Here is a 576716-nt window from a genome sequence, read left to right as displayed (position 1 = left end):
CAAACACACATGAAGAACATTTTGAAATGAGAAAGGTGCTCCAATATGCTGTCATTAACCCATTACTGCCCAAAATCTACATTTTATCACGAAAAAGTACCCGGAACGGGCCGGAACGGTACCCTAACATATAAAAAGGCAGCCAAAATCACCTCAAAATGATGCTAACACACATGAAGAACATTTTGAAATGAGAAAGGTGCACCAATTGGCTGTCATTAACCCATTACAGCCCAAAATCTACATTTTCACATGAAAAAGTACCTGGAATGGGCCGGAACGTTACCCTAATATATAAAACGGCAGCAAAACTCACCTGAAAATGATGCAAACACACATGAAGAACATTTTGAAATGGCAAAGGATGAACAATGTGCTGTCATTAACCCATTACTGCCCAAAATCTACATTTTCACATGAAAAAGTACCCGGAACGGGCCGGAACGCTACCCTAATATATAAAACGGCAGCAAAACTCACCTGAAAATGATGCAAACACACATGAAGAACATGTTGAAATGAGAAAGGTGCACCAATATGCTGTCATTAACCCATTACTGCCCAAAATCTACATTTTATCACGAAAAAGTACCTGGAACGGGCCGGAACGGTACCCTAATATATAAAACGGCAGCAAAACTCACCTGAAAATGATGCAAACACACATGAAGAACATTTTGAAATGGCAAAGGATGAACAATGTGCTGTCATTAACCCATTACTGCCCAAAATCTACATTTTAACACGAAAAAGTACCCGGAACGGGCCGGAACGCTACCCTAATATATAAAACGGCAGCAAAACTCACCTGAAAATGATGCAAACACACATGAAGAACATGTTGAAATGTGAAAGGTGCACCAATATGCTGTCATTAACCCATTACTGCCCAAAATCTACATTTTATCACGAAAAAGTACTTGGAACGGGCCGGAACGGTACCCTAATATATAAAACGGCAGCAAAACTCACCTGAAAATGATGCAAACACACATGAAGAACATTTTGAAATGGCAAAGGATGAACAATGTGCTGTCATTAACCCATTACTGCCCAAAATCTACATTTTAACACGAAAAAGTACCCGGAACGGGCCGGAACGCTACCCTAATATATAAAACGGCAGCAAAACTCACCTGAAAATGATGCAAACACACATGAAGAACATGTTGAAATGAGAAAGGTGCACCAATATGCTGTCATTAACCCATTATTGCCCAAAATTTACATTTTATCACGAAAAAGTACCCGGAACGGGCCGGAACGGTACCCTAACATATAAAATGGCAGCAAAAATCACCTGAAAATTATGCAAACACACATGAAGTACATTTTGAAATGAGAAAGGTGCTCCAATATGCTGTCATTAACCCATTACTGCCCAAAATCTACATTTTATCACAAAAAAGTACCCGGAACGGGCCGGAACGCTACCCTAATATATAAAACGGCAGCAAAACTCACCTGAAAATGATGCAAACACACATGAAGAACATGTTGAAATGAGAAAGGTGCACCAATATGCTGTCATTAACCCATTACTGCCCAAAATCTACATTTTATCACGAAAAAGTACTTGGAACGGGCCGGAACGGTACCCTAATATATAAAACGGCAGCAAAACTCACCTGAAAATGATGCAAACACACATGAAGAACATTTTGAAATGGCAAAGGATGAACAATGTGCTGTCATTAACCCATTACTGCCCAAAATCTACATTTTAACACGAAAAAGTACCCGGAACGGGCCGGAACGCTACCCTAATATATAAAACGGCAGCAAAACTCACCTGAAAATGATGCAAACACACATGAAGAACATGTTGAAATGAGAAAGGTGCACCAATATGCTGTCATTAACCCATTATTGCCCAAAATTTACATTTTATCACGAAAAAGTACCCGGAACGGGCCGGAACGGTACCCTAACATATAAAAAGGCAGCCAAAATCACCTCAAAATGATGCAAACACACATGAAGAACATTTTGAAATGAGAAAGGTGCACCAATATGCTGTCATTAACCCATTACAGCCCAAAATCTACATTTTCACATGAAAAAGTACCCGGAACGGGCCGGAACGGTACCCTAATATATAAAACGGCAGCAAAACTCACCTGAAAATGATGCAAACACACATGAAGAACATTTTGAAATGGCAAAGGATGAACAATGTGCTGTCATTAACCCATTACTGCCCAAAATCTACATTTTAACACGAAAAAGTACCCAGAACGGGCCGGAACGCTACCCTAATATATAAAACGGCAGCAAAACTCACCTGAAAATGATGCAAACACACATGAAGAACATGTTGAAATGAGAAAGGTGCACCAATATGCTGTCATTAACCCATTATTGCCCAAAATTTACATTTTATCACGAAAAAGTACCCGGAACGGGCCCGAACGGTACCCTAACATATAAAATGGCAGCAAAAATCACCTGAAAATGATGCAAACACACATGAAGACCATTTTGAAATGAGAAAGGTGCACCAATATGCTGTCATTAACCCATTACTGCCCAAAATCTACATTTTATCACGAAAAAGTACCCGCAATGGGCCGGAACGCTACCCTAACATATAAAATGGCAGCAAAAATCACCTGAAAATTATGCAAACACACATGAAGTACATTTTGAAATGAGAAAGGTGCTCCAATATGCTGTCATTAACCCATTACTGCCCAAAATCTACATTTTATCACGAAAAAGTACCCGGAACGGGCCGGAACGGTACCCTAACATATAAAAAGGCAGCCAAAATCACCTCAAAATGATGCAAACACACATGAAGAACATTTTGAAATGAGAAAGGTGCACCAATATGCTGTCATTAACCCATTACAGCCCAAAATCTACATTTTCACATGAAAAAGTACCCGGAACGGGCCGGAACGGTACCCTAATATATAAAACGGCAGCAAAACTCACCTGAAAATGATGCAAACACACATGAAGAACATTTTGAAATGGCAAAGGATGAACAATGTGCTGTCATTAACCCATTACTGCCCAAAATCTACATTTTAACACGAAAAAGTACCCGGAACGGGCCGGAACGGTACCCTAATATATAAACCGGCAGCAAAACTCACCTGAAAATTATGCAAACACACGTGAAGAACATTTTGGAAATGGGGAAGGTTGAACAATGTGCTCTCATTAACCCATTACTGCCCAAAATTCAGTAAAAAGGCAGCTAATAAGTAAACTCAAAGAGGGACTTTGTGATGACATCTATATTGTACTAGACAATCCTCATCTACCTAAATATACTCTAGTCACATAAAGGTAGAATTGTAACACTTTTGATTTGATTGACATGAAGGGAAATTATATATTTCAAAATATTACTGGAGGGTGACTACACCTTACTGAACACTAGAGGGAGCAGTAACTGTTTAGTTGTGTTCATAGTCAGGTTTTCCTTTATCACTTCCATATCCTTGTTTCAGGAAGTGGTAACATTTCACATGTTTCTTCTTCACTTAAATGTTGCAGCTTCATCTTGTCTGTGCTGATCACCTTGAGTTTAGATACAGGTCAGATTTATGTTTTTTTTCTCTCTGCAAGCCCTGAGCATAAGAGTGCAACAATGGATTGCTTCATGCTGACCAGATCATTTCTTATAGAAAAGCTCTGCTGCAGCAACTTTGACAAATGTAGGACCACCCTGCCTTTTCACTACTTGGTTGGAAAGAGGTCTTCAAGTGGACAGGGCCCAGCCTCGTATGTGACACAGCAAGGATCATAAAAGGTCTTCAAGGTGGCTCAGCAGCTTATAAACACATTTCATGCAAACAAGGAAGCTTGAATCCCTAAGAAGGGGCCCTTAAAAATCAGACACATCATCTCTTCCTAGGAGAAACCTAGATGTGCATCATGAAGAAAGCTGTTTCATTGTTTTCTCTGTGTAATGTGTTATGTCTTGCTTTCTCCCCTGTTCCTGTGTTGTGAGCCTGGGTGCTGTGGAATGCTTGTAGAATGCCTGCCTCTGGAATGTTGAGAGAGTGTTTGAGAGCTCCTTGCAGTTTGGAGGCTGGGGCTTGAATGATGGCATTGAGGCTTCAGCGGCCAATCAGAGAGGATGTTGTGACGTGGCTAATGGCTGAGGATGTCGAATGATGTGCCATTGAAGGGGATGGAGAGCATCACACACTGTACAACGGTTTGCCGCTGCACGCCTCTAAGGGTTTGAACTGAGTCTCAGAGGAGGAGATGTGTCCTTATGGTAATGCTGCTGAAAAGAAAAAGCGGCAGGTAACATCTAGTGCGGCGCCCAGCATGGAATGCTATCCGAGCCGGAGCTGGGAGTTGTTTCAGGAGAGCCGTGTGTGTGCTGTCAGCATAGTGAACAGCTGGGTGCTGTGTTTGGAGAACCATGTGGGCACAGTCAGCTCAGTGAACAGCTGGTACCTGAAACAGTCAAGTTGGCAGTGATGGAGGTTGGGCCCAACGTGTGCTGGGGTCGGGGTCACAGGTACCAGCTTGACAGCTGCTCCGGGTATGGTGTGGATGGAACTATGCTGTATCCTGACTGCGTCTCTGGGAAGCAGGAATTGACTGTTTGCTGGGAAGAGCTCTGGGGTTTTTGCCTTGGTTGTGGGGCTGACCTGGGTGATTCAAGAAGTCAATATATGGCAGTTTTCCACAAGCTAGATCAGGGCTTTGTCATTTTTCAGGGAGCTGTCCATGCTGAACCGTGAATATTGATCAACAGTGTTATATGAAGTGAAGCCTGTTTGGGTGTAAGTTGTCCATTGGTACGTTGTGGATTGTGGTGGATCTGGGACGTGTCTGGTGTATTTTGGTAAAGACATGTCCTCTGTTAGTTGAAGGAAGTTGAAATTTGGTTTGTTCTGCATGTTGATTTAACTTTTGCCTCCACAGGTCTGTCAGAATATGGACATGAGAATAGGGCATGGACTTACTGGGGGTTACTTGTGTATGTGGTGTGTGTTGTGCTCACTGGGTGGCCTGGCAAACCACCTTGTGGGGTTGGACAGTTTTGTTTGTGTTTTGTGTGGCAGGGTAGTGCCAGCCACCTGGGCTGCTAGCTGCCAGCACATGGCACACCACAGCACTTTGGGGAGGTATTATGTGCCCGTGCCATTTGCGTTCATGGTTGTGGCTGGAGAAATGTTGTTGAGTGTAGTTTACCTCATTAGTTTGTTTCTGTGGAGGTGGACCCTGCACTCACATGTTTTTTTGCCATTTGGTCAAGTGTGCTTTGCCATTGTGTGTTGGGGGGACCCCAGTACCCTTTGTGGGGGTGTCGCTCCCACACCTTGAATGTGGTGGTCTCAACCTATGTGTTGTTCTTGTGGTTGGGGTGCTCCTTGTTGGGGCACTGGTGGTGCATTTTCATGCGCCATCTATTTGCGGTGGTATAGTGTTGCTTGTCTGTCGAGCAGCCTCAGTGTTGGTTTGGTTAGGTGATAAAGTGGTTTTGTTTGGTTGAGATGGGTAGTCAGCAGTCGTTCCGTGGGGTTTGAGGCCGGTCCCTTGTGTGAATTCCTGCTGTTTGGTCAACAGTGTGGATGGTGACGTGTTTTCAGTTGTGATGTTTTTCTAGCATTTCATTGGTAGGACGGTTGAGGGGATTTTATGTATTTAAAGTTTATTTATTTATTTAAATATGGTGGCAAAAGCCCGCAGGCATTGATTGGGGCTCCAGGTCTGGGGTACGAAGGGTTCTGTGGGCGCACAGGAAGGGTTGGCAGAGCAGAGGATGGGAAGTGTAGAAAAAATCTGAGTGAATGGGGGATAGTGGAGAGAAGGTACTGAGGGGTGGGGTGGAAAGGAGGCTAGTGAGATCACAGATTTTTAAGCCTTTTGCAGTGAGAGACGAAAGAATGAAGAGAGGTCGGGGGAAGAAGGGTAAAAACTGATGGTCCTGGATAGTTTGTGACGGTAAAAATGGAGAGAAGAGATGAGGTTGGTGTAGCAGTGTGATGTGACAGAGTGCAGGATGTAACAGAGTATGGGGAGTGATTCCTTGTAGGCGACAAAAAGAACCTGGGAAAGGATTTTACAGCAGCGATGGATGTCCATATAGTATGATGAATCAGTAGTGATTCCCCCCAGAATCTTGACCTGGGACCCTTCTAGTGTGGCCAGGGGAAGGCAGATGCTTCCTGATCTCAACCCTGGGGGTGGTGTTCTGCGGGAGGATCACATGGGGTGGGAACAGGCCAGGAGGAAGGAGAAACTCCCTTGTTTAATTTTCTCTGAACCCCCAATCTTGGAATGGCTTATTGTAAGGTAGAAGAAGTTAGGAAAACTAACTTGGTTGGCAGGGACTTCAAGTCCCATAATTCTTCAGTACTGGGACGAGGAAAAGGGATGCAGAGGAATATTGCTGTGGGAGCAATCAGCTAATTAGTGTAAACGACCTACACCTGAGGGAGACTGAGAGGCATAAAAAGCCCCCTCAGGTGCAGGAAGAGGGAGAACATGAACAGCAGGAGCAGCAGGAGAGGAGAAAGCAGTGCAGGCTGCAGAGGAAAATGAAGCTGGCACGAGAGAAGACGCCGGGACCATTGTGCAGCCAAGAGCGGTGTCAAGTCCTGTGAGGGTCTTTGCCTCAAGCTATTCCTGTTGCAGAGGTTGCGCAGTGGGAAGCGTAAGAACGGGACGCTTGCCCATTGAAGGCTTGTTGTGCAGAGGTTGCGCAGCAGGAAGAGGAAGTAGCAAGGGAAGTGTACCCTCGTTAAAGGCTTTAGGTAGCTGGGTTGCACCTGAGCCTCTGCCGAGTGGAGGAAGCTCCAATTTCGAGTGGCGTGACCGGAGGTGGACCAGACGAGGCTGTTTGCCTGACCGCGAGGAGCCACAATGACAGAAGACCTGCGAACACCAAGCGGAGCTAGATTGAGCGACTTACCTTGTGAGTTCACAGCTTGCAAGTGACTCCAGATCGCTCTGACACTATCCACGGCAGGCAGTTTCACTCGCGTGTGAGTGAGAGAAGCAGTGATTACAATTCTGAATACTGAACCGTACAAAACCAACAAATGTTTTACTTATTAAACCAAAGTGACTGTGCAAGCAAGCATGTGAGTTGGTGGAAGGGCCAAAATCCCTGTGGTGAAGCTTTAGTCCAAACAAAAGCATACAAACAATACCAAGCAAAAGAGTATTTAAAAACCCGGCAATACCAATATAACAACCATTGCTCAAGATTTCGGGAGGATAGCTCCGGGGCAACGTGCTCGCCTTACAAGCAAGACGACATGGATCACCACAGGTTTGTCACAATTGTCACATTGTCAACTGTCACAATTGTCACAAGCTTTGACACTCTCCTCCCGATGACTGTAAGATCCTCTCCGTGCCCAGATCCAACCGTTCTGGAGGGGGTGTAGCCTTGATCTTCCCAGAGTGGATTCCTGCCTCTGTCATTCCTATGCAGGCCTACTCCTCTTTCAAATGCCTTGTCTGAGGCTTTCTCTCTCTCCTTGCCACTCACTTACCATGGCTACTATCTATCAGCCACCTGGTCAAATCACCTCCTTCCTCTCTGAGTGGGCGGACCTCACTTCCTCCCTCCTGGCCTCAACTACTCAACTCCTCGTTCTTGGAGACTTCAACATCCATCTGGATGCTTTCGCGACCTCTGTGACTCTCTCTCTCTTTCTATTCTCCCCTCTGGCCCAACTCACTCTGCTGGGCCCACTCTGGATGCTCTGATCTCTTCAGACCTCCCCCTCTCTATCCCTCTGACCACTCCTCTCTCCTGGAGTGATCACTCTCTCATTTCCTCCCATCTCTCCCTCTCTACCCATCAGGCCAAGCCAACTCCAACACTGCCATGTACCTTCTCGGTCATCCGACCCATGAAGCGTGTCAGTTGAGGCTTCCACTTCCACTTTCTCTCCCCCTCCTCCTCCTCTGGCTGACTCACATCCTGACACAGCCCTTTCCATGCTCTACTCTTCTATCTCTGATACTCTTGATGTTCTTGCCCCTGTCATGAACATCCGCTTGAAGCCCAAAACCAAGTGCAACTCTTGGTATGACTCTGACCTAGTTACCCTTAAACGCAAGTGTAGGGTGGCTGAGAGGAAATGGCGGGCTTCTTGTGCATCCTCTGACAAACTGGCCTGCGCCTGCTACAAAGGCAATACCAGCTCCTTGTCCGCACTAAGAAGGGAGCCCACATCCAAGCCTGCATCTTTGTGGCATCTAACAACTTGGCCGTACTCTTTAAAATCTGCAAGGAGCTGGCCAACCCTGCTGCAGTCTTTACCTCTCCTGTCGCCTCCGAGGCCATCTGCATGGCCTTTGCCTTTCATTTCATCTCAAAACCCAGGACATCCTGTCCACCCTCTCGTCCTCTCCTCCTCCTCCCGCTTCTCTCTCTGCTACCTTTGGCCCCCCTGCAGCCGCCTCTCCTCCTTCTTTCTCATTTTTTCCTCTGTTCTCCCTTGAAGAGATTTCCAGAAAGTCCAATCTATGAAAGTATCGTCAAAACAGGTTATTTCCTGTTCATCCAAAACCATCAAGGACCACATCGACACCCTTGCTCCTGCTCTGGCCGACTTCTGCAACCACTCCTTCGCCTCTGTAGCCTTCCCCTCCCCTCTGAAGCACTCTCTTGTGCACCCTCTTCTCAAGAAACCCATAGCCGACCCCTATTACCCGGCTAACTATCACCCGATCTCTATCACTCCTTTCCTGGGCAAACTCCTGGAAAAGCTGGCCATCTCCCAGCTTAATCTTCACTCCGATTCTGTTGGTTGTCTCCATGACCATCAGTCTGGCTTCAGAGCTGCCAGAAGCAAGGAAAGTGCTCTCCTGAACATCCGTGAAGACCTGCTCTCCACCCTTCATTCTAATATCCCATCTGTCCTCATCCTATTCGATCTTTCTTCTGCCTTTCACATGGTCAACCATGTCATCCTGCTCAATCGCCTCCGTGATAAGCTTGGTATCACTGATCAGGCCCTGGCCTGGCTGACACCCTTTCTCTCCAACCGACCCTCCTAGGTCCAACTTGGGTCCTTCCTTTCCTCTATCTCACTTTCTACCTGTGGTGTTCCCCAGGGGTCTAACCTCTCTCCTTGGCTTTTCAACCAATACCTGGCACCGCTAGCCCACTGCATTTCTGCTCTCTGCTGAAACTTTCAGTGCTATGTGGATGACAACCAACTTGTTTTCAGGCTCCCCTCTGCCACCTCTTCTCCCTCTCTCATCTCTGACTGTGTGTCTGCAATCCAGGTGTGGTGCGCCGCCAACAACCTCTTCCTTAATGCCAGTAAGACAGAGATCCTCCTCATCGGCACACCTGCACCTTCCTTTCCTGTCACTCTCTGGCCGGCCTCCCTTGGCCCTCTCCCTGCTCCCACTTGCGAGGCTAAGAACCTCTGGGTCATCTTCGACTCCACGCTTTCCTTTTCCCCACACATCTCTGACGTCTCAAAAAAAGTCTAACTACCAACTGCACCTCCTCAGAGGTATTCTTCTTTGCCTCTCCTTCCCCCATTAGCTCACTGTTTCCAGAGCTCTGGTTCTCTCTAGGCTGGACTATTGCAACAGCCTCTTTGTCAATCTGCCTGCAACCACTCTCCGCCCTCTGCAGCTCATCCAGAACAGGACTGTGAGACTTGTCCTTGGCCTCAAGCCCTGCGATCGTATCTCTCCAGCCCTGAAATCCCTTCATTGGCTCCCAGCGTCTGCAAGGATTAAATTCAAGACCCTTTGCATTGTCCACAAGGCTTTCAGGTGCCTGGTTCCGCAATACCTTGAACTCTCCCTCTGTAAATACCTTCCTACTTGAGCTCTTCGCTCCTTCACCTCCAACTCCCTCAGGATCAGTCGCTTCTCCAAGCAACAAGTTGGGGGTAGATCCCTTTCCTCTGCTGGGGCATACATCTGGAACAGCCTCCCTGCCTCTCTGAAACTTGAGGAGAACCATCTCCGGTTCCGGAAGCACCTCAAGACCTTCCTCTTTGCTTCTGCCTTCGCTCTTCCTCTCCCCTGCTAAAGTGTCTGCTTTGGCACCGGGCACCTGGTTACCCTCTGATATCGGGCCCAGATCCCTGCCCTCCCAGCCACACACCCGCACTGCCTCCTGACAACCCTTGCACTTGGGTCTGTATCTGCTACCCTACAGTCCCCTTCGAGCACTTATAATACACCCGTTGTTTACACCTTATTTTCGCACTTACCACCTACTGGGCACACTACCTGTTGTTCTATCACGTGTTCAGCACTTTCCACTCTTCCCCTGCCCCTCGCACTTCCCCCTTCCCTCTCCCCTGCACTCGCACGTTCTTAATGTCACTGGGCCTAGTAAGATCGTTGTTCTGTCCTCCCTTGTTTCCCATCCCTTGCCTCGTTGCGCTCTGAAACAATTGTGAATTGGCGCAATACAAATAAAATATCATATCATGTAAATATCAGCCTCAGAAGGAAGGTGAGTAACAGCAATATTCGATTGAATAGAAATGATTTCATCCATAAAACATGTGGACAAGGAATTACAGAGGGCCTGAGAGGAGGGAAGAGGAACCGGTAAGCTAGTAGAGAGATTACAAACCACTTTGAACAACTCCCTGGGGTGATTCACAGAAGTTTCAATAATAGATGCAACGTAGACACGTTTGGCACATGAAATGGCTAGGTGATACTGGGAGGTGACCAGAGACAAGGCAAACTTTTTCCTGGGGGTATAAGAGTGCCTCCACTTTTGCTCCATCTGCCTGCATTGTAGGCGAAGGGCACGCAGCTTGTCCATGAACCACTGCTGAGAGGGGCGTGAAGATAGCCTAGATGTCTTGAGCTGAGCAAGGCTGCCTGCAACTGCGGTCAGAGTACTAGTTAAAGAATTCATGTCCACAGGGGACAGCCCTGAAAGTCGGGCAAGTATCAAAGAGGTCATATCAGATTTAGATACTGAGCGCCATCCACGCCGCTGGACTAATTTGGCTGGTGGAGCAGATGGCGGGCCCTTAATGCCCCAGGGGAAGGGAACAAAGAAATGATCAGACCACAGGATTTGAAAGGCCACAAAAAGAGTGATCTCAGCATCTGCTGAGAAAATCAGGTCCAAGGTGTTACCTAAGGAATGGGTCTGTTCATGAACCTGCTGGGGGAGGGAGAGTTCTTTCATAGAGGACAGAAAGCTTTGAATCTTAAAGTTCTCCACCTCATTGACCTTAAGATTAAAGTCTCCCACAATTGTAATTGTTTATTTATAACATGCTTAATACCCAGAGATTTTTAAGCGCGGACCCGGGCATCGAACCTGTGTTGCTCCACGTCGTCTTGCTACCAAGGCGAGCACTTTGCCCCAGAGCTATCCTCCCGACACAAGGGCATATCATCCTGACAAAGACAGTGTTTGTTTACTTGAAGGAGATGAATTTAAATCCTGTTCTTACTCCAGGAGAAGTTGGAACCTATCACTTCTTTTCGTACATTGTTGATACAACTGAACTTTTTATTATCAAGTTTTGAATCCGAAAGAACTGTGTTGGAACTTTGTGGCAAAACAGAATTTCCTGATTTCTTTTGAACTGTGGAGCAAATCCTTGCTCAAACCTTGGGAAGGGGAATTAACCCAGGTTATGAGAAGAGGCAGTGGCCACATTGTGATGTGGTTTTATGTTATATATAATTGTTGGATTAAACTGCCATACATTTCCTTATTGATTTATTGAGTATACAAGTGTGAGGGACAGATATCCTTTTGTAAGAGTATTTTCTTTAGTTTATTCTAGGCAGGAAAATCCTTGTCAGGGTAGGGATAGAGTGGCGTTTATCCTACCTTTTTATTTAATAAAATGCTAAAGTTGAAAACTCTTTACAAAGTTGTCGGCCTCACAATTCTTACCCCTCACAATAGGTTCTGAGATGCTGGATGGTTGGGGAAATCCAAGGTTCAATGCACAGGCAAGAGGGATAATGGTACTCAACGAGAGCACTAGTGCTAGGTTAAAATCTGGGAAGGCCTTCTCACTGGAGTTGGTAACAGATGGAAAGAGCACCTAAAGGAAGTGCCTGACTTTATTCAGATGAGGAGTTATTTAGTCCAGTGAGTTTCAGAAAAATTGGGCCGACTGATTGTGGAGGGTGACCAGAAAATGGTCAGAGTATGAGGAGTCAAAGTGAAGACAGTGGCTGTAGTCATGTTTACGGCAGGTTGAATTGACAGGTGTTCAGTGTCAGAGATTTGATTAAGAGGTCTAAGTCATTGGAAAAGAGAGATTGAAGACTCAAAGAGGTCAATAGATGAGAATTATGCAAGAGGAGGTGGAGCAAGGAGCTGAATACAAACATACTCAAAAGAAAATGAGATTAAGTAATTGGGGAGAGAGGTGGATGGCGTGTCTTTACTGATCATAAGACCTCCCATCCTGCCATTCTGCTACCCATTCTGCCATCCTTTTAGGATAATCAGTAAGAGTAGGGAAGGTTAGAGGAATCAGTGTGAAGGGCTTCTAGTGAGGCTGATGAAGATATGGGGCCTCATTACGACCCTGGTGCTATGTGTTTAACGGCGCCGTAAAAGGCTGCGGCGCCGTTAAACACTTAGCACCTAATTACGAGGTCCCTTTGCGGGACCCGACCTTAACGGCTGGTTTTTCCAGCCGTTAAAGTAGGCACCCGCAAAGGGACCTTGGTGCTAATTACGGTACTGCAATTTGCGGTACTGTAATTAGCGCCTTCCCCATTCCCATTGAGCCCTATGGGTCAAAAATAGGAATGGGGAAGGGCCATGGCAGCATGGGGAATTACCGCCCACCAACCTCGGAATGGGGTGGTAATTCCCCATTCCGCCATGGCGGACACCGGCATGGGCCATGGTGCTAATAGCACCATGGTCCTCCGCCTAGGTCGTAATGAGGCCCATGGTGTTTACCCCATTGATACACACAGGTTACTGGTTATCAGCACATAGAGACCCATTTTATGATATAGTGTGGAATTTAGGGCCCAATTCTGCTAGAGGTGTAACACATCCATGGCCCTTAGGGCCATATTCTGCCTGGGTTGTAATTCATGAGTGAATTCCTGATTCGGAATGTACATTTGCTTTTTACACCAGTTTTCTATCTTTATAATGGGACCTATTCTGCTAGAGGTGGAACAACCCCATGGGGATATTACACCTCTAGCAGAATAGGCCCATTATAAAGATAGGAAACAGGTGTAAAAAACAGGTGTACATTCCGAATGGGGAATTCACCCATGAATTACACCTCTAGCATAATTACACCTCCATCAGAATAGGCCACTAAGTCCAGACATGCTTCCTTTATCACTATGTCCCGACATCATCCCTTATCACTGTGTCTCTTCTTGAGTAACAAACCCGCTGCCTGCGTATTTGTAATGACCTTAGGGTGTGAGGGAAACAGTGTTCATTTTTAATTTAATTAATATTTTTACTTTATCCTCCAGAATGTGCAGCATAGTTTATATGAACAAACAAACGCCGCTTTCACCACAAGAAGTATTCAACATTTTAAGGCATCACCTAAAAGGCAATATTTCCACACTTCCGGCAACTAATCCAGAAAATGGTCAGGTGTTCCTATACAGTTATGAAGGACAAAAGCATAGAAAAGATGATTGGAGATGTGATCAGTATAAATGGATTCAAAAAGGAAGGCATGCTCTGCCGAGGGCCAGTCCTCTGGTGTGGAAGACCTACTTCCAAAGATTAATTGGTAGAGAGGAAGTTACATTTTACAGATATGGCTATGAAGTTCTTGATGGAAGTGTTGAAAAAGTGATTGTCCATTATCTAGGTGAAGACAAAACACCTGAGCCATGCATGCCTCATGGAAATATGAGAAAATACCCCTTAAGAGCTGAAGTTCGCACAATGCCATCTGTGCTGATAGAAATTGCTGAAAATAAAGATTTAGGTCCAACTTCAATTTACCAGAAAATAATTGCAGAATGCGATGCTTCCCCTACCCACATGAGAGTTACAGTGCCGAAAAATACAGAGCAAATAAAAATAAACTTAAGTATGGGAAACAGAAATGTAGTATCAGTCATGATGATTTACATAACATCTTCGAGCTTCACTATGCACTGGAAGGGTTTGTATGCCATTACTCTCTGGTTCCCGAACTTATTGTAACTTTGGCTCTATCAGACATTATCAATATTTTTGAGGAAGTGATGAAGTTGAATTCAAGAACCCTAATTTCATATGACACAACATTTCAATTAGGTGATTTTTACCTCTCTCCACTAATATTTCAATGTTCATTGTTTGAGGAAAATCCTGCAATCCCTGCCTTTGTACTGATTCATGATAAACGCACAACGATTGTCCATGAAACATTTTTTTCTTTTGTAGCAAAGCGTATGCCTCAAATTAACCAGAGTTCCATTACTATAGTAACAGACAGAGAAGCCGCTATTGTGAAATCTGTAGAGAATATTATTCCAAGATGCAAGCATGTGGTTTGTTGGAACCACATACTGAAAGACGTGGAATTCTGGGTTTCAGGTCATGAAGGAGGAAAAGCAGACAGACAAGTGTACACCAATAATATTCTACAGCTCTTAGACTGCAAAACTGAAGAAGACTTTCTAACATTGTTGGAAAAACTAAGGGCCACATGGAGTGCTTCTTTTGTGAAATATTTTGAGGAAAAACTGAGCAAAGACATCTTGACAAAGGCAGGCAGATGGGTCTTGGAAACAGTTGGCATTTATAGGAAAACCAGTGGAGTTACGACTAATGTGTCAGAAAGCATGAATGCAGTGATGAAAAGACTGACTAAGCACAAAGAGGTTCACATGGATGAAATGGTATTGGCAATCTACTTTTTGCAAATATTTTATCTAAAGGAAGTGTTGAGAGGACAGTGTGGTATGGGGAATTATCACCTGTCAAACAGGCATGCTGGCAAAAAACTTAATTCTGGTGATATTGAATTCCCATTTGATTACATACCTGTGGAAAAGATAGTGGACTTTATAAAGAAGGGTCACTATGATGAAGAACCTGTAACAATATCAAAAGGTGATGAGCGCAAATCAAATGCAATGGAAGGCCTAGCAGACTTGATAGTTAAGCAAAACCGAGTATTTCTTCAGGCACAGTCTGGATGTTTCATAGTTACCGGATTACGAGACAAAAAGTATGTGGTAAAGTTATTCCCAGTTGAAACATGCTCTTGCAACAGTTCACGAACATGCTACCACATTCTGGCTGCACAGAAGTCAATTGGTAAGAGTTCAAGTAAGAAAAGAATAGTGTATTCTCTGAAAAAGCTCAGGATGAATGTCAGAAAAGGCAAATCTGGAAGGAAAAGAATTAGACAGAAAGATGAGCTGCAGACTGTAGCCGCAATGGATTCTATTCTGATGAGTGAAACTAAATTTGATGACACTCAGGAAGACATTAAAGCAAAAAATAAACATACTAAACAATTGAACCCATATGAGAATGTTCCCAAGAAAGAGCATTTTACCTCTTTTCTGGTAGACGAGTATGATCTGGGTGTACCGCAGCGGTCAAGCTCACCTAAACAAACAAATAAAACAGTGCCCCTTCCATGGGACTTAATACCAGATTATCCACGCATGCAGAGTGTCCTAGTTCAAAATATTTACATCAATGTTGAAGACATGAAATCTCTCTTAGGTGATAACTGGCTGGTTGACACAGTCATTGAAGGCTTCTTGCTTACTAGAGCTTCTCTAAAACATGTCACTGAATGTGATGTACGTGTGAGTGTTTTCAGTCCATTCATAATTCATTCCATTGACTTACGTGGATACTCTTCAAGTGTTCACGAGTTTGGCATCAAATCAGATATTATGGCAAAGGACATCTGGATCATCCCCACAAATGTGCAAAATACTCACTGGGTACTTATGCTGGTGTTCATGAAGTGGAAGATTATTCTATATTTAGACTCCAATAAAACCCTCTACACAAAGTACATAAACATACTACAAACATTCATGGACATGCAGGTGGCATCCACAATTGACTGGTCTAAGTGGACAATCCATGCTCCTCATGATGTATCAGCTCAGCATGATTCATCCAGTTGTGGACTATTTCTCTGCTTATTTGCACATACATTGTGTAGTGGGTCACTTGTACCATTCCCTGCAGACATGACTGCTGTGCGGCAGTGGATAGCTATGGAATTAATTAGTGGAAAATCCTTTCTCCCAAAATCACAGTTGAAGAAACAAAAATATTGCAGAGCAAAAAAAGAGATTAAGCAGAATATTAAGAAAGATTTTAATACACCTTTTTCAAGGAATCCTCCAAAAGAGGCAACATCCACTGTTCAATTCCTATCTACAGCATTAGATGACTATTACACAGCAACTTGGTTCCTCTGTTTCATGGGTAAACTCTGTAAAAAACCAACAAAATCAAAAATGATACTCTGCCAGGGACTATGCCAGGACTGGTATCATTTGTCTTGCCTTGACCTAGCTCATTTCCCTAGTGGTCTGTACAAATGTCCGAAGTGCATTTAGGGAAGCACTATGTATTTGAAAAAACAGAATAAATCTCTTCAAATACACACAGATGTCTACCAAAAGACCAATAAAATATGACACTCACACTGCATCAATGTTTATGGACAACCTTTGAAAGACATTTTATGTTAAGTTTTATGTGACTTGTTAGCACAACATTTGCCAGATGCAGCTGGTTCAGGCAACACAATCTGCTTGTCTCGTGTGCTAGATTAACAGGAATAGAAGGCAGGTTTTACTGACATCCTACAAGTGAGATGATCTCCCAAGGCTCTCAGGTGGCTTGGTCAAGAGTTTGAAGAAAGGGATGGCATATATTGTGAAAGAGAGCTCATCCATACATGTCTTATTGGTAGCTTGAAACCATGTTATAGTATCTCATTTACAATGTTATTTCATGTATTTACATTTGGTTAAATGTTATAAAATCTATGTTAACATACAAGTACTAATGTCTCTCGCCTTTGCTGATTTATTACACTGAGGGTGGTAAGTGACACTGGTGAATTGTACTTAGTGCCATTGCTGAATTTGGGTATTCATTGCAGTCATACCCAATGCCCCATCTTACAAACTTGTCACACAAAGTTGCACTCCTCTGCCTGTGCCTTCCACTTGTGCAGTGGAATGTATATAAACATAAGCATATCCACAGCACTAGCCAAGTTATACTGAGCGAGTCACTTGTCCCAACAGGTAGCGATGAGCGGAGAGTCTTCTCCTTTGCATGTGCTCCCCTCACCCACTTGATTCCACTTGCGCAGCCCTACCAGACACTGCTGGTGAGTGCCCCTGCTCTTGTGTTTCCTCTTACTGTCCCCAATCCCTCCACTTTCATTTCGTCTTAGTGTTTTTTTGCTTGTTTGGTCCTTTCCCAGTCCCTCCCTGACCTTCACCCCTGCACACCCTGGTCCGCCTGCAACTCCTGGATTGGGCCATGAGCGAATCACGTGTCCCTCATCCTGAAGAACTCCAGGGCAGCCTTGCCTGAACAGCCATCGGCTAATGCTTCTGTGATAAGACTGTGCTCTTCTACCATACAGCATACCCTCATACCTTTAACTGACAAGTTCTACTCCATATATCCAGGTACTGGCAGACAAATCACTATAGACCATGTTTGTGAGTAATGGGTTAATGACAGCATATTGGTGCACCTTTCTCATTTCAAAATGTTCTCCATGTGTGTTTGCATCATTTTCAGGTGAGTTTCGCTGCCATTTTATATATTAGGGTAGCGTTCCGGCCCGTTCCGGGTACTTTTTTGTGATAAAATGTAGATTTTGGGCAGTAATGGGTTAATGACAGGATATTGGTGCACCTTTCTCATTTCAAAATGTTCTTCATGTGTGTTTGCATCATTTTCAGGTACGTTTCGCTGCCGTTTTATATTTTAGGGTAGCGTTCCGGCCCGTTCCGGGTACTTTTTCGTGATAAAATGTAGATTTTGGGCAGTAATGGGTTAATGACAGCAAGTTCGTCCACCTTTCTCATTTCAAAATGTTCTTCATGTGTGCTTGCATCCTTTTCAGGTGAGTTTCGCTGCCGTTTTATATATTAGGGTAGCGTTCCGACCCGTTGCGGGTACTTTTTCGTGATAAAATGTAGATTTTGGGCAGTAATGGGTTAATGACAGCATATTGGTACACCTTTCTCATTTCAAAATGTTCTCCATGTGTGTTTGCATCATTTTCAGGTGAGTTTCGCTGCCATTTTATATATTAGGGTAGCGTTCCGGCCCGTTGCGGGTACTTTTTCGTGATAAAATGTAGATTTTGGGCAGTAATGGGTTAATGACAGCATATTGGTCCACCTTTCTCATTTCAAAATGTTCTTCATGTGTGCTTGCATCATTTTCAGGTGAGTTTCGCTGCCGTTTTATATATAAGGGTAGCGTTCCGGCCCGTTCCGGGTACTTTTTCGTGATAAAATGTAGGTTTTGGGCAGTAATGGGTTAATGACAGCATATTGGTGCACCTTTCTCATTTCAAAAGGTTCTCCATGAGTGTTTGCATCATTTTCTGGTGAGTTTCGCTGCCACTTTATATTTTAGGGTAGCGTTCCGGCCCGTTCCGGGTACTTTTTCGTAATAAAATGTAGATTTTGGGCAGTAATGGGTTAATGACAGCATATTGGTCCACCTTTCTCATTTCAAAATGTTCTTCATGTGTGCTTGCATCATTTTCAGGTGAGTTTCGCTGCCGTTTTATATATTAGGGTAGCGTTCCGGCCCGTTCTGGGTACTTTTTCGTGATAAAATGTAGATTTTGGGCAGTAATGGGTTAATGACAGCATATTGGTGCACCTTTCTCATTTCAAAATGTTCTTCATGTGTGTTTGCATCATTTTCAGGTGAGTTTCGCTGCCCCTTTATATTTTAGGTTAGCGTTCCGGCCCGTTCCGGGTACTTTTTCGTGATGAAATGTAGATTTTGGGCAGTAATGGGTTAATGACAGCATATTGGTCCACCTTTCTCATTTCAAAATGTTCTTCATGTGTGCTTGCATCATTTTCAGGTGAGTTTCGCTGCCGTTTTATATATTAGGGTAGCGTTCCGGCCCGTTCCGGGTACTTTTTCGTGATAAAATGTAGATTTTGGGCAGAAATGGGTTAATGACAGCATATTGGTGCACCTTTCTCATTTCAAAATGTTCTCCATGTGTGTTTGCATCATTTTCAGGTGAGTTTCGCTGCCGTTTTATATATTAGGGTAGTGTTCCGGCCCGTTCCGGGTACTTTTTCGTGATGAAATGTAGATTTTGGGCAGTAATGGGTTAATGACAGCATTTTGGTGCACCTTTCTCATTTCAAAATGTTCTTCATGTGTGTTTGCATCATTTTCAGGTGAGTTTCGCTGCCACTTTATATTTTAGGTTAGCGTTCCGGCCCGTTCCGTGTACTTTTTCGTGATGAAATGTAGATTTTGGGCAGTGATGGGTTAATGACAGCATTTTGGTCCACCTTTCTCATTTCAAAATGTTCTACATGTGTGTTTGCATCATTTTCAGGTGAGTTTCGCTGTCATTTTATATTTTAGGGTAGCGTTCCGGCCCGTTCCGGGTACTTTTTTGTGATAAAATGTAGATTTTGGGCAGTAATGGGTTAATGATAGCATATTGGTGCACCTTTCTCATTTCAAAATGTTCTCCATGTGTGTTTGCATCATTTTCAGGTGAGTTTCGCTGCCATTTTATATTTTAGGGTAGCGTTCCGGCCCGTTCCGGGTACTTTTTCGTGATAAAATGTAGATTTTGGGCAGTAATGGGTTAATGACAGCATATTGGTCCACCTTTCTCATTTCAAAATGTTCTTCTTGTGTGCTTGCATCCTTTTCAGGTGAGTTTCGCTGCCGTTTTATATATTAGGGTAGCGTTCCGGCCCGTTCCGGGTACTTTTTCGTGATAAAATGTAGGTTTTGGGCAGTAATGGGTTAATGACAGCATATTGGTGCACCTTTCTCATTTCAAAATGTTCTTCATGTGTGTTTGCACCATTTTCAGGTGAGTTTCGCTGCCATTTTATATTTTAGGGTAGCGTTCCGGCCCGTTCCGGGTACTTTTTTTCGTGATAAAATGTAGATTTTGGGCAGTAATGGGTTAATGACAGCATATTGGTGCACCTTTCTCATTTCCAAATGTTCTTCATGTGTGCTTGCATCATTTTCAGGTGAGTTTCGGTGCCGTTTTATATATTAGGGTAGCGTTCCGGCCCGTTCCGTGTACTTTTTCGTGATAAAATGTAGATTTTGGGCAGTAATGGGTTAATGACAGCATATTGGTGCACCTTTCTGATTTCAAAATGTTCTTCATGTGTGTTTGCATCATTTTCAGGTGAGTTTCGCTGCCCCTTTATATTTTAGGTTAGCGTTCCGGCCCGTTCGGGTACTTTTTCGTGATGAAATGTAGATTTTGGGCAGTAATGGGTTAATGACAGCATATTGGTCCACCTTTCTCATTTCAAAATGTTCTTCATGTGTGCTTGCATCATTTTCAGGTGAGTTTCGCTGCCGTTTTATATATTAGGGTAGCGTTCCGGCCCGTTCCGGGTACTTTTTCGTGATAAAATGTAGATTTTGGGCAGAAATGGGTTAATGACAGCATATTGGTGCACCTTTCTCATTTCAAAATGTTCTCCATGTGTGTTTGCATCATTTTCAGGTGAGTTTCGCTGCCGTTTTATATATTAGGGTAGCGTTCCGGCCCGTTCCGGGTACTTTTTCGTGATGAAATGTAGATTTTGGGCAGTAATGGGTTAATGACAGCATTTTGGTGCACCTTTCTCATTTCAAAATGTTCTTCATGTGTGTTTGCATCATTTTCAGGTGAGTTTCGCTGCCACTTTATATTTTAGGTTAGCGTTCCGGCCCGTTCCGTGTACTTTTTCGTGATGAAATGTAGATTTTGGGCAGTGATGGGTTAATGACAGCATTTTGGTCCACCTTTCTCATTTCAAAATGTTCTACATGTGTGTTTGCATCATTTTCAGGTGAGTTTCGCTGTCATTTTATATTTTAGGGTAGCGTTCCGGCCCGTTCCGGGTACTTTTTTGTGATAAAATGTAGATTTTGGGCAGTAATGGGTTAATGATAGCATATTGGTGCACCTTTCTCATTTCAAAATGTTCTCCATGTGTGTTTGCATCATTTTCAGGTGAGTTTCGCTGCCATTTTATATTTTAGGGTAGCGTTCCGGCCCGTTCCGGGTACTTTTTCGTGATAAAATGTAGATTTTGGCAAGTAATGGGTTAATGACAGCATATTGGTCCACCTTTCTCATTTCAAAATGTTCTTCTTGTGTGCTTGCATCCTTTTCAGGTGAGTTTCGCTGCCGTTTTATATATTAGGGTAGCGTTCCGGCCCGTTCCGGGTACTTTTTCGTGATAAAATGTAGGTTTTGGGCAGTAATGGGTTAATGACAGCATATTGGTGCACCTTTCTCATTTCAAAATGTTCTTCATGTGTGTTTGCACCATTTTCAGGTGAGTTTCGCTGCCATTTTATATTTTAGGGTAGCGTTCCGGCCCGTTCCGGGTACTTTTTTTCGTGATAAAATGTAGATTTTGGGCAGTAATGGGTTAATGACAGCATATTGGTGCACCTTTCTCATTTCCAAATGTTCTTCATGTGTGCTTGCATCATTTTCAGGTGAGTTTCGCTGCCGTTTTATATATTAGGGTAGCGTTCCGGCCCGTTCCGTGTACTTTTTCGTGATAAAATGTAGATTTTGGGCAGTAATGGGTTAATGACAGCATATTGGTCCACCTTTCTCATTTCAAAATGTTCTTCATGTGTGTTTGCATCATTTTCAGGTGAGTTTCGCTGCCGTTTTATATATTAGGGTAGCGTTCCGGCCCGTTCCGGGTACTTTTTCGTGATAAAATGTAGATTTTGGGCAGTAATGGGTTAATGACAGCATATTGGTGTACCTTTCTCATTTCAAAATGTTCTTCATGTGTGCTTGCATCATTTTCAGGTGAGTTTCGCTGCCGTTTTATATATTAGGGTAGCGTTCCGGCCCGTTCCGGGTACTTTTTCGTGATAAAATGTAGATTTTGGGCAGTAATGGGTTAATGACAGCATATTGGTGCACCTTTCTGATTTCAAAATGTTCTTCATGTGTGTTTGCATCATTTTCAGGTGATTTTTGCTGCCATTTTATAGGTTAGGGTACCGTTCCGGCCCGTTCCGTGTACTTTTTCGTGATAAAATGTAGATTTTGGGCACTAATGGGTTAATGTCAGCATATTGGTGCACCTTTCTCATTTCAAAATGTTCTTCATGTATGTTTGCATCATTTTCAGGTGAGTTTCGCTGCCACTTTATATTTTAGGTTAGCGTTCCGGCCCGTTCCGGGTACTTTTTCGTGATGAAATGTAGATTTTGGGCAGTAATGGGTTAATGACAGCATATTGGTCCACCTTTCTCATTTCAAAATGTTCTTCATGTGTGCTTGCATCATTTTCAGGTGAGTTTCGCTGCCGTTTTATATATTAGGGTAGCGTTCCGGCCCATTCCGGGTACTTTTTCGTGATAAAATGTAGATTTTGGGCAGTAATGGGTCAATGACAGCCTATTGGTGTACCTTTCTCATTTCAAAATGTTCTTCATGTGTGCTTGCATCATTTTCAGGTGAGTTTCGCTGCCACTCTATATTTTAGGGTAGCGTTCCGGCCCGTTCCGGGTACTTTTTCGTGATAAAATGTAGATTTTGGGCAGTAATGGGTTAATGACAGCATATTGGTGCACCTTTCTCATTTCAAAAGGTTCTCCATGAGTGTTTGCATCATTTTCTGGTGAGTTTCGCTGCCACTTTATATTTTAGGGTAGCGTTCCGGCCCGTTCCGGGTACTTTTTCGTGATAAAATGTAGATTTTGGGCAGTAATGGGTTAATGACAGCATATTGGTGCACCTTTCTCATTTCAAAAGGTTCTCCATGTGTGTTTGCATCATTTTCAGGTGAGTTTCGCTGCCATTTTATATTTTAGGGTAGCGTTCCGGCCCGTTCCGGGTACTTTTTCGTAATAAAATGTAGATTTTGGGCAGTAATGGGTTAATGACAGCATATTGGTCCACCTTTCTCATTTCAAAATGTTCTTCATGTGTGCTTGCATCATTTTCAGGTGAGTTTCGCTGCCGTTTTATATATTAGGATAGCGTTCCGGCCCGTTCTGGGTACTTTTTCGTGATAAAATGTAGATTTTGGGCAGTAATGGGTTAATGACAGCATATTGGTGCACCTTTCTCATTTCAAAATGTTCTTCATGTGTGTTTGCATCATTTTCAGGTGAGTTTCGCTGCCCCTTTATATTTTAGGTTAGCGTTCCGGCCCGTTCCGGGTACTTTTTCGTGATGAAATGTAGATTTTGGGCAGTAATGGGTTAATGACAGCATATTGGTCCACCTTTCTCATTTCAAAATGTTCTTCATGTGTGCTTGCATCATTTTCAGGTGGATTTCGCTGCCGTTTTATATATTAGAGTAGCGTTCCGGCCCGTTCCGGGTACTTTTTCGTGATAAAATGTAGATGTTGGGCAGTAATGGGTTAATGACAGCATATTGGTGCACCTTTCTCATTTCAAAATGTCCTTCATGTGTGCTTGCATCATTTTCAGGTGAGTTTCGCTGCCGTTTTATATATTATGGTAGCGTTCCGGCCCGTTCCGGGTACTTTTTCGTGATAAAATGTAGATTTTGGGCAGTAATGGGTTAATGACAGCATTTTGGTGCACCTTTCTCATTTCAAAATGTTCTTCATGTGTGTTTGCATCATTTTCAGGTGAGTTTCGCTGCCACTTTATATTTTAGGTTAGCGTTCCGGCCCGTTCCGTGTACTTTTTCGTGATGAAATGTAGATTTTGGGCAGTAATGGGTTAATGACAGCATTTTGGTCCACCTTTCTCATTTCAAAATGTTCTACATGTGTGTTTGCATCATTTTCAGGTGAGTTTCGCTGCCATTTTATATTTTAGGGTAGCGTTCCGGCCCGTTCCGGGTACTTTTTTGTGATAAAATGTAGATTTTGGGCAGTAATGGGTTAATGACAGCATATTGGTGCACCTTTCTCATTTCAAAATGTTCTCCATGTGTGTTTGCATCATTTTCAGGTGAGTTTCGCTGCCATTTTATATTTTAGGGTAGCGTTCCGGCCCGTTCCGGGTACTTTTTCGTGATAAAATGTAGATTTTGGGCAGTAATGGGTTAATGACAGCATATTGGTCCACCTTTCTCATTTCAAAATGTTCTTCTTGTGTGCTTGCATCCTTTTCAGGTGAGTTTTGCTGCCGTTTTATATATTAGGGTAGCGTTCCGGCCCGTTCCGGGTACTTTTTCGTGATAAAATGTAGGTTTTGGGCAGTAATGGGTTAATGACAGCATATTGGTGCACCTTTCACATTTCAAAATGTTCTTCATGTGTGTTTGCATCATTTTCAGGTGAGTTTCGCTGCCATTTTATATTTTAGGGTAGCGTTCCGGCCCGTTCCGGGTACTTTTTTTCGTGATAAAATGTAGATTTTGGGCAGTAATGGGTTAATGACAGCATATTGGTGCACCTTTCTCATTTCCAAATGTTCTTCATGTGTGCTTGCATCATTTTCAGGTGAGTTTCGCTGCCGTTTTATATATTAGGGTAGCGTTCCGGCCCGTTCCGTGTACTTTTTCGTGATAAAATGTAGATTTTGGGCAGTAATGGGTTAATGTCAGCATATTGGTGCCCCTTTCTCATTTCAAAATGTTCTTCATGTGTGTTTGCATCATTTTCAGGTGAGTTTCGCTGCCACTTTATATTTTAGGTTAGCGTTCCGGCCCGTTCCGGGTACTTTTTCGTGATGAAATGTAGATTTTGGACAGTAATGGGTTAATGACAGCATATTGGTCCACCTTTCTCATTTCAAAATGTTCTTCATGTGTGCTTGCATCATTTTCAGGTGAGTTTCGCTGCCGTTTTATATATTAGGGTAGCGTTCCGGCCCGTTCCGTGTACTTTTTCGTGATAAAATGTAGATTTTGGGCAGTAATGGGTTAATGACAGCACATTGGTGCACCTTTCCCATTTCAAAATGTTCTTCATGTGTGTTTGCATCATTTTCAGGTGATTTTTGCTGCCATTTTATAGGTTAGGGTACCGTTGCGGCCCGTTCCGTGTACTTTTTCGTGATAAAATGTAGATTTTGGGCAGTAATGGGTTAATGTCAGCATATTGGTGCACCTTTCTCATTTCAAAATGTTCTTCATGTGTGTTTGCATCATTTTCAGGTGAGTTTCGCAGCCACTTTATATTTTAGGTTAGCGTTCCGGCCCGTTCCGGGTACTTTTTCGTGATGAAATGTAGATTTTGGGCAGTAATGGGTTAATGACAGCATATTGGTCCACCTTTCTCATTTCAAAATGTTTTTCATGTGTGCTTGCATCATTTTCAGGTGAGTTTCGCTGCCGTTTTATATATTAGGGTAGCGTTCCGGCCCGTTCCGTGTACTTTTTCGTGATAAAATGTAGATTTTGGGCAGTAATGGGTTAATGACAGCATATTGGTGCACCTTTCTCATTTCAAAATGTTCTTCATGTGTGCTTGCATCATTTTCAGGTGAGTTTCGCTGCCGTTTTATATATTAGGGTAGCGTTCCGGCCCGTTGCGGGTACTTTTTCGTGATAAAATGTAGATTTTGGGCAGTAATGGGTTAATGACAGCATATTGGTGCACCTTTCTCATTTCAAAATGTTCTTCATGTGTGTTTGCATCATTTTCAGGTGAGTTTCGCTGCCATTTTATATTTTAGGGTAGCGTTCCGGCCCGTTCCGTGTACTTTTTCGTGATAAAATGTAGATTTTGGGCAGTAATGGGTTAATGACAGCATATTCGTCCACCTTTCTCATTTCAAAATGTTCTTCATGTGTGCTTGCATCCTTTTCAAGTGATTTTCGCTGCCGTTTTATATATTAGGGTAGCGTTCCGGCCCGTTCCGGGTACTTTTTCGTGATAAAATGTAGATTTTGGGCAGTAATGGGTTAATGACAGCATATTGGTGCACCTTTCTCATTTCAAAATGTTCTTCATGTGTGTTTGCATCATTTTCAGGTGAGTTTCGCTGCCATTTTATATTTTAGGGCAGCGTTCCGGCCCGTTGCGGGTACTTTTTCGTGATAAAATGTAGATTTTGGGCAGTATTGGGTTAATGACAGCATATTGGTGCACCTTTCTCATTTCAAAATGTTCTTCATGTATGCTTGCATCCTTTTCAGGTGAGTTTCGCTGCCGTTTTATATATTAGGGTAGCGTTCCGGCCCGTTGCGGGTACTTTTTCGTGATAAAATGTAGATTTTGGGCAGTAATGGGTTAATGACAGCATATTGGTGCACCTTTCTCATTTCAAAATGTTCTTCATGTGTGTTTTCATCATTTTCAGGTGAGTTTCGCTGCCATTTTATATTTTAGGGTAGCGTTCCGGCCCGTTCCGGGTACTTTTTTTCGTGATAAAATGTAGATTTTGGGCAGTAATGGGTTAATGACAGCATATTGGTGCACCTTTCTCATTTCCAAATGTTCTTCATGTGTGCTTGCATCATTTTCAGGTGAGTTTCGCTGCCGTTTTATATATTAGGGTAGCGTTCCGGCCCGTTCCGTGTACTTTTTCGTGATAAAATGTAGATTTTGGGCAGTAATGGGTTAATGTCAGCATATTGGTGCACCTTTCTCATTTCAAAATGTTCTTCATGTGTGTTTGCATCATTTTCAGGTGAGTTTCGCTGCCACTTTATATTTTAGGTTAGCGTTCCGGCCCGTTCCGGGTACTTTTTCGTGATGAAATGTAGATTTTGGGCAGTAATGGGTTAATGACAGCATATTGGTCCACCTTTCTCATTTCAAAATGTTCTTCATGTGTGCTTGCATCATTTTCAGGTGAGTTTCGCTGCCGTTTTATATATTAGGGTAGCGTTCCAGCCCGTTCCAGGTACTTTTTCGTGATAAAATGTAGATTTTGGGCAGTAATGGGTTAATGACAGCATATTGGTGCACCTTTCTCATTTCAAAATGTTCTTCATGTGTGTTTGCATCATTTTCAGGTGAGTTTCGCTGCCGTTTTATATATTAGGGTAGTGTTCCGGCCCGTTCCGGGTACGTTTTTTCGTGATAAAATGTAGATTTTGGGCAGTAATGGGTTAATGACAGCATATTGGTGCACCTTTCTCATTTCCAAATGTTCTTCATGTGTGCTTGCATCATTTTCAGGTGAGTTTCGCTGCCGTTTTATATATTAGGGTAGCGTTCCGGCCCGTTCCGTGTACTTTTTCGTGATAAAATGTAGATTTTGGGCAGCAATGGGTTAATGTCAGCATATTGGTTCACCTTTCTCATTTCAAAATGTTCTTCATGTGTGTTTGCATCATTTTCAGGTGAGTTTCGCTGCCACTTTATATTTTAGGTTAGCGTTCCGGCCCGTTCCGGGTACTTTTTCGTGATGAAATGTAGATTTTGGGCAGTAATGAGTTAATGACAGCATATTGGTCCACCTTTCTCATTTCAAAATGTTCTTCATGTGTGCTTGCATCATTTTCAGGTGAGTTTCGCTGCCGTTTTATATATTAGGGTAGCGTTCCGGCCCGTTCCGGGTACTTTTTCGTGATAAAATGTAGATTTTGGGCAGTAATGGGTTAATGACAGCATATTGGTGCACCTTTCTCATTTCAAAATGTTCTTCATGTGTGCTTGCATCATTTTCAGGTGAGTTTCGCTGCCGTTTTATATATTAGGGTAGCGTTCCGGCCCGTTCCGGGTACTTTTTCGTGATAAAATGTAGATTTTGGGCAGTAATGGGTTAATGACAGCATATTGGTGCACCTTTCTCATTTCAAAATGTTCTTCATGTGTGTTTGCATCATTTTCAGGTGATTTTTGCTGCCATTTTATAGGTTAGGGTACCGTTCCGGCCCGTTCCGTGTACTTTTTCGTGATAAAATGTAGATTTTGGGCAGTAATGGGTTAATGTCAGCATATTGGTGCACCTTTCTCATTTCAAAATGTTCTTCATGTGTGTTTGCATCATTTTCAGGTGAGTTTCGCTGCCACTTTATATTTTAGGTTAGCGTTCCGGCCCGTTCCGGGTACTTTTTCGTGATGAAATGTAGATTTTGGGCAGTAATGGGTTAATGACAGCATATTGGTCCACCTTTCTCATTTCAAAATGTTCTTCATGTGTGCTTGCATCATTTTCAGGTGAGTTTCGCTGCCGTTTTATATATTAGGGTAGCCTTCCGGCCCGTTCCGGGTACTTTTTCGTGATAAAATGTAGATTTTGGGCAGTAATGGGTTAATGACAGCATATTGGTGCACCTTTCTCATTTCAAAATGTTCTTCATGTGTGCTTGCATCATTTTCAGGTGAGTTTCGCTGCCGTTTTATATATTAGGGTAGCGTTCCGGCCCGTTCCGGGTAGTTTTTCGTGATAAAATGTAGATTTTGGGCAGTAATGGGTTAATGACAGCATATTGGTGCACCTTTCTCATTTCAAAATGTTCTTCATGTGTGTTTGCATCATTTTCAGGTGATTTTTGCTGCCATTTTATAGGTTAGGGTACCGTTCCGGCCCGTTCCGGCGCGTTCCGGGTTTTACACACACCCCCGACGGTCGCAGTGAGGAAAGACAGATTAAATTCCTGTGAGCTTGGTGACTGTAGGCGTTACGGCACGTATCACGGGAGAATGGGTGAGTCGGGGGTGGCTGTTACGGGTCTTTCTGTACAGATTGCAATTTCTTGCACGTGTCGATGGGATGCGGGTGTTGCAGGGGGTTGTTTGCCTCAATGAGGTGAGATCTTTGGGTGGATGCCGGAGTATTTTACATGGAGATTGCCCAATGGCTTCACTGGTCGGGTGATTTCAGCGGACTTCTGTAGGCGCAGGGAGCGGTGAAGGAGTGGGAAAGAGACTTCTTGGAGCGACGCAGGGGTTACCGCTTCGGGTGTTCTTTTGGTGGCTCTACTGCGAGTGCCATAGCGAGAGGAGGGAGGAAGGGAATAGGGACCAGCAAAAGTATGCAGAGTACAGCGACAAGGTGAATGGCGTAGGTAGGCTTATCCGACTGGGTAGTGGCAGCCATGGGCGTGGGATGAGCCTTACCTATCCTCTGAAGCTCCTGTTGGTTGTGGGCACTGATCTGAGCACAGGCAGGGGCAGACTGATTGGCGATCCAGGCTGAGGCAGCCTGAGGCATACAACGGCCTTATATGCCGGCCTTTAAAGTTGGTCGGCTGCACCTCTCGGCTGGGGGCTTCCTGGCCGTATGTTGCAGGGAGCAGCCAATGGGCTGGAGCTGGAAGGCAGTGCAGAGGAGCCTGCTGCAACAGCAGCTCCTTGGTTGAAACGGCAGCGGCCATCTTAGACTCCCTATGCACTTCCATGTGCTGCAGTGTAAGGAAGGCATGGTATCACAGTAAGACACAAGTGATCAAAGTACAAGGGTGTTTATTAAATTGTAAAAATGGGTGAGATAAACGCCTATTCTAAACCTAAATCTAAGATGGGAGCAAGCTACGACCATCAAATAATAATTACACAGTCCTAGTGGAGTCTAGTCAAATAAAAAGGGCCTATACAAAAAATCCTATTGCCAATCCTTACCGCTATGCTACAAAATAGTGTGGGATAATGTTCACAAGAAAATTAAGAAGTGTTCACAAAATGATGACTCAGGATGTTACGGCCGAGGTGTTACGCTCAACTGGTTCCCACAGTGGCGTCGATCGGACCCGGACAGCTGCGGTCTCCACCAACGTGATGCGTAGTGAAGAGATGACAGTTTGGACTGGCCCGCCTAATCTTGTCTGTTGAACTCGTAGAAGTATTCTCCTGCAAGTGGAGAAAGGGATTTAGCCACCCATGGACTTTAGTGATGGCCCCCCCCCAACTGTTCTCGTTCTCCCCACTAATCACCTCCGATATCCCCTCTTGGTAACCTCACCTTATGTTTTTAAATGATGAGCTCTCCATCCTGCATGGCATGCAGGGGCGCGTAGATACCAGTTACTTCACTGATTTAAAGGTACTGGAGGAGTTCCGGAGGAATATTGACTCCAGTGTCTATAAAGTTCAAAGAGTTCAATATTTCCGATGTTCACTCTTGTTCCATTCCCTCGTTAGGTTGCAGCTGGGTCCAAAAGAATATTGCCTGGAGGCAGCTGATGGCGTTAGGTAAGAGTCTGTATTACCAAACACTGGGCCTCATTACACGGTAGGCGGTAAGGGTTTACCGGTACTGGTATTTTACCGGTACCGGTAAATCCTTACCGCCTTACTACGAGGCCCCTTTGCGGGTTGGGGAATTTAACGCCTGCTTTTTGCAGGCGTTAAAAACCAACCTGCAAAGGGACCAATGGAGCTAATTACGGTACTGCAATTTGCAGTACCGTAATTAGCGCCTTCTCCATTCCCATAGAGCCCTATGGGGCAAAAATGTGAATGGGGAAGGGCAATGGTGGAAGGGGGAATTACCGCTCCGCCAACCTTGGAATGGGGCGGTAATTCCCCTTTCCACCAAGGCGGTGCCGGTATTTTAACGGCATGAACCATGGCGCTAATAGCGCCATGGTTCACCGCCTTCCGTGTAATGAGGCCCACTGTCCGGTAAAAGTTGCATGAGTTTAACTTGCTGTTTTCTCTCCCTTTATAGGTGCGGCATAGAAAGATGCAGCGAATTAAAGGATAATACCTCCGGTGGTAAAGCAGGTAAGCCTATGGTGGCAAAGAGATTGTCTTTGTCGGTTTTCTCGGCTCACCTTGTTATTCCTTTTGTTTTCCCCCCAGGTGCTGGGTTTCGACGAAGAAAATGATGGAGGCAGCGCCGAGTTGAAAGATGTGGTGGACTGGTGAGTATAACGCGGCGCTGCTGCTGGCGAAGCAACGTGTGCTGAAATAATGTCCTTTCCAGGCTCGGAGATGTGCTGGGTCCGGAATCAGGTAAGGAATCAAATAATATCCGTGATCTAACCTCTTCTCCTTTCTTTTCCTTTTGTCTAGGAGCTCCGGATTCGAGGCGGGCGTGGCAGAAGACTGGATGCTGACTTGCAGACACAGTGAGCGTTACGCTGCTGGATGCAGAATAACCCGAAGCATGAGCTGCTGTTCGGGCGTGGTTTAAATAGCCTCTCAAAGTAGTCCCAGGTAAGAAGTTCCCCAGAACCACACCCGAGTAAAAAATAGTCCCTGTAATAAAATAGTCCCATCCAGGCCTCACGTTGGCTTGGACTCATTTGCAGCATGGTCTGCATAAGGTAAGTAAAGTCTATGAGCCTGGCGCCTATGGCGCCAGGACTAATATCTATGATGAGCGGACTGAATCCAAACAGCCCCCAGCCGGGGCTGTTGGGGTTTTAATGAGTATCTGGATGCCTGCTCCCGGGGATGATGGACTCAATCCGGATGCCTGGGGGTAGGCATCATGACAGCACTCCCTCCCAAGGCCCCTCCTAAAGTTGTTCTTCCCCTTGGCCCTGGCTTGTCTGGGAAGTCCCGATGGATTTTTTTCACCAATCGAGGAGCATGAACGTGGTCACTAGGTTCCCATGACCTTTCTTGTGGTCCGTAACCCTTCCAGTCGATTAAATAAAAAAGTCTTGATTTAACCATTTTAGAGTCCAAGATGATTTTTACCTCGAATTCAGGTTCTCCATCTATTAGGATGGGGTCAGGTGGTTTGGTTAATCTTGTCCCGGGTTGAACTGGTTTTAGAAATGAAACATGAAAGACAGGATGAATTCGCCTATTAGAGGGTAATTCTAATTTGACGGCCACCGGGTTGATAATGGCCTTAATGGTGTAAGGTCCCAAATATCTAGGATTAAAAGTCTGAGTTCCTTTCAGAGGTATATGTCTTGTAGCCAGCCAAACTTGGTCTCCGATTCGATATGGTGGGGTCTTACTTCTATGTTGATCAGCATTTTTCTTGTATTTCTCTTTTGCTTGTTTCAAATGTTGTGTTGCCTCTTTAAAAGCTTGTGTAATAGTAGAATGCAGATGAGTTACTGCCGGCATTTCTAAATGCTGGGGCGAATCGAGTTCTGAGGTTCGAGGATGATGTCCATATATGGTATAAAACGGGCTTTGTCCGGTTCCTGAAAGTACAGAGTTATTGTATGCGTATTCAGAAATCCATAAAATGTCCTTCCAATTACTTTCGGTTTGGTGGAGCATACAACGTAGGTATTGTTCAAGAGTCTGGTTGGTTCTCTCTGTCTGACCATCGGTTTGGGGATGGTGACTGGTTGATAACCTAACGTCGATATGTGCCAATTGACAACACTTCTGCCAAAATTGCGAAATGAACTGACTACCTCAGTCAGAGATCAATACGGAAGGAAATCCATGCATTCCAACAATATTTTCGAGAAATTCCTTGGCCAAGATTGAAGCAGAAGGTAATCCTTTTAAAGGAATGAAGTGGGTCATCTTGGAAAAAAGATCCACAATAACTAGAATGGTGTTGAATCCATTACATGGCGGTAGATCTGTAATAAAGTCTAAAGACAAAGTGTGCCATGGTGTGGGTGGAATATCTAAAGGTTGTAAAAGACCAGCTGGTTTCTTCTTTTGACTTTTATTCTGGGCGCAGATGCCACAAGACAGTACAAATGACTTTGACTTTACATCTTTTCGCCAGGTGGGCCACCAGAATTGTCTTTTAATTTTAGCTTCAGTTTTTGCAATACCTGGGTGCCCTTCCATCAGAGCTTCATGTTAATTGGAGCTGACTTGTTCTTGTAGTTCCTTGTGTGGTAGAAATAGACGCCTTTGATAGTAAGGTAGGTCATTGACAACTGAATAATCTGGGCCCTTTTCAACCCAGTCCTGCAGGGCTGCTGAATCGAAAAGTTGTTGGATCTTTAAATGAATATCTTCTAAGGTCTGTAGAGTAGTTATCCCAAGAATTCTTTGTTCAGGAATTATAGGCACCGGTTCCGGGTTCAAATATGCTTCTCCCATCCCAATTCGGGATAAAGCGTCTGCCTTACCATTCTTACAACCTGGTCGATAAGTGATCACAAAATCGAATTCGGCAAGGAATAAGGCCCATCGAAGTTGACGCGATGATTGGACCTTGGCTGTTTAAATACTGCAAGTTCCTGTGATCGGTGATTACAGTAATGGTATGCCTGGCACCGAGAAGATAATACCGCCAAGCCTTGAAGGCATATTTGATGGCTAACAACTCTTTATCGGTAACCGCATAGTTTAATTCGGGGGCTGAGAATTTTCTGGACCAAAATGCTACTGGATGAAGTTGACCGGTTTCTGGATCCTTCTGGAACAGGACAGCCCCCATGGCTAAACTGAATGCATCGGTTTCAACTATGTATGGGAGCTCGGGCGTGGATGCTTTAAGACAGGTGCCAACAGTGTACTATCGTCAGTTGTATTTCCGGCCAAGCCTTTGCTTCCATCCCCACTACTTTCTTCAATTGTTTCTGCACTGCCTCCGGGTGCCCTTGTATTAGTATATAATAAAATATTGCCGGTGTCTTGTCCCACTGCTCTCTAGTTTCCATACGCCACTTCTCCTGAATTTCCTGGATATAATCAACAGGATCTTCGTTCTCACGCATCTTGCGTGATGTAATTGCTCCTATGTCTGAGGTGTCTGGGTATTGTACCCTTAGTGCTTGCCATTATGCATGCCTGCAATTCGCAAATGGCGCCCCGTCATGTGATGTGTTCGTTATTGTGACCCCGGGGAAGCCCGCTCTCTTCCAGATGTCATCTGCTGCATCTCCTAATATTGATATTAGTTGGCCCTTCACGTCTCCTACTGCCAGTTTCTGTCCTGCAGTGTGTTTTTCCATCTCATATATCCATTTCCCCACTCCTCCACTTAGTGATGGGAGCCTACACTTTATATTTTCCTTGTCTGCATGCTTCCAAGGGACGTATTGTGGTCTAACCCCTCCTCTCTCCAAAAGTGGCATTAGGTTGTGTCCTATCTGACCCCCTGGTCGTCGTGGTGTTGAGTCCGTATACCCCTCCTCTTCTTCTGTGTCGTCTACATCATCTGTTATATCCATATTTCCCCCGCTCATAGCTGCTTCCCCTTCATCTCTTCCCCTTCGTTTATTATTTCCTTTATTTGATGTGGGCGTGTGTGTTCGTTCTTCCTGCCTGCGTCCGGGGAGATCTCTAAGCCTGCCGGCGTAGGGTGTGTGTTCGGGAGCGGGTGTGGGTGGGCATGTTGGACGGGATGATGAGGGTGTAGCTGCACGTGTTTGTCTTCCCGCCATTCCTTGCTCTCCTTCCTCACTTCCCCCCAGTTCTTCCTTCCTTCTGCAAGCCCATGGTGATTCCCTCTTGGTTCGGGTGATGTAGAATTTATCTAGGCTTTCCCTTTCCCGGTTTCTTCCTTCTCCCCCCATTCCTTCTTCTTCCTCGCTGCAAAAATCATCCAGGAGCGACAACCCCCAATCTGTCTTTTTCCCCCCAATCGTCACTGTTTTTAAATCTATTAAATCCGTTCCTCCCACTTCTTCTTTACCAATTGCTCCCCTTTGTGCTGATGTTGTTGCTACTTCTGTGTCCCTGCGTACATATTTCCTTATCCCACTCTCCCCTCTCCTATCTCCTCTTTCCCCTTCTCTTTTCTCTATTATTTCTCCTCCTATTTCCTCTCTTTTCTTTTTTAATTCCTCCATTACTTCACTACTCATCTTCTCTAATATCCTTTCTTCCTCTCTCCTTCTTTCCCATCTCTCTCTTTCCCTTTCTAATATGCTTTCTATTACCCTCCCTTCCTCGTATTTCTTTGTTGTTTCTGATAGTATTTTCCTCTTCAATATTTCCATTTCCTTTTCTTTCTCTTCTTCCTCCCTTTTCCTGTCGCGCTGCGCTGCTCGAGATACCCTTTCTGCTACCGCCTTCATTCTTTCAGCTTCCCTCTTCCGTTCTTCAGTACGTTCCCTCATTTTTTCTAGCTCATTCTTACTTTCTTTCCTTTCTCTCCTTCGCTCTCTTTCCTCCCTCTCAAGCTGTTTTATCAGGGCGTTTTGCTCATTCCTTAACTCCGCCAATCGTTCCTCCAAAATCTCCACCTCCTCTCGTAACAGCTCCCCTTCCTTCCTTTTCGCCCTTCCCCTTTTATCTCACTCTTATTCTCATCATCCCCGTTCATCTTTCTCACTACCTCCTTCTCTTCTCCCGTTAATGTCCCTCGCAATTTTAATAACACCTGCGCAGCTACCCACTCGTCGTGTCCTATGGCTGCAATTCGTTCTTCACTAGTCTTCTCTTCCCTTGCGGGCATCTTTGTATAAGTTTGTCCTACCGCACTTGTCACCTCCCCCCTCGTGTAGCCACCTGTAGCTGTATATGGTGGTGGGCTGTATGCTGGGTTCGAATACCCATCAGCCGCCCTTAGTTGTTGCCTTACCACTTCTCGTAGTTCCGTTATAGGATATAAGCCCCCTTCCTCCTTTTTCACTACTTTCGCTAAGGGCATGTCGTCGGTCCGCTCCTTTTTTATTTCTGTTTCATTTACGTTGCTATGCTTTTCTCCTCCCTCTTGTCCTCTTCCCGTGCACTGTGTGCTTTCACTCTCTTTCTCCCCATTCTCTTCTTCCTCCTTAATCTTCTTCTCCTCCTTCTCCTCCTTTGTTTCCCCCACAGTGAACATTCCGGTCGGTCCTGGTCGGGACCCCTGGAACATCCTCCATAAGTGAAACACCTCCACATGGTGCGTCAACTTCTTCCCCTTGTATGTGTTATGTAGATGTGTCAGTAGTGAGTGCTGGACATATGGGTCGAAACTGCCGTTAGGCGGCCAGGGTGTCGTCATTTTGTTGTCTGTCCCCTTTGTCCATTCTATGCTGTATTTAATCAGTTTCTCCCTATGGGGTGACAGTGTTTTACATATATGCTGTAGCGGGGTAGTGAGGGTGTTCCCCCACCCTCCCGATCCTATCCCGTATGACATGGTAGCACTGTGTTGTTAGCTCCCCTCAATATAGTAGTCGTTACCTGGCTAAAAATAAACTATCAAATTTGACAATTGCAGATGTATTACCTGGCCCCGTAGTTTGGGGACTTGCGATCGTCTGCTAAAAAGAAAACAGTCAAATATAATGCTTGCAAGTATGTAGTCCTTTCTCTGTCTTTGTTTCTCTCACTTAATACCGTTACGGCCCCCTACGGCCAAGGCGCACGTAGCCCCCTGCGGCTGCATGCCCTGTGTGACGTGCTTATACAGCCGTCCCACTTTTCTTCACCCCTCCTCCACCTTCCTCACTCGTCGTGGCCGGCGTTCTCCGTGCGCGGTCACGTCCCCCTCTCCAACTTGCCCTGATCTAATCGTTGCCGTTGACCTCCGTCCCCTTCCTCTTACCACTATTCGCTTCCCCACCACTCTTCAACAATGCTGTGTGGTCGAGGTATCCTATGAAAGCCCTACGGGTGACGTCACCGACCTCTTCCAAAACTACCAGTAAGATCTTTTCACACTTCAAAATGTGTGACGCTCACCTGATTCCCGCAGAGGCGCCGGTCTTGACTGGGCAACTACCGTATCTTCAAAGGTGATGTGTAGCTCCCGGTTGGCTCTTTGGGCTGGACCTCTGTGCACTGTATGCCTGACTTCAAGAGTGAGATGTCTGCAGATAGAATATATGGGATTAATGAACTGGGGTTATTGGGGTGTCCCTATCTCTTCCCTTTTTGCTCTCCTGTAGACCCCCAAAGGTTAACGCTCTCACCTTAGGTAAGTGAATGCCGAGCTCTCCATCTGCCTCGGGGCAGGGTGCTGTAACCAGTTTCTTCACTGGGTAGGTAGCGCAGGCCTCTTGACTTCAGAGGACTGCTGTCCGTCGTTTACTGCACGAACGGTAAGTTTCGAGTAATTCTATTGTCTTTAAAGTCTTTAGTAATGATGTCTCTTGTTTTGCAGGGTTCCGGCGATGGCGGATGACGGGCTGAAGTGAGTTGAAGATGGAGCCCGTGTTATGAATAGAAGCGCCTGGAAGCACGGAAGTAAGGGCTTGTTGCCTGCTTCACGATGCGCTCTAACTGTCTTTTTATTTTGCAGGTACGAGTTCGGAGCGGCTGCAGGGTGCCGGAATACCCACTGGGTTAGATGTGGAAAGGAGTAATGGCACGTGAGTATTAAAGTTCCCCAATGTCTTTAGACGCACCTTGTTTTGTCTTTCAGATGCGGGATGCAGCGCCGAAGGCCTCCGGCGCGTGCGAAGAGTTGGTAAGCTTTTGTCTTTCAGATGCCGGAATGCAGTGTGAAGACCTCCGGAGCGCACGAAGAGTAGGTAAGCCTTTGTCTTTCAGATGCCGGAATGCTAACCTGTTCTTTCTTGTCTTTATAGGTGTTGCTGAAGACTGGATTCAGGATGGTAAGCCTTTTTTCCTTAGGCCCAGGATCCGATGCAGAAGACACGATGAGCGTTCTGCTGCAGAGGATGCAGAATAACGCAAAGCAAGATTCATCCACCGGGTGTGGTTTAAATAGCCTCCTGTAGTGCTTAGGTGTCTCCTTCCACAGCCACGCCTAGGTAAGAAAAGAGTTCCTGCCTTCCAGAAGAGTTCCAGTGTTCTGAATCTAGGGAGTGGCTCCTGCCCCACCCAACAGGAAAAGTAGTTCCAAACAGAAGAGGATCAGAGGCTCAACTGGCAGGCAAGTAAGCAGCATGGTCTGCTGCAGGTAAGTCCACCCAAGCATTATGAGCCCGGCGCTTCCAGCGCTGGGACTGGGCATATTTATGAGCCTGGTGCCACTGGCGCCAGGACTGGGTCCAAATGGTCCCAATTGGGACTGGTTGGCACTCGGAACCTGGGTTATGGATCTGCTTCCAAGGGAGTTGGGAAAACCCTGACCTTTTGGAAGCAGAGATCATGACAGTACCCCCCCTCAAGGCCCCTCCCAAACCAGGCTTCTCCGGGGGTTTTGGCTTGTCAGGAAATGTTCGGTGAAATCTTTTGATTAGGCGAGGAGCGTGGACATATTCAGCAGGTTCCCAGGATCTCTCTTGGGGGCCGTAGCCTTTCCAGTCAATTAGGTAAAATAGTTTAGATTTGGAGATCTTGTAGTCCAGAATGCTTTTGACTTCAAACTCGAGTTCTCCATCAACTAGGATGGGTTTTGGAGATTTAGTTAGTCGGGTTTGAGGTTGCACGGGTTTTAATAGAGAGACGTGGAAGACCGGATGTATCTTCATGTGCGGGGGCAAGTCCAACTTGACCGCTACTGGGTTTACTATGGTAGTGATGGAATAGGGACCAGGGTATCTTGGGTTGAATGTGCGTGGCCCTTTTAGAGGTAGATATTTGGTGGATAACCAGACTTGGTCCCCTACTTGATATTGAGGGGCTTCCTTCCGATGTTGATCTGCTCCTTTCTTGTATTGTTCTTTAGCCCTTTGAAGGTGAGAAACAGCTTCCTTAAAGGCTTGGGTGATTGTAGAATGCAGGTAGTCTACTGCTGGTGTTTCAAGATCTTGGAGGGGATCCAACTCCGAGGTTCAAGGGTGACTGCCGTACAAAAGAAAAAACGGTGTTTTCCCAGTTCCCGAATGGACAGAGTTATTGTAGGCATATTCGGCTATCCAAAGGATGTCTTTCCAAGTTTTTTCAGTTTGTTGCAGCATGCAGCGTAAATACTGTTCCAGAGTTTGATTGGTCCTCTCGGTTTGTCCGTCGGTCTGAGGGTGGTGACTGGTCGATAGTCTCACATCAATTTGAGCCGACCGACAGCAACTTCGCCAAAAATGAGAAATAAATTGACTACCTCGATCCGAAATTAGAACCGAAGGAAAACCGTGTAGTCGGACGATGTTTTCGAGAATTTCTCGGGCCAGAGTTGCTGCTGTTGGCAAGCCTTTGAGCGGAATGAAATGCGCCATCTTGGAGAATAAGTCCACGATTACTAGAATCGTATTGTATCCGGAGCATGGAGGTAGATCGGTGATGAAGTCCATAGAAAGCGTATGCCAAGGGCGAGGTGGGATGTCAATAGGGCGTAAGAGGCCTGCTGGTCTTTCCTTTTGACTCTTGTTTTGGGCGCATACTCCACAGGACATTATAAAGTCTCTGATATCTTTTTTCCAAGACGGCCACCAGAAGTAGCGCTTGATCTTTTCTGAGGTCTTGGCCATACCGGGATGACCTTCCATTAAAGAATCGTGATAACAAGAGATGACTTTTTTCTGTAAATCTGTGCTGGGTAGGTATAATCGTTCTTGGAAATACAATAAGTTGTCCTTTACTGCAAAGTCCTTTCCCTGCAGATGCCAATTCTGTATGTCTGCTGGAGTTACAAGTTGCCTGGCTTTATCCTTAACTTCCTCTATGGATTCTGTGGCGATTACACCCAGAATTCTTTGTTCGGGAATGATTGGTACAGGTTTAGGGTTGATCAAGTGTTCTTCCACTCCCATCCGAGAAAGGGCATCAGCTTTACCGTTCTTTGTACCAGGTCGATAGGTAATTATGAAGTCAAACTCAGCAAAGAATAATGCCCAACGGAGTTGTCTAGAGGATTGGGCTTTTGCGGTTTTCAAATATTGCAGGTTTCGGTGATCCGTAATCACAGTAACGGTGTGTCGGGCCCCCAGCAGATAATGCCGCCAAGCCTTAAAGGCAGACTTGATAGCCAGAAGTTCCTTGTCAGTAATCGTGTAATTGATTTCAGGAGGCGAGAATTTGCGGGACCAAAATGCCACGGGATGCAACTGATTGGTTACCGGGTCCTTTTGTGAGAGAACTGCCCCCATGGCAAGGCTTGAAGCATCAGTTTCCACGATGTAGGGAAGTTCGGGGCGAGGGTGTTTTAAGATTGGCGCAGAGATAAATTTAGTCTTCAAATCCTGGAAAGCTTGTTCTGCCTCGGTAGACCATTCAAAACGTTTGTTTTTCTTTAACAAGGCAGTGATGGGCTGGACTATTCGAGAGAATTCGGGGATAAACCTGCGGTAAAAGTTAGGAAGCCTAACATGCTTTGCACACCTTTTACGGAGGATGGTGATGGCCATTTGAGAACTGCATCGACCTTCTTTGAATCCATACGTACTCCGCCAGGTGATAATATGAATCCCAAGAATTCAACTTCAGTCACGTTGAAAACACATTTTTTACAACTTAGCGAAAAGTTTGTGTTGACGCAATCTTTCGAGGACCATTTTCACGTGTTTCCGATGTTCAGATTCCGATGAAGAATAAACGAGGATGTCGTCAATGTAAACAACAACACACACATCTATGAGCTCTCTGAGGACATCATTCATAAAATATTGAAAGGCGGCCGGGGCATTGCAAAGTCCGAAGGGCATGACCTGATATTCAAATAGCCCATACTTGGTGCGGAAGGCCGTCTTCCATTCATCGCCCTCTTTTACTCGTACCAAGTGGTAAGCTCCTCTAAGATCCAGTTTTGTATATATGCATGCTTTTCTGACTTGGTCCAGGAGTTCAGGGATCAAAGGTAATGGATATCTATTCTTAACGGTGATCTGGTTCAGGGAGCGATAATCGATACAAGTTCTAAGGTCTCCTTCCTTTTTTGGAACGAAGAACAAAGCTGAAGAAGCAGGGGACTTGGAAGGACGAATAAACCCATTCGCCAGGTATTGATCCAGGTATTGTCGAAGGTGAAGATGCTCAGGCTCGGTGAGGGCATAAATTCTACTACAAGGAGGAGTAGATCCAGGTATCAGGTCTATCTGGCAGTCATAAGACCTATGAGGAGGTAGAGAGTTAGCCTGATCCTTCCGGAAAACATCTTGGTATTCTAGGTATTCGGGAGGTAACTGGGGAGTCTCTGAAGAAATTGCTGCCAGTGCAACACCAGGTGGAGGGTGACAAGTAGAGACACATTCTGGAAACTGGACCGTTCTTGCTCGCCAATCGATCAGAGGATTGTGTTTCTCTAACCAAGGTATTCCTAGAATAATCTGAAACTGAGGGGCCTTGATCACATCGAACACGATCTTCTCATGGTGTCCATCTTGACTTACTAGCGTCACCTCTTGAGTGGTATGCGTTACTGGCCCGGAGGCTATCTCCGTACCATCCACTGTAGTAATGACGTCCTTTACAGTCTTGGGACAAAGAGTTAGATTCATCCTCAAAACCATTTCATGATCCACATAATTGCCGATGGCACCGCTGTCGACGTAAGCTTCAATTGCATGTAATCGATCCGGATTATCAGGGCTAATGAGGACCATAGGTATCACGAAATGCGAGGTCACGGAACTGGTTTTCACACTCGGCAAGAGGACCTCTATTCTTGTCGGGCGAGGTCGTTTCCCTGCTCAGAGTTTGTAACTTTGGTAACTGCAGCTCCTACTGCCTTCTTGGCAGGTTTCACCAGACAGTCTCGAAGAAAGTGCCCTGAGTTTCCGCAATATAGGCATAATTGCAACTGTTTTCTCCTTTCCCGCTCCTTTTGTGTTAGAGGACCTTTCAGACCCCCTATTTGCATGGGTTCCCCGGAGTCTACTCCTTTGGAAGGAGTTGGCGACTTGGAAAATATTCGAGCATCAAACTTGGAACGGTCGGCCTTCCTGTTCTGCAGTCTATGATCTATTTGAACGACCAAGTCTATATAATCCGAACAGTCTTGTGGGGGATTCACTACTTGGGCTAAAACGTCTTTGAGCTCTCCACGTAGACCTCTATAAAACAGCGTAATCCTTTTGTCCTCAGGCCATTGAGTTTCCACTATTAGTCTATTGAAAGATGCAATATAAGCCAAAAGGTCTTGATTACCCTGTCGCAACGAAAGAAGCTCATTGTCCAAGGCCTGCCCCTGTGAATGTCTTGCGAACAGTTTTTCCATACTAAGCTGAAAGGCTTGAAAATCATGGAGAACCGGATCACCTTGATTAACTAGAGGGATCGACCAGTCTGCCGCATTGCCACTAAGGTACGAAAGTACAAAAGCTACTTTAGCTTGATCAGTTGGAAAGGCTGCTGGCCGGCATAAGAAGTGCAACCGGCACTGATTGATAAATACTGCAAACCTCTTTGGGTCACCAGAAAATCGTTCGGGCGGAGCCAGAGGTACATTCCCAGGTAGGTTGATCTGCACTGGATTCATAGAGGATGTTGAAGGAAGATTTGCCCCTGATGCGGGTAACGGGGTCTGTCCGGCTTGTGACTGTAGCAATTGTCTAGCAAGACCGTCTGTTCTCTCCTTGGAAATAATTAGTTCCCTTCTTAGAGCATTCGTTTCCTGACGAGCTGCATGCACTCCTGCCCTTAGTTCCCCAAGTAACCGGGCTAGGTGGTCAGTATCCGAGGTTTCCATAGCGCCTGGGCGAGAGTTTTGCGGTAGGCTTTGCGTTCTGTGACGCTCACCTGATTCCCGCAGAGGCGCCGGTCTTGACTGGGCAACTACCGTATCTTCAAAGGTGATGTGTAGCACCCGGTTGGCTCTTTGGGCTGGACCTCTGTGCACTGTATGCCTGACTTCAAGAGTGAGATGTCTGCAGATAGAAAATATGGGATTAATGAACTGGGGTTATTGGGGTGTCCCTATCTCTTCCCTTTTTGCTCTCCTGTAGACCCCCAAAGGTTAACGCTCTCACCTTAGGTAAGTGAATGCCGAGCTCTCCATCTGCCTCGGGGCAGGGTGCTGTAACCAGTTTCTTCACTGGGTAGGTAGCGCAGGCCTCTTGACTTCAGAGGACTGCTGTCCGTCGTTTACTGCACGAACGGTAAGTTTCGAGTAATTCTATTGTCTTTAAAGTCTTTAGTAATGATGTCTCTTGTTTTGCAGGGTTCCGGCGATGGCGGATGACGGGCTGAAGTGAGTTGAAGATGGAGTCCGTGTGATGAATAGAAGCGCCTGGAAGCACGTAAGTAAGCGCTTGTTGCCTGCTTCACGATGCGCTCTAACTGTCTTTTTATTTTGCAGGTACGAGTTCGGAGCGGCTGCAGGGTGCCGGAATACCCACTGGGTTAGATGTGGAAAGGAGTAATGGCACGTGAGTATTAAAGTTCCCCAATGTCTTTAGACGCACCTTGTTTTGTCTTTCAGATGCGGGATGCAGCGCCGAAGGCCTCCGGAGCGTGCGAAGAGTTGGTAAGCTTTTGTCTTTCAGATGCCGGAATGCAGTGTGAAGACCTCCGGAGCGCACGAAGAGTAGGTAAGCCTTTGTCTTTCAGATGCCGGAATGCTAACCTGTTCTTTCTTGTCTTTATAGGTGTTGCTGAAGACTGGATTCAGGATGGTAAGCCTTTTTTCCTTAGGCCCAGGATCCGATGCAGAAGACACGATGAGCGTTCTGCTGCAGAGGATGCAGAATAACGCAAAGCAAGATTCATCCACCGCGTGTGGTTTAAATAGCCTCCTGTAGTGCTTAGGTGTCTCCTTCCACAGCCACGCCTAGGTAAGAAAAGAGTTCCTGCCTTCCAGAAGAGTTCCAGTGTTCTGAATCTAGGGAGTGGCTCCTGCCCCACCCAACAGGAAAAGTAGTTCCAAACAGAAGAGGATCAGAGGCTCAACTGGCAGGCAAGTAAGCAGCATGGTCTGCTGCAGGTAAGTCCACCCAAGCATTATGAGCCCGGCGCTTCCAGCGCTGGGACTGGGCATATTTATGAGCCTGGTGCCACTGGCGCCAGGACTGGGTCCAAAAGGTCCCAATTGGGACTGGTTGGCACTCGGAACCTGGGTTATGGATCTGCTTCCAAGGGAGTTGGGAAAACCCTGACCTTTTGGAAGCAGAGATCATGACAAATGTTCGAAAATCAGTTTTGCTATTTATCCCCATTAACCCCACAGATGTCCTCTTGTCACGCCTGGAACAAGGTAACCAAATAAAATAATCAGACTGCGCACACTGCGTCGCCTCGCGTGTGATACGCCCCTCAACAGGAGGGCTTAACCAGCCAATTATCTTCCGTATTAGGCAACCAGTTAGCTACCGCCTACAGGAAAACGTCATCTATCTATCGAGTTTCTCTGCTCGATCAATAGGGATCCTCATCTACTCATTGAACAATAATCGCCAATTCGTAGGAAAGGAAACCGCACACACACACACACGCACCCTTACAGGTGTTCGCGACCTAGGCCAATCAGTGTCTACGAGTGGTCGCACGTGATGTTTTCGTGCTCCGCCCACTCTTCTTCGTAGCCTAGCGGACTGCTCTCGCACTTGTCCAGCTACCAATCACTTCACCGCCAACACTAATTTATCAATTCTTCAACGCACACCTTGGTAACACCTCCCACCTCCCTTATTCCATTCCTCCCCCCTCCCTCACAATTTCACATTGCTTGTTGGGTGTGACATACTCACAAGTTCTCTCGATGCGGGGCCGCTCGACTGCGTGCACCCCTCCAAGAGGCTCGCCACCTCCCCTCATCTGGACCACATCTGGACACTCGCCAACCGTGGGCGGGATACTTCTCAACCGGCTCCCGAGGGCCAATATCCGGATTGCGCTGTCCGGTCTTCTCGCAGTTCCGTGATGGTCCTGTAGTCCTCAAAAAGGGGGCAGCTGCAGAGGGGGCCGCACCGCCGGGCCTCCTCGCAACGAGAGTACTCGGAAAAAATAAAAGGTAGATCGTAACCAAAATCTCAGCAGTGCCTCCAACTTGTCGGGGAGTTTCTCCCGGGGTCGACTGGGCCGTCCGTGGACCTCCGGGCTGGGAGGCCCCAACTCCTCCCGTGTTTCCCAAAAATGAGTATGAGACACACACAAGAAGCAAGGTGATTCTGCTGTTTATTGAACAACGGCAGGGATGGGTCTAGGATCGTACGCGTCCGTCCAGACTCTCGAAATTCGTGGGGCTCGCAGGTACTTTTTTGCCTCAGTATGACGCGCTACTTGCGTCACCTGGGAAAGTTAGCAAAAAACCTATCGCCACTCTGGATTGGTTCCTCGAGTGGTAGGGTTAGTATAGCATAGGTAAAGAGAAGATTGTTAGTGGTTAAGGGTCAGTCAGGTGGTATACTTGGGTTGTCCCTTCTATTAGATACTTGAAAATTGTTACACGAAGACCCCTAATGATTGGCTAATGTTAGTGGCGTCATTCTGATTGGTCCACTCGCTAGCCCCCCAGCCTGGGACCATCGTTGTTCCCAGCTCGCGGTGTACCTGTCATTTGCAACAATATGTAACTATGTGTTTGTGCAGTGCAGACAATGCGTGGATTTGCTCATAGGCCTGAGAGCAGACCATTCCCATCTCTGTAGGTGTCCATTGGGTCATTTCATTGTTGCAGCCTGTGTCCCAGACGTGAGACCCAGGCGACTTCTCCCTCGTGGGTCTGGCTCCTTGTCAGGTTTGGCTTGGCCACGTGAGGAGAGGCCGTGGCTGAGGCAGAATTCTGCACATTTAAAGTTGTATTTGCCTCTGCGTGCCTGGTTTTGCTTACAGGTGTGACCTTGGCGTCGGCTGGTAGCATACGAGTTGCAACATCGCTCCCTTGGCTGCCAGCTCTCGCTGGGCTTGTTCTGCAGGGTCAGCAATTGTACTCTTGCTCGCTCAGTGTTCATGGCGGCTCTTTCTTGCGGCCTACTTGGGCCTGGTTCATAGGTGTGTAATGCACGGCACTTATGTTGCGGTGTCACTTGGCTTCATAGGCAGTGTCATGTCTTCGTTGTATTTTCATCACAATGCAAGGGTCGGGAGAAGCGTCAGCAAGCATGTAAACGAGTGCTTTGTGCGTCTTGCATTTCTGCATTTCGGAGAACCTATGTGAAAAATAATAAAGATGCGCGTCAGTGGGTGTGTCCGTCACCTACGTCATAGCACTGAGTATATTCTTCGTGTGGATTGGTGTGGGAGTGTCCAGTGTGCGTGTTCTGACAGTTGGCTAGGTCGTCATGGTATCTTTAACGATGTAGGTCCTTATTGTGGAAGGGCTTAGTCGAGTTCATCCATGCCGCAGGTGTCGGCTTGAGTAGGGCAGGCTGGTGGGCACATCCGTATGTTCTTGTACCAGGGTATTTGGTCGTCACGTAGATAGACAAATTCATCTCGTGGCGGGTGTCTGGGCCGCGATCATCTGGGCCAGGGGCGCAAGGAGATTGGGGGGAGTCTTTTCTCCCATTCTCCCACTTCATACCGCTGACATCCGTCGCACCATTTGCCAGCTGTGATTCACGGTTTTATGTTTCTTTGGTCGGAGGCTTTGCGGGTCTGGGTTGAATAGGGCAATTCCCTCCTTGACTCCTTTCACGTCTCGCTGCCTTTCTTCTCTGTTTGAACTGCCATCCTGGAATAGCTGCTTCCTTGTGCGTTCGGCCTTGCTCAAAGTTTGCTGCCTTTTATCCCAGTCGGGAAGGGAAAGGGCAGTCAGGTGTGTGTAGCTGTCGGCAATTGGCTGACTTCACCTGACCCTTGCGTTGGGACATGTCAGGTAAACGGCTCTGGTATTAGTCCGTTGTCGCTCACAGTGTGAGAAAGTGTTTGTGTTGGAAAGGGGGAGGGGTAGAGTTTCTAAGTATACTACTGGGCAGGATGGGGAAAAGGTGTTATAAGGAAGGAGATACTGCATCTCACCCTTCAGTGTTCCACTTCCACTCCCCGAAATCCCCTCATCCATGTGATCCTCCCGCACTGGTCAACTCCCAGGAACTGGATCCAATAGCGATGACTGTGTCCTAGTCACCTGTATAACAGATCCCCGGGGACTAGTGCATGAGACACCTGCAGGTGTCTCACCATAGACACATGGTCTGACAGGAGAGGAGTCCTCTCATGTCAGTCAACATGGTCACATTGAAGGACTCCTCTACTATCAGGCAGCATGTCAAAGCTGCAAGCGCAATAATGGGAGGCGGCAGAGCCATTCTTTCAATGCCCCGCTGACCTCCCATTATTGTGCGATATGTTTGTTGCGGAGCCGAAAGGGTTCTGCAACAAACAAACAAAATGTGTAGCGGGGGACCAGCTCCTGCTGAGAGGAAGGCAGCACAGTCCCCTGTGCAAATAAAGCACACAGGCGACTGTGTTGTCTGTCACTCAGGCTTGGTGGCGGGCTGTCACTCAGGTGAGGGGTGGTGGACTACCCTCCCCAATAGTAGCAGGCCACCATTGCATCTAGCCACATGCCACCCACTTCCTTGCACCTACCTTCCTACACTAACCCCAGCCAGTCAACCTCAATCCAGCACCTCACCACACAAACCAGTACCACCTACCTAGCGTGACCTCAGCACTTCACCCATCCTCATCCCAACTCCTCAGCCCACTCTAACACACCAGAGCACCCCAAACTTACATATGCTATCTGTCACAAGATGGTACTAGCTGGCAGACGGCTTGTATATTTGAGAATATGATGAGTGATTGCCAAATATCTGGCAAATGCTTACTAGTATTCATACCAGAAGCAGAACTGGCGGCTTTGCCAATGTTTTTTCCTCTTTGCTTCTCTCTCGCTCTTTCTGTTCCATCGTGTTGTGCTTCCTTGCATGATAGTACACATACTTGGTGCCTAAAATGCTTTTCCTTTTGTAGTAATCAGGGACATACATAGTACTGAGGAGCTAGTGACTTTGTGCTATGAGACTGTGGTGTTTCCAATGTAATTTTGAGGTAGGATCTAAGGCTAACTTTCATTTTAAAAATACTAGATTTATGTCATGCACAAATACACAGTAGAAATATCTAACAACAAGACGAGCATTCAAGAGTTTAATTCAGGCGAGACAATAGAAAACAAAATGCATGTCTTATCTTTATTGTTGTGAAAAGTAATGAGATTCAACTTGATTTAATTATCTTCTTTTTTCGTCGTTTCCCGGTAAAGACTTGTATTATTAAGGATTTTTAAAACCACAAGACAATACATGACACAATGGAGTAGTTGAAATAGGACACATAGAGAAAAAGTAATACATTATGTAAATAAACTGACCAATTATGTTGGTATAATTTAGCAGTAGTTGAATAACTAAAACCATAATCTGGATTCATGAATCCGATTTATGCGTACATTTTCCTATTCTAGAATTGATCCCAACATTGTGTCGTATAAACACTGACGTTAACATTATTAATTACTAAAGTTCTACAAACCAGCATAAATACATCATGCCAAAGGGCAAAATCCAAACAGAGTACAACAAACAGGTAGTGCAATTCATAATCGATAAGTGGGATACAATTAGACAGGCCTCCTACTAACTAAGGGTATATTCAAGTTGTGAGGCATGCAGATAAATACAAAGGAACAAAGGAGAATGGAGGGGAGAATGAGGAAGGAGAGAAGAAAAAAAACAAAAGCATGCAAAAGGTAGCATAACATGATGCCACAGAAACACTACATGAATATCTAATAACCAAAAGGTTAAAACAGATGCATGGCCAATTACAGGACTGAAACACGGTATCTTCACCAAATGTTGATCTGCACAGGAGGGTGTGTGTGTGTATAGGAAAGCCATCAAATAACTAGAACAGTAATTTAGTTGGCTGAGTGCCAGGGTGGAGGTGGTAATGGAATCCAAAGGATGAAATTAGTTTACCCAGGGTGGAGGCGTAAAGGGTGAAGATAACTGGCCCCAGGGCTGATGAAAGCCCAATAGAAGAAAGATGATGAGAGAGGAAGGGCTAGAGTTCCAGCAGATGGGGAAGTCAGAGATAGGACTCCACCCAGTTAAAGCATTCAGTTCGCAGTTAATGTACCCAAGAAGCTTTTTCAAACAGTTAAAGAACTCTCTAACCCTGGCACAGTTTCTATTGGACTGGTGTCCCAGATGCTGTGTGATAATGTATCCCTTTTTTTCATGGATCATGATTAGGGCTAGTATTTCCAATGTCATGTTGCAGGCTTCAAAGTCTGCCAGTATTGATTTTGGCATCTTTGATGCCCCCATGCCGCGCCACCTTTGACTTCTTTCAGCCGACCAATGGCTCTGAGATTGTCCGGATTGGTACCCTTCTTAAATCCGCATGCACCCTTGATGTCATCCCTCTACACTTGTTTCAATCTACTGGTATGAGTCTTAGTGATATAATAGCGGAGGCAACAAATTCCTCGATGACCGTTGTCCAGATTCAGTTCATTTTGAAAAAAGCATTGGTGATGCCTCTGCTGAAAAAGCCATAGTTAGATGAAGCAATGTTTGCCAATTATCGGCCGATCTCTCTGCTTCCTTTCCTCATGAAAGTTCTAGAAGCAGTTATTAACATTCAACTTCTATCCTTTTTGGGGGACCACAACATTTTGGATCCCCGTCAGATGGGTTTTCAGACTTTAATGGGGACCGAGTCTGTCCTTGTGTCAGTGTCCTTGTGTCAGTTCTTGACAATGATCAAAGATAAAGGCAGTATGGAAGGCCTTACTTTATTGAACCTGTAGGCCGCTATTGATACTATTGATAATGTCCTTCTTTTATCCGGGCTACAGAATGCTGGCATTTATGGCCAGGTTCTGGAGTGATTTCGAGCCTTTCTGACTTCTTGCTCGCAACTGGTTTCTCTTGCTTTCGTTCAGGTCCTCACCTAAAATGGTGACTTGTGAGGTTCCGCAGGGCTCTACCCTCTCCCCCTTGCTTTTTAATGTATATATCCAGCCACTGGCAGTCCTTATTCACTCATTTGGGTTTAGATTTTATTCCTACGCAGATGATACCCAAATTCTGTTTAGGGTGGATCTGGGCAAGTCAGGAGCCACAGTTCAGCTTAGATCCTGCCTAGCAGCGATTGGGGTTTGGATGGGAGCTAATTGGCTCAAACTTAATGGCGAGAAGAATGAGGTCCTTATTATTGGCCCAATGGTTGTGTCAGAGAGCTGGACCTCGGACTTCTGGCCATTAACATTGGGGCCCCTCCCTGCTCCGGTCGAGAAGTTTAAAAACATTGGGGTTAAAATCTCAGCTTCCCTAAAATGGATACTCCGATCAATAATGTGTGCGCACTGGGCTTTCTCAAGTTAAAGCAACTTGAGAAAATCCTTCCTTTTTTCCCTGAGGAACTCCATGCACAGGTAGTAGCAGCCTATCTTAACGATAGCCTAGACTACTGTAATGCAATCTTTAAGTCTCAACCAGCTTACCTACTGCATCATATGCAGGTTCTACAAAATGCAGCAGTTTGTTTGGTTAAAGGTATCTCGGAACTTCACTGGTTGCACTTGCAAGCTCGAATTCATTTCAAAGTCCTGTGTATTATTCATCGGGCTCGGAAAGAACAGGGTTGTTTAGCTCTGCAGGAAAAAATTCAATTGTACTGTCCAGGCTGTGCACTTCAATCAGCAGAGGCAGTACTTCTGAAAATACCTACCTATCGCTGGGAAAGGATAGGCGGTCAGGGTTTTTCCATCTCAGGCCTGAAACTGTTGAATACACTTCCAGTAAGCACCTGCAGTTTGCAGGATTTTGGTCGCTTTAAACAGAGTTTGAAGACCCATTTATTTGACTAAGCAGTGTATTCTCTCTTTCCATGCTTCTAGACAGCGCCATGATGCCTTTGGCGAAAGAGCTTTCTGTAAATGCAGTGATTGATTGATTGAGTGTCCAAGGTCCAGAGGCTCAGAATGAGGTCAGTCGAAGTGCTAGGGAAGTGGAAAGAAAGCAGTTGGGAGTGTCTTGCGGGAGGCAAACGGGTTAGATAAGGATGAAGTGGGTGAGGTGTGAGGACCGATCGGAGTGGCACGGAAAAGGTGTAGGGAGGCTGGGGATGGGAAGCGAGAGTGGTGAGGAGAGGAATAACTACTGTACTGTATGCGAAGGAAAGCAGAGGCCCCAAGAGACAGAGCGAGAAAGTATAGACAATTGGAGGATTCGGGAGGGCAGGTTCATGGCGATCATATAGGAATGGAGAGGTTGTGGAGAAGGATTCCGGTGGGGGTGAGGACCTGGGGTGCATGTAGAAATGGTGTTTACCTAGTCAGGTGGGAAAGGTTTGTAGTGGTATCAAGAGGCTGGGTCCTAGAACTAAAGAGGACCTCCCAGGATCCACCCTTAGAAGAGGTGTCATTATGGAAAGGTCAGCATGTTATTGATTCACAGGTTCCGTAGAGTTGTGGGGCAGTAACAGAGCGGTTGTAGCCGGGTAGACTAGCTACAGTGTTTGTTCCCCTAAGGTGCGTATTGAGCACACCTCATGATACTGTGGGTCAGTAGATATACAAAAAGGAAATGTAGTTGTTTTTTTAACTGTAGCATTAGGAGAAACGAATAAGTTATTACCAGAAAACCTTGTCAAGTATCTTAATGGGCTTAAATACTCCAGTGTAGGGAAGAGTAGCCCTCCTCTATCCTTCCTTGTAGTTGGATTATCTCATGATGAACCACAGGAAAGGGATGCATACCCATATTTCAACAAATCCTTACTTAACACCTGATTTCTGCAATATTGAATTTTATTTTTTTGGCTACATTTTTATCAAATGTAACTAGCTACATGATGCAAAACGATTGCCCCTCAAGTTGTGCTTCTTCGCCGAATTACGCAAACAGTTCATTCTGCTCACCTTCAAAGTATGCTTTTTCTTGGTCCTCATGCATTCTCTTTGCTCATTTGAAGTTGAAAGAACTGTCGAATAGAATTTCCGAAAACAGACAGCAACTGCCACTGCTGATGATGTAATCAGTCTTTAGAATCAATCTGCTTGTATCGCAAAACATTTGGATAGTTGTTCCATCTGCTCCTTCAGTGTATAATGATAAAGAAAATGGGAAGATGGCACGGAGAATTTCTGCATGTTAGTACATATTTGCTGGGCTCATTCTTTCTGTGGAGTTCTCGGATATTGTATGGAGCAACAAAAAACAACAATTGCCATTTTCCTTTTAGTACACCTAAACAAGGTCCAATCTAAATTCTTCAAAGAAGTGGAGAGATTTACACGTTTGCCACGCCCATTCAGTCAAATGCCAGAGGTTATGTTGGCAAAAGGTTTGTTTGCATCTCTTCCTTATGGGCTCACTGGAGTTTAAAAAGCCAAAAGGGTTATCCACATTTCAATTAATCTTTGTCATACTCACTGCCCTGGAACTCCCCAGATTAAAATCTTCTCTCAGAAAATCTAAAGCAACAGCAACAGATGAATCTAATATTTTGTGCAGCAAGCATTGCACTCACTTTAAGTTTTTGCCACTGTATATTTTTTTTGATAGCTTACTTGTATTGTTAAATGTATCTTTTTCCTGTAATTCTCCATGTTTCTTTATGGTTTTTAACTTCTCCAGTTATAATCAGTGTTTCGTACTCTGAAAATGTGGGCCTCATAACAAGTTTGCCAGTGTGGGAAAAAAGTGGAGGTAATTCCGTTACTCTATTTTTCCCACACCGCCAAGTATTGCCGGAATTACCACCGGTGGAATTACGAGTGCTGCAGGTACATCCTCCACTTTTCCTTCAAAATATTGGGATTTACACTGGCCTACCACCACTTGTAGTCCCATGGTAAATCCACAGGAACAAGTGGTGGTAACTGTAAATCTGTTTGGTGGTATCTCAGAGGATTTACCTCCGAAACACCTCCAAACTCGTAATGTGGCCGTAGTTCTCAGTAGTCCTATCACATGGTGATTCCAAAATAACATCAATAGGTTGATCTGGCATTGTGTTGATCTGGCATTGTGTTGATCTGGCATTGTAGGCGGCTGGAAATGGGACACTATGTTTGAACAGTCAAGGCTGGCTCCAATACTTTTTAACGTGTCCTGGTTGGGATAACTGCCACATGTGCTTAAATTTCAAATTCTGCAAGAAGATCATACATTTTACAACTAATTGCACTTGGACATCAGCTAGGCTTTTATTTTTATAAGCAGCCCCAATTGGTAATTGCCATTTGTGTTTTAGTCCCACCTCCATGAAAATTAAAGTTTTGATTGCTAACACTTCTTCATTCTATAGACTTACCAGGCCTTAATCTAAAGAGGCAATAAATTGTTTCTATTCAGTATACCACAGTTTATTTTTGAATAGACATAGCATAAACAATGAGTACACAATCCTGCATTTCTGTTTTAACAGCTATGTTGGTCCAGATAAATTCTAAAACGTCTGCAACAAATCCTGCAATTCAACAAAATGTAATACACCAACCCCTGAGAGATTACATTTGTTTATTTATTTTATTTTGTATATAGCGCAGCACACCCCTAGGCCTCAGCGCGCTACAAAAAATGTACAGGCATACACAAAACAAAAACCAACACGCTAATGAAGCATAACAATTAAAACATCTTTTAAAGCAGAATAGGCAATATCTCTCCCAAAAAACATACACAATTCTAGTGTAGAGAACAAGACTGTGTAAGGAGCGGATGCAAATCAGTCTAGTATAATTGCTCTGTTTCATTTAGATGATGTATTACTCAGATTCTTACATCGACTCAAAAACAATGGGAGATTACTTTGACCACAGCCGATCACAGTGGGTATTACTAACATAACGCCACTCCTTAATTTGCATCCTCCGAAGGAATCCCAATTCCTGTTTTTTTCTACTAGAGCCCTCATACATGTCCTGCCCTCTTCAATAACTAGGCCAGGACTTTGTTCCGGAGTTCTTCTCTCGGCTCGATCTTCTCAGGCTTATCCACATTTGTAATAATGATGTTTCTGTGATCCGTAATGAACTTGCTAAGATTTATGTCAGATCTTTCTAATGCGGATATTCTTCTCGTAAGGGGAGCTAACCACACTATATGTGGGGGCCATCAAATTCACAGACTTTTGAAAGGAGGGTGAGAAAGCACAGGATGATTCCGTAGATGCTAACAAAAACACTGGACCGGCCACTAAGCCTGTAGGTTCAGTCTGACCTTCCGTGACATCACTGCAGGCAGTTATCACACTACTTGTTGCCTTCAGATCAGTTGGACAACCTTCATCGATCATGTTTGGAGGTACTTCTATCAAGTTCAAGCCAGTTTGACAATATTTATCTTTCCTACCCGGATGTATCTTAGTTGCCTCCTTATAGCCTAGGTCAGACCTATTGGTGTTACATCCACGCCAGATTGACATGTATCCACCCAATCAGGGTGTGCCTGCATTACCACCTTGTCAAAAGAATCAATCCATAGGCAAAATTCCAAGAGGTTATCGCACTGGTTAAGATCCCGGATGATATTCTCCTTAATAAATTGCCATCTCACCGTGTTCATAGGGCCATGCACCATCCCTTCATTTCACAACTGGACCAGTAAAAGGGCATCCACATTACATCATCAGTGCTCTTCGTAGGGGACTGCAATGCCCTGGACAGGGCCAGAGATAAACTGTCAGTATTACGGATTTTACTTTCGGCCCCATTAGGGTCTTCTTCAGGCCGGTGTGGATCTTCCCGTATATCAGCAGTTCTATTTGAGCCAGTTAGTGAGACAGTAGGGAATCTAACCGCTGGAGATAGAAGATCTGACTGGGGTCTGACAGGTCTTATATCTGAACAAGTTACCTGGACCTCCATCCGGCCAGTAGTCTTTAGATTATATAAACCAGCCTTGTGAGAGATTTCAGGTTCTCTAATTTTCTGAACCCGCAAGTGCTGTTTGTACCTGGCACTCAAGGTGCGATGGTTCATTGGGAAGAGCAAACATTGACCTCATAAAATCATACACTTCTGTTGAGTGACATAATACAATGTCAATGTAAACTGGTTAACTTTATCAGAGTATCAGTGTGTTTTTCACGCTCTCTGGGCATGTTTCACTTAATTTTTAAGACGTTCCAACTCTAGACCACTGAAATTGTCTTAAAAGAATTGCAATCCACTTCCTGCAATAGGTTTTTAGCATTGCATTGTTAGAATGCTTTTAAAAGAGGACACATTGCCTTGCTTGCCTTTTCTATTTTTGCTGTAAGGATTTCAAATTATGTTTAAGTTTACAATAAGGAGGTGTGTTTTTTTACAATGTGCAAGTAGATTGAACACTTTTAATGAGCAATTTATTTGCATTGTAATGTTCAATTTAAATCCGTTTCCAATGTTTTATGTAAGCAATGTTTTCAATGCCAACACTTATAAATGATGACTTCATTGTAGAGGTTAGAGAATAAGTAAACATTGTGGTATATGCATGTTCTGCAATCTTTGATCTCAAACCTGCTGACCTGGCTTCACAATAAAAACATGTTTACTACAGAGAGGAATGTTCTTCTTGGGCTTCCAGTTATTACTATGTTCGCCAGATGTCAATTTCAACAGTAAATTCACTTTCCAAATGGAAATCTAAATTAAAAGATATAAAAAAAAATGTCAAAATAGAGTGTTCTTGTACTGAATTACAAAGGACTAAAATTCATGAAAATTACATTGAATTATATATATTTTTTTTAAAGTAGTATTATCGCTCACACAAAATGAACGTTTGGATAACTTAAACTGGATTTACTGGAACTACTGGGCTGAGAAGGTTACATGTATTAAAATTCCAAATCCCATGAACATCTTCATCAGATGGTGGTCGAATAGACCACCATCTGATGAAGAAGTCTAAGGTAATTTGAAAGCTAATGATTTGTACCATCTTGCATAATATTTCCAGTTAGTCTAATAAAATGTCACAAAACGTACATTTTCCGTGATTTTAAAACGTGATTGACATGGTGTCAAACGTTTGTTGCTTTTATAACTGGACACCCATGGTACCAAATGTATGGTTCCGGGGCAACTTGAGAATACTACAAAAGCCTACACAACATTATCGTGTAAAAGAAAAAATAGGTATAGGCTGGGACAGTTAGTTCAACAGAACATCAGGCCTCCACAAAAAATATTTCCACATGTGCGCACAGGATAAAGATATCCCTCAACTCATGGCAATCTCCAGCAAAAACAGGGTGACTCCCACTCTCTGACAACTGAAGAAGATCTTCATGCTGATTTGCCTGAAGGACCACCTTCACAAACCTCTTCACAAAAAAACTGTTAAAAGTGAAAGGAAAAACGTTTGCTGATTGTGCAATTCAAAGAACTAGAAGCAGCTTCTGCGTCACTGCATTCTGACAATGCTGCCTTCGTCTCTCCAAGGAGTATGGGGATATTAAAGACCTAAGGCAGGGACTGCAACCTTTAGCTCTCCAGATGTTTTCAAAAGCAACTCCCACCAGCCCTAGTCAACAAAGTCAATGCTGTGGGATTGTGTGAGTCGTAGTCTAAACATACGGTAGAGCCGCATGCTGCGGACCCATGGCTTAAGGAGAAATTAACATAATAAAGCTGCAGGTGATGTAATGTAATGTAATGCGTCATTTGTATAGCGCCTTTTACCATTTGTATGGTCACAAGGTGCTGTAGGTTGAACACCCTCGGGGGACCGATGTCCAAGGCATGGGCAATTCAAGGGGGTTCTAGTATGTATGTGTGCATTATAGCCAATATGAGGATATATGTCTAGTTGGCATGTGCATGGGTGGAGAGAAGTAGTTTGGGGAGGTAGTGTAGAGGTGTATGCAAGAGGATAGTAGTTATGTGTGTAGCTACAGTTTGAATTTTTGTTGTGAAAAGTAGCTGCATTCTGAAGGCAGAGCTGTTGTGCAAAGTGTGCTCGAGTGGTGTCTGATAGCAGATGCGTGCGGGTCGGTGGACGTCACTTCGGCTAAAATCCATAAGCATGGAGTGTGATATGTTGAGTACATTAGATACACTCTAGCAAATGCTTAGATTACCTATCTTTGCCCTTCTCCAGGAGTACCTAGAATGAATTCAATGAGTACATTCTACCTGCATCCGGATGTAACACAATGGCTACCCTCAACATGCACCTTGATTGAATTCACAGGTTACCTTCTGCATACAACTAGATTTGAAATATTGGCCACATTCTGCAATTCACCCAGATTCAATACATAGGCTACATTCTCCCTTTAACTAGATTCGGTACAATGGCTACATTCTACATTCAGCTAGAATCTATGCAAAGGCAACAATCTACATTCAGCTAGAATCTATGTGAAGGGTGCATTCTACATTCATCTGGATTCAATGCACTGGCTACATTCCACATGCGCCTAGAATCAAGCAAAGGCTATATTCTATATCCACATAGGTTCAATGCATTGGGCCTCATTACGAGGTTAGCGGTAAGGGAAAAACGAAGTCGGTAAAGGATTACCGGCATTGCTTACCGCTCCGGGCGATTATGACCCGCCAACCCAATATTAGCGGCACCGTAAATAACAGTGCCTCTAACAGCGGCCTGGGCGCGGGCCCGCAACCTTTCATGCCGGCAATACCGGCATGGCGTAAACAGGAGGACATCACAAGTCAGGCGGACATGCAAATAACGGCCTACTGAAGCCCGAAAAGTACCTTACCGGCATGGAGTAAATACCGGCATCGCGGACCACCCGTAAACGGCCATGTGCAGTGTTACCAACTGCCACAGGTGCACACAATCAGCACAGTTGGAGGCAATATAGACTGGGCCAGCACAAAAGGAGCACACCCCACCCATTCCCACACCCAGTCACACACCAAAATGGTTCCCATACTATTAGCAATGCTGGGGCTGGAGGACATGATTGCAGTGGAACTCCAGCAACAACAACAACAACAACAGGCAGCACAGAGGAGACACAGGAGGAGAATGAGGGTGAGGCAGGCCCAGCGTGCCCCACCAGTGCAGCCAGTGGTACCACACAGGCAGCCCCCAATCCCTCGCATCAGAGTCAGTTCATTCAACCTACCCCTGAGCAGATCCACACCCTGTACCGTCTGGACCGGGACACCATCACCACCATTGTGGACATGATACATGATGACATTGTCAGCCTGATTGAAATACGCACCACCATCCCACCTCTACTGAAGGTAGTGTCTGTGCTCCACTTCCTGGCCACAGGCACCTACCAGCACACAGTGGGGCACATGCATGGCATATCACAACCATTATTCTCACGTACGCTGAACCAAGTGCTTGATGCCCTCCTGAAGCACACAGGCGACCACATTTCCCTAGCACGGACAGCCCAGGAGATCTCCAACACCAAAGTTGGTTTCCATTCACTGGCCGGCATCCCTGGTTGCATTGGCGCCATTGACTGCACCCATGTTGAATTGGTGGCCCCACATGCCATGGAGGTAGTGTACCGCAACCGTAAATTACACCACTCCATCAACGTGCAAATGGTATGTGACTCAAACAAGATCATCACACATTGTTGTGCCCGATTCCCCGGATCAACCCATGATTCAATGGTCATGCGGAACTCCACAATACCACGCTACATGGAGCGACATGCAGGGCAGAGATCCTGGCTTCTCGGTGAGTTGCATGTTAGGCTCATGGAAATGCGATGTGGGTAGGTGATTGGGGGGAGAGATGCATACTTCACCTGGCTGACAGCACCTGAGAGGATGTACCATGCTCATACCCCAAAGCAGGCCAGACTTGACCCGACACCTGACCACTAAATACAAGACGTAAGCTGCACTACCACGAAAATGATGCAGTGCAACAACCATTACATAGCCATCAACATGTACACTGCACATAAGCAGACCGTAGGACCCACAGCACAATGCAGCAACAAGCAATGAGGATGGCCAATGCCCAGCGCCAAATACCATCAACTAAAAGTACAGGTATCCATTACTGCATACAAAGGAGCCACATGAGGGCAAGATACAAGAACGCACCCCTAGACCAACACAGAGGTCCACCAAAACAGCATGTCACCATTGGTCGTGCAAATTGAGATCATCATGACGCTGCCATCAACGTTAACAGGATGGTAGCATTCATGTCACTGCACATCACCCAGATCATGGGAACAACCATCGTGGACTACCACAGTGCATGAGCAACCACAAGGAATTTGCCCCCCCTGCGCCCAATTGATGATGGCACGCACACCTGCCTATAAGTCGAATACACACATAGCAGTCACTTCATGTGTCTCTACTCATGCATAGATCTGTGTGTGCATACAGGAAATGAATGCTTGCTATGGTGTCATTGATCCAGGTCCCATGTAATGTGAGGACTTACACATAATCATTGTTGCCCACATGCAGGTGATGCAGGCTATCCCTTGAAGAGGTGGCTCCTTACCCCAGTCCAACAGAACAGGCATGAGGAGGACTATAATAGTGCCCATACACGTACCCGTGTGTTGATTGAGCAGACCTTTGGCCTCTTGAAGGCACGGTTTCGCTGCCTCAGCAGGTCTGATGGTGCACTCCTGTATGGCCATGAGAAGGTGTGCAAGATCGTCATGGCATGTGTCATGCTAGACAATATGTGCATCAGACGGAATGTGCCCCTGCCCCCTGACACTGAACTGCAACCACCTGACGATGAGGATGAGGAGGGTGGAGATAGGGCTGCACTTCAGGGAGGCAGCGATGCACAGGAGAGAGGTGCCATGCGTCAGACTCTGACTGACCAATGTTTCTAGCACACATGGATGGGGAGTGTGACATGGAGGTGTAACTCAGGGCACTGGGAGTGTCAGGGACATGGACACTGAAGACTGTTCGCCAATAAAGCACACGTACACAATAAGCATTAAAGCACACGTACACAATAAGCAATGTCCTCACATGTGAAATCAGATTGGATAACAAGTGTATTCAGAATATGTAACTAACAAGTGCACAAGCCCTCCACCCAACACACCCACTCCCCCCTCAACTTCCCCACACACCCTCTCCCCCCTCCTCTCCCCCTCAACCTCCCCACACACCCTCTCCCCCCTCCGCCTCCCCCCCTCAACTTTCCCACACACCCTCTCCCCCCTTCCCCTCCCCCCTCAACTTCCCCACACACCCTCTCCCCCGTCCCCCCTCAACTCCCCCACACATGGTGTGCACTGGCGTGCACCATAAGTCCACATGGGACCAGTATGCCTGGCTGAACCTACAACCCTCCCCCTCTTCCAGCACCAGGTGCACCCCTGTCCGATCTGCGCAGGTTCCGGCCAGACCTACGCACAGGGCTCGACTTAGTTGAGCTTGCATTGGAAGATGTCCCAGGTTGTTCTGCCACTTGTGCCGGACGCATGGCCTCCATTGCTGCCACCATTTGGGAGAGGATCTACCGCACTGCTGCCAATTCGCTGCAAATGTCCTTTGAGGTGGTCTCAATTGCTGTTTTGAGGGATGCAGCACATTCCCTTATGTTATCCCTTGCCCGGCCACATTCTGTGATGTGCTGTATCAACAGCCCTCTCAGCTCCTCCTGCCACTTCTGAATTGCCTGATCCCCTCTTGGCTAGTCGGGACAGTGGTGGATGAGTGAGGGGTTTCCAACATGGTTTGTTCCTCATGCACACTTGGCGTGGGGGTGAAACTGCCGGGCTATGAATCCGCAGGAGACAGCCCATGCATGCTGCTGTTGTGCAAGCTGCATGGGGAGAGTTGTGGTGAATGCAGGGGGCCTGTGGCGGTAGTTGCGCCATGTGGCAGAACATCTGCCTCATCGTCCGACACGGCTGCTGTAGCAGCTGTCTCCCCCACTGTGCTGCTGGCAGCCGATGCAGTGCCTTCTGCCACTGGCTCCTGTGTGCTGGTGGCTGGCGTGGGTGCTGTGGTGGGGGCCGTAGTGCGATTGGAGCTGTGCCCTCTGGGGATTTCTTGCCCTTCCGCAGTAGTGCAGGTTGGCCTCTTCCCCTTGATGGTGAGGGGCGGGGTTCTCCCTCCATGCCCCTGGCCTTCTTTTGTGGCGTTGCATCATCCTCCCTAGTGTCCTGGTCATCGCTGTCTGAATGCGTGCCTGTGGAGGACCATTTGTCACAACCCTCGCCCAAAACCCCCTATGGCAAACCCATTGGCCAGGTGGAGTCAGAACTCGGGCCTCTAGAGCCTGGCATCCTCTTCAAAAGCCCACATGGGGCCAGTCCTGGCGCCTATGGCGCCAGGCTCATACACCATGAAAAACAATGTGCTTGGGAACTACTTTATTGTATTGTCAGCCAACATGGAGGCATCCACATAGCATGGTTCCTAAGAACCAAGCTATGCGGTCTAGTGTTTTGGATGTGGTAGCCTAGGGACTGCTTTACCTGGACTATTTTGTTGGGGCTATTTAAACCACACCCGAGCAAGACAACACGCTTCGTGTTACTTTGCAGCTTGCAACGTGAAGCTCACCGTGTCCAGCTATTCCCTCGAACCTCGGAGAAGCAGAACCTGCAAGGAGACAAAAGGAACATCATTAGCAGCAGCATCTTACCTGCAGTCTTCATCTTTAAACACTCGCAGCTACTGAGAACAGCTTCCTCAAATCTGCACGCTTCCTGGACAGAACGACCTGAAAGAGGAAGATAGAGGCAACATTAAAGAAAGTAGTAGAGACATTTACAAATTACGAACTGCTCAAAAGGCTTACCTGGCTGGTCACCTCTCGGCTGGCACCACTCCGGACATTCCACTCGCGCTGAAGAACACCGCAACCTACAAGGAAGGAAAACACAGGTTAGCAAAGGCAAGACTTTGCAGCGCTGCGCATAGCGCTTACTTACCGCATCATAGCGCTCTTAATGCGCCATCACTTACCAGCAGGGCTCAACCAAGCCAGTTCGCCGCGCTGAAGCTCTGCATACCTGCATTTTAAACAAAGAAAGGCATGCAGGATAGCAACAAAACTAAAGAACAGCAATAAGACCTACCTGAACAATATCAAACAGACGGCGTCAGTGAAGTAACTGGACCGCACTCGCCCATGAAAGACAACGCGCCCCTGCAAAGAAGGCAGGACGGAGAGCATGCCTAAATCTACTACAAGGTGAGGAGAGGGCGCCTGAGGGACTGAAATCATTCGGGGGTGGAGGGAGGATACTTACCCCAGTCGGTCAGTCTTGAACACAGTCCTCCTGTATTTTCAGGCAGAACCTTCCCCGCAGACCACATCAGGTCAAAGCTGAGAAGCATACCAGCGAGTAACCCGGCTGGGTGGCGTCCCTGTGGATACCAGGTGAGCGTAACACCAATAGAGGGAGAGGGTTAGTGATGGGTCTATAGACATCAGGCATGCATTGGGGTGGCTGCATTCATATGGAATAGCAGTTGATTGACATTGGGGTGGTGACATATGGGTTGCTTGGCTTTTGGGTGGGTGATGCATGGAAGCATCTGGGTTGAAACATATATGGGGTGCATCATGCATCTGGACAAGATGGTGCTGTGCACCGCCTGTAGGCAGTCTTGTATATATGTGTCTGGTGGACCCTGCTCTACATCATTGCACTGTCAGTTCAGGTGGACATCATCGTGTTGGTATTTGCATTGTTTCATTTGGGACACCTACCTGCATCAGCCGATGACGGGGCTCCAGGCTCCATGTCCCCCACTCCCTCCATTGCCTCCATCCCTATGGTGCTTGCACAGATCTCCTCCCAGGGTTGCAACTTGATGGGGGGAGTCTGCATCTCCGTCTGTCGCCATCCCCAGCTTGCGGTTGGCAGAGAGGATGCTCTGCACGCGTAAACGCAGATCGTCCCAGCGCTTCCGGACATCTTTAGGAGTGTGGGGTGTGGTGCCAACGGCACTTACTTTCTGCGCAACCTCTGCCCATATCTGCTTCTTCCGCTGCACTGCAGGGCGGGACATGTCGGAGGAGAAGACGACATCCGCATGTTCTTGCAGCGTCTCGGCCAGCATGGTCAACTCCTCTTGGGAGAAGCGCTCCTTGCGCAAGTGCTCTGTGCTTTTTTTGAGTGCTTTGAGCATGGTAAGATGCAGCAGGTAGTGGTGGAGGTGTGGTAGAGGTGTGGTGGTCAGATGGCTCCTGGTTGTTGAGGATGGAAATGGATTGTGTTTTTAAAGATGGCCGCCGTGCTCTATCCCGTTCCTGTGAGATGACGCTACTTCTGGTTCCGCTTATTAGTCGCTAATGCAGATAGCTTGGATGGCGGTGGAGCCATTTGCGCTTCGTGCTATGCGGGAAGGGAGATTTTTCGCCCTTTTACGGCATGGCGGTGGGGTCATTACCGGCATGGTGCAAAGCTCGTGCCCGCAAAGTCGTAATAGGCGGCTTTTAGCAGTCTATTACCAGAACGGACATGGCAGTTGCTCCATGCCGGTAATGACCGGTACTTACCGCTAACCTCGTAATGAGGCCCATTGGCTGCATTCAAAGGAGACTACCTATCACCATTCACCTAGATAGAATAAATGGCTAGACATAGACACTCAACCAGATATAGTGCAGGGGCTGGCTAGCTACTAAGATGACACTGTCTCTTACCTGGATGTTGCTGGCGGCTGGACTCATGATCTGCTTAGTGGCACCCACCTGCCAACAGGTCACACTGGGGATGGGAGGAGCCTCAGGGAGCTGCCCATGCCTCCTGCCCGATCCTGACTGGCCAGATGAGGCTGCACTGAGCGAATTGCTGGAATGAGTGTCTTCTGGTCACGTGATTCAAATCACGTAGCAATTGAGGAGCAAGGAGGGTGGGCATGGAGTCATGGCCAGGAGACCTTGCATAGGCATGACGGGAGAAGGGTTCATTAGATTGCCGGGGAAAAGCCATGTTTTGAGGGCCTTCCTGAAGGAGAGGTGGTCCTCTAAGAGGTGGACTTTGAGTGGGAGGGAGATCCAGAGTGTGGGAGTTTGAACAGAGTAAAAGGAACCTCCAATATTGTGAGTTTGAAGGCAGTGGGTCACAAGGAGGAGTTCAGAGCCAGATGTGAGGTTTCTGTTGGGTCGGTATCGTGTGAGTTTGTTGTGCAGGAATTCAGGGCCTTGCTTGTGGAGGGCACGGTGGGTGATGCATGTGGCTTTAAAAGTGGCCTGTCGACTGGTAGGCAACCGGTGGAGCACCATGACGGTGAGGGAGATGTGTTCTCTTGTAGAGAGGGCAAAGAGAAGCCTGGCTGCAGAGTTCTGCATGCATTGGGGTTTTCTGATCTGAAAACCAGAGGCAGCTAGATAGAGGGAGTTGGTGTAGTCTAGGCGGGAGTGAATGATAGCCAGAATTGCTGAAATTCTGTGATGTAGGATAGATAAGGGAAGATTTTTCTGAGACTGCAGAGGTGAAATTGGCAGATCTGGAGAAGGCGTTGATGTGGTGAGAGAGTGTGACGTCCGAGCATCCCTGGTACTTTACTGGTTAGGATGCTGCAGGGGGTGTGCCTAGGCAGAGCGGGCAAGGTGTGGGTTGGGGAGGAGAGCTGTCTTGCTGCAAATTAGGATTTTGGTTTTACCTGGATTGAGGAGGAGGTGGTTGGTCGTCATCCAGTGGGCAATTTCAGAGAGTCAGGAGGTGAGGTCTGGGGGGGAAGAGGCAGAGTATTTGGGAATCTTGGAGAGGATCTGTGTGTCATCTGCATAGTTTTAGCAGGTATGGTCATGAAATTGGATGATGGCAGGAAGGGGGTTTATGTAGAGGTTGAAGAGGAGAGGGAGGCCAATTCTCGATAGGAGATACTGCGGGGGTGGGGAAGAAAGGTGGGTGGATGGTGATTTGTGAGGGGTCGGCGAGGAAAGAGGAGATCATCTAAGAGCAGAGTCTCTGATGCCTAGGGAGTGGAGTCTGTCCATGAGGGTGATGTGGTTGATTGCGTCAAATGATGCCCAAAGGTCAAGGAGGATGAGTGCAGCACAGTCTTCCGAGTCTGCTGTTCTTTTCATGCCATTCCAGATAGAGACACGTGTAGATTTGGTTCCGTGGGGGGGTCTGAAACCGAACAGGGAAGGAACGAGTAGGCAATTGGATTCTGTTGAGAAGGGAGCAAGTCCATCCCACCCCCAGGCACTTTAAAGTGAGGCAAGCTCCATTGGTAGAACTATAATAAACCATGGGGTGAGGAGCGTCATAAAAGTCCCCACACAATCATAATATTGTATGCAATTTAGATATATAGACATAGTGCACGTATATAGGTGAACACCATTTTTGTAGATATTAGTAGCCACAGTTAAAGCCATAATCAAAGCACAGGGCCTGCACGGCCATGCAGTATTTAGTGTGTTCGACATAGGCCCTGAGCCTGAAAGGGAAATCTCAATAGGCCCAAGCGCTGATGAGAGAAGCCCACGCTGTCGACTTCCACAGAAACCCTTCTTTGTTTTAAGGTTGTTGCCAATATGTTTGTTCTAAAAGAGAATGTAACTTGCAAGGCCATGAGACAGAACTGTGTGTCTTGGTGTACGTGTTGTCACAAACAGACTGAAGCAGGCATCCAACCCCCATCCAGCTAACTATGAGTTATAGCCCCTACAACTTGCAGAGTACCAAGACCTCTGAATTCCGAGACACCAGTTGACCCCAGCCCACCATAAACCAAACAACCATAAAGATCTGAGAGTATTGTAGAGGAGGAGCAAAGTACCCATACTCCACATACCCCGCCTACATTACCTGAGAAGTATGAACCAAAGTATGTGACATATACTACACCAATCAGAAGGCAAGAAGAAGAGCAACGACTCTGTGCAATAAGCATAAGAATGCCTATACCTAAGAGAATAGGGGAAGTAAAGTATCCATTAAGGAAACCATACCTACATCCAAGACACTATGATGGTCATTTCAATGCGATTCCTGATGAAACAAAGAAACTGAATGGCCAGGATGAATGGGGATGTCATACGAAACCAAATCGATTCCATAGATAGAAGATAATCAGACCTGAGAGGCAGACGATTTATGAGGAATAAAGAAGTACTAAGGATAAGTGACATTTTGGGATCAAGATGAAGAAACTTATGCCACAAACGTGAGGGAGATATTTAGTTAGTTTAAACGTGTACAGATGCATTAAACGCAAGCAGGAAAGCAATCATGAAGCTAGCCAAATGCTTATAGTAAATAGATTGCGGCAAGCGCCAGTATATGCATATATACCTCATAGATACATATGGATTAAATAAAGAATGAAGGTTCCACTATGTATTTAGCAGTCTTGAACAACGAGAAAGGCCTTGAATTCAGTGTCACAGTTATAAAAGCAATTGAATTAAACAAAATATATTTCAGCTAAGGAGTTGGATGAGCCAAAGAACCAAGGTCTTATTAGAACTAAAATTGGCTGACATTATATAGAATTAACTTGAAAGAACAGAAGCTCCTGTTCAAAAAGGTCAAGTATAAACAAAGACGTCAGAGGACATTGGAAAATACAGTTAAATACACAAAAAAGGCTCAATTCATGGTGTCCAGTCATGTGATGGAAGAAAGTTGGACGCATGAGGAGATCACACCTACGCACAGAAGCCAGACAGTACCCATACTCCTTAAAAAATCCCAGAGAACAGTACAAACTCAAGCCAACTTCAGAGACACTGAACCGTTGAGGTGATGATGAAGTGTCCTTTTAATTGGTGAGAAGCTGATATCGAGACAAGCTCACCCGCACCTGGTTGTTCAGTTTGCATGCTGCTCACGTAGGTGGAAAGTTATTGACGGGGCTAGTAGCCAGCCAATTGTAGAGGACCACGTAGTTGAGGGTCCTATAGTTGTGTAACCAATGGGACATCGTACATTTAGTGACATTCGTAGTGGCCATTTTGAAGGCAGGGCTTAGTTGTCCGACCTGTTGTTGACTATCCAACTATTTCTCTCTGTTACTCTATATAGATATTAAACCTGTACTTAGTAGTTCACTTAGAGCCAATGCCGCTTCCCGATTGGTTTTAGAAACTTTCCACGTAGGATGACGTTGGTAATGACGCAGGTCTACGTGTCAGTAATTACTCATTTGGTCTATAAAAAAGATGTTTTGTCTTAAATGAGTTGAGAGTTGAGTATCGAGCGATTGCTGATGTTCGTTGTACTCCCTGTTTTACTTACTTACATTAAAACAGACAAACATTTTGCCAAGCTGTTTGTATCGTCTGAATTATTGATGTTTGATTAAAATCTGCATCCCCATCCGTCTCAAGGGTATTGCTACTCATCTTAAAGAGCTGGAGGTCCCCAGTTCACTTGGTAGCAGAGGATGGTTAGATAGGATACCATTGGCCGTCGACATAGCAAACTTTAGGGTCTCGGCAATATCGCACAACCTTTGCCATTCGGCTGACAGGACGTGAAGCTTCCCGTAGATTGTGGTTAGAAATAGGACCCAAAACTTGCAGGTCGGGTGTGACGGGACCCCTAGTTTGTATAGGAACCCCTCCCACATCTACAAGAAGCGGATCAAAAAGCAGTTCAAAGAGGCGGTAACGAAGGCGGTGATCCCGAGGGTCCGAAGACGTAAACATTCAAATGGTGAGTGAAAGACCAAAGAGTGTGGCAAAAGGGATGCATGCGTAGTAAATAACGGAGAGTAATGGTGGGAGGCGAGATAAAATATATTGTAAGAGTAAGAGCATAAAATATATGTATATGGGGAAAGATTTTAGGCCTCATTAGGAGCCCGGCCCTAGCTGTGCCGGGAAAACCGGCAGGCTGACGCCGGACCGGTAATTCCATTCCACCTCTGTGATTGCCGGAATCTTGGGGGCATTACAACCCTGGGGACCCGGTAATTCTAGAGGTGGAATTCTGTAAAGCCCTATTCCCATGGAGTTCAACAGGACTCCATGGGGATGGGGATCATGGAAACACTGGTCCATCTATGACAGAGCCAGTGTTTCCAGGTCTGCCTACAGGCGGGTGGCGTTACTTCTGCCAGGTCAGACCTGGCGGGAGTGACACCTGCCGCATGCAGGACTCAGAATCAGCCAGCACGGAAACAACAGATTTACCGCCACTGTTGTTTCCTGACGGCTGACTTGTAATGAGGCCCATTGACTTAAGTGTTACCAAGTTATATATGAGGAAATTAGTCGTGAGGTGTAGCCACGCTATAAGGATACGCCCTGTTTCTAGATTTTAAAGAATGCTAGCAGAAGCCTTCATTCAGAGCCAACTTTTGTGCAGGACATTTAGGGGGATGAGATAAGTTTAAAGACTTTAAGGGAATTGGCGTAGGTTCCAGTTGGAACAAGAATTGTAGAGGGTAAGAAGAGCCCTAAGGAAAGGATCGTAAGGTGCACGTACATGTGACTGGTGAAGTCCGTCTATTTTGTTTCATGTGGTTGAAAAGTGTGGTGACTTCACTGTTGAGAAAAATAAATGTTTTAAGTAATAAAGAAATGTGGAAGTAAGACACAAAAAGTGATTGTTTTAAGATTAAACTTTGATGGTTGTTTTTTAGCAAAATTAAAGTAAGAAATTGCATTATAACGGGATTGGAGCTTGCGACGATTGATGCTCGCTCATAAGTGTATGTTGAATGAAAATTCAAATTGAAAACTGTAATTAGAGCATAAGCGAAGTGGTAATAAAAGGAGAAGTAAAAGTTAGAAATGGAAGAAGTTATGCCATTAGTGCATCTTTGCAAACAACTACCAAAGCATGTGCTTAAACGTAAACAGTACAGTGCAGAATGAGTTAAAGGGACCGCAGACAAAATGTTTATGCCATGGCCCCAAGACGGGTCGTTATCAAGAACAGCTCTACAGCATATGACGACATATTTGCATGCTGTGTAAAATGTTAGAAAAACGCCTAGCGAGTCTAGAGCTTTGGCAAATGTATGAACACGACATAGAGGAGGAGCCTCCTTTAGATTGGATACTCAACATATATCAGGAGGGGGGTGAAGAGCTTTCCGCTCCACCCGCCCCGTCTGAAATGAAAGATGAGATTAAAAAAGATGCAGGGTTCTACCCATTAAGAGAGCTTAAAGCAGCGACGGGATATAGCAATCCGTCATACGAGTAACCTACGCAAAGTAGTGACGAGGGCCCAGAAAAAGACACAGAGAAAGATATAACCTCCAAAGTTGTCCTGAGGGACAAGGAGAGACGCGGTAAGGAGATAAGTGATAAAGCAAGTACATCTCTAGACAAAAGGAGAGAAACAAAGAGATGTAAGGGAGATAAGGACAAAACTGATGAGATAGCGCTCGTACAGAACAAATGGTTGCAAGGTCAGATTTTACTTAAACTCGATGGTAAAGGCATCGAAGATGTAGGACCAAGGGGAGATCAAGACGAACAAGACAGGAGAGACAAAGAAAGGGAGGACCGATTGAGAGACGAAGGAGCGAGAAGCCAAGATAGACAAAGACGAGAACAGTTATATCAAGATGAGCAAGCCAAAACACAAGAGAGAGCAGAAGAACAAAGAAAGCGTGATAATAAAAGAAGAACAGCTGAGGAAAAAGAAAGACTAAAGGAGAAAATAATAGAAGCTGATGAACAGGAAAGGATGAGAGAGAAAATAGTACAAAGGCGAAGGGATGAGGAAAGGCGAAGGGCAAATGAACAAAGGGATATAAAAAGGAAAGAGGAAGATAAAATAAGAGAAGAGGCGAGAAAGCGCAGAGGAGTTGATGATGACATAGAAGGTAAAAGGAGAAAGAGAGCACGCAATCTTGAGTATTTGGAAAGGGAAGTGAGAGATCCCAATCCACAGGTAGACTGGGAAGACATAGAGGAATTCTTCCTCTAGTCCGAGCCATTTCCAAGAACTTCTGTAGTAAATCTGGAAGACGAATTTGATTTGCTAAGCATTGGGGAAACAATCAATAAAGTACATCACGAAATGCAAGCTCAGAAAGAAGCACAAAGGAAGGGAAAACATGAACGTCTTGAGAGTATGCAGTTGTATGACACGGAGGAAGCCTCCTGTAGTACGAGACAAAAGGAGCTGTCTCTAGAGATAACGATGAGGAGTTGCACAAGTTGGGCCCAAGAAGTATCAGACGAAGAAAGGGAAACCTACTTGAGGGAAGTTAGGAGTTTTATAAGTGAGCTAGAAGAACATCCGCTGCTGGATAAAGAAGTAAGATGGTCGAATTTAAAATTACCTACTATGTCTTAGGCATCAGAGCCACTGACACAGTCAGACCGACATAAGGGGCAACCCCATGGTAGAGGGGGGAGTCCCGATCCTATGTAAGCAGCTAAGGTCATTGCCAGGTAGACCGTGATGTGGGAATCTTACTCCAGCAATAGATAGACAAATGATGAGAGATGAGAATGAATTTGGAGCATCGCAGTTCCCTTTGTTAGAAAAAGGAGGAGCCAGACCACAGTATATACCGTGGCCCCAAATGGACAGGGAAAACTTAAAATGTAAACTCCCAAATTTAACTTCTGGTGCTGGAAAATGGATACACGAGTTAGAAAGAATGACAGGAGGGAAGACATTAGCTATAGGAGATATTAAAGGTCTTCTAATCGCCATACTTGGTGAAAGAGCTGATGACGTATGGACGCGAGCAGGTTACCCTGGTGTGACTACAGTCAACACTGCGCATGATGGAGCACCGTTTAATAACTGTAGAGCAGCGATTTGGAAAGCGATTCGAGTACTATATCCGGACCCGTCCGATATGGGAGCTATAATGACAAGAAAGATGAAAGAAGGAGAGGATCCGTTGCTTTATATTCAAAGTTTTCAAGACGCATAGGCGGTTGAAACACGGGAGGCTTGGGGGAAGTCTATACCTGTATTTTATCATGTATTATTCCAAGGGCTGCCAGCGCAAGTGCAGAAGCAGCTCAATAAATTAGTGGGGATCGAAGCAAAACCATGCTCGGGAATTCAGTTGACCATTTAAAAAAAAGACGATGCACGAAAAGGTGAAGAAGCAGAGTTACTGCAGAAAAAGTTATCCAAATATGCTATTGAAGGGGCAATGTTAACTAACGTGGGCGGATGAAACCCACAGCAAGCAGTACCTTTGCCGCACATAAATAACCAAAGACAGTTTGATCAGACAAATAATGGATATGCTCCAAGAGGAAGGGGATATCAAGGGAGAGGTTGCCAAGGTAATCAAGGATATTGACAGAATAATCGAGGAATTTTTCAGAACAACCAACAAGGGTTTAAGAGTTTTCAAAATGATAATCAAAACATGCAAAATGGCCAGATGGGAAGACAACCGCTTGTGTGTTGGACGTGTGGAATGACAGGGCATATAGCTTGTATGTGTAGAAGCCAAGGGATGGTACAGAATGCTCAGTTTGCAAGACAGGGAATATCAAATCCACCTGCATATTCACAGCAGAGCGGAAATGCAGTTGCACAAGATCAAACAGTACAGCAGCAAACACTGAGAGTGCAGCAAGGTTTGCAACCACAGCAAATGAAAGGTAATCAACTGCAAGGACAATCGCTGCAATTTCCTATGCAACTTCCGCAAACCACGGACACAAAGCAGCCTAGGGTGCATAGAATAGGAGGCATCTGTGTTTATGGAGGAAATCCATTCACGAGTGATGGAGTGAGGCTGTACCCGCAATAGGACAGCTCACTGGGGGACCTATCTATTCAGTCCTATCTATTATGCCAAATCCTCTTGAGGAGCCAAGGATAGATGTAATTATAGGCGGCAAAGCTTACTCCTTCCTAGTGACACAGGTGCAACACGCTTGTGCATATGTGAGGGCAAATTTTTAATGTCTGGCGATGCAATGAATACTCAGGGCTTTACAGGAGCTACGAGTCGTGTTCCTTTTACAGAGAATTACCCGTCTCTATAGGAGAGTGTGATATGAAGGTGCCACTGCTTTATTCAAGGCAAACGCCTGTCAACATATCAGGACGAGATTTAATGACAAAATTAAATATGATCATTTCATTTACAGATGATGGCACAGTATGCTCAACACCGGGGATGCATTATTTAAACGTGTGTGAAATGATTAGGGCATACGCAGGACAAATAGGGCATAGAGCAATGCCATTGGAACCCGAAGTGTTCCATTATGGGATGTGCATTCTGTTAACATGGCTGCCAGGTCTAGTAGGCAGAACCATGAGAATACCAGATGAGCTTTTATTTAGACCACAGATCCCCATGGATGAAGAAGAGGGGCACATTTTCCCCTTAGACATGGAAGCAGCTATCGTCCGAGGAAATGTGGTTTTGCTTGATGCAACTGATGACAAAGGTAGACGATGGTGCATAGTAATTGCCATCTCGGAAGGCCGCAGAGTGACTGACGTCACTGAAGAAGATTTGTTTGGAGATGACAAATCTGACGATTTCGTGATATTTGAAATGTGCATTACTTATTGGGTCAAAGCGATTAAGAGAGAGGTCCCACAGAGAATGATGCTAGCAAAGAAGCGTTCTGAATATTTTGATGAAGATACGGTGAATGTGCCAATCTCATTGTGGACTAAAGGCCCCTATGACGTAGGCTTACTGAAAGGAGTTGGGGAAGTGAAGATTAAATTGAAACCAGGAGTAATTTTACCTCGAGCACGACAATATCCCATGTCTCGAGAGGCAGATGAAAGAATTTTTAAGACAATTTCTGCCATGATGGAACAAGGTATTTTAGTGATGTCAGAGTCACCATGTAATACGTCAGTTTATCCTATTAAAAAATCAAAGGGGGGTTGTGGCGTTTAATACAAGATTTAAGGCCAAACCCGTCCACGATTTTATGTAATATACCTGTTAATGCACGATATTTCATGGTGACTGACTTGAAAAAATTGTTTTTCTCAATCCCACTGCATAAAGACTCACAAGATTTGACATTGTTCACTTTTAGACAAGTGTGATTAAAAAGCACAAGGCTGCCCCAGGGGTTCTGTGAGTCCCCATCAATTTTTAATAGAGTCCTCCAGGTGGACTTAAGCAACATTGCTTTAGAAAGCGTTGTGCTGCAATACGTAGATGACATATTAGTTTGCAGCACCACAGAGGAAGAGTGCAGACACGATTCTGTTCAGCTGATGATTATACTTGGTGACAAAGGATATAAGGCTGACAAGGAAAAGTTACAATATTGTCAACAAGAAGTGTTGTACCAAGCTCAATTGATTTCACATGAGGGAAGGAAAGTTACTCCTGAAAGAGCTAAGGTCATTTTAAAAACAGCCAAGCCACACACGATAAAACAAATCCTGAGTTTTCTAGGATTATGCAATAATGTTGGAGCATAGGTCTTTCACTACAGCTCGTACACTAGGCCGCTTTTGCAGGCATTAAAGAAAGCACAGGATACGAAAGAAAAAATTGTGTGGACTCAGGCAATGAAAGAAGGGTTTGACAAACTGAAAAGGGCCATTTGCACTGCTCCAGTTTTAGGGATCCCCAATTATGCAGAGGAATTATTTTTATTCTCGCACACAGATGGTACATTTATAACAGCAGTACTTACACAGAGAACTACATTGGAGTACAAACCAATTGCATATTACAGTGGAAATTTAGACCCAATAATGAGAGGTCACTTTCCATGTGAACAAAGTTTAGCAGCTGCCGCGTTCGCTATAGAGAAAGCAACAAACATAGTGATGGGATGTCCCATGACGTTATTTGTTGAACATGCATTATTCACAATTTTAGAAAAACCAAAAGGCACGTTGACTACTCAAAGGGCTTCTGCCTATGAGGTAATCATATCGACTCCAGCAAATAAAATAGTCTGATGTAAAATAGTGAATCCAGCTATGTTTACAGCTGAGCCAATCACAGAAGGAGAGCCTATACATGACTGTGCAAACTATGAAAAGTTCTGTGATGAGCTCCCTATAGTAACGGAGAATGCACTCGCAGGAGGAGAGATTGGGGCTCATTACAACTCAGGCGTTAAGGGTTAACGCCGTCGTTAACCCTTAACGCCTGATTCCGATTTTAACGGCTGCTTTTAGCAGCCGTTAAAATCCATGGCGCTAAACCGCCTTGGTGCTAATTACGCCACCGTAATTTACGGTGGCGTAATTAGCGCCTTCCCCACTCCCATTATGCCCTATGGGGCAAAAATGGGAATGGGGAAGGGGAAAATGGGAAATGGGGATTTACCGCCCCACTCACATTGGAATGGGGCGGTAAATCCGCCATCCACCATGGTGTAAACGTAGTTTACACCATGGTGGTAAAGTCGGCGTACTTACTGCCTGGGTCGTAATGACCCCCATTGTCTTCATTGATGGTTCTTCCAGAATCAATCAACATGACAGGCAAAGATATACAGACACTCGTAAGTAATCGATTACCATCTCATTATTCAGCGCAAGCTGCAGAATTATTGCTGTTGATACTCACAATTGAGAATCACGCAGACCAGGAGGTGACAGTATACAGCGACTCCGCCAATGTGATGTTGACGGTGCACGTAGGAATAGTGCGCTGGTAAAAGAGGGGCTACCTCCGAGCGAACGGCACACCAGTGCAGCACGCAGCCTTATTGGATAGGCTCATTAAGGCACTACAACTCCCAGTGGGCATAGCAGTCATTAAATGCGCAGCCCACACAAAAGGGACAGATGTTATCTTGCGCCGAAATCAAGCAGCAGACGCTGAAGCCAAACGCATAGCAAATATAGATATAGAAATTATGAATGTTTAAACCGTTGATGTAAATGAAAGAATGACTGTAATATCAAATGTTGACAAGGGATACAACCATATGCCTACAACACAGATAGTAGAAATCCAAGGGGAAGTACCGCAAGAAGGAAATAACATATGTAAGGGAAGAGGGTGTTCTTTAACCCCTCAGAAGTATTGTGGCGACAAGACAGCACTGGTAAACCAGTAATGCCTATAGCCTTATCAAAGATAGCACTAGAACAATTACACTATCCAGCACATACAACTAGGGAGAATCTTGCTGTAACCATTGCTGAGTATTGGTTTGTACCAAACATAATGGAACATGTTGCATTTTTTATGGTAAATTGTATTATTTGCCAGCAGTTCACAGCTGGGCATACACTAAACCTAGTGAGGGGGGTGATCCCAAGACCAAATGGCCCTTTTCAGCACTTGCATATTGAATATGTTTACATGATACAAGTTTGTAATGGATACAGATACATTTTAGTTGTAGTATGTCCTTTCTCTAGATGGATAGAGGCAGGTCCATGTACTCACCCAGACTCCTCCCTACTGATGAGATCCAACCAGACCGAAACACGTGTCTGGGGAAGCTGTTGGTACTCTTGTTCAATGGAGAATTGCCTAGCATTTCGGTGCTGGACTGCCCCAGGGCAGGACAAAAACTGATATGTTTGGGATATTGCTTCTCTGTGAAAGATAGTGAGCTAAAGACTCTGGGTAAGTCTCTCGCAACCAGGACTAATGTCTGGCAGATGGACTCCCAGGACCCCCCTTGTTAATTTGCATATTTGAGTAACTTTGGGTCTCACCCTAAGTTACTAGGGGAATCCAGACGTGGACCCCTCGCTCACTATTCTTAGAGAGGCACAGTTCCTCCCTACTGATGAGGTCCAACCAGACCGAAATCACGTGTCTGGGGATGCTGTTGGTACTCTTGTTCAGAGGTGAATTGCCTAGCATTTCGGTGCTGGACTGCCCCAGGGCAGGACAAAGACTGATATGTTTGGGATATTTCTTCTCTGTGAAAGATAGTGAGCTAAAGACTCTGGGTAAGTCTCTCGCAACCAGGACTAATGTCTGGCAGAGGAACTCCCAGGACCCCCCCTTGTTAATTTGCATATTTGAGTAACTTTGGGTCTCACCCTAAGTTACTAGGGGAATCCAGACATGGACCCCTTGCTCACTATTCTTAGAGAGGCACAGCTCCTCCCTACTGATGAGGTCCAACCAGACCGAAACACGTGTCTGGGGATGCTGTTGGTACTCTTGTTCAGAGGAGAATTGCCTAGCATTTCGGTGCTGGACTGCCCCAGGGCAGGACAAAGACTGATATGTTTGGGATATTTCTTCTCTGTGAAAGATAGTGAGCTTAAGACTCTGGGTAAGTCTCTCGCAACCAGGACTAATGTCTGACAGAGGGACTCCCAGGACCCCCCTTGTTAATTTGCATATTTGAGTATTTTTGGGTCTCACCCTAAGTTACTAGGGGAATCCAGGCGTAGACCCCTTGCTCACTATTCTTAGAGAGGCACAGCTCCTCCCTACTGATGAGGTCCAACCAGACTGAAACACGTGTCTGGGGATGCTGTTGGTACTCTTGTTCAGAGGAGAATTGCCTAGCATTTCGGTGCTGGACTGCCCCAGGGCAGGACAAAGACTGATTTGTTTGGGATAAGTCTCCCGCAACCAGGACTAATGTCTGGCAGAGGGGCTCCCAGGACCCCCCTTGTTAATTTGCATATTTGAGTAACTTTGGGTTTCACCCTAAGTTACTAGGGGAATCCAGACGTGGACCCCTTACTCACTATTCTTAGAGAGGCATAGCCCCTCCCTACTGATGAGGTCCAACCAGACCGAAACACGTGTCTGGGGATGCTGTTGGTACTCTTGTTCAGAGGAGAATTGCCTAGCATTTCGGTGCTGGACTGCCCCAGGGCAGGACAAAGACTGATATGTTTGAGATATTTCTTCTCTGTGAAAGATAGTGAACTAAAGACTCTGGGTAAGGATCTCAGCAACCAGGACTAATGTCTGGCAGAGGGACTCCCAGGACCGCGTTGTTAATTTGCATATTTGAGTAACTTTGGGTCTCACCCTAAGTTACTAGGGGAATCCAGACATGGACCCCTTGCTCACTATTCTTAGAGAGGCACAGCTCCTCCCTACTGATGAGGTCCAACCAGACCGAAATCCCATGTCTGGGGATGCTGTTGGTACTCTTGTTCAGAGGAGAATTGCCTAGCATTTCGGTGCTGGACTGCCCCAGGGCAGGACAAAGACTGATTTGTTTGGGATATTTCTTCTCTGCGAAGGATAGTGAGCTAAAGACCCTGGGTAAGTCTCCCGCTACCAGGACTAATGTCTGGCAGAGGGACTCCCAGGACCCCCCTTGTTAATTTGCATATTTGAGTAACTTTGGGTTTCGCCCTAAGTTACAAGGGGAATCCAGACGTGGACAACTTGCTCAGTATTCTTAGAGAGGCACAGCTCCTCCCTACTGATGAGGTCCAACCAGACCGAAAAACGTGTTTGGGGATGCTGTTGGTACTCTTGTTCAGAGGAGAATTGCCTAGCATTTCGGTGCTGGACTGCCCCAGGGCAGGACAAACACTGCTATGTTTGGGATATTTCTTCTCTGTGAAAGATAGTGAGCTAAAGACTCTGGGTAAGTCTCTCGCAACCAGGACTAATGTCTGGCAGAGGGACTCCCAGGACCCCCCTTGTTAATTTGCATATTTGAGTAACTTTGGGTCTCACCCTAAGTTACTAGGGGAATCCAGACGTGGACCCCTTGCTCACTATTCTTAGAGAGGCACAGCTCCTCCCTACTGATGAGGTCCAACCAGACCGAAATCACGTGTCTGGGGATGCTGTTGGTACTCTCGTTCAGAGGAGAATTGTCTAGCATTTCGGTGCTGGACTGCCAGAGGGCAGGGCAAAGACTGATATGTTTGGGATATTTCTTCTCTGTGAAAGATAGTGAGCTAAAGACTCTGGGTAAGTCTCTCGCAACCAGGACTAATGTCTGGCAGAGGGACTCCCAGGAACCCCCCTTGTTAATTTGCATATTTGAGTATTTTTGGGTCTCACCCTAAATTACTAGGGGAATCCAGACGTGCACCCCTTGCTCACTATTCTTAGAGAGGCACAGCTCCTCCCTACTGATGAGGTCCAACCAGACCGAAACACGTGTCTGGGGATGCTGTTGGTACTCTTGTTCAGAGGAGAATTGCCTAGCATTTCTGTGCTGGACTGCCCCAGGGGAGGACAAAGACTGATATGTTTGGGATATTTCTTCTCTGTGAAAGATAGTGAGCTAAAGACTCTGGGTGAGTCTCTCGCTTCCAGAACTAATGTCTGGCAGAGGGACTCCCAGGACCCCCCTTGTTAATTTGCATATTTGAGTAACTTTGGGTCTCACCCTAAGTTACTAAGGGAATCCAGACGTGGACCCCTTGCTCACTATTCTTAGAGAGGCACAGCTTCTGCCTACTGATGAGGTCCAACCAGACCGAAATCACGTGTCTGGGGATGCTGTTGGTACTGTTGTTCAGAGGAGAATTGCCTAGCATTTTGGTGCTGGACTGCCCCAGGGCAAGACAAAGACTGATATGTTTGGGATATTTCTTGTCTGTGAAAGATAGTGAGCTAAAGACTCTGGGTAAGTCTCTCGCAACCAGGACTAATGTCTGGCAGAGGGACTCCCAGGACCCCCCTTGTTAATTTGCATATTTGAGTAACTTTGGGTCTCACCCTAAGTTTCTAGGGGAATCCAGACGTGGACCCCTTGCTCACTATTCTTAGAGAGGCACAGCTCCTCCCTACTGATGAGGTCCAACCAGACCGAAACACGTGTCTGGGGATGCTGTTGGTACTCTTGTTCAGAGGAGAATTGCCTAGCATTTCGGTGCTGGACTGTCCCAGGGCAGGACAAAGATTGATATGTTTGGGATATTTCTTCTCTGTGAAAGATAGTGAGCTAAAGACTCTGGGTAAGTCTCTCGCAACCAGGACTAATGTCTGGCAGAGGGACTCCCAGGACCCCCCTTGTTAATTTGCATATTTGAGTAACTTTGGGTCTCACCCTAAGTTACTAGGGGAATCCAGACGTGGACCCCTTGCTCACTATTCTTAGAGAGGCACAGCTCCTCCCTACTGATGAGGTCCAACCAGACCAAAATCACGTTTCTGGGGATGCTGTTGGTACTCTTGTTCAGTGGAGAATTGCCTAGCATTTCGGTGCTGGCCTGCCCAGGGCAAGACAAAGACTGATATGTTTGGGATATTTCTTCTCTGTGAAAGATAGTGAGCTAAAGACTCTGGGTAAGTCTCTCGCAACCAGGACTAATGTCTGGCAGAGGGACTCCCAGGACCCCCTTGTTAATTTGCATATTTGAGTAACTTTGGGTCTCACTCTAAGTTTCTAGGGGAATCCAGACGTGGACCCCTTGCTCACTATCCTTAGAGAGGCACAGCTCCTCCCTACTGATGAGGTCCAACCAGACAGAAACACGTGTCTGGAGATGCTGTTGGTACTCTTGTTCAGAGGAGAATTACCTAGCATTTCGGTGCTGGACTGCCCCAGGGCAGGACAAAGACTGATATGTTTGGGATATTTCTTCTCTGAGAAAGATAGTGAGCTAAAGACTCTGGGTAAGTCTCTCGCAACCAGGACTAATGTCTGGCAGAGGGACTCCCAGGACCCCCCTTGTTAATTTGCATATTTGAGTAACTTTGGGTCTCACCCTAAGTTACTAGGGGAATCCAGACGTGGACCCTTTGCTCACTATTCCTAGAGAGGCACAGCTCCTCCCTACTGATGAGGTCCAACCAGACTGAAACACGTGTCTGGGGATGCTGTTGGTAATCTTGTTCAGAGGAGAATTGCCTAGCATTTCGGTGCTGGACTGCCCCAGGGCATGACAAAGACTGATATGTTTGGGATATTTCTTCTCTGTGAAAGATAGTGAGCTAAAGACTCTGGGTAAGTCTCTCGCAACCAGGACTAATGTCTGGCAGAGGGACTCCCAGGACCCCCCTTGTTAATGTGCATATTTGAGTATTTTTGGGTCTCACCCTAAGTTACTAGGGGAATCCAGACGTGGACACCTTGCTCACTATTCTTAGAGAGGCACAGCTCCTCCCTACTGATGAGGTCCAACCAGACCGAAACACCTGTCTGGGGATGCTGTTGGTACTCTTGTTCAGAGGAGAATTGCCTAGCATTTCTGTGCTGGACTGCCCCAGGGCAGGACAAAGGCCCTCATTACGACCCTGGCGGAAAGCGACTGACCGGAGCGCCACAGCGTAAATAGCGTTTCCGCCATTGTACGAAGGAGCAAAGTGCGGCCCATTCCGACCCATCGGGCACGAGCACCACGCCACGGCGGAAGTGCAAAGTCCGCGATGGCGGAACTGACCCCAAAACGGCCCACACCGCCGCCGTACGGCACCCTAGGTGCAATACCGCCACCCCTCTTAGCGGTCACCGCAGTGTGCGCCTACCGGAAAGTACGGTGGCCGGAAATATACGGAAACGAAAGTTAAAACATGGGCCCGGAACGGGAAACATCCCGGCGTACACCTATAAAAACACTAAAACCACACAACCACTAAAATCACTACCCTGAAACACACCCCAACCCGTCAACCACCCTAGCGAAACCAAGAAAAATGGGAAAAGTAGCGAAGAAAGCGTGCGACCGCAAGCGGCAGGTCCACTTCTCCCGTGAGGAACTCACCGTGCTAACAGAGACCCTCCAGGAGAATGCTGCCGTCGTCTTCTCCACGCAAATGACCAGAACGGCACTTGCAAACAAGAAGACCATATGGGCTCTTGTGGCACAGCGGGTAAGTGCGGTGGGGACCGCACCCCGCACCCCACAGCAATGCCGCAAGCGATGGGACGACCTGCGGATACGCGTCCGCAGCATACTCTCTGCCAACCGCAACATTGCCACAGCCACCGGGGGAGGTCCTGAATCACCCATCAAGTTGACCCCCTGGGAAGAAATCTGTGCCTCCACCATCGGAATGGAGAGCATAGAGGGAGTCGGAGGGATGGAGAAAGGAGTGCAGACATCCGAAGATTCAGGTAGGTGGGCCAGATAAAACAATGCCAAATCCACACAGTCCATCCATGTGAAGTACCATGCGTCCACATAGTGCAACAGAAACACATGTCCAGGAGAACGTCCACACACATCGGCCTGAAAGCGCACGTCAAAACCCACAATAAATACATAAATAATTAAAAACCCCTAATACACGCACTACACGTGCAGCAGGCACACCCTAACTGCAGGCTGCCAAACAACTGCACCCTCACTCCACACACAAATCAAAGCACCTCCAAGACCCCGACCCAAATCACCCTCAGGTACCACCCCAATGCATGTGATACAATGCCATTCCAATTCCCACTGACCCATCAATAACCCTCGCCCTCCTTTACTCCACCACAGGGTCCGATCCAAACGACGAGCTACAGGACACCCCTACCAGCACACCTGCAAAGAGGGCCAAGACCAACGGCCAGAGACCCTCCACCTCAGCTGCACGCATCAAGACACGGCAGCAGCACAAATCAGGTGGCAGCACAGAGGAGGGAACATCAACAGGCACCCCAGCAGCCAGCATGCCCACAACACCACCACCACAGGTCCCCCCAATGGATGCCACAGAAGGCACTGCCTCTGGTGGCAGCAGCACCATAGGTGACACCCCATTGATGGCAGCATGCTCCGACACAGAAAACGGGGATGTCGAAGTCAGATCCATCCATGACCTGTCCCAATCCCCCTGTCTGTCCCATCCCGTACAACATGAGGATACCACGCAGGGGCACCCACAAGACAACGACTGGCCATCCCCCCCAAGCCCTGTGGCAAGGCAACATGAGGACAACAGCCCCTCTGTGACACCCCCGCAAATGGGCATGGCCCAGCAGAGGCAACAGTCCCTCGACAAGTTAATCGTCCAACAGCAGCAAATGGCCACACTCCTCAAGGACCATGCCGATGAATGTGGGGGCACCAAGGCAGACATAGAAACATCAACAGAGACACTTAGGGCAGAAATGGAGAGAGGTACAGAGACGCTAAGGGCACAAATTGAGAGTAGCACCGAGAGCCTGAGAGTCCAAATGGAGAGAAGCACCGAGAGCCTGAGGGGGGAACTGCATGCGACGTCCAAAGACGTATGTGCCGAACTTGCCGCAGTGCGCCGTGTGCTCACTGAGCTCTCGCAAACCCTTAGGGACATGCATGGACGTGAGCAGGCAGACACATCATCCGTTGCAAGTTCCGTCCAGGGCAGCCCCCAACGCAGATCTGGAAGGAACCTGCGCTCCACAGGCAGGGGTGCCCCTGATACCCGCAGAGGGGGCATGCAATAGCGACAGCCCACTGACAATGAGCATCTTTGGACACTGGTGTTCGGGGGGGAGGTAGGAGGGTGGAGGGGGTGTGTTGGGCTCACTTGGGTGGCGGGTCGATAGGGTGTTCAACATGATATCACATATGCCATAAAAAGTGCACGATCAACCAATGAGAAGTGTGGACATTGATCTTTGTGTACTAGGCCATCATAGGCGTACAGTCCATATTGTGCATGTCCCAGACACACGCAGTGCCACGAGTCCCGTGTCCATGTATCAGCCACCAGGCGTGAGTGCTAGAAGCATACATCAATGAGATGCTGACGAATGTCACGGGCCTCCGGTGCCTCGCAGACTCCATGAGGTGCTGCCACATCCCCACCCTCATCATGACCATCATCAGGTGCTTGCAGTTCAGCGTCAGGGGGCATGGGCACATTTCTACGTACGCACATGTTGTGGAGCATGACACATGCCATCACCATCTTTGCAACCTTCTCATGGCGGTACAGGAGTGCCCCGCCAGACCTGCTGAGGCAGCGGAAACGGGTCTTCAGTAGGCCGAATGCCTGTTCAATGACTACACGGGTACGTGAGTGGGCATGGTTGTAGTCCTCCTCATGCTGGTTCCGTGGGTTCCGGACTGGTGTGAGGAGCCATCTCTTCAGTGGATATCCAGCATCACCTGTATGTGGACGAGAAACGTATGATGTGGAATGCCATTGATACGTACGCACCCCCCCCCCCCCCTTCCTGGCAGGTCATTGCCAATTCACATACCCCACATCATCATGCATGTAATGAGACTCACCGAGTAGCCAGGATCTGTTCCCTGCGTGTCGCTCCATGTAGCGTGGTATTGTAGAGTTCCTCAAGACCATAGAATCATGGGTTGATCCAGGGAATCGGGCACAACAATGTGTAATGATCCTGTTGGAGTCACACACCATCTGTACATTCAGGGAATGAAATTGTTTTCGGTTGCGGTACTGGGCCTCCATGGCATGTGGGACGACCAATTCAACATGGGTGCAGTCGATGGCACCAATGCAACCCGGTATGCCGGCAAGTGCATGGAATCCCACTTTTGTGTTGGTTATTTCCTGCTCCGAGCGTGGTAGAGAGATGTAGTCGTCTGCGTGCTTCAGGAGGGCATCGAGCACTTGCAATAGTGTCCGTGAGAACAGTGGCTGAGAAATGCCATGCAACTGTCCGACTGTGTGCTGGTAGGTGCCTGTGGCCAGGAAGTGGAGTACAGACACCACCTTCAGTAGGGGTGGGATGGCGGTTGGGCTATCTATCATGCTGACAAGGTCAGCCTGTGTCATGTCCACAATGGCGGTTATGGTGTCCCGGTCCAGACGGTAGAGGGTGTGGATCTGCTCATCAGTGAGGTTGAACGGATGTGCTCGGAGGCGTGGAATTGCGGGCTGCCTGCGTGGTGGTAGTGGCTGTGCTGGTGGGCCTTGCTGGCCCTGCCTTAGCCTCCTCCTCCTCCTGCGTCTCCTCCGTGCGGCTGGTTGTAGTTGGTGTTCGTCTACTTCTTGGAGTCGGAGCACTTGCAGTGCTATCAGGTCCCCCAGGGCCAACATCGCGAGTCCTGCCGGTAGCATTTCGGTGTGGTTGTGGGAGGAGACTGGCTGTGCAATTTATGTGTTTTCAGGCTGTATGGCCTCCACCTGTGGTGATTGATTCCACCTGTGCAAACTGCTCTCCCCTTTGGCCGAGCACGTCCCGCGCACAACGCTGCAATTCGGGGAATGGCATCTTGCTATTGCAATCATGTATTTGTACCCGATGGCCGTGTAAGATTGGTTGATATGTTCATTGTGCTGTGGTCCCATTGTTTCACATACTATCTGTGCAGTCGCGAACAGACTTGTGAGGGGTCAGTGGGACGTAGTACTCGAGTAACGGTGGGCCCTCATGCATCACTGTACCGAGTTGCAACGACGGGTGGGGCGTCCCATTCGTGGGTGAAGGCAGTTGCCATTTTCACACACAGCCGCACTCGATGGAATAATTAGTGATTTCAAACGGCCACAGATGCCTTTTCGACGTGATGTTGCAAATGAGGAATTCGAAGGGCGGCGCTTTCGGTTTCCAGCTAGCGGCGAGGAGATGCCCACAGGTCTGACTGCAAATGTAACGTTCTATTGTTCTATGTCCTTGAGACAGGGCCCATGGCGAGGGAGCAATGATTGATATGAATAGTTTGGGATGCGCAATAGCTACGTGGGCGATGAGGCCGTCCGTTCCCAAATACATGTTACTTCACAACACTGGAATTACGGGCTGGGGCACTGTGGATTTAGCAGGCTGCATAACGCACAGACTCAATGGATGTTTCTAGTGTTATGTGAGTAATTATTCAGGCATTTTGATCCCGGGATGAGGGAATGATGGATGGATGCATGGGCAGGTGATTTGATACAGAGTTTGCCCTGTACAGGGCTTCTTGGGATCTATCCGCCTCCCCTACGCTATGTGATGCAGGGCTGCCATAGTGGGACCATCATCCATCTGGCCTTGTTGAGCCCTCCCTGTCTCGAGGCGCCCTCAGACACTCGTTTCTGATGGTGTTTGCACCTCGATATGGATGGTTATGAGTCGCAAGTGGTTTTGGGGTGGTGATGTTCCTTTGGAGTGGGCTAGCATGCATATGGCTGTGGATTTCGTGTGATCATTGAAGTGAGTTGTTGGTATGTAGTTCTGATGGCCATTCTGTTCTTTTTCTTTTCTTTTGGTTGACAGGTATCTCCTCCCCTTTTGCCACTGCCATCTGTATGCCACTCCTGCAGATGGATTTTACTCCCGACACCTGCTGCTTCGTGTTAATCAGTGGAGCAGCATTACGATCTTATGGGACGATCGCCAATGGGCCACATGCCCTTACGCAGTACTGGTGGCTCGGAGCAACATTTCGGCCTTTCAGCTGGACTAGTGCCTCCCCATTGGGACGGCCCTGCGGTTCTGTGCGCTTCCATGTTGCCTTTTCGTACGTGAATGTGGCTCTGTGTACCATGGGGGAACAGGGCGACACACAGGTAGTGGCTGGTCATTTCTTGCGGAAGCAGCCCACAATGGTGATTAGTGTTTTGGAGTTCATGGCCTGATGGCTGTATGGGCTTGGTGATTTTGATGTGCATAAAATTTCTATTCTGATTTGGCCCGTGTAGCGTTTTTCTTTGCAAGTGATGTGGCATATGCCTATTTGGGGGGCGATGTATTGTGAGGAGATCTGCATTGGGTTCCAGCTTCGAGGTTTAGTTGCGTGGTACTGTGCTGTGCGCGTTTGCCTACGAAGCCCAGTGAGGTCAGGGATGGGGGCTGCCAATATGCCAGTTTGAATGTTGTCATGCTCAGGGGCGGGGGATTGGGTTTTGTGTAACAGATGCCGGTCAGCCAGGTGGACTGGTGGAATGATGTGGTTTTCGGAATATTGCTGGTCACAGGTGCCTGTGTTTGCGTGCGTTTCTTGGTGGGGGACTGTGGTCATGTCCATTGGGATGGCTTCTGTATTCGTGCCATCTGTGCCCTGCAGCTCCCATTGGCCCCTCTTGTGTTTCTTTTGTTCGTTGGCATGCATGGGTGACTTGTACATTTCAATGGTTGCATTGTGGCTTCATTGCACCTACGGGGAGTTGTACTTTGTGGGCAGAGAGCGGTGTACAGGCACTCAGTGGGGCCGTTTACGGTTGATTCGCGATGCCGTACTTCTCGCCATGGCGGAATGGTACATTACGCCGTGCCTGATGGCGTTAGGTACATGTCCGCTAGGGTCGGAATTGGCGTACCGTTGCACCATGGTGGTGTTTGCGGTTTGGCATGGCGCGCGCGCGCGTGCTTGGTGCAGTTAGCGTTGGCGTTCACTACGGTGTCGCTAATGGCATCGTACTTTGCGGTGACGGGTCATAGTCGCACCGAGCGCTATTCGATGGCGGTATTGCATTTCCGCCATCGTTTTTCGATTTCCGCCAGGGTCGTAATGAGGGCCAAAGACTGATATGTTTGGGATATTTCTTCTCTGTGAAAGATAGTGAGCTAAATACTCTGGGTAAGTCTCTCGCAACCAGGACTAATGTCTGGCAGAGGGACTCCCAGGACCCCCCTTGTTAATTTGCATATTTGAGTAACTTTGGGTCTCACCCTAAGTTACTAGGGGAATCCAGACATGGACCCCTTGCTCACTATTCTTAGAGAGGCACTGCTCCTGCCTACTGATGAGGTCCAACCAGACCGAAATCACGTGCCTGGGGATGCTGTTGGTACTCTTGTCCAGAGGAGAATTGCCTAGCATTTCGGTGCTGGACTGCCCCAGGGCAAGACAAAGACTGATATGTTTGGGATATTTCTTCTCTGTGAAAGATAGTGAGTTAAAGACTCTGGGTAAGTCTCTCGCAACCAGGACTAATGTCTGGCAGAGGGACTCCCAGGACCCCCCTTGTTAATTTGCATATTTGAGTAACTTTGGGTCTCACCCTAAGTTACTAGGGGAATCCAGACGTGGACCCCTTGCTCACTATTCTTAGAGAGGCACAGTTCCTCCCTACTGATGAGGTCCAACCAGACCGAAACATGTGTCTGGGGATGCTGTTGGTACTCTTGTTCAGAGGAGAATTGCCTAGCATTTCGGTGCTGGACTGCCGCAGGGCAGGATAAAGACTGATATGTTTGGGATATTTCTTCTCTGTGAAAGATAGTGAGCTAAATACTCTGGGTAAGTCTCTCGCAACCAGGACTAATGTCTGGCAGAGGGACTCCCAGGACCCCCCCTTGTTAATTTGCATATTTGAGTAACTTTGGGTCTCACCCTAAGTTACTAGGGGAATCCAGACATGGACCCCTTGCTCACTATTCTTAGAGAGGCACAGCTCCTCCCTACTGATGAGGTCCAACCAGACCGAAACACGTGTCTGGGGATGCTGTTGGTACTCTTGTTCAGAGGAGAATTGCCTAGCATTTCGGTGCTGGACTGCCCCAGGGCAGGACAAAGACTGATATGTTTGGGATATTTCTTCTCTGTGAAAGATAGTGAGCTTAAGACTCTGGGTAAGTCTCTCGCAACCAGGACTAATGTCTGACAGAGGGACTCCCAGGACCCCCCTTGTTAATTTGCATATTTGAGTATTTTTGGGTCTCACCCTAAGTTACTAGGGGAATCCAGACGTAGACCCCTTGCTCACTATTTTTAGAGAGGCACAGCTCCTGCCTACTGATGAGGTCCAACCAGACTGAAACACGTGTCTGGGGATGCTGTTGGTACTCTTGTTCAGAGGAGAATTGCCTAGCATTTCGGTGCTGGACTGCCCCAGGGCAGGACAAAGACTGATTTGTTTGGGATATTTCTTCTCTGCGAAAGATAGTGAGCTAAAGACCCTGGGTAAGTCTCCCGCTACCAGGACTAATGTCTGGCAGAGGGACTCCCAGGACCCCCCTTGTTAATTTGCATATTTGAGTAACTTTGGGTTTCGTCCTAAGTTACAAGGGGAATCCAGACGTGGACAACTTGCTCAGTATTCTTAGAGAGGCACAGCTCCTCCCTACTGATGAGGTCCAACCAGACCGAAAAACGTGTTTGGGGATGCTGTTGGTACTCTTGTTCAGAGGAGAATTGCCTAGCATTTCGGTGCTGGACTGCCCCAGGGCAGGACAAACACTGCTATGTTTGGGATATTTCTTCTCTGTGAAAGATAGTGAGCTAAAGACTCTGGGTAAGTCTCTCGCAACCAGGACTAATGTCTGGCAGAGGGACTCCCAGGACCCCCCTTGTTAATTTGCATATTTGAGTAACTTTGGGTCTCACCCTAAGTTACTAGGGGAATCCAGACGTGGACCCCTTGCTCACTATTCTTAGAGAGGCACAGCTCCTCCCTACTGATGAGGTCCAACCAGACCGAAATCACGTGTCTGGGGATGCTGTTGGTACTCTCGTTCAGAGGAGAATTGTCTAGCATTTCGGTGCTGGACTGCCAGAGGGCAGGGCAAAGACTGATATGTTTGGGATATTTCTTCTCTGTGAAAGATAGTGAGCTAAAGACTCTGGGTAAGTCTCTCGCAACCAGGACTAATGTCTGGCAGAGGGACTCCCAGGACCCCCCCCTTGTTAATTTGCATATTTGAGTATTTTTGGGTCTCACCCTAAGTTACTAGGGGAATCCAGACGTGAACCCCTTGCTCACTATTCTTAGAGAGGCACAGCTCCTCCCTACTGATGAGGGCCAACCAGACCGAAACACGTGTCTGGGGATGCTGTTGGTACTCTTGTTCAGAGGAGAATTGCCTAGCATTTCTGTGCTGGACTGCCCCAGGGGAGGACAAAGACTGATATTTTTGGGATATTTCTTCTCTGTGAAAGATAGTGAGCTAAAGACTCTGGGTAAGTCTCTCGCAACCAGGACTAATGTCTGGCAGAGGGACTCCCAGGACCCCCTTGTTAATTTGCATATTTGAGTAACTTTGGGTTTCACCCTAAGTTACTAGGGGAATCCAGACGTGGACCCCTTGCTCACTATTCTTAGAGAGGCACAGCTCCTCCCTACTGATGAGGTCCAACCAGACCGAAACACGTGTCTGGGGATGCTGTTGGTACTCTTGTTCAGAGGAGAATTGCCTAGCATTTCGGTGCTGGACTGCCCCAGGGCAGGACAAAGACTGATATGTTTTGGATATTTCTTCTCTGTGAAAGATAGTGAGCTAAAGACTCTGGGTAAGTCTCTCACAACCAGGACTAATGTCTGGCAGAGGGACTCCCAGGACCCCCCTTGTTAATTTGCATATTTGAGTAACTTTGGGTCTCACCCTAAGTTACTAAGGGAATCCAGACGTGGACCCCTTGCTCACTATTCTTAGAGAGGCACAGTTTCTGCCTACTGATGAGGTCCAACCAGACTGAAATCACGTGTCTGGGGATGCTGTTGGTACTGTTGTTCAGAGGAGAATTGCCTAGCATTTCGGTGCTGGACTGCCCCAGGGCAAGACAAAGACTGATATGTTTGGGATATTTCTTGTCTGTGAAAGATAGTGAGCTAAAGACTCTGGGTAAGTCTCTCGCAACCAGGACTAATGTCTGGCAGAGGGACTCCCAGGACCCCCCTTGTTAATTTGCATATTTGAGTAATTTTGGGTCTCACCCTAAGTTTCTAGGGGAATCCAGACGTGGACCCCTTGCTCACTATTCTTAGAGAGGCACAGCTCCTCCCTACTGATGAGGTCCAACCAGACCGAAACACGTGTCTGGGGATGCTGTTGGTACTCTTGTTCAGAGGAGAATTGCCTAGCATTTCGGTGCTGGACTGTCCCAGGGCAGGACAAAGATTGATATGTTTGGGATATTTCTTCTCTGTGAAAGATAGTGAGCTAAAGACTCTGGGTAAGTCTCTCGCAACCAGGACTAATGTCTGGCAGAGGGACTCCCAGGACCCCCCTTGTTAATTTGCATATTTGAGTAACTTTGGGTCTCACCCTAAGTTACTAGGGGAATCCAGACGTGGACCCCTTGCTCACTATTCTTAGAGAGGCACAGCTCCTCCCTACTGATGAGGTCCAACCAGACCGAAATCACGTTTCTGGGGATGCTGTTGGTACTCTTGTTCAGTGGAGAATTGCCTAGCATTTCGGTGCTGGCCTGCCCAGGGCAAGACAAAGACTGATATGTTTGGGATATTTCTTCTCTGTGAAAGATAGTGAGCTAAAGACTCTGGGTAAGTCTCTCGCAACCAGGACTAATGTCTGGCAGAGGGACTCCCAGGACCCCCTTGTTAATTTGCATATTTGAGTAACTTTGGGTCTCACTCTAAGTTTCTAGGGGAATCCAGACGTGGACCCCTTGCTCACTATCCTTAGAGAGGCACAGCTCCTCCCTACTGATGAGGTCCAACCAGACAGAAACACGTGTCTGGAGATGCTGTTGGTACTCTTGTTCAGAGGAGAATTACCTAGCATTTCGGTGCTGGACTGCCCCAGGGCAGGACAAAGACTGATATGTTTGGGATATTTCTTCTCTGTGAAAGATAGTGAGCTAAAGACTCTGGGTAAGTCTCTCGCAACCAGGACTAATGTCTGGCAGAGGGACTCCCAGGGCCCCCCTTGTTAATGTGCATATTTGAGTATTTTTGGGTCTCACCCTAAGTTACTAGGGGAATCCAGACGTGGACCCCTTGCTCACTATTCTTAGAGAGGCACAGCTCCTCCCTACTGATGAGGTCCAACCAGACCGAAACACCTGTCTGGGGATGCTGTTGGTACTCTTATTCAGAGGAGAATTGCCTAGCATTTCTGTGCTGGACTGCCCCAGGGCAGGACAAAGACTGATATGTTTGGGATATTTCTTCTCTGTGAAAGATAGTGAGCTAAAGACTCTGTGTAAGTCTCTCGCAACCAGGACTAATGTCTGGCAGAGGGACTCCCAGGACCCCCCTTGTTAATTTGCATATTTGAGTAACTTTGGGTCTCACCCTAAGTTACTAGGGGAATCCAGACATGGACCCCTTGCTCACTATTCTTAGAGAGGCACTGCTCCTGCCTACTGATGAGGTCCAACCAGACCGAAATCACGTGCCTGGGGATGCTGTTGGTACTCTTGTCCAGAGGAGAATTGCCTAGCATTTCGGTGCTGGACTGCCCCAGGGCAGGACAAAGACTGATATGTTTGGGATATTTCTTCTCTGTGAAAGATAGTGAGCTAAAGACTCTGGGTAAGTCTCTCGCAACCAGGACTAATGTCTGGCAGAGGGACTCCCAGGACCCCCCTTGTTAATTTGCATATTTGAGTAACTTTGAGTCTCACCCTAAGTTACGAGGGGAATCCAGACGTGGACCCCTTGCTCACTATTCTTAGAGAGGCACAGCTCCTCCCTACTGATGAGGTCCAACCAGACTGAAACACATGTCTGGGGATGCTGTTGGTTCTCTTGTTCAGAGGAGAATTGCCTAGCATTTCGATGCTGGACTGCCCCTGGGCAGGACAAAGACTGATTTGTTTGGGATATTTCTTCTCTACGAAAGATAGTGAGCTAAAGACTCTGGGTAAGTCTCTCAGCAACCAGGACTAATGTCTGGAAGAGGGACTCCCAGGACCCCCCTTGTTAATTTGAATATTTGAGTAACTTTGCGTCTCACCCTAAATTACTAGGGGAATCCAGACATGGACCCCTTTCTCACTATTCTTTGAGAGGCACACCATCTTCCTACTGATGAGGTCCAACCAGACCAAAACACGTGTCTGGGGATGCTGTTGGTACTCTTGTTCAGAGGAGAATTGCCTAGCATTTCGGTGCTGGACTGCCCCAGGGCAGGACAAAGACTAATTTGTTTGGGATATTTCTTCTCTGCGAAAGATAGTGAGCTAAAGACTCTGGGTAAATCTCCCGCAACCAGGACTAATGTCTGGCAGAGGGACTCCCAGGACCCCCCTTGTTAATTTGCATATTTGAGTAACTTTGGGTCTCACCCTAAATTACTTGGGGAATCCAGACGTGGACCCCTTGCTCACTATTTTTAGAGAGGCACAGCTCCTCCCTACTGATGAGGTCCAACCAGACCGAAACACGTGTCCGGGGATGCTGTTGGTACTCTTGTTCAGATGAGAATTGCCTAGCATTTCGGTGCTGGACTGCCCCAGGGCAGGACAAAGACTGATTTGTTTGGGATATTTCTTCTCTATGAAAGATAGTGAGCTAAAGACTCTGGGTAAGTCTCTTGCAACCAGGACTAATGTCTGGCAGAGGGACTCCCAGGACCCCCTTTGTTAATTTGCATATTTGAGTAACTTTGGGTCTCACCCTAAGTTACTAGGGGAATCCAGACGTGGACAACTTGCTCAGTATTCTTAGAGAGGCACAGCTCCTCCCTACTGATGAGGTCCAACCAGACCGAAATCACGTGTCTGGGGATGCTGTTGGTACTCTTGTTCAGAGGAGAATTGCCTAGCATTTCGGTGCTGGACTGCCCCAGGGCAGGACAAAGACTGATATGTTTGGGATATTTCTTTTCTGTGAAAGATAGTGAGCTAAAGACTCTGGGTAAGTCTCTCGCAACCAGGACTAATGTCTGGCAGAGGGACTCCCAGGACCCCCCTTGTTAATTTGCATATTTGAGTATTTTTGGGTCTCACCCTAAGTTACTAGGGGAATCCAGACGTGGACCCCTTGCTCACTATTCTTAGAGAGGCACAGCTCCTCCCTACTGATGAGGTCCAACCAGACCGAAACACATGTCTGGGGATGCTTTTGGTACTCTTGTTCAGAGGAGAATTGCCTAGCATTTCTGTGCTGGACTGCCCCAGGGCAGGACAAGACTGATATGTTTGGGATATTTCTTCTCTGTGAAAGATAGTGAGCTACAGACTCTGGGTAAGTCTCTCGCAACCAGGACTAATGTCTGGCAGAGGGACTCCCAGGACCCCCCTTGTTAATTTCCATATTTGAGTAACTTTGGGTTTCGCCCTAAGTTACTAGGGGAATCCAGACGTGGACAACTTGCTCACTATTCTTAGAGAGGCACAGCTCTTCCCTACTGATGAGGTCCAACCAGACCGAAACACGTGTCTGGGGATGCTGTTGGTACTCTTGTTCAGAGGAGAATTGCCTAGCATTTCGGTGCTGTACTGCCACAGGGCAGGACAAAGACTGATATGTTTGGGATATTTCTTCTCTGTCAAAGATAGTGAGCTAAAGACTCTCGGTAAGTCTCTCACAACCAGAACTAATGTCTGGCAGAGGGACTCCCAGGACACACCTTGTTAATTTGCATACTTGAGTAACTTTGGGTCTCACCCTAAGTTACTAGGGGAATCCAGACGTGGACCCCTTGCTCACTATTCTTAGAGAGGCACAGCTCCTCCCTACTGATGAGGTCCAACCAGACCGAAATCCCGTGTCTGGGGATGCTGTTGGTACTCTTGTTCAGAGGAGAATTGCCTAGCATTTCGGTGCTGGACTGCCCCAGGGCAGGACAAACATTGATATGTTTGGGATATTTCTTCTCTGCAAAAGATAGTGAGCTAAAGACTCTGGGTAAGTCTCCCGCAACCAGGACTAATGTCTGGCAGAGGGACTCCCAGGACCCCCCTTGTTAATTTGCATATTTGAGTAACTTTGGGTCTCACCCTAAGTTACTAGGGGAATCCAGACGTGGACCCCTTGCTCACTATTCTTAGAGAGGCACAGCTCCTCCCTACTGATGAGGTCCAACCAGACCGAAATCACGTGTCTGGGGATGCTGTTGATACTTTTGTTCAGTGGAGAATTGCCTAGCATTTCGGTGCTGGACTGCCCCAGGGCAAGACAAAGACTGATATGTTTGGGATATTTCTTCTCTGTGAAAGATAGTGAGCTAAAGACTCTGGGTAAGTCTCTCGCAACCAGGACTAATGTCTGGCAGAGGGACTCCCAGGACCCAATTGTTAATTTGCATATTTGAGTAACTTTGGGTTTCACTCCAAGTTTCTAGGGGAATCCAGACGTGGACCCCTTGCTCACTATCCTTAGAGAGGCACAGCTCCTCCCTACTGATGAGGTCCAACCAGACCGAAACACGTGTCTGGAGATGCTGTTGGTACTCTTGTTCAGAGGAGAATTGCCTAGCATTTCGGTGCTGGACTGCCCCAGGGCAGGACAAAGACTGATATGTTTGGGATATTTCTTCTCTGTGAAAGATAGTGAGCTAAAGACTCTGGGTAAGTCTCTCGCAACCAGGACTAATGTCTGGCAGAGGGACTCCCAGGACCCCCCTTGTTAATTTGCATATTTGTGTAACTTTGGGTCTCACCCTAAGTTACTAGGGGAATCCAGACGTGGACCCCTTGCTCACTATTCTTAGAGAGGCACAGCTCCTCCCTACTGATGAGGTCCAAACCAGACCGAAACACGTGTTTGGGATTGCTGTTGGTACTCTTGTTCAGAGGAGAATTGCCTAGTATTTCGGTGCTGGACTGTCCCAGGGCAGGACAAAGACTGATATGTTTGGGATATTTCTTCTCTGTGAAAGATAGTGAGCTATAGACTCTGGGCAAGTCTCTCACAACCAGGACTAATGTCTGGCAGAGGGACTCCCAGGACCCACCTTGTTAATTAGCATATTTGAGTAACTTTGGGTCTCACCCTAAGTTACTAGGGGAATCCAGACGTGGACCCCTTGCTCACTATTCTTAGAGAGGCACAGCTCCTTCCTACTGATGAGGTCCAACCAGACCGAAACATGTGTCTGGGGATGCTGTTGGTACTCTTGTTCAGAGGAGAATTGCCTAGCATTTCGGATTTGTTTGGGATATTTCTTCTCTGCGAAAGATAGTGAGCTAAAGACTCTGGGTAAGTCTCTCGCAACCAGGACTAATGTCTAGCAGAGGGACTCCCAGGACCCCCCTTGTTAATTTGCATATTTGAGTAAATTTGGGTTTCACCCTAAATTACTAGGGGAATCCAGACGTGGACCCCTTGCTCACTATTCTTAGAAAGGCACAGCTCCTCCCTACTGATGAGGTCCAACCAGACTGAAACACGTGTCTGGGGATGCTGTTGGTACTCTTGTTCAGAGGAGAATTGCCTAGCATTTCGGTGCTGGACTGCCCCAGGGCAGGACAAAGACTGATATGTTTTGGATATTTCTTCTCTGTGAAAGATAGTGAGCTAAAGACTCTGGGTAAGTCTCTCGCAACCAGGACTAATGTCTGGCAGAGGGACTCCCAGGACCCCCCTTGTTAATTTGCATATTTGAGTAACTTTGGGTCTCACCCTAAGTTACTAGGGGAATCAAGACGTGGACCCCTTGCTCACTATTCTTAGAGAGGCACAGCTCCTTCCTACTGATGAGGTCCAACCAGACCGAAACATGTGTCTGGGGATGCTGTTGGTACTCTTGTTCAGAGGAGAATTGCCTAGCATTTCGGTGCTGGACTGCCCCAGGGCAGGACAAAGACTGATTTGTTTGGGATATTTCTTCTCTGCGAAAGATAGTGAGCTAAAGACCCTGGGTAAGTCTCCCGCTACCAGGACTAATGTCTGGCAGAGGGACTCCCAGGACCCCCCTTGTTAATTTCCATATTTGAGTAACTTTGGGTTTCGCCCTAAGTTACTAGGGGAATCCAGACGTGGACAACTTGCTCACTATTCTTAGAGAGGCACAGCTCCTCCCTACTGATGAGGTCCAACCAGACCGAAACACGTGTCTGGGGATGCTGTTGGTACTCTTGTTCAGAGGAGAATTGCCTAGCATTTCGGTGCTGGACTGCCCCAGGGCAGGACAAACATTGATATGTTTGGGATATTTCTTCTCTGCAAAAGATAGTGAGCTAAAGACTCTGGGTAAGTCTCCCGCAACCAGGACTAATGTCTGGCAGAGGGACTCCCAGGACCCCCCTTGTTAATTTGCATATTTGAGTAACTTTGGGTCTCACCCTAAGTTACTAGGGGAATCCAGACGTGGACCCCTTGCTCACTATTCTTAGAGAGGCACAGCTCCTCCCTACTGATGAGGTCCAACCAGACCGAAATCACGTGTCTGGGGATGCTGTTGGTACTCTTGTTCAGTGGAGAATTGCCTAGCATTTCGGTACTGGACTGCCCCAGGGCAAGACAAAGACTGATATGTTTGGGATATTTCTTCTCTGTGAAAGATAGTGAGCTAAAGACTCTGGGTCAGTCTCTCGCAACCAGGACTAATGTCTGGCAGAGGGACTCCCAGGACCCAATTGTTAATTTGCATATTTGAGTAACTTTGGGTTTCACTCCAAGTTTCTAGGGGAATCCAGACGTGGACCCCTTGCTCACTATCCTTAGAGAGGCACAGCTCCTCCCTACTGATGAGGTCCAACCAGACCGAAACACGTGTCTGGAGATGCTGTTGGTACTCTTGTTCAGAGGAGAATTGCCTAGCATTTCGGTGCTGGACTGCCCCAGGGCAGGACAAAGACTGATATGTTTGGGATATTTCTTCTCTGTGAAAGATAGTGAGCTAAAGACTCTGGGTAAGTCTCTCGCAACCAGGACTAATGTCTGGCAGAGGGACTCCCAGGACCCCCCTTGTTAATTTGCATATTTGTGTAACTTTGGGTCTCACCCTAAGTTACTAGGGGAATCCAGACGTGGACCCCTTGCTCACTATTCTTAGAGAGGCACAGCTCCTCCCTACTGATGAGGTCCAAACCAGACCGAAACACGTGTTTGGGATTGCTGTTGGTACTCTTGTTCAGAGGAGAATTGCCTAGCATTTCGGTGCTGGACTGTCCCAGGGCAGGACAAAGACTGATATGTTTGGGATATTTCTTCTCTGTGAAAGATAGTGAGCTATAGACTCTGGGCAAGTCTCTCACAACCAGGACTAATGTCTGGCAGAGGGACTCCCAGGACCCACCTTGTTAATTAGCATATTTGAGTAACTTTGGGTCTCACCCTAAATTACTAGGGGAATCCAGACGTGGACCCCTTGCTCACTATTCTTAGAGAGGCACAGCTCCTTCCTACTGATGAGGTCCAACCAGACCGAAACATGTGTCTGGGGATGCTGTTGGTACTCTTGTTCAGAGGAGAATTGCCTAGCATTTCGGATTTGTTTGGGATATTTCTTCTCTGCGAAAGATAGTGAGCTAAAGACTCTGGGTAAGTCTCTCGCAACCAGGACTAATGTCTAGCAGAGGGACTCCCAGGACCCCCCTTGTTAATTTGCATATTTGAGTAAATTTGGGTTTCACCCTAAATTACTAGGGGAATCCAGACGTGGACCCCTTGCTCACTATTCTTAGAAAGGCACAGCTCCTCCCTACTGATGAGGTCCAACCAGACTGAAACACGTGTCTGGGGATGCTGTTGGTACTCTTGTTCAGAGGAGAATTGCCTAGCATTTCGGTGCTGGACTGCCTCAGGGCAGGACAAAGACTGATATGTTTTGGATATTTCTTCTCTGTGAAAGATAGTGAGCTAAAGACTCTGGGTAAGTCTCTCGCAACCAGGACTAATGTCTGGCAGAGGGACTCCCAGGACCCCCCTTGTTAATTTGCATATTTGAGTAACTTTGGGTCTCACCCTAAGTTACTAGGGGAATCCAGACGTGGACCCCTTGCTCACTATTCTTAGAGAGGCACAGCTCCTCCCTACTGATGAGGTCCAACCAGATCGAAATCACGTGTCTGGGGATGCTGTTGGTAATCTTGTTCAGAGGAGAATTGCCTAGCATTTCGGTGCTGGACTGCCCCAGGGCAGGACAAAGACTGATATGTTTGGGATATTTCTTCTCTGTGAAAGATAGCGAGCTAAAGACTCTGGGTAAGTCTCTCGCAACCAGGACTAATGTCTGGCAGAGGGACTCCCAGGGCCCCCCTTGTTAATGTGCATATTTGAGTATTTTTGGGTCTCTCCCTAAGTTACTAGGGGAATCCAGACGTGGACCCCTTGCTCACTATTCTTAGAGAGGCACAGCTCCTCCCTACTGATGAGGTCCAACCAGACCGAAACACCTGTCTGGGGATGCTGTTGGTACTCTTGTTCAGAGGAGAATTGCCTAGAATTTCTGTGCTGGACTGCCCCAGGGCAGGACAAAGACTGATATGTTTGGGATATTTCTTCTCTGTGAAAGATAGTGAGCTAAAGACTCTGGGTAAGTCTCTCGCAACCAGGACTAATGTCTGGCAGAGGGACTCCCAGGACCCCCCTTGTTAATTTGCATATTTGAGTAACTTTGGGTTTCAACCTAACTTACTAGGGGAATCCAGACGTGGACCCCTTGCTCACTATTCTTAGAGAGGCAAAGCTCCTCCCTACTGATGAGATCCAACCAGACCGAAACACGTGTCTGGGGATGCTGTTGGTACTCTTGTTCAGAGGAGAATTGCCTAGCATTTCTGTGCTGGACTGCCCCAGGGCAGGACAAAGACTGATATGTTTGGGATATTTCTTCTCTGTGAAAGATAGTGAGCTAAAGACTCTGGGTAAGTCTCTCGCAACCAGGACTAATGTCTGGCAGAGGGACTCCCAGGACCCCCCTTGTTAATTTGCATATTTGAGTAACTTTGGGTCTCACCCTAAGTTACTAGGGGAATCCAGACGTGGACCCCTTGCTCACTATTCTTAGAAAGGCACAGTTCCTCCCTACTGATGAGGTCCAACCAGACCGAAATCACGTGCCTGGGGATGCTGTTGGTACTCTTGTCCAGAGGAGAATTGCCTAGCATTTCGGTGCTGGACTGCCCCAGGGCAAGACAAAGACTGATATGTTTGGGATATTTCTTCTCTGTGAAAGATAGTGAGTTAAAGACTCTGGGTAAGTCTCTCGCAACCAGGACTAATGTCTGGCAGAGGGACTCCCAGGACCCCCCTTGTTAATTTGCATATTTGAGTAACTTTGGGTCTCACCCTAAGTTACTAGGGGAATCCAGACGTGGACCCCTTGCTCACTATTCTTAGAGAGGCACAGTTCCTCCCTACTGATGAGGTCCAACCAGACCGAAACATGTGTCTGTGGATGCTGTTGGTACTCTTGTTCAGAGGAGAATTGCCTAGCATTTCGGTGCTGGACTGCCGCAGGGCAGGATAAAGACTGATATGTTTGGGATATTTCTTCTCTGTGAAAGATAGTGAGCTAAATACTCTGGGTAAGTCTCTCGCAACCAGGACTAATGTCTGGCAGAGGGACTCCCAGGACCCCCCCTTGTTAATTTGCATATTTGAGTAACTTTGGGTCTCACCCTAAGTTACTAGGGGAATCCAGACATGGACCCCTTGCTCACTATTCTTAGAGAGGCACAGCTCCTCCCTACTGATGAGGTCCAACCAGACCGAAACACGTGTCTGGGGATGCTGTTGGTACTCTTGTTCAGAGGAGAATTGCCTAGCATTTCGGTGCTGGACTGCCCCAGGGCAGGACAAAGACTGATATGTTTGGGATATTTCTTCTCTGTGAAAGATAGTGAGCTTAAGACTCTGGGTAAGTCTCTCGCAACCAGGACTAATGTCTGACAGAGGGACTCCCAGGACCCCCCTTGTTAATTTGCATATTTGAGTATTTTTTGGGTCTCACCCTAAGTTACTAGGGGAATCCAGACGTAGACCCCTTGCTCACTATTCTTAGAGAGGCACAGCTCCTCCCTACTGATGAGGTCCAACCAGACTGAAACACGTGTCTGGGGATGCTGTTGGTACTCTTGTTCAGAGGAGAATTGCCTAGCATTTCGGTGCTGGACTGCCCCAGGGCAGGACAAAGACTGATTTGTTTGGGATAAGTCTCCCGCAACCAGGACTAATGTCTGGCAGAGGGGCTCCCAGGACCCCCCTTGTTAATTTGCATATTTGAGTAACTTTGGGTTTCACCCTAAGTTACTAGGGGAATCCAGACGTGGACCCCTTACTCACTATTCTTAGAGAGGCATAGCCCCTCCCTACTGATGAGGTCCAACCAGACCGAAACACGTGTCTGGGGATGCTGTTGGTACTCTTGTTCAGAGGAGAATTGCCTAGCATTTCGGTGCTGGACTGCCCCAGGGCAGGACAAAGACTGATATGTTTTGGATATTTCTTCTCTGTGAAAGATAGTGAGCTAAAGACTCTGTGTAAGTCTCTCGCAACCAGGACTAATGTCTGGCAGAGGGACTCCCAGGACCCCCCTTGTTAATTTGCATATTTGTGTAACTTTGGGTCTCACCCTAAGTTACTAGGGGAATCCAGACGTGGACCCCTTGCTCACTATTCTTAGAGAGGCACAGCTCCTCCCTACTGATGAGGTCCAACCAGACCGAAATCACGTGTCTGGGGATGCTGTTGGTACTCTCGTTCAGAGGAGAATTGTCTAGCATTTCGGTGCTGGACTGCCAGAGGGCAGGGCAAAGACTGATATGTTTGGGATATTTCTTCTCTGTGAAAGATAGTGAGCTAAAGACTCTGGGTAAGTCTCTCGCAACCAGGACTAATGTCTGGCAGAGGGACTCCCAGGACCCCCCCTTGTTAATTTGCATACTTGAGTATTTTTGGGTCTCACCCTAAGTTACTAGGGGAATCCAGACGTGAACCCCTTGCTCACTATTCTTAGAGAGGCACAGCTCCTCCCTACTGATGAGGGCCAACCAGACCGAAACACGTGTCTGGGGATGCTGTTGGTACTCTTGTTCAGAGGAGAATTGCCTAGCATTTCTGTGCTGGACTGCCCCAGGGGAGGACAAAGACTGATATTTTTGGGATATTTCTTCTCTGTGAAAGATAGTGAGCTAAAGACTCTGGGTAAGTCTCTCGCAACCAGGACTAATGTCTGGCAGAGGGACTCCCAGGACCCCCTTGTTAATTTGCATATTTGAGTAACTTTGGGTTTCACCCTAAGTTACTAGGGGAATCCAGACGTGGACCCCTTGCTCACTATTCTTAGAGAGGCACAGCTCCTCCCTACTGATGAGGTCCAACCAGACCGAAACACGTGTCTGGGAATGCTGTTGGTACTCTTGTTCAGAGGAGAATTGCCTAGCATTTCGGTGCTGGACTGCCCCAGGGCAGGACAAAGACTGATATGTTTTGGATATTTCTTCTCTGTGAAAGATAGTGAGCTAAAGACTCTGGGTAAGTCTCTCGCAACCAGGACTAATGTCTGGCAGAGGGACTCCCAGGACCCCCCTTGTTAATTTGCATATTTGAGTAACTTTGGGTCTCACCCTAAGTTACTAAGGGAATCCAGACGTGGACCCCTTGCTCACTATTCTTAGAGAGGCACAGTTTCTGCCTACTGATGAGGTCCAACCAGACTGAAATCACGTGTCTGGGGATGCTGTTGGTACTGTTGTTCAGAGGAGAATTGCCTAGCATTTCGGTGCTGGACTGCCCCAGGGCAAGACAAAGACTGATATGTTTGGGATATTTCTTGTCTGTGAAAGATAGTGAGCTAAAGACTCTGGGTAAGTCTCTCGCAACCAGGACTAATGTCTGGCAGAGGGACTCCCAGGACCCCCCTTGTTAATTTGCATATTTGAGTAATTTTGGGTCTCACCCTAAGTTTCTAGGGGAATCCAGACGTGGACCCCTTGCTCACTATTCTTAGAGAGGCACAGCTCCTCCCTACTGATGAGGTCCAACCAGACTGAAACACGTGTCTGGGGATGCTGTTGGTACTCTTGTTCAGAGGAGAATTGCCTAGCATTTCGGTGCTGGACTGTCCCAGGGCAGGACAAAGATTGATATGTTTGGGATATTTCTTCTCTGTGAAAGATAGTGAGCTAAAGACTCTGGGTAAGTCTCTCGCAACCAGGACTAATGTCTGGCAGAGGGACTCCCAGGACCCCCCTTGTTAATTTGCATATTTGAGTAACTTTGGGTCTCACCCTAAGTTACTAGGGGAATCCAGACGTGGACCCCTTGCTCACTATTCTTAGAGAGGCACAGCTCCTCCCTACTGATGAGGTCCAAACCAGACCGAAACACGTGTTTGGGATTGCTGTTGGTACTCTTGTTCAGAGGAGAATTGCCTAGCATTTCGGTGCTGGACTGTCCCAGGGCAGGACAAAGACTGATATGTTTGGGATATTTCTTCTCTGTGAAAGATAGTGAGCTATAGACTCTGGGCAAGTCTCTCACAACCAGGACTAATGTCTGGCAGAGGGACTCCCAGGACCCACCTTGTTAATTAGCATATTTGAGTAACTTTGGGTCTCACCCTAAGTTACTAGGGGAATCCAGACGTGGACCCCTTGCTCACTATTCTTAGAGAGGCACAGCTCCTTCCTACTGATGAGGTCCAACCAGACCGAAACATGTGTCTGGGGATGCTGTTGGTACTCTTGTTCAGAGGAGAATTGCCTAGCATTTTGGATTTGTTTGGGATATTTCTTCTCTGCGAAAGATAGTGAGCTAAAGACTCTGGGTAAGTCTCTCGCAACCAGGACTAATGTCTAGCAGAGGGACTCCCAGGACCCCCCTTGTTAATTTGCATATTTGAGTAAATTTGGGTTTCACCCTAAATTACTAGGGGAATCCAGACGTGGACCCCTTGCTCACTATTCTTAGAAAGGCACAGCTCCTCCCTACTGATGAGGTCCAACCAGACTGAAACACGTGTCTGGGGATGCTGTTGGTACTCTTGTTCAGAGGAGAATTGCCTAGCATTTCGGTGCTGGACTGCCTCAGGGCAGGACAAAGACTGATATATTTTGGATATTTCTTCTCTGTGAAAGATAGTGAGCTAAAGACTCTGGGTAAGTCTCTCGCAACCAGGACTAATGTCTGGCAAAGGGACTCCCAGGACCCCCCTTGTTAATTTGCATATTTGAGTAACTTTGGGTCTCACCCTAAGTTACTAGGGGAATCCAGACCTGGACCCCTTGCTCACTATTCTTAGAGAGGCACAGCTCCTCCCTACTGATGAGGTCCAACCAGATCGAAATCACGTGTCTGGGGATGCTGTTGGTAATCTTGTTCAGAGGAGAATTGCCTAGCATTTCGGTGCTGGACTGCCCCAGGGCAGGACAAAGACTGATATGTTTGGGATATTTCTTCTCTGTGAAAGATAGCGAGCTAAAGACTCTGGGTAAGTCTCTCGCAACCAGGACTAATGTCTGGCAGAGGGACTCCCAGGGCCCCCCTTGTTAATGTGCATATTTGAGTATTTTTGGGTCTCTCCCTAAGTTACTAGGGGAATCCAGACGTGGACCCCTTGCTCACTATTCTTAGAGAGGCACAGCTCCTCCCTACTGATGAGGTCCAACCAGACCAAAACACCTGTCTGGGGATGCTGTTGGTACTCTTGTTCAGAGGAGAATTGCCTAGAATTTCTGTGCTGGACTGCCCCAGGGCAGGACAAAGACTGATATGTTTGGGATATTTCTTCTCTGTGAAAGATAGTGAGCTAAAGACTCTGGGTAAGTCTCTCGCAACCAGGACTAATGTCTGGCAGAGGGACTCCCAGGACCCCCCTTGTTAATTTGCATATTTGAGTAACTTTGGGTTTCAACCTAACTTACTAGGGGAATCCAGACGTGGACCCCTTGCTCACTATTCTTAGAGAGGCAAAGCTCCTCCCTACTGATGAGGTCCAACCAGACCGAAACACGTGTCTGGGGATGCTGTTGGTACTCTTGTTCAGAGGAGAATTGCCTAGCATTTCTGTGCTGGACTGCCCCAGGGCAGGACAAAGACTGATATGTTTGGGATATTTCTTCTCTGTGAAAGATAGTGAGCTAAAGACTCTGGGTAAGTCTCTCGCAACCAGGACTAATGTCTGGCAGAGGGACTCCCAGGACCCCCCTTGTTAATTTGCATATTTGAGTAACTTTGGGTCTCACCCTAAGTTACTAGGGGAATCCAGACGTGGACCCCTTGCTCACTATTCTTAGAGAGGCACAGTTCCTCCCTACTGATGAGGTCCAACCAGTCCGAAATCACGTGTCTGGGGATGCTGTTGGTACTCTTGTTCAGAGGAGAATTGCCTAGCATTTCGGTGCTGGACTGTCCCAGGGCAGGACAAAGACTGATATGTTTGGGATATTTCTTCTCTGTGAAAGATAGTGAGCTAAAGACTCTGGGTAAGTCTCTCGCAACCAGGACTAATGTCTGGCAGAGGGACTCCCAGGACCCCCTGTGTTAATTTGCATATTTGAGTAACTTTGAGTCTCACCCTAAGTTACTAGGGGAATCCAGACGTGGACCCCTTGCTCACTATTCTTAGAGAGGCACAGTTCCTCCCTACTGATGAGGTCCAACCAGACAGAAATCCCGTGTCTGGGGATGCTGTTGGTACTCTTGTTCAGAGGAGAATTGCCTAGCATTTCGGTGCTGGACTGCCCCAGGGCAGGACAAAGACTGATTTGTTTGGGATATTTCTTCTCTGCGAAAGATAGTGAGCTAAAGACCCTGGGTAAGTCTCCCGCAACCAGGACTAATGTCTGGCAGAGGGACTCCCAGGACCCCCCTTGTTAATTTGCATATTTGAGTAACTTTGGGTCTCACCCTAAGTTACTAGGGGAATCCAGACGTGGACCCCTTGCTCACTATTCTTAGAGAGGCACAGCTCCTCCCTACTGATGAGGTCCAACCAGACCGAAATCACGTGTCTGGGGATGCTGTTGGTACTCTTGTTCAGTGGAGAATTGCCTAGCATTTCGGTGCTGGACTGCCCCAGGGCAAGACAAAGACTGATATGTTTGGGATATTTCTTCTCTGTGAAAGATAGTGAGCTAAAGACTCTGGGTAAGTCTCTCGCAACCAGGACTAATGTCTGGCAGAGGGACTCCCAGGACCCAATTGTTAATTTGCATATTTGAGTAACTTTGGGTTTCACTCCAAGTTTCTAGGGGAATCCAGACGTGGACCCCTTGCTCACTATCCTTAGAGAGGCACAGCTCCTCCCTACTGATGAGGTCCAACCAGACCGAAACACGTGTCTGGAGATGCTGTTGGTACTCTTGTTCAGAGGAGAATTGCCTAGCATTTCGGTGCTGGAATGCCCCAGGGCAGGACAAAGACTGATATGTTTGGGATATTTCTTCTCTGTGAAAGATAGTGAGCTAAAGACTCTGGGTAAGTCTCTCGCAACCAGGACTAATGTCTGGCAGAGGGACTCCCAGGACCCCCCTTGTTAATTTGCATATTTGTGTAACTTTGGGTCTCACCCTAAGTTACTAGGGGAATCCAGACGTGGACCCCTTGCTCACTATTCTTAGAGAGGCACAGCTCCTCCCTACTGATGAGGTCCAACCAGACCGAAATCACGTGTCTGGGGATGCTGTTGGTACTCTCGTTCAGAGGAGAATTGTCTAGCATTTCGGTGCTGGACTGCCAGAGGGCAGGGCAAAGACTGATATGTTTGGGATATTTCTTCTCTGTGAAAGATAGTGAGCTAAAGACTCTGGGTAAGTCTCTCGCAACCAGGACTAATGTCTGGCAGAGGGACTCCCAGGACCCCCCCTTGTTAATTTGCATATTTGAGTATTTTTGGGTCTCACCCTAAGTTACTAGGGGAATCCAGACGTGAACCCCTTGCTCACTATTCTTAGAGAGGCACAGCTCCTCCCTACTGATGAGGGCCAACCAGACCGAAACACGTGTCTGGGGATGCTGTTGGTACTCTTGTTCAGAGGAGAATTGCCTAGCATTTCTGTGCTGGACTGCCCCAGGGGAGGACAAAGACTGATATTTTTGGGATATTTCTTCTCTGTGAAAGATAGTGAGCTAAAGACTCTGGGTAAGTCTCTCGCAACCAGGACTAATGTCTGGCAGAGGGACTCCCAGGACCCCCTTGTTAATTTGCATATTTGAGTAACTTTGGGTTTCACCCTAAGTTACTAGGGGAATCCAGACGTGGACCCCTTGCTCACTATTCTTAGAGAGGCACAGCTCCTCCCTACTGATGAGGGCCAACCAGACCGAAACACGTGTCTGGGGATGCTGTTGGTACTCTTGTTCAGAGGAGAATTGCCTAGCATTTCTGTGCTGGACTGCCCCAGGGGAGGACAAAGACTGATATTTTTGGGATATTTCTTCTCTGTGAAAGATAGTGAGCTAAAGACTCTGGGTAAGTCTCTCGCAACCAGGACTAATGTCTGGCAGAGGGACTCCCAGGACCCCCCTTGTTAATTTGCATATTTGAGTAACTTTGGGTCTGACCATAAGTTACTAAGGGAATCCAGACGTGGACCCCTTGCTCACTATTCTTAGAGAGGCACAGTTTCTGCCTACTGATGAGGTCCAACCAGACTGAAATCACGTGTCTGGGGATGCTGTTGGTACTGTTGTTCAGAGGAGAATTGCCTAGCATTTCGGTGCTGGACTGCCCCAGGGCAAGACAAAGACTGATATGTTTGGGATATTTCTTGTCTGTGAAAGATAGTGAGCTAAAGACTCTGGGTAAGTCTCTCGCAACCAGGACTAATGTCTGGCAGAGGGACTCCCAGGACCCCCCTTGTTAATTTGCATATTTGAGTAATTTTGGGTCTCACCCTAAGTTTCTAGGGGAATCCAGACGTGGACCCCTTGCTCACTATTCTTAGAGAGGCACAGCTCCTCCCTACTGATGAGGTCCAACCAGACTGAAACACGTGTCTGGGGATGCTGTTGGTACTCTTGTTCAGAGGAGAATTGCCTAGCATTTCGGTGCTGGACTGTCCCAGGGCAGGACAAAGATTGATATGTTTGGGATATTTCTTCTCTGTGAAAGATAGTGAGCTAAAGACTCTGGGTAAGTCTCTCGCAACCAGGACTAATGTCTGGCAGAGGTACTCCCAGGACCCCCCTTGTTAATTTGCATATTTGAGTAACTTTGGGTCTCACCCTAAGTTACTAGGGGAATCCAGACGTGGACCCCTTGCTCACTATTCTTAGAGAGGCACAGCTCCTCCCTACTGATGAGGTCCAACCAGACCGAAATCACGTTTCTGGGGATGCTGTTGGTACTCTTGTTCAGTGGAGAATTGCCTAGCATTTCGGTGCTGGCCTGCCCAGGGCAAGACAAAGACTGATATGTTTGGGATATTTCTTCTCTGTGAAAGATAGTGAGCTAAAGACTCTGGGTAAGTCTCTCGCAACCAGGACTAATGTCTGGCAGAGGGACTCCCAGGACCCCCTTGTTAATTTGCATATTTGAGTAACTTTGGGTCTCACTCTAAGTTTCTAGGGGAATCCAGACGTGGACCCCTTGCTCACTATCCTTAGAGAGGCACAGCTCCTCCCTACTGATGAGGTCCAACCAGACAGAAACACGTGTCTGGAGATGCTGTTGGTACTCTTGTTCAGAGGAGAATTACCTAGCATTTCGGTGCTGGACTGCCCCAGGGCAGGACAAAGACTGATATGTTTGGGATATTTCTTCTCTGAGAAAAATAGTGAGCTAAAGACTCTGGGTAAGTCTCTCGCAACCAGGACTAATGTCTGGCAGAGGGACTCCCAGGACCCCCCTTGTTAATTTGCATATTTGAGTAACTTTGGGTCTCACCCTAAGTTACTAGAGGAATCCAGACGTGGACCCTTTGCTCACTATTCCTAGAGAGGCACAGCTCCTCCCTACTGATGAGGTCCAACCAGACTGAAACACGTGTCTGGGGATGCTGTTGGTAATCTTGTTCAGAGGAGAATTGCCTAGCATTTCGGTGCTGGACTGCCCCAGGGCAGGACAAAGACTGATATGTTTGGGATATTTCTTCTCTGTGAAAGATAGTGAGCTAAAGACTCTGGGTAAGTCTCTCGCAACCAGGACTAATGTCTGGCAGAGGGACTCCCAGGGCCCCCCTTGTTAATGTGCATATTTGAGTATTTTTGGGTCTCACCCTAAGTTACTAGGGGAATCCAGACGTGGACACCTTGCTCACTATTCTTAGAGAGGCACAGCTCCTCCCTACTGATGAGGTCCAACCAGACCGAAACACCTGTCTGGGGATGCTGTTGGTACTCTTGTTCAGAGGAGAATTGCCTAGCATTTCTGTGCTGGACTGCCCCAGGGCAGGACAAAGACTGATATGTTTGGGATATTTCTTCTCTGTGAAAGATAGTGAGCTAAAGACTCTGTGTAAGTCTCTCGCAACCAGGACTAATGTCTGGCAGAGGGACTCCCAGGACCCCCCTTGTTAATTTGCATATTTGAGTAACTTTGGGTCTCACCCTAAGTTACTAGGGGAATCCAGACATGGACCCCTTGCTCACTATTCTTAGAGAGGCACTGCTCCTGCCTACTGATGAGGTCCAACCAGACCGAAATCACGTGCCTGGGGATGCTGTTGGTACTCTTGTCCAGAGGAGAATTGCCTAGCATTTCGGTGCTGGACTGCCCCAGGGCAGGACAAAGACTGATATGTTTGGGATATTTCTTCTCTGTGAAAGATAGTGAGCTAAAGACTCTGGGTAAGTCTCTCGCAACCAGGACTAATGTCTGGCAGAGGGACTCCCAGGACCCCCTTTGTTAATTTGCATATTTGAGTAACTTTGAGTCTCACCCTAAGTTACGAGGGGAATCCAGACGTGGACCCCTTGCTCACTATTCTTAGAGAGGCACAGCTCCTCCCTACTGATGAGGTCCAACCAGACTGAAACACATGTCTGGGGATGCTGTTGGTTCTCTTGTTCAGAGGAGAATTGCCTAGCATTTCGATGCTGGACTGCCCCCGGGCAGGACAAAGACTGATTTGTTTGGGATATTTCTTCTCTACGAAAGATAGTGAGCTAAAGACTCTGGGTAAGTCTCTCAGCAACCAGGACTAATGTCTGGAAGAGGGACTCCCAGGACCCCCCTTGTTAATTTGAATATTTGAGTAACTTTGCGTCTCACCCTAAATTACTAGGGGAATCCAGACATGGACCCCTTTCTCACTATTCTTTGAGAGGCACACCATCTTCCTACTGATGAGGTCCAACCAGACCAAAACACGTGTCTGGGGATGCTGTTGGTACTCTTGTTCAGAGGAGAATTGCCTAGCATTTCGGTGCTGGACTGCCCCAGGGCAGGACAAAGACTAATTTGTTTGGGATATTTCTTCTCTGCGAAAGATAGTGAGCTAAAGACTCTGGGTAAGTCTCCCGCAACCAGGACTAATGTCTGGCAGAGGGACTCCCAGGACCCCCCTTGTTAATTTGCATATTTGAGTAACTTTGGGTCTCACCCTAAATTACTAGGGGAATCCAGACGTGGACCCCTTGCTCACTATTTTTAGAGAGGCACAGCTCCTCCCTACTGATGAGGTCCAACCAGACCGAAACACGTGTCCGGGGATGCTGTTGGTACTCTTGTTCAGATGAGAATTGCCTAGCATTTCGGTGCTGGACTGCCCCAGGGCAGGACAAAGACTGATTTGTTTGGGATATTTCTTCTCTATGAAAGATAGTGAGCTAAAGACTCTGGGTAAGTCTCTTGCAACCAGGACTAATGTCTGGCAGAGGGACTCCCAGGACCCCCTTTGTTAATTTGCATATTTGAGTAACTTTGGGTCTCACCCTAAGTTACTAGGGGAATCCAGACGTGGACAACTTGCTCAGTATTCTTAGAGAGGCACAGCTCCTCCCTACTGATGAGGTCCAACCAGACCGAAATCACGTGTCTGGGGATGCTGTTGGTACTCTTGTTCAGAGGAGACTTGCCTAGCATTTCGGTGCTGGACTGCCCCAGGGCAGGACAAAGACTGATATGTTTGGGATATTTCTTTTCTGTGAAAGATAGTGAGCTAAAGACTCTGGGTAAGTCTCTCGCAACCAGGACTAATGTCTGGCAGAGGGACTCCCAGGACCCCCCTTGTTAATTTGCATATTTGAGTATTTTTGGGTCTCACCCTAAGTTACTAGGGGAATCCAGACGTGGACCCCTTGCTCACTATTCTTAGAGAGGCACAGCTCCTCCCTACTGATGAGGTCCAACCAGACCGAAACACATGTCTGGGGATGCTTTTGGTACTCTTGTTCAGAGGAGAATTGCCTAGCATTTCTGTGCTGGACTGCCCCAGGGCAGGACAAGACTGATATGTTTGGGATATTTCTTCTCTGTGAAAGATAGTGAGCTACAGACTCTGGGTAAGTCTCTCGCAACCAGGACTAATGTCTGGCAGAGGGACTCCCAGGACCCCCCTTGTTAATTTCCATATTTGAGTAACTTTGGGTTTCGCCCTAAGTTACTAGGGGAATCCAGACGTGGACAACTTGCTCACTATTCTTAGAGAGGCACAGCTCCTCCCTACTGATGAGGTCCAACCAGACCGAAACACGTGTCTGGGGATGCTGTTGGTACTCTTGTTCAGAGGAGAATTGCCTAGCATTTCGGTGCTGTACTGCCACAGGGCAGGACAAAGACTGATATGTTTGGGATATTTCTTCTCTGTGAAAGATAGTGAGCTAAAGACTCTCGGTAAGTCTCTCACAACCAGAACTAATGTCTGGCAGAGGGACTCCCAGGACACACCTTGTTAATTTGCATACTTGAGTAACTTTGGGTCTCACCCTAAGTTACTAGGGGAATCCAGACGTGGACCCCTTGCTCACTATTCTTAGAGAGGCACAGCTCCTCCCTACTGATGAGGTCCAACCAGACCGAAATCCCGTGTCTGGGGATGCTGTTGGTACTCTTGTTCAGAGGAGAATTGCCTAGCATTTCGGTGCTGGACTGCCCCAGGGCAGGACAAACATTGATATGTTTGGGATATTTCTTCTCTGCAAAAGATAGTGAGCTAAAGACTCTGGGTAAGTCTCCCGCAACCAGGACTTATGTCTAGCAGAGGGACTCCCAGGACCCCCCTTGTTAATTTGCATATTTGAGTAACTTTGGGTCTCACCCTAAGTTACTAGGGGAATCCAGACGTGGACCCCTTGCTCACTATTCTTAGAGAGGCACAGCTCCTCCCTACTGATGAGGTCCAACCAGACCGAAATCACGTGTCTGGGGATGCTGTTGGTACTTTTGTTCAGTGGAGAATTGCCTAGCATTTCGGTGCTGGACTGCCCCAGGGCAAGACAAAGACTGATATGTTTGGGATATTTCTTCTCTGTGAAAGATAGTGAGCTAAAGACTCTGGGTAAGTCTCTCGCAACCAGGACTAATGTCTGGCAGAGGGACTCCCAGGACCCAATTGTTAATTTGCATATTTGAGTAACTTTGGGTTTCACTCCAAGTTTCTAGGGGAATCCAGACGTGGACCCCTTGCTCACTATCCTTAGAGAGGCACAGCTCCTCCCTACTGATGAGGTCCAACCAGACCGAAACACGTGTCTGGAGATGCTGTTGGTACTCTTGTTCAGAGGAGAATTGCCTAGCATTTCGGTGCTGGACTGCCCCAGGGCAGGACAAAGACTGATATGTTTGGGATATTTCTTCTCTGTGAAAGATAGTGAGCTAAAGACTCTGGGTAAGTCTCTCGCAACCAGGACTAATGTCTGGCAGAGGGACTCCCAGGACCCCCCTTGTTAATTTGCATATTTGTGTAACTTTGGGTCTCACCCTAAGTTACTAGGGGAATCCAGACGTGGACCCCTTGCTCACTATTCTTAGAGAGGCACAGCTCCTCCCTACTGATGAGGTCCAAACCAGACCGAAACACGTGTTTGGGATTGCTGTTGGTACTCTTGTTCAGAGGAGAATTGCCTAGCATTTCGGTGCTGGACTGTCCCAGGGCAGGACAAAGACTGATATGTTTGGGATATTTCTTCTCTGTGAAAGATAGTGAGCTATAGACTCTGGGCAAGTCTCTCACAACCAGGACTAATGTCTGGCAGAGGGACTCCCAGGACCCACCTTGTTAATTAGCATATTTGAGTAACTTTGGGTCTCACTCTAAGTTTCTAGGGGAATCCAGACGTGGACCCCTTGCTCACTATCCTTAGAGAGGCACAGCTCCTCCCTACTGATGAGGTCCAACCAGACAGAAACACGTGTCTGGAGATGCTGTTGGTACTCTTGTTCAGAGGAGAATTACCTAGCATTTCGGTGCTGGACTGCCCCAGGGCAGGACAAAGACTGATATGTTTGGGATATTTCTTCTCTGAGAAAAATAGTGAGCTAAAGACTCTGGGTAAGTCTCTCGCAACCAGGACTAATGTCTGGCAGAGGGACTCCCAGGACCCCCCTTGTTAATTTGCATATTTGAGTAACTTTGGGTCTCACCCTAAGTTACTAGGGGAATCCAGACGTGGACCCTTTGCTCACTATTCCTAGAGAGGCACAGCTCCTCCCTACTGATGAGGTCCAACCAGACTGAAACACGTGTCTGGGGATGCTGTTGGTAATCTTGTTCAGAGGAGAATTGCCTAGCATTTCGGTGCTGGACTGCCCCAGGGCAGGACAAAGACTGATATGTTTGGGATATTTCTTCTCTGTGAAAGATAGTGAGCTAAAGACTCTGGGTAAGTCTCTCGCAACCAGGACTAATGTCTGGCAGAGGGACTCCCAGGGCCCCCCTTGTTAATGTGCATATTTGAGTATTTTTGGGTCTCACCCTAAGTTACTAGGGGAATCCAGACGTGGACCCCTTGCTCACTATTCTTAGAGAGGCACAGCTCCTCCCTACTGATGAGGTCCAACCAGACCGAAACACCTGTCTGGGGATGCTGTTGGTACTCTTATTCAGAGGAGAATTGCCTAGCATTTCTGTGCTGGACTGCCCCAGGGCAGGACAAAGACTGATATGTTTGGGATATTTCTTCTCTGTGAAAGATAGTGAGCTAAAGACTCTGTGTAAGTCTCTCGCAACCAGGACTAATGTCTGGCAGAGGGACTCCCAGGACCCCCCTTGTTAATTTGCATATTTGAGTAACTTTGGGTCTCACCCTAAGTTACTAGGGGAATCCAGACATGGACCCCTTGCTCACTATTCTTAGAGAGGCACTGCTCCTGCCTACTGATGAGGTCCAACCAGACCGAAATCACGTGCCTGGGGATGCTGTTGGTACTCTTGTCCAGAGGAGAATTGCCTAGCATTTCGGTGCTGGACTGCCCCAGGGCAGGACAAAGACTGATATGTTTGGGATATTTCTTCTCTGTGAAAGATAGTGAGCTAAAGACTCTGGGTAAGTCTCTCGCAACCAGGACTAATGTCTGGCAGAGGGACTCCCAGGACCCCCCTTGTTAATTTGCATATTTGAGTAACTTTGAGTCTCACCCTAAGTTACGAGGGGAATCCAGACGTGGACCCCTTGCTCACTATTCTTAGAGAGGCACAGCTCCTCCCTACTGATGAGGTCCAACCAGACTGAAACACATGTCTGGGGATGCTGTTGGTTCTCTTGTTCAGAGGAGAATTGCCTAGCATTTCGATGCTGGACTGCCCCTGGGCAGGACAAAGACTGATTTGTTTGGGATATTTCTTCTCTACGAAAGATAGTGAGCTAAAGACTCTGGGTAAGTCTCTCAGCAACCAGGACTAATGTCTGGAAGAGGGACTCCCAGGACCCCCCTTGTTAATTTGAATATTTGAGTAACTTTGCGTCTCACCCTAAATTACTAGGGGAATCCAGACATGGACCCCTTTCTCACTATTCTTTGAGAGGCACACCATCTTCCTACTGATGAGGTCCAACCAGACCAAAACACGTGTCTGGGGATGCTGTTGGTACTCTTGTTCAGAGGAGAATTGCCTAGCATTTCGGTGCTGGACTGCCCCAGGGCAGGACAAAGACTAATTTGTTTGGGATATTTCTTCTCTGCGAAAGATAGTGAGCTAAAGACTCTGGGTAAATCTCCCGCAACCAGGACTAATGTCTGGCAGAGGGACTCCCAGGACCCCCCTTGTTAATTTGCATATTTGAGTAACTTTGGGTCTCACCCTAAATTACTTGGGGAATCCAGACGTGGACCCCTTGCTCACTATTTTTAGAGAGGCACAGCTCCTCCCTACTGATGAGGTCCAACCAGACCGAAACACGTGTCCGGGGATGCTGTTGGTACTCTTGTTCAGATGAGAATTGCCTAGCATTTCGGTGCTGGACTGCCCCAGGGCAGGACAAAGACTGATTTGTTTGGGATATTTCTTCTCTATGAAAGATAGTGAGCTAAAGACTCTGGGTAAGTCTCTTGCAACCAGGACTAATGTCTGGCAGAGGGACTCCCAGGACCCCCTTTGTTAATTTGCATATTTGAGTAACTTTGGGTCTCACCCTAAGTTACTAGGGGAATCCAGACGTGGACAACTTGCTCAGTATTCTTAGAGAGGCACAGCTCCTCCCTACTGATGAGGTCCAACCAGACCGAAATCACGTGTCTGGGGATGCTGTTGGTACTCTTGTTCAGAGGAGAATTGCCTAGCATTTCGGTGCTGGACTGCCCCAGGGCAGGACAAAGACTGATATGTTTGGGATATTTCTTTTCTGTGAAAGATAGTGAGCTAAAGACTCTGGGTAAGTCTCTCGCAACCAGGACTAATGTCTGGCAGAGGGACTCCCAGGACCCCCCTTGTTAATTTGCATATTTGAGTATTTTTGGGTCTCACCCTAAGTTACTAGGGGAATCCAGACGTGGACCCCTTGCTCACTATTCTTAGAGAGGCACAGCTCCTCCCTACTGATGAGGTCCAACCAGACCGAAACACATGTCTGGGGATGCTTTTGGTACTCTTGTTCAGAGGAGAATTGCCTAGCATTTCTGTGCTGGACTGCCCCAGGGCAGGACAAGACTGATATGTTTGGGATATTTCTTCTCTGTGAAAGATAGTGAGCTACAGACTCTGGGTAAGTCTCTCGCAACCAGGACTAATGTCTGGCAGAGGGACTCCCAGGACCCCCCTTGTTAATTTCCATATTTGAGTAACTTTGGGTTTCGCCCTAAGTTACTAGGGGAATCCAGACGTGGACAACTTGCTCACTATTCTTAGAGAGGCACAGCTCTTCCCTACTGATGAGGTCCAACCAGACCGAAACACGTGTCTGGGGATGCTGTTGGTACTCTTGTTCAGAGGAGAATTGCCTAGCATTTCGGTGCTGTACTGCCACAGGGCAGGACAAAGACTGATATGTTTGGGATATTTCTTCTCTGTCAAAGATAGTGAGCTAAAGACTCTCGGTAAGTCTCTCACAACCAGAACTAATGTCTGGCAGAGGGACTCCCAGGACACACCTTGTTAATTTGCATACTTGAGTAACTTTGGGTCTCACCCTAAGTTACTAGGGGAATCCAGACGTGGACCCCTTGCTCACTATTCTTAGAGAGGCACAGCTCCTCCCTACTGATGAGGTCCAACCAGACCGAAATCCCGTGTCTGGGGATGCTGTTGGTACTCTTGTTCAGAGGAGAATTGCCTAGCATTTCGGTGCTGGACTGCCCCAGGGCAGGACAAACATTGATATGTTTGGGATATTTCTTCTCTGCAAAAGATAGTGAGCTAAAGACTCTGGGTAAGTCTCCCGCAACCAGGACTAATGTCTGGCAGAGGGACTCCCAGGACCCCCCTTGTTAATTTGCATATTTGAGTAACTTTGGGTCTCACCCTAAGTTACTAGGGGAATCCAGACGTGGACCCCTTGCTCACTATTCTTAGAGAGGCACAGCTCCTCCCTACTGATGAGGTCCAACCAGACCGAAACACATGTCTGGGGATGCTTTTGGTACTCTTGTTCAGAGGAGAATTGCCTAGCATTTCTGTGCTGGACTGCCCCAGGGCAGGACAAGACTGATATGTTTGGGATATTTCTTCTCTGTGAAAGATAGTGAGCTACAGACTCTGGGTAAGTCTCTCGCAACCAGGACTAATGTCTGGCAGAGGGACTCCCAGGACCCCCCTTGTTAATTTCCATATTTGAGTAACTTTGGGTTTCACTCCAAGTTTCTAGGGGAATCCAGACGTGGACCCCTTGCTCACTATCCTTAGAGAGGCACAGCTCCTCCCTACTGATGAGGTCCAACCAGACCGAAACACGTGTCTGGAGATGCTGTTGGTACTCTTGTTCAGAGGAGAATTGCCTAGCATTTCGGTGCTGGACTGCCCCAGGGCAGGACAAAGACTGATATGTTTGGGATATTTCTTCTCTGTGAAAGATAGTGAGCTAAAGACTCTGGGTAAGTCTCTCGCAACCAGGACTAATGTCTGGCAGAGGGACTCCCAGGACCCCCCTTGTTAATTTGCATATTTGTGTAACTTTGGGTCTCACCCTAAGTTACTAGGGGAATCCAGACGTGGACCCCTTGCTCACTATTCTTAGAGAGGCACAGCTCCTCCCTACTGATGAGGTCCAAACCAGACCGAAACACGTGTTTGGGATTGCTGTTGGTACTCTTGTTCAGAGGAGAATTGCCTAGTATTTCGGTGCTGGACTGTCCCAGGGCAGGACAAAGACTGATATGTTTGGGATATTTCTTCTCTGTGAAAGATAGTGAGCTATAGACTCTGGGCAAGTCTCTCACAACCAGGACTAATGTCTGGCAGAGGGACTCCCAGGACCCACCTTGTTAATTAGCATATTTGAGTAACTTTGGGTCTCACCCTAAGTTACTAGGGGAATCCAGACGTGGACCCCTTGCTCACTATTCTTAGAGAGGCACAGCTCCTTCCTACTGATGAGGTCCAACCAGACCGAAACATGTGTCTGGGGATGCTGTTGGTACTCTTGTTCAGAGGAGAATTGCCTAGCATTTCGGATTTGTTTGGGATATTTCTTCTCTGCGAAAGATAGTGAGCTAAAGACTCTGGGTAAGTCTCTCGCAACCAGGACTAATGTCTAGCAGAGGGACTCCCAGGACCCCCCTTGTTAATTTGCATATTTGAGTAAATTTGGGTTTCACCCTAAATTACTAGGGGAATCCAGACGTGGACCCCTTGCTCACTATTCTTAGAAAGGCACAGCTCCTCCCTACTGATGAGGTCCAACCAGACTGAAACACGTGTCTGGGGATGCTGTTGGTACTCTTGTTCAGAGGAGAATTGCCTAGCATTTCGGTGCTGGACTGCCCCAGGGCAGGACAAAGACTGATATGTTTTGGATATTTCTTCTCTGTGAAAGATAGTGAGCTAAAGACTCTGGGTAAGTCTCTCGCAACCAGGACTAATGTCTGGCAGAGGGACTCCCAGGACCCCCCTTGTTAATTTGCATATTTGAGTAACTTTGGGTCTCACCCTAAGTTACTAGGGGAATCAAGACGTGGACCCCTTGCTCACTATTCTTAGAGAGGCACAGCTCCTTCCTACTGATGAGGTCCAACCAGACCGAAACATGTGTCTGGGGATGCTGTTGGTACTCTTGTTCAGAGGAGAATTGCCTAGCATTTCGGTGCTGGACTGCCCCAGGGCAGGACAAAGACTGATTTGTTTGGGATATTTCTTCTCTGCGAAAGATAGTGAGCTAAAGACCCTGGGTAAGTCTCCCGCTACCAGGACTAATGTCTGGCAGAGGGACTCCCAGGACCCCCCTTGTTAATTTCCATATTTGAGTAACTTTGGGTTTCGCCCTAAGTTACTAGGGGAATCCAGACGTGGACAACTTGCTCACTATTCTTAGAGAGGCACAGCTCCTCCCTACTGATGAGGTCCAACCAGACCGAAACACGTGTCTGGGGATGCTGTTGGTACTCTTGTTCAGAGGAGAATTGCCTAGCATTTCGGTGCTGGACTGCCCCAGGGCAGGACAAACATTGATATGTTTGGGATATTTCTTCTCTGCAAAAGATAGTGAGCTAAAGACTCTGGGTAAGTCTCCCGCAACCAGGACTAATGTCTGGCAGAGGGACTCCCAGGACCCCCCTTGTTAATTTGCATATTTGAGTAACTTTGGGTCTCACCCTAAGTTACTAGGGGAATCCAGACGTGGACCCCTTGCTCACTATTCTTAGAGAGGCACAGCTCCTCCCTACTGATGAGGTCCAACCAGACCGAAATCACGTGTCTGGGGATGCTGTTGGTACTCTTGTTCAGTGGAGAATTGCCTAGCATTTCGGTACTGGACTGCCCCAGGGCAAGACAAAGACTGATATGTTTGGGATATTTCTTCTCTGTGAAAGATAGTGAGCTAAAGACTCTGGGTCAGTCTCTCGCAACCAGGACTAATGTCTGGCAGAGGGACTCCCAGGACCCAATTGTTAATTTGCATATTTGAGTAACTTTGGGTTTCACTCCAAGTTTCTAGGGGAATCCAGACGTGGACCCCTTGCTCACTATCCTTAGAGAGGCACAGCTCCTCCCTACTGATGAGGTCCAACCAGACCGAAACACGTGTCTGGAGATGCTGTTGGTACTCTTGTTCAGAGGAGAATTGCCTAGCATTTCGGTGCTGGACTGCCCCAGGGCAGGACAAAGACTGATATGTTTGGGATATTTCTTCTCTGTGAAAGATAGTGAGCTAAAGACTCTGGGTAAGTCTCTCGCAACCAGGACTAATGTCTGGCAGAGGGACTCCCAGGACCCCCCTTGTTAATTTGCATATTTGTGTAACTTTGGGTCTCACCCTAAGTTACTAGGGGAATCCAGACGTGGACCCCTTGCTCACTATTCTTAGAGAGGCACAGCTCCTCCCTACTGATGAGGTCCAAACCAGACCGAAACACGTGTTTGGGATTGCTGTTGGTACTCTTGTTCAGAGGAGAATTGCCTAGCATTTCGGTGCTGGACTGTCCCAGGGCAGGACAAAGACTGATATGTTTGGGATATTTCTTCTCTGTGAAAGATAGTGAGCTATAGACTCTGGGCAAGTCTCTCACAACCAGGACTAATGTCTGGCAGAGGGACTCCCAGGACCCACCTTGTTAATTAGCATATTTGAGTAACTTTGGGTCTCACCCTAAATTACTAGGGGAATCCAGACGTGGACCCCTTGCTCACTATTCTTAGAGAGGCACAGCTCCTTCCTACTGATGAGGTCCAACCAGACCGAAACATGTGTCTGGGGATGCTGTTGGTACTCTTGTTCAGAGGAGAATTGCCTAGCATTTCGGATTTGTTTGGGATATTTCTTCTCTGCGAAAGATAGTGAGCTAAAGACTCTGGGTAAGTCTCTCGCAACCAGGACTAATGTCTAGCAGAGGGACTCCCAAGACCCCCCTTGTTAATTTGCATATTTGAGTAAATTTGGGTTTCACCCTAAATTACTAGGGGAATCCAGACGTGGACCCCTTGCTCACTATTCTTAGAAAGGCACAGCTCCTCCCTACTGATGAGGTCCAACCAGACTGAAACACGTGTCTGGGGATGCTGTTGGTACTCTTGTTCAGAGGAGAATTGCCTAGCATTTCGGTGCTGGACTGCCTCAGGGCAGGACAAAGACTGATATGTTTTGGATATTTCTTCTCTGTGAAAGATAGTGAGCTAAAGACTCTGGGTAAGTCTCTCGCAACCAGGACTAATGTCTGGCAGAGGGACTCCCAGGACCCCCCTTGTTAATTTGCATATTTGAGTAACTTTGGGTCTCACCCTAAGTTACTAGGGGAATCCAGACGTGGACCCCTTGCTCACTATTCTTAGAGAGGCACAGCTCCTCCCTACTGATGAGGTCCAACCAGATCGAAATCACGTGTCTGGGGATGCTGTTGGTAATCTTGTTCAGAGGAGAATTGCCTAGCATTTCGGTGCTGGACTGCCCCAGGGCAGGACAAAGACTGATATGTTTGGGATATTTCTTCTCTGTGAAAGATAGCGAGCTAAAGACTCTGGGTAAGTCTCTCGCAACCAGGACTAATGTCTGGCAGAGGGACTCCCAGGGCCCCCCTTGTTAATGTGCATATTTGAGTATTTTTGGGTCTCTCCCTAAGTTACTAGGGGAATCCAGACGTGGACCCCTTGCTCACTATTCTTAGAGAGGCACAGCTCCTCCCTACTGATGAGGTCCAACCAGACCGAAACACCTGTCTGGGGATGCTGTTGGTACTCTTGTTCAGAGGAGAATTGCCTAGAATTTCTGTGCTGGACTGCCCCAGGGCAGGACAAAGACTGATATGTTTGGGATATTTCTTCTCTGTGAAAGATAGTGAGCTAAAGACTCTGGGTAAGTCTCTCGCAACCAGGACTAATGTCTGGCAGAGGGACTCCCAGGACCCCCCTTGTTAATTTGCATATTTGAGTAACTTTGGGTTTCAACCTAACTTACTAGGGGAATCCAGACGTGGACCCCTTGCTCACTATTCTTAGAGAGGCAAAGCTCCTCCCTACTGATGAGGTCCAACCAGACCGAAACACGTGTCTGGGGATGCTGTTGGTACTCTTGTTCAGAGGAGAATTGCCTAGCATTTCTGTGCTGGACTGCCCCAGGGCAGGACAAAGACTGATATGTTTGGGATATTTCTTCTCTGTGAAAGATAGTGAGCTAAAGACTCTGGGTAAGTCTCTCGCAACCAGGACTAATGTCTGGCAGAGGGACTCCCAGGACCCCCCTTGTTAATTTGCATATTTGAGTAACTTTGGGTCTCACCCTAAGTTACTAGGGGAATCCAGACGTGGACCCCTTGCTCACTATTCTTAGAGAGGCACAGTTCCTCCCTACTGATGAGGTCCAACCAGACCGAAATCACGTGCCTGGGGATGCTGTTGGTACTCTTGTCCAGAGGAGAATTGCCTAGCATTTCGGTGCTGGACTGCCCCAGGGCAAGACAAAGACTGATATGTTTGGGATATTTCTTCTCTGTGAAAGATAGTGAGTTAAAGACTCTGGGTAAGTCTCTCGCAACCAGGACTAATGTCTGGCAGAGGGACTCCCAGGACCCCCCTTGTTAATTTGCATATTTGAGTAACTTTGGGTCTCACCCTAAGTTACTAGGGGAATCCAGACGTGGACCCCTTGCTCACTATTCTTAGAGAGGCACAGTTCCTCCCTACTGATGAGGTCCAACCAGACCGAAACATGTGTCTGTGGATGCTGTTGGTACTCTTGTTCAGAGGAGAATTGCCTAGCATTTCGGTGCTGGACTGCCGCAGGGCAGGATAAAGACTGATATGTTTGGGATATTTCTTCTCTGTGAAAGATAGTGAGCTAAATACTCTGGGTAAGTCTCTCGCAACCAGGACTAATGTCTGGCAGAGGGACTCCCAGGACCCCCCCTTGTTAATTTGCATATTTGAGTAACTTTGGGTCTCACCCTAAGTTACTAGGGGAATCCAGACATGGACCCCTTGCTCACTATTCTTAGAGAGGCACAGCTCCTCCCTACTGATGAGGTCCAACCAGACCGAAACACGTGTCTGGGGATGCTGTTGGTACTCTTGTTCAGAGGAGAATTGCCTAGCATTTCGGTGCTGGACTGCCCCAGGGCAGGACAAAGACTGATATGTTTGGGATATTTCTTCTCTGTGAAAGATAGTGAGCTTAAGACTCTGGGTAAGTCTCTCGCAACCAGGACTAATGTCTGACAGAGGGACTCCCAGGACCCCCCTTGTTAATTTGCATATTTGAGTATTTTTTGGGTCTCACCCTAAGTTACTAGGGGAATCCAGACGTAGACCCCTTGCTCACTATTCTTAGAGAGGCACAGCTCCTCCCTACTGATGAGGTCCAACCAGACTGAAACACGTGTCTGGGGATGCTGTTGGTACTCTTGTTCAGAGGAGAATTGCCTAGCATTTCGGTGCTGGACTGCCCCAGGGCAGGACAAAGACTGATTTGTTTGGGATAAGTCTCCCGCAACCAGGACTAATGTCTGGCAGAGGGGCTCCCAGGACCCCCCTTGTTAATTTGCATATTTGAGTAACTTTGGGTTTCACCCTAAGTTACTAGGGGAATCCAGACGTGGACCCCTTACTCACTATTCTTAGAGAGGCATAGCCCCTCCCTACTGATGAGGTCCAACCAGACCGAAACACGTGTCTGGGGATGCTGTTGGTACTCTTGTTCAGAGGAGAATTGCCTAGCATTTCGGTGCTGGACTGCCCCAGGGCAGGACAAAGACTGATATGTTTTGGATATTTCTTCTCTGTGAAAGATAGTGAGCTAAAGACTCTGTGTAAGTCTCTCGCAACCAGGACTAATGTCTGGCAGAGGGACTCCCAGGACCCCCCTTGTTAATTTGCATATTTGTGTAACTTTGGGTCTCACCCTAGGTTACTAGGGGAATCCAGACGTGGACCCCTTGCTCACTATTCTTAGAGAGGCACAGCTCCTCCCTACTGATGAGGTCCAACCAGACCGAAATCACGTGTCTGGGGATGCTGTTGGTACTCTCGTTCAGAGGAGAATTGTCTAGCATTTCGGTGCTGGACTGCCAGAGGGCAGGGCAAAGACTGATATGTTTGGGATATTTCTTCTCTGTGAAAGATAGTGAGCTAAAGACTCTGGGTAAGTCTCTCGCAACCAGGACTAATGTCTGGCAGAGGGACTCCCAGGACCCCCCCTTGTTAATTTGCATACTTGAGTATTTTTGGGTCTCACCCTAAGTTACTAGGGGAATCCAGACGTGAACCCCTTGCTCACTATTCTTAGAGAGGCACAGCTCCTCCCTACTGATGAGGGCCAACCAGACCGAAACACGTGTCTGGGGATGCTGTTGGTACTCTTGTTCAGAGGAGAATTGCCTAGCATTTCTGTGCTGGACTGCCCCAGGGGAGGACAAAGACTGATATTTTTGGGATATTTCTTCTCTGTGAAAGATAGTGAGCTAAAGACTCTGGGTAAGTCTCTCGCAACCAGGACTAATGTCTGGCAGAGGGACTCCCAGGACCCCCTTGTTAATTTGCATATTTGAGTAACTTTGGGTTTCACCCTAAGTTACTAGGGGAATCCAGACGTGGACCCCTTGCTCACTATTCTTAGAGAGGCACAGCTCCTCCCTACTGATGAGGTCCAACCAGACCGAAACACGTGTCTGGGGATGCTGTTGGTACTCTTGTTCAGAGGAGAATTGCCTAGCATTTCGGTGCTGGACTGCCCCAGGGCAGGACAAAGACTGATATGTTTTGGATATTTCTTCTCTGTGAAAGATAGTGAGCTAAAGACTCTGGGTAAGTCTCTCGCAACCAGGACTAATGTCTGGCAGAGGGACTCCCAGGACCCCCCTTGTTAATTTGCATATTTGAGTAACTTTGGGTCTCACCCTAAGTTACTAAGGGAATCCAGACGTGGACCCCTTGCTCACTATTCTTAGAGAGGCACAGTTTCTGCCTACTGATGAGGTCCAACCAGACTGAAATCACGTGTCTGGGGATGCTGTTGGTACTGTTGTTCAGAGGAGAATTGCCTAGCATTTCGGTGCTGGACTGCCCCAGGGCAAGACAAAGACTGATATGTTTGGGATATTTCTTGTCTGTGAAAGATAGTGAGCTAAAGACTCTGGGTAAGTCTCTCGCAACCAGGACTAATGTCTGGCAGAGGGACTCCCAGGACCCCCCTTGTTAATTTGCATATTTGAGTAATTTTGGGTCTCACCCTAAGTTTCTAGGGGAATCCAGACATGGACCCCTTGCTCACTATTCTTAGAGAGGCACAGCTCCTCCCTACTGATGAGGTCCAACCAGACTGAAACACCTGTCTGGGGATGCTGTTGGTACTCTTGTTCAGAGGAGAATTGCCTAGCATTTCGGTGCTGGACTGTCCCAGGGCAGGACAAAGATTGATATGTTTGGGATATTTCTTCTCTGTGAAAGATAGTGAGCTAAAGACTCTGGGTAAGTCTCTCGCAACCAGGACTAATGTCTGGCAGAGGGACTCCCAGGACCCCCCTTGTTAATTTGCATATTTGAGTAACTTTGGGTCTCACCCTAAGTTACTAGGGGAATCCAGACGTGGACCCCTTGCTCACTATTCTTAGAGAGGCACAGCTCCTCCCTACTGATGAGGTCCAAACCAGACCGAAACACGTGTTTGGGATTGCTGTTGGTACTCTTGTTCAGAGGAGAATTGCCTAGCATTTCGGTGCTGGACTGTCCCAGGGCAGGACAAAGACTGATATGTTTGGGATATTTCTTCTCTGTGAAAGATAGTGAGCTATAGACTCTGGGCAAGTCTCTCACAACCAGGACTAATGTCTGGCAGAGGGACTCCCAGGACCCACCTTGTTAATTAGCATATTTGAGTAACTTTGGGTCTCACCCTAAGTTACTAGGGGAATCCAGACGTGGACCCCTTGCTCACTATTCTTAGAGAGGCACAGCTCCTTCCTACTGATGAGGTCCAACCAGACCGAAACATGTGTCTGGGGATGCTGTTGGTACTCTTGTTCAGAGGAGAATTGCCTAGCATTTCGGATTTGTTTGGGATATTTCTTCTCTGCGAAAGATAGTGAGCTAAAGACTCTGGGTAAGTCTCTCGCAACCAGGACTAATGTCTAGCAGAGGGACTCCCAGGACCCCCCTTGTTAATTTGCATATTTGAGTAAATTTGGGTTTCACCCTAAATTACTAGGGGAATCCAGACGTGGACCCCTTGCTCACTATTCTTAGAAAGGCACAGCTCCTCCCTACTGATGAGGTCCAACCAGACTGAAACACGTGTCTGGGGATGCTGTTGGTACTCTTGTTCAGAGGAGAATTGCCTAGCATTTCGGTGCTGGACTGCCTCAGGGCAGGACAAAGACTGATATATTTTGGATATTTCTTCTCTGTGAAAGATAGTGAGCTAAAGACTCTGGGTAAGTCTCTCGCAACCAGGACTAATGCCTGGCAGAGGGACTCCCAGGACCCCCCTTGTTAATTTGCATATTTGAGTAACTTTGGGTCTCACCCTAAGTTACTAGGGGAATCCAGACCTGGACCCCTTGCTCACTATTCTTAGAGAGGCACAGCTCCTCCCTACTGATGAGGTCCAACCAGATCGAAATCACGTGTCTGGGGATGCTGTTGGTAATCTTGTTCAGAGGAGAATTGCCTAGCATTTCGGTGCTGGACTGCCCCAGGGCAGGACAAAGACTGATATGTTTGGGATATTTCTTCTCTGTGAAAGATAGCGAGCTAAAGACTCTGGGTAAGTCTCTCGCAACCAGGACTAATGTCTGGCAGAGGGACTCCCAGGGCCCCCCTTGTTAATGTGCATATTTGAGTATTTTTGGGTCTCTCCCTAAGTTACTAGGGGAATCCAGACGTGGACCCCTTGCTCACTATTCTTAGAGAGGCACAGCTCCTCCCTACTGATGAGGTCCAACCAGACCAAAACACCTGTCTGGGGATGCTGTTGGTACTCTTGTTCAGAGGAGAATTGCCTAGAATTTCTGTGCTGGACTGCCCCAGGGCAGGACAAAGACTGATATGTTTGGGATATTTCTTCTCTGTGAAAGATAGTGAGCTAAAGACTCTGGGTAAGTCTCTCGCAACCAGGACTAATGTCTGGCAGAGGGACTCCCAGGACCCCCCTTGTTAATTTGCATATTTGAGTAACTTTGGGTTTCAACCTAACTTACTAGGGGAATCCAGACGTGGACCCCTTGCTCACTATTCTTAGAGAGGCAAAGCTCCTCCCTACTGATGAGGTCCAACCAGACCGAAACACGTGTCTGGGGATGCTGTTGGTACTCTTGTTCAGAGGAGAATTGCCTAGCATTTCTGTGCTGGACTGCCCCAGGGCAGGACAAAGACTGATATGTTTGGGATATTTCTTCTCTGTGAAAGATAGTGAGCTAAAGACTCTGGGTAAGTCTCTCGCAACCAGGACTAATGTCTGGCAGAGGGACTCCCAGGACCCCCCTTGTTAATTTGCATATTTGAGTAACTTTGGGTCTCACCCTAAGTTACTAGGGGAATCCAGACGTGGACCCCTTGCTCACTATTCTTAGAGAGGCACAGTTCCTCCCTACTGATGAGGTCCAACCAGTCCGAAATCACGTGTCTGGGGATGCTGTTGGTACTCTTGTTCAGAGGAGAATTGCCTAGCATTTCGGTGCTGGACTGTCCCAGGGCAGGACAAAGACTGATATGTTTGGGATATTTCTTCTCTGTGAAAGATAGTGAGCTAAAGACTCTGGGTAAGTCTCTCGCAACCAGGACTAATGTCTGGCAGAGGGACTCCCAGGACCCCCTGTGTTAATTTGCATATTTGAGTAACTTTGAGTCTCACCCTAAGTTACTAGGGGAATCCAGACGTGGACCCCTTGCTCACTATTCTTAGAGAGGCACAGTTCCTCCCTACTGATGAGGTCCAACCAGACCGAAATCCCGTGTCTGGGGATGCTGTTGGTACTCTTGTTCAGAGGAGAATTGCCTAGCATTTCGGTGCTGGACTGCCCCAGGGCAGGACAAAGACTGATTTGTTTGGGATATTTCTTCTCTGCGAAAGATAGTGAGCTAAAGACCCTGGGTAAGTCTCCCGCAACCAGGACTAATGTCTGGCAGAGGGACTCCCAGGACCCCCCTTGTTAATTTGCATATTTGAGTAACTTTGGGTCTCACCCTAAGTTACTAGGGGAATCCAGACGTGGACCCCTTGCTCACTATTCTTAGAGAGGCACAGCTCCTCCCTACTGATGAGGTCCAACCAGACCGAAATCACGTGTCTGGGGATGCTGTTGGTACTCTTGTTCAGTGGAGAATTGCCTAGCATTTCGGTGCTGGACTGCCCCAGGGCAAGACAAAGACTGATATGTTTGGGATATTTCTTCTCTGTGAAAGATAGTGAGCTAAAGACTCTGGGTAAGTCTCTCGCAACCAGGACTAATGTCTGGCAGAGGGACTCCCAGGACCCAATTGTTAATTTGCATATTTGAGTAACTTTGGGTTTCACTCCAAGTTTCTAGGGGAATCCAGACGTGGACCCCTTGCTCACTATCCTTAGAGAGGCACAGCTCCTCCCTACTGATGAGGTCCAACCAGACCGAAACACGTGTCTGGAGATGCTGTTGGTACTCTTGTTCAGAGGAGAATTGCCTAGCATTTCGGTGCTGGAATGCCCCAGGGCAGGACAAAGACTGATATGTTTGGGATATTTCTTCTCTGTGAAAGATAGTGAGCTAAAGACTCTGGGTAAGTCTCTCGCAACCAGGACTAATGTCTGGCAGAGGGACTCCCAGGACCCCCCTTGTTAATTTGCATATTTGTGTAACTTTGGGTCTCACCCTAAGTTACTAGGGGAATCCAGACGTGGACCCCTTGCTCACTATTCTTAGAGAGGCACAGCTCCTCCCTACTGATGAGGTCCAACCAGACCGAAATCACGTGTCTGGGGATGCTGTTGGTACTCTCGTTCAGAGGAGAATTGTCTAGCATTTCGGTGCTGGACTGCCAGAGGGCAGGGCAAAGACTGATATGTTTGGGATATTTCTTCTCTGTGAAAGATAGTGAGCTAAAGACTCTGGGTAAGTCTCTCGCAACCAGGACTAATGTCTGGCAGAGGGACTCCCAGGACCCCCCCTTGTTAATTTGCATATTTGAGTATTTTTGGGTCTCACCCTAAGTTACTAGGGGAATCCAGACGTGAACCCCTTGCTCACTATTCTTAGAGAGGCACAGCTCCTCCCTACTGATGAGGGCCAACCAGACCGAAACACGTGTCTGGGGATGCTGTTGGTACTCTTGTTCAGAGGAGAATTGCCTAGCATTTCTGTGCTGGACTGCCCCAGGGGAGGACAAAGACTGATATTTTTGGGATATTTCTTCTCTGTGAAAGATAGTGAGCTAAAGACTCTGGGTAAGTCTCTCGCAACCAGGACTAATGTCTGGCAGAGGGACTCCCAGGACCCCCTTGTTAATTTGCATATTTGAGTAACTTTGGGTTTCACCCTAAGTTACTAGGGGAATCCAGACGTGGACCCCTTGCTCACTATTCTTAGAGAGGCACAGCTCCTCCCTACTGATGAGGGCCAACCAGACCGAAACACGTGTCTGGGGATGCTGTTGGTACTCTTGTTCAGAGGAGAATTGCCTAGCATTTCTGTGCTGGACTGCCCCAGGGGAGGACAAAGACTGATATTTTTGGGATATTTCTTCTCTGTGAAAGATAGTGAGCTAAAGACTCTGGGTAAGTCTCTCGCAACCAGGACTAATGTCTGGCAGAGGGACTCCCAGGACCCCCCTTGTTAATTTGCATATTTGAGTAACTTTGGGTCTGACCATAAGTTACTAAGGGAATCCAGACGTGGACCCCATGCTCACTATTCTTAGAGAGGCACAGTTTCTGCCTACTGATGAGGTCCAACCAGACTGAAATCACGTGTCTGGGGATGCTGTTGGTACTGTTGTTCAGAGGAGAATTGCCTAGCATTTCGGTGCTGGACTGCCCCAGGGCAAGACAAAGACTGATATGTTTGGGATATTTCTTGTCTGTGAAAGATAGTGAGCTAAAGACTCTGGGTAAGTCTCTCGCAACCAGGACTAATGTCTGGCAGAGGGACTCCCAGGACCCCCCTTGTTAATTTGCATATTTGAGTAATTTTGGGTCTCACCCTAAGTTTCTAGGGGAATCCAGACGTGGACCCCTTGCTCACTATTCTTAGAGAGGCACAGCTCCTCCCTACTGATGAGGTCCAACCAGACTGAAACACGTGTCTGGGGATGCTGTTGGTACTCTTGTTCAGAGGAGAATTGCCTAGCATTTCGGTGCTGGACTGTCCCAGGGCAGGACAAAGATTGATATGTTTGGGATATTTCTTCTCTGTGAAAGATAGTGAGCTAAAGACTCTGGGTAAGTCTCTCGCAACCAGGACTAATGTCTGGCAGAGGTACTCCCAGGACCCCCCTTGTTAATTTGCATATTTGAGTAACTTTGGGTCTCACCCTAAGTTACTAGGGGAATCCAGACGTGGACCCCTTGCTCACTATTCTTAGAGAGGCACAGCTCCTCCCTACTGATGAGGTCCAACCAGACCGAAATCACGTTTCTGGGGATGCTGTTGGTACTCTTGTTCAGTGGAGAATTGCCTAGCATTTCGGTGCTGGCCTGCCCAGGGCAAGACAAAGACTGATATGTTTGGGATATTTCTTCTCTGTGAAAGATAGTGAGCTAAAGACTCTGGGTAAGTCTCTCGCAACCAGGACTAATGTCTGGCAGAGGGACTCCCAGGACCCCCTTGTTAATTTGCATATTTGAGTAACTTTGGGTCTCACTCTAAGTTTCTAGGGGAATCCAGACGTGGACCCCTTGCTCACTATCCTTAGAGAGGCACAGCTCCTCCCTACTGATGAGGTCCAACCAGACAGAAACACGTGTCTGGAGATGCTGTTGGTACTCTTGTTCAGAGGAGAATTACCTAGCATTTCGGTGCTGGACTGCCCCAGGGCAGGACAAAGACTGATATGTTTGGGATATTTCTTCTCTGAGAAAAATAGTGAGCTAAAGACTCTGGGTAAGTCTCTCGCAACCAGGACTAATGTCTGGCAGAGGGACTCCCAGGACCCCCCTTGTTAATTTGCATATTTGAGTAACTTTGGGTCTCACCCTAAGTTACTAGAGGAATCCAGACGTGGACCCTTTGCTCACTATTCCTAGAGAGGCACAGCTCCTCCCTACTGATGAGGTCCAACCAGACTGAAACACGTGTCTGGGGATGCTGTTGGTAATCTTGTTCAGAGGAGAATTGCCTAGCATTTCGGTGCTGGACTGCCCCAGGGCAGGACAAAGACTGATATGTTTGGGATATTTCTTCTCTGTGAAAGATAGTGAGCTAAAGACTCTGGGTAAGTCTCTCGCAACCAGGACTAATGTCTGGCAGAGGGACTCCCAGGGCCCCCCTTGTTAATGTGCATATTTGAGTATTTTTGGGTCTCACCCTAAGTTACTAGGGGAATCCAGACGTGGACACCTTGCTCACTATTCTTAGAGAGGCACAGCTCCTCCCTACTGATGAGGTCGACCCAGACCGAAACACCTGTCTGGGGATGCTGTTGGTACTCTTGTTCAGAGGAGAATTGCCTAGCATTTCTGTGCTGGACTGCCCCAGGGCAGGACAAAGACTGATATGTTTGGGATATTTCTTCTCTGTGAAAGATAGTGAGCTAAAGACTCTGTGTAAGTCTCTCGCAACCAGGACTAATGTCTGGCAGAGGGACTCCCAGGACCCCCCTTGTTAATTTGCATATTTGAGTAACTTTGGGTCTCACCCTAAGTTACTAGGGGAATCCAGACATGGACCCCTTGCTCACTATTCTTAGAGAGGCACTGCTCCTGCCTACTGATGAGGTCCAACCAGACCGAAATCACGTGCCTGGGGATGCTGTTGGTACTCTTGTCCAGAGGAGAATTGCCTAGCATTTCGGTGCTGGACTGCCCCAGGGCAGGACAAAGACTGATATGTTTGGGATATTTCTTCTCTGTGAAAGATAGTGAGCTAAAGACTCTGGGTAAGTCTCTCGCAACCAGGACTAATGTCTGGCAGAGGGACTCCCAGGACCCCCCTTGTTAATTTGCATATTTGAGTAACTTTGAGTCTCACCCTAAGTTACGAGGGGAATCCAGACGTGGACCCCTTGCTCACTATTCTTAGAGAGGCACAGCTCCTCCCTACTGATGAGGTCCAACCAGACTGAAACACATGTCTGGGGATGCTGTTGGTTCTCTTGTTCAGAGGAGAATTGCCTAGCATTTCGATGCTGGACTGCCCCCGGGCAGGACAAAGACTGATTTGTTTGGGATATTTCTTCTCTACGAAAGATAGTGAGCTAAAGACTCTGGGTAAGTCTCTCAGCAACCAGGACTAATGTCTGGAAGAGGGACTCCCAGGACCCCCCTTGTTAATTTGAATATTTGAGTAACTTTGCGTCTCACCCTAAATTACTAGGGGAATCCAGACATGGACCCCTTTCTCACTATTCTTTGAGAGGCACACCATCTTCCTACTGATGAGGTCCAACCAGACCAAAACACGTGTCTGGGGATGCTGTTGGTACTCTTGTTCAGAGGAGAATTGCCTAGAATTTCGGTGCTGGACTGCCCCAGGGCAGGACAAAGACTAATTTGTTTGGGATATTTCTTCTCTGCGAAAGATAGTGAGCTAAAGACTCTGGGTAAGTCTCCCGCAACCAGGACTAATGTCTGGCAGAGGGACTCCCAGGACCCCCCTTGTTAATTTGCATATTTGAGTAACTTTGGGTCTCACCCTAAATTACTAGGGGAATCCAGACGTGGACCCCTTGCTCACTATTTTTAGAGAGGCACAGCTCCTCCCTACTGATGAGGTCCAACCAGACCGAAACACGTGTCCGGGGATGCTGTTGGTACTCTTGTTCAGATGAGAATTGCCTAGCATTTCGGTGCTGGACTGCCCCAGGGCAGGACAAAGACTGATTTGTTTGGGATATTTCTTCTCTATGAAAGATAGTGAGCTAAAGACTCTGGGTAAGTCTCTTGCAACCAGGACTAATGTCTGGCAGAGGGACTCCCAGGACCCCCTTTGTTAATTTGCATATTTGAGTAACTTTGGGTCTCACCCTAAGTTACTAGGGGAATCCAGACGTGGACAACTTGCTCAGTATTCTTAGAGAGGCACAGCTCCTCCCTACTGATGAGGTCCAACCAGACCGAAATCACGTGTCTGGGGATGCTGTTGGTACTCTTGTTCAGAGGAGACTTGCCTAGCATTTCGGTGCTGGACTGCCCCAGGGCAGGACAAAGACTGATATGTTTGGGATATTTCTTTTCTGTGAAAGATAGTGAGCTAAAGACTCTGGGTAAGTCTCTCGCAACCAGGACTAATGTCTGGCAGAGGGACTCCCAGGACCCCCCTTGTTAATTTGCATATTTGAGTATTTTTGGGTCTCACCCTAAGTTACTAGGGGAATCCAGACGTGGACCCCTTGCTCACTATTCTTAGAGAGGCACAGCTCCTCCCTACTGATGAGGTCCAACCAGACCGAAACACATGTCTGGGGATGCTTTTGGTACTCTTGTTCAGAGGAGAATTGCCTAGCATTTCTGTGCTGGACTGCCCCAGGGCAGGACAAGACTGATATGTTTGGGATATTTCTTCTCTGTGAAAGATAGTGAGCTACAGACTCTGGGTAAGTCTCTCGCAACCAGGACTAATGTCTGGCAGAGGGACTCCCAGGACCCCCCTTGTTAATTTCCATATTTGAGTAACTTTGGGTTTCGCCCTAAGTTACTAGGGGAATCCAGACGTGGACAACTTGCTCACTATTCTTAGAGAGGCACAGCTCCTCCCTACTGATGAGGTCCAACCAGACCGAAACACGTGTCTGGGGATGCTGTTGGTACTCTTGTTCAGAGGAGAATTGCCTAGCATTTCGGTGCTGTACTGCCACAGGGCAGGACAAAGACTGATATGTTTGGGATATTTCTTCTCTGTGAAAGATAGTGAGCTAAAGACTCTCGGTAAGTCTCTCACAACCAGAACTAATGTCTGGCAGAGGGACTCCCAGGACACACCTTGTTAATTTGCATACTTGAGTAACTTTGGGTCTCACCCTAAGTTACTAGGGGAATCCAGACGTGGACCCCTTGCTCACTATTCTTAGAGAGGCACAGCTCCTCCCTACTGATGAGGTCCAACCAGACCGAAATCCCGTGTCTGGGGATGCTGTTGGTACTCTTGTTCAGAGGAGAATTGCCTAGCATTTCGGTGCTGGACTGCCCCAGGGCAGGACAAACATTGATATGTTTGGGATATTTCTTCTCTGCAAAAGATAGTGAGCTAAAGACTCTGGGTAAGTCTCCCGCAACCAGGACTTATGTCTGGCAGAGGGACTCCCAGGACCCCCCTTGTTAATTTGCATATTTGAGTAACTTTGGGTCTCACCCTAAGTTACTAGGGGAATCCAGACGTGGACCCCTTGCTCACTATTCTTAGAGAGGCACAGCTCCTCCCTACTGATGAGGTCCAACCAGACCGAAATCACGTGTCTGGGGATGCTGTTGGTACTTTTGTTCAGTGGAGAATTGCCTAGCATTTCGGTGCTGGACTGCCCCAGGGCAAGACAAAGACTGATATGTTTGGGATATTTCTTCTCTGTGAAAGATAGTGAGCTAAAGACTCTGGGTAAGTCTCTCGCAACCAGGACTAATGTCTGGCAGAGGGACTCCCAGGACCCAATTGTTAATTTGCATATTTGAGTAACTTTGGGTTTCACTCCAAGTTTCTAGGGGAATCCAGACGTGGACCCCTTGCTCACTATCCTTAGAGAGGCACAGCTCCTCCCTACTGATGAGGTCCAACCAGACCGAAACACGTGTCTGGAGATGCTGTTGGTACTCTTGTTCAGAGGAGAATTGCCTAGCATTTCGGTGCTGGACTGCCCCAGGGCAGGACAAAGACTGATATGTTTGGGATATTTCTTCTCTGTGAAAGATAGTGAGCTAAAGACTCTGGGTAAGTCTCTCGCAACCAGGACTAATGTCTGGCAGAGGGACTCCCAGGACCCCCCTTGTTAATTTGCATATTTGTGTAACTTTGGGTCTCACCCTAAGTTACTAGGGGAATCCAGACGTGGACCCCTTGCTCACTATTCTTAGAGAGGCACAGCTCCTCCCTACTGATGAGGTCCAAACCAGACCGAAACACGTGTTTGGGATTGCTGTTGGTACTCTTGTTCAGAGGAGAATTGCCTAGCATTTCGGTGCTGGACTGTCCCAGGGCAGGACAAAGACTGATATGTTTGGGATATTTCTTCTCTGTGAAAGATAGTGAGCTATAGACTCTGGGCAAGTCTCTCACAACCAGGACTAATGTCTGGCAGAGGGACTCCCAGGACCCACCTTGTTAATTAGCATATTTGAGTAACTTTGGGTCTCACCCTAAGTTACTAGGGGAATCCAGACGTGGACCCCTTGCTCACTATTCTTAGAGAGGCACAGCTCCTTCCTACTGATGAGGTCCAACCAGACCGAAACATGTGTCTGGGGATGCTGTTGGTACTCTTGTTCAGAGGAGAATTGCCTAGCATTTCGGATTTGTTTGGGATATTTCTTCTCTGCGAAAGATAGTGAGCTAAAGACTCTGAGTAAGTCTCTCGCAACCAGGACTAATGTCTAGCAGAGGGACTCCCAGGACCCCCCTTGTTAATTTGCATATTTGAGTAAATTTGGGTTTCACCCTAAATTACTAGGGGAATCCAGACGTGGACCCCTTGCTCACTATTCTTAGAAAGGCACAGCTCCTCCCTACTGATGAGGTCCAACCAGACTGAAACACGTGTCTGGGGATGCTGTTGGTACTCTTGTTCAGAGGAGAATTGCCTAGCATTTCGGTGCTGGACTGTCCCAGGGCAGGACAAAGACTGATATGTTTGTGATATTTCTTCTCTGTGAAAGATAGTGAGCTATAGACTCTGGGCAAGTCTCTCACAACCAGGACTAATGTCTGGCAGAGGGACTCCCAGGACCCACCTTGTTAATTAGCATATTTGAGTAACTTTGGGTCTCACCCTAAGTTACTAGGGGAATCCAGACGTGGACCCCTTGCTCACTATTCTTAGAGAGGCACAGCTCCTTCCTACTGATGAGGTCCAACCAGACCGAAACATGTGTCTGGGGATGCTGTTGGTACTCTTGTTCAGAGGAGAATTGCCTAGCATTTCGGATTTGTTTGGGATATTTCTTCTCTGCGAAAGATAGTGAGCTAAAGACTCTGGGTAAGTCTCTCGCAACCAGGACTAATGTCTAGCAGAGGGACTCCCAGGACCCCCCTTGTTAATTTGCATATTTGAGTAAATTTGGGTTTCACCCTAAATTACTAGGGGAATCCAGACGTGGACCCCTTGCTCACTATTCTTAGAAAGGCACAGCTCCTCCCTACTGATGAGGTCCAACCAGACTGAAACACGTGTCTGGGGATGCTGTTGGTACTCTTGTTCAGAGGAGAATTGCCTAGCATTTCGGTGCTGGACTGCCCCAGGGCAGGACAAAGACTGATATGTTTTGGATATTTCTTCTCTGTGAAAGATAGTGAGCTAAAGACTCTGGGTAAGTCTCTCGCAACCAGGACTAATGTCTGGCAGAGGGACTCCCAGGACCCCCCTTGTTAATTTGCATATTTGAGTAACTTTGGGTCTCACCCTAAGTTACTAGGGGAATCAAGACGTGGACCCCTTGCTCACTATTCTTAGAGAGGCACAGCTCCTTCCTACTGATGAGGTCCAACCAGACCGAAACATGTGTCTGGGGATGCTGTTGGTACTCTTGTTCAGAGGAGAATTGCCTAGCATTTCGGTGCTGGACTGCCCCAGGGCAGGACAAAGACTGATTTGTTTGGGATATTTCTTCTCTGCGAAAGATAGTGAGCTAAAGACCCTGGGTAAGTCTCCCGCTACCAGGACTAATGTCTGGCAGAGGGACTCCCAGGACCCCCCTTGTTAATTTCCATATTTGAGTAACTTTGGGTTTCGCCCTAAGTTACTAGGGGAATCCAGACGTGGACAACTTGCTCACTATTCTTAGAGAGGCACAGCTCCTCCCTACTGATGAGGTCCAACCAGACCGAAACACGTGTCTGGGGATGCTGTTGGTACTCTTGTTCAGAGGAGAATTGCCTAGCATTTCGGTGCTGGACTGCCCCAGGGCAGGACAAACATTGATATGTTTGGGATATTTCTTCTCTGCAAAAGATAGTGAGCTAAAGACTCTGGGTAAGTCTCCCGCAACCAGGACTAATGTCTGGCAGAGGGACTCCCAGGACCCCCCTTGTTAATTTGCATATTTGAGTAACTTTGGGTCTCACCCTAAGTTACTAGGGGAATCCAGACGTGGACCCCTTGCTCACTATTCTTAGAGAGGCACAGCTCCTCCCTACTGATGAGGTCCAACCAGACCGAAATCACGTGTCTGGGGATGCTGTTGGTACTCTTGTTCAGTGGAGAATTGCCTAGCATTTCGGTACTGGACTGCCCCAGGGCAAGACAAAGACTGATATGTTTGGGATATTTCTTCTCTGTGAAAGATAGTGAGCTAAAGACTCTGGGTCAGTCTCTCGCAACCAGGACTAATGTCTGGCAGAGGGACTCCCAGGACCCAATTGTTAATTTGCATATTTGAGTAACTTTGGGTTTCACTCCAAGTTTCTAGGGGAATCCAGACGTGGACCCCTTGCTCACTATCCTTAGAGAGGCACAGCTCCTCCCTACTGATGAGGTCCAACCAGACCGAAACACGTGTCTGGAGATGCTGTTGGTACTCTTGTTCAGAGGAGAATTGCCTAGCATTTCGGTGCTGGACTGCCCCAGGGCAGGACAAAGACTGATATGTTTGGGATATTTCTTCTCTGTGAAAGATAGTGAGCTAAAGACTCTGGGTAAGTCTCTCGCAACCAGGACTAATGTCTGGCAGAGGGACTCCCAGGACCCCCCTTGTTAATTTGCATATTTGTGTAACTTTGGGTCTCACCCTAAGTTACTAGGGGAATCCAGACGTGGACCCCTTGCTCACTATTCTTAGAGAGGCACAGCTCCTCCCTACTGATGAGGTCCAAACCAGACCGAAACACGTGTTTGGGATTGCTGTTGGTACTCTTGTTCAGAGGAGAATTGCCTAGCATTTCGGTGCTGGACTGTCCCAGGGCAGGACAAAGACTGATATGTTTGGGATATTTCTTCTCTGTGAAAGATAGTGAGCTATAGACTCTGGGCAAGTCTCTCACAACCAGGACTAATGTCTGGCAGAGGGACTCCCAGGACCCACCTTGTTAATTAGCATATTTGAGTAACTTTGGGTCTCACCCTAAATTACTAGGGGAATCCAGACGTGGACCCCTTGCTCACTATTCTTAGAGAGGCACAGCTCCTTCCTACTGATGAGGTCCAACCAGACCGAAACATGTGTCTGGGGATGCTGTTGGTACTCTTGTTCAGAGGAGAATTGCCTAGCATTTCGGATTTGTTTGGGATATTTCTTCTCTGCGAAAGATAGTGAGCTAAAGACTCTGGGTAAGTCTCTCGCAACCAGGACTAATGTCTAGCAGAGGGACTCCCAGGACCCCCCTTGTTAATTTGCATATTTGAGTAAATTTGGGTTTCACCCTAAATTACTAGGGGAATCCAGACGTGGACCCCTTGCTCACTATTCTTAGAGAGGCACAGCTCCTCCCTACTGATGAGGTCCAACCAGACCGAAACACCTGTCTGGGGATGCTGTTGGTACTCTTGTTCAGAGGAGAATTGCCTAGAATTTCTGTGCTGGACTGCCCCAGGGCAGGACAAAGACTGATATGTTTGGGATATTTCTTCTCTGTGAAAGATAGTGAGCTAAAGACTCTGGGTAAGTCTCTCGCAACCAGGACTAATGTCTGGCAGAGGGACTCCCAGGACCCCCCTTGTTAATTTGCATATTTGAGTAACTTTGGGTTTCAACCTAACTTACTAGGGGAATCCAGACGTGGACCCCTTGCTCACTATTCTTAGAGAGGCAAAGCTCCTCCCTACTGATGAGGTCCAACCAGACTGAAACACGTGTCTGGGGATGCTGTTGGTACTCTTGTTCAGAGGAGAATTGCCTAGCATTTCTGTGCTGGACTGCCCCAGGGCAGGACAAAGACTGATATGTTTGGGATATTTCTTCTCTGTGAAAGATAGTGAGCTAAAGACTCTGGGTAAGTTTCTCGCAACCAGGACTAATGTCTGGCAGAGGGACTCCCAGGACCCCCCTTGTTAATTTGCATATTTGAGTAACTTTGGGTCTCACCCTAAGTTACTAGGGGAATCCAGACGTGGACCCCTTGCTCACTATTCTTAGAGAGGCACAGTTCCTCCCTACTGATGAGGTCCAACCAGACCGAAATCACGTGCCTGGGGATGCTGTTGGTACTCTTGTCCAGAGGAGAATTGCCTAGCATTTCGGTGCTGGACTGCCCCAGGGCAAGACAAAGACTGATATGTTTGGGATATTTCTTCTCTGTGAAAGATAGTGAGTTAAAGACTCTGGGTAAGTCTCTCGCAACCAGGACTAATGTCTGGCAGAGGGACTCCCAGGACCCCCCTTGTTAATTTGCATATTTGAGTAACTTTGGGTCTCACCCTAAGTTACTAGGGGAATCCAGACGTGGACCCCTTGCTCACTATTCTTAGAGAGGCACAGTTCCTCCCTACTGATGAGGTCCAACCAGACCGAAACATGTGTCTGTGGATGCTGTTGGTACTCTTGTTCAGAGGAGAATTGCCTAGCATTTCGGTGCTGGACTGCCGCAGGGCAGGATAAAGACTGATATGTTTGGGATATTTCTTCTCTGTGAAAGATAGTGAGCTAAATACTCTGGGTAAGTCTCTCGCAACCAGGACTAATGTCTGGCAGAGGGACTCCCAGGACCCCCCCTTGTTAATTTGCATATTTGAGTAACTTTGGGTCTCACCCTAAGTTACTAGGGGAATCCAGACATGGACGCCTTGCTCACTATTCTTAGAGAGGCACAGCTCCTCCCTACTGATGAGGTCCAACCAGACCGAAACACGTGTCTGGGGATGCTGTTGGTACTCTTGTTCAGAGGAGAATTGCCTAGCATTTCGGTGCTGGACTGCCCCAGGGCAGGACAAAGACTGATATGTTTGGGATATTTCTTCTCTGTGAAAGATAGTGAGCTTAAGACTCTGGGTAAGTCTCTCGCAACCAGGACTAATGTCTGACAGAGGGACTCCCAGGACCCCCCTTGTTAATTTGCATATTTGAGTATTTTTTGGGTCTCACCCTAAGTTACTAGGGGAATCCAGACGTAGACCCCTTGCTCACTATTCTTAGAGAGGCACAGCTCCTCCCTACTGATGAGGTCCAACCAGACTGAAACACGTGTCTGGGGATGCTGTTGGTACTCTTGTTCAGAGGAGAATTGCCTAGCATTTCGGTGCTGGACTGCCCCAGGGCAGGACAAAGACTGATTTGTTTGGGATAAGTCTCCCGCAACCAGGACTAATGTCTGGCAGAGGGGCTCCCAGGACCCCCCTTGTTAATTTGCATATTTGAGTAACTTTGGGTTTCACCCTAAGTTACTAGGGGAATCCAGACGTGGACCCCTTACTCACTATTCTTAGAGAGGCATAGCCCCTCCCTACTGATGAGGTCCAACCAGACCGAAACACGTGTCTGGGGATGCTGTTGGTACTCTTGTTCAGAGGAGAATTGCCTAGCATTTCGGTGCTGGACTGCCCCAGGGCAGGACAAAGACTGATATGTTTTGGATATTTCTTCTCTGTGAAAGATAGTGAGCTAAAGACTCTGTGTAAGTCTCTCGCAACCAGGACTAATGTCTGGCAGAGGGACTCCCAGGACCCCCCTTGTTAATTTGCATATTTGTGTAACTTTGGGTCTCACCCTAAGTTACTAGGGGAATCCAGACGTGGACCCCTTGCTCACTATTCTTAGAGAGGCACAGCTCCTCCCTACTGATGAGGTCCAACCAGACCGAAATCACGTGTCTGGGGATGCTGTTGGTACTCTCGTTCAGAGGAGAATTGTCTAGCATTTCGGTGCTGGACTGCCAGAGGGCAGGGCAAAGACTGATATGTTTGGGATATTTCTTCTCTGTGAAAGATAGTGAGCTAAAGACTCTGGGTAAGTCTCTCGCAACCAGGACTAATGTCTGGCAGAGGGACTCCCAGGACCCCCCCTTGTTAATTTGCATACTTGAGTATTTTTGGGTCTCACCCTAAGTTACTAGGGGAATCCAGACGTGAACCCCTTGCTCACTATTCTTAGAGAGGCACAGCTCCTCCCTACTGATGAGGGCCAACCAGACCGAAACACGTGTCTGGGGATGCTGTTGGTACTCTTGTTCAGAGGAGAATTGCCTAGCATTTCTGTGCTGGACTGCCCCAGGGGAGGACAAAGACTGATATTTTTGGGATATTTCTTCTCTGTGAAAGATAGTGAGCTAAAGACTCTGGGTAAGTCTCTCGCAACCAGGACTAATGTCTGGCAGAGGGACTCCCAGGACCCCCTTGTTAATTTGCATATTTGAGTAACTTTGGGTTTCACCCTAAGTTACTAGGGGAATCCAGACGTGGACCCCTTGCTCACTATTCTTAGAGAGGCACAGCTCCTCCCTACTGATGAGGTCCAACCAGACCGAAACACGTGTCTGGGGATGCTGTTGGTACTCTTGTTCAGAGGAGAATTGCCTAGCATTTCGGTGCTGGACTGCCCCAGGGCAGGACAAAGACTGATATGTTTTGGATATTTCTTCTCTGTGAAAGATAGTGAGCTAAAGACTCTGGGTAAGTCTCTCGCAACCAGGACTAATGTCTGGCAGAGGGACTCCCAGGACCCCCCTTGTTAATTTGCATATTTGAGTAACTTTGGGTCTCACCCTAAGTTACTAAGGGAATCCAGACGTGGACCCCTTGCTCACTATTCTTAGAGAGGCACAGTTTCTGCCTACTGATGAGGTCCAACCAGACTGAAATCACGTGTCTGGGGATGCTGTTGGTACTGTTGTTCAGAGGAGAATTGCCTAGCATTTCGGTGCTGGACTGCCCCAGGGCAAGACAAAGACTGATATGTTTGGGATATTTCTTGTCTGTGAAAGATAGTGAGCTAAAGACTCTGGGTAAGTCTCTCGCAACCAGGACTAATGTCTGGCAGAGGGACTCCCAGGACCCCCCTTGTTAATTTGCATATTTGAGTAATTTTGGGTCTCACCCTAAGTTTCTAGGGGAATCCAGACGTGGACCCCTTGCTCACTATTCTTAGAGAGGCACAGCTCCTCCCTACTGATGAGGTCCAACCAGACTGAAACACGTGTCTGGGGATGCTGTTGGTACTCTTGTTCAGAGGAGAATTGCCTAGCATTTCGGTGCTGGACTGTCCCAGGGCAGGACAAAGATTGATATGTTTGGGATATTTCTTCTCTGTGAAAGATAGTGAGCTAAAGACTCTGGGTAAGTCTCTCGCAACCAGGACTAATGTCTGGCAGAGGGACTCCCAGGACCCCCCTTGTTAATTTGCATATTTGAGTAACTTTGGGTCTCACCCTAAGTTACTAGGGGAATCCAGACGTGGACCCCTTGCTCACTATTCTTAGAGAGGCACAGCTCCTCCCTACTGATGAGGTCCAAACCAGACCGAAACACGTGTTTGGGATTGCTGTTGGTACTCTTGTTCAGAGGAGAATTGCCTAGCATTTCGGTGCTGGACTGTCCCAGGGCAGGACAAAGACTGATATGTTTGGGATATTTCTTCTCTGTGAAAGATAGTGAGCTATAGACTCTGGGCAAGTCTCTCACAACCAGGACTAATGTCTGGCAGAGGGACTCCCAGGACCCACCTTGTTAATTAGCATATTTGAGTAACTTTGGGTCTCACCCTAAGTTACTAGGGGAATCCAGACGTGGACCCCTTGCTCACTATTCTTAGAGAGGCACAGCTCCTTCCTACTGATGAGGTCCAACCAGACCGAAACATGTGTCTGGGGATGCTGTTGGTACTCTTGTTCAGAGGAGAATTGCCTAGCATTTCGGATTTGTTTGGGATATTTCTTCTCTGCGAAAGATAGTGAGCTAAAGACTCTGGGTAAGTCTCTCGCAACCAGGACTAATGTCTAGCAGAGGGACTCCCAGGACCCCCCTTGTTAATTTGCATATTTGAGTAAATTTGGGTTTCACCCTAAATTACTAGGGGAATCCAGACGTGGACCCCTTGCTCACTATTCTTAGAAAGGCACAGCTCCTCCCTACTGATGAGGTCCAACCAGACTGAAACACGTGTCTGGGGATGCTGTTGGTACTCTTGTTCAGAGGAGAATTGCCTAGCATTTCGGTGCTGGACTGCCTCAGGGCAGGACAAAGACTGATATATTTTGGATATTTCTTCTCTGTGAAAGATAGTGAGCTAAAGACTCTGGGTAAGTCTCTCGCAACCAGGACTAATGTCTGGCAGAGGGACTCCCAGGACCCCCCTTGTTAATTTGCATATTTGAGTAACTTTGGGTCTCACCCTAAGTTACTAGGGGAATCCAGACCTGGACCCCTTGCTCACTATTCTTAGAGAGGCACAGCTCCTCCCCACTGATGAGGTCCAACCAGATCGAAATCACGTGTCTGGGGATGCTGTTGGTAATCTTGTTCAGAGGAGAATTGCCTAGCATTTCGGTGCTGGACTGCCCCAGGGCAGGACAAAGACTGATATGTTTGGGATATTTCTTCTCTGTGAAAGATAGCGAGCTAAAGACTCTGGGTAAGTCTCTCGCAACCAGGACTAATGTCTGGCAGAGGGACTCCCAGGGCCCCCCTTGTTAATGTGCATATTTGAGTATTTTTGGGTCTCTCCCTAAGTTACTAGGGGAATCCAGACGTGGACCCCTTGCTCACTATTCTTAGAGAGGCACAGCTCCTCCCTACTGATGAGGTCCAACCAGACCAAAACACCTGTCTGGGGATGCTGTTGGTACTCTTGTTCAGAGGAGAATTGCCTAGAATTTCTGTGCTGGACTGCCCCAGGGCAGGACAAAGACTGATATGTTTGGGATATTTCTTCTCTGTGAAAGATAGTGAGCTAAAGACTCTGGGTAAGTCTCTCGCAACCAGGACTAATGTCTGGCAGAGGGACTCCCAGGACCCCCCTTGTTAATTTGCATATTTGAGTAACTTTGGGTTTCAACCTAACTTACTAGGGGAATCCAGACGTGGACCCCTTGCTCACTATTCTTAGAGAGGCAAAGCTCCTCCCTACTGATGAGGTCCAACCAGACCGAAACACGTGTCTGGGGATGCTGTTGGTACTCTTGTTCAGAGGAGAATTGCCTAGCATTTCTGTGCTGGACTGCCCCAGGGCAGGACAAAGACTGATATGTTTGGGATATTTCTTCTCTGTGAAAGATAGTGAGCTAAAGACTCTGGGTAAGTCTCTCGCAACCAGGACTAATGTCTGGCAGAGGGACTCCCAGGACCCCCCTTGTTAATTTGCATATTTGAGTAACTTTGGGTCTCACCCTAAGTTACTAGGGGAATCCAGACGTGGACCCCTTGCTCACTATTCTTAGAGAGGCACAGTTCCTCCCTACTGATGAGGTCCAACCAGTCCGAAATCACGTGTCTGGGGATGCTGTTGGTACTCTTGTTCAGAGGAGAATTGCCTAGCATTTCGGTGCTGGACTGTCCCAGGGCAGGACAAAGACTGATATGTTTGGGATATTTCTTCTCTGTGAAAGATAGTGAGCTAAAGACTCTGGGTAAGTCTCTCGCAACCAGGACTAATGTCTGGCAGAGGGACTCCCAGGACCCCCTGTGTTAATTTGCATATTTGAGTAACTTTGAGTCTCACCCTAAGTTACTAGGGGAATCCAGACGTGGACCCCTTGCTCACTATTCTTAGAGAGGCACAGTTCCTCCCTACTGATGAGGTCCAACCAGACCGAAATCCCGTGTCTGGGGATGCTGTTGGTACTCTTGTTCAGAGGAGAATTGCCTAGCATTTCGGTGCTGGACTGCCCCAGGGCAGGACAAAGACTGATTTGTTTGGGATATTTCTTCTCTGCGAAAGATAGTGAGCTAAAGACCCTGGGTAAGTCTCCCGCAACCAGGACTAATGTCTGGCAGAGGGACTCCCAGGACCCCCCTTGTTAATTTGCATATTTGAGTAACTTTGGGTCTCACCCTAAGTTACTAGGGGAATCCAGACGTGGACCCCTTGCTCACTATTCTTAGAGAGGCACAGCTCCTCCCTACTGATGAGGTCCAACCAGACCGAAATCACGTGTCTGGGGATGCTGTTGGTACTCTTGTTCAGTGGAGAATTGCCTAGCATTTCGGTGCTGGACTGCCCCAGGGCAAGACAAAGACTGATATGTTTGGGATATTTCTTCTCTGTGAAAGATAGTGAGCTAAAGACTCTGGGTAAGTCTCTCGCAACCAGGACTAATGTCTGGCAGAGGGACTCCCAGGACCCAATTGTTAATTTGCATATTTGAGTAACTTTGGGTTTCACTCCAAGTTTCTAGGGGAATCCAGACGTGGACCCCTTGCTCACTATCCTTAGAGAGGCACAGCTCCTCCCTACTGATGAGGTCCAACCAGACCGAAACACGTGTCTGGAGATGCTGTTGGTACTCTTGTTCAGAGGAGAATTGCCTAGCATTTCGGTGCTGGAATGCCCCAGGGCAGGACAAAGACTGATATGTTTGGGATATTTCTTCTCTGTGAAAGATAGTGAGCTAAAGACTCTGGGTAAGTCTCTCGCAACCAGGACTAATGTCTGGCAGAGGGACTCCCAGGACCCCCCTTGTTAATTTGCATATTTGTGTAACTTTGGGTCTCACCCTAAGTTACTAGGGGAATCCAGACGTGGACCCCTTGCTCACTATTCTTAGAGAGGCACAGCTCCTCCCTACTGATGAGGTCCAACCAGACCGAAATCACGTGTCTGGGGATGCTGTTGGTACTCTCGTTCAGAGGAGAATTGTCTAGCATTTCGGTGCTGGACTGCCAGAGGGCAGGGCAAAGACTGATATGTTTGGGATATTTCTTCTCTGTGAAAGATAGTGAGCTAAAGACTCTGGGTAAGTCTCTCGCAACCAGGACTAATGTCTGGCAGAGGGACTCCCAGGACCCCCCCTTGTTAATTTGCATATTTGAGTATTTTTGGGTCTCACCCTAAGTTACTAGGGGAATCCAGACGTGAACCCCTTGCTCACTATTCTTAGAGAGGCACAGCTCCTCCCTACTGATGAGGGCCAACCAGACCGAAACACGTGTCTGGGGATGCTGTTGGTACTCTTGTTCAGAGGAGAATTGCCTAGCATTTCTGTGCTGGACTGCCCCAGGGGAGGACAAAGACTGATATTTTTGGGATATTTCTTCTCTGTGAAAGATAGTGAGCTAAAGACTCTGGGTAAGTCTCTCGCAACCAGGACTAATGTCTGGCAGAGGGACTCCCAGGACCCCCTTGTTAATTTGCATATTTGAGTAACTTTGGGTTTCACCCTAAGTTACTAGGGGAATCCAGACGTGGACCCCTTGCTCACTATTCTTAGAGAGGCACAGCTCCTCCCTACTGATGAGGGCCAACCAGACCGAAACACGTGTCTGGGGATGCTGTTGGTACTCTTGTTCAGAGGAGAATTGCCTAGCATTTCTGTGCTGGACTGCCCCAGGGGAGGACAAAGACTGATATTTTTGGGATATTTCTTCTCTGTGAAAGATAGTGAGCTAAAGACTCTGGGTAAGTCTCTCGCAACCAGGACTAATGTCTGGCAGAGGGACTCCCAGGACCCCCCTTGTTAATTTGCATATTTGAGTAACTTTGGGTCTGACCATAAGTTACTAAGGGAATCCAGACGTGGACCCCTTGCTCACTATTCTTAGAGAGGCACAGTTTCTGCCTACTGATGAGGTCCAACCAGACTGAAATCACGTGTCTGGGGATGCTGTTGGTACTGTTGTTCAGAGGAGAATTGCCTAGCATTTCGGTGCTGGACTGCCCCAGGGCAAGACAAAGACTGATATGTTTGGGATATTTCTTGTCTGTGAAAGATAGTGAGCTAAAGACTCTGGGTAAGTCTCTCGCAACCAGGACTAATGTCTGGCAGAGGGACTCCCAGGACCCCCCTTGTTAATTTGCATATTTGAGTAATTTTGGGTCTCACCCTAAGTTTCTAGGGGAATCCAGACGTGGACCCCTTGCTCACTATTCTTAGAGAGGCACAGCTCCTCCCTACTGATGAGGTCCAACCAGACTGAAACACGTGTCTGGGGATGCTGTTGGTACTCTTGTTCAGAGGAGAATTGCCTAGCATTTCGGTGCTGGACTGTCCCAGGGCAGGACAAAGATTGATATGTTTGGGATATTTCTTCTCTGTGAAAGATAGTGAGCTAAAGACTCTGGGTAAGTCTCTCGCAACCAGGACTAATGTCTGGCAGAGGTACTCCCAGGACCCCCCTTGTTAATTTGCATATTTGAGTAACTTTGGGTCTCACCCTAAGTTACTAGGGGAATCCAGACGTGGACCCCTTGCTCACTATTCTTAGAGAGGCACAGCTCCTCCCTACTGATGAGGTCCAACCAGACCGAAATCACGTTTCTGGGGATGCTGTTGGTACTCTTGTTCAGTGGAGAATTGCCTAGCATTTCGGTGCTGGCCTGCCCAGGGCAAGACAAAGACTGATATGTTTGGGATATTTCTTCTCTGTGAAAGATAGTGAGCTAAAGACTCTGGGTAAGTCTCTCGCAACCAGGACTAATGTCTGGCAGAGGGACTCCCAGGACCCCCTTGTTAATTTGCATATTTGAGTAACTTTGGGTCTCACTCTAAGTTTCTAGGGGAATCCAGACGTGGACCCCTTGCTCACTATCCTTAGAGAGGCACAGCTCCTCCCTACTGATGAGGTCCAACCAGACAGAAACACGTGTCTGGAGATGCTGTTGGTACTCTTGTTCAGAGGAGAATTACCTAGCATTTCGGTGCTGGACTGCCCCAGGGCAGGACAAAGACTGATATGTTTGGGATATTTCTTCTCTGAGAAAAATAGTGAGCTAAAGACTCTGGGTAAGTCTCTCGCAACCAGGACTAATGTCTGGCAGAGGGACTCCCAGGACCCCCCTTGTTAATTTGCATATTTGAGTAACTTTGGGTCTCACCCTAAGTTACTAGAGGAATCCAGACGTGGACCCTTTGCTCACTATTCCTAGAGAGGCACAGCTCCTCCCTACTGATGAGGTCCAACCAGACTGAAACACGTGTCTGGGGATGCTGTTGGTAATCTTGTTCAGAGGAGAATTGCCTAGCATTTCGGTGCTGGACTGCCCCAGGGCAGGACAAAGACTGATATGTTTGGGATATTTCTTCTCTGTGAAAGATAGTGAGCTAAAGACTCTGGGTAAGTCTCTCGCAACCAGGACTAATGTCTGGCAGAGGGACTCCCAGGGCCCCCCTTGTTAATGTGCATATTTGAGTATTTTTGGGTCTCACCCTAAGTTACTAGGGGAATCCAGACGTGGACACCTTGCTCACTATTCTTAGAGAGGCACAGCTCCTCCCTACTGATGAGGTCCAACCAGACCGAAACACCTGTCTGGGGATGCTGTTGGTACTCTTGTTCAGAGGAGAATTGCCTAGCATTTCTGTGCTGGACTGCCCCAGGGCAGGACAAAGACTGATATGTTTGGGATATTTCTTCTCTGTGAAAGATAGTGAGCTAAAGACTCTGTGTAAGTCTCTCGCAACCAGGACTAATGTCTGGCAGAGGGACTCCCAGGACCCCCCTTGTTAATTTGCATATTTGAGTAACTTTGGGTCTCACCCTAAGTTACTAGGGGAATCCAGACATGGACCCCTTGCTCACTATTCTTAGAGAGGCACTGCTCCTGCCTACTGATGAGGTCCAACCAGACCGAAATCACGTGCCTGGGGATGCTGTTGGTACTCTTGTCCAGAGGAGAATTGCCTAGCATTTCGGTGCTGGACTGCCCCAGGGCAGGACAAAGACTGATATGTTTGGGATATTTCTTCTCTGTGAAAGATAGTGAGCTAAAGACTCTGGGTAAGTCTCTCGCAACCAGGACTAATGTCTGGCAGAGGGACTCCCAGGACCCCCCTTGTTAATTTGCATATTTGAGTAACTTTGAGTCTCACCCTAAGTTACGAGGGGAATCCAGACGTGGACCCCTTGCTCACTATTCTTAGAGAGGCACAGCTCCTCCCTACTGATGAGGTCCAACCAGACTGAAACACATGTCTGGGGATGCTGTTGGTTCTCTTGTTCAGAGGAGAATTGCCTAGCATTTCGATGCTGGACTGCCCCCGGGCAGGACAAAGACTGATTTGTTTGGGATATTTCTTCTCTACGAAAGATAGTGAGCTAAAGACTCTGGGTAAGTCTCTCAGCAACCAGGACTAATGTCTGGAAGAGGGACTCCCAGGACCCCCCTTGTTAATTTGAATATTTGAGTAACTTTGCGTCTCACCCTAAATTACTAGGGGAATCCAGACATGGACCCCTTTCTCACTATTCTTTGAGAGGCACACCATCTTCCTACTGATGAGGTCCAACCAGACCAAAACACGTGTCTGGGGATGCTGTTGGTACTCTTGTTCAGAGGAGAATTGCCTAGCATTTCGGTGCTGGACTGCCCCAGGGCAGGACAAAGACTAATTTGTTTGGGATATTTCTTCTCTGCGAAAGATAGTGAGCTAAAGACTCTGGGTAAGTCTCCCGCAACCAGGACTAATGTCTGGCAGAGGGACTCCCAGGACCCCCCTTGTTAATTTGCATATTTGAGTAACTTTGGGTCTCACCCTAAATTACTAGGGGAATCCAGACGTGGACCCCTTGCTCACTATTTTTAGAGAGGCACAGCTCCTCCCTACTGATGAGGTCCAACCAGACCGAAACACGTGTCCGGGGATGCTGTTGGTACTCTTGTTCAGATGAGAATTGCCTAGCATTTCGGTGCTGGACTGCCCCAGGGCAGGACAAAGACTGATTTGTTTGGGATATTTCTTCTCTATGAAAGATAGTGAGCTAAAGACTCTGGGTAAGTCTCTTGCAACCAGGACTAATGTCTGGCAGAGGGACTCCCAGGACCCCCTTTGTTAATTTGCATATTTGAGTAACTTTGGGTCTCACCCTAAGTTACTAGGGGAATCCAGACGTGGACAACTTGCTCAGTATTCTTAGAGAGGCACAGCTCCTCCCTACTGATGAGGTCCAACCAGACCGAAATCACGTGTCTGGGGATGCTGTTGGTACTCTTGTTCAGAGGAGACTTGCCTAGCATTTCGGTGCTGGACTGCCCCAGGGCAGGACAAAGACTGATATGTTTGGGATATTTCTTTTCTGTGAAAGATAGTGAGCTAAAGACTCTGGGTAAGTCTCTCGCAACCAGGACTAATGTCTGGCAGAGGGACTCCCAGGACCCCCCTTGTTAATTTGCATATTTGAGTATTTTTGGGTCTCACCCTAAGTTACTAGGGGAATCCAGACGTGGACCCCTTGCTCACTATTCTTAGAGAGGCACAGCTCCTCCCTACTGATGAGGTCCAACCAGACCGAAACACATGTCTGGGGATGCTTTTGGTACTCTTGTTCAGAGGAGAATTGCCTAGCATTTCTGTGCTGGACTGCCCCAGGGCAGGACAAGACTGATATGTTTGGGATATTTCTTCTCTGTGAAAGATAGTGAGCTACAGACTCTGGGTAAGTCTCTCGCAACCAGGACTAATGTCTGGCAGAGGGACTCCCAGGACCCCCCTTGTTAATTTCCATATTTGAGTAACTTTGGGTTTCGCCCTAAGTTACTAGGGGAATCCAGACGTGGACAACTTGCTCACTATTCTTAGAGAGGCACAGCTCCTCCCTACTGATGAGGTCCAACCAGACCGAAACACGTGTCTGGGGATGCTGTTGGTACTCTTGTTCAGAGGAGAATTGCCTAGCATTTCGGTGCTGTACTGCCACAGGGCAGGACAAAGACTGATATGTTTGGGATATTTCTTCTCTGTGAAAGATAGTGAGCTAAAGACTCTCGGTAAGTCTCTCACAACCAGAACTAATGTCTGGCAGAGGGACTCCCAGGACACACCTTGTTAATTTGCATACTTGAGTAACTTTGGGTCTCACCCTAAGTTACTAGGGGAATCCAGACGTGGACCCCTTGCTCACTATTCTTAGAGAGGCACAGCTCCTCCCTACTGATGAGGTCCAACCAGACCGAAATCCCGTGTCTGGGGATGCTGTTGGTACTCTTGTTCAGAGGAGAATTGCCTAGCATTTCGGTGCTGGACTGCCCCAGGGCAGGACAAACATTGATATGTTTGGGATATTTCTTCTCTGCAAAAGATAGTGAGCTAAAGACTCTGGGTAAGTCTCCCGCAACCAGGACTTATGTCTGGCAGAGGGACTCCCAGGACCCCCCTTGTTAATTTGCATATTTGAGTAACTTTGGGTCTCACCCTAAGTTACTAGGGGAATCCAGACGTGGACCCCTTGCTCACTATTCTTAGAGAGGCACAGCTCCTCCCTACTGATGAGGTCCAACCAGACCGAAATCACGTGTCTGGGGATGCTGTTGGTACTTTTGTTCAGTGGAGAATTGCCTAGCATTTCGGTGCTGGACTGCCCCAGGGCAAGACAAAGACTGATATGTTTGGGATATTTCTTCTCTGTGAAAGATAGTGAGCTAAAGACTCTGGGTAAGTCTCTCGCAACCAGGACTAATGTCTGGCAGAGGGACTCCCAGGACCCAATTGTTAATTTGCATATTTGAGTAACTTTGGGTTTCACTCCAAGTTTCTAGGGGAATCCAGACGTGGACCCCTTGCTCACTATCCTTAGAGAGGCACAGCTCCTCCCTACTGATGAGGTCCAACCAGACCGAAACACGTGTCTGGAGATGCTGTTGGTACTCTTGTTCAGAGGAGAATTGCCTAGCATTTCGGTGCTGGACTGCCCCAGGGCAGGACAAAGACTGATATGTTTGGGATATTTCTTCTCTGTGAAAGATAGTGAGCTAAAGACTCTGGGTAAGTCTCTCGCAACCAGGACTAATGTCTGGCAGAGGGACTCCCAGGACCCCCCTTGTTAATTTGCATATTTGTGTAACTTTGGGTCTCACCCTAAGTTACTAGGGGAATCCAGACGTGGACCCCTTGCTCACTATTCTTAGAGAGGCACAGCTCCTCCCTACTGATGAGGTCCAAACCAGACCGAAACACGTGTTTGGGATTGCTGTTGGTACTCTTGTTCAGAGGAGAATTGCCTAGCATTTCGGTGCTGGACTGTCCCAGGGCAGGACAAAGACTGATATGTTTGGGATATTTCTTCTCTGTGAAAGATAGTGAGCTATAGACTCTGGGCAAGTCTCTCACAACCAGGACTAATGTCTGGCAGAGGGACTCCCAGGACCCACCTTGTTAATTAGCATATTTGAGTAACTTTGGGTCTCACCCTAAGTTACTAGGGGAATCCAGACGTGGACCCCTTGCTCACTATTCTTAGAGAGGCACAGCTCCTTCCTACTGATGAGGTCCAACCAGACCGAAACATGTGTCTGGGGATGCTGTTGGTACTCTTGTTCAGAGGAGAATTGCCTAGCATTTCGGATTTGTTTGGGATATTTCTTCTCTGCGAAAGATAGTGAGCTAAAGACTCTGGGTAAGTCTCTCGCAACCAGGACTAATGTCTAGCAGAGGGACTCCCAGGACCCCCCTTGTTAATTTGCATATTTGAGTAAATTTGGGTTTCACCCTAAATTACTAGGGGAATCCAGACGTGGACCCCTTGCTCACTATTCTTAGAAAGGCACAGCTCCTCCCTACTGATGAGGTCCAACCAGACTGAAACACGTGTCTGGGGATGCTGTTGGTACTCTTGTTCAGAGGAGAATTGCCTAGCATTTCGGTGCTGGACTGTCCCAGGGCAGGACAAAGACTGATATGTTTGTGATATTTCTTCTCTGTGAAAGATAGTGAGCTATAGACTCTGGGCAAGTCTCTCACAACCAGGACTAATGTCTGGCAGAGGGACTCCCAGGACCCACCTTGTTAATTAGCATATTTGAGTAACTTTGGGTCTCACCCTAAGTTACTAGGGGAATCCAGACGTGGACCCCTTGCTCACTATTCTTAGAGAGGCACAGCTCCTTCCTACTGATGAGGTCCAACCAGACCGAAACATGTGTCTGGGGATGCTGTTGGTACTCTTGTTCAAGGGAGAATTGCCTAGCATTTCGGATTTGTTTGGGATATTTCTTCTCTGCGAAAGATAGTGAGCTAAAGACTCTGGGTAAGTCTCTCGCAACCAGGACTAATGTCTAGCAGAGGGACTCCCAGGACCCCCCTTGTTAATTTGCATATTTGAGTAAATTTGGGTTTCACCCTAAATTACTAGGGGAATCCAGACGTGGACCCCTTGCTCACTATTCTTAGAAAGGCACAGCTCCTCCCTACTGATGAGGTCCAACCAGACTGAAACACGTGTCTGGGGATGCTGTTGGTACTCTTGTTCAGAGGAGAATTGCCTAGCATTTCGGTGCTGGACTGCCCCAGGGCAGGACAAAGACTGATATGTTTTGGATATTTCTTCTCTGTGAAAGATAGTGAGCTAAAGACTCTGGGTAAGTCTCTCGCAACCAGGACTAATGTCTGGCAGAGGGACTCCCAGGACCCCCCTTGTTAATTTGCATATTTGAGTAACTTTGGGTCTCACCCTAAGTTACTAGGGGAATCAAGACGTGGACCCCTTGCTCACTATTCTTAGAGAGGCACAGCTCCTTCCTACTGATGAGGTCCAACCAGACCGAAACATGTGTCTGGGGATGCTGTTGGTACTCTTGTTCAGAGGAGAATTGCCTAGCATTTCGGTGCTGGACTGCCCCAGGGCAGGACAAAGACTGATTTGTTTGGGATATTTCTTCTCTGCGAAAGATAGTGAGCTAAAGACCCTGGGTAAGTCTCCCGCTACCAGGACTAATGTCTGGCAGAGGGACTCCCAGGACCCCCCTTGTTAATTTCCATATTTGAGTAACTTTGGGTTTCGCCCTAAGTTACTAGGGGAATCCAGACGTGGACAACTTGCTCACTATTCTTAGAGAGGCACAGCTCCTCCCTACTGATGAGGTCCAACCAGACCGAAACACGTGTCTGGGGATGCTGTTGGTACTCTTGTTCAGAGGAGAATTGCCTAGCATTTCGGTGCTGGACTGCCCCAGGGCAGGACAAACATTGATATGTTTGGGATATTTCTTCTCTGCAAAAGATAGTGAGCTAAAGACTCTGGGTAAGTCTCCCGCAACCAGGACTAATGTCTGGCAGAGGGACTCCCAGGACCCCCCTTGTTAATTTGCATATTTGAGTAACTTTGGGTCTCACCCTAAGTTACTAGGGGAATCCAGACGTGGACCCCTTGCTCACTATTCTTAGAGAGGCACAGCTCCTCCCTACTGATAAGGTCCAACCAGACCGAAATCACGTGTCTGAGGATGCTGTTGGTACTCTTGTTCAGTGGAGAATTGCCTAGCATTTCGGTACTGGACTGCCCCAGGGCAAGACAAAGACTGATATGTTTGGGATATTTCTTCTCTGTGAAAGATAGTGAGCTAAAGACTCTGGGTAAGTCTCTCGCAACCAGGACTAATGTCTGGCAGAGGGACTCCCAGGACACAATTGTTAATTTGCATATTTGAGTAACTTTGGGTTTCACTCCAAGTTTCTAGGGGAATCCAGACGTGGACCCCTTGCTCACTATCCTTAGAGAGGCACAGCTCCTCCCTACTGATGAGGTCCAACCAGACCGAAACACGTGTCTGGAGATGCTGTTGGTACTCTTGTTCAGAGGAGAATTGCCTAGCATTTCGGTGCTGGACTGCCCCAGGGCAGGACAAAGACTGATATGTTTGGGATATTTCTTCTCTGTGAAAGATAGTGAGCTAAAGACTCTGGGTAAGTCTCTCGCAACCAGGACTAATGTCTGGCAGAGGGACTCCCAGGACCCCCCTTGTTAATTTGCATATTTGTGTAACTTTGGGTCTCACCCTAAGTTACTAGGGGAATCCAGACGTGGACCCCTTGCTCACTATTCTTAGAGAGGCACAGCTCCTCCCTACTGATGAGGTCCAAACCAGACCGAAACACGTGTTTGGGATTGCTGTTGGTACTCTTGTTCAGAGGAGAATTGCCTAGCATTTCGGTGCTGGACTGTCCCAGGGCAGGACAAAGACTGATATGTTTGGGATATTTCTTCTCTGTGAAAGATAGTGAGCTATAGACTCTGGGCAAGTCTCTCACAACCAGGACTAATGTCTGGCAGAGGGACTCCCAGGACCCACCTTGTTAATTAGCATATTTGAGTAACTTTGGGTCTCACCCTAAATTACTAGGGGAATCCAGACGTGGACCCCTTGCTCACTATTCTTAGAGAGGCACAGCTCCTTCCTACTGATGAGGTCCAACCAGACCGAAACATGTGTCTGGGGATGCTGTTGGTACTCTTGTTCAGAGGAGAATTGCCTAGCATTTCGGATTTGTTTGGGATATTTCTTCTCTGCGAAAGATAGTGAGCTAAAGACTCTGGGTAAGTCTCTCGCAACCAGGACTAATGTCTAGCAGAGGGACTCCCAGGACCCCCCTTGTTAATTTGCATATTTGAGTAAATTTGGGTTTCACCCTAAATTACTAGGGGAATCCAGACGTGGACCCCTTGCTCACTATTCTTAGAAAGGCACAGCTCCTCCCTACTGATGAGGTCCAACCAGACTGAAACACGTGTCTGGGGATGCTGTTGGTACTCTTGTTCAGAGGAGAATTGCCTAGCATTTCGGTGCTGGACTGCCTCAGGGCAGGACAAAGACTGATATGTTTTGGATATTTCTTCTCTGTGAAAGATAGTGAGCTAAAGACTCTGGGTAAGTCTCTCGCAACCAGGACTAATGTCTGGCAGAGGGACTCCCAGGACCCCCCTTGTTAATTTGCATATTTGAGTAACTTTGGGTCTCACCCTAAGTTACTAGGGGAATCCAGACGTGGACCCCTTGCTCACTATTCTTAGAGAGGCACAGCTCCTCCCTACTGATGAGGTCCAACCAGATCGAAATCACGTGTCTGGGGATGCTGTTGGTAATCTTGTTCAGAGGAGAATTGCCTAGCATTTCGGTGCTGGACTGCCCCAGGGCAGGACAAAGACTGATATGTTTGGGATATTTCTTCTCTGTGAAAGATAGCGAGCTAAAGACTCTGGGTAAGTCTCTCGCAACCAGGACTAATGTCTGGCAGAGGGACTCCCAGGGCCCCCCTTGTTAATGTGCATATTTGAGTATTTTTGGGTCTCTCCCTAAGTTACTAGGGGAATCCAGACGTGGACCCCTTGCTCACTATTCTTAGAGAGGCACAGCTCCTCCCTACTGATGAGGTCCAACCAGACCGAAACACCTGTCTGGGGATGCTGTTGGTACTCTTGTTCAGAGGAGAATTGCCTAGAATTTCTGTGCTGGACTGCCCCAGGGCAGGACAAAGACTGATATGTTTGGGATATTTCTTCTCTGTGAAAGATAGTGAGCTAAAGACTCTGGGTAAGTCTCTCGCAACCAGGACTAATGTCTGGCAGAGGGACTCCCAGGACCCCCCTTGTTAATTTGCATATTTGAGTAACTTTGGGTTTCAACCTAACTTACTAGGGGAATCCAGACGTGGACCCCTTGCTCACTATTCTTAGAGAGGCAAAGCTCCTCCCTACTGATGAGGTCCAACCAGACCGAAACACGTGTCTGGGGATGCTGTTGGTACTCTTGTTCAGAGGAGAATTGCCTAGCATTTCTGTGCTGGACTGCCCCAGGGCAGGACAAAGACTGATATGTTTGGGATATTTCTTCTCTGTGAAAGATAGTGAGCTAAAGACTCTGGGTAAGTCTCTCGCAACCAGGACTAATGTCTGGCAGAGGGACTCCCAGGACCCCCCTTGTTAATTTGCATATTTGAGTAACTTTGGGTCTCACCCTAAGTTACTAGGGGAATCCAGACGTGGACCCCTTGCTCACTATTCTTAGAGAGGCACAGTTCCTCCCTACTGATGAGGTCCAACCAGACCGAAATCACGTGCCTGGGGATGCTGTTGGTACTCTTGTCCAGAGGAGAATTGCCTAGCATTTCGGTGCTGGACTGCCCCAGGGCAAGACAAAGACTGATATGTTTGGGATATTTCTTCTCTGTGAAAGATAGTGAGTTAAAGACTCTGGGTAAGTCTCTCGCAACCAGGACTAATGTCTGGCAGAGGGACTCCCAGGACCCCCCTTGTTAATTTGCATATTTGAGTAACTTTGGGTCTCACCCTAAGTTACTAGGGGAATCCAGACGTGGACCCCTTGCTCACTATTCTTAGAGAGGCACAGTTCCTCCCTACTGATGAGGTCCAACCAGACCGAAACATGTGTCTGTGGATGCTGTTGGTACTCTTGTTCAGAGGAGAATTGCCTAGCATTTCGGTGCTGGACTGCCGCAGGGCAGGATAAAGACTGATATGTTTGGGATATTTCTTCTCTGTGAAAGATAGTGAGCTAAATACTCTGGGTAAGTCTCTCGCAACCAGGACTAATGTCTGGCAGAGGGACTCCCAGGACCCCCCCTTGTTAATTTGCATATTTGAGTAACTTTGGGTCTCACCCTAAGTTACTAGGGGAATCCAGACATGGACCCCTTGCTCACTATTCTTAGAGAGGCACAGCTCCTCCCTACTGATGAGGTCCAACCAGACCGAAACACGTGTCTGGGGATGCTGTTGGTACTCTTGTTCAGAGGAGAATTGCCTAGCATTTCGGTGCTGGACTGCCCCAGGGCAGGACAAAGACTGATATGTTTGGGATATTTCTTCTCTGTGAAAGATAGTGAGCTTAAGACTCTGGGTAAGTCTCTCGCAACCAGGACTAATGTCTGACAGAGGGACTCCCAGGACCCCCCTTGTTAATTTGCATATTTGAGTATTTTTTGGGTCTCACCCTAAGTTACTAGGGGAATCCAGACGTAGACCCCTTGCTCACTATTCTTAGAGAGGCACAGCTCCTCCCTACTGATGAGGTCCAACCAGACTGAAACACGTGTCTGGGGATGCTGTTGGTACTCTTGTTCAGAGGAGAATTGCCTAGCATTTCGGTGCTGGACTGCCCCAGGGCAGGACAAAGACTGATTTGTTTGGGATAAGTCTCCCGCAACCAGGACTAATGTCTGGCAGAGGGGCTCCCAGGACCCCCCTTGTTAATTTGCATATTTGAGTAACTTTGGGTTTCACCCTAAGTTACTAGGGGAATCCAGACGTGGACCCCTTACTCACTATTCTTAGAGAGGCATAGCCCCTCCCTACTGATGAGGTCCAACCAGACCGAAACACGTGTCTGGGGATGCTGTTGGTACTCTTGTTCAGAGGAGAATTGCCTAGCATTTCGGTGCTGGACTGCCCCAGGGCAGGACAAAGACTGATATGTTTGAGATATTTCTTCTCTGTGAAAGATAGTGAACTAAAGACTCTGGGTAAGTCTCTCAGCAACCAGGACTAATGTCTGGCAGAGGGACTCCCAGGACCCCCTTGTTAATTTGCATATTTGAGTAACTTTGGGTCTCACCCTAAGTTACTAGGGGAATCCAGACGTGGACCCCTTGCTCACTAATCTTAGAGAGGCACAGCTCCTCCCTACTGATGAGGTCCAACCAGACCGAAATCCCGTGTCTGGGGATGCTGTTGGTACTCTTGTTCAGAGGAGAATTGCCTAGCATTTCGGTGCTGGACTGCCCCAGGGCAGGACAAAGACTGATTTGTTTGGGATATTTCTTCTCTGCGAAAGATAGTGAGCTAAAGACCCTGGGTAAGTCTCCCGCTACCAGGACTAATGTCTGGCAGAGGGACTCCCAGGACCCCCCTTGTTAATTTGCATATTTGAGTAACTTTGGGTTTCGTCCTAAGTTACAAGGGGAATCCAGACGTGGACAACTTGCTCAGTATTCTTAGAGAGGCACAGCTCCTCCCTACTGATGAGGTCCAACCAGACCGAAAAACGTGTTTGGGGATGCTGTTGGTACTCTTGTTCAGAGGAGAATTGCCTAGCATTTCGGTGCTGGACTGCCCCAGGGCAGGACAAACACTGCTATGTTTGGGATATTTCTTCTCTGTGAAAGATAGTGAGCTAAAGACTCTGGGTAAGTCTCTCGCAACCAGGACTAATGTCTGGCAGAGGGACTCCCAGGACCCCCCTTGTTAATTTGCATATTTGAGTAACTTTGGGTCTCACCCTAAGTTACTAGGGGAATCCAGACGTGGACCCCTTGCTCACTATTCTTAGAGAGGCACAGCTCCTCCCTACTGATGAGGTCCAACCAGACCGAAATCACGTGTCTGGGGATGCTGTTGGTACTCTCGTTCAGAGGAGAATTGTCTAGCATTTCGGTGCTGGACTGCCAGAGGGCAGGGCAAAAACTGATATGTTTGGGATATTTCTTCTCTGTGAAAGATAGTGAGCTAAAGACTCTGGGTAAGTCTCTCGCAACCAGGACTAATGTCTGGCAGAGGGACTCCCAGGACCCCCCCTTGTTAATTTGCATATTTGAGTATTTTTGGGTCTCACCCTAAGTTACTAGGGGAATCCAGACGTGCACCCCTTGCTCACTATTCTTAGAGAGGCACAGCTCCTCCCTACTGATGAGGGCCAACCCGACCGTAACACGTGTCTGGGGATGCTGTTGGTACTCTTGTTCAGAGGAGAATTGCCTAGCATTTCTGTGCTGGACTGCCCCAGGGGAGGACAAAGACTGATATTTTTGGGATATTTCTTCTCTGTGAAAGATAGTGAGCTAAAGACTCTGGGTAAGTCTCTCGCAACCAGGACTAATGTCTGGCAGAGGGACTCCCAGGACCCCCTTGTTAATTTGCATATTTGAGTAACTTTGGGTTTCACCCTAAGTTACTAGGGGAATCCAGACGTGGACCCCTTGCTCACTATTCTTAGAGCGGCACAGCTCCTCCCTACTGATGAGGTCCAACCAGACCGAAACACGTGTCTGGGGATGCTGTTGGTACTCTTGTTCAGAGGAGAATTGCCTAGCATTTCGGTGCTGGACTGCCCCAGGGCAGGACAAAGACTGATATGTTTTGGATATTTCTTCTCTGTGAAAGATAATGAGCTAAAGACTCTGGGTAAGTCTCTCGCAACCAGGACTAATGTCTGGCAGAGGGACTCCCAGGACCCCCCTTGTTAATTTGCATATTTGAGTAACTTTGGGTCTCACCCTAAGTTACTAAGGGAATCCAGACGTGGACCCCTTGCTCACTATTCTTAGAGAGGCACAGTTTCTGCCTACTGATGAGGTCCAACCAGACTGAAATCACGTGTCTGGGGATGCTGTTGGTACTGTTGTTCAGAGGAGAATTGCCTAGCATTTCGGTGCTGGACTGCCCCAGGGCAAGACAAAGACTGATATGTTTGGGATATTTCTTGTCTGTGAAAGATAGTGAGCTAAAGACTCTGGGTAAGTCTCTCGCAACCAGGACTAATGTCTGGCAGAGGGACTCCCAGGACCCCCCTTGTTAATTTGCATATTTGAGTAATTTTGGGTCTCACCCTAAGTTTCTAGGGGAATCCAGACGTGGACCCCTTGCTCACTATTCTTAGAGAGGCACAGCTCCTCCCTACTGATGAGGTCCAACCAGACCGAAACACGTGTCTGGGGATGCTGTTGGTACTCTTGTTCAGAGGAGAATTGCCTAGCATTTCGGTGCTGGACTGTCCCAGGGCAGGACAAAGATTGATATGTTTGGGATATTTCTTCTCTGTGAAAGATAGTGAGCTAAAGACTCTGGGTAAGTCTCTCGCAACCAGGACTAATGTCTGGCAGAGGGACTCCCAGGACCCCCCTTGTTAATTTGCATATTTGAGTAACTTTGGGTCTCACCCTAAGTTACTAGGGGAATCCAGACGTGGACCCCTTGCTCACTATTCTTAGAGAGGCACAGCTCCTCCCTACTGATGAGGTCCAACCAGACCGAAATCACGTTTCTGGGGATGCTGTTGGTACTTTTGTTCAGTGGAGAATTGCCTAGCATTTCGGTGCTGGCCTGCCCAGGGCAAGACAAAGACTGATATGTTTGGGATATTTCTTCTCTGTGAAAGATAGTGAGCTAAAGACTCTGGGTAAGTCTCTCGCAACCAGGACTAATGTCTGGCAGAGGGACTCCCAGGACCCCCTTGTTAATTTGCATATTTGAGTAACTTTGGGTCTCACTCTAAGTTTCTAGGGGAATCCAGACGTGGACCCCTTGCTCACTATCCTTAGAGAGGCACAGCTCCTCCCTACTGATGAGGTCCAACCAGACAGAAACACGTGTCTGGAGATGCTGTTGGTACTCTTGTTCAGAGGAGAATTACCTAGCATTTCGGTGCTGGACTGCCCCAGGGCAGGACAAAGACTGATATGTTTGGGATATTTCTTCTCTGAGAAAAATAGTGAGCTAAAGACTCTGGGTAAGTCTCTCGCAACCAGGACTAATGTCTGGCAGAGGGACTCCCAGGACCCCCCTTGTTAATTTGCATATTTGAGTAACTTTGGGTCTCACCCTAAGTTACTAGGGGAATCCAGACGTGGACCCTTTGCTCACTATTCCTAGAGAGGCACAGCTCCTCCCTACTGATGAGGTCCAACCAGACTGAAACACGTGTCTGGGGATGCTGTTGGTAATCTTGTTCAGAGGAGAATTGCCTAGCATTTCGGTGCTGGACTGCCCCAGGGCAGGACAAAGACTGATATGTTTGGGATATTTCTTCTCTGTGAAAGATAGTGAGCTAAAGACTCTGGGTAAGTCTCTCGCAACCAGGACTAATGTCTGGCAGAGGGACTCCCAGGGCCCCCCTTGTTAATGTGCATATTTGAGTATTTTTGGGTCTCACCCTAAGTTACTAGGGGAATCCAGACGTGGACCCCTTGCTCACTATTCTTAGAGAGGCACAGCTCCTCCCTACTGATGAGGTCCAACCAGACCGAAACACCTGTCTGGGGATGCTGTTGGTACTCTTGTTCAGAGGAGAATTGCCTAGCATTTCTGTGCTGGACTGCCCCAGGGCAGGACAAAGACTGATATGTTTGGGATATTTCTTCTCTGTGAAAGATAGTGAGCTAAAGACTCTGTGTAAGTCTCTCGCAACCAGGACTAATGTCTGGCAGAGGGACTCCCAGGACCCCCCTTGTTAATTTGCATATTTGAGTAACTTTGGGTCTCACCCTAAGTTACTAGGGGAATCCAGACATGGACCCCTTGCTCACTATTCTTAGAGAGGCACTGCTCCTGCCTACTGATGAGGTCCAACCAGACCGAAATCACGTGCCTGGGGATGCTGTTGGTACTCTTGTCCAGAGGAGAATTGCCTAGCATTTCGGTGCTGGACTGCCCCAGGGCAGGACAAAGACTGATATGTTTGGGATATTTCTTCTCTGTGAAAGATAGTGAGCTAAAGACTCTGGGTAAGTCTCTCGCAACCAGGACTAATGTCTGGCAGAGGGACTCCCAGGACCCCCCTTGTTAATTTGCATATTTGAGTAACTTTGAGTCTCACCCTAAGTTACGAGGGGAATCCAGACGTGGACCCCTTGCTCACTATTCTTAGAGAGGCACAGCTCCTCCCTACTGATGAGGTCCAACCAGACTGAAACACATGTCTGGGGATGCTGTTGGTTCTCTTGTTCAGAGGAGAATTGCCTAGCATTTCGATGCTGGACTGCCCCCGGGCAGGACAAAGACTGATTTGTTTGGGATATTTCTTCTCTACGAAAGATAGTGAGCTAAAGACTCTGGGTAAGTCTCTCAGCAACCAGGACTAATGTCTGGAAGAGGGACTCCCAGGACCCCCCTTGTTAATTTGAATATTTGAGTAACTTTGCGTCTCACCCTAAGTTACTAGGGGAATCCAGACGTGGACCCCTTGCTCACTATTCTTTGAGAGGCACACCATCTTCCTACTGATGAGGTCCAACCAGACCAAAACACGTGTCTGGGGATGCTGTTGGTACTCTTGTTCAGAGGAGAATTGCCTAGCATTTCGGTGCTGGACTGCCCCAGGGCAGGACAAAGACTAATTTGTTTGGGATATTTCTTCTCTGCGAAAGATAGTGAGCTAAAGACTCTGGGTAAGTCTCCCGCAACCAGGACTAATGTCTGGCAGAGGGACTCCCAGGACCCCCCTTGTTAATTTGCATATTTGAGTAACTTTGGGTCTCACCCTAAATTACTAGGGGAATCCAGACGTGGACCCCTTGCTCACTATTTTTAGAGAGGCACAGCTCCTCCCTACTGATGAGGTCCAACCAGACCGAAACACGTGTCCGGGGATGCTGTTGGTACTCTTGTTCAGATGAGAATTGCCTAGCATTTCGGTGCTGGACTGCCCCAGGGCAGGACAAAGACTGATTTGTTTGGGATATTTCTTCTCTATGAAAGATAGTGAGCTAAAAACTCTGGGTAAGTCTCTTGCAACCAGGACTAATGTCTGTCAGAGGGACTCCCAGGACCCCCTTTGTTAATTTGCATATTTGAGTAACTTTGGGTCTCACCCTAAGTTACTAGGGGAATCCAGACGTGGACAACTTGCTCAGTATTCTTAGAGAGGCACAGCTCCTCCCTACTGATGAGGTCCAACCAGACCGAAATCACGTGTCTGGGGATGCTGTTGGTACTCTTGTTCAGAGGAGAATTGCCTAGCATTTCGGTGCTGGACTGCCCCAGGGCAGGACAAAGACTGATATGTTTGGGATATTTCTTTTCTGTGAAAGATAGTGAGCTAAAGACTCTGGGTAAGTCTCTCGCAACCAGGACTAATGTCTGGCAGAGGGACTCCCAGGACCCCCCCTTGTTAATTTGCATATTTGAGTATTTTTGGGTCTCACCCTAAGTTACTAGGGGAATCCAGACGTGGACCCCTTGCTCACTATTCTTAGAGAGGCACAGCTCCTCCCTACTGATGAGGTCCAACCAGACCGAAACACATGTCTGGGGATGCTTTTGGTACTCTTGTTCAGAGGAGAATTGCCTAGCATTTCTGTGCTGGACTGCCCCAGGGCAGGACAAGACTGATATGTTTGGGATATTTCTTCTCTGTGAAAGATAGTGAGCTACAGACTCTGGGTAAGTCTCTCACAACCAGAACTAATGTCTGGCAGAGGGACTCCCAGGACACACCTTGTTAATTTGCATACTTGAGTAACTTTGGGTCTCACCCTAAGTTACTAGGGGAATCCAGACGTGGACCCCTTGCTCACTATTCTTAGAGAGGCACAGCTCCTCCCTACTGATGAGGTCCAACCAGACCGAAATCCCGTGTCTGGGGATGCTGTTGGTACTCTTGTTCAGAGGAGAATTGCCTAGCATTTCGGTGCTGGACTGCCCAAGGGCAGGACAAACATTGATATGTTTGGGATATTTCTTCTCTGCAAAAGATAGTGAGCTAAAGACTCTGGGTAAGTCTCCCGCAACCAGGACTAATGTCTGGCAGAGGGACTCCCAGGACCCCCCTTGTTAATTTGCATATTTGAGTAACTTTGGGTCTCACCCTAAGTTACTAGGGGAATCCAGACGTGGACCCCTTGCTCACTATTCTTAGAGAGGCACAGCTCCTCCCTACTGATGAGGTCCAACCAGACCGAAATCACGTGTCTGGGGATGCTGTTGGTACTTTTGTTCAGTGGAGAATTGCCTAGCATTTCGGTGCTGGACTGCCCCAGGGCAAGACAAAGACTGATATGTTTGGGATATTTCTTCTCTGTGAAAGATAGTGAGCTAAAGACTCTGGGTAAGTCTCTCGCAACCAGGACTAATGTCTGGCAGAGGGACTCCCAGGACCCAATTGTTAATTTGCATATTTGAGTAACTTTGGGTTTCACTCCAAGTTTCTAGGGGAATCCAGACGTGGACCCCTTGCTCACTATCCTTAGAGAGGCACAGCTCCTCCCTACTGATGAGGTCCAACCAGACCGAAACACGTGTCTGGAGATGCTGTTGGTACTCTTGTTCAGAGGAGAATTGCCTAGCATTTCGGTGCTGGACTGCCCCAGGGCAGGACAAAGACTGATATGTTTGGGATATTTCTTCTCTGTGAAAGATAGTGAGCTAAAGACTCTGGGTAAGTCTCTCTCAACCAGGACTAATGTCTGGCAGAGGGACTCCCAGGACCCCCCTTGTTAATTTGCATATTTGTGTAACTTTGGGTCTCACCCTAAGTTACTAGGGGAATCCAGACGTGGACCCCTTGCTCACTATTCTTAGAGAGGCACAGCTCCTTCCTACTGATGAGGTCCAACCAGACCGAAACATGTGTCTGGGGATGCTGTTGGTACTCTTGTTCAGAGGAGAATTGCCTAGCATTTCGGATTTGTTTGGGATATTTCTTCTCTGCGAAAGATAGTGAGCTAAAGACTCTGGGTAAGTCTCTCGCAACCAGGACTAATGTCTAGCAGAGGGACTCCCAGGACCCCCCTTGTTAATTTGCATATTTGAGTAAATTTGGGTTTCACCCTAAATTACTAGGGGAATCCAGTCGTGGACCCATTGCTCACTATTCTTAGAAAGGCACAGCTCCTCCCTACTGATGAGGTCCAACCAGACTGAAACACGTGTCTGGGGATGCTGTTGGTACTCTTGTTCAGAGGAGAATTGCCTAGCATTTCGGTGCTGGACTGCCCCAGGGCAGGACAAAGACTGATATGTTTTGGATATTTCTTCTCTGTGAAAGATAGTGAGCTAAAGACTCTGGGTAAGTCTCTCGCAACCAGGACTAATGTCTGGCAGAGGGACTCCCAGGACCCCCCTTGTTAATTTGCATATTTGAGTAACTTTGGGTCTCACCCTAAGTTACTAGGGGAATCAAGACGTGGACCCCTTGCTCACTATTCTTAGAGAGGCACAGCTCCTTCCTACTGATGAGGTCCAACCAGACCGAAACATGTGTCTGGGGATGCTGTTGGTACTCTTGTTCAGAGGAGAATTGCCTAGCATTTCGGTGCTGGACTGCCCCAGGGCAGGACAAAGACTGATTTGTTTGGGATATTTCTTCTCTGCGAAAGATAGTGAGCTAAAGACCCTGGGTAAGTCTCCCGCTACCAGGACTAATGTCTGGCAGAGGGACTCCCAGGACCCCCCTTGTTAATTTCCATATTTGAGTAACTTTGGGTTTCGCCCTAAGTTACTAGGGGAATCCAGACGTGGACAACTTGCTCACTATTCTTAGAGAGGCACAGCTCCTCCCTACTGATGAGGTCCAACCAGACCGAAACACGTGTCTGGGGATGCTGTTGGTACTCTTGTTCAGAGGAGAATTGCCTAGCATTTCGGTGCTGGACTGCCCCAGGGCAGGACAAACATTGATATGTTTGGGATATTTCTTCTCTGCAAAAGATAGTGAGCTAAAGACTCTGGGTAAGTCTCCCGCAACCAGGACTAATGTCTGGCAGAGGGACTCCCAGGACCCCCCTTGTTAATTTGCATATTTGAGTAACTTTGGGTCTCACCCTAAGTTACTAGGGGAATCCAGACGTGGACCCCTTGCTCACTATTCTTAGAGAGGCACAGCTCCTCCCTACTGATGAGGTCCAACCAGACCGAAATCACGTGTCTGGGGATGCTGTTGGTACTCTTGTTCAGTGGAGAATTGCCTAGCATTTCGGTACTGGACTGCCCCAGGGCAAGACAAAGACTGATATGTTTGGGATATTTATTCTCTGTGAAAGATAGTGAGCTAAAGACTCTGGGTCAGTCTCTCGCAACCAGGACTAATGTCTGGCAGAGGGACTCCCAGGACCCAATTGTTAATTTGCATATTTGAGTAACTTTGGGTTTCACTCCAAGTTTCTAGGGGAATCCAGACGTGGACCCCTTGCTCACTATCCTTAGAGAGGCACAGCTCCTCCCTACTGATGAGGTCCAACCAGACCGAAACACGTGTCTGGAGATGCTGTTGGTACTCTTGTTCAGAGGAGAATTGCCTAGCATTTCGGTGCTGGACTGCCCCAGGGCAGGACAAAGACTGATTTGTTTGGGATATTTCTTCTCTATGAAAGATAGTGAGCTAAAGACTCTGGGTAAGTCTCTCGCAACCAGGACTAATGTCTGGCAGAGGGACTCCCAGGACCCCCCTTGTTAATTTGCATATTTGTGTAACTTTGGGTCTCACCCTAAGTTACTAGGGGAATCCAGACGTGGACCCCTTGCTCACTATTCTTAGAGAGGCACAGCTCCTCCCTACTGATGAGGTCCAAACCAGACCGAAACACGTGTTTGGGATTGCTGTTGGTACTCTTGTTCAGAGGAGAATTGCCTAGCATTTCGGTGCTGGACTGTCCAAGGGCAGGACAAAGACTGATATGTTTGGGATATTTCTTCTCTGTGAAAGATAGTGAGCTATAGACTCTGGGCAAGTCTCTCACAACCAGGACTAATGTCTGGCAGAGGGACTCCCAGGACCCACCTTGTTAATTAGCATATTTGAGTAACTTTGGGTCTCACCCTAAGTTACTAGGGGAATCCAGACGTGGACCCCTTGCTCACTATTCTTAGAGAGGCACAGCTCCTTCCTACTGATGAGGTCCAACCAGACCGAAACATGTGTCTGGGGATGCTGTTGGTACTCTTGTTCAGAGGAGAATTGCCTAGCATTTCGGATTTGTTTGGGATATTTCTTCTCTGCGAAAGATAGTGAGCTAAAGACTCTGGGTAAGTCTCTCGCAACCAGGACTAATGTCTAGCAGAGGGACTCCCAGGACCCCCCTTGTTAATTTGCATATTTGAGTAAATTTGGGTTTCACCCTAAATTACTAGGGGAATCCAGACGTGGACCCCTTGCTCACTATTCTTAGAAAGGCACAGCTCCTCCCTACTGATGAGGTCCAACCAGACTGAAACACGTGTCTGGGGATGCTGTTGGTACTCTTGTTCAGAGGAGAATTGCCTAGCATTTCGGTGCTGGACTGCCTCAGGGCAGGACAAAGACTGATATATTTTGGATATTTCTTCTCTGTGAAAGATAGTGAGCTAAAGACTCTGGGTAAGTCTCTCGCAACCAGGACTAATGTCTGGCAGAGGGACTCCCAGGACCCCCCTTGTTAATTTGCATATTTGAGTAACTTTGGGTCTCACCCTAAGTTACTAGGGGAATCCAGACGTGGACCCCTTGCTCACTATTCTTAGAGAGGCACAGCTCCTCCCTACTGATGAGGTCCAACCAGATCGAAATCACGTGTCTGGGGATGCTGTTGGTAATCTTGTTCAGAGGAGAATTGCCTAGCATTTCGGTGCTGGACTGCCCCAGGGCAGGACAAAGACTGATATGTTTGGGATATTTCTTCTCTGTGAAAGATAGCGAGCTAAAGACTCTGGGTAAGTCTCTCGCAACCAGGACTAATGTCTGGCAGAGGGACTCCCAGGGCCCCCCTTGTTAATGTGCATATTTGAGTATTTTTGGGTCTCTCCCTAAGTTACTAGGGGAATCCAGACGTGGACCCCTTGCTCACTATTCTTAGAGAGGCACAGCTCCTCCCTACTGATGAGGTCCAACCAGACCAAAACACCTGTCTGGGGATGCTGTTGGTACTCTTGTTCAGAGGAGAATTGCCTAGAATTTCTGTGCTGGACTGCCCCAGGGCAGGACAAAGACTGATATGTTTGGGATATTTCTTCTCTGTGAAAGATAGTGAGCTAAAGACTCTGGGTAAGTCTCTCGCAACCAGGACTAATGTCTGGCAGAGGGACTCCCAGGACCCCCCTTGTTAATTTGCATATTTGAGTAACTTTGGGTTTCAACCTAACTTACTAGGGGAATCCAGACGTGGACCCCTTGCTCACTATTCTTAGAGAGGCAAAGCTCCTCCCTACTGATGAGGTCCAACCAGACCGAAACACGTGTCTGGGGATGCTGTTGGTACTCTTGTTCAGAGGAGAATTGCCTAGCATTTCTGTGCTGGACTGCCCCAGGGCAGGACAAAGACTGATATGTTTGGGATATTTCTTCTCTGTGAAAGATAGTGAGCTAAAGACTCTGGGTAAGTCTCTCGCAACCAGGACTAATGTCTGGCAGAGGGACTCCCAGGACCCCCCTTGTTAATTTGCATATTTGAGTAACTTTGGGTCTCAGCCTAAGTTACTAGGGGAATCCAGACGTGGACCCCTTGCTCACTATTCTTAGAGAGGCACAGTTCCTCCCTACTGATGAGGTCCAACCAGTCCGAAATCACGTGTCTGGGGATGCTGTTGGTACTCTTGTTCAGAGGAGAATTGCCTAGCATTTCGGTGCTGGACTGTCCCAGGGCAGGACAAAGACTGATATGTTTGGGATATTTCTTCTCTGTGAAAGATAGTGAGCTAAAGACTCTGGGTAAGTCTCTCGCAACCAGGACTAATGTCTGGCAGAGGGACTCCCAGGACCCCCTGTGTTAATTTGCATATTTGAGTAACTTTGAGTCTCACCCTAAGTTACTAGGGGAATCCAGACGTGGACCCCTTGCTCACTATTCTTAGAGAGGCACAGTTCCTCCCTACTGATGAGGTCCAACCAGACCGAAATCCCGTGCCTGGGTATGCTGTTGGTACTCTTGTTCAGAGGAGAATTGCCTAGCATTTCGGTGCTGGACTGCCCCAGGGCAGGACAAAGACTGATTTGTTTGGGATATTTCTTCTCTGCGAAAGATAGTGAGCTAAAGACCCTGGGTAAGTCTCCCGCAACCAGGACTAATGTCTGGCAGAGGGACTCCCAGGACCCCCCTTGTTAATTTGCATATTTGAGTAACTTTGGGTCTCACCCTAAGTTACTAGGGGAATCCAGACGTGGACCCCTTGCTCACTATTCTTAGAGAGGCACAGCTCCTCCCTACTGATGAGGTCCAACCAGACCGAAATCACGTGTCTGGGGATGCTGTTGGTACTCTTGTTCAGTGGAGAATTGCCTAGCATTTCGGTGCTGGACTGCCCCAGGGCAGGACAAAGACTGATATGTTTGGGATATTTCTTCTCTGTGAAAGATAGTGAGCTAAAGACTCTGGGTAAGTCTCTCGCAACCAGGACTAATGTCTGGCAGAGGGACTCCCAGGACCCAATTGTTAATTTGCATATTTGAGTAACTTTGGGTTTCACTCCAAGTTTCTAGGGGAATCCAGACGTGGACCCCTTGCTCACTATCCTTAGAGAGGCACAGCTCCTCCCTACTGATGAGGTCCAACCAGACCGAAACACGTGTCTGGAGATGCTGTTGGTACTCTTGTTCAGAGGAGAATTGCCTAGCATTTCGGTGCTGGACTGCCCCAGGGCAGGACAAAGACTGATATGTTTGGGATATTTCTTCTCTGTGAAAGATAGTGAGCTAAAGACTCTGGGTAAGTCTCTCGCAACCAGGACTAATGTCTGGCAGAGGGACTCCCAGGACCCCCCTTGTTAATTTGCATATTTGTGTAACTTTGGGTCTCACCCTAAGTTACTAGGGGAATCCAGACGTGGACCCCTTGCTCACTATTCTTAGAGAGGCACAGCTCCTCCCTACTGATGAGGTCCAAACCAGACCGAAACATGTGTTTGGGATTGCTGTTGGTACTCTTGTTCAGAGGAGAATTGCCTAGCATTTCGGTGCTGGACTGTCCCAGGGCAGGACAAAGACTGATATGTTTGGGATATTTCTTCTCTGTGAAAGATAGTGAGCTATAGACTCTGGGCAAGTCTCTCACAACCAGGACTAATGTCTGGCAGAGGGACTCCCAGGACCCAACTTGTTAATTAGCATATTTGAGTAACTTTGGGTCTCACCCTAAGTTACTAGGGGAATCCAGACGTGGACCCCTTGCTCACTATTCTTAGAGAAGCACAGCTCCTTCCTACTGATGAGGTCCAACCAGACCGAAACATGTGTCTGGGGATGCTGTTGGTACTCTTGTTCAGAGGAGAATTGCCTAGCATTTCGGATTTGTTTGGGATATTTCTTCTCTGCGAAAGATAGTGAGCTAAAGACTCTGGGTAAGTCTCTCGCAACCAGGACTAATGTCTAGCAGAGGGACTCCCAGGACCCCCCTTGTTAATTTGCATATTTGAGTAAATTTGGGTTTCACCCTAAATTACTAGGGGAATCTAGACGTGGACCCCTTGCTCACTATTCTTAGAAAGGCACAGCTCCTCCCTACTGATGAGGTCCAACCAGACTGAAACACGTGTCTGGGGATGCTGTTGGTACTCTTGTTCAGAGGAGAATTGCCTAGCATTTCGGTGCTGGACTGCCCCAGGGCAGGACAAAGACTGATATGTTTGGGATATTTCTTCTCTGTGAAAGATAGTAAGCTAAAGACTCTGGGTAAGTCTCTCGCAACCAGGACTAATGTCTGGCAGAGGGACTCCCAGGGCCCCCGTTGTTAATGTGCATATTTGAGTATTTTTGGGTCTCTCCCTAAGTTACTAGGGGAATCCAGACGTGGACCCCTTGCTCACTATTCTTAGAGAGGCACAGCTCCTCCCTACTGATGAGGTCCAACCAGACCGAAACACCTGTCTGGGGATGCTGTTGGTACTCTTGTTCAGAGGAGAGATGCCTAGCATTTCTGTGCTGGACTGCCCCAGGGCAGGACAAAGACTGATATGTTTGGGATATTTCTTCTCTGTGAAAGATAGTGAGCTAAAGACTCTGGGTAAGTCTCTCGCAACCAGGACTAATGTCTGGCAGAGGGACTCCCAGGACCCCCCTTGTTAATTTGCATATTTGAGTAACTTTGGGTTTCAACCTAACTTACTAGGGGAATCCAGAGGTGGACCCCTTGCTCACTATTCTTAGAGCGGCACAGCTCCTCCCTACTGATGAGGTCCAACCAGACCGAAACACGTGTCTGGGGATGCTGTTGGTACTCTTGTTCAGAGGAGAATTGCCTAGCATTTCTGTGCTGGACTGCCCCAGGGCAGGACAAAGACTGATATGTTTGGGATATTTCTTCTCTGTGAAAGATAGTGAGCTAAAGACTCTGGGTAAGTCTCTCGCAACCAGGACTAATGTCTGGCAGAGGGACTCCCAGGACCCCCCTTGTTAATTTGCATATTTGAGTAACTTTGAGTCTCACCCTAAGTTACTAGGGGAATCCAGACGTGGACCCCTTGCTCACTATTCTTAGAGAGGCACAGTTCCTCCCTACTGATGAGGTCCAACCAGACCGAAATCACGTGTCTGGGGATGCTGTTGGTACTCTTGTTCAGAGGAGAATTTCCTAGCATTTCGGTGCTGGACTGTCCCAGGGCAGGACAAAGACTGATATGTTTGGGATATTTCTTCTCTGTGAAAGATAGTGAGCTAAAGACTCTGGGTAAGTCTCTCGCAACCAGGACTAATGTCTGGCAGAGGGACTCCCAGGACCCCCTGTGTTAATTTGCATATTTGAGTAACTTTGAGTCTCACCCTAAGTTACTAGGGGAATCCAGACGTGGACCCCTTGCTCACTATTCTTAGAGAGGCACAGCTCCTCCCTACTGATGAGGTCCAACCAGACTGAAACACGTGTCTGGGGATGCTGTTGGTACTCTTGTTCAGAGGAGAATTGCCTAGCATTTCGGTGCTGGACTGCCCCAGGGCAGGACAAAGACTGATTTGTTTGGGATATTTCTTCTCTGTGAAAGATAGTGAGCTAAAGACTCTGGGTAATTCTCTCAGCAACCAGGACTAATGTCTGGCAGAGGGACTCCCAGGAGCCCCTTGTTCATTTGCATATTTGAGTAACTTTGCTTCTCACCCTAAGTTACTAGGGGAATCCAGACGTGGACCCCTTGCTCACTATTCTTAGAGAGGCACAGCTCCTCGCTACTGATGAGGTCCAACCAGACCGAAATCACGTGTCTGGGGATGCTGTTGGTACTCTTGTTCGGAGGAGAATTGCCTAGCATTTCGGTGCTGGACTGCCCCAGGGCAGGACAAAGACTAATTTGTTTGGATATTTCTTCTCTGCGAAAGATAGTGAGCTAAAGACTCTGGGTAAGTCTCCCGCAACCAGGACTAATGTCTGGCAGAGGGACTCCCAGGACCCCCCTTGTTAATTTGCATATTTGAGTAACTTTGGATCTCACCCTAAGTTACTAGGGGAATCCAGACGTGGACCCCTTGCTCACTATTCTTAGAGAGGCACAGCTCCTCCCTACTGATGAGGTCCAACCAGACCGAAACACGTGTCCGGGGATGCTGTTGGTACTCTTGTTCAGATGAGAATTGCCTAGCATTTCGGTGCTGGACTGCCCCAGGGCAGGACAAAGACTGATTTGTTTGGGATATTTCTTCTCTGTGAAAGATAGTAAGCTAAAGACTCTGGGTAAGTCTCTCGCAACCAGGACTAATGTCTGGCAGAGGGACTCCCAGGGCCCCCGTTGTTAATGTGCATATTTGAGTATTTTTGGGTCTCTCCCTAAGTTACTAGGGGAATCCAGACGTGGACCCCTTGCTCACTATTCTTAGAGAGGCACAGCTCCTCCCTACTGATGAGGTCCAACCAGACCGAAACACCTGTCTGGGGATGCTGTTGGTACTCTTGTTCAGAGGAGAGATGCCTAGCATTTCTGTGCTGGACTGCCCCAGGGCAGGACAAAGACTGATATGTTTGGGATATTTCTTCTCTGTGAAAGATAGTGAGCTAAAGACTCTGGGTAAGTCTCTCGCAACCAGGACTAATGTCTGGCAGAGGGACTCCCAGGACCCCCCTTGTTAATTTGCATATTTGAGTAACTTTGGGTTTCAACCTAACTTACTAGGGGAATCCAGACGTGGACCCCTTGCTCACTATTCTTAGAGCGGCACAGCTCCTCCCTACTGATGAGGTCCAACCAGACCGAAACACGTGTCTGGGGATGCTGTTGGTACTCTTGTTCAGAGGAGAATTGCCTAGCATTTCTGTGCTGGACTGCCCCAGGGCAGGACAAAGACTGATATGTTTGGGATATTTCTTCTCTGTGAAAGATAGTGAGCTAAAGACTCTGGGTAAGTCTCTCGCAACCAGGACTAATGTCTGGCAGAGGGACTCCCAGGACCCCCCTTGTTAATTTGCATATTTGAGTAACTTTGAGTCTCACCCTAAGTTACTAGGGGAATCCAGACGTGGACCCCTTGCTCACTATTCTTAGAGCGGCACAGCTCCTCCCTACTGATGAGGTCCAACCAGACCGAAACACGTGTCTGGGGATGCTGTTGGTACTCTTGTTCAGAGGAGAATTGCCTAGCATTTCTGTGCTGGACTGCCCCAGGGCAGGACAAAGACTGATATGTTTGGGATATTTCTTCTCTGTGAAAGATAGTGAGCTAAAGACTCTGGGTAAGTCTCTCGCAACCAGGACTAATGTCTGGCAGAGGGACTCCCAGGACCCCCCTTGTTAATTTGCATATTTGAGTAACTTTGAGTCTCACCCTAAGTTACTAGGGGAATCCAGACGTGGACCCCTTGCTCACTATTCTTAGAGAGGCACAGTTCCTCCCTACTGATGAGGTCCAACCAGACCGAAATCACGTGTCTGGGGATGCTGTTGGTACTCTTGTTCAGAGGAGAATTTCCTAGCATTTCGGTGCTGGACTGTCCCAGGGCAGGACAAAGACTGATATGTTTGGGATATTTCTTCTCTGTGAAAGATAGTGAGCTAAAGACTCTGGGTAAGTCTCTCGCAACCAGGACTAATGTCTGGCAGAGGGACTCCCAGGACCCCCTGTGTTAATTTGCATATTTGAGTAACTTTGAGTCTCACCCTAAGTTACTAGGGGAATCCAGACGTGGACCCCTTGCTCACTATTCTTAGAGAGGCACAGCTCCTCCCTACTGATGAGGTCCAACCAGACTGAAACACGTCTCTGGGGATGCTGTTGGTACTCTTGTTCAGAGGAGAATTGCCTAGCATTTCGGTGCTGGACTGCCCCAGGGCAGGACAAAGACTGATTTGTTTGGGATATTTCTTCTCTGTGAAAGATAGTGAGCTAAAGACTCTGGGTAATTCTCTCAGCAACCAGGACTAATGTCTGGCAGAGGGACTCCCAGGAGCCCCTTGTTCATTTGCATATTTGAGTAACTTTGCTTCTCACCCTAAGTTACTAGGGGAATCCAGACGTGGACCCCTTGCTCACTATTCTTAGAGAGGCACAGCTCCTCGCTACTGATGAGGTCCAACCAGACCGAAATCACGTGTCTGGGGATGCTGTTGGTACTCTTGTTCAGAGGAGAATTGCCTAGCATTTCGGTGCTGGACTGCCCCAGGGCAGGACAAAGACTAATTTGTTTGGATATTTCTTCTCTGCGAAAGATAGTGAGCTAAAGACTCTGGGTAAGTCTCCCGCAACCAGGACTAATGTCTGGCAGAGGGACTCCCAGGACCCCCCTTGTTAATTTGCATATTTGAGTAACTTTGGATCTCACCCTAAGTTACTAGGGGAATCCAGACGTGGACCCCTTGCTCACTATTCTTAGAGAGGCACAGCTCCTCCCTACTGATGAGGTCCAACCAGACCGAAACACGTGTCCGGGGATGCTGTTGGTACTCTTGTTCAGATGAGAATTGCCTAGCATTTCGGTGCTGGACTGCCCCAGGGCAGGACAAAGACTGATTTGTTTGGGATATTTCTTCTCTGTGAAAGATAGTAAGCTAAAGACTCTGGGTAAGTCTCTCGCAACCAGGACTAATGTCTGGCAGAGGGACTCCCAGGGCCCCCGTTGTTAATGTGCATATTTGAGTATTTTTGGGTCTCTCCCTAAGTTACTAGGGGAATCCAGACGTGGACCCCTTGCTCACTATTCTTAGAGAGGCACAGCTCCTCCCTACTGATGAGGTCCAACCAGACCGAAACACCTGTCTGGGGATGCTGTTGGTACTCTTGTTCAGAGGAGAGATGCCTAGCATTTCTGTGCTGGACTGCCCCAGGGCAGGACAAAGACTGATATGTTTGGGATATTTCTTCTCTGTGAAAGATAGTGAGCTAAAGACTCTGGGTAAGTCTCTCGCAACCAGGACTAATGTCTGGCAGAGGGACTCCCAGGACCCCCCTTGTTAATTTGCATATTTGAGTAACTTTGGGTTTCAACCTAACTTACTAGGGGAATCCAGACGTGGACCCCTTGCTCACTATTCTTAGAGCGGCACAGCTCCTCCCTACTGATGAGGTCCAACCAGACCGAAACACGTGTCTGGGGATGCTGTTGGTACTCTTGTTCAGAGGAGAATTGCCTAGCATTTCTGTGCTGGACTGCCCCAGGGCAGGACAAAGACTGATATGTTTGGGATATTTCTTCTCTGTGAAAGATAGTGAGCTAAAGACTCTGGGTAAGTCTCTCGCAACCAGGACTAATGTCTGGCAGAGGGACTCCCAGGACCCCCCTTGTTAATTTGCATATTTGAGTAACTTTGAGTCTCACCCTAAGTTACTAGGGGAATCCAGACGTGGACCCCTTGCTCACTATTCTTAGAGAGGCACAGTTCCTCCCTACTGATGAGGTCCAACCAGACCGAAATCACGTGTCTGGGGATGCTGTTGGTACTCTTGTTCAGAGGAGAATTTCCTAGCATTTCGGTGCTGGACTGTCCCAGGGCAGGACAAAGACTGATATGTTTGGGATATTTCTTCTCTGTGAAAGATAGTGAGCTAAAGACTCTGGGTAAGTCTCTCGCAACCAGGACTAATGTCTGGCAGAGGGACTCCCAGGACCCCCTGTGTTAATTTGCATATTTGAGTAACTTTGAGTCTCACCCTAAGTTACTAGGGGAATCCAGACGTGGACCCCTTGCTCACTATTCTTAGAGAGGCACAGCTCCTCCCTACTGATGAGGTCCAACCAGACTGAAACACGTGTCTGGGGATGCTGTTGGTACTCTTGTTCAGAGGAGAATTGCCTAGCATTTCGGTGCTGGACTGCCCCAGGGCAGGACAAAGACTGATTTGTTTGGGATATTTCTTCTCTGCGAAAGATAGTGAGCTAAAGACTCTGGGTAAGTCTCTCAGCAACCAGGACTAATGTCTGGCAGAGGGACTCCCAGGAGCCCCTTGTTCATTTGCATATTTGAGTAACTTTGCTTCTCACCCTAAGTTACTAGGGGAATCCAGACGTGGACCCCTTGCTCACTATTCTTAGAGAGGCACAGCTCCTCGCTACTGATGAGGTCCAACCAGACCGAAATCACGTGTCTGGGGATGCTGTTGGTACTCTTGTTCAGAGGAGAATTGCCTAGCATTTCGGTGCTGGACTGCCCCAGGGCAGGACAAAGACTGATTTGTTTGGGATATTTCTTCTCTGTGAAAGATAGTGAGCTAAAGACTCTGGGTAAGTCTCTCGCAACCAGGACTAATGTCTGGCAGAGGGACTCCCAGGACCCCCCTTGTTAATTTGCATATTTGAGTAACTTTGGGTCTCACCCTAAGTTACTAGGGCAATCCAGACGTGGACCCCTTGCTCACTATTCTTAGAGAGGCACAGCTCCTCCCTACTGATGAGGTTCAACCAGACCGAAATCACGTGTCTGGGGATGCTGTTGGTACTCTTGTTCAGAGGAGAATTGCCTAGCATTTCGGTGCTGGTCTGCCCCAGGGCAGGACAAAGACTGATATGTTTGGGATATTTCTTCTCTGTGAAAGATAGTGAGCTAAAGACTCTGGGTAAGTCTCTCGCAACCAGGACAAATGTCTGGCAGAGGGACTCCCAGGACCCCCCTTGTTAATTTGAATATTTGAGTATTTTTGGGTCTCACCCTAAGTTACTAGGGGAATCCAGACGTGGACCCCTTGCTCACTATTCTTAAAGAGGCACAGCTCCTCCCTACTGATGAGGTCCAACCAGACCGAAACACATGTCTGGGGATGCTGTTGGTACTCTTGTTCAGAGGAGAATTGCCTAGCATTTCTGTGCTGGACTGCCCCAGGGCAGGACAAGCCTGATATGTTTGGGATATTTCTTCTCTGTGAAAGATAGTGAGCTAAAGACTCTGGGTAAGTCTCTCGCAACCAGGACTAATGTCTGGCAGAGGGACTCCCAGGACCCCCCTTGTTAATTTGCATATTTGAGTAACTTTGGGTTTCACCCTAAGTTACTAGGGGAATCCAGACATGGACCCCTTGCTCACAATTCTTTGAGAGGCACAGTTCCTTCCTACTGATGAGGTCCAACCAGACCGAAACACGTGTCAGGGGATGCTGTTGGTACTCTTGTTCAGAGGAGAATTGCCTAGCATTTCGGTGCTGGACTGCCCCAGGGCAGGACAAAGACTGATATGTTTGGGATATTTCTTCTCTGTGAAAGATAGTGAGCTAAAGACTCTGGGTAAGTCTCTCGCAACCAGGGCTAATGTCTGTCAGAGGGACTCCCAGGACCCCCTTGTTAATTTGTATATTTCAGTAACTTTGGGTCTCACCCTAAGTTACTAGGGGAATCCAGACGTGGACCCCTTGCTCACTATTCTTAGAGAGGCACAGCTCCTCCCTACTGATGAGGTCCAACCAGACCAAAACACGTGTCTGGGGATGCTGTTGGTACTCTTGTTCAGAGGAGAATTGCCTAGCATTTCGGTGCTGTACTGCCCCAGGGCAGGACAAAGACTGATATGTTTGGGATATTTCTTCTCTGTGAACGATAGTGAGCTAAAGACTCTGGGTAAGTCTCTCACAACCAGGACTAATGTCTGGCAGAGGGACTCCCAGGACCCACCTTGTTAATTTGCATATTTGAGTAACTTTTGGTCTCACCCTAAGTTACTAGGGGAATCCAGACGTGGACCCCTTGCTCACTATTCTTAGAGAGGCTCAGCTCCTCCCTACTGATGCGGTCCAACCAGACCGAAACACGTATCTGGGGATGCTGTTAGTACTCTTGTTCAGAGGAGAATTGCCTAGCATTTCGGTGCTGGACTGCCCCAGGGCAGGACAAAGACTGATATGTTTGGGATATTTCTTCTTTGTGAAAGATAGTGAGCTAAAGACTCTGGGTAAGTCTCTCGCAACCAGGACTAATGTCTGGCAGAGGGACTCCCAGGACCCCCCTTGTTAATTTGCATATTTGAGTAACTTTGGGTCTCACCCTAAGTTACTAGGGGAATCCAGACGTGGACCCCTTGCTCACTATTCTTAGAGAGGCACAGCTCCTCCCTACTGATGAGGTCCAACCAGACCGAAATCACGTGTCTGGGGATGCTGTTGGTACTCTTGTTCAGTGGAGAATTGCCTAGCATTTCGGTACTGGACTGCCCCAGGGCAAGACAAAGACTGATATGTTTGGGATATTTCTTCTCTGTGAAAGATAGTGAGCTAAAGACTCTGGGTAAGTCTCTCGCAACCAGGGCTAATGTCTGTCAGAGGGACTCCCAGGACCCCCTTGTTAATTTGTATATTTCAGTAACTTTGGGTCTCACCCTAAGTTACTAGGGGAATCCAGACGTGGACCCCTTGCTCACTATTCTTAGAGAGGCACAGCTCCTCCCTACTGATGAGGTCCAACCAGACCAAAACACGTGTCTGGGGATGCTGTTGGTACTCTTGTTCAGAGGAGAATTGCCTAGCATTTCGGTGCTGTACTGCCCCAGGGCAGGACAAAGACTGATATGTTTGGGATATTTCTTCTCTGTGAACGATAGTGAGCTAAAGACTCTGGGTAAGTCTCTCACAACCAGGACTAATGTCTGGCAGAGGGACTCCCAGGACCCACCTTGTTAATTTGCATATTTGAGTAACTTTTGGTCTCACCCTAAGTTACTAGGGGAATCCAGACGTGGACCCCTTGCTCACTATTCTTAGAGAGGCTCAGCTCCTCCCTACTGATGCGGTCCAACCAGACCGAAACACGTATCTGGGGATGCTGTTAGTACTCTTGTTCAGAGGAGAATTGCCTAGCATTTCGGTGCTGTACTGCCCCAGGGCAGGACAAAGACTGATATGTTTGGGATATTTCTTCTCTGTGAACGATAGTGAGCTAAAGACTCTGGGTAAGTCTCTCACAACCAGGACTAATGTCTGGCAGAGGGACTCCCAGGACCCACCTTGTTAATTTGCATATTTGAGTAACTTTTGGTCTCTCCCTAAGTTACTAGGGGAATCCAGACGTGGACCCCTTGCTCACTATTCTTAGAGAGGCACAGCTCCTCCCTACTGATGAGGTCCAACCAGACCAAAACACCTGTCTGGGGATGCTGTTGGTACTCTTTTTCAGAGGAGAATTGCCTAGTATTTCGGTGCTGGACTGCCCCAGGGCAGGACAAAGACTGATTTGTTTGGGATATTTCTTCTCTGCGAAAGATAGTGAGCTAAAGACTCTGGGTAAGTCTCTCGCAACCAGGACTAATGTCTGGCAGAGGGACTCCCAGGACCCCTCTTGTTAATTTGCATATTTGAGTAACTCTGGGTCTCACCCTAAGTTACTAGGGGAATCCAGACGTGGACCCCTTGCTCACTATTCTTAGAGAGGCACAGCTCCTCCCTACTGATGAGGTCCAACCAGACTGAAACACGTGTCTGGGGATGCTGTTGGTACTCTTGTTCAGAGGAGAATTGCCTAGCATTTCGGTGCTGGACTGCCCCAGGGCAGGACAAAGACTGATGTTTGGGATATTTTTTCTCTGTGAAAGATAGTGAGCTAAAGACTCTGGGTAAGTCTCTCGCAACCAGGACTAATGTCTGGCAGAGGGACTCCCAGGACCCCCCTTGTTAATTTGCATATTTGAGTAACTTTGGGTCTTACCCTAAGTTACTAGGGGAATCCAGACGTGGACCCCTTGCTCACTATTCTTAGAGAGGCACAGCTCCTCCCTACTGATGAGGTCTAACCAGACTGAAACACGTGTCTGGGGATGCTGTTGTTACTCTTGTTCAGAGGAGAATTGCCTAGCATTTCGGTGCTGGACTGCCCCAGGGCAGGACAAAGACTGATATGTTTGGGATATTTTTTCTCTGTGAAAGATAGTGAACTAAAGACTCTGGGTAAGTCTCTCACAACCAGAACTAATGTCTGGCAGAGGGACTCCCAGGACCCCCCTTGTTAATTTGCATATTTGAGTAACTTTGGATCTCACCCTAAGTTACTAGGGGAATCCAGACGTGGACCCCTTGCTCACTATTCTTAGAGAGGCACAGCTCCTCCCTACTGATGAGGTCCAACCAGACCGAAACACGTGTCCGGGGATGCTGTTGGTACTCTTGTTCAGATGAGAATTGCCTAGCATTTCGGTGCTGGACTGCCCCAGGGCAGGACAAAGACTGATTTGTTTGGGATATTTCTTCTCTGTGAAAGATAGTGAGCTAAAGATTCTGGGTAAGTCTCTCGCAACCAGGACTAATGTCTGGCAGAGGGACTCCCAGGACCCCCCTTGTTAATTTGCATATTTGAGTAACTTTGGGTCTCACCCTAAGTTACTAGGGCAATCCAGACGTGGACCCCTTGCTCACTATTCTTAGAGAGGCACAGCTCCTCCCTACTGATGAGGTTCAACCAGACCGAAATCACGTGTCTGGGGATGCTGTTGGTACTCTTGTTCAGAGGAGAATTGCCTAGCATTTCGGTGCTGGACTGCCCCAGGGCAGGACAAAGACTGATATGTTTGGGATATTTCTTCTCTGTGAAAGATAGTGAGCTAAAGACTCTGGGTAAGTCTCTCGCAACCAGGACAAATGTCTGGCAGAGGGACTCCCAGGACCCCCCTTGTTAATTTGAATATTTGAGTATTTTTGGGTCTCACCCTAAGTTACTAGGGGAATCCAGACGTGGACCCCTTGCTCACTATTCTTAGAGAGGCACAGCTCCTCCCTACTGATGAGGTCCAACCAGACCGAAACACATGTCTGGGGATGCTGTTGGTACTCTTGTTCAGAGGAGAATTGCCTAGCATTTCTGTGCTGGACTGCCCCAGGGCAGGACAAGCCTGATATGTTTGGGATATTTCTTCTCTGTGAAAGATAGTGAGCTAAAGACTCTGGGTAAGTCTCTCGCAACCAGGGCTAATGTCTGTCAGAGGGACTCCCAGGACCCCCTTGTTAATTTGTATATTTCAGTAACTTTGGGTCTCACCCTAAGTTACTAGGGGAATCCAGACGTGGACCCCTTGCTCACTATTCTTAGAGAGGCACAGCTCCTCCCTACTGATGAGGTCCAACCAGACCGAAACATGTGTCTGGGGATGCTGTTGGTACTCTTTTTCAGAGGAGAATTGCCTAGTATTTCGGTGCTGGACTGCCCCAGGGCAGGACAAAGACTGATTTGTTTGGGATATTTCTTCTCTGCGAAAGATAGTGAGCTAAAGACTCTGGGTAAGTCTCTCGCAACCAGGACTAATGTCTGGCAGAGGGACTCCCAGGACCCCTCTTGTTAATTTGCATATTTGAGTAACTCTGGGTCTCACCCTAAGTTACTAGGGGAATCCAGACGTGGACCCCTTGCTCACTATTCTTAGAGAGGCACAGCTCCTCCCTACTGATGAGGTCCAACCAGACTGAAACACGTGTCTGGGGATGCTGTTGGTACTCTTGTTCAGAGGAGAATTGCCTAGCATTTCGGTGCTGGACTGCCCCAGGGCAGGACAAAGACTGATGTTTGGGATATTTTTTCTCTGTGAAAGATAGTGAGCTAAAGACTCTGGGTAAGTCTCTCGCAACCAGGACTAATGTCTGGCAGAGGGACTCCCAGGTCCCCCTTGTTAATTTGCATATTTGAGTAACTTTGGGTCTCACCCTAAGTTACTAGGGGAATCCAGACGTGGACCCCTTGCTCACTATTCTTAGAGAGGCACAGCTCCTCCCTACTGATGAGGTCTAACCAGACTGAAACACGTGTCTGGGGATGCTGTTGTTACTCTTGTTCAGAGGAGAATTGCCTAGCATTTCGGTGCTGGACTGCCCCAGGGCAGGACAAAGACTGATATGTTTGGGATATTTTTTCTCTGTGAAAGATAGTGAGCTAAAGACTCTGGGTAAGTCTCTCACAACCAGAACTAATGTCTGGCAGAGGGACTCCCAGGACCCCCTGTGTTAATTTGCATATTTGAGTAACTTTGAGTCTCACCCTAAGTTACTAGGGGAATCCAGACGTGGACCCCTTGCTCACTATTCTTAGAGAGGCACAGCTCCTCCCTACTGATGAGGTCCAACCAGACTGAAACACGTGTCTGGGGATGCTGTTGGTACTCTTGTTCAGAGGAGAATTGCCTAGCATTTCGGTGCTGGACTGCCCCAGGGCAGGACAAAGACTGATTTGTTTGGGATATTTCTTCTCTGCGAAAGATAGTGAGCTAAAGACTCTGGGTAAGTCTCTCAGCAACCAGGACTAATGTCTGGCAGAGGGACTCCCAGGAGCCCCTTGTTCATTTGCATATTTGAGTAACTTTGCTTCTCACCCTAAGTTACTAGGGGAATCTAGACTTGGACCCCTTGCTCACTATTCTTAGAGAGGCACAGCTCCTCGCTACTGATGAGGTCCAACCAGACCGAAATCACGTGTCTGGGGATGCTGTTGGTACTCTTGTTCAGAGGAGAATTGCCTAGCATTTCGGTGCTGGACTGCCCCAGGGCAGGACAAAGACTAATTTGTTTGGATATTTCTTCTCTGCGAAAGATAGTGAGCTAAAGACTCTGGGTAAGTCTCCCGCAACCAGGACTAATGTCTGGCAGAGGGACTCCCAGGACCCCCCTTGTTAATTTGCATATTTGAGTAACTTTGGATCTCACCCTAAGTTACGAGGGGAATCCAGACGTGGACCCCTTGCTCACTATTCTTAGAGAGGCACAGCTCCTCCCTACTGATGAGGTCCAACTAGACCGAAACACGTGTCCGGGGATGCTGTTGGTACTCTTGTTCAGATGAGAATTGCCTAGCATTTCGGTGCTGGACTGCCCCAGGGCAGGACAAAGACTGATTTGTTTGGGATATTTCTTCTCTGTGAAAGATAGTGAGCTAAAGACTCTGGGTAAGTCTCTCGCAACCAGGACTAATGTCTGGCAGAGGGACTCCCAGGACCCCCCTTGTTAATTTGCATATTTGAGTAACTTTGGGTCTCACCCTAAGTTACTAGGGCAATCCAGACGTGGACCCCTTGCTCACTATTCTTAGAGAGGCACAGCTCCTCCCTACTGATGAGGTTCAACCAGACCGAAATCACGTGTCTGGGGATGCTGTTGGTACTCTTGTTCAGAGGAGAATTGCCTAGCATTTCTGTGCTGGACTGCCCCAGGGCAGGACAAGCCTGATATGTTTGGGATATTTCTTCTCTGTGAAAGATAGTGAGCTAAAGACTCTGGGTAAGTCTCTCGCAACCAGGACAAATGTCTGGCAGAGGGACTCCCAGGACCCCCCTTGTTAATTTGAATATTTGAGTATTTTTGGGTCTCACCCTAAGTTACTAGGGGAATCCAGACGTGGACCCCTTGCTCACTATTCTTAGAGAGGCACAGCTCCTCCCTACTGATGAGGTCCAACCAGACCGAAACACATGTCTGGGGATGCTGTTGGTACTCTTGTTCAGAGGAGAATTGCCTAGCATTTCTGTGCTGGACTGCCCCAGGGCAGGACAAGCCTGATATGTTTGGGATATTTCTTCTCTGTGAAAGATAGTGAGCTAAAGACTCTGGGTAAGTCTCTCGCAACCAGGACTAATGTCTGGCAGAGGGACTCCCAGGACCCCCCTTGTTAATTTGCATATTTGAGTAACTTTGGGTTTCACCCTAAGTTACTAGGGGAATCCAGACATGGACCCCTTGCTCACAATTCTTTGAGAGGCACAGTTCCTTCCTACTGATGAGGTCCAACCAGACCGAAACACGTGTCTGGGGATGCTGTTGGTACTCTTGTTCAGAGGAGAATTGCCTAGCATTTCTGTGCTGGACTGCCCCAGGGCAGGACAAGCCTGATATGTTTGGGATATTTCTTCTCTGTGAAAGATAGTGAGCTAAAGACTCTGGGTAAGTCTCTCGCAACCAGGGCTAATGTCTGTCAGAGGGACTCCCAGGACCCCCTTGTTAATTTGTATATTTCAGTAACTTTGGGTCTCACCCTAAGTTACTAGGGGAATCCAGACGTGGACCCCTTGCTCACTATTCTTTGAGAGGCACAGTTCCTCCCTACTGATGAGGTCCAACCAGACCGAAACACATGTCTGGGGATGCTGTTGGTACTCTTGTTCAGAGGAGAATTGCCTAGCATTTCTGTGCTGGACTGCCCCAGGGCAGGACAAGCCTGATATGTTTGGGATATTTCTTCTCTGTGAAAGATAGTGAGCTAAAGACTCTGGGTAAGTCTCTCGCAACCAGGGCTAATGTCTGTCAGAGGGACTCCCAGGACCCCCTTGTTAATTTGTATATTTCAGTAACTTTGGGTCTCACCCTAAGTTACTAGGGGAATCCAGACGTGGACCCCTTGCTCACTATTCTTAGAGAGGCACAGCTCCTCCCTACTGATGAGGTCCAACCAGACCGAAACATGTGTCTGGGGATGCTGTTGGTACTCTTTTTCAGAGGAGAATTGCCTAGTATTTCGGTGCTGGACTGCCCCAGGGCAGGACAAAGACTGATTTGTTTGGGATATTTCTTCTCTGCGAAAGATAGTGAGCTAAAGACTCTGGGTAAGTCTCTCGCAACCAGGACTAATGTCTGGCAGAGGGACTCCCAGGACCCCTCTTGTTAATTTGCATATTTGAGTAACTCTGGGTCTCACCCTAAGTTACTAGGGGAATCCAGACGTGGACCCCTTGCTCACTATTCTTAGAGAGGCACAGCTCCTCCCTACTGATGAGGTCCAACCAGACTGAAACACGTGTCTGGGGATGCTGTTGGTACTCTTGTTCAGAGGAGAATTGCCTAGCATTTCGGTGCTGGACTGCCCCAGGGCAGGACAAAGACTGATGTTTGGGATATTTTTTCTCTGTGAAAGATAGTGAGCTAAAGACTCTGGGTAAGTCTCTCGCAACCAGGACTAATGTCTGGCAGAGGGACTCCCAGGTCCCCCCTTGTTAATTTGCATATTTGAGTAACTTTGGGTCTCACCCTAAGTTACTAGGGGAATCCAGACGTGGACCCCTTGCTCACTATTCTTAGAGAGGCACAGCTCCTCCCTACTGATGAGGTCTAACCAGACTGAAACACGTGTCTGGGGATGCTGTTGTTACTCTTGTTCAGAGGAGAATTGCCTAGCATTTCGGTGCTGGACTGCCCCAGGGCAGGACCAAGACTGATATGTTTGGGATATTTTTTCTCTGTGAAAGATAGTGAGCTAAAGACTCTGGGTAAGTCTCTCACAACCAGAACTAATGTCTGGCAGAGGGACTCCCAGGACCCCCTGTGTTAATTTGCATATTTGAGTAACTTTGAGTCTCACCCTAAGTTACTAGGGGAATCCAGACGTGGACCCCTTGCTCACTATTCTTAGAGAGGCACAGCTCCTCCCTACTGATGAGGTCCAACCAGACTGAAACACGTGTCTGGGGATGCTGTTGGTACTCTTGTTCAGAGGAGAATTGCCTAGCATTTCGGTGCTGGACTGCCCCAGGGCAGGACAAAGACTGATTTGTTTGGGATATTTCTTCTCTGCGAAAGATAGTGAGCTAAAGACTCTGGGTAAGTCTCTCAGCAACCAGGACTAATGTCTGGCAGAGGGACTCCCAGGAGCCCCTTGTTCATTTGCATATTTGAGTAACTTTGCTTCTCACCCTAAGTTACTAGGGGAATCTAGACTTGGACCCCTTGCTCACTATTCTTAGAGAGGCACAGCTCCTCGCTACTGATGAGGTCCAACCAGACCGAAATCACGTGTCTGGGGATGCTGTTGGTACTCTTGTTCAGAGGAGAATTGCCTAGCATTTCGGTGCTGGACTGCCCCAGGGCAGGACAAAGACTAATTTGTTTGGATATTTCTTCTCTGCGAAAGATAGTGAGCTAAAGACTCTGGGTAAGTCTCCCGCAACCAGGACTAATGTCTGGCAGAGGGACTCCCAGGACCCCCCTTGTTAATTTGCATATTTGAGTAACTTTGGATCTCACCCTAAGTTACGAGGGGAATCCAGACGTGGACCCCTTGCTCACTATTCTTAGAGAGGCACAGCTCCTCCCTACTGATGAGGTCCAACTAGACCGAAACACGTGTCCGGGGATGCTGTTGGTACTCTTGTTCAGATGAGAATTGCCTAGCATTTCGGTGCTGGACTGCCCCAGGGCAGGACAAAGACTGATTTGTTTGGGATATTTCTTCTCTGTGAAAGATAGTGAGCTAAAGACTCTGGGTAAGTCTCTCGCAACCAGGACTAATGTCTGGCAGAGGGACTCCCAGGACCCCCCTTGTTAATTTGCATATTTGAGTAACTTTGGGTCTCACCCTAAGTTACTAGGGCAATCCAGACGTGGACCCCTTGCTCACTATTCTTAGAGAGGCACAGCTCCTCCCTACTGATGAGGTTCAACCAGACCGAAATCACGTGTCTGGGGATGCTGTTGGTACTCTTGTTCAGAGGAGAATTGCCTAGCATTTCTGTGCTGGACTGCCCCAGGGCAGGACAAGCCTGATATGTTTGGGATATTTCTTCTCTGTGAAAGATAGTGAGCTAAAGACTCTGGGTAAGTCTCTCGCAACCAGGACAAATGTCTGGCAGAGGGACTCCCAGGACCCCCCTTGTTAATTTGAATATTTGAGTATTTTTGGGTCTCACCCTAAGTTACTAGGGGAATCCAGACGTGGACCCCTTGCTCACTATTCTTAGAGAGGCACAGCTCCTCCCTACTGATGAGGTCCAACCAGACCGAAACACATGTCTGGGGATGCTGTTGGTACTCTTGTTCAGAGGAGAATTGCCTAGCATTTCTGTGCTGGACTGCCCCAGGGCAGGACAAGCCTGATATGTTTGGGATATTTCTTCTCTGTGAAAGATAGTGAGCTAAAGACTCTGGGTAAGTCTCTCGCAACCAGGACTAATGTCTGGCAGAGGGACTCCCAGGACCCCCCTTGTTAATTTGCATATTTGAGTAACTTTGGGTTTCACCCTAAGTTACTAGGGGAATCCAGACATGGACCCCTTGCTCACAATTCTTTGAGAGGCACAGTTCCTTCCTACTGATGAGGTCCAACCAGACCGAAACACGTGTCTGGGGATGCTGTTGGTACTCTTGTTCAGAGGAGAATTGCCTAGCATTTCGGTGCTGGACTGCCCCAGGGCAGGACAAAGACTGATATGTTTGGGATATTTCTTCTCTGTGAAAGATAGTGCGCTAAAGACTCTGGGTAAGTCTCTCGCAACCAGGGCTAATGTCTGTCAGAGGGACTCCCAGGACCCCCTTGTTAATTTGTATATTTCAGTAACTTTGGGTCTCACCCTAAGTTACTAGGGGAATCCAGACGTGGACCCCTTGCTCACTATTCTTAGAGAGGCACAGCTCCTCCCTACTGATGAGGTCCAACCAGACCAAAACACGTGTCTGGGGATGCTGTTGGTACTCTTGTTCAGAGGAGAATTGCCTAGCATTTCGGTGCTGTACTGCCCCAGGGCAGGACAAAGACTGATATGTTTGGGATATTTCTTCTCTGTGAACGATAGTGAGCTAAAGACTCTGGGTAAGTCTCTCACAACCAGGACTAATGTCTGGCAGAGGGACTCCCAGGACCCACCTTGTTAATTTGCATATTTGAGTAACTTTTGGTCTCACCCTAAGTTACTAGGGGAATCCAGACGTGGACCCCTTGCTCAGTAGTCTTAGAGAGGCTCAGCTCCTCCCTACTGATGCGGTCCAACCAGACCGAAACACGTATCTGGGGATGCTGTTGGTACTCTTGTTCAGAGGAGAATTGCCTAGCATTTCAGTGCTGGACTGCCACAGGGCAGGACAAAGACTGATATGTTTGGGATATTTCTTCTTTGTGAAAGATAGTGAGCTAAAGACTCTGGGTAAGTCTCTCGCAACCAGGACTAATGTCTGGCAGAGGGACTCCCAGGACCCCCCTTGTTAATTTGCATATTTGAGTAACTTTGGGTCTCACCCTAAGTTACTAGGGGAATCCAGACGTGGACCCCTTGCTCACTATTCTTAGAGAGGCACAGCTCCTCCCTACTGATGAGGTCCAACCAGACCGAAACATGTGTCTGGGGATGCTGTTGGTACTCTTTTTCAGAGGAGAATTGCCTAGCGTTTCGGTGCTGGACTGCCCCAGGGCAGGACAAAGACTGATTTGTTTGGGATATTTCTTCTCTGCGAAAGATAGTGAGCTAAAGACTCTGGGTAAGTCTCTCGCAACCAGGACTAATGTCTGGCAGAGGGACTCCCAGGACCCCTCTTGTTAATTTGCATATTTGAGTAACTCTGGGTCTCACCCTAGGTTACTAGGGGAATCCAGACGTGGACCCCTTGCTCACTATTCTTAGAGAGGCACAGCTCCTCCCTACTGATGAGGTCCAACCAGACTGAAACACGTGTCTGGGGATGTTGTTGGTACTCTTGTTCAGAGGAGAATTGCCTAGCATTTCGGTGCTGGACTGCCCCAGGGCAGGACAAAGACTGATGTTTGGGATATTTTTTCTCTGTGAAAGATAGTGAGCTAAAGACTCTGGGTAAGTCTCTCACAACCAGGACTAATGTCTGGCAGAGGGACTCCCAGGACCCCCCTTGTTAATTTGCATATTTGAGTAACTTTGGGTCTCACCCTAAGTTACTAGGGGAATCCAGACGTGGACCCCTTGCTCACTATTCTTAGAGAGGCACAGCTCCTTCCTACTGATGAGGTCTAACCAGACTGAAACACGTGTCTGGGGATGCTGTTGTTACTCTTGTTCAGAGGAGAATTGCCTAGCATTTCGGTGCTGGACTGCCCCAGGGCAGGACAAAGACTGATATGTTTGGGATATTTTTTCTCTGTGAAAGATAGTGAGCTAAAGACTCTGGGTAAGTCTCTCACAACCAGGACTAATGTCTGGCAGAGGGACTCCCAGGACCCCCCTTGTTAATTTGCATATTTGAGTAACTTTGGGCCTCACCCTAAGTTACTAGAGGAATCCAGACGTGGACCCCTTGCTCACTATTCTTAGAGAGGCACAGCTCCTCCCTACTGATGAGATCCAACCAGACCGAAACACGTGTCTGGGGATGCTGTTGTTACTTTTGTTCAGAGGAGAATTGCCTAGCATTTCGGTGCTGGACTGCCCCAGGGCAGGACAAAGACTGATATGTTTGGGATATTTCTTCTCTGTGAAAGATAGTGAGCTTAAGACTCTGGGTATGTCTCTCGCAACCAAGACTAATGTCTGGCAGAGGGACTCCCAGGACCCCCCTTGTTAATTTGCATATTTGAGTAACTTTGGGTCCCACCCTAAATTACTAGGGGAATCCAGACGTGGACCCCTTGCACACTATTCTTAGAGAGACACAGCTCCTCCCTACTGATGAGGTCCAACCAGACCGAAACACGTGTCTGGGGATGCTGTTGGTACTCTTGTTCAGAGGAGAATTGCCTAGCATTTCGGTGCTGGACTGCCCCAGGGCAGGGCAAAGACTGATATGTTTGGGATATTTCTTCTCTGTGAAAGATAGTGAGCTAAAGACTCTGGGTAAGTCTCTCGCAACCAGGACTAATGTCTGGCAGAGGGACTCCCAAGACCCCCCTTGTTAACTCACCCAGACTCTACCTGTGCAGCCAGGATTTTGGTGCAGGAAGTATTTCCCAGATGGGGGATATGTGAAGTAATGAGATCGGATAATGGACCGGATTTTGTTAATGCAGTTTTCGAGAAGATCACTTTGCTGCTCGGAATAAAACATACATTTTCTTTGGCTTATCATCCGCAAGGAAATGGTAGCTGTGAAACGCTCAACGGCCTGTTAAAGGAAAGAATAGCTAAATTGAAGCTTACTTTGAAAAAAGGGCAGTTGCACTGCCTACCACTGGCATTGTATGCATTAAGGAACCAACCAGGTTCTGACCACCATCTTACGCCGCACAAGATTGTGACTGGCAGGAGAATGACAACTCCTTTAATGCCTCCATCCTGAGTTAGAAATGATGCTCAGCCAACATCAAAAGTGTTAGGACTTGAATTGCAAAACTACTTGAACTGTTTAACATCTAGTTTTTCTGTAATTTCAGGACAGTTGCAGAGACTAGGGTGTAGAGCAGTACAGAACACAGAAGGAGATGCTTCAACAATCCAAACTCCTGAATTTATACAGCCAGGAATTCATCCAGGGGACAAGATCCTGATTTGTAACCATACAAGGAAAAAGTGGGACAAGCTCCGCTTTCATGGTCCTTTTATTGTTGTGGATGTCACGCCATCTGCTGTCAAAATGCAGGGTAAACGAGCTTGGATCTTCCTGGGCGATATAAAGATCTATGCCGGAAAGACACCTCTGCTTACACCCCACCACGAAGAAGCTACAATCATCAGGGAAGAACCACAGCACGTGCAGACGAGATCCGTGACGAAGAAGAAGGACGCATAACTTGTCAAGTGGAAAGCAGGAAGAACTCCTTAGTGAACTGTGGCTTAAGTTGGACACTCCATTTTCAGCTACAAATAAAAGGGTAAAAGGACACATTCGAACACTCTGTGCAGGGCTAAGGGAAGACCTGTATTCTTGAAAGCCACAGTAGTTTATTAACTTTGGACTGAGGCATGCATAAGGCCATGATAAGAAAAGTGAAAAAGGTTATTAACTTTGGACTGAGGCACACTTAAGCCTTGATAAAATTAAGGCTGTGCCAAACTTTGATTGTGGACACAGCAATTGGAAAAAAATACAGTATACAGATTTGTTCCAAACAGAGCTCTTGTTCAGAGTTACTCATGGTGTTACCCAGTGATGACCTTTCTAGGCACCTACTTACTTACTTTGAGTTGGGTTTGCGTACTTAACCGTGACTGGTGGGGAGAACTAGTCGCATACCAGACTTTCTTGGCAATACTGACAACTAAATAATTGTTAGAGGACTGCTTATAATCATCAATGAAGAGTTTTTTAAATGACCTGAGTTCAGTGAAGAAAACACAATATGCCCCCATCACCTGATGCAGCACATAGACTGGTCAGTGTGGTGTTTTTTCGTTTAATTGAAGACTATCCGCATCTCGTTGGAAAGCACACGGATGTGGTGTCATTTCTAAGGGACCCAAAAAATACTACAAATTTGAACGCGATGCTGGAAGGCATAATAATCCAGGTGGGGATCTATTCTGAAAGAAACCACATATCTGTGTAGACACTTTTCCTCTGAAGGACAGATTGAGGAAGTGATAAAACTTAAAACTTCAGTATTTCCCAGATGGGGGGTATGTGAAGTAATGAGATCGGATAATGGACCGGATTTTGTTAATGCAGTTTTCGAGCAGATCACTTCGCTGCTCGGAATAAAACATACATTTTCTTTGGCTTATCATCCGCAAGGAAATGGTAGCTGTGAAACGCTCAACGGCCTGTTAAAGGAAAGAATAGCTAAATTGAAGCTTACTTTGAAAAAAGGGCAGTTGCACTGCCTACCACTGGCATTGTATGCATTAAGGAACCAACCAGGTTCTGACCACCATCTTACGCCGCACAAGATTGTGACTGGCAGGAGAATGACAACTCCTTTAATGCCTCCATCCTGAGTTAGAAATGATGCTCAGCCAACATCAAAAGTGTTAGGACTTGAATTGCAAAACTACTTGAACTGTTTAACATCTAGTTTTTCTGTAATTTCAGGACAGTTGCAGAGACTAGGGTGTAGAGCAGTACAGAACACAGAAGGAGATGCTTCAACAATCCAAACTCCTGAATTTATACAGCCAGGAATTTATCCAGGGGACAAGATCCTGATTCGTAACCATACAAGGAAAAAGTGGGACAAGCTCCGCTTTCATGGTCCTTTTATTGTTGTGGATGTCACACCATCTGCTGTCAAAGTGCAGGGTAAACGAGCTTGGATCTTCCTGGGCGATATAAAGATCTATGCCGGAAAGACACCTCTGCTTACACCCCACCATGAAGAAGCTACAATCATCAGGGAAGAACCACAGCACGTGCAGACGAGATCCGTGACGAAGAAGAAGGACGCATAACTTGTCAAGTGGAAAGCAGGAAGAACTCCTTAGTGAACTGTGGCTTAAGTTGGACACTCCATTTTCAGCTACAAATAAAAGGGTAAAAGGACACATTCGAACACTATGTGCAGGGCTAAGGGAAGACCTGTATTCTTGAAAGCCACAGTAGTTTATTAACTTTGGACTGAGGCATGCATAAGGCCATGATAAGAAAAGTGAAAAAGGTTATTAACTTTGGACTGAGGCACACTTAAGCCTTGATAAAATTAAGGCTGTGCCAAACTTTGATTGTGGACACAGCAATTGGAAAAAAATACAGTATACAGATTTGTTCCAAACAGAGCTCTTGTTCAGAGTTACTCATGGTGTTACCCAGTGATGACCTTTCTAGGCACCTACTTACTTACTTTGAGTTGGGTTTGCGTACTTAACCGTGACTGGTGGGGAGAACTAGTCGCATACCAGACTTTCTTGGCAATACTGACAACTAAATAATTGTTAGAGGACTGCTTATAATCATCAATGAAGAGTTTTTTAAATGACCTGAGTTCAGTGAAGAAAACACAAATGCCCCCATCACCTGATGCAGCACATAGACTGGTCAGTGTGGTGTTTTTTCGTTTAATTGAAGACTATCCGCATCTCGTTGGAAAGCACACAGATGTGGTGTCATTTCTAAGGGACCCAAAAAATACTACAAATTTGAACGCGATCCTGGAAGGCATAATAATCCAGGTGGGGATCTATTCTGAAAGAAACCACATAGCTGTGTAGACACTTTTCCTCTGAAGGACAGATTGAGGAAGTGATAAAACTTAAAACTTCAATGTCATCTTGTCTGAAGCAGATTCGAGGTATAGATTGGGAACTAGTTAATGAAGCAGAGTTCATTGCAGCACACAGAAATCACCTTTTTTCACGATAAAAGAATATTTGCACCATGACTGGTGGAAAAAATTGATTTCCAGAAAGCTGCTAAACTGATTGAGGACGAATGCTGTAGAAGACGACAAAGGTTCCAAAAACAAATCTAAAATGCAGTGCCAGTAAATATATTTTTCCTTCCTTAGCATCAAATGATCGAGATGGGGAACCAGAGCAGCAATTTCGTGCTGCCGCAAGAGGACCGACGGTCATACTGCCCTAGAAGCAGGTGCTGCCGCCTCACCTACTGTCATGGCCACTGGGCCAGGAACACAGTTCCTGTACCATCAGGGAGTGGGGGCAAGTAGTAACACAGCTCTTATTCGTCCCTTATGGACAAGCAAGCACAGGGGGCCCAGCTGGACTCAGTCCTGGCATCTTTGGTGCTAGGCTCATGAATAAATGTGAACAGAGATGTTTATTTGGTGCAGGAATGCTTTATTCATGAACACAGGAACTTTCACCTGCATTCTGTTCGGGCGTGGTTGCTGGAAACTGGGTTGCATGTGCAGCATATTCTAGGAGTGGCAGGGTGTGGCCGGTAAGCCAGCGCTAGTGGGCGTGGCTGGGAACTCGACTATATAAGCTCACTCAGCCTTCGTGTGAACGCTTCACGTTATTTTGCTCTTGCATGCAGCCTAACGCTCATCGCCGCCTGACTGCAGACTCACCTTTTCATACTTACCTACCTGTTCTCATCTGCATGCGCTTCTCTTCTAACCTGGCACCCAGTATTCCAGCTTTAGCCCTCCGGAAAAGCCAGAACCTTGACCTTGACACTGCAGCACAAAGCGATCCTTATCCACGAAGATGGCAACTGCAAGAGATACAAAAGACAAGGTTAGACATTAAAGACATTCAGTTTAAGGTCGCGCTGCCATCAAACCTCATGCTAAACCTTAAACCACCACTTACCTGTTGCCGGACCATCGTGGATACTCTCCTCTTCCATCTGGCTTGCCTCGAGCTTCCAGGCCGCTGCTGGGCCGTAATTCCACCTGCTGGAAGAAATCAGAAGAGAGGCATTAACAATACAAAACGTTTCAACAGCGAGAAGAGACAATAGGACTGAAAGACACTTACCATAAGAAGTGGCATAGTCGCAGCTGGACTGGACAACCACGTACGAGAGGACCAGTGAAGGAACTCGATCCCATCAAGAAGCGCCCCTGCAGAGAGTAGCAGGATAGAGAGCTCATTATCATTAACAGGGACGTCATTTCACCAAAATGCCTGGGGTAGCGAAAGTGATATCACACGACCCTTGACCCCTGGTGACATCACAGGAAGTGGTGTCATTTGACCCCACCCCAAAGTGATATTGCGGGATGCGTTGGAAAGCGACCTTTCACCCATTGACAAAACAGGAAGTGCTATCACATAGCATTGTACACTACAAAAAATATGGTTACGATATGGTTACGATATCGCTATAATGTGATGTACATTTCATACAAGAATGGATCGCCATATGTATCATTAAGATCAGTGTGTATAGGCCCATATTACCAAATAACTGTGAATACAAGCAGACATCTATAGCCAAATGATAATAATGTCTTATTATATAGCCCTTACACCTAAGCGCTTTATATAGAAAAAATATACACCCAATATCACCCAACCTGTGTTGGTACTCATTTATCGACCTTAGAAGGATGAAAGGCTGAGCTGAGGCATTTAAGAATAGACTAAATCAGTGACTCACCCCCTGAACTGTCCCTGAAATAAACCTTTAATGAGTCTAGCAATTATTGTATAGAATTCCAGAAAGACAAATTATTTGGTATTCCTAATCTTTCTTATTTAAGGTCAGTGCTGGAAGTGTTAGACTTGTGTCACTCCTTTTCTGCTTTTTCTTCTTTTTTAAGGGGCTTTAACAAGAAAGCCAGCCACTCCAGAACTAAAAAGCCACATGGTGCTGGCCACAGCCCATAAGCTTACATCGCAAAAAAAAACAACTTTTTTTTTCTTTTTTTTTCTAGAGGTCGCAAGGGTGACCACAGAGGTCGCAAGGGTGACCACAGAGGTCGCAGTTGCAACCTCTGGTGACCCCTAAATGACGTCCCTGATCATTAATCAACAGGTGAGCCAATATGGGTCAGCACATGCTTACCACACTTTGGGAAGATGGGTTCGAGAGAGACAACATTCAAAGAGCAGCATCCTCACGTTTTCTCGTATCCATGCAGGAGCAGTGTCACCAATTGTCGCAGCCCACAGCATATCTGCAGGGGAAGAAGCCAGATAAGGGTGATCCACTTACAGGGAGGGCTGCAACCGTGCCCCCACGTCCGTGCACAGACCAGGGGCGCATAACACCTACCATTGTATTGTTTACACATGTATTGCATTCATACTAATACTGCTTTCACTGACAGTTAGAACTGCTTTCTATATAGGAGCAAATGATACAAAAGTTCCTATATACGTGCCTGAGCAGAAAGAAAAAGTAAACGTGGCAACGAGAAAACAATCCAGGCTATTTGTAGTCATTCCCGTCCCTAGAAATAATTGACAGATACCTGAGATTGAAATGGATGTTGTTAGCAATACATCACCCATAGTACTTGCTTCAAACACTACTTTTGAACGCCAGAGACAGGGTCGGCAAAACAAGAAAAATAAGGGATTGACAAAGGTTGGGCCCACACAGATAATGTATGCAGACACAACTGATGCAGTGACAAGAAGCCCAAGCACAAGTCCCACAAGACAATCACGTGCAGAGATGATAGCAGAATCAATATGGCTGTTTATAGCCATTGCCAGAAAGAGATAGAGGGATAAACAGAGACTTGCTGAACTTTCTTCTACTCAGGGAACCCAGATAGATGTTCCTGCAAATCAACCAGCAAGAAGAAGCTATACTGATGTGTTCAGAGATGTGGTTATAGCAAACTATAAAAAGACTTTGAGAATTAAAAGACGCACCCAAGAAGACAATTATGAACTGAATGATTATCTAGACAGCACAGCACACTTGGGAAACAACATATGGTACCAACACATGAAAGAAGTTGGAAGAAGACGTCAGAAGAAGACTGCTTTGTATGTGCACTCCTGCCATACAGCATGGGGAAGTCAAAAATCTTCATAGCAATTGAAATAGATGTCCAGACAGCGCATTGCCTTTCACACATAGCACTTTGTAAGACAAGAGATCAATTTATGGGAAGCGATGCTTCTCTTCAATGGGCAACTGAAAAGACAGACCCAGATGAAGATGACTACATACAAGATATAAAGACAAGAAACAAAGACCAGACGAGAAATCACGTTATCAGATATGAGAAGCCAGGAGTGAAAGAAGCTGGTATTAGATGGGAAGCAAACAAAAAACTTGATGTCAAAGGAAAAACTACAGAAGAAGCTTGCAGATGGAAGAACAGAGGACAAATGCAGATTTGGCAAACAGTACTATTACCAGACGAATGGGAAAAAGGAGTGGTGATCTGCAGAGCATGGGTAGTTATTGGCTGTTATCAACCTACTATTGACATAGTGCAGAATGGATGCAAGCCATTGTGGCCAAGACTTGCTAAACTACTGACATGGGTCGAAGACAGGGGAGGACCATTGCAGATAGTACCATTAGAAAGTTCTAGGTTATGCTTCAGGAACAATGGTACAAAACAAATGGGGGAAAATCAGAACTATGGACAAATATTCGATGCACCATGAATGGTGCATGGAACAGCAGTAAGAATGGATCATTATTGGGCTTGTGGATCAAAAGCCTACATCAGACTGCCTACAGACTGGGGAGGAATTTGCACAATAGTGAATGCCCATGTTCTGGCATTGGTGATTCCTAAAGGTCTCCTGAACATTGACAGTTTTCCAAAAGCAGATGCTCATTTAAGGAGGAGGAGATCTGTGCAGCTGATAAGACGAACAAAGAGAGATAATTACTTCTCTGCTAAATTAATAAAAGCCTTTGATGCCATTCCATATGAACACAGGCGGTTCAGCCAGACCTGATCAGTGTTCACAATGATCTTTATGCCAAGAATCCAGGTCGGAGCAAATACAAAGTGGTTACAAATCACCAGATGGGAAATGCTGCTGACAATTATCACAACTATGAAAGGATTCATTGCAATCAGAGGAGAACTGACAGCTGCAAAACAAACGGTTCTCCAGAACAGATATGTCTTGGACATGATTACTGCCATGGATGGAGGTGTTTGTGCCAAAATTGGAGAATCAAGTTGCACATTTATACCTTCTCATGATGACGAAAATGGAACTTTGACAGAGGCCATAAACATGCTGACGAAAGTTCATGGTCAGATGATAGAAGAAGTAGAAGATATTGCTGATGACAGCTGGTTTGGAAATCTCTTATCATGGGTTCCATAATGGATGGCAGATATGTTCAGATTTCTTGCAGCGTTGCTATTGTTAGTGATGCTTGGATTCTGTGTGATCAAGATAATAATCTCGCAGTGTAAGAAGACAGCAAAGAAAGGCATAGCGATGAAAATCATGATCGATGTTGAACTAGGATGGAAGTCTAAAGACTTGACTGATGAAGAGATCAGAGACTTTGTGAAGTCTAGCATCCATGCACCCGAGGAAACAAAGTTCCTGTAGCCAAAGGACCACAGGAAGTATGTGGGAAGTGGATCTACTGCAGTCCAAGCGGACAGTGCACGCTCATTACATGGAACAAAGATGAGCATGTGAAGTCAGCTGGATGCCTGAGAGCAGTCATAAAAATATGGATCCCTAAGAGGCACTTTTTCAGACTAGGATGGCTGGATATGGAAGAAGATGTGAGAATGGTCGATAAATCGTCCAGAGGGGGGAGTGTAGAGGAGGAGCCAAGTACACTACTCCACTTACCCCACCTACATTACCTGAGACGTATGAACCAAAGTATGTAACATATACTACACCAATCAGAAGACAAGACGAAGAGCAACAACTCTGTGCAGTACCCATAATAATGTCTATACCTAAGAGAATATGGGAAGTAAAGTATCCATTAAGGAAACCATACCTACATCCAAGACACTATGCTCGTCATTTGAATGCAATTCCTGATGAAACAAAGAAACTGAATGACCAGGATGAAGGGTGACGTCATACAAAACCAAATCGATTCCATAGATAGAAGATAATCAGACCTGAGAGGCAGACGATTTATGAAGAATGTAGAAGTACTAAGGATAAGTGACATTTTGGGATCAAGATGAAGAAACTTATGCCACAAATGTGACAAAGATATTTAGTTAGTTTAAACATGTACAGATGCAATGAAATGAAAGCAGCAAAGCAATCATGAAGCTAGCCAAATGCTTATAGTAAATAGATCGTGACAAGCGCCAATATATACATATATACCTCATAGATACATATGGATTAAATAAAGAATGAAGGTTCCACTATGTATATAGCAGTCTTGAACAATGAGACAGGCCTCAAATTCAGTTTCGCAGTTATAAAAGCAATTGAATTAAACAAAATATATTTCAGCTAAGGAGTCGGACGAGCCAAAAAACCAAGGTCTTATTAGAACGAAAATTGGCTGACATTAGATACAATTAACGTGAAAGAACAGAAGCTCCTGTTCAAGAAGGTTAAGTATAAACAAAGACGTCAGAGGACTATTGGAAAATACAGTTAAATACATGAAAAAGGCTCAATTAATGGTGTCCAGTCACGTGATGGAAGAAAGTTGGACGCATGAGGACATCACACCTACGCACGGAAGCCAGGCAGTACCCATACTCCTTAGAAAATCCCAGAGAACAGTACAAACTCAAGGCCAACTTCAGACACTAATTGACACTGAACCGTTGAGGTGATGATGGAATGTCCTTTTAATTGGTGAGAAGCTGATATCGAGACAAACTCACCTGCACCTGGTTGTTCAGTCTGCATGCTGCTCACGTAGGTGGAAAGTTATTGACGGGGGTTAGTAGCCAGCCAATTGTAGAGGACCACGTGGTTGGGGGGCCTATAGTCGTGTAACAAATGGGACATCGTACATTTAGTGACATTCGTAGTGGCCATTTTGAAGGGAGGGCTTAGTTATCCCACCTGTTGTTGACTATCCAGTTATTTGTTTCTGTTACTCTAAATAGACATTACACCTATATCCAATCCTGGTTCCCAATAGGTTTTAGAAACTTTCCACTTACGATGACATTGGTAATGACGAAGGTCTATGCGTCAGTAATGACTCATTTGGTCTATAAAAAACAAAACAATTCTTAAATGAGTTGAGAGTTGAGTATCAAGTGAATGCTGTTGTACTACCTGTTTTACTTACTTACATTAAAACAGAAAAAACTTTTTGCCAAGCTATTTGTGTCTTCTGAATTATTGATGTTTGATTAAAATCTGCATCCCCATCCATCTCAAGGGTATTGCTACTCATCTTAAAGAGCTGGAAGTCCCCAGTTCACTTGGTAGCAGAGGATGGTTAGATAAGATACCATCGGCCGTCGATATAAGTCAACTTTAGGGTCTACGACCTTTGCCATTCGGCTGCCAGGACGTGAAGCTCCCTGTAGATCGTGGTTAGAAATAGGACCCAATACTTGCAAGTCAGGTATGACGGGACCCCTAGTTTGTATAGGAACCCTACCCACATCTACAAGAAGCGGATCGAAAAGCAGCTCGAAGAGGCGGTAACAAAGGCTGTGATCCCGAGGGTCCGAAGACGAAAACATGCAAACGGTGAGTGAAAGACCAAAGAGTGTGGCAAAAGGGATGCAGGCATAGTAAATAATGGAGAGTAATGGAGGGAGGCGGGATAAAATATAATGCAAGCGTAAGAGCATAACATATATGTATATGGGGAAAGATATTAGGCCTCATTAGGAGTCCGGCCCTAGCCATGCCAGATAAACCGGTAGGCTGCCGCCGGGCCGGTAATTCCATTCTACCTCCATGATTGCCGGAATCACGGGGGCATTACAACCCCGGTGACCCGGTAATTCTGGAGGCGTAATTCTGTAAAGCCCCATTCCCATGGAGTCCAAAAGGACTCCATAGGGATGGGGACCATGGAAACACTGGATCCGTCTATGACAGAGCCGGTGTTTCCATGTCCGCCTGCAGGCGGGTGGTGTTACTTTTGCCAGATCAGACCTGGTGGGAGTGACACCTCCCGAATGCAGGACATGGAATCAGCCGGTACGGAAACAACGGATTTACTGCCACTGTTGTTTCCGGACCAGCTGACTTGTAATGAGGCCCATTGACTTGAGTGTTACCAAGTAATATATGAGGAAAATAGTCATGAGGTGTAGCCACGCTACAAGGATACTCCCTGTTCCCAGATTTTAAAGGATGCTAGCTGAAGCCTTAATTCAGAGCCCACTTTTGTGAGCGACATATAGGAGACGAGATAAGTTTAAAGACTTTCTTAAGAGAATTGGCTTAAGTTCCAGTTGAAACAAGAATTGTAGAGGGTAAGACAAGTCCTAAGGAAAGGATTGTAAGGTGCACGTACATGTGACTGGTCAAGTCCGTCTGTTTTTTTTATGTGGTTGAAAAGTGTAGTGACGTCACTGTTAAGAAAAATAAATGTTTTAAGTAATAAAGAAATGTGAAAGCAAGACACAAAAAGTGATTGTTTTAAGATTAAACTTTGATGGTTGTTTTTTAGCAAGATTAAAGTAATAAATTGCATTATAACGGGATTGGAGCTTGCAACTATTGGTGCTCGCTCATAAGTGTATGTTGAATGAAAATTTAAATTTAAAACTGTAATTAGAGCATAAGCGAAGTGGTAATAAAAGGAGAAGTAAAAGTTAGAAATGGAAGAAGTTACGCCATTAGTGCATCTTTGCAAAAGGCTACCAAAGCACGCACTTAAACTTAAACAGTACAGTGCAGAATAAGTTAAAGGGACCGTAGACAAAATGTTGATGCCATGACCCCAAGGCGGGTCAATATCGAGAACAGTTCTACAGCATATGACGACATATTTGCATGCTGCGGACACAAGAAAAAAGTTAGAAAAACGCCTAGCAAGACTATAGCTTTGGAAAATGTATGAACACGAAAAGGAGGAGCCTCCTTTATATTGGATACTCAACATATGCTAAGAGGGGGGTGAAGAGCCTACTGCCCACCCGCCCCGTCTGAAATGAAAAGATGAGATTTAAAAAAATGAGATTAAGAGAACTTAAAGCAGCAACGGGATACAGCAATCCGTCATACAAGTCACCTATGCAAAGTAGTGACGAGGGCCCAGAGAAAGACACAGAGAAAGATACAACCTCCAAAATTATCCTGAGGGACAAGGAGAGACGCGATAAGGAGAGAAGTGATCAAGCAAGCACATCTCTAGACAAAAGGAGAGAAACAAAGAGATGGAAGGGAGATAAGGATAAAACTGATGAGATAGCGCTCGTACAGAACAAATGGTTGGGAGGTCAGATTTTACTTAAACTCGATGGTTAAGGCATCGAAGATGTAAGACAAAGGGGAGATCAAGACGAACAAGACAGGAGAGACAAAGAAAGGGGGGAACGATTGAGAGGCGAAGGAGCGAGAAGAATGGATAGACAAAGACGAGAGCAGTTATATCAAGATGAGCAAGCCAAAAAACAAGAGACAGCACAAGAACATAGAAAGCGTGATAATAAAAGAAGAGCAGCTGAGGAAAAAGAAAGACTAAAGGAGAAAAGAATAGAAGCCGATGAACAGGAAAGGATGAGAAAGAAAAGAATACAAAGGCGAAGGGATGAGGAAAGGCGAAGGGCAAATGAACAAAGGGATATGAAAAGGAAAGAGGAAGGTGAAATAAGAGAAGAGGCGAGAAAGCGCGCAGAAGTTGATGATGACATAGAAGGTAAAAGGAGACAGAGAGCACGCGATCTTGAGTATTTGGAAAGGGAAGTAAAATATCCCAATCCACGGGAAGACTGGGAAGACATAGAGGAATTCTTTCCGGAGTCCGAGCCATTTCCAAGCACTTCTGGAGTAAATCTGGAGGACAAATTTGATTCGCAAAGCATTGGGGAAACAATCAATAAAGTATATCATGAAATGCAAGCTCAGAAAGAAGCACAAAAAAAGGGAAAAAATTAGCGTCTTGAGAGTACGCAGTTGTATGACATGGAGGAAGTCTCCCATTGTACGAGACAAAAGGAGCTTTCTTTAGACAGGTTAACAATAAATAGAGATAATGATGAGGAGCTGCACAAGTTGGGCACAAGAAGAATCAGACGAAGACAGGGAAACCTACTCGAGGGAAGTTAGGAGTTTTATAAGTGAGCTAGAAGAACATCCCCCATTGGATAAAGAAGGAAGATGGTCGGATTTAAAATGACCTCCTATGTTTTAGGCATCAGAGCCACTGACACAGTCAGACCAACATAAGGGGCAACCCCATGGTCAGAGGGGGGAGTCCTCGCCCTATGTAAGCAGGCTAAGGTCATTGCCAGGTAGACGGCGATGTGGGAATCTTACTCCAGCAATAGATAGACAAAGGATGAGAGATGAGAATGAATTTGGAGCATCGCAGTTCCCTTTGTTAGAAAAAGGAGGAGCCAGACGACAGTATATAACATGGCCCCAAATGGACAGGGAAAACTTAAAATGTAAACTCCCAAATGTAACTTCCGGCGCTGGAAAATGGATACATGAGTTAGAAAAAATGACGGGAGGGAATACATTATCTATAGGAGATATTAAAGGTCTTCTAATCACCCTACTTGGTGAAAGAGCTGATGACTTATGGACCCGAGCAGGTTACCCTGGTGTGACTACAGTCAACACCGCGCATGATGGAGCGCCGTTTAATAACTGTAGAGCAGCGATTTGGAAAGCCCTTCGAGTGCTATATCTGGACACGTCTGATATGGGAGCTATAATGACAAGAAAGATGAAAGAAGGAGAGGATCCGTTGCTTTATATTCAAAGTTTTCAAGATGCATGGGCGCTTGAAACATGGGAGGCTTGTGGGGAAGTCTATACCTGTATTTTATCATATATTATGCCAAGGGCTGCCAGAGCAAGTGCAGAAGCAGCTCAAGAAATTAGTGGGGATAGAAGCAAAACCATAGTCGGAAATTCAGTTGACCATCACACATTATGGCAGACTCCTACAGGATAAGAATCGCAAAAAAAGACGATGCACGAAAAGGTGACGAAGCAAACTTAGTGCAGAAAAAGTTATCCAAATATGCTATTGAAGGAGCAATGTTAACTAACGTGGGCGGATCAAACCCACAGCAAGCATTACCGTTGCTGCAAATAAATAACCAAAGAGAGTTTGATCAGACTATGGGGGCTCAAATGGGAATGGGGATGGTTTTTCCAATGAGGACTTACCGGGTCCTCCAAGGTTGTAATAGCCCGGTAAGTCCTCATTGGAGTAACCTTGTACTGGAACCCGGTATGGAGGCAGCCATGCCCTTGGTAAGGGCATGGCTGCCTCCATACTCGTAATGAGGCCCATTGTCTTCATTGACGGTTCTTCCAGAATCAGTCAAAATGACAGGCAAAGATATACAGGGTCTGTGGTAGTGAAACATTTGGCAAATGGAGAATTTCGAGTTCTCGTAAGTGTCCGATTACCATCTCATTAGTCAGCGCAAGCTGCAGAATTATTGGCGGTGATACTCGCAATTGAGAATCACGCAGACCAGGAAGTGACAGTTTACAACGACCCTACCTATGTGACTTCGGCGGTGCACGCAGGATTAGCACGCTGGAAAAGGAGGGGTTACCTCAGAGCGAACGGCACGCAAGTGCAGCATGCAGCCTTATTGGATGGGCTCATTAAGGCACTACAACTCCCAGTGCGCATAGCAGTCATTAAATGCACAGCCCACACAAAAGGGACAGATTTTATCTCGCGCGGAAACCAAGCAGCAGATGCTGAAGGCAAACGCAAAATACAGATATAAATACAGATATAGAAATTATGAATGTTCAAACCATTGATGTAAATGAAAGAATGACTGTAATATTAAATGTGGCCGAGGGATACAACCATATACCTAAAACACAGATAGTAGAACTCCAAGGGGAGGCACTGCAAGAAGAAAAGAATTTATGGAAGCAAAGAGGGTGTTCTTTAACCCCTCTGAAGCATTGTGGCGACAAGACAGCACTGGTAAACCGGTAATGCCTATAGCCTTATTAAAGATAGTGCTAGAACAATTACACTATCCAGCACATACAACTAGGGAGAATCTTCTGTAACCATTGCTGATGATTGGTTTGTACCAAACCTAATGGAACATGTTGCATTTTTTATGGTAAATTGTATTATTTGCCAGCAGTTCACGGCTGGGCATACACAACGCATAATGAGGGGGGTGATCCCAAGACCAAATAGCCTTTTTCAGCACTTGCATATCGACTATATCAACATGATAAAAGTTTGTAATGAATACAGATACCTTTTAGTTTTAGTATGTCCTTTCTCTAGATGGATAGAGGTAGGTCCATGCACGCTCCCAGACTCTACCTGTGCAGCCAAGTTTTTGGTGCGGGAAGTGTTTCCCAGATGTGGGGTATGTGAAGTAATGAGATTGGATAATGCGCATTTTGTTAATGTAGTTTTCGAGCAGATCACGTAGCTGCTCGGAATAAAACATACGTTTTCTTCGGCTTATCATCCGCAAGGAAATGTTATCTGTGAAAAGCTCAACTGTCATGATCTCTGCTTCCAAAAGATCAGGACTTGCCCGACTCCCTTGGAAGCAGACCCATAACCCCGGTTCCGAGTGCCAGCCAGTCCCAATTGGGACCTTTTGGACCCTGTCCTGGCGCCAGTGGCACCAGGCTCATAAAGATGCCCAGTCCCAGCGCTGGAAGCGCCGGGCTCATAATGCTTGGGTGGACTTACCTGCAGCAGACCATGCTGCTTACTTACCTGCCAGTTGAACTTCTGATCCTCTTCTGTTTGGGACTACTTTTCCTGTTGGGTGGGGCAGGAGCCACTCCCTAGGTTCAGAACACTGGAACTCTTTTGGAAAGCAGGAACTCTTTTCTTACCTAGGCGTGGCTGTGGAAGGAGACACCTAAGCACTACAGGAGGCTATTTAAACCACACCCGATGGATGAATCTTGCTTTGCGTTATTCTGCATTCTCTGCAGCAGAACGCTCATCGTGTCTTCTGCTTCTGATACTGGGCCTAAGGGAACAAAGGCTTACCATCCTGGAATCCAGTCTTCAGCAGCACCTGTAAAGACAAAGAAAGAACAGGTTAGCACTACGGTCTTCAGTGGCAGCGCATCTCTTACCTGGTCCATCGGCTGTCACCAACGCCTCGCGCTGCATTCCTGCATCTGAAAGACAAAGGCTTACCTACTCTTTGCATGCTCCGGAGGTCTTCGCACTGCATTCCGGCATCTGAAAGACAAAAGCTTACCAGCTCTTCACACGCTCCGGAGGCCTTCGGCGCTGCATCCCGCATCTGAAAGACAAAAGAAGGTGCGTTTAAAGACATTGGGCAACTTTATTACTCACGTGCCATTACTCCTTCCCACGCCGAATCCAGTGGGTATTCCAGCACCCTTCAGCTTCTCTAAAGCTCCGAACTTGTACCTGCAAGATAAAAGGGACAGTTAGTGCGCATCGTGAAGCAGGCTACAAGCGCTTACTTACGTGCTTCCAGGCGCTTCTATTCCTCACGCGGGTTCGATCCTCAACTCTCATCAGCCCGCCATCCGCCATCTCCGGAACCCTGCAAAACAAGAGATATCATTACAAAAGACTTTTAAGACATTTGAAGTGCCCAGAACTTACCGTTCGTGCAGTTAACGACGGACAGCAGTCCTCTGAGGTCAAGAGGCCTGCACCCTTATCCAGTGAAGAAACTGGTTACGGCACCCTGCCCCGAGGCAGATGGAGAGCTCGGCGTTCACTTACCTAAGGAGAGGGTGTTAACCTTTGGGGTTCTACAGGAGAAGAGAAAGGGAAGAGGAGAGAGACACCCAATAACCCCAGTTCATTAATCCCATATTTTCTATCTGCAGACATCTTACTCTTCGAGTCAGACATACAGTGCACAGAGGTCCAGCCCAAAGAGCCAACCGTGTGTTACACATCACCTTTGAAGATACAGCATTCACCCAGTCAAGACCGGCGCCTCTGCGGGAATCAGGTGAGCGTTACAGAACGCAAAGCCAATCGCAAAACTCCCACCCAGGCGCTATGGAAACCTCGGATACCGACCAGCTAGCCCAGTTACTTGGGGAACTAAGAGCAGAAGTGCATGCAGCCCGTCAGGAAACAAATGCTCTAAGAAGGGAACTGATTATTTCCAAGGAGCGAACAGACGATCTCGCTAGACAATTGCTACAGTCACAAGCCGGACAAACTCCGTTACCCGCATCAGGGGCAAATCTTCCTTCAACATCCTCTACGAACCCAATGCAGATCAACCTACCTGGGAATGTACCTCTGGCTCCGCCCGAACGATTTTCTGGTGACCCAAAGAGGTTTGCAGTATTTATTAATCAGTGCCGGTTGCACTTCTTATGCCGGCCAGCAGCCTTTCCAACTGATCAAGCTAAGGTAGCTTTCGTGCTTTCGTACCTTAGTGGCAATGCGGCAGACTGGTCGATCCCTCTAGTTAATCAAGATGATCCGGTTCTCCATGATTTTCAAGCTTTTCAGCTCAGTATGGAAAAACTGTTTGCAAGACATTCACAGGGGCAGGCCTTGGACAATGAGCTCCTTTCATTGCGACAGGGTAATCAAGACCTTTTGGCTTATATTGCGTCTTTCAACAGACTGATAGTGGAAACTCGATGGCCTGAGGACAAAAGGATTACGCTGTTTTATAGAGGTCTACGTGGAAAGCTCAAAGATGTGTTAGCCCAAGTAGTGAATCCCCTGCAAGACTGTTCGGACTATATTGACTTAGTCGTTCAAATTGACCACAGACTGCAGAACAGGAAGGCCGATCGTTCCAAGTTTGATGCTCGAGTATTTTCCAAACCACCAACTCCTACCAAAGGAGTAGACTCCGGGGAACCCATGCAAATAGGGGGCCTGAAAGGACCACTAACACAAAAGGAGCGGGAAAGGAGAAAACAGCTGCAATTATGCCTCTATTGCGGAAACTCGGGGCACTTTCTTTGAGACTGTCCGGTGAAACCAGCCAAGAAGGCAGTAGGAGCTGCAGTTACCAGGGTCACAAACTCTGAGCAGGGAAACGACCTCGTCCGACAAGAATACAGGTCCTCTTGCCGAGCGTTAAAACCAGTTCCGTGACCTCGCATTTCGTGATACCTTTGGTCCTCATTAGCCCTGAACATCCGGATCGATTACATGCGATTGAAGCTTACGTCGACAGCGGTGCCATCGGCAATTATGTGGATCATGAAATGGTTTTGAGGATGAATCTGACTCTTTGTCCAAAGGCTGTAAAGGACGTCATTACTACTGTGGATGGTACGGAGATAGCCTCCGGACCTGTAACGCATACCACCCAAGATGTGACGCTAGTAAGTCAAGATGGACACCATGAGAAGATCGTGTTCGATGTGATCAAGGCCCCTCAGTTCCAGATTATTCTAGGAATTCCTTGGTTAGAGAAGCACAATCCTCAGATCGATTGGCGAGCAAGAACGGTTCAGTTTCCAGAATGTGCCTCTACTTGTCACCCTCGACCTGGTGTTGCACTGGCAGCAATTTCCTCGGAGGCTCCCCAGTTACCTCCTGAATACCTAGAATTCCAAGATATTTTCCGGAAGGATCAGGCTAACTCTCTGCCTCCTCATAGGTCTTATGACTGCCAGATAGACCTGATACCTGGATCTACTCCTCCTTGTAGTAGAATTTATGCCCTCACCGAGCCTGAGAATCTTCACCTCCGACAATACCTGGATCAATACCTAGCAAATGGGTTTATTCGTCCTTCCAAGTCCCCTGCTTCCTCAGCTTTGTTCTTCGTTCCAAAAAAAAGAAGGGGACCTTAGAACTTGTATAGATTATCGCGCCCTGAACTAGATCACCGTTAAGAATAGATATCCATTACCTTTGATCCCTGAACTCCTGGACCAAGTCAGAAAAGCATGCATATATACAAAGCTGGATCTTAGAGGAGCCTGCCACTTGGTACGAGTAAAAGAGGGCGATGAATGGAAGACGGCCTTCCGCACCAAGTATGGGCTATTTGAATATCAGGTCATGCCCTTCGGACTTTGCAATGCCCCGGCCGCCTTTCAATATTTTATGAACGATGTCCTCAGAGAGCTCATAGATGTGTGCGTTGTTGTTTACATTGACGACATCCTCGTTTATTCTTCATTGGAAACTGAACTTCGGAAACACGGGAAAATGGTCCTCGAGAGATTGCGTCAACACAAACTTTTCGCTAAGTTGGAAAAATGTGTTTTCAACGTGACTGAAGTTGAATTCTTGGGATTCATATTATCACCTAGCGGAGTGCGTATGGATTCAAAGAAGGTTAATGCAATTCTCAAATGGCCATCGCCATCCTCCGTAAAAGGTGTTCAAAGCATGTTAGGCTTCGCTAACTTTTACCGCAGGTTTATCCCCGAATTCTCTCGAATAATCCAGCCCATCACCGCCTTGTTAAAGAAAAACAAACGTTTTGAATGGTCTACCGAGGCGGAACAAGCTTTCCAGAATTTGAAGACTAGATTTATCTCTGCACCGATCTTAAAACATCCTCGCCCAGAACTCCCCTACATCGTTGAAACTGATGCTTCGAGCCTTGCCATGGGGGCAGTTCTATCACAAAAGGATCCAGTAACCAATCAGTTGCATCCCGTGGCATTTTGGTCCCGCAAATTCTCGCCTCCTGAAATCAATTACACTATTACTGATAAGGAACTTCTAGCTATCAAGTCCGCCTTTAAGGCTTGGCGGCATTATCTTCTGGGGGCCCGACACACCGTTACTGTGATTACAGATCACCGAAACCTGCAATATTTGAAAACCGCAAAAGCTCAATCCTCTAGGCAACTCCGTTGGGCACTATTCTTTGCCGAGTTTGACTTCATAATTACCTATCGACCTGGTACAAAAAACGGTAAAGCTGATGCCCTTTCTCGGATTGGAGTGGAAGAACATTTGATCAATCCTAAACCTGTACCTATCATTCCCGAACAAAGAATACTACGTGTAATCGCCACACAATCCATAGAGGAAGTTTAGGATAAAGCCAGGCTACTGGTAACTCCAGCAGACATACAGAATTGGCATCTGCAGGGAAAGGACTTTACGGTGAAGGACAACCTATTATATTTCCAAGAACGGTTATACCTGCCCAGCACAGATTTACAGAAAAATGTAATCTCTTGTTATCACGATTCTTTAATGGAAGGACATCCCGGTATGACCAAGACCTCGGAAAAGATCAAGCGCTACTTCTGGTGGCCGTCTTGGAAAAAAGATATCAGAGACTTTATAATGTCCTGTGGAGTATGCGCCCAAAACAAGAGTCAAAAGGAAAAACCAGCCGGCCTCTTACGCCCTATTGACATCCCGCCTCGCCCTTGGCATACGCTTTCTATGGACTTCATCACCGATCTACCTCCATGCTCCGGATACAATACGATCCTAGTAATCGTGGACCTATTCTCCAAGATGGCGCATTTCATTCCACTCAAAGGCTTACCAACAGCAGCAACTCTGGCCCGAGAATTTCTCGAAAACATCGTCCGACTGCACGGTTTTCCTTCAGTTCTAATTTCGGATCGAGGTAGTCAATTTATTTCTCATTTTTGGCGAAGTTGCTGTCGGTCGGCTCAAATTGATGTGAGACTTTCGACCAGCCACCACCCTCAAACCGACGGACAAACCGAGAGGACCAATCAAACTCTGGAACAGTATTTGCGCTGCATGCTACAACACACTGAAAAAACTTGGAAAGATATCCTTTGGATAGCCGAATATGCCTACAATAACTCTGTCCACTCGGGAACTGGGAAGACCCCGTTTTTTCTTTTATATGGTAGTCACCCTCGAACCTCGGAGTTGGATCCACTCCAAGATCTTGGAACACCAGCAGTAGACCACCTGCATTCTACAATCACCCAAGCCTTTAAGGAAGCCGTTTCTCACCTTCAAAGGGCTAAAGAACAATACAAGAAAGGAGCAGACCAACATCGGAAGGAAGCCCCCCAATATCAAGTAGGAGATCAAGTCTGGTTATCCACCAAATATCTACCTCTAAAAGGACCACGCACATTCAAACCAAGATACCTTGGTCCCTATTCCATCACTACCATAGTAAATCCAGTAGCGGTCAAGTTGGACTTGCCCCCTCACATGAAGATACATCCGGTCTTCCATGTCTCTTAATTAAAACCCGTGCAACCTCAAACCCGACTAACTACATCTCCAAAACCTATTCTAGTTGATGGAGAACTCGAGTTTGAAGTCAAAAGCATCCTGGATTCCAAGATCTCCAAATCTAAACTATTTTACCTGATTGACTGGAAAGGCTACGGTCCCCAAGAAAGATCCTGGGAACCTGCAGAATATGGCCACGCGCCTCGTCTAATCAAAAGATTTCATCGAACATTTCCTAACAAGCCCAAACCCCCGGAGAAGCGCGGTTTGGGAGGGGCCTTGAGGGGGGGTGCTGTCATGATCTCTGCTTCCAAAAGATCAGGACTTGCCCGACTCCCTTGGGAGCAGACCCATAACCCCGGTTCCGAGTGCCAGCCAGTCACAATTGGGACCTTTTGGACCCTGTCCTGGCGCCAGTGGCACCAGGCTCATAAAGATGCCCAGTCCCAGCGCTGGAAGCGCCGGGCTCATAATGCTTGGGTGGACTTACCTGCAGCAGACCATGCTGCTTACTTACCTGCCAGTTGAACTTCTGATCCTCTTCTGTTTGGGACTACTTTTCCTGTTGGGTGGGGCAGGAGCCACTCCCTAGGTTCAGAACACTGGAACTCTTTTGGAAAGCAGGAACTCTTTTCTTACCTAGGCGTGGCTGTGGAAGGAGACACCTAAGCACTACAGGAGGCTATTTAAACCACACCCGATGGATGAATCTTGCTTTGCGTTATTCTGCATTCTCTGCAGCAGAACGCTCATCGTGTCTTCTGCTTCTGATCCTGGGCCTAAGGGAACAAAGGCTTACCATCCTGGAATCCAGTCTTCAGCAGCACCTGTAAAGACAAAGAAAGAACAGGTTAGCACTACGGTCTTCAGTGGCAGCGCATCTCTTACCTGGTCCATCGGCTGTCACCAACGCCTCGCGCTGCATTCCGGCATCTGAAAGACAAAGGCTTACCTACTCTTCGCATGCTCCGGAGGTCTTCGCACTGCATTCCGGCATCTGAAAGACAAAAGCTTACCAGCTCTTCGCACGCTCCGGAGGCCTTCGGCGCTGCATCCCGCATCTGAAAGACAAAAGAAGGTGCGTTTAAAGACATTGGGCAACTTTATTACTCACGTGCCATTACTCCTTCCCACGCCAAATCCAGTGGGTATTCCAGCACCCTTCAGCTTCTCTAAAGCTCCGAACTTGTACCTGCAAGATAAAAGGGACAGTTAGTGCGCATCGTGAAGCAGGCTACAAGCGCTTACTTACGTGCTTCCAGGCGCTTCTATTCCTCACGCGGGTTCGATCCTCAACTCTCATCAGCCCGCCATCCGCCATCGCCGGAACCCTGCAAAACAAGAGATATCATTACAAAAGACTTTTAAGACATTTGAAGTGCCCAGAACTTACCGTTCGTGCAGTTAACGACGGACAGCAGTCCTCTGAGGTCAAGAGGCCTGCACCCTTATCCAGTGAAGAAACTGGTTACGGCACCCTGCCCCGAGGCAGATGGAGAGCTCGGCGTTCACTTACCTAAGGTGAGGGTGTTAACCTTTGGGGTTCTACAGGAGAAGAGAAAGGGAAGAGGAGAGAGACACCCAATAACCCCAGTTCATTAATCCCATATTTTCTATCTGCAGACATCTTACTCTTCGAGTCAGACAAACAGTGCACAGAGGTCCAGCCCAAAGAGCCAACCGTGTGTTACACATCACCTTTGAAGATACAGCATTCACCCAGTCAAGACCGGCGCCTCTGCGGGAATCAGGTGAGCGTTACATCAACAGCCTGTTAAAGCAAAGACTAGCTAAGTTGAAGCTTACTTTGAAAAAAGGGTGGTTGCACTGCCTAACACTGGCATTGTGTGCATTAAGGAACCAAACAGGTTCTGGCCACCATCGTACGCCGCATGAGATTGTGACTGGCATTAGAATGAGAACTCCTTTAATGCCTCCATCCCGAGTTAGAAGTGATGCTCAGCCAACATCAGAAGTGTTAGGACTTGAATTGCAAAACTACTTGAACTGTTTAACGTCTAGTTTTTCTGTAATTTCAGGACAGTTGCAGAGACAAGGGTGTACAGCAATACAGAACACAGAAGGAGGTGCTTCAACAATACAAATTCCCGAATTTACACAGCCAAGAATGTACCCAGGGGACAAGATCCTGATTCGTAACCATACAAGGACAAAGTGGGACAAGACCCGCTTTCATGGTCCTTTTATTGTCGAGGACGTCACGCCATCTGCTGTCAAAGTGCAGGGTAGGCGAGCTTGGATCTTCCTGGGCGATATAAAGATATGTGCCGGAGAGACACCTCTGCTTAAACCCCACCGCGAAGAAGCTACAATCATCGGGGAAGAACCACAGCACGGGCAGACGAGATCCATGACGAAGAAGAATGACACATAACTTGTCAAGTGGAAAGCAGGAAGAACTCATTAGTGGACTGTGACTTAAGTTGGACACTCCCTTTTCAGCTACAAATATAACGGTAAGAAGGACACATTTGAACACTATGTGCAGGGTTAAGGGAAGACCTGCATTCTTGAAAGCCACAGTAGGTTATTAACTTTGGACTGAGGCATGTGTAAAGCCTTGATAAGAAAAGTGAAAAAAGGTTATTAACTTTGGACTGAGGCACACTTAAGCCTTGATAAAGTAAAGGATATGCCAAACTTTGACGTGGACACAGCAATTGGAAAAAAATACAGTATCCAGATTTGTTCCAAACAGCTCTTGTTCGGAGTTACTCATGGGGCCTCATTACAACCCTGGCGTTGGACCATGGTGCTATTAACACCATGGTCCATGCCGGATTCCGCCATGGTGGATGGCGGATTTATCGCCCCATTCCAAGGTTGGCGGGGCGGTAAATCCCCATTCACCAAGGCCCCGTCCCCATTCCCATTTTTGGCCCATAGGGCTCAATGGGAATGGGGAAGGCGCTAATTACGGCACCGTAAATTACGGTGCCGTAATTAGCACCAAGGTCCCTTAGCGGGTTGGACTTTAACGCCTGCAAAAAGCAGGCGTTAAAGTGTGAATCTGGCGTTAAGGGTTTAACGGCGCTGCAGCCTTTTACGGCGCTGTTAACCCCTTAACGCCAGGGTTGTAATGAGGCTCATGGTGTTACCCAGTGATGACCTTTTTAGGCACATACTTACTTAGAGTTGGTATTGCATACTTATCCGCGACTGGTGGGAGAACTAGTCCCATACCAGACTTTCTTGGCAATACTGACAACGAAAGAATTGTTAGACGACTGCTAATAATCATCACTGAAGAGTTTTTGAAATTGCCTGAGTTCAGTGAAGAAAACACAAATGCCCCTATCACCCGATGCAACAAATAGTCTGGTCAGTGTGGTGTTCTTTTGTTTACTTGAAGACTACCCGCATCTCGTTGGAAGACAAATGGATGTGGTGTCATTTCTAAGTAACCCAAGAAATACTACAAATTTCAACGTGATCCTGGAAGGCATAATACTGCAGGTGGTGATCTATTCTGAAAGAAACCACAGAGCTGTATAGAAACTTTTCCTCCGAGGGACAGATCGAGGAAGTGATCAAACTTAAAACTTTGTTCATGCTGACATGGAAGCTACAATGTAATCTGGTCTGAAGCAGATGCGAGGTATAGATTGGGAACTAGTTAATGAAGCAGAGTTCATCGCAGCTCACAGAAATCATCTTTTTTCACGATAAAAGAATATTTGCACCACGATTGGTGGAAAAAATTGGTTCCAGAAAACAGCTAAACTGATCGAAGACGAATGCTGTTGAAGACGACAAAGGTTCCAAAAACAAATCTAAAATGCAGTGCCAGTGAAAATATGTTTCCAACCTTAGCATCAAATGATCGAGATGGGGAACCAGAGCAGCAATTTCGTGCTGCACCAAGAGGACTGACGGTCACACTGCCCTAGAAGCAGGTGCTGCCGACTATCCTACCATTGTATGATTTACACATTTATTGTATTCATAATAATACTGCTTTCACTGACAGTTGTAACTGCTTTCTATATAGGAGCAAATGATGCAAAAGTTCCTATATACGTGTCTGAGCAGAAATAAAAAGTAAACGTGGCAACTAAAAGACAACCCAGGCCATTTGTAGTCCTTCCCGTCCCTAGAAAAATGGACAGATACCTGAGATTGAAATGGATGTTGTTAGCAATAAATCACACATAGTACTTGCTACAAACACTACTTTTGAACGCCGGAGACGGGGTCAGCAAAACAAGAAAAATAAGGGATTGACAAAGGTTGGGCCCACACAGATAATGTATGCAGACACACCTGATCCAGTGACAAGAAGCCCAAGCACAAGTCCCAGAAGACAATCACGTACAGAGATGATAGCAGAATCAATATGGCCGTTTATAGCCATTGCCGCTCATAGCAATTGCCAGAAAGAGACAGAGGGATAAAGAGAGACTTGCTGAACTTTCTTCTACTCAGGGAACCCGGATGGATGTTCCTGCAAATCAACCAACCAGAAGAAGCTATACTGATGTGTTCAGAGATGTGGTTATAGCAAACTACAAAAAGACTTTGATAATTAAAAGAAGCACCCAAGAAGACAATTATGAACTGAATGATTATCTAGACAGCACAGCACACTTGGGAAACAACATATGGTACCAACACATGAAAGAAGTTGGGAGAAGAACGTCAGAAGAAGACTGCTTCGTATGTGCACTCCTGCCATACAGCATGGGGAAGTCAAAAATCTTCATAGCAATTGAAATAGATGTCCAGACAGCGCATTGCCTGTCGCACATAGCAGTTTGTAAGACAAGAGGTACATTTATGAGCAGCAGTGCTCCTCTTAAATGGGCACCTGAAAAGACAGACCCGGTGAAGATGACGACATACAAGATATAAAGACAAGAAACAAAGCCCAGACGAGAAATCATGTGATAAGATAAGAGAAGCAAGGAGTGGAAGGAGCTGGTATTAGATAGGAAGTGAACAAAAAACTTGATGTTAAAGAAAAAACTCCAGAAGAAGCTTGCAGATGGACGAACAGAGAATAAATGCAGATTTGGGGAACAGTACTATCACCAGACAGATGGGAAAAATGAGTGGTGATCTGCAGAGCATGGGTAGTTATTGGCTGTTATCAACCTACTATTGACATAGTGCAGAATGGATGCAAGCCATTGTGGCCAAGACTTGCTAAACTACTGACATCGGTAGAAGACAGGGGAGGCCCATTGCAGATAGTACCATTAGAAAGTTCTAAGTTTTGCTTCAGGAACAATGGTTCAAGAAAAATGGGGGGAAATCAGAACTGTGGATGAATATTCAATGCACCAAGAATGGTGCATGGAACAGCAGTAAGAATGGATCATTATTGGGCCTACATCAGACTGGCTAAAGACTGGGGAGGAATTTGCACAATAGTGAATGTCAATGTTCCTGCATTGGTGATTCCTAAAGGTAACCTGAACATTGACAGTTTCCCAAAAGCAGATGGTCATCTAGGGAGGAGGAGATCTGTGGAACTGATAAGTCAAACAAAGAGAGAGAATTACTTCTCTGCTAAATCAATAGAAGCCTTTGATGCCATTCCGTATGAACACAGGCTGTTTAGCCAGACCTCATAAGTGTTCAAAATGATCTTTATGCCAAGAATCCAGGTCGGAGCAAATACAAAGTGGTTACAAATCACCCGACGGTTATTGCTGCAGACAATTAACACAACTATAACAGTATTCAATGCAATCAGAGAAGAACTGACAGCTGTAATACGAATGGCTTTCCAGAACAGATATGTCCTGGAAATGATTACTGCCATGGATGGAAGTGTTTGTGCCAAAATTGGAGAATCATGTTGCAAATGTATACCTTCTCACAATGACGAATATAGAACTGACAGAGGACACTCTATGGTCAGATGATAGAAGTAGAAGATGTTGCTGATGACAGCTGGTTTGGAAATCCCTTCTCATGGGTTACACAATGGATGGCAGATATGTTCAAATATCTTGGAGTGTTGCTATTGTTAGTGATGCTTGGATTCTGTGTGATCAAGATAATAATCTCGCAGTGTAAGAAGACAGCAAAGAAAGCCATAGGGGTGACGATCATGATCGATGTTGAACCAGGATGGAAGCCTAAAGACTTGACTGATGAAGAGATCAGAGACTTTGTGAAGTCTAGCATCCATGCACCAGAGGGAGAAAGGAGACATAAAAATATGGATCCCTAAGAGGCACTTTTTCAGACTAGGATAGCTGGATATGGAAGAAGATGTGAGAGTGGTCAATAAATCGCCCAAGGGGGGAGTGTAGAGGAGGAGCCAAGTATACCTACTCCACTAACCCCGCCTACGTTACATGTGAAGTATGAACCAAAGAATGTGACATATACTACACCAATCAGACGGCAAGGAGAAAAGCAATGACTCTGTGCAGTACCCATAAGAATGCCTATACCTAAGAGAATATGGGAAGTAAAGTATCCATTAAGGACACCATACCTACATCCAAGACACTATGCTGGTCATTTGAATGCGATTCCTGATGAAACAAAGAAACTGAATGATCTGGATGAATGGTGACGTCAGACGAAACCGAATCGATTCCATAGAAAGAAGATAATCAGACCTGAGAGGCAGACGATTTATGAAGAATGAATAAGTACTTAGGATAAGTGACATTTTGGGATCGAGATGAAGAAATTTATGCCACAAACGTGAGGAAGATATTTAGTTAGTTTAAACGTGTACAGATGCAATGAAACATAAGCAACAAAGCAATCATGAAGCTAGCCAAATGCTTATAGTAAATAGATTGTGGCAAGCACCAATATATACATATATACCTCATAGATACATATGGGTTAAAGAATGAAGGTTCCTCTACGTATATAGCAATCTTGAACAACGAGAAAGGCCTCAAATTCAGTGTCGCAGTTATAAAAGCAATTGAATTAAACAAAATATATTTCAGCTAAGGAGTTGGATGAGCCAAAGAACCAATGTTTTTTCAGAAATAAAATTGGCTGACATTAGATACAATTAACGTGAAAGAACAGAAGCTCCTATTCAAGAAGGTCAAGTATAAACAAAGACGTCAGAGGACTATTGGAAAATACAGTTAAATACATGAAAAAGGGTCAATTCATGGGGCCTCATTACGACCCTGGCGGTCCCGTAATGAAGAGTGCTGGTACAGGACTGGCACCCTTCATTACGGGGCGCCCTATGACGAGGTTCCCTTTGCGGGACCCGGTAAGGTTGCCTGGTAAAACCAGGCATCCTTAGCGGGTCCCGCGAGGGGACCAGGGAGCTAATAACGGGCCGGTCATTAACAGGCCCCTTTATTAGCTCCCTCAAATGGGAATGGGGATGGGCTTTTCCAATGAGGACTTACCGGGTCCTCTATGGTTGGAATAGCACGGTAACTCCTCTTTGGAGGAACCCGGTACTGGAGCCCGGTATGGAGGTAGCCACGCCCTTATTAAGGGCATGGCTGCCTCTATACTCGTAATGAGGCCCATGGTGTCTAGTCACGTGATGGAAGAAAGTTGGACGCATGAGGAGATCACACTTACGCCCGGAATCCAGACAGTACCCATACTCCTTAAAAAATCCCAGAGAACAATAGAAACTCAAGTCCAACTTCAGACACTAATTGACACTGAACCGTTGAGGTGATGATGGAGTGTCCTTTTAATTGGTGACAAGCTGATATCGAGACAAGCTCACCCGCACCTGGTTGTTCAGTCTGCATGCTGCTCACGTAGGTGGAAAGTTATTGACAGGGGTTAGTAGCCAGCCAATTGTAGAGGACCACGTAGTTCGGGGTCCTATAGTTGTGTAACCAATGGGATGTCGTACAATTAGTGACGTTTGTAGTGGTCATTTTAAAGGGAGGGCTTAGTTGTCCCACCTGTTGTTGACTATCCAATTATTTCTCTCTGTTACTCTACATAGATATTACACCTATACTTAGTAGTTCACTTAGAGCCAATCCCGCTTCCTGATAGGTTTTAGAAACTTTCCACGTAGGATGATTTTGGTAATGAGGGGTGTCACGGTATTCTTTTTATGGCAGTACAATAACCTTCTTGCCAAATGACGGTATATCATGGTTACTGCGGTATAGCAGGTGGAGTTAACTAATCTTAACAAATATTTTCTTAAAAGGTCATCAATTGTGAGATTTGTCATCACAAACAAAGCCAGGCACCCAGGGCCAGAATTGGGCTTTTCAACATACTTTCCACTGAAATGCCACCCTTAGCTCCCCCACTGGCTACTAGTGAAGTTGAACATGTTGCCATCTTGATAATTTGAATGCCACAGATCAATAGAGGCTGATGGTAGTATGCGCTTGTGCGCATACACTCACACACACACGCACACACACTCTCTCTCTTTACGTTACAGCCTTTAGTTTACTTGCGGGCCACAAGGTGTTCCATAATCACAGACATGTTACCCTTTGGTATGCAGGGCTGTCACAAGATCTGGTGAGGCCCGGGGCAAAACATTTAGTGAGGCCCCCTTACAATAATTTGCACTGGACCAGCGGAGGCACCTAGGCAAACAAGAGACTCGAGAAATCTCTCCTTGAGTTTGTGTGCCGGATCCCAAATATGGTTTATTACTAAAACTGCAAATCAACTACAGCAAAGTTAGATTTCTCTAATGAAGAAATGTTTATGCCAGACTAACATTTATATCATATGCATAAAAATATATAGGATGGCATGAGACCTCCACTCTGCCACCTCCAACTCTCTGAGGGTCAGTCACTTTTCCAAGCAACGATTTGGGGGAATATCTCTTTCTTCGGGTGGGGTCCCCCTCAGGAACTGCCTCCCTGTCTCTCTGAAACTTGAGCAGAACCATCTCCAGTTCCGGAAGCAACTCAAGACCTTTCTCTTTGCTTCTGCCTTCTCTCTTCCTCTCCCTTGCTGATCACCTGCCTGATCCATGCACTGCTTATCCTCTGAATTCGTGCCCAGGTCCCTGCCTGTCCAGTTACAATCCTGCACTGCCTCTTGGCTCTCCTGCAATTGTGGTCTGCATCTGTAACCATACAGTCCCCTCTCTTGCATTTATTCTCCACCCGTTGGCTGCACTTATGAGTACCCACACTTGCCACCCGTAGGCTGCAGTCTTGTTTCTCCTTTGTTCTTGCACTTCTCCATCCTACCCCACCCTTTGCACTTCTACCCTCCCACCTTCCCGGCTCTTGCACGATCTGAATGACACAAGACCTAGTAAGATCAGTGTTTTGTCCTCATTTTTTGTTTCCCTCTCCTTGCCTTGTCGCGCCTAGAAACACTTGTGTAACAGGTGGGTTATAAATGCCATATCACATCATTTAGGAGCACCCTGCCCCTATGTGTGCATTAAAACACACATCATACACTGTGACAAATGATGTACAGTGGAGGCTGGTACATTTCTGAACTTTAGGCTTAAATGTTTGTGCCAATTATGCAGGATCAACAGAGCAAAGTAAGGGAGACTGAACCAAACCAGTGTTGCTTGAGGTTGGTTCTCACTCCCAAGAAAATGTTTGAAACATTGGGTTAAAATTATGCACTTTACGGCACTTTCTTTGCTAAATTGGATAGAAATCGATACAGTTTGCAATTGGTTTTGTATGGAAGCACGTGGAAAATCCCAATAGTTGCAAATCACAAACCGTGTACAAAAAACATTTTCCAATACATTTCATGCCACCTTTCCACACAACATATGTTAGTATAAAAATATATTCATGTTTGTTGTTCTCATATATGTCCACCCATGCAGGCTGTATCAATATGTGCCATTATTACCATGTACGGGCTCCCAGCCAGTAAAAATGCCATGCCACAGAAAGTATATCCGGGCTTACTGTGCACCATTAGTCCTAAATTCAATGTGGGCCAATTTAGCCAATTAGTATGTTTGCTTTAACCTTGATGCATAGTCCTGTGCATCATGGGTAAAGCAAAAAGAGCATTGGCAATGCTAACAGTTTGGGCTGTCGTGTTGGCATGGGAAAGGCACTTCTGTATTGGTATTAGCTGGCCGTTATTGGTTTTGGTAAAATGGTTTTGGTAAAATGGTTTGAGTGCCTGAGCAGCTAATAGCAGTGCCTGGCAAATGCCTAATATTTATACACAAGCCAAAACTGTTGCGGTTGCCATGCTTGTTTTTAACAGGACTTCAGCTAAAGACACGCAGGGTGCTTTTAAATCGAGTGGTCGGAGGCAGACCTGATCAAGACATTTTTATTACACCAGTTCCGTGTTCACAACTGCAATTAAGTCATTAACTCTTAGAAGATTCCTTTTAGAAAACACTTGGAGGCACATTGAGGCCAAAGTTTGATGGCAAGGGTTGTTTAAAGCTAGTTCAGAGTTCCAATGAGGAGGTGTTTTGGGTGGGGAGGGCAGGAACTGGGTGAGAATTGGCCTAGGGATCAGCATGGCCATGAGAAGTCAATGTGTGGGCTAATAACTTATATAACAATATCTACAAGCTTTGTGTCCCTCCTCATATGCCTTTTCTTCCTATCTGTACTCAATCCTGTCATTGCGATGGATCTTCCCAGATCCAGGATCTGGCAAAGAATTACTCACCAGATCTCAGATACAGCTCCACAATCTGGGAAATCTATGTGCACTATTTGTTTATTTTAGAATGCTGTGGTGTGTTTGTGCTTTAAACTGTGTTGAGCAGGGATTTGAACCTTGGTCGCTAGGTTCCAAAGTGAGACACTTCCCCACAAGACTACTTGAGGGTCTGAGCGGGAGCCCTGTGAAATCACTTGTCAATGTTGCACTGTACTGGAAATATTGATGTGCATTTTTTAGGTTTAAAAGGGGTGCATATTTTGAACTTTGCTGATGATAAATCCTCTGAGGGGAAGAGGCAAATATTCATGGGGTGACTAAAATACCTGCCCTACACCCTCCTAATCTTCCCATCGCTGGACCCTCTTTCACTGCGGTAGGAAGGATGCCCCAGAAAAAAAGTCCATTTCCACCTCTGTTTGCTCAATCAATAGTTTTGGCTTATTGGTGGCACACCGAATAACCCAAACAAAGAATGCTGTGCAGTGGCGCAACACCATTGAGCAGATCGCTAAGGAGTGGCATCAGTTTCAAACATTCAAAACACAAAAACCCTATCCATGCGATATCAACAGACCCACTTTGATAAAACCAAAGTCTTAACTTCAGATCTCAGCTTTTAGATAGCCCATCTCTCCAGAGATTAGCATAGCATTATGAAAGCAAGCAGCCTCTGAATTGGGGTGAAAGGTACGACTAGTGGCCAAAGGGAAGGTGCAATAACTATTTGGCTTCCTAGCTGGGCTCAGGGAATTGGGAGGGGAAAGGGGAGTAGGGCTGGCTGAAACTGTTGTCAGGGCTGGTAGGGGCCTCATTTCTTTTTCATGTTTGGGGCACCCCTTGCCTTACTGATTGGAAAAATAGTTCAAGGCACCCGTGGAGTGCTTAAATCAATAATGAAGTCAAAATAATGCAGCAAGGTGGTTAAAAGCTGCTGATTATCAGTAGGTTTCTGTGTCATAAGACTGCCAATATGGGGGCAACTACTTGGGGAGCCATGTCAACTGTAAAAGTTGAAAGGGCCAGATGCCATGCCTCAGTGGGGAGACCGACAGCCCAATGGGTTTATTGGCCCCACTCACTACCCACTTTCAAAACTGTCATCCAGCCCCTGCCAGGTTGACCAACAGAGCCGTGGCCAGACGGAACAGGACACACGTTACATGGTGCCTGGGCTTAGCTGTTAACAAAGGCCCTGCAACGACTAACATAAAACATTTCACTGTTAGTACCTGCATTCATATGCATACATACGTAATTGAAATCGTGATGTGGGGTTAGCACTTGCATGCCAGGGGAGTCAATAGAAGGCAAGTGGTGACATGAGACATTTCATTATCACAGCAGTCCTTAGGTGTGACGTTTTCGAAATGAAAGAGTTAGCTGCTTGTAAAATTAAAGCTTCACCAGGATAGTCTAATTCCAATGTGGAAAGATGTTAGATGCCACCACACAAGTAAGTTTGTCCCCCCTCACAGCCTCTGAAGTTAGCGCCTCTCCCAACATTTGAAGTGTTAGTCCCCCCCCCTGGACTTTTAGCTTAGGTGCACCTCTGATGCCATGAACCCACCCCTTAATGAAGTGGCCCCCAGGGCGGCTACATTTAGGGGTGGGGCTGTACACACACTCATATAAATCACTTTCACCCATGCATTCATCCACCAGTTACAGAACTCCTTGCATGCATGCATACATAAAACCAAACACAGCATTGACACAAACATAGACACCAACATGCACGCATGCATTCATACACATACATACTAACAAATACACATGTATATATACACACATTTAAGTTAAAATAAAATAAAAAATACCTTACCTTCATGCACCCTTCAAAAGCATCCACGCAGCCGACGCGTAGACATGCTGCCTGACAGGAGAGCAATCCTCTCCCATCAGTCAGCGTGGTCACGCTGGGCAACGTGAACACACTGACTGACAGGAGAGAAGTCCTCTCTTATCATTCAGCATGTCCACGTTGTCAGCTGAATAACAGGAGGCAGCAGAGCTCACTTCTGAGCCCTGCTGTCTCCCATTATTTTGCTGTTTGTTGCAGAGCCAAACGGCTTACGAAAAACAGCAAAATCATTGCAGGGGCCGCACAGTCCCCCATGTGAATAAAAGGACACGGGTGGACTGTGCTGCCTTCTGCTTAGGAGAGGGTGGAGCGAGGCCCCCAACAAGTGCGAGGCCTGGGGCAGTTTGCCCCTCCTGCACCCCCCTCGTGACGGCCCTGTTGGTATGGCAGCAGGGAATACCCGCAGAGATGAGTGAATTTAGCGATGTGACTTATTATATGTAAATTCAATGATAGAACCAGGGAAATCCCCATTGTCATATGTTTAGAAAACATTATCCATTATAAATATATAAATCCCAAAGCCGTCAACCCAAAGTAAATCCTTTTCCTTCTTGGCACTTTATTTATTCTTCCTATTGCTAACATTTATTTTGTGTCAGGCATGTGTGGTTTACGGAATGGCATTAAAAACTGCTCCAACTGCTCCAACTGAAACTACTTGTACCAAAAGTCAATGCTTTTTAGTTAACTTAACAATGTGCAGGCAGGATATTCCAGCTATAGCAAGGTAGCATGTTTAAACTTGTCTCTGCACATATTTAACTGATCCTCCAGGAATCTAAAGCGGCTGCAGAATTGGTCTTTCATGGCGCTAACTCGTTGATCGCCTTGAATGAACTAGTGACTAGTGGAAGTGTTATAATGCACATTTTGAGCAATGAGCTTGCTGCTCAGTCACAGGTCATTGCTTTGAAAATTGGCCTCGACTTGCGTTTTTTTGGAACCACATGGCATGGGCATCATGACCCCTTGCTGCGACTAAAAGTTTGTTTTGAAAACTCTTTATCCCATTAAAGGGAGAAAGGTCACTCATGTGCGGTCTGAAAGCCCATGTCATTGTGTTTCTTTTGTCAAAATATCATAGCCAACACAGACACACCGAAAGGTTGCATAGTGATCTAATCACTACAGCCTGTTTACCATCTGTCTGGTGTATTATGAAGGTCTGATGTCGGAGTCACCACTGGCCATGTAATCCTAAATGGACTGTGTTCAGTGGGTGCTGTTGATTTCATTCTTGATTCTTGCAATACATGTTATTTTACCTTCTTAAAGATAGTGACAAAAAAAAACTTTGAAAATGACAAAGTTAAAATACATATCTGCACAAATATGGCCTAGATCACCACCTCACCACAGCCCCATCTTTACCGTTTTCACCAGGTATGAGTGCATTAGGACCCTTGTGATGAGAGTTCAGAGGGAGGAATGCTTTCATGGGTGGTGTCAAAAATTGAGAATAGACCTAAGAAATATTTCACCCCCGTTGCTCTATTTCAAATTGAATGTATAATCTGTCCTGCCTGCTTGAGTCCAGTGCCATATGCAGAAGGCAAGTAGGTGAAGATCAAGCCAAGCAACAACTCTAGTGCCAATGTGCAAATCTACACAGAGGACATGGGGGGCAGTTTATTTACTAGCAGAAAGCACTGATAGGCCCAGTGTTCACACAGTCTACAGCATGGTTGGACTGGGGCACATTGTCTCAGGCACCAACATAAAAGTGGCCCACAGTTGCAAATCGGAATTCATTCCTTTTGGAACACTATTTGAATAGTACCCAAGGGGGACATTTTTGATGAAATGTGATACAAATTGTACAAGTAAAAGAATATTTATTCAGCAACAGTGGTCAAAACTATAAGCCGCATAGTGAAGTCACTCATCAAACTGGCCCACTTTGGTCCAAAAAACTGGCCCAACTTTGGTCCAAAAAACTGGCCCACACAAGCATTTTGCGTTTTTGGTTCAGCCATGGGCCTATTGCCCTAAAGGCCAGTCCATGCCTGGTCTACAGAGCTAAAGTTGTTTGTGGACATGCATCAGAAGGGCATCCAGTTAATTCCCCCTTTTGAATTCTGGGATGTGTAGTTCCCTATCATTCAAATTGGTGGGAAAACTACAAATCCCAGAATTCTAAGCTGAAACAGAACTGGATGGCTATCCGACCCATGACCATGAGAAACTTAAGTTCCTTGAATCTAAACCTTGGGGAGAGTAATTTGATATGCATGACTTCACTGGCCGTCGTTTTTTTACAATTTGCACAGCAAGAGCTGTTCCAATGTGTGTTTGCTCAGTGCAGTAGGACCTTAACTTACTGAACTAATGGCACATGATGCCGGGCCAGGCTGAAACGATACATTTCTGCTCCTGCTGGCTGAGTAGTTGCTAAGTGAAGTGCTCCTGGCTCCACTGTTTTGCAAGTCACTGAACATTTTATTACATTTGTTTACATAGGAAGAAAAGGAAAAATAAAATGCTCACTTTCAGTTCAGGCCCTTAGCTCACCCTTGTGATGTCCCTGTGGTCTTGCAAACTGCAAATTGAAAATTGGGACAATCACCATAGAAGATCTGACCTGTAGTGCGGAGCAGCATGACTGTTTGAACACGTTTAAAATCTGTATGCTGCCTTTCAAATAAATAATGCCTGAAACAAAATAAGTTTGTTCTAGTTTGCCCATGAAATCCAGGTCTGGCAGAGTCTATGAACTGGAGTCTCTGGTATGCGTATAGAGCTAGTCAGTTTCATTGTTACCAGCTTTGCATGGAGAACACAAAGGTTCAGGGACTGGGCAGCTTTCAACACATTTTGCCCGAAGTCGCTTATCTTTGACTCGACTCTACTGATCACAGAGAAAGAGCGGCTAAAGCAGCAAAGCTGCATTTACTAATGTGGCCTCACTTTCCCTATGCTCTTGTCTGCAAAACAAGGCGCCCTTGGCAGACAGCATATCCAACAGTGCAATACCAAGACTGCAGCACTTGCTTACTGCAACCTTTCCAAATCAGATTGAAAAGCACACTTAACTGTATAAACGGTATACCGGTATAAACAACGAGATGGTTATTATTGTTCAATTTAGTTTTTCACGGTATCTTTAACGGTATACCGTTACATCCCTAGTAATGACGCAGGTCTACGCATCAGTAATGACACATTTGGTTGATAAAAAAGATGCTTTTTCTTAAATGAGTTGAGAGTTAAGTATCGAGCAATTGCTGATGTTCGTTGTACTCCGTTTTACTTACTTACATTAAAACAGACAAACTGTTTGCCAAGCTATTTTTGTCATCTGAATTATTGATGTTTGATTAAAATCTGCATTCCCATCCATCTCAAGTGTATTGCTACTCATCTTAAAGTGTTGGACGTCCCCAGTTCAGTATGGTCATCCCACCTTTATTTCATAATGAATGGTTTGTAGTGCGAGGTACAGTGAGGGATAAATTATGGTTCAAAAGCGAGGGTGGAAGCCTTGGGAGATGATGACACGATCGGGAATCAGTGATGTATGTGTGGGTTGGTTAAGCCTCAAGACTCCCCCTGTGCCAGTGTTCGAGCCTGCTGTAAAGACTGGTAGGGGTGTCTGTACTTCCGCTCTCTATATGCTAGAGGGGAGGCACAGGAGACCCCAGCCAAGATTCTCTATAAGGTAGCAATGGACGAGCAATCAAGGCCTAGCTTCTCAGGAGGTGATGCAGGCTGGTTCTTAAGTACAGTGTAGTCCCTGAACCCCCACAAAGGAATGTCCACACACTCTATTACTGAAAACACAGTCTTTATATAATTAATATTCAAGGGTATGTACACGATCACAATAACGCACTTTGTACTTGGAAGTCAATAATGATAAATATATACAATTCTAAAGTGGTACCACCAATGTTATCAAATCTCATTAAAGTGCATCAACTGTACGGTTAAAATGTCACACAGATTAATAACGAGGAAACCAGCAATAGAGATAGGTAGGAACGTAAGATGGTTGAAACAATAGGCAGAATGCTGACCCCAACCACTAGGCACAGTTCTGTGTGGAGATCCCCCCACCTGGGCAACCTGTAAATAAAGATATATAGCACAAGTCCAGTTCATATATTGTCCGATAGTCTTACTTCCTCCTATTAAGGTTTTACCCCCCAATGTACCTGGTGGAGTAGAGTTCCCCGACGATGCGTTGACCGATCCTTCTTGAGTGCCTCCCTTTCAGGCGGGAGCCACGCATCGTCGAAAGGTGTCGGGGAACTTGGCGTTCGGTGTCGGGGAATCGACGGCACTTCTTGAGTGCCCTCCCTTTATGGCGGGTGTCACGGGTCGAACGTCCGACAGTGAACAGAGTGAACTACGGCAGGGAAGTGGCAGCTTCGTTCCTAGCGGTGCTCGTCGACGACAGAGCGTTGGCGTCCTGCAAGGAAGAGGCGTGCGGAGCACCTCAGTGACGAAAGTTCTGGACCGCAAAGAGATGATGAAGAACTTTGGCCCAGCAAGGGCGTCGAGTCGTCGGTGTCTCTGTGGTCCTTAGGTGGCGGGAAACCCACCGATGGATGCTCCTCGGCGCGTCGACGGTCGGGCCTTCTCCAGCGGGAGACAAGCGGATGACGATGCAGGCGAGAGTGTCTGATGATCAATGAAAGTTCTTAGGCAAACGGGAGCACGGCGGTCGTCGACGGGGGCCGACAACAGTCCGAGTGCTTTTCCTTGGAGTTCCGCAGCAGTCCCCGTATCGGGTCGGCAGCCTGTCATAGGTCTGTCTACCAGGGAGCTGTGGCAAAGATCAGCTGTGCACGATGGTCCCTCGTAGCTCGGGAAGAGGGCGCCTTAACAGGTCCTCCCTGGGTCAGTCCTTGGAGGCACAGCAGCTTTCAGATTGTGAAGGAGAGCAACAGCAATTCTTCTCGTCCAGCAGGGCTTCAAGGTCCAGCGTCAGTTAATCCAGTTACTCGTCGTAGTGGACTTCAGCTTCTGAACACGATTCCTAGCAGTGAGAGGTCCCCAGATATACTGTTGATCTCCCATTCATTCCGCTGGGTCACACTCAAGCATCCAATCACGACTACGGGCATTCATGCAGGCAGGCAGCCAATCAGGCACATGAGGTATTCAGCCAATTCACTTCTCTCCAGACACTCACAACAAGTTATGTGTATTGGGACAAGTACCGAGCCATTCAACACTCCAAGCTGCATTCATACCGGTTTCGGGCAGAGTTGTCTCAGTCATTGTGTCAACCACTAGATACTAGACACCCACAACACAGAATGCATATTCGTCACACACTCTATTCACCCAGGTCCCACCCACAGGAGGTACCCACAACATACATCACCGGGAAGGCTCCAGCTAGTCTGGCCGGGCCTTCACAACAACACCATATATGGCATTTCCACCCAACATCCAGTCAGGGGGAAGGGACAGAGTCAGGGCTTCCCAGGACTTTGGGAAAACAAGGTAATGGGTAATAGAAAGCAAGAGGCCACCGGGGCCATCTTGTTTTCCATCAGGAATCAACTGATCCCAATGACAGGGCCGGGGTATCCCAAAAATGGAGGATACTCCGCGCACCTGTCAACTTCAGCATGGAGCTGCCACCAGCCCATACCCTGCTCTGCGGGCCACCCACAGGTGCCCAAAAACATACACTAGGGGCACAGGGTTGTACCCCCACCCATGGGTGCCATAAGGGTATCCCACAGGTCTGTTCACCAAACCAAAAGAAAGAGAGCTGCACCGCCAGGAGTCCCACATGAACTCCTGCATGGAAAACACGACAGAACACACGATAAAAAGCAGTAAAGGACAAGGATACGGAGGCCCTGTCCCTCTGATGCATTTCCAGCATCACACCTGCCAGGTGCACTGTATAATCATAGAATAGCATTGTTCACAAATGTAGCTAATTGCTTCTTCGACCTTGGTTTCCTGGAGCCGATGAGCCCAACAAAACCCACTTGATGAAAGACGGACAGACTAGGCTGGGATCAATGAACTGGTATCCCCTATAGAGCAGGGCGACGATGTATAGGCTCACACCAATCAGCCACGTGGGTTTTCACTGTATACAATGGCGTCACCTACGATGCTGTGTCTCCTTAAAAAGATTCTGCTTGTACACTTTTTGGCAGAACATTCTATGGCAGCAGAGTTCTTTGCTGATGCATCTATTTTTGTAGAAATAAATACTTGTTTCACTTGCAAGAGCATATTGGGCCTTTTTCCCTAGCAGGTTTTATTTTTTGTGGTGTGAGTGTATGGGCGTGCCTTCAATTCTGTGAAGAGGCACAGCTGAGAATATGCCATGCGATCTAGGTGTTTGGCAATAAAGCGGTTGTTTGAGATTGGGTGATAGTTTGATGGGAGGAGGGGGTTGTGTGAGGGCTTTTTGAGTAAGGGTTTGGCGTGAGAGATTTTGAAAGCTGCTGGGAAGATGCCTGATGTTAGTGAATGGTTAATTATTGAACTAGCCACATGGTGGCTTTGTTCTGAGGGGAAGGGTTGTCCCACCATTTTCGTTCCAGGTGGTGGTTGAGTGTTTCGAGTGATTTGAGGAGAGGAGTGAGCCTTTTAGGTGAAGGGCCTGTTCTGCGGGAGGGATTCGTATAGAGGTGAGGGTGTCAGGAAGTCATTGGTCGAAGTGGTCGATAGTAGGGATTCCCTCTTGAATAGGGAGGTTGGAAAGGGAGGAAAGCAGGGAGTCGGCCAGGTTAAGGGATACAGAGACCTTGTTCCAGAGGGTGGCAAGAAGGGATCGGAGGGAGATGGTGTGGTGGGGCATAGGTGGGGTGGGGGTCAAAAGTGAGAAAAATATGTCAAAGTGATCAGTCCAGTTCAGTGCCCTGAAGATTGATTGGGGCCGATATCAGTTGAATCATGTTGAAGGCTTCCAAATTGTCAATGAGTGGATGGATCATGGGGTTAAAGGGGGCATTCAATCAGATGTTGAGTTCTCCTAGCAGGGTAAGCCTGATGTGAGCAATCAGGATTGTTGCTAGAGAATTGCTAAAGAAGTCTGCAAAATGTCTATTGTTAACTCTAATCAATGCTCGATTTCTGCCACCTGTAAGGAAGCCATGGTGGAAGACATGGTATCAAAGAAAGACGGACACAAGTGATCACAGTACAAGGGTGTTTATTAAACTGTAAAATGGGTGAGATAAACGCCTAATATAAACCTAAATCTAAGATGGGAGCAAGCTACGACCATCAAATAATAATATTATGGGCCTGGTGGAGTCTAGTCAAATAAAAAGGGCCTATACTAAAAAAGAAAGAAGTGATCACAAATTGATGAGTCAGGATGGCATGGCCAAGGTCTCTCTTCCCCGTGTTTTTAGCAAGGGACAAGGCGGGGCTCTTGAGCACAGAACACCCCCAGGCTTCTCTGGCACAAGGTTACAGTTCCTTTTCTCAATATCAGGACCTTCCAAGTCTCTTTCCTGCAAAGTCTCTTACTTCACAGGGGCCTGATATGCCAAAACAACAAAACAAATAGTTACTTCTGATGACCTTCTCATTGGGTGATTATTCTTCAACCTAGGATCCCCCTCAGCCGAGCTCTGATCCTGCTTGTCAGCTCTTGTCAGCATTAGCCTATCAAAGTACTTGCCAATTCAAACAGAGGCTTCTATGGCAAGTGCGTACTTCACAACATCCCAAACGGCGTTCCCCTCAGCTGGTTGCAAATGCCTGTTTCACAGTTCCCTCAGTCGGGTTCACACTTTCCACAGTTCACAATTTCCACAACGGAGGACTTTCGATTGTACAAGGGGTTTGGCTTGACCCTTGTGTGACCACCTTAATACCTCACGCCGGCCTTCTCTATGGCCTCTTGGTACTTGTAGTTTCACTTTCTTACAGTTCAATAGTTTCCTTCGAATGAGGGCCCATGTGGCGCCGGACCACTCTATCTCTGGTACCAAGTTCATTCATAAAAGATCTCTGTGTCTTAATCTCCTTAATGTTGCCACTGCAACCTTCAGCCTAACACAGTCCGGCCCACTATCAGGTTCTTCCGACTCACCAGCTGTGCTGAACCTGTTAGCATGTCTTTTGCCGCTGGAGTTAAGGACGGTAAGATGATGGCAACCATGTCCCCCACCCTGGCTATCACTGCGGGAGGGTTCCATGTACTGCTGACATCTGTCACACCATTCGCCAGCTGCAATTCCAGGTCTTATATTTATTTGGTCGGAGGCTTCACAGGTCTGGGTTGAAAAGAGCAAAGACAAATCCCTCCTTGACGTCCTTTCCAGTCTCGCTGCCTTTCTCCTCTGTTTTTACTGCCGACCTGGAATAGCTGCTTCTGCATGTGTTCAGCCTTGCTCAAGGTGTGCTCCTGTGCTCTGCCTTTTATCTCAGTGGGGAAGGGAAAGGGCAGTCAGGTGTGTGTAGTTGTCGGTAATTGCCTGACTTTGCCTAACCCTTGTGTTGGGACATGTCAGGTAAACAGCTCGGGTATCAGTCCGTTGTCGTTCACAATGTGAGAAAGTGTTCATGTTGGAAAAGGGGTGGGGGGAATTTCTAAGTATCCTACTGGGCAGGATTGGGGAAAAAGGTGTCATAAGTAAGGGGATACCGCACCTCACCGGTCAGTGTCCCACTTCCACTCCCTGAAGACCCCCCATCCAGGTGATCCTCCCGCACTGGTCTACTCCCAGGAACTGGATCCAATAGCGATGGCCGTGTCCTGGCCACCTGGATGACAGATCCCCGGGGACTAGCGGGTGAGACAACTTCAGGTTTGTCACACACCCCACTAGGATACACTATCCTTAGGAGTGATAGACTAAATACCAAAGGTGGCAGAGTCGCTCTTATCAATAAAGACCACCTATCTATTAGACAAGCAAACACCTCACTGAATGATAATTGCGACATCCCATCCCTAAAAATGCCCATATTCCCTTCCAACACAATCACTACCCACCTAGTCTACCGCCCTCCTGGTCCCATCCTCACATTTGAAGAATACCGTCTTAAAATCCTACAAGAGAGCACAAAACCATCCTCACAAGTACTCCTCCTGGGGGACCTGAACTTAGGCCTTAATGACCCTAACGACTTACAAGCCACTACACTTGCAAACTCACTATCCGCCATTGGCTATAGTAATCGCATCCAGACCTACACACACAATAAAGGGCGCTGATTTAAATTGTCACATCTCTATCACATCAAATACCCCATGTCCATGGTCTGACCACCATGTTATTCTGTTCACCACCCCCCTCGGTCTACAAACCAAAACACCCATCAACGCAATGCCTCCCTCCCTAGCCCGCAGCGCCCGCAAGCTGACTAAAGAAATTCTCCTACCATTTCTGGATGCCCTCAAACCAGACATCTCAGAGCACCTTGACACAAATAATCTTGTGGACCTCAACACCAAAACTCTAGCAAATGCAATCGAATTGATTGCCACACTAGCTTCCAAAAAAGCCAAATCACTAGTGCATATGAATTCCTGGTACACCCAGGACCTGGCAGAATTTAGAGCAAAAAAAAGACAATTAAAAAAAACCTGGAGAAACTGGCATTCCGACGTACTCAAACAAGAGTCCCTAAACCTGTCCAAATAATACCAAAATGTAGTCATCCAAGCTAAAACCAACACTTTCAACTCCAGAATCGCCAATGTGACCTCCAATACCAGAGAATTATTTTCCATCCTTAGGGAACTTTAAGCCCCGGTCACCCCTCCATATACACTGACTAAAAACAGCACCTGGTGCAACAGTATCCAGAGGGCCCTGCTGAATAAAATCAGCATGCTCCAAAAAATTATTATCGATAGACAAGTCACCTTGAACCATACCAAGCAAACCACCTGAGTGATACCGTCACGGTCTCTGATAACTTCCAATCCACCCAGCGCAACACACCACCATTATTCAGATTCAACACAATCTCTGCCCAAGAAACCCTGCACATCCTGAAAAGCCTAAAGCCCTCAAAATACAAAGGAGATACATGCCCAGCCTCCCTGATCAAAAACTGTGCATAAGCATTGGCCCTGCTTATCACGGCAGTCATAAACTCCTCCATCACTGCAAGCGTGGTACCTGCCAGCCTGAAAGAAGCATGGGTCTTACCGCTCCTAAAATAAACGACCCTTGACCCAACATCACCCAACAACTATCGCCCCATCATGACTGTCCCCTTCTTGCAAAAAATACTCGACAGAGCTGTCTATGTCCGAATACAGCAGCACCTCGGAGAAAACCAGATATTCGGAGTTCGCCAATCTGGATTCTGCCCAGGGCATGGAACCGAATCTGCTCTACTTGACTTAAAAAACAGATGGATGACATCAGGGATAAGCGTAAACTCGCCCTCTTGCTGCTACTAGATCTGTCTGCAGCATTCGACTTAGTCGTCTACAGCATTCTCTGCCGATACCTCACCCAAGCAGCATCCTTCTCACCAGAAGCAACCTCATGGATCGCCTCCTTCCTAGAAGGTAGAAGAATGAAAGTCTTGTTAGAGAACGCAAGTGCGACACCCTCACCAGTCAACTGGGGGGTCCTCCAAGGTTCTTGCATCCCCCAACCCTCTACAACATCTTCACGAAGACCCTCTTCGACCTCCTAGAGTCCCATGATATTACATACACAAACTATGCAGACGACACACAAATTCTCCTTCCGCTCTCTGGCACACATTCGGAAGATAATGCAATGCTAAACTCCACCTTCGCCATCATTCAAGCATGGATTGCCACCCATGGCCTCTGCCTGAACGATGACAAAACGGAACTGCTCATCATAGGACACACAACTGCATTAAATAAACTAAACCCTGAATACTCGGCTTTCGTCTTCGACGGCATCCCAATCCCAGTCTTGCCTACTATCAAAACCCTTGGAGTCTATCTGGATGCCTCATTAACACCAACCAGACACGTTAATGCCATCGCCTCCTCAGCAGCATACTCCACAAAACTCTTAAACACACCCTTCCTATCATCAGACAGCTGCCTGAAGGTCGCTCGCGCAGTGGTGGGCGCAAGGCTAGACTACTGCAATGCTCTATTTGCCTCAATCCATGATCTAAAAAAACTGCAAACCATCAAAAATAACGCCCTACAAGCTGCCCTCAACCTCCCCAGATCTGAACACATATCAGCTGCCCGTAAGGCAGTACACTGGCTCCCCATCCGTGAAAGAATACTTTTAAAGACCCTAACCATCACCCCTCAAAACATGGCTCTTCAACTAACCCTTCCTGATTCATGCATCCATCCACATCCTGACGCTGTCGCCTCACACATATATTCCTATGACTGTAACGCATGTACTTCTATGACTGTAACACTGTAACTATGTATTTATTTTATTTTATTACACGGCCAGACGCTGCAGTATCAAGGCGTGGTTACATTGGCAAAGGAATATACATAGTTACATTTGCATAGATATTCCGAACATCTTTAAATGATGGAAATTGGATATAGTTACACACAGAGAGTTGCAGATTAGAAGTAATAACAGTAGAGCGAGAAGTATGTACATATAGAACAGTCTCGCTCCCAAGAATGAGTAGTATGGGAGGCTGATGAGAGCTGGGGATGTAGATAGGTCAGGATGGCTAGAATTTGTTAAAGAGCCACGTTTTTAAGCTTTTTTTTTTATTTGAGGAATGAGGCTTCCTTTTTGATGTAGGTAGGGAGTGAGTTCCAATGTTTAGGGGCGAGGACTTGAAAGCTACTCCCTCCTGCTCTAGTATATTTGAAGCGGCAGATCTCTAGGAGTTTGTCATTATTGGATCTTAGCACCCTGTTGGAATTCCTTTTCTTAATGACATTGTTAAGGTAGATGGGGGATTTGTTAGTAAGGCATTTGTGAGTAACATATAGGGCCTCATTACGAGGTGGCCAGTAAGGGGTTAACGGTGCCAGTAAAGGCGCCAGAGCCGTTAACCCCATACCAACCTATTACGAGGTCCTCTTGCGAGACCCGCTCTGGACGTCTGGTTTTACCAGACGTCCTTAGCGGGTCCCGCGAGGGAGCCAGCATGCTAACAACGGGCCCGTCATTAACGGGCCCGTTGTTAGCATGCTCCCCATTCCCATTTGAGCCCTATCGGGGCTCAAATGGGAATGGGGATGGGCCAGGTCCGGGTTCCCTCAATGGGGAAATACCGGGCCCTCCAAGGTCGGAATGGCCTAGTATTTCCCCATTCGGGGAACCCGGACCCTAGTTTGGAGGCAGCCATGCCCTTACAAAGGGCATGGCTGCCTCCAAACTAGTAATGATACCCTAGTATTTTGAATAAGATTCTTGCCTTGATGGGCAGCCAATGTGCTTCGCTCCTGATGTTAGATATGTGATCAGCTTTCTTTATACCTAAGGCAGCATGTAGTGCTTTATTCTGCATAAGTTGGAGTTGGGCGAGATTGTTGTTTAAAGTTCCTAACAGTAGTGCGTTGCAGTAATCCAGCTTGGAGAGTATTAGTGCTCTAGCTAGAGTGATACAATTTGTTGGTGTAAGAAGTTGGTGACTTAATGCAATGAGTTTAGATGTGTACGAAGTGGATGAGGTTGGCACTGAGATAGACTCCTAATGTTTTGACATGTTTGAGGACTGGGATCATGGAGCCATCTATGTTGATTGCTGAATAGTCTGCCTGGAGAGAGGCTATTTTTGAAGGAGAGCCCACGATGAGAATTTCAGTCTTCTCATCGTTGAGACACAGACTGTTAAGGGTTATCCAGTTTTGAATAACGGAATAGACTGTTAATTGTTAAGGTGTCTTGGTCGTAGATCCCAGTAATGGGGACAAGGATCTGGGTGTCATCTGCAAAATTTGTGTAGATGACACCCATGTCGTCTAGCGCTGCAAAGAGGAGTTTGGTGTAGGCGTTATATAGCATTGGCGAGAGGCAGGAGCCTTGCGGTACCCCTATTGGAACTGCTATAGGATCTGCTGCTACTTTACCTATGGAGACTCTAGATGTGTGTTCGGAGAGGAATACTGTATACTGCCTATTGTGCCTAAGGGCCTCATGTAACCAGTTCAGCATAGCGCCCTGATGCCTGAGGGCTTGTGTGCGCTATACAAATGAATACATAAATAAATAAAAATATTGTAGCCCGGTGGTCTGTAGAGGAGAATGAAGCTGTGGGCAAGGGAGGGAGTTGGAATTTAACTAGCAGAGATTAGCAGTCAGTGTTGCAGGGTTGTTTCCAAGTGTGTGAGACTGTGAGGTGTAGTTTGTGGAGGATGGTTACTCCTGCTCTGATGGATCTGTTGTGCATGATCAGGAAGTATACAGAGGGGGTGGCCTCATGTGAGAAGGGTTGGAAGCCGTCCGAGAACCAGGTTTCGATGATTAAGTGGATATCTGGGCTTTTTGAGGTAATAAAGTCGTGTTTGTGTTTTGCAACAGACCTGGCATTGATAAGTATGCAAGAGAGAGGGTGAGGTGGGCGAGTAAGTGAGGTTTTGGAGGGTGTCTAGAGGAAGTAGAGAGTATGGGCCAGAGAGACATGCTTATAGGAGGGGTTTTAGAGGGGTGGACAGAGGAAGGAGAGGGGTGGAGGTGAAAGGGGGATTAAGGGTAGGAAGGCGGGATAGCAAAGGGGGTATTACTGAGAGGGTGTGTGGGAGTAGGTGCAGGGTGTGGAATAGGGCTGGTAGGGAAGAGTGCTCATGAGTGGAGAGTTCTACGGAGGGATTAGAGGGGAGTGGGCTAGAGTAGACTGTGGCGGAAACTGCAGGGTAGGGGTATTGTGAGAAATGGGCGCAGGTGGGAGGAGAAGGGAGGATGGGGGAGTTTGGTTTTGGAGGGGGAGGATGGGCAGTGCTAGGAGAGTTGGCAGGGGGAAGAGTGGAAGGTTAAAGTTGAAGGTGAGGTATTCAGGGTATAGGAGAGGGGGAGGAATGTGTTCTGGGTGGCAGAATGGGAGAGGCTTTGTGGGATATGGGGACTTCTGTGCTTTGAGCGGTATAGAAAAATGCACCAAGATTCAAAACATTCTCAGTATTAAAATGTGCCTGGATTCAAATTGTTCACAGTATTAAGATGCACCTAGATTCAACTTATTCACAGTATTAAAATGCACCTCGAATCAAATTATTCACAGAACTAATAATGCTGCTAGATTTAAGATTCAAAACATTCTCACTATTAAAATGCACCTAGATCAAAATTATTCACAGTATTAAAATGCACCTAGATTCAAAACATTATCAGTATTAAAATGCACCGAGATTCAAGTTATTCACAGCATTGAAATGCACCTAGATTCAAATTATTCACAGTATTAAAAATGTACCTACTGAATCTCTGCATTCCATCGCTCCATGGTCAACTTAGTCTACCCATAACGGTCTATACTTATAACTGTATCCGCCCATAGCCTTCTGCATTTTATCTCTCCATGGCCTTTAATGATGTGGAGGGGCCAAAGGGATGGAGGGGGGACACTCCATTTGTAAGAGGAGTGTGCACTGTTAGCGTTTTATCAACTATTTAACATTCCTATGGATGAAAGCACCACTCCACACAGCAAAAAAGCATTTACAAGAATCCCCATTTAGGCAACAGCTACTGACCCAATTAACCCTGTGTGTATTTTCAAATATTGCACGATACAGGGTGCGAAATTGACATTCGATGAGCAGGTGTCAAAGCCAGTTTCTGGGTATCAAGCATCACCCAGTAGGAAGGAGTTACTGCTGAGGAACCAGGAGCAAGCACACAGCACACTGACATCCAACTCCCACATGAGGTGCACACTTTAACTTTCTGCACATTATATATATTTAAATGCCCTAAATGTGTTCTAATTGTTCTTTTTTGTATTGTGTATTTAGCCAGTTAACAGACTTTTTACACATATATTAAACAACATTTAATGTACACATTTCTACAGCACAGAAAAAAAATAAATACATATACATGGATTAAAAAAGAAATCTCTATTTACATATCAAAGAAGAGCGATCATTAAATATAATTTTGTTACAATGTGATCATTCCTAATTTATTTAAAATGTTAATAACTTCAATCGATAAGGTTTGTTTATGTCCGGCTATTATACATTCCCAGAAACAATCTATCTTCAGCCATGCACTATAGTCCACACATTTCCTTAACCTTGCTTTATGTAAAGCTTCTGTACCTTTGCACGATATAAGGACATGATGTAATGATTGCATCTCACAGTCATCACATACATTGCACTTTGCTAGGGCTAATAGCCCTTCTTGAGCAGACAGAACCTCACCAGTTTTAATAGGATTTAGTTTCATTCTTAGAAATTCCCTCATAAATTTAGAGTTAGGAAATCGGGACAGATAATTTGGTAGGTAGTGCTTCGGTTTATCGAAAGCTGAGAGGGATTTGTGCATTTTATAACTTCTCATTTTTGTGATAGTCTTAATCCAGTCTGCTTGGGATCCGGCTGACGTTACTTCCTCTGGGTTATCTACCAATTTAGTTATTCTGCGGTCACAATCACCCGGAACATTAATTATATGTTTATTTAGTTGTATTAGATAGCTATTTTGGCCATTAGTAAGTTCACATGGAACATTGCTATATAAGGAGTCTTCGATGAAGACTTGCATGCATCTGAATAGGGTTAGTATTTTCCAATCAAGGCTCATTCTCAATGATGCCAGTCCCAATTCATATCTGAGGCAGCTCATATGATAGCTCACAGGGATATGTAAGACGTGCCTCCATATTTTTCCTTCAACTCGGTCCCAATTTATCATTTGAGAATCTGGAATCATTTTGAAGCTGTATAGCAGTGATGTAACAACCTTTGCTTTGTAGTAGTTTAGCAAATGGATTATTGAAAATGTACAGTAGATTGAGAATATTTTTTTCATCTATGCTATAAATAGAATAGGCTTGTGTTGTATATCCTCCTCCCGAGTGGCCCTTGACTGAGATGATTTTATTTTGATTCCCAGGTATATCAGATCTTTTACTTGCGGTATTGCTTGATTCTGCAACTGCCAATTATAGTTGCAGTTGTGGGTTCCATGATTTTTGATTATCAGAATTTGAGATTTAGCAGGGTTTATCAATAAACAATTTTTGCCTGCATGGATTTCAAATGCATTTAACAGTTGTTGCAGACCTTTCGGCGTTTAATCTAGCAGGACAATGGCATTTGCGTAAGCAACCCACTGGAGCGATTGCGAACCAACTTTTGGACTTCCTAAAGAGTGACGAGCTAACGTATCATTGAGATCTGCCGGAAAAAGGTTAAAGAGGTAGGCAGCTAAAATACATCCCTGCCTCATGCCTCTATCGGTTGCCATCACGTCAGACAGATCACCTTGAACGTTTATTCTTATGGGTATAGTGGTGTTTTGATATAAGATAGCTAGGCTACTTTTAACAATCACCCACTTATCAGGTTTTACCCATAATTGGTTTCTATTGATAGTATCAAAAGCTCTTGACAGATCTAACCATGCTCCAAATAATGGATGTCCTTGTTTTTTGTGTGATTGGCTGGAGATCACTGTCATTATTACTCCAATAAGGGAGGTGTAAAGTCCCTTGAGAAACCCAATTTGGAATTTACTTAATATCTTTGCGCGGTCAATCCATACTTCTAGATTTCTCAGAACCACAAAGGCAAATATCTTTCCGTCCACATGCAGGCGGCGATCGGGCAAAGTTTGCTGGATGTTCCCAATCACCCTTCTTATGTATAGGAATGATAACTGCGCTCATCTAAGACTGCGGGAGTATATGAGTTCTTAGAGATTCTTTGAAGACTGCTGTTGAAATGGCTGACCATACTTTAATGTTTGTTTTGAGAATTGAGTTTGTTAAACCATTACGGCCAGGAGCTCTTGAGGCAGGAGACTTATTTATCAATTCCGTAATTAGGTATTTATCAAAAAATAGATTCCATTCTTCTTTGGGATTTATAAATATGAAATTTCCTGTTTGTTGCTTGAAGATCTCTCTAAAGTAAGTACACCAGGTGTTGTTGGTGATAATATTACTTTGAATTTGAGATTGGGTTTGTTGCAAGTTATTTATAATTTTCCATAAGCTGCCTGTCTTTTTGGAAATTATGGTATTTAGCATTATGTCACCGTCTTTTTGAAGACGTAGGTGTCTATGACCTCTTGACCAATTTCTTTAGTTGTTTCTAAGAGCTTTCTCTTCTATCTTTCTATTTAAGTGGGGAATTTTAGAGTGTTTTAGATTAAGAATGGCTTTTCTCAGGTCTTTCTTCTTTTGCCATGATATTTCATCGAAAACATGGGCACGTTTTTTAGCGCTGCCTGGCCTAATAGAACTGGGCTAATCTATTTTCCACAAAAATTTTGTAATGGTGTTCGGATTGCTAATTTTATTTTCTAAATTCTTCACATTTTGCATATAGTCTTTTTCTAGTTTGTTATTTAGAATTTTACCATTATATTTCAATTCTTAATTCTGTTTTTGGTATTACTTATTAATACGTTTGTCTTATATATTTTAGTATTCAATTCAATCATTAATTTCATAGTCGCAGAGGGTTATTTATGGTCACTAGAGCCAAGACTTAGGATGTCAAAGTGTGTACAGCAATTAAACAGGTCAGCGGAGAGGATAAGATAGTCCAGAATGGAATTACTTTTTCCACGTTACCATGTTGGAGACGATGGCACATCATCTTTGTTATTACCACTAACCATTTTCAGGTCCCAATTCTGTAAAAACTTTAACATTTTTTTTCCCATTTATCTAGGGTTCTTTGTCTGCAATAGATTTACCATTTAAAGTTGTACATTGAGTGTTCCGGTCACCTCTTGTCAAGATGCCTGCTCCCACATATTGGTTTTTTACCTTCAAGAGTAAGGTAATGCGTTCAGGAAGTTGATTAGATTTGAATTTATGGGGTTCCAGTAGATGTTTATGACAATAACACCAGTGGAATAATTTTCAGAGCTAAGCAAGATCTTTGCTGCAAGGATACCCAAGCGACCAGTAGGAATAATTTCTAAAGACTTAATCTTGGCAGTTCTTACTGATTTTATGAGACCACCGGCAGGTCGGCCAAGGTTTCCTCTTATGGCTAATTCTTCTATGGTACTAAAACCATCTATCATTAAGCGTTCGGTTAGCCAAGTTTTTTGAAAAGTTATTAGATCATAGTGCCCGAATATTTAATTCTTCACAGATTTCGACCTGAAGGATCCAGAACACTGCGTATTCCAACCCAAGATCCTGAGCTCACTCACTCCTAAAGTAATTCTTTATTTTCATTCATTTTCTCATATACAAAACACATTATTTCTGGTACCAATGTGTTCTAATTCTTCTTTACTTACATTCGCAAACATTACAAGTTCATGTCACATACGCATGTTTATAAGGCACATTAGGCCTGGGGAGGCAAAAACAGCTCATACTAACTGTTGGTTTAAAGATAACCAGGCACTCCTAGTGTAGCAGCAGGAGCTAAATATCTCCGACCTCCCAGACATTTAAAGCCTGATAAAATCTTCAAATGTTACTTGTTAGAGCTTGGTTTCAGTATGTGCACTGTTACAATAAGGGTTTCCTTAAAATACTGCAACACCCAAACCCTTGATTGAAATGTACTGCACTGGGAAGGGAGAGAATATATATTTTGGAAGGTTGCAGCAAAAAAGCAACTAAGTTTGAAAATCCTTTCTGACCCTGGCAAACTAGTGCTCCATGAGTAAATGGGAGCAGGAGGCTATTAAGTAATGGTCTCCCATTGAAAAAATATGTCATAAAAACTTCCCAATAATAATTGTAGTGCAAGTTGAGGGGTACTTTTTGTTAAATCTGTTACAGAAATAGAAATACATTAAAGGGCAAGTAAAGAGGGTTTTCAGGACCCGTTTCCCTAAAAATGGCCGTGGCCAAGGATTGTACCATGTATTAAAGTATATTAAACCCCTTGATAGCATGGAACAAACACACAAACATTAAATTAAAAATCTAAAAATAATTTTATAAAATAAAAATCTAAAAAAAATCACGATTTTTGATGGAGGCATGGAGTGGACACGGTCAGCTAGGAGGGGCCTTTGGAGATGCTAACAGGATGTCCAAACCTCCATCAAAATTAAATGCCAACGTTTATATCTCTGTAAATAAAAAGGGGTCACCATCTGCTCGTTTGGTTAAGTGCGGGTGAGCGTAAATGGGCGTTTATCAATCAGAATAGGGCATGCAAAGAACTCTGCAAACTCCGAGAGCGCTCTGTCTGACAATAGCAAAGACAGGCGTATATATTTACAAAAACCGTCATCAGAACCTGCATACTATAGGGGGCACAAGTTCAGTGGGATTGGGTGGCGACGACTAGCTATAGGTGCTGTTGCGATGTGGTTGGCCGCGGCTGGAGGACGTCACTGGTTAGCCTTGTGGGTTGGGCTGGGCCTGGCGGGTCAGCTGGGTTCATCCGGGCGGTGTCGTTGTGCCACTGTGGCCAGTGTCAGAGATGAATGTCTTTTCCTGACTTCTTTGCCCTAGGCCATGCACACCGCAGTCATTCAGTCATTTGCAATATTATCTTCTTTAATAAATCTTCCAATAGGTTATTCTACAGGTTAATGCAACACAGGAGGAATGCACCTAGAGCGGGGTTTGATGGCGATTCATCAGTACATGGTTACCAGCGTCCTGTTGACCGGGTACCATAGGTCGTGGGGTTGGGTCTCGGGGCATGGGACAGGCGGTACATGTCATCATGTCTTGTTAGAAGTCATTATGAATGTGTTGCTGTGATGTTGCCATAATATTGGATGTCCTAATTCTACAAGGGTCATTAACCTAAGGTTAGCCAGTGGGTCGTGGGGCTTAAGAAAGGGCGCCTCTGGATTTGTGTTTTCAGGCTGGGGTTTACTGCTGGGTTGTAAATAATATAGGTGGCGGGCTGTGGCCTTGCGTGCTGCAGAGTGAACTACAAATCTTTGAAGCGGCTCCACCCGAGTTGGGGGAGGTGGTGGCAGCGCGGCACAGGCCTCTGCGTTCTCGTCTGGCAGGCTTTGCTGGGAGGGAGGGGGAATGGCCTTGCACGTGCTCACAAAGGTCTTTTCCTCGTGTGTTGCTGATTTTAGGTGGAAGTAGCATTAACATTCAAATAATATACAATACTAATTGAGTCATTCTAAAGTTCACGTTTTAACATTGTTAATGTCTCTCATATAGCCAATCCGAGCACATTACTCCTACACTATGTTTTTAACAACTACAACATTTTGTAATATGCTTATACATTCGTAGTAGGTGAGGTAGTAGTGAGGTTGGTGGAGCCCATAGAAACGATTTGCCACTACAACTGACGGCAGTGGCACATAATGGGCTTGGACACACACACACATGAAGGGTACATTTTCATGCACCCTTTACACGAGCCCTCAATATGGTTGCATTTGTCTTTCTTTGCACTCTAGCAGCATTAGTTTGGTTATGGCGCGGGACCGTGGGGTGTACTCTTTTCAATGATACGCATAACAAAAAAAAACCCGGGACGCTTTTACTATTTGTGCATAACTGCAGTGATGTGGGTGCTTCATTCCTAATGTCATATGAGCACGCATTCTGCCATATCTATACATTTTAAAGGTTTTTTAGTCAAAGAGGTTGTGGAGAGAACGCTCCCATCGCAGGTTGTTTTGTCATTAGTATTTGGGAACTGTTGCTTTTATCAAAGGACCATTTTACAGTTCTTTTTCCACCCAGCCTCTGCTGGCCGGGTCATGCTGGGAGCAGCGATACACTGCGGAAGGTGAAATGTTACAGTGTTGGTATCTTACACTAGCTCATGTCCGTCTTGTTCGTGGGAACGGGCTCACAGCGGATCTGCCAGGGAGCTGCGGCCACAGGGATAATTGAGACTCTCCGAAGGTGGGGGCCGCGCTGCGGTGCGCCGGGCTCACACCATCTTCATTAGACAAAATGGTTTCCGAGGCCTAGCTAAATTCAGCAGGTTTGGTCAATGTCTACGGCAGGTGAGCCATCCACCACCTGGGCCCTGGTGGTAAGGAGGGGACCCCTGATGAGCCATGGCCCTCACCGGGGGAGAGGGTGCAGGGGAGGGGGGTCTTTTGGACCAATCCTCCCCTACAAAATATGTAGTAATTCCCACTGATTCCAATTGAATCAATCCCCACAACATGTTTTTCCTGCTTTTGAAACACAAAAGGTTGACAGGTTCAAACAGACTGTGCCTTTTGTTGTGCAGTGTGTGGCTCTTTGATGTATATTTTACCCCATGCATTGGTGTTATTTTGATCTTTGCTTTACAGTGCACAGTACCTGTACAATTCTAACATGCAAGGATCATTTCCCTTCTAATAACGTTTATAAAGTCCACCTGTCACGCCGTGACTCAGTGTCCAGTTCACTTCCACATCTAATTTGCAAAATGCTTTATCCAGCAAATGGACAGATCAAAAATTAAACACTACTAAAACGGCACTATATGGGTACATTTGCATAAACACATTCATAGAGCAATGTCTGTGGCAGTTATTTTGAAACTCCACAGCATTCTTAAAGATGTATCAATACATGTAGGGTACAAAACGTTTCTAATGTGCAACACTGACGAATGAAACAACCTGCATAGTAACTGAGATATCAGGGTGTTTTGTTCACCCACGTGCTGTGCAGTGGTGAAGGTTCCCTCTGGAATCTTGGCCTTCCAATCCCGTTTTTTTATTGTTCGAACGTCGAGACAGAACTAAGCCCAGCAGTGCATCTCCTTAAACTGCCTTTCACGTGGACACGTTGAAGTTGATCTTCCGGGTCATTACGTTCCGGCGGCGTCACGGAGTTCCTTGGTAACGGAGCGGCGTCCAATCAGAAGCCTAGCTGCTGTTGCTTGGCAACCGATACACACGGTGTCTGCAAGCGGCTTCAGAACCCATGAGCTCCCCGGGGGCTTCCCTGGGTCGGGTGCGCAGAGCGCCGTTGCCGGGCCTGCCAAGCCCGGGGTGAGCCCGCCTGCAGTGCCGAGGCTCGGGAGGGGCCTTTAGCGCTCTTCGAGCCAACCGCTTGTCTTTCTCCCCCTTAGATAGAAGTATCGCGTGTGCTTGCCTCACTGATTGTATACGATTTGTGCGTACACAGGCCATCCTTCAGTTTGTACCTAGGTTGTTGCATGCATGTGTTGTGTGTTCTGCATGTCTCACGTTAGTACCTCGACCATTGCACACGTTGTGTATTCAGCTTGTCTTACTCCAAATCGTATCTCAGGCAGTGAATCTGTGGTCTGCTGCTAGCCGTGGCATGTTTCACACTGGTGTTTTACAGCTCTCCCCTTTTCCCTTCCAGAAGAAGAGTGGTGCCGTTTAAGGCGGGCGCATATACAGGTGAGTGCCTCCACCGCTTCAGCCTCTTACTCCCTCTACAGAAACCCACCGTCTGAACACCTGTCTCTACTGCCATATGGCCATAATATCCAAGACCGGCCTAGAGTAGGATATATGGGTGCATCATGGGCAAGGCATGTGCACAGGTGTGGCAAAGAACAGGGTGATAATTTTGCCTGCCTATAGTAATAGTTTTATACAAACTTCCAACTTGTTATGTGTGATATTAAGAACATGTTGAATATTCACATAAAACAAATCCTTGATGCTACAAGGTACATACACACTATAACTCCATCATAAGGAAATACACTACTTAAACGTTACATTTACCTGTTTTCACTGATAGTAAACGTTACTTATTTTTATTTATTTGTACTTGCAAAGCACACTACAGCCCAAGGGCATCGAGGCGCTTTTGCAAGAAGATGTCTCAGTTACAGGAATATGTGGGCGTGCTCGTTGGTTACAAGGAGCATGACCTACGCGTAGTAAAACAGAGGGCAGGTACATGGAGATGTAGAGGGATTTCATAAATTAAAACAGCAGCAGGTTACATTACATGGGTGATGGGTTACAGAAGACGACAAAGAGATAGACGGCCAAGGGGCTGGATTATACAAACAGCCATGTTTTAATAGCTTTCCTGAAAGCGGTGTGTGAGTCAATGCTTCTTAGGTGGGTTGGTAGGGAGTTCCATTGTGAAGCAGCGATGAAAGGGAAGCTGGAACCTCCTGCGCGGAACCTCATGATTTTAGGAACAATTACCATGTTGGGATAGGCGGCTCTTGTAAGTCTGTCCGAGTGGTATTTAACAAATCTCAGAGAGATACAGAGGAGCGGTGTTGTTGAGATATTTGTGAGTAATGGCAAGGGTTTTTAAGGTTATGCGTTCCTTAATGGGGAGCCAATGGACTAGTCATCTGGTGGCAGAGATGTGTTCCTTCTTTGAGATGCCAGTGGCCGCCCAGAGGGCATTATTCTGAATCGTATGAAGTTGCTTGATGTTTTTTGCAGCAGTGCGAACTAGAAGGGCGTTACAGTAGTCTAACCGGGAGCCAATTATCGCTCTAGCAATGGTGAGGCAGTTCTGTTTGGACAAAAAGGGCCTGACTGCGTTGATCAGTTTTGAATGGCAGGCCGAGGCAGATGCAATTGCATTTACTTGCCTGCTCATGGTGAGGTTGGAGTCTAGGAAGACTCCCAATGTTTTTACTGCCCGAGAAACGAGAATAGGAGTGTTATCAATGGTGAAAGCCTTGTAGTTCGCATTTATTTTTAAAGTAGCCAGGGAACCAATGAGAAGCAGTTCCGTTTCTGCCATCCAGGTTTGAATTTTGGCATAGATGGAGTTTAGTTTTTCATTGTCAACGTCATAGTGACCTGTTAGGGGAATGAGCGCCTGCGTATCATCCGCATAATTGGTGTATGTTATGCCTAGCTCATCAAGGTATTTAAATAAGGGCTTCATGAAGAGGTTGTAAAGGGTCAGAGAAATGCAGGAGCCCTGTGGGACACCACATTTGATAGTATCTGGGTTGGCACATGCTTGGTCCGAAAAAACCTTCATGATTCTGCACTGGAGGAAGGATGCAATCCATGCTCTGGCATTAGTGGAGAAGTTGGCCGAGGATGACAGGAGGTGGCAAAGGGTGCTGTGGTCCACGAGATCAAATGCAGTGGATAGGTTTAGTAGTAGGAGGAGAGCTGGTTTTCCAGCATCCCAGAGATCATCAATTTGATTTTTAAGATCTAGGACAGCGGATTCTGTCCCATGGCCCAGACGGAATCCTGATTGCCGTAGACCAAGGAGATAATTTGCTTCCAGGAAGTTTTGGACCTGTTGGTAGGCTGCTTTATCTAAATGTTTTAATAGAGAGGGCACTGTAGTAATGGGCCTGTAGTTCCCTGTGACAGTCGGGTCCAGTGTAGGTTTCTTCAATAGCGGGCATCCCCAGGCTTCTTTGAGACATGCAGGGACAATACCAGATGTGAAGGATACATTGATAAACGCCGTCAGGAACGGGGCTAGAGTGGATGCACAGTCTTTGATGATTTGTGCCGAACATGCACCCCCTTTACAGTTGGATGGTTTTATTGATTTGAGGAGAGCAATGTCATCTTTTTCGTCATCTTCCTTAAAGGAAAAGGAAGGGGATTTATGAGTGGTTTCATAGTGTAGGTCAGCCATTTGTTGGGTTAAGGCATGTTGATTTTCCTTTGAAGAAGGTCGAGTTTGTCAATCATGGCCGATTGGATAGAATTGCACCAATCTGTATTTTTGGGGATGGCAGGAGGCTCAGCTGCAGGTGATTTCAACTCCCTAAAATAGCAAAGATTTCTTTGGAGCTTGATTTTGCGTTGGAGATTCTTGTGTTGAAGGGGTTACTCTTGGCTTTGATGATAGCTGCTTTATACTCTTTGGCAATACTTTTAAAAGCTGCTTTGGTGGCTTCACAGGGTTTGGCTACCCAGGCAGAGTGCGAGCGTCTCTTTTTAGTGCACATCTCGAGGAGATCTGCTGTGTATCAAAGGGTCTGTAAAATTGTTCCGCTTGGCTTTCTTGAGGGTAAGTGGGGCAATGGCTTCCACCGCTTGGTTGATGATGGTGTTGTAGGTGGCGGCCATGGTATTAGGGTCATTAGAGAATGGTGCCTTGAGGGCAGGTGAGTGAAGACATGGAATGAGTCGTTCCTTGGTGAGCTGCTGGGAACTCCTGCATAGAGCTGAGTAAGCGGTTTGACTGAGCGAGGTAGCACTTTTTCGATATTTAATGTGAAACAAATGGCATGGTGGTCGGACAATGGAACTGTAGAAATGGCAGTGAGATTGGGGGTGCATTTAAGGTGTGCGACCCAATCTAGGGTTTGACATTTGATGTGGGTGGGTGCTTTTACCGCTTGCTGGAATCCTAAGGAAGTTATGGCTTGGGCGTCTGAGGGGTTGTAGAGGCCAAGGTTGAAGTCCCCTAACAGGAGGACTTTTGATGATTCCTTTAGGTTGTTAGATATGGTGTGCAGGAGGGCATCTTGGAAGTCCGTAGATGGGCTTGGTGGTCAGTACACTAAGTGAAGGGTGATTGTACAGTTTACAGAAGGGTTGATTTTGATGATTAAGTAGTCACTGTTAGAACCCAAGTCTCCTCCTGGCACTCTTCTGATGGAAAAGGACTCCTTTGCTATAAGGGCAACCCCTCCTCCTTTCTGGAAGGGGCGAACCTGCCTCAAGATGGTGTAACCATGAGGGAGGGCCAGTGATAACACAGGACCAGAGGCTTTGTGAAGCCATGTTTCGCTGATGAATAGTAGGTCCAGCAGGTTATGGCTCGTAATGAAGTTGTGAATATCAGGGGCATGAGAAGGGATTGAGCGTGCATTGATACGTGCACAAGTGAGAAGGAATGCAGGGGAATTTTTTGGAGTGATGCTGGCAGTAGGCACAGTACTCGACAGATTAGAAAGGGCCCCTGGATTAGGGGCAGCATGACTGGCAGTAACCGGCATAACAGTGGGCATAGCCTGTATGGCAGTAACCGGCACAACAGTGGGCTCACCATAAGTGGCAGTAATAGGCACAACAGTGGGCACAGCATGAATGGCAGTAACGGGCACAACAGTGGGCACACCATGAGTCGCCGTAACAGGCATAACAGTGGGCATAGCCTGTATGGCAGTAACAGGCATAACAGTGGGCATAGCCTGAATGTCAGTAACAGGTACAAAAGTGGGCATAATGATCTGGCCCCCTGGATTGGGACCAACATGAAAGGTGGTAGCAGGTTAATCAGCCAGCAAATCGGTAATGGCCCCTAACATAAGTGCAGCATGATTGGATTTAACAGGGGGCAAAGTACACAGCCTCTTGATGAGCGGAACTTGAAGAGGTGAAGCATGGATGGTGGGAGCAGTAGATAAATGCAATGAGATATTGGTGTGAGCGTATTTATGCACTTGAATTTTAACATCTTATGCAGCCTTGATATCATGGGCATCCGCAAAGACCTTCCTCAATCTAATAGGACTTGCTGCCTTATTTTAGAGCGCAAGACAACTTACCTCCTTAGACATCATTACTTTGAGCAGTTTGTTTTGGATTTTGACTCTTTCAATAATGAAATACTGTGTGGGACAGCTGTTTGTGGGCAATCAAAAATCACTAATTTTAGCTCTTAATCAAATCAGTTTATATTGGGTGAGAACTTAATTAAGGGCTATTAATCTTTCAGAAAGTTTAGTATACCAGTTTGATTCAACTTCACTGACATTCCGGCTCCAAGGATATCCGTTAATTGTAATTGTCTTCTTGTTTGTTTATTTATTCACTTATATGCGCACCAGACCCGAGGGTAAGAGGGCGCAGCAGTACAGGATATGCAAAGCTTAGGTTACATAGTTACATAATGCTAATAATATTTACAGGCCGTAGCAGTAATACAGTGAATTATATACAGGATATTATACAGGTTGCAGGTAATATATCGGCATAGTGGTGGGGGGAAAGGGGGCACTGGCTAGTTGATTGATTGCTTCAGATGGTTGATGTAGTTAGATCTGAATTTAAGGTAGGATTTCTCCTCACGTATAGTGTGGGGCAGTGAGTTCCATACTTGGGCCGCCCGGACGGAGAAGCTGGCGCCTCTAGCCTTAGTCAATTTGAATCTTGGAATGATAAGTGTGTTGGCATTGGACATTGTTGAGGATCTGGAGGATCTTCTTTCTACATCAGTTAGATAGGGAGGAGCCGTATTGTTCAGGGCTTTGTGTGTGAGTGAGGCAACTTTCAGTAGGATTTTGTCTTGGGTCGACAGCCAGTTGTTATTACGCCTTATCTTAGAAATATGTGATCGTCTAGAGATACCAAGAGCTGCTCTCAAGGCATTATTTTGTAGAATTTGTATTCTATGTAGGATATATTTGTTGGCCCCAATATATAAGGCATTGCAGTAATCGAGTCTAGATAGAATGAGAGCTCTAGCTAAAATCATGCAGTTGTCGTTTGAGATGAAGTGTTTACCTGCTCTGATGAGCTTACATGTGTAAGCTGTGCCTGAGGCCAATGAGTTCACCTGTTTGTTGAAGGAGAGGGTGACATCAAGATGGAAGCCTAGGGTCTTCACTTCCTTGGCTACCTTAATAGTATTCCCGTCGATCTCAAAGGCAGAGTAATCCTTGCCTAGGTTTTTGAGATTAGAATGTGTGCCCAGAATGATTAACTCTGTTTTGTCATCATTCAGGCATAGACCGTGAGTTGCCATCCATGCCTGGATGATGAGATACACCCTATTTACCAAGGCCAATTATTTATTGTAATCCCCCGAAAGTGGGAGGAGGATCTGGGTATCATCTGCATAGTTAGTGTAGGTGATACCAAGAGAAGGTCCAGATCATCAAAAAGTGGTTTAGCAAATATGTTGTATAGTGTCTGAGATACACAGGAGCCCTGGGGAACGCCGCACAAAATGGGGATCGGGTCTGCTGCATCTGAGGGGGAGAACATCCTCATGGTCCTTTCGCTGAGGAAAGATTCAACCCATATTATAGCTTCTTTAGAGAAGTGTGCAGCAGAGTTTAGGTGGTTACAGAGGACTTTGTGATCTACAAGGTCGAATGCGGCCGAGAGATCCAAGAGTAAGAGGAGGGCTGTTTGACCTTTGTCTCTTAGCTCATCAATTTTAGCTTTCAAATCGATGAGAGAGTTCTCGGTCCCTTGTTGTGGACGGAAGCCAGACTGCCTTGCTCCTAGGAGCTTGTGGTGTTCTGGGAATTTTTGGATTTGGGTATATGCAATCTTGTCCAAGATTTCTAACAGGAAGGGGACTGTCGTAATGGGGTGGTAGTTAATAGGGATGAGGGGGTCTAGGGATTGTTTTTTAGCAGCGGTAGTACCCATGATTGTTTCAGGTTGGACGGCACAGTGCCTGAGGTGAATGAGGCATTTACGAGTTTAGCTATGAAGGAGGTAAGTTCTCTAGCGGCATCTTTTATAAATTGTGCAGGGCACAGGTCGCCTTGGCAGTTGGAAGGCTTAAGAGGGAGGATGACTTTCTCCACTTCGCGGATAGACGTTTTTGCAAATCTGAATTGGGTAGTTGTGTTTTGCTCCATAGAAGGTGGGTTGGCGTTAGATATTGGCAGTTGATTAAGTGCTACATTCTTAGCCGCTATTTTCTTTTGGAGCATGGTAACTTTGTTGGCCAGTGCTTGTTGTATCTCTGTGCACCAGACTTTGTCTTTTGTGCATATATCTGGAATGGGAGTAGGCGACTCTAATTCCGTCAGGATGGAAAACGGCTCCCTCATACTTGAGTTGGCTGCAGAGATGCGCTTGAGTTGCGTTTGGCCAGGATAATTTCCTTCTTGCATTGTGAGATTTCTATGAGTTTGTTTTTATGGTCTTCTGAAGGGGTAAGTCTCCACATGGATTTGCAACTTCTTTTAAGTTGATGGAGATCTTTCAGTTCAGGGGTAAACCATTTATTAAGGTGGGTTTTAGGTTTGCTTGGTCTAAGTTTTAGAGGGGCTATGTTGTTAAGAGTGGTTCGTATAATTTTGTTATACTCTTCAACAAGCATCTCTGGGTCTAGATGTTCATCAAGTCGGTTTAGGATGGGTAGAATAGCAGGAATTACTTTATCCTTAGTGATATTTTTTTTTGTTCCTGGTAGGGCATGAGGGGGCCATATTGGCTGCATGGGGGAGTGGCCTAGTGGTGGATAGATCGTAGGTTATCAAGTAGTGGTCCGTCCATAATTGTGGGGAGATGGAGGTAATGGAGGCGGAGCAGTTGTAGTCTGCAAACCAATTGAGAGTTCTCCCTCTATTATGGTTGGGTCCCCCAATGTTTTGGGTTAGTCCTAATTCAGTGAGGGTATTAGCCACATTGAAGGCATGTTTGTCTGATGGGTCATTATAACCTAGATTAAAGTGTCCAAGAATGAGTAGTTGTGTGGAGGTTTTGAGGTTAGTAGATAATAGATAGTTAATATCTTCTTCGAATGTACCCACTGGGGCCTGTAGATAAGGTCAGGGTTAAATGAAATATTTTTTTGGGTGTAAAACAAATTGAACAAAAGTTGATTAAATTCAGCTAAACTTCAATAAAAAAAAAAAAGATAATCAGGGTTTGGGAATTGCAAAGTCAGAGTTTGATAGTGCACACTTCGCAAGAGTTTGAGTCTGGAGTGGAGGTAGTTCTCATGTTTAGGGTGATTTTGGCAATGATGGCAATGCCACCACCTCGCATGTTATTTCTATTTTGTCTTACAATGGTGTAGCCATCTGGGATTGCTAGAAGATGCAGCCAGGTCTCTGTGATGGAGAGGAAGTCCAACTTATTAGACAGTAAGTTCACAACTGTCAGTGGCATGCTCCGTTAGGGATCTGGCATTTATTAGTCCGCCTTTGAGAGGAGGGGCTGCAGTGGTGATTTTAGGTTGTTTGGTTTTAATGGAGGAGGTTAGAGATGTCTTAGTTTTGCTGTTAGCAATGCTAGCTTGTTGAGTAATGGTTCTTTTGTTGGTGACAGGGAGGGATCTAGTCAAAGGCTCATGTAGTCTCGTGAGTCTTGCTCTCAGTCTGGAATTTCTGGTGGGTGGGCTACATGGTCTGCTTGGGGGTTCGCTAGTAGATCCAGTCCTGGGTCCACTGGTGAGGTTGGCTTGCTCCATGGTGGTGCAGAAGGAGGTGGCTATACAGGATGGGTTATGTTGGAGATTCTTAGTAGTGAGGTGGTGGCAAATATCGGATGTTAGGTAAGTTTAGAGCAGTGGGTAGGTGATAGACCAAAGGCAGAGTGTTATGATGCTCATGGTGTATCACTATTAGGGAGGTATATACTTGTGCTTGGGCAGCACTAAAGCGTGGGTTCAGAGGGGGTATACCCTAAATGCTTAATCTAACTGCAGCAGACTGGGTCACTTTAGGTCAGGAGAGACGTAGTAAGTTGCATATAGCATGGGTAGTTGAGCATATTAGCATGGAGCTGAACTGCACAAGTGGGCTAAGTGCCACTATAAGATGGCAGGGCACATATGGGCTAAATGAGACAATCAATGAAACAAACATATGTGCCAGGTAAATAATGGCAGTATGTCCGGATGGTTACAGATGGCTAGGGGGATTAATTTCGGAGAAGGGACAAGCGCGGCATTGGGTAATGACTTGTATATAGACTATGGCAAGGCAGAGTATCAGATGGCATTACTAGATTACTAGGTCTAATATCAGCATGGGATGGGTGAAACAGTAGATAATGACTGCAACTTCATAGTTGGTGTTAGCCAATGGTTACAGTAGGTGGCAAACATAGCAATTTTCTTGGAATGTCTTTGCGAACGGCATGTAGAAGGTAGACATGTGGGTGTCATGGGAGAAAATGCTAGTGTTGTTGTTTAAGGTGGTGGGTGTGAGCAATACCTTGTGGTACCTAGAAGAGGTAGGGCACAAGCAAAGATGTCTGAGCACTAGGTGTAGGGTGAAAAGTATGAAAGATACTTGTCCTTGCGCTCCGGTGCGCTAACAGGGGTGCCAACAGGGCCTTAGGTGCGGCCCTTTGGGGTTAGGGCTGGCTGCGCCTGCCAGCTTGTGATTGGCCTGGTAAAGCTTTGTCCTGGCCAAAGGGGATGCGGCAGCCACAGCAACCTGGTCAGCAGGTTAGGGGGCACTCAAGTGCGCGTGGGGCAGCCATTTTGGAATGGCCATAAACTCGCAAGAAAGGCGAAATCTGGGCAGTCACAAGGCCTGTGGTTGTGGCAGACAACATGTAACGCTTTCTTAACGTAAAGTGCCAGATGGAAGCTGAGCAAATTGTAAAAGCTTCATGTAGCACAATAATCCGTAATGGAAGCGGTTTACGTGCCTAAGAGTGCACGGTTTCCAGTGAAGCTTGGGTGCCCTCATGGGCTTACCTTCACAAGATGAGCAGGGGCACGGGTGAGCACAGGCTCCTGCCTTTTGCTGCTGGCATTCGAGGGGCCTCTTCTCCGGTGGGCTCTGCATAGAAGTGTCGGCCACGGTGCAGACGTTTTGGGCTCTTTTTTTCTCTTCTGAGAATATTAACTGAACGTTACAGTATTATAATAGTGACCTTTAGGTTTTAATGTTTTGTAATTTGATTTATTAATATATATTTCGTACTGTATGTGTACATTGTGTAAGGTTTTATATACTAATTCACAGATTTAAAAAAAAATCGTTTTTTGCGCGTCAATCTAGTAGGCATCATGAACTCGGCTTTAAAAGGGAATTTCGTTTTGTCGTTTTTAAAATTTTTTTTTTTGGAAGGAAGTCACAGATCTGGCAGCTGCAGTTTGTGTGTGTGGTATTTTCAGTCGCGCATAAGAAAAGACAAACCTTTTCCTGTGTGGCCAGTGGTTTAAGAAGGGCCCGGCAAACGCATGTCTTTGTAATCAGAAAGAAATGTGTCAAACGAGCAATTGCCAGGCACTTTACTAAGGCGGTGGCAGCACAGGGCAATGTTTACCATTGTCCTTCTGTCCTCCCCATAAAAGGGTCCGTGAGAGACGGCCCAGAATTCCGAGGGGTGAGGTAAAGCACAATTAGACCAATGGTGTTGCACGCCTGTACCCGAGGAGCCAATCTATGCCTCTGCCTTGATCCCACTTCTATTAAAATGACCCATGCCACTGCCTCTCTCTCTCTCCTGCTAAACCTATTCATGGCTCTGACTTCCTTTCCCTCCTGTGAAGCCAGGTTATGGCTATCACTCACTACTACCTCCTAAACTGCTCAATGACACCACCTCACTCCTACGCTTGACATGGTGATCTAGGGGTCTGCCTCACTTTCCCTCTAGAATGAGCGAGGCCAATATCTTAACAACGACAAAACAGAACCCCTGCTGGTAGGGTCCGAATCCCGACTTAACAAATTGGAAGCTGATTACAAATCCTTCACTATAGACTGAAGGAAGTGAAAACCCTAGTGTCTGTCTAGACTCCCCTCTGTACTTAACCAGTCAATGCAACGGCCTCTGCTGCGGAATATACTACTAAACCTAATACCGCCTGCAGACTATTCCTAACGACAGATAGTTGCATCACACTAGCCAGAGCCCTCATACTATCCGGACTAGACTACTGCAGTGCTCTCTTGACTGACTCCTCCACAAGCAATATCAAACAACTACAAGTCATCCAGAATAACACCCTGCAAGCAGCACTAAACATCTTTAAGAAAGAAAACATTTCTGCAGCCAGACAGAATGCCCACTGGCTTCCGGTCCAAGACCTGTTCATCACGCACAAATGGCTAACACAGCCCAAAGTAACTCTCTTACCTTTTAGCCACACCCCACACCAACACACCCACTCGGGCATCTACCTCGCACCCCCTCACCACGCCCAAATTCAAAAGAGCTAAAGCAGGGGGTTGCAGTTTTCCAGTTGTGGCCGCTAAACAATGGAATGCCCTCCCCTTGTCCCTCAGCTCCCTCTGGTCCTTCCAAAAAAACTCAAAACCTGGCTCTTCACGCAACACCCATAGACCATAATGCATCCTATTATTGTTCTCATTGCCTATTCCTGCTTGTTTTCATGTATGTACTTTTACCAGTGCCCAGATGCCTGAGGGTTCGGTGCGCTTTACAAATGCTAAAATAAATAAAACCCCTACTCATTCTAAGCATGTATATCCCTGCCTCATTCCAACTCCTACTAAACTGACCTAAGATTCTTTCCCACTCCCACAACTGGTTCTACTTTACTTCTCATGCCTCTGACGGTGTCTCTGCCTTTCCAGCTCTGCTCTGTTTTCCTACCATTACATAGCTGATATGAGGTTGCACAACCCTATTGCCTTCGGGCTGTGCTCTTAGCCCTGGTTCTGCTCTGATCTTCTCGAACATCTGGTTCTGCCCTTATCCCACTGTCCCAAGCACTGAGTTCCAGTTGACCTGACAGCCTTTTTCTTTTTTCAGATGAGGCTCTTCTGCTCAATGATGTTTTGCTCCCCAGATATAAAGTCCCTGGGGAGGCAACATCCACGCAGGAATATGATACAAAAAGGAGTGTCATGGGTAATGTATTATGAATTATATCTACTCCTCATGGCCCTGTTTGTCTCAGAATAGTCTGCTCTTGTGCCCTTCTGTCTGGTTATAAATGGTCTCCTTCTGAGCTTGTCATTCATGTTTGTCCGCTTGTTGACTGGTAGTCTCTGCATCACTATTGTGGGATGGGAGGACATGGAACATGCTGTCTTAATTTGTTACTTTGCTGTGTATTGTTTTATTTTGATCATTTAGTAATTCTTAGGGGGGTAGGTTACATGCTTGTATGCCATTGATATTGTTTAAGGTTTCCTCTTTGCCACTCTACCTCTGTCTCTCTGTCTCTGATACAATTTTGACCTAGTGCTGGAATGCTCATAGAATGTTATTAATATAGCTACTGGGCTATCACATAAAAGCACACCTATACCCAATGTTTCCATAGAGCAGGGGTCTGCAACCTTCTGCTCTCCAGATGGTTTTGACTACATCTCCCATCAGACCTGTTTAGCATTCAATGGTGAGGGATCCTGGGAGTCATAGTCCATAACAGCTGGAGAGCCTCAGGTTGCAGAAGCTGCCATAAAGAAATCTTAATAGTTGAAAGGAATCATGTGATGTGCCGTGCTAATTTTCAGATTTGGGTCAATTCATATCTTATGCCAACATAAGCAGCCAATTAAGGTAATTTTGAATAATGTAATTTTGAATGAATAATCAAAATTGGGCCTACACATGTATCGCTCAAAAAGTGAGCTTCTTCAGGCCTTTTTTTCTGCACATAATCCAATTGAATTTCTCAAGGTATAAATGTATACGCAATTTTAGTTTGTTACAACACGTGTTATTAACATTAAATACCCCAAACATATGGAAATAATAAGAACCTACATTCGAAGGAAATTACATTTAAAGTAAACGGAAAAGTGAGAGAACAATTGTTGGCTTATGTTGAGTGCAACACATACTATGACCTAGAAATTTGATCAAATCAACACATGCCTGTTCTAAAGTAATACGCCCAATTCATGGTCCTAAGGCTATATTTGTGTCTGGATTACTTTCATCTTAAATGCAGATTACTGTTGCCTTTCCTTGTGCTTTGGTAGACTTGCTATTGAGACTGAAGAAATCTAGATACATTTACAAATAATATAGCTCTGGTAATATTCCCTTGAATATGTCTCTCCAATATTAAGACCGTATAGATAGAAACATTGGATTTGTTTTGTTTGTTTACCTTCAATTTACTTAATGAATTCCCTCTTCTTTGTTCACTCTTTCTACTATTACTAATATATCTTGCACAATAAAGAACGTTGCTGTGTTTTAAGAATTCTTAGTTAAACAATACGCAACATGACCCTTTAAGAATGCCATCATATCGATATTCCAGTATCTTGTTATTAGACATGTTATATTGTGGGAATGCGCAGAGGTGGATACAACCTTCGTCCCTAAATTCCTTACGAAAATGTATGATTTGGAAGGGGAAGACCCAGTCAGTACAGCTAGACAGCTAGCATGGCAGCACAGCTAGGGGGGAGTCTGGACTCTGATTTGTAAACACAGTGGTGTCCTCTGAGGAAGCAACCCCAGCAGGTTATATTGACTGCAGGATACAACCTACATCAAAGAAGTCCTTCATAGGCTCAAGTCTATCTATGTGGTCAGCCAGATTTTTTAAATATTTTTTTTATTTATTTGGTCGGTTGGTTGATAAAATCAACTTCTCAAATTTTACAAGTACAAAACAATGCAATACAAAACAGTATGTTTAGAAAATATAAAATCATCTTACATAGCATTTATTGCATGAATATCGTGACCACACAACAGAGCAAGAAATGGCAACATAGAAATCCATTGAAGTCATTTCACCTCCAAATTTACTTCATTCAAAAGCCTAGTAGATTAATAAAGAATGATGATATTGGACCGCAGAATACAGTATTACTGTGAGTCAGGAAAAATTGCATCCAGAAATTGTACAATGGGTATCCTTACTGATAGAGAAGTAGTTGTAAAGATACATTGCCACTTGTTTTTTTTGGGTATAGACATTCTGACTCTCAAAGACATTTTTGAAACACTTCTTTCCGATGCTAGATAATTGTGGGCAATGGATTAGAGAATGTTCCAATGTTTCCCTATGGACAGAATCTTTACAGAATCGACATTGATTTTCAGCCTTTGGTATTTGCTTCCTACACGCCAAAACATCTAGAGTGGGCCAGAGATTCAGGCGGAAGCGAAGGAATTTTTGTCGAAGCTTTGAGCAAGGGGCTTTGGTCAAATAATCAGCCATGACTCTAAAGCATTTATGACCAAATTGGCTGCGATCAAAGTCCTTATATTTTAGGCATTGGTTTTCTGTCAAACACCAGTCATATTGATGAATTTTCAATTTTGCTCGGGGTTCATTAGACAAAAGCAAATCTAGTTCAACAGAAGCATCAGATAGAGCATTAGTGGTAAAGTCACACCACTTCCGAGAGAATATTTGGTTTTTCGTGAGTAAATGTATTTCCACCTTACCCAGTATGTCTAAACGCTCCAATGAAAGCAAACGTTTGCGAAAAAAAAATGAAATATTTCCAGGTGACAAAGGAAACCATTGATAAAGAACCTAATTCAAAACGAATTAAGGGTAAGGGTGTACACATGGGTAGGCGTAGAACTTGCTTCCAGAAAAAATATTCAAGTTTGTCCCACCAAGCTGCAGGTTTAGGAGCAGTAGATTCAGACCCATAGGTTAGAATTGGGAGAACCTTCTGGAAATAAAACATTAGTACATGTTTAATTGTACATTTTCCAAATTTGCCCATGAGTACTCTTGCTTGGGCAAGTAAAGAACGCAATTTGCCAGTAAGTTCTGATTCAACCTCAGGGCTTGAGCGAGTGTCTACAACTAGTGTTCCCAGATATTTATAGCTGGACACCCGTGCTAGTGGAACGTTATGCAGACTCCAACTGAAGGGTTTAACTTTGCAACCCAAGCGCCATTTGCATACCATTGTTTGAGTTTTGTTGATGTTAATTTTTAGATGATTTGAATCTACATAAGACTCAAGGGCATCTGAGTTTCTGTAGTCCAGTATGGGTTTTGGAGATGAGAATTAAATCATCTGCTTAAAAAGGTATGGGATTTTGTGAGTGCCTAGGCTGGGGGGATCACTCAGGATTTTACTAAGGTTTATGCCCAGGTCATGTATAAACAAATTGAAAATTGATGAAGCCAAGATGCACCCTTGCTTCAACCCTCTATATGTGAGAAATCTGGAGGTCATATTGCCCGCCAGGTCTAATCTAACCTGCATAGAAGTTAGTATTTAGCAATGTTATCAAGGCTAGCAGGGATGGTGGGCAATTAAATTTAACTAATTTGTTTATAAAGAAGGGTGCGATCAATGGAGTCGAATGCGACCTTAAAATCGACAAAGGCTATAAACAGCGTCTGTTTGCAGGCAGCATGGTTTGATAAAAGCATACGTAGTGTTATGATGTTGGGTATAGTACCTAAACCAGCCACAAAACCTGACTGATCAGGGTCATTGAGCTTAGCCTGTGTGTAATCCACTGATGTAAGTCTCTCAGGATCAAATGAGAGAAGATCTTTCCTGGAGCGTCCAGTAATGCTATGGGTCTGTAACTGGATGGTGCGGTCCTGTCCCCTTTTTTAAAAATGGGGACAATTATGGAGTGAGTCCAAGTAGGTGGAAGTTTTTGAGTCATGATGATAAGACTAAAGATTTGAAACAGGATACGACCCCAGATTTCTGCATGGGTTTTTAACATATTGTTAGAGAGTCCATCCGGACCGCGAGCACCGGATCGACTGGCCTTTTTGATGAAAAAGAGAATGTCAGCCAGATCAAAATTTATATGGAATGTGGACGGGGGGCATAAGGACTCTAAGGATATACCGCCATCAGGAACTTTATATAGGTCAGAGAAATGCACAATTCAGGCGGATTCAGAGACTTCATTGGCTTGCATAACAGCTTGAGGACCAACCGTAGCTTGATTAAGGAGAGCCCAGGTTTTGGCGATATTTTTGCTTTGTAATGCGGCCAGAAGTTGTTGACTATCAATACTATATAGGTGGGCACGCCTAGCTATTACCCAATTCTTGTACTTAGTTCTCAGATTTATAAGTTGTTTATGACGGTGGTCGGTCAAAAGACCGAAAAAAAAATCTCGAAATACAATAATCTCGAATCCTAAATCCCGAAAAAAAAAAAGTCGAATTTTTTATTTATTTAATTATATGCTTTTTTGGGGTCAGGTAAGTAAAAAAAATGGGTTAAAATAAAAAAAAAATAGAAAAAAGGGGGGTTGGGGGGGGAACCCCCCCATTTCGAACAAAAAACGTCATTAAAAAAAAATTCGACTTTTTTTTTTTCGAGATTTTGGATTCGAGATTATTGTATTCGGGATTTTTGTTTTCGGTTTTATTACTATAAACCGTTTATGACGGATATGAACTGGTAAATTTTGCGTTTGTCTTTTCTGCTGCCTAAATACACGTTTGCACTTTTTGTTTTCGATATCAAAAGCATGTAATGTAGGACAACAGTGAGCAGAACGTAACAGGGAGCTAGGAACCAAGGATCGAAAGGCTTGAATCATATCAGAATAGCAAACGTTTGAAGAGTTGCAGTTTGTCGGAAGGCTTGCAATCTTCTGAGCCAAACGATCATGGAAAGAATCCAAAGCCTTTTCCATCCATCAGAGTCTGTTACCTGCATTGTTAACATTACACCAGCTTTGGGCAATTTTGTCTCTGTGCAAGTTGGGATCAATATAATGCTGCCAATGGGCAGTTAGTTGATTATGATCGCTCATGGTTGTTTTCACAATTTCAAAATCCAAAACATCTGAAAATAGATTTACATTCGTATACATATAGTCGATGATGGATGAGGAAACACCTCGAGACCAAGTAGGGTCCGGAGGGATATCACAACTGAATGCTCCATTAAACCTGATGAGATTATGATGTTTTGCAAATTGAGCCCATTTTATTTATGCGAGTCGATTTGTCCTCGTTGTTAGAGGAAATACAGTCAAAATTGAAATCACCTGCAATTAATAACTTATGGACCGAACCGTCCAAAATAATTAAATTCAACATATCATTTAGGGCATTAAGGAAGCATTCATCTGAGATCCCTACCGGATTCCAGTATAAATTTATAATAGCATAAGATGTTTGAACCAATTTCAACCGGCTCATTTGGATAAAAGGATTAGGTGAGACCCAAGGGGTAATGCTAGAGTTAATGTCAGCTTGAATTGCGGTAAGTAAGCCACCAAAGGGTCTACCACATAAACCTTTGCCTGACACAATTGTGAGCACATCTTGAGCATCCCAAATAAGATCGGAGGTAAGCCAAGTTTCTTGGAGCAGTATTAACTTGTATTTGCCCAAAGAGCTACAATCATTGTTAACAAGCTTGGAGTAACCCCGAGAATTCCAACCAATGACCGAAAATTTGCTACTTCCACTACTTGGACTAGTTAAGGCTGAGAATGGGTCTCAGACAAAAATCTTGGTCCTCAACTCCTGAGAACGGCTTTCATAGTTAGAGGAGTGAGTGGTAATGGAAGGTTGTAGCTGCTTGAGGGATTGAGCGCTGTCATTAGGATCCAGGGAAAGAACAAAACCCAAATCAGACAATGGTCTTCTAGCAGACCATATAGCATTCTGAATTACTCGTGATTGCATCCAGATGCGTACAGCATGCGGATTGCGTTTATAAAAAAAATCCACCAAAGTTAGATCATGTGAGCTGATATCTTCCAATGCTAATACATCAGCAAAAATACTCAAAATGCAATTACGGTTTAGGACATATTGGGGAAATGGGAGAGGTTTGTATTTTAGGACCAGGCAAAAATTGGCTGGTCGCTTTTGTAAAGGCTGTGAGGGCAGTGAACCTTTTTCTAACTCCGGGGGTGCAGTGACATTGAAGCAGGTTGTTTAAATGTCTTTTTGCAAAGTTAGGAGTGAAAATGGGTGGTCCCAGATTTTTTTGTTTATGGGGGATTGAGCAAAAATAGGGACTACTTACATGATGTAAAACAAACAAACAGAATGCTCAATTACCCCTCTGCTGGTCCACTATAGAACCGGGTCACTGAACAGGGAGAGGAGTATTGATAGATTCACTTTTTCATCTATCTACCATTCACGTGAAGCAAAAAGAATTTTACCAGAGCGTAAACAAAGTAAAAAAACACTTTAATCAATTAATTTTCAACACACAGACAGATATGGTGGGTATGTTCCGCAAGACACCACCTACATTTGGAAAAAATTCACAGTTTAAAGAAACACCAATTTATAAAAAGTCTAGCAAAATCATGTGTTCTACCAGTGGTGTCTAAAGTTAGTAGAGTGACACTTATGACAGATCACCTTAACACATTTTTTCTCAATATATTTTTCGTATTGTAATTTCAGGGGAACAAACTATCAATGTACAGCATAAGAAAAAGGTACTTGTACTGCAAGGAAAGACACAGTTGTTTCAATGTCTACAGGATGTCTACATATGTTTCGGCACAAAAATTACATCAACACCATCCCTAAAACAGCAGAACACCAGGGATGGTGTTGATGTAATTTTTGTGGCGAAAATGTGCTTTTGCTAGACTTTTTATAAATTGGTGTTTCTTTAAACTGTGAATTTTTTCCAAATGTAGGTGGTGTCTTGCGGAAAGTACCCACCATATCTGTCTGTGTGTTGAAAATTAATTGATTAAAGTGTTTTTTACTTTGTTTATGCTCTGGTAAAAGTTGTTTTGCTTCATGTGAATGGTAGATAGATGAAATAGTGAATCTATCAATACTCCTCTCCATGTTCAGTGACCCGGTTCTATAGTGGACCAAAAGAGGGGTAATTGAGCATTCTGTTTGTTTGTTTTACACTTTGCAAAGCTGCCTGCAGAAGTTCAAGGAGCTCGGGGGCAGGTTCCGCCAAAAGAGATTGTTTAGATGCACCAAAAAACTCCTGAGAAATAGGTGGAGATAAAGGGGTTGCCGTTGGCTTGTCAAGCGGTACAGATGGTTGGGCGGTTCCACCCGTACCAAATGTCAATGGTGGAGTTGATAGCACCACTGGCTTTGGTAGACAATTAGGTAAAGATAAATGGGTGAAATATTGTAAATTTTGAGCTGATAGAGCAAAACCAGACATGTATGTATCACCGGCACGGCGAATTTCTTGCCGATGGAAATCCAGGGGCAAGTTCTTATCCTGTTCATTTGCAGAGGGAGGGCCTGTAGGAGTAACTTTGGCCGGCATTAGCTTGGCAATGGGAGATTCATCCAATGCTACCGCCGCTCCCACCAAGGCATCAAGCGGGGCATAGGATGGAATATTGGATGGGCCCACAGAAGCGGGGGCAGATAAACGTGCTGCGGCCAATTGGTGATATTTTTTGGCTACTGCTGAAGAAGCAATTAGAGCACTTTTTTGGGGAACAGGAACGTTACGGAGAAAGATCTTCGTTTTAGATGAGCTGTTCCTCTTGGCTGCTGCTTGATCTTTAGGTTTTTTACATGAAGGTTTTGGTGGAGGTTTGGAAACATCAGAGAGGGCCTTAGGGGTAAAAACTGTATAAGGCACACTCCCTGACGAACCGGATCCAACAGTTGGCTGCAAGCCCACAGAGATTACCGAAGGTAAAATGGCGGAGTCCATAGTGTTCAGTATAATGCCTTCAATGAGTGGCATCGCCAGAGTTAAAGGAGTCTTAACCATAGAAGATTGGGCACATTTAGGACAAGCAAATGGCTGTGTATCAAATGAGGTTTGAATGCCCAGTGAGGCGGTTAAGGGCGATCGTTTGGATCATCAGGGCAAGAAACAGGAATGTTTTTCGCTTGGAGTATAGAGGTAGCATTCTCTTGCCATGCTAGAATTTTATCCAGTTTTTGAGAATGATCACACATGTTGTTAACTACAGAGTCAAAAAGTTTAGATAGCGTTTGTAGTGACACATGCATGGCTGACAAGGTAAGATTGATCATATTCTGGGTTACTACTTCCGTATCTATTTTACCAGGCAACACCATCGGCTCTGCACCACGCCGTGGAGTGGGAACTAGGTATGAGGCTTCAATGGCTGAACCATGAAGATCAATTTCTGAGAACATAACTGGAGAGTGTGATAAGTTCAAGGGGGATCCCTCGGGGAGTAGTTGTTGGGAAAACTCTGACTCTTTCAATTCCAAATTAATTATCGCAACATCCGAAGTCACACCGGCAACTGGGTTGGCCTCAGGTGGAGCAGGGACTGAGGGTGGCAAATTGTGCAAAAGCACACTGTCAGACAGAGAAAAACACGACACAGGCAAAGATGGGAGAAGGGGTGTGACGTTGGGGTGAAAACATGGTGTGTGATTACGCTGTACTGACTTGGTCAGACACTCGGGTTGCAAAGATGGAATGGCATTCAAAATGTCAGACTTGGAGACCTTGTGTGTTTTTTACAAAATTGCCGAATATCAGGCAATGGCAGCCCTTTTAAAAGGTGCTTTGTTACCAATACGGTAATGGCTTGTGACCGGAGCCAAGCACAGAGTGAGTGCAGGTTTCTTTTGGACATTAATTACAGAGTTGGCAGATAATTTGGAGCAAACTGGTTGAATGGATAAAGGCATCCCTGTTTTTAGGGAGGGTAATCTTGACTGCATTTCAGCCAACAAGTAAATAAATAATAATAATTATTATTATTATTTTTTTTTAAAGCACAACCCACAAACACTTTTTAAATAGATAGAATTTATCACCCCTATACCGCCTCAGTATAGGTTAGAGTGCTAAACAACAAGACAGCAGCCCAGTACGCTTTCTCAAAGCACTTAACCGAATATTAAAATATATACAACATTCAGCAAATATAAGAATCAATGTAAGATGTATTTAAAAATATATATATCATGTTAGCACTGCCTTGGGAACGCCCGATGGCTTGAGGAGCAGCCTTAGTCCGTCTCTCCTCTCCAATGTCCAACTAAACAAAGCAGTTACCCAAAAGTGGGCTCTCCTTTCGGAATGAAGTATAGCATGAGAAGTCCCAATTAGCAACTGTACAAGGTTGATACCTAAAATACTAGTAATTGTAGGAAAATATCTGGGATCAAAGAGAATTTCTCCACAGTCTCCCAGTGGCCTACCTGATTAGTTAATACACTAAATACACTACTCTGCATGATAGTTGTAATATATATGGAAACTTGCCACTGCAGCAGGAATGCACACAGGGTCTCCTTTCGCCTCCCAGAGCCAAACAGCAGACAAACAGTACTATCGATGCTGCGCCCTTGTCTCTGCTGCGGGCTTAACGCCGCAAGGGTGGTTGGGCCGGCGCTTTGTGCTCCCCGATGGTCATGTGGTCAGTCACGTAACAACAGCAATCTCCGCCTCCTCCAGGAAGCGATTCCACCTTCCCAACAGCAAGAGCTTGAGACCGCTCGCGGTGCTGTAGGAAGTAATGCAGCTGCCGGCAAAAGACACGTGGGAGAGGCAAATCGTTCCTTTCAGGCACAATTCAATACCAGATTTACTGCCTATATGGCCAATTCAGTCCATAATATCCTTGAATCTTTTTTCCCAGCCCTGACTGAGGGAACAAGATGCATAGTGCTAATCAAGAGGACCCAGAGACAGATTGAGTGGATCTTAGATTTGGCAATTGACAACATTCAGGTGACAACTCTCACAGCAGGTGCATCAATCTTGGCCGCAGGAATTTGTAGACAAGGGACCTGAAAAGTGAACCTTTGCAGAGAGACAGTCTCGATCAAGCTTCCATTCTTTGCCAAAGAATTGTTCGGTGAAGAAATCAATATGGTGATGGAGAGAGATCCCTAAGCAAGAGCTACTACCTTTCAAGTGAAGCCTAAACCTGCAGATTTGAAGATATAATCATCTAAAAGAAGTTTCAGGTGTCCGTTCCAGCAGGCAGTAGGCCTAGATACCAGCAGAAACCTGCTGAGGCCAGCGCTCTGAAACGGACTCCCTTGATAACTGGTTCCTTCAACCTCTTTCTCCTGACAGACGTTTGAGAGAAAGTGATCACTGAGGAAAGGGAGGCATTCTTATAAGCACCCTGCTCGAAAGACAGACCCCAGAATATATGCAAAGGAAACCAGGACAGAAGGTTTCTTTTTCCATCCTTGTCTTGATGAGAAAGCCTACAGGAGAGTTGGTCCAGTGTGGGACATTAAGGTTTGCAACTGATTAATCTGCATCATTCCTTTCTTCAATTTTCAGTCCACTGGAGGAATTTTCAGTTTCAAGTGTTTCCCTTTGGGTTGAAGTCTGCGCCATGGGTGTTTACAAAGACTTTGGTGGAGGCCAGATCCATGCAAAGAGCATATTATGTCATGCATGCCTAGATGACTGGATGGTGTACGCACTGAACCTCAGGGAGGTGTCTGCTACTGTTCAGGAAGTAAACGTGATGCTTCAGAACTTCGGGATCCTGTTGACTTGGAAAGCGACCTTCCTGTTGCCATCACATAACCTCCAGTTTGTATGTGCCCAGTTTTGGGCAGACAAAGGTTTGGTCTGCCTACCAGTGGAGAGGATGCACAATCTTCACCAGCATCAGCTCCTAGCTCACCACAGTCGTCGGCAAGGACTTGGTTGAGTACTCATGGAGACATGGCAGTGGCCATATTTGTAGTTTTTTGGGCATGTTGGCATCTTGTGCCAGTCATCTCTTACATTCTTAGGTAGTGACCTCTCTCGAAGGACGATCTGGAGGCTCTCATTCCTCTCTACAGACAATCAAACAGGCAATGACACTGATGTGGTGGGACTCCAGTAATCTGAGGATGGTTGTGTTACTACCCTCCCTCTAGTTCAGGGTGTTAACCACAGATGCCAGTGCAAGTGGGTGGGGTGGAGGTCTTATGGTGAACCAGAGAGCTCATGGCAAATGGACACTGTGGAAGAGAGGCAGTTCTTCCAGTGGGAAGAAATTAGCGGGGACCTTCGGAGCTCAAGGGCTCCCAGACCTTTTTATTTGGAGGGTGAAGGTCCAGACAGACAACAGGTTTTATGTTTTGGCCTTTAAATATGAGGTTCTTCTAATGGATCTTTCTGTATCAACCCTCAGCATTCAGTGGGAAGCCATTCAGGCGTCCCAGGAGCCATGGAGGGATCTTCTCCCTTCCCCCTCCCCCGATTGTTTCGTATGCTTCACAGCCTTTGAACCATTAGATGTTTCCCCCATAAAACGTTGTCAAGGAAGGACATGTTTTTGATTGCCCCAATGTCAGGACACTGCATGGGGGAAATCCTGGCTATTTTGGCTTCCCAGCCCTACTTTCAGGACCTGCCTGATGGCATAGTTCTGCCCAGAGGGCCTATTTTCTTTTATAAACTGCTGTCAGCATTTCATGTAAGATCAGGAGATGTTCCTGCCAGCCTTCTTTCCTAATCCTCCTTCAGGGGAAGAGATGCGTCTGCTTACATTGGATGTGCACAGGGCAGTACTGATTTACCTTCGGAAGGTGGACCCTTTCAGGAAATGTGGTTCACTCCTGTTGACTTTCGGAGTGGCTGGTCGGCGGGGCATGCCTGTCATCATTCAGTGTGCAAGGCAATCGGAACTAATATATTTGAAGCATACTCTGTGACTCAAGTTCTGCTGCCACTGTTATTTCCACCAGTGGTATGGCAGCCTCCTGGGTTGAGGCTACGATTATCCCTTTAATGGATGTTTGAAGGGCTGCAACTTGGGCATCAGCCCACACAGTTGTCTCATCCCTCTGAGTGGTGGGAGATCGTGATCCATCTTTTTGGAGAAATGACCCTATCTGCATCTTTGTAGGGGTCCCTTCCTTGTGGTCTGATGATCTCCTGTTGCGTATCAGTGCACTACTTGACAAATAAAGTGTGGTGTTTCTGCAGCAAACTGATTTTAGGACATCTGTACAGTTCAGCAGCTTGTTTGGAGGTCGCATTGGTATGCTTTTATTGTGTGAATGAAGGTGACAAGAAAGGGGGATGGGGGGAATGCCCTTATTACAGGGGCAATCTTCATTACTCTGAGCACTACTATTCCTCGTGACCTCAATATCCCAACAAAGGCTCCATTCAAATGAGCGCACTGTTTGTGGACTTAAAGGCAGAGCAGGGCTCATGGGCACTATTTCATGATGCTGAGTAGAGCGGAGTTGGAGGTGAGTCCCTTTGAAGAAAAGAGAAAAGAAAAGGGAATCTCTAGCGTTGGCTACTGAATATGATGTAAACATGCAACTAACCTATTAGTCCTACCCTTGGGTAATCGCCCTAATATTACTCCTATATCTGTGATTAGGAATGCATTTAAATCCTGTATAAGTGTATTTGAGTAAACTGTGATTGATTTGGGCTTTGGAAATTAAGTTATGAATATCAGTCATTGTCTTTATGGTGTGTTTTAACATGGTTGATAATGCCAGGTCTGATGTACAGATATCGAAAACATTTTGTGGGCCATCTTAACAGGGTGTGTTACCTGCAGCCGCCTCATCTCCCGATCTAATCGTTTGAAGTATTAAATCCTTGAGCAGATGTTAACAGCTTGTAAAATGAGTCATGCCACAACCCTTCAGATTGCACGTTTTTTGAGATGGCCCTTTAATTATGTCACCAAAACAAACGTATTCCTATTTATGTAAGTTACATTGAACAACTGCAAAAGAAAAAGCTCTTGGTTTTCCCATGCTTGCTTAAATTAGTATTCGGACAAACATGAAAAATAGGCGGAAAATAACATGAAAAACAAGAAAGTTGTAGTGAATGAGCAGGCAATCTGTGTGGAATCATTTACGTACAATAGCTTTTTCTATTGGTTTATTTGTATATTAATTTATTTGGTACTTTAAAAATTGTATATAATTGAATGCTCTGATTTGTCGAGGTGCAACATGCACATACTTTTGAATTCGAGTTTTTTTGTTTTGTTAACTCATTTGTTTTGGGGCATGTTCTGTAGTTAATCCATTTTGCAGCCAAACCCGCTGAGGGATTATGATATGCCAATTTTGAATCTTCCCCTGAAAGTCGAATCAAATAGATGATTGGAATGGATCTCTTTATCTGTGCAAGATCATGACTTTTAATCTTTTTCTGACAGACATTAATTTATTTGTATATTCTGTTCATTGTGTCAGTCTATACCTACACCCTTTTCGCCACCCCCTGCAGAGTTGCATCACTTTAACACATTGCGGACTGAAGGAGGTTCCTGAGCCTTCTGAACCGTTCACTTTGGATGACTGCTTTGGTGGCTGTACATCCAAGCATCTTAAGTCCCTGGACAGACCAGTTTATCGGTCTGTTCATGGCTGTGCAAGGGAGGGGGAGGGAGGTTGTAAGGCGATTTGCCCTGAGCCACCCTTCATGATTCCATTGATCTACAAGTCTCTCTACCTCCAAATTATGTCTTTATGTGGAACCCTCATTCATTTTCAGGTGGTGCTCCTAATGACCTGGAACTCATGGCCACCATGATGCACAAGCTGGGTCTGTTGGAGCAAAGAGTGAAGAGTCAAGCACAGGAACTTCACCAAAAGGTAAACCCTTATTGTAAAGGGGCAGAAGCCATTGTATAATGTGGGGACAAAGAGAATCTCTACTCGTAATAGGTGTTTAGTTAGAAAACGTTATTATAAACTCAACATTTTGAAAAGATGATCTTGACAATAGAAGATTGCAAATACGGCTTTTTGTGTACTTAGCAGCCATATTGAAGTTCGACAATATTTTGTATGACTGGTTTTGATTTTTTCTTATGTTTGAGATCCTTTTCATTGAGTTGATCTCTATCCCCCTGTCACTCTTATCTCTTCGAATTCCTAAATACCTACTCGTGTTCATTCAAACATAACATGGGGACACCCCATACCTCCCATCATCCCATCCTTCCCTCCTACCTTCCTTATAGCTATGAACCATTTGCCCCCACCCCTTTCTATAATGTTTTGAAGTTTTAATTTAAATAAACCAAATGTCACTGGTGGAGTTGATAGCACCACTGGCTTTGGTAGACAATTAGGTAAAGATAAATGGGTGAAAGATTGTAAATTTTGAGCTGATAGAGCAAAACCAGACATGTATGTATCACCGGCACGGCGAATTTTGTGCCGATGGAAAACTTTAAATAGGGTACTTTGTATGTTAAGCCCTGCAACTCTTAACCATTCCTACAGATTCAGGTATAATAGAAATAACTGTTTTTAAAGGCAATCGCATTTGTCTACATCCTTAATTTATAGGGAAAGCTATTCCAAATAAAGGACCTTCGCAGCAAAGTCTCTCCCCATTGCTGATTTCAAGTTGAATTTAGGGGTGACATACATGGGTTAACATGGCAACTTTGAATGTGGTAAAAGCCTGAACTGTGAGACAGGATATTTTGCAATGGATTTTAGTAGCACTGCACACACTATTCAGTAGTTTTATTTTGAAGGACTTGGAGTTGAGAAATTACTTTTGGTGTTGCCCCATATAAAGGGCATCGCCATAATCAATTTTACAGACTTTGATGGCACTAGATACGTGAACAAAATGAGGTTGTGCAAGGAAAGGATGCCCTTAAACGAGTGACTGTAGTAGTGGTTGACCTAATGATGTAGTTCCCATGTGAAGACATGTTAGGTCTTGGGTTGAGGATGATGCCAAATGTTTTGAGGTGGAACTGGGTAAAAAAATATATTGGTTAATTAGTTCTTTGCACTTTATTTGGGTCTTCTTTTCATTCAGTCTTCGAGCATGCACATATTCATCACATATTGTTGATTGTCCTTGCTGTTTAGGATCGGACAATTTCGACTCTAGAGGAGAAGATCAACATCCTCAAGAAACAAGCAAAAGGTAAAACTGTGGCCGTTTTCTGCACGTAGGAACATGTGCTGGAAGCGCTTTGTCCCTAGAGGAGGTTCACCAGTGTGGCCTACATGTGGGAATAGAAACTTGGTGTGCAGTGTTTGGCTGTGTGAGAGTATATTCGGGATGGTCTCTGGTGCTCTCCTGGGAGGGGGTTGCGCAAACATGAGTACTCTTCATAAGAGTTACTGCCAGATAGTTTCTTTGTGTACTCCTAGCGACTGGGCTGAGAGGACGTGGGCTTTGACTCCTAGTGAATGGGAATAGCTACAGTACAGATCACAAGGAGTGTCTAAGAGGCTTCCTACCAGTCCTGAGAAATGGGATAACCAAATGAGTGACCTGTGAGCACTGTGGCTCGCTTAACATCCCTAAATCATGTTTTCCTCTTCAAACATACCAGGATCATGAATATATTAGTTCATGAACCCGTTAAGGATATTGAGAAGTCGGTAAACGGCTAGTAAATGATTTCTTATTAGCCTCCCAAACTTAACTTTTACTTAAGAGAGGAAATCTTGTATTTATGCGAAGATGGGCAAATCGGTCAAGTTGGTGAGTGCATGCTAATAGTCTTAGTTTATTCCTGAATGTTATTCCATTTAACAATTACTTGGGTCCAGTGAGCATCTGGTACAAACGCCTACTTATATATATTATTATTATAATTTTTTTTTTAAGAAAATTGGCTGTGGCAAACCTTTTATTCAAATAATAGTCGTATAATTTGGGTTGAAATACGAAATTGCAAGAACGTTTTCTTTTTTTAAATTATATTATTATTATTTTTTTATTGTGTATTAGTGTAGACCCTTATGCTACCATCTACTCAGTGGAAATTTTGAACATTCTGTGAGATGTAACTTATAAACTAACTGATGTACAATATTTAGACTCCTGATTATTGCATATTATAGGTGATTTAAGATTCCTTGAGTATTTTTTTTTATTCCCCTGAGCAAATTGAGTGATATGGTGGCAGACGTCCTGTAAATTGGATCGTAAAGGAGTTTCCCCAGTGCATCGGGACATTTGTGCTCGTGGTAGGCTGATTGGTCATATTTATAGTTAATAGAGAGAATTAAAACAATTGTTTCATAACCTTTTTCATATGCTTTCCTTTTTGTGGCATGCAAGTGTTTTGTGTTCATCAAAGTTTTCTCAAGTCTCACTTCTAAAAATAATAATGTTTTGTAGTACTATTAGTATGCTTCCAGGCATTGAAGAAGTGGTGAAAAATAAGTAACCAGGAGCAGGAATCTTGTTGGAGTTTGTCAAATAATTCTATCCATAAGATACATGCCCACGCGAACCCCCAGAACAGGTAGATCATAGTACCAACTGTTATCCCAACCCCTGTGCGCTGTCTCAGAAGACATCATGCATGAGGGGGAAACCCAGTGGTTAAATCCTCTACTTCTTTCCCCACCAAATGCTGGTGAAGATATCATGCCCGGTTGAGGAGCGGCAATTAGGAATGTTCACACTTGCACCGTAGACCCTGGTGCAAGGTCTATTTGTAGTTTATACTAATGGGCATAGAAAGCAAGCAGAAACAGAGGGACCACGCCTTGGAGGGAGGTGTAACTTCTATTTAAACCGCCTCCAGACTATGCACATTGTGGATGTTGGAAGGTAGAAAGAGCTAGTAGAGCAAGATGGAAAGGAATGTGAGCAGGAGGGAGGTGGAAGGAAGGTAGGAGGGAAGGAAGGAAGGAAGGAACCTCGAGAGGGAGCCAGACAGCAGACGGTGCTGGCAAAAGAGTGGACAGACCTGAGACAATGGGAGGGAGATGAGGTGAAAGTAGTCGCGAGAGCAACACTAGAAAGAAATTCTGGCGGTGGGGGAGAGAGTGAACGAAGCCAAGCAGGGCAAACCAACGAGTCATCAGAAGAGTTGGGTGTAAAAGTGTAGAAGAAGCAGAGGTGTCGAGAAAGAAAGTACAGGAGAAACAAAAGTGGCACATAGACTAGATGGCTGAGGAGGGTTCTGGAGGAGTCACCTGAGCAGCCTGTTTTGATACTGACAGTGGTAGTCTGACACCAGCTTGGTGCTCTCGCCAACAGCTCACCAGCAAGCTTTGGGAAAGTGTCCTCCAGGTGTGGCATCTTGTGAGAGGACTCCAGAACACTGTGAACCCAGTAGATCAAAAGGTCCACCTAACACTCCACATCATTACCAGAGCAACCAGAAAGAGACCAGCCCCTGAAGAAGCTAAGAAAAGTACAAAGGAAATTTGACAAAATTACTACTGCTCTGCAGGAGTACAGGGATGAGTAGTAGTTAAAGCATAGACCAGAAGGGCCTGAAAGATATACCACCTTTGCCTCTTTTGGTAACGTGGGCTAAGGACAGACTATATTCATCAGGAGGGGTGTGAGCTGGCATAAATACAACTCAAACAAAAATAGTACAGGGCTACCAAAATTAAAGAATGTCCAATCAAGGTTCTATAAAAACTGGATCTTTAGTAACAAAAATGAACACAACTAATAAAAAACTCTACTGGCCCACCACTGTAAGGGAAAGCACAGAGAAGGTAATTGGGTCCTTTAAAGGAGGTTGGGGTGGGTGAGGGCAGCACCACCTGATATACCTTCTAGTTTCTTGTCTTTCGGGCTCAACAATATTGAGCCAGACTTCTAGTCGCTTTACTGCAGTTGAGCTGCTGTAGAGACTGTCTGGTTGCACTGTTTCAATGATGAGGCAACTTCGAGGTGGGGTTCACAGTCGATTGAGTCAGCATCCCAGATGGGTCAAGATGATGCTTACACTGGGCCAAGTCTTTGATAAAGACGAGCAGGTTTATGACTTCTAGTGGGTCGAGTCTGGTAAAGATGATGCTTCTGTTGGGTTGAGCCAGCAGTCGACATGTTGCGTTGGATTCTTCCACACCGTCAAGCTGACAATTGAGTCATGACAAGCGATGCTCTTCAATGGGCCGAGTTAGCGTTCATGTGGCTTGAAGACCAGGTAAGTGGGTTTAAACACTTAACATTCTAAACGCAGCACTGCAATTCCGGTAGTGGCTCGAAGTAAGTCTAGAAAAGATAAGCCAGGATCTGAGCTGCTATCTGCTTCGATTTACCAGGAGACCCAGTACAGAGACAAGGGGAGTACTTTGTTCTGCACTTTCATTCCAGGAAGATTGTCTGGCACCTGCAGGGGTCCTTCACCTCCAGTGAGCAGGATTTGGTTCCAGTGCTCAGGCAGCAGCGGGCCCTTGTCCCATAGCAGTTTCACCCAAAATGTGAGATGTTAAACCCCACTATGGTCTTAACCTCTCCTCTGGGTCAGCAAAACTGCCCCCTCCATCACCCACCTCTATCTGCCTTCATCAGAAGGTCTGTACCCTGGTGTGAGATGCCCATTGTCATGACAGATCTGTCTTTGAAGCACCGGTTCCGATTAGACCTCTTGGCGGAAGTTACTTTTCACTGACAGAGGTTGTTGACTCTCGTCAGGGGGATCCCTGTGACAATGTGAATGCATGTTATAGGGTTGCAGTTGCTGTGGTATAAATCCAGGAAGTCCTACAGGTATGGACTTTCCTCTAATGTTTTCTGTCTCTGCTTATGGTTGCCAGGAGACGGGGAATGAAACGGAGAGCGCGGAGAGCCGTTGCAGCTGGGCTTATTGACAAGAGAGAGAAAGTGAAGTTGTAGCAGTTAAAGTTACGCGGAAATGAGTTCTTTCCTTTGATTAATTCATAAGCGATCGTTGTCGCTGTTTCTGAGAGGAGGTCGCCTCCTCTGAACTGTATTTGTGCTGAGTCCGAGCGGAGAGGTGAGCGATCGTAATCGCTTCAGGTTGAAGAGCAGCAGACGCGGTCGGAGACCGTGAACCGGCGAATGGCTCCGAAGACGAGCTAAAGCGGAGGAGCCTGAACGAGGCACAGAAATTAGAAGCCCTTGAGTAGAAGTGGCGTCGTGCTGCCGAAGCTGACCCAATTAATCCCCGTGTGTTTGAAACGGCATGAAGCGGACGAATGAAAGAAGTGTTTAACTACATTGTGAAACGTTCGTCTTGACGCGAAGGGGACCATTTGTACAGCGATTAGCCGCCACATGAACTTAGAGGCGGATGACTGTTGAAGACGCCAGGATCTAAGAGCTCAGGTGTTTACCTGTCGGTGAAGAGCCAAACGAATAGTAAAGGAATGGGACCCGACCTGGCAAGAAGTATTAGATAAAGAACTTTGGACGTGAAGAGAAAAAACTAAAGGGAATAAGTGGAATTTCTATGTCCGTTGGCATATGAAAACTCACTGGGAGCATATTGTGCAAGTAAGCAACAAGGACAATAAAGACAATAAAGATTTGCTCTAAAAACGAAATAACCAGAGTTGTGCGAAGTAGATAAACAAAGGGAAACCAGAGAGAAGAAGGAAAACTTAGGGGGAGTTCAAGAGAAAAGTGAAAAGAGAAAGACTGAAGTCCTGCTCAAGTTGACTAAAGAAGAAAAGTGTAGAGAGAGAAAGGAACAGGTTTTTATGAACATTAAAGAAAGGTAGAAGTTACCTTGAACATTCCGGAGTGAGGATCCAGAAACAGCATATCGGAAGGCTCGTCCTGAAGATGTATCCTTCACCTGAAACATAAAAGAAAGAAAGAAAGTGTTAATAAATAATTGGGTTCTCTTTTCAACCCAAACAATCTACTCACTGTCTCAGATATTTATTTACTCTAACAGGTCATACTTTACAATCCCACAATGGCTTCCTGTGCAGGGCCGCACGTGGTGGTTGTGGGTGCACACAGGTCCGACAGCAATTATACACCCAGCACTGACCATAATATGACCACCATTGCTTGTGGCTGCATAGTTGTGTGACCTCAGTAGCCACCAGATCCTAACTAGACATGGCTTATAGTTGGATTTTAATAACTACCGCAAGGTTTCTATGGTACACAATTATATTTTTAACTAGAGGTGCAGAAAGTTAAAAAGCCACCACTGTACGTTTTAACTTTGCGTTTCAACAGCTGCCTTCCGTAATGCACATGTGCCCTTTAAACATGGCCTGTTGCCACTGCTGGACAGCTACTAGAGATGTCAGTAAACTGCCACAGCAGTGTACATGATTGCATTATGCTTTTTGGCATGGAGCATTATGAAGTCAGGATCTGATTAGTAAATCTCACCTTCAAAAACAGAATTACTTGCATAATTTTCTTGCTACATTTTTTTTAAAAAAATACTCCCACTTTTACACCCTCACATATAGCATTCCGAGGCAGGACACTAAACTCCACTTCCTTTTATTTTTGACCATCTGGAGGTGGCGTCTAAGGCAAGTGGGAGTTGCAATTGCTCTTTGCTTTATTTGAGAACCTCTATTCCCTTACCCAGACAATCTTAAACCTGTGGCTTATTTATGTTCCAATATAAACCCTTATCTATCCACTTTGAGTCTTGCACGATCTGGTGATCCCATAGTCATGACACTCCACCTTAGTCATTCTGCTTTTCACGGTTTCCTGCTGGTTCCTCGCTTATCTCATTATCCTCATAGTTGATTGATAAGAAAGTAAGGTTTATCATCCATTCATTTCAAGGCTTTTAAAGGCATTTCCTGTAACTCGGCCATCGTGTTCTTACATATTTGCTCACGTTGCTTCGTTTTGATCTGAAAAAAAGGGACTTCCTCAATTTAAACTGATGGATTGACATGACTTGGGGACTTCCCTCCTTTTTCGTAGCTGGATTTGAAAGGTGGCACAGACAGCGCACTGCATGGGGTCGATCCCTTTGTGCCAAAACTCCCTTGCCTTTTCCATTCTTGGCTTCAAGATTGCCAGCAGACCACGAAACACAGTGCACATTTGAGATGTTTCCATTTTAACAGTTTTCTTCAAGAATATGTTAGTATGTTCATTAACAGCCGGCACGTTCATAAAGAATGCACTATTGGGCCAGATGTTTGGTCCTCATGGCTTATAACTACTATAAAGAACGTATCCTTATCTGAACCTCCATTTGTTGAGTATCATTGTTATTATCAACAAGGAACACTTTTAAATGTTGTAGCAGGAATGTAGTTAATTGAATTTCATTAGTATTAGTGTGGCCACAGGACTGCGAGGGAGCGTTTTGGTTTCTAGACAGAGGACCTCAGCTATCTAGGTGAATTCATCATTCTCACACACATTTGCCAACTTTATTTTACAATTATCCCTTGGAGAACTTCTCCCCTTAGCCCATTGTTAGACATTTGCAAGGTTATCTGTGTAGTGGCTGCTTACTCCACTAATTGCAATGTCACGCTCATTGAAGTGGCGATAGGTTTCTTTGCAACTGACATGGGATTATCGCTTAAGGGTAAATCGCACCTACAGCAAGCACACTATTTGCCTAACCTTATAGACTTCATAAATGGTTATTTGCCATCTCTTGAAGCCCTGTACACATTATCACAGATCTAATCTGCCCTTAACTGGCCAAAAGTCACAATGGGAAAGGAGGTGTGATGAGCATAGGCTGCCACAACAGAGGCCAAAGAGCGTGATGGAGATGAGGGAATAGGTGGAAAGGGAGGGACTGTGACAAAGTTACCTTTTGGAGCATCCATTGAGTGGGACGGGAAAATCCAGGGATTGGGGAAGCTACCAGCTGTGTGATGCAACCCCTGGAGTTCGATAGTTCCACTATAGATACCCTAATGCCCCTTTGACCACTCCATTAAGTGCCATGCTTTCACCACATCAAAGCACGATGTATGTTCTGCATCACCAGGAATTGTCTAACACGTAGAAAGAGGGAATGTGCCTGGGACTACAATCATGTTTGGGTAATGGTTTTGTGGGAAAACACTCATAGAAAATCAGCCTCGTGAAGGAATTCCCATTCACACAATAAATGCTTCTTCCTTGCTGCTCTGTGTTTGTGGAGAGCAGGATTCCAGGAAAAGTGCAACATGGGTGTGCAAGCCCTCCATTGGATGTTGTAACTGCCTCCTAGCCCCCACCAATCAGGATCCAGTGGCAGCAAAGGAAGGGACAACAACACAGCATACACACACACCACACAAATATGCTGGCAGAGAGCAAGTGAACTTACTGAAAGTCTCAGTGGCTAGAAAAGGTGATCATCTGGCCACCTTAACGCTGGTGCCTGATCTGAAGATCACGCACAGGCTATTTGAGCCTTCTAGCTGCTGGGACAGACACGGGCTGTATTGAATCATTAACAAACCTTTAACACATGAACAGAATGGGGACTTGGAACGTGCACACAAGAAAGAGGTGGTGCCCATTTGCTCCCACCAATTGCAAGATCCTGTTAAAATGTGTCACATCCCTGCCTCAACTATATAACCTCTACGGGCACAAACAAGAAAAACAGCCTCAGCGCTATATAGAATGTCGCTAGAAACGAGGAAGACGCGAGTGTCTGACGTTAGAGGTACATGGGGGGGGGGAGACCTTGGAGTCGCGTTTACAGACTTTCACTGGTCACAGCTGTGTTCCCTCACAAAACTGGTATCGCTCAACTCCAGATTTAGGCTGATCCACTTCAAAATACTGAACAAAAAGTGCTCTATACCCCGGTTCGTTTCAAAATAATGTATGCTACAGGGGAATGCCCCAGGTGCGGGAGTGGGGAGGCTGATCTGATACTTATGCTATGGTCCTGTGCGAAGCTTTCTGAATATTGGAGCGGGGTCTGCAAGGTTCTTGAGGCTATAGTGGATCAACCGGTGGACTGGGAACTGTCTTTGTATATTGGGCTATCTACTTAAAATGAATTCAGCGAAACGCAACCTTATAAATATTGGGCTCCTACTGGCTAAGCACACCATATTAATGAAGTGGAAGAAAAAGCCGCCCCCAACAACAGAGGAATGGGTGAATGACATGGTATGGGGGAATGACCAAGAGGAGGTATACTCCAGCGTGCCAGCAGACCTAGAGATATATGGGGGGAGGTTCTGTCAGTACCTGAGCAACAGAGTTGTGACTGATGATAGTGAAAACAGAACAGTGTAAATGCCCACTATAACATACATGTATACTGTTTATATCTTACGGCCTGTATAAATGTGCCAATGCTGTATAAATTACTTATGGTATTTACTGTGCAACTAATTAAAGTTTAAAAAAAAAAAAATAAATCCTGTTATGTTAAAATGGACCCACCGACCCTTATGCTCATTGGCACAATTAAGGCTTAAGCTGACATATATAAAAAGATGCAAAAACAAGCATGTAGTGTGTGGTAGGGTGATGTTCTAGAGAATTGGTGTTGTCATAGAGCGAGGAGTTGAGAGACCGAGAGGAAGGACAAGAGATGGCCAAACTAAATACATCTGCTGTGGGAAATTTGAACTGGGGTGAACTAAGCCGATTAAGCCACACCATAGAGGAGTTAATGCTTAGAGAGGAGGACAGAGTAAGGAGTGTGCTGAGAACCATGACCCAACATCCGGCAGTGGCCAGATTCTGAAGAGAAGGAGCAAGAGTGTGGCTTGTTTGGGGTTCTAGCTCAGGTACTGGTTGTAGCTTCAAAACCAAAATGGCAACCTAACCAAGCTTTCAAACCTTAATCGCTTAACCCAAGCCTTTGATGGGCTCAAGAGGAAGACCCCCCTAACTAGGTGATTATTATTTCTGCAGCCTGTCAAAATCACCACTCTCCAAACCAAAATCAACACAAAAAAAAACTATCTCCTTGACTCAGTAGGTAACTCCCAACCCGCCAATCTCTCCTCCCACAATCACCACCTCAAACCTTTCAGTTTCTCTCCCCTAACCATTAAGGAAGTGGAAATTATCATCAAGAAGTTAAAGCCATCTAATTGTCAAGGCGATGCCTGCCCAGCTCCGATCGTACAGGAAGCAGCGCTTGAGCTCGCCCCCTTTATCACCACCCTTATCAATTCCTCCTTTAAATCTGGCATAGTACCAGATAACCTCAAGGATGCTTGGGTAATCCCCCTAATCAAAAAACCTAACCTAGACCCTAACATTCCTACCAACTATAGGCCCATCACCACTGTACCATACCTTCTAAAAATCTTGGACCGGGCGGCATACATCCAAATTCAAAGCTATCTTGACAAGAACAACCTACTAGGACTTAGGCAATCCGGTTTTCGGCCGAGACACGGCACAGAGACCGCGCTTATAGACCTAAAAACACAAATTGAGGACCTGAAAGACAAGGGCAAACAAGCGCTCCTACTCCTCCTAGATTTATCAGCCGCTTTCGATCTGGTAGATCACCAAATCCTTTGCCAGCACCTTATAACGGCTGCCCATTTCTCCGATGCAGCTACCTCCTGGATCAGTTCATTCCTTGCAAACAGATCCATGAGAGTCTTCTCATCTCATGCCTCAGCTGACCCAGCACATGTTCCTTGCGGTGTCCCACAAGGCTCATGCGTATCACCCACGCTTTATAATGTCTTTACGAAACCACTCTTTGATATTCTTGACCATCTGGGTGTCACCGATACAAATTATGCGGATGACACCCAGATACTCATCCCTATAACGGGTGACTACGCAACTGACGTCAAAGCTCTCAATGCAGTTTACACCGTCATCCAGGCATGGATGGCCCACCACGGCCTCTGCCTCAACGACGAGAAGACTGAGCTACTCGTCTTAGGCTCCCAATCTAAACTTGCAAAACTTGGCAGCAAATATGATGCATTCAACATTGATGGCAACATTATTAAGGTCTCCAACGTTACTAAAACACTTGGAATCTACTTAGACTCCACCCTCTCGCTCACCAGACAAACTAACTCAGTAGCTTCAGCATCGGCTTACACGTGCAAACTAATCACTGCCTGCCATCCTTTCCTAACTCTGGACAACTGCCTGATCCTTGCCAGAACCCTTATTTTATCCAAAATTGATTACTGTAATGCCCTGTACCTCGGAACTAATCAAAGAAACATCGACAAACTTCAGGTAACCCAGAATAACGCCATTAGGGCTGCTCTCAACATTCCTAGGCGCACCCACATCTCATCCACGAGACGGAACTTGCGATGCCTCTCTATCCCACAGCGTATTGCCTTCAAAACTCTCATCTTAAGTTACAAAGCACAGAACAACGCAGCACCAGCCTACTTGTCAGAGCGCTTTACACAACACACAGCCCACAGACCACTAAGAGCTGCGCAAGCACATACACTCATTATCCCCTGCTTTAAACTACAGACTGCCAGAGGCTCAAGCTTCCCGGTATTGGCCGCTAAGCTCTGGAACTCACTTCCCAATGACCTCAGGAACGTCCCCTCCCTCCAATCCTTCAAACACAGAACAAAACAATGGCTCTATGAGCAAGACGAAGAGCTGACCACCATGTGGTAATCATCCACTGCATGCTCTACAACCCCATCCACTGTTGTATTTATTGTGACGACTTTCTATGTATGCTTATTTTACTATGCAATTTGTAATCTATCTTTCTGTAAACTTATGTAACCCTTCTAAACATGCGCCCTGATGCCTTTGGGCAGGCTGCGCAATATAAATAAATAAATACAAATACTCTTGTATACAGGGAGAAGACCCTTGGAGCAAGCTGCAAATTCTTGGCACTGGAAAGCGCATCAGGAGAGCCCTATGGAACAATGGGTAATCTGGCAGTGGTTGCCCTGGTGGAGTTCATTATGGTTATAGAGACCCGAAAGACTACTCATTTTTGGGATCTTCTACCAGGGCCAATTCAAGAAGTATGTCAGGGCACTTAAAACTCCCTGAGAGGGTGGGTTCATTGAAGAATGCTTTCCTAGGTGGGGATGCTCCAGAACTTGATGGATTAGATTAAGGCTTGATCTAAGCCTAGACTTTGGACCAAGGACATGAAGTCATTTTAGCATAGGCTATTCACTTCATTTGAAGTACCCTTGAATCCTGACATGGTTCTTTAAAAAATGCACTTTTTTATGTTACCTCCCTACTCCAATAGGTATTGACTCAACCTTTCGCTTGTGGAAAACTAATGAAGTAAAGGCTTTGAAACATACTTTCGCGTTATGGGGTCTGTTGTATCTAGCATGTGACAAGATGGTGCTAGATATGGAATGCACAGAACCAGTGGGCATATAACCATAGAACTGCCCACACCTCTTAAGCTATTATGTTTTTCTCCTGAGGCTGATATCTAAATGGGCCATCTCAGAGGCAGCTAACTTTGACCTGTATAGTGCCACAGATTTGTTAGTACCTACCGTAAGTCAGCTGGTGGTGGTGAGCAACTTCAACATCTTAGTGTTTAGGTCTACGGATGGGCTGAGTTCAACCAAATTGGGGCTATCGGCTAACCACGGTCTTGATGCAGGCTTTGGGGCCTGGGACTATCAGCATTTTATGGTTTTACTGTTCATCCATGTGGCTTATGCATTCACAAGTACAAAAAGATGACCTGTTGCATAATTGAATTGTGAATTTTGCAATTTATGATTTACTTGGGGTCTTCAGCCTACCACCACTAGAAGCGGCTGTAAGTAGGGGTTGTTCCACATGTCGCATCAAGGGCTCAAAGCTTCCCTTTGAGGTGGCAGAATGGCAGTAGACTTACTGGAGTTTCCAAATATGTTGCCACCCTGCGGAATGTTCCAGCATTCAAAATTGCTTCCAAGAAAGTTATCCCAGAAACTGAAGGACAGGAGAAGTAAGGGGGTGGGAAGGCATGGATCTTTACACAGGGACGAGAATGCCAAAGGGCACTGAGATAATAGTTTTTACATTTTTGGTGCTGTTATGAACATTAGATATGACCCTACAATCCAATTCTTTTCATATGCTGTATTCAAATATCAGGATGGTGGGAGTTGTTTTGTCTGCCGTACCAACACTCTACAGAAGTTTCTCCTTTTTCAAAGTCTCTAGGTGCAGCCAAATGTTTCTGTGATTCAACAATGCTTTCTGAGTTCCATTCAAAATTCTTGGGGTCTTAAAAAAAAAAAGTCTCTGAAGTTTATACTACTCTGGGATCTCTTCCATGGAAATTCTCCTTTCCCAGTCATTCACTTTCAACTCTTCTTTCCTAGCTCCTCAGTCAGCTCTTTGGCTTTTCATTCATGTCTCTTGGAAGAACCATTCTTCTGGCACATGGGTTCTAAATGCGCTTCCTTGTAAGGCCTTGGCACTGGCAGGAGCAGATGGTGTTACAGCGTTTTACACCAGGAGGCTGGCCACCACAGCTGCTCTATGGGCTTGGTCTGAACCGCCCCAACACCTCTCTGCCTTTAGGTGATGGCTCTAATCTCCAAAATGGTCTCCAACCCCCAATCTTGTGTATATGGAAACATCTTCAATTCTTTGACTTTCCCCTCCTCGCTTTCTCCTCTTGACGCTCCACGATGTGTTCGTACCTCCATATATCCTTCTGTCACACCCAGTGACTCAGGGTATGATTCCCTAACTTTACTTCTTCTTGGTTTTCCTCCTACCTCTGACCATCTTTCGCTTAGTGTCTTCCTCCTTTTGAACTATTATTAGAACTTCCTCTTTGACCCTGCTCTTCTCTGGTGTCACCTACAAACACCGCCATAATATACTCAACACCCTCCTTTTCTCTCCTCCTTTATTTGCTCCAATCTCCCCCAAGCACACTGTTCCTCCTCTCCTTTGATGTAACTCCTTACTTCCCACCCCCCCTCCTTAAATTCTATCTCGTCTATTTTCAGTTATGTATGACACCTTCTCTCCATCTTCCTCATGCTCTGTTCCTCCTGCACTCACTACTGGTCTTCTCTAACACTTCATCTCCATCCTCCAACACTGCAGCTCCAAAACTCCCTTCCATTGCTCTGTTCGGAGCTCACTCCTATATGGGACTTTGCTGGAATGATTGTATCCTGATTGGTGGAGTGGGTTTTTGTCTAGTCTGAGCATGCACAGTGGCGGGGGGCTTGGTGGTGTAGGTCTGTGCCCTAGAGGAAGTCCTTACAAAGGACAGCTGCCGTCTTGGATGGCAGATTATAATGTTCTCATGTATTGATGGGTGGCAAATGCTGTTCTCTCCAAGTCTGCTTCTGGAAGCTTGATTTTCTTAGGACCTCGAGGTAGCCGACTTCTGTAAACCCCACAGAAGTGCCGAGCCCTCCCCTTGAGTTGTCGGGAGGCTATTGAACGCCTCCTACTGCTGCTGGCTTGATTGAGAGGTCCCAACCCCACTTTCGTTTGAACTGCAGGGATGGGGTACACTGTCTTCTGCAACTCTAAGTATTAACTGAGTGAGAGGCACAGGTTTCCTACAAAGGTACTCTGTGCGGTTTGTATGGTCCTCTGTGGGTGGGTTTGTTCTTCCTGGGACAAAGCCAGCAAAAGTATTTGTTTCGGTCCAGGTTTTCCTTCAGTAGGAAAGGGAAATTGTACAAGATTTAGACTTTCTCTAATATTCTCGAGGAGCTTCTAGTACCGTGTGGAGATGTTCCGCTGGCCTCTCCCTCCTGGTTTCCTTGGTAACCATACTGGTGCCAATTCAAGTTTTCCTCCTGACCAAGCGATAGATATATTTTGGGAGTCGTAATTTCACATTGTGAGCTTTTCAAGAAGGGTGATTTGGCTTGGGGGTGGTAGAGGGGGAACAATTGCTGGTCTCTAGGTCTGTGTTATGATGACGGTGTGGTCACTCCATTACACTGCACAAACAATCCAAGTGTACCATTCTGGAAAGGGATATCTCTCACTCACGGTTGGGCATTTGGGGGTGGTCGAGACCTACGAACATGAACTGTCCTGATTATTTGATTTGTCCAGGTATTTGTACAATATTCCTTTTTTAAATATGCAATCTGCCCCATCTGCCGGAGAACATTTCATGCAAAGGTTCACATGGCCCCTTTATAACCTCATTCTTATATCTATGCATACTTCTCTCACAATGAGATTGATGTAATGGTACCCTTTTTAGAGCAGTAACATGACATATCGTAGTATTTGTATTAGACTATGTTACTCTTTACCCTGAGACCTTTCCCAGAGTGAATACATCCCAGCAGATTCTTAGACACTTGGAGGCAAGCATGGTATCACATGTCAGACACAGACGCAAAGATACAAGTTAACACCTTTTTATTACGTTTTAAAAGGGGAGGGGATTGGAGACTTCCTATCTGCCCCTAAATTTACAATGGGAGTAGTCTCGACCATTAAATAAAAGTAATTAGTCAGTCATTCTAGTCAAAAGAAAGTAGTGTCGGTATCTGAAACCTATGCTTGCCCTCGCGCTTTTACAATAACTAAGTGGTGGGAAATAAGACAAAACAAAAGTGTATCAAAAGAATGTCAGGATGGCTGTGGAGTTGACAAACACTCCTTTCCCCAAGCTTAAACAATAAGAGTTCTTCAGGAGCTAGTTGGTGGCTAGTTCGCACAGTTCAATGGAGCACAGTTCTCCCAGGTGTGCCTCGCCTGGTTTGGAATTCGCATAGTTCAACAGCATACAGTTCACTCGGGCTTCCCTCGCCTGGTCTGATATCAAATTCTCCAAAACACAGTTTCCTCAAAATGTTTAACAAAGGGGATTCCCTTCTCCAACAGTTCAACAATCCTTCAATGGATTACGTGACAGAGACCTTCACAAATGCACAGTATTCGCCAGCCCTCTGCGGGACCACTCCGTCAGTCAGGCTTTCTCACAATCATGCCTCTAGCACTTCTTTACTCCACAGTTCAGTAACAGAGACTTTCGCAAACACACAGTATCTTTGTTGTCCTTGTGTGGTACCACTCTGTTACTAAGGCCGTCTACACAGTTCATGCTTCTTGCATTCAGTACTTCACTTGGTTGTGCCCCTGGCACTTTACACCGTTCATACATCTCTTTGTGGGTCCCAGACCCTCTTCTTAATTCTTATTGCGGGTCCCAGAACCTCTTCTCGGGTTCTCATCATGGGTGCCAGACCCTCTACAATGAGTCCACAAACATCAGAATTCTCATTTCACTTTCGCTCGTGCTTTGAGACTTCTACAGCTTCCTTTCCCTTCAGCAAAACTGCTCCCGTAATTCACAAATCTCAAAGTCTCTCTTTACTCTTCTACACATACATGCAGCCTCACTGTCACTGTTTCTTCTCATACTGTTTTAACAATGGACAATTGAATCTTTCACCTTCATCGCGTCTCTCGCCATACGCGTGTCCTTGTCTTGCAACATTGTATTTCACTCGCACCTTTCACAAACGGGGCTTCTTTCTGCTTTGAACTCACCGGCTGTGGTTCTTTTTTATCGCTTGTTGCGTGCCGAGGTCAGGGTCTCCGCTGCCCATCCAACACTCCCGGGCCTTCTCACACGCCCTGGGGAACAAGCAACACCCCTCCTTCTCACTCTTTGGAGAAACAGCTCCCTTGCCACACTTTCTGGAGCCTTTCCACCTCTTGGGCACTTAGCGTCTCGGAGCTCTGCTCTCCGTTGGCAGATATCTGGGTACCTAGGTGACCCAGTTCGCCTGCCTGCACGACCTCCAACTCGTGTTCCTTCTCGGGCTCCAACTTGCTTCCTGTGTGACTCCATGCTCCACCTCTTATACTCTGGGTAGCTGTCAATATGTTTGAGATGTCTGTGATTCTAAGTGCCTGACCCTGCCTGGCCTTGTTACTGGGACAGGACCATAGCCTATTACTAGTGGTAATCTTCATAATCTCACCCTTCCTCTTCCTTGTCTCAGTAGTTCGGCTGACACAGAAAGGAGGGGAACTATGGGAGTTGAAGTATCCCTTAGAAGTAGAGGGCATATTGGGCAACAAATTGTGAGGAAATGGGGGATACCATGTCTCATCTTGCGGTGTTTCCTCCGCACTCCCCAAGGACCCCCAACCCAGGTGATCCTCCCTGGCTTGTTCACCCCCAGGGTCGGGATTCAATAGCAATGGCCTTTCCCTGGCCACCTGAAGAATAGATCCCCAAGGACTGAGTTATGAAACACCCCCAGGTTTTTCACATAATTTTCCCTTATGCAATATAAACGGAACTTCTTTACAAGGGAACCTGGAAAGGAAATCCACATTACTGTGGTCCTTTTCCAACTGTGAAGCAGTAAGGCTGGAAGTCCAGAAACCATCGCATAACCCGTGAATTAGATTCCTTTTACTGACCTATCCATACAAGGGGAGAGTGATCAGTTTGAACTTCCTTCCTAATAGATTGTACTTGAGATGTAGGATGGCCCATTTTATAGCTAGCGCTTCTAATTCCAAAACGGAGTAATTTTTCTCCCTGAGAAAGAGTTTTCTAATGGCAAATAACATAGGGTGTTCTAAGCCATCGTGATTTTGCAATAGGAATGCACCTAATCCAATCAGGGAAGCATCTGTCTGAAGAATGAACTCTTTGAAAAAGTCTGCTACTTTTAAAATGGGATTTTGAAACCGGGTTTGTGTCACAAGTGCAATAGGAATGAGCACAGACAGTTTATTAGTTCACAACACTGCCTTTTATTCAGGAGATTCTCTTGATACTTGCCCCCTCTTCTGGGATGTTGTTTCACAGCCCGGCCCTCCTTGGCACTAAATAAAACAGGGAAAACAAACTAAATGTTCAATCTGCTCCCCAGATAGTTTGCTCCCTCTCCCGAGCTCCTTTTGCTAGCAAAACCTTAAAAACTTTGTCGGAACACTCACGGTGAGTAACTCTCTCTCTGTAGGTGCGGACGTCTGTATTGCGCCACACGGGCTTCCCTGCTTCCCTGGATACTGGGTCGGGGTCAGGATCGGGCCGTGGACTCCCTCACTTGCGGTGTGACTCTTGGTCTTCACACGAACATTAAACATGTAACCAAATTTCACCCGCTTCCTGTAATCCCCAACGTGGGTTAAAGTTACAGCCTCTCGCTCCACCATGGAAGCAGTTTCTCTTTTCTGTGGCTCTCTCTCTCAGTAAGCCCAAACGAACATCTTGGGCTCCTCCGCTTCCTGCATAGAGGAAAGAACCTATCAGTCTTGCCTCCTCTCAACATTTCCCAGCCGTCCCATCAATCATTCCCTTCCAGTCACGTCCCTTGTCCTTTTCCAGCCTACTTGTCTCGCTGATCTGTGCTGCCTCCACCCCCCCCCCCTTTTGGTACAGGTGTTCCCTCAGGTGTGCCCCATTGTCCACTGCCACTTCATCACAGACCCCCCTTTCCAGGCCCTTGAGTTCGGGAAGGCATGAGAGCGGGTTAAGAAGTCTGCTCGAGTCAGCAGTCGCCCTGGGCGGCGTACCGTCTGAAATGAGTAAGGTTGCAGGGACAGGAACCATTGCAGAATTCAGGGTTTAGTGTCCTTGTTTCTTGCCATCCAAACCAGACTAAAGCGTATCCTGAAGCATCCGTATGTAAGTAGATGGGTGCAGCGTAGTTCGGACATTGTAGCACGGTTGGTCCGTCAGGGCATTCTTCAAGGCCAGGAAGGCTGGTTATGTTCTCCACACGGTTTTTGGTGTTGGTGGTCCCCAGCAGGTCGGTCAAAGGTGAGGCCATCGATGATCAGTGTGGGGTAAACCATTGATAATACCCTATGAAGCCTTGTACTTGTCGGCTATTGGCTGGGAACTGTAGTTTTTGGGTTGCCTCCATTTTCTCTCATTGTGGTCGGATCGTTCCCTGACCCACAAGGGACCCCAAATACTTGGTATGGAAGTAGGCCATCTGGGTTTTCTGGGGGTTGATGTGGAGACCGACTTGTTGTAGCGTTCCCGATATGGCTCTCGGGTATTTCCTGTGTTTCCCACCAGGTAGAGCTCTATACAATAATGTCATCTAGGTAGGCCCCGGCATACTGGTCATGCTCCTTCAATACCGTATTCCTCAGCCGTTGGAACATTGCTGGGGCCCCATGGAGGCCAAAGGGTAGTACCATAAACTGGTACAAACCTGATGGAGTGGCAAAGGCTGTTTTCTCCTTATCATCCAGTCATAGTAGAATTTGCCAATATCCCTTGGAAAGATCTATGGTGGTCAGGTACTTCACTCTCCCCAGCTTCTCCAAGAGGTCATCAGTTTTTGGCACAGGGTATGCATCCAATTTTGAGACATCATTACGTTTTCGGAAGTCCATGCAGAACCGAATACTGCTATCCGGTTTTGGTACCAGGACGATGGGGGAGCACCACAGACAACGGAATGGTTCTATCACTCCCATCTGTAACATTGACTGAATCTCCTTGTTCACACACCGGACCATGGCTATCCTGTATGGCCACAGTCGGACCAAGATTCCCGGGGTTGTCTTGATCCAGTGATGAGCTTTGGTGGTATGCCCGGGTAATGAAGAAAACAAAGTAGAAAATGTGTCAATGATCTGCTCTTACTCCTTCCTCTCTTCAGGTTGTAAAGCTGGAATGATCTTTAAGGTTTCCTTTCCGACATGACCCCTGTGTAGTTCTGGTTCTTCGGTGGAGGTCTCCTCCATGCTCATCATGATGGGGGCAGGGGCTCTACCCATTGTTGAGGTTAATGTGGGAGGTCTGTATTGGCAATTTCTGATCTTCTGGCATACCCGATATGTAACGGGACCAAGGACCTGGTCTAGGGTATACAGTCCTCTTGACGCTGCTAGTAGCTTGTTTTCTGAGTTGGGCAAGAGCACCAATAACTTGTCTCCAACTTGAAAGGTGTGTGCCCAGGTACCCTTGTTATATTGCCTCTCTTGCCCTATCCTGGCTTGTTGTAGTTGAGTCTGGGCAATGGCATGCAGCTTGTCTACCATCTCGGTGAGCTGCGCTGCATACTCAACCAGGGAAACTTCCTGTTGGGGTTTTTCTTCCCATCCTTCTTTCAGAATGTCCAGCAATGTTTGCACCGGTCCTCTAAACAGCAACTCGCAGGGTGCAAATTCGGTAGATGACTGGGGGTATTTCGAAGGGTCATGAGGGTCCATGGCACCAACCGATCCCAATTCCTTTCCCCCAGCTTCATGGTCTTCCGTTACATTTGCTTGATGTTTTGATTGTATCTTTACACAAGCCCGTCTGTCTGCCGGTGGTACACAGCTGTCTGATGTGCAATGTCTCACAAACTGTAAGCACGATTGACATAAAATTGGTGCCCCTGTCTGTTATAATTTCTCTAGGTATGCCCACTCTGGCTATAAACGGGACTAATGTTGGGTGTTGGTACTTCTCAAGAGGAAGCCTCCAGGGTAGAGTCATGCATAGTCCACAATCGCCAGCAAATATTTATGTCCCCTACTCGTGCGGTCGAGGGGTCCCACGATGACCATCTCTATCCGGTAGAAGAGTTCTAGGATCAAAGGCATAGATGGAAGGGGTGCCTTTGGGACATGGGATCTGTTCTTCTTTTGACATTCCACACATTGCTGGCAAAAGTGTGTTGCTTGCCCATATATCCCTGGCCAAGGGAGTCATCTTTTCTGTTCCCAAATGGCCCCAGCACTGTTAGTCGATACTTGGTGGGCACCAGCAGCTGTCGACCGTTACCTCCTCCCTGTGTAGGCGTAATTTGATAGTACAGGCCTTGATCCTTAACAAAGTACATCCCTTCCCCTTTTGGCCCTTCCTTTCTGGCTACCTGGGCATTACCTAAAGTCGGATCCAACTCCTGAGCCATCCAGAAACTAGCTCCATGCTCCTTCAACCTCCAGTCAACTGCAATTGGAAGCATTGCCATCTTGTGCCATTTCCATTGCCTCTCCCTGCTTTCGGCCCTGCGCTTCTGTTCCTTGATGGGAGGGGTAAAAATCTCGCCCTTGTGAAATGGAGCGTTCTCTTACCATCTCTGTTCAATGGTCCATATGATGTGAGGCATATTTGGGACGTTGCAGCCAACAACTAGTGGTTCAGGCAGCACAGGCAATACTGCCACCCTTAAATCTAGTTGTTCTCCCGCTAACTTCACCTTAATATCTCTAATGGGGTATCTCTTCACATCCCCGTGCACACATCTGATAGGACTACTCTCATCCTTATCACCTACCAGCACTGCACCAATCGCTTTCTGCAGGCTTCTGGAGTGTATCATGGCTCTGCTGGGCTGCCCATCCACCTCAACCTCACAAGTGTACGTATACAGTGATTGCCAGGTCTCTTCCATCTCGGGTGTACTTTCTCCCCTTGGTTCGTCAAAGAAGCTGATATCCATTGGCTCTCCCTTATTCTTCTTGGGACATATCCTGGCGACATGGTCCCATTCTCTGCAGTCATAGCACAGTGGTCCCGTTGGACTCCTTCCGCTGGGTTTATTCCAGTCGGGCCTTAAACCCCTCTGTTTCCATTACCATGTTCATGGGGTTGGGCCAGCGACCAATACCAGTACGGGTTGTTGGTATGGTTGGGGTGCCTATCGCCCACTCAGGTTGCCCATACATCATCAATCTTCCTTGCCTTTTGGTATGCCAAGGCTATATTAACGTCCTCCACCAGGCTGGGTCTATGATGTTTTCGCACCCAATGTTGGATTGTTAGTAGTAGTGCTTCTACTAACTGCTCCAAGATGATCCTTTGTGCCATCTCGTTGGTCGTGGTGGTGGCCGTCTGGAGCCACTTGTCAGCCAATTCTTTGACTCAATAAAACAGCTCTCTGGGTGTTTAGTCCTGCATCAATTTGGTTTCCCGGAATGTCACCTTATGTTTCATCATCGTTGCCCAATCTGTATAGGACCACTCTTTTCATGTCGACACAGGCTGGGTGCCCCGTTGGGTTTTTCTGCCTGATATGCGCTTTGCATCTCCCCAGCCATTAAAGGAGCAATGTAGTGACTCCATCTGTCCATTGGCCATTGTGCATTGGCGGAGAAGTGGGAGGACAAGTGGTCCTTTGTGGTGCTTTCGTGGTGCATTCAGTATTTCCACAGTTACCATTATTTGGAGGCGGAGCTTGACACCCGTGAGCAGCAGCAGACTCTACAAAACACCATTTCCAGCGCGGAGCGCGCGCGGAGAAGTGGGAGGACAAGTGGTCCTTTGTGGTCACTTGTGGACTGCGGTGGACAATATCCTAGGACCTGGGCGTGGACTTGCTAAAGGGATATTTGAAGAGCGGTAAGGTATACATTGTTTGTTGACACCGAGGCAGCGTCCCGGCCGGGAGAATACGGAGGGCATTCCCCCTCTCTGATTCCGCCTGAGGCTTCTTTACATACTGTGGGCTGTTACTCTCTCCGGCTGTCCAGCGACACCTTACAAAGTATCTGTCTACGGGGTATCACTTACGGTATCCCTACTGTATATCAAGGTGCGCCTGGTAACAATGGCTAAATCCAAAACAGGGAACGCAAGATATAATCTGCGTAAAGGTAATGGGGAAAAAGGGGAGAAACAACTTTCAAAGTCAGCAAAAAAGGCTTCTGCTAACGGAGATTGTGGCCCTCCAGGAAAAGGAACCATCCCGGCCATGTTTGGGAACGGAGTACCTAAACCCATTAGGGGGGGGGATATGGTGGAACCTGAAAAAGAGACTCTCTCCCCCCCATACAATGGCAGTGGGGTGCTAGATTCCACCAACTACCAAGACATCGACAACAATTCATTGTTGGATCTCTGTCTATCGATTCAAAAATCAATGGCAATTTTAAACGAACAGCCTGCTCATGTTGGGAAAAGCCCAATTATGGTGGAAGCGCAGGTTCTGAGGCCTGCCCAAGAGGAGCATCAGAAAGACAGTGCGACTCCCAACTCCAAGCACACGGACAATTCGATCTCTGACTTATCTGGCATCCTTCCTATTCAGCCCATCCCCACATCCCCAGTTGAGCCAACATTGGCCCGACTATCGGCTTCCCCTAGCCTCTTCATCGACCCAGAAGAGCTGGAGCATATGGATGAGGAGCGTAAGAGGTTGACGGAAGACTCCAATGGCATGGCAATAAGTGAGCTGCAGGCTTCTATGGCGTCAGTACAATTTGCGCTGAAAATTATACTAAAGCTGTGTGGGAGGATCCACACAAACACTATTATTCAGCTTAGCCTTACAAACCCCTTGGGGAGTGCAGCTCTAGCCCCATCAACTCCGTCTTTAATAGAGGAAGTTTCAATCCCTACGGACCCAAGGGACATAGTAAATCCTGTAGAGCCTGAGGAAGCCGATACGGTCGTCCCTTTAACCAAAAAGCAACGCAGACATCAGAAGCGGGACGCGTCTAAAAACGCCGCAGTAGAAATTGCCTCTCCCTTACCAGCTACCATCCCGCCGGCGGCTCGTACAAAAAAAAGCAAAAAAAGGGGTCGGAAAGCAAAGAAACGTGCCAGAAAAGGGATGGGATCCCTATCTGGCTGGATTATTCCAGACCCAGTACAAGAAGCTGAGAGTGCGGCCCAGGAAGATATGGATTCCGTAATGGCGATTAGCATCATTGGAGAATCCACTAAATGCTCGTCGCCAGGGCGAAATGAGGAAAGCAAAGGGGAAGAGTTATTTACATCCCCTCCCACAGACGAATCTGAAGAACAAGAGGATATTCAAGCAAGTAAAATCTGCATAATTAAAAACCTGAACCAGAAAAAAAGAGATTTATGGTTGACAAGAACTGAAGTTCTGGCCAAACTGCACTTAATTCCTCAGTTGCGAGTAATACGCTCGGAAGATTTCCTCTTTGTCGAACCAGTGGAGGTACGTAACCCTAATGTCTCAGCCCTCCACTGCTGTGTTCTAGCTTCGGCGCAGCTGATTCGGACACACAAGAAATCCCTAAAACTGATTGGCGTGGAGGTTGACGCGAACAAAGAGGAGGAAGATCCATCCCTCCCCAGCAAGGACTATATGGCACCTAAAAACAAGGCTGGTATACCCCCTCAACCACCCACCGAGAAGGTCCAATTAGCTGATATCCAGAAGACTCTGAAATGACTAGCGGACTCATTGCCCATGGTGTTGCAGCAGCCATGAGATTACTCTATGCTGAGCTGGAACACTCATGGCCACCAACACCTCCTTTCTGACAAGGGCTCGTTGGCTCTTATAAATGAACATCCAATCATTCTTCTGCAAGAAACTTGGCTGACATCTGGCATAGATATGGATGGATACAGGACATATCACATTTTGGCGAAGAAGGGAGAAAGGGGGCGTCCGTTTGGGGGCCTAGCCATTGCAGTGAGGAACAAAATTTCGAGCAGACAGATTCCAGTTCCTAACTGTGACTATATTTGTGCTGTGGAAGTGACGCTTAATATAAGCTCTCCAAGCGAAAGAACGCTATTTGTTAACATTTATAACCCACCAGGAGCAAGGATAAGAGAACTTATTCAAGATACTCTCCATGATCTCCTTGCTGAATGGAGAACGACCAATGAAAAGTTTCTTGTCATTATTGCCGGGGATCTAAATTTCCATATAAATTGTGGTGGAGGTACCGGCTATAATCCCTATCTGTTCAGGAATAGTCTCTGGGACCACCCGTCCACTGACAAGGAGGGGGAGGGCTGGTTGGGATTCTTTGGCTGCTGGGACCTGGAGATAATTAATGGTCGGACTCAGAGTGATAGGCCTGGCAAGAACACTTGGAGTAACGGAGGATCGGGGAGTACTGTTGATTACATCTTCACTAGTGGGGAGGTTGCCTCAATTGTGCATGATATGTTGGTAAAAGAAAGTGAATGGAGTGACCACGATCCTCTGATCCTGACTATGGGAGTGTCTGTCCCCAGGGGCGCGGAGGTTAACCTGGGACAATTGTCTTGTAATCACTCCTTAAATCGTATCTCCTGGTCGGATAAGAACATAACAAACGCCTCTAGGGCTACTGCAAAATGGGGCCCAGAAATGATTGACCAACTCAATTGTATGTCACCAATGCAAATTGAAAAATGGATCAGTGATTTTTCGGGTGAGCATGGCGCCCGTAAGGCGCGCACGGTGGTGGGGAAGATCCCGAAAGAGGTTAATTATGACAGGGCCATTAGAGATAGAAAGCGGAAATTGACAAGAGATATACGTTGGACCAGAGACGGCCCGCTATCTAGAATGGCCGCTGCCATAATGACAAGGAAGCTGAAAAAGGAATATTGGTGGTGGCTGAAAATACATAAGAGAGCGAGAATGTTGGCTAATTGGCAACATACGGTTAGCACACTATGTAGCAGAAATACCCGTAACATCTGGTCAGTTTTGGGGGAGGCCAAGGGGCAGAAATCAGCAAATATGGTTAATCCCATAGCCCATAATGATTGGATTTCTTTCCTGGAAAAACGCAATGGTGAGGCTGATAATAACACTAGTAACACCATGAGGAGGAAACCTAGGGCTCCCCCCTTTGTGACCTCCACTAAAGAAATCCAAAGCAGAATTGAAGAACTTAATCCCTCCCGTGCGCCGGGTCCGAATGGTCTCTCAAATGTGGTGCTGAAGAAAAATCCCCCCTTCTGGGCATGCCTGCTTAATATACTGTTTAGGAAAATTTTCCAGGAGGGTCAAATACCACCATCTTGGCAGGCAGCAATCCTTATTCCGGTGTTCAAAAAAGGTAATAGAACGGAACCGGAAAACTACCGGCTATTATCCATGTTGGACTGCACTGGTAAGATGTTTGCTGCCTTCATACTCAGCGAACTTGTAAAATGGGTGGCAAGTGTTGGCATTCTGGACAAATTCCAAAGTGGCTTTAGGGCAGGCTACTCTACCACCCATAATTTGTTCATAATGAATGCACTTAGAACTAAAGCCTTGAGACACTCTAATCCGCCAATATATGCACTCTTTATAGATTTCAGGGCCGCCTTTGACTCAGTGAACCGTTCTCTCTTATGGGAGAAGCTCAGGAGATTTGGCTGCCCTGAAACTCTATTGTATTATCTAGAACTTCTTCATACGGATAACACGGTGCAGGTGCGTCTGGATAACTGCGGGACAATGACTAATCCCATACCCCAGACCAGAGGGGTGAAGCAGGGGTGTGTCACAGCCCCCACTTTATATAACTTATTTGTGTCTGATGCACCAGATTGTCTACAGGGAGTCAATAACTGTCCCCCCAAAATCGGCTCTAGCCATTGCCCCATGCTTGCGTATGCCGATGATCTGGTGGTCTTAGACCACACCTTTAGTGGACTTGTAAGATCTGCAAAGCAATTATGGACCTATGCCGAGACTAACTAACTTGTGATTAACATCAATAAAACAAATTTGATTTTGTTCGCGGCAGAGAGAGTTGCTAGACCTCGCATGACGATTGGGGTGACAGAAATTGACTACACCCTTAGCTACAAATATTTAGGTGTAGAGTTTGATCATAAGGGCAATTACTCAACCTGTATCCAACTGCGGAAAACCAAAGCGGCACAATTGACAGCACTTATTTATAAATTTACGCGAGAACGTAGTGGGTTCTCGATATGGGCGGCTCACCAATTGTATATCCAATGTCTGGCCCCGATGGTTATCTATGGTCTAGATCCTCTCTACAATATGAATCTGGGATGGTTACAGCTTGTAGAGGGTATCTTTTGGAAGAAAATTCTGGGTCTCCCCCAATGCATACCTATGGCCGTGATCAGACTTGAACTGGGAATTAGTTCTCTCAGGGCCATGGTGCTAAAAAAGCTGGTGGAACTCTATATTCGCCTTAAGAATGTACCGACAAATGACCTTCTGAGGTGCATTAGTAAGGATTTGGAAACAGGCAAGTTGGAAAGCTATGAATTCCAGCTGACTAAATTATGTGAGGAAGTGGGATGGCAACCGGAGTGGGGTTGTGAGAATGAATGTCTGTTCAATAAGTTTGGGTATCGACTCAGGCTATGGGATTGGCAGTGCAATTATGCCCACCTTGAAGGCCTGAAAACCTATAACTTCATCACATATGTTCTCTACACCTTTATGAAGCCACAGCCATATTTAAATCTATGCCCATCGGATGAACTGAGGCGTTTTCTCCTACTCCTTCGCATCAATCATCTACCATTATTGGCTGCCAGGGGTCAGGAGAAGGGTCTAGTTAAAACAGATAGGTTCTGTAGAGTATGTGATCTCCCTGAGGAACCTGAAACTGCACGGCATGTTTTCACATTGTGCACTGGGACGAGAGTCAGCCGCACTAAACACCTGGGCGGACTTGTTCATAATAAAGAATACATTGAACAATCAGAATTCTGGACACAGTGTATCAACACCCGCAACCCTAAATTACACATGGCACTATTTCAGGTCTGGCGGGATGTTAAGGTCTGTATAAAACGTAGTCCCAGAGGGTCCCTTGGATTAATGTAGTAGTGACCGTGCTTGTGCTTGTGCTGTCTATGCTAATGGTTACAGTTACGATAAGAGTTGCTGTTTGAACACGACGTCTATTATGCGTAGGGGATTGTATGATTTCAATTTATTTATTTATTTATTTTATCCTATTTTATTTTATTTTATCTATTCATTTTAGATTTGCACACAGAATATGGTATGTTTAGTGGATTTTAAGATGTGTGTTTTTTTTTTTCTTCTTCTTCTCCCCTTTTTTTCTCTTTGTATATTTATTTCTCCTTTCTTTTGTATGGTTATGTGTAAAGTTTGTACTTTTGTACTAAACTATATCACATTAAAGAAAAATAGATAAATTGCATTGTGCGCCACCCTTTCAAAATTAACAAAAACATTTGCAGGGTCCTCCCTGGTGTATATTTTTGTAGAACTGTCACTGGTGCCTGTGTATTTCTCCTCGGGTTCACTGCATCCACCATTTTTTCCTGTTGCAACTGTATTGCCTGTTGAAAGGCTTGTCGGTCTGCTTGTGCCTGTTTATTTTGTAACTGCAATGCTTATTGAAGTTGGTGCTGTCCTTCACTTAGAGATTTTAATAAGGCTCCCATGGTGTTCTGCTTCCTTACCCCACCATTTGTCACAAGTGGAATAGGAATGAGCACAGACAGGTTGTCAGTTCACAACACTGCCTTTTATTCAGGAAGTTCTCTTGATACTTGCCCCCTCTTCTGGGATGTTGCTTCACAGCCCGGCCCTACTTGGCACTTGGCTGGTAAAAAAAATATAAAAACAGAGAAAACAAACTAAATGTCCAATCAGCTCCCCAAATAGTTTGTTCCCACTCCGGAGCTCCTCTTCCCAGCAAAACCTTAAGAACTGTCAGGAACACTCGCAGCGAGTAACTCTCTTTTTGTAGGATCGGACGTCTGTCGACTGTGACATAGGCTTCCCTGCTTCACTGCATACCGGGTCAAGATCGGGTCATGGACTCCCTCCTCAGTTGTGAAATGACTCTTGGTCTTCACACGAACATTAAACTATTTCACCTGCTTCCTGTAATCCCCAATGTGTGTTAACAATACCGCTTCTCGCTCTGCTATGCAAGTGGTTTCTCTTTTCTCCAGCCCTCCCTCTCAGTAAGCCCAAAAGAACATCTCTAGCTCCTCCGCTTCTTGCATAGAGGAAAGAACCCATCAGTCTTGCCTCCTCTCACCATTCTCCAGCCGTCCCATCAATCATCCCCCTTATAGTCTTGTCCCTCCTCCTTTTCCAGCCTACTTGTCTCGCTGCTCTGGTCTGCATTCACGCCCTGCCGTTGGTGCAGGTGCTCCCTCAGCTGTGCCCCGTTGTCCACCGCCACTTCATCACAGTTTGTTTCAAGTCTTGGTAACAAACCTTATCCTCTTCTTTCCACTGGAGTCTTTGTGGTTCTGCATTTTTTAGCTTATTGGTCAGTCTGGAGATTTTATCAGAAAAGTTTGGAATGAACCTACAATAGTACCCTTTCAATCCAAAGAAGGCTCTTGAGATCTCTTTTGGTTTTAGGTGTTGGTGCTTCGAGGACTGCTCTTACTTTTTCCATTTGGGTTGATTCGGTATTCTGGGATAAGGGATACTTGTTGTGTTATTTTGAGCCTTCCACCTTACGTTAAATTTGCAGGATTTCGGGATGTTTCTGAAGTTAAGGGGACATGAGTGACAGTATCCCATAAACCTCTCTGGGCTTTTAGATATTCCCTGAGAAAGAGAAGAGTCATAGAACGTATCGCCTGAGGATTTGCAAGTTAAAAACCCTCCTCTAAGATATTGGCTATCTGTTGAAAGGCGGTTTGAGGTAGGGTTCGTAAGTGAGTTTACCTCGATCAGGGAATGTTTTGACCAATTCCAGATCTTTCAGGTAGGCATGAAGGGTTCTTGTTGCCAATTTTCCAATGGGAAAAAATGGGGGGGATTGTGAGGGGATGCTTTGTATTAAAGTGGAAAAACTGGAGAAATCTCATCCAATGATAACCTCCTTGGGAAGGCCTGGCATAACCGCCATGGGTATAATAGGTTGTTTTCCTTTGATGTTAATAGATATGGGTATCTTGGATATACTTCTTTGTCCCCATGTACACCTGTAATCCTAACTAGCTTCTGAATTCTAAGATCTTCTAGGGGAAACAAGGTCTGCCCGGATAGCAGTTGGTTTGCATCCATAATCCATTAAGGCTTGTACTGATTTACCATTGCCAATAGCCGGTTCATAAGTAAACTGTGTAGGGGAATTACAAAAACCAACGCTTAGGGTCTCAATCTCCTCTTCTGGTTATCCCCATTCATCTCCCATTAGAAATCCTATATCAATGGGGTCGCATTCTGGAGTGCCCTAGTGAGTGCTATCAGCTGTGTCGACTTGGAGACGCTGTTGGATTTTCATGCATCGCACTATTGTTCTAGAAGATTAGTGTGTGTGCATGAGGCACCGCCCAGTATCCCAGTGAAATTCGGTGTAACTGTGGGGGCATGTGCACATTCGGGAGTGCCCTTGTGAGTGCTGTCGGTGTGGAGACGCCGTTGGATTTTCGTGCATTGCGCTATTGTTCTGGAAGTGTTATATATGCCTGTAATTGACCTCACAAGCGAGAAACTCCACCATCTCTGAAAGACTCTTTGGACTATGAACATAATGATCACTCGCTTTGTTTCTTTGTTTATACTATAGATTACTGTGGGTGCACTGAGGCACCGCCCACCATCCCAGTGAAATTCAATATAACTGTGGGGGCGTGTGCATTCGGGAGTGCCCTTGTGAGTGCTGTCCGCTGACTCGCTGGCTGACGGCTTCTCTGGTTTTTGCATTTGAAAAGCTGGAAGTAATAAAAGGTTGTGGAAAGTAGGCGACTATTAACTTACGCTCTGTGCCAGAGTTTGGTAAAGTTTATTTAATTTACATATTTGTCTGCAGTGGAAATAAGCCTACCTTATGATGGGGAAGGAAAGAACTATGTCACTCCGGAAGGATTCTCTCCCACCCCTGCTCGGCCTTTGCGTTTTTACAAGAAGACGGGACGGTTTCCTGCAGGCTCTAGCCTTGCCCTTGCCGGACTCTCCACCTAAAGTGTCACTAGATGAACCACTAGAGGGAGTACTGGGGGAGGAATGTGAGGAGGTCATAAGCAATGCCCAGATATAGATACCCTCATCTCAGTCCCTGTTTCTGGAGGAGGTGGATATGCAGGTCCTGGTAGCCTTTGAAAGTTTGTTAGGCTAACATAAAGGGCGGGAGTCTAATGAGAATCAGAATATGGGCATATCTATGCTAGATACAGCCCCAGTATTTAATATAGACAAGATCGCTCTATTGGCCTTGTCTGAACACCCCTATGTGGCGAAAAATAATGATAAATCCCCAGACTCGGATCATCCAGGTGGGCCCTCTATTATGATTCCTCATATTATTCTCCAATCCCTTACTGGGGCAATTAATACTCTTCAGGATTCTATCTACAATGAATTAAAAATGCAAACTTTACAACTTAAGGAGCTTGTATCGATCTTAATGGATGCGGATAGGATAAAAGAGAACACGCCTCAGAATGCTCCTTGTAAATTACCACCGGAGATGCCTGTGGGAAATGGGGGAAGGGGGATAGACTCCCCATTGACAAAGAGCAGAGCACATTGGAAAGCGAAATGGCTGTGCCAGATGAAATTGCAAAGGCAGTGGAATCCCGTAATAAAAAAATAAAATAAAAAAAAAAACAGGAAAACAGGAAAATAAATGTTAATAATAAAAGAAAACTCGCACAGCATCCCCTGGCTGAGCTGCCGTTTTCAAAAAAATCCTCCTGCAAATATTTCCGAAGTTAGCATGTTGCGATATGGAGGATTTTCAGACTGGCAGAGAGAGATCTCCCACTAAGAGGGGACCTGCGATAAAAATCGTGAACAGGATTTGTCCGAACCACAAGAGGTGGATTTGACAGAAACTAGGGGGTGGAGGGTGGGGGGTCGAACTAAGACGTGTGTGTATGATTGAGGATGATCAGTGCAATGCAGAAATATATGAAGAATCGAATCTCTCTTTGAAGGACTCCCTAAAAGAAAACCAACGTCATTGAGATACTACTAACATCCATAATGGGAAAAATTCACGAGGCAGAGAAAATACTACATATGACATATATATTTAAGGCTAAATCTAGCAAGAAAGAGTTTGGAACCAAGAGTAACTCTATTACGGAACTGGATGTAAATACAGGCAAGGTGGCCTTTAATGCCCAAGCAGAGAAAGTCTGTATTCACACATCTCTTAAAGGATGTTCTCCTGACATGAAATCGGAGCAAAACCCCCCAGTAAATTAACAAATTATTTAGACACATAATAAACCGCAAATACCGGGGTATCTTATAGGCAGGAGAAGGGAGCAGAGTGAGTAATACTCTAGAGACCGGTTTGGAGCAAATCCAGGGTGGGGGGGACTGAGAGGGGTGCTGGGTCAAGGGGAGCCTCACTCCAAGGGAGGGTCGACTGTTGAGGGTCCATTAGAACAAAATGACTCATTTAGGATTAATGAAAAGAATATGAGCCCCAGAAAAATAATTAGAGGTATAACAAGAAATGTCAATTGCCATAACGTGGGGTGGGGGGAAGCGGAATGAATGAGATAAAAGCCAATTGCCATGACAATTTAGTCCCAGGGACCCGAAGAGATGACATGGGGCAAAGTCCTAGACCAACTTCATCAAGGGTAGTCGGGAGTGAAATGACGAACCTGAGAGAACCATTCTTTGTGGAGGATTATAGCCTAATTCTTGACCTATATGTTTGTAGAGCATGGCTCTCCCATCTCTTAATCGTTTATAGAATCTTGAGCCTATTTAACGAGATTCAGGGACTCAGGCTTATTTCATCTAAAGATATTAGGCTTGTGGACTTTATACGTAACACACAATACAAGTATGTGAGATTGGTGGTACCCTCCAGATTGGTATATGATTTACTAGTAAGTGAAACATAAAATCCACAAAAAGGTGTGGATGTGATATCTTTCTGTTTAACCATGCCCGTAACAAAGAAGATCTTAACAGTGAACATGTTAGCACTGTAGAGCCCTCTAGACCAACCCTGTTAGTGCGAAACATCGCTTTGGAAACTAAGAGCAAAAATGATGAAATTAACTAGAGATGGCTCACATTAACACTTAAGGAATCCATTACACAACTAAAGGATTCAAAGCTGATAATCTAACATTCACATCTTGGAATGTTAGAGGCCTATCAGGGTTACATTCTTTCCCTGAACTGTGCCATTATCTTCAATCATTTACCATAATATTTTAACAAGAGACGTGGCAGGTAGATGAAGTGATGCTTGATGGCTTTGACGTCACCAGCCTGCCATCAACCCAGGGGATCGCTGGGAGACCCTTTGGGGGTCTAGCGGTCACCTTAAAAAAATGGTATGGGCTTCCATAAACTAAATGTATGGATTATTTCTAGTGGTATTTTGGTTATTTCCCTAGAAATTGGAAATGGTTATTACTGATAAACATATATTGGTCCCCAAAGAATAACATTGATGAGAAACTTGGGGGAATAATATGTGAGTGGTTGCTTGATCACAGAGGGGACATATTATAGCAGCAGGGGATTTTAATTCAGTTTGTGTATCCGAGGCTATAACAGATATGATGCTGTCAGACATCAATCCCGAGACCTTGGCAGTGGGCTCACGTTCCTCACGCAAAAAGATCAAAGGGGCAAAATGGAAATCTGCAATGGAAAATTGGGGTTTATTTATCGTTTGGATGGGATCGCCAACTTGGTATGCCCGAAGACTCTCGTCTATGATAGATTATATTTTTGTTAGTAAGATCCTCGGCAATGGCCTAATTAAAGGCGAAGTGAGGTGTAACATTAACAGTGATCATGCTATGTTATGTGTCGATTCCGACCGTGGTCTTGTTGAGGGTATATTGATTGCTCCCAATTTATCTGTCATTTCAAATGTACAGAAATCCCAATTAACCTAGAATGTAAGGAACATGTGTAAGTTCAAAGCTCTAATTCTTAGGGATTTTGAAAATAGTAACATGGAATGTAAGATTAAGAGCTATTCCCATGTGAAATTCAAAGATAATTATGAGGGACTTATTAACATGACTGTGAAAGTTGACTCTAACAAAGCCAGACAGGCTAAGTTACATAGTCGTAAGTTTAATTATTGTGTTCAAATAAATAAGAAAGCCCTCCGGAGAAGCATTAGAGTTAATAGAGACTTGCCTAGGAGCCTAGAAGGTCAAATCGGGATCAAGAGTAAAATTGTGTTACAAGAACTGGCTTATCTTCTTTCACCAACAACTGCACCAACAAGGTTGTAAAAGTATGATGGCGGCTATCGGGGATAACTCAGATTAGGCATTCTGGTTAAAAAATTAATGAATTGCAGAACAGTCGGTATGCCGCTCAGGTGATCCCGATTTCAGACTATGCCTGGACTGAGCACTTCCAGAACATCTATAGGAAAGGCATATGGGAATACAGTGGCGAAGATGCACTTACCTTGATTTGGTCATTAAACATCACAATTAAAATTATACAGAGACTAATGTTGAGGTCGACTTCATCTAGAGCAGCGGGTCCTAACCAGCTATCAAATCTTCTGTTCAAGAATAGCCCGGATTTATCGGCCATGGTCCTATTTGTGCCCTTTTGGGAGATTGTCAATTGAAAGCAAACACTAGAGAGCTGGAAAATATTTTACGTGATACAAATATATAAGAAGGGCGCTAGAACCTCCCCTAATAACTACAGGCCGATCGCAATCATGGACGCAGACTCTAAGATCTTTGCCTCACTTTTGTTAGAACATGTAGAGATCTGGTGTTCTGAAAACAATATTCTAGATTTTTGACAGATTGGTTTTTTGGAAATAAATAGGGACTGATTGTGGGGCTTTGCTAATGTGTAGCTTGCAGGAGATGGCCTGGGAAACCAATGCCTGTCCTATTTATGTAGCCTCTATGATTTTATCTTTGGCGTTTGATAGAGTGGATAGATGCCTTTTATGGCAAAAACTGGATGCTCTAGCTATACCGGGAGGTCTCCTAAGTATGTTGATCCATCTGCATGAGGATTCTCGAATACAGGTTAGGGTATCAATGGAAAGGCACCTGACTAGACAAATAAAAACTTCTAATGGATTGCGACAAGAGTGTATACTGGCCCCCACTTTATATAATCTCTACATGGCTGACGTGGTGGGGTGTTAGATGCAGCTTCTTTTGTGGCCCCTAAAATTGGTGGGCTGAGAATGGCTTGGACAGCATATGCATATGATTTTGTTTTAATTGACCATACCCCAGTTGGATTGCAAAAACTGATTGATATCTTTCATAAATACATGACGCTTAATGCTTTGAAAATCAATCCGGCGAAACCAGTTATTCTTAGACTTTCCAAATCCAAAGTTTCAAAACTTTAAAAAAAAAAAGACATGTTTGGAGTTTAGGTGATGTAAAGATAGTAGCCAAATGAAAATGACTTATTTGGGGTATGCAATCTTAGCAAATCCATCAAAGGCTTTTCTAGAAATTATCTGAGGGATAAAGCTTCTAAACTGGCAACCCAGCTAAGACTTGTTGACAAAAGATTTGGTAAGTTCTCTTTGATTCCAGCGATTAGATTCTATACCACTAAAATAATTCCAACATTTTGTTATGGACTTGAATTCTTTCCTGCTTGGGCTCAGCAAGAGATTAATTTGTATGAGGCTCTGATATGGAGACAAGTGCTATTTCATATCCCAAAAGTGTCACGTATGCAGCTATACGTTACGACTTTGGTTTATTCTCAATACATAGCATCATTTAGTGGAAGAGACTCAGCCTGCTTAGAAAATTATACAGAGCAAGGAAAACTCATTATATTATAGGATGAGTGCAGATGTCATGGTTGGGGAAGCTCAAAAAGGGATTCATTCATAACTTGAAACACAAATCACTAGAGGTATTGCTTAGAGCAGGACAATCTGAGAATTTATTTCTTCTGCGTCCTTGGAAAGTCAAGAAAATCTTACAAATGAAAGACTGGGGAAACAATGACAAAAACATTGGAAACAAAGGTGGTTTTGCATAAAGGAGCCAGATATTATGGAACCATATTTAATACGTTTTCCAGGTATAAAGATGAGAAATTACTTTATGCAAATAAGAATGAACGTTTTACCAACTAGAGAGAGATGAAATATTAGAGGAATTGAAGATGACTCAAGCTGTAGATACTGTAAAGTGAAGGCTATAGTGGAACCATTGTATCATATAGTGCTATGTTGCCCGGTATCACTTCCCTTTAGAATTAAATACTTTAGTAAGTTTGTGTCAAATACTGAATATGTTTGTTTGGACTTGCTATGGTTGAACATGTTGCATGGAAAATTAGTTAATTTAAGTCAGCGATAATGTTTTTAAAAAAGGTTTGTAATATTTGCTAATGGATTAGATTTTGAAGGAATGAAATAACGATCTAATTGACAATATAATAGATGAAATTGCGTTATTGTAAAAAAGCAGATTTAATTGATATGTACTGTATAATCAAATCAAAGGTGTTTTAAATTGCTATTTTTACATCATTATAAATTTCAATTATTTTTATGTCACTTTAAAATTTTGTAAAGGTTTATAGTAAACGAAAACAAATAAAATAAATGAAAATATCAATGGGGTCTTCTTTCTGGTTTTCTGGACAATTCTTTGTTATATGTCTTGGTTCTTTACATGAAAAACAAGTCAAAGCTTGTGGTTTACTTGTCTTGATTTCATCTGTTTTCCCTTCCTCTCTACCTTTTCAATTCTGCTCATTTTTAGAACTTCTCTTTATTAAAACACTTCTTATTTCTAAACTGATTCCCTCCCCTTTCCGGCAAAAAAAATACTTGAGCGATGGAGGACTCTTATGATCGTTCTTGTCTTCTGTTTTCTTTATTTAGTGAGTCGAAATAACGGTTTGCTTCAGAAATGTTTTGAGCTGTCTCAATGGCCATTGTAAGAGTGGGTTTATTCAATTGTAACAATCATCTTTGTAATGAGTGAGGCAATGAATTAGTGAATTGTTCAATGGCTAACATTTCTCTTCTAGTAACATTTCTTTCACCATTCATAGAGAGGTGGTGTTTCTTTATTCTTTCACCTAATTCTATGGGAGTTTCTCCTGGGTTTAGTCTGATGTTGCGTAGTTGTGGCCGATAAAAATTGCTAGTCTGGCCCACTCTTTGTAACATGCCTTCCTTGATAGTCTCAAAGGTGGCATTATCTTGAAGGTTAAGCAATTGATGGGATGTTTGGAGTTCACCTCTTAACAAAGGTCCTAAATAACATAGGGGTGCAATTGAGGTATTTAGTAAATGAATCCCTGAAAGAGCTTTGCCCGCCAGTGAAGTTCCCCAAGCACCAGGTCTTATATATGTTTGGGGAGATCTTATTTTTAGAACAATATGGTTGCACTGATTTAGTTGATAATGAGAGATAGGAAGGGTATCAAGTAGCAACTGAGACTGCGGCACTCACAATTCCAATGAAACATTGTCTGACATGCTTGCACGTCAGACAGCATTTAATTATCATTGTGAACACTACTTACCTACCATGCATACATGGTAAGAAGTGTTCACATTTAAAAATAAACACTGTTGACGTGCAAGCATGTCGTACAGCGTTTATTTTGGGAGCATGGCAGGCAGTGTTTACAATGGATGGGGTCTGCTTGCTTTATGCTGGTGCAATGAAAGTGAAAAGTGAAAATCCATGCTGGAGCAAATGCTGGAGTATTTTTATGACGTAGAGGAAGAGATAAAGCAGAAGGGCAAGTTGCGTTCCACCCCTCCTCTCTGTCGTACAAATTAATGAAAATGGGGGCTAACCTAACGAATATGTGTCAAAGCCTTTATGCAAAGCTTTTATGCATGTTCCTTATGTTACGCACCCATGAAAATGAGTCCCTCAGTGTTTGGCTGCATGAAAGATCAGCATTTAAGGGCCCCTCTGACCCAAGCAGTTGCTTCTATATTAGGGATACGTGGGTGACCCTGAAGATACTGCCAGATGGGGTGGCTTTCAGTGTGCAGGTTCCCTGCTGGTACAGCTGTGAGGCTGCTGCCGAGTAGCCTTTGGGGCCCTTTCAGCAAACCACTGAGGATTCCTCTGGCATTTTGGATAGTGACCCCTTAGCCAGTTACTGAGCGCCTCTTGCATATAAAGCACCCATTTACAACCACCTCGCAGAGCTGCAATTGCTTAGTTAGGTTAACTGGTGGCAGTATGGTGAACCCAGATAGCTTTGGGAAAAATAGCTCAGTTTACTGGACAAACTGTTCTTTGCACAGCACTGAGCAGTCTTCATGCCAATAGACTTAAGGGCCAAAGGGGAGAGAATGGGCTTGAAACATAAGTTAATTTACTCTAAAAATAGACATGCAGGTAAGAGAAATGGTGATATGCACAGCTTGTACATCTGGAAACTCCTTTAATAACAGCCAGATCTGGTTTTTGTTCGATGCAGGAATTTCCAATTTTCTTGACTTCACTGTATGCTCTACTCCATGTCCACCTTTACTAGACTAAAGTCTACTGCCTACTGCCATGCTACCTTTCCCCTGACCTACTGTACACTGTCTGCTCTGTTGGACACCTCTTCTTAACCCCAGTTTGCTGTCGGCTAACGGCACTCTGATTTGTACTCCCATGGTCTCGAGCACCTCTCCACCAATGTCCTTGATCTCAATTGCTTGGCCAATATTCCCTTCCTCTGACATTCGACTGTCTGCTCCTCCCCGCTCCTTGAATACCAGTCTGCTGATTCCTGCCTATAGTGCACCCATATGGGCCTTACTGTCTGCTCCCATTGCCTCTTACAATGGTCTACATTACACAGCAGGCTCCCTCATCTAGCTTACATTCTTCTCTCTGCTCTATGAAGAAGTGACCTTCTATTTCTCATCATATGGACATAGACACACATGCCCAGGCCATCAAGGCCAGCTACAACTTGGGGTGTTGGCTTCCAAGGCCATATCAACCACCAGTGATATGAACATTCTTTTGCATGGGTCTTTGACCCTTAGAAGTACCCTCTTGGTCAGGAGGGTAACCTAGATCAGATCCAACAGAGTCAAAGATGGATTCAGGAGGAAAAATATCATGAGGGAAACCCTTACTAGGTCCCAGAAGCACACCAGAGAGAATATCCCTACCCAAGGCTACCTGGACTCTGCCAACAAATATAGAAGAACAGTACTAAATCTCCCTTAATTTCTCTGTTGAGTGACCAGCATAGGGAAAGACACTTACTGATTTGCAGGAAGGAAGACTATGGGAAGAATCCAAGTACACCACATAAGTGCTTGCCAACCCCCAATGAGACCATCGTGGGAAATCTGTATCCCTCACCCATGTAATAAAACAGATGAAAGTGCACCCTTAACACCAGCAGCAACAAGGAATTGAGAGAGCTAAGTTTTCCCCGCACTGGGGTGACATGTGTTAGGGTGAAAAGATCATGTCCCACTTACAGGTACAGATATGATTATTTAAGAGACATGCATCCCCTCACTTCATTTTAACTGAGGGGAGAAATATTCATGCAGTGACACATGCAGAAGAATCGGTTTCTCAGCCTACACACCTCTAAAGGGGAAAGTTCAGCACACCCACTGACCAGCCGTACCTAGGACTCGGCAAAAACAAACTCAAGATGGGGTGGGGCGGTAGCCTTCACATAAAAGCAGAAAGGGGGAACAGCAGCTGCAGCCCAGCTAGCAGAAAGAACATTCTAAAAGGGGACTGAAGATGGAAGATGGCTTGTTTTTAAGACTTTCTTTAAATCTCAGAACTACAGATCGTCTCAGGGACAGAGCATGCCCAAATGGATTACATGACCTCTCCAACCATTCAGACCAAGTCCTATATAGGGACCAAATTTCACACAGCAGTGATGGGGAGCTCTGGAATTGCAGAGTGGGAGTTTCAGGGAGGAGGGCTGGTGGAGACAAGAGCCGAAGAAGTTGTAGCAGGAGTACAAAGGCCAAATAATGGTGGCCAAAGGAGTGGAAAAGAGGTTGGAGGTGGTGAAGAGTCAAGAGGTAGAACAGAGGGATATCGGGACGGGTCTGGAGGTGAGAAAGGAGAATAAGGAGGTGGTAATGGGGGATGGAGGGTAATAAAGGAGAGGAAGTGGTTGAAAGGAATGGTTGAGGAGGTTGGAAGACCAATATGGGAGAGAAGGAAGGCGAGGAGGAAGAAGAGGGAGCATCAATTGGAGAAAGGCAGAAGGAAACTGCAGTGAACAAGAGGTTAGTGAAAAAACCTACAGCCGAGAAGTCAAAGAGTGTATTTATGAGGCTAGAATTAACCACAGAGGAGAAGATGGTGATGAAGAGAATCTAGAAGAAGGGTCCAGTGGCTCTCTGCATGGACCCAGTGATTTTTTTAATTGGTTTAGAACTAAGGAGAAGATATCTTGTACAGTGAAGAGGACACTTAAAAACCTCCCATGGTGTTAAGTCATATGTAGTGTTTTTACAGCTCCCACAGTTCTTTATCTGTTGCCCCTGTGTTCCCATATCCTGGTATACTCTGCCTACTAATCCTATTACGCTCTCCTTTGACCTACAATCTGATGGCTGCTTCTATGCGCCCCCTTCTTGATGGGTCTGTGTGGGTTCTTATTTTCTTCCCTTAGTACACAGGCACCCTACTGCTCTCACCAACTCTGTCTTTCTGTTGCCCCTGTTGTTCTCTTCCATTTGGTAATCTGATCCCTGGAGTTCCTCCCAGAGCCCGACTTCCTGTTGCTCCTATGGTCTCCTCCCCTTTGCCACAGCTTGCATATGCAACCTTGATCGAAAACCCTTTTCCTGAAACCTGCTTTCTGTTACCTTGGTAATGGGCTGAAGGATCTGTGCAGTATATTCTGTGTGTAGCTTAGTATATTGGTTACTAACACTTGGTAACCAATGAATCCACCCACCCTTTGTTATCTCCAATACTAACACTTAGTGTTGGTAAATAGAGTGGGCTAGATTTCTTTAGGCCGCAGGCCACAGAAAATGCTGGTAGTGGCAGACACACTAACATTGTCAGTTTCAGAAAATAATGCAAACTTGAGCTGAACAGCAGCGCTTCTCTAGGCAGAGCATGCAGTGTAACAGCGCAATGGTCCTTGAGAATAAACGTTTATTGTGTGGAGTAGGAAAAGAGGAAAGAAGGATACAATGCAACATTATTGGGAGGTCGTGCCATGCAGAATATTGTCTGAAGGTCATTCAAGCCAGGGGATGGAAAATTACACGAGCGGAATCGGAGAGGGGGCAGGGGTGCTGGAAGGTTCTGGCACGTGATGTGATGGATGATGCCACAGAAGAGGCTGGGAAATGGTAAAGAAAATGATAGAGGCATAGGATAAGAGGCGGCTTTCACTGAGAGGTTTAAAAGAGGGAGGAAGGGGTAATTCTAGCTTCCTGGTTAGAGAGAGGTGATGCTGCTGGTGGGCTGAAAAGAAAGGGCTATCCTGCGTAGCTGTCTCTGGCGACATGGTTGAATGCAAAAGAGGGAGTCTGAAGGAGTTTGAAGTCAGTATGCAAAGTCAGAGGTTCAGAATAGAACATACTGTTGTGGCATGGAAGTGGGTTAGAGAGCGGAGCAGAGGACAGATTGCAGAAAGGAGCAGAGAAGGTGGGAGAAAGGAAGCAGTGTTGAGGGGAGGAGGTAGAAAGGGAAGAAAGGAGGTTAGGTGAGATTTGAGAAAGAGAAGAGCAGATGGGATTGGAGAAGGAGAGAAAGAAGCAGAGGAGGGGGAGGAGAGAGACAGTGGGCCTCATTACGACCCTGGCGCTAAGTGAAAAACGATGGCGGTAAATGGTTACCGCCATCGTTTTCCGCCAGGTCCGATCATGACCCGTGACCGTTAACTACGATGCCATTAGCGGCATCGCAGTTAACGCTGCCGCTAACTGCGCCAAGGGTGCGCGCACGCGACCGCCCACACCGTACTTAGCGCCATGGCGGAAAGGTACGCAAATGCCGACCCAAGCGGACATGCACCTAACGCCATCACCCAGCCCGTTAAGTACCTTACCGCCATGGTGCTAATAACGCCATTGCGAACCAACCGTAAAGGGCCATGTTAAGTGAATGCAGCTGCCACAGGTGCACAGAAACAGCACAGGTGAAGGCAATACAGACTCAGGAAGTACAAAAAGAGCACACCCCACCCCTTCCCACACCCAGTCACACTCCACAATGATGCCAATACGACTAGCAATGTTGGGGCTGGAGGACCTGATAGCAATGCATGTCCTACAACAGCAACAACAACAACAGGCAGCACAGAGGAGACGCAGGAGGAGAAGGAGGGCAAGGCAGGCCCAGCAAGCCCCACCAGCACAGCCAGTGCCACCACGCAGGCAGCCCCCAATCCCACGCATCAGAGCCAATCCATTCAACCTCACTGCTGAGCAGATCCACACCCTGTACCGTTTGGACCGGGACACCATCACCGCCATCGTAGACATGACACACAACGACATCGTCAGCATGATAGAAAGTCCAACCGCCATCCCCCCCCTACTGAAGGTAGTGTCTGTACTCCACTTCCTGGCCACAGGCACCTACCAGCACACAGTGGGGCACCTGCATGGCATTTCACAACCATTATTCTCACGAACACTCATCCAAGTGCTCGATGCCCTCCTCAAGCACACAGATGACCACATCTCATTACCACGGACTGCCCAGGAGATTGCAAACACCAAAGTGGGTTTCCATGCACTAGCCGGCATACCCGGTTGCATTGGTGCCATCGACTGCACCCATGTGGAATTGGTGGTTCCACGTGCCATGGAGGTACCGTACCGCAACCGGAAACAGTTCCACTCAATCAACGTGCAAATGGTCTGTGACGCCAACAAGATCATCACACATTGTTGTGCCCGATTCCCCGGATCAACCCATGATTCTATGGTCCTGAGGAACTCCACAATACCACGCTACATGGAGCGACATGCAGAGCCAAGATCCTGGCTACTCGGTGAGTCCAATGTCATGGAAGTGGGCAGGTGAATGACGTACCGATGCATACTCCACTTGGCTGAAAGGGGGGGGGGGAATGATGCATACTCCACCTGGCAGAAAGGGGGGGGGGGATGATGCATACTCCTCCTGGCAGAAAGGGGGGGGGGGATGATGCATACTCCACCTGGCAGAAAGGGGGGGGGATGATGCATACTCCACCTGGCAGAAAGGGGGGGGGATGATGCATACTCCACCTGGCAGAAAGGGGGGGGGGGGATGATGCATACTCCACCTGGCAGAAAGGGGGGGGATGATGCATACTCCACCTGGCAGAAAGGGGGGGGGGATGATGCATACTCCACCTGGCAGAAGGGGGGGTGATGCATACTCCACCTGGCAGAAAAGGGGGGGGATGATGCATACTCCACCTGGCAGAAAGGGGGGGGATGATGCATACTCCACCTGGCAGAAAGGGGGGGTGGGGATGATGCATACTCCACCTGGCAGAAAGGGGGGGGGGTGATGCATACTCCACCTGGCAGAAAGGGGGGGGTGATGCATACTCCACCTGGCAGAAAGGGGGGGGGGAATGATGCATACTCCACCTGGCAGAAAGGGGGGGGGGGATGATGCATACTCCACCTGGCAGAAAGGGGGGGGGATGATGCATACTCCACCTGGCAGAAAGGGGGGGATGATGCATACTCCACCTGGCTGTGAGTAACACAAAGAACGGAGACAGAGGATGGGCACTCACAATGCACACAACCCCTCTGCATACATTGGGCGATGGCATGCAAAACAGGCCATGGGAGCCATGAGCATATACTGGTTGCATTGTGTGAATCAATCAGTGCATGTAGAAGTGAGCCAAAGTAACAGTTGGATGCGAGCCATGGTGGAACATCATGTTCCTGATCAGACGACATGACTGACGCATACATTCTCGCCTACATACAGGTGATGCAGGCTATCCCCTGAAGAGGTGGCTCCTTACACCAGTCCGGAACCCGCAGAACCAGCACGAGGAGGACTTCAACCGTGCACATACACGTACTCGTGTGGTCATAGAGCAGACATTCGGCCTATTGAAGGCACGGTTCCGAAGCCTCAGCAGGTCTGGTGGGGCACTCCTGTATGGCCATGAGAAGGTGGCAAAGATCGTCATGGCATGTGTCATGCTACACAATATGTGCGTCAGACGGAATGTGCCCCTGCCCCCTGACGCAGAACTGCAACCACCTGACGATGAGGATGAGGAGGGTGCAGATGGGGCGGCACCCCATGGAGGAGGCGATGCACAGGAGGGGCGTGCAATGCGCCAAAGTATCATCGACCACTGCTTCTAGCACACACGGCTGGTGTTTATCACATGGAGACTGCACTTGGGGCACTGTGTGTCTCTGGGACATGCACACTGTGGACTGTACACCAATTAAAGCACACATGCGCAATGAAAATGTCCACACATTACTTTTTTTGAAAGAAAAAAGTGTATTGAAACTATGAAATGTCGTGTCACACCCCCTCCCACCTCCCCCCTGCACACCCCAACACACCCCCTCCCACCTCCCCCCAGCACACCCCAACACACCCCCTCCCACCTCCCCCCTGCACACCCCAACACACCCCCTCCCACCTCCCCCCTGCACACCCCAACACTCCCCCTCCCACCTCCCCCCTGCACACCCCAACACACCCCCTCCCACCTCCCCCCTGCACACCCCAACACACCCCCTCTAGGTGTCAACAGATGCCTGTGACAGTGGCCACAGGCTGTTACAAGCCCCCTCTCCCGGCCCCCGGGGCACCCCTGGCTGTGGAGCGCAGGTTACGTCCGGAACGTCGCACGGGGCTGCTCTGTGCAGAACTGGCAGTGGAGGAGGTCCCTGGCTGCCCCTGTGCATGCACGTCCTGTTGGGTGTGGGTGTGCTCAGTGAGCGCACGACGCAAGGCGGCAAGTTCAGCACAGATGTCCCTGGACATGGCCTGCATGGCATCCCTCATGGTGGCAGTGCTCTGTGCTACTTCGGCCCTTAGAGTCTCTGTGGCCTGTTCAATTGTAGACCTAGCCCCCACACATTCCGCGGCATGCTCATTCAGCATCGTGGACAGTTGATGCTGCCGTTCTGTGATGTCCTCGAGGGACTGCTGGCCCTGATGGCCCATGGCCAGTGCTGGTGGAGTGATGGAGGGGCTGCTCCCCTCCTGTGGAGTGTGGACAGGGCATGGGGTGGAAGGCCACTCCTCTACCTCTGTGTGCCCCTGTGTGTGATCCTCATGGGGGCTGGCGTCTGAGAAACAGGGGGAATGTAGTAGGTCAGTGGGGCTTCTGACCTCGTGCTCCATGTCTGAGTCTGAACATGCAGCTGTTGCAGCTGTCTCACCGATGTTGCTGCTGGCCGCTGACCCCGTGCCTTCTGTGGCAGGCAATGTCGGTGGAGGTGGAGCAGCTGCTGCTGGCCTGCTGCCTACAGGGGTGCTTGCCGGTGGGACGTCCGGAATGCTTGCAGTGGGACCTGCTTGTAGTGGGGTCTGCCTCACTGCAGCTGAGGTTGAGGGTGCAGGGACGTCATTGATGGCCTTCTTGGCTCTCTTCGGCGCAGGGGTGTCCTGGTCCTCTGGGTGTGAATCTGTGCCTGTGGTGGAGCAAAGGAGGGAGGGCGTTATTGATGGGTCTGCGGACTTTGGAATGACAATGATTGACATTATTCTGGTCAGTAGATGAGGCAGATTTCAGGCAGTGCCATGCAGGTTGTCTCCTTTCAGTGTGGAATGTCGATGCAGGTATGCGGGTGCCAGCAGTGTATACAGGGTGGTGCTTGCATGTGGCTATGGGCAGTGTTGATATGTGTTGCATTTACACTCTAGGGAAACCTTGTGCTACACATGAATGGACTGCAGTGACTATGGCATGTCTTGTTTGAGGCACCTACCTTCTTCGCCTGATGTCGGAGCTCCCCTTTCCATCCCTCCAACGCCTTCAATGGATTCCATGCCAATCGTGGTTGCACAGATCTCCTCCCACGGTTGGAGTTTTAGGGGGGATTCCGACCCTCCACCGGTACCCATGGCAAGGTTGCGGTTTGCAGAGATGACGGCTCTGACCCGTATGCGTAGGTCATCCCAGCGCTTCCTGCACTGCTGTGGGGTGCGGGGTACGGTCCCCACCGCGCTGACGCGCTCAGCCACCAGGGCCCAGATGGCCTTCTTCTTCCCTATCGCTGTCCTGGTCATTTCCGGGGAGAAAACGACACCTGCGTTGTCTTGCAGGGTCTCCGCAAGCATGCAGAGTTCCTCCCGGCTGAATCTCTCCTGGCGCTGGCGGTCACATGCCTTTTTCACAGATTTAGGCATTTTCGGGTACTTGGATGGGTGGGTGATAGGTTGGGACAGGTGTCAGGGTTGGGTCTGGTGTTGTTCGGTAGGATGGCAATGGATTGTGTTTTTAAAGATGGCCGATGGGCTGTTTCCCGTTCCGGCGCGATGACGCTATTTCCGGTTCTGCTTTTTACGGCCGCCGCAAATTACGGTGGCCGCAAATTACGGTGGCCGCTACTTACGGTGGCCGCTACTTACGGTGGCGGAAGTGCACCTTGCTCGCTTTACGATGCCGGTAGGGGCATTTTCCGCCATGGCGTTAATTGCATTACCGCCATGGCGTAATGCTCGTGCGCGATGGGTCGTAATGTGGCGCTCTTTACGCCATCGCCCCACGGCGTAAACGCTCATTACGCCATGGCGGTAATGACGGACGATTACCGCCTGGGTCGTAATGAGGCCCAGTATGTGTTAGAGGTGCGAGGACGTGTAGAGGCGATAGAAAGTAGGGAAAAGCATCAAGGATGCAGTGAGAAGTTGGAAACCAATAGCATGAGAAAGAAGGTAGAGGAAAGAAAAGGAGTGGAGGAATACAGAAAAGAACAGGGAGGAGGGCAGTAAACTGAGAAAGATGGAATGAACAAAATGGGTGAGCTCCCAGAACCTGCATCCTGGGTAGAGTTATACAATGATGTAAAGGCCTCATGTTGCACCAGACAGCTGGAAGGCAGCCAACCCTTCTAGGTTATCCAGCAATGTCAGGAGGGGAATCCGTACAACTCCTAGTGACCCTGAAAGAGTTTAACTTCTGACCCCTGTCAAAATGGCAAAGGTACTGGGGACCGTGACACCAGGTAAACCACAAATCCTGGAGGACCAGTGCAACATTCTGACCAGATCAAGGACACCAAGGACAAATCCAAGCAACAAAAGCCAAGCAAGAAGTGCAGGACTTTATAAATCCCATAGACCATGAGTGACTGTTCTCTGTCCAGAAGGTAGACATGTTTTATGGGAGAGAGGGAACAACCAAGGTTCCGGGTCTAGATTGAACAACAATGACATTGGTGTTGACCCTAAAACCCTGTGGGCTCAGCGAAGACCTACTCTCTGTTTTGTGTGATACACATTAAAATCAAACATACACATTCATATGGCTTGGAGTTCTCTGTTGCTCTGTCAGCTCTGAAAGGGGCCATTGTAGAGTTCTGGTGTGATGCTAGAATGTCCAAATAAGGACCTTGAATTGAATCTGCTTTGCAACAAGCAGCAAGTGAAAGGCAAGAAGGGTGAGGTGGTCTTGTCTCCAGCAACTTGTAGGCTATGCTCTTTTGGATTCATCCAGAGTCTGCAGATGAAGTGGGATACCCAGGTAGAATCTGGAGCAGATTTAGGTGTTGACTGCTGTGATTTTATTGGAAAAGTTCAGGTAGTTGAGTATGTGTTTTAGAATGCATGATTAGAAGAAACTGGAGTTGACGACATGGTTCTCCTAGGATGCAGTGCATGTTGGTACAGAGGTGGAAGGTCAGGCTCTTGACATCTGTAGTGCGGTTAGGGAGTGGTGAAAGGCATGAGCGAGAGCCAGATCGAAGGGCTTTAAAGTTCAGAGAGTTAATTGAGGATGGTACGTGGGCCTTTCCCTCAATCGTTTTGAGCCAGCTTACTTGAACCCAGCAGTTAATGTCTTCTGACACTATTAGAAGGAATGGGCAATGAAAGGTGGACTGTTGGTTAGCCTGAAGAGAATGGGGGTATGCATGACTCTGAATAATCTTAATCTGATCAATGTGGCAGGTGCAAATAACTGGTAATGAGGGGACACTGATGGACTTCACAGGAGATACAGGTCGTGCAGTTTGGACCTGTTGTGTTCTTTGAAGGAAAGATGGAGAACCAGAACAAAACTGTCACTTGCTCCCTGAACTTAAGGTATGCGAGGAAAGTGGTTTAATATACACTATCAAAAGCTGTGAAGGGCTCTAGAAGGTTTGAGGTGCAAATGCTGTTGCGGCCAGGGAGCATTATTAGATTGGCCAACACATAAATGATGCAATATTTATGCATATAATCTGAATAGAGCCATGTTTTCTCCCAGAAGGGTCATCGGAGCCTAGCAGAGTTTTGGAATTGGAGAAGAGATGCCTCGAGCTGCAGAACCGAGTTTGGGAGATGGAGGTAAGGTAGTAGCAAGCTCACTGGCTGTGAAGGGTGTGATAAAAGTGTGCAAGTAAGGGTGTTGAGAACTGTCTCCTTTCAGTGATGAATATATGCCTTTAGGATGTTTGTTTTTAATGATGCATACCCGAGATGTGGGCACCAGAGCACCATTTACACATGTATGTATTGCACATGAGATAATATGATGTACAAGTGGGTATTTAGTAGATTTGTACTCAGTAAATGAACACTTTCTACAAGATTGTATATAAAAAAAGGCTTTAAAATACACAAGTTACAACTGCAAACTTGCTGGAAGTTGAGTGTGTGGTTGGGGTTGTGGGTGCCTATGCTGGTAGCTTCAAGGTGGGGGTGGAGAATGCAGGTTACTCTGGCAGGTGCTTTGAGCAGGTCGGGAGGGGGTGTTGGGCCTTCCTGTAGGGTGTTTTAAGGAAATTATTATGAGGTCCTACTGCGGACCAGGGGGTGCATCTGCTGGTTTTGGGCTGGGGTGTACGGGCTAACTCTACCAGGATCTTCCGGGGTGTAGTGCATTTGGATCCCCTACCAGATGCTACTGGGAGGCTGTATTTGGTGCCTCAGCCAAGTCCTATAAGATGGGATTCAGGGCATGGTGCATCGCCGGATAATTTAGGGTGAATAGGTACTTATGCTGTAATGCGTTTGCATCTCACACATGCGCACTGTCAGCCTCCAAATGCAGTGACATAACACGCATGATATAATAATGTAAATGTGACATTTTTGGATTAGAAATAGCAGCATTTCATATGTTAATCAGGCAAGTTGAAAAATGTCATCCATTTCCCAAGACAAAAATAGAAAGCCAGACACCTCCACACATTATCCAAGCTCCACTTTCCTCACCCAGTATTTCCCAAAACTATTATCAATCTTATCCTTTGCCATTCATGTCTTCTCCTTATCTTCTCCTTGCAGTAATCATTCAGTGATACAGTCTTGTGATGAAACTTAATTGTGAAAGCAAAACTCGCCCCTTGTGTCAGGAGCCGGATCCAACATCGTGTCCCTTGCGTCTGAAAACTCCCAGGGTCTCTTTCAGGGAGAGACTTCCCCCACAGAGAGTGCGGTCTGCAGGATACCAAATTACCTGTCAGACCGGGGGCTCGGGTGAAAAGGCCGGACAGCAACAGAGGTAAAGTGGGGAAAACACATAGGTACACAGATCACAATATGTTAATAAGTCCACTGTCAATCTCCCCACATCACACTCCTCAACTCTTACCTGTGGACTGTGAGCGACAGGCCTGATACCTATTTTTGCAGGTCCAGCCGGGGATGGCGTAGCAAGAACGCTGTGTACCACACGGATGATTCTTCTTGCAGAGGTTGTGTGAGAGAAGAGTAGAACCTGACCCGGGCGGCACAAGGGCTCATCTTAAACAACCAAGAGAGTCAATGTCTATCAATAGTGAAACCCCCAGGAATGGTGATGAATGTCCCAATGTTCGTAGGTAGGAGAAAGTCACAATAGCCACAAATCCATAGGTAGTGAAAAGTCCCAATGTCCACAATATCCGTAGAAAGGTGAAAACCAGTGGTCAGATGGTAGACGTGTCAGAAGATGAAAAGGAGGTATGAAGTGAAGAAGACACAAAATGCCGTAGGTTGGTGATTGCAGGATGATGGTTAAGGGCAACCAAGCCGTAGCCAGAGTGCTGGAAAGAACGTGGTGGAAGGGCGGAAATTTTGCAGTGTGAAAACGGCAGAAGTAATAGAAGGGCTGCATGTGTATTCCTACGATGTTCCGAGACGGAAAGGAAATCGGAAGAATGCAGCCAGGGAAAGAAAACTGTTCAATGCCTGATCGGGTGTAGAAAACAGTGACTATAGGCAGGAACCATGCGCCGGACATTGAATCACTAGGGAATAAGTATGTCCATTAAACACAGCCAGGGATCGGTAAGCAGTACAGGGATAAGGGTGATGGTGTTACACCTAATATGGTTATCGGTTCTGTATACCGACTCTCTTATGCTGCGCGAGCTGTTCCGGGTGGTTGAGGAACAAGCTGCAACGCTCTAGCGTTTTTGCCGGATCTCAACAGATTTTTGGCCTCGCCCCCAGGCTTCCGCACAGTATATCCGGACATTCAACCTGTGGCAACACGCGTTGCTTCTTTCTTCCTGAGTGGCGGTACGCTCCGTAAGTTCGTGTTAGATTTCAATCTGATCCTACTAACTTACTTTCCTCACTTCTTAGTGCTTAACGCTGTTATCTCTAATAGCTCGTGATGTCCTTTGTTTCTTCTTAGTTGAACCAACCGGGCTTCCAGCTGATTGTCTTTCCACCATTACGGGTTTTGTTAGTGCGGAGTACGCTGGTCTCTTCAGAGGCTCGTTTAGGTGCGTTGCAACGTACTTATTCTTACGGCCCTTTATTTTTGAGAATCATTCTCTGGATACTCTTTATCATTGTACATGTCCAATTTCCCCCGTAGCACTTCTGATTCTAGCCACTGCACAAGAAGAAGTAGGAGATTCTACCCAAAAGTACAGGAAAGGGGTTTTCCTTCGGTTTATTGGCCCAGGCGGTAAGGGAAGCGATCTAAGTGTTTCTAGACAAAACTATTTGCTCAAACTTCGAAGATTAATAATCTTATCCTTCTTTAGCTCATTAAGATTAGGAGTGAGCCTCTACCCGCCTTTCTCTTACATTTAGGATTGGCCATATAACATCAAGGTAATCCTTGTTTCACCCTATTCTCATTTCCTATCCTTTCTACTCTCAAGTATTGACTAGTCTATTACCTTTTATATTGTCACTCTGTTTCCTGTCCTACTGACGACTTACCAACGACCTTGTGGCTGAGGCACATCATCCTAGCAGTCCTAGTGATTCTACGAACCCTAGCAGCTCAGCACAGGGTTCTTTCCCCCCGTTGGGGGTTTTCCCTCGGGGCTCCTTTATGTCCCGACTCTTGGAGCGGGTAATGAAGCGATCCCTAGGAGGAACCTCATTAGTCTTCAAATAGAACAATCTCATGCTCCAGGGAACAATCAAGTCTCGAGGTGGCTAATATCTTATATGTTGACACTTGTGTTTGATGATAAGTACGAAATTGGAAGTTAGACATTACAGATGGGCGTCCGAAATCGGAAAACGGGGACAGCAAAGAGGAAATCCAGGGACGAATGCAGATGGTTCAGGAAGCCAGGAGGTCGGTATGAAAACAGCAGATACAGGGTACAAGGTCAGCGACCTGGACAGTGAGCGCGACAGTTGAGGAGCGTCACCCAGCAACCGTGAGGAAGCTTTATCCTGCAGGTTCTGGATCACGTTAGAAACGTGATGACGTGACCAATCAGACGGTATCCGAGTGCTGGTGCTTTTGGGAATTGTGGTCCTGTAACGCTGGCACTGTCCTCGAGAAAGGCGCCAGGGTAATTGCCAGTGTTCCCATATGGAGCAAAAAGGCCAGCACCTGTGAAGTGTCTATCGGGGCGATTCCTGACAGTAGCCCCCTGCAAAAGTCCTCCACCAACCCTGCGGGGACGCAACCATGAACGGTGAAAAGCCTGTAAGAGCCGGGGAGCTTAGATGTTGGACACGGGTTCCCAGGACCTGTCTTCAGGTCCATAGCCCTTCCAGTCGATAATGGTAATAGCGGGGTCCGGACCCAGGTATCCAGAATGGCTAGAACCTCATACTCCTCCTCGCCCTGGACAGGCACCGGGGTTGGTTTAGCCCGGGAGTCGGTTGCCGTTTACATAAGCAATGATGTGTGAAAAACCGGGTGAATTTCCAGTGCGAGAGGATGGCAAGGCGAAAGGACACTGGATTGATGCAGGCCGTGATAACATATGGCTCCACAAAACGTGGAAGAAACTTCTTTTTCCCAGGTATCCGGAGATGTCAAGTTGACAACCAGACCCTGTCACCGGGTTGCCATGGTGGGGCTGGTCTACGGTTTTTCTCCTGCGCAGCATGTGAATGTCGCATAACCCCAGTTCGAATTGCAACAAGGGATCTTCCAACGCCTTGAGCAGCAGGAACGTCGGAAGGCAGTGTACGTGGGTGCTGTCCGTACAAAGCATAAAAGTGTGAGCAGACTACTGTGGTATATGAAGTGAGTTATTGTATGCAAATTCGGCTGCCCCTGATATCACCAACCAATCAGACTGGTATTGGAAACACAGACATCGTAGGTATTGTTCCATCGTGGCGTTAGTGCGATCAGTCTGTTCATCCCTTTGTGGATGGTAAGCGGATGAGAAACGAGCATCAATGCCCAGTGATTTCGTGAGTGCCAGCCAGAAACAGGAGGTGAATTAGGAACCCCGATCAGTGATGAGAACCGTAGGCAACCCCAAAAATCAGACGATTTTGTCAAAGAACAAGGAAGCCAGAGTGATAGCGGAGGGTATCCCTTTACACTGTATAAAACGTGCCACCCTGGTGAACGTGTCGACCACTACCCATATCATAGTCATCCCCCGTACAGGTGGCATTTCAACCATGAAATCCATTGTAAGGACTGTCCATGGTTTCTGGGGAATGGGCATCTTCTGTAACAGCCCTAGGGGCTTTCCGGTCTGGTTTTTACACTGGGTACAGACAGCGCACATCAAGATGTAGTCGGTTTCTCATATGGGCCCACCAACTCCATTGAGTCAATAGTTCATATGTCTTGCGATGACCCTGCACACCGCACAGCCGGGATTCATGGGTCCATTAACGTGCAAGAAGATGGAATTGGGTATCCAGCATATACAATAGACCTGCAACATAAGGCAGACCCTTGGTGATTTGTACTTTCGTCTGTTGTACCTCCCTGGGAAGGTATTTCACCCATTGTCGGCCCCAATCCACTAAAGGTGAAGAGATAGAAAGAACTGACCCCTTGGGTTGAAGAGGAACTATGGATGAATCGGGACTAGTCTCTCTGCCCAATCTCGACAAGGCATCAGCTTTTCCATGAAGAGGCCCTGGACGGTTATTACTATGACGCTAAACTTAGCAATAAACAAATGCCACCGGACTTGTCGACCGTTAGTGCATTTGGCATCTGTTAACTCCTGCAGGTTCCGATGGTTGTTATATACTGGAACGTGGGGTTCTGCCCCCAGGAGGTGATGGTGCCATTCTTTGAATGCAGCCTTAATCGGCAGGAGCTCCCGGTCTGTTATGGTGTAGTTCTTTTCTGCAGGCATCAGGGTCCTTGAGAAATAGGCTACAGGATGCAGGCGCTGTGTTGTAGGACACTGCTGCGACAAGATAGCCCCTTTAGCCACAGCCGAGGCATCCACCTCCAGTATGTAAAACTGAGACGGGTTTGGATGCGGCATCACTGGTGCCGATGTGAAGACATGTTTAAGGATCTGAAATGTTGCCTGTGCTTCCCTTCCCCAGACAAACTTGACTGAAGGACTAGTGAGCCGAGTGAGTGGCTTAAAAATGTCGGAGCAAGAGGCAATGAAGCGCCAATATAAATTCGTGAAAAACCAAGGAAGGATTGCAGGGCTTCGACAGATGCGGGTATCGGCCAATCCACAAGAGCTTGAATCTTGGAATCACTCATGTGAACACCGCGGGCAGACAGCACAAAGCCGAGGAACTCCACGGTGGAAGCATGGAAGATACCCTTCTCCAGTTTAGCATAGAGAGCATGCTCCCGAAGCCTCTCCAGAACAGTACGGATGTGTTGCACGTGTTCTTCCATAGTAGTGGAGTAAATAAGTATGTTGTCGTCCAAATAGACGACCACAAAACAATCCAACAGATCCCGGAAGACATCATTGATAAAATGTTTTAAGGTTGCCAGGGCATTACACAGTCCAAACGGCATAACGAGGTATTCATAGAGACCGTATCTAGACGTAAAAGCGGTCTTCCATTCGTCTCCTTGTCTTATGCGTACTAAATTGTACGCACCCTGCAGATCTAATTTGACAGTGAACGAAGACACGCGGTCACGCAGTTAGATCAAGGGTAACGGGTACTGGTTCTTTATTGTGACCTCGTTCAAAGCTCTATAGTCCACACAGGGGCGCAACTCCCCACCCTTCCTAGGGACGAAAAAGATGGGGGAAGCCACCGGGGAACGGGAAGGGCGAATGTGACCCAACCAAAGAGACTTATCAATATACTCCTTCAACACTGCCTCTTCCTGGCGGTATAGAGAATGGAGATGACCATGGGGGAACCGTGGCCCCTGGAATGAGGTCAATGGGACAGTCGTACCCCCTACGTGGGGGTAGCCATTCCGTCAATGCTTGCTCAAACACATCAGCCATATCCCGATATCCATTGCGTAGAACCGTAGTGGAGCCCTGTTGTGTGGCACAAACTGCAGAGGCACTGGACAAGAGATCCACACATGGTGAGAGCACTGCTCCACAACGGTCCCCAAACATGTACTCTGGCAGTAAGGGGATATGAAGGACACCGACTGCTCAACCCAGTTGATTATCGGGTTGTATAGCTGGAGCCAAGGTAACCCCAGTATGACTCAGAATTCAGGGGTTGTGATGAGATCTAAAGCGAGTGTCTCTGTATGTCCTTCATGAGTGCTGACCAGAACGGGGTCAGTCTGTTCGGTAACCAGAGCCGATACCAGACGGGAACCGTCGACTGCTCGCACAACATCAGGACAGGGTTTGTTATGAATCGGTAATCCTAGTTTTTTGGCCAAGGTAACATCAATATAATTCCCTGTAGCTCCGGAATCAACCATGACTGGAACAGTAAACGGCTCAGAACCTGCGGCCTTAAAGGTCATGGGCAAGTAAATGTGCGAACTTATAGGACTGTCTCCTGGGCTGCTAACATACAGATCCATCCCTGAGGCCCGGTCTAAGGCCGGGTCTTGACGTTTCCCGGGCGCTTTAGTGGGCGTTTGGGGCAAATGCATATGAAATGCCTAGTCTGTCTGCAGTAGAGGCATAAGTTGTTCTGCATATGCCGCTCTCTCTTCTTTTGACAGGGGACCACGCGTAGCCCCGACCTGCATAGGTTCCAGGTCTCCAGGAGCAGAACCAGGGGTCACGTTGGACCTGCCAGGGGGCATATCAGGGACTCAACGCTTGCCCTTCCTCTGTGTAAGATGTGCGTCCATCTGTAGCACCAACGTAAGGAAAGCAGAGAAACCAGAGGGTATGGAAGAGACCACTGCTAGAGCGTCTTTCAGATCCTCTGAGAGTCCTCTGTAGAACACAAAGGTTTTTTTTTTGTTCTGGCCAGGAGGTCTCAACCGCCAGTTGGTTAAAGCACGCCAGGTACGACAACAGGGACTGCTTCCTCTGTGTCAAGGCCAGGAGCTCTAGATCGGAGGCCTGAGCCTCGTTTCTGGCATCAAAGACCAGGGTCATAGTGGAGACAAGGGCATCGAAATCATACAGGGCTGGGACTTTGATTCTAGGAGCAGATTTGCCCAGGCAGCCGCAGCATCACCCAAATGGGGCAACACGAAGGCAACCTTCGTGGTGGCATTCGGAAACGCTGCTGGGTGACAAAGAAAGTGCAGCTTGCACTGATTTAAGAATGTCCGAAACTTTTGGGATCACCCGTAAAAAAGGAAAAGGACCAGGCAAAATAATCGGATTTTGACCAGGGTTCGGGGCAGGCGGTTATAAAGGCGGAGCTACGGCTGCACTGTCCCCAAATTCCTCATAAGTGGGGAGAGGGTAAGTGGGGAGAGGGTATACCATGCTCTGCATCACATCAATACGTTGATGGAGGGATGCATGTGCTGTGGCCATGTCAGTACGGAGGGCAGCAAAGGCCTGCAGGGCAGCGGCGATAGGCTCAGCCCCTGCCTCCATCATACTACAACGTTTGGGCTCCTTAATCCATCAGGAACCGGATCCAACGTTGTATCCCTGGTGTTGCGAAAACGCCAGGGTTCTCCTTCAGGGAGAGGCTTTTTTCCCAGAAAGTGCGGTCTGCAGGATACTAAATTACCTGTCAGACCGGGGGCTCGGGTGAAAAGGCCGGACAGCAACAGAGCTAAAGTGGGGGAAAAAACACATAGGTACACACATCGCGATATGTTAATAAGTCCACTGTCAATCTCCCCACATCACACTCCCCAACTCTTCCCTGTGGTCCGTGAGTGACATGCCTGATACCTATTTGTGCAGGTCCGGCCGGGGATGGTGCAGCAAGAACGCTGTGTACCAAACGGATGTTTCTTCTTGCAGTGGTTATCTGAGAGAAATGGAGAACTTAACACGGGCGACACAAGGGTGCATCGGAAACAACCAAGAGAGTCAATGTCTATTCAAAGTGATAGAAAGAAATTTTGGGCACACCTTATTACTGCGCCAAAAAACAGTCTGCGGTGCTTGTTCGCAATTGTTGGCAATTGTTAATATGAAGGCTATCTTCAAAAAATATAAGGAGTATTTGGAATTGCAAGGTTGGGTACGTTTATTGATGGCCCTTCTATGATGACGTGTTTCGGCAAGGGGCCTTTCCCAAATCAGGGCATTTTTGTATACGCATAACAATTTAACACAAAATAAAGGAAAAGTGGTGAAGCATAATCATGGAAAATAATAAATAAAACATGGAGCAGGTTGAGTAATGAGAGATCCAAAATTAAAGTATGAATAAGAAATATGCACATTTCATTTAGCAATAGGTGAGATGCATCATGTTCAAAGAATGCAACAAGGTAACATAAAATTGTAGTAAACCCAAAGCAATGGTAAAAAGAAATATCATATACATACATGGTAAGGTGTGGAATTCATGTCATTCCAAATAATATGACCGAGAAAAAACGGAGGGGGGGAGGTTGAGGGGAGGAATGGTAGGGAAAAGACAAGATTGCACAAATTGGTGATTGATGTCATTTTATACATTAGGAGAAATAGGTTGTATATCAAATGTTTCTTACCCTGAGGTATGATTGTTACAAAGATTGTGACTGTTGAATGTTACTGGAATAAATCCCATTGAAAAAGAAAAGAGACAAGGCAGGAGGAGAAGAAGAACGGGGGATGGGAGGGGAGAGAGAAAAATTTCGTGGAACATGTAAAAATGATACCGTACTTTAAATACACTGTTAGTCAAAACAATCTCTATACTTGAAATGGGCGTGCACCCGTGTGCTTTGTGATTAAACTGCATAATAGTTGTGAAACCAGGGACATAATTTCCTGTTAGGGTCGTAATGCCGGCGCTGCGATTGTGAGTAGGTTATGGTAGGAAATAGTCCAAATAAGATCTCTAACTTGAGATCAACTAAACACCACTGTCTAAATTGAAAAGCTCAATTTTCGGATAAGGTAACGCGAGTAAAAACGGACCATTCTCAGATTGGTTCGCTAAGTGATGGGACAAATGGGCCCCCGGGAGGCTTACCTGCACTGATTGTCCTCATGCATCAAGCGTCGGTCAGAACTGTTCATGGAATATGCGTGGTCTAAGGAGTATGGGGATTTCCATGGCAACTGTAGTCCTTTATTGGTTGTCATGCCGCTGTCAAAAAATGGCGGCCATGTTTTGGGTAACTAAGTATGGAAAGTAATTGGGAAGCGACATGTAGGACCAAACTTGCATATTGTACTGAAAATCGGTATATTTAAAGCCGGCTTTGTAAATTGCTGTGCTAATGCATTCTAAGTCGTGCATGTGATTAATTCAAGAAAGTGGGGTGTTCATCTCAAAAGCGGGGAGGCATCTGAGTGTTAAGGTAATATTCCTGGATCGAGGCAGTGGTCAGGTGACCTACTTACGTTATGTATCATGGTAAATGCAGTGTCTCCTGGTGTATATGCTAGGGGGAATTCAACTGTTAATAAATCATGGAAGTGTCATGAAATAAGTTGAAATTTGTACTTTTTGGCCGCATTACACTTTGCTACTTGTTCATTAACAAATATTGCATCCATACAATTCAACTGTTCATAACTCATGGGAGTATAGAAAACAGGTCGAATTGTATACTTCATGACATCATTACACATTATTGTTCATGGATGTGTGGTACACGTTGCTTAGTCATTTACAGATGTTACGTGATTAGTCCCAATTGGGGACTGGATAAGTCGGTGATGTTTCATAGAAAATATGCCATTTCATTATCTGTGTTCATGCCTTTTTCTGTACTTTTGAAGAGGCAAATGAGTCTTGCCTCTTCTTGCCGTAGAAGAAGTTCATTGTTTCCCCCCCTAGGTCCCAGAGTGACCTTTTTTAGGCCAATAAATCTAATGTCCTTATCATGTAACTGGTGTGTTTTTTGCCAATGATCGGCTAGAGGTAGATTCTTGTCTTGACTACTGATAGCTGAGAAATGTTCTCTAATTCTTGTCTGTAACTCTCGGATGGTGCTCCCGATATAGATCTGTTGACATATGCATATGATAGCGTAGATCACGTATTTGGTTCGACAATTGATTTTGTTCCTGAATTTTAATGCGGTTACCATTCGAATCTTTAAAAAAGTCTGTGTTGGTTGTTGCATACTTGCACATAGAGCAGGTGCCGCATTTTCGGAAACCTGGTTTGGGTTCTTCCAGCCAGCTCTTGACTTTGTCTTTGGTCTTTGATGGTAGTAGAGAGGTGCTCAGACTTGTTCGAAGAGTCCTGGCTCTTCTATAAATGATGGAAGGATGATCATAAATGAAGTTCCCTATTTTGGGGGTCAACCTTGAGCAAATACCAGTTTCTCTTTAGGATCTTTCTCAATTCACGCTTGTTTGTACAATATGTTATGATGAAATGTACTTTATTGTCCTGTTTAGGTTTGTCTTTTTGTGACAGAGTTGATATTCTTGGTGTTTGTTGTGCTTTGATACAGGCTGCCCGTATGTATTTAGGTGGGTAGCCTCTGGCCTTGAATCTGCCTGACAGGAGATTGCATTCTTCCTGAAAGTGTTCTGGGTCTGCGCAGTTTCTTCTTGCCCTTATAAATTCTCCTTTCGGAATGTTTCTAATCACGGGTTCATGGTGGCAGCTGGTGGCAAACAGTGTAGAGTTCACTTCAGTTTCTTTGCGATACATTTTGGTTCTCAGTTGATTTCCAAATACAAAGATTGTCAAGTCTAAGAAATTGATCTCAGTTTTGCTGCTAGTGCCTATAAATTCTATGCCCCAATTGTTGTAATGGATTTTGAGTCTGAAATCTTCCAAATCATGTAATGATCCGTCCCAAATGAAGAAAGCATCGTCAATGTAGCGAGTCCAATAGACAACCTTATTTTTGTATTGGTCTGTTGTGTAAACCTGTAAGTCCTCGAACATTCCCATCACCAAGTTTATTCTAAGTGATACCCTCAGGAATGGTGATGAATGTCCCAAAGTTTGTAGGTAGGAGAAAGTCACTATATCCACAAATCTGTAGAAGGGTGAAGCCGCTGTGAGCAAAAGTGAATTCCAGTGGTCAGATGGTAGATGTGTCAGAAGATGAAAAGGAGGTATGAAGTGAAGAAGACACACAATGCTGTAGGTTGGTGATTGCAGGATGATGATGGTTAAGGGAAACCCAGCGATAGCCAGAGTGCTGGAAATAACGTGGTGAGAGGGCGGAAATTTTGCAGTGTGAAAACGGCAGAAGTAACAGAAGGGCTGCACGTGTATTCCTACGCCGTACCAGTGCTCAAGTAACAAAAAGAGGAGCATTAGAACCAAAAAAAGTTCAGACATTTCATGTTCACGGAATTTCATGTTCACGTAGGCAGATCGATGACATGATTATTAATTAATCTTGCCAATAAAACTCTCCAGGGTAGTATTCAGTATACCATGCAGGAGTTCATAACAACCAGTGTATCATTTAGTTTACCTTGCAGTATGGTTTAGACTTCAATTCTGAATTTTGACTTGTTATTCTGATTATTTGTGTCACTTTGTAACTATGTGTGTTTACCTAGAACATTGGTTTTAGGTTTTATGCTTTGAACTATATGTATCATTCAATTGTTTATATATTAAAATAATTTTGTATTTGCACTTTGAGATACTCTTTGTGAACTTTGTGCACAAAAACATTTGCTAAGAATAAGTATAAATATTCATAACACACTCGTGTTGTTAATAGCGTGGTTTTGTTGAATATTGTATACTGCCCCCATTCCACGTTCGCCCACAGGGGCAGCCCTATTTTTTTGTAAATATCATCCCCAACAGCCGCATGGCCTTGCGAACAGAACCCAAAGACTGGCTACATAGTGAGGGATCTGGAACAGAATGTTTTGAGCCCTCTTGTTGGAAGGGAAGACGAGCCTGTCTTCTGTTGGAATCGGAGCCCCGAGATATGGTTTGACTAGGCTGGGGACTAGGCTTGAAGTCTTCTCATTGATTGAGAATCCTAGGCTGAATAGGAGGTCCACGGTCGCCTGGGTATTTTCTAGGCATGTTCCATACGAGTACCCTGTTATGAGCCAGTCGTCGAGGTAGGGATACACGGGATGGACTGTCAGCACAGGTGAGCCGCCGCTACTGCCAGTACCTTCGTGAACACCCTTGAGGCTGAGGCAATGCTGAAGGGGAAAACGTTGAACTGATAGTGTGTGTTCTCTGTCATGAACCTGGGGTACTCTCTGTTCACTGTCAACATTAAAATATAAAATTATGAATCTTTCATGTCCAGTGTGGCCATGTAATCCTCTTGCCGCAGAAGTGGAATTACTTCCTGAAGAGTTGTTATCCTAAAATGTTGTGGCTTGACCTACTTGTTCGCAGGACGCATATCTAAAACAGGGTGCATGGTTGAATCCTTTTTGGGTACAAGTACACCGAATAAATACCCTCATTTACATGAAGATGAGGGACGTCTTTGATGGCGCCCTTTTCCAGCAGGACCTGAACCTCTTCCAACAGGATGCGCAGATGGTCTGATGACTGGCTGACCAGGCGACTGCCTGGCTTTGGGTGGATGGTAGCGGGTGGTAGGAAGAACTCTATGCAGTACACGTGGGTGACTGTCTTAGGACCCACTGATCTGAAGTGATCCCCTCCCATTCGTGGGCAAATGATGTTCGACGATCCTCGACTGGGAAAGAGTGAAAGGGGACCCATACCATCGAGTCACTTGGAGGTGGAGGCCAGGGAGCCTCTGGACGCCGAGTTTCTAACTCTACCTTTTCCCTGACGGGAACCTCTATGTTGGGATTGGAAGATACCAGAGGAACCTTGACCTGATGCCCAGTTGGATTCTACTGAGCTGTACTGTGCGTGGGGAGAGCAAGTGAAGGCTGCTCTCAAAAGGACCGGCAGGTGTTGAAATTGCCGCGCTGGATATAGGGCATAGCCGAGATTTGGATGAGTGACTTTAGGGTCTCGTGTTCTTTCTTAGCTGTTTCCAAAGCATCATACACCGCTTTCCTGAAGAGGTTGGCTTCTTCCTCTGGCTTGTAGATATAAGAAGCCTGGGTTTCTAAATCAAGCGTGGCTTTTGAGCAGGGTTCACAGGACAAGGACGCACCTTGAAGTTTCAGCAGAGTAAAGTGTTTTGAGGATATTTTGGGTGATTTGCCTTTCCTCTGCGACCACTGCCAGGAGGCGGGTGCGATTGGGTTCCGTTCCTTTTGAAGGCCGTCCTGGACAAGGGCCCACTGGACGTCACTATAGCTTGCGAGGAGTGTGGTGTTGTTGGCAATCCTGGTGGAGTACACCACAGAGGTAGTAACCCTATTGCGAAGGGCGTACAACTTTTTGCAGGTTTCGTCCGGAGGAGATTCCACCGAGGACAGTGGTACTCCTGCCCTTTTCCAGTCGTGGTAACAAGCAGGGAGTCCGGACCAGCATGTCCCCTGATGTAAAACAGGTCAGAAGAGGTCTGACGGAACATCTTTTTTACACAGGGATTAACTGCCCGTGTGAGTGAAGGTGTGAGCAAGAGCGGGCCAGTTGCTTCTTGATGGAGTTTAACAGAGGAATGGCCTGGCTGACTGGGGCCCTCTCCTTAAGAATATCCTCCACAAAGTCCGAATTAGTCTGAATCAAGGACGCCTTCGTGTGTAGTGATTTTTATGTGATCAGCAGCCTTTTTTAAAAGAGCTTTGCATGTCATTTGGTCGTCTATAGGCGACGTCTCTAGGCAGGGAGACTAGGTATTCAAGAAAATGTTGTCAGTGTCCGGTTCATGCGGTGGAGTGTGCCTCATGCCCTGATCATCCACAGCCTCCTTGGTTGTAGTCTGGGATGTAAATGACATTCTGATCAAGTTCCTCCGGGTTATCCCCGAAAAAATCGACTTGGGGGTCCAGATTGGATTACTCAAAGGAGGGGAACTGGGCACCCGGAGAGAGGACCCTCTGGGTCTTAGAAGGGATGGGGCATGAGTCCACCTCCCTGTCTCTTTACACTGTTATTAAACAGGTCTGCAAAGTTGATTTAATCTGCCATTTTGTTCATACAGGCCTCTAATTGTCGTAGTCGCCTGGTCCAGCGCAGAAGTAGCACAAACTCCTACCTCCCTTTACCAGTTTTGGCGCCTGGGACTTACAGCACACAGGGCACCGCAACCACCACGGGGAAAGAGGGTTAGGGTCCACCAATTGGGTGGGTACGGGGTAGTATGATCACCGGATTGAGGTTTAGGAAGAAGTTATGGATAGGCAGGGGACATTGGGGAAAACATGCTCCTGGTCTCTTGTTGACTGTTGATAGGTTACACCCAACGGTGCTCTCATGCATTCACACACTCACACACTCACACATTCACTGCTGGGAGCTCTTTACTCAGTTATACTCCAATGAGATCGACTTGTATGCTGGACATCTTGACACAGATTCAGAAGCCTGCACCCCTAGTGACACTTAACACTTCAGTGCCGTTCACATTAATACATAATAAATCATGGACACTTACTGCAGTGCCTCTACATGAACCATGGGCACTTATTGCAGTGCCTTCTGCCTCACCCCACAATGTGGTATAGACTCTTAGTGCAGTGCTCTCTGCACTGTTACAACACGTGCACAAGGATCTGGTTTTGTGCTGGCCCAGCGCCAGTTACAAATGCACATTCAGACAATTATAGCAAAAGATAAAGGCACTTAGCTTCAGTGATTTGCCGGAAGTTCGGTTTTGTCTCTGGCTCCTGCGGTACCGTGGAAACCGTGAGCTATGTCTGCCAAATAAGAATGTATTAGTTTGCGTATTGTATATAACGCAGTCTCAGCTGTGATTAGCTCACACGCATTCTCCCATGCAATTAGTAACATGCGGTTTAGGTTCCATGAGTATCCCCTGCACCTGGTGCCCAACTGCGCTTTGGGATCTTTTCAACGATCGAGTGCCTCCCAGGCTTGAGCCCCCCCCCCTCGCTGCCATGCAGTTAGTAAGTCTGTGTCGGGAGTTCGGATTCCCACAAGGTAAGTAATATCAGGCATTCGGGTTCCCAAACAAGGAATAGTACTTGGCTTTCATGCGTGAGGGTTTGCCTTCTCGGAGCTTCTTTGAGATGCGTCCGCCCGTGAGGAAGTCGAGCGCGAACAGAGTTTCGGTGCTTGCGCATGTGCGATCCCTGTTAGCGCATGCGCGCTGCTTTGGGCTTTTCCCACGTTCGCCCCGTGGGCCTGTTCCTTGGTGTGCTGCTCCCGGGGATGCTGTAGTCCTGAGGCTGGGACTTGCTTCTGCAGCCTCATTAGTCCAGCAGATGCCATCCTTCCCCATCTAGTTTTCCTGCAAGAGGGACAGAGATGGCATCTGCTGGGTAAATAGGTTCCTACCCAGGTGGCAGCCACGCTTGGCCCCTGATTTCCTCTGACACTAATCCGTCCCTGGTCCATTCAGAAGAGTCTGAAGGATGTGGAGTTGAAAAGGGTGTTGGGCCCTGATGTAGGGCCTTAGAGATGGGAAGGGAGGCAGCAGAATAGCCTTCTGGTGAAGAAGTGTCCTTGCTGGGGTCCAAAACGAGCGGATTAGCTTCAAAAACTTTCTCCCAAAGCTTTGGAAGTATAATCGTCAAGTGGCCCTGTTTCGGCGCAGTTGCATCTTTCTCTGCAGTCACGTCTTTGGGAGATTTATAAGAGACGCCCAAGGACATTTTGCACTGTGTGTAGATTGTGACTGCGGTAATGCAGAGGGTGCCGAACTGCGACGAAGGCCTAGCCAAAAGTTTCCACTTGCCTGTGGGCATAGAAACATTCTTCGATGATGCAACCGAGGACAGTTTGGGGGTTGTGTGCTTTGAAACTTGTGGTGCATGTGTGTCCTTGTCGCCGGGATGTGATCTCACCATAGCACTGCCGGCGGTATGGCTGTCTGGGCCGGGGATGGACACGTGGGAGCGCGAGGGCTCCACCTAAGGTCGACTGGCTCTGAATCAGAGCTGCAGGTGCCGATGGATTCCTCGCCCGAGGTGATGGCGCTGGCGGGGGACTGACTTTTGGCCTGCATGGCGAAAGCCGCCCACCGTTTTGTACGCCTGTCCTTCAAAGTTTTCGGTCAAAAGAGTTCACAGGGCTTGCACCAGCTCTCGTCGTGATCACGAGGAAAACACAGATTGCATCGTCGATGGGTGTCTACGAAAGGGAATTTCATGTTACAAGACGTAACGTTTTAAGGGAGACCTCTCCATAGCAGTGGGAAGCGGCAGCAAGACCGAAAGAAAAGGAAGAGAACGGGTAAGAGGCATTTTCAATGGACAAAGTATTAACAGGGCCTCAATCTCCCTACTGTGAAGGCCGGGCCATGCGGTTAACAGTCACCGAGCAGTCGAGGATGGAATGCCAGCAGACAGGACCAGACGTCAGCAGTCGTTGAATCGTTGGGTAAGCGAACCACTGAATATCAGTGGAATAATCGACAATTTTAGAACGCAATATCAACTCTTACGAGTTCTGCATTTTGTGCGACCAACAAGGCAGGCAGAGAAAAACAATCTGGTGGTACCTCGATGCGTGAGGGATCTTGGGTACACTACACGTCACATTAGGGATAGTGTTACAGTCCTGCTCATGTCGATGTCCCTTTTCAATCTTCGAAAAAAAAGATGCAATACTTGGCGATTACCACTAGATGTCGGACTATATGCACAGCATGTGAATCTAAGCAGATAAAACCATCAAATACGATTACAGTGAGTAAAATACTAAGTGTGTGTGTGTGTGTGTGTATATGTATATGTATATGTATATGTATGTGTATGTAATACATATTGTGTTTGTACTTTTGTTCTTTCCTAAGCGTGACACCTGACTACTCTGCAATGTTACCTATGAGAGTTTTGCTCTAGCTTGATGGACACACTGTTTCTACACCCAGGATAGGTCTCATTAAACTTCTCACCAGAGGGCTGTGGAAAAACCTCCCTAAAGGAATGCATGCCACCCACAGTGAGTCACCAGAGCAGGGGCTCTTCACACTAGACTTTTCCAATCCCACAAATTCTCCCATCCAGGGGCACTAAACCTCCTTGTCATATGGAGCCCCCCTGCCTATAGACACCACCCATCTCTGCCCCCAAAAACAATAACCTCCCATACAGGTAACGGCTGCACTAGGCTGTCCCCTTCTGTGCGTTTCTCAACCAGAGACTCTGCACTAGACTGCCCCTGTGTCACCTTGACTTCTCACCCAGGAACAAACTGCACTCAACTCCTCCCTCCCATGTACTTCCACTGCTGGGAATCTCTATACTACAATGCCCTGTAGAGTTATGGTGGGTTTTTGCACTAGCCTGTCCCCTTCATATTGAGCTCCAAGGCAGGTGTCTATCTTTGCTGGACTGGCCCACCTCATAGACTTCTCAGACAGGACCACTATGCCCTCCTCTGACCCTCAGCCTGATAATTATATGCTCATAAAGGATCTATGCATTTTTGGGTTTAGCTTTCTTGAATTGGAACCAAAACATTCTGATCTCCTTTGAGGTACTATGGAGAGAAAGGGGTTCAAATGGATGGGTTGTACAACTGTGCATGGGTCGCATCAAGTGCCTTCCTGCACCCTATACCCTCCATAAAAGAAGCTGGCACTACGGATGCTGCTGTAGCATACCCTCCATATTGTGCTGCCACTCTCCACAGGCCCAAAGTGCACAGTAGCAGAAAATTCAGTCAAGTTGTAAAAACTGTTCCAGCCCCTATAACTGAGGCATGATCAAGCAAGTGCTGGTCAGTAGCAAATCCTGAGAGGTTCACATATAAAGGGCGAAAGCATTTGCCTTTTCTCTTCTTTAGTGTTATTGGTCGCATTATCTCATTGTTTTTATGTTTGGAGACCAGCAGGAACCCACAGTATGAATGTATGTTTAGATAAGGGACACGATTAATAGTATGTTATTAAATAGCATCATCGGCAGAACAATACTAATGTCTCCTTTTAATCCAGTTTAATGTCATTTACAGTCAACTTCTGTTGGATCAAGTTCTCTAGTGGAAGTTCTTCATCAGAGGTTAAGATCTCGGAGGGCGGGAGGGGAACTTGTTCCCAATGTCATGGTCTCAGGAACAAGCGGCTGCTCCGAGAACAGCATCTCATGAGGGAAGCCTTTTCTTGCAGTGGTATCTTAAAATGAGCTTCTGCTGTTGCCAAACGTCAGATGTCTAATTACTCTTGGTCGCTTTCAGACACCACACTTACATGGTCTCTATCAGGTAGATATCACATATGTTTCCTTTGGTATTCAAGCAGCATATATTGGATTACTTCATCATAAGCATGTCCCCAATCTTGCCATGTATGCAAGGCCAACCAATGTATCTTATTGGTTCATGACACCTTACATGCCGGCTTGGATTAGGTTCTGCTCTCTGTTTGGTCTTGGAACCTTAGCATCATACTACAAGGATTTCACTGAGTTGGAAGATATTGCACCATTGTCATCCCTCTGCCTCTTTCTCTTTACAGGGTTTTCTGAATGACTACGGCATGGTTTGGGTTGGAGATAAAGAGACAGAAAGTAATGGAGAGTCAGCTGAAGGAGAGATGCCAGAGCAAAAAGCCCAGCAACCTCAGGGTCTTTGGAAACCAGGTGAGGGAGTGGCTTGAAACCAAAAGATCTTTTGCATCTAACTCCTACTCTTTCTCCTATTTGTCTTCAGTCCTGGCTACTTTTCTCCGGTTCTTCCTCCTTGTGGAGGGAGGCAGACATTGAGAGGGAATCACTTCCTTAAACGACAAGGACCCTTGTAGAAGCTCTTGATGCAGGCTTTGATGTTGGGGAAGAAGCTATGCTTCACAGGCCAACATCTTAAGGAGGAAGATTCCTCGCAGGAGAAGTTCCTTTGGAGAAAGCTCTTCACAGGCCAAGATCTCTTGGAGGAAGCTACCTCACAGGCCCAGATAGATTTGGGAGAAAGTTCTCAGTGTCTTGGTATGATATTTCCTCACAGGAACAGGTAGGGCTCTCACAGGGTAAGGTTTCAAGTGGGAAAGTCCTCCTACTAGACTGCTCACTGGCCCTTTTAAGGCCTCAAGGGTGTGTGGAGGAGTGCTTTCTAACAGTGCAAATGCTCAGAAGAGAAGGGCTAATGGACAGGTCAAGGTCACAGAGGTCTTGATCTTTGAAAGATGGGAGTGGCGAGGGATTCTCCTTACAGGTCAGGGTCTTAGCAGTAAATCTCTACTTCGCATATCAAGGTCTCAGCAGGACACACTTTGTCACAGGATGACGTATGCAGACTGAACATCTTCACTGTTCGGGGGCACATGACCTATGCTCTTCCTAACAATGTTGCACAATAATATTTCAGGAAAAACCTGGTTCTTCCAGTTCAAAGCCTCTGCAGAAGGTTATTTCTCAACAGATAGAAACCAATGCTCACAGGATAGTATTGAGATCTTCCCCAATGATCAAGGTATGAGGGGCAAGTTTGGGTTCTCATGAGTAAGTTGTGCCCTCATCTATCATTGTATCAGAAGAACCCTGTTTCTCGAAGACCAAGAACTGCAAATAAAACTCCTTCTCAAAGCTCACGGTCTCAGCAGGAAGAGCTTCTTCCCACACTAGAAAGTAGAGATCAAGCTCTTCCTCCTAGCACAAGAACCTGTAAGAGAAAGCCTTCCTCGCAGATCAAAGTCTAAGCTCTTCCAGGTCTCTGGAGAAATATCTTCCTTGCATGCCAAGGCCCCAGAAGTAATATCTTGCTCATATGTCGTGATTCTATGGAGACATTTTCCTCACAAATCAAGATGTGAGGAGCAAGTTCTGTCTCACAGATCCGGGCATGGGGAGCTCTCAGATCAGTCGCTTCCTCGCATGACAGTGTCACAGGAGGTACTTCTCCCTCATAAACGAAAAGCAAACTCCCCCTCCTCCTCCTCCTCCTCCTCCTCATAGGTCCACTTTTTGGAGGAATTTTTTCCTCCTATATTAAAGTCTCAGCAGAAATCTCTTCCTCAGACATAAAGTATCAGCAGAAAGGGCCACATTACCAATTGGGCAGAGTTCCATCAGAAATGTCCGCCCTACTACAATACCGCCTCTGCTGAAGAACAATGTAGTGCTCCATCTGAAATAAGAGCTTTCTAATGAATTGGCGATAACAGTATTTTCATACTGTTATAATCGAGGGGAACCAATACAGCCAATATAAATCTTTTAACATTGAGAACACCGTTATCACAACCGCAGAAGTAGTCAAAACACTGATTTTTTTTCCTGGATTCCACTCTCTCAATGACACGTCAGGTCAGCGCCATCTCCTCATCGTCAGCACTCACCAGCAAGATCCTAAATGCAGTCGAACCGTACCTCTCCCCCAATAACTGCCTCACCATTGTGTGAGCCACTATTGGGGACAACCTGGACTATTGCAATGCTCTTTTTCTAGGTACCTCAACAAAAAACTTCAAATAACCCAAAATAATGCCCTTAGAGCGGCATTAAGCATCCCTAATAGGCCAGACGCGAAGCCCACTGGCTTCCTGTCAAATAGCGCATACTCTTCAAAACCTTGACCATCACTCACAGGTGCCTATCCCTCTCAGCCCCTCCTTATCTGGCCGAAAAAAATCCCCAAGCCACTTCCATCACATCCAAAAGGGCCCAACACTCAAAGCAGCTTCTCGTCCCGACTGTCAAAAGAGCCAATGCTGGGGGAACAAGCTTTCCCTCCCTAGCACCCAAAAGTTGGAACGACATACCCACTGTGCTCAGAAATTAGACCTCTCTCAGAGCCTTCCGGAAAGCACTCAAAACCAAGCTGTTCAACTAGCTCTACCTGAAAAGATCTGTCGGTCCTCCTGTAACCTCGGGACCTGCGTCAATCATCCGCGATACCTGTACAACCACTGTAACTAAGTAATTCCTGTTATGCTTTTTCTCTCCTACTCCATGTAACTGACTGTAACTAAACAAGTTCCCTGTAACAGCGCTGTGATGACCCCGGGCCGCTGTGTGCTCTATAAATTAAAAAATAATAATAAATAAACCATTACAATTCTAATACCGTTAGCAGACTTCTTGAAAGTTAGGATTTATGTCGACTGACTTGTGGAAAGTCTGTTTCCACCAGAAATATGATATCCGCCTTGACAGCCATTGATATAATTCCATCACCATCCTGCCTCAGAGAGGGCCATCCCCAAACAATGAGCTGCAAATTGAGTTCACAGGGTTAAGGGAGACTCCTGACTCAACAAAATTCAATTCTCGCAAATTGAACCGGTTATCCTAGTGGGTGAGCCCATGAACAGGGCCCCCTACCTGTTTGGTGCGCAGACCCATAAAACATTGGCTGACAAAAAGAGCAACTGTGGTAGCGCTGCTCACCCACACAGAGGAGGAGGTGCATAAGAGATGGAACTGCCTGCGTGTGAGTTGCCTGTCCCTCATGCCGAGGCACAAAATGGAGTCTGTGGCCACTCGAGGGGGCTGCGAAAGAGCCACTTGTCCTGAGACCATGGGAGTAGATGTGGCCAGGAGTTGGACCCTATATCCACCTTAGGAATCGGTAAAACAGAGGTTGGTACAGCATCCCTGTCAAGTGCTGGTGAGTACACATGCCTCCTGCATGTATGTTTTAGTATGAATTTTAACAAATAGATGTGTGTCTTTCACCATAACAGGACTGCCACAATTGAAATCCCAAGTCCATACCAGTAATGGGAATCGTGGAATGTTGACAGAACATTGCATTTGGTCACAGCTGTACTGCAAACCAAAGGGCATCACATGTGCCAATAGCCTGGTCTCAATACTAATACCATGGAGCTTTTCATGCTTGTGTAAACATGACATTTGGGGAACCATGGAACTGTCCATACTAAAAGAGCCTTACATGTACCCCACTCGCCACACTTAACAGGCCAATGCTATGAGGAATGTCACACAGTGCAAGGATGTCATTCAAAGTAATGCAATGCAGTCTGCGGCACTACAGTGTACACGTGTGTGAAGTGCAGGTCTGTCATACTGCCAGGGCAATTCATGTAACACATCTTACTGTGGATATGGGAGCAAAGTTAAGGTTTGTAGAGGAACAGGCAGCTAGTCAGTGTAGCATCAATATACGATTATCTGCATTATCACTTGCACAACTGTATTAATCCACAAAGTCTGTGGCAAGCTTAAGGTGACCACCATACAGCCCAGTGCAACTACAGCCCACATCCTTCATGCCACATGGGTAGGAGTGCGCGGCATCAGCGCTACTGGCAAACAGTAGTGCCACATATGTATTTGTATTTTATAGATATTTATAGAGCACTTTTGCCAAAGCTCTGTACAGGAGAAACAAAAAGCGGTACAAAATATGAATTTAAGGTACATGAATGGTTAACCACGCAAAAAGAATAATTAGTTGTTGGAAAGAGAGCAATGAAAATGGACATTTAATCGGGTACGGAAGATGTGAAGTAAAGGAGAAGAATGAACTTCAGGAGGAAGAGAGTTCCGGAATGTAGGTGCGAGAAGGGATAAAGGGTGAAAATGTGAAGGAGCACAGGGATGTTTTGGGACAGAGAGAAGATGGAAGTGTTGTGAATGAGAGTATGGGGCAATAGGTTGATATAAGAGAGTACAGGTAGGGGGGTGCATGACCATGGTGGCATGTGAAGACATCCCTAAGGAAATGATAAAGTAGATGAGATTCAAAGGGAAGGAGGGAAAATGGAGAAAGTGATCGAGGATCAGGGAAAGAGATGGTGGAGGTTGAGGTGAGAGAACCCTTGAGAATAGACAGCACTTTCTAGAGGTTTAGTGAGAAAGGGAAGAAGTGGAATAGGATGAAAGGTAGAAGAAGGATCGAGAGAAGGTTTTTTTGGGATTGATAGTTGTGCATTTAAAGGGGGTAGGATAGGATTAAGAAAGTGAGAGCTTAAGAAGAGAGGTCAAATAAGGAATTATAGAAGGATATAAAATAAGGATACGAGATGTGGGGATAGGGTCAGTGGGAGATGCCGCATGTGAAAATAGAGAAGTAGTGTCAGGGTTAGTAAGAAGAGAAAATTCAAAAAATGACGAGAGGGTAGGCTGGGTAAGGGGGTAGATTGGGATAGTATAAGGTCCCAGCACTTCTTTCCTGCAGGAGTGGACGATGAACCCTACAGACTCCTTAAGTTCGCCCACTCTACAATCATTTAGACATGAATTGAAGGAAAGGCAACCCCGGGGGAAAAGGGGAAGTGGATAAAATAGCAAATCAGGTCTTTGCTTGCCACCCTCAGCAACCTTGCACTCTGCTTGATGGCACTCTAACCTGTAAATAAATATGCAGATTGTTACTACATTACCTCAATGTGAGCCTACTGCCTTACAAGTGTACACCTCTCATTGACATAATGTGATGCCTGAAAAGCCTTTGCCACTAGCTGAAAGGCTTCTGAATAAACTTGCTGCTTCTGTCACTTTTTATAATCCTTTTTTAAAGCTTCCTCAGAATATTTTCTTTACATTTTACTCAACGTTTTCTTGTAGTCCTTTTGGACTTAAAGGCCCCAGTTAAACTATTTACATAAGCCTACTTCAGCTCCACAGGCTACTTGCAAATGCTGTTATATTCAGTGCTTCACCCGACAAGTGAAGATGTATTTTGATACTACCGTGCTGTTAAAATGGATTGTTTCCTCCCACCTATTCCTCATCTTTGATATTCAATATCCAACTTCAGCTGTTTCAGAAAACCTTTTTTTGGCAGAGCGCGCTGTGCGTCAGTACAATTGACTCAATGTCCTTCGACTGCCTCTGTCTGGAGGATATCATCGAAGGTATATATAGCACGTGCAGCACCCATTGTCTTCAGTTCCATTTTTCTGAGCAAGCTTATGCTTTGAGAACTACAGCGCCCTTCAGTAGTTTCATTTGCGAAATAAGAAAATGTCTTCATCTTCAACACCGACTACCCTGAAGACCGGGTTTACAAAGTGTCAGGACTGCAGTTCCAAGATGTCGAGTATGCTTGTGGAGTCTCAGTGTGGAGCACAACACCTTGGCCTGATCGAAATGCCAGTCAATGACCAGAAAAGCTCTAAAGGAGTGAAAGGGGAAATTGGCGGTAGGTAGAAACTCCAAGAAATACCCATTGACTACCCCGACTAAGAAACCTTCTTCGGACGATGTGAGAGGGGACTCTCCTTGAAGAAAAAAGTTGAAAAGGTCCAGGTCGAAGAGTGACTCCCACCACTCCCTGTCGTTGTCGAGGAAGTCAAAAAAGAGGCACCATAAGTCGCCTACTTCAACTTCTTCGTCTGACTCATCTCCTGAGAGAGCTATATCTTGTCCCACAAAGGCCTCCACTCCTGCCAAATGGGAAGCATTCAAGTTGAAAATGTTTGAAAAACAAAAACCCTTGACAAGCCATGCTCCTACCGCGTCTTCTGAAGCCGGTAAGAATAGGGCTCGAGCCAAATCCTGTGCGCCCTTGTGCCCAGACGAAGGATAGATCCACATTGAGAGCCGTTGAGGCTTCGACGCGATGAGGAATCATCGAAGGATCCATTGAGCAGTAAGTCAAAGAATAAGTCGAGGTCGTCGACACCATAGAGGCCCTGAACGCCAGCCGCACCATCTTCGCCAGCCACGCCATCGACACCAATGGCACCTTCGACAACATTCATGCCATCGAAAGTCGAAAACGACTTCATTGAAAATGTAAACGACTCCTTGAGCGTCTGGTCCAAAATGTTTGAATCCTTCTATGCCCTCACCAGATGAAATGTATATACCTTGACCTAGAAAGGATTATTTTAAGTCACTAAACTTTATGTATGAGGACAATGAGCCATCGGATAACGATGCACCATTTGGGCTACAGTATGGTACACCAAATGTCCCTGATAGCTTTATATTAGAGGAGTCGAGGCTAAAAGACCTTTTATGAAAGCTTACAAACAGCCAGTGGAGTGGGCACTTCACTAGAGTTAGAATTTGGTAAACCTGAATCTGATGAACATGCAGATGCATCATATAGGCAGTTGATGTCTAAGGTTGTAGATTACTTGGGATGGAGTAGGCCTACCCTCCGCTTCGAGCAGGATGATCTAACAGACATCATTGATAAGTGTCCACAAAAGCATCCCATTTTACCACTCCACATTGCTCTTCAAAAAAGGGTGAGTGCCAAATTGGAGACGCCAGAGTCAAGCCCAGCAGTAAACAAGAATTAAAAAAAAAACAAACGCCCATCTAGTAGTGACCCCCAACTACTTATCAAAACACCCCACCCCAGAAAGTCTGGTGGTGCAAGCAGCTACTGCAACCTCGAAACAGGCAGCATATCCAGCCATCCCACCGGATGACAAAAGGGTAGATGCATGGTCTAGGAAAATATTTTGTGCGGGGAGCATGGCTTTTAAGTCGGCCAGCTACACATGTGCCCTAGCAAGATTTTCATTCACTCTATGGGACTACATTTCTGTGTCAGCTGAGCACATTCCCGAAGGGGAGGAAAGAGGCGGTTTCTTGGCTATTGTAAGAAACAGCAAAGAAGCCATGTGCGAGTCTCTTCATTTGCTCTGGATTCTGCTGACAACAGCAGCACAGCCATGGGGGCAATCACCGTAATTCTCAGATTTGCGTGGTTGAGGAAGTCTGAATTTGCATCAGACATGCAATTTAGACTCCTTAACATGCCTTTTGATGGATCTCACCTTTTTAACAGCAAGGCTGACGAAAGTCTTCAGAAGCTGCAGACCTCTAAGGTGGCAGCCGAATCTTTGGGTGCAGCTATTAGCCAGCCTCAGCCTTTTTTTCGCCCCAGTGGCCATTCTTGGAGGGGTAGATCCTTTTGCTACTACACCTCAGTTGGAAGAGTGAGAGGAATGGCTGGTCAAAGAGGCCAAAGAAGATTCTCTCGTGGTGGACGAGGGAGAGGTGCAGAGCCCGCTCAGGTAGGGGCATCTTCACCAACAGTCACTGCTTCAGCCGCCTCAAAACCTCTCTGAGGTCTTGAGTCACAAAACCCCAGTGGGAGGCAGACTGTCTCAGCATCTGAAAGAATGACAAGACATTACTTCGGAAGCTTGAGCATTAGAAACCATAGCCCAAGGTTACTGTCTTCCCTTCATTCAGAGACATCAGTACCATCCACGGGGAACCATTCTTTGAAGGTTCTAGATCCTCTCCTTGTGCTGGAGATTTTGAGAAGGACGGAGGACTGAGACCCATCTTGGACTTGAGATAATTGAACCAGTTCCTCAGGAAGGACAAATTCAAGATGGTCCCCCTTTCTCAGATCCTTCCGGCCCTCCCACTCCAGGATTGGATGGTGTCATTGGACCTTCAGTATGCTTATTTTCATGTGGCAATCTTTCTCAAGCACAAAGTACCAGATGTTCGCTGTTGGCGGTTCCCATTATCCGCTTCGAGTTCTGCCATTCGGGCTGACCTCCGCACAAGGGTTTTCACCAAACTGATGGCGCTGGTGGCAGCGAGTCTCAGGAGGGGCGGGGATTCATGCCTATCCCTACCTGGACGATTGGCTGATCGGGGTGCATTCTCCAGAACAAGTCCTGAATCATCTCAACGTCACCTGCCATTCTCTTCACAGACTGGGCTTCTCCCTCAATTACAAGAAGTCCCATATGACACCATCTCAAAAGCTCCATTTCATCGGGGCGTACTGAATACATCCTTGGGAAAGAGCTTGCCACCCGCGGTGAGGGCTAAAGACATTCTGCAGATGGTCCCCAAGTTTCAGCGTGCCCACCCTCTCCCGTCCCCTGACCTTTTTGAGGTTGCTCGGCCTCATGGCATCCTGCATTTTTCTGGTGCCAGAGGCTTGTCTGAGAATGAGATCCCTTCAATGGGCTCTCAGGACACAATAGTCTGTTCTCTGGCAACATGTCAGACCTACTTCAGGTTCCAAGAAGGGTCGCACAGGATCTTCTGTGGTGAGCATGCAAGGACATTATTCTGAAGAGAGAACCTTTTTGGCAACCATGGCCTGAGATAATAGTAGTGACAGATGCCTCACTCATGGGGTGGGGAGCCCATGCCAACTATCTGACAATCAGCGGTTGTTGGTCTCCATCGGAGTCCAAACTACACATCAATCTTTTGGAGCTGAGGGCAATCAGGCTTTTCTGCCCTCTGTACAGGTAAAGAATGTCCTGATAATGACGGACAACACAGTGGCCATGTACTACCTCAACAAGAGAGGTGGTGTAGGGTCACTACCACTGTGCAGAGAGGCTATGCAGCTCTGATACTGGGAAATTCAAGAATGAATCTCCCTGTCGGCAGTTCACCCAGCTGGGCAGGAGAACACAGGGGCAGATGCTCTGAGCAGGCAGAACACATTCACCCACGAGTGGGAACTAGCTCAGGAAGTCCTTCAAGCAATCTTCACCCTTTGGGGAATCCCTCAAGTGGACCTGTTCTCAACCATTGTCAACCGGAAGTGCAAACTGTACTGCTCGAGGGACTTTCCCCCAAGAGGAGCTCTAGGAGACGCATTCATGGTGGACTGGGAGTTTCCACTCCTATACGCGTTTCCTCCAGTCCCCGTCATTCCTCATGTAATCAGGAGGTTGAGAAAGTTTGGGAAACGCATGATCCTAATTGCCCCAGATTGGGCCAGGAGGGCCCTCCAATACGTCTTCCACAAAGAGAGGACCTTCTCTTGCGAGAGGAGGGTTGAGTTCTCCATCCAGAGGTCAAGACTCTCTGTCTTCACGCATCGTGTCTGAGAGACTGAGATACAAGGATTGGGACCTCCCGGATGGCGTAATGGAGATTTTGCTTTTGGCCAGAAGGCCAGCAACAAAGTCCTTTTATCGCTGCCGTTGGAACACATTCTGCAGCTGGTGCAGGGACAAGAATGTAGACTCTTTACTATGAAAGACACCTGAGGTGTTATCTTTTCTGCTATACCTAGCCAATCTGTGGCTCCAGGTTGGGACCATTAAAGGTTATTTAGCAGCGTTTTCCATCTTCAAGTGCTCGTCTGAGGACACGTCCTATTTTAAATTACCTTGTTAATACAATTTCTGAAGGGACTCACTGTGTTCCCTCCATCTCCTTTTCAGGTTCCCGTTTGGGACCTTAATTTGGTGTTAAAATGTCTAATGTGTGTACCATTTGAACCTCTACATTCAGGTCCTTTAAGATTACTAACATTCAAGAGCATTTTGTTAGTAGTACTAACTTCAGTCCGTAGAGTGAGTGAGTTGCAGACACTATCATCTAAGCCACCCTTTACGGAATTCCACAAGGACAAGGTTGTCCTGAGGGTTAAACCTTAATTTGTGCCTAAGATCATTTCAGATTTTCATGTAGGACAAAAGATTGTGCTACCCACTTTCTATCCTCCACCTTATCCTAGCAAGGAGAAAGAGCGCTTGCCCAGATTAGATCCACGTAGAGCTCTAAGCTTCTACATTTATACATTGTCCAAACTTCATCTGGATGATCAACCTTTTATATGTTATACAGGTCACATACTGGGTCAGGCTGTAACAAAGCAGACCTTGTCAAGATGGATCATTCTAGCAATTTCAGAATGCTACAGGCTGGTGGGCAAAGATCATCCAGAAGGCTTGAGGGCCCATTGCACAAGGGTCATGGATACCTCTTCAGCTGTGCAGAGGTGTTCCTATTAAAACATGTGTGAGCCAGCTATGTGGTCTTCAATACACACGCTCATGATTCTTGCCTCAATCAGGATGGAAGCTTTGGAAAAGCTGTCCTCCATTCAGTTCATGGAATCCATTGATAAAGTTCTTGCTCCCTCCACCAAAACAAACACTGCTTTGGGAGTCTATCAAAGATGAGGAATAGTGGGAGGACACATTCCATTCGAAGATCAAGTTACCCCTAGTAACGTTCTTTCGACTGGTTGTTCCTCCCACGCATTCTTCATCGCCCTCCCAGCCTACCCCACAGTAGAATTTCCCAAGCTATTACAGCTTTCACTCCTTCAAAGATTAGTACAGTTAAACCCGTGTTTATGCGTGTAGTTCTACTGAAATAAAAAACAGAACTGAAGCCAACGGGCGCTGGGTGTGCTAAATATACCTTTGATGACATCATCCTTGCGATGGAGGCCCTCGAGGGACATTGAGTCGACTGCATCGACGCACAGCGCCCTCTGCCGAAAAATAAATAAATTCCGAAGCAGCTGAAGCTGATATTGAAAATCAAAGATGAGGAATACTTGGGAGGAACATCCAGTCGAAAGAACGTAACCAGGGGTAAGTAACTTGTTCTTATGAAATGAACCGTGCTAACTTAGACGATCGTGCACATGTTTTATCATGTTTTATCTGTCGGCTTCACAAAGTACCTGACGTGCAAGCTTTCTCTGTCAAGTCTCAGCATCATACATGCATCACACACATGCGTGCCTCAGCGGCCGTTACTCTAAGGACTGGTCCTCAATCCCTTGTGCTATTCCTCAGCCCCAGAGCTACCTGGTCAGCTCGTCTTGTGTGCCAAATGAAACGAATAAATAGCTTTTGCTTTTCCCAAACAGCAAGTCGTATCAAAGTTCATGCAAACTCAACTTCTTCCTGCAAATTCCGCACAATGTATTCCTTACATTCATATTTACAAGTATAATACAGTTTATTTTCCTTAACGTTTGCTCAAACAAAATGACGTCGCTTTTTTCAGTAGCTGTAGCTGTCTCAACCTTCTTTTCTTATTCTGCTCACACCTTCACCTTGGACAAGGTCTTTTACTGATTTCTTGGATGTTTTTCTATGAATATCTCTTGAGCTCAAATTGTTATGCCCTTCTTTGGTAGATGGCTGAATAAAAAAGGCAGTTTGGAATCATTTACTAGATTCCAAACTACCTCACAGATGCAGCACAACCAATCAATCCTAAGGGTCACTACCTCCATCTTGAGCTCGGATCACTCCAGACTCCTATAAAGAAGTGTTAAGGAAAATTGAACCTAGGCATATATTCCCAAATTAACAATACCTTCAAATAGCAGCACCTTTCCTGCATTTCACACCTGCCTTATGCACCCAGAGCCCTTTTGTAGCTTGCAATCTAAAGGGGAAGCTGACAGATAGGGAGGAAGTAGCAGGGGGCGGAAAGGAAAAGCAAATCAAGGAGACTTTGGAGGTGAAATAGTGACATTTGTAGAGGAAAGATTAGAGCAAATTGAAGGGTCACGAGGGGATGAGGAAAGCATTTTATGGAGTAGCTGGAGCAGATGGCAGGATGGTGGTACAGATATGAGGTGAGAGATCAGAAGTAGGATTTTGTTTTTAGGGCTGAGAAGAAGTCATAAGAAGATATTTGTTAAGTTATGGGTTAGGAGGTTTACACAGATTACACAGGAGCCTCAGGTACACAGACTGCTTTACTGGGTTCGAGGTTACAGGGAGCACAACAGGAACATATATCATATAATAAAGACAAGTTCTTAGTAAGAGAGACATCCACCGGTCCCCCTGCTCTTAGGTTTCAGTTCCAACTGATCTCTTATGGAATGAAAGCAGTTTCACCCAATAACATTCCACAGCCAACACTCCATAATGAACACTCTAAACTCAAACACACACATCAGGGAAAGACCAGAGTAAGTAAAACCCAACACATCTCCCCCCTTACATAACCTTGAAATGATGGGAAGACAGGGGGATGGTGAACACTATGCAATTTGGAGTTAAACACTTAAAGAAAACAATCCACAAACATCCTCCTAAAATGTGCCCATCCAAACAACCAAGCTATTACCTTACAGAAACCTTTGCAGTGGCTACAAGAAGCCACACCACTCCTGAACTATCACCAGTACCATAACAGGCCTTTTATGGAACTCACTTCAAGGGAACCAGCCCACAATCTCATACACAACCACTTCCACCTACCTCACAACAATATCCCTGCATCATCATTCACTTACAACAGGTTGTGCTAACACAATCTACAGGGATAACCCCACTATCTGCCTAAAGCATAATATTTCAACTCCATTATGGGCGTCCAAAAACACCCTCTAGAGAAACAAATGCTCACAACTGAGCATATTCCAATTTCCACCACTCCACCACTCCAGGCACCATGCCTGAGCTACTGAATGCTCACCAATTTGAGCATCCCATGCTCACCATAGAACAACCAAAACACGCACGAACACCATGCCTGAGCTAATAAATGTTCACCTTTGAGCATCCCACGCTCACCATAGAGCAACCAATACCCTCCACTCCACCACTCCAGGCACCATGCCTGAGCTACTAAATGCTCATCATTGAACATCCATGTTCACCCTAGAGCAACCAATGCTCACTCTAGTGACCTCTACTCCACCACTCCAGGCACCATGCCTGAGCTACTAAATGCTCCCCATTGAGCATCCTATGTTCACCATAGAGCAAACAAAACTAGCACTAGTAACCTCCACATCACCACTCCAGGCACCAAGCCTGAGCTACCAAATGCTCACCATTGAACATCCCATGCTCACCCTTGAGCAACCAATGCTCACACTCCATTGATCATCCCATGCTCAACATTGAACATACTACCACATTCGCAAGACTATTTGCTCCAAAACACCGGCAAATGCATCCCACAACACTTTGCGCACTCATCGGCAATATGAATTAGCATTTAGCATTGCACCTATACATTGCTTGCTACTTAACAGTTGCAACCTCACACACATTCCCCCAAACAATACAGTTCGAAACATTCGGCATAAAATATGGTAATCAAATGATAATCCTACACTTGAGTCCAATGTTTAACACTTGCAACCTCTTTCAAAGTCTTTCACCTGTGAAAAAATTGTTACGTTAATGTAAAACATAGCATGACTGAACATTACCCAGGAATGCAGTAGGTCCAAATATAACAAAACATTTTCCAAATTTTTTTTTTTTTTTTTTTTTTTTTTTTTAGCACTCACTCTCACACATGCCATCTGAGCATATGTCGAAAAAACTGCCTGTGGAGAAATGGTCACGTTAGTGCAAATCAAACATTACTGACCATTCCTTCTAAATAGAGTAGAACCAATCAGTATCCAAAACTTGTCATAAACCTCTTGACACAATGACACACCAAAATCACATTTTGTCATCACAAAGCACCACTTAAATTGGCACCATACCAGTAAATGGTTCCAACATAATAACTTTCCCACCATAGAGCCATCATATGCCAAATAACAATGCTCTGCCTAGACTAGACTGGGAACAAACTTCCACTACATGAAATAAAAACTGTGACAACTTTGGATATCACCATGTTTCCAAGTGTAAACACTACATTTGAGTCTCAACTTTTAAAATTCAAGAGTCCATCTTGGTTGTGTACCTGTGAAAATAAATTTTTATGGAGCAGCACACATGCCCATTACCTCAGCACAACCAACGAGAAGTCCCATTACCAAAACGCAAGATTGGGTGCATACATGAAAATAATCCCAACAATTCACAACAATTTCAGAAAGCATGACATTTTTCTTTTTTTTTTTTGCGATGGCCTTTCAATTACTGATAGAAATTCCATTAGCTCGTGACATGTTTCTTTTAAGCAAAAATTACCAGGCCATATAGAATAGTGATGTCAATGACACTAGATGCAAATAACAATCAAGCCGTATAAATGGCCATCCGATCCTGCATAAGAACCGTTGGAACAGTACCTCATGTCTCCGATGGTTCAGTGTGCAATAAATGCAGAAAAAACAAATTTGTCCCCTCTGGCAGCTAACACAGTTAATCCACTTGTGAACTTGCACACTTTCCTTTTTTTCCGACTGCCACGAGACGAGCGCTTCGATCCAAACGTTGTTTCTTTTCCGCAAAACATCTCCACTTTAGTTGCAGTCCTTTTCCTCGATGAATCATCCATGGCACGCAGATGACAGACACCGCAGACCCGGAAGCACAGCACTTCATGAGCACGTTGAAAGGTGCACTTTTCGAAACTCCCATGAGTTTCTTATAGTGAAATGCTCCACACTGCAGACACTCGGAACGTTGGAATTCACATTGTGTTCGCAATGGTCACCAATCCCTCCAGCCACTCAGTGACGTCACCAGAACAAAGATGAGTGGAGCCACAAACGGAGCTCTCCAGGCCAACCGTCGCACACAGGACTGATGCTGAACTTGAAGGGTCACAGCATTAAAATGCCAGCGCTGCTGCACCTCAACTAACTATCATGACGGTAATCATTTCAGGGCACAGTTCATATGTTTGATGTCTGCAGGAGCGCTAATCCGAGGTGCAAATACATCTTCCTTATCTTTATTACCCAGCCCCTTTAGCACGCTTTAGATGATCATTAACTACAGTTCCAAAACCATCACAGCCGCGCAGCGCAGCCCCTGGCAGAACTGATGAGCCTGCCTCTTTTCAAGCATGCAACTGGGCGCGCTTACCTTAGGGGCCGGGGGGGCCCGGTGGATGCCTCAGATTTCTTCTGCTTTTCCTGGTGGCTATTTCCTTTCCACCTATTGTCCTTTCGTTCCAGCTTGCTCAATACTTTGGTCCTGCTCCTTTCCTGTGCATTCTTTTCTCAACCGTCTTCCAGATCCTCGTCGCCAATGTTAAGTTATGGGTTAGGAGGTTTACACAGATTACACAGGAGCCTCAGGTACACAGACTGCTTTACTGGGTTCGAGGTTACAGGGAGCACAACAGGAACATATATCATATAATAAAGACAAGTTCTTAGTAAGAGAGACATCCACCGGTCCCCCTGCTCTTAGGTTTCAGTTCCAACTGATCTCTTATGGAATGAAAGCAGTTTCACCCAATAACATTCCACAGCCAACACTCCATAATGAACACTCTAAACTCAAACACACACATCAGGGAAAGACCAGAGTAAGTAAAACCCAACAATATTACTATCGTTTCTGTGCTATATTCTTCTTATGACTTCTTCTCAGCCCGAAAAACAAAATGTTATTTCTGATATCTCACCTCATATCTATCCCACCATCCCGCCATCTGCTCCAGCTCAGAGAGAGCGTTGTTCTACTTTACAAAGAGATGAACGAAGTGAATGTAGGGTGGGAGGTGGCCATGGTTGTGAGGTCTTACAAGAGGGAATGAGAGAGAGGAGGGTGGGTAAGGTCAAGGGTGGAGCGGAGCCAGTTGTGTAAAGAAGTATGGGGAAATGTTTAATGTACAGTAAAGCAGAAGAGTGAGAGCAAAGAAGAGTGGCGGAAGAGAAAGAATGTAAATCACAACAAAGAAATGAAGAAGGTTATTAAAAGGGGGCAAGAGTAAGGGGGTAAAGAAGAGAAAGAAGGTGATCAGAGGAATAGTGGGTGTGAACAGACGGGTACATTAAGTGGTATGGAGGAGAAGATGAGATCATGAAGGGAAAAAAAATGTGCAAAGGAGGGGTGTGAGAGTAAACGAGGTAATAAAAGATGAATGGGTAGTAGAAAGACAGAGATTGAATTGCATATAGAAGACAAATGATAGATGAAGATATAGAAAGAAGATGGTCTCGAACATCCCAGAAAGAGCCAGGAGGTCAATCTATAATAAGAAAAGCAAGAGGAAAAAGGTCTCCCAAATTAAGCAAAGTTGTATTTAAAAGTGGGGAGATTAGGAGGAGGGGCTAGCCAAGAAGAATGGTAAAGGATGCAGACAGCACTACCTATACCACAAAGTCTAGGTATGTGACAACATTGTGGCTACTGACGAAAGTGCCATGCCATGGTGTGCATAAATACTGCTGTTAAGACATTTCTTGGAAATGTGAACTTGCAGAAATGTCCAATCATGTAGGGTTGCTGGAATTTGCTTTATACCATAGCAATAGCTCCATGTTGTGACGAATCTGAGGTTGTCGTCCCTCCTGCCGTAGGGGTTTCCCATGGGGCCACGGCAGTGTGTCCACAGTACAATAGTCTCCCTGGGGGTGGTGCACCGAAAGGAGGATCACGTGCAGAAGGAAACCCCAAATGGGATTGGAGATGACTGCTCTGTTGCCAGACCAGTCACTTTAATATACTTGCCAAAACTAAAATACCGGAGAATGTCAAGTATCTTGCATCTCAGTTGAAAGTGAGTACTGTGAAGAAGATGGGGAGTCTGAGGATCAATCGGCATCCCAGGAATCACCACGAGAGCGGAATCATATGTTTTGCAGGAGAATGAACCAAACAGATATAATTACGAATTGCAAGTCTGGGACCTGCATCCCTATGAGAATCCGAGAATAACCAAGATAGCGGAATCGGGTGTTTGGCAAGAGAGTGAACCAAACACATACGATTCCACAAGAATGAGCAAGACGGAGGAGTCCTAGGATCACGAACTCGGAACCCTGTGAAATAGAGACTGTCCATATGGGGACATTAGCCTGGCAGGAGAGTGAACCAAGATAAATAGTGAGTCTAGGACCCACACCCTCATGAGATGCTGAGAGGGTCAAGGACCCCGGAACTGATAAAAGGAATCCTACACTTGACAGCAAATTGTATCAAGTTGTTAGGATAAAGAGCTGTAAATCCAAGAAATGCATCCCTGTGAATTGTCCTGTGACGTTTGCCTAAGAGGATAAAGGGGCTGAGAAGCCCAAAATGAAGGAATGTAAGAAGGAGAAATCTAGGGGAAAGGAAGCCAACCCTAACTTTGAAGTCATACAATTATGAAAATGGTTTATTTCATCTTCGTTGATTATGCAAGAGACTGGGAATTTTTTTTGCTTGATGGAACTACCAAGAACACTTTATTTTGTGAAGAGATCATTCTTGGACACATTGCTTTAGGTTAATAGTGTTAGTGGAGGAAGTAGGCTTTTTTTATGGCTGTGAATTCAAACCGTTTGCTAATAGATAAGAATTGTTATGTTTTACTAATATTTTGTACGAGCTAAGAGTTGGATAAAAAGGGAGTGCATGCGCTTATTAAAAATGTTTTTCAGGAATGAGGTATTATTTGAATAGTTATGATGGCTCTGAACTCTGTGAAGGGGGGACATCCTTTGAGTAGTATTGCTTGTCTGTTGTGTACAAATAGTATGCAGGGTTGCTGGATAGCCATGCATTTTGAGATGGTTGTCTCTTGGAAGAATGAAAATGTAACTGCTTGGCATGGTGGTTGGATATGGACATGAGGAAATAGATACATTGTGTAGGTATGTGGATATGCATAAATTGTAGGTATGTGGGTGGATATGTATAGATACATTACTTCGGAACTGTGATCTTCTAAATGTACATTGCTCAAATTGAACTTAGGATGTGTCATTTTATAAAGCTTTCATTTTACATATAGGTGTGAAAATATAAAGGATTGGTTTATTATGTCTCAGTTTGTCAGATTATCTGAGACTGTTATTCATATTTTGTTGTGGAGTATTTGCTGTCTCATTGCTGTATAGGTTATGTTAGTTCTAGTTGGGTTTCATACTGAGCAAATATATAAGTTTAATTTTGTTTGAATGTTGAATATCTCGATGCAAATACTCTTTCCTGTGCTCTTTTTAAAAAAAAAATGTTTTTTTGTTTGTTTTATTCTTAATTTTTATTCTATCTGCTTTTGGTTTCAAGTTAAAACATTCATGTTTTTATTTATTTTCCTAGAATACGATTTGATTGCAAGGATCCTTGGGTGCAACGCCATTAAATGTCACTATTTGGCAAAAAAGAAGGAAGGGAGTGAAGGGTGTAGGAGATGGGTGGGAGTGCAGAAAATAAGAAGTAACATGCACTCAATGTTGAAAGAGACTGCCAAAGGGTGCGGCTTGTCCGGCGCTGTGAGTCTGCTTCATCTGAGATAATGTCAGCAAATACGTTTGATGAGTTGGAATGTTAAGGGTGTCAATAATCCTACTGAGCGCAGGGAAATATTATCGATGATAGGTAGGTGAAGGCCAGATATAGTATTTCTACAAGAGACCCATTTGAGAGGAGATCAAGTGGGATATATTTTAAATTGCTCATATGTAAAAGAGTTTTTGAGTTACTTTGCAAGTAATTCCTGTGGAGTATCTATTCTTTTTAGAAAAGGCTTAAGATATAGAACCTATGCTGTATGTGTAGATCCAGAAGGTAGATATGTTGCGCTAAAATTACACATTGAAAATAGATACTTGACAATTTTGAATATTTATGCACCCAATGTGAATCGGGATATTTTCTTTGAAAAACTGGATGAAGTGTTAGATCAACTTGGTTATACAGATATTATAGTTGGAGGAGACTTTAATACCACAATTAATATGAAAAAAGATAAGACGACTCAGGCTAATTCTTATGCTGAGTTGAAAGCAAGAAGATTATTAGATAAGTGGGATTTTCATGATATTTGGTGAGATATTAATGTAGAAAGCATAAAATAAAATTTGTATTCAATGGCAAATGGTACGTCTTCGCATATTGATTTTTTCCTTGTTAGTAGGAGCTTATGTGGGTACATTTGTAATGCTGTAATCTCTGATCATGCTCCTATTATGTTGGCTTTGGATGAGGCTACTTGCGGTTTGTGGTCTAAGAAACAGTGGCGTTTGAATATACAGTTGTTTTCAGATTCTGAATTTGTCTTTAGTGAGATTCTGACAACTTTTCTTGTGAAATTATATGCAGAGATTTTGGATAATGAGGCAGTTGCTGAGTCAATGCAGACTGCATTAATAACGGATATACCCAAACCAGGAAAAAATCCTTCATTATGTGAAAATTACCGGCCTATATCGCTTTTGAATGTGAATGTGAAACATTTGGCGAAAATATGTGCAAGAAGATTCAATGACTTGCTTCTGAAGCTAGTTCATAAGAATCAGGCAGGTTTTGTAAGCGGAAGGAATAGTAGTGATAACTTGCGTGAATTGCTAGATGTTATTTACCTAATGAGACACTCGGCTGAGGCATATGCGGCAATCAGTATAGATGAGGAAAAGGCTTTTGATAGGGTAAGTTGGATTTTTTTACATCAGGTTTTGCTTAAGATAAATTGTGGACCACTTTACTTTTTAGAGCCTTATATGGAGGTGCAAAGGCGGCCATAGCTGTTAATGACAGTCGTTCAGAGTGTTTTCGGATTCTGAAAGGAACTAGGCAGGGTTGCCCTCTGTCCCTGCTATTGTTCGATTTATTTATTGAGCCTACGCCATTATGCTTAGAAACCATCCAGATATAATGGGTATTCCATTTGGGGGCTATGTATCAAAAGTCCTTTTATATGCAGATGATCTCTTGGTCCTAATTTCAAACCCGGAGCGATCATATCCAGAGGGTCTGTTGACACTACAGGAATTTGGTAAATTCTCTAATTATAACGTTAATGTTGCAAAGACTCTGATTCATCCAATTTCCACTTCATGTCATAGGGGGTTATTTGATGTGGGTTGGGAGGTGTGGGCTGATTCAGGTCTTACATTTTTGGGTATTCATGTAAATAGGGATATTTGTTTCGGGAGTATAGCTCAGCGGCAACGTGCTCGCCTTTCAAGAAAGACAACACAGAGCAACACATGTTCAATTCCCCTAGTCCGCGCTTAGAAACCTCTGGGTATTAAGTGCGTTATAAATAACCTATCATATCATATTGAGTTTTTGCTTGTATATAATATTCGCCTGAACATTACGGCAATAGATGGGCTCTGCTGTAAATTGGAGAAGTTAAAATTGACTCTATGGGGTAAAGTTAGTGTAGTAAAGATGTCTCTTCTTCTGAAATTTGTATATGTCTTTAGCCTCTTTCAAATAACCTATTATTAAGTATTAATAGGTCTATGAACACATTTGTGTGGGGTGAAGGAAACCAGACAAGAATCCCAAAAGATGTCCTTCTTAAATCAGTGCATCTGGGTGGGTTTGGTTTTCCTGACATAAAACGTTACCACACTGCTTTTACGTTACGAGCATTACATCTTTGGTTGGCGACTGATCACAGTAATTGCACAGGCTGGATTAAAATTGAGAAAGAATCCGTCTCGCTTACCCCCTGGATGCCCTTTTGTACATGGATAAAAGGTTACCGGTTGATACAATGCTGCCTTTTATAAAGCATATTGTGAAGGAATGGCGTAAATGTAATGAGATTCGAGATGAGAAATTCTTGTTGTGTGCAGACTCTAGACTATGGAAGAACCAGGCTGTGAACTTCATGGCAAAGAGTGACCACTGCCTTCTCTCCTCTCCTCTCCTCATCTCTCTCTCTCTCTCTCTGCCGCCCAAGCCAAGCCCACTCCAACACTGACACCTACCTTCTCGGACATCTGACCTATGAAGCGTGTCAGCTGAGGCTTTCGCTGCCACCTTCTCTCTCCCCCCCCCCTCCTCCTCCTCTGGCTGACTCCCACCGACACAACCCTGTCGCTTCTCTACTCTTCTATATCTGATACTCTTGCCCCTGTCATGAGGATCCGCTTGAAGCCCAAAGCCAAGTGCAATTCCTGGTATGACTCAGACCTAGCTACACTTAAACGTAAGTGTGGGGCGGCTGAGAGGACATGGATGGCTTCTTGTTCACCCTCTGACAAACTGGCCTGTCGCCTGCTCCAAAGGCAATACCGACTCTCTGTCCGCAGCAAGAAGAGACTCCACATTCAAGCCTGTGTCTCTGCGGCATCTACCAACTCGGCTAAGCTCTTTAAAATCTGCAAGGAGCTTGCCAACCCTGCCGCAGTCTCTTCCCTTCCTCTTGTCTCCCAGGCTTTCTGCAATGCCCTTGCCTCTCACTTTATCTCTAAAACCCAGGACATCCTGGCCACCCTCTGCTCCCTTCCCCCTCCTATTCTTCCGCAGTCTATGCTTACTGACCTCCCCCTTTGACCACTCCGCCACCCTCCTTCTCCTCCTTTCCTCTTTTCTCCCCTGATGAGGTTACCAGACAAGTCCGCTCTATGAAAGCCTCGTCAAAACAGGTTCATCCCTGTTCCTCTAAAACCATCAAGGACCACATTGACACCCTCGCCCCGGCCCTTGCTGATTTTTTTGCAACCACTCCTTTGCCTCAGGATACTTCCCCTCCCTTCTGAAACACTCTCTTGTGCATCCTCTTCTCAGGAAACCCACAGCTGATCCTTCCTGTCTGGCTAACTATCGCCCAATTTCTATTACTCCCTTTCTGGGCAAACTCCTGGAAAAGCTGGCCATCTCTCAGCTTAACCTTCACTCCGATTCTGTTGGCTGTCTCCACGACCACCAGTCTGGCTTCAGAGCGCCCAGAATCATGGAACCTGCTCTCCTGAACATCCGTGAAGATCTGCTCTCTAACCTTGACTCTAACATTCCCTCTGTCCTCATCCTACTCGATCTCTCTTCTGCCTTCGACACGGTTAACCATACTATCCTGCTCAACAGTCTCCGTGATAACCTGGGTATCACTGATCAGGCTTTGGCCTGACTGACCTCTTTCCTCTCTGATCGACCTTCCCAGGTCCAAATGGGGTCCTTCCTATCATCTATCTTCCGCTCTACCTGTGGTGTTACCCAGTGGTCTAACCTCTCGCCCTGGCTTTTCAACCAATACCTGGCAACTCTCACCCACTGCATTGCCATTTTCTGCTCAAACTTCCAGTGCTACACTGACGACACTCAACTCATTTTCAGGCTGCCCTCGGCCACTTCCTCACCCTCTCTCATCTCTGATTGCCTAACTGCCATTCAAGATTGGTGTGCCACCAATGATCTTTGTCTGAATGCCAGCAAGAAAGAGATCCTCCTCATCGGCACACCTTCACCATCATTTCCCCTCACTCTCTGACCGGTGTCCCTTGGCCCTCCTCCTACCCCAACCTGCGAGGCTAAGAACCTTGGGGTCATCTTTGACTCTGCACTTTCCTTCTCAGCCCACATCTCTGAGGTCTCTAAAAAGTCAAACTTCCTACTGCACCTCCTCAAAGGCACTCTGCCTTTCCTCTCCTTCCCCCAGAAGCTCACTGGCTCCCAAGCTCTGGTTCTCTCTAGGTTGGACTATTGTAACTGACTCTTTCTAAATCTACCTGCCTCTACTCTCCGCCCTCTGCGACTAATTCAGAACAGGACTGCGAGCCTTGTCCTTGGCCTCGAGCCCTGGGATTGTATCTCTCCAGCTCTGAAATCTCTCCATTGGCTCCCAGTGGCTGCAAGGATTACATTCAAAACCCTCTGCATTGTCCACAAGGCTTTCTGGGGCCAAAAAACCTTCAGCTATCCCTCAACAAATACCTCCCCTCTCAAGCTATTTGCTCCTCTTCCTCTAACTTCCTCCGGGTCTGTCGTTTTTCAAAGAAACGAGCTGGGGTAGATATTAGTCTTCGGCTGGGGCATCCCCCTAGAACAGCCTCCCTGCCACTCTAAAACTTGAGAACCATCGCTGGTTCCGGAAGCACCTCAAGACCTTCCTCTTTTCTTCTGCCTTCGTCCCCCCTCTCCCCTGCTGATCTGCTCTCTCTTGGCATCGTGCACCTGGCCACCCTCTGTCCCCTGGGCCCAGGTACCTGCTTCCCCTTACACCCACCTGCACTGCCTTCTGGCCACCCCTTGCACTGGGGACTGTATCTGTACTTATACAGTCCCCCACCCACCCCATTTTCTTCTTTTTCTGCACTTATCAGACTTACCCAGTCTGCTGCCATAAACACAGCACTTGCCACTTGCTGGCTGCACTAGCACTGCTTATTGCCTCCATTATCTATTTATTTTTATTTACTATTAATATGCTCTCCTCTGCTCTGCACTCTCCTCTTCCCCTTCCATGCACTTTTTCCCCTTTCCCCTTTCCCATGTACTTGCGCGTTCTAATGATCACCGGGCCTAGTAAGATCATTGTTGTGATCTCCCCTGTTTCCCCTCCCCTCCCTTGCCGCACTCTGAAACACTTGTGTACGAGAGCTTTACAAATAAAATAGTATATCAATTAAGATGTTTAATTTGCAGGTTATTCTTCAGAGAGAGACAGAGGACCAGCAGTTGAAGGCAGTAGAAGACTTACTATTTGTTGTTTTATCCACCTCCTCTTTCCCCCTGGCCTGGTCAGTTCAGTAGTTTTATTAAGGACAAACTGCTGAGGAAACCAGATTGAGGGGTCTGGAGGACATAGCATCTGCTCCTGCAGGAAGACAGTGCTGGGAACCTGATACACCGGACGTGCAGCCTACACTCCTTAATATGCCTTTTGACGGGTCTCATCTTTTTGGCAGCAATGCTGACGAAAGCCTTGAGAAGCTGCAGACCTCGAAGCCGGCAGCCAAGTCTTTCGGTGCCGCTATTCACTCCAGGGGAACATCTTGGAGGGGTAGATCTTTCCGCGACTACTCCTTAGTTGGAAAAGCGAGAGGAGAGGCTGGTCAAAGAGGCCAAAGAAGATTCCCTCGTGGTGGATGAGGGAAAGGTGCAAAGCCCGCTCAAGCAGCAGCATCTTTACCTACAGCCACACTTTCAGCCGCCTCAAAACCTCTCGGAGGCCTTGACTCGTGACACCCCAGTGGGAGGCAGACTGTCTCAGCATCTGAAAGAATGGCAGGGTATTACTTCAAATGCTTGGGCATTGCAAGCCATAGCCCAAGTTTACTGCCTCCCCTTCATTCTGAGAGCGCATAATCATCCACCAGAGAGCCATTCTTGAATGGTTCCTGATCCATTCCTTTTGCAGGAGATTTCGACCCTGCTAGATAAAGGTGCTATAAAGCCAGTACCTGTAACGGAGAGGAACAAAAGAAAGTATTCTCCATATTTTCTAATCCTCAAGAAGGACGGAGGACTGAGACCCATCTTGGACTTGAGATACTTGAACAAGTTCCTCAGAAAGGACAATTCAAGGTGGTCACACTTTCTCAGATCCTTCAGGTCCTCCATCTCCAGGATTGGATGGTGTCATTGGACCTTCAGGATACCTCCCTTATCTAGGTCCTCTTTCGCCGATTTCACCTGGTGTGGTTTTGTGTGTTTGTGTTCGCCTCACTGACTGCCCTGTCCTATATTGTACTGCTGTGTGTTCCGTTGCATTCTTCCTTCCTCCAGGTTCTAATTTGCCAACTACTTTGTCCTTGTTTGGGGTTTTTGTCTTCTTAGCAAATCGTTCACTTAGCAAATTATTCTATTATTGTCTGAGCTTGTGTGGTATCGGTTAATTGTCCACTATTGTCTCGTCCCTCTCTCTCGTCTGTTTGCACTCCTTCTTTTCTCCTCCCCTAGTGTCTCCTCCCACAACCCTCTCCCTTCTCCCCCACCTACTTTATGGTGTTCTCTGTTTCTCCTATCTTTTCTAACTGTTTCTGTATCGGCTATCCTGCTCTCCTCACTAAGTCTGGTAGGAAGAAGTTTAAAAAGGACATCCTGGTCTCCAACCCAGGCCTCCCTATTGCTGACACCTATACCAGTGCTTCCTCCAGACAAACCCTCACCTACATCCTCTTTGTTCTTCCCTCGCCAGACCTATGTAATCTTCATATGGTCTCTGTGCTTTCTCCTTTCTCTTCTTCTCCCATTAATAGTGGCACCGGGTGGGAGGCCCTCCTGGCCCACTTCCACTCAGGCCAACCTGCTCCTCTTTCATAGATGCTATTCGCGCCTCATCAATTTCCTTTCTTCTCTTGCTGTCCCCACTCTCCCTTCCACGGCTTCCTTGCCTCCCCCCTCTGTCTCCTCCTTGGCACCTTGCCCTCTCCTCCTTCTTCTGCCCCAACTCAGGCTTCTTCTACACCTCCGCAGGGCGTACCTCTGATTTGTACCCGGAAATCTTTCAAGGATGGCAATCTTCTCCATAGTGCCACTCTCAACTCTCGCTCAGCTGTCAAACACTCCACTGGCATCTGTCCCCTCCTGGAAGAACTTGACCTCGATGTCCTCGGTCTCACCGAGACATGGTTCACAGCCAGCTCTGTCACAAGCTTTGACACTCTCCTCCCTGATGGCTACAAGATCCTCTCCATGCCCAGATCCAACTGTTCCATAGGGGGTGTAGCCCTGATCTTTCACAAGTGGATTCCTGCCTCTCATTCCTACGCAGGCCTACTCGTCTTTCGAATGCCTCGTCTGCAATCTCTCTCTCTCTCTCTCTCTCTCTCTCTCTCTCTCTCTCTCTCTCTCTCCCCCCCCTCCCTCTCCCTCTCCTGGCCACTGTGGTAGCCACTCCCTTACTGTGGCTACCACCTGGTCAGTTCTCCTTCTTCCACTCTAATTGGCCGGACCTCTCCTCCTCCCTCCTGGCCTCGACCACTCAACTCCTCCTTCTTGGAGACTTTAACATCCACCTGTATGCTTCCTGTCCTTCCTCTGGACTCTTTCGCGACCTCTGTGACTCTCACACTCTATTCTCCCCTCTGGCCCGACTCACTCTGCAGGGCACACTCTGGATGTTCTGATCTCTTCAGACCTTTCCCTCTCTATCCCTCTCACCACTCATCTCTCCTGGAGTGATCACTTTCTCCTTTCCTTCCATCTCACCCTCTCTACCCAAGCCAACTCCAGCATTGCCACCTACCTTCTCGGTCATCCGACCTATGAAGCATGTGTCAGTTGAGGCTTTCACTGTCTCTTTCTCACCCTCTCAGCCCCCTTTGGCTGACTCACATCCTGACACAGCCCTTTCTATGCTCACTCTGCTATATCCAATACTCTTGATGTTCTTGCCCCTGTCATGAGGATCCGCTTGAAGCCCAAAGCCAAGTGCAACTCCTGGTACAACTCCAACCCGGCAGATGCGACAATCCTTGTAGCGCCTCCCTCCAAAATATTTCATTTAAAAAATAGTAGTCGACAGACTTTGAACCTTTTTGCCGCAAACCTTCCGTGTTGGATGACAACCACTAGATGCACTTTGCAATCACCTTACTTTTACCGATCATTTTTTCTTAAGATACAAAAATGAAACAATTGTGCCATTGCCCCTGAAGAAGAGTTGTACTCGAAACGCGTTGGGCACCACCATATGCTTTGTACAATAAAGAAAAGGATAATTTTACGAAAATCTCTGGTCTCCAGAAAATATTTGCATATTTGCTTACTTGTTTAAGGAAAATTATTTATGTATCATGAAACGTGTTTCTGTCATAATTCTCGTTTTTCCAAAAATTCTACCTAAAAGATTATATGTGAACGAAATCCAGAAACTCTCTTGAGTTATTGTTCTGATTTTTTCAGATATTCGATAGTGTGCAGGGGACGGGAGTTCCCAAAGTGTTTTGGGAACAACCACACTTTTGTCGACAACTCCAACCTCGTCACCCTTAAACGCAAGTGCTGAGTAGCTGAGAGGAAATGGCGTGCTTCCGGTGCATCCTCTGACAAACTGGCCTGCCGCCTGCTCCAAAGGCATTACTGGCTCTCTGTGCAAACCAAGAAGAGAGCCCAATCCAAGTCTGCATCCCTGTGGCATCCAACAACTCGGCCAAACTCTTTAAAATCTGCAAGGATCTGGCCAATCCTGCTGCAGTCTCTACCTCTCCTGTCCCCTCCCAGCCCCTCTGCACGGCCCTGGCTTCTCATTTCATCTCTTAAACTCAGAACATCCGGTCCTCTCTCTCTTCCTCTTCCCTCCTCCCTCTACTCTCTGCTCTTCCTCTGGCCCTCCTGTGGCCACCTCTCCTCTCTCTTTCTCTGCCTTTCCTCTTGTCCCCCGATGAGGTTTCTAGGCAAGTCCGATCTATGTAAGTCTCATCCAAACAGGTTCTTCCAAAACCATCAAGAACCACATTGACACCCTTGCTCCTGCCCTGGCTGACTTCTGCAACCACTGCTTCACCACTGGAGCCTTCCCTCCCCCCCCCCCTTAAGCACTCTCTTGTGCACCCTCTTCTCAAGAAACCGTCAGCGACCCCTCCTGCCTGTCTATCGCCCGATCTCCATCGCTCCTTTCCTGGGCAAACGCCTGGAAAGGCAGGCCATCTCCCAGCTTACTCTTCATACTGAATCTGTTGGTTGTCTCCATGACCATCAGTCTGGCTTCAGAACAGCCAGAAAATAGGAAACTGCTCTCCTGAACATCCGTGAAGACCTGCTCTCCAACCTTGATTTAAACACCCCCTGTGTACTCATCTTACTTGATCTCTCTTCTGCTTTTGACACGGTCCCACCATGCCATCCTGCTCAACCGGCTCTGTGATAACCTGGGTATCACCGATCAGGCCCTGGCATGGTTGACCTTTCCCCTCTGATCGAACCTCCCAGGTCCAATTAGGGTCCTTCCTTTCCTCTATCTCACTCTCTACCTGTGGTGTTCCCCAGAGGTCTAACCTCTCTCCCAGGCTTTTCAACGAATACCTGGCACCTCTTGCCCATTGCATTGTCGCTCTCTGCCCCAACTTTCAGTGCTATGCGGATGGCACTCAGCTCGTTTTCAGGCTCCCTTCTGCCACTTCTACTCTTTCTCTCATCTCTGACTGTCTGTCTGCTATCCAGGAGTGGTGTGCCGCCAACGATCTGTTACTTAATGTCAGTAAGAAGGAGATTCTCCTCATTGGCACACTTACTCCCTCATTTCCTGTCACTCTCTGGCTGGCCTCCCTTGGCCCTTCCTGCTCCTACCTTTTGAGGCTAAAAACCTCAGCGTCATCTTCGACTCCACACTCTCCTTTTCTCCTCCCATCGCTGACGTCTCTAAGAAGTCTCATTACCAACTGCACCTCCTCAGAGGTATTCTTCCTTTCCTCTCCTTCCCCCCACAAGCTCACTGTCTCCAGAGATCTGCTTCTACTCTTCGCCCTCTACAACTCATCCAGAATAGGACAGGACTGCAAGACTTGTCCTTTACCTCAAGCCCAGAGATAGTATCTCTCCAGCGCTGAAATCTCTGCACTGGCTTCCAGTGGCTGCGAGGATTAAGTTCAAGACCCTGTGCATTGTCCACAAGGCCTTCTGGGGCCTGGGGCCTCAATACCTCCAACTCTCTCTTCGTAAATATCTTCCTACTCGAGCTCTTCACGCCTCCGCCTTCAGCTCCCTCAGGGTCAGTTGCTTCTCCAAGCAACGAGTTGGTGACTAGCAGCCTCTCTTGTATGGGTTGTACTCCCTGTGCTACAGCTTTCACCAGGGAGTCCCCTATCACCTTCTTGTAGCTGTGCGTCCTGCTCCTCATATTCCTCCCAATACTCCTCACCTCTGTCGGATGCCATTGTCTGTCTATTGAGGTGGAGCTGTGTCCTTCAGACAGGAGGATTGCGCTTATTGCTTGTGCTGGTGAGCAAGCTTGGAACAGCTATTGAAGCTTTCCACACGGTGTGCAATGGTACATTTATAATAAACATTTTTTTTATTTTATTTTTTTGCCTCGCTCTTCCGAGCTCTGAAAGCCTCTTAGTAGGAGCAGAATCGCCCAAAAACGAAGTATCTATTGGGTTCCGGTGCTTTGTAACGAAGTGCGTCTCTGACGATGGTCTCTGTGGCCGTTAGAGACGAGAACTTGTCATTGGGCATGCGCGTGCATGCGCAGAGTGGTGCGCGACTGTCTGCACAGCCGTCTTCAGGACTCTCCGCTCCGGCTGACTGAATGTGCATTAAATCAAATCTGATCCTAACAAAACCCTAATGCGAGTGATAACGCTTGCGGGCCTCCTCTCTTCCGAACAAATTATAATAACGATAATGTTTCACCCTACGCGCGCGCAACTGATTTTCCTACGCGCTTAGATATATGTAGCGCAGCCTCGGATTACACCTACGACTATTGGTAATGTATATCTCAACACATTTTGCATGTTTGCACGATCATTAATACACCATAAATCAAAACTCGTAATGGTCAAAGGTACTTAGCTGTGTCTGGCAGCAAAAACGAAGTGGGAGGAATCCTGGGATTAGGCAGTCTTTTACTTGCAGGGACATATTCATTGGAGGATGAAACCGAGGCTTAGACTACTTGGCACCTGGAGCCCATGGGGGTTGTAGTGAGACCACCATATCGTATAATGGACAGTTTTATATTGTGTTAAAGTTTTATTTTATGTAAGTTCACGTAAAAGAGAAAAAAAGAGAGATTTCATGGTTTAAAAGATATATTTGAAATGCGGTGATTTGGCAGTATTAAAGGAGATGAGGATAATGCTCGCATCCGGTCTTGTCATAGAATCAACAGTTGTTGGTCTCCATCAATCTTTTGGAGCAGAGGGCAATCGGACTAGCGCTGAAAGCCTTTCTGCCCTATGTGCAGGGAAGGAATGTCCTGAAAATGATGGACAACAGGAGGTTGAGAAAGTTTGGGAAACCATGATCCTAATTGCCCCGGATTGGGGCAGGAGGATGTGGTACCCAGACATTCTGAACAAGTCCATCTGCCTCCAATATGTCTTCCACAAAGAGAGGACCTTCTCTCGCGAGAGGAGGGTTGGGTTCTCCATCCAGAGGTCAAGACACTCAGCCTTCACACATGGTTTCTGAGAGGCTGAGTACAAGGATTGGGACCTCCTGTATGACATAATGGAGATTTTGCTTTCGGCCAGAAGGCCAGCAACAAAGTCTTTGTACCGCTGCCGTTGGAACAAATTCTGCAGCTGGTGCAGGGACAAGAATGTGGACCCTTTGCTATGCAAAACACCAGAGCTGTTATCTTTTCTGCTGTACTTGGCCAATCTGGGACTCCAGGTTAGGACCATTAAAGGTTATTTAGCAGCGCTTTCCATCTTCAAATGCTCGTCTAAGGAAACGTCATATTTTAAATTACCTTTGGAGATACAATTTCTGAAGGGACTCACTAATGCTTTCCCTCTATAGCTCCTTTTCGGGTGCCTGTTTGGGACCTTAATCTTGTTTTAAAGTTTCTCATGTGTGCACCATTTGAACCGATCCGTTCAGGTCCCTTAAGACTACTAACATTCAAAACTACCTTGTTGGCAGCGCTAACATCAGCTTGTAGAGTGAGTGTGTTGCAGGCACTATCTTCTAAACCACTTTTTACGGTATTTAAGAAGGACAAGGTTGTCCTTGGGGTTAACCCTTCATTCCGACCTAAGGTCATATTAGATTTTCTTTTGGGACAAAAGATGTTACCTACTTTCTACCCTCCACCTCATCCTGGTAAGGAAGAATGAGAAAGTACACCGACTCGACCCACGAAGGGCTCTGAGTTTCTACATTTCAAGGATGTCAAAGTTGCATCTGGATGACCAACTATTTATTGGATACATTGGTCATAAATTGGGAAAGGCTGTAACCAACCCGACTGTGTCCGGATGGATTATTTTAGCTATTTCTGAATGCTATAGGCTGGCTGGGATAGATCGCCCAGAAGGCTTGAGAGCCCATTCCACTAGGGGCATGGCTACTTCTGCTCTGCAAAGAGGTGTTCCTATTAAAAAAAAAAACATTTGTGAGGCAGCCACTTTGTCTACAATTCATACTTTTACTAAGCATTACTGCCTTGATTCCACCTTAAGTCAGTATGGAAGCTTTGAGAAAGCTGTGCTTCATTCCATTCATGACAATCCCTGATTACAGTGTACTCCCGCCTCCAATTCAATCACTGCTTTGGGAGTCGATCAAAAGATGAGGAATACTTAGGAGGACACAATCCATTTGAAGAACAAGTTACTTACCCCTGGTATTGTTCTATCGACTGGATGTTCCTCCCATGTACTCCTCATCGCCCCTCACAGCCTACCCCGCAGTAGAATATCCATGTTATTGTTGCTTACATTCCAACAGAGTCTAGTATGGTCAAATCCGCTTCTATGCAGGTAGTTCAACTTAAGAATGACTCGTAAAAACAGAACTGAAGCCAATTATGACTTGATCCTGGAGATGGAGGCCCTTGAGGGACATTGAGTCGACCACATCAACGTACAGCGCCCTCTGCCGAAAATATTTCCGAAGCAGCTGAAGCTGGATATTGGAGATATCAAAATATAAGGAATATGTCTCGAGGATGATGGCATCGAAGGTATATAGCTTGAAAGAACAATAGTGACATTAATACTGTTTACCTTGAGCCAAGGCGTCATAGGTTCGCCCAAGGGATGTGCAATAGGTGAATGCAATCTGGTATTCAGGACAACTGTGGGGCAGAAAAACAGTGTTGCTAGGCATGCGGTTAACTGACTCTGCTTACCTGGGTAAAAGGTCCTTCTGGACAAGAATATCTCCCTGGACTTCCCGAGAAGATTTGTTTATGTCCATGTGATCCAGGATTTCTGTGAGTAAGTTGGCCTGCATCCATGTGTGGTATAGTGGGTATGTGATGTGGGTATATGGCATGCGGCAGCGGGCCCTTCACTCTCGCTGGCTGTCCCTGACAACTACTCCATCATCAGACGTGACGGGGACACTAATCAAGCAAAGGGTGGCGGATTAGCCATTATCTTCAAAAGTTCCCTTGAATTTAGGCTGATTCCTAATACCCAGATACCATCTGCAGAACTACTCTCAATTAAACTACCCATCTCCCACAACCACACTGCTACTGCGCACCTCATCTATAGGCCCCCAGGCCCTATCTCCACATTTATTGAGGATATATCATCTATTCTTGCCTCCAACCCCAACCCCAACTCGCAAATCCTCCTACTTGGTGACTTTAATCTTGGTTACCAAGATGTGAAGTATCCTAAACCCTCAGACCTCGGAAATATTATAACAGACGTTGGCCTTACTCAACATATCAATGTGCCCACACACATCAATGGTCGAACCCTCGAATGGGTCGCCAACCTGAACTGTACTGTTAACGTGATCACAGTAATTGCCTGCCTCTGGTCTGACCACTATAAAATAATCTTTGAAATCAAGTCCTTGCCTCAAACTTCTAAACCTAAACTAGCACCCTCCATCAAAACGCGCAACAAGAAGGATATCACGATGGAGAAACTTCTTCCCATTATTCTTCCATTACTCAATTCTTCGCTTTCCACCTGCGCAGACCCTACAGTTCTTGTGGTTACTTATAATTAGGCCATGCTAAAAGCTCTTAACATTATCACACCCTTAAAACTCTGCATGCAAAAACCTCGCCTCCATCTCAACTCTTGGTTCACTCCACAACTTAGAGACCTACGTAAAGAAAAAAGAAAAGCAGAGTCTCACTGGAAAAATATACCATCTCTAATTAACAAAAACAACCTAACCATTGCCACTTCCATGCATAAAGTTGCTCTCCTTGCAGCCAAAAAAGATGTCTACAACAAACGTATCCTGCTGGCACAATCAAACACCAAGGAATTATTCAAGATCCTAAAAGACCTATAATCACCTTTAGCCCCTCTGGACACCTGCATCCCTGACGCTGCCTGGTGTACCAACATCCAAAAAGCATTCCTAGATAAAATTGCTACACTTCAAACCAAAATTTATGCTAAAAGAAGTAACCTCTCTGCTCTGAACTTCGCGTCATTCAACCTCCCCACACCTAAACATGCCTTTAAACCTTTCAGCTTTTCACCCCTCACTATTGTTGAAGTTAACAATATTAGCAAGCGCAAACCTTTAAACTGCCAAGGTGATACATTTCCTGCTCCTATCATCAAGGAGGCAGCCTATGACATTGCGCCATTTATTATTACCTTCCTTAATGCTTCCTTCAAATCTGGTATTGTCCTGGACAACCTGAAGGATGCCTGGGTTATTCCTCTAATCAAAAAACCTACCCTTGACCCGAGTAACCCCTCTAACTATAGACTCTATTACTACTGTCCCCTACTTGTTAACATTGTTGGACCGCGCTGCATACTTACAAATTCAGGATTACCTCGAATCAAACCAACTTCTGGGGCTCGTCAGTCAGGCTTCCGTCCCAGACATGTCCTGATCGACTTAAAAACTCAAATTGAGGTCCTAAAAGGGCAAGGTGGCACTCCTTCTTCCTCAACGCTCAGCAGCTTTTGACTTGGTTGACCATAACATTCTATGTCGGCACCGCAAAACTGCTTCTCACTTCTCTAATGAGGCTTCTGCATGGATTAGCTCCTTCCTGTCCAACAGAACCATGAGAGTTTTCTGTCCATCTGCCTCTGCTGTACCAACACCTGTTCCTTGTCCCTCAAGGTTCCTGTGTCTCCCCCACACTTTACAATGTGTTTACAAAGCCACTTTTTGATAAACTCGACTATCTGGGTGTCTCCTACACCAATCATGCCGACGACACCCAGATACTCGTCCCTATCTCAGGGACTATGTCTCTGACACTATTGCACTCAATCAAATCTATTCAGTCATTCAGGCTTGGATGGCACATCATGGGCTTTGCCTTAACGACGGAAAAAATCGAGCTGTTGATACTCTGTTCACATTCTAAACTAGCCTCGGACTACAATGCATTTACTATTCACAGAAACACCATCAAAGTGTCCAACGAAACAAAAACACTAGGGGCCTCATTACGACTTTGGAGGCAGCCATGGCGCTATTAGCGCCATGGCTGCCTCCAAAATCGTGTCCGGGTCCGGTCTGGTGGAGTGGGGATTTACCGGGACATTCCGCCCTAGGCGGACCCGGTAAGTCCCCATTTCAAATGCCATTCCCCATTCCCATTCGAGCCCCCATAGGGCTCAATGGGAATGTGGAAGTAGCTAATAACAGTACCGCAATTTGCGGTACCGTTATTAGCGCCCTGGTCCCTTAGCGGGACCCGTAAAGGACGTGTGGTCAGACCACACGTTCTTTGAGGCTCCCGCTAAGGGACCTCGGAATTGGGCGGTAAGGGATTACCGGCACCGGTCTCCTTACCGGTGCCCGGTATCCCTTACTGCCCAACTTGTAATGACGCCCTAGGTATTTACCTTGACTCGACACTATCTCTTACTAGACAAACTAATGTGGTGGCATCTGCTTCGGCTCATACATGTAAACTCATCACAGCCTGCAGACCTTTCCTGTCTCCCGAGAACTGTGCCATCGTTGCTAGAACTCTAATCATGTCAAAAATCGATTATTGCAACACCCTTTATCTAGGGACCAGTCAAAGAAACATAGACAAGCTTTAAGTGATTCAGAATAATGCTATCAGGGCTGCCCTCAATTTCCCAAGGAGATCTTGCATCTCTGAGACGAGACGCAACTTACACTGGCTCCCTGTCGCGCACAGAATTTCTCTTAAATCTCTAGCCTTAGCCTACAAGGCTCAGAAAAATCTTGCACGTGACTATCTGGTCAATCGATGAACGCGACATTCTACTAACAGACCACTGAGGTCAGTTTATGTGCATACACTAGCTACACCTAGCTTCAAGCTGCAGACTGCTGGAGGAGCAAGCTTCCCAGTCCTCGCGGCTAAACTGTGGAACACAATACCCACCTCACTCAGAACAGAACTGACTTTCCACGCATTTAAGAACAAAATCAAACTATGGCTATTTGAGCTAGATGCATCCGCGTGATCCTCTTAAACGTTACTACCTGCTAATGTCTACTCCATCTGTAATCCTTGTAGATATTTCTTGTTATGATGCACCTACATGTATTTTTGCCCATGCTACTATTCTTGTTATGATTGTGCCTATTTGTGGAAACTTGCTACCATGTATGTAACCATCTTCTTGTAACCATTGCGCCCAGATGCTCCAGGGCAAGGTGCGCAATACAAATAAACAAAATAAAATAAATAAATAGTTATCACCTGTAATCGAATGTAACCAACTTACTAAGCAATTTCTTATGAGCACGTTTTAAAGTAACTGGATGTAACCAATTTCATGATGCCCAAGACTGCCTTTGTCTCACCTATAACCATATTCTTAGGAACAAGCGCCCAGATGCCCCAGGGTTAGGTGTGCTATATAAATGTGATAAATAGTTTGGTGGTGCAGTTAATGGCCAATCTAGAGCGTATCCAGATGAGTGTGGACCCAGGCACATGGGCTGGCCCTAGACCTTTATCTGTGAGGCGTCTGTCCTCTCACATTGTCATCCAGTTGCCTGGATTCCTTGAACTGCATTTGATGATCCCAAACTTCCTGGCTCTTTTTGACGATGCATGTTGGCTAGTGCTGTGCGTCTGCTTTCTACAGCCTTTTTAAGACTTGAGTACAAGGGTGTGTGCCAGCGCCTGTGGCAGTTAAGTGAATGTGATGCTTACGTGTGGGCTTGTTCCCCCTGAAGCCCTGATACAAAAACCTGAGAAAAGGACGTCATGATGCATGGCCTATATATTGATTTTATGGTGCAGGCGGGTTGTTAGTCTCTTGGGTGAACTCGCCTCCCTATGTTGTGACAGAAGATTTCATTTTATCGCTGCTTCTTGGACTATTTGGCATAGATGATCTCATTATCTTCTCCTTTTTGTGGGAGGTAATTTTTGGACATGTGTTTGGAGGATTTTGGGAGGAGATCAAACTCTGAATACAGTGACCACATTTATAGAATAGCACAGTATATGGTGGTATATGGCATCGAATATATCTTGAGGATGATGGCATTGAAGGTATATATAGCACGCACAGTGCCCGTTGGCTTCAGTCCTGTTTTTTTCTTTCAGTAGAACGACCCACATAAACACAGGTTTGACTGTACTAAGCTTTGAAGGAGCGAAAGCTGTAATAGCATGGGAATTTCTACTGTGGGGTAGGCTGGGATGGTGATGAAGAATACATGTGTCAAACATACACGAGTTCAATTCACGGGACGGGAGCCAGGCCAGATCAAACTTAACCTTTTATTTCTTCTGTTTTACAGGACATTCTACACCTTCCAGTTTCTTGGTGGATTTTGATGTGATATTAGAAAATGTGAAGGATTTAAATGCCCTTGCGGGGGAAGGAGAGGCCCGAATCGAGCATACAGAGGGAGGAGCCAGGTTAAGGCAGCCTGATCCCATCCCCCTCACTCTCTATCAGAATGGGATAATCCTGTTCAGAGGCCCCTTCCGCTCCTATCAGGAGCCCTCAACTCAGGTATGAGTTTCAATGATGATGGAGTGTTCTGGTGCAACCCAGCATTCCTTACTATTCCTTAATGAATGTTATCTTTGGTGTGTTGCAATTGATTGATTGATATTTTATTTCTATCGCGCTCGTATAAAAGTGTTTCAGAGCGCGACAAGGCAAGGGAGGGGAACAGGGGAGAACAAAACAGCGATCTGACTAGGCCCAGTGACATTGAGAACGTGCAAGTGCATGGGAGAGGGGGGAGGGGAAAAGTGCATGGAAGGGGGGAGAGGTGGAAAGTGCGAAGCAGAGGAGAAACAGATAAATAACAATAAATAATAAAGGCAACAAACGGAGGTAATGCAGCCAGCAATTTGCAAGTGCTAGGTTTAAGGCAGCAGACAGGGTAGGTCTGATAAGTGCAGGAAGAAAAATGGGGGGCTGTATGGGTACAGATACAGACCCCAGTGCAAGGGGTGGCCCGGAGGCAGTGCGGGAGGGTGGCAGGATGAGCAGGTACCTGGGCCCAAAAGACAGAGGGTGGCCAGGTGCACGCTGCCAAGAGAGAACAGATCAGCAGGGGAGAGGGGGAGCGAAGGCGGAAGAAAAGAGGAAGGTCTTGAGGTGCTTCCGGAACCGGAGATGGTTCTCCTCAAGTTTTAGAGTGGCAGGGAGGCTGTTCCAGAGGGAGGCCCCAGCCGAAGACAGAGATCTACCCCCAGCTCATTTCTTAGAAAAACGACTGACCCTGAGTGAGTTGGAGGTAGAGGAGCGAAGAGCTCGAGAGGGGAGGTATTTGCGGAGGGATAGCTGAAGGTATTTTGGACCCAGGCCCCAGAAAGCCTTGTGGACAATGGAGAGGGTTTTGAATTTAATCCTTGCATCCACTGGGAGCCAGTGGAGAGATTTCAGAGCTGGAGAGATACGATCCCAGGGCTTGAGGCCAAGGACAAGTCTCGCAGTCCTGTTCTGGTTTAGTTGCAGAGGGCGGAGAGTAGAGGCAGGTAGATTTAGAAAGAGATGGGGAATGGGGAATTGTGTTTCAGTTAAATCTGTTGGTATGGCCCACCAGTGCAGTTTGTGGGGATAAGACATCCATGCATTCTGTTTGGATGGTGCAGAAGTTCTGTTTTCCTAAATGGTGCAGGTGTAACCTTTTAAGGGATTGTGATCCAGCGTCGTCTGCAGGCAATGCAGTGCCGTGCAATTGTGGATACTGGGGGGATACCGTAGTCTGTGGGGGATGTTGGTGAAGTCTATTGGCACAGTAGTGAGGTCTGTAAGGATGGTTTAACAATGCAAACTGTTGAGATTGTGTTGTAAAGAGAAGACCCCCTTCTTTGTAATAAAAACATCTCTGGCTTCATTACAGCGCTGTGTCCAGGACATCATGGATGGCTACTTTCCGTCAGAGCTCCAGTCTCGCTTCCCAGATGGGATTCCATTTCAGGTAAAATAGCATGTACTACTATGTCTTCCACCCTTCTCCCCATGATGTCTGGCCTCTGCTTCTCACCTGCTTCCTTTCACTGTACTGTATATGAAGCCCCCAACGCTAACCTTCCACAGACCACCCTCTTCAAGCTCTGGCCCCTAGCTCTCATCTTCTTTCAAACATCCTCCTCAATCCAAAGTCTCACCTTTCAATTGTCGCCCATCGCTCTGGCCTCTACTATGTGCCACCATACATCACCCTAACCATGACCTCTGTCTCTCACTAGTTTCTGCCATACTCCCAAAACTTTGGCCCCCCCACTGCTCAGATCATCCAAACAGTCACCCTCCAGAACTGGCAACTATCGGACCACCACCACTCTCCTGAAGCCCACTACTCGCATCACCTTCCACTGTTCCCTTTTTTTCCCTGCCTTCCGCCCCAAGTTTCAGTCTTGCTCCAATCAACCTTATTCAAGGATCGCCTCAACCATTCACCGGCTATTTATTACCTCTCCCTGCATCCTATTCTCCACCACTTAACTGCCCTTCTTTGAAATATGACCCCCCATATTTAAAATTACGTACCACCTCACCTGCTTCTCCTTAAACTCCCCAAGCGCTGGCTTCCAGAGGCTGTAGCCTCCTGCTCCCATTTTCCTTCCTTTTAAAAGAAGTGCCCCCATGAGTTAATGCTGCAGCTGTGACTGGAAGTCCTGTCTTCTCAAGATCAATAGACTCACCTTTCACAACATGTACCCTTTACTGGTCTCCTACCAACCTCCCCAGTAATATCTGACCTAACCTCTCACCTGCCTCACATCAACTTCCCCAGTCCTAGCCATAGTCTTACACCTGTTTCCCCATCACCCTCTTCTATACCTGCCCTTCACCTTGCACACATTCGTCCAATGTCATGCCTTTTTAACGATCAGCTGGCTCACACCAAACATCCCTTCAGAAAGATGGCTACAGCCTCTCGCCTGCCTCATCTTTCAACGCCCCCTCCCAATCCATTGCCTTCATATCCATGCTGCCTCGCAACCCCCCAGAACCATCGCTTTCACCACTCACCTAAGACGACCATCCAGCATACTAGGCTTCACCGCTTACCTGCCTTATTACACCCACCGCACTCCCTGGTGTTCATCTTAAACCTCGCTCACACCACTATCCCTCATGTCATGGCCTTCACTTCTCATCTATGTCCTACCACCTGCACTAACTTGTCTAAGCCGTTAACTTCATCAATTAAATATTTCCCATCATCCTCACTGCTCGATATACGGCCTGCACCTCTCTTCTGCCTCCCATCACTTATCCTCTCCACATCTGACAACTGCTTCTCACCATCTATTCTCTCTGTCAACTGCCTCCTGTCCCTACATTCCCTTATCCCTGGCCTTCAGCACTCGCCTACCTTCTACTACCCTCAAAGTCCTAGCCTCCACCTCTTATCTGCCCACCATCATTTTCACCCATGGCCTGGCCTTCGCCTCTCAGCTTACTCCTACCACCCCCCAGTCTTGGTCTTGACCTCAGTTATTTCCCTTCAACCACCCACTCCATGTCCTGCCAATCATTGCCCACTACTTCCCACCCTGCCCAATTCCTGTCCTCCACCTCTCATATCCACCCACCACTCCCCACGCCCACGCCCTTGGCTGCCATTCTCCAACCACCGTCTTTGGTCCTGGACCTCCTCTTTTTTTGCAAACCTAATTCTGCAGGCAGACCCACTTCTCCCTCACGTGCCTGCTTTGCCAAAGCTATGGTCTTCACCTCCCACCCACCACCTATCATACCTTAACCTTAATACTACCACAAACTCCTGTGAAACTCTGACTTTCACTTGCCTACCACTTCTCGGAGCCCGCCCTCCACCCAGGGGTGGACTGGAAACCTAACAAGGCTCTGGAAATATTTTTTAAAGTAGTACCATATTACACCTTTTCAGCAAGCCCAGCCCTTTTCCTGTGAGAACATTTGGAAATAAAATAGGTTATCACACAAGAGGCCGGGGTGCAGAGGCCTATGGGGAAATCTCCAGAGTTCCCTATAGGCCAGTCCAACTCTGCCTCCACTCCCTCCCTTTGTGGAGTAGGTTTTTGTTTGCAATGCTGAGTTCTCTTGCAGTCACCTTACTTGAAGTGCTGCGGTTTCCTGTAAGCACCACATGAGCCAGGATGTAGCTGAGGCAAGAACATTTTACTGTCGTGCAGTGACGCATTAAAGGAAGCAGTCACACCTGCAAAACTGAAAGCTGTACAGATAGGGTGGGAAGTGGTGAACTGTGGGGGTGCAGCAGTGGTGAGAAAGTACTACTGTAACCATTATGTGGGGAGTTGAAGGGGTTACATGAGACCTAACGTTTCTCAAGACCAATCTGTTGAGGGGGCAGGTGAACCCGGGTCCTGTCACGATAGTGTTTGCACAAAGCCAGCAACAGTAAGTGTTGCACAAATAGACCTCTCAAAGTTTAATGTATAAAAATACTATGATAACTATACTGACCTGTAACTCTGGATCTTCACGTAGCTCCTTAGTTGCACCGTGTCTTGGTGTGACACTTCTATCCAGTCCTGGCCTGTTAGCTAACTACTAACGGGACGGGGCGCACAGAAATGTAAAGGTGTGCTTATATAGGGAAATGTGAAAGCACAAGTAGCATGATATGAAATGAAGTTTTCTACCTGCTTCTTGGAGTGTTCAACAAGAAGAATAGTAATTTGACCAGTGTCCCTGCCATCCTGATTCGTTGCCTGACACTAATCTTTCCCAGAATGATGATGTAGCTAACCACCAGTTTTTGTCTACAAATCTTGACAATCGCTTCACTATGAGTATTATTGTTCCCGCACACTGTCATAAGATGTCTTGTTTTTCAGGACATAAAGAACATATGTTGTCTGGATGTATCTCCTTGTATCTTATTATGTAGTATTTCCCTTGTTGGTGAAAGTTTGAGGCAGAATCTTAGGAATTCTGTCCTCCATCGTGAATTCGGAAAATGCCTCGGATACCTGGGACACCATCCTCTAGGCTTATCACATAATGAGAGTGACTGGATATGATATGATGGGTTATTTCTAACACACTTATAGTACCCAGAGGTTTCTAAATGCTGACCTGGGGATCGAACCTGTGTTTTGCTCATATCGTCTTGCTTCCAAGGTGAACACGTTGCCGCTGAGCTTTCCTCCTGCGACAGTCCAGTTTCGAGACTGGAACAGTCGTGATCCCTGCATCATGGAGATTGTGTGAATCCAGTCCGCCTTCTTTAAGGATTCTTTTACTTTCATTGGGTTCTGCAAAAGATCTATTTCTCCCCTCTCAGGCTTAAGAAGGATTTCAGATACCTGTATTTTCAATCCTTCCAAATAGGGGTTATCGTTCACCCTCCACGTGTCCTTTATGTCTTCATATAGTTAATTCTGGCGTGGGCCTATAATTTCTCGATATGAGGAAAGCACCCACCATTCAGTCTGTGTGATCTTAAGGACTCTAATCCCAGCTCATACCACAGTGACATTATCTGCAGGGACTGTGGTAGGTGAAGAACATATTTCCACAGTTTACCCTCAATCTTGTCCCAATTGATGCCCCTTGTCATTGGGTTTAGGTCCAGATCATACATGAGGGATGGAACTACCATTCCTGTGTAAAATGTTACCAACTGGAACAGAGAAAACTTACACTAGGTATGCATGATATTTTTCATTTGTGCTCCCAAACGCATCATTTTGCACTCCAAATCTTGCATCAGCAAACCCATTGTCGCATGACATCGTAGCTGGATACCGAGGTATGTGACCTCATTCGCCACTGTTATGGTCTGGCCCCCCTTTTTCCAGACAAATTGTGGAACATGCTTCAGAGGACATCTGAATGTAACAATTTTTGACTTGCTTCAAATGATCTGTAAGTCATTTGAACTGGAATACTCCCCTAGGGGTCCCAGCAACTGCTGGAGTCCTATTGGAGTATAACCCAGGGAAACAATGTCATCCGTGTATGCGATCCATTTGAGTCTTTCCTTTCCAATATTAGGATTTGCCAACCCGGCACTATTCAGACTCTCAGATGAATCAGACGGATAAAGATTGAACAGGCACGAGGCCAATCTGCATCCCTACTTCACCCCTCTTTCAGTCACAATTGGAATGCTCAGACTGCCTGTCCTGTCCAATCTGACCTGTAATTTTGTGTTTGTGAAGTTCCACAATGATTGCTAAGAGTGGTTCAGGTAGACCCAATTTTTTTAACTTACTCCACAGGAGGCTTCTATTTACAGTATCGAAGGCCTGCGAGAGATCATTCCATGCTCCAAACAATATGGATCCACCTCTTTGAAAGGATTTACTAGAGACTAGACTTATTATCAGGCCATTGAGTGATGTAGATAACCCTCTTCAGAAGCCAATTTGTTGTTTAGGCATAATTCATTTATTCTCAGCCCAGACCTCCAGTTCTTGTAATACAATACACACAAACATCTTCCTATCTACATCTAGAAGGGAGATCGGGTGGTAATTTATAGGGTCTTACCAATCTCCCTTCTTTTAAATTGGTATTATTATTGATTGTTTCCAAGATGCTGGTAATTGTCTGGACCTTTTATAACCTCCTCAAATAATGCTGTTAAGACCTTTGACCATATCACGGGATTTGATTTTAAAATTTGATAGGTCAGCCCATTTGGCCCAGCTGCTCATGAGAATGAGGATTTTTTCAATTGCTTCTTCTACTAGGTCTGCAGTAAAATGTAACTCCCAATGACCTCCACCATGGGGCTCCTCCACAATCCTTATCGGTTTTGTGTATTGTCTACTTGGATATTCCTGCCATACATCTTCTCTTATGATGTTACTCTGAGCACTACTCTTGGAGTTGACATCGAATTAACGAGTGATCAAATGTTTCTAGAATTGGGATGTCCCACCGCCCTCAACATGAGTTTTCTGTCTTTTTGATGGTGAAAATGTTTATTCGCCTTAGACCAATTCTTTTATTTATTTCTTAATTGTTTGATTAAGTTACTATATTGATCCCCGCTACTTTTTTGGGGACACGCTCTGCTCTTCTCAGTCCTGTTTTTTTCCCCATGTGGCATCATCAAATGTAGGTTTATGTGCATTCCTTTTTTTCCCCACCTGGATTAGATGGTGCATCTAATTCCCATATGAAGCCGACAAAATGTAACGGATTGCATGCTGTTCTTATCTCATCACGTAGTCTATCAACACAGTCCTTAAGATTCTTGTTTAGCGTTGTTCCACCTCGACCAAATGTGGCCACTCTGTTCTTCCCATTGTTTATAATTATTTCTCCCAAATTTCTGTTATACAGCAGAGTTCCGATCAGCATATTATGGTCGCTGCTGGTATCATCTTTAATAGTGAATTGTTGGCATCTCTCAAACAGTTCTTTAGATAAGAACAAGTAATCTATTGTCGTGCTCAGAACTCCTCTCTTCCAAGTGGTACCTGCAGAAACATTTCCCTTTATATTGCCATTTACTGTGGTTAAATTCCAATCTGCCATTTGCCGTCGGCCAAACTGAGCCTCTGTGCTCAACAGCAAGTTTGTCGCACATTGTAGGAATTGATTTGCGACAGGAATTCGATGGATTCCAATATAGGTTGACCACTATCATTGTTTGTGACTCAGCCCAATCTCTTGTTTCTATTTTAACTGCCAGAATGGCCTGTATTTCGTTGCTCTGGAGCGAGATATTTTAAAATGTTGAGTTTCGACAGGCAATCTGAAGACGTCCAAAGGGCCGTTCCTCTCCCCGACTTGTGGCAAACTGTTAACTGATGCAAACTGATATTATTGAAAACCCATCCAACTTAAAGCTAGATCTGAGCCATGAGTAGGTAGGGCATCGTATTCCATTGGCAATGCTAGGTTTAGTAGTAGGTTATCTTCTTCTACATCTAGCTGTTAGACATCTCCAAGACTGCGTCACTTCTGTTTGGGGTAAAAACTCCATTATCGTTTTCTTCATCGTAGTGGCCGTCAGTGTGTATTCCTTGCTCTTTACTTGTGCGTCTTTTGAGCTAAATTGGTTGGGGGGCGATTGCCTTTGCTCTCTCCCCCAAATATTTAACCCAGAGCTCCAGGGAAACTGTCTCTAATTAAATAAATGTTCATTGTGTGAATGTTCTTGTATTTGTGCTTGCGCCAGGGTTTTGAAGAGACTTTTCGATTCAATCCTCCCTCGGCTTTCTGCCTGCCCGATTTCTTCAATTTCAGGGGCTTTTAGATCATCCCACAATGGCCCACTTATTAGATTGCATAGGCGTGCCAATTGCAGCAATTGTCGGCAGCTTATTTTGTCTAATTATGCGGCACCGATGTGATTCTTAATTGTGCAGAATGAAATCATTTTCCAATTGCGTTCTCCGACCACTTTTGGCAGGTTAATAATAAACACAGTTGATAATTCGGCTTTTCTCCTTCTTATGTGTTATATAATTTGATTTTTAAATTCTATTTTGGGTGTTATTGGATTGAATGTTGCAAAGGAGTTTCCGTGTCAATTGCAATTACATAGCTTGTCCTTGTTGCTGATGCTATACGTTCTGGTCACTAATTGCTAAACACCCCAACACCATTGCCAGTGCGAAGGGAGCTCACCACAGTACAATCTCTTACTTTGGACTTTCATCTACCTCCTATTGCTGTCCTCTGTCCTTACTCTGCACACACCACGGTCCACGGCAGACCACTTCTGCGCGGAAACTGACATTTTATGAGCCTTGCACACGGTGTCCTCTGCAGCAGCTCCGCCTCCAGAACAATGGATGGTGAGAAAAATACTCGTCGGGTCTTTTTCACAAGACCATGGCAGACCACTTCCTGCATTCTCCTCCTCTACAGCAGCGCGAAAGGACCAACATTATCACATTACACTTTTATTAAGAAATCGCATAAAATGAAGAAATCCCCTTCACATCACTATCGTCAATAACACTTAACGTAACATGCCAAATATTGATAAATTGTCTTAGCAATGCATTTATCAGTTACAAGCTATGAATTCTGAATGCCACTTGTTACACGAATGTGGATGCTCATCTATCTACAGCTGGGTTAGAGATATGAGTAACATGTTCCTAACTATCAATAAGGCCTATTCTAGATTATTTACATCGGGAATATCAAGCATAATGGCTTGCCAATGGAATCATGTGGGGGGGCTTAAAACCTTGCATAGTTAATTGAATATGTCCTCCCACTGATGCTGAATTTCAGAGCAATTGGCAAATGTGTATATACTATCCATATGGCCTTGCTTGTACCCAAGGCATTGTGAATGCCTTCTAAAAGGCTGATTTAAGATGAGCTAGCTAATTTGGCATTGCGCCTCTTCACCCAAACCCTGCAGTCCACTTTACAGGATTTACATTTATTTTCCAGCAGGTGTGGTAAATAGTACAGGGATCCATGCAGTTGCAATGCCATTTATCTCCCTATCCGGCAAATGCACTTAGATTACTGCCAGGCATACATGCATACCCAGTGGTGATTGTTAATGGCTGCCGCTATATACAAATATGGTAGCCAACATGGAGGGATCAAATGTCCCGTATGGGAGAAAACAAGAATGGGGTGTGGATCCATGTCGTTTTACGCAAGTAGGAAAATTGGGCTGTAGGATTTCATTTAAGTACAGAAGCTTGTGCCAGTCACCCCATTCTGATCTTATGGAACTGGGGCTAGTGTATTGTTTACCCAAACCTTTGTCTGTTGAGGAAAGGGGAAAAAGGCAAATGTGAGAGTGAGGGAAAAGGGGGAGTACAGATAAAGAAGACAAATATTGCTAATTGGGAGAATGCAAAGGGGTTGAGGGAGAAGAGGGCATGTGATTGTAGTAGAATGCTGATCATAAAGCGAAAATAAACGCATCTTGTGATAGAGTATTTTCCAGTGATGCCAGTTTCTAGGACTCGGAATGTGATAATATATGTAGTCGGAGCATGGTTCTGTGATGGATCAGAGATGCGCTCAGGCGTGCCTTTGACGTGTGGAGACTTGATTGGCAAATAACATTTCTAACCATGCCCTGACAATCGCCATGGAAATGAATCTGGGACTTCCAAGCCATCTGGCAAAAGTGGTCCAGCCAAGAGTTTGGTGTGGAGGAGGTGAATGTGGGAGCGCAAAGTGGAATTGAGAGATAAGAAGATATGGTGAGCCCTACTGTTTGAGAGCTATGCATGCATGGCCTCCAGTGAGGGTCGATTCACTAATGAGAATCATGGGTGTGGTGAAGTGAGGTGCATAGTTTGGGCTAATGCCTTGAGGACCTATTTATATGATGACCCATCTATCTGAATTGAGAGGTCTGTGATCTCCATTTTTATCATTATGGTTATGACAAAAATTAGATTCAACCTTTTCGGAGATGGACCCTGGGGCTTTTCACTTGCTATCTGGCCTTGAATAGAATTATGCACAGGATTCGGTTTGGCAGTGTACAATTACAGTATTATATAAAGGAGAAATTGTAAAATGAATAAAACAAATGTACATATTGATGGATATTGAGCACAATAGTGTAGATTGGTGGTCATACAACTTCTTAGTAACCACAGTAACTGAGCATGTAGAGCATAAAGTAGTTGCTAATAACAGTAAGCCAACTAGTTGCAAATTCCCAGCAAAGCACAAAATGAGCGAACAATCGAAAAGGTCATTTCTATCTAATCGCACAAGGTGTAACACTGGGTATAGCCGGATCAACATATGGCTGAAGACGATTGTGGCCAATATTTCTTGAGGTCATTGCTATCTGGTATTCTGTCAAGACTGCAATGGAAACCTGCTTTAGAGATTGTGAAGCATTAGGACCTATGTCCGCCGGTGTTATATAAAGTGTTGATATATATCTGATTAGTTAAAGTACCGTTTTTACATGGCCACTAAATAAATTAAATAGTTATTAAATAGATAATACTTATTGTTCTGATGCAGCAAGTCATCCTAACAAGGAAGGACAACACAACACTGCAGGAAGGGATCAATGTATGATGAAAGCTGTTCCCCCACGTGTGGGTTTCCTTGTGGTTGGGAGCCCCAGGACCGCTTGTTAGCGTGCCAGCCATGTGGGGTGCTATCGAGTCGATGGGGTTCAAGACTGGGGCATGCATGATGCACCAAATATGTCTTGAGACTTCTGACGAAACAAGTGAGTGGGGGCTGTTTTTTAAACTGCTGGTACTGTGTTCCTGAACCAAGGAGCTGCAGCAGAGGAAGGCTGCAAAGAAAAATGAGTCCCTCCTCCCCCAAAAACATTCTGAAAAGTAATTTCGCTCTGTCAGAATTTGTTCCCAGACTTTGATGCCCCTGCAGTTATGATCTGCAATGCATTTTCAGACTAAAAGTGAATGTCCAGATAGAAGTTAGATTCTCAAATGGAGACAGACATGCCCTTGGGGTAGTGGCCCATCGAGCTTGGGTGTGACATTGCAGGAGATAATTAACCATCTAGTAGCCCAGTCCTGTCACTGGCAATTTTATTTTTGTTCCTCATTTCACAATACATCAATTGTTGACTTTGATATTAGTCTTTCTTTATCCATTTTGTTTTGAGAAATTACAGTTTTTTTTAATGCATTCCATTCATTGCATTCTATCCTAAAGACAAACGTAATCTAATGTTTAAAGATACCAAATGTGTCTTAATGAATTACTGCTGGCCACCTTATTTCTCAACACTTTATAATATTGGTGATGGTCTTTATTTACATTACGTGTTTTAAGGTTTTATTCACTTTGATATAATAAACGTGTTTGTGTGGACAATATCATGTTTGTTGTGAAGTGTCCGCTGCAAACACATGTTGTATCTAAGCATATAGTCCGTTTAGACTTGATTGCTGCTCAGTGTCCAGAAGGTTCCTTTTCTTAGATTGGCAATTCCATTTTCTAAATGTGCTTTCTCAAGGCTCTAAGACCTGCTGCAGGGTTCACTATAGAAAATGGCCAGGCTCACGCTGTTCTGTGTACTTCCCATTTATGGGAACGAATTGGCACGTGACACATAACAAGATGGTTACCAGTCTCCATATGTTTGAACATAACCTTGTTAAGTATGATAGTGTAACTATTATATAAGCCAATCCTGAATTGGTCCACGTCCTACAGCTACAATGAGTAGTGGGTGGAATGGCTTGGCGCTCCCCATAATTTTGCCAAATGCAGATGTCCGCTGCCCATTTTCGAACAGAATCTCTCTTCATCTCAAACAGATATTCAAAAATGTCACTGAATACACCTAGTTTGCTATTTGTTCACCTTCAGCGTATTATTTTGAAATATGTTGCCCTTCCAGCCATCCTAGGCTTCATTTTACTTCTGCATTATACCAATACTAAGGTCTGCTATTTGAAGAAGTGCGTGTAAGTAAGATGAATGCCATTCCTGACTGAAATAGTTTCAATCACTTGACTAGTTACGCTCAAATAATACCGGACCATCCCCTTTCCACAATAATGTCAACATATGTCTCCCCCCCACCCCCACGCCAAGTATCCTTCTTTAATATTCTCCTTTTACACAGCCTTCTTTTGATTCTGCTACTCTCAGCAGACAGGATGGGCATCTCCTTAATTATTATTCTACGGTTTTGCTATGGGCGACTAACAGTTAACCCAAGCAAATTAGCCCTTTGTGTTGCAAGGGTCTGGAAAAGCCAATGTTGAGCCCATCCCACACCCATACATACCCAGTAATCTTACTCGATTATCATTAGTTATTGTTCTTAAGTTATTCTATCTCACTAATGTAGCCTATCAAAAAGCCGAGTGGGACTTTAAATACAAGTTTACGTTTTTTATCCCTGATTGCTAAAATCAGAGGTTTTAAATAAGTCATACAAAATAAGGTTTCCTCTCCTTGGGTGAGCAAACAAATGGTTGGATGACTTCTATTATAGGTTAAACAACTGAGTAACAAGCCACTCCTTCAGTAGTCTCCATTTCAGAGTCCCCCAGCCCTGGCAATACACAGGAAATGATTGTCCTTGCATAGTCCTGTAGATTGACACACTCCTCCTTGATAGTCCTCTTAGTGGCCTTCCTTTCTAGGCCAAGGTGAGAGGGGTTCAAAGGCCAATCCGTCCTCCCTCCAGATTGGAGTGACCTCGGTCAGTATGGCCTTATGTGCAAAGGCCGAGTAATGACACAACTTAACTGCAGTACAAACAGATGATTATTTTTTTTTTTAAAGTATTTTCTTTGGGGAGGGAATGGACCAAATGCTTATAGAAACTAGGGACATGGTTACAAATAAGCATGTTCCTAAAGCAAACACCATGAAGGATGGTGCAACACATATTATGAATCATTGCCCCTCCAGGGAAACCCTCCTCTACAAAACAAAGTCCAAAGGATGTGACCATCAGAAAGTTCTCCACACTCTGCTGTGCCGTCCTTCTGCCTGGTCTCTGTCTGCTTCCTCCTACCTTGACCTCACCCGACAGCCAACACTACCTCTTTCTGCACATCACTTTATATACTCCTTTCCCCCTCCCTTTGACCCTGGCACCCACCTGGACCCCAAGGCCTATCCTACCTTGTTTTTTCCCCCACGCAATAATACCACACAGGTACAAGGCTTTAAAACCCCTTTTAAGCCGTGCTGCCCTTTCAAACATGGTCCACAAGAGTTTTGGAATGGTGGCCTGTAACAAAAATAGTCCATGAACAAGTTCTTTTTTTGTATGGTCTTGAGCATCCTGTTCCAGTTTGCACCGCCTACCACTCCATTGCCTTCCTTTTTACTGCAGACTCTCTGACCTGTGGTTATGGGCTCCATCCCCTGCTGCAAGGACTTTTGGGACCTGCACTCCTTGAAGGGAAGGAGAATATTTTCCAGAACCGGGCACACCAGGTATAGGGTGATAAGTGGTACTTCAGCAAGGCACATGTATAGGGGTCAGAGACTGGGGCCCTCCCAACTCCCTCTGCCCACCTCTAGGGCACGAATGACTCTGGGAAACACCCTGGTGGACCTCCTGCTCCAGATTGAGAGGGGTCGCCATCCCCCTTGACAGTGTCAGCGTTGGAACCCTGACCCTGTCGCACAACATAACAGAAAAGATCACCCAGGATTTATTTTCCAGTCTGGACCCTTCTTTGATCTCCCTGATTTCACCATGTCTCTCAAGACCTCTGCCATGCTCCACCGCAGCCTCTGGTTTCTCTAGCTTGAACTGGATTCCTCCTTCAACCTCTGATACTTCAGATTATTGGATAGGTCTCCTTCAGGCATTGCATTGTCAGCATTCAATTTATCAACAATGGGTATTCTCCATATCCCCCCTCCCCACCCATGCAATAAGAGTCCTTTTCAGGTAGACCATATTATGTTACCCTGCAGCCTGGGATCTCTCCTCTTGCAAGTCTGTGCAGAGTCCTTCTGGTTTAGGCTTCTTTCTGGTAACTCTGCTTAGATCAGGGACCCTTCAATAGACCCTCTTCTGGGCCAGTTATCTGCTGTGCCTTTTTCCAGATCATGTGGTAGACAACTGGAAATATGTCTACTACCGTTTCTCAGGTAGTGGCTTCCCTGTGCTTTAAGGGCTTGACTGGAGGTTTGTCAGCATTGTTTCAGTCTTCTGTCTCCTTCCCAGGGCGATCTCACCACGACCTCCAGGCATCAGTCCCTAGCCTGCATCTGCTAGAGCAGTGGTCTCCAAACTGTGGGGATCCTGTGGTGAGGGGTGGGGCGTGCTGGGGAGGGGAGAGGCTTGAGGCTCTTCAAAAAGGTACTACAGCGACTTTTTTAAATAAAACAAGTATAAGCGGATATGGCATCTGGGGGGGCTCAGCAACAATACATTTACTTAGGGGGGCTTGGCAACAATATTTATACTCATGGGAGTGTTCAGCATATAAATGTTTGAATGCCACTGTGCTAGCGCCTATGCTGTATGCCCAATAATAACAATACTGTCTTGTGCCGCGCAGCCTTCTCCTCTTTTGTCAAGGGAGCTCAGGAAAGCGCGTCTGCCTCCTTCAAAGCTTCTCTCTCCCCTTCCCTTGGGTTAAACCTGCCTTTTATAGTCCTCAAAGTTATTGGTACTTCTCTCTGCTCTTGTAATTGGTTGAGTCCGCTATGGGTTTGTTTCGGGGATGATTTGCCCTTCCCCTAACAGATTTTCAAATCAGTATGAATGCATCTCTCCACTTGAGTTAATGGATGGATTCCTATCACCTGTTTGTTCTGAATCTTTAAATGCGGCTTGTATTGTTGTCGCCCTCTTGTAATCGTTTCTGCACATGTTCGGGCATTAGTAACATTACATGGCTGTGGGACCAGCACACCCTGGCATATCCATGTCCTTTCATCCAACCTCTGTGATTGCGATTCTTCTATTCCTTCTTTGTGAGAGTTTGGGAACTTCTTTTCTCATGTTTTTCAGACTTGGCTCTTAATTTAACAAGCACTGTGCCGGTCTGACAGGACCTGACTTGCATGCTGTCAGGCAATGTTTTACTGTGTGGGGCTTGTATTAGTCTGTTCCAGGTGGAATCTGGATGTTAGTTGCCATCCTCCTACAAAGGTACTTGATAGCCTTTTATAAGGGTGTTTCTAGAAAACCTCAATGATCTGTTTTCAAGTGGTTTTAAGGGAGGGCTCTGCAAAACCCCTGAGCATGTAATACTGCACCTTGGTGGGGGTGGCGTGCCTGCAGCATCCCACTATTTCCACCCTCTCGGAGGCACAGTGGGTAGTGACAGGACCAGCCCAGTACTTAGCAGCTCACACCCTTCACATACAAAGCCTGTTTGTTGCCCAGAACTGGCTTGTTTCTGACTTACTTCTGGTTTGTTTGCAGGGCTGTCAAAGAGAACGACCTTCACTTCTACTCTTGGGGTTCTTTGGTCACTTCTGTGAGGGTGCAGATGTAAGGCTCAGACACAATGGTGGCTTGGTTTTGGGTAGAAGCTTTTATTATATGAAAAAGGGTTGGAAAAATGCCTCTATGTCCCTAAAACCAAGAACATGCCTCTAAGAAAACTAAGGAAATTGTCAGAATGTCCAAAACTATCAAGGCTGTCAGTCATGTCTCAAATTGGCCTATTTCTGCCCCCATCACTAACAATTTAAACCAACTGTGCAAGGGTGATCTCTTTCCCAAAGTAAAGTGTTCTTTGTTAATCCAACCAACAGAAAGATTCCCAGTCTTTCTGGTAATCAGAAGTGGTAAAAATAAAGACATTTTCAAAACTGTAGGACTCCAAGGTCAGAGTCGTAACCCTTTCCCCTAGATTCGTTACTGTAGTGTCTCTCTCCTTCAGTGGCCTCACGGGTCTGCATTTTCTTATACAATGGTCAGAAGGTAGTACACAAGCATAAGCTCCTTCTATTTCCACTGTTTATCCCACCAACGTGGCACACTCCTTTTACCTAGTGTAGGATTTTTTTCAATATGTATTCTTTACTTCTTTTAGGTGCAGGTCCTAGACTCGCAATATTCAAAATGGCTTGGTTTACTCCACTGTCAAGCAATTGGATTGTCATTCTTTTGCGTGCAAGTCTCTAACTGCTTGGTTCACTCTCCTGCCAAGCAAGCAGTTATCCTTTCAGGAACTTCTCATTTGGATGCAGGTCCCAGATTCCCAGTATTCAAGCCAGCTTCGTATACTTCGTATACTCTTCGTATACCCTCCTTTTCACACTGACATGGAGCTTTCTGTTTCTCCTATCTTTTCCAACTGTTTCTCTATTTACTATGCTTCCTTTCTCACTAAGTCTCGTAGGAAGAAGTTCAAAAAGTATATCTTGGCCTCCAACCCTGGTCTCCCTATTGCTGAAACTTAGACCAGTGCCTCCGCCAGACAGACACTCACCAACCTCCTCTTTGTCGCTCCTTCACAAGATCTATGGACTCTTCATATTATGTCTGTGCTCTGTCCTGTCTCCTCCTCTCCCATTAATGGTGGAACCCGATGGCAAGCTCTCCTGGCTCCCTTCGACTCCTCGAAAGTCATCATTAATGTCTACCTTAATGGCACCGTCATGGTCCAAGCCCTCAAAGCCAATCGCCTCCTCTTCGACAGGCGTTTCCCTCACCTCATCAATTTCCTTTCATGTCCTGCTGTATCCCTTTGCTCCCCTTGGCTAAATTGCCCTCCCTTCCCCTCCTCCTCTGCCCCACCTCGGGCTCCTTCTTCACCTCCGCAGGGTGTACCTCTGATGTGTACCCCTCCCTGGAAGGTCTTTAAAGCTGGCAACCGCCTTCATCTAGCCATTCTCCACTCTCACTCTGCTGTCAAACACTCCTCTGACATCTGCCACCTCCTGGAAGAACTTGGCCTTGATGTCTTCGGTCTTACTGAGACATGGTTCACAGCCAACTCTGTCACAAGCTTTGACACTCTCCTCCCTGATTGCTACAAGATCCTCTCTGCACCCAGATCCACCCGGTCTGGAGGGGGTGTAGCCCTGTTCTTTCCTGAATGGATCCCTGCCTCTATCATTCCAACACAGACATACTCCTCTTTTGAATGCCTTGTCTGCAAGCTCTCGCTCTCTCTCTTCTCTCTCTCCTAGCCACTCCCACTGGCCACCTGGTCAGAGAACCTCTTTTCTCTCTGAATGGGCAGACCTCTCCTCCTGCCTCCTGGCCTCAACCTCTCAACTCCTCCTTCTTGGTGACCTCAATATCCATCTTGACGCTTCTTGTTCCTCCTGTGTACTCTTCCGTGAACTCTGTGACTCCCTCTTCCTTTCTATCCTCCCTTCTGGCCCGACTCACTCTGCAGGGCTGCAACACTTGATGTCTTCATCTCCTCTGACCTCCCCATCTCCATCCCTCTGACCACTCCTCTCTCCTGGAGTGATCACACCCTCCTCTCCTCTCATCTCTCCCTCTCTGCCCCCCAGGCCAAGGCTACCCTAACACTGCCACCTACCTTCTCGGACATCCGGCCCATGAAGCGTGTGTCAATGCAGGCTTTCGCCGCCACCTTCTCTCCCCTATAACTCCCACCGCCCACCCTCCTCCACCTCTGGCTGACTCACATCCTGACACAGCATTGTCCATGCTCTACTCTTCTATTTCTGATGCTCTTGATTCTCTTGCCCCTGTCAAGAGGATACATTTGAAGCCCAAAGCCAAGTGCAATTCTTGGTATGACTCTGACCTAGCTACACTTAAACGTAAGTGTAAGGCAGCTGAGAGTAAATGGAGGGCTTCTTGTTCATCCTCTGACAAACTGGCCTGTCGCCTGCTCCAAAGGCAATACCGACTCTATGTCCACACTAAGAAGAGAGCCCACATCTAAACCTGTGTCTCTGCGGCATCTAACAACTCGGCCAAACTCTTTGAAATCTGCAAGGAGCTGGCCAACCCTGCGGCAGTCTCTACACCTCCTGTCGCCTCCCGGGCCCTTTGCACGACCCTTGCGTCTCACTTCATCTCAAAAACCCAGGACATCCTGTTCACCCTCTCCTTCCCTCCCCCCTCTTCCCCCTCCTTCTGTGAACTTTGACCCTCCTTCAGTGAAAACCTCCGCCACCCTCTTTCTCCTCCTTCTCTTTTCTCCCCTGACGAGGTTGCAAGACAAGTCCGATCTATGAAAGTCTCGTCAAAACAGGTTCATCCCTGTTCTTCTAAAAACTTAAAGGATCACATTGACACCCTGACTCCTGCCCTGCCCGATTTCTGCAACCTCTCCTTTGCCTCAGGAGCCTTCCCCTCCCTTCTGAAGCACTCTCTTGTGCCTCCTCGTCTCAAGAAACCCACAGCTGATCCTTCTTGCCCGGCTACCTATCACCCAATTTCCATTACTTCTTTTCTGGGCAAACTCCTTGAAAAGCTGGCCATCTATCAGCTTAACCTCCACTCTGATTCTGTTGGCTGTCTCCATGACCAGTCTGGCTTTAGAGCTGCCAGAAGCATGGAAACGGCTCTCCTGAAAATCCGTGAAGATTTGCTCTCCAACCTTGACTCTAACATTCCCCCTGTCCTCATCCTACTTGATCTCTCTTCTGCCTTCAACACGGTCAACCATACCATCCTGCTCAACCGTCTCTGACAACCTGGGCATCACCGATCAGGCTCTGGCCTGGGTGACCTCTTTCCTCTCTGATCTACCCTCACAGGTCCAACTTGGGCCCTTCCTTTCCTCTATCACCCTCTCTACCTGCAGAGTTCCCCAGGGGTCCAACCTCTCACCTTGGCTCTTTAACCAATACCTGGAAACTCTTGCCCACCGCGTTGCCATTTTCTGCTCAAATTCCCAGTGCTGTACTGACGACACTCAACTCATTTTCAGGCTTCCCTCGGCCACCTCTTCTCCTTTTCTCATCTCTGACTGCCTATCTGCCATTCAGGATTGGTGTGCCGCCAATGATCTCTGCCTGAATGCCATCAAGACTGTGCTCTTCCTCATCGGTACACCTTCACCCTCCTTTCCTGTCACTCAATGGTCGGCCTCTCTTGGTCCTGCTCCTAACCCCAACTGCGAGGCCAAGAACCTCTGGGTTATCTTTGACTCCACGCTTTTCTTTCTCTGCCCACATCTCTGCCACTCTAAAACTTGAGGAGATCCACCTCTGGTTCCAGAAACACCTGAAGACCTTCCTCTTTGCTTCTGCCTTCTCTGCCCTGCTGATCTGTTCTGTATTTGCATTGTACACCTGGTTTCCCTCTGTCTTTAGGGCCCAGGTACCCGCTCACCCTGCCCACCCGACCGCACTGTCTTCGGGCAATCCCTTGCACTGGGGTCTGTATCTGTAACCCTACAGTCCCCCCGTCCCCCTGCCACCCCTTTTCTTTCGTTTTCTGCACTTATTCAGACACACCCTGTCTGTTGCCTTATTCTTAGCACTTGCTGGCTGCACTACCACTATTTGTTGCCTTTGTTATTTATTTGTTTCTTATTCATGTTTTATTTACTTATTCTTATTCTTGCTTAGCACTTTCCACCTCTCCCTTGCACTTACCCCTCTCCCATGCACTTGCGTTTTCTCAATGTCCCAGGGCCTAGTAAGATCGTTGTTTTTGTTCTCCCTCGTTCCCCTCCCTTGCCTTGTTGCGCTCTGAAACACTTGTGTACGAGCGCAGTACAAATAAAATATCAATATCAATACTCTCCCGCCAAGCCTTTGTTCTCCCATGGACTGTCCCTCTTTGGAAGCGAGTCCAAGACTCGTAATACTTTGTTTGGCTTTGTTTCTGTTTCTCATTTGGGTGTGGGTCCCAGACTTTCGCTTTGTTCCCATGCTCACAGACCCTCTTGTTCCAGCTTTCCCCCCTCCCTACCCCAGACCTCCAGAACCTCTCTGGTAACCTGTGTACCTGTTTGCTTCTTCCTTGGAAGTACCAGTGTCTCCCGTGCAGCCGCTGCGTCTCTTGAGGCTCCCGTATCGTTCGGGGCTCTGTGGCCATGTGCAGCGCCTCTGTGGACGTTGCTTCTCCCCGGCAGTGCATCCTCTCTTATGGGTGCTTTTCCGTTGCTCTGGATGCCCGGAGGTCCTTCTCAGCTGCAGACTGAGTAGTCCTTGCTTCCTGGACTGCATTTTGGTTCTCCTCCTACGCTCGCGGCTCTCCTCCTGCTGGCTCTTGTCTGCGGTTATAGGTAATAGTTTCGAATGCATAGGCTCGAATGCCAAAAGGGTCGAATCAAAAGGACCTAAAACCAAAGGGTCGAATTTTTTTTTTGGGGGGGGTTCCCCCCAAACCCACTTTTTGTGGTAAAATGACTTTTTTTTCAAAAACGGAAACCCCAAAAAAATCCCCAAAAATATATATTTAAAAAAATAAAATTCGACCCTTTGGTTTTAGGTCAAATTGATTCGACCCTTTGGCATTCGATCCTTTTATATTAGGTACTTTAACTGGACACCCTTGCCTGCTGTACGAGGCCAATCACTTTTGTTGAGAAGCTAGAGCGCCCACTCTGCTACTCCAGAGTGATCCTTAGACTCCTGGTCATCTTCTTCTCAGAACCTAAGTAAAGTCAAATGTAGCATACTTTGCAATCTCTGAGGATTGTTTCGTGAAGTAGATTAGGTTTCCCAATACTTGAAGTAGAGCCATATGCCTTATACTTTGATGTTTCTATTCTGTCAAATATATTAGGTTGGCTAACATGACAATAGAAGATGCTGGTTCTATCAAAGGAAGGGGTAAGGAAGATTTAGCAATGGGCAAGGGTTTTGGTGTACTAACACCGGGGAATACCGCTTTCTCCGAACACGGTCGTCCCATATCTCATAAGGGGATTCCTCCCCCATGTGATCCTCCCTTGGTGCACCACCCCCAGGGGTCTACAGTGCTGTGAATGCACTGCTCTGGCCCCATGGCAAAGGTCTCTTTCCTCTCCCCATTGGAGAAGGGACAACATCCCCCAATTTGTCACACTTCCTAAATGCACCTTCTGGCTTCCTTGCTCCTCAACTCCTAGCTTTGCTTGAGCCCCCTTCCTATTTCCCTCACTGGTCCTTTCAAGGTGACATACTTTGCAGGATGATTTGCCTTTAAGGGTTCTCCTCTTTGTTCTACTTTTCTCTGGCCTTGGGGTCATCCCTTTCCTAGCCTGTGGGGTCCACTCTGCCCAATCACAGGGGTATCTCTCTCTCCCCAATCCTAGGGGGTATCGCTCTCTCCAATGCTATGGATGCCTGTCTCCCCACTCTGTGTTATCGCTCACCTCCACCTTTTCTTGATGTCCTTTTCCACCTCAATGTTTCTCCAAAGCGGTTTCCTTTGCCTCCTCCATCCAGAAATGGTGCAAGGGGTTTTGCTGCCTTAGGTTTAAGAAATATCTTGCTCACCCACCATGATGCTTCCCACCTCGTGTGGTCCCTGTCTGACAAGTGCTGCACTTCTCTCATACTCTGCTTCCATGCTGCCTACTCTGACTTAATGTCTCCGTCACACAGTGATGTCCTTCTCAAAAGTGAGTTTCTTACCTTCCAGGTGGATAAATAGATTTTACTTTTGTAATAAGTGTTGCTGCAAATCGACATTTGGATAAATAGGGTATTTCAGCCATCTCCCCCTTTGGAAACAGTGGAACCGCCGTTGTTTCCAGATGTAATTGAACTTGGAGACGTTCGTTGTGCACCATCGGTGTATACGGTCAGCCAAGTGCAGCAGTGGCTTCTAAGGGAATTGCTTTTCTGGTAATCTTACATGAAATCTATGGTGGTATTGATGTAATCAATTATGAATGCTGAATCGATGATAACTGCACAAAGGGATAAAACATGGCTGCGGTTGCACCGCCAATATTCAAACCATTAACCGGAATCTTAGGAGAGAAAGGCTAAATGAGAACGTGCAAGAAAGTCATCAAAGGCATGGTTTAACAGTTCAGGGTTCCCCTCTGTGATTGCACCACACAGGCAATTTACAGATTCTATTTTAAGATGAATGAAAATAAAGAAGTTAAGTTATTCTACAGCTATATAGCATCAGTTTCGAGTAATAGTTTTATAAATATAGAAGTTCCCTGCCTCAAGACTGTGATGCACACAGGGTGCTCTGAAATTCATCTTGCATGGACTGTGTCTCACACGCCCCCTCGTCTCGTAGTTTGCTCTCACTCACTGTTCCTGCCTCAGTAGGTCTGCTCTGATGGGAACCCTGTCGACTTTTAAGATTACTCAGACAGTGCATTGCTCATGAGGCCTGCTCACGCCCTTCTTGCCTGGCTGGTTGTAAGTAATTGTTTTGACCTGCCATTTTTCGTGACTCTTTGAAAACGAGCACAATTGAGCTATTCTAAATTGGGATTTTTCCTTCATTTTTTTTCTTAATGGGTCTCACCCTCAGATCCCTATGTTGTCCCTCACCCCTTGTTTTCTCCTTTTTACTCTGTTTTTCCTAACTTTTCATACCTTTCCATATGGACCATATATATGCATGTGTCGTCGATATGATAATTCATCAGAATAAGATATTTTCAGGTTTCTGACTGCAGGCCACATAGTACAGCCCTGTGTTGTGGTCACAGAAAACCTGCCCTAGAACTACATGTTGGTGTGGGTCCATCACTTCTGGTTCTTCCACCTGGGTTGTGCATCCAGCTCCTGTCAGTAGAGCCCCCGGCTTTTCATACACTCCCCAGGCATGATGACCTACATTCGGATTGCTGACATTCAACTTTATAGTGCTTGAAAAATGGCAGCTAGAGCTAATCGAATTTAATTTTAAAATTAAACCTCAAATGGGAGGAGAGAGTTCAGTTCCCCATTCAGCAACCTCCAGCCTCATTCAGGAGTGCTGGCATATATATGCATTGCAGGAAGGCTTCCTGCAGCCACCAGACTTTGGATGAGACAGCAGTATCTCTATTGACCCCCCCCCCCCCGGATCCCTGTGGTTTGAGTTTGTGATTATTCACAGATAAGTCTCATCTACTTTTGCCCCATTGGTTTACATTGGGGCGTTTCCTGCTGGTTAAGAAACCAACCTCTGGGTCTCTTTAATGGGGTGTCCTCTTGTCCTACCTTGGGTAATTTGCTGCCAAACCTGCACCTGTGGGTTAGAACTGAGATGTTCCTGCCTATTGTCTTTGTCCCATTTATTTCAATGGGATCTTCTCACCTGAAGCTCTTCTAAAGTGACTTTGGGGGAAATTACCTGCCCATGGATATTTTTCCCGCATCCAGCCTATGCCCATCAAGTTTTAGGTCAAAGACTCGAATTTTAGCATTTGCCTGTGATTTTAAATGTTAATGTATTTTAAAGGTCATGCCCCTCACTTCTGCAAATTGTAATGAATATTTACTATGTAACTATGTTTAGTGACACCAACTATTATCCCCTGACGTGTGTGGACTTGATAATGCTTGCTAAAATGTATATTGCATTTTATTTTACTCTGGTTGTGTTTAAGTATTATTAACACAACCAGTCTCTGACACCTTCGTTAACTGTAATGTGTGCATCTATGGCCCTCATTACGAGGTTGACAGTGCTGTAAAAAAGTGGCAGCTATTCTGTTACTGCTACGTTTTAGTCAGTAACAGAATTAACGCCATTTTTATTGCACCGCTTAGTTGCTCGTTTGACCTTGAAGTATAGGGTGTACATCCAGCATCGTGCAGGAAGTAAATCCTCCACTTTAAGGTCACAAATCGGTGGAAGTACTGCAGCAAAATTGCTTTTTGCAGGAATTTCACCATAAACCTCATGAAATGCAAACCTGGGATTTACGCCACCCTTCCATCACTCATAATCTCTGGTAAACCCCACGATATCTAGTAGCGGTAATGGTAACCGTGTTTGGCAGTAATGCAGTCGAATTATCGCCAAACCCGTAATAAGTCCCTATGGGCTACAAATACGTTGACTTTATTGGTTTTGTCACTAGCAATCCCATATCGCTGTTGTATGCCCATCACCAGATGTGGATCTCGCGTGTGATAGATATGGTATGACAATGTACCGCTTTTGTACAGCCACTAGGTATTTTAACTGAGTGTATACATGCTTGTCACCATCCTTGTCACTACATGTTGTGTGCCTATCCTTAAATATTGGTTTTACATTTTAATGTAGGAGTGTGGTGTGTCTTAATTGACATTTACTGATTCATAATACATTATGTATGTGCATTGTGTTTACTAAAATACTTATGCAACTAATAGAGGCATATATGTGTAGGATATAACATTTGTATGATTTTCAGTATACCAGTGTGTTGTATTTTCTGTTCTGAAGCACGTGGACTAATGTACCTTTGTGTCGGCCAACATCCCTTCCTGGAGTGAAGCCCGATTGCGCTGCCATATTACCATTTTAAGAGAGGTTTGGATTCACTTTATGGGCTGGGTGCGTTGCCACTCCTTAAGGTTAGTGGGTGTACAGGCCTCACCAGAGGCCTGTGCAAAAAACACTTAAACATGCCCATGGTCTGATTCTAAGGGCCAAAGCTTCCCTTTAACTCTGGTGGCTTTGCCATAACAACCAGGATCTTGTTTAGCACCCGCAATAGTTGATTCGATCCTTTCATTGTTGTCTGGCTCATGCCAGCTTTGGGGTCAAAGCCCCCAGCAGGCTTTTTGCTCTGTTCTCCTCTGCAAGCTTAAGCTCCCTCACAGTTTGCCCTATTTTTCTCGGGCAACTTTTTATTGACACAACGCGATCACTATATTGCCACCCCCCGTTCTGTTCTTCTCCTGCTCCTCTCACTGCTAGAACACCAACAATTTGCAACACTATCAAATCTCTCTAGTGTTTTCTGACTCTTTACTTGTTGTTGTGGGCACTAATTATTCTAATGAGAGCTCGGATTGGTGGTTAATAGTTCCATTTCCACTTCCTCTCTAGGTGTATGTTCTGGTCTCACACTTGTATTCAGGAGTGTGGTTTATCTAAGAAAGTGATTTGGTCAGTGCTCTGGGCCACCCTGGCCTGAGGGCTTAAAGAGCATAACAAGGGTGGTTCTGGGAGTCCCTCTACTGGCACGAACACAGCCAATTGACTTGTTCTTGGGCGGATGTCCCCCGGGAGAGTGTCAACCAAGTCTTTAGCTCACTGTCCCTTTCACATAGGAGATATTTCCCTGCATATCAGTCTTTGTCCCGCCCAGGGGCCGTCCAGCACCAAAATACTAGGCAGTTCTCCTCTGAACAAGAGTACCAACAGCAACCCCAGACACGTGTTTCGGCCTAGTCAGACCCCATCAGTGAGGTGAAGCTGTGCCTCTTTAAGAACAGTGAGCAAGGTGTCCACATCTGGATTCCCCATGTAACTTAGGATGAAACCCAAAGTTACTTAATTGCTCAGAGGCACAGCTCCAACTCACTGATGAGGCCCGACTAGCTGAAACACGTGTCTGGGGTTGCTGTTGGTACTCTTGTTCAGAGGAGATTTGCCTAGCATTTTGGTGCTGGACTGCCTTTGGGTGGGGACAAAGACTGATATGCATATGGACATTTCTCCTCTGTGAAAAGTGCAGTGAACTAAAGCGTGGTTGAGACTCTCCTGGGGGGCATCCACCCAAGAACAGGACAATGGGCTGTGTTCATGCCGGTAGAGCGACTCCCAGACCTTTTTGTGCATATTTTGAGGTACTTGGGGTCTCACCCTAAGGTACCAGGGTAATCCAGACGTGGACCCCTTGCTCACTGTGCTCAGAGAGGCACAGGTCCACCTCACTGATAAGACTCGACAAGGCTGAAACACGTGTCTGGGGTTGCTGTTGGTACTCTTGTTCAGAGGGGAGTTGCCTAGCATTTCGGTTCTGGACTGCCTTTGTAGGATTTTCCTCCAGCAAGCCAAAACCCCCAATACAGTCGACAAATAAGCACCAAGCTGCATGCCCATATCAAACAATTATGGTTATAGGTTAAAGAGGTGCGAATGAAAAGTTTCGAAATACAATAGGTTCGAAACAAAAGGACCGAAAACAAAAGGTTCGAAAAATATATATATATTTTTTTTTAACTTTTTTTTGGGGGTAGGAGGCCCAACCCCCGTTTTTGTGGTAAAAACCACTTTTTCTTTACCTATACGGAAACCCAAAAAGAAATGTATAATTAAAAAAAACGAACCTTTTTGTTTTCGGTCCTATGTACCCAAACCTATTGCATTCGAACCTTTTGTAATCGCACCTTTAACCAGACACCACAATTATTACAGGCAGGTTTTTAGATCTTGAAAGACTGATGAACCACAAAGAAGGTTTTACAGAGATCTGAATGTGCTATATATTGGGTGCAATATGACTGATCCGTCTTGGAATTTTGGCTCCCAGCAATTTTCATTCTTGTCCTTGTAGCTCTGCCTGTATGATGTCAAAATAAAATTACAAATGTAAAATGAGTTAAAGCATTACCTCACAGTCCACACTGACGCCATGATCAGCCCACTTCCTCTATGTGCAGTTCCAACAGGCCGCTTTGCGTCAAAAGCAGACTTTCGGGAAATGGCTTTGAGGAAAGTGCTCCTTCATGCCCCTTCAAGTTTCATGCTGTAATTTCTCTGGGTGAGAAGGTGAATGGCTGGGTGCTAGAAGGGAAAGAGGTATCCATCACTAAGACATGATGCCTGGTTCAAATATGTATTTGTTGTAGCAGGATGTGGGACTGTTTTTAAGGTTCCTCCTCAACACTGTACAGGATAGCTTCTCCTTGGTTCCAGTGGTACAGCCTCTTGATTCCCAGTAAGTCTCTAGATTCCAACACGTGTATCTGGAGCCAAACACTATTTCTGCAGTCCTCCTTTTGAAGATTCAGGCCCTCTGCTTCACTTGCTTATCTCCCAGAAGACTCCTTTTCATGGGTTTCGAAGCCCTATATACACGTGCACTTTTGGCCCAGGAAGTGGTAAGAGCTAGGGCTGGGTGAAGTGGAGGTGAGCTACAGACCGTTCACCAAAAGGCTGTCCACCTGAGCTTCTCTACAGCTTTGATCAGGGGGGCCTGCCTCACATCCCTGAATGAAGTCCCCAACACCCATCTCTTGTCTACCTCCTTGACTGTCTCGTGCCTAAGGGTCCCTTTCCTACACCCCTCGTCTCTCCTGCTCTTTTTCCTTTCCACCTCTTAGATTCTCCACCTTGTGATCGTACATCCACCCCTGCCCCATCACACAGCCTAAGGGTGTGTCTGCTTCTCTCTTCTTTGTCTGTGATCGCCTCTCTTTTAACCTCCTTCGCCTCCTCTCAAGCTCTCTGTCCAATTGCTTCCTTTATAGCCTCCTAGCTTTTTTCAACCGCCTCATGAATAAACACTTCTGTTTCTCCTCTGGTTTCCTGTACACTCTGCTTACCTTCCTCCTCTTTCCACCTGATTTTCTTCCTCTTCTCCTTACCCTCCTCGGCTCCTTCACTCAGTTTCCATCCCTCATGCTCACCACTACTTTTATCCTTTTCTTCGCCTTTATTTTTTTTTAAATGTATTTAAGAACAAGTTGCCATTTCAAACAGAGATGACTTACAATGTAGACATTAACAGAGAGTAAAGGCAGTACTAGGGTAAGGTGCCTTTACATAAGAGCATTGTAGGATTGAATGATTCATACTAGGTGGTAACGGGGTGATAAAAGGAACCTAAACCAGATACAGTGAGTGGAGGACATTACAGTATTTTTTAACATTTAGAGCTTGAGGCCAGTAACTACATATTTACAAACTGCATAGAGTAGCTTTGAGGGAAGAATGCAAGAGAGGTGGGTTGGGCAGTTAGTTTGAATGGAAGGGTGGGGGGGGTTTGGGATGCTCCTTACATTGCTAGTAGTGCAGTTTAAGCATCGTTCCGAAGAGATCCAATGAAGAGATGGCTCTGATTGCCAGAGAGGGAGCATTCCAGTGAAGTAGGGCAAGTAAGGTAGGAGAGAATCTGAGTAGGCTGAAAAGGATGTGTATTTTAATGTTAAAGATTTTGGTGAGGTGCGCAAAACAGTAGAGGGGTAGACCAAGAAGTAGGCTCATGTATTAGTGGAGTGGTACATGAGGTTTTGGTGGATTTTTCTAATATTCAGGAGGTTAGTCTGGCTACGTGTACAATGGTTATGATGAACTGGGGTCCTTCCTATCATCTATCTTCCTCTCAACCTGTGGGGTTCCCCAGGGGTCTAACCTCTATGCCAGGCTCTTCAATCAATACCTGGCAACTCTCGCCCACTGCATTGCCATTTTCTGCTCAAATTTCCAGTGCTACGCTGATGACACTCAACTCATTTTCCGCTGCCCTCGGCCACCTCCTCTCCCTCTTTCATCTCTGACTGCCTAACTGCCATTCAAGATTGGTGTGCCGCCAGTGATCCTTGTCTGAATGTCAGCAAGACTGAGATCCTCCTCATGAGCACACCATTTCCGTCCTTTTCCCGCACTCTCTGGCCGGCCTCCCTGGTCCTTCCTCCTACCTCCGAGGCTAAGAACCTCGGGGTCATCTTTGACTCCACACACTCCTTCTCCGCCCATATCTCTGAGGTCTAAAAAGTCAAACTTCCTACTGCACCTCCTCAGAGGTACTCTGCCTTTCCTCTCCTTCCCTCAGAAGCTCACTGTCTCCCAAGCGCTGGTTCTCTCTAGGTTGTACTATTGTAACAGCCTCTTTCTAAATCTACCTGCCTCTACCCTCCGCCCTCTGCAGCTTATCCAGAACAGGACGGCAAGACTTGGCTTTGGCCTCAAGCCCTGGGATCGTATCTCTCCAGCTCTGAAATCTCTGCATTGGCTCCCAGTGGATGCAAGGATTAAATTCAAAACCCTCTGCATTGTCCACAAGGCTTTCTGGGGCCTGGGTCCAAAATACCTTCAGCTATCCCTCCGCAAGTGCCTCCCCTCTCGAGCTCTTCGCTCCTCTTCTTCTAACTCCCTCAGGGTCTGTCGTTTTTCAAAGAAGCGAGCTAGGGGTAGATCTCTTTCTTCAGCTGGGGCCTCCCTCTGGAACAGCCTCCCTGCCACTCTAAAACTTGAGGCGAACCATCTCCGGTTCCGGAAGCACCTCAAGACATTCCTCTTTGCTTCTGCCTTCGCTTCCACTCTCCCCTGCTGATCTGCTCTCTCTTGGCACTGTGCACCTGGCCATCCTCTGTCCCCTGGGCCCGGGTACCTGCTCACCCTGCCACCCTCCTGCACTGCCTTCTGGCCACCCCTTACACTGGGGACTGTATCTGTACCCATACAGCCCCCCCCCCCCATTTTCTTCTTTTTCTGCACTTATCAGACCTACCAAGTCTGACTTAAACATATCACTTGCCACTTGCTGGCTGCACTACCACTGTTTATTGCCTCCATTTTCAATGTACTTTTTTTATTATTATTTATCAGCTCTCCTCTGCTCCGCACTTTCCACTCTCCCCCTTCCATGCACTTTTCCCTTTCCCATGCACTTGCACGTTCTCAATGTCACTGGGCCTAGTAAGATCGTTGTTGTGTTGTTTCTCCCCTGTTCCCCTTGTGAGGAGGAGGAGGGAGAGGGGGAGAGGGGGAGTGGGAGAGAGGGAGAGGGAGAGAATATGACCGTAAAGTGGAGCAGCAGGATTGGCATTAGCATGTTTGGCAAGGAGTAATGCAGAAGGCTGGGGGAGGCACAGGGTCCAGGTCGACCAAGAAATGCAATTTATGAGGTGCAGTTGCTACATGCATTGGTGGAAGTTCATAATGGAGACTGCACAGATTTACAAAATTGAAATGACATGGTCGTTCTCCAAACATGGTAAATTGAACAGATCATAGAAGAAGGTGTGGCCCTATGACGTGCCAGGCCCTAACTGGGCCAAACAGGACCTGCCCATGTCGGTTCCATGTGATAATGTCAGAGAAAAAGTCATCAGGGTATCACAGCATTTGGTACATATGCAAGAAAAATACATTGCACAAGATAGTGGCAGAAATGAGGCAGAGGTTACTCATACTTGTCTTGATCAGCTTTTTGAAATTGTTGAAAGACTGTTTGTTTCTGATATGTGCAGGGAGAGAATTGCAAAGCACCGGAAGTTTGATGCAGAAGCTGACACCACCTGCTCCTTTGCTCTTAAAGCAGGGGGTGGTGAGCAGGGAGCCTGCGCTGGAACTAAGCAAGTGCACAGGGACATTTGTGGAGATGCAGCTGTTGAGATAGGAGGCGGCTTCTTGGTGGATGCAATGGTGAGTGATGGGCAGTGTTTTGAATTCCACCCTCGCTTTGATTGGGAGCCAGTGGGATTCACGTCTGATGGCTGTAATGTGGTCAGAGCGTTTAAGGCCAAGGGCTGCACAGAGGACTTTATTTTGGAGAAGTTATAATTTGGACATGTTCGTGGTATAGGTCCCCATATGAAGCATATTGCAGTAATTGAGCTTTGAGTGGGTCAGGGCATGTGCCAGTGTGAGGCAGTTGGATGGAGAGAGGAATTGTCTGCTTAGCAAAATGAGCCTTGCAGTGTAGTCAGTAGAAGACGCTACAGAGTTTATCTGCCTAGACATGACTAGGTCAGCTTCAAGGTGTACCCCTAGGGTTTTTATTTGTTTGAGGATGGGAATAATGGAGCCGTCAATACAGATGGAAGAGAAGAAGGCATCCAGATGTTGGTGTGGTGAGCCAATGATGACGAGCTCTGTTTTTTCATCATTAGGGCATAGGTTGTGGGTGGCCATCCAATTTTGGATAGTACTGTAGACAGAGTTGATTGTGGCTGTGTCAGTGGAATGGTCACCTGAGATGTGAATGAGAATTTGGATGTCATCCGCGAAGTGAGTGTAAATGATTTCCCCAAAATCAAGCAAGTCAGAGGGGCTTTGTGTGGTGGGGAAAGGAGGATCCTTGCGGGATGCCCAGTGGTGCAGGGATTGGGTTGGCAGAGGATTCCCTGATGAATACTTGTGTGGTATGAGCACTCAAAGGTTTCTCCCAGGCGGTAGCTTCGGGGGGGGGGGGGGCGTGGATATGTTGGCTGAGGTGGTTACAGAGTATGTTATGGTCGGCTAGATTGAATGCCGCAGAGCGATCTAGCAGAGTCACAGAACAAGTCCATTTGCATTTTAGGTCCAGCAGGGCAGTTTCAGTACTGTGCTTGTGGCGGAAGCCGGATTGTCTTTTGCTGAGCGTATGGTTTTGTTTGAAGGAATTGGTTCCTCCGACGTATTCCACATCTATGACAGGTAATCACCACAGCTGTGCTGCTTCGGAAAATGTCCTGCGTCGATGATGTCGATACGCTGTCCTCGAGGGCCTCCGTCGAGCCGATGTCACCGGATGTTATAAGTAGGACGCACGACGCCCGTAGCCTCAGTTCCGTTTTTTCCGCTAATGTGTTCGCTTCGGAGATCTCAGCGCGCCTCGGTTCTTCTGAGTTATATTCTATCCATTCTTCGACCTTGTTCGTTTGTGAAGATATCATGTCTTCGTCTTCTACCCCGCGGCTGGGTTTTAAGAAGTGTCGGGCCTGCGGTTCCAAGATGTCGCTTACGGACCCGCACAACGCCTGCCTCTGGTGCCTCGGTGAGGACTACGCCACGGAGGATTGTGACGATTGCCAGTCGTTACCATCGAAGGCCTTGCGGGAGCGGAAGAAGCAGCTTTGTCGGTAGGGTTTCCAAGCCATCGAAAGTCGAAATCCGCGAGACGACTGTGTCGTCGGCGTAAATCCAGGGGGTCTCGGTCCCGGAGTGGTTCCCGCCATTCCTCTGCCTCTTCGAGGCACTCACGGAAGCGCCGTCACCGGTCACGTCCCCGTCCTCGTCCGAGGACTCCGCCCGTCGGCGGGTTGCTTGTTCCAACAAGCACTCTTCTCCTGCGGAATGGGATGCATTTCGTACGGAGATGATGGCGATTTTTCAGTCGCAGGGCTCCGTTCCGTCTGCGCCTTCAAAAGAAGCCGGCAGGGAACGTGCTAGGGCCACCGCTCGCACGCCTTCGGGCTCGGGTGGTCTGCGCGATTATCGGGCGCCTTCGAGGTCCCGATCGGACAAGGTTGATCGCTCTAGTCATGCCCGCTCTAGGTCCCGGTCCTCGACGCCCTCGAGGCCGTTGGAGCCTGTGAGGTCTTCGAAGAAGACATCGACGCCATCGGCGCCGAGGCCATCGAAGGACACGCTCGGGGGTCCGGCCTCGAGGCCTGTGTCGAAGCCATTGGCGCCACGCTCGACGCCTTTTGAGTATGCTTTATCGGAGGTACCCCGTGCATCGGCGGAAACCCAGAGGAAGGCCCTGAAGAAGCCGGTGAGACCTGTCTTTGAGCCTTTTTCTGTGCCCTCCTCCAGGGATTTATTCCAGCCTCTGGATTATATTTCTGAGGTGGAGGAAGGGTCTGAGGAAGGTTTGCTTCCGGATGAGGTTCCTGACGAAATATTGTCTGGTCATAACTAGATTGAAGACCTGCGTCAGTCTTTGCACAACGCCAGTGGTCTTGATACCTCTCCGGAGGTTAAGTTTGGCAGGCCTGAGCCTGGTACGCATGCTGACTCTTCATACAGGCGGCTGATGTCGAAGGTGATGGAGTACTTGGGGTGGTCTGCGCCACCAGTAGATTTTCTGCAGGATGACCTGGACTGCTCTGGAGAGTCTCCCGGCAGTGGGTTAAGGTGTTGCCGAAAAAGTACCGCCCAGCCAGTGGTGACCCCGGCTACTTGTCCATGCACCCTACTCTGGAGAGTTTGGTGGTGCAGGCAGCTACGGCCCCAGCAAAACAGGCGTCGTATCCTACCATCCCTCCTGATGGGGACGACAAACCTTTTGACGGTTGGGCGAAGAAAGTCTTTTCTTCAGGGGGTATGGCTTTGAAGGCAGCCAACTCCGTGTGTGCCTTAGCACGTTTCACTCACACTCTGTGGAATTGTTTCATTGGCGGCTGAACATATTCCCAAAGGGGAGGAACGGGATGGCTTTCATGCCCTTGTACAGGATGGCAAGGATGCCATGTGTGAATCCGTTCAGTTGGGTCTGGACGTGGCAGACTGTGTCAGCCGGTCCATGGCGGCGAGCACCGTGATGCGCAGATTTGCGTGGTTGCGGAAGTCGGGGTTTGCTCCGGATGTACAAGCCCGGCTTCTCAACATGCCCTTTGATGGTGACCATCTTTTTGGCAGCAAGGCTGACCAGAGCCTTGAGAGGTTGCAGACCACCAAAGCTGCAGCGAAGTCGTTGAGCGCTGCAGTTCGCCAACCTCAGCCTTTTTGTCCTAGGGGACAGCAATGGAGGGGAGGTTCCTTTCAATACTACTCTACCTTTGTTATATCTAGGGGAGCTGAAAGTCAAAGGGGCCAACGTAGGAGTACCAGAGGTGGATAACCAGGTACTCGAGGTGCAAAGGCCGCTCGGGCAGTTGCCTCTTTGCCCTCAGGCACTGCGGCAGCCGCTTCAGCTCAGTCATGAGGCCATGTCCCATGGTTCGCCGGTTGGGGGAAGGCTGGCGCAGCATCTTGTAGAATGGCGTGCCATTACTTCAGATGTGTGGGTTCTGGAGATCATAGCCCACGGCTACTGTCTTCCTTTCTGGCAGAGGCCTCATGACAATCCACCAGGGAATCTCTCTTTGAAGAGTCCGGATCCACTCCTTGCGCAGGAAATCAAATCCCTGCTGGAGAAAGGTGCCATAGAACTGGTGCCTGTAGCGGAGAGGAACAAGGGATGGTATTCCCCTTATTTTTTGATTTCGAAAAAAGATGGGGGATTGAGACCCATCATGGACTTGCGTGGTTTGAACAAGCTTCTTGGGAAGGACAAGTTCAAGATGGTTACTCTCTCTCAAGTCCTCCAGGCCCTTCAACTTCAGGACTGGTAGGTGTCTCTCGACCTCAAGGACACTTACTTTCATGTGCCGATTCATCCCAAGCACAAGAAGTACCTGAGGTTCGTAGTTGGCGACTCGCACTTTCAGTTTCAGGTCCTGCCGTTCGGATTGACCTCCGCCCCTAGGGTTTTCACCAAGCTCATGGTGGTGGTGGCAGCGTATCTCAGGAAAGGGGGGATTCACGTCTACCCCTACCTGGACGATTGGTTGATCAGGGCGCCTGATCAACCAAGCAAGTCCTGGATCATCTGTCAGTCACCTGCCACTCCCTTCACAGGCTGGGCTTCTCCCTCAACTTAAAGAAGTCCCACTTGACAACAACCCAGCGGCTCCAGTACATCAGAGCAGTGCTTGACACATCCCTGGGGCAGGGTTTCCCTCCCTAGGTGAGGGCTCATCACATTCTGCAGATGGTGCACAAGTTTCAACATGCCCAGAGGCTCCCGGCGTTCGAGTTCTTGAGGTTGCTAGGCCTCATGGCATCCTGCATTCTCCTGGTGCCAGAGGTCAGGCTGCGGATGAGATCTCTGCAGTGGGATTTCAAGATGCATTGGTCGCAGTCCTCCGGCAGGATGTCGGATCCCGTTCAGGTGCCGCCCTCGGTCGCCCAGGATCTTCTGTGGTGGGCCGTCGAAGGCAATCCGATGAAGGGGGCTCCATTTTGGCTACCCTGGCTGGAGGTGACAATCGTGTCAGACGCATCCCTCATGGGATGGGGAGCTCATGCCAACGAGTTGACAGTCAGCGGTCGTTGGTCTACGTCGGAGTCCAGACTCCATATCAATCTGTTGAAGCTGAGGGCCATCAGGCTAGCTCTGAAGGCTTTTCTGCCGACTGTGCGAGGGAAGAATGTCCTGATTCTGACGGACAACACAGTGGCCATGCACTACCTCAACAAAAAGTGGCGGGCAGGGTCACTTCCTCTGTGCAGAGAGGCGATGCAGCTCTGGTTCTGGGCCAGCCAGCAGGAAATTTCGATCTCAGCAGGTCATCTGCCGGAGACGAAAACGAGGCGGCGGACGCTCTGAGCAGGCAGAGCACGGTCTCTCATGAGTAGGAGCTGGCTCAGGAGATTCTCCTGGAGATCTTCGCCCTTTGGGGGACCCCACAAGTGGATCTCTTCGCCACCAGTGTCAACCGGAAGTGTGAAAGATTCTGCTCGCTGGAATTTCCTCCAAGAGGAGCCTTAGGGGACGCGTTCGTAGTGGAGTGGTCCTTCCCACTGCATTACGCGTTTCCTCCAGTCCCCGTCATTCCGTAAGTGCTGAAGAGGTTACGGAGGTTCGGTTCCCGAATGATCCTCATTGCTCTGACAGGGGCCCGCAGAACGTGGTACCCGGACCTTCTCGACATGTCCATCTGCCCTCCATGCTGTCTTCCCTACCGAGACGATCTGCTCTCACGGGAGGGGGGTCAGGTTCTCCATCCAGAGGTCAAGTCCCTCAACCTTCATGCTTGGCTTTTGAAAGGTTGAGGTATAAGGATTGGGACCTCCCTGAAGACGTGATGGAGGTGTTGCTTTCATCCACAAGGCCTGCAACAAAGTCCCTGTACCGTTGCCGTTGGAGAAAGTTCTGCGACTGGTGCAGGGTTAAGAATGTGGATCCTTTTTCATGTGCCATTCCTGTGGTTCTGTTTTTGTTGCTTTCGTTAGCCCACAAGGGCCTGCAAGTGGGTACCATTAAAGGTTACCTGGCGGCGCTGTCCATATTTAAGCGCTCGTCTGAGGAGTGTTCTTATTTTAAGATTCCTTTAATGTCACAGTTTCTGAAAGGGCTCACTAATGTGTTCCCACCGTCACCTTTCCAGGTGCCCGGTTGGGATTTGAACCTGGTTCTAAAATTCCTAATAGGTGCTCCATTTGAGCCTTTACATTCTTGTCCTTTGAGACTGTTGACCCTCAAAACTGTATTTTTAGTTGCGGTTACTTCCCCTCGCAGAGTGAGTGAATTGCAGGCACTATCTGCTAAGCCACCCTTCACGGTGTTTCATAAGGACAGGGTTGTCCTTAGGGTTCGTCCTTCTTTTCTTCCGAAAGTTGTGTCTGAATTTCATTTAAGCCAGAGGGTCATTCTTCCGGCGTTCTATCCTCCTCCACATCCTTGTAAGGAAGAGCAGAGGCTCCATAGGTTGGATCCTAGGAGAGCTTTAAGTTTCTACATCTCGCGCATGTCCCGGGACAGAGTGGACGATCAACTCTTTGTAGGATACGCTGGAAGGCATTTGGGACAAGCTGTTACTAAGCAGACTTTGTCTAGATGGATTATCTTGACAATTTCTGAATGTTACCGCTTGCTAATACCACCACCTCCTATGATGACCACCTGGGCCACCTTACAGATATCTCCTGGTGTAAGCCCCTCTGCCTTCTTCCTGATACTATCACCCCCTGCTGTAACCTCCTCCACAATGTTACCTACCTTCTGTTTGAGTCACCTTCGCCTCCTTACTGAACATCCCTTCTTAATGTAACCAGCCCCTGCCCTTTTACTGATGACACCACCTCCACCTTCATGTTGGCTGTAACTACCTCATCCCCTTAGCTGTAACCATCTCCATCCTCACCATAGTTGCAACCATCTCCTCCTTACAACTGTCGCCTCTTGTCTCTTCGCTCTCGAGGACTCTCTAGCCACCACCCTTGTAAGCCCTGATTGAGAGCCAGTATATAGCCAGTATATATATATATATATGTATATATATATATATATTTATTTTACACAGCCACGGTAGTGGCTGTGTAGTTATGGTGAAGTTGCTGTTTCCATAGGAAGAGCACTTTTTGGATGGCTTAGAACTCCGCTCCCCCTGGACGAATCCTTTGCAAACGTTGCAAAATAAGTATATGGGCCATTCTGGATTATTTTGCAAAGTTTGGTGATGTTTGATCCAGGGGGGAAAAGTTATAGGGGGGGTCCCAAAACGTCTTTTCTTCCCATAGACTGAATGGGGGAAAAACTTTGCGCACTCCTATAGGTGAAACCGTTGGACGGATTTTCATCAAATTTGCGGCAGGGGCTTGGTCCCGAAAGCGTGCTTTTGTAAATTTGGTGACAATCCGTCCAGTAGTTTCCTTTAAAACGACCAAAAAGTAGGTCTAAAAAAATTAGTGATATTTATGTCCGATACTGATTGGCTAAGGGGCTAAAGGGCTGGCGTCATGACCGCGGACATGCGACGTCTCCGACGATTGGCTGCAGTGAGCCGTGTTGTGCGTCAGATTGTTTGAATTTGCCCGACATCTTGGATCCGCCGACAGCGCAGCGGCGACCAGAGGCGAAATGCTATTTCGTAAACTGTTTTGGTGTGTCAGAGTGCTTGGGGAGGTTCAGAGAGTAAGAGATGGGTGAAATACTGTATTTGTTTAGGCGGCAGGTGGTAATGATGTATTCCCTATGCCCGCCTTGTCTGGGATGTTTGTAAGTACTGAAAATGAGGGGTCTCATAAGGATAGAACTTCAGTCCGTGCTGTGCGCAGGCAACTTGAAACTGTTCTAAGGACACGCGTGGTGTTAGCGAACATTGAAATTGAGTACATGCCGTGGTTACATTTTTTGTTTCTATGGGTGTGCTATTGATTTATACGCCGCCATGGGTGTGATATGCTGCGATGGTTGTGGCCAGGGCCTAGAGTCTTGGGTGCATGGCCGTAGGCCGTAGGCCATACTCCCAAGACGCTAAGCCCTGGCCACAACCACCGCAGCATATCACAGCTATATATACACCCGTAGTATTGCATATCGATCAGGTGGTTGTGGGGAGGGTCTAGAGTCTTGGTTGCATGGCCAAAGGCCATGCACCCAAGATTATGCTGTGGTAGTTGTGGCCAGTACGTAGAGTCTTGGGTGCATGGCCAAAGGCAATACACCCAAGAGCAAAGTTATAAGCACTGGAGTTATAAGCCACTATGGGTTTTATATACTGCACACCCATACATTCAAATATCTATGGCCTTACACCCAAGACTCTAGCCTCTGGCCACAACCACTGCAGCATATTACAGCTATAGGTACACCCGTAGTATCAAACATCATTCAGGTGGTTGTGGGGAGGGCCTAGCATCCTGGGTGCATGGCCTTCGGCCATGCACCCGAAACCAAATTTATATGTAGTGAAGTTAGAAGCCACAATGGGTGTGATATGCTGTGGTGGTTTTGGCCAGGACCGAGAGTCTTGGGTGCATGGCCGAAGGCCATGCACCCAAAACTGAAGTCATAAGCAGTGAGGTTATAAATCAGCATGGGTGTGCTGTGGTGCAGTGGTTGTGTACACGACCTAGAGTCTTAGGTGCATGGCCGCAGACCATGCACCCAAGAGTGAACTTATAAGTAGTGAAATTATAAGCACCATGGTTTTTATATGCTGCAATGGTTGTGGGTAGGACCTATAGTCTTGGTTGCTTGGCCGCAGGGTGTAGGTGGTAGGTTATACATCTAAGACGCTAGGCACTGCCCACAGCCACTGCACCATGTTGGTTCCATAGATTAGACGTATAGATTCGAATATTAATGACATGTGTGAAATTATACTTACTGTTTACTTTGTTGAGAATCCATATATTTCTTACATGACTTTAGTACTTGGCGGAAATATCCTTTTTTAATTTCTGTGATAAAAGAAAAGAGCATGTTAGTGTTTGTATGTTATAAAGACTTATTACATTGTATAATAGACATTTTAGCTTTTTTTACCCTCATATTTAGTTTACAAACCAGTGTACTGTGCATTTTGCTCAGTTTCTGTGTTTGTTTTTCAAATCCTTGGGTCTGGGGGAAAGAAAATCCATGTCGGATTAAAAACAACCTTTCTTTGCTATGCTACAAACTATTTCTTTGTTTCCTTTGAGTGTTTACTTGTTGTTTCTGATTAATGTTATGTCTGTTGGCTTGTTGCAGATTTTTCAAACAGTTCGATACCTGTTGGCGTATTCTTACTGTTTATAGTCTTTTACTTGAATGTTAATGTTGAAGTACACATTAGTTATTGAATTTTGGCTTTAAGAAGATTAAATACGCATTTGTAAGATGGCAATCTCTGCTTTAGAGTAATGATGCTATCATTACATTCGAACCATCCACATTTCTTTTTAATGTATGCAGTGTAGTGACCTGCATTAGTTGTAGCTCCTGCATGGTAGGTTATACCTATTGTTATAAAGGTTTTATTCCCAAGTGACACTTGACCGTGTAAATCCAGTCAGCTTGCAGTTGTTTTTGGTACCATCTGCATTGTAACGTAGAAGCATAAGTATTATGTAGTTACTATGTGTTTGTATCAGTAAGGTGGAGCGATTATCTGAATTGCACATAGTACATAATCTGCCATGGTTTGCATTCTGTAGAAGTTGCTGAAATGGAATGGATTCACAAATAAGTATGGATACATACACAAATCGCTCATTTGGGATTTGTTCCTGCATCACATTGTTACAGAGAGTGCATGTATGTTTCCACATGTATGAAATCTGGAAGATTTCATTTATAGGTATGTTTTTGTTTTCCAGTACTTGTAGTAAGTACATTAGAAATTCTCGTGGATCTTCTTGTGAGTTTATAGTGAATCTCACCATTCCAGCACAGTAGTCCAATTCTTGTCTTATTCCGTGAACACTGTACGTGTTGTCAGGATTGTTGCTTTTCTATGAAGGACTAACATTTGCAAACACAATTGGTCTGTACTGTGTAAGTAAGTATTGTTAAGAATTGGTGGCAATTGAAATAGAATATTCATTGCTACATTTGCATAGCAACTTAGACCAGTTTCATTTGAATATTTGAATGGACCAGCTAGTTCTGTCTCTGAGTGATTTTTTCTGAGTTTCTGTTCCTTCTTTTTGAAGAAGTACCTGATTTACTTTCCCTAATAGGTTCTTCTTTGCTTGTGGTAATTAAGGAAGTTTTAGCTTCTTTTGTTTTCTTTGAAGGATTTGCCGTCAGATTCTGTTGCATTTCTGTTTGAATTAGTTTTCTTTTACCACGTTTTACTTTTTCTGGAACAGGATATGATTTGAGATGGGGGTGTACAGTGAACGTAGTCTATTGTATTCTAAAATGCAAGGAATATCAGTGTTCAGTTTACTTGCATCAAAGTTGATTTAGAAATAGACCGTCAAGTGTACGTAAGCGTGATAGTGCTACGTAGCTCATACCTTCTTTAAAGACTGTGTTTCCTATATCTATCAATGCTTTGTCTAGGGTAAGACCTTGGAATTTATGAATGGTGACTGCATATGCAAGAGCTAGAGACAATTGTTCTCTACGTACATACATGTCTTTGAAGAGAAGGAATTGAGCAGTTGAGCGCCCTATCCTTTTCACTTCTGAAAGTTTGTCAAAGCGAATATTGACAAACTGAATGTTGTTGTCACGTGGGTATGTTTGAAAGCCAACAACTGTACCCAGTGCCCCATTAACTAGCCCTTGCTCCACGTCAAGGTTACGTTTAAACATTACTCTACATTTTAAGGATAATTTTTATATTTTTTCCAACCCAGCTGTGTTGGAGATTGCATTTTCTAAGGTATTTAGTCTTGTTGTGGCTTGCTCACACATGGGTAGTGTCATACCATGTACGTTTAATTTTTTTGTGGAGCAAATTTCCATTATTGGTTGCATTTCTTTTTTTAACATTGTTTCATTGAATTTGAAACAGCTTGCAAGAGTTGGCATTAAGGCCATACAATTGACATTTTTGTGCGCTAATTGTTCCATAACATCAGTAGCACATGCGATATCGCCATAAAGTGCATGAATGTTCCGGTTGTTCAATATTGCTTGTGCTTCTTGAGATAGTACACCAACTCTAATACTTTTTAAAATGTTGGTGTAAGTGAGATCTGCAGATTGACGCATGTTTTCTGTTAATTCTCTGTATTGGAAATGTTGCCAAAGGTTGACATTTCCTATGCTGCCAACAGTTTTACGGCAGAGTTTGTGTCGTAAGGTTTTAAAAATATGTTCACCTTTCACTGGTGTCAATTGTAGAAGATCTCCGAAAACGATAATGTGTTTCCCTGCAGAGTTCTTCGTAGTTTGTTTTAAGTACGTCTTGCAATCTGAGGTGAATCAAAGCCAACATTAGGTTGGAGACCATGCTCACTTCATCTATTAGCATTTTCATTTGTTTTAATACTCTGCATAGTTCCATTGCAGCTTCTGCAGAAAGTTTGTAATAGTCTAATTTGTTTTGGTGTTCTACTGGAAGGAGTAGTAATCGGTGTAAAGTGACCCCGCCTATGTTGTAGGCAGCTAAACCTGTGGGGGCAGTTACAACAGCTGACAGTTTGTTGTTTGTCAACTGTTGAAGGAACTTGCTGATGATTTTGATTAAGAATGTGTTTCCTGACCCAGCTTCACCACTGACGTACAGCAGTATAGGTTTGTAATTTTGGCAGGTACATTCTTTATTTTTGTTTTGTACATCATGTGCAATTTGTTTTGTTACTACTTCAAAAATGGTGCGCTGATCTTTGTATTACAGTTAAGTCTTCTATATCTTCTTCATAGTGACACATGGTGTTTTCCACTTCTCTCATAGCTAATTCTTCCTCATTTGCTATTAGTGGCTGTACTAGTGGTTCTTGACTTCCTGTTACAGAAGGTTGACTACTGTCGGAAGTGTCCTTATCTAGTTGGGCCTGAAGTTCTTTTCCGTGTTGCTGTTCATTGTGCAACATTGTTTTGTACTGCGTAAAGTTCACATCGGTGATAGCGCTTTCATTTGCTTTGAAAACATCTTCATAGCAGTCATAGTTATCTAGTATCTCTGCCTCTTTTCTCCATGGTTTAAAAAGTTGTAGCAGAGACATGTAATATAGTTCTTTCTGTTGAGGAGTTTTTAATGACAATTTGACATGATTAATTAAGCTCCGTTTGGTAAGTTTTACTAAGCTGCCTTCACAATCTGTCAGTCTATATCTACCTTTGCTTTCAAAGGGTTTTATATTATTTTTGTATGCAAGGTTTTGAGCTATGTGGTATAGACACATGGTTTCCAAAGTGGTACTCCTGTTCGGATAGTATGTGTCCAGTAAATTGTTTTTTAAAATGTCTTGGCTGTTGGGATCATTTCTGGAAATTGTTTCTATGTCGTCATGATTTCAGAACTCTTTTTCTAGATTTAGCAGGACCAAGACTTAGCCATACTATGTTGTCTGATTTTCCATACAAAGCAGTACCCGTTAAACGATCTGCCGCTTCATAGGCGCCACATTCTCTATGGGAGAGAATTTTTATGCCTAGGCTGTACAATTTCTGAGATAGTGTTTTGTCTGATGACCGGTCATTCCAGAGGTCTTGAAGCTCTGTTTTTCCTGCTTTTGTTAAGTAGGCTTTAACATATCGTGCAACTGCAGTGGAATTGTCTGCAATGTACTGCAAATCTATGTTTGCATTCCATAAGAGGGCAATGATTGCATTGTAATCATTGATATATTTTGATTCTTCTGTTCTTTTTATGTAATACGTGTTCTTAGGTGATTTACCTTTAACACTATGTCGAACTGAAGACATGAAGTTGTTCACTTCACCTGTTACTGTAACTGGTCTAGGGAAACCAAAGCGGCATTTAGTGTAGCATTTCCCTTTGCTTTTTTATTTGCAACGACAATATTTGCCACCTTTGTGTCTTTGAAATTGTAAAATCTGATCATGCAGGTCACTATGTGTCCGTTGTGAAGGGATTTCACAAGTGAAATATTTTTGAATGAACTGCAAAACAGTGGCATCACTGTCGTGACCAAATTTAGGTGCACCTTTGATCCATAAAAGCATGTGAATATGTGGTGCTCCACTCGCTTGGTATTCTTTTCTCCAAAAGAAGTGTTGCACTTCTCCGAGGGGAGGTACAGTTTTATTACAAATAAAGTGTAGCATAGCAATGAAACGATGATGGAAATATATTGACACATTAACTGGATCTAGAGAGAAAAGTTCTCCAGGTGTTAGTATATCTATGTTGGTTTTGTTGTTGTTTGATATGCGTAGGAACTCATGTAAATCTTCCCATGCATACTCTGCACAACTTAGTGTAACAAACCAAGTCGGTGGTCCAAGGTTTCTGATCATACAACGTACGTCTCCGTGCCGTCGGAAACAGTATTCTTTCATACCACGCATGTTTGCAAACAGATTTGTTATATTTGATTGTAAAACCTCATCTTTTTCTTGCACTTTTTGTATTAATTGCATAGCTGACATATTTTGAAAGTGGGTTCCAGATTTCAAAATGTGTGCAACTCCGTAACATGGGGTTGCTAGTTCACTTTCAAAGAGTAGGTGGAATATGTATTCCCAGATTTAGACAAAATGTGGATCTTGAGAATACATTCGTAGTGGGCGGTATTCTGATGCCATAATCTGAGTCGGTCTATCATCGTATCTTCCGCCTTTGCCAGTAGGAAATAGCAGTGGAAAAGCACGTGCTTCTATACTTTTTTCCCATGTGTTCATTGATGGCCCTTTGGTTTGTCGCATTTGGTAAGTTTCATCTATGCCCTCGTTAGAATGCAATGGATGAATTGTGTAATGGTCCAAAAGAGTGGATACTGCAGCAGGATCCAGAAGTTCAAATTGACCAGTTTCTGATGACTCGAATTATTTCAGTTGTTTCCCTTAAGATTTCTTCAATATTTATTTCTTTGTAGTATTCGTTATTGTCTTTCAGATATTGCAAGGCTTGTCTAACTTTATGTAAATCCACCAGTTGTTGCCAATTTGTTTTTGTCTTTTGTTGGTACACCATTTACTAAGACAATTAAAAAATGCTCTATTGGACGTTGCACTCCTAGAGTGTGTACATTTTCTGTCAGATCTAATGGCAAATAAACTACTTTGCCACGAATGCCTTTCACCAATTCAGAGGGAGGTAATTTTGCTGTTTTTGGTTGAAGGTGTATTATTGCTTGAAATGTGTGAACTGTTTGGATTATGATGCTCTCATACAAATTGAGTTGTTGCAGGGGTTTTGGTAGTGGGAATAATTCCAAATTATTTTTGATAGCACGTGAAGGAGTTTGGTGGTTGTCCAGTTTTGTAGTGCCGTAACTGCAACATATTAGGGGTTCACTTATTTGGTATTTGTTTTCTGCTAAAAGGTAGAGAGCTAATTCAAACCATTTGGAATCTTCATTGTCTTCTATTTTGTATGTTACGTCTATACGTTTTTGTGTTCCTTTTGTAAAAAGTTCTGCGGCAACACACACACATGGTTTGGTACTTCAGCCGATGAACTTTTACATTTTAGTATTTCTTTTTTGTATGTGTGTAATAGAAGGTTGCTATGTGCAGAATTGTTGCTAGTCTGTTCTAAAATAATTGCATTTTGGAGGGGCTTTCACTTCCAAAATATTTTCTTTGGATACGGTCGATTTCATCTTGTGTAGGTATTTGGGTGTACCATGTAGAAGAGTGTTATTTAAATGGGCTAATTCTGAAGCTTGACTTTTAGCATAGTACAGTTTATACACTAGATTTCTTACATTTGAATGATGTACTGATATCCTTTTGATATCATGGAAGGTGCCTTTGCAAATAGGTACTGAAATGCAGGCTAATGAATGTCCTTGTAGTCCTGTGTATTTGCGCACTGGACAGAAATCCATATTTTGCAGCACTTTCATTTTGATTTTGTCTTTACCTTTCACATACTGATTGAGGAACTGACGTAAAGATTTGTTAGGAATGTCACACATTGACGTGCTCGGCCATTTGTATACTAGATGGTCTGGTTCAGTCGAATGGAGAGGTAATTCTGAGTTTTCAGGGGATACTTTTGTAAGCAGTGTTTCTTGTTCCATGATGGTATTATTGATTTTTTTCATACCCTTGTCCACTGCTATGGATGGCAATTGTGTTTGTTTGATTTTGTTTGTATGCATCTTCATTGAAATATGGTTCTGTGGTTGTTGTGTGACTCCATTCACCTCCACAAATATTTAAGAAGTTATTTTTGTTGACATTCTGTTAATTGATAATTTTATTTTGTAGTTTAGTACTTAGTTTTGTTAGTAGTTTCATCCTATTTAACACTACAATAAATAACTTCCTTTTTGAGAAGGATTGCACTCTCTACGAGAGCTTGTAGGATTAATTTTCTACGGTAGGTTTTAAGGGTTGAGGATGATTTCGGTCTCTTCTTATTAGATTGTGAAGGACTCTGTGGCGTTTTGCTAAAATACTTTTTTTACTATGGGTTCTTGTTACTATATCAGGATTAATAGGAGTATTGTTAGCAGTACTGGCAGTTTATTTTTTTTGTAAAGCGTTTTCTGTTTTGTGCCACATTTTGATAGAGGAGCCAAAGTTTCGGTAGTTGAAGCTTCCTTTGTTTCGCTAAACGACTGTATTAGCTGTTTTGTTCCAACATTCTCTACAAACTCTGCTACAGATGGATGCTTACTTTGGACACTTTTATTTTCATTTGCTCTATTTCTGCGTTCCTTTCTATGGACTTGCTTTTTGGTAGGCATTCTTTGGGGTCTGTTGACAAAAAAAGAAGGCATGGTTTGGTCTGTTGTACGATGTATGTGTGCTGTGTGCATGCGTGCATGAGTTTGATGGGGAAGCTGTTTGTGGTGGTGTGTGAATGTGCATTGGGCAGTTAGAATGAGTTGGGAAAGCTATTTTTCTGTTTGTATATTACTACACTGTGCTTCAGATGAGAGTAGAAAGTGAGCTAGTGGTGAGGAGAAGCATTAATAGTAAACGTAATGGTATAAAATTAAAACAGCTATTTGTTTTCTAGTACTAACATTCTAAGGCTTCTGTATGTTATTTGTGTTCCAAAAACACAGGGATTTGTGAGCCATTCTGCCTGTTATTCTTTCTTTAATAAATGGGAATTTGTGGGTAGAATGGTTCAGAAATCAATGTTTGTTTTGGTGCGCAAATTACATAAATAACCCACACAGTCTCTTTGAGGAACACTAAGAATATAAAGGTAGTACTGTACTTACTTTTTTTTGCGGAATGACCAGGTTTCTTCGGATGTGCTGTTTGCAGTGTAGATGCTGTTGATTTTCAGGAGAGTAGTCTTCACTGCAATTGTAAAAGGAAGAAGTTAGTAACTGTGTGTTTAAAGCAGTGATGTTACTGTACACGTTCATTTTGCATCTTTCGTCTGAGTACTCTTCTTTGATATCCCAACACAGTGCATGTGTGCCTTTCATTTCACTATGTGCAGCCTTTATATGTTATTTGCAGTATGTTAGTGGAACCTGCTTCGCAAATGAGTACAATTTTCAGTTTCTGAAAATGCCTTGTTTTTTTTAAGCTGTGTTGTCCATAGCAAAGAGGTTTGTAGGTGATAGGTCATTATAATAGATGGGGAAAAATGTCACTACTTTCATATTATAAGTACGAATCCGCAAAATCGGGAGACCCTCAGAGGGAGATGTCACCACAGCAATCGGGAACGTTTATTTTTCTCATACGATCGCATTGGAAGTAGCATTAATTTAGGCGGTGCACAGTAAAAAATTGTGTCATTTTCTAATGGAAAATCGAGTTTCGCGCCTAAATCGGGAGGGCTGTTACGTATGTATAGGTTATGCGGGAGACAGTAAGAAGTAGTACGGTTTCCCAATGAAAAATTGGAAGTCTTGCACTTAAAGGGGGCGTGTTGGTATATATTGGCTATGCAGATTTAGTGGCATTAATTTGTTTAAATGAAATCATAAGGGTTGCACATGTTCTCTGATTAAAATATGCATACTTGTACTTTGTACTCATGCATGTGCGTATGCATGGAGCTGTAAGTAGAAATCCGCGACACTTGCACAGTAATTTTTGAAGTAGGTGCTTTGCAATGAAATGCGACTTGCATTCAGAGTGATCAATAGTACATTTGAAGTGCCAAATTTTGATGATGGAGTTAGATGTAGAGATGTTGAATATGATTGGTGGATGGATGTGTGACTGCTTAGCTGTGTCCAATGAGGGGATGGATTCGCGAGTGATGTGGAAAGGGTAGAAGGACTGGCTAAGAGTTACGTGCTGCACGTAGATGCTGCTTTTTCCGTGGGTAGGGCGGGCTACATACAGGGTTCTACAGCAAATCCAGCATGGAAAGGGGACTGTAGGCATCAGCCAATCAGATGTTCACATTGTTCATTTGTGTCGAAAGACGGTGCGTGTACTGAAGATGGCAGAGGTGGAGACAGTCAGGGTTTTGGTGCTCGCAGATATTTTTGTCCATGGTTTACATTAGTATTCCGAAAGTAGGCATGTGGCACACAATTTCGATGTCAGAGGAGTGGAGGTGGTGTGGAGCGCTGAGACTGATTGCAATGTTGCGGCAATTCTCCAAGTTTGCAAAGATATGCGTAGGATGACGAGTCCCCATGTGGTACTTTTGCACTATGGTGCTTGCCATTTGGGCTACGTGAGTTCACGTACTTTGTTGGAAGATTTGGAACAGTTGGTGCAAGCAGTCATTAACATCTTTCCAACTGCAAAAGTAATTTTTTCTGGCTTACTCCCTAGAGGAAAATGGGACAACAGTTCTGTTTTCTGTCCTGATCAAAGTATTGGGAGGTGTAACATCAATCGCGGCATGCGTGCTTTCATGTTACGAGCTGGTATGTTTTTCTGCAGCCACGAGAACATTGTTTCCAGTAATGCGGCTTATTTTGAAGCAGATGGTATTTCGTTATCTTCTTTGGGAAATGCCATGTTCTTTTGGAATGTAAGGCTTGCTTTGGAGAAGGTTCTGTAATGATTGTAGGAGTAAAGTAAAAAGAAACAAAAATTTAAAAAAATAAAACAAAATAACAGGTGTCTGTAAGGCATCTGCCCAAAAAACAAAAAAAACAGCTCTTTTCAGAGCCCACCTTAAAGGGGAAAAGGGGAATAATATTTAAATGTACAGTCGTCACGCTCAGATCCTCTACGTGTCCGCAGACATGGCGGTAGTCTGCAGGCAGCACGTATTAGCAACGGGGTTTCTGGGGTGGAGACGCATGCAAATGAGAATATGCGAAGCTAGGGATTGGTCAGTAAAGTTCAGTGGGTGTGTTCTGAATGGAGAAATTTAGTGAGAACGTATTTTCCCTGACAGGAGACCAGACAGCCATGGCTCTGTGTGCTCAAACAGATTATCTGGATTTTGGGAGACTCATGGATACATTGGTTGAAGGTGCATGCAGAAGGTTGCGGTATATCTACAGATCTTGGATTTTCTCATGTGTAAGTGCACTGGCATGGAGTGCGTGGAATGAGGTGGCTTGACTTGGTACCTCTCTGTGCTACTTTACAGACAGAGCGTCATCCTGATATAAGTATCATTCATTGTGGAGAAAACCGTTTAGGCCATGTCTCTGGAATTTCTTTGCAATTTGCAATGAAGGAAGGACTTGCGAAGGTCATGGACATGTTTCCAAATTGCCAAATAATTTTTTCCCGTATTGCACAAAGACAAATCTGGCTGCGTTCTTCTGCATTTGGTCCACAAATGGAGAAAGCGAGGCGCAATGTCAATAAAGCTGTTTGTGCCTTTCTAAGAGATGTTGGCATGTCCTCATTCCACAATGAAAACATTTTGTTTCGCAGAGATGGAGTCCATCTCACATATGCTGGCAATCAGATTTTTCTTCGCAATGTGCAAAATGCATTGCGACCTTTGGCAATCCATTTTTTCGAATCCACAGTTTTTGAAACACACCGAAAGGCTCTTTTTCAGAGCCATCACTTACTCCCAGCGAAAAGTGCATTGCTTTTGCTCCACTTGCACCCTCCATTTTTGTGTGTCCTAAGACTGTCTGCAGACTTTTTGAAAAATGCTTGGGGCCCTACACAGTTCACTTGATAGTTCTATTGTTAAACTGGGAAAGGCGGCTCTGAAAAGAGCCTTTTTTGTAATTTTTGTTGTTTTCCAGTTTATTGCTTTTCAGCACACGACACACTAGGAGAGGAGGGTAAAGGAGGGTAAGGAAGGGACACCAACCACGGGGATAAGAAAGGGCAGGTGGAGAGAGAAAGATGTAGGGTGGGCTTTACTTAGGTAGGGAGCAGTTCTTCTGGTGCTCCGTGACCGTAGTTTCAAAAGCACTTCAAAGACTCTTCCCCCCTGCTGATATTGTGACCCTCGCAAGGTAAGGGTCAACAGCATCGCGAATGGCCTGTGAGGCAGCTGGAGGGATGCGCTCCCCCACAGGAGTGTCTCTTGTGGTGAGAGGATCGGACACGGAGGATGCTGTGGAGGAACTCGATCTACTACGTTCTTCACATGGTACCACCTTGCGAATGTCCGCACTGTGGAACGAAGTTAGGTGTCGCTTCACGGTTGTCGTATCAAAGCTGTATGCACCAGGTCTCCCGCGACTCAGCACCAAGTTGCACTGCTTAAACATGACCTGGTTCGCACATGCTTTTGGTACGTTTCCAAAAACGGTAAACAACCGCCACACCCACGACTCCCAGCGAGTGCTTGTAGTGCGGAGTTCCTCCACCTCATTCTCTTCTTCCTCGCTCTCTACATCCTCACCCGTATTTCCCTCTGCAGGCCCTTGGGGAGGTGGTGGCGGTGGAAGGTTTGGGGGGTGGTGCTGAGGCTAATGAAGCAACAGCAGCCATGGATGCCATAAGGATTGGTCGGCTAATGTTCGCTACAGCAGTAAAGGCAGCACAACTCAATCTGCTATAGCCAGAAGCACAATGAAGATGAGCTTGGGGGTGTGGCCATTTATAGGGGTGGACGGTTGAGGCTTGTGACCATATTGAGCACTCAAAAGCGTTGCAAAAATTCTAGACAATACGTTGAAAGGTAGAGCCATTGTATGGGACATGTGAAATGGTGATTTTATACTGTAAAATAATTTCCCATGTTTGTATAAGTTCTTTTGAAATGTTGGGGAAGCAGACAAACTGCGCAAATTAGTCCACACGCTCAGCGTGGGTGCGGTCACATGATGACGTCGTGAACACATCCGCGAAGGAAATGGGTGCCCGCTGGACACCAAATGCAGAGTAACGGATGTGCGCATGCGCGCGGAGGTTCTACGGACAGTGTTTTGGGTCCTGAAACTAAATAAAAGTGCGACACAAGTGAAACGGACAGTTAGGGACAGGCGCGATGTTCGCAGTACTTATGGGTGTGGTGCGCATGTGCGTAGATGTTCTGCTGACTGCACGGCCAGGTAGTGTCCTTAGGACACCTCCATTTTGTTTGACTACGGGCATGCCGGCCACCGCGCCTGTTCTACGGACAGTTCCATCTTGGCTGCGGACGGTACGGATAGGTAAAGTGTCCTTAGGACACTCCCATTTTGTTCATTTACAGACATCCCGGACACCTGGTGTGTTCTAAGAACATGTTTTATGTTGGTTGTGACCAGTATAGAGAGGTCTAATGTCCTTAGGATGCCCCCATTCTGTTCATTTACGGACAACATGGACACCTGTTGCGTTATAAGATTAGTTCCATATTGGTTTCGATTGGTACGGGTAGGTGTATTGCCCCTAGAACCTCCATACTATATTGATTACGGCCAGCCCGAACAGGCACGCTGTCCGCGGACATTATAACTCTTTTTAAAAAATGAATTTTTTAATACAAAACATTCCACTACAACTAACATAAACAATTTTTTAATACACACATACATCAATCAAGAGAAATAAAGAAATACAGGGGGAAGCAGATACTGAAACGAATATAGGGGAATTAGGGTTTAACAAGGGCTGGTTGTGAGGGGATGAAGGGATGGATGTTTCGTCAAAACGTTTATGTTCTTCTTGAGGGTTTGGGGATGGTTCACTAGGAAATTGACAAGGGGGACAGGTACAGGTGGGACAGTGGCATCTTATTTTTCCTCTCACGTACTCTTCCACAAATTGCCTTAAGCTGTTAAAATTCTCATTCAGTATGCCCATTTTCTGTTGTATCCATTTCAGGCTGTCTTGCTCTGTGTCCTTTGATGGACTTTCTTCTTTTTTTACCTGGTTTGTTAAAAATGAATATATATATATATATGTTAAAAAATGCCCAGAAAATACTGACTATTAATTTGCTTATGCAGAGAAGTGTGTACCATTATTATCGCTATCTTCCGACATTTCCCCATGCGGAAAATTCTCCTCCAACCACTCCAAAGTACTGCACATTTCTGTATCGAAACAACAGAAATACATTATTCTGCACCTCATACAAAAAAGTACACACACATACAGCCCTCTAGATAAGGTGCGTATCGTGCTTATTTACGCATCTAATTATGGGAAATACGGATGATTTTTGTTTCTACTGCGTACCATGTACGCTGTGTTTATTAATTAAAAAGAGCATACTTTCCACCACTATATGGCACTGTAGCAAGCTCCTGCCTTGAGGCAGGCAGGCCCTTCCCTTGCCAGTCTCTCTGAGACATGTATCCTAATCCAGGGCTCAACCCACCCCCTCGGCCCTGGAAGACCTTTCCAGAAACGCACGTGTCCTTCTGCTACGTTTTTTCATTTGTAGAGTAAGCTGAGAGAGGAGGCCACAAACGCGGTGACACCAGCCAGGTAAGCAACCCGCCCTTCTGCTGCAGGCGCTTTTCAATTGCATTTTTATTTTCTGTCTGACAGCCCGGACCGCTATCTGATCGAATCTCGCATGGTCCGGGCTGTCGGAGAGAAATAAAACCGCAATTGAAACCAGTTCAAAGTATTTTGTTTCTTCCAAAGCAAATCCATCTGCTCGGGTCGGATGATCAACCAACTGCCCGTTTCCCAGAGTCACAGTCCCCCTGAGACACAGGCTGTGTCCCTGATGAACTCCACCACAGTGTTGTCGACGCAGCCTGTGTGTCTCGGGGGGGCTGTGACTCTGGGAAACACGTTTCCTTTGTCATCAGCAGCATAGCCCGCCCCCCCGCCCTGTGACTGTGTTGCCCCCATGCCCCCCATTACAGTGGCATGCCTCTTCTCCCTCCCCTGTGACTGTCTCTGTGCCCCCATGCCCCCCGTTACCGTGTCATGCCTCCCCTCCCCCCAACCCCTGTGACTGTCTCTGTGCCCCCTTGCCCCCCGTTACGTGTCATGCCTGCCCTCCCTCCCCCCACCCCCCGTGACTGTCTCTGTGCCCCCTTGCCCCCCGTTACGTGTCATGCCTGCCCTCCCTCCCCCCCACGTGACTGTCTCTGTGCCCCATTGCCCCAGTTACCGTGTCATGCCTCCCCTCCCTCCCCCCAACCCCTGTGACTGTCTCTGTGCCCCCTTGCCCCCCGTTACGTGTCATGCCTGCCCTCCCTCCCCCCACCCCCCGTGACTGTCTCTGTGCCCCCTTGCCCCCCGTTACGTGTCATGCCTGCCCTCCCTCCCCCCACGTGACTGTCTCTGTGCCCCCTTGCCCCCGTTACGTGTCATGCCTCCCCTCCCTCCCCCGTGACTGTCTCTCTGCCCCCATGCCCCCGTTACCGTGTCATGCCTCCCCTCCCTCTCCCCACCCCCCGTGACCGTCTCTGTGCCCCCTTGCCCCCCGTTACCATGTCATGCCTCCCCTCCCTCCCCCCACCCCCGTGACTGTCTCTGTGCCCCCTTGCCCCTCGTTACGTGTCATGCCTCCCCTCCCTCCCCCGCCTCCCGTGACTGTCTCTGCCCCCTTGCCCCCCTGTTACATGTCATGCCTCCCCTCCCCCGCCCCCGTGACTGTCTCTGCCCCCATGCCCCCCGTTACCGTGTCATGCTCCCCTCCCTTCCCTGTGACTGTCTCTGTGCCCCCATGCCCCCCAGTTATGTGTCATGCCTCCACTCCCTCCCCCTGCCCCCGTGACTGTCTCTGTGCCCCCTTACCCCCATTACGTGTCATGCCTGCCCTCCCCACGCCCCCGTGACTGTCTCTGTGCCCTCTTCCGTTACATGTCATGCCTGCCCTCCCCCGCGACTGTCTCTGCCCCCATGCCCCCGTTACCGTGTCATGTCCCCCCACCCCCCTTGACTGTCTCTGTGTCCCCATGCCCCCCGTTACCGTGTGTTTTTATAGTGCTGAAAATAAAGTGGCTAAATCAGGATATTTTTCTTTTGCATCATATCGTTTTCCATTCAGGATGTGGAAAATAAAGGTACAGTGATATTATTTTGCCCCAACATGCTGCTATAAGGATTTACATTTTGCCATGATGCTTTACTATGCAATTTGGGTATTTTGCAAGTAAACTCTATAGGACAGTATTTTTGTAGGTCTTGACACCCAAAACTTAAATATTTGTAAGTATGGAATGGAAGAAAGTGGCCATGCCCAAATTGAAAGAGTGGGTTAAAATCCCTGCTTCGCTGTTTAGCGTAAGTGTGTGGTCCTGGGCAAATATTGTAATCTCACCCTAACTTCAACTGCAAAAAATGGAGTGCTTATGAATGATTACGTGTACACCCTTACTACAATAGGACAGTTTTAATAAGTGTAGGGCCACATTGGTGTACGCGGGTGCTCCTCTGCTACTAGCTCCAATACTGCTGCATGGAAATGCATTATTTTAAAGGTATTTATAAGCTAATAAAAAAAAAAAAAAGAAATGCATTATTGCATCACTGGCCCGCCTCCAATCTCGTAACACTGGATTTGTTAGGCAGACAGTCCCACCAGCCAGTCAGTGCACCAGAAATTCTAGTATAGCAGACTGTGGTAGAACCAACATTACATTTTCTCCCCTGTTGCTCCCAGCAACTGAAGTGGTTTGGGCCGTCCAGAGTACTGCCCCCCACTCTGCAATGTCCCCGTTATGGTATGGTATGATATTGAGTCTTTCATTGCACACCATCTGCCATTTGGACACTTTCTAGGACCTTCAGGATCTGCAAGAAGTGGGTGTTTCAGACTTAAAAGAGAGAGTTAACTGATTGTAACATTGAAGCTGCACTAGAATAGTCTCATTACAAAGAAGAAGTTAAATGCCCTTACACAAGTAAGTTTGCCACCCCTCCACCATCTCTGAAGTTAGTGCTTCTCCCAACATTTGAAGGGTTAGCCCTGTCTAAATTGTACCCCAGGTGCACCCCTGGATGTGTGCACTTGTACTTACAAGTTATTTCATGGCAGAATATTTTCCGCAAGTGTAATAAAATGGTTAAAGGCAAGCCAGACAACTTTGAGCTACAACTCTTTTTGTCTACGGGTCTGATTGTACATATGCACTGGGTGTATATGTTGGATACGTTTTACTCTCTTCCAGAGGAGAAAACTCATGTTTACTCTCTTGAAATTGCATTTACTCTCTAATTTCAAAAATCATGTGTAAAATACTCCCACCTCAAAATCTTATCTGGTGCACTGCACACATATAAGAAAAATGAAGTTCACTTAATATTTTCTTGTAAATTGTCTTCGTTGTGCTGTGTGCGTCTACTGTCGCTCCTGGCTGCACAGTTTCTGTGAGGTAATTACGTTGGAGGCATATCTTTTTTTGTTATGGTATAATCCATTTCATTCTACATGGTAATTAAATTCATGGGTAATGTGTGAGACGTGTAGGTTCAATTGGTTAATTATTAGTACTTACAATGTGTTTGTGTTCTTTTTTAAACTTGTGCATTTCTCATATGGCACAATAGTACAATTTCAGACACCCCCTGACTGTTTGGGTAGTGTTGATCTAGTCCGTGCCCGTCCGCAGACAGGCGCTCAGTCCGTGCCTTTCAAAGATCATTACCGAGGGGGTTCTGTATGTTCTATGTAACATGTATATAAAGTAAGGGAATTACAGTACATATCTCCCAAATTCACATGATGAAAGTGTACATTCAGTAAAAAAACTTTGTTAACGGGATGTTATGAGTAAGTTGCCCTACTAAAAAACTATGAAATTCAGTAAAAAAAACGTTGTTAAAGGGACGTTATGGTTCAAAGTAAAACCGAAAAACCCCTGAAATGATATTTGTGATGTTATCTTTGATGTCCTGGGTGTTAGTGTTAGCAGTGCACAGTGGTGCGGGAAGTTATGGTTGCTTACCCTGCCATAACTGGCGAATTTCATGTTTTTTTTGGTTTTACTTTGAACCATAACGTCACGTTTATAAAGTTTTTTTTTTTAGTGAATTTCACAGGTTTTTAGTAGCGCAACTTAACCATAACGTCCCCTTAACAATGTTTTTTTTTGTAATATATATTTATTACACAGCCACAGTAGTGGCTATGTAGTTATGGTTAAGTTGCTGTTTCCATAGGAAGAGTACTTTTTGGGCGGCTTATAACTTTGCTCCCCCTGGACGAATCCTCACCAAACTTTGCAAATAAGAGTATATGGGCCACTGTGAATTATTTTGCAAAGTTTGGTGATATTTGGTCCGTGGGGGGGAGGAGTTATAGGGGGGGGTCCCAAAACGTCTTTTTTTCCCATAGACTGAATGGGGGGAAAACTTTGCGCACGCCTACAGCCCAAACCGCTGGACGGATTTTCACCGAATTTGCAGCAGGAGCTTGGTCCCGAAAGCGTGCTTTTTTAAATTTGGTGCCAATCCGTCGAGTAGTTTTCTTTAAAACGACCAAAAAGTATGTCTAAAAAAGTTAGTGATATCTATGTCCGCTCCGCGGTCACACTTCCCTGTTCGCTCCGCGGACAAGATACCGATTGGCTAATTCCTAGCATCATGTCCGCGGACATGTGACGCGTTCACTGATTGGATGTTGAACAGTGTGAAGTGCGTCAGATTGTTTCGCTGCGCCCGCCATCTTTCATTCGTGTTTTGGTGTACGCGGACATGGCCGCTAACACATATAAAACAACACGACATTGCACTTGTTAAACTTATGAAATACTGTCTCCGAAGGTGAGGGTTAATGAGGCTGGGATGGGATGTGGCAGCAGGAAGTCAAAAAGTGGTGTTTTCTTGTCACCAAAGTCATACGGTAAATTGGAAATTGCTGCTCAATATAGTGTCCGTTAAGTACAGGCGAAGAATTACAATGTATTTCAGATATTATTGCAGTCAGACTGGCGTCCCAGAGTTTGAAATCTGAGGCAGCCACCTGTACTGTTTGATGGAAACAGCGGGTCTGCAAGTGTATGGGAGTACCAGTTCTCATGAATGCATTGAGACATGTTGTTGCAATGTCAGAATGTATTTGCATTCTGAGTGAAGGTCACTTGCTTTGCTTTTTTGGTTGCGAGCTCAGTAGGCCCCACGCATCCGACTGAACCCATAAGGGTCAATTGTTTTTTGACCTTGAGCGAAAGGGAAAATTCAGTAAGAATGCAGGGAGTGAAAGTTTGCAAAAAATACCATTTGATAAGGTTATGTATTCAAAACGTTTGTAAGGCACATGTAATATCAGTTCAAGAAGATTCTTTGGTGCAAGTACATTGCTGTCTGAGTTTCACGAAGACAATGGAGACGGTGAATATTGTGTAAGTTTACTTTTGACGACTTTACACCGGAATGAGATTCAATTTTATATTACCAGAACATTAATTTTGGCAATGTAACTGAAGTACTATCTTTCTGTGTAGTTGTCATTTTTTGTTTACTTACGGAGAGTGCAGATTCTCTGCGTTTGTAGGCTATCACTAGATTCACCCATGTTCAACGCTAATATTTCTTTAAAATGTCATGTATGACCACATCGATTTGTGTATCAGTTTCCACGTTCTTTTTGTCTTTTTTGAAATTGTTTGCTAAAGGTTGGGTATTGATACGTATTTTCTGTTATGTTTTCCGAACAGCTACATCCTGCCTTACTGTGATTGCCATGGATTCCAGATGCCAAGTGATGGATTTTTTGCACGCCAGATGCAAGTACTCGTGACCGACTGCCTAACCGTCACTGTTTTGTGGGACGTTCGTGCAGGGCCCATTTGTCCATACGCTGCAGTGGCCATTAGAGGTAACATAACATCTTTTTTGGTAGTCTAGGCCGAAGTTCATGCCGACGTCTTGGAAATCACTGTGCAACCGAAGCGGTTGCTTTATCGAAAATGAATACTTTGTGCATGGGAAAAGAACAACGTGTGCCTCACGATTAACATTTTCGATGACGACCGAAGAAACAAAGTTACTATTTGATTGAAAATGGGAGTAGTCCGATGGTCTCGGACAGTTTATTGTGAAATAAAAGTACTTTACAAATTCTAAAATGTTAATGTTTTCTTTTAAAAAAACAGTTTATTATTTCAAAATGTGACGTGCTACGTTGTACGTCGCTGTGTTCATTTTCAGGTTCTGCGTCATGGCACGTAGGTGCTTATGGGCGCATTTGGCTACGCTGGAGAGGAACATCGTCCAAAAAAGGTGTAGAATATCATTAGGGTTGGTTATGTGACGAGATGTGGGAGTGTTTTCGTATTAGACAAGTGTCGTAATGTAGTTAAAAGACATAGCGGTATACGTTTACTGACTGAGGGGTAGGCTGTAGCCATGGGGAGTGGGCAGAATGTCGGGGTCATGGTATAAGGTCATGATCCGCACAATGTGGCTACTGGCCATGACCAGAAGGGAGAAAAGATAGGATTACAGTGGCCATGTCCACCTGGGACTGGCTTTGTGGTAAAGTTGTTCGACATTAGGATACATTTGAAAGGGAAGAAAAAAGTGCTTTTGGTAATATGTTAACAGGGTTTCCATTTTGCTTTTTGCAGGCTGCCATGGAAAGCGAAGAGGGGTCCTGTATGGAACAACCGCCTTCCCTTTCTATGGTGGCCATCTTGGAAAAGGATTCTGTTTTCTAATCCGGGACGCCACAGGACAAAAAATCCTCTTTTTTAGTAGCACAGGTTACTGCTTTGGAAATCTAGATTGTTAATGGCATTCATAGATTTGGTAATGATCCAGAGATCGCCTTATGCACTCTCGCTTCGAGTGGGCTGATAACTTGGCCTGCTGGCCCTTTATTCACCTTTATTCCAGTCCCTGGAACGGAGGACGAACGCTACAATATTCCCATTAGCATAACACAAACTGCAAATGGAAATGTTGGAAAATCTTATTGCGTCTATCTACTTTACTGAGAAATATAAAGTAGATGTAGTCTATGCAATTATTATTAAATTTATATATTTAAACTGTGAAAGGTGGTTCTTAAAGGAACATTTAATTTGTTTACGGATGGCTTTTTTTTGGGGAAGGACAGCTAAGAAGGAAAGTTGCGGACGGAAATGAGCAAAGAGGAACCAAACAGTAATATGGAGGGGTAGGTGGACGGGGGAAATGTTGTGCGTGTGTTATTTGTAAGATAGGGGCAGTGTTTCTCATGCTCCTTCATTACAGCAGTGGTGCTGTTTCTTGGGGAGGAGGGATGGCCTTAGCTCATGTCGTTTTCAGATAAATAGTATTTTTGCTAAAAGTATGTACTGTGTGCTACATTGTTAATGACCGAGTATGAATATGTGTTGGAGCTGTGCAAGGGAAATGTTGAAGTTGCAAGTTCCTACATCAGTAAAAAAGGTAGTTCCACACTGTCCACGAGGCATAGATCTTATTAAGTGTGTACGGATTCTCGGACACGTCACCGTGCTGTGCGCCAGCATATGGTCATGTGGCATTCTCCGGAAGGTGTGCATTGAAGTCAGTTGTTAGTTTACATTATGGTTACATGCCACTACTAGAAACCTATGAACTTCAGTAAAACAACTTTGTTAAAGGGACGTTATGGTTAAGTTGCGCTACTAAAAACCTGTGAAATTCACTAAAAAACGTTGTTAACGGTACGTTATGTTTCCAAGTAAAACCAAAAAACCCTTGAAATTCGCCAGTTATGGTAAGCTAAGCAACCATAACTCGCGCCACCACTGTGCACTGCTAAGACTAACACCCAGGACATCAAAGATGACATCACATCTGTGGACCCACAGAAACCCTGCCAATCATCTCCTTGGAGGTTGTAAGGGTGGGGGAGTCTTGGCATATCTGCTTTGAGCTGAGGCCTTAGGGGGGGGTCCCATATAGGGGGTCCAAGCTAGGGGGTTCCATCTAGGGAAGGCTGAGGAGAATCGTGCCCTGGATGGCTGGCCCTTGCAATGTGGCAGTGACCATCAGAAGTTGACAGGGGTCCTCCCCATACCAACCACGGGTCCATTATCCACTTGTTCAGGGGTGCACTCAGACCCTGATTCACACCGATCTTGGTCATCAAAACTAAGCCGGAGACTGTCATCACACACTCAAGCCAACAGTTCCCTTTTTAGCGCCAGACCATAGGGAAACCAGAAAACTACTTGAAGTTGTTGGATTGCTTAGGTCATGAACATTTCAGTTATTTTTGTTATTTTGTAAGTTTTCTTTAACTCTTCTCTCCAACATAAACATGAGGGTTTTGTGCTTATGGACAAGGTTCTGCGATTTAAGATCACTATATTGGTTTGTTTGTTTTGTTTATTGATTTATATGGTGTGCCAAACCTGGAGGTATCTAGGCGCCTTGCACAAAATTACAAGTATACTTGTGGCATGAGTTACAATAGATACAATAATTACAAAAGCATGTTTTACATTAATTACAGTTAATTTAAACTTAATAGAGCAAAGAGTATATACATGCGATACAGGTGCAGAGGAAGATACGTAGCAGTCAGTGGCAGTGGTTACAGTGCCAGGGAGTCATATAGCCACACATGAGCAAAGGTTCAGACTGTACAGATGTGTCAGAAGTCCTTGGCTACAAACCAGTTTATGGTGTTTCGCCTAATGTTATGAAATGGTTGGTCAGCTCTCAAGGGTGGAGGGAGGGCGTTCCAGGCTTTCGCCGCCATAACAGGGAAACTGCCCCCCCGCCCCCTGCTTTTTTCAATTTGAATCTGGGAACGACCAGACAAAATGAGTTGGCTGTACTTGTAGGTCGTGTGGTGGATCTATTGATGATTCTCTGAGAGGTAGAGTGGGTCCGCTTGATTAAGACATTTATGGGTTAGTGAGACAGTTTTCAGCAGAATGTTGTTCTTTGTAGAGAACCATTTGTTCTGTCTCCTTAGCTCCGATATATGCTCTCTCTTTGGTATTCCAAGCGCATTGTTTTGAAGAATTTGGATTTTATTAACAATATTCTTGCTCGCGCCCAAGTACAATGCGTTGCAATAATCCAGCTCGGAGAAGATAAGGTCTCTAGCTAGGATTGTGCAACTTTCTTTGGATAGAAAGAGTTTGCAGGTCCTGATCAACTTACAGATGTATACTGTAGAGGAGGCCATATTATTAACTTGCTTACTTAGTGTAAGGGCTGAATCGAGGTAGAAACCTAAAGTTTTTACTTCTTTTACCACTTTAATGTAACGGTCTATGTTGAAGGATGTGTATTTAGTGCTAAATTTGTTGAGGTTAGCTATAGTACCGAGTAGCAGGAGCTCGGTTTTATCGTCCTTCAAGCATAGGTCGTGTATGGCCATCCATGCCTGGATGATTAGGTTTATTTCATTCACTAGTGCCAAGTCATTGTCATACTCTCCAGTAAGCGGTATGAGGATCTGGGTGTCATCTGCATAGTTCGTGTAGGTGACACCAGATGGTCCAATTCGTCAAATAATGGCTTGGTGTATGCAGTATAAAAGGCAAATAGCATAATGTAAATAAATGGACCACTATGTATATGGCATTTGATAGTCTGTCCTGACAGCCAAAACATTGAGGATCGACTTCTCCTTCATGAGCCATAGTTCAGTTAACACAGAAGGTCACGGGGTGACCAGAAGAGCATCAGTGATGACCAGATAGACTAAGTTGTGGGGTTTCTTTAGAGTGGTCTTTGGCAAAGAAGGGTCAAAGCATAGCTGGTGTATTACTAATAAACTTGAGGTCGTTTAGATTCTTTAACTACTTATGGCTAGTTTTTACTACAACTGGTTTGTCGCCTAGTACCCTCAGAGATTCGGTGAGGCTTGAGTTTGGAGTTTCTAGCATGACACTGGTACAATGGAGGTTTTTATCATTCTTTCGAAACTCCAGTTAGACCCTCCGTAAATCATAACATAGGTCATGTGCTCGTAGAGATGGCGCCCCCGCTCTGCATACATTTAATTGTTATACAAGTGGAATTGCTTCGTTAAGGAGGTCAGGCCTCCTAGGTTTCAGTTTTTCAAAAGGGCACCAAAAGGCACTGTTTAAAAACAGGGTCAGAGAATTGGACAATGTGTGAATTGGCTCTGCATTAACAATAATCTCCCTTTGTTAAAAATGTTTTCCTGTTGCATAGTCGAGCTGTGACCCCACACATTTTAAATTAAGTCTCCAGAGTGTCGAGGGATCACATTGATGATTTGGATAAACGTGCTTCTTCCCCCTTAAGGACGATATGAGTTGGTTGGGCACAAACAAGAAATGTGCCTTTGGGATGTGCAAAGATGAAGACATTTAATTTAAGAAGGCAATGGCTCAGGCCTAATAGGATTAAAAATATTAGGTCATGCTTGGATGCTGTGAAGATGTGTATGAACTATAATGATCTAGAATTTAAGTATGGTGTTTTGATGTTTTTAGGTTTTGTGATCCTGTGATGTGTTTGATATTAAGTAAGGTGTTTGATTCACTGAATTTGTTAATGGATATTTTCTAGAAAACAAATGTTACCCAAACCTTAAGTGGCAAATGATTAGCTTATCTTTAAACAAAACGCCTGTGTCGACAAACTAGAGCACACTTGGGAGGAAGCACATTTGTATGAAAAGGGAACTAAGCTATTTTTGGAATCCCTGTAGAGCCGAGAGGAAGTGGGCAGCTGGCCCAGCCTCTGATTTGCTTATGTCCACGGTGACGTGGTCCCTAGCAATGGGGAAGTACTAAACGTAAAGACAGCATTTTTATAGCAAAACCGTAACAATTGTGTACAATACACTGAAATGGAAAAGGGAGTAATGTTTATCCAATTTTATGCAGATCACTAGGCAGTAGGTGCAGCTCCCTGCTTTGTTCAGTTATGGAAGGTGACTTTTATTATAGGAACACACTTTAATTTTGGAGCAGGTTTGCAGACATCGAACTGGGGAAAGATCTCAAGTGTCCCTTTGTGAGCGATGCAAATGATTCTGTTAATTGTGATACAATCACATTACGTTAACATGGGGTGCACATCTTTCGAAAGTGCCCCGCCATAAACACTGGAAATATAACTACAGTGGACCCTTAGGCAAATCTGCCACAACTCAACATTATTTATCAAACATATTGGTATACAATTGTTTTGAAAGAAGAACATTCAAACTGCAAAATGACAATGTTTATGGTGGTCAATAAATATCTTTATTTAAACATGCAGGCATGTGATGATGGCCAATGCATCTCGACCACTAAAAGAGCAAAATAAGCAAAAAGATAAAACATCAAGTCCAAAATCCAGATACATCATGCATGGCAGTGAATAAAACAATATGAATATAGAAATGAAAATCTAACCTAACATGCATAAGTGAATATGTCAACTAGTACCACCAAAGAAAAACAACTTGAAACTATGAAGAACGAGAAATCCCCAAATGAGCTTAGTCATTTCATCTGCAACGAAAATAAGTGCAAGTATTACTTGGCCGGTGGTTGGCTGGAGGGAGGCGTGCTGTGCATCAAAGATTTTGCAAAACGTTGCCATGGTGTTTCGGAGGATAGTGGCGTGCCGAAAGTCATTTCACAACATTGTGTGCAGGAGCGGCTGGGTGAAGAGGGCGAAGCAAACATATAGGCATTTTTTTGACCTGTCCGCTATGCTTGCCTGTGGTTATGTAGAGTTAGTGCATTTGCGTTGTATGTTTGTTTGGCTTGGATGGCAGTGGTTGTGGGTAAGGCATATACTTTTCAGTGCATGGACAGAGGTAGCAGGCTTCACCTTGTAGCCAAGAGCGTACGGTTTGGGCCACACCGCCGCAATGTAATTAGTCCATGCATGGGAGAGCAGTGACGTACTTAGCGGTTAAGCGGGCGGCATAGTACCTTCTGTGGCGATGCTATGCCCGGTGATGTGGAAATGGGTAGTGGATTGGAGATGGCGGAAAGATAATGAGAATGGTTGACATTTGTACCAGGAAGACATTTTGTGCATCACATGTTTGCAATGTGGACATTGTATGCCGGTACTGACAGGCACTTTATTGGCGGGGACCAGTTGCAAAGGCTCTAGTGCCTTGGGTGCATGGCTAAGGCTGTTGCATATACCAGTGTGGGCCCTGGTTGGAAGTAGGTGTGACGATGTAGGTTTGTTTGGGTCCGTTGGTGTCAGGAAAGCACTGTGGCAAATGTTACCCTGCATACCTCTCTTGCCTTCCCGTGGGTGTGTAGTAGGACGAGGGTATTGGGTGCATGGGTGGAGGCCATAGGCCTCGGCCTATGTACCCAAGAGCCTATGCCTTGGCCAGAGGCTTGCTTTAGGGAGGCCAGTCAGACATTGGTGTATATGGTAGGATTTTGTATGCATGTTCGCACATATACTGTAACGGTGGGAAGTTGTGGAAGCAATTAAGTTTTTGGGGAGTGCAGGCAGACTGCATTGGGGATGGGGAGTGCATTGAAGATAATATGAGGATATTTATAGGCGGAGTGGTATGCTGTGTTGTGCCTGCAAAACCCCTAATGGCTTGTGTGCATGACTGGGGCCCTTGCACATAACAAGGTGGGGACTGGTAGGACGTACGCTACAGAATGTTGCCTTGAATGGTTGCATTACTGTACTAATATGTACCTGTGGACAGGAAAGGTAAGTGGTGACCTGTTTCCATGCATAACTCCATTGCTTTGCAGTGGGTGTGGCGAAGGAGTAGGATGTTGGCAGCAAAACTTCTACGCAATGCTGGTATGTATGAGACTACAGTGATTTTGGTATATGGAATGGGTGTGTTGAAGCACTAGGCTGTTGAGCCCATGTACCCAAGAGGCTAGGGTTTGGGCACAGCCGTGCTTCAGGGAGGGCAGTGAGACATAGGCACATGGAAGACATTTCTACACAGGTACTCGCATATACTTTATTAGGTGGGCAGTTGAAGAGGCGCATATCAACTTTGCAGTGGGTGTGGCGAAGGAGTAAGGTGTTGGCAACAGACCCGCAATGCAATGCTGCCATGTATGGGAGTACTGTGATGTTAATATGTGCATTGGGTGTGTTGAAAGACTAGGCTATTGGGTGCATGGGCGAAGGTCGTAGGCCTCCGTCTTTGTACCTAAGAGCCTAGGGCTTGGCCACAGCCTTCCTTTATGGGGGGCAGTGAGACATAGGCACATGGAAAGTGAGTTTTCGAGGTGACTATCAATTTTTGGTGAGTGCAGGCAGATTCCATTGGGGATGGGGAGTGCATTCGAGAGAATATGAGGATATTTGCAGTCGGAGTGCTATGTTGTGTTGTGACTGGAAAACCCCTAAAGGCATGTGTGCATGGCTGGGGCCCTTGGACATAACAGGGCGGCTAGTGGTTGGAGGTAGGTTATAGAATGTTGTCTTGATTGGGTTGATTAATGTAGCAATATGTAACTGTGGACCTGCAGACAGGAAAGGTAAGTGGTCACATGTTTGCATGCATGGCTCCATTGCTTTGCAGTGGGTGTGGCCAAGGAGTAGGCTGTTGGCAACAGATCCGCAATGCAATGCTGCCATGTATGGGAGTACTGTCATATTGGTATGTGCAATGCACACATGTACAGAGAGTACTTTCATTTTACTTTAGGTCATTTGCATAACTGAACACAAGCATGTCTTGCGATATAACATACACTTGTAAAAATGTAAGTGTAGTAAGCTCAGCGCCTTTGCAGAATAACAGTGGAGGACATGGTGCAGTTTCTACAGCACAATTGGTGAGATAACACACCATTTGCGTTAGGTCTGGTGTGGCTGTGAACAGAGTTTTCCTTCAGGGAGTGTAGTTGGAAAGTGGGTGATGAAAGGATTGTTTTAAAGCGTAACGTTGAAGGGCTTCGGGTATTGTGTGCATGGGCAGAGGCTGTAGGTCTCGGATTATGTACCCAAGAGCTTATGCCTTGGGCAGAGGCTTGCTTTAGGGAGGGCAGTCAGACATTGGTATATAATAGAATTTTGTATGCATGTTCGCACATGTAATGGTGGGCAGTTGTGGAGGCGAGTATAATTTTTGTTGGTGAGTGGAGGCACTCGCCATTGGGGATGGGGAGTGCATTGGAGATAATGAGGATATTTGTAGGCGGAGTGCTATGTTCTGATGTGCCTGCAAAACCCCAAATGGCTTGTGTGCATGGCTGGGGCCCTTGCACATGACAGGGTGGGGATTGGTAGGAAGTAGGTTACAGAATTTTGCCTTGATTGGGTGCATTACTGCACTAATATGTACCTGTGGACAGGAAAGTTAAGTGGTCACATGTTTCCATGCATGGCTCCGTTGATTTGCAGTGGGTGTGGCGAAGGAGTAGGATGTTGGCAGCAAAATTGCAACGCAATGCTGGTATATATGGGACTACAGTGATGTTGGTATGTGGAATGGGTGTGTTGAAGCACTAGGCTGTTGAGTGCATGGGCAGAGGCCTTAGGCCTCCGCCCGTGTACCAAAGAGGCTAGGGTTTGGGCACAGCCTTGCTTTAGGGAGGGCAGTGAGACATAGGCACATGGAAGGAATTTCTACACAGGTACTCACATATACTTTATCAGGTGGGCAGTTGAAGAGGTGGATATCAACTTTGCAGTGGGTGTGGCGAAGGAGTAAGGTGTTGGCAACAGACCCGCAATGCAATGCTGCCATGTATCAGAGTACTGTCATAGTGGTATGTGCAATGCACACATATGTACATAGAGTACTTTCATTTTGATTTAGGTCATGTGCATTACTTAACACAATGATGCCTTATAGCATAATATACACTTGTAAATATGTAAGTGTAGTAAGGTCAACGCCGTTGAAGAATCACAGTGGAGGACATGGTGCAGTTTCTACAGCACCATTGGAGAGATAACACACCATTTGTGTTGGGTGTGGTGTGGCTGTGAACAGAGTTTTCCTTCAGGGAGTGTAGTTGGAAATTGGGTGATGAAAGGATTGTTTTATTGCGTAACGTTTGCACCATGGTCTTTGTACGCAGATATAAACATATGAAGCGTTGTGGGGTAGGTGCACAGGCGACTGTCCTCAGAGTCCATTGGGGATGGGGAGTGTATTGAAGATGATGTAGGGAGTTTTGTAATCTGTGTATTATGCTGTGTTGGGAGTGTTATGCGCCTACTGGATGGCTATGGGTCTTTGACGTAGGAATGTGGACATTGTTTGGAAGGAGGTTTGAGAATGTTGCCTTCTTTGGGTCAGTTCTTATACTGATATGTAACTCCAGCGTACACTGTTGGACCTACGTATGTCTCCTTTGGGAGCTAGGTGTCAAAGCATGGCTCTGGAGGACATTTTGCAGTTGGTAAACTAGTGGAGGTGGCGTGAAGTGACTGCACTTGAATATGGCGTACGTTATTGGCCTTGTTGGCATTCATGGACAGAGATGCCACAATTAATGTACAGTATGGTGTGTAGGTTATAATACTATGTATTTTGAGAACGAAGGAAGATAGCACAAGAGGACACGTGTAAATATTAATTAGCCATGTAAAGTATGGATAATGTACTGTCCAACACACATACATTTTCAGCCGACAACACTATCAATGCCGTTAAGTGCCACCAAATACAGGAGGGCAGGCAATCTGACTGTTAACATTGTTTGGCGTACTTGCTGACATGGGCAGTAGAAGCGGTTGGACCTTTTAGTGTGCGCTATTACAATGGGTCCATCGCTTCCATTACTGATGCCTGTGTGCCCCATACACCATTGCAGCAGTCATTGGTGTCAGTGACTATACTTGTGGATAGTCGTTCCTCACGGCATGCACACCAGGGGCCAGATTACAGAAACGTTGCACCGGTGCAAGTGCAAAGTTGCACGGTATTCCGTATTAGCACTAGGGCAAACTTTGCCCTGGTGCAAAAATGCAGTAGACATGCATCTTTTTTGCACTAGGGCCATTTTTGCCCTGGGGCTTTTAATATGCCAAACTGCCCTTGTCATGGTGCAGTAGATTTCTAGTGTGTGCCAGTGTTTTAAAAAATTGGGCAAACTTTGCCCTAGTGCTAATAGGGTGCAACATTGCCCTTGCATTGGCGCAAAGTTTCAGTAATCTGGCCCCAGATATTTATTGTATGTGCGTGCCAACTGTAGCGCACTCTGTCATGTGAGCACTTAGCTCTGGAAAGGAACAAAATAAACAAAAGCAGACATGCACACACGGAGTATACGGCTCCATAACATTCCATATTTTACTAACACTACAGGAAATGGTTGGAAGTGCTTTATTTTGCCACACAATATGAAGGACAACGTGCCAGTTGGCTGCATTCATCACCAAACCCAGTGACCAATGCCATCTGTGCACTTCTGTACTTCTGTTTTTGTGTACGAAAGTGCGAAAAGGAGTAAGTAGTGCTGCTTGGTGGGACGTGTGGAAGAACACATTTTCTTTGAAAGGTATAGAAGGTAACATCTGGTGCCTCTGGGATGCCTTATAGAAGAAAGGTTTACAGGTTGGTTAGTATAGCAGGAGCTGCAAATGGAAATACAGGGCCATATCGGTCGGTCCACATCAGACAAGATATCGCTTATGGCAATCTTCAAATGCTTGATCCACCAGCCGTTTCTTGGAATTTGGAAGGTGTGGCACGCGCAGTAAGGTGGAAGACATCTGAGATGAAAGAGGAAGAAGAGTATATGCAAGTAGCTGGTATTAGTTGCAGCATACAGGAGAAAGTTTGCGGGAAGGATAAAGTACTGATTGCTGCCTGTGTGATGGACAATGACCTGTGTGTTAGTGCGTAGTGTCATATCTTCACCCACTGCCTTGGTGTGTGGTTTGTAAGTAGCACTATACATCTCAGCTTACCCCCATTTGGCGTGTCACCCGCCACAGAAAGTGTTCACTTAGCCACCAAACTCCTTACGTGTCCATTCTCTTCAATGGACTCTCAACCAATTACAACGTAATAATGTGTTTCCCCTGGCCCTTGTGATTTGAGAGCTTGAGAGCTATGTAATACGGTGATTGTACGGCAGCACACAAGAAAATATGTTGGAACCATTCAGAATAGACGATGTTGTCATGTGTTTTATTAGTAGAAAAGTTGATAGTGATAGCTACTGTTGTTGGGTCCCACGGCACAATGTGTCTGTGTGTTTCTACAGAAAGTAATACAACAAGAGACCTAATGGGGGTGACCTCGGATTGTTGGCGAATGGAAGAGCTGATTTGCTAAGATGTGTGACAATGAAATGTGAGCTGTACATGTTTGTGTGCCGGTTGACCGCTGCGTGCACCTGTGGCCGTTATAACGTTCACTACACGGGGGTGGGCAGAGGTGGTAAATGTGTGAAAGGGCATAGAAAGGGTAGAATTGGGAATGTAGCAGTGTACGAGTGCGCAGAAAGTGTGCTGCTGTACTGGACGAGTTGAGTGCCATTTTCATATTACCTTATATGTCTGCATTTGGAGGGGGTGGAGAAGAATGCCAGCAAAAGAAAGTACAAGAACAGTTGCAATTTACAGGGAATGGTGGAGATATGGCACTGCAACAGTGCTTTTTTATTGCCGTCACAAAGTTTAGTGTCATGTACAGAGAGAAAGTGAGCGGCAGAGTGCTTTTGTAAATTTTCATACTGAGGACGACGATAACAAATGGTAATCGTAATGCACATGTGATGTAAAGGTGTACTTACATAATTTCCGCAAAATCCATGCTTTTATTGAGTGGGTGAGAAATTGCACTGTCAGCCTTATGGGATTGTTGCAGACTAGCTTTGGGGCACATGGACCGAGGAACTGCTATGTAAGTTATGTATCTTTTTTTGCTGGACTTCAATACAATGTGTGACCTTGGAGCTAAATATGCTTACCCTTGAAGGCTGTTTAGTAATGAGCGTGTATCCTGTTGAAGGCGAGGAATGTTAGGTTTCCATTTCCGGAGATGATGCAGGAACAAAAACAAGGAATCAGCCGGCAACGTGTTTTGATTGCAGCATGTATTTACGAATGTTGGTAGAGGCATTACGGTGAAGGTAGTGCAAATTACAAGTACATATGATGGAGCCATACAAATGGTGCTGTGAATGCATACATGGCAGCATGCAGAAAATGTGCTTTTATAGTGCTTAAGGACCAGTTATGTGTCGAGTGCTATGAGGCAACGGTGGGTGATGTCAGAATGTGTTTGCTGCTTCATAAGACGTGCATGGGTGGTCCAACGTACGCAGTTTGGTGTTGTGCTGCATGAACTTGCTTGGGGCTTCTGTGCAGGAAAGGAAAGGTGTTAGTGTGTACGTTTGTGTAACATTGTAAGGCGCTTATGGGGTTTAAATGGGGTTACCTTTACACAATAAAAAAGGTAAACACACATTTAAAAGGTTAAGCTGTAAGGCAGTGGTTGCAATATGGCTGAGGCGCTATGATCTATGCGCTGTAGTGAAATATGAGTTGGATACATTTTTGAAAATGGAGTATATAAGAATGAAAATGACCCAATGGCCTACACGGTGCCCGTTGAAAGCAAGAAGCCAAATGTTGAGGCAGTTGAGACAATTACGTAAGATGTATTGATGCATGCATGAAGTTGTATTGTTGTGATTGTGCAGATTGTCGCGTAGGCTACTGTAGTGGTGTTCATCGAGTGTGTGCACTTATTATAGGCTTAGGAGAGCAGTGTACGTAGGAAACGGGTTATGTATTATGTGGAAGAAATAGCAGCCAATGTGAATTGCAGTGGTTAAGGAGTAGGTGGCTGTCTTGTGTGTGGGGTTAGTGGTACGTGGATAGATCTTAGTATGTCTAGGTGTGTAGTGCAGCAGTAATAGGGGCCAGGGTGTAAAATATTTAGTGTGTGGCTGGAGGCCCTACAATGTACATGGTGTAGTGAAGTGAGTAGGGCGTACGCAGAAGCTTCATAGTGTGATGTAGATGTGCATTGGAAATGGTGGTATTGGTATGCGCATCGTGATATTGATATTTTATTTCTATCGTGCTCATACACAAGTGTTTCAGAGCACGACAAGGCAAGGGAGGGGAGGGGAACAGGGGAGAGCAAAACAGCGATCTTACTAGGCCCAGTGAAATTGAGAACGCGCAAGTGCATGGGAGAGGGGGAAAAGTGCATGGAGGGGGGGAGAAGTCGAAAGTGCGAACCAGAGGAGAAACAGATAAATAACAACAATAAATAAATGATAAAGGCAACAAACAGTGGTAGTGCAGCCAGCAATTTGCAAGTGCTAGGTGTAAGGCAGCAGACAGGGTAGGTCTGATAAGTGCAGGAAGAAAAAGGGGGGGCTGTATGGGTACAGATACAGACCCCTTTCCAAGGTGTGGCCCGGAGGCAGTGCGGGAGGGTGGCAGGGTGAGCAGATACCTGGGCCCGGAGGACAGAGGGTGGCCAGGTGCACGGTGCCAAGAGAGAACAGATCAGCAGGGGAGAGGGGGAGCGAAGGCAGAAGAAAAGAGGAAGGTCTTGAGGTGCTTCCGGAACCAGAGATGGTTCTCCAAGTTTTAGAGTGGCTGGGAGGCTGTTCCAGAGCATAGTAGAAATAAGTGCACACATTGCAGAGTGCACACAGTAGAGAAGTACAATAGCAATCGCTGCAGACTTACTGTTTACATTGAGGAAGGATTGCACTGTGTTTTGTGTATGGAGTGTAACATGTTGTGGTAGTGGTTGCTGCATTATCTGTGGGAAAAGAGAAAAGAATATGTTAGCCCAGGTATTTCGTTACTAAGCAGTTCACTAGATAGAGAAAAGAATATGTTAGCCCAGGTATTTCGTTACTTAGCAGTTCACTAGATGGCATACATTTCTTTATTTTGTGGACCCACATATCTAGTTCTTCATAAGGACTATGCTTAGAACCAGTGTACTGTGCAATCAGAGCAGTTCCTGTGGTTCTTTGCATAATCATTGAAAAAAATTCCAAGCTGGATTAAAAAAAAAAACTTCTAAATTTCTTTGCTACTATGGTGCGCAATGAATGAGAGACGTTTGCAGTGGTTACAGCACTTTTTAATGTGAAGTCTTGAAGTAGGAGGAAATGTAATGGTGTGCGATATTTGCCACATACATGTTGGTAGGATAGGTTGCGTTGTCTAGCAGGTGGTGATTTGTAAATGTGTTCCTGATTCCTTTTTGTACCTCTCCTTTATGCGTTTGGTTGCTGCTGCTGGTTTGCAAGTATTATTGCATTGTTCTGTCGTAGTGCAGAATTGTGATGGTAGTTGCGTACCTGTTGGCGTACTGTAACTGTTTATACTTTGGAAGTTTTAGACGATATGTTTGTAGCACAGTAGTTGTAGAAGGCTGACTTGGGTAGTTGTAATGCTGTAAATAACATTGTTGTATGCAGGTTGCAGTTAGATACCAGGTAGCGTATTCTAACTGTTTACAGTGTCCCATTCATAAAGGGTACGTAGAGAAGCTTGTGCATTGCTGTGGTTATTATTTGTGTACATTTTGAAGTGGTACTGTCCAATTATAGATTTACGTGGTGGTACGTCCATATGTTTTGGAGTTGTATGACTATTCTCGGAGAGCTGGTGATTTATTTGCATACGTGCTGATTTCAGAGGTTACTGAGGATAGTTTTGAACACTCATACTTAGTACTTTCCCTTGCATGTATCTAGTGGAAAATACTGGTAGTGTGCTGTGTGTACACGTATTGTGTGTGACTGTATTGGTGATAAAATTGCCCAATACACACTGTAGTACATTTCGTAAATGCTTTCAGTATAGTAGGTTGCTTTAGGTCGATAGCGCGGAAGGAAAAACATTTTTAGTTCACTTACGAAGGTAGTGTTTGGTGCTGGGGAGTAAGGTACAGTACATTTGTGCATCAATGAGTACATTTCAGCTTCAAGAATATTAAGTAGGCATTTGCAGGATTTGCAGGTAGTCTGTGCTTTGGACTGATGGAAGTATCATTGCATTCCCACCATGACGATTGCTTTCTAATGTATTCAGTATAGTGGCCTCTATTGGTGGAGTCCCCTGTGTGGTGGATTATGGATACAGTTGTGAAGGTTTTCCTGCCAAGTGATATCTGTCCGTGTGTGAAAGCAGTAAGTTTGCAGTTGTTTTTGGTACCGTCGGCATTGTATTTTAAGAGCATTAATATCACATATTGACTATGTGAGTGTATATGTAGCGTCGAACGATTATCAGAATTGCACGACGTACAGAACATGCTATGGTTTGCATTTTGCACCAGTTGCTGTAATGGAATGGAGTCAGGATTTGTTAGGGACTTGCTCCTGGATGACATGGTTGCAAAGAGTGCATGTATGTCTCCACATGTAGGAAATGTGAAAGATTTCTATTATAAGTATGTTTTTTTCTTTCCAGTATTTGTAGTAAGTACATTAGAAATTCCTGTGGATCTTCTTGTCGGTTTAAAGTGAATTTCACCATTCCAGCACTGTAGTTCAATTCTTGCCTTATGCCTGAAACACTGTAAATGGTGTCAGGATTGCTTACTGCATTTCTGTGTAGGGTGAGCATTTGCAAACACAACTGGTCTGCGCCATTTAAATAAATGTTTTCAACAACTGCTGGTATTTGGAATAGAACATTGATTGTTACATTTGCATAGCAATTAACACCTGGTGTATTGGAAAATTTGAATGGGCCAGGTTCTTCTGTGTCTGAGCCCTTTGATGGAAGGGTAAGTGGTCTCTTTGCAGAGGATTTTTTTTGTGGGTGGAGTTGGGTTTGGTTTGTCTATTGTACTCCTTTTGTATGTGCTTTTGGTAGTTACTGTAGTATTACTTTCTATGAATTTCTTTGACGGTACTGTGTAGAATCTGATAAAAAGAGGAGCCTGGATTTGTTATCATTAGAGAATGATTACTCTTTGTTACAGAACCATTACCCAATCATTACTATTTGCTATGGAATCATTCCATTATTGCATCCTGTTTAAGCTATCCATTGTACATTACTGAAGTAGACACTATCCACATTATTAGACTGCCACTTTGTATGCATTTGCAATTTGCATTTAGAATGACAGTGTCATATTTGAAATACTATGTAGAGCCATTTAGAATGAGACATTGTTATATTTGTAGTTACGCATGTAGAGACTGTCATGTACACATGTATGTATGCATGTAGAGTGTGCACTTAGAATATGTTTGCATTATATAGATAGCGCTTGGGTTTGCAAGAAGAAAGTGTAAACGTTAGAAAGCATTTAGCTGGCATTATAAAGCCATTCCACTAAAGGAGACAGAGAAGCGCCACAGTGTGCGAAGAATGTTTTGAATTACACTGAGTACAAGTATTCGTAAACATTTGATTGGCAGACAGATAACACGAACCTTGTCCGAGTAGAGCGCGAAGGAGAGCTAATCAGCATGGCATGGCTTGGTATTCGCAGAGAGAGGAAAGAGGGGCAGCGCCACATGGGGAGATGGGAGAGGAGCCTTTGCAGGCAAGCAGAGCTTTGCATGCACGAGATGGAGGGGGAGAGATGGCCTGTTCTCTGGAGGAAAGAGGATTTCGTGAAGCCAACAGTGGAGTGAATGGGTATGAATGGAGAAATAGGAGGCAGGCACCGCAGACAGATAGAAGGCCATGAAGGAGATATTATGTCCAATGATGTCCAATGTCATATTTACACAGAACACGACAAGAATACAAAATGAAAATGCATTGCAAAGACAGACTTTCAGGCACGTTTATATTTAGGAAATGCTGACGGAGAAAGAGACATGCTTAGTAGAGAATGAAAGTAAACATGGAATAGTATAACCAGGCGAGAGGGGAGTTGCTGTTTTTTAGTTGCTGTTGGAGATGGTGCTAGATGCAATGAAGGAGAGGTGTCTTGGTGCAGCAGAATCTGATGAGGCCTTGATGAGATCGATCTGGCAGAGAGAGACCGAGGCCTGGCTCTGAATGACTGGCTGGTTGCAGAGTAGCGGGAGAGGAGAGACCTGGACGTGGCAAACAGAGCTGGAGACCAAGGGAAGCAAATGGGAAGTATGGTTTATGGCTTAGACTGACTGATTGATAAGAACAGACACTCACACAAAGAGCTTTGGTTTGGGAAAGGGGAAATCAGACGGGGATTATCTTAGAGAGTGAGTATGAAGTATGGTGTGGATTGGAGAGGATTGATCCTGCATGAAGGAGAGGATTGCTGGATGCTGACGCTTGCTTTAGGCTGCATTAGAATCACAGGCTTGAATCACAGGCTTGCATTAGAAACATGTAAGGTTTATAGTTATTGCATGGTAGATTTGCACCAGAAGCATAAAAGGTGCAAAGTTTTTTTGGTAATGTTTGCATCATGCTTTGCTGTGCATAAATAAATGTATTCTATTGTTATAATTGAATTGATTCATGTGTTTTCTTTGTGTCTTAGGTTTTGTGTCCATAGGAGTAAGATAGGTGTATGTTGTTAGAAGTAAGATAGGAGTAACACAGTGCACAAAGGCCCTGTGATACAAAATCAGGGGGTGTATTGTGATCCACACCCCCCTAGGAGATTGTCTAAGACCGGTGCATGGTTGCCCAGGCGGGCAAGACCGTGATAAGGATTTGTTTTACGATCTGACAACTGTGGCCCAATCATTTAGTACTTCTGATGGAATGAGTCTTCTTTTCAAAGCTTTTGGTTTTTGAGGAATAAGGTACATTTTTAGATGGGGTGTGTACAGTGCACGTAGCCTATTGTACTCTATGATGCCAGGAATGTCTGCACTGACTGCAGTTGCATCAAAATTAACTAGATACAGTCCTACCAGTGTGCGTAGCCGTGACAGTGCTACGTAACTCATGCCTTCTTTGAAGACTTTGTTGCCAATATCAATCAATGCTTGATCTAAGGTGAAACCTTGCGATTTATTAATAGTTACTGCATAAGCTAGCGACAGAGAAAACTGTTCTCTGCGTAAATACATGTCTTTGAAAAGTAGGAATCGTGCCATTGTGCGTCCTATATTTTTGACTTCTGAAGGTTTGTCAAACTTTATGTTTACAAACTGAATGCTGCTGTCCCGTCTGGAAGCCAACAACTGTACCAAGTGCTCCATTAACTAAACCTTGCTCTAAGTCAATGTTACGCTTTAGCATACATCTCCAAACCAGCTGTGTTGGAGATGGAGTTCTCTAAGGCTTGCAATCGTGCTATGCCTTGCTGACACATGGGTATTGTAATACCGTGTATGTTCAGTTTGTCTGTGCTACGAATTTCCACTTGTGGTTGTTTCTCTTTTTGCAGCATTGTTGAATTAAATTGTGCGCAGCTTGCTAGAGTTGGTATTAAGGCCATACAGCTGACCTTTTTCTGAGCTAATTGTTCCATGACATCAGTAGCACATGTGTTACGCCCGTACAGCTCATGGATGCGTCTACTATTGAGGGTAGACTACGCCTCCTTTGATAGTACACCAATCCGTATGTTTTTTTAAATGTTGGCATAGGTGAGGTCTGCAGACTGACGCATGTTTTGAGTTAGTTCTCGGTATTGGAAATGTTGCCAAAGATTTACATTCCCGATGCTTCCAAGACTTTTATGGCACTGTTTGTTGTCCTAAGGTTTTGAAGATAGGTTCAACTTTGACTGGTGTCAATTGAAGGAGATCTCTGAAAACAATGACATGTTTTCCTCCAAAGAGTTCTTCGTAGTCTGTTTTGAGTAGCTCTTGCAATCTGAGGTGAATCAAAGCCAACATTAGTTTGCAGACCATGCTCACCTCATCTATTAGGAGCATTTTCATTTGTTTCAAAACTCTGCGTAGCTGCATAGCAGATTGTGCTGAAAGTTTATAGTACTCTAATTTGTTTTGGTGTTCCAATGGAAGGAGTAGCAATCGGTGTAGAGTGACTCCACCTATGTTGTAGGCAGCCAAATCTGTAGGGGCAGTTATAACCGCAGAAAGGTTGTTGTTTATTTGTTGGAAGTATTTACTGATCATTTTTATTAAGAATGTTTTACCCTACCCAGCTTCACCACTTACATACAGCGGTATAGGTTTGTAGTTGTAACAGGTGCAAGTTTTCCTTTCGTGCTGTATACCATGTTCAATGGTTTTACTTGCTTCTACCAAAATGGTACGCTGTTCATTGTTTAGTTGGGATTTCAGTACTTCAAACTCTTCTGCAGAGTGCTCATACTGAAGCATAGTGGTGGTTATCTCCGTCATGGCTAATTCTGCCTCATTTGCTATGAGTGGCTCTCCAAGTGGTTCTTGGCTGCCTGTTTGCGAAAGGTTCACTGCTTTCAGAAGTGTCTACATTTAGTTGTAAACAAGAAAAGTGGCAGAGAAACACCCTGGAGGGTACAGTGCAATGATGGCAAGTACAGGTGCCTGCTGGTGGGCTGTGGATGAGAGCGATAGTGGGAACCTGCCAAATTACCCACGAAGTAAACAATGAGAGAAGACTGGGTTTGCTCTCACACTACGCACACAAAATCAAAATAGAAGCATGATTTGCTGATTATATTGAGTGATTTTAATCAACAACGTTGCAGCCTGACACGTGTTTCGAGCTTCATGCTCTTCTACTGAGGCTTGATCTTGGTCAATCTGCAAATCTTGTGCAGGTATTGAACCTTAATTAGATTTAAATAGTATTACGTGAGCTCCCAATAACTTGCAGTTGCACGGAGAACATTTTTGGTCAATCAGAGAAATGCAGCGCGTCTGCTGCTAAATGAAATGAATGGAGCCATTCATTTCATTTCATTTAGCGGACGCCCAATGGGGCGGTAAATCCGCCATCCACCATGCCGGAATCCGGCATGGACCATGGTGCTAATAGCACCATGGTCCAACGCCAGGGTTGTAATGAGGCCCATGGTTTGGCATTTCAGCAGAAGTGCTTTTGAAGTTTTCTATTTCTTTTCTGTATGCGTCATATAACAAGTTGATAGCTGTACTGTTCTCAGGACTTTTGTCTGAAAATGCAGGAGTTTGCAAGTGCTCTTCCATTGCACAGTATTTCCTTTTAATACGGTGGAAAGTGCTTTTGCAAGCTGGTCCAGAAATACAGGCCAAGGAATGACCTTGTATTCCAGTGTGGTTGCGCACGTGACAGGAGTCCATACTTTGTAGTATTTTCATTTTTCTTTTGTCGTTGCCTTTGACATACTGATTGAGGAATTGCTGCAAATTATTTTTAGGCATTGGCGAACATTGCACATTGATGTGGAAGGCCATTTGTAGGTGAGGCGTGTTGCTTTGGTGGATTGGATAGTGACATCTAAGTTTGATTGGGATATTTCTGAAAGCAGTGTTTCTTGTTCCGTTATGGTATTGTGTATCTTTTCACACCCTCGTCCACCCTGATGTAAGGCAATTTGGTTACTTTGTTGTTGTTTGTATGCGTCTTCATTGAAGTATGGCTCTGTGTTGGTGGTGTGACGCAACTCACCTGTACAGATGTGGCCAAAGTTATCTATGCTGACATTGCGTTTGTTTCGAAGTACTCCTTGCAATTTACAAATTAATGTTGTTAGTGGTTTCATTCTCTTTAAAATTACTATAAACAATTTCCGCTTTACGCTTATAGCGCTATCGACAAGAGCTTCTAGGATGATTTTTCTGTGATAGGTTTTGAGGGTTTAGCATGCTTTCTGCCCTCTACTTATAAGGTTCTTAAGGACTCTGTGGTGGAAACATTTTTGTAAAATTACTTTTTTAGAATGCCTGCTTGTGATTACATTACCATTTGTACGTGCTCTTGTAGCAGCAGTGTGTGTTGCACTCTTGGTGGTTTTGTTTAAATTGGCACCTTTTTGTCACATCATGTACACTGTTTGCAGGTACATGCATCCGTTTTCCTTAATGACTGGTTTACCTCTTCTTCACCTTTGTGTTCAGATTGAGTTTGCTGTGGCTGCCTACTTTCTGTGTTTGTAGGTTGCATGGCTCTCTGTCTGCGTTGCTTTCTACGGAGATGCCGTTTGGTAGGCATTATGTAGTAGCTGTTGGCAAAGAAAGGGAAGTGTGGGTGTGCAGTTTTTCACATGTATATGTGTTCTATGTGCGTGAGTGGGTAAATGGGAGGGTAGGCAGCCATTTAAGTGCAAGTGTGTCGCTGTGCAGTGGTGTGTAAGTTTAGGCTGGGGACATTGTTAGTATGTGGCCATTAATGTAATGGTGGCAACATAAGATAAGCTAGCATCTTTAGATGTGTGATCAGTAACAATGAAGTATATACTGGTGGATGGGTACACATCTATATGCTACAGTACAACAATAGTGCACTCGTTCACTAAGACATACGAGAGTATGGTGGTATTGTACTTTGTTGATTGCTGACAGCTGGTTTATAGTAGGTTGTATTTTGAAGTGCACACTCCAATGGTTTTCTAGAGACCGGTGGGTAGTGCCACTGTATAAGAAGGCGGTAACAAAATATGTTGGCTAATAGCATAATGTTTACATTTGTAAATGACATTATTGAAAACTATAGGAGGATCTCTTGGCAGGAAGACTAAGTGTGTGTGTGTGTATAAACGAAAGGATTACGATATGAAAGAAAGTTGAGAGCGCAAGCATGTTTGTTAAGGGAGTAGGTGGTCTATTTGGGAGTATTGTGTATCACTTGTTATAAAAAAAACGTGTGTGTAGTAGTGTAGGCCTATTGGCTTAAAAAATGTAGTACTGTGCATTGTGGAAGGATGACAGAAAAGGTGCGGAAAGATGTACAGAGTGCAAAGCACAATGTTTTCGGCCGTCCATTTGCATCGACTTCTTTGCATATGTATGCTCAGTACATGAGTGCAGGCATTGCTTTTAATTTCATTATGCACATTTAGGTACGTTAGTGTTGTGAATATGGACATAACTTTCTTTGTTGCTTAACTCATGTTATGTATGACGTGCGGGTGGAAACTGTCATTGTGCTTCAAATGTATGCACCATGCATAGTGTGGGCGGAAAGGCTGCAGGGTAACTTTGTGTGCAATGATTACAAATTTGATAGAACATGCTTTAATGGCGGAAAGCACTGTAAAAGTGTCAGAACCATACAACAGAGTAACCGTTTTCATACACCAATGGATGTTGTGGCCAAATGGATCCTTTGCCAGCACCTACCACTGTAGGAGCAATTTAATGGTATGTGATGGGAGACATAACAGTACAGATGAACTCCTACGTACCCTGTTGCTACGCACATATAAGATAGTTGGCACTGTACTGTAGAAAAAATTGTAATACCTACAGGGTGTGGTGATGGGTAGCGATGCTGCTGATTGTGGCCGCGTAACGTGTGGATAATTCTACAGTTCTTTCTCGAGCATGTGCTTTTCATTTACAGGACATTTCGCATCTGCATGTTTAATGGTTGTTATGCACTGTTGAATAGATGTGATAGCGTTAAATGCACAGTTGTTAGATGTAATTGGTGGATCTGTATGTAATACTTCAACAGTAGCCAATCAATGAGTGCTGCTAAAAGAGTACTTGAAAGGGAAGAAGGACTGGCCCCGCTTTACTGGGCCGCGGCCGTTGTGGTAGTTGGGGAAATCGCATGTGCTACATACTGTCTTTCCTAATGTGCTTGCAATGGAAATGGGACTGCGGTTTAGCGATTCGCAACTGTCTGCTTTTGTGTTCCATGCTAGAATGTTATTTTGTGCCCATTAGAACGTTAGTGCTTGTAGTGTGACGTTTGTCTGTGGCAGTGAATTCTTTTTCCCTCTAATGCAATTAGAAATCTTTTTCACTATGTACAATGACAATGTACACAGCAAATACACGTGTAGTAGTGTATGGAGAAGAAGCCGAGAGCAAACTCTACGAAGGAGCACAGAAAAAGGTGTTTCTTTACATGTCCTTTTAGCAAAATAAAAAAGAAAATGTTTCACAAGTTGTACGAAGATACCCACTTTCTATGATGCTTGCAATGTGTTTGTAAAGCCCCATACACTGGGAAATATGTTGGCGAAAGGTGCGCCTTTTGGGGGTGCGCACGTGCTACATCTGGGTCTTTGGAGGGTGGCTGCAATGGAAATGGGACTGTGTAGGAGTTGGTCAATATGATTTAGTGGGTGTGGTGTGCAGCAACCGATTGTTCCAGAATGTTTGTTTGCCAATAGCAGTAGATATGGCTACGGGGACGGGTGTGTCGTTCAGTAGGCGTACTATATGGCTGTTGGGCGGCTTGTGGATACATTGGGTACAAGTTTACGCACAGCGATGCGCACTAGCAGCACACCTTGGTTTCCGTAATGTCGACGTGCACTGGTACGGAAAACGTGGCATGACGTGGTTCCATGTGGGTCCTCTTTGTGCCAGTTTGGTGATGCTTGAGAGAACAGTCTAGGGCATGTCACTGGCATTTCACTCCAGTTCACAATGAAGGAGACATTTCGGCAACTCATGGAAATGTTTCCAAAATCACACATTGTTTTCTCTCGAATTGGGCAGAGACAGAGGTGGCTGCATTCTTCCTTCTGTGGCCCACAGATGGAGAAAGCGCGGCACAGTGCAATGTGAACAAGGCTGTTTGGGCTTTCTTGTGCGACGTTGGCATGTTCTCCTTCCAGAATTAAAACATTACGTTTCGTAGTAGGAAACCATTTTGTTCCGATGGAGTTCATCTGACTCATGCTGGCAATGAGCTCTTTCTGCGCAACATCCAAAATGCTGTGCAGCACTGCCCTGGAAGTGTAGCAAACATTTTCCCTGTGGTTAGTCACCATTTTTAACGTTGCAAATGCAAACAGCACCAAAAAGCTTTTTTCAGAGCCACCACTTCTGTTTGCAAATGCGTACAATGCTTTTGACGGCGTCCCGCCGCCCATTGTTGCCATCTTTGTACGCAGTGCTTATAGGCAGCGTCACCGCCTGCATGCTTGCATTGAACTTCTATTTTTGAACACTGAAAGGTGACTCTGAAAAAATCCTTTTTGTTCCCCCACCTTCTGGGTGTGTAGCATTTTTCCTGTTCTAAAACACGCCAGAAAAGCAGCAGTGGAAGTGAGATTTGGCAAAGGGTACTAACCACAGGGATAAGAAATTGTATGTGGAGAGCAAAAGATGTGGGGGTGCACCTTACTTGGGTAGGGGGCAGTGTTTGTCATGTTCCCGGACCGGAGTCTCAAAAGCACTTCGCAAATGTTCTCCCCTACACAGTACCGCGTCGCAGTATATGCACAATACCGTGACCTTTGAAAGGTAAGGGTCTGTTGCACTGTGCGTGTCTTCCAAGGCTTCTTGCGGTACGCGGTGGCCCACTGCAGTGTCTCTAGTGGTGGCAGGAGGAGATGCAGAGGATGCTGAAGAGGCCAATAACCTACTGCCTGCTTGGAAGGGGAACACCCTCCAAATAGCTGCCTGGTGGTTCCCTTTCAGGTGCCGCTGCATGGGTCCGCGACTGAGTACTATGTTGCACTCAGTGCATGGCACCTGGTTTGCACGAGATTTTGGCACATCTCCAACGGTCCTAAATAGTTTCCATGCCCAGGATTGACGCTGGCTGCAGGCAATGGGGATTCCTTGTACTTTATTCTCGTTTCTTTTTTGATGTTCCTGCGCGTTCTGACGCTTGTCCCCTTGCTCAGGACCTTCACAAGGAGGTGTTGGTGGTGAGGGTGTGGGTGCTCCGGAGTGAGAGGTACCAGCACAAGCTCTGGTGGCCATTACTTGGAGAAGTACTTTGGAGACACACAATTGGTGAGAAAGGTATTTTTGCCCTATCCAATGTGCACTGGTGCTCTTCTCTAGAGAGCCAAACAGAGCACTTGTGTGGTGTGCCCTTTTAGAGGGCTGTTGTGGAGCACGTGACACCACAAAGCGGCACAAACTGTTTCCCTTAAATATCTATATGTAGAAAAAAGAGTGTAGGATCTCTGCAAGGGTGCACTATCACTGTAAAACTCTATACATTGCCGAAAAGTGTCCTCTTTCCTTGTGTATGGATCTGGGTTGTGTCCACCAAATAAGGGACCAGGCGCACCGTTGATCCGTTACCATGGTGATGGCACCATTGTTGTTCCATTAGACGCTTGTCTGTCGAACTTATTTTCTCCATTATACCTTTTGGTCACATGCATAGTTCCCTTACGGATACTCTTGCCATCCCCGGACTACTGAAATGTATGGCACACGTACATTGCACATTTGTACCTCAAGTTGTTGTGAGCACGATACAGTAGGTGGAATGTTTACATGCCACAGTAGTTGCAGGGCGTGGGAGCACGGTACATCACACGTTTATTTGCATATGTTCACCAGGGGCAGTATTACCAGCTGTCGCAGGACGATCCACACATGTCCGCCCTTGTGCCACTGATAAATGGACGGTCCTGCAATATTAACAGGCGGATGTGTACATGCAAATATGCAGCCCCTGTCGCTGGCATCCTCTAGGTACCACTAGTTCCTATCTGCTATAACATTAGCCAGCCTTGGGATGTACTGCACCTGGACGGATATCCGCCTCTACAGGCAATAATCCCAGAAGTTCTTTGCGAGCTCTGCTAGCATCCTGGAACGGGTTCTACCCAAATGGTTTGTGTATTGTACTGCTGTGCCGAGAGGTTGTGCATATTCAACTGGATATAGTAGTTTGCCCCCCCTTTGTCCAGGGACTTGACTGCAAATGAGCCTGCCAGCAACTCCAAGTAGTATATGTGCAATTCCATCTCTGCTGGGGACCATTTTCCACCTTTCAAGACTGCCGCTGGGTCTCAAACCTTAGGTGCTAGCATCTGAGTCTCGAACTTGGTCTGGCGCGGGCCTGAATATGGCCCGTCCCTTCCAGCCCTCCATTGTTTAAAGCTATAAATGTAACCCCATCCTGGCAGCTAATGATAGAGACGTCCTCTGAAGGTTAGCGGTCTTGAGTCTCTGCAGTGCACAAAAAAATGCAGCGGGCTTGGAAAGATGGCCTGAATCAAATAGGCAAGCAGTCCTATTACACCTGTGCAATGGGCCTGAAACAGCAAACGGCCATCACGTGTTGTATTTTACTCGTCTTTTCAGCTTTTAAGCAAAATCTATCTGTGTGTTTGAGATTCTTCACAGCAGGCACAGCTTAGGAAACCTGCCAGGTTACCGAGCTCCGCGTTTGCGCAAGTGAGGTAGAAATGTGGAGCATTGCCAAGCTGTTTATTCACACACAGTTCTCGGAACGTTACCAGTGAATCAGCCTAGACTGTCTCTGGGCGCGCGCCCTGTTCTCGGCTCGGTTTGTTGACATAAGTCAACTTCAAATGAAAAGCGTCAAAGGATATAAAACTGAACAGCGTTCCATTATTAGACGAAAACCTCCAAGCCCGGGACGGAATCGTGCAGATCAGCCTCACAGCCCGAATCACGAGGCTCATTCCCTGGTACGCAGAAGGGTGAGGGGGACGAGGTGCCAGATAAGCCAAGTTTGGAAGAGACTAAAAGTAATGTGAGACAGCCTGAAACTCTATTTGCATTTGAATCTACCTAATTTTCTCACGTCCCCTTTTCTTCGTTGCTGCTTTGCATATTTGGATCATGCTATGTTTGCTTTTGTTTTGGTTGATTAAAGAACAAAATTTAACTTTTGGCTCTGGGCCTCCAGCGGTAATTAATTGTGTATGGCATCATTTCACCACAGCAAAGAACTTGTATCCAGTGGGGACTCTGTTTCACACCTTCCCTTAGTCCGCAGGCGGGCTCTTGGAGTAGGCGATACAGACACCAGCCCAAGACAATTTGCCATCTTCCTAAGCGAGAAGTCTTCCTTCTCTAGGATCTTGGAGATCTCTTAATGTTTGCGGATCGTCTCCTGTGGAAGCTTGATTGCGGCGCTACCGTGTCAACAGTGAATGTGAGAAACTCATCTCCTGGGAAGAGGGCAATGCTGACATTTCCCAATTCACCATGAGCCCTAGCTCCTGCAGGATAGATCCCACCTTCTGGGCCTGCCATGCCCAAATCTCCCTGCCCTGAGTCATGAAAATCATGTCACCCAAGTAAATTATGTGAATATACCCTGGTCTCTCAATGCAGCTGCAACCACCTTCATCACTTCCCTGAAGCATCATGGAGCTGAACAAAGCCCAAGGACAGGCTCACGAATTCGCACAAGTGGTGGTGCTTGTAAATAGTAATCACCAGATATGCATCTAGTGGGTCTAGTCTCACTAGCACGTTGCTGGGTCTTAGGATATCCCTGAGCATGGGTTCTCCCTCCATTTTAAAATGTTGATAAACCATCCACTCGTTGAACTGGCAGAGGTTTATGAACATTTTTGTTTTCTCCTCACTAAGAATAGATTGCTCACAAAAGCCCTGGGATACCTCACAGTGGTTCCCTTCTACCCGAAAACCTGGACCTCCAAGGTCATGTGGGTTTGGTGGTCTTGCAGGAAGTGAATCTCAGGACTCGGTCAGGGGTCCTGTTCTGTCTTGGGAAAGTAAAGAACTCCACATGGAACCCTTCTATTGTTTGCCACTCCCACGCTCCTTGACAGCTTTTCCAAGTTGTGCGCAAACAAAGCTGGCACTCCCCTATCGGATGCACTGCAAGCACCCACCTGATGCTGTAGACTGTTGCCTCGCTGTTCTCCTTCATCAACGGCTGTGCCTCTAGATGGGAAGAAGGGGTGTCTTGTTTGTGCTCCTGTCAATATTGGTACATTCTGCATCTGATCCGAGACAGTTTATCGATATGATAGTGGCAGGCAGAATGGCCTTTGTTTCTGCTGGCCATGGAGAACACCTTAGGTGCATATACTGTTGGGGAGAAGTTGGACCCCCACCAGGGCTTCTGGGGGTCGGTCCCAGCTATGGGAGGCCCCAACACCTCCCATTTTGCCCAAAGAAATGCAGCAGAGTCCCAAGCAGGCAGCAACATGTTCCAAACTGTGTTTATTTCTGGGCAGCAAAAAAAAAAAAAGAAAAACACACAGAGATTCGTGCACAGCGGAAATCCAGGCACCATCTCCCCCGGGGCTGGCTTGCAAGCCAGCTTTGTAACACTGCAGGCTGACATCACAGAATTGGACCAGCCCCCAGAAACCTATCTCATCAGGCGATTGGCTGCTAAGTGATAGGTTACCTATGGAGCCCTTATAGGAAGCCTGATCATTGGACATTAGGACTTTTGCGTCAGTGGGCTGGTTTTAACTGCGCCACCCCCATTACCTAATTCTAAAATTGTTGCAATATGAACTTGTTCCCATCAGTTTTTGCTCGGACAGGCTTTTCGCCCCTGGGCTCTCGGCGTTCATTGGCCAGAGCTGAGCCATTCTTGTTACAATTATGTTTCAAATGATGTGTAGGTCTTTGCGAAAATGTCTTTCGTTCCGAGGCGAAAAAACGCTGGGCCCTGGATGTTGTGCTCTGAATCAATTGTATTTGTGAACAATTAAAAATGCTTTTCTGCCAGAGTTCACTGTCGTTCAAGGAAAGGAATCTTATCTTACTGTAAGACCTTGGCTGCTGCTGGGTTTGCGAGGAGCATTGCTGAAGTTAGCACGAATCCCCACTGCGGCTGGTGGTCAGTGAGACAAATGCACTTGGCTGTAATTTTCCTGAAACATGGCTTTACACTGTGCAATTAGATCAGGTTAATTCATATAAGCATCTACAAGCCTTTAAATAGGGATTCTTGTGTTTTGTAGATTCTGGTATTGCTGCATTGAGGCTAATGTAGCATGTAGGTTTCAATGTTGGTGAAGTGGGTGTGTCTCAGCATATTTGTCACCCATGGTTGTACTGGATTCTGGTGCAAATGATGAGTGCGCTCCTTATTCTTCCTGCTGCCCTGTCTCTTCATCTGCCTGGGGTGAGGGGGCAGGAGTTTGATCTCGATTTCCCCTCTTCAATACTCTTTTAATGAATGAAGTGTAGATAACACATTTCACCAGCTCCTTGGTGAAAGCTTTTGAGCCGCTAGCCTGTGCCTGACTCTAATGTCACTGTGACCCCCAATCTTACGTCTATGCACATCAGAATGCCTTTCCACCTCTCCACCAATGGGGCACAGTTAGCATTCCCCAACATGATCACTGCTTTGAACCCAGCTGGCCAACATTTGAGGGTCTACTGGCTCTCTAGTGTCTGAGGCTCTCTCTGCCAGAAGAAAAGCGATGTCTGGTAATAACCGTCACCAGACTTGGGGACACCTGGGGTGTAGTGAATACTACTGCATAATCAATATATTTCATTAATCATTGCAAAGAAAAAGAAATATTTAAAATTGTTAACGTGGTGCTCTTCTTTTTATTTTCATTGCTTAGATGCCGAGACCAGTGCTGATGCATTTCGGACTAAAGTGGCCATCTTCAGGGCAGGTTCTATAAATACATAATACAAAACTGAAATTCAGTGTCTGACCCTTTGTGCACATATAGAAATCAAGAAATCGTAACAATAAACTCTAATAAACAAGAAAAATGCTCTATACAAAAACTGTGGCACACTACCTGCCTCGCAATAACATTTTTGGTACCTGGGGAAAATGACAACCACATGTATGAGAATAACAATCTGTCCAGATTGTAGTACAACAAATTCACAATATGCCATAATCATATGAAAACACTATGTAAGCGTTACAAAGAGGCAAGGGACCAAACCTTGCTTGTGGCCGATAGGTGAGCAGTCGCAGCGTTCAGGGCTGCTCAAAAAGCTGAGCTTAAGGGATATATGTGCAGTCTGCCTGTGAAAGTTATGTATAGTTCAGGAAAAAACAGGCAAAAATAACTGCATCATCATCTCGTACTCGAGCAGCAATGGCTGAGGGTAGAGTTCCATGTAGTACTGTGTGCCAAACTGCATTGACTTCTGGTCAATGTGGTGTGTTGCAAAATAGCACAGTAAGGTTAAAATGGCTTTGTGCGCAGGCCGACTCAATTTCAAACACAATTTACTTGTATAAGCGCCTAACAAATGCACAATAAATAAAAATAAAATAAACTGTGACGGGCAGTCAGTGGTCAAAGTGTATAAAAAAAATAATGGAACTATGTGCCCTCTGCCCCGCCCCCTTTTCTGCCACTCCCCCCATACTCACCGTCAACCCCTGTTCCCATTCAAACCGCATACCTGGGTCCTTCTTTGACTCCACTCCACTGCAACATTTTTACAACAGCTCTAGTAAAACTGAAGAAAACACAATGAAAGAAAATGCCTTTAAATGACATCCATTAGTATGTCATTGTCCCACACTGCATGCACCTTCATGCAGCCTGCCCTTCACCACCCACTATTTGCACCTCTTAAAGAACATAGCCAGCCACAGACGCCCTTTCCTGCTATCTGAGCCCACAGCCATTCATACGCAGGTCGCGATCAAGCTGGGTGTTTTGGCTGCTTGGGATTGGATTTTGTATCCCAAGCAACCTATTGAAATAAATAATTGTCTCCCAGCACCTATGATAGCACAGTGCAATGTTGCACTAACTTGATATCAGCAAGGCTCAGGTTCGTGTCCCTAATGGGAATGAAATAAACACATTTTTTAAAAGTATTTTTTAAAAAAGTTGCCGTTTTGGACCGGCTTTGTGGGTCACATAAAGTAAAGGAACGATGACGGGTTGACCTGAGAACGGAACGTCGTACCCTTTAGTTCCCCTCCTCCCCCATCCCCGACGCCACTTTGACCCCTGCTGGCAGTATAGTTATACTAAATATGTCTATGAAGTCACTAGTATAAGCAATGTAAAAACCGTAAAAGAGGTGTGTCTTAGGCATACTATTGCGAACAGCCGCTACTCCCCCAGTGGTCAAACCAGGAAGGCCAGTGGACATGACCACCGATCTGCAGTCATGTTAAGTGGTTACTAGACACACATTCTGATACCATCTTATTATGTCATACTGCAAATAGTGAAAAAAATGAAAGCAATTGAAAACAATTTAACAAAGATACCGTAATAATTAAGCACATAAGAAAATCATGCATGATTATAGTGACACTTTTTCATCTTTTTCAAGCGGGTAAGAGGCAAACGAGCATGCAGGGTAGCACGACTATTCCTGGTTTAAACAACGGTACAGTTCACTTTAGCATATTCGAACAAGGAGATGCATTATTAGTGTTCATTTTTCCATATCGTCATTACTGCGTATATGATCCAATGGAGGTAGTGAATAGGTATCGCAAAGAAAAAATGAACTCCATTAAGTACCATACAGTGCAGACGTATGATCCTTATTGGGTCTCCCACTGGGGGGAGTGTGTTAAAAATAGAGACTGGGAAGGCCCTGAATCAACAACTTTGAATTTTACTCAAAGATTACAATATCTCCCAAATGTAGGTTTAGATAAGGAATAGTGTTTCATTAGTTAGAGAAATAACACTATCTTTTTTACAGAAAACTGAATAAATTCTGTTACTCATAAAGACTATTAGGGGAACTGTGTCTGTTTTGCCATTCCCGTAAGATTGTCTCTGTTCCAGTTTTTTTGTTGATGCTGAATCTCATGTCTGCAGTGTTCACTACTTAGAGGATCTGAAATCTCTCATCTATGAGAGTTGATGTCTATGTTGTTGAAAATGTCTTGATACTGCTGAATATTGATCACTCGTGTGGTCGGATCACTACCTACAACAAATAACTGTTAGGGAAATAGGACACCAGAGGGGGAAAGGATGAGAGATCACACCTATCTGGTGCCGGAAGATGTCCGATTTAGAAAAAATCCCTGGAGAGGAAGTTGAGAACAAATTGGCAGGCCTAGATACTAATCTATCATGTGAAAAATTTTTCCGCAAAGGCGGCAGATCTGATAAAGGAAATTTGCGATAAATATGCACCACTTAAACTCAAGACAGTTAAAAACTCTAAATCTTGGTTTAGCCCAGCCTTGGGCTTAATGCGTAAACAGGTGCGCCAAGCCAACAAACTCTGGAGGTCCTCCAAATTAGATGAAGACGCAGAGAAGGCGAGAGTTTGCTTACAAAAATGCTATATTTGTGGCAAAAAAAGATTTCCTCCAAGAAGAAATTAAGTTAGCAGGCAATCAGTCTAAGGCCTTACTCAATGTAGTATCAAGGTTTAGGAATCCTAAATGTATGTCAGTACCGACCGCAAACTCACAGGAACAGGCCAACAAGTTCGATTTTCTTTTTCTTTTTTTTTTTTTTTACAAAAATTCGTGGATATTCAGAAGAGTATCAAAGAAGTAATGACTGCAGAAGAATGGGGAAATGTTGGAGAAGAGGAAGTAGGGAAAGTAAATCAGGAAACTGAGGAGATCTTTAGCTTCCAGCCTACTGAGAGGGAAACAATACAGGCTCTAATACTTCAACTAAAACCTACAACAGATCTGGCGTTTCCTATGCCAGCCTGTACTGCCATCTGTCTGGCAAGCAATCTTAACCCATTCGTAACAACTTTTGTGAACAAATCACTCACAGAGGGCTATGTCCCACGCGCACTTAAGGGCGCGTTGGTAAAACCTTTGTTGAAAAAGCCCAACGTAGAACCTATGATACTTAAAAACTATCGTCCGGTAGCCAACTTATGCTGGCCTACCAAAATCCTGGAAAAAATTGTTTGTAACCAATTTCAGCAGTTCGTTGATAGCAGAGACATCTTAGATGAGCATCAATCAGGGTTTCGCCCTAACCATGGTACTGAGACTGCCCTATTAGCAGTCCAGGATGACCTACTGGAGGCAGAAGACTGGGGAAGCAACTCAATATTATTGATGCTCGACCTGTCTGCGGCGTTCGACACTATTAATCACAAGATTATACTTCAACGGATCGGAAATATCGGCAGAGCAGCCAAAGTAGTGGTGGACTGGTTTGACTCTTTTTTATAGGACAGAACTCAGCAGGTGACATTGGGAGCATTTCTCACAGAATTAATACAACTGAGGTGCGGCGTCCCCCAGGGATCAGCACTATCACCTCTGATCCTGATCTTCAATTTATATATTCGACCACTGTTCGACATCTTGAGGAAACACGGTCTACGTTTTCACTCACATGCCGACGACACACAGATTTATGTGGAGACAATCTACCTGAGGCATTTGAGAGGATAAACCAATGTATGCAAGATATTTAAAAAAATGGATGGCCTGCAACCAACTTCAACTTAATGCAGGCAAAACAGAAGTCCTATTATTTAGATCGGAGAAGAAAAATACAGAGGAAGTCACAAATATCACCCCACAGATTTTGGGTGTGAGCATTCCGTTCTCAAAGAAAGTGAAGAACCTTGGGTGTATCTGGCAAGAAAATCTTGCCAGTGAAGCCCAGGTAGGGGCAAAAGTAAAAGCAGTATAATATTCCCTGCGCCTGTTTAGGAATATACTCCCCTTTCTAATTCCTCAAGATTATCCAGTAGTGGTGGGAGCCTTGGTGAACTCCCACCTAGACTACTGTAATAGTCTTATGACAGGGATCCCTGGGAAACAAATGGTAAGACTACAGAGGGCACAGAATGCAGCAGTCAGGTTAACGGCCCATCTGGGTAAAAGAGATCTTGTGTCCACAGCCAGGAAAGCACTGCATTGGCTGATGGTGGAGGCTCGTATAAAATTTAAGGTGGCATGCTTGGTATACAAGTGTTACCATAGACTTGCACCCCGATATTGAAATACTAGAATCCTTCACTACTATCCATACAGAGACCTCCGATCAGGAGATAAGCTCCTGTTACGCGTCCCTAGGACAAAATGCATCTCTAAAGGTGACAGGAGGTTCTCTGTGTTTGGACCCAAGCTATGGAACCAGTTGCCCTTTGGCATCCGCCGCTCATGCACTACCATGGCAAGGTTTAGAAAAGAACTTTAAACCTTCCTATTTAAATGAATATATCCTTGTTAGGGCTATTTCAGTCTCCCACAGCGGTACACTCAATCTCTAGTTAACATCTGCGCCCAAATGCAATTACCTGTCTGGTGCGCGTAAGAAATGACTCAAAATGAAAAAAACATGTTCTGATATTTTACTTGTGCTCAATTCCACTGTATACGAGCTTTGCCGCTTGTTTGGCCCATCTGTGAATTGCATGTAGAATAGTCTTTTAGTTTGGTCTTCTCCCCTGTTCTTGGGTGTGTGATAAAGTCTCCCTTAATGATAATGTTGCAGCTGTTGCACGATAGACACAGAAATTTTCCTATATTTTTGGGTTTCTGTGTTTTAGGATTCTTAGGCTTATTTTTCACCAACAGGTCTTTCAAATTGCTGTTCCTTTGAAAGTCAAAAATAGGTTTCTCTGCAAATAAGTTCTGTAATTTATTGTTAGAACTCAATAGGGGCCAGTGTTTCAATACAGACTTCTTAATTTTTGTAGACTTATGTGATGAATTCTATGGATGCCTCATTGAAACCCTACCTAAAGTATCCTCCCGGGTGGTAAGGAGAACGCCAGGCTTCCTGATTCTGACCTTAGGGGTGGTATACTGCGGGAGGATCACCCGAGCGGAGAAAAAGGTGTAAAGAGATCCCTCAATGCTCACACCAGAAAAAATACAACTCACTAAGGAAAAAAGACCAGTTCACCTCAGGAGAACAAGGTTTAATCTCACAAAAATACAAATACTTGGCAACAAAGAACTCTGCTGCCACGGAGCGCTCTGACAAAATCAGCATGAGCAACAGTTTTTATAGGTAAAAAGCATTACAACTGACGTACAGCACATAGGTTACAAATCCAAGTAGCTGGTTGGTGCCACCCTATACATAGACGGCCTGCTCCAAATGGGATTCTAGGTCATTGGTTCCAGCTTCTTCCATGTGGCATCTTTCGGTCTACGTCATCAAGTGTGAAGCTCCTAATTGCCAATTACTAACACCATTCAGTGCATCTCCTATGTGTGGCCTAATGTGCACCTGGTACTGCAGACATGGGCACAGAGGCTACTTTTGAGGTCACGATAACTCTAAACCCCTGCTCGATCCCAGACGCGTTATCACTGTTCCAGTTCTTCCCACCCCAGGCTTACATTTCTTACTTTCCCTCCCTGGCACCCCGCAGCAAAAATCACAGGGGTCCAGGATATTCTGCTGTGATCTTCCTGATAAATTGGCAATTAACAGTTTTATGGTCGGTACCCTGGAATGCTGAGATCTTGGAATGGGAGCATATGGGCACTATAATTTAGGGTTTGGACAGGTGAAGGTCGGCGGCCCATGCCCTCCTTCTCATGGGATAATTTTTCGCAGGGAGCTCTCGGCCCCCTCATGGCCTTGCACGCCACATTCCTTATTGGATACGAGTGCTAATTGTATGACACAATAAGAGCTTTATGAATGTCCGCGAATTTGGTCTTTCTCACTACTGCCTATGCGGCAACCCAACTCTGCATGCACATGCTTTTCTCTATGTTCTGGGCCTGGGCCTACTGCCCTGGCTGCGGTGCGGCGCTAGTCCTCAATTACAAAATGGCAGCTGTTTTCCAAGATGGTGTTACTCTCTCTACAATAATTGCCTATACTGAATCTTGCACTGTATTTGTTTTCTCACACTGTAATGTAATTTATGCACGTACCAACTATGTAACATTGTAACTAAGCTTCGAGTATTCTTGTACCGCTGCGCCCGGCTGCCCATGGGCCTGGTGCGCATTATCAAATAAATAAACACACTCCCAGCACAATCTATAACTAAACAGATAATACCTACCCATAAGGCATCTTCTATCGTCACCCCCTCTTCTCCTATAACTTTCCCAAATACCTACAACACACTCACAGGTATCCATCTCTTCTGGAACCTCTTGGGGGCCTGGGACGATCGTCCCCACTTCCCAACAAGGGCCAGTAGAATGAGGGATACCTATGGAATGAGACACAGTATTTAGAGGACGTCCAATCAGTACCACATTATGTAATGGCTTGTTGCCATCATAAACCTCTTGTTCCACGAGTAGACACTCTGAGTGAGAACAAATTCAACTATGAACATTGTGGTGGTGAAAGTAACAAACATCCTGTTATAATCCAAGAAAGGCATGCAGTTATAAATCCCTCTAGTTCCAAAAGCCTAATAAAAGGAAGTTGTATAATAATGAACGTCTTAAGGGCAAAGAACCATATTCCTCTTTTTAAACCTGTCTTATGACTGACTCTTGCAATACCCCTTTGTTAAATGTTGTACAAAGTGGAAATCAAATTTGAAATGAAGAAAAAGTTAAGAAAACAAACTCATTCTTTGTACTGGGAACGAGGAAGAGGGAGACGGAGGAACAAAGATGTGGAAGTGGTCAGCTAATTAACAAGAATGACCTACACGTGAGGGAGACTGGGAGACATAAAAGGCCCCCACAGGTGCAGGTAGTAGAGAAGAAGCAGAAGTGGTGCAGGCTGTGTATGCTGCGGGAGACAGTAGTAGAGGAGCTGGAAGATGCCGGGACCGCTGTCTGGCCTGAGAGGGCCTGTGCCTCTTATCATCCTAAACTGCAAAGGCCATGCCGTGGGAAGCGTGTGGAAAAATGGTTTATCCTGGAGGACTACGTCGTGCAGAGCTTTCGCTGCAGGAAGCATGCCTAGTGTGAGCTCTCGTGAGATCCCAGGTGGCAGGGTTTTTGACCCGCACACTCTTTGGAGTCAGAGTAACTGGGGGTTGGAGGCAGCGACAGAAGGAAGAAGGTGCGTCTGGTCGGGAGAAGCCACAGTATCAGCAGTCCTGCAAAACTTTGCAAACTTAGAAAGGCAAGCTAATCAAATTTGCAAATACTGGACCATTGCACATTTCCAAAGGCAAGCTAATCAGTCTGGTATTAAACCCAACGAGGTGCAGGAAGGAAAGTATGAGTTTGGGCAAACACCAACAACCTGGTGGGGAGGTTGTACTAGAAACCCAGGCACACCAATACCCAAGCCAAGAGACCTTGAGAAACTGGCAATATCACTCTAATAATGGTTGCCAAACACAAGAGGGGAATGGTGAGAAGACCCAAGTTTGTGAAGGTCGCCACTCAGGTTTGGGGACACCTGTTATTGTGGTTAATGTAGATTCAGATTTCTACCACCAAAATAGAAGCAGGAAAAGACTTGATCCTGAACATTATTTTCGGTATTGATGCAATAGGGAAAAGAAAGAGGGCAAACATGCTGCCCTTCTAGAAGAGGTTATCCAGAGACAGAGGAGCATTGTTTGTGGAGAGGTCCTGACAAGGATCAGTGTGAATGTTCTATTCCCTGAAAGCTGTTGACATGTTTATGCCAAAGAGGCCATTGAAGTGGTTGTTGTTATACTGTGCAAGTTACCATTGAAGCACTATGTTTTGGGCTCTGATGAAGTAGACGGGCTGGTAGAGTAGACCCGTAAGGCAAGAGGTAATTGCCCAGAAGAAACCTGCTGAAAGGTTACGCGAGGTAGTAGAAGGAGCAAGTGCTGAAGAGTTGTTACTATTGGAAAGCAACATATTAAGTTGTAGCAATTGGGGAAGAATTGTGAACGCTGAATGAGGAAAAGGTACAATTCTTCCTGCAATCATTCATGAAGCAGACCATTCTGACCAAACCATTTGTTGTTGCCAAATATGTGAAGGAGTACTCGTTCCAGGAGGTGTGCAAGCTTTTGACTTTTCCATTTCAAGATACTTTGGGTAGGAGTGAGAGCTTTGGGCTTTGACAAGTTACTTCATTGAACTACGAAACTTTGTGTCAAAGCCGGATTTCCTTGATTTTCTTTTGAACTGTGGAAAGAACCTTGTGTGGATCTGGGGAAGGGGAGTTTGCCCAGTCCCTGCAACATTTACTATACTGTGAACCAGATTACATGTTGTGTACATTTGTTGAATTGGGTTGCCATGTTATACCTGTTTGTGTTGATTGTTGTATAAGTATGAGGGTTAGAGATCCCTTGGTTAGAGTTTTCCCTTTTAGTTTACTATAGGCAGGGAAATCCATGCGAGGGTAGGAATAGTGAGACGTTTATTCAACCAGTTTTATTTCTTAAAATGGCAGACATTAAAACCCCTTTACTTCATTGTCCACCTCACCCTTCTGATCCCTCACACTTAACACTGTTTCTGTTGACGAATCATAAAGGTTTCTGTTACAAGTTTGGAGGTGTTTGTTTCCAGCGTCTGTTAGTTCATCATCTGAATATCCTCTTCCCTTGAATTTGGTGATCATTTTGTCTAATTCTTGTTTGTACTCATTGTCAATGTTCACTATTAATTTTACACGTAGTAGTTGGCTCTATAGTAAACTCCTAATGGTGAAGGGAGGATGAAAACTCATTCTGTACAATAGATTGTTGCAATCCATAGGCTGATGATCCAAGGAGGTCTCGAAGCCAGGTGCAGGCGGGATAAACTATACATCTAGGTAATGAAGCCCAGGGTCACCAGAATGAACTGTATTCTGCTGTCAATGATATTAAGATACTCTAAGAAGGATGTTAATGTTTCTGAAGTGTCAATCCATATTAATAAATGTCATCAATGTAATCTCTCCAGTATCGTATATACTTATGCCATACTGGGTGATGAATTATGTGGTCATGTTCAAATTTCAACATGAAAGACTTGGCATAGGCTGGCACCGTGATGGTCCCCATAGCTGTTCCACTAGTTTGCAGATAAAACTTTGGTTTGTGTTCAAAATAGGAATTCTGGGCTATGAACTCCAACATGATCATGACCCATTCTTTAGAAGCCCCCACTTCTTTGCCTTTAGCAGTAGCCACTCTGTCTATTGCCCTAAGGCATGGGGAATGGAATTATTCAAACAACATGCATTGATGGGGATTAGTACATCATCCTTGTCGATCTGTATGATAGGTTTGTTCAAGAAATCTATTGTGTCCTTAATGTAAGTCGGATACTTCTGGATGATTGGTTACACTCTCTGCCAGACCAAGTGTTTTGGGTAGGATCTGGGTTATGTCGAGCAACTTGTCCTCACAGGCCTTCGAGGCCCTGTTGATGATTCTGTTGGGCTCCTTTCCTGACTTGCCAAGGAAAGTAAGAATTGTGGAGCACATCTCCGGTGAAGTTATGGCCTTTCTTGAAATGCTAAGACAAGGACATTCTGACCTGAGCCTACTACTTACGTTGTTGGGAAGCTTCGATATGTGCACTGGTATTTGGCAACCTGAGGCGACTGGGAGGTCCATTCTGCCAAGTTGGGGTGGACCAAGCGCTCTTGATCAAGAATTTCATCCACCTCTTCCGATACCTGCGCATTGCCTGTGTTGCTTCTACGTGTCTGCTTGGTCTGGGGCCTTTTCATGTGTTTTTTCTTCTTCATACCCAGGACAGGGCACTCAGACAATTAGGTGGGTCGAAACATGGGTCAGAACAGTGTGCCGCCCACATTCATCCAGCCACCTGAAGCCTTTCCGCAGGTGCTGCCATCTTGTTTGCGGCGAGGCAACAGGGTTGCCTTCTATGTTGCATACCAATGCCCCCACCCACTCCTACCCCTGAACAAATCCCACACTCCCCTCCTAAGTGGGTACACTTAGCTGCTGGAATGGTACACCACAGACATAGAAAAGGGACTAAGTACATTTTCTATTTACTATGATGGGGCCTATCTTGTTTTCTTTTCTTTTTCATGGGAGATTGGGCTTGTGCAGTATGCTAGAATCCTGATAGTCCTGGTCCTTTATGCTCATTGTCACTTTCACCGAGTTAGAGGTAGACACTTCATGTCTGCCATTCAGGAAAGAAGGCATCTTCACTCTCTGAACTCGGCAGAACTTCTCTGTCAGGGACATGGGGACTTGGCTTTCTTTCGGGCCATGGCACTTTCCCTTTGATTGTCAACATCTTTGTTCAGCTGGGTGACTTGGTTGGTCTTTCTCTTGCCCATGAAGGTTTTCTAAATGGCGTCCATTTATACCTTCAGTGGAACCAGAAGCTCTGACACCACAGTGTAAATCCTCTGGTTTATAGAGGTGCCTGCCACCAATTTAAAGCTAGCGGCAAGCATGGTGTTTTGTTGGATTTGGCCTTGTACGGACGACTCCCTCCACCTCATCAGCTAATATTTGTTTCCTTCTCTTTTATTTTTTGTCTGCTTTATGCTCCCTAGCAGTGGCTCTGGATGGTGAATGAAGATAGTTGGTAGTGAAGGGAGGGGGGGCAGAAGTCTTCTTCAGTGATTGCCAATGCACAGACAGCTCAATGCTGCACCGTGTGCAAGAACGAAAGGAGCAGTATTCTGCCTATCTCAGACTTTCGCTGGGTCACTCCATTTCCTACAGTGGTCATCCCTGTGGTTCTACAGCTCATCAAGTGAAGCGCACCCCTTTCGAGGCCCTGCCAACTTCGAGTCGCTCTCTCTGCTGTTGCAGAACACCCATGCCGCACACTCACCTTCAAGCACTGCATCGTGCTGTCTGCCACGAACCCCAACAAAAAGAAATCTACCACTTGGAGCAATGAAAAAGGGTAAAAAATACTGGGGAGCAATAACAAAACATACACCCGCATACCCTCAGCTATGATGTCCATCTCTATCACATACTGTCATCAAAGGGCATAGTAACCTTTCTGTCTGCCCGCTAGCCTCTCAATAGAAACCTCTGCAGCATTTGCGTAGAGGACTTGAGGGCTTGATGAGGATATGAAAACAAAAAGTGTGTAGCGTGGGACATGCCCCTAATCAACCACAGCATAAACCCTGGTCTAGCGGCATGGGACAAAGGTTCTGTAAAGGTGGAATATGTACATTTAGAATTTATTTGACTCTAAACACAGATCTTTCTTTTACACTCAGAGAGGGGGTGTAGCCTTTGCACTCTACCTCACCAGTGGCCACTAGGATTCCTAATGTCCTTGATATGTTGGAACATGTGTTTTAGTGGTCATTGCACTTGTTCTAGATAATCAGTGTAGTGGGCTTTCTTGGATTTTTAAAGTTTCTGAAGTGTAGATATAGAGTTGTCGGTAGTAGGTGCATTTGTCAATGCTTTTGTTTTATTTTTAGTTATCTTTTTGTTGAGGTTACTATTTCTATGAAATATTTGTAAAGCTTAACATTCACCCAATGTGCGTATCTAGGTGGTGAAATATCTGAAGAAACTAAGGCCATATTGGGAAATATTAAGGCCAGATATATAGGAAAGTTTCAGTTTCTTTCTGAAGATAAAGGGATCTTGGAATAGACCTTTGCTCAAGTGGGAGTGCATTCCATTCCAAAGCTCCCACCTGTGAGAAGCCTTGGCTTCCAGCACATTTGTAATCCTTTTTTCGTGCTCAGTGAGAAGGTATCAGATGACCAAAGTGTCTGAGAGGGAATGTATAGTTAAAACGCATCCGCAATAACAGAGTGTGCTTTACCGTATATTGATTATACAGAGAATCTTCAAATGTTTCTCTACGGGGAGCCAGTGAGCTGAGGTAGGCTTTCTGTGCTCTATATATAGGAGGCTGATTAATAATCATTTTGGCTGCAGCTCTCTGCACTCCTTGTAGTTTAACAATAGCGTATTTTGGGGGTCTACCCTGTCATGCTTGAAATGACGAGTGATAGTGTGACTGTTATACGCTGTAGCCAGTAAATATTTGAACAAGAACCGGCGTATCCTCACGTGGAACCAATGGGTTTAAACCCCTTTGATTATTTGACACTCAAATAATCAACAAAAAGATTGCTTGTCAATGTGATTCCAATATTTTGGTCTTACTTGATTGGCAGAGGTATCCTCTGGATGATTGTTTTTTAGATGAGTGTTTGAAAAGCTTCTTCAAGGCCAACGTGTCCAGGGTGTGCCTTATCCATGTGAGGAGTCCATTATCTGGGTTCATGGGGCATTCCGTGGACAATTATTATTAGGGTATTTATTGAGTGTGGACCTAGCTTCCAGAAACAATGGAGCACTTTACAGACATGGGGGAAGTACACAGTGAGGAAAGCAGAGATGTAAGGGAGTGGGGACAGCAAGGGACCTACAAGCAACTAGGACAGGAAACGGGGAGGAGCAGACTGTGCAGTCACATGTCAAAAGGAGGGCGTGTGGACCTAGGTGTTGGAGATGATCCATTCCTTGAAGAGGATGGTCTTGAGATCCTTCCTAAAATGTGAAGTAGGTTCCAGAGTCTGTGGGCATAGACCGAGAAAGCCTGTCTTCTGGTTCCTTCCTTCCTGCACAGCAGAGTTAAAGTTTGTGCATGTCTTTACTCCTGGTGGATCATACTACTCGATAGATGCTGAGCTTCTCAGCATGGTAGATTTGGAACTTGAGGGTGATGGCCTAGTAGATGATGCAACGGGGTTTGAAGATAATACCTACGTGCAGCAGGAGTCAGTGCAGCTCAATGAGGCTCAGGGTGATGTGGTGAACTTTGCAGTCCTTTGATGAGTTGTGCTGCAGCATGTAGGACACATCTCAAGGGTACCAGGGTAGTCACCGGAAGGCCTTCCAGAAGGGCATTCCTACCATCCATGTGGGAGAAGACCAAGACGTGGACAGCAGATTGGAAGTTATTTGCCGGGATGAAGGGCTTGATTTTCTAGAAGGAAAAGTTGGTAACAAGTCAATTGTGTTTTTCATGCTGTGTGCTCCTTGAAGGAGGAGAGGTATTTGTCGGTGTAGAACCCTAGGGACTTGCCGCAGGTGGTCTGCTGTGGTGTGAAGCCCTCGCGGTTCATAGCAGAGTGCCAGGTCTGCATGTTAGGGCAGTGAATGTTCTACAGACCGTCCAGGATTTCGCGGCATGAAATGGCTAATTTTGCGGCAAAAACCTTTATTTATGGCTGCATTTTTTTTTTTTTTTTAACATATCTTTATTATTTTCATTAGTCGTAACACAACAAACAGAGAAAATTTGTGCCAACATTTCTCCCCCAACTCACCCTCCCCCCTCCCCCCTCCCCCCCGGGACCTTGGGACTCAATTCGTGGACGTCTTTATGCATTGAAAATGTCCGTGACCTTTATGTTGTGGGGGCACCATTGTTCCATAAAGTCTGACTGCAGGTGTTCCAGAACCCCGCCCCATTCTTCGGAGAACCTGCTCCTAGTGCCTTGGATTATGTGGGTGACTTTTTCCATTGCCAGCTGCGCCCATACTTTTTGAAGCCACATAAATATTAGCGGGGTATCCTTCTTTTTCCAGTTTTGCGCAATTGTTGTCCATGCCGCGATGAGAAGTCCCATAAAGCTTCTCCGTTGTGCTTTCGTGTAGCTTCTTGTAGTGTCGTCTCCCATGCCACACATCCATACGCTCTCATCTAGTTGTCCCACATCTGGAAAAATCTTGCCCATTTCTCCTTTAACTTCTTCCCAGAACGGCACTATCCCCCTGCAGGCCCACCGGATGTGTCTCCACGTCCCTACTTCTCCGCACTCCCTCCAGCATAGGTTAGATGTTCCTGGGAACATAGTATGTAGCCTCTCAGGCGTGTAGTGCCACTGAGTCACTATTTTTATCCACATTTCTCTCATCTGCACCGCTCTCGTCAGTTTAGGGATCTGGGCCCAAATGTCCTCCCACTGTTTTCTCGTTGGTTCCCTTCCCAGCATTTTATCCCATTTGCGCATATATGCCCATTTGGTCTCTTCATCTTGTTTGTTAATAAAGGAGTATAGTGTCGAGATCCATTTCTTTGCCCCCGAGTTGGTTGTGATGTATTTCTCAAATGGGGTTAGGGTTCTCGTGGCCGCCTTCGTTATTTCGGGGGTTTTTAGCCAGTGCTTGAGTTGTTCATAAGTATATCTGTTCCGTGTGGTTCTTGTTGGGAGTGCAAGGCATGTTTCGTATTGCATAATTTCATTGTTGCAGAACATTTCCCCTATTTTTGTTATGCCCGCCTCTTCCCATTTGTCTGATGTTCCTTGCTCCAGCCCTGGCGGAAACTGCGGGTTCCTCCATAATGGGGTGAATGGGCCTGTTGTGTTGGTCATTGTGCCCTTTCTTGTTTGGGTGTCCCATGCCTCCAGGGTCGTGCTCCGTATAACGCTGATCCCTGTGTTGGGGTCTCTGTGTTGTTTCTGCTTCCAGAGTAATTCCACTAGTGGGGTTCTAGCCACCGCCCTATCTTGTGCGGCCCATAATTGTTGTGGGTCATCTCCCAGCCATTCCCGGAGCACCTTCAATTGGGCCGCTTGGTAATATTTTTGAAAGTGGGGCAGTGCCATCCCTCCTTCCCCAGTTGCCGAGGTTAAGACCGCCCTAGATAGCCTCGGAGTTTTCCCATTCCACACAAAGTGTGAGACTACCCTCAGGAGTGATCTGAAGAATGATCGGGGAATCCCCACCGGCAGGGCCATGGCTGCATTTTTTAAGCACAATTCTTATTGACTGCAGGGTGCAAGATTGGTACATTGCAGGAAGGAGGCTGTGTGCAAGGCTACAAGAGAGCCAGGATAGGAAGAGTCCTAGATGTCTCTGGCTTGGCAGAACAGTGTTTGTTTTGGCTCAGTTTTTTGGTTTAATGTGCATGCCTATGTAATATTAACGTTATTAATCTTTATCTGCTGTAATGCTGAAAATAGTCCCCTTCTATGTTTTCCAATCCCCCAAACACCCACACAGCTCTCACGTCTCACCAATTCCCCATCACAACTTGTATTTTCGAACCTCACGCTCAGTCATACACATACTCACATGCTCCCTCACACTGGCAAGTCACAATTTGTGCTCTCCGGTCCCTGCCAAACTCCAAATCATACTCCCAACTCACACTTTACGCCCCCCAATTCCTCCCGCAGTATACAGTACTTCATTCATGCATGCTACTTCTGCATCTTGCATCCTATCTCCCATCCTTTCTCCCAATCTGCAATGTACTGCCTCTTTCCAGCCAACCCCACTCTGCTTTTGGCCCACTCCTACCCCCGAGCCCACGCTCCTTCCACTTTCTGTACCTCCGCTCCCTCTCTGATTTCTGGCCCACCGCCCCACTGAATCCGCTCTGCTCTCTTGTCCACCGCTTCCCCCTCTAATCCCTTGCTCTCCCTCTGATCTCCCTTTGCTTTCTTGCCGACCACTCCACAGCTCACCCCTCACTCTCCCTCCTTCTCCTTTCTCTGACATATTGTGACCATTTTGAAATTTTTTGAAAACTGTAGATTTTGGCCCAGATCCTCAAAAAATGGGGCATCTAAAAATAGAGTAGAGGATGTGCTGTTTTTAGATAACCCATTTTTGGAAATGAGCAGGCCACCTTATTCTCAAAGGTGACCTCTGGATTTGCACGGGGCTGAGCAGTAGCGCAAATGATGCGCTGGCTAGCCGCCTTGAGTACGTTTGTGTTGGTAGAGCTCTCCGGACATTGGTCTGCAGGCTCCTTGTGCATTTCACCATGACTGCCCCTTAAGTGTCCTGCCACTGTAAAATGCAACGCAAAAGAACACATTTCTACCCCATTTGGGGAACAGAAATGCAAGTGAGACAGCTGCTGTCACACTTAAAAACTTTTTAAACATTTAAATATTGCATAAGTCAGTAGGGTCAGTAAAGACCCTGTAATGCAGTGGCACCCCTCATGCACCTATTTAAAGTGGGCGCATAGGGTTGTTTACAATGTCTGCACATTTAAAAGCGCATCTGTTTGTCAATTGGGGATGCGGTTTTAAATGTGCAGAAAGGCCCACTGATTTGCGCAAAGGGGTGAAAAAGGACATCTGAATGGGCGCATATAAGAAAAGGTGTCCATTCAGATGTCCTTTGTGGATTGGACTACTCTTTTTTTTTTTTTTTTTTTTTTTTTGTTTTTTTGCGCAAGTGATGAGATGTGCTTGCACATTGAATTTCTTGAGTAAAAAAAAAAAAAGAGTTGAGAAACTGGCCCCTTGAGTATTTTTTTTACATTTGTTTTGCAAAAACGGCCAACGGATCGCAAAATCGCTATAAACTGGGGGGGATCTGGTTCTAGGTCAACAGTGTGAATTCAGTCTGGAAAGGTTGAGCTTCAGGTGAGCCCTAGACAGTAGGAGTGGATCAATGCGAGGTAGGCCTTGAGCCTGTGTATGTTTTCTATGGAGGATATCTTGAGATACAGCTGCATGTCATCTGTTTATTGGTGGGCGTGGGGTCAGAGGGGGTTTGGAGCGGTTCCATGTAAAGGTTAAAGATCAAAGGGGAGAGGATGGATCCTTGTGGGACGCCACAGGTGATGAAATCAGTGATCAGGGAGAATCCATTTGGAGGAATTGATGGAAGTTTAGCGAGGTAGGATTTGAATCAGCTGAGGACGGTTTTGCTGATTCCCCCCCCCCATGTAGCGATGTTGAATGTTGATGAGTGTCACTGTCTGCTGTGTTGAATGGTGCTGGGTGGTCAAGGAGAACCAGGAAGAAATGATGGCCACCATCTAGGATGCTAAGGGCATCGTCGATCACCTTGAAGATGGACATTTTCGTACTGCATCTGGGTCTGAAGCCTGATTGGTAGAGCTGGAAAAGTTTCTGGCAACAACGTGTTGGAGTTTTGTGGCTACAGCTTTCTTAATGATCTTACCTAATAAGGGAAGATCGGTGATGGGGCAGTAGTTGCTAAGGTAGGTCAGGGGTCCACTGATTTGGAAGAATCCATGGCAATGAGAAGGACCTAATATTTACTGTATTTCAGTGATGTTTTAGCTGTGGTAGGAGCCTTGATATGATTAGATCTAATGATGGTGGTGGGGATCATAACGGCATTGCAAGGTAAAGTCAGTGTGCCTAAACCAGCAATCACTTTGTGAACTGTACAAATCCCATCAAAGGAGTTGGAGAAAACAAACGTGTTTAAGAATGCTGATATGGTTATTTCTGTGGTCTCTCTTGGATCTAGATTCTTGCTAACCCTTTACAATCAGTATTTTTTAAACTTAAATTACCGCTGTAATGCAACCCTTGACTTCGTCTCCCATTTTAATCTGTTTTCAGGTGACTGATAGGAGAACTGTGACATTCCGTGAGACCCAGCGGTGGGACACGTTTCCTGGCCAGGGACAGGTGGTGGGAGGTCCTCTGTCTGGAGGTGATAGCACGTTGGAAACGAGTGAGGCGCCAGGTGAGTGAGATGGGAGGATCTCATGACTCCCTCTTCTGTGGTAAGTTTCAGATGCTCTGACCCATTCTATTTCTGACTCTTGTTAGGGCCCAAGCTCTCTCTGGACCAGTTCCTGAACAAGCTTCCAAGAGCAGTAGTGAAGGGAGGACAGGTCTTGGATATCAGGGGGCCAATTCAAGAGCATCTACAGGTAAGGCTAGTTTGTCCAGCAGGTCATCTCGACACTCCACAAAAGCAAATGAAAATGCTCAGTAAAACAATTAGCTCAAAAGATCCAGCACTTACTATATTTCCCTCTGGTTTTCCTGCACTTTACAACAAACAGGAACACTTTACTGCGTGTGCAGAGACTGGTCTCTTCATGCAGTTATTCTCTTAGTGGTTTTGCTGCTGTGGACTATCTTCTCATTAGGTAGCCCTGTGGGGGGAGGGGGGTCATAGTGTCAAAGAGTTCCCTTATAGAGACCCTCTTCTCTGTGGAATGATACCCACCCTCTGGAGGTTTTGTTTTTTGCACTACAATTCTGCAGTAGAGGTCCTGCTCCATCCTGAGATCTATGGAGACCAGTTCTCAGGATACAAGTTCCTTCTGTCAGCCCTGCACCCCCCTCTGGGTCTCTTCCTCCAGGCATATATAGGACATCCCATCGTTTGGACATGGTACTAGAGCATGTTGGGAAGTAAGATAGATTTCCAAAAAGAATCAGTGCCAGGGCATGTCCAAACCCCTGTGCAGCACCAACTGCCAGTCCTTTCCACCAAACGCATAGGGCAGGAGCATCAGGACTAGAAGTTCACCTTCCATTATTTTCTTTTTTTTCTCACACACTTGTCTTTGGTGCCACAGTGCATACACTTTCACCTGTCAAAGGCAATTTGCCTTCACCGACTCGCACTCATTGGGCCTGATTTTGTTTTGCCCAATAGCAAATTGTGCGACAACCTCATCTCCACAGTCTATGCTAGTGTGAGAACCTCTCCTGCTTCTCCACCATTTGCCTTCCGAGCATTTGCCAGATAAGAGGAGTAAAAAACATGTATTTTTGGAAGCTCTCTGACAAAGAAATGCTTGGACATCCCCCAGAGGAAAAACTAAGAAACCACAAAGGCTAAATTAGAACCCTCAGCTATTTACCCATATATGAAATTATGGCTTTCTTTAAGGCAGCGGTCTTTAAACTTTTCTGGCCTGGGCCCCCCCTGAGCAAGATTTGGGCAGGCTGCCCCCTCGCCCCCCAAATGGGCCAGATGAACTTTTACGCGCCGTCCCTGCACCCTACTCCCAGTACAGACCATGGCCTCTCCCCACCCTGCTCCCACCACTATCCCAGTGCTCCCGTCCATCCTGCTCCCACTACAGTCCCATAACATTATCATACACGAATCCATACACATATTTAAATAAAAACTAAATCACCATAAACGTACCTTCTGCAGCGGCCTGCGCGCAGTTGCTAAAATGCCCCGCTCCAGCTTGCTCTGCCCGTATGTGCGAGGAGGCGCAGGAGCACCCTCTCGCACATACATACATGCAGTGCCCCAGCCAGCATTTCCAATGAGCTATACAAAGCTGGCGAAGCAAAACGCCCCCAGCGTTGCATGGCTCAGTGATCATGTGCGGCTGGGGAACTGAACTGTCAAAGGCAAACAGTGTTTCCCTTTGATAGTTCAGCCAGCCCAGGAGCACTCCATCAGCTGGAAAAAGCTGGGCTGGCTCCTCAGCTCCTCCATAATGGGTGACGGGGCCAGTGGGTGGACGCCCCCCCTCACCCATTATGGATGAGCGGCCAGACTTGGACTGGCCTATAGGGCAATAGGGCGATGTTCGTATAAAAAATGCAAAATGCTATTGTAGGCCAGTCAAAATGGGCCACCTTTTTGGGCCAGTTTGAGGAGTTACTTCAATATGCAGCTAGTAGTTTTGACCATTATTGCTGAATAAACATTCTTTAAATATCACAATTTGTTTACATTTGAACAAAGAAACACCCCCTTGGGTACTATTCAAACAGTCAGTGACTAAAGGATTGAATATCCATGTGCAACCGCTGCCCACTTTTTCGTGCCTAAGGCCGTTTTATGGTCCAGTCTGACCATGTGAGCTGCCTGTGCCCATTTCCTCCAATCTAAAAAAAAATATATATTTTTTTTCACATTTTATGCTGGGCTATCGCCCCCTGGGATGGGGGCGCACCCCACAATTTGAAGACCTCTGCCTTAAGGTGCTGCTCCATATAGCGAATCCGGGCCTTTGTGCTAATGTATTGGGTAGGTTGTGAATTTCAAATGAGCATGCACCCTGGCATCCCACAGGGGTCCTATAAGTAACTCTGTATACCTGTTCACACCAAGGACCCACAGAGAACAAGCAGGATATTAGGGATTTACTTGATATCCAGTGTACTTTCCTGTGTGTAACGCTTTAGGCATAAAGGGGCCTAGATAGATAGATAGATAGATAGATAGATAGATAGATAGATAAGACTTATTAAGCTATCTTTTGAGAAGGAAATGCCTCAAGGTACCTTACTAGTTACTGACTCCAGTTTTCTCTGTACCATGAGGCAACTGATGGAACCATCAGTGGTGTAGTCTTCCTATAGCATGCCAATGTTTGGGTTACCCTCACTCCCTACTCCATGATGTCTAGGCCTCAAGAAATCAGGTTAGTAGCATTCCACATGCACGCTTCACCATTATGACCTCTTACTTATGTGTAGACTCCCTCTCCTCTGCGGGAATACATTTTTCTAAATGTTAAAAGGTTCATGACTGCAACCAGCTTTGGAAAATCTTTTAAATAAATCATCCTAGACGTCATGTCTTATGTTCCACTGCAACCTGCATCAACCCCATCAGGCCCCAATGCTTCTGCCAGCACTGGTGCAACCACCACATTCTCTCTTGCCAGTGGACCCTCCACGTATAGGAGACTTTTTCCAACACCTGGGACTGGTACAGCAAACACATCTACCGAGCTTAGTGTTGAGAATCTAGAGGGCGAATAGATCGCTTCCACAATAAAGCAATTCCTAGTCATAGAATTTCAAGACCCAGCTACTGTAGGAACAGGGATCTTATCTTCAGTCTTGGTTGGGAAGCAAAATAAGACCAGAATTACCCTACAACATGTAATTAAAGAGCTGGAAAGCATCCGAGAGTCCCCTCTCCCACGAACCAAAGGCTTACCCCAGAGTAAACATTATGGCGCCAAATTCTGGCCAAAAGATGAAAGCTATTTCTCAGCTCAAACACTTGTCCCCAATCCTCTGTGGTTGCAGCTACAGTGGCACATTGTAGATTATCCTGCTCTTTGTCCAAACTGACATGCTCAAGTACAGAGGAAAAATTCCATGACCACCGTGGCAACTAGAAAATAATGGTGCTGAACCAGGCCAACACTGATGCGGTTCTGGGGGCTTGCAATCTAACATTCTGGAAGGAGATGTGGCTTCAGGCAAGAAGGATCAGGTATAAATAAATCTAAGCAAGTGTTCATTGATATGCTGGAAAATTCTTGCGGCATGAAGACACCGCGGCTCAAGGCATGTTCCTGGGTCAAGTGGATACTGGTTTAAGAGCATGAAGTTATTCTGTAGAAAAGAGAGAAGTTCCGCAGTCTGCCTATTTGACAGCACCAAATTGTTTGCCTTCACTGATGAGGCCTTAACAAAAGAGAAGACAAGTGCTACATGCCTCTCAGCCATTTCAGAGCCTTAGCCCAAGTCCCCATCATCCTCTAAGTTTGAAATCGGAGGCAAGTCCTTCCAAGTAAGGAGAAAGAACTGTAGAAAGCAAAGCGACTGGTCCTTCAAGCCACACAAAAAACAAAGGGCCTCAAATGTGTTCTTTCCCCCTCCACTACTCCAGCTTCTGAAAAAGCAACACAAAAAATGAGTGGCTGGTCCCCAAGGAGCATGTGTAACGCTCACCTGAATCCCTCGGAGGCACAGGTCTGGGCTGGGGGTTCTCGGAGTCTTCTAGGGTCACGCGCAGGCCTCGAATGCCACCCTGGAAAGGCCCTTTCCTCACTGAGATCTTGATCTGAAGGGTGAGGTGTCTGCAATTATGAGAGCAAGGGGTTAATATGGATATATAAGCCTGACTGGGTAAGCTGCCTCCCCTTCCTGGTACTCCCAAGTAGTTCGTAGGTTAAATGTGCTCACCTTATGTAGGTGAAAGCGGAGCTCTCCATCCTGCGTCTGTGCAGGGGCGCCGAAGCCAGTTACTTCACTGGTTAATTGTCCAGCCTCTTGGTTGCAGAGGATGAAGATTTGGAGCTAGGCCGTTGTTAGCAGCACGAACGGCGGTTGCTTGAATATGGAGGTCCGGAGAGCGATGGAATGGCGAAGGTATTGCAGGCAAGTAAGTAGAAAATGTCAATTCGAAGTTAAAAGCACTTCTTAATGTCTCTTTTCCTTTTTCAGGTCGCAGAAGCAGCTGGGTAGAAAAATGGATGTCGAGGAATGCGCTGAGGAGTGAGAAAGATGAGCGCTGCCCAAAACACGTGCATATAGATGGAGTTTTGTATTTTTTAATGATGTCCTTTTGTTTTGCAGATGCGAGTAGCAGCGTCGGCGGAGGCGAGAAGAATGCAGCGCAGGTAAGGAAAGTTTCACGGAGGTTTACTAACCAATGTCTTTGCTTCCACAGGGTGCCGGAAAAAATGGAAAGCTGCAGCCCGTGGCTTGAGATGCACCGATGGACTGGGTAAGTGCTGCGCTGGTTTTTTATCTCGTGCTAACCTGGTGTTCTTTTCCCTTTTCAGATGCTGCTGAAGACGAAGATGGTATTTCAGAAGGTAAGATTGCGGATTTCTCTTCCCCAGATGCAGAAGTTGAAGATTCTCTGGAGCTGACACGGTGAGCGTCCTGCTGCTATTGCAGAATAACACGAAGCACGTTGCTCTGATCGGGCGTGGTTTAAATAGCTTACTGGAGTGCTTAGTTGTCTCCTTCCACAGCAGCCTCGCCCAGGTAAGAAGTCCCAGCTTCCAGAATAGTTCCAGTATCCAGTCCCAGGGAGTGGTGCTGGCCACACCCAGAAGGTAAAGTAGTTCCAGCCATGGATGGATGAGGATTTCATCCTGCAGGTGAGTAAGCAGCATGGTCTGCAGCAAGTAGGTCCACCCAAGCACCATTCCTTACATCATGAGCCCGGCACGTCCTGTGCCGGGACTGGGTCCCCTTATGAGCCTGGCGCCACTGGCACCAGGACAAGGTCCATAAGGCCCCTATGGGAGCCGATGGGTGCCTGGAAATGAAGTTGTGACCCAGCTTCCGAGGCAGTTGGGCTAAACCTGACTCCTTGGAGGCTGCGGTCATGACAGCACCCTCCCCCCCCCCCCTCAAGGCCCCTCCCAAGCTTGTCTTTTCCGGAGGTTTTGGCTTGTTGGGAAAAGCCTGATGAAATTTTCGGACTAGACGAGGTGCATGTACATATTCTGAGGGTTCCCAAGATCTCTCCTGGGGTCCATATCCCTTCCAATCAATCAGGTAGTATAGTTTTGATTTGGAAATTTTGGAGTCCAAGATGTCTCGAATTTCAAATTCGGATTCTCCGTCAACTTGGATTGGCTCAGGAGGTTTAGTCAAACGGGTTCCGGGTTGCACAGGTTTCAGGAGAGAAACATGGAAGACAGGATGTATCTTCATTCGAGTAGGTAATTCTAGTTTGACAGCCACTGGGTTAATCACGGCCGTGATCGAGTAGGGTCCTAAATATCTTGGGTTGAAGGTGCGTGGCCCTTTTCAAGATAAATGTTTAGTGGACAGCCAGACTTGATCTCCTTTTTGATATTGAGGAGCCTCTTTTCGATGTTGGTCTGCTCATTTTTTGTATGATTCTTTAGCTCGTTGAAGATGAGCTGTGGCTTCTTTAAATGCTTGAGTTATCGTCGAATGCAGATGGTCAACAGCAGGTGTTCCGAGAGCTTGAGGTGGGTCCAGATTTGAGGTTCGAGGATGACTTCCATGCAGCAGGAAAAAAGGGGTTTTTCCCGTCCCAGAATGGATTGAATTATTGTAAGCGTATTCAGCAATCCAAAGGACATCCTTCCAAGTACCCTCGGATTGATGCAACATGCAGCGCAGATATTGTTCTAAAGTTTGGTTAGTTCTCTCAGTCTGCCCGTCGGTTTGAGGGTGATGGCTGGTGGAAAGTCGTACATCAATTTGTGCTAAACGACAACAACTCCGCCAAAAATGGGAAATAAATTGGCTCCCTCGGTCAGAGATTAGTACTGAAGGGAAACCGTGCAACCGGACAATGTTTTCAAGAAATTCCCGGGCTAGAATGGAAGCTGTAGGTAAACCCTTCAGTGGGATAAAATGAGCCATTTTTGAAAAAAGGTCCACGATCACTAGAATTGTGTTGTATCCGGAGCAAGGGGGTAAATCCGTGATAAAATCCATCGAGAGCGTGTGCCAAGGGCCTGGTGGAATGTCTATTTGACGTAGTAATCCTGCTGGTTTTTCCTTCTGACTCTTGTTTTGTGCGCAGATACCACAAGAAGCCACAAACTCTTTAACATCTTTCCTCCAAGATGGCCACCAAAAATGCCTTTTAATTTTCTCTGAGGTTTTGGCAACTCCAGGATGTCCTTCCATTAGAGAATCATGGTAGCAGGTGATGACCTGTCTTTGTAAGTCAGCGCAGGGTAAGAATAGTCTTCCTTGGAAATACAATAGGTTCTGATCTATTGTAAAATCCTTTCCTTTCAATTGCCAATTCGATGAATCTTCGGGAGTTATGAGTTGATTGACCCTAGCTTTAATCTCTTCGAGGGATAGTGTGTTGATTGCTCCTAGTATCTTTTGTTCAGGAATTATTGGCACCGGCTCCGGATTAGCTGTAAGTTCGTCTACCCCTATCCGGGAAAGGGCGTCTGCTTTTCCGTTCCTAATGCCTGGTCGATATGTGATTACAAAATCGAATTCTGCGAAGAATGAAGCCCAGCGTAGTTGCCTCGAATATTGAGCTTTAGCTGACTTCAGGTACTGGAGGTTACGGTGATCCGTGATTACAGTTACTGTGTGCCGGGCTCCCAAAAGATAATGCCGCCAGGCCTTAAAGGCGGACTTAATTGCCAAGAGTTCTTTGTCCGTAATTGTGTAGTTGATCTCAGGAGCCGAAAATTTGCGAGACCAAAAGGCTACAGGGTGTAACTGGTGCGTTTCAGGGTCTCTTTGTGACAGCACCGCCCCCATTGCAAGACTGGAAGCGTCTGTCTTGACGATGTAGGGAAGTTCTGGACGGGGATGCCTTAAGACTGGAGCAGGGATAAATTTGGCTTTTAATTCTTGGAAGGCTTGTTCGGCTTCTGGAATCCACTCGAATTTTTTATTCTTTTTCAGAAGAGCCGTGATAGGTTGGACTACCCGAGAGAATTCTGGAATGAACCTTTGGTAAAAATTAGCGAAGCCCAGCATGCTCTGTACACCTTTCACGGAAGTTGGGGAAGGCCATTTGGTGATAGCATCCACTTTTCTTGAGTCCATGTGAACTCCGTTGGGTGATAAGATGAACCCTAAAAATTCCACTTCCTTTGCGTGAAAGGTGCACTTCTCCAGTTTAGCAAACAAGCGGTGTTGGCGAAGTCTCTGTAAAACCGCTGTGACGTGTCTACGATGATCAGTTTCTGAGGCTGAGTATACCAGGATGTCGTCAATATAAACGACTACGCACACATCAATAAGTTCTCTGAGGACATCATTCATGAAAAACTGGAAAGCGGCCGGTGCGTTACATAGTCCGAAGGGCATTACTTGATACTCAAATAATCCATATTTAGTGCGAAAGGCCGTCTTCCATTCGTCGCCCTCCTTAATGCGTACCAAATGGTAAGCTCCTCTGAGGTCTAACTTTGTGTATATGCAGGCGCCTTTTACCTGGTCCAATAATTCAGGAATCAAGGGCAACGGGTATCGGTTTTTGACTGTAATCTGGTTCAGGGCGCGATAATCGATACAAGTTCTTAGGTCACCTTCCTTTTTCGGGACGAAGAACAAAGCTGAGGAAGCCGGGGATTTCGAGGGGCGGATGAATCCGTTAGCCAAGTACTGGTCCAAGTATTGCCTGAGATGGAGGTTTTCTGGTTCAGTGAGGGCATATATTCTACTGCACGGAGGGGTGGACACAGGTATTAGGTCTATCTGGCAGTCGTATGACCGATGCGGAGGCAGGGTGTTGGCTTGATCTTTCTGAAAGACGTCGCTGAACTCTTGGTATTCCAGAGGTAATCGGGGGTCCTCGGAAGTGATGGCTGCTAGCTTGATTTCGGGCTGAGGATAACAGGTTGAAGCGCATTCTGGAAACCGAATTACCTTGGCTCGCCAGTCTATCTGAGGATTGTGCTTTTCCAACCAAGGCATTCCCAGAATCACCTGAAACTGCGGGGCCTTGATTACATCAAACACGATCTTCTCCCGATGTCCGTCTTGACATAACAACGTTACCTCCATGGTGGCATGAGAAACTGGTCCGGAAGCTATTTCAGTACCATCCACTGTAGTGATTACGTCCTTTACCATCTTGGGACGTAGGGGAAGATCCATCCTGGTAGCCAAGTCTTGGTCCACATAATTACCGATTGCTCCGCTATCAATGTATACTTTGATAGCATGCATGCGATCTGGTCTATTGGGACTTATGAGGACCATAGGCTTTACCAAATGCGAGGTCAAGGAACTGGTTTTAACGCTCGGCAAGCGGACCTCTACGCTTGTCGGGCGAGGTCGTTTCCCGATTCCAGTTTCTCAGCATTTTTATCAGAAACTCCTACGGTCTTCTTGACCGGTTTCACTGAGCAATCACGAAGGAAATGTCCAGAATTCCCACAGTATAGGCACAGCTGTAATTGCCTTCTTCTTTCCCGTTCTTTCTGAGTTAATGGTCCTTTTACTACTCCTATTTGCATTGGTTCCACGGAGTCATTCCCTTTAGCGGAGCTCTGAGGTCTTGAAAGTACCCGGGTTTCAAATCTGGATCGATCGGTCTTCCTGTTCTGTAGCCGATGATCTAATTGGACTACTAGGTCGATATAATCTGAACAGTCTTGCGGCGGATTAACCACCTGTGCTAAAACGTCTTTAAGTTCCCCACGTAGACCTCTGTAGAAGAGCGTGATTCTCTTATCTTCAGGCCACCTGGTCTCAACCACCAGTCTATTAAAGGACGCTATGTAAGCCAGGAGATCCTGATTACCTTGTCTGAGTGACAGGAGTTCATTGTCCAAGGCCTGCCCCTGTGAATGTCTTGCGAACAACTTTTCCATACTGGTCTGAAAGTCTTGAAAGTTATAGAGGAGCGGGTCATCCTGTGTCACGAGAGGAATGGACCAATCTGCAGCACTACCGCTAAGATAGTAAAGTACAAACGCTACCTTGGCTTGGTCCGTTGGGAATGCGGCTCTACACAGAAAGTGCAAGCGGCATTGATTGATGAATACTGCATATCGCTTTGGATCACCGGAAAAACGTTCGGGCAGGGCCAAAGGCACATTCCCTGGCAGATTAATTTGCACCGGATTACTTGAGGTTGTAGGAATGCCGCCCCCTCCATAGGGAGGCAGTGGCGTCTGTCCCGCTTGAGCCTGTAGCAACTGTCTGGCCAGATCATCCGTCCGTTCCTTGGCAATGATCAACTCCCTTCGTAAAGCGTTTGTTTCTTGGCGAGATGCGTGTACTTCTGCCCTTAGTTCCCCAAGCAATTGAGCCAGTTGATCTGTGTCCGAGGTTTCCATTGCGCCTGGGTGGGAAAATTGCGGTAGGCTTCGCGTTCTGTAACGCTCACCTGAATCCCTCGGAGGCGCAGGTCTGGGCTGGGGGTTCTCAGTCTTCTAGGGTCACGCGCAGGCCTCGAATGCCACCCTGGAAAGGCCCTTTCCTCACTGAGATCTTGATCAGAAGGGTGAGGTGTCTGCAATTATGAGAGCAAGGGGTTAATATGGATATATAAGCCTGACTGGGTAAGCTGCCTCCCCTTCCTGGTACTCCCAAGTAGTTCGTAGGTTAAATGTGCTCACCTTATGTAGGTGAAAGCGGAGCTCTCCATCCTGCGTCTGTGCAGGGGCGCCGAAGCCAGTTACTTCACTGGTTAATTGTCCAGCCTCTTGGTTGCAGAGGATGAAGATTTGGAGCTAGGCCGTTGTTAGCAGCACGAACGGCGGTTGCTTGAATATGGAGGTCCGGAGAGCGATGGAATGGCGAAGGTATTGCAGGCAAGTAAGTAGAAAATGTCAATTCGAAGTTAAAAGCACTTCTTAATGTCTCTTTTCCTTTTTCAGGTCGCAGAAGCAGCTGGGTAGAAAAATGGATGTCGAGGAATGCGCCGAGGAGTGAGAAAGATGAGCGCTGCCCAAAACACGTGCGTATAGATGGAGTTTTGTATTTCTTAATGATGTCCTTTTGTTTTGCAGATGCGAGTAGCAGCGTCGGCGGAGGCGAGAAGAATGCAGCGCAGGTAAGGAAAGTTTCACGGAGGTTTACTAACCAATGTCTTTGCTTCCACAGGGTGCCGGAAAAAATGGAAAGCTGCAGCCCGTGGCTTGAGATGCACCGATGGACTGGGTAAGTGCTGCGCTGGTTTTTTATCTCGTGCTAACCTGGTGTTCTTTTCCCTTTTCAGATGCTGCTGAAGACGAAGATGGTATTTCAGAAGGTAAGATTGCGGATTTCTCTTCCCCAGATGCAGAAGTTGAAGATTCTCTGGAGCTGACACGGTGAGCATCCTGCTGCTATTGCAGAATAACGCGAAGCACGTTGCTCTGATCGGGCGTGGTTTAAATAGCTTACTGGAGTGCTTAGGTGTCTCCTTCCACAGCAGCCTCGCCCAGGTAAGAAGTCCCAGCTTCCAGAATAGTTCCAGTATCCAGTCCCAGGGAGTGGTGCTGGCCACACCCAGAAGGTAAAGTAGTTCCAGCCATGGATGGATGAGGATTTCATCCTGCAGGTGAGTAAGCAGCATGGTCTGCAGCAGGTAGGTCCACCCAAGCACCATTCCTTACATCATGAGCCCGGCACGTCCTGTGCCGGGACTGGGTCCCCTTATGAGCCTGGCGCCACTGGCGCCAGGACAAGGTCCATAAGGCCCCTATGGGAGCCGATGGGTGCCTGGAAATGAAGTTGTGACCCAGCTTCCGAGGCAGTTGGGCTAAACCTGACTCCTTGGAGGCTGCGGTCATGACAGCATGCATCCCTTGTAGATAGCAGTTTGATATCACTAAGCTAGTGGATGTTGAGTCCAGGGGTGACATGGGGCTGATTTACTGGGCAACCTCCCTTGGTTCCCATCACATGGAACTGGCAATCACAGTGCTCCAATGCCAGGAGGTCTTGGTGACCTACACAGGACCAGAAGGTTGGAGGAGGAACAAGAATGGGTCAGAGAGGCTAGGATATGTTCAGTGAGGCAGGAGGGGAAGGAACTAGAGGGCTCCTGTTAAGGCCAAAAAAAGCCTCTAGCTCTCACTGATAGCTACTCCTACTGAACGACCTGCCTGAAAGACTACAGCAGCACATTACTTTTGGTGTACGGGATCCCAGAAGGTTCAAAACTAGTCCTTCTGAAGAAGCATTCAGGAAGTCCCAACACTGAGGAACCGAGAGGAGTGATGGAACCCCATTTTGAACTGCAAAGACAAAAAGTGACATTTGATGGACAGCGAAGCCGGAGATCCCAGGTTGACTTGAGATGTGGAATCTCACAGGGCGGGCAAAGCTCAGTCACACCAAGGGGAAGCTCTCCTGACACATTTTGGTTTTGGGAAAACCACATTTATATTTCCATTAGCCCCCCTGTGTAACTATTCCTCAAAGGTATTATACTCCATACATTGGCTTGGCGTACTACGTGGTTCTAGACGTCCATTGTGACAGGTGGTGTCACAAACATGGGGTGAAGAAGGCTTAGACCTTTTAGCCTGCCTTGTATGCCAATTGTAAGACCAGACCTTCAGGGCAGGACCCTTACCCTCCTGCCCGGATGAATTTTTGTTTCACAGTCAGTCCTCAAGGAAGCGATACAACTCAAGACCATAGTATCCACTACTGAGGGTAGTGGCGCACCCACCGTAGTAAGACTTGTAGGAGGAGTAGCCATAGCACCTCACCCACTTTTGAACAGGACGATATGACGGACATAAATGTCCGGGGCCCCCAGAAGGATCCTGTTCTCACCTTCCATAGGGCACTTCAGAGAACAGTGGAAAACAACTGGGAAATTCCTGAAAATATTGCTGCTATAAACAGTAATTTTCCTACAAAATATAGACCGTCTAGTTCTGATCCTGAATATTTAAACGGACATTCCACTCCAGAAAGTCTGGTTATTCAAGCAGCAACTACTTCAAGACAGACTGCATATCCTACTATCCCCCCAAATGGAGAGGATAAGAAAGTCGATGCTTGGGCCCGTAAAGTTTTTACCTCGGGTAGCATGGCTCTTAAGTCAACCAATGTCACCTGTACCCTGGCCAGGTTTACCCATATCCTGTGGGACTGCATTTCGGCGGCGGCCGATCATATGTCGGAAGGCAAGGGAAGGGAATATTGTCAAAGACGGGAAGGAGGCAATGGGGGAATGTCTCCAGTCTGGACTGGATACTGCTGATTGAGGAAGTTGGGGTTTGCACCATATGTGCAGGCCAGACTTCTCAACATGCCTTTTAATGGCTTGAGGCCGTTTGGTAGTAAGGCTGATGAAAGCCAAGAAAAACTTCAGACCTCAAAAGCGACAGCTAAATCTCTTAGCGCCTCCATGCGACAGCCCCAGAAACCCTATTCGGGCTCATCTTCCTGGAGGGATCGTTCTTTTCGGCACTACTCCTCTTTTGGTAGAGGAGGAGGACAGGCTTTTCAAAGAGGCAAAAGAAATGCCCCTTCTGGTGGACGAGTAGAGGTGCGAAACCAGCCTCAGGAACGCCATCTTTGCCCTCAACCACTCCTGCAGCCGCCTCCAAATCACTGAGACCTTGTTACACAAAACCCTAGTGGGAGGCAGGATCTCTCAACATCTGAAGGAATGGCGGGGCATTACCTCAGATGCTTGGGCACTGGAAACAGTAGCTCAAGGTTACTGTCTCTCCTTCCTAAAAAGGCCTCAGAACCATCCACCGGGAGCCAACTCTGTCAAAATTCCAGATCCGCTCCTGTTGCAGGAAATTTTAACCCTGCTAGAGAAAGGTGCTAAAGAACAAGTACCTGTAGCAGAGCGGAACAAGGGTTGGTACTCCCCATACTTTCTCATCCCAAAGAAGGATGGATGATTGAGACCCATCTTGGACTTAAGAAAATTGTTCCTCAGGAAGGACAAGTTCAAGATGGTAACCCTTTCTCAGATCCTTCAGGCTCTCCAACTCCAAGACTGGTTGGTATCATTGGACCTTCAGGATGCTTACTTTCATGTGCCAATCCATCTCAAGCACAGAAAGTACCTGAGGTTTGCGATTGTCAATTCTCACTATCAGTTTCGAGTTCTGCCATTCGGGTTGACCTCCGCCCGAGGGTTTACACCAAATTAATAGCGGTGGTGGCAGCGAGTCTCAGGAGAGGGGGAGATTCACGTCTACCCCTACCTGGACGATTGGTTGATCAGAGCACGTTCTCCTGAACAAGCTCAGGAACATCTTTCGATCACCTGCCACTTCCTTCACAAATTGGGCTTCTCCCTCAATTTCAAGAAGTCCCACATGGTACCATCCCAAAAGTTCCAGTTGATCGGAGCAGTCTTGGATACTTCCTCGGGAAAAGCCTTGCCTCCCGAGGTGAGAGCTCTCCACATTCTGCAGATGGTAACAAAGTTCCAAAATGCCCAGCATCGACCGGCCTTCGATTTTCTGATGTTCCTCGGCCTCATGGCATTCTGCATTTTCCTAGTGCCAGAGGCCAGATTGAGAATGAGATCCCTTCAATGGGCACTCAGAACTCAGTGGTCCCAGTTCTCAGGGAATATGTTGGATCTTCTGCAAGTCCCGAGCGCAGTTGCTCAGGATCTACTATGGTGGGCTTGCAACGACAACATCCTCAAAGGACAATCTTTTTAGCAACCATGGCCGGAGATAACAGTAGTAACGGATGCCTCACTCATGGAGTGGGGAGCACACACCAACGATCTGACAATCAGCGGTCATTGGTCTCCATCGGAGTCCAAACTACACATCAACCTATTGGAGCTGAGGGCAATCAGACTAGCACTGAAGGCCTTCCTGCCCTCTGTACAGGAAAATAATGTCCTGATAATGACAGACAACACGGTGGCCGTCTACTACCTCAACAAGAGAGGAGGAGTAGGGTCACTACCACTGTGCTGAGAGGCAATGCAGCTCTGGTTCTGGGCAATACGAGAAGGAATCTCTCTATCGGCAATTCACCTAGCTGGAGAGCAGAACATGGTGGCAGACGCGCTAAGCAGGCAGAGCATTGTCTCTCACAAGTGGGAGCTAGCTCAGGAAGTCCTTCTGGAGATCTTCACCTTTTGGGGAACCCCTCAAGTGGATCTGTTTGCTACCACGGTCAACCGGAAGTGCAAACAGTACTGCTCAAGGGAATTTCCTCCGAGAGGAGCTCTAGGAGACGTGTTTGTAGTGGAATGGAAGTTCCCACTTCTGTACGTGTTTCCTCCAGTCCCCGTGATTCCTTAAGTAATCAGGAGGTTGAGAAAGTTCAGGAAAACCATGATCCTAATTGCCCCGGATTGGGCCAGGAGGACATGGTACCCAGACCTTCTGGACATGTCCATCTGCCCTCCAATACGTCTTCCGCAAAGAGAGGATCTTCTCTCACAAGAGGAAGGTTGTGTTCTCCATCCAGAGGTCAAGACATTCAACCTTCATGCATGGTTTCTGAGAGGTTGAGATACAAGGATTGGGATCTTCTGGATGACGTTATGGAGATTTTGCTTTCGGCCAGAAGACCAGCAACAAAATCTTTGTACGGATGTCGTTGGAACAAGTTCAGAGAACTGGTGCAAAGATAAGGATGTGGACCCTTTTCAATGTGGCACACCAATGGCGCTTTCTTTCTTATTACACCTGACCACTCTGGGGCTCCAGATCGGAACAATTAAAGGATATCTTGCTGCGCTATCCATTTTCAAGCGCTCCTCGGAAGAGGTTTCCAACTTCAAAATTCCATTAATCATTCAATTCCTGAAAGGGCTTACTAATGTATGTATACCCTCCAGTACCTTTTCATGTCCCAACTTGGGATTTAAATCTAGTACTTAAGTTTCTAACTTGTATACCTTTTGAGCCTTTGCACTCTTGTCCCTTGAGGCTTCTAACGTTAAAAACTGTCCTAATGTAAACCTCCATATACTACTTTTTACAAGGACAAGGTAGTTAAAGTTAAACCTTCCTTTTTACCAAATGTAGTTTCTGACTTCCATTTGTCACAAAAAATCATTACCAACATTCTATCCGCCTCCTCATTTGGGCAAGGAAGAGGAGAGACTGCATAGACTGGACCCCAAAAGGGCTCTCAGTTTTTACATTTCAAGAATGTCAAAATTACGTCAAGATGACCAACTCTTTGTAGGTTATACAGGTCATAAATTGGGATGATCAGTGACAAAACAAACCATATCCCGCTGGATCATTCTGGCTATAATTGAATGCTACAGATTGGCGGGGAAAGACCCCCCCCCCCCACCCCCCAGATGGGCTTCGAGCTCATTCCACTATGGGGATGGCTACTTCTGCGGCTCTGAAGAGGGGAGTTCCTGCAGCGGATATTTGTTCAGCTGCAACATGGAAATCGATGCATCCTTTCATCAAGCATTATTGCTTAGATGCTTCCTCCTCCAATGAGGGGTTATTTGCCAAGGTGGTACTTCATTCCGTCCATGAAAACAGTATCTAGTACTCCCACCTCCAAAATTGCCACTGCTATGGGTGTCTATCATAAGATGAGGAATACGTGGGAGGACACAATCCATTCAAAGAACAAGTTACTTACCAACTGTAACGTTCTTTCGAATGGATGTTCCTCCCACGTATTCCTCATCGACCCTCCCAACCTACCCCGCAGTACAGTTTGCGTTTTCTTACACTTTCCTCTCACAGAGTGCATCAGTCATGAGGCACGCCTGGGTGTTCCTCCAATATTTTATCGAAAAAACAGAACTGAAGCCAACGGGTGCGGCTCCAACTATTTATACCATCAGTGACATCGACAAGGTACAGAGCCCGTCGAGGGACAATCGACGCCACGACCTCGAGCACAGCGCCCACTGCTGACATTTTTTTTCCGAAGCTGGCGATAACGAATTATCATAAAATGAGGAATACGTGGGAGGAACATCCAGTCGAAAGAACGTTACAATTGGTAAGTAACTTGTTCTACTTTTTGTCTCCACAGAGAGCACTCCCTCGTCCGCAGCATCATCTTGGAATTTCTCCAAAAGTCAACATTTTCTCCACATTCAGAGAACTTTGAAAGCACAAGCTTCTCCAACATACAGTTCACATGCTGAGGGAACAGAAGAGCAGGATGGTGTGCGGGCAATACCAGAGAGGGCTTGGAGTGCAAAATGAAATGCAAGATGGCAAACATACCAGACAAAGGCAAAGTCTGGCCCCTTAGGACCAAAGAGAGGCAGCTGCACCCAGCAGCAAAAGACAATCCCAACCCTGCCGCAAATGCAAAACACAGGTTAAGCCGCTCCCTAGGAGCCCAGGCTGAGGACTATAAATGCCAGAGAAAAGAGTCGGGCAGTGTGGGTTGAAGGAGCAGGAGGCTCAATTTTGGCAGTGGCTGGTGATTGAAGAACGTTGGAGGGACAGAGGAGGCTGGATATGTGGTAGCAGCGGAGAGCAGGAGGAGGTAGTAAGCCCAAGATGTGTGGCAATAAGACAGATGGTAAGGCCAAAGACAGGTGGAGAGGAATGTAGCACAGTGATGGAGGTTGTGATAACATCAGGGGGTGGTACAGAGTCAGCAAAAGTGGTAACATCAAGTGTTACCATTGAGGAAAAGGTGAGAGGAGAGGGTAGAAACACGGAGGTAGTACCATCAATAGGAGAAGGTGGTTTGCCAGCACCATCAGGCGGAGACGACGATGCAGAAGACGTGGTAACATCGAGGGGAGGCAGTTGGGGTAGCCTCAGGAGGTGAAGAGAGTGCTGGAGAGAGGTTGAGTTCAAACCTCAAAGGGATAAGGAAGGGCTGACGAGATCAGCCCTGTAATCGGATAAGACACGAAGGGTCCGATGGTCTAGGTTGGCCATATGAAAGACCAGAAGGTTTGAGAAGGCACAAGAGTGGTTTAGAGAGACTGTACGTTTGTTAAGGTAGGAAGGGAACAAGAAGGACCCTGCATTATGGCAGACCTAAGCAGCACCTCCCCAGTTCACCCGGCTGGCTACTCCAACTGTTGAGACTTCAGGATAAAATTAATCTTGGGGTATGCAACCTCATAAAGCTTGCCACTACCCCTGCTGAAGAAGGGTTTGGGAAACCCTCAAGCCTGCAACACCAACGAACCAATTTTTGGAACTGTATGATCAAAAAGGAATGAGAAGCCCGTGGTGACGGGGGCAGACTATGGAGGCTCCCAGGGACACTGAGGCCCATTCACACTAAGGAAATGCTCTCCTGACACATTTTGGTTTTGGAATGATCCTGTTTCTATTTAATTTGGCACTTTTTTGTAACTATTCCCCAAATAAAGGTGCAGGACGCAACACATGGGACCATATGCCCCCTGTGCCCGTGTTCACACTGATGCTGAAATAGCCTTCCCATAAAGGACATGATGCAGCAGTATTCAGTTTCGGCCATTTCATTTTAGAGGCTCCTGGGACGCCTGCCTGCCTGCTTGTGAGTTGGTAGTTCACTTAGAGAGACCGCATACGAAGGACGCCTTTCTCACCGACTGTGATCGGGAAACGTAGTCTGCTATCATATTTGTGCCAGAATTTGAGAAGCAAGCGATATTATGATGGTTGCACATCCCATCACCTACAGGTCGGGAAGAGGATCTCAAGATTGTCACAGCAATGGACTCTTCTTTGGCAGAATGGGGCCCTCATTACGGGTCCCGTGTTAACCGTGCCGGTAAAACTGGCAGGTAGGCGCCGGGCCCGTAATGATGTACTGCTGCCTGACTTGCCGGAAACACAGGGGCATTACAGCCACGGCCGTCTGGTAAGTCAGGCAGCGGTTTTTGTAAATCCCCATTCCCATTTAGGACTCAATGGGAATGAGTACCACAGAAGCACTGGCACCGCTAATAACGGTGCTGGTGCTTCCGTGACAGTCTGCTGGCGGGAGCCGTTCCGCCCACTAGGGCAGACCTGGCAGGCGGAACGGGACTTGGCAGCTGACCCTTAGTTTGCTGGTCCGGAAACAACAGTGCCGGTAAGCTTACCGGCACTGTTGTTTCCGGACCAGCAAACGTGACTTAAAAGACACCATAAGAATTCTTCAAGTACAGTCTGTCATCTCAAGAACACATATACTTCCCGGCATTGCAGGGCATCCATTTACCTCTGAAGGCTTTTTTTTAACTAAATTACAGGAAAACTATATAGTATTGCATATGGAAAGAGGACAGTCCGGAGGATAGCACTATCCTTTAAAAACTGGAGTTCAAGTATTTGTTCACACAGACATCACAACAGCTATATTCTACCTAAGCAAACCGGGGGAGACGAGATTTGCTTCAATGTGCAAACTGGCCCAAAAACTATGGATCTTTTTGCCACACAGCAAAACAAGAAATATAATGTTTAAGCCCCATTGATGGGATAGGGAGTGGATGCATTTTTTACTCTGAGTGGGGTGAATGATTGATGTGCGTTTTCCCTCTTCTACCTTGATGTCCAAGGTAGTACAAACATTCAGACCATGCCACAACTGCTATAGGATCATGTAGGTACCCAGAGGACCTCCGGATATGGTACTCTGATCCCACACCCAAGCCTCCAACACCCACCAGAGACCTGCTGACTCAGCAGTGGGGTCGGGTTCCTCACTCCAAACCCTCTACATTAAACCAATGTGTTCTGGCTGCCATCGGTCTTTTCTGAAGGCAGATCCACCATTTCGGCATTCAACCTTATCTTTCCATATGCCTGAATGTGTTCTCCATTGCCAGTTCATTGGTTAAAAGACTTTTCCCACGAATAAGAACCTCACCTGTCTTAGAAATCTTTTTTTCATCCCTGAATCAGACATCTAGCAGATTTCCTGGAGATAAAAAAAGCATGTGTTATTTGTACTAACCTCAACGTTGCGCGGTCAATAAATTGCAAGCCTTGTGCTCCGAAGCTCCATTTTTTTATATTTCACAAAGACAAGGCTCTGGTTTGCATAGATCCAAAGTTCTTCGCAAAGGTGTCCTGATTTCTATCTCAATAAAAGATCGCTCAGGCTCCTTTCCGTATCTAGAATTAGAGTTCCTTAATCCTGGACGTATACAGGACATTCAAATGATATTGTGAGCACGCAAGAGACTTCTGGTCCTCTGACCACTTGTTTGTGACTTATGGCCTCTTTTCTTGCTTGGGAGGTTTGGAAACAAACATCCAGACTAGTCTGAGCTGTTTGCTAATTACTGGCTTGTGGCTGCTGCATTTCTAATCTGCCCGGGGCCGACGGGTCGTGCCGGCTCGTGGCTGGCACCTGTGCATTTGTGAAGGGCACCACCCGAGGCCAGACATCAACCGTACGTGCCGTGTGTGTTCGCTTGATCGCATCACATGACATGCGCAGGTGCAGGCTGCGGGGCCCCACCGATCTCAGTGCTAACTCTGCTGACTGTAGAAGGCTCAATGACTGAGTTCAGGCGCTGCCATTTCAGGTGAGTGCAAATCGAATACTAGATGTTTTTCATTTGGGGCTATTAAAATATAATAATCTTCGGTCAAAAGCTGTAATGTTTGCCTCTGTATATATGCACGAAGCCCAGCCAGCCAGCAGATGTCCGTGGCAGCCAGCTAAGCTGTCCCGAGTGACCGCTCGGTCCCTTCTCTTCTCTCTCTCACCCCGGGGATTCCGATCCAGGCTTGAGGCATCCGATCCGAGCAGTCCATGGCAGTTGAAACGACCGAGCACTTGGAATCCCCCAGCAGCGTCTGGAGCAGCATCCGGTCTCTCTCATGTGGCAATGCGCAGAGAAGGCCCTCCACCACTTGCAGCCTCGCACTTGGGTCCAGGGACAGAAGCTTGGGCAGGATGGAGCCAGCCCCCAGAGGGGGGCTCTTCTGCAGCAGCTTCTCCTCTCATAGACCTTCCTTCTTCTGCCATCTTCACCCGTACAACAAACTAACCTCACGCCTTCCCCATGGGAGCACTGCCCCCAGAGACTTTCCAAGCACAGATCTAGAACTATATGAAAAGCAAGGGGGACTAACTGTGAGAATGTTATGTTATTGTTACTATGGTGACAGCTTCGTGTATGATTCCAGAATGTTGATGGTATCATACACGAAGATGTGGCTTTGGTGAAATGGCCCGCTCGGGGGCTCTCCTGATTAAATCTACATAATACCTTATATACAATGTCATGCCTCTTCATTGTATAAAGGAAAACACTACAATTGGCGACGAGGAGCTAGCTACGTGGAGGGAGCCCCCGGATATGATTATGAAGAATGCTGTTTATAAACGTCAATCGATGTGTATGGCGAAGTTTGTGAGCCTGCGGTTACGAGCGTTTGCGTGAAATATATATGGACAAAGGGCAGGTGAGCGGCATGACATTGAGGAGAAATATAAAAGCTGAAATCACCTGGCAAAAGCTGCATCGGGCTGTGCGCGAGTGTGGATCAACCGTCCTTGGATATTAGAGAAAAGGACCTTCGAGCGTGTTATGCGTGCCGCCATTTTAGGAGGAACAAGGCCGAGGTCCTACGTTTCATGAATGAGACGAACAGCTGTTTGGGCCTATGTAAACAAAGTAGGTGAAATATAAACGAACGCTCGTACGCGTCTGCACGGAGGCATTGGAATTGGTTCTCTCGACAGAAGTGTGATATAGATGGATGCTCGAGGAGTTTTTAAGTGACATTATGAAATATTAAGTGAAAACTGTTGGTGAATAGGAAATAAAATATCAATATAACGAAAGGAACAAACGATCTAGTGGAGCATATTACATATGAGGAGGACATTACATACTAATCAACATCAAGCTCTAGTCATGCAAAACACGGCTGCTCCAATAAAATTCTTACCGGCACCTGGGAATCCAACATGCCCTTGGGAGCAGTGGCAAGACAATTTTCATGTGTATTTGAGAGCAATAGAAGGGGCAAAATTTAATGATGATCAGAAGGAAGCAACCCTGTTGCACTGCATTGGTACGGAGGCATTGAGAATATTCAGGTCATTGCCCGAACTAGAGCATGATGAGGAAACATGGGCTGAAGCATCAAGTGGTTCTAGAAAGTATGACATAGCAGTTGCTAAATTGAATAAACATTTTGGAAATAAGTCCAACATTGTATTGGAAAGATACAGGTTTTTCACAAGAAAACAGGGCAAAGAGGAAAGTATTGATTCATATTTGGCTGCATTGAGAGGATTAATGGCCACATGTGCATTCACCGGGGTTACTGATGAATATTTGCGAGATCAGATAGTGTTGCATGTGGCCGATCCGCGCATTCAGCAACGCCTATGGCAGGCGAAGAACCCTACATTAGAAAAAACTGTTGAGATAGCCAGGTCAATTGAAATGGGTAAAAAATGCATGAGAGAAGTTCAAAGTAAACTGGAACACACTGGAATTAAGTCAGTCCAAGAGATAAATGAGGAACAGCATAACACCCAAGAAGAAAAATTGATTGCCATGGTTAAGAGGATGGTCAGGTCAGATGCATCTAGTGGATACAGACAAGATGGAGGTGGTACATTCAAGCAAAGTAATAGATGTACATATTGTGGATGGTATAAACATGAAAATACGGAAAAGGATTGTCCGGCAGTCTCGGCAGAGTGTTTTAGGTGTGGACATACAGGTCATTTTGGAAAGGTGTGTCGCAGCAACAGAGGGAGAGGCAGATATAATGGCAGATTTGGTAGAAATACTGGTCGATTTTATAGAAGCAGAGGTGCAACTACGATGGGTGTGAGAGCTGTGGAGGAAATTGCTGGTCCCAGTAACTTGATAGCAATAACGGATCAGACTGAAGATAGGGTTCAGATACTTACAGTCACACCAAGAGATAATGGTGTAGGATCTTGGGTTCCTATGGATATTGATGGCATAACTTTACAAGTGATGGTGGACACAGGTTCTCCATATACTATGGTCGATGTACAGACATATGTCAATGTTTTAAAGAAAAAGATGGAAGATCTACAGATGACAAACACCAGAGCAACAGGTTATGGAAAAACACCTATCAATATTCTAGGTTGTGTTTGGGTGAAATTGGAATTTGAAGGGCGCAAAACCTACTGCAGACTGTATGTGGCGGAGAATGGTTTTTCAATAGTAGGATGGTGGGAGCAAGCTTCTTTAAATATCAAGATTCATCCAGGAGAGAGTGTACCCATCCTCTGTGTTTCTGAGAATGTTTGTGACAATGCAGAGCGTTTGGCAAGAGCTTTTCCAAAAGTTTTCAATGACAAGATTGGTTTACTCAAAGGCTTTGAACATCGCATTATTCTCAAAAGAGGTGTGATACCTGTTGTACATAAAGTTAGAAGTATACCCATCGGCACCAGAGATGCATTAAAGGTTGAACTAGAGAGACTATGCAGCAAGATATCATTGAGCCAATTGAGAGTTCGGAGTGGTTATCGCCTATTGTATTAGTTAAAAAAACAGATGGATCTATCAGGATGTGTGTCGATTTAAATGCTAACATATGGGTAGATCGACATCCCTTACCGAATATTGGAGAGATGTTATCCACCATGAGTCCTGCAAAGTATTTTACGACTCTGGATTTGTCGTCGGCCTACCATCAGGTGGTACTAGAGGAAGGATCTAGACATTTGACATCTTTTGTAACGCCGTTGGGAGCCTTTAGGTACAAGAGAATGCCTTTTGGGTTAGCTTCGGCTGCTGCTGTATTCCAGAGGTTAATGCATCATCTGTTTGAAGGTTTACAAGGAGTATATTACTTCCAGGACGATATTTTGGTGTCAGGAATGTCTCAAGAGGAGCATGATGCAAAGTTGTTAGCTGTTCTGCAAGTGTTACAGCAGAAAGGGATGACACTCAAAATTGAAAAGTGCAAAGTAAAGAAAAATGAGGTGACATATTTGGGACATCGCATAAATGCCAAGGGCATCATGCCTAAAGAACCATTGGTAGACACTATTCTCAAAATTCCAGAACCAAATAATAAAGACCAGTTGAGTTTTGGGACTCACAGAATATTATTCCAAATTCATTGATCACTACTCTGATAACACCGAAAGTATGAGGAATTTAATGAGTAAAGGAATGAAGTTTAAATGGTCTGAAGAATGCAAAAAGGAATTTGAACAGATAAAGAATATGATTAATAAAGCACCGGCTTTGAAAATGTTTGACTCGAGTGCCAGAACAAGGATAGCAGTTGATGCGAGCAATGTAGGCTTAGGTGGTGTCTTAGAACAAGTCCAAGATGGTGAAGTTGTTCCCATTGCATTTGCATCAAGGACATTAAGAGGTGCTGAGAGAAGTTATTCGACAATAGAGAAGGAAGCTCTTGGAGTGAAGTGGATATTAGAGCATTTTAAAAGTCTCATTTGGGGCATTCCTGTGGATGTTAGAACAGACCATAAGCCTCTTGTTCATGTTTTGAACTCGAAAAATTCTCACATGATGTCTCCGCGCATAAGAAGGTGGACTTTGATTATTATGCAATTTAATGTGACCATAAAGTACACTCCGGGAAGGAACAATGTGGTTGCGGATTGTTTTTCCAGATTACCATGTGAAGGTGTTGTAGATGACTGTGAAGGTGGACAAGTGTTAATTGAGGAACAGAATATGGATTGTATTATAGCTCAAGTACATCCTAGCTTCTCGAAAAAAGAATGGATAGAAGCAATGGACAGTGACATTGAACAAGAAATGCTGAGAAAAGCTATTGAATCTGGTTGGAGAGATACTGATGATGAGTCAAGGTCCTGGGAAAGATTTAAGGATGAGTTGTCCAGTGATGAAATATGTGTTTATAGAGGAGACCGTATAATACCCCCGACAGCGTTAAGGAAGAGGATCATGGACATCGCCCATGAGGGCCACGTGGGTAGAATGTTGACTAAAAGAAGAGTAAGAGAGGCTTACTGGTGGCCCAACATGTGGGGTGATATGGAAAACCTGGTTAGGAATTGTACCGCTTGTGCTGTAAGCGATAAGAGCAAATCCATACGGTCGACTCCATTACAACCTGTGCACATTCCGGTTACTGTTTGGACAAAATTGGCTATTGATATAGCTGGTCCATATGAATCTTTAGAGTCTCAAAAGATCTATCTTATAGTGTTGGTTGACTATACATCAAAATGGGTGGAGTGTGGCATCGTAGAGGAGTCGGTGTCAGCTGTTAAAGTTGTGAAGTTCTTGGATGAAATTTTTAGTAGAGAAGGAGACCCGCAAGAAATTGTGTCAGATAACGGAGCCCAGTTCATGTCGTCGGAAATTCAAGGATTTCTAAAGGACAGATCTATTAAACACAGTACTACAGCGTTGTACCACCCAATGGGTAACGGTCTTGTAGAAAGAATGAACCGTTTCATTAAAGGAATTATACAGTTAGCTTGTGTGAATGGTTTACCATGGAAGGAGACACTTAAGGAAGCTCTCACTACATATAAAGTCACGCCGCATTCAATAACTGAGGAAGTACCATTCACATTGATGAGAGGAAGACTTTTCACAAATAGGTTGAGGCCTGCTTGGATGATGAGCAATGAAAGTAAAAAAATTAACATGGATGACATTGTTGACACGGTGAAAAGAAAACAAGAGAAGTATAAAAGTTATTATGACAAACATAGGAATGTCCAAGAGAGTAAAATAAAAGAAGGTGATTGGGTGAGAGTGAGAGAACCAAAACGTGTGATGAAAGGGGAGTCAAGGTTTCGCGCTCCTCAGAGAGTGATGGATTGCTCAAGAAAGTCCGTGACACTAGAGGATGGCAAGAAATGGTCATGTGATGATGTTGTTTTGGCAAAGGAGAAGGAAGTGATGAGATATGGAGGAGATGATTCAGCTGAAGTCGAGAATTTTAAGAGTGGTTTTGATGAACCCAGAGTACTGGTCAAAGAAAGGTCACAAGGGAAGGATGTACAGGAGAATTCAATTGAAGGAAGAAATGACAGTGTTCAGTCAGGATCCAGATGTAGGAAAAGAATATGGAATAACAAACAAGACTACGTATATTATTGAGAAGTCCACAACTTGTGACATGATCCAAGACTGGCTGAGTATCTAAAATCTGGAAGATTTTGTATCCTTTATTGGTATAGAAATGATAAGATAATATGTTATTTTTTATACTATAAAGTGTTTTTAGTTAATTTCAAATATAATATTATATATATTTTATTTGTGTTTAGGTAGGGAGATGTGAGAATGTTATGTTATTGTTACTATGGTGACAGCTTCGTGTATGATTCCAGAATGTTGATGGAATCATACACGAAGATGTGGCTTTGGTGAAATGGCCCGCTCGGGGGCTATCCTGATTAAATCTACATAATACCTTATATACAATGTCATGCCTCTTCATTGTATAAAGGAAAACACTACACTAACTACCCCCTAACCATATCTAGTATTGCCTGCTGTGTCCAGTTACACTGAACCATTTCATGAAGTTACCACAGACTTGCGAAGGAAGGCTCATCTGGGGAACGTTTGTTTCAAGTTAGACCCTATTCGATCACGTGCTTGCTTGTGATGCGTTGACCAGATTGGGCAATTAAACGTCTTACCTCAATTTAAGTACTAATGACTTGGATGGCAGATCTCGTGCTGTGTGCTGTTTCCCTGGTCCTGCCGAGTACTTTACTCAATAATCGCCACTCATCACTTTTTACAGGGTCGAAGGAAGAGTCTCTTAATGGAATGTATTCAATGTGAAATTGTGGTTTGCTGGAAAAAAGAAAGAACGCAAATAAAAAAAAGTTTTTGGGGAAATGTGTATTGTCAACCTAACATGCAGTGAATCGTGTGTTTCCATTTTAGTTTTGCCTTGATATGTTTTTTAATAGGTGCGGGGACCAGCCACCACCTTTACTCATTGTTTGCTTTCTTTCTGCCTTCGTTTGTGTTATTTTTCTTTCTTTTTTAAATGGCGCAACTGCAAGCTGAGAGCCTTAATGACGAGTCGATTTTAGGTTGAGTGGTTACAGGCTGTCGGAACTGGTCTTTTCTTGCAAGTGCGAGACTTCTAACATTTAAGGAAAAAGTACATTGAAAAAGTAAATTGTAAAACAATACATTTTTAGCTAGGCTGGTGCATCTCGAAGTGGGGAATTGTAAATAATCCTGAACTTCCCTTAACTGGCTTCCCTTTTAATAAAAGTTTCATTAGAATGCTGAAACATAGAGGGAAGAGTTTAAAACAGTCTTGCATTTGGCTTGGAAAGCCTAGTGGCTCCTTAATTTGGGTGGGCTGTGTGCAGAAAAAGGTATTCAGCTGTTTAGTGAAAATAGAAGTACTTTTTAGCTGTGGCTATTAGGTGGTGCATTGGAGTACAGATAGGAGGGAGCTGTAAATCCTATTTTGATCAAGTTACCCAACGGTTTCCTTTTATTTATTTTTAACCATGCATGCTGTCATCATAACCCTGGCATCCGTCCATTCTTATCCAACACATATCCATAGCTCATTCCCTTTTCCCCCCAGAAAAGTGTAGAATGAGACCTGTTTGTTTTTTGGCATAAATGGCTGCAGATTTATTCCACAATAACACCAAACCAAAACCACACTGCACACATTTGTGGAAAAATTACTCATAAGATGCGCGACTGCTCCGTGTCCAAAATAACCTGCTTCCCCCTTTCCTTCCCCAAGCGTCCAGAATAGGCCCAACTCTCCTAGCCTTTGCGTCCGAGCCTCTCCTGCCCATGCAGGCGCTCCTGGGCGGGGAGAGTGCCGTTTCCTTGGGAGAAGCTGAGCCCTAGTTGTTCCTCCCAGACGCCCCTGCCGCTTAGGCTCCCAAGGGGTGCTGGGTCTGAGAAGAGCGAAGACCCTTCTTGCTTTCTCCTGGCTCATCCGGAGTCTGTCTCATGTGTTTGTTTGGCCAAACACTGCCACGCCACGAGTGGGTTACCGCCCACCGTGGCTCCACCCTTCCTCTTACATTTCCAGGATTTTTGTGCAGATATTCCAAAAGAACAGATCCATGCCCAATGGGGTCAAGTGCACACCATCCTTGAGGAAGTACTCAGGGGATTTCAGATTGATCAGACCGTGCCTGATCTGCCCAAAGCCCCTGCCCCTGCAGAACATTGCTATTGCTCAGTTCAGCTTCCTCCTGGATTTCTCCACTGCTGGGTGATTATCTGCACCTCTCCATTCTGGCCTCGGGATGATCTCTGACCAAACAATTTCTGTTTCCCCCAGTTGTCCTGCTAGTTCTTGCAATGAGAACATCATTTCACGCATTAGCGCCCCACTCCCCAAGTGTGTGAGATTGTTACCCCCTAAGTAGATAACCAGTATGTCTGGCTTTTGCTCAATGCTCAACAATCTGTGCACCTGCCTCTGCAATTGTTCCCATTTCATCCCGGCACACGTGCCAACCTATCCTGAACTCGCCCGCCGTCAGCTTTTCTTGTTCCTCTGTCCAGCTTGCCCCTGCTCTAGACACAAGAGTGTCCTACCACCCATGCTGATCTCTTCCTTCTTCGAGCAGGTGCTGGTGAAAAAAGAAGGAAAACACTTAAACCTTACAACCAGATTTCCACCTCCCAATCTGCTTGATTGCCACTTCCCCCATGCCAACAGCTGCTGCGGATGTAGCAGCCCCTATCCGGAATGAGTGTGTCCCAAAGACCCCTTCCGTCTCCCCAATTCCCTCTAATGCCAGCTCCATCACTCTTTTAAACTGGAAGCGACTTAGCGCTGAACCATCCTGGTGGATGAGTAGTGGAGCCTCCTTTACCGAGGGGGGTCTCAACTTGAGGTATCCTGACACTGCCCTGACTGGGCATATCGTGCTCCCTGTGATGAGCTGTAATGACACTGTGCACCCTTTGCCTTCCTGATCCGTCTTTGAGCTTTTTAGCCATAAAGTCACTTGAAGCTCTGAACAGTGCACATCCTGTATTTGTAAAAATCTCATCCCCTTTGCACCTTTGTTCTCTGGTACCAGTTCACTTACCCTGAATGCCCCAAAGAAAGCTAACGTGAAAGCAGCTCTGAACAATGCTGCTTCGTAATCCCCATGGGAGATTTGCCCTAGGCAAACCACCACCTTCTGCAGCTTGACCACGTCAATGGGCCTCCTTTAATCCCCTCTAGACTTTACTTGCTTGGCGCACCCTTTCATCGTTATACCAATATAATGCTCTTTAGAAGGGTTGTTCTTCCCCCCTAACCCCCATCCCACCCCCACAGTTTACAGAAGTGGGCGATAGCTGCTAGATGGTGAGCCATCCAAGACCTGGTTTTCCCCTCACGCCATCCCCAGCCCACAAAGGCCCTTACCGGTGACTATTGCTGGTTTACTCCTAGTACCTCTCGTTTGAAATTCAGGTACCTCTCCCAGCAATCCTTATACCTCCTTGTTGTGCCTGGTGCCAGAGCCGTCTGTATGAGGGTACTTGGATTACCCCAATCATGTCCCACCACTGAGATTTGAACGGGGACATCACCTTCTCTGCTCCCGGGCAACTCTCTCGGAATTTCTCCCACTGTAAACGAGAGAGAGCATCAGCTGCCGTGTTCTGTACCCCCGGAATGTGCCTGTCTCGCACCTCTATATTTCTCACTAGCATGGATCTCTGAAGCTCCCTTAGTAGACGCAAAACCCTTCTGCCACTGGCGGAACCTTGGTTCATGATTTGGACCACCACTAAGATGTCCGACCAGAGCATGATTCTGCTGTTCGCCAGCTGTTCCCACCACAGTTTAAATGCTACCACGATGGGGAAGAGCTCCAAAACCGTGATGTCCTTAGTGACCCCTTTCCGATGCCATTCCTCCGGCCATGCCATGCCACACCACTTGCTGTCAAGGATTGCCCCGAACCCCAACGTGCCAGATGAATCTGTGAACAATGAAGATTCCCCCTGCTAATAGCGCAGGGAGCTCTTGATTCTATTAAAGACAAGGAGGCAAGCATTAAGCTTTCTCTTCTCTTTAATTCACTCTCCAGCAGTTTCAACAAATACCTCATATTTCGTGAAAATATATAAAACCTTTTTTTTCAATAAAAACTTCAAGTCCCTTCATTCTCTATAGTTCTAGTCTCTAGTCTCTGTGCCTTAGCCCTTCCTGTTCCTGTGTTCCTCCTCTTCTTTGACTGCTTAACTGTAATCCTCTGTAACATTAACTTGCCAACGGACCCAACAGCTTCACTCTTCCTGCTTTCAGCAGAATTCGATCTCTTGCCTCGAAATTTGAAATCTGATCGGAACCATCCAACTTCTTTGAAAGGAATCATCCGTTCTTTTGGTCATCTCCTAGCATCAAAAATAAACAATAGAGATATGTTAGGGCTGGGAATACACACCCTATTTTGAGGAGAAAACGGTCATCATGGTTATTCACAATTCATATGTCCTTCATTACAATACTCTTCCCGTTTTCTGTGTATCTGGGTCGGGAATGTAATGCTCGCCTCCTTGTCTTTAATAGAATCAAGAGCTCCCTGCGCTATTAGCAGGGGGAATCTTCATTCTATGTCAAGACGGAGGCGAGCATTAAGCTTGTGCAAAGCTTCTTGCCCCTGCCACCGTGTTGATTGGTCTAAAATAAAACGTCCTAAACGTTTTATCACTAGCCCAATCTGCTGCCTTCATGATATCTTGTAAGGTTGCGCCTTGCCCTAATGCTTTAGACGCCATCGCTGCTCTGACAGAGTGTGCTCCAAATGCAGATACATAATGCCCGCTAAGCTCATGATATCTCTGACCCATCTCGCTATTGTGGCGCCTTTGTGTGGTTTTCTGCGCGCTATAAGTAGTTGGGTTGTACCTACTGGTCTCATTTCCGCTGTCCTACTCTCATATTCCTTAATACATGAGGCCACGCACCATTTTGGATAGTCCTGCATGTATGGATATGTGATTGCAGATGAGTCTGTTTTAGTTCTCTTCGCCAGGTAGAAGGTTACACCTTCCGGTCCATACGTTTTCCTATCTATTTCTAGTGCCTTCACGTCTGCTACTCTCCTGCACGATACCATACACAGTAGCATGGCTAGTTTCCCTGATAGTTGTTCTAACGATAGATATCTTTTGCTAGGCCAGTCTGATAGTAGCTTCAGCACCACCGACACGTCCCATAATACTTTATATTTAGGTTGAGGTGGCTTCCTAAATCTTATTCCTTTCAGGAGTCTAATCACTGCTATGTTCTCCCCTGCTGGAGTACCATCAAGAGGTGTGTGACCTGCTGAAATTGCAGATCTGTAGACTCCTATGGTTCTATATGCTTTGCCGTCCTGCAGAAGCTCTGCCAAGAAGTTCAGTATTTCGACTAAAGGTGCAGAAACGGGATGAAGATCTCTCCTTCTGCACCATGATGACCACTTATTCCAAGCTGCGTCGTAGCTCCTTCTGGTTGAGGGTGCCCAAGACTCGGCGATAAGACTTGCAGCCTGCGCCGAAATGCCTGGGAGGTTCCAGCGTCTCCTGCTATCCTGCACGCCATCAATGGCAACGTCCCCTTCACTCTCAGAGGGTGAAATGACCCAACTGGGTCTGTGAGCAGGTTCACTCCTTGTGGCAGTATTCTCGGATAATCTACTAGCATTTCTATGAGTGCTGGGAACCAAACTTGTGATTTCCATATTGGCGCTATTGGTATCAGATTCGCTGCTTCCCTGCGAGCTTTCGCTAGCACTCTGCTCAACATTAGGAACGGCGGGAAGGCGTATAGAGTCTGTTCCCTCCAGTCCTGCAGGAAGGCATCTACTCCAGCTGCTGCTGGGTCTAATCTCCAACTGAAGAACCTCGTCGTCTGTGCGTTCAGTCTGGATGCAAACAGATCTGTATGGACCGGCCCCCAAAGTTCTTCCAGCTGTCGAAAAACTACTTGGTCCAGCTTCCAGTCGCTGGAGTCCGAGAGGTACCTGGAGTTCCAGTCTGCTATCACGTTCTGTGATCCTGGCAGGTATTCCGCTACCACTGAATCCCTGATTCCAGACAGGGGTGCCAGAAATCCTTGGCTATCTCCGCCAGAAGTTTGGATCTCATTCCACCTAGATGATTGATATATTTCACTGCTGAAATGTTGTCCATTTTCAACAGAATACAGGAGTTCACTTTCCCTCTCGTAAACGCCTTGGTCGCAAATGACCCTGCTAGTAATTCTAGACAGTTGATGTGCAGTTTGAGTTCTTCCGAGCTCCACTTCCCTCCTGTCTGCAGGTCTCCGCAACGGGCTCCCCAGCCTGCTCTGCTGGCGTCCGACTCTATGATCAGGTCTGGACGGTCGCCGAAAATGGCTCTCCCGTGCCATGCTTCCATATTTGCTAGCCACCACTCCAGCTCTGTTCTGGCCTCCTGGTCGATGTGGACCAGCTGTTGATATTGCAGACCCTGCTGAAGGTGTCTTATCTTTAGTCTCTGAAGGGCTCGATAGTGTAGGGGCCCCGGGAATATTGCTTGTATGGAGGCTGCTAGGAGGCCCACCACTCGAGCTATTGTGCGTAGTGATATAACTGCTCTGCTGAGACATGTCTTTATCTCTCTTTTTATGTCTCGTATTTTTCTGTTTGGAAGTTCTAGTGTCGCTGATCTGGTGTCTACCACGAAACCTAGAAATTCTATTCTCTTGGCTGGTCTCATTTCCGATTTTTCTCGGTTCACTAAAAATCCCAGCGACGTCAGGAGACTCACTCCCCAGCTGGTTTGATAGTGGAGAGTCTCCCTGCAGCTGGCCATCAGCAGGATATCGTCTAGATATATAATCATACGAATCCCCTTCTCCCTGATCGCTGCCGCTACTGGTTTCATAATTTTTGTGAAGGCCCAAGGTGCTGATGCCAGGCCAAACGGCATGGTAGCAAACTGCCATAATAGCTCGCCCCAGTAGAATGCTAGGAATGGGCGGAAATCTTTTCGAACTGGTATCGTCAGATAAGCGTCTTTGAGATCTATTCTCACTAACCAATCGTCTTGTCGGAGTGTGTCTCTGAGATGATGAGTTCCTTCCATTTTGAAATGGTTGTAAGTTACCCATCTGTTCATGTCTTTTAGTTTTATTACGGGTCTCACTTTGTCCTTTCGATGGACTAAGAACATGTTGCTCACAAATTTGGGAGGGGTCACGCAAGGCTCTATCGCTTGTTTTCCCGCTAACTGCAGCAGTTCTGTGTGCACGAGATCTATCTCTTTTTGTGTTTTCGCTAGGGGACGTGGTGCCTGACCCTGGTAGGGAGTCTCTATAAAATCTATGAGCATGCCTTTTGCCATCTGCAACACCCATGCATCGCTGGAAAGCGCTTTCCAGTTCTCCCAGAAAATTGCTGTCCTCCCCCCAACTGGTGGATAGTTTGCGACTCTCACCTGTGGAAGAATTTTGTCCTCTCCCTTGTCCTCTGCTACATCTCCCTCTCGGGAAGCGACCCCTCGGGGGGAAGAAGACGTCTGGCTGTCTGTTTTCCCAGTAATTACTCCTGTTTCCTTGAGGCCTTCTGTAAGCTTTGTAGCGACTGGCCGCTCGGCCTCTAGAACGACCGGTCCCTCCAAAAATTTGTGTCGGGGAAAATCTTTTTCATGGATGCCTGGGCCTTTTCTAGGGAAGTGTATGTTCCAACAAACCTCCCCATTTCTTTTCCGAAGGTGTCCCCGAATAGAAGGCCTTGTGCAGCTTTGCCTGCTTCATAGGACGACAGGTCTCCTAACTTCCGATCGATTTTTAGCAGAAGCCCTTTCCTGCGTTCAGAAGAAATTGCGCAGTTCGCATTTCCTAGCAGACATACTGCTCTCTGGGCCCAGTTTGCCAGAACTCCTGGGTCCACTTCTTCCCCCGTGTCCCTCGGACGTTCGGCCAGATCCATGATCTTCGCTAATGGACCCGCTAGGTCAAGAAGCTTCTCCTGACAGCTTTTCCAAGAGCGGTTAATGCCTTTTCTTGGATCTTTATTCGCCTTTGATACAAATGACAACATTTTCGGATCAAGCTACGGAGCCTCTGCTACTTTCCCCGGTAGCTCTGGTTTCGGGCACTCTGCCCTCATCCTTTGCCTCACTTCTTTTTCTAAGGCCTTGCGCAATCTCTGCGTCATATTTCGCCACTCTTGGCGACGGTACCCATTCTGATGACCTTGGGTTCTTGATCTCCTCGGGGTTAAACATATCAGAGGTCTCCTCCTCCTCCAAATTGTTGAGCTTTCTGAGCCTCTTCCTCGGCGGAGGTTGGCTGCTCTCGTCCCCCTCGTTGTCCGCCTCTTCTTGCGAGGAGGTAGGGGATTCTGGGATTTCCTCTTCGGGGAAACCTCCCTCTATGTTGCCCATATTATCATCCCCTGGGTAGGGGGTCTCGAGGCTCGGCACCTGTGTTTTCTTTATGAACGCTTCTCTTAGCTTACTAAAAGCGTCTCCAGCCTCCGGGGCCTCAGTATTTGCCCCCTCAGTTTGGCCCGGGGGTCAGAAGAGTCCTTGCTCTTCCGGGCCTTGGTACACCCCTTGGGGTCGTTTGCAGCGACCCCGGTGGACGTGCTGTCTCTGGTGCATTTACCTTGAGTACTCGGGTATAATTCTATGGTATGTAGTCTTGCAGGGGTCTCACACCCTGTGCTACTGCCTCTGTGAGCGAGTCTCCCAGCACTTCTTTAAAGCTGTAGGCTAAATCCTCTGGGTAGGTGGCCTCCTGCTCCTCATCACTCCACTCAAAGTTAGACATTACTGTGCTGTTCAGGTGCCTTCCCAATACCTTTCCAGGTGTAGGTGCACGTCCACTGCTCCACTCTGAGGCTGCACCTGTCTGCCCTTTTTTCCTGCTGTGCAGGATGCTTCAGATATGGGCTTATGCTTTATATGAGAAAGAATATGTTTTTCAGCTATCTGCAATGTTATTTTATTACTTTCCTGAGCTTATTAGTGCTCCGAACACGAAACGCGGTGAAAATCCCTTCAAAATTCCGCAATCTCACCGCGTCGTGTAACTTTCTCCTCCTCCCCAAGGGTGGGGGGCCCTCAGGAGCCGAGCGCTCACGCTCTGATAGGCTCCTGTGTGCTTCACTCTCCCAGGAGGAGGGAACTCCCCCTCTCCTAGGGCACGAGCTTCCGGGTCCTCGTGCTCCGCCCCCACGAGGGTGGGGGCTATCTCCCTCCTAAACGCGAGCGAGAAGGCAAACCTCCCGCTCGCTTTGCTTGCTCCGCCCCCCCAAGGGTGGGGGCCGCTAGCCCGCGATCGCGCTACGGGCTTACTTGGGGAGATCGGCAGGCCCCTACTGTGTCGGTAATGTGGCACGGGGCCGCCGAATCTCCTCAGCTAAAATATAAATCGTCACGCTGCGCGCCGCGCTATGTCACATCTCACAAACACTCCAATGACAATGTCTTCTTATAGATACGTTAACACAATTTCACATGCACATTATATAAACAAATTCACAGAGCTCTACAATAACGTGTTACTTATCTGGAGAGCAGGAAAAGAAGAGGAGGAACACAGGAACAGGAAGGTCTAAGGCACAGAGACTAGAGACTAGAACTACAGAGAATGATGGGACTTGAAGTTTTTATTGAAAAAAAAAAGTTTTATATATATTTTCACGAAATATGAGGTATTTGTTGAAACTGCTGGAGAGTGAATTAAAGAGAAGAGAAAGCTTAATGCTCGCCTCTGTCTTGACATAGAATTTGCACCTGTCCTCACTGTTACCTTTGCTACGAAAACGAAAAGCTCCTTCCGCGACTCCTGGGCGGGTGTCCTTCGCGGTGGCTGGATGCTGTCTTCCTTACAGATCCTGTCTGTTATAAAGAGGGAAACCCCTCCCCTTTCTTTTGTCTGCCCTTCGCGGGCTTTCCCCGAGTTTCGCCCCGCTTTCTTGTTTCGCAGGCTTTGCTTGTGTTTTGCCGCGCTGAGCACGGCGCCTCCCCTTTCTCTAGAGAGGGAGAGGTCAGGGAGGGGGACACTGCCCGGGTTATCGGGGGTGCCTTCTCCATTTTGCGGTGCCTTTTTGTGTTCGTCGTCACCTTCACACCAGTGCCAGCTGCTAATGACTTTTAAAAAAAAACATTTATTGGTATTTCTTAAATATGCAAACATTGAACTTTAAACATTCGGACAGGACATACAAAGGAGAAAAGGTACAAATAATAGAGAGTGCAATAAAGGAAGCATCACAGTGGAGGTATAATCTATACCTTATTCACGCTGTAGTATCGTGAGTCCGGTTGGGTTTATTGTCCTGCTAATTCAGAGTTCCATCTACTCTGGGTGGATTGTTGGGAAGACCTGTAGACAATCTGCCTTCCTGACGTTTATATATTCAGTGCACGTGTTTTTGGTTCCACTGTCAGCTAATGGGTGTAGACAATCTTTTTCTTTGAACTGTGGTAAATAGAGCTGTTATTAGTTCTCTGGGTTAGCTTCCATTTGTGGCTCTAGGTTCTCCTCCTCCGCTTGACTCAGGAGGTAGTGAATGTACGGGTCCCATATGGTGGCAGGGGCCGAACAGTAAGACGTTAAGCCTCTGTATCCTGTCTGTGTCATTGCACCTCACCACGTCTGCTTGACAGTCCTCAATTTTGGGATGTGCTGGACCTTTCCATTGTATTGCCAACCGTCTTTTCGCCAATAGCAAGAGTAGCCCAGCCAACCGCCTCCTGCCCTTGGGGATAGGTCTGGTGTACCCTAGGATGGCCGTCATGGGGTTTAGATCCAGTCCCTCATCGATAATTTCACCTTAGTTTTTGTATACTGTTTCCCAGAAGGTGTGTACTGCGGGGCACTCGCATGAAGTCGACCATTGGTTCGTTACATCTGATGCAGCTAGTGGACACCCCCGGGAAGTAGTTGTGGATCTGAATAGGGGTATAGTAGAATTGATGCAGACATTGCTAATGTATTAGTTTGTATGTAGTGTTTATCGCAGTTTTTTTTTTTTGTTCCCTCACAGCAGTATTTCCACTCCCTTTCGTGTATCACGTGCCCTAGTGATTGTTCCCACCCCTCCTTAGGTGATACATCCTGTAGTTTAGAATCCTGACAAAAGGCATACAGGACTTAGACCACCCTCCTATGTTGCCCCCCAGAGATCATCTTGTCGAGTATTGGGGCGACTGGTGGTTGTTCTGGGAAAGTCGGGAACCTCTTCTGGAGGGTTGTTCTCAACCTATAGTATAGAAACACATCCAGGGGATTAAGGTCCCCCTTTGTCTTTAACTCTTCTAATGTAATGAACCTCCCCTCGGGGAACAGGTTGCGATAACTGTGCACTTCTAATCTTCGCATTAGTTTGACAAAGCCCCTTTCTGATGTGAGTGGGATTGAGACCGGTAACACTGTGGTATAGAGGACCTCTGTCTTTGATCTCCACTCTATGCGTACCCAAGCAGTGCAGGTGAGTTCCACCATATTTCTAGCCCTGCGTCCCTTGTTGGGGGCGGTGAGGATACTGGAGCGTAGCAAAAAGGGATCTGCCAGTGCCCTCTCCACCTCTACCTGTCTTCTCTCCTGTGGACCACCAAACCAATAAAAGGGAAAACCCTGCCTGCGCTACAGTATATGTTTCTAAATCTGGAACCGCCAGTCCTCCCCTATTTATGGTTGCTGTAAATTTGTCCCACAATATCCTCCGCTCTTTACCGGCCCAAATGAGTTGAGTGACTATGGACTTTGCCTCCTGAAAGTAGTCGGCAGGGACTACTATAGGTACTTTAAGAAACACATAAGAATCAGGGAAGCAGCACCATTTTGACCAATGTGATCCTACCATACAGGTTAAGTGACAAGTTCTTCCACCTATTGGCTGCCTCCCTTGTTCGGTCGAGTACTTTTTGGTAGTTGCTTTAGAATATTGTGAGCGTGTTTCTGTCTATAGTGACCCCTAGATAGCGGGTTTGTACAATGTGCCATTTGAACCACCATTTGTCAGCACACTCTCTGTTAGCGGGAAGAGGACTGACTTGGTTGTGTTGATCACAAGGCCAGAGAAGAGCCCCTATTTAGCGACATATTCCATAATGGGGTCCAGGTTCCGTTCCGGGTCTTTGAAGAACAGCACCATATCATCAGCGTATAACGAGATGATCGCCCTGTGACAGAAGAGCCGGACGCCCCTGTGGATATGGATATCCCTAACCCTTTCTGCCAGCGGCTTAATCGCAAGAGCGAACAGGAGTGGGGAGAGGGGGCATCCCTGTCTTGTGCCCCTGCCGAGAGTTCTCACTGGGGCACAAGACACCCACTTACCCTCACTCTGGCAGTGGGTGACTCATACAGCAATGCCACCATTGCGATATATTGCTCTCCTAACCCCATTCTGCGTAGGACTGCAAACAAGAAGGGTCATTCCACTGAGTCGAACGCCTTGGTGGCGTCTAGTAACGCAGCAACTATCTGGTCCTCCTGGTCAACTGTTGAGATCAGCCCGAATAGCCTCCTGATCCCGAAGGACATGGAGCAACCCGGGATGAATCTGGCCTGATCGGCTCTCACCATCTTATTCATTGAGGGTGCAAGTCTCGTGGCTAGTATTTTAGCTAATAACTTGTTATCAAAGTTAATAAGGCAAATCGGCCTGTATGATCGCAGCCATTTAGAGGCTTCCCGGATTTAGGTAGGACTGGAACTAGGGCCTCCCCCAGGGTTTCCGGAAGTCTCCCTTCCATGGCACTTTGCTGGTACATTTGCAGGAGATACAGGCCTATCTTGGGTGCATAGTATTTATAGAACTCTGAGGAAAATCCATCAGGTCTGGGAGCTTTCTCAGACGGGAGAGATCTAATGGCCACCAGTACTCTCCTGTCCTCATCTGCGCACCAGTACAAGGCCGACTGGTAGATATTCCTCTAACTCTGCTTGCAAGGTTTTTGTATGGGACGAGTACAGGTCTGTGTAAAAGCGGACAAACTCCTGAGTTATCACTGCATCATCGAATCTCTATACCCCTTGTTCGTTTATTATGGTCGTGACCCGCCCACCCCCATGCGTGACCAGCCGCGCAGCCTTTGCCAGTAGCCTCCCTGGTTTTTGCCCTTCCCCATACTGCCTCACGGCTGTTCCCCACCCCAATATTTTTGCCTCCCTGTGTACCAGTGTTTTAAACTGCTCCAAGGATTGCTTCATTTCGGCTTGTTGTCCGGTGATTCCTTGGTCCTCAGCCTCCTGTAGTATGCCTAGACGTGATTCAACAGAGTTTAGTTCTCGTCTGATCTGCCTAAGCATCCCCAACTCTTTGGCAATGCATTCCCCCCACCCCCCGAATCACAAATTTGAAGCTTTCCCAGAGGATTCCCGCCAACTGCACAGAGCCCTCTTTAATCTCAAAGAAGCTGTCTATGGACTTCGACATCTTCGCGGAACAGCATGTCCACCAGGGCCTCCCATTTTAACCGATGTGGCTTCCTCTCCCTCTCCCTCCCTGATAGTTCTATGTCCAATAATACCGGGGCATGATCTGAGAGTGTGCAGGCCAAGATGGTAACTTCCTTTATTGTCCCCATTAATGCCTGAGAGATCAAGAAAAAGTCCAAGCGTGATGCTGTGCCATGGACTGAAGTGTGGAAGGTGTATTGTCGTTCCCCCTGGTTCTTTAGTCTCCACACATCTTCTAGTTCCCACATCCGACTCATTCCCCTTATCTCATTCTGGCCTCTTGTCGGGGGTCTGGTCTGTTGTGCAGTCCAGAGTTGGGTCCATAACCTCATTAAAATCACACGCCCATATTATGTCCCCTGATGCAGCCTCCCCAAGCTGTCAATTAAGCCATTCTAAGGTTGTAACTGTCTTGATTAGGCCATAATAGTTAACCAGACTGCACAGGCGGCACTGTATAGTATCAGACCCCTCCCCTCACCATCCCTGGTTATGGAGATCGGGTTGAACCCTACCGTACTGTGAATAAGAGTGCACACCCCTCTCGCGTAGGAGGAGCAGGATGAAAAATATCAGTGGCATCCCCATGATTTACCGAAGCTCGCTTTGGTTGCTGTGGTGAGATGCGTCTCCTGCAGGAATGCAACTCCCACCTGGTGGTGTTGCAGATAGAGTAGAAACCTACGGCATTTTGACGGGCATTTCAGCCCTCGTATATTCCATGTTAGGTTTCTAATTGACCCAGCCATATCCTAGGTTGTCGCCTTCCCATTTCCATGCCGTCTTGCCCAGACTCGTGTGATCCAAGTCTTGGTCCAGTATTTTCCACTTTGTTCACCTCTTGGTTTCCTGTGTGATGTGATGCTTCCACTTAACACACACCCTCCCCCGCCCCACCGACAACTCCAACCTGTCAGTAAAGTGTACCCCCATCCCCCTTGACTGGCATCCCCAACTTGCCAACGTTTTGGATTGCTAACTTTGCTTCCGCTTGGGTGGCAGCTGATGGCCCGACCGCGTCTCCACACGTTCAGTGATGGGGTCCGTCACTGACCCCTCCTTCTCTCCTCAATGATTCTTCGAATCTGGATCCCCGTGGACTTCCATACATCTCGGGGCCATCTAAATCGTTGTTTCTCTGGGGTCTTGGGTTCCTAGGTAATTGTTCTAGGAATTCATCGGATTGTCGGGGGTATTGTCTGTTGTGCGGTCCAGAGGTGGGTCCGTAAACTCATTAAAATCATCCGCCCATATTATGTCCCCTGATGGAGCCTCACCTAGATGTCGATTAAACCATTCTAAGGTTGTAACTGTGTCTTGGTTAGACCCATAATAGTTAACCAGACTGCAGAGGCGGTGCTGTATAGTACCCCGTGGTGAGGAACAATGTACACCCCTCGTGCTCCACTCGGAGCTTGGCTGGAAACATCATGGCGTAGCGGATGCCTCGGTCCTGCATTCTCTTCTTTACATCAATATTTGTTCTCTGTGACGCCTGGACGTTATCGAAGAAGTCTGGGAAGATCATTATTGTGTCTCCGTTATATGCAAGAGTTCCTTTTTCTTTTGCTTCCCGTAATGCCGAATCCCAGTACCGATAGTTCAGCATTCATGCGATTATTGGTCGTGGTGGGGACCCTGTGATTGGCATCCTGCCATTGGGTATCATGGGTGCTCTTTCCACCACAAAGATGTCTGAGAAGCCTTTCCGCCCCAACGCGTCCCCTAGGATCTCCTCCACCAGCGATTCCATGTTCCGCTGGTCAACTGCCTCGGAGACTCTGATTATCAGTAAATTGTTCTGTCTGTACCTTGATTCTAAATCATCCTGCTTCTCCGTGAGTTCTCTTCATCTGTTGCAAGTCTCTTGACGTTGTGGTTGCCTCATCTTCAACCACTGAAATCCTCCCCTCCGCCTCATTCTGTCTCTCCCCATGTTTGTCCAGGACCTGCATGTGATCCACCTTGCATTTCAGCACATCCATCTTCCCGTCCAGGGATGGTATGCTACTCTGCAGCTGGCTGAACATTTCCTTTGTATCGTGAAATGCCGTTGAGGTGCCATGGGTGAGTTGTGGGTTGCTGCCTTCGGGCGAGTTCGTTATCTCGGCATGTTGGGGTTGCGAGGAAGCCTCAAACTGGAGCTTGGTTTGTTGTTAGCTGCTCTCGTTTGCCTTGGCCATCTTCCAATTGGTTATTATTCACCTGTTATCACCTGTTCTTCCGCCTATCCTTTTTGTGAGTTGCGTGCCCTTTTATCTTGGGTGGGTGCTGGCACCGTTTGCTGGATATCCCAATGTGAAGCTTCGGAGTATCATGTGGCTGGTGTGCCTTGAATCTTACCCTGGGTCCGTGTCACACCCTCTGGGGATCCTTATTTCTGGGCAACTTGGGTCGAGGCACCAGTTTGTTGTTCATGTTCTGGTCTCTCCCACCCCCCGCCCCTTCCCTATTCAAGCACGGGAAAGCTGTTGTTCACTTCTGCACAGGCCCCTGTACATGTGATGCGTCTGTGGTGGTGGCAGGGGTCCCACGGGTCCGTGGCTTGGGAGGTGTATGTCTGGCCCTGGAGTGACTGCTATTTTCTCTTTCGGCACTCTGCTAGGGATGTGGTTTGCAGGCCAGGTTCACGTTCCATCCCGATTTTATATCCTGTTGCGTGTCAGGAGGCTTCACCTCTTAATGCCCATAGAGACAGGCCTGATGTGCTTTTTAGCCGATAGATATGGGTATTGCCTGTATGTAGTTATGCGACAGTGGTGTATGGTGGTACGAGGAGGGCACTCCTATAGTGTTGGTTGATCCTTACAGTGTGCACCTCTCCTGTTGCGCTTATCTGTCCTATTGGTACAGATGTTACCTGCGCTGGCGTGAGGAGGCAGATCGGTGCATGCGAGGTGTTCTCTCAGTGCAGTTCACACCCCGCCGTCCAGTCCCCTGATGGTGCTCGGCATGCTGCACCTCCAGTGCTGACCTGTTTATGACAGATTGCCCCTCCAGCGATCAGCCGCTGGTTTTTGGGTAGATAAATGTTTGCTTGCACCCCAGCCTCTTTGCAGTCAGAGATATGTCATTGGTCAGCATGGAAGCCTCAGGGATTTCAGGTGTCTGACCTGTGGTGTTTACCAACAGTGTGGTCAAATGTTCTGGTGGTTCCGTCGTGCCGGGCTCACGTCCTCCGCGTTGTGTCCATGACTAGTCAGAGCTATGGGCGATTATGCGCTGGGATCAGCCTGGGGGCTGTCTAGGGAAGCAGTCTGCTCCTTCCCACTGTAATACTCCCTTGCTGCATGTTATCTTCTCACCCCCCACCCCCTCCCTCTCCTTCCATCTCCCCCTTCTGGGCACTGCACGTCGTGTTCAGTTCTTTACCGACATATGTTGTTGCCGGCCGGATATGCACTGCCCTATGTCTAGCAGTGCCTCTATCGGGGTCCGGATGGTGGGGAACAGCCTCCTTCGATTTTGCCTCTGCACAGGCCTTCCGGGCCGATAGTTGGTGCTTCACTGAGTCCTCCACGGCCTCGATTGTATAGACGTGCTGTGTTATTGCTGTCCTTGCTTTCATAGGATAGTCTGTAATAAGGCAGTTGTTTCGTTTGCAACTTAATTTTGCATGACCCGATGGGTCCGGTGGTGAACGGGCCTTTCTTCAGGGTAGCAGGCCCTCGCTGTCTCTGGTGGCCTTGCCTGGGCTCCGCCACTCCCCCTGAGGTGCCTCGCTGTGCTGCCTTGCTGTTACTGATGGTCTCAGGATCTTGAATTCCCCTGCTCTTTGCTGTGCGTCTGGAGCTGCTGCTCCCGCCCCTCCCTTCCCCCCCGCTTGATCAGGGGTGATACTGACGGGTCTCTGTGTCGATCATGTGTGGGGGAGGAGGGAATGCACTTACTCCTACGTCCCGTCCCCTTTCCTCCAGACTTATGGGACATCTCTCCGTCCTGTGGGACAGGACTGGAGCACTTTGCAAAAAGCAGCCAAAATCTTTTAAAAAATGTGTCCTTCCTCCCTTTCTTGCGTGGGGCGCGGCACGCGGCTGTAACACTGCCCACCTTGGCTCCGCCCCGCGCATCACCCATCAGTCTTTTTCTCTGCTCGTTCGGGACTGGACACACTTGCATCCGTGGAAGATTTTCTTCCCTTTTTCCTCTCTGACTCTCGCTAGCGATCGTGTACTAGTCTGTCTATGTCGTTCAAACTAGATTTTCCAGATTGTTCATCGTGTCACTGACGCTTTGCGAGGGTGGAACCCCATCCTCTTTGTTTAGAGTGTTTGGGTCCAGATCACCGTTGGGACTCCTGTTTTTACTGCGATTCCCTTTCGGCCCGGCCACTTCAACGTCAGTTGGAGCGGTGGGAGGAGGTGTTCTGACGAACTCCTCCTTCGCATTTTCAGGCGTTCATCGACAAAAAGAAGAAACGCCCGGTAAGTTCTTTACTTTTCAGAGCACCCCGGCTGGGGGATACCTTTCCGGGTTCCTCCCGCGCCGGGAGAGGTGTTGATCGCTCTGTCAACAGGGATTGTCCCGAGGTGCCCGTTGGGCCTAATAATTGTACCAGAGTTTTCTCTGAGGGTCTCCGTAAGGGGCCTGTGGATACCGGAGCACGCTCCGAGGCCCCTCCTGTGGGGGCTGCTTGTAGGCCCAGTTCTACTGAGTCATGGGGTACCGGAGCTTGCTCTGAGGCCTCTCTATCGGCTTCCCTCAAAAATAAGAACGGGTGCGCCCTGAGGCCTTGGTGGGGCTTGGTGTTACCGAACGGATGTTCGAGGCCCGCGCGAATAAGGCTGTTACCGGACCTGGGTACGAGGTCCCTCGTACAGAGGCTAAAGCTACCAACATTTCTGAGGGACCTGGCAAGGCCTTATCGGTGAAGGTTGTTTCTCACCGTTCCCGCGGCGACACCAGATCTGTTGAGGGGGCAAAGAAGGAAAATTCTTCTTTTACCAGCAGTGCTGAGGGCCTTCCTGAGAAGGCTAATTTGGTGGTTGGTATGTCGCAGAAACATTCCAGGCCTCATAGTACCGGCTCTGCCGAGGTTCCTTATGTTAAGGCTAAAGTTAAGACTCCTGATCCATCGACGGGGACTTCTGCCACACTTGGCGCAGTTCCCCTCAGGTGATGACAAAATGGCACCCGTTCCCGCCACAACCGCAGTGGCCATTTTGGGTACTACCCCTACAACTGCGCCATCGGCCTCAGGTGTAGGGCTTGGTTCCGTGGGTGAACATAGAGTTCCTTGTGCGCATCCTTATCGGCCAGTTTATGACTGGAATGCTCGGATGCCCTTTCCGCACAATGTTTCGTTGCCTGCGGGGTCGGCACCTTTGATTTATGTGGATACGTGGGTGGATGGGCCAGTGTGTGGCACCCTTCCCCATTACGTCCCTGGAATTGTCCTCCTCATGAGATGCCTCCTTTGGTTCCAAAACAGTCCCCGGAGGATGCTTTTTTCGGCACATTTCAGACGCTCATGGGTACCGACCCCATGAGGGAATATTTCAAAGGGCGTTTTAGGGAGATATGTCCATCCGCGCCTCCGGCTCCACCCGTTCCTCCGATGGTTCTGCCGGCGCCTCCCTTGCCTAAGGTGCCTTCCCCGACTCTTCTTCCTTTGCCACCATTGTCCCCCGTGGACAAGGCAGCGCCCGACACGGTTCAGCAGGATCCTGAACTGTCGGATGACGCGCAAGGCGATCAGGACGACGAGGACCTGCCCTGCTCTATTAGAGCTTTTCATGACCGGGTACTGGACATGATGTGCTTCTTGGATGTTGCGGTGCCTGAGGCAACTGCTCAGCAGGAGGGCGGGCTTTCTGGGGCGTTCACCCGGTCTCCTTTGGAGCTTACCGGCCTGTTCTTGCAGAAGGACTTTCTGGCTGAGGTCCGCAGGGTCTAGGAAAAGCCACACTCGTCAATAAGAAAATTGACGCGCGATACAGGCTGCATTCTTCGGAAGAGGTGGCCCTGTCGTCTTGCCCGCACCCCTCTTCCACAGTGGTGGCTGCGGCCACTTTGCAGTCCGGCCTGCAGCATCCTCTTCCACGACAGCTACTCAGATTCTGGGAAAGGATGATAAGCTACTTGACTCCCTTGGGAGAAAGATTTTTGCCAACTCGGCCTTGCAGCTCAGGCAGGCCAATACCGAACTGGTGTTAGCGGGGGCTAATATGTGGATGTGGAAAGGTCTGTCAGAGTTTCAGGAGTTCATCCCGGTCGAGAAGCTGGAAGACTTTAAAGCGGATTATCCAACGCCAGGGTCTTGGCCCAGGATCTCCTGGAGGCTGCGGCTCATCACGTAGACGGCTCGGGGCCTTATGCTGGGGGTTGATACCTCACGACAGGCGTGGCTGCATGCCACCAAATTCTCAAAAGAAGTGCAGGACAAGGTGTTGGACCTTGCGTTTGAATGGAAGGAGCTCTTCAATTGTACAACAGATGTAGAGCTGACCAAGTCAAAGGATAGCACTCAGACAGCTAAGTCCTGGTCGGTCCTTGTTAAGACCCCTTTCAAAACCCACAGACCGTTGTCGCAAAGTTGACCCTCCTCTGGCTTTAGGGGCTTCCTAGACCGGAAATCTCACAGAGTGGATACCCCTTTGGGGAATAAACGCCGGAGGCAACAACAGACTTGGTTTTTCTCCCGCTCCTCAGCCTCCTCCTCAGGTTCAGGTGGCAACACCACCGATAAACCTGCTTGCACGAGACCCCGGTGGGAGGATGCATTGCGTCTCATTGGGAGGCATGGCAGACCATCCCCGAAGACAGATGGGTCTTGTCAGTCGCTCGGGCTGGCTTCCGCTTACCCCTACCCCACCCTTCAACCATCCTTTTCAGCTGTCAGGCTCGCCCTCCCTCAAAGCTGAGGTTCAGAAACTTCTGGACCTCAGTGCTGTAGAACCCATTCCCCTTGGGGAGCGAGGGGAGGGCTTCTACTCCCGGCTGTTTACGTGCCCAAACCCAACCAGGCTGGCCTGCGCACCATCCTAGATCTTTCCCAATTCAATCTTTTCCTACCCCAAGAGAAATTCAACATGATCACGCCCAGCCAGATAGGGTCCTCCTTGCAGATGGGCGATTGGCTCAGCGTGGTGGATCTTCAGGATGCGTACATGCATATTTGCAATCCACACAGGAGATATCTCAGTTTCTCTTTGGGAGAGGAGCACTTCCAGTTTCGTGTGCTTCCTTTCGGCCTCAGCTCTGCGCCGCGTGTCTTCACGAAGATGATGTTGGTGATTGCAGCCTATCTTCGTCTGTAGGGTATCCATGTGTATCCGTATTTGGACGACTGGCTCTTACACAGTCCTTGCCCGTTGAAAGCAGCTGGCAATCTTCAGTCTCTCCTTCAGCTCCTGTTCCATCTTGGGCTGTCGGTGAGCTGGCGGAAATCTTCCATGACAGTCTCGCAGGACTTGATTTTCCTGGGTTTTCGCTGGAACACTATCGACTGCAGAGTGTACCTGACCGGGGACAGAATGGGTGGATCTATTAGCCACCTGTCAGATGTTTGCGCAGTCGGAGAGCATGTCGGCCTGGTGGTTACAGAGGCTTCTGGGCCTAATGGCCTCGTGCGTGTTGGCTCTTCCTCTTGCTCATCTCAAGATGAGGCAGACTCAGATGGCTCTTCGGAGTTCTCGGCGTCAGGCTGTGGACCCGGACTCCAAGCTGATGATGATTCCGGCTTCCATGAGAGTGGACCTGGAATGGTGGTCATCTCTCAGCAACCTGTAGGTGGGTGCGGGGTTCCAGGACCCAGCCCCTACGGTGACGATCACGACGGACTCCTCCCTCCTGGGGTGGGGTGACGATCACGACGGACTCCTCCCTCCTGGGGTGGGTTGCGACGTTAGATCCTCTTCAGGTCTCGGATCTCTTGTCGCCTCAGAACAAGCTCCTCCACATAAATCATTTAGAGCTTCTGGCGATCTTCCTGGCGCTCAGGGCATTCAAACCGATCATAGCCAACAAGGTGGTCCGCATACGCACGGACAATGTGGTGTCGATGTATTACATCAACAAGCAAGGGGGAACCAAGTCTCCCCCTATCGTGGATCTGTTGTTCCAGATTTGGGATTGGGCTGTGCTTCATGGTGTTTGGCTGCTTGCAGTGCACATCCTGGGCCAGCTGCATGTCACAGCGGATGCCCCCAGCTGGCGGACTGTAAGCGATATTCAATCAACACTACAGCTAAGTCAATGCCTAGTCTGGGATGCTGAGGAAAACCCTTATTGATGTATTTTTATAATCAGTTCAGTACTCTGGATGACAACCCAACCCTTGTATAACACCCCCCTTTTAGAATCCCTCTGACCTCACTGAGCCAAGAAGTAGGTTTGTTTTGCAAATTAAAAGGTATATTTGAAAAATTAAACTATATATATATATATATATATATATATATATATATATCTCACACTTTATAATAAATTAATATCTGATAGTACACTTAGACATATGATGTTGATCAACAATGGGTAATCTGGCACTAGCACACTTCTTTACAATCAATGAGCAGTTAGTATAGGATGGATAAAGTAGCAAAAATACTTATGGTTTCAAGGGAAAAGCAATGAGGAACAAAATGCAGTACAGAAATACTTGATATGATTTTAGCAAAGGATAAGAATCACTTTTTCTCTGGCAATTCACCCCCCTCCCCTATGCAATGTAAGAAATGGAAGGAGATGGAAAGAGGAGCACACAGTTCTCAGGAATGCAATCAAATACAATACGAAATTCGGTTCCCCCCCCAGAAAGCTTAGAGGAAGCAGGTAGGAGTTTGAAACACAGGCCCAAAATGCTTTTTAAATGTGATGGCAATGAATGGGAAAATGTGCCAACTGATTTTAATTCCCTCTAGAGATTCAGGGTGAGTGGGAGATGCGTGTTGGTATTAGTTCAGGCTCACTTTAGCAATGCTCTATGATTTATTACCAAGTTGCAAACGGATTTTAACAAAGGAAAGAATGGAGCTGCTATTTTGACAAGTGGAGAAATTGAGCCCAAATCGCGGTAAATTTCGCGAGTGCGTGTCTCGCGATTGCGGTAAAAGTATAAGGAGTAGGAAGTCGGTTCTAGGCTTGTTGGGAAGCTTAGATTCTAAGCTTTCAGAGGAAAGTTAAACCACGTTCCTAGCACAATCGTTCCAGAGATACGGACGATTTAATAAAGGTAGATTTTCGGATTTAAAGTAAAACTCAAAATGACAGGTGACAGCTTGCAGCTGCAGAATTGACATGTGATAGTTGTGCAGCTTTAAAAATGACAGATGACACGATTTCTAGGAGGCTGTTCTACTTAGGTTAAAATAGTTTGGATTAGATTATTTTAACTAAGAGATTGGTTCTGCACAGTTCTGCTAGGTACTCGCAATATAAATTTGAAATAGGCCTCACCACGGATCTGGTCAGGTTTTGGACTGGACTCCGGTTCTGGTCTCGGCCCTTCACAGAGATCTGGGTCAGCTCTCTGGTTCTGCTCACAGCGGTCTGGGTCACTCTGGATCTCTGGTCTGGTCTCTGGCAATTGTTCTTGGCAAAAGAATTCAAACAGCTCGCCCGGCTGTGGAATAGTTTGCAAATGATTTTAAGGTTGCTGAGGCCTGCTGACAAGAGTTCTCAGTTTGTGGGTTTGGGCCCTTGCTTTAAGTTCTGAAGTAAAGTTCTGGTCTTTGGAGATTGATGGATTTGAAGTCTGGATCTCTGGATGTGAAGTCATCGGTCAGCATGCTCCGCAGCAAATGGAATTGAATGTCTCTATCTGTCCCAGCAGTCTCTTTTTATGTGTTTTGAAAATGGGTGTGTGCCTGGGCCTAGCTAAGCCTGCCCCTCTCTACTTGTCATTGGCCCAATTCTCCCCTCTCCCATGATTGGGGGAAGGAAATGGATTGTCATCATGATGAGGTCTGTTTATGGGTCAGAGGATCCTCCCCTGGTCAGTTTGCCCACAAATCTGTATTTGATTCAAATACATCTTTTCCAGATATACAATTTGTTGAAATTACATGTGCACATTATATATTCCTTATGGTCCATGCGTGTCCGCCTCTGATCTTCCTGGGGGCTTGCATTCAAAAATGACAACATTTTGGGCTTTTTAACTGGTTTTGCAATATCGGACATTTACCCAAAATTACCCACATGTGCGCAAGGAGTATGGACATTAATTGATGAAGTGTCAGATTTTTAACATGCAGACATTTGGAGTGAGACCCTATTTTCCGCTAGCAACCCCCCAGAATACACCACAGGGTCCTAACGCCTCTCAAAATGTGCACAGAAAAATCACAAAAATAATGATATTACTTATATAATTCTGACAAGTCCGCACTATGAGTTATCTATCTTTTTAAAATTATGCCCTGGTCAAAAAGGGGTGTGGCTTCCCACATCACAGGGTGGAATAACCGGTTTATCCACTTCCCCCAAGCTAGGCTGCTAGCAGAGGCACTGCCCCTCCCAGTTTCCCCTAAGAGGAAGCCACTTTACGACGCCCCCAATATAACATTTGCCTGAGTCAAGGGAGTTGCATTGTTCTGTTCCTTCCAGTTCCCAGGTGCTCCACCCCTAATCTAATCAGAGAGGTGACAACTCCTTTTGGCAAGGGGAAGCAGGATGCAGCTAGGCCTGGGAAGAGTGGCTGAACAGGTTTCTCCTGTCGGGGGTAGTTGTCAGGCAGAATCCAGTTTCACTAAGCCAGATTTCAGCTAAATGTCACTTTTTGTTCCCAGTTTTCTACATTTTAATCAAACTGACAATTTGTACCTATACATTAAATAATTACTTCCTTCAAGTCATTTCAGAATATGGTTTTACATTCTTCCACCTCTTAGCAAGTCTTTCCTTGGTCTGGTTTTGTTTCATTTGTGCAGTTTTACACAAAAGTCTGGTGGTTTTAAAACGCCAGCTTTCTGATAGTGGTGAGTACTGGTAATGCAACCATTTTTGGGATTAAGAAAATGAATTCCCCACAGTTCTGAGTTGCTTTTTTGGCAATCAGCATTGCCCCTTTTGCAATGGTTTCAGGCTACTGTGTGTAGCCTAATGGTGGTTTTAGGCAGTGCCCTTCTGTGCCCACAACATAGGCAAAAATGGGTGGCAGCCTATTCTTCTTGCATTGCCCTGTACATTTTCTGGCAAGTTCTGGCCATCATGTTGTTTTCAATGCCAGTAAGGCACAGTTTGTGTGGTAGGGCTCGGATGCATGGGTAAAAACATCCCACAGGACAGTGGTCAGCTACGAGTGGGAGTTGAAGGCGGAGGTCCTCTCATGGATTTTTTTGCTTTGGGGCACACCGGAGGTGGACCTCTTCGCTACGGCGGTAAACAAGAAGCTTCCTCAGTATGCCTCCAGAGGCGGGCTGGGAGCCTCCTCTCTGGGGGATGCCCTCGAGATCCCATGGCACAACGTGAGAGCTTACGCCTTCCCGCCTCTGCCTCTATTTCACCAAGCAAATAGCCCCGTGGTGGCCGGCCAGGTTTTAATTCTCAGAACCTCAACACCTGTCTGTGTTTCCACCGATCAGGTTGCCAGTGACTCCCGATCTTCACCAGGGGGAACAGCATCTGTGTCACCCCTCCCCACAATCACTCAACGTGGCGGCATGGTGCCTGAGTTCAAGTCTTTAGAACATCTTAACTTGACCGCGGATAACATGCGTATTATCCAGGCAGCCAGGAAACCCTCGACTGGGTCCCAATACAGAAGCAAATGGCTTAGGTTCTGTCATTGGTGTTTGGAAAAACAGTTGGACCCAACAGGGACTACGATTGACATGGTGCTGTCCTTCGTATCCTTCTTAGCAGAGTCGGGTGTTCATGTTCTGTCATGCAGAACTTACCTTTCAGCGGTCTCCGCTTACCTTTCTACGGACCAATGCTCTTACTCTCTGTGTAACCCAGTGGTTAAGAGGCATTTTGCAGGTTTGACACGCCTCCATCCTCCAATTCGTAGTCCGCACCAGTCGTGGGATCTAAATGTAGTCCTGACGGCGTTGTGCCATAAGCCTTTTGAACCAATGGCTACGGAGGACCTCAGGTACCTATCCTGGAAAGTGTCCTTTTAGGTCGCCGTTACGTCAGCAAGGCGGGTGAGTGAGCTCCAGGCCTCGACGGTGGAGCACCCCTTTTTGGCCTTTCACAAGGATAAAGTAGTCCTATGGACAAATCCTGCTTTCCTGCCGAAGGTGGTATCTGAGTTCCATCTGAATCAGTCGGTCTCCCTGCCGGTCTTTCTTCCGAACCCTACCTCAGAGGCAGAAAGGGTTCTGCGTTGTCTCGATCTCAGAAGGGCTCTTAAGTTCTATCTGGACAGAACATCCGAGCTTAGGAGTTCTTCTCAACTACTTGTGACTTTTGGTAACCCTCAGGGTAAGCAGGCATCTAAGGCGACTATTTCCCGGTGGATCGCAGCCTGCATTACGGAGTCTTTCACCATCCAAGGGCTGAAGCCTCCTAAAGATATTCATGCACACCTGGTGTGGGGCAAGGCAGTCGTGGTTGCTTTTCAGAAATATGTCCCCTGGGAGTCCACCGCTAGGGCAGCTACTTGGGCCTCCTCGTCTGCTTTTTGTAAGCATTATTGTCTTGACAGGAGCTCAAGAGCTGATGCTCAGTTTGGTCAGGCTGTGCTGAAGAACCTTTTTCAGTAAGGGGTATTTCCATCCACCCGTAGTTCCTGTTAGGTGTGCTTGGGAATCTCCCATAAGTATGGAGGAAAGGGGACGGGACGTAGGAGTATAACCAGGTTACTCACTGTAGTGACCACCTTACTCCTAGTCCATAGTCCCCTTTTCTCCATACGCCCGCCCGCCCGCCGTCCCCTCTAATAAGGTTCCTCTCTTATTGCTAATAGGTCTCTGACCTGGCGATAGAAAAAGACTGATGGGCGATGCGTGGGGTGGAGCCAAGGTGGGCGGGGTTACAGCCACGTGCCGGGCCCCGTGCAAGAAAGAGAATGGAAGGACACATTTTTTGGATCCTTTTACAAAGTGCTCTGGTCCCGTCCCACAGGACGGAGAGATGTCCCATAAGTATTGAGAAAAGGGGACTATGGACTAGGAGTAAGGTGGTCACTACGGTGAGTAACCTGGTTAATTTGTGGCAGGAAGGTTTGCTGGCCGGGCTGCTTTCTGTGCGCCTCTGCCCAGTTGCCTCCCTCGCTACGATCTGGCTCACGCGTCTCCCTGCTCACCGTTGTGTGTGCCGGGTCTCTTGCGCTACCTCCGACTTTCTTCGCACCCATCGGGTGGTGAGGAACCTCTGCGGGGTATGCGCCCCGGTCCCACGTTCCAGGTCGCCAGCCCTCCAGTCAGCCGAGGCGATTGCCTAGTGTGTTCTCTCCGGCGTAGGTCCTGCAGCGCCTCCTATCTCTGACCACATCTCCTGCCTGCATGGTCTCCTGGCTCAGTTTTTCCGCTAATAACTCCCCGGCGTGGGGTTCCGAGGATTCCGGATTTTGACCATGTGTGCTGGGATCCTTCATTCACTGAGTTTCATGAGTGGAGATTGATTTTGGGTTCAATGTACAGCCGGATTTTGACCGGATCTTCGTGATGTGGAGAGCTCACAGGCTTGCAGCCATTTCGATCAAGCTCTCTAGCGCCCCCTGCTAATGACTTTAATATCCGAGTTTGTGGGCAGGCTTGGCCCTTAACGGCCCACGTAAGAACCTTGCTTCGCTTGGCCCTACTTTGGCTCGTGGGCCATTAATGGCCAAACCTGCCCAAAAACGTGGATTTTAAGTAACGCCACATTAAACTCCACAGAAGTCTCACTTTCTACAGTGACATTGGGCTTTGTTATTTGATAGGTTTCGTACTTTTGAGGCTGATGCACTCGTGGTTTGTCCCTCGATCATTGAAGATCTACTTACCGAAATCGTGAACTTATTTAAAACATTACTTTTTAATCCATACATGTTTTAAAACCTGCTTTAAATGCACTAATTTTGACGAATTGTATTAAACATTTTCTTGGGGGATACTCCCATTCCCTTCTTAGAAGGATTGGGTTCACGAGTTGTGCTCACTCTTTCGGTGAGATATGGGGCTACTCTGAAAAAAATGTGCAGGGCCACTTTTGGTTCCCAGTCCAGCCTTGATGGGAACCTTTCACTCAGAATGAAAGTAGCGATTGCACAGTGGGTAGACCTCACATCATGTGGTGCTTTGCCTTAAGAAAAAGGGCTCCATGCTCACTCACTTCTAACAAAGGAGGCTTCTTTAACATATCAGCAGTGCGTGCTACTTGAAAAGGGATCTACGTTAAAATACCGTATTGTAAAAGCTTGAGTTACACATTAGCAGACCCGACTTGCTCGCATTTTGTAATTCGAGCTTACATTTAATATATGTGGTGGGACACCCATGCAGCCCATAATGCCGAACAAGGGGAGCAGGGCACACCCCTACTCCCCTTGTTCAGCATTATGGGTTTTTTTTTTTTTTTAATACCGAGCCGAACAATCACATTTAGGTTTTTATTCACACACTTTTGGTGCGATATCTCCAAGATGCCATGTCTCAAAGCTTCTTTAAATATTACTCAAATCGACTCCAGCTTTAAAGCCGACACCATCTAGTCCGGAAGTTCCACATAACATTTTTGGTTAAGGACTCATGGTGCCAGCTATTATTCTGGTAGTTAATAGTTGCCCCAGCATCCCCCTTCCCCCCGTACACTCCGTGAAAAGCTGGTTGGTACTTTTGAATTGCCTCATTAATATGGAGGCCATTTGAGTTAGTGACTACTGTACTCCTGGCCCCTCTTTCCCTGCATATCCCTCACACACCCGCCCCTCCCCCACCAAAAGAAGCTCTAATAAAAGGATTGGCAGTTGAGGCTGGAAGCATGCACAAGCTCAGTGCTGCTGCTGCACACCGGTGTTGCGTGTGCCCAGACATGGTTTTCTTTTTGTCCCTCTATGATCCTTCCTAAAATGCATGGTTCTCTGTAGGCCCTGCTCCCATTAAAATGTCCATCTGCACGTGATGCCCTCAGTACGATGTCGGCTGCAGTGTCTACTCACTCTGAATGTACTTCTCTGGAAGCTGCTCTCTCTGGTATGTTTATTAAGTGTTTTCAATTTGGTTGCAGGGATCTGGTAGAACAAAAGACTCTGCTGTTATACTCGTGGAAACTCCAGCTCTTACTGCACTACAAGAGAGGTAAGCATTAAACCCTATGATATTTTCCCTGTTCGTCTATTTGAGAGAGCCCAAGAAGGGTTCAAAATTAAGACTTCATAAGCAAGATCAATTGTATCTCCTGGGCATTGCCCACTGAGCAAAAGCTAGTACTTGGCGCAAATTTTACATACAAGATGCAAACGTTAACCTTTTCCAATTATACATGCCCCAATTCTCCTTTACACATATCTCCAAACAGTTTGAGTTGATGTCACCAGTTGGTTTGGTGAGTTACAAGTAGCTGTTGCTGTTAAGCTAACCAGGCCCCTCTAGGTTAAAACCAAAAGATAAATATAGTGCCCAGAAATTTCAACCCCGGTCCAGGGTAGCAGTAGCTGCATATTTTTGCTCTCCCCTCTGTCCAGTTTTACTGCCCAACTGGGTAAATACCACTCTTCTGCAATCAGGTTAAAGGTGGAGCCACAGAACCGGCCTCCCTCTGCTCAAAACTTGACAACGCTACGTGTGAAATCAGAGCGAGGTGACCAGACGTACATCATGAAGATGCTTTTCACCGAAACCATTGAAGACCTTCGTACCCACCTTGCTGCCCACAGGTACAAACAGCCATACTGAAATCTATATACATACGACCCCCGCTTGCTATCGCCACCTTTTCTAACCAGTGTCTTGCTCTTTTCAGGGGACCAGAGACAAGCTCCTATGATATCATCAGTACGTTTCCACAGCAGGTGTACCACGACGGCACCAAAACTCTGAAGGAGTGCGGGCTGATTCCCAATGCCACACTGCACTTACAGGCTAAGAAATTCTGACGAGTTGCTGCATACACGCACACACACACTCCATTGTGGAATTCTAAATAAACCAATGGATTCTGCAATCTCTGCCTCTGCTTTCTTCACCGTCACACCCTGTTCCAGGCAGGAGCAAAGGCGGGGCAGAGGAAGGCCAAACAGGTGTGAACATGTCTGCAGCACAGATATGTGACGAGTTGGGCAACAGCCCGATCTAAGATGTCCACACTTCCGAACACAGTGCAGTTCACTGCCAGAGGCACTCCAACTTTAGGAGTTTCTAACAAGATGGTAAGACTGGGGATGCCAGGTGAGCTAAACAAAATCTGCTCCCATAAAGAGAACAGATGGGTGTGGGGTGCATATGCTTTACCTTCGCTCCTAACCAGAGTGTCTAATCCGCCCTGAGGTGTGCTAGCCTTCCACTGGAAAGAGCTGGCATTGCTTGCTAAGATCGAACAACATTTCTGCCAAGCACACAAGGGCTTAATGTGCGAGGATTCCTCGCTTTCCAAGTAGATATCTTTCTTGTGAGACAGCACTGCTCTCAAGCTGTCCGTTTATGCATACATACAGAACAGAGGGCAGGCACTCAGCCATGCTGTGTGTGTAACGGAGTGGTGTGCGTTTACAGCTTTGTTTTGTAACGTGCAGGACATTACGCCCAACCATTAAACTGGCTCACAATGTAGAACGCAATGCACTTCTCCTAAGCGGAAGCCTGGCTAAGCTGCATGTCCCTAAAAAGGAGGTGGGGGAACTAGTGAAAGGTGTTCAGCATGAGATGTTCTACTGATTTTCTTAACCCCCAACTCCCTCAAACAACACACACACACACACACACACACACACACACACACACACTTTTATTGCGAGTTAAATCAAATTTGAAAATGCAGACTTCGGGGGAAACCAGTGCTTCCTCCAGACAGACCCTTGGCAACATCCTCTTTGTCGTTCCCTGGCCTATGGACCCCCATATGGTCTCTGTGCTCTCTCTCCTTTGTCCTCCTCTCCCATTAATGGTGGCAATCAGTGGGAGGTCCTCCTGGCCCCCTTCCACTCCTACAAGACCATCATTAATCTCTATCTGAAAGGCACCACCTTGGTCCATTTCCCTCAGCCCAATCTCTTTTTCGATAGACGCTACCCACATCTTATTAACTTCCTTCCTTCTCCTGCTACTCCTACCTACACCTCTCTGGCACCACCTCTCTGCCGCCTGCTACCTCTGGCACCCTCTTCTTCCTCTCAGACTACTCCACCATCTCCTTCTTCCTCCTCTGTCCTCTCTCTGGCAACTCTAACACTCCCACAAGGCATACATCATGCGTGTACCCCTCAACGAAAGTCTTTCAAATGTGGCAATCTGCTCCACGTCGCTACTCTCGCTCTGCTGTCAAACACTCCTGACATCTGCCAACTCCTCGAAGTACTTGATCTGGATGTCCTCACTCACACAGAGACATGGTTCACAGCCAGCTCAGTCATGAGTTTTGTCACTCTCCTCCCTGATGATTACAAGATCCTCTCCGAACCCAGAACCAACCGTTCAGGAGGTGGAGTGGCCTTGATCTTTCAGAAGTGGATCCCTGCTTCTGTCATTCCTATGCAGGCCAACTCCTCCTTTGAATGCCTGGCCTGCAGGCTCTCCATCTCTCCTGGCCACTCTCTTACTGTGGCCACTATCTACAAGCCAACTGGCCAGGTCGCTCTCTTCTTCTGTGGGCCGACCTCTCCTCTCTCCTTGCCTCTACCCCTCAACTTCTCCCCCTCGGAGACCTCACCATCCACCTGGATGCTTCTAACCCCTCCTGTGGACTCTTTTACAATCTCTGCAACTCTCTCTCCTTCTATTCTTCCCTCTGGCCCAACACTCTGACAGGCATACCCTGGATGTTCTTATCTCTTCAGACATCTCTCTCTCTAACCCAGTCACCATTCCTCCATCTTGGACTGACCACGGTTTTCTCTCCTCTTACCCGTTGCTCTCTGTCCCCCAGGAAAAGCCGACCCCAGCACTGCCACCCACCTGCTCAGTCATCTGGCCCATGAAGCGTGTCAATGGATGCTTGCGCTGCTACATTGTCTCCTCCTCCTCTGTCTGACTCACACTTTGACACAGCCCTCTCCAACCTGCATCTCACTATCTCCAACACTTCTGGTGTCTTGCCCCCACCATGAGAATCCGTCTGAAGCCCCCATCCAAGTCAAACTATTGGTATGAGTCTGAGCTCGCCACCCTTAAACGCAAGTGTAGGGTGGCTGAGAGGAAATGGAGGGCATCAGGTTCACCCTCTGACAAACTGGCCTGCCACCTGCTTCAAAGGCAATACAGACTCTGTCCTGTCCAAGATGAGAGCTTACCTCCAAGCCTACGTCCCTGCAGCCTCTAACAACATGGCTGAACTTTTGAAAATCTGCAAGGAGCTGGCCAATCCTGCTGCAGTCTCCACCTCTCCCATTCCCTCCCAGTCCCTTTGCGCAGCACTGGTTTCTCACTTCACCAGTAAAAGCATGGCAATCCTGTCCTCTCTCCTCCTCTTCTCCCTTGACCTTTCCCAGCCGTCTCTCCTCCTTCCCCTTGTTAACTCCTGACGATGTTTCTAGACAAGTCTGATGTATGAAAATCCTGTCTAAGCAGGTGCTGCCCTGCTCCTCTAGAACCATCGAGGACCACATTGACACCCTAGCTCCAGCCATGCCTGATTTCTGCAATCACTCTTTTGCCACTGGAACCTTCCCATCCTCCCTTAAAGCACTCCCTTTTGCACCCCTCCTAAGAAGCCCTCTGCCAATCCTTCATCTGTGGCAAACTACTGCCTGATCTCCATCACTTCTTTCCTGGGCAAACTCCTGGAAAAGGTGGCCATTTTCCAGCTTCATCTCCATACTGAATCGGTTGGCTGTCTCCATGACCACCACTTTGGCTTTAGAGCAGACAGCAGCACAGAAACTGCTCTCCTGAACACCCGTGAAGACTTGCTCTCTAATCTAGACTCTATCCTTCCTTTTTTTCCTCATTCTCCTTGATCTATCCTCTGCTTTCAAAATGGTCAACCACGCCAATCTGATCAATCGTCTCCATGACAATCTGGGGATCACAGGTCAGGCCCTAGCCTGGTTGACCACCTTCCTTTTGGATCGACCCTCTCAGCTCCAACTTGGATCCTTTCTCTTCACCATCTCTCGCTCTACATGTGGTATTCCCCAGGGTGCTAACCCCTCACCCTGGCTCTTCAACCACTACTTGGCACCGCTGGCCCACCTCATCTCTTCCAACTTTCAGGGTTATGCAGATGACACTCAGCTCGCCTTCAGGTTCCCCTCTGCGCTCTCGCTCATTCCTGGCCATCTATCTGCGATTCAGGAATGGTGTGCCTCCAACGATCTCTGCCTTAATGCCAGTAAGACTGAGATCCTTCTCATTGGGACCCCTGCTCCAGCATTCCCTCTGATCGCCCTCCTTGGGCCCTCTACCTGCACCTTCCTGTGTGGCAAAAAAAACTTTGGTGTCATCTTGGGCTCCACCCTCTCTTCTCTCCTCACATTGCTAACAGGTCCCACTAGCAGCTGCAACTCCTCAGAGGTAGTCTTCCTTTTCTCACTTTCACCCAGAAGCTCACTGTCTCCAGAGCCCTAGTTCTCTCTAGGCTAGAGTACTGTAACAACCTCTTTCTAAATCTGCCTGATTCTACTCTTTGCAACTAACCCAGAACAGGACTGCGAGACTTGTCCTTGGCTTCAAGCGCAGGGATTGCACCTCTCCAGCCCTGAAATCGCTCCACTGGCTCCCAGTGGCTGCAAGGATCAAGTTCAAGACTTGCTGGGGCCGGGAACCACACTACATCCAACTCTCTCTTCCTAAGAATCTTCCAGCTAGAGCTCTCCGCTTCTCCACCCCAACTCTGAGGGTCAGACTATTCTCCCGGCAGAGAGTGGGGGGGATAGATCTCAGTCTTCAGCTGGGGCCTTCCTCTGGACAGCCTCCATGCCTCTCTCAAACTTGAGCAGGACCACCTATAGTTCCGGAAGCAACTCAAGACCTTCCGCTTTCTCTCTCTCTCCCCTGCTGATGCGCCAACTGGTTACAGGGCAGCAGGCTCCTGCACGACCAGTAACCCCTTGTACTGCCTCCAGCCCTCCCTTGCAATTAGGGACTGTATCTGCAACCCTACAGTTCCATGCCTCCCTGCACTTACTTGGCCATCACCCTGGCAGCACTGACTGCACACTCTGCCACTACACCCCCCCTCTCCCCTGGCACTTCCCCCCACTCCTTCCTTCCCCCTTGCACTTGCACAATCTGAATGACACAAGGCCTAGTAAGATAGTTTTTCTGTCCTGCCTTTGGCTCCCCATCCTTGTCGCGCCTTGAAGCACTTGTGTACAGGAACGTTATAAATTACTTATCATATCATTCACTTTCTAAACAATAGTAGAATTATGAAACCGTGCTGGATCTGTTCTGGTCTACACCTAAATATGCTGTTCAGTCATTACATACTATGTCAAACATACCAACATAATGCACACATTTTTGGTATTTACAATACATTATTTACGTATCGATAAGTCAGTCCTAGTGAGTGAATGATTGGCAGTAGTAGATGGGCAGTGCTCTTGTGCAAAGCAAATTCATTTTTTTTTTTTTTTTTTTAACTTTGTTTATTTTCAATCAAGGCAGAATGATAATTACAAACAGTATCGGCAGTGATTCTTTAGGTATATAGATCCCCAGTCTCTTATCCCCCCCCCTGGGTTTCCTCCCTCTCCTCGTTCTTCGGCCTTTTTGCTCCTCAGTCTCTGGAGGTGGTATCTTCCCTCCTAGGTTGTCCGCTTCTTGCCTCAGCGTCTATGGTTCTGCCTCGGGGGTCCCTTGGTTTTCCAGGATCCAGCGGGCTCGGGTCGGTTTGTAAGTTAGGGCGGGGAAGCGCTGGTCGTATTCTAGCACTGGGGCCCAAATATTCCGGAACCTGTGGAGTATACCCGCTTGTGCCGCCGTCACTTTCTCCGCGATCAGAATGTCCCATAGTTTGGTCCACCATTGGGCTACGTGAGGGCCTTCCGGGGATTTCCAAGTTCGTGCCACCACTGTTTTCCCTGCCAGGAGGCAGTGGGTTAGTAGTTTCGCTCTGGGCCCGGAGCGCGGGTAGATCGTGGGGATCGGAGCTCCTAGCAGGACTGCTTCTGGTTCTAGGGGGATTGTCGTTCCGGTGATCTGCGAGATGGTCTCCAGGCATGTCCTCCAGAACCGTTGGATCTTTGGGCAGGTCCACCACATGTGGAAGAAGGAGCCTGGGTGGCCGCATCCTCTCCAGCAGGAGTGGTCCAATTGCGGATTCATGTGGTGAAGTCGGAGGGGCGGGTAATACCACCGGAGTGTGACCTTATATGCACATTCCCTGTTGGTGATGCAGGTCGATGAGGTGTGAGTTCTGGTCCATATGTCCACCCAGGTTTGGTCCTCGATTGGGTGTCCCAGGTCCGCCTCCCATTGAGCCATGCATCGAGTTTTTGTGGTCAGGAAGTCAGCTAAAAGGCGTCTATATAGGGTGGATACTCTACCGCGGGTGGGGAGGTCTCTCAGTGTGAGTTCCAGAGCGGTCGGGGGGCGTGTCGCTGCTTGGAGGGTCTGGGGGTGCGAGCACCAGTGGCGTATCTGGATGTAGGTAAATCTGTCTCTTTCCTGGAGTTGGAATTTCTCCTTGCATTGGTCGAATGTGAGTGGTCTCCCTCCTATGTATAGCTGGTCCACTGTCTCTAGTCCCCCGTTTATCCAATTTTGAAAGTTGCGGGGATTCGCTCCCGGTGAGAAAGTTGGGTTGTGGAAGATTGGGGATTGTGGGCTCAGCCCCCTTGGCACTCCCTTCCGTTTTAGTGCCCAGTCCCAGGAGCTGAGGGTGTGTTTAGTTGATAGGAGGAGGTCTCCCCAATGCGACCTGAGGGGGGGTGGGATGTGTGGCAAGAATCGTAGGGGCAGGGGTGTTCGTGATTGTTCCAGTTCAACCCATCTAGGGCGATTTGTTATGTTTTGCCATGCCTGCACCTGTGCTAGTTGTGCCGCTACTCTGTAGGCTTGCAAATCCGGGACCCCGAGCCCTCCTAATTTGGACCCCCCCAGCATCGTCCTGAGAGGGATTCTCGCTCTCTTACCTTTCCAGATAAAGTTCAGCATTGTTCTTTGGAGACCTCGGAGCGTCGGTGTGGGAATCGCTACTGGTAGGGAGGCGCAGGAGTACAGGAATCTGGGGAGGAGGTTCATCTTGCATGCCGTGATGCGCCCTAGCAGTGAGATCTCTTGGGTCTCCCATCGTTTCAGGTCGCCTTCCAATTCTGTGAAGAGTCGAGGAAAGTTGACCTTATATGTGTCTCTCGGGTCTGCCGGGATGTGGACCCCCAGATAGGGGATGGCCTTTTTTCCCCATGTTATTGGGCATATCTTGGACAGTGCCTCCTGCTCCGCTAAATTGAGGCCGATGCCCAAAGCCGATGACTTATCGAAGTTTATTGAAAAGCCAGAGACTTCTCCATAGGTGGCGATTTCACGGGTCGCGTGTTTTAGGGATGAGTGGGCCTCTGAGATCGTGAGCAGAACGTCGTCCGCGTATAGGGCGATTTTGTGTTGCGTGGGGCCACACTGTATGCCCTTAATTTGGTTGTTTCGTCTGATTCTTTGGGCGAATGGCTCCATGGTAAGTGCAAAAAGCAGGGGCGACAGCGGGCAGCCTTGTCGGGTTCCGCATGACAGGGGGATTGGGTCCGAATTGTGGCCGTTGATTCTTAGGCTGGTTTTTGGGTTGTTATAGTTGGCTAGAGCCATCGTTTGGAAGTTTGGTCCAAAGCCGAAGGCTTTAAGGGTGTGCTTCATGAATGTCCAATCCACCCTGTCAAATGCCTTAGCTGCGTCCAGCGCCACCAACACTAGTTTTTGAGAGTTCCGGGAGGCGAGGTCTATTAGGTTCAGTGTTCTTCGTATGTTGTCTCCTGCTGTCCGATGCAGAATGAAACCGGCCTGATCGGGATGAATGATTTTCGGTAGGATACGATTCAGGCGGGTTGCCAGGATTTTTGAGTATATGTTTGCGTCGATGTTTAAGAGGGCAATCGGCCTGTAGGAGGTCAGGTTTCTCGGATCTTTTCCCGGTTTAGGCAGGAGGATAGTGGTCGATTCCTGCATCGACGGGGTCACCGATCCAGTTTCTCTGAAGGAGTTGAATAGGGCAACCAGGTGCGGGGTCAGTTGGGCTCTAAACAGTTTGTAAAACCTAGTTGAGAAGCCGTCTGGCCCAGGGGCCCGTGATTTCAGTGATTTGATGGCTTGTTCCACCTCCTCCCCCGTTATGGGCTCCTCCAGTTCGTCTTTCATTGTCTCGGGGAGGTGAGGTACTGCTGCCTCTTGTAAGTATTCCATCTGTTGCGGTAAGCTCCGTGGGGTTGCCTTCATAATTTGGGCTAGGTAGTCTTTTGCGAGTCGTTGCTTATCAGGCTCCGAGTAGTGCATGACTCCGTTGGGATCGCGCAGGCTGGCGATCGTGTTACTACGTCGGCGTTTGGCTAGCTTGGCTACCAAGAACCTGTTGGCCTTGTTGCCCTTTGCGTAATACGCTTGCTTTGCTTTCGCCAGCAGTTGAGCGGTCTGTTCCGCATAGTGGGCTTCCAGTCTTTTCCTTGCTGTGCGTATGAGCCGTTGCGTTTTAGGGGACCAGCCTTTTTCTTTTTGTCTTGCCTCTGCCTCTTTTAGTTCATTTTCTAGGGTTATTCGGGCTTGGCGCCTGTTTCGGTGGTAAGCCGTCCCTTGGGCTATTAGGGAGCCTCTTATTACCGCCTTCATGGCGTCCCAGTTGTTCGCTAGCGAGGTGTCTGAGGCGGGATTTTCTTCAAAGAAATTTCTTATGCCTATTGCGATCTTGTCTCTGGTGGCCATGTCATTGAGGATCGGGTCGTACAGTGCCCATTTACGTGGGCCAAGAGGATTGGGGTTCTGTGCCCGGAGTTCCAGGAGCATTGGAGCGTGGTCGGATATGGCTCTGGTGCCAATGGAGACCTCCTTGACAGAGGGGAAAGTTTGCGGGGAGAGCAGGAACAAGTCGATCCTTGAAAAGGTGCGATGGACAAATGAATAGAAAGAGTAGTCTATTTCGTTGGGGTGGAACACTCGCCATGAGTCTATTATGTCCAGGGACCTGAAGAGCCGAAGGAGGCTGAGAGCCTGAGCAAAGTCACCTGGAGATGGGGGGTGCGATCTATCTTTGGTGGGATCGGGTACCCCGTTGAAGTCCCCCCCCTACGATTATTTGGCCTTCCACAAAGTCAGCAAGCGCTGTGCCCAGCGAGTCATAGAAGAGGGATTGTCCCGTGTTGGGGGCGTAGACTGAGACCAGGGTGTATAGGTCTCCCCTAAGAAGGCATTTGATCGCTATGTACCGGCCCTCCGGGCACGTTTTTGTTTCTAGAATTTGCGGGTGTAAGTCTTTTCGAAAGAGGATCGCAGTGCCTCCCTTTTTGCTTCCTCCAGAGGCGAAGAATTGAAGTGGGAACAGCCGGGAGCGGAGCCGCGTTACGTCCGCCGGCAACAGGTGGGTCTCTTGTAGCATGGCTATCATGGCATCTTCATCTTGGAGTTTTAGTAAAATTGCCCTCCGTTTGTTGGGGGAGTTTAGCCCATTCACATTTAGGGAGAGGATCCGCAGGGTCTGGTGGTCCGTTTGGGTCACTTGTTCCGATGTTTGGGTTGGGGGGGGGTCGTGAGTTATTGTTTCAGCTGCCATGTCTGTCGGGAGCTACTATGGTATCGTTCTGCACTTGAGGTTTTAAAGCGGTGCCCCAACGGGGGGCCGCAACTTTAACTTGTGGGGGGCCCGACCTTTCGGGTATGGGCCTCTCCCTGGCCAACGGGGCCAACTGTCCCATCTCGTCTTGAGAACTACGGGTGTCCAGGGAGCCGCTGTTGGAAAGTCTCCCTGGAATGGGTACGAACCACGGGAATGGTCCGCCGCCGCTGCTCGATAGGCTTGTTCCTTCAACGAGAAGGAGGCGGATCTAGATTTTGGCAAGGTCGTAGGTGTCCGGGGTGGATGTTGTCGGGACCAGAGTCCGTGGGAAGTCCTGTTTCTGTGGTGTGCGTCATCCTTAGTTATCGTTTCTTGTGGTTTCGCTGGATCTTTGACCAGGATGATCGCCTGGGCCTTGGGGAGGGAGGAGGTTCAGAGTCTCCAGCTTTGTCTAGGTTTGGCGAAGAGGTCTCACTGGGTGAAGTTGGCTGCATGATTGAATTTGCGTCCTCTAAGTGGCTGATCCGTCGGAGAGTGCCTCTGTATGAGAATTGCAGTGCCGTGGGGAACAGCCATCTATACCGAACCTGTTGTTTTTGAAGAAAAAGCGCCAGGGGGCGGAGCGCCCTTCGTTTCTGTAAGGTAAGTAGCGAGAGATCCTGGTAAATCTGGAGGGGGGAACCTTGGAATGAGAGACTGTCTCCCGTACGGCTGATTGCTGCTATGGCCTCTTTGGTTGTGAAGAAATGGACCCTGGTGATCACATCTGGGGGAGGGTCTGAGTCCATGCCCCGGCGCGGGCGCAGCCGGTGGGTCCGGTCTAGCAGGAGCTGGGATTTGTCTAGATCCGGTAATAGGGCCTGGAAGAAGTCGCCTATGTATTCCGTTAGCTTGTTGTCGGGGACCGAGGATGGGACCCCCCGAATCCGGAGATTATTGCGGCGTGCCCTGTTTTCCAGGTCCTCCTGCTTGAACTCCAGCAGCTCATATTTGTCCTGCATTGTATGGATAGTTTGTTGGATCTCCTTAAGGGTGGTAGTATGAGCTTGTGATCGATCTTCAACCTCCCCCAGCCTCTGTTCCGCCTCTGTTATTCTTTGATCCGTTTGTTCTATTTTAGAGGTGAGGTCGGCTAAGCAGGAGCGGAATTCAGCTTTAATGTCCGCCATAAAGGCTACTAGGTCCCCTCTGGTGGCTAGAGCATCCTTTTCTTCCAGCTGTTTTTGCGGGGTCAATTTGGTAGTGTCTAGTTTTTTGTTTTTGTCCGCGCCAGCAAACATTGTGGGGATGTCCGTTGTTTTGTTAGCTTTCGATTGCCTGGACATGATAGGTAAGTGGGGGGGTCGTTACGACGAGTGATGCGTGGGTTTGCTAAATAATGGAGTGGGCCGGGGCGCCCCAGGAAGAGTGTGGTGGACGCGTGTTAGTGGTTATGGGATTTTTAGCTGGAGAGGCTAGGTTGTGTCCGTGCCTCTATTGTCCTTCTTTTGCGTAGGTTATGCTGTCGTGGGGGCGCCTCCTCTGCAGCCGTTGGTTGACGGGGACGGTGCGCAGGATTGCGTTAAGCGGCCACTGGGGAGGGGGCCCGTTCTTAGGTGCTTGAGTAGGGTGTTTGGCAGTGTGGCCGAGCCTCAGGCCTTCTTTGGTGACGCTTATGCGGCGGGCCGGGTTTGTCGTGGGGCCCCCCGGGTGTTTTGCGGTGGCCGACTCAGCCTCCTGAGGCTCCGAGAGTTAGGGTCTGTTGGTACGGGCTACTCTTGGCCCTCCTGGTGACTCGTGGTGCTTTCTGGTCCCCCGCCCCTCGTCGGGGGGGAACTGCTGGTCTCTCTTGCTGCCGTTAGGGTGCCCCCCGGCAAGGGCGCGGGGTGTTGCCGCTGATCTCCCGTATTGTGGGCTTTCACCCCTGGGCCCCAATATGGACCGGACCCCGGCGTCTTCAGCTAGGGGGCCCGGATTACTGCGGGAGTCGAGAGGGGGGAGGCGGGAGGCAGTCTACCACGGGGCTGTATGTCCCAGCCGGTGTTCCGAAAATCGGGAGGATCCTCGGTGGGGGCTCCTTTGCGGCCGCCGCTGCAGTCCCCACACCGCTCAGGCGGAGGTCGGAGCCGGAGCTGTACCTGGGTTGTCTCCTGTCGCTGGGTCCGCTGCTAGGTCCCCTGCTGCTCGGGCGGTGGTGCGTGTCCGTGCGCACTCCCTCACTCGGTCGTCCCTCTCCTCCTCACTCCGGCCTCCCGAACGTCCGCCAGAGCTGTTCCTGGGTTGTCTCCTGTCGCTGGGTCCACCGCTGGGTCCACTGCTGCTGGGGCGGCGGCGCGTGTCAGTGCGCACCCCCTCACTCGATCGTCGCTCGCCTCCTCACTCCGGTCTCCCGAACGTCCGCCATCTTGGATGTTACGGAGGGCGCTGGGTGGTGGGCTCGGAGGGTGGATTTGGGCACGATGCACACGCGTTAGGAGTTCATCCACGGCCCAGATGTGCTTCAGTGGTTCCGATCGCCTTGGGTCGCCTCGGCGATCGAGTTACTTGCCGGGATCCGCGTCATATTTGTGGCGGCGGCGGGTCTCCCATGGGCGGCATCAGAGGAGCGACTGCATCGCTAGCGCTCCAAGCCACGCCCCTCATTTTTTTTTTTTTTTTTTTTTTTAAATAAGGAAGACATATTTCCAGCACTTAAGAGCATGCGTTCAATATTTCTGCCTACACGTATGGTGGAACTCATCCTGCAGTTGTGTTTCCTCTGGAGAGATGGTGAGGTCCGCTGCTTCCCAAAACACTGCTTAGAAGCTAGTTTACATTCCTTTTTTTAAATAGTTTTAATTATAATATTTTATGAAATACGCACTTTATCTGAAACATCACTTTTTTTTAGTGAAAGACGTTTGGAAATTGCAATTTCTACCATTTTATTGTACATATTATAGTAGAGCTGATCTCACTTTAATCTGTATCATGGTGCTTCTTTTAAAAAAAATAATAATAATACCCCCAAATAATTCACCTTTTTGGTTCCAAAATTAAAATCTGGACAACAAAACGGGGTTGCCAGACAAAAACAAACATGGTAATGCCAACAGTTTGGGCTTTTGCATATGCATTGGAAATGCACTTGCCAGGCACCGCTGTACTGGTATTAACTGGCTGTTAATGGGAGCAGGTGCAAAATGGTGAGAGTACCTGGGCATCTAATAGCAGTTCCTGGCAAAGGCCCAATTCTACACATAAGTCAAAACTGTTGGCTTTGCCAATGCAGCTTTTTAAAAAGGACTTCAGTGAAGGACACACATAGTGCTAATAAAATCGAGTAGCTGAAGGCAGAACTGTTGAAGGCATTTTTATTACACCATGAGTGCGTTTACAACTAGTCATTAGCTCTCAGAAGACGGCTGCACACTGACAGGCACTTCGAGTGCAAAGTTAGATGATAAAGTTTGTTTAAAGAGCTTTAATATGGAGTTTTGTTGGGTGAAATAAGGTAGGAACTGGGTGGAATGGGCAGTTAATTGGTGGTAAAATAACCAAACACCTACAAACTTTTGTGCCCTTACTCATATGCCATTTCTTCCCATCTGTACTCGAATGCAATAGGTTCGGCTTATTAGTGGCGCTAAAGCGTCTCCTAATAGCCCAAACTAAAAAGTGCAAGTACATTCTACCCCCCTTTCTGTATTCAAGAAAAGGTGTGACTCGTCGAAAACGAATTGTCAATTTAAAACAAGCAAAAGATGTCGGTACTGAACGTGTGACCAAAAAATGTAAAAGATTGATCCAAGTAGCTTGATGACATGATGGTACATTGGCGTCTTGCAAAAGAAGAGAGCACACTAACAGAATATTGAGTAGTGTCTACCACAAGATGGCAACACCGAGGTCCTCGACCCTGGAACAAGGCAGTTATGTTTTCTGCATTACACGGTAGCACTACTCAACAGACCAAGCCTGCAATGCTAGCAAGATCAACAAAGAATGTACGGGGTCTGTGGGGTGATGGGACAGAACTGAAAATAAGATGGAGTGTGTAAACAAAGACCCTCTAGTAACCAACATCACACAATCGCTGAAACTGGTACAATGAGAAGGGGTCAGTGGGCAAGATATCAATATAAAAAAATAGAACCACACAATGAATAACATAACCAAGTCTATGTGCTTATCAAAAATCAATAGAATTGTTCCAATCACATTTATTAGCAGCCTGGAAGACAAATGCACAATTTAAACTTCCCTTTGGCAGGAATCATTGCAAGCTTATTGGTCCAGATTACAAAAGCAGCAGATACAACAGGAACGAGGGGCTGTTTCGTTGTGCTTACCAGCAGCTAAGATTCCAATAGCACAGGAAGAGGTAGCACCCTAGCCTGTTAACACAAGATGTCAGGCACTGAGGGGGCATAAGGAAATGTATATGGATCAGCGACCCTTGGTCCAGCTTGGAAAGTTAAGCAGCACTGGTGAAAAGAACAGAAATATGGTCAGATCATAACATGAGCATGAACCAGAAGGATAGTCCTCTTTTGATCTCAGAGGGGGTAAATACAGACTAATACTGCTTTATATTTGAAGGGTAATTTATCAAAACAACTTTGTAGAACATGCAAGTCCTCATTAACACGCCTGCTCTCAAGGAAAGGGGATGGCACTGTAAACTAAAGGGAGTCTAGACTTGACATGAGCAGGTGGAATGCAAGGCAACAGCTGGCTCTCGTCACTTGCTGCCAAGAGGCTGGGATAAGACAGCAATGGAGCGATCCAGTGGAATGTAGCGATGGTGAACGAGCTGCAGTTCTGTTCTCTCTGGGCAGGAAGGAAAGAAGTCCGGCATGGGAACGAACACGAAATACTTATTTCAACTTCAGAAACTCATCCAGGTTGTCCTCTTCGACGGCATTCATGAACGTCGGGCCATCCTGTGGGACGAATGGCGCAACAAGAGTGCGTTAGGTGCAGAAGATTCACAATGTAAGGCAGTCAATGAGTCGCCAATTACACCACTGGCAGCAGGCATCAGCAATAGTAGCTAGATCGTACATTTGGGATACACTAGTCATTAGCGTATCTAAAAACATTACACTTCCAGATTTACCCCTGAAGCTTAACAGCAGCACTGGCAACTTAATGCAATAAGGCTTAATGTAGCCCATCAAATATTCAATGTGGCTTGAGAAACCAATCTAGAGCATCTGCAAGGGCCATTTGAAAAGTAGTCTAACCAAACTCTCACTGGGTAGCGTACGCTGAGCATTAAGGCTTCGAGTGGGAGGTCAAGAGTTTGATGTAAGGTACTGTTAAGATCAAAATTTACCAGTAATTGAATGTCCACACGGATATATTTTTAAAAATAAATACACATTTATGAAAAGACCATGTATATTTGGCAAAAACAATCCTCATACATACACAGTTGCTAACTCACAAGTGGCTACTCCCCACTTTAGTATACACACAGCGAACTAAGCAAAGCAAAAAAGAACAAGCAATACTATTCAGACTAAAGTGGGACGGAAAACCCAAAATAGTTATGCAGTCAATACCATGTGCCTTAAAAGTACAACATAAAAAAGCTTTGAAAGTCCTTCCCTACCTAACCAGTTCAGTACCCAGAGCACCAGTGGAACCAGTTCAAAAGGTAACTATCTGAAAATGGAGGGTGGGGGGGGGGGGTGGTCAGAAAGTGGAAGGTCTTACCAAAGCCAATAGGTCAGTTCTTCAGATAGGGACATATGTGAGAAACCTGTACATCTTCCCTGGCTAAACCCCGGGGATCTGTCATCCAGGTGGCCAGGACACTATTGGATCCAATTCCTGGGGGTGGATCAGTGAGGGAAAATCACCTGAATGGGGGGGGTCCTCAGGGTGTGGGACACCGACGGGCGAGAAGTGGTATCCCCCCCCTTTTTTTAATCTTTTCCCCATCCTACCACGTATGACATTCAAAACCAATGTGCCCCCCTTTTCTGACACAAACACTTTCACACGACACACCAGAGAACGACTAACACCAGATCTGTTTAGCCAGCATGTCCCAATACAAGGGCCAGGCAAAGTCAGGCAATTGATCAGAATCACACACACCTGACAGCCATTTCCCTTCCCCACAGGGATAAAAGGTGGAGCAAGAGAGAAAACGAGCACGGCAGACAGCACAGCTAACCAGGCACGGCAGTTCAAGAGAAGGAGAAAGGCAGTGGGAATCGAGAGGGTGATGAGGAGAGAAGCGACCTCACCCTTTTCGTACCAGGCCCACGGAACCTTCGTGGAAGAGAACATAAGACCGCGAATATTAGTGTCTTGCAGCAATTACACAGGGCAAGCCTATGCCAATAAGCAGGAGCGAGGGAAGCTCCCGCGACGTGGTACCAGCTTTGACACCAGTGAAGCTGAAAGCCAAGCAGTTCATCACAGCCAGTGAGTCCAGGGGAGAACAGATAAGAGCCGGGCTGTGTTGAATGAGAATTGTAAACTGGCAAGTTTGAACCAAGTTCAATGAACTGCGAAAAAGTGTTAATGGGAGACCAGCTACAGAGGGAACCCAGCAGCACGTTGGTGCTAACACGAGAGACTCTGGTTGATCCCCTTGAGAAACTACAAGTACCAGAAGGCCATAGGAGAGCCGCCAAAAGAGGTCAAAGTGGTCATACAGGAGGTCTAGTAAAATCCCTGTACAATCGAAAGACTGATCTACAAGCTGTGTGAAAGCAAGGGACGTGAATCCCGCAAGATTTGAAAGTAAAGTGAATGTGAAGTTAACAAGAGTGAACCCGACCGAGGGATGCTGATGAAGAGGGAAGTGAATCCTGCATTAAGAGAAAGCAGTTAGCAAGAGTGAACCCGACCGAAAGATGTTGACGAAGAGTCTTAAGTCCCAAGAAGTAGTGTGTTGACAAAAGTGAACCCGGCTGAGGGATGTCCACTGGAATGTTTTGAAAGACAATATTTGAGAAGGGTCTGAGCCTGAACGAGGGAGATCCATGGGAGAAGCCATCACCCAAGTACTAGCAGTCAAGAGAGGTCTGAGCCCAACCGAGGGAGATCCAGGGGTGATGCCATCACCGAAAGTTAAGAAAAGAACTGATACATGGATTGTGGGATATGATACGTGAAGGGTCAGCACCCAGAAAAGGGAGGCCCAGGGGTGAAATCACCAAGAGATATATGTGACAAAACCTTGTGTGTGTTAGTTATTTGTGAACCCATCCATCCAGTACTCACAAGCAGGGGACACAGCTACCGAAGGCCTATATATCGATAAGGACCGTTGAGGGGTCAGCGCCCAGAAGAGAGGTAACCAGGGGTAGAAAACGTTACCCTAAGCAAAAGAAGGAAACAAACTTTTCATTTGTTGAAGAAACCTTGTTTTTATTGTTTGAATACATCAGGCCCTCGAAGGCAAGAGACTTTCACAGGAAACTAGACTTGGGCCATCGAGGCTCCTGATAAATTAGAACAGAACTGTCGAATCGTGCTGGGGAAAGCTCGAGTGTGTGCTTTGCTCTAAGATCCCCACCTAACCCCGTGCTCAAACAATATGTCAGGATGCGGTAGCTTGGGTCTTCCTTCCCCACATTTTAAGAACACTTCCTTCCTTTTTTTCAAACCCTCCCCCACACCCTTTTTTGTATTAGTTGTAAGGTTTTGCAATAGTTATTTAGTATAGGCCCTTTTTAGTTGACAACACCACTAGGACTGCCTTATTTTTATTTGATGGTCGATACTTGCTCCCATCTTAGATTTAGTTTAGGTGTTTTTCCACCCTACAAACATTGTTCAATACCCTTGAACTGTGATGAATTGTATCGGTCATTACTGTTGCCACCATGAGTTTCTCACACACACCAGTTTGACACCTAGGGACATTACAACCCCCAATTTCAAAGTACTGTGGGGTTCACAGGATGGAATCCTAGAGCAGACAGGTATGGGTAGATGTAGGGATTGCACTTATAATCCTAATAGAACAGGGAAGCTTCAATAGTGGTATGCAAGTCCATCCCCTACACATTCAATTGGAAAAAACAATCCCCAAGTAAGTATGGGTTGTTGGGGACAACTAGTTGTGCCTTTCGTCCGGTTGCAGGCTATCCAGAGGCTGGCGGTGCAGTGGGTTGTAGGTAAAGTGGCTGTTTTCTATGTCCAGTTTGGTCTTGGCTAACAGCACTTCTGGTCTCTTGCAAGACAAACCGTTCCACTGATCAATCAACTCGCCAGAACTAAGGTGAATTACAGCTGCTTCGACTTCCATGGCATTGGAGGTTCCCAGGACACTTCAGGTGTAGTGAATTGCTTTGGTGACCTGTACAAAGGCAGGCTTAAAGTCAGTAGAAAATACCCCAGCATACAACCAGGTACAAGTCCCACACTGAATAGATCTACAGAGGATCAGGCCTCCAAGGCAAGACTGTGTCCGAGAAGCAGTGGTGTTCCTTGTGAGAATGGTCCAGGGCCTAGGGAGTTCCAGCAACAATTCAGATGTCCACAGAGACCAAGATCACTGTGCGGGACTTCAGAACGGTTAAGCCCACCAATCTAAGAGTGGAAGGTGCCCAGTGAGGGTCTCCCCTTTTCGCAAGAAGATGGTCCAGTGGTGCTCGGTGGATGGCTTTGGCAATACATGCCCACAGCTACCGCTCTCCAGTGTTCCTTCATTCTCTTGGTTACAGTGAGCGGCATCCAGAATGTGTCCAGATAGTCTCCTTATATCCCAAATCAAGGCTGAGAGCAAACCCAACCCTCCAATGGAAAGCATGTGCACCATTTGCAGGGACTGTCCAGTTATGGACAGCTGTCCACATCTGCCCAGCAACAGACTTCCCCCTGGCCGGTATCTGGTGTTAAGGATTCCAATGGGATTAGACCGGGATGATACAAGGTACACAGCAAGGGATGCAGTTTGTGGTTCATGGGGGAAGGGAAATTCTCACAACAAGCACTTGAGTGGGGTAGCTTGGGCAGTGCTACACCGCGGTGGGCTCTCCTAGAAGGGAACAGCTCGGCCTGGTCTGGTCACTGGACAGTAAGGTGGATCAGCTGGGCTCTCCTTGAATTATTGGGATTTTTTGTGGGTTTTTTCTGGATCAGTGGATCTGCCTGGATAGGATCAGCTAGCCCTGGCCTGGCAGTGGAATCTGGAATCTTGCAGGGTGAGTACTAAATGTCTGGATCTCGGGATGCGCATGAGCTGGAAAGTTCAGAAGAGTGTGTGTGTGTTCAGAGCTCCCCATGCCTCCCCTTTATGTAGGGAGCATGATATCAGAGTTTTTCTATGGGGCAGAACTAAGCTAGACCTATCTCCAAGAATCGGATAGGTCAGCCTATGTATGTTGCCTCCTCCCTAGAAGCAGATTGGACTGAAGGAGGGGACTCAGCTTTATGGGGGGGGGTGTTTTTATGAGGTACAGAGCCATCCCACAGTCACTTTTGCCAAGATCAGCTATGATACAAAAATTCACCTTTTTACAATTGTTCCGCTTTTGAAAATAACATAGGCAATTGACGTTTCACATAGAGCAAGGCATTCCAACCCCCAAGTTTGTACTATGTTGTTTAGTCGTTCTAATAATCTTTCACAATTTTTGGTGGGGAATATTTCACCTAAAATTCTACCATTTTATAAGTGTTCCTATTATCACAGATATTGCCCACCACCCTCCCAATCAAATCAGATTAGAGTTTTCCACGCACTTTCCTAGAATCAAGGATACACTTCACCTCAAACTCATCTGATCCATCTTCCACAAGAATAGGACTAGCAGAAACCCCCAACCTAGTTCCCTTATTAAGAGGCTTAAGCAGACTCGCATGGAATGTGGGATGAACTTTCAAACTGGCCGGTAAACACAACTTAACTGCCACTGGATTTATTACCCGTTCAATTTTGAAGGGACCCACAAAACGAGGACTAAACTTAATCCTCAGGTTCTTAGTTGATAACCAAACCAGATCACCCACTTTATATTCTGGACTAGCTTTCCTCCTAGCATCTGCAAACCTTTTCTTACTTTCAATTAAAGCCTTTCGGCCCTTTCCAAATGTTCCTTCATAGCCTGCAGTCAAATGTCAACTGCTGGACTAACCCCAACTTCCATAATCTCATCCCACAAAAACCATGGGTGAAAGCCTCTCCCTAGAAAATAATTGAGACATAGTAGTTGAGTCTTTAGCATTATTATTATATGCAAACTCTGCCAGCCAGATCAACTCCACCCAGTCATCCCCTTCCTCCAGAAAACACCATAAATATTTCCCCAACTCCTTATTGACTCTCTGTTTGACCGTTCATCTCAGGATGATACCCTGACGTTAGACTAACTTCCATTCCCAATTGCTTGCAAAAGGACTTCCAAAATCTTGAAATAAACCGAGAGCCTTTATCTGAAATGATTCGACTAGGGAGACCATGCAATCTCACCACTCCTTGTAAGAAATGTTTGGCCAAACTCTCTGCCGTAACTTCCCCCTTAATTGGGATGAAATGAACTTCCTAGAAAGTAAGTCCACCACTACCAAAATTGAAGAAAAACCCTGGGTTACTGGTAAATCTGAAATAAAATCCATAGCAACAGAATGTCAAGGCCGGGGAGGAGCCGGCAAAGGTTTTAAAAAAACAGCCAGCTTTCCAGTCAAGGATTGAGCCTGTGCACACTTGGCACAGGTCTTAACAAAATTTAAGGTATCCTGCAGATACAATGCCACCAAAACTCCCTCCTTACCAACTCCAAAGTCTTTCTAAACCCTGGATGACTGGACAACACTGTATCGTGGCAATTCCTTAATATCCTTTCCATTAAGTTCAAAGTGGTTAAATATCAACCTTTCATCAAAATAAGGGAAATCATTCTTGATTCTTCGAGCAGGATCCTGTCGCACCCATTCTCCATCTGCAAAGGTGAAATTTCCCTTCTGATTTCACTAACCAAACTTCCTTCACTCTGGATTCCTGCCAAGATAAAACCGCTCGCGAGCTAACAAAGGCAATGGTTCACACTCTGATCTAGCCTCACTACCTGGAAACTGTCGTTACAAGGCATCTGCTTTCCCATTCAACCTACCCGGCTTGAATGTCATGACAAAATCGTATCCGCAAAGGACAATTACCATCTTAATTCCTGGGGAGTTAAAGTTTTGGCAGACTTCAAGAACAACAGATTTCAATGATCTGTTAACACTGTCACCATGTGTCTCGCACCTAATAAATGATGACGCCATTCCTCAAAGGCTGACTTAATCGCCAAAAGTTTACAATCAGAGACCGTGTAATTTATCTCTGGAGAGAATTTCTTGGAGAAAAACGCCACTGGATGCATCTGGCCAGTAAGCTCATGTCTTTGTGAGAGAATGACGCCCATAGCCAGATTAGAGGCATCTGCTTCTAAAAAGTAAGGTTTGCCGGGATCTGGGTGGATCAAAGCTGGCCTTGTACTAAAACTTTTTTTTTTGAAAGTTTTAAACGATTTTTCTGCCTCTGGCCCCCAAACAAATTTCACCCCCTTCTTAAGGAGCTTGGTGATTGGAGTGACTAAACTAGAAAAACCATCAATAAACCTTCGATAGAAATTTTCAAAGCCTAAAAAACTCTGTACCTCCTTTACCTTAGAAGGAGACAGCCAATCCAAGATCACCTGAACCTTCTTTGGGTTCATTTCTAAACCCTTGGGGGAATCTATAAAGCCCAAAAATTCAACCGAGTCAGTATGAAACTGCCTTTTCTCCAGTTTAGCAAATAAATGATTTTCCCCTCCACCTCTGAAGCACCTTTCGCACATGAACTTGTTGCCAACTCAAGTCCTCAAGAGAAAATCAAGATGATATCTATGTATACAATGACAAGGACATCCAAGAATTCACGTAAAACCTCATTAATATAAAAAACTGAAAAGCTGCAGGTGCATTGCAAAGCCCAAATGGCATCACCAAATACTCGAAAAGGCCAAACCTAGTTTTGAATGCCGTTTTCCATTCGTCCCCTTCCTGTACTCTAACCAGATAGTATGCCCCCAGGTAAATCAAGTTTAGCGAATACGGTTGCCCCCAGGATTTGATTCAACATTTCCAAAATTAAGAGCAATGGATACCTGTTCTTAATCGTAACCTTGATGACCGCTCCATAGTCAATACAGGTCCGGAGAGATCCATCTGGTTTCAGGACAAAAAACAAGGGAGAAGCTGCAGGGGACTGTGAATGGCGTATAAACTCCTTAGCCAGATTTTCTGTTAAATATTCCTTTAAATACTCATTCTTCTCCGTCAAAGAATACACCCTACTGCTTGGTAGAATAGCCCCTGGCTCCAAATCAATCCTGCAATCAAATGGACGATGCAGAGGCAACTCTCGTGCAATCTTTTTGTCAAAAACATCCCAGAATTCCTGATAACAGACAGGTAATTCCCTGATAACTGCTCCAATAGAATGACTCTTTTCTCCCCCTTCCGCTAAAATCCTAGATATTGAACTTTCCAGCTCACAACCACCATCCTGCTCTAAATCCCTAAAACAATGTTCAATACAATACTGGGATTGCAACTCAACCACTCTCCTTCCCCAATCTACCTTAGGGTTATGGGATTTGAGCCAGGGCATTCCTAATATGATCTTTAACTGTGGGGCATCTATCAACTCAAAAGTGATCTCCTCCCCATGACTTCCTGCAGTGATCATGACTGAGGTCTCTGTTTCATGGGTGATGGGTCCAGAAGATAAAGTACCACCATCCACTGCCCGCACCTGCTCAACCACCTCCTTTTTCTGAAATGAAATCCCAAGGGCCTTAACCACCCCCCCCCCCCGCCACCAGTCCATGAAATTTCCTGTTGCTCCCGAGTTTATCAGCATGGACCCGTGTGTAATGCATCGCCCGTGGAAGATCTGGAGTCGCTGGAGACCTGCCTAATCTGGCGACTGGGAACGCCTTTAGCGGTCTATGCTTCTCCCAAAATGGCCGCCGGCATGTATTTACGTGGGACGCACCGAGGCTTCGGTGCGTTGTATCCGTTAACATTGTTAGTATTCAACGCTAGTTTTCCGAGCCTTTGTGCTATTCTGTAATACTTCAGTTTCCTGTATTTCCATTCAGTTCTTTTCCCACCGCGTTTTCCGTCTTAACGGGTTTATTTTCTTGTGGTTTGTCTCTGTTAAAGTGCACTGAGAGGTAAGTCCTACACCTCTGTCTTTCTCCCCTCCGTTTCTCTCCGTGTCCTGGCTCTTCCTGTCTTCAGCTCTCCTTTCCTTCCTATCTCTCCCTCTCTCCTTCAATCTCTCGCTCTTTCCTTTGCCTTACCTTCGTGCTCTTCTGTCCGGCCATCGGACGCCTGCGAGTGCTCTTCTGTCCGGCCTCCGGACGCCTGCGAGCTCCACAGTCAAGTTGCATTTCCTTTTGGATTGCCGTTTCCTCTCATCTCTGTTCCTTACCTTCACCACCGGTAATAGGAGTTGGACTTCTAAAGGACTCCTCTCCCGGATACTGGGAACAGTGTGTTCAGTTTCATTGGACTATTTATACTACGGATTCACTGCCTGAACCCTACGGAAGGACTCCATCTTCACAGGGTTTTTTCTAGCCTAACGGCTTTTTCCCTGACATTGGGGACTGACTCCCGGGGGGCTCCCCGGGCTTGCTTCCCCATCCGGTCACGGTGGCCTCTGGGGAGTCACGTCCGTATCTGCATCAAAAGAAGAGCAAGGAACCCAGAAAGCCTAGACGAAAGGACTCCACCAGAGATTCAGGTGAGGAGGAGTTGGAAAAGGGGTGATCCAAAGGTTCAAAGTCTCACAGTATACAACGCCCAAAGAGTAAGACCATGGCTACTCCTGAACAAGTCCTGGAGATGTGCAATGCTATCCAGGCTTTGCGGGTCGACATGCAGAACGTACAACCAGAGATCAGACCCTTCGGCAACAGGTGGCTACCAGAGACGAAGGAAGAGGTGAATTACCCCCCCGATGCCTTTTTCCATGAACAAGTATGATGGCAATCCCAAGGGAATGAAGGAGTTCCTTGATGCCTGCACGGTCTACTTCTCATTCAGGAGGAAGAACTTCGAGTCTGGAAGATCTCGGGTTGGTTTTCTAATTTCCAATCTGACGGGAAGTGCCTTGAAATGGGCTACCCCCCTTGTTACTTCAGAAGATCCCTCGGTGAACGACTATGATTTGTTCGTTCGTGACTTTAAGACTAGGTTCCAAAGACCCGAAGTCCAGTACTCAACATATGAAGCACTACTGGATGCCAAGCAAGGCAACCAAAACGTCCAAGCGTATATCTCACACTTTCAGGAATTGGCTGCGTTGGCAGGTTGGCCTGATACTGCTCAGCAAACTATTTTCCGTCGAGGATTGCACGACGACATAAAGGACGAGTTGGCACGAGTGGCGAGACCAGACACCTTTTCTGAATTAACAACCCTGGTCCTCCGGATCGAATTCCGTTTGAATGAAAGACGAAACGAGAGGAAGAAGGGCCGAGGACTTCAATGGAACAACCAGACGGCTCCCCAGGCCAAGGATCGTCCTTTCCCCGAGGAACCAATGCAAATAGGTGCCACAAGAGGCCCCTTGTCCGTTAATGAAAGAAGATGCAGAAAGGAACTTAGTCTTTGTATGTATTGTGGTTCATCGGAACACCAGTTGAAGGACTGCACTGAGATCCCATCTCGGCGTTCGGGAAACGCATTGCTCCGAGTCTATGCAAGGGAGACTACAGGGAGGTTGGCACAAACCCTTGCAACACCACTAAAGCAGGAGAAGACAACCGATTGATGATACTCCAGGCGTCCCTAAGCCCGTCTGCTGATTCCTCTATTCCAGTGTTGGCTATGCTGGACTGCGGGGCGGCGGGCAATTTTATTGACGCTTCTTGGGCACAAAACAAAGGCATTCCGCTCAGATCCAAGAGCAGAACTATTCCAGTGGAAGGAGTTGACGGACGCCCTTTGTCTTCAGGTCCAGTAACCATGGAGACTTTGCCCCTACAGGTCGTTATGGAAGAACACACAGAAGTGATCATCTTTGATGTCATCAAGGCAGCACACTTTCCGGTTATACTGGGAATCTCCTGGTTAAGACAGCACAACCCAGATATCGACTGGAGCGCTAATCGCTTGAGTTTTAACTCAGACTATTGCGGCAAGAACTGCATTAAGGAACATCGGGTAGTGGTCTCTGGCTTCCCTACAAACCAGTCAGCCGTTTCCATATCTGCTATACCTACCCAATACAAGGAATACGAACAAGTCTTCAAAGATGTGGTACCCAAACTCCTCCCACCTCACCGCCCCGAAGATTACAGAATTGACCTCAAGGAAGAAGTACCTCTGCCCTTTGGTAGAATGTATCCGCTGTCACAACAAGAGCGGTCAGTCCTGAAGGAGTATTTGGATTCGAATCTCGAGAATGGCTTGATAAGGAAGTCACGGTCTTCCGGAGGAGCATCTCTATTTTTCGTTGCCAAGAAGGGGACCAGAGAGTTGCGCCCTTGCATTGATTACAGGGAATTAAACCGGATTACGGTACGTGACCGTTATCCCATGCCCCTCATAAGAGACATCAAAGAAGCAGTAAAGGACTCTCAGGTCTTCACTAAGATCGATCTACGTGGGCCTTATCTTTTCAGAATCTATCCAGGGGACGAGTGGAAGACTGCTTTTCGAACACCGTTGGGGTTGTTTGAATATTGCGTGATGCCGTTTGGACTAGTCAACGCCCCAGCGGTGTTCCAAAGGTTTATGGACCATGTTTTTTCCGACATGCTGGGTACTTCCGTTGTGGTATACCTAGATGACATTTTGATATATTCCACAACTCTTCAGGATCATCGGAACCAAGTGAAGGAGGTGTTACGAAGGCTACAGGAGAACCATTTGTACGCCAAGGCCGAGAAATGCACTTTTGAGGCTACCGAAGTACCATACCTTGGGTTTATCCTGTCCTCCAAAGGTATCCGGATGGATCCCGATAAGATAAAGGCCATACTCAGATGGCCAGAACCTACCTCCATAAAAGAGATCCAACGATTTCTCGGTCTGGCGAATTTCTATCGCTGCTTCATTCCAAATTTCTCTGAGATGGTTCTCCCTCTGACTTTACTCCTTAAGAAGGACAGCATCTTTGATTGGAACCCGGAAGCCCAGTCCGCCTTTTCTGAACTGAAAATACTATTCACTACTGCTCCGGTGCTTATACAACCGCACCAGGCTAAACCATTCATAGTGGAGACTGATGCTTCAGGTGGAGCCATAGGAGCAGTTCTACTACAAGAAGATAACGAAGGTGCAGAACGTCCTATAGCGTATTATTCACGCACTCCGACTGCCAGTGAAAGGAACTATTCCGTACTCGAGCGTGAACTACTGGCTATGCGATGAGCATGCGAAGAGTGGAGGCACTTGCTTCTAGGAGCATCTCAGCCATTCCTTATTTGCACGGACCACAGAAATCTGCGGGTTCTTCAACAGATGGAATGCCGGAACGCACGTCATGCCAGATGGGCTTATTACTTTTCGAATTTTGACTTTCTCATCTCCTACATCCCAGGTACCCAGAATGGGGTAGCTGACGCTCTCTCTCGAAGCTGGGCCAACACAGAACTAGAGATCGGATCTACACCTACTGTAAGGGATAGAATACTACCTAACCCTAAGATCATAACCACCATCAACAGCTTTTTGCAGAATGTGCAGTGTGCATATAAAACCTTGTCTAGAAGAGAGCTCTTGTCTATGGGTCTCCAAGAAAGAGAAGGATTATGTTTTTTTGAATCAGCCCTCTTCCTTCCTACAAAGGACCTCCGGGAGCAAGCCCTTCATCTCTGTCATGACCTACCCTTGGCCGGTCACAAGGGGCAAAAAGCCACCTTTGAATTACTTGAAGTTTTTGGTGGCCTTCTGTACGGATCGACGTCAACACATACGTCAGATCATGCTCAGTTTGTGTAAGTTCCAAGGTCTCTAGGCAAATGCCGCTCGGCTTGTTGAAGCAAGCAGACTTACCTTCTCGTCCTTGGGAGAATTTGTCAATGGACTTTATAGTTGAATTACCTCCCTCTCAGGGAAAGACAGCTATAATGGTCACTGTCGATTCCTTTTCCAAACTGGCTAATTTTCCCCCCCTTTTTGGGGTACCTTCTGCCACCGAGACTGCCTCTGTGTTTCTCAGGGACAAAGTGAAGCTCCATGACTACCTCGTGTCATCATTTCCGACCGAGGAGTACAATTCACCTCAAGGTTTTGGGCCATTTTGTGCAAAGAGCTGGGAATTCACAGGGCATTATCATCGGGATATCACCCCCAGTCTAATGGACAAACAGAACGACTTAATGCCACTCTGGAAGAATACCTGAGGTGCTTCTGCAATAAAGAACAAGACAATTGGGCATCTATGTTGTCTATGGCAGAATCCACGTACAATAACACCGTTCACACTGCTGAGTCCATTTCACTGGACCTATGGGTACCACCCCCACTCTCTACCGACATTACCTTCTGGCGGTAACAAGGCACCGGCGGTGGACGAGCTTGTCTCAAGGATCCAATGGATTAATAAAACAGCTCTGCAAACTTTGGAGGAAAGTCGTAAGACATACAAGAAGTATGCTGATGCAAAAAGAAGACCTAACCCGCAATGGAATCCTGGCTCAATGGTCTGGCTGTCCACCCGATATTTACCTCGTTGGGCACGAATGGGCAAGTTCTCACCTAGATATATAGGTCCATACAAGATTGAGGCCAGGATAAATCCCGTTGCCTACAAATTGAAGTTACCTTCTCAGTTCAAGAGAGTACATCCGGTCTTCCATTCTTCTCTTCTTAAGGGTCATGTGGAAGATCCCCATCGGAGGTCTATCAAGAAGACACAGGTAGAAGTACCAGAGGAAACCCAGGAATACGAGGTTGCTAGACTGGTGGATTCCCGTTAACAACGAGGAACCTTACAGTACCTAGTACACTAGTACACTGGAAGGGTTATCCCAGTTCTGAGAGGACCTGGGAGCCCAAGGCTCATATCAGTGCACCAAGGCTGGTTCAGAGGTTCCACAGATAGTATCCGTGTAAACCAGGTGGCCCCGGTCATAGAAGGGGGCATTCTGTAATGCATCGCCCATGGAAGATCTGGAGTCGCTGGAGACATGCCTAATCTGGCGACTGGGAACGCCTTTAGCGGTCTATGCTTCTTCCAATATGGCCGCCGGCGCATATTTACGTGGGATGCACCGAGGCTTCGGTGCGTTGTAACCGTTTACCTTGTTAGTATTCAACGCTAGTTTTTCAAGCCTTCGTGCTATTCTGTAATACTTCAGTTTCCTGTATTTCCATTCAGTTGTTCTTTTCCCACGCGGTTTCCGTCTTAACGGGTTTATTTTCTTGTGGTTTGTCTCTGTTAAAGTGCACTGAGAGGTAAGCCCTACACCTCTGTCTTTCTCCCCTCCGTTTCTCTCCGTGTCCTGGCTCTTCCTGTCTTCAGCTCTCCTTTCCTTCCTATCTCTCCCTCTCTCCTTCAATCTCTCGCTCTTTCCTTTGCCTTACCTTCGTGCTCTTCTGTCCGGCCATCGGACGCCTGCGAGTGCTCTTCTGTCCGGCTATCGGACGCCTGCGAGTGCTCTTCTGTCCGGCCTCCGGACGCCTGCGAGCTCCACAGTCAAGTTGCATTTCCTTTTGGATTGCCGTTTCCTCTCATCTCTGTTCCTTACCTTCCCCACCGGTAATAGGAGTTGGACTTCTAAAGGACTCCTCTCCCGGATACTGGGAACAGTGTGTTCAGTTTCATTGGACTATTTATACTACGGATTCACTGCCTGAACCCTACGGAAGGACTCCATCTCAACAGGGTTTTTTCTAGCCTAACGGCTTTTTCCCTGACATTGGGGACTGACTCCCGGGGGGCTCCCGGGGCTTGGTTCCCCATCCGGTCACGGTGGCCTCTGGGGAGTCACGTCCGTATCTGCATCAAAAGAAGAGCAAGGAACCCAGAAAGCCTAGACGAAAGGACTCCACCGGAGATTCAGGTGAGGAGGAGTTGGAAAAGAGGGGATCCAAAGGTTCAAAGTCTCACACCGTGCCCTTTAAAACATTACTTTCATACAAGGATACGTTGACTGTTATGTGGGGAACCGCAGCCTGTAAAGTATTTGCCACATGCTGTGATTTGGCCGATGAACTCTGGATTCTCTTTGGAGTAAACGGACAGTTGCCCAAAAAAATGGCCACTCCAACCAAAATAAACACAAGTTATCGGTCCGTTTTCTCTCCTTTTCTTCCTTTGTCAACGGACCTCTGACTGCAGCACCTTGCTCTGACACCTTTACCTCAGTACTCTGACCCCCATAATCTTTATTGACAAATTCCAGCCTTGGACGATCCATTCTGAAACTATTTCTGCCATCCCCCTGACTCAGGCCCCTCCTACTCTCTGCCCTTCTTTCAGACAAACAGAAATCTAATTGAATAACCAAGTCTATTAGATCCTCACAAACTGTTGGCCTATTTACAACTCCCGACAAGGCGTCCTTAGCTCATCTCATAACCCTCTATAGAAAAGAGAAGCTCTCTTCTCAGGCCATTGACTCTCTAAGAACAAAGATTAAAACTGAGTGATATAAGAAGTTAAATATCAACCTCCCTGTCTTAACTCCATTAACTCCCCATCTACGTCAAAAGATAACTACCTACTGTCAAACATCTTTTTAAACTCGGCCTGAAAAAAGACCCAAGTCACCAATGGCCGCATGTTTTTGAGCTACCAACAACCCTGCCCATGTAGCTGCCTCTCCTGACAAATAGGAAAGCATGAAAGTAACTTTAGCTGAGTCAGAAGGGAAAGCCTCCGGACAACAACTTAAATGCATCTCACACTGGGTAAGAAACATCTGAAACTTCTTAGAATCCCCACCATAACGTTCAGGAGGAGCGAAAGGAGCAGGCATCAACAACGAAAAAAGACCCCTACCGCTCCTTCTCCAGCACCATGAGATCGATTCTCATCTACCCTAAATAGCTTGGGAGGTTCTACAGAAGAAACTGAGGGCCTTGACCCAGCTCGACTCTCCTCCAACCTCTGCATCCGAGCTACCCTTTCACTTAACTCCTCAACCTTCTTACTCAATTTCTTATTACCCTTGCGAGATAAACTGAAGTCCTCCCTCAACTCCCGGATCAGGTCTCCTAACACCTCCATTGTGGTCTTGTCGGAATCCATAAAGCTCAGGTAGACAATTAGTGGCATTTCATTATGTCATGCTGAGTCTTGCAAGATGTCCACAGAAGCTGCTGGGTACCAACAGACCCACAAAAGTGTGAGGCGCTCAACCCTTGATTTAAAGGCTAAGCACTTCAACACCCATAGGGGAAAGGGGAAGTGGAGAACATAAAAAAACAGGAACAGATTCCTTCACTGATATGTGCCTCTGGTAATCTGTAGCAAAACAAAATACAATCGCAATTCAGTAAACCCAAGTGGAAACTTACATGCACTGTAAAAATCTCTCAAATAATACTTTGTACTCCGTTACCTGTTCACCCTCAGCTGAAAGCCTTGAGGGTTGTCATCTGAGCAAAGTAGATTAACTGACCTTACAGCGTCTGTTGGATCTCTCTGTAAAAAACAGTTCTCTAAACTTGCACCAATTCCAGTAAATAATTTAGCAGTTCATTTCTGAAGACTGCACATTAACAAACTTCCGTTGTGCAGAATGGCGCTTTAAATAGGAGCAGATACTTGCCTGAAAACTCAAAAACACTATTGTAGAGTTCCAAAGAGATCAGCTGATTCAAAGTTTGGTAGCTTTTGCTTCCAGTTTTATTTACTTTTGCTTCCTGCTTTATTTGCTTTTTCTGATGGCTTTGAGCTGTTGCTGTAGCATCACGCTGCTTTCACTGGAGTTCCAGGGAAAAATAAAAAATAAAGTTGCACATGAGGAGCAGCTCCGAAAAGCCTAAAGTTCAGCCAGCTCACACCTGGGTTCTACTTGAGTTCATGCCAGGGTAGCACAGCTATCTTATCCTAAATGAACCAGTACGGACTTGCAGTGCTTTCACTAAAGCGTCCGTTCTAACTGAAGACCGAAAAATGCAGCTGCATAATAAAATCTTGCAGCATCCGCGCAACAAACGTAAACAAAGCTCTGCCCATGCCAGCCAGAGCACTCGGGAAAGAAGGATGCCGACGGGAGCGGCAACCCAAACAATAACTTACTTTGACGTGAGCCGCGCATCGGATCTTCTGCGCCGACAGGAGACGAAGCGGAGAAACAATCACACAGACTAACCACAGGCATGCAGATGAAAAGAAAGTATGCTCTGCTCACAGACAGAAGGATTTACACAACTTAACTGAAAAGTTTCTTCTTTTTTCTTGTAACAGTCTATTTCACCAACACTTGGCTGCATATATATGCATATAAATCTTTTCCTAGTACAAAATGCTGCCAAGAAAAAGTACGGTAAAAACTATGCCTTGTCAAACATTACTTTACTCTTTCACTTAGCTCAGAATCCTGGAGAACTGCTTGGCTCATCCTTTCAACTTTGTAGAGTTAGTCAGTTATCTTCCAATTCTCTGATTAACCACTGGATTGGCCTCCAACCTGGAACATCCTAGAAACCCTCCTACTCAGCTGTAGATCACACAATGAAAGGCAGTTAGCCGAGTTCCCAACTAACCTTGGTAACATTCCAGCCAATCAAATCACGGAGTCCTCCATCTTGGACTTGAACTCGCAGATTGAATCCACTTGTTAAGGCCCAAACAGGAATATGACAGATAAGCAACCCACAACTTACTTTCCCGGACCAGAAAACCTTACCAAGACGAATGCAGATCAGGCAACCCTGACAATTGTACCTCTCAACTCCCCCACTAGACGACGGGCAGTATGCAATATGAAGTTTCCTTTTTACCCCCAAGTATCTCCCACATCTTTGGCATTACTTCACGGATGAAGTGGCTTCCTCGGTCTGACTCAATCCTTCGGGGTAGGCCAAAACGCCAGAAGATGTGGTTGATCATCAGGGCAGCTGCTTTTTCTGCCTTGCAATTTGGGGTCAGGAGACATTCCACCCATTTGGTAAACAAGCATGTTACTGTTAACATGTACTTGTTCCCCCCAGAGGAACAAATCACGGGCCCGATGAAAACTACTTGTAAATCTGACCAGGGCAGTGTCATCCACCTCTTCTGGAGGGTAGCTCGGTGTGTGAGTTTGGCTGAAAATTGTGCACACACAAGACACCCCTTCAAATATTGGTCGAGGTCCTGCCCCATGTGTGGCCAGTACACAACCTCCTGCAAGATTTGTAGAGTAGTATGAAACCCCGATGACCGACTGGGGCCGCGTCATGGGCGTGACTTAGCATCAGCCTTTCGGAATGAGGTATGTACCACCCACTGGTAACAACCAAAGATGGATCTCCTTACCAACAAACCGTCTTGGATTCGAGAACATTTTGGGACACTTCATCAACACCCTGAGGTCCTCTTTCCCAATGTAATCGGTTTCCGTCAGAGGAAGGTTCTCCGGGTCCTCAATGCGTTGATTTTCCCAATAATCGGATCCCTTTTTTGTGCCATGATTAAATCAGCATCTGAGGTCTCCTTACTCCACTGGGCAGTTGAGTTCATTGTGAGCATTTGTATGGGACCTAGTGACAGCAGTGACCTGGATTTCCCCCAACAGGGACTCGATCAAGGCTCAAGGAGATCCCCTTGGATGGCTCTGGTTTTGGCCAGCTGATCAGCTAGGTCATTTCCAGTTTTGTCTGGCCTCTCTATTTGGAAATGACCCTCATCTTTTTCCATTAGATGGTCATCCCATTAGAGGTGACCAGAACATCAATATTTTGTATTACCTTGCCATGTTTAAGTGGTTTGTTATTAGCACACAGCATGCCTCTGGTTTTCCAATTAACCTGGTGCTCCACAAACCCATTCCGGACATAATCTGAATCAATGATTATGACCAGTTCATGGAGTCGGTGTTGCACAGCAGTAAGGATGGTCTGGTGAACTGCCATCAACTCGCCACCCGACTACTGTGGGGCCCAATTTTGTACCCAGCAGAGGGTTCCGGGGCATCATTCACCCAGACGTTCCCAACGCCAGTCACCAGTTCCTTTTCCCCTTGTTGTCAACATGGTAGGAGCACCGGTCCACATAAACTGTGGGCATTCCCTGGCATGTGTCTACATAAACTTAGTGCAGGGAATTCAGGTACGCCTCCATGTTGTCCTGGGTTTTGAGACTTTCGTCCGGTACTGGGTAATATCCCCACCAAAAATATTGCCGTATATATGGTCGTTGGGAGCGGCCATAGGTGATATTTTTAGTGAGGATAATATTAGGGTTTTTTGGGAGTGGGATTGCGGGGGTGCCCCCCCACACTTTTTAAAAATACAGGGGTTGCAGGGGTGTCCCCCGCAGGTTCCATGCCTTAATATCGCCGCAAAAATATGGCAATATTTTTGTATGCCGATAATTTTGCGGGGATATTAACACATGGAACCTTTCGTCCTCGAGACAGTTTTCTCTGGCACAATCATGCAAGTATGCCTGACCTTGCGCAAGGGCACTCTTCTTGTTTTGGCCATATCTAACCTCCACAGGAAAGCCTTGCATTGACGGAATCCAGGAAGTAATTCTGGAATTACTCACATTTCCGGCCTGGATTCTGTCACTTTGGAGGTATTGCAAAGGCTGGTGGGGACTCTCCACTATGATGTGCTCCCCCTGGATGAACGGGCAGTCATTTTTCAAAGCCCACACCTTTGCCAGGAGTGCCTTCTCACAATCGTTGAATTTGTCCTCCACAGAGGGTAAAGTCTTACTTGCATAGGAGATTACTTTATTGACCTTGTCATGCTTTTGATATAATACTGTCAAGAATGTATTCGAGAACCCCGTCTCCAGGAAGAACTCCTCGTTTTTGACCGGGTAAGCTAGACAAGGCACTTGTGAGAGACTTCTTTTTTTTGAGTTATTTTACTGCCTCAGCTTGTTGTGCACCCCACTCCAACTTGACCCCCACCCCGCTTCAACAGATGGATCAGGGGTCTTGTGACCTCTGCGTAATCCTAGATGAACTGCCTACTGTAATTAGTCAGTCCAAGGAGGCTTCTTAGCTCACGCAGAGTTGTGGAGTCTTTTAGTTTTCATAGTGCTTCCACTTTCTCCTCCTGGGGGATAGAGACCCTCAGGAGTTATTTTATGTCCCAAGAAGTTGACACAGGTCCTGCACCATTGTTCCTTGTGGAAGGACAGTTTTGCTCAGACAACCCTCAACTGGGTCAGAACATAACTGATTTCCGCCATGTGTTCCTCCACAGTTGAGCTTTTGATCAGGACATCATCCACATAGGCCAGGTTACTCCTTTCACCCAAGTCGGGCATGGCCTTGTGTAGGAAGATTTTGAATTTGTTGCCGGAGTTTATGTATCCGAAGGGAGTCTGCGTCCATGTGTACTGCTGCCCACGAAGGTAAAGGCTAGCTTGTATTGGTCCTCCCTACTGACGGGCACGGTCCAGTATCCATTTGTCAGGTCAATAGCAGTGGATACCTTAGACCCCTGGATCTGACCTGAAGGAGCTATTGGCCATTTGGTTTTAAAATCCCCAGCACTGGATTATTAAAGGTGCTGTGGACTGGACGAATTATCACACGGAACTCTAGATTTTTGATTATTTGGGTCAGGGACTCCATAGATGCGAGAGGCAAGCGATATTGCTTCACAAACACAGGAGTCATTCCAGAGTCCGTGGGAATTGTGGTAGTATGTATCTCAGTGTGACCACAGTTATACAAGTCCACAGCAAAGATATCTTGAAAATGTAAGAACATCTGTTTCAACTTTTTCTTTTGCTCCTCAGTCTCACAGACATCAGCATGGTTGACCCGTTTTTCAACCATTTGCCTGAAGCCTGGAAAAACTTCGGGTTTTGTTATCTCAGCGGCCTCCTCCAGCTGTGTGGCGAGGTCTCTGGTGAAAGTGTTGACCTGGACAGAAGGTTTGAGGTAGGAGAGGCAGTCATTGTGAACCTGGAATATCACCTCATCCTGCCTGATGTCACAGGTCACTTCATCCTCCCCGTAAGGGCAGGAAGAGTACAACAGGAAATTCCCCCCTTGCCGGGTGAAGATCCTGTCTGGTGGTATGTCATTATCATCATAGTGACAGTCTTTGGGGATTGGTCCTATCAGTTAATTTCCTAGATCCAGGGAAAAATGTCGGTCATCAACCGCCATTCCAATAACATTGCACATAAAAGTCAGGATTTTGTAGTTTCTGTCCTCTTAATTTTTAAGTCCAGTGGGAATTGTCGGGTCCGTCCTGGGATGGTGACCTCCTCTCCAATTTGAACTTCAACCGCATACAGCAGCAATTGGGCTGTACAAAATGCCTTTTCAGAATCATCAAAGCCCATGGGATTGCCCCCTAGTCGGGACCAGGCCTTGTAATTTATAAGGTCCAAATTAATTGCAAACCAATTGAGAATGTCACTGTCTAAACAGAATGCAGCAGGGACATCTGGCACGACCCAACAATTATGTTCTATGCTTTTGTCACCCACAGATATTTTGAGCATACACCTGGTAGGCAGATGCTGTTTGGATTTGGGAGTTTCCAGGCCCATTTCCCACTTATCAATCAATTTAGATGTGGAAATTGTTGGATCTTTTTGGAGCTTTCTGAACATGGCTTCGCTGATGAAGCTCTTTCCGTTGTTCAGGCACACTCTGGCGAGTTACAGACTCCCTCCCCTCATTTAACTGAATAGGGAGGAACAGCTGTTCTCTAGTTTTCTGAATGTGAGCTAAACTTTGAGCTGGTTTTTCATCACCTTTGACTATAGAGTTTGGATTTTCAGATTGCGAATTGGTATAAAATTTCAAAGTATTTCCTTCGAGGGTGGAATGCCACTTGAAACTAGAAGGAAGGTTGATTTTCAGGAATGGAGAGGAGTTCCCATCACCAATTTGTTGTCCTACAGCAATCACTGTCATGTCAGGTATTTGATTATTTTGAAAATGAACCTCAATGTGATCAGATTTTTGTTCAACCATGTGGCATGTGCCATTTAAACTAACATGGTCGGCGCTTTGTTTTAATTTTATAGGCCGGTTAGTCTGAGTCCAGAGGACCTTATTTATACAGTCTATTAGTGGAGACAACCTGCAAAGGATGTCATTCCCTAATAGACGGGGGGGGGTTCCCTCTGGTGTTACGACTGATGGGGTGTGTCACCTTGTGTCGCCCACATTTTATTTCCAGATCCGCAGTCCCCTCGACAGGAATTTAATTTCCGAAGTTCTGGAGTTGTCCAGGAAGAGGGCCGAGAGGGATCTGGTGTCTCTCCCCCCCCTTCCTGAATTGCTGCTCAAAGGCCCTTTTTGACGGAAGAGTGGCTTGGGATCCAGTATCCACCAGTGCTGAAAATGCACATTGCCCTTGCACTCGCACGGGGGCATAGAATCTCCCCTCCTTCTCCTCCAGCGGGCAATGGTAATGGGCATTTTAGGCAAGCTGGGTGGTCAATTTCTTTATTTTGGACTCCAACACAGTGGGGTTTTGGACATTTTTCTGTCCTGGAGTCTGGGAAATCTGTAACAAAAATGTGGCATCCTGAAATGTGTGGAATTTTGGAATACCCTTTTTCCCTTAGCTCTGGGCTACCCCCTCTTACCTGGTGGCAGTCCAACCAATTTGTGGGGAGGATCCCTCCATTAATATTAATAGGATGGCAATTCTGGGGTTCAAGGATAGGTGACTCTGAATCAGTTCCCACACCCACCCAGTCTTCATTCAGATCTCTTGGTATGATAGGTTATTTATAACCTGCTTAATACCCAGAGGTTTCTAAGCGCGAACCCAGGGATTGAACCTGTGTTGCTCCTTGTCTTGCTTCCAAGGCGAGCATGTTGCCGCCGAGCTATCCTCCCGAGACCCATTTTTCTTTGGGAGGAATTCCCCCATCCCTGAAGGAGAAGATTTTCTTCCCAGAATCCTCCAAGGATTTTTTTTAACTTTCTTTCTTTTTCCCCACCCACCCTCTGTTACCTGGGTTGCAGATTTTTGGGGGCAGGAGATTTTAGTTTTCCAGGCTGTCCAGGGGCTTTTCACGGTTGAGGAAGGAAGCTCCTCTGGAACCAGTGAGTTGTCGAGGTTCTCTTCCCATCATTGTTCTGGGATGCCAGACCCTTGGTTTGAGGGGTTCTAGGCCGCCATGTTCATCTGAGGATTCTGCTGAGCCCTCAACATGCGACTCAGATCCTGAGTTAGGTTCTGGATCTAGCCCTCCAGTTCGGACACCCGTTCTGGCAGGCATGGGGGTCTTTGCTCAAACCTAGGTGGTTCACAGGAAGGGTAATTATCCCTTCTCCCGGAGTACCCTGGGTATTGGGGATTCCCTGGGTAACCCTCCACCCTTGGCCTCCCCTCTCCCGGATTGTGTGGTCTGGACTCCTGAAACCGGGGAAAGAAAGGAGGGTTGTCCTGCAGGTTTGAGTTTGGTAGATACCAGGGAAAGAAACTTAACCCAGGATTTGGGGGATTACTGCCCTCCTGAGGGAAGTTAGGAGGGACGTTTCCTGGGTCAGTACTCACCTGGTTGGACCCCACCCCTGGGCTGGGGGAGTCCATACATACCCAAAGATAGGGCGCACCCTCCTGGTAGGTTGTGCAGAGGCGAGTTTTAGCTCCTGCAAAAATTCTCTTGGGGGCTGATCTTCTCCGCATTGCAAATTGTAGGCCGCTTTGCAAGCCTCCTGGGGGTTCCGGTGGATGGAAAAGTGCTTCAAGATGGCTGCCTTGTAGTTGGACCACCTTGAATGGTTTTGGACTTCCAGTCCTGCAAATAAGCTGTAGTACTCCAGATAGAATGTCCATTTTGCATAGTCTATGCAGTTCTGGCCATCTTTGATGTGATCATCTGTTCATATAGTTCCAGATGCTCCCAGACAGAATGTTTTGCATTTTTGTGGTACAGTGTTATGAAATTCATAATAGCCTTAATCTGTCTAATGGGGTCTTTCACCATAGCTCTCTTCTGTTTATTTGCCATCTTTTGCCGTGTCACCTGAGTCCACTCCCCCTCAGACTCAGAGCTGCTACTGTTTGATGTCCCCTCATCTTCTAGTCACTCCCCGATTCTTTGGGCTTGTGAGGGGCTCGCAGAACGGTGGGGCCTAGTTTCTTCTCCCCTGTGGCGTGCAGGAGAATAGTCTTCTGGCTTCTCTCTGCTTCCAGGATTAGGGGAAGATCTCCCCCACTGTCCTGATTGGGTGGAGGTTTTTAGAATGCTCTTTTGGGGCCCAATTTCATGTTTTTCTGCAAAGCGAACCAAATGGTCCCTTTGGAGATAGTGTTTCTGCAGGTCTAATTCCCTTACTTTTTCCTCATAGGAGGCTTCCTGTCAGAGACATCAGCCTTTGTTCAGCCAGGTCACCCCAGTGGTAGTATATAATGTCTGGCGTTCTTGGTTAAATTCTGTCTGGAGGTGGAGTTCTTTACTGATGGATTAATTATTCTCCCTTTCCAACTCTTTGATCTGATTTTGTAAAGTAATTATTTTTTTAATTGTAGTTGAGACTCTTTCAGGGAATCAACCTTTTCCAGACACTCCTCTTTTAGTGCATCTATTGGGCTTCTTGGTCTTAACTATTTTGTTGTTGTAGAGCCAAGTCCAATTTTAGCTGTTTGATGTAGTTTTCTAATTCTACCTCAGTATCTTGGCTCTTTTTCAATTCCTCTTCTATTAGTTTTAGTTCAGTCTGGATTTGGGTTAAGAGCTCAGACTGGTTTTGCGCAAGGGTTCAGTTTTCTTCATGTTTTGCCTCCATAACTCCCATATGGACATATATGTAGGCTGTGATTCTGACAATTTTAATCTGCTCCTCTTTAACTTTCGGGGTCATATACAACTCGCTCAAGGCTTGATGTAGTAGGCCACCATCTTGCCACATATCCATGGCGGTGACCTGTTGCATCATTTCTTCTAGCCAGACCTCCTCATCTTGCTGTGCCCATTCCCCTCCAACAAATAGTGTGCAGAAGGTGCTGCCTAGCCATGTTTATCTGTACTGTGGCCATTGTGGAGAGTTTTTCTTTATTCATTTATTTATATAATGGTAACCTGTATTATGTTGCTTTTTGTCTAGTTTGGGGTTGATTTTAAATTTATCTTTACACACAGGCCTGATACTTGCGGTGTATATTTTGGGAAGGCGTTTCTACTGTGAAACAGCTTTCTATCCCACAAAGTATCACTACCTTGAAGTTTAGCCTGCTGTGTTAAGCTATCAAGGGTGGCAACACTTTCTCAATCCCGGACAAGCCCCCAATCTGTTAAGGATTCCAATGGGATTGGACCCAATACAAGGTACACAGCAAGGGATGCAGTTTGTGGTTGCTGGGAGAAGAGAAATACTCACAGCAAGCACTTGAATGGGGCAGCTTGGGCAGCGGACCGGGTTTCTGGACAGTAAGGTCTGGTCACTGTACACCGCGGTAGGCTCTCCTAGAAGGGAACAGCTGGGCCTGGTCACTGGAAAGTAAGGTGCATCGGCTGGGCTCTCCTTGAATTATTTGGATTTATTTTTTGTGGGGTTTTTCTGGATCAGTGGATCTGCTTGGTTAAGATCACCTAGCCCTGGCCTAGCAGTGGAATCTTGCAGGGTGAGTAGTAAATGTCTGGATCTCGGGATGCGCAGGAGCTGGAAAGTTCAGAAGAGTGTGCGTGTCCAGAGCTCCCCATGCCTCCCTTTATGTAGGGAGCATGAAATCTCAGGATTTTACTATGGGGCAGAATACACTTGTGATCACTTTTTGACAGTAATGACAGTTAGGTCTTACTAAAGAAACGCGTATCCGCGGCAAGAAATGTTGCCGGGGCAAAAACACACTTAGCAGCCGAGATACCCAGAGAGAGTTCGGGGCAAAAATCATAGGCAATACTTTTGCCAAGGCAGACAGAACCAGAGAACACTCAGACAAATTCAAGAGTCAATAGGCCGGAGCCAGTTTCAAGTGGAACCGGGTTCCTGTTGTCGAGGATCACACAGTCGGATAGTTCACGATTCAACATAGCCAGGAGTACTTAGATATTGTCAACAGAGGAAGCAAAAGTTATAAGAAGGAGGGAAGACTAGGGCAAGCCTTGGAGGCGCTGAAAAGGGATTCAACCTAATTCCTCAAGCAGAACACAGTACCTTATTCAATGAAGAGGCTGGTGCCACGGCAGTTGTTCCTGGTAGTTTCCTGCAGACCCACGGTTCCTGGAGCTTCAGTACAAAGGACGACGTCTGGAGGGGTCTGCACCACACAGGGCTGAAGCCGGAAGCAGAGACAGTGAATAAAAGGTGTGCTCCTTAAAAACAGGAGAGGCTCTTCAGATGGCTATCCGGACCACTACAGCAGTGTGCAGCGATTTCGACCAAGTAGAGGATCCTCTGGCTGTAGAAGATAAGCTTATTATCCCCACCAGGCTCAAGGGAAGAAGACTCCGGACTGGATCTTCTCTGGTCGTCGAAGGGTAGATAGCTTAGGACTGCAGCAGGGCTTCACCGGGACGGGATAGTTGCAGCAGCCGACTTCTTCTCCACTTCTCTTCGGTTCCTTGTAGTTCCAGTCGAGACTGACCTAGCCCAAGAGTCCTGCCTTTTATGCGAAAATCCCCCATTCACACAGCCTGGCTGTCAATCACGCAGCAGGGGTTGTCCAGCCTGGACAACCACCTCAGCCATTCATGGCAAAGTGCGACTTGGGTTTCCTAGGATACCCTGTGCAGGGGGTGACTACACCCCTCCCTCACATTCAACCCACCTAGACAACCAGGCGCCTAAAGGAGGGCTTCTTGGCAGAAGCCCGCCAAAAGACAGTGAACAAAGAAGGCAAACCTGGTTTGCCGCGCAAAGTAAAATACAAGAAGGACTTTAACAAAAAGAAATGGCGAATAAACCCGACCGGAGCCAAAAGAAAAAGTATTTGGTCAAGCGGGTTTAAGTTCGAGGGTAATATAATAGCCTAAAACAATACCACATTTATATAGTATAATCGCTGTAGAAAAGTTAGGGTAGATACCACTGCCACCCGCCAAGTCTAAATGTTAAAAGAAAGAAACTATGCTCTAGGAGGTACAGACATAAAGGGCTAAGGATTAACCCCTTCCAGTACTCCATAGAAGATGGGGTGTACTAGATGTGTGGTTAAATGACTAAGTAAAGTTAATGTCAACTTCACCCTTTTCTGGGGGACAGTAGTCAGCCCCAGAAATGGAGTCGGTGGGAAGTCTAAAAGACAACCCTGTGTCACTGCACTGAAGGTGCTGTGTAACACACAAAAGAAGGGGGCTACTGAAGTGGTGTACTCCAGAGTCCACAATCATAAAAACAGATGAAATACACAGGTAAGAGTGGGAAAAGAGGTACACTCTTACCAAGTAGAAAAATAAACTCCAGAAATCCAGCAAAGCTGCTGGGGGACTCACTAGGCAAGGGAAATTAGCCATTGAATGAGAATTCTCCCCAACAGGGCCCATTTTATACAAGAGAATTGTGCCCGAGAACGGGATGGAGGGTTTGTGGACCATAAATATTAAATGCCAAATTGTTTAACTTCATTATGCATCATCTTTGGAGCAGTCTTCACGCCTCAACTGATGCAGGAGCGGGCTCCCAACAAGTTGAGCTTAGAGCATCTGAATCACCATGAAAGTAATATTTGGAAGATAGGAAAGGAATTCACAGACCTTCAAGAGGGACTCAGTGCATCTTATCCCTCCATCATCATCCCTCCACCCTCCCAAGAACTTCTTTGGTAAACAGAATGACAAAGTGTGCTTTTTTTAAGGCACATTGGGCCAGTAACATTGGAAGGAGATTAAATGTTTTACTACTATTCAGTGGGGGTTGGGACTCTACACCAAGGATTTATTGGATAAAAAGCAGCGTCGACATTTCAACACGGGTACTATAGCTCAGTGGCAACGCACTCATCTTGGAAGCAAGAAGACGCAGAGTAACAGGTTTGAATCCCGGGTCCGCGCATAGAAACATCTTTGTTATTAAGCGTGTTATAAATAACCAATTATATTATAATTATTTTTAAAAGCACATTATAGAAACAGGAGATAATTTCAGTTCCAATTTTTTTAAATCTGTGAATGTCCACAAGGCACTACTGTGACTAACAGTGCACTGGGGGAATAACAATGACCAAAATCTTGGTGGGTTTTAAAGCAGAAAATTCAGAGATGATAGTGGTCTTAACAAGGACATTCATGGGAAACATGTTAAAAAGTGAATTTGAATCCACGTTGATTAGCCCATGAAAGGATGTCAGAACTAAATAGTGCACCTTAAAAATACATTGGATTTATTTATACAGTGCCTATACACAATGTGTTTCCAGGCGCCACAAGACGAAAAAGGGTGAGAGTGTGAACAAGGAGATACAAAAGAAAGAATAACGGTCCTACCAGGCCTTGTGACATTGGGATCGTGCAAGAGCTGCAGCAATAAGTGCAGGGGAGGGGGTGCACCGGACTCGGGAGGGGTACCAACCCTCCAGGCTGATCAAGGGAGGGAGCCCAGACTAGTGCTAGTTTGGGCGGGTGCTGCGGTAGACTGGGCGAGGGGAGCCCTAGTGCCCTCTTAGACTCAAAGATACCAGGACGCCAGTCAAAGCAGACAGAACAGGGGCATTATCTAGGGAGGGCGAAAGGGAAGGAAATGGAGAAAAAAAGATGTGCGTTGAGCCGCTTCCAGAACTGAAGGAGATCTGCCTCAAGTTAGAGAGGCCCCTCCAGAGGGAAGCTCCTGCGGAAGATAGCGATCTACCACCCACCTTCTGCTTGGAGAAACGTTGGGTCTGCAGAGAGTTGAAGCTAGAGGACCTAAGTGCTCTAGCCAGGAGGTATTTAGGAAGAGAGAGTTGGATGTAGGAGGGTCCCAGGCCCAAGAAAGCCTTGTGGATGATGCAGAGGGTCTTAAATTTGATCCTTGCAGCCACCGGGAGCCAGTGGAGAGATATTAGGGCTGGAGAGATGCCGTCTCTGTGCTTGAGGCCAAGGATAAGTCTTGCAGTCCTATTCTGGATTAGTTGGAGGGGGCGAAGAGAGGAAATAGGCAGACTGAGGAAGAGGCTGTTTAAGAGTACCAGAGCTCTGGAGACATTGAGCATCTAGGGAAGGTGAGGAAAGGGAGAATGCCTCTGAGGAGGTGAAGCTGAAAGTTGGCCTTCTTGGCAGGGTCCATAATGTGAGGGGAGAAGGAAAGAGGAATCTAAGAGGACACCAAGGTTTTTAGCCTCACAAGAAGGTAAGGGGAGGGGACACCAGTAGGGTGGCCAGAGTGGGAGGGAAACGAGCAGCAGGTGTCCCAAAGAGAAGGATCTCGGTCATAAGGCAGAGGTCATAAGCCGTGCACCATGCCTGAATAGCAGCCAGGTAATAGGAAGTAGAGGAGGGAAGCTTGAGCTTGTGTCATCGGCATACATTGAAAGTGAGGAGAAAAGGCGGAAATCAAGTGGGCCAGAGGGACAAGGTAGATATTGAAGAGCCACGGCGATAGGATAAAGCCCTGAGGGACGCCACAGGTAGTGTGAGATGGAGGAGAGGAAAGTGCCCAGTTGCACCTGGAAAGGTTGGTTGGATAGAAAGGTAGAAGGTGAGCCAAGTCAGTGCATGGTCCGTGTTGCCAAGGCTATCGCTGACAATGAGTATCATAGGTCAAAAATTTTCAGAGGTTTGGCCACTTTGTGCATTCTTTTAAATGCTTGTATCACATTGCTTCAATTATGAGCCACATAGGGACTTTAGATGGGCGATTGTGCAATCTTAGAATCGTGAATTTAATCAAGGTATTTCCAATGTACACAATCCCATTAACATGCAACCACATGCAATCATTAACATACTCCTGCATTCTCTTTTTTTCCTTCCTCGCAGTCTTCTTTTCAGCCGGTCCTTCAGGTTGTAAATATCAATTCCTTTTCTTTTGTTTTTTTCCTCCTCCTTGGTCCCCATGTACATTATGAAGTTAAGCGCTTGCTTCTGTGATCTGTATTCACCCAACGGGGAAGTGGTTTAAAGGCCACAGCATATCCAGCATTTAATCCTGGTTCTATGGTATTTTTTCAACAGTAATTCTGCAACAAAAAAGAAGAATCACCCTCTTTCCCTACACTAATACCTGGTTTTAACCCCTTTGTTTTGCTCCAACTTTGCTGCGTAAATTGACTGCTTTTGGACATTTTCATATATTTTTGTTAATGTTTACAAATAATGCAAAACTATTTCATGCTGGTAAATATGCAGTGAACAGCAAATATAATTTAAATGTGTCTACAACAGTGTTATGATACAGCATATGTGTTCAATTATCATTAAACTTGTTCGATTATCATTAAACTGTGTTTTTACATCTGGACCCTCAATTACTGATATTGTGTGTACTGAATCACATCAACATGGGGCAGTCACAAAAGACCAGTCACAGTGAACCAGGTTTCCCGGAATGGATTGCAGATATCGTGGAAGGGCCCTTCAGAGCTCTTTGAATTCTGTAGACTGTACCCTCGAGGGATGGGAGTATATTCACATGGGATATTTGTCCATCCAGTGTGGCAGAGCAATTTTTGTTGGTACTGGAAGACCTTTTTGTGATCTGGAAAGTCCTGGTTTGCATTTAGTGGTTCTGACACAGTTATCAATCATCTCTTTTTGTTCTAAGCACTAGCTCGTCATTTGCAATTTTAGACAACCACTCTAAGATTTCTTGCCAACACTCATGAGTGAACTAAATGTGGCAGAAAGCATGTGCAACTGGGGAGTCTGGACACAGCCATACTAAATTTACGTAAGCCATCTGCAACCCACGGGCATTAATAAAATGCATGGTCCTAAGCACATGGGCCTAGCAGCTCATCTTGTCGCTCACTTACCCCACAATACATATCGCCATTGAAAATCTGGGGTGGCATGGCCGTAGGATTCCCTGCTTTGGTCCTCATTTCCTCACGAAGGCAGTTGTCCTGGGAGATGTCCACATTCTCAAACTCCTTACATTTGGACTCCAGGACTCGGGTCACTTCAGCCTGCAAGGATTTGATCTGAAGTTTTAAAAATAAATCAAGTTCAAAAGTTGCGTCAGAGCACACCAGTTACAAATTGCAGGGCTCGAAATTAAGATTGGATAATGGGGAGCTAAAAGCAGATCCTGGGTGTCCAGCATTAGCCAGTAACTAGGAGCTGCCACTGGCTAATGAAAACCTAGGAGATAGCATTCTGCAGATCTAACTTGCAGTATAAAAATCATTTGGCGATTTGACCACCTCAGGGTCATCTTTGACTCCACCCTTTCCTTCTCCGCCCACATCTCTGAGGTCTCCAAAAAGTCAAACTTCCTACTGCATCTCCTCAGAGGTACTCTGCCTTTCCTCTCCTTTCCCCAGAAGCTCATGGTATCCCAAGCTCTGGTTCTCTCTAGGTTGGACTATTCTAACAGCCTCTTTCTAAATCTACCTGCCTCCACTCTCCGCCCTCGGCAACTAATCCAGAACAGGACTGCGAGACTTGTCCTTGGCCTCAAGCCCTGGGATCGTATCTCTCTAGCTCTGAAATGTTTCCATTGGCTCCCAGTGGATGCAAGGATTAAATTCAAAACCCTCTGCATTGTCCACAATACATCCGCTAAACACAACTCCAAAATTGTGTTCCGTAAGACTTGGCGTTTTTGGCCTAATTTTGCATTCATGTACAGATTACCAGCAGGACTAAAAATTCAAATGGTAGGTAGGGTTGACAATATCGGACACTACATGGTTTTACTAGTTGGAAGACTTAGACACACACACCAGAAAAGCCTGTGTGATAAAGCTATGTGTCAATGAATGCGCTGGGGCTCTAGGCGTGGGGCAAGGACAAGTTTCGAGGGTGTGTCAGCACCACAGCTGTCAAGACTGGGGGGGGGTGGTCATGAAAGCTTTGTGTTGTGGTCACAATTACAGTTTCATTCTGGTAAATTATTCTACATGATGTACAACAGCCCTTTTGCTAGTTTAGGGGTGCTTTAGGTCTGTCCGTTTACATTACCCTTTCAGGTTTAATGGTTTCAATTTGGGCTAATGTTCGGTTCTAACACTCAGCTAGATCATGTGCAGTAACAAGCTAAATCGCCACTACTGGAAGAAAAGGTGCACTAAATAAATACATTCCAATTGTATGGAGAAGTGAGCTGTTTGAGGAGCAAAAAAATCCCAAACACTATTTTTTTTACAACAGCACAACTATTTGAAGCTCTAAAAGCAAACGCGAAAAAAGCAGGAGACTTTTCTAGATTGTGCCAAACAAATAAGATTATACGTACATCTCAAATAGTTACATGTCAGTATAAACAGCATATCGATGCCTCCTTTCCTTATATTATCTTACTTGGAGGCCTGCATTTGCAATAGAAAAACAAAACTGCATGGAAACTAGAAACAGAGACGTACAGTACAGGATGCACAGAACGCCACCTGGCACGATGCATGTGTAGAGGTCGTGGGTTATCCAACTGCTGCACACACACCATCGTTTTAATTGTGCATTGCACCATGACCTGGCAATACTGATACTGAAGCGGTCTTAGGTCACTTCCATCCAGGTACCTATAGTTCTACGAACATAAATATGGGTACACAAAAGCACAACTAAACAAGGCAGAATGAACCTGAATTTTGAGTAAGTGAGGGGCTGTAAGGGTGCACGACTACTTGTGTGAATCAGTATGAACGAGCGTGTGCAAGGCTGGAGAGAAGTATTGGTGCACGCAACCAGCAGGCAGGGTTCGAAATTCACGGGAGCAGGGACCTATTTAGCTCCTGCTTGCAGCCTAGAAGAGCAGAGTTAGCTTGACACCAACAGCTACCAGGAGTCCTTTTTTGGCTCCCTGGCTAACTGATGCCGAACAAACACACCTATATCAATTTAACTCTTTATTTGGGACAAACTATAAATTATCATTATGACAGATTTAAAAGGCATTTAAAGCACGATGGGCAATACACAAGGGACAAAATGATAAGTTTGCATCTTATGTGGAAGTTTGATTTGTGTAACGCTAAGCACTAGTTCCTGTTTATCCAAGCAGAATGTTGGTCCCTGCAGTAGGATATGGTTTCTTACTGTGGTATGGCATTTCAGACGGCGTTAAGGGCAAGCAGTCTTCTTACAGGCAAGTAGTGTTCTTACATATTGGGAAGGAGGGGGGCATTTGTCTATCTAGCAAAGACATTTTTTAATAGTGTGGCATGGCATTTTACATTTGTGTTAAGGCAGAGCTCTAAAGTTTCATGTGGCTATGTTATTGCACGGAATTCTGGGACTTGAAGTTTTCCTACATTTCAAATGGGAAAGAAAAAGTAAGCACCAGAAGTGAAAGAGAAAAACGAGACTGCATGGCATCTTTGTCACACAAGGCCACAGGAAATGCCACAGCTCTGGTTAAGGACAAAGTCATCATCATGAGTGTTGCCATACTGATCTACATTGGTGCAATCAGTCTGGATAGGTTTTCTTACTATGTCATGGTCTTTTTTTACTGGCATCAAGAGGAAAACCAACATGAGTGTGTTTATGCAGCCATCAATGGTGCATGCAGTCAGTCAGGACACATGTTCATACTGTGGCATTGTATTTTTTTAATGCTATTACGGGAAAGCCAACAGCATTATGTTATTACGTAGGCATAATTGCATATATTGGGAGAGCTGGCATGGACATGGTGTCTAACAGTACCATTAATGGCCTCATGGGCAAAGCAAACTGGTGTACATTGGTGCAGCCAGAATGGACATGTATGGTCACAGTCAGCATGCACATTTTTTATACTAGGATATAGTGGGCAAAAGCATTATGAAAATGCTCCCGTTCCCTACTGAAAATTTGGAATATAGTGGATTTTTTTCGTCTTACATTTCAAAACGGATTGGAAACTGGGTTGGTTTTTACTAAATAGTTCAGAGAGTACGTTGAAAAATCCATCAATTAACCCATTATTTTTTTTTTAAAAAAAGTTCTCCGGTTGTGGTGGAGGGGTAGAACCCCTGGCCCCACTTGGTTGGTCCAGCTCGATCGTGCCGCTCATTCGCTTCCACATATCCATGAGAAATGTTCACACGCATCCAATTAAAACATTCACCAGCCACCACTGATAAAAAACGCAGACTTCTCCAAAAACGAACTTTCCTACCAGCCCCTCCCCCGTGCATTGCTGATCTACCGCCCGAGTCTTCATAGACTAAACATTTTGTTTATTTATTTAATGTGTTGAACAAACAGAACACTCCAAACGCGGATGTGTAATTTAACGAGCACCAGGGACACGGAACTGTACCAACTGAAACTGTTCGGCCCCAAACACGGGTTTATCGTTTTCAGAAAGTCCTTTTGCATTTTAAAAACTACACTCGCGAGCATGTTCGTTTCTTAACAGATGAATGCGAGTTTCCCCAACTGTAGGAAACCAATGGGTGCCGAGCACCGCCAGGTGGCCCTGGCAATAGGTATACCTGCAATAAGTGCCCCGTTTTTGGGTCGGCTCGCACCTTAATACTGCCCATCGCCCCGGAAATCATCACCGTGTTCGCCATTAACCCTCTTCGCCCCCAGTGAGATAATTTACAGTGGGAACCGTTCGGCCCCTCTTTCTTTCTCTATTGTGCAGGCTCGGTCTGTTCGTACGCGCCATTAAGCTCTCGCCCACGTCAGGTGTACTATCCTGAAGCCTCACCTCTCTGGACGCCGTCACTGACGTGGTATAAACCTTCAAACTCATCGTGTTCTCTGCACAGGATCCTGGTTCCCACCCCGCGCGAGCCACCACAAGAGTTAGTCCTCTTCTCTTCCTGCCTCGCCCGTCACGTGACGTGACAGCGCTGAGCAACAAGAAGGAACAAGGGCTATAAGCATAGAAAGAAGACTACGACGACGCTGCGTCTCAACACAATTCTCTATAACAGATGAATTAAAGCGTCACTACGAGGAGGGAGCAGGAGTTAAGGGCGGGACAGTGGCGTCAATATAAATCAGTATGGGGCGGGGCGGGGCGACCACTATAAGTGTAGTCTGACCACACCCCCGCCCCCTATATTATTTATATAGAGGAGCAGTTGTGTTGTAGTTTAGAGGTTTAATAATCAGGTTACACACAATGAGGGTGGGGGTAGCACTGCAGTCGGGCTTTAAGTGTCCTTGTGGAGATTTACAGCAGGTGGTTCACTGCTCTATTACAGCTTTGATCTGATGATGTTCAAGTCACAATGTTATGATATGATGGCAGGTTGCAGGCTTGCCACAGGAGGAGCGCCAGGCAGTGACCTGCTTGTCTCCCGGTGGCTCCTATCGCGTTCCGTGCTCTTCGCGCATGTGTGCTTGCTCACAGTTTCGTGAGTTCACAGCGATGGTCCTACTCCATCACAAGGCTACTGTACCTGGCAGGAAGGACGCGAGACGCATAGAGTTGATTAACAGGAGCTTTAATGCAAGGCCCCCGCAGGACGGACCGACAATAACTGAAAACTAAGGAATGTTTAACTTTCACTGGCATGGATGCGTTCATGGGGTTCCATGAGTACTTCATAATGTA

At 46.3% G+C, this 576716-nt stretch overlaps 2 protein-coding genes across 4 annotated transcripts; one reads left to right on the top strand and one right to left on the bottom strand.

Moving 5' to 3' along the window:
* Window positions 1-242386: 242386 nt before the first annotated feature.
* UBXN11 (UBX domain protein 11) lies at window positions 242387-528435 on the top strand. Of its 2 annotated transcripts, none has more exons than XM_069622845.1 (14): window positions 242387-242590; window positions 242931-242968; window positions 253904-254002; window positions 267460-267560; window positions 268803-268860; window positions 315426-315505; window positions 334278-334401; window positions 370266-370483; window positions 371829-371906; window positions 473660-473786; window positions 473873-473976; window positions 527500-527570; window positions 527999-528148; window positions 528235-528435. In XM_069622845.1, the coding sequence occupies exons 1-14, from the start codon at window positions 242523-242525 to the stop codon at window positions 528365-528367; spliced, it is 1449 nt and encodes a 482-aa protein (XP_069478946.1). In that variant the 5' UTR covers window positions 242387-242522; the 3' UTR covers window positions 528368-528435. The 2 variants fall into 2 exon arrangements, with proteins under 2 accessions (XP_069478946.1, XP_069478947.1); XM_069622846.1 differs by having other exon boundaries at window positions 242479-242590; window positions 242934-242968.
* Window positions 503169-576193, bottom strand: SH3BGRL3 (SH3 domain binding glutamate rich protein like 3). 2 transcript variants are annotated; one of them, XM_069622847.1, is made up of 3 exons: window positions 575862-576018; window positions 572032-572199; window positions 503169-503369 (listed from the first exon to the last, which is right to left on the bottom strand). In XM_069622847.1, the coding sequence occupies exons 1-3, from the start codon at window positions 575904-575906 to the stop codon at window positions 503277-503279; spliced, it is 306 nt and encodes a 101-aa protein (XP_069478948.1). In that variant the 5' UTR covers window positions 575907-576018; the 3' UTR covers window positions 503169-503276. The 2 variants fall into 2 exon arrangements, with proteins under 2 accessions (XP_069478948.1, XP_069478949.1); XM_069622848.1 differs by lacking the exon at window positions 503169-503369 and adding an exon at window positions 541266-542027 and having other exon boundaries at window positions 575862-576193.
* Window positions 576194-576716: the final 523 nt, after the last annotated feature.

Source organism: Ambystoma mexicanum, chromosome 11 (assembly GCF_040938575.1).
Source record: "Ambystoma mexicanum isolate Mex_15411 chromosome 11, UKY_AmexF1_1, whole genome shotgun sequence".
Classification (NCBI taxonomy): Eukaryota; Metazoa; Chordata; class Amphibia; order Caudata; family Ambystomatidae; genus Ambystoma; species Ambystoma mexicanum.
The sequence above is the reverse complement of the archived record's forward strand: the minus strand, read 5'-3'. Positions and strand labels throughout refer to the sequence as shown.

Coding starts and splice junctions, on each gene's coding strand:
- SH3BGRL3 (XM_069622847.1), bottom strand. CDS start 575,906: ATGAGTTTGAAGGTTTATACCACGTCAGTGACGGCGTCCAGAGAG. Junction 572,200..575,861: donor CAGTGACGGCGTCCAGAGAG/GTGAGGCTTCAG, acceptor TTAAAACTTCAG/ATCAAATCCTTGCAGGCTGA. Junction 503,370..572,031: donor ATGGCGATATGTATTGTGGG/GTAAGTGAGCGA, acceptor TTTTGATGCTAG/GAGATGACCAAAAGAACGGA.
- UBXN11 (XM_069622845.1), top strand. CDS start 242,523: ATGAGCTCCCCGGGGGCTTCCCTGGGTCGGGTGCGCAGAGCGCCGTTG. Junction 370,484..371,828: donor ATCAGGAGCCCTCAACTCAG/GTATGAGTTTCA, acceptor GCTTCATTACAG/CGCTGTGTCCAGGACATCAT. Junction 473,787..473,872: donor GGAAACGAGTGAGGCGCCAG/GTGAGTGAGATG, acceptor GACTCTTGTTAG/GGCCCAAGCTCTCTCTGGAC.